The sequence below is a fragment of the Perca fluviatilis genome, chromosome 14 (assembly GCF_010015445.1).
Source record: "Perca fluviatilis chromosome 14, GENO_Pfluv_1.0, whole genome shotgun sequence".
NCBI lineage: Eukaryota > Metazoa > Chordata > Actinopteri > Perciformes > Percidae > Perca > Perca fluviatilis.
In genome coordinates, this window is record NC_053125.1 from 2,848,598 (window position 1) to 3,410,932 (window position 562,335).

The 562,335-nt window shown below is 41.7% G+C and overlaps 7 protein-coding genes and 2 long non-coding RNA genes across 11 annotated transcripts in view; 4 read left to right on the forward strand and 5 right to left on the reverse strand.

Moving 5' to 3' along the window:
• The first annotated feature begins 9,133 nt into the window (after positions 1–9,133).
• Positions 9,134–106,084, forward strand: ablim2 (actin binding LIM protein family, member 2). Its single transcript, XM_039821737.1, has 23 exons — positions 9,134–9,340; positions 22,267–22,431; positions 47,232–47,415; positions 51,492–51,604; positions 51,904–52,030; positions 54,915–54,975; positions 56,151–56,190; positions 64,937–65,026; positions 67,438–67,496; positions 71,991–72,068; positions 72,192–72,335; positions 73,956–73,988; positions 75,991–76,108; positions 79,191–79,472; positions 87,788–87,895; positions 91,151–91,204; positions 93,837–93,874; positions 94,073–94,181; positions 94,296–94,354; positions 97,095–97,155; positions 98,867–98,874; positions 98,994–99,074; positions 104,030–106,084. The coding sequence occupies exons 1-23, from the start codon at positions 9,325–9,327 to the stop codon at positions 104,141–104,143; spliced, it is 2,142 nt and encodes a 713-aa protein (XP_039677671.1). The 5' UTR covers positions 9,134–9,324; the 3' UTR covers positions 104,144–106,084.
• On the reverse strand, positions 60,033–62,028 carry LOC120572441. Its single transcript, XR_005641447.1, has 3 exons — positions 61,724–62,028; positions 61,511–61,623; positions 60,033–61,323 (listed from the first exon to the last, which is right to left on the reverse strand). It is a non-coding gene; the product is annotated as an uncharacterized LOC120572441 (long non-coding RNA).
• A 1,666-nt stretch (positions 106,085–107,750) lies between the features above and the next one.
• On the forward strand, positions 107,751–260,337 carry afap1 (actin filament associated protein 1). 3 transcript variants are annotated; one of them, XM_039822795.1, is made up of 18 exons: positions 107,751–107,814; positions 195,015–195,143; positions 197,185–197,267; positions 218,618–218,726; positions 218,908–219,119; positions 219,759–219,938; positions 227,675–227,761; positions 229,875–229,950; positions 245,550–245,702; positions 247,962–248,173; positions 248,788–248,933; positions 249,233–249,347; positions 249,761–250,003; positions 255,439–255,568; positions 258,815–258,979; positions 259,065–259,255; positions 259,605–259,772; positions 259,884–260,337. In XM_039822795.1, exons 1-18 carry the CDS (start codon positions 107,790–107,792, stop codon positions 259,908–259,910), a joined length of 2,451 nt encoding a protein of 816 aa, XP_039678729.1. In that variant the 5' UTR covers positions 107,751–107,789; the 3' UTR covers positions 259,911–260,337. The 3 variants fall into 3 exon arrangements, with proteins under 3 accessions (XP_039678729.1, XP_039678728.1, XP_039678730.1); XM_039822794.1 differs by lacking the exon at positions 107,751–107,814 and adding an exon at positions 156,575–156,862; XM_039822796.1 differs by lacking the exons at positions 107,751–107,814; positions 249,761–250,003 and adding an exon at positions 156,577–156,862.
• Positions 260,338–268,636: 8,299 nt separating this feature from the next.
• c14h4orf54 (chromosome 14 C4orf54 homolog) lies at positions 268,637–280,019 on the reverse strand. The gene is made up of 2 exons (XM_039823055.1): positions 275,274–280,019; positions 268,637–271,321 (listed from the first exon to the last, which is right to left on the reverse strand). Exon 1 carries the CDS (start codon positions 279,911–279,913, stop codon positions 275,294–275,296), a length of 4,620 nt encoding a protein of 1,539 aa, XP_039678989.1. The 5' UTR covers positions 279,914–280,019; the 3' UTR covers positions 268,637–271,321; positions 275,274–275,293.
• A 10,504-nt stretch (positions 280,020–290,523) lies between these two features.
• Positions 290,524–294,592, reverse strand: LOC120573530. The gene is made up of 3 exons (XM_039823321.1): positions 294,368–294,592; positions 290,924–291,122; positions 290,524–290,837 (listed from the first exon to the last, which is right to left on the reverse strand). The coding sequence occupies exons 1-3, from the start codon at positions 294,590–294,592 to the stop codon at positions 290,524–290,526; spliced, it is 738 nt and encodes a 245-aa protein (XP_039679255.1).
• A 13,604-nt stretch (positions 294,593–308,196) lies between these two features.
• hacd4 (3-hydroxyacyl-CoA dehydratase 4) lies at positions 308,197–319,159 on the forward strand. Its single transcript, XM_039823057.1, has 7 exons — positions 308,197–308,477; positions 311,662–311,768; positions 311,962–312,089; positions 312,193–312,302; positions 313,913–314,019; positions 315,506–315,637; positions 318,018–319,159. Coding segments are annotated over exons 1-7 (669 nt in total). The 5' UTR covers positions 308,197–308,475; the 3' UTR covers positions 318,101–319,159.
• focad (focadhesin) lies at positions 318,271–404,378 on the reverse strand. The gene is made up of 45 exons (XM_039823056.1): positions 404,287–404,378; positions 397,728–397,753; positions 392,753–392,824; positions 390,079–390,153; positions 389,413–389,567; positions 388,963–389,061; positions 379,915–380,016; positions 379,395–379,602; positions 377,809–378,054; positions 377,606–377,693; positions 376,870–377,066; positions 375,074–375,334; positions 359,771–359,875; positions 359,463–359,564; positions 359,214–359,341; positions 358,865–358,991; positions 358,644–358,778; positions 357,730–357,780; positions 357,229–357,312; positions 351,884–352,022; positions 350,800–350,988; positions 350,408–350,529; positions 350,218–350,310; positions 348,851–348,939; positions 348,625–348,666; positions 345,357–345,465; positions 344,531–344,647; positions 340,517–340,755; positions 340,345–340,428; positions 339,488–339,635; positions 338,920–339,039; positions 337,431–337,553; positions 336,682–336,759; positions 335,428–335,499; positions 334,946–335,048; positions 334,738–334,818; positions 334,461–334,589; positions 334,262–334,377; positions 326,063–326,323; positions 324,570–324,659; positions 323,793–323,970; positions 323,345–323,442; positions 319,873–320,124; positions 319,684–319,759; positions 318,271–318,615 (listed from the first exon to the last, which is right to left on the reverse strand). The coding sequence occupies exons 3-45, from the start codon at positions 392,807–392,809 to the stop codon at positions 318,542–318,544; spliced, it is 5,442 nt and encodes a 1,813-aa protein (XP_039678990.1). The 5' UTR covers positions 392,810–392,824; positions 397,728–397,753; positions 404,287–404,378; the 3' UTR covers positions 318,271–318,541.
• A 3,537-nt stretch (positions 404,379–407,915) lies between these two features.
• The window catches only part of mllt3 (MLLT3 super elongation complex subunit), a 177,191-nt gene continuing 22,771 nt past the window's right edge, over positions 407,916–562,335 (forward strand). The window contains exons 1-10 of the mRNA XM_039823322.1: positions 407,916–408,050; positions 408,893–409,073; positions 495,482–495,564; positions 497,887–498,030; positions 507,066–507,104; positions 509,707–509,835; positions 529,879–530,451; positions 553,691–553,760; positions 560,189–560,242; positions 561,190–561,328. Coding sequence (XP_039679256.1) covers positions 408,039–408,050; positions 408,893–409,073; positions 495,482–495,564; positions 497,887–498,030; positions 507,066–507,104; positions 509,707–509,835; positions 529,879–530,451; positions 553,691–553,760; positions 560,189–560,242; positions 561,190–561,328 — 1,424 coding nt within the window. The 5' untranslated portion in view covers positions 407,916–408,038. The remainder of the gene's footprint in view (positions 408,051–408,892; positions 409,074–495,481; positions 495,565–497,886; positions 498,031–507,065; positions 507,105–509,706; positions 509,836–529,878; positions 530,452–553,690; positions 553,761–560,188; positions 560,243–561,189; positions 561,329–562,335) is intronic.
• LOC120573362 lies at positions 470,428–472,460 on the reverse strand. The gene is made up of 5 exons (XR_005641695.1): positions 472,035–472,460; positions 470,952–471,014; positions 470,792–470,824; positions 470,576–470,677; positions 470,428–470,456 (listed from the first exon to the last, which is right to left on the reverse strand). It is a non-coding gene; the product is annotated as an uncharacterized LOC120573362 (long non-coding RNA).

Consider the following 562,335-nt stretch of genomic DNA (forward strand, 5'->3'; position numbering starts at 1 on the left):
AACACATTTACTTCCTGGTTCAACTTTGACCCAGATCTAGGCTCTGAATTATACTCCAAACTCTGGTTTAAGGCTAGTTCAGCCAGTTTGTAGCCAGTAACAAGTTTCCTCAGTTCGATCACATACCGTCATAATACATTGAAAACACAATATTCATATAACTTCTGTGTGATGTTCTTAGCTTCAATTTACACCTGACTCTGCAAAAACATTAGCCATAGTTATAGTCATTTTCCAAATTTTTCCTAAGTCCTAATGTTCCTGTGCAACTAGGGATTACTATTGGCAGTTCAGGTGCACTTACTTCTGCTTTGACCGCTAGATAAAGAGGGAAAGTTGCTGATTTTCAACCCTCCTGAAGCGAGTCATCCAACGAGAGCTTTACCAGCAGATAAACTAGAGATGGCCCAATACCATTTTTTGCTTCCCGATTCCGATACTGAACTTGTGTATCGGTTGATACCGAGTACCGATCCGATACCAGTGTGTCATATATTTTATTATGTTTTAACAACTGTATACTACTATCCCTGTATGGATGTGATATGATTTCTATCTTTGTTGTCGTTCTGGCTCAGGTTAAACTCTTTGTAAAACATGAACAAACACAAACAATGAATGCCACAGAACTTTCTTTTATTATCGAGTTTGACAGTCAGTTATAACGGATAAAGAACATAAATAAACTACTTTAATGTAGATTTTCTTCAGGGCCTTATGACGTGGTATCTGATCGGTGCACTAACTCTAGTACTTCCCGATACCAGCATTTTAGGCAGTATCAGAGCCGATACCGATACTGGTATTGGTATCGGAACATCTCTAAGATATACGCAGACTTCCGGATACTGGAGACATTCGTCTGCATGCACAGCAGAACAGAAAATCTGCCAGCTTTACCTAAAGTTACCAGCTAACGCTAGCGGTAGCTAGCTAGCTTGGTTAAAATTTTTCAAAACCACAATAGTTGTAGTCTTGCAATCTTTACATATTACGACAGTCTTTGACGTTAGATGTGACGTGATTGTCTTTGAATGTGAGATGGAGTCTTCTAGTGTTTGGTAGGCATTAAAGCTAGAAAATGTATTTGTTCTCTGGCAGATGCTGGTTCTTTTTAAACGTTCTTATCAGTGCCATGCAAGACCTGCTCCTCTGGAGAACATTGCATATAAATGTGCTGCCAGATTTTTGCAACCAAACCCAGATTTTCATCATGGCAGTGATACTTACCGTCTTGTCGGTTTCAGGTCTCCTTACTTCCAGCCGTTGTCTGTCGTCCCACCATGTGTGATTACCTGTCCCCGCCCTAATGTGATCCACCTGTGTCTGATTGTCCCCTGCCCTAGTGTAAACCCCCCCCCCCTTTTTCTTTTTTGGTGTTGTTTTACATTTTTTTTTTTTTTCCCTCTAGACGTTGGTACGCACCTGCGTCTGAACAGCTCCGCCCGAGTTTTTCGCCTCTGAGTATTTGAACTTAGTTCAAATAAACAGCTTGAACTTTACTTTGCCTGTGAGTCGTGCATTTGGGAGTCCATTTCCTCAGTGTGTGCAAACCTGACAGGCAGTCGGAGGGAAATAGCAGCTGAGTCATAGTCATTAGTAGTGTTTCCATTCAATTGTCAAACAAATTTTAAGCAAACTTTTGAAATGTCCCAAAAAAGAAATGCGAATTAGGCACATTTCCGTCAACTGGTTTGGAGCGAATAGACATAGCTGCAGCGTTGTTTAGTCAGAAGTCTGAGCTATAGGCTACACATGGCTGTAATGGCCTGTACACAGAGAAGAAGAAGTAGAGGTTGCTAACAGCTTGTCTTGGTCTAAACATCTACAAGAGAGGCATGGAGAAAGGTCTTCAGGAAATTGTTTAAATATTTCTTTCAAGTCAGCTAGTTTTGGCCATGTTTGATGCTGTCCAGATATGAAGACACGTTATGGGATTATCTGGGAAGACACTGACGGTAAACAGCTGATCAGTCCTGAGAATTCAATGTTCGCTACGTCAGAACTTATTCGGCAAAGGCGTTTCCATATCCCATTAAGCATCAACTCTTTTTCCGTTTCTATATAGCTTTTCTAATGCGTTACTTCAAGATGCACCTATAAGTAAGTGATGGAAACTGCTATTTTTCAGTCAGTATTTTTTATAGGACAAATGTTTTTTATTAAAAATGCACCAACAATTTTGCATAGATTCCTATGACAAAAGTGGCATTTTTATGATCATATTTGACATTTTGATCCTCATAAATGTCATCATGCAGCTGTAAATCGTGTTGTGGCTTCATTATTTTGGCTCGGCTAGAAGCGGCAGTGCTCTGTTTGGGTCCCTCTTTTGTATTTGTTGTGGATGCCACTTGGCAGCTCTGGTGCTGGACGATTTGCAATGCAGATCCTTTGTCTTTTTCTTACACACACACACACACACACACACACACACACACACACACACACACAAACACACAAACACACACAAACACACACAAACGGTGTCTGCTGCTAAGTCACATGGAAAAGTCCACCATGCACGGTGTTCCCCTGAAGCTTCCTCCCATTTACTGAGCACTTCCTTTGGTTTATTTTCCAATGATGATCTGTCACAGCTTCAGGCGACAGGGAAAGAAAGTAGAGCGTAATTGAGGATGTGTGAGAAAGGAGGGGAGGCTGTCGGAGATGAAATAAGGCCATACTGGCTGCTCAGTCCCTCTGGCATGTCACTCTGCTCACCGACAATCAGCTCATTCTTTCTACACTTCTCTGGTACATCCTGTCTGTTATTTTTGGTCGTTTTTTAATAAGCTCCTGCTGATCTGACCTGGCAGAGTAGAAACCATTCACCTGCCATCTCATGGCTTTGAAAGCAGCTCATGCTGTGCCTTTCCTCTATCTCCTAGGGTTCCTTTATTTCTAGGCCAATCCTGAAACCTCCAAAAGATATTGACCCTGTTTCCATCCGGTATTAAGATCCGATCGGAGTGATCAATGAAGTTGAGGGAGACAGAGAAAGTTGCAAAAAAAGTTGAGTTTTTTTTTTTTATTTCTTTAAAAATAAAAAGGAAACTTTTTTTGGGGAGAATAAAACAACTCTAGGCTGAGGTTTCTTAGTAACCTTACCAAAAAGGCTCAGGATGCTGCAAATATTGGTATAATATGAAAATGGCTGGTGGATTTAAGACAAGAAATTATTATTTTAATAATAATAATTATTTATTTTATTATTATCAAATCTGAACATATGTGTCAGTGGCTTGTTGAACTTTGTATTGTTAGTTAATTTCCTATCCTGTTACACACATTCATACGGTTTGATAAAGTAACGTTACTTATTGGACTTATCATTGCACTTACTATAACGAGCGTAGCTGTCCTCAATTTAGGTCATCGTATACGTCTCATCTCCAGTTTGTGAGTGAGCAGCCCCGCCCGTTTCAGAGAGCCGACAGGAAACAGCAGCCGCTTTTGGGACTTTATAGTGAAAAAACGTCACAGCGTACATTGATGTTAAAATGTCTAGAGGTTGGCAGGATGGTCTGAAATGTTTTGCACGGTCTTTCGCTGTACATTTTATTGGTAAATGTGAGATGTTCGAGTCACACACGTCTCGTCTTGCAAGGAAATGAATTTGGCGATGTACGTGTGACGTCAACCCGTTCTCACTCCCACTTGGTCATTGGCTCTCAGAGTCACACTGATGCAAAGTCTGGCATGTGGGACTGCTGGGATTGGTTGAAGTCATGGGAAACTCCGGTTGTTGGTCAAATTTGCGGAAAGGTTGCGGTGATTGGTCAAAATTGTGAGTTGCACCAAAATTTGCGTGAATTTGCGTGAATTGGCACGATCGCGACATCGCAAAGTCCTGTTGGCCAAAATGTGTGTGTGTGTGTGTGTGTGTGTGTGTGTGTGTGTGTGTGTGTGTGTGTGTGTGTGTGTTGTGTGTGTGTGTGTGTGTGTGCGAGCTAGCAATTACAAACTGAAAATGGCAAGTTTAAAAGAAAATTTGGATCATGCAACAAGGCAGACCTGCTTGGTTCTTTCGGGGAATGATTGTAAAGAATTACAAAGAATATGTTTACGGCATTTTCTCCATAACTGGGACGTTTTTGGACCGATTGGTGGGATTGCTGTGGACAATGTAACGTACAAACGGCGATACACTGGTAAGAGCAAACTACTTTTAACTAGCTAATTCAAATAGCTCACATTACTATTTTGTGCGAACAGTTATTCAATATTGTATGTGGCATTTTTTTTGCGGGGTGCAAATGTTCCACCGAAACAAATTCTTTCCTGGGACCATTTTACAGAGTGTCGCCCAAGATGATTGTGATTGGTTTAAAGAAATCAAAACCAGAGTGTTTTTTTCTCCCACCCAGGAATATATGTGTGGATGAACCAGACCTTACTCCACAGCGCTGTGGAGATAGGTCTGACAATGCGAGACTATATGTAGGCGGATCCATCATAGGAGTGGTCACTTGTTTCATGGATGGCAGAATATTCCCAGCAGGTCATCTGGTTCAGTTATGTTCTGAAAGCTTGGCACAGCGCCTAATGAATGGGCCTGCACACTTCACCACTGTGGAAGTGGCCATTGTTTTACTGGGTCCCAGAAGATGGAGAAGGTCCAACATCATTACCATTACGCTAAGGTGACCGCACACCAGCAGAGTAAAGAATGACCCCATTGTTTCTCTACGCTGTACATAAAGTCACAACAGTGCTGTATGCTTTGGCCTTGGAAAATGTTTGAGTAGTGGATTTATCATCAAATACTCCCATCTCTTTCAATTAGTCAAATCACATTTCCTCATTACAAATTTATTTACAAAAAAACTAAAACATTCAGAGGTCCATCACCATCTATCCCCCCTTAAAGACTGAAAACATACAGCTTCTGAGTTCTTCTTTCATTTGTAATGGTGACTTCAATGTCATTTTCATTATACGTTTAAATTATTTTGTCCATCCCCTCCCTGCACAGTATGTTAGCTCTGTCCTTACTTCTGTAAGCGTGAAGCTATTTGATTCCAGATTAATCCATGAAACTAAGTCTTGCTGTTCCCTGGGTATTGATTAGGTATCAGCTCAGATCAATGGTGAGAGGTAAAGCCAGTCGCACACACAGCTGATCAATATGAAGCCCTGAACATAAATCAGACATCTAGACGGGCGGCAGTTGAACTGCATACAGCTGTACTGTTGATTCATGTGTAATGACCGTAGAGCAAGGCAGTTAAGTTAGGAGGTTGGATGTCTAATCAATTGTCTAATCCAGGGATTGACCAAAACTGTTTTTTCTGGACCGATACCAATTATTAGTAGGTAACGAAACTGATTTTTGAACCGAAACTGAATTTTTGGAACCGATATGCATTTACAGTGAAAATGAAAATCTTTAAATCAAAATTAAGATTTTGGAACATTTCATACACCGAAACAAAACTTTGTTGAAATGCTTTAAACAATTATTTAATACATCTTTCAACATAAGACACAGTAACATACAAAAATAAATAAATACAAAAATAGCTTCCTTAAATTTAACCAAGTAAACATAAATAATCAAAATTAGTTAAACAGTTAGTTTGCAGACCGCAGTCCCTTGTGTAGTTTTTTCAAAACTACTTTTAATTTATTAACTTTATCGGTTATCAAATAAATATAATATCAAATAAAACGCTGATACAGATAATATGCAAACTGCCAAAAAACGGGCCGATAGTCGGTCAATCCCTAGTCTAATCCATGTGTAATGTTGATCCTTCACCAATCAAGTGCTCATGCAGGGACATGACAAGAGATGAACAGTGACACCAGATTGACTGCATCAACAACAGGATCTGATAGGACAAGATGTGTCCATTTCAAAATGTCCATTTCAAATTGATTACTTTTAACAAAACCAGGTCAAGTGGCTCGATCTTCTTTGGGACAGGAACAGGAACAATGAAGAATTGGCCTCAGTTTTAAGCAGCAGTTGCACCAAAAATATCATTGCTGGTTAGATTGAGGCCATTTGTCTCTACCATGGTCTTATTTCAGGTGATAATTCACATTAATCAGCACTATTAAGATGGTTTGTGTGACAACTTGCTGATTTCTAATCTTTAAACTTTATACACTCTACATGAGTGGCTGTGGCTCAGTGGTAGAGCGGTCGCCTGCCAATCGGAAGGTTGGTGGTTGGTGCAGTCCCATGTTGAAGTGTCCTTGGGCAAGACACTGAACCCCGAGTTGCCCCTGATGCTGTGCATCGGAGTGTAAATGTGTGTGAATGTTTATCTGATGAGCAGGTGGCACCTTGTACGGTAGCCTCGGCCACAAGTGTATGAATATGTGTGAATGGTGAATGGTTCCTGTACTATGTAAAAGCACTTTGAGTAGTCGTTAGGACTAGACAAGTGCTATATAAATACAGTCCATTTACATTTACTTGACAAACTACAAACCTTTAGCCCCAGTACGCCCCTCTACGTATTGTAAAATTGTTAGAAGTCTAACTTCAACACAATACAAGCCACCTTTCTAGTTTCCTGCAGCTCGTAGTTTAGCTAGCTACATTTCTCTGAAGGACAGCTCCAGGATATGTATTCCTCATCTAGTACCAAACCAGTAGAATACTGAGACAGATTATGATGTGACACCCACTATAACAGAGTTACTGATGACGGTGACCTTTGGCAGGCAGCAGAGGAGTGTCAATGAAAATTTATATTACATGGGGAAAGTTATTCTTGTCCCTGGATGTGAACTTAGTGCCACATCATTATTCATATTACATACTGGCTCTGGTACAGAATCTTAGCTGTATCTATGCAGATACACATCCAGTCAACTCTGCCTGTTAAAAGTGATTGTAGGTAGGCAATAAGGATGGTTTAATAGATCTATGAGTATTTTCTTTAATTTGACGGGACAGCTAGGTGAGAAAGGGGAGAGAGAGGGGGAAGACATGCAGGAAATTGTCACAGGTCGGATTTGAACCCTGGACTTCTGCATCTAGGCATAAACCTCTCAGGATATGAGCGCCTGCTCTACCCACTGAGCCAACCCGGCCACAGTTATATGAGTTTTAAGGTCTTCTTAAAGAGCCTTGTACCGCTTTTTACTGTTCATCCATTATCTTTTGGAATCATTTATCCAGAAGAAATAACGTGTACTATGTGCTCTTCTTCTTAAATATTCATTATGTAATTCATTTGGCCACTTTTAGGCAGAGATGATCCACAACAAGTTAAAAACAAAAAATGTGACCTATGTGGCCTTGTAAAGATGTTATGGCTAACGTGCCAGTGTGCTAGCAAATAATTGCCTACTTACACATTGAGATGACATGAAGCGGCATTAGCAATCTTTTGGAGTCATACTGTATATGTCCACCTGATGTATGTAAGTGCAATATGTATTCTCCTTTTAGCTCTGTGTTGGTCTCAACCAACTCCTGGGAAGATTTTCTTTCTCTTTATCTGCTAGATGTTCCACTTTTTTCCCAAGCTCTAAGTTGCTAGCTTTGTCTGTGTGCATTCAGGTAGCTAGTTAGGTTAGCTAAGGTTTCTTTGCTGCTGCTGGAAATGTTTATGAGAGCAGAGTTTGTGGGACAAAAAAGCAAAACAAGATAAAAGAGGCTATAAAGATAAGTATAGCTAAAATGGAAACTGCAGTGTTGGTGACAATTCCATGTTGGTTGGTCACTACCAGTAACAACCTTTTTCATATGAAGGAGTTATTTCATCCAGCTGGAAATGGCCTCAAAGTAGACCTCTCTCCAGTTAGCCAAAATAGCTAATGGCTAATCCAGGGAGGCTAATCTTTGGGTTTATTTTCAGGGACAAGCATTTTAAATTACTAATGTAAAATGTAGGTTTATTTGGATAGCTTGAGGAGGCTCGCTGCTGGCTCGGATATTTTGCCAGAGTCCGCATTTCCCAAATCTCTACAAAAGGGGTGGTGAGTACAAAGTTAGCATGAGCAGTGTTTTCCCTACCATTATAAGGCTTAGGTGCAGCACCCAAGCAGTTTTGGGCAGCACCTTAGCCGTATGAATATAAAATCAATGTGAGCATTAAAACTAACTGACCTTTCTCAGATCTAATGGTTGTAGTTGGTTCCCAGTGGACTCCTTTAGCAAGTTTTGTTTAGAGTGTTACATAATATTTATCTGCTTTAGCGTTTCCAATGTTTTAGACACAGATATGGTGATAATAATGGTCCAAAATGATGTGAAATTGCAAATAATTTATATTTAAACATATGTTTGAGGGAGCACCCCTAAACCCCCTGCAAAATACATTATGTGCCCCTAAGTCGTCCACAAACTTAATGAAAACACTGATGACTCAAGGTCAGAATATAGTTACAGGGATCAGATTAGTAACCTTTTTCCTGTTTATCTTCAGATGTGCTATCCAATGAAGGCAAAAGCCAAAAAAAGAATCCTGAAGGCCTACTTTGAGCCTATGAATAGCTTGATCAATCACTTATTATTGGATTGCGTGGTTCTCAATTTACATAATTGATGTGAATTAAAGTGTCATATTTAAAGACCATAATGCTTTTGCTATAATGATAATAATTATTAAGAAATATAAAGGATACAGATAGTATTGTAATGTAAATCCTATAATATTATACAACTATAGAATTGAAGGAAATGCAATAACTACTTATTTTTTCAAAAACATGTCTGCACTCAAATGTGCATAAGCATGCTCTTGAGTGTTTACATTCTGTTCTTACCTAAGAACAAATCAGAAAACCCCAAATCAGAAAACATTGATGAATGTCGGAATCTATGTGTAAACTGCCTAAGTGGGTTTTTACTGTAAGAAGACCTTTCTTCTTAGGGATGGTTAGTGAAGCAGGCCCAGTTCTCTGATGATACATAACAAACATGAAGGTTTTACACCATTTTGGACATTCTGAACCTAGATAGTTTGGTTATCACTGAGATGTTCAGGTTGAGTTTGTTGTGGACGTGTGAGACTGGGACACACCCAGTGATAGATACCAGGAGGAGGTGTCATTCTCTTTGAGCTGCACATGCTTCTATTTATAACAGATAGCTGCATAACTCAGAGAGAGAGAGAGAGAGAGAGAGAGAGAGAGAGAGAGAGAGAGAGAGACATAGGGACTCATATGACCTACAGCTCATTCCAGAGATAGTGGGGGACAGAGCGCTCACTATTATTACACCAGAGCTGCAGAGAGTGCGGACGATGTCTTGCAACACCACCAGAGGACTCTGAACAGATTTTTGGGATATTGTCTATATAACTATCACTAAAGGACGTGACAAGATATCACATTTGGGAAAACAGCTGAGTGACAATGCCAGAGGAGAAAGGTAATGATGACCTTTAATAAGCTATCTGTGGTGTGTTCACCTGCCTGGGGAAAGGGGGGTGTTTGTAGCTAACGATTTGCTTGTATTAACCAGAATTTTACATATTACCTAAGTAGACAGTGTTTACCATAAACTACAATAAACTATAATATTCCTACAACTTACAAGAAATATGGACATCATTCAGAAGTTCTAGGTCATATGAGTGTTTGTGTGTACAGCATGTATGTGTGTTCTATGGAAGTAGTTCTTTACCTACAGCTAAACAGGCCCCCTATTATGTAAGGAATAGCACTTTGTGAATGACAACAACAAGCCTGTGGTAGCAGGCTGAATACTTCTGCTGCAGGTTGATATTCTGCCTGCTTGACTGCAACATCCCTGGCAACAACAGTGTTGTCTTGGTCCCCTGCCTGCATCTCTGACACTGGGATCTCAGCCACTTGGGCTGCTTACAAAGGGGCCAGAGCCAATTGCTCAGAAGGAATCACTAGGATATTTCTATAATGATTTACAGTGTGTCTCTAGTATTGCATAATACGATTGTAGTGACCTTTAAGGGTTTTAGCATATTTTTATTTTGTCTGCGTCTATAGACTTAATGTTTCCACAAACTTTCCATAATATTTCTATGGTGACTTGTTTGCAGTGACAAATAAGCTTGTGTAAGATTGTGTATTTAGAGAAACATCTTCCAATCATCAACCCACCAGTGTTGGAAGTATTTAAAAGTAATACTAGCATGTAAAATACTCAATTCAAATTCACTCTATTACAAGTAAAAGTTTTGCATTCAAAAGTTGACTAAAGTAACAATACAGAAGTATTAGCAGCAAAATGTACTTAAGTTTCAAACGTAAAATGTATGAATGGCCAATACAGAGTGTTTATTACCATGTTCACCCTAGTGTTTGGTACTTCTATACAGAGCTTATGTGACAACAATAGGGTCTGATCCAGAAGTAAGAAAACCCAAAACAAAATGCTAATTGCTAAAAATCCAGCCTTGGAATATAACCTTACTCAACAGTTAATTCAATTTGGATGGAAATAGGTTATTGTTTATCGACAGTAACCTTTCAGTTTTTAGCAGTATTGAACTAAAAACATACCACATATCAGGATTTACGTTGGCTTACTATAAGAGGATTGACAAATCTCGAGAATTTGTTATATCGTGAAAATAAAAGATAACTATTAGCTGTGAAGTAGAAGTAGTAAATACCGTGTTTTTTTCTGAACGTTCTTAACGGGGCTGTACTCACAATACTGGTTAAAAGTGGGCTAGGATTGCCTCCACACAGCTCTCACAGACCGGGTTTGTATGATATCCTTTGAAATTACGGCCACCGCTGTACCTGTCACATGACAGTTAGCCCTTACAGTTTACCTTTAGCCGACAAAAGGGGCCCCTCCTGTGGCGACGACAGTTAAGTTTAAACACCAAACCTACTACATAAGATTAGAAAAAAAGGTTGTGGTTTGGAGTTAAAACACCGGTCCTCTTAAGTAGTGCCTAAGTAGTAAGTTGTGTTTTTCCCCCTTAACTTCTTTCAGGACATGAACTCCGCTCTCCCGTTTAAAAGTCCTGTGTTTGAGGACCCAAACATCCACCCCGACCTCCTCCCTATGTGGATGTTTGCGGTCTTATACTGCAGCAGTCAACGTGGTGCTGACAGTAATAAATATGTGGAATACGTACGATTTACAGTGCATTACTCTTTGTAGCTATATGTATGAATGAGTCATTAAAAACCTGCATTACTCCAACATATCTTTACTTAGCAAACATTTTTTTGCTGCTATATTAATGTTCTGAATGTCAAGTACTTTCCACTATTGACCCCTACCCAGTTGCTTGTAAAAGGTAGCCTCACTGTCGGTCCTCATAAACACACCACACATATGTCCTCTTCTCTCCAGTGTCTTGCTATGTATGCTGCCATCACAGTGTTACAAAGCTTGTGATGTTTGCTCAAGAAGGAGCCTCAATAGTTTTATATTTAGTTATTAAGTCTTGTTCTGGTTAAATTCAAACTAATGACCAACAGTAAAAATTCATTAAAATGGACAAGCTGTTATGCACGTACACAGGCATGGACACACACTTACACTTATGTTAGACATTAGACACATGCACACACACAAACACACACACACACACACACACACACACACACACACACACAGCCAAAGTCTCAGCCAAGGACAGTGTATCCTGGCTGTGTGATGTAATGGCTGGCTGCTTGTCAGCAGTCACAGCGACGCCCGTCACTATTCTGGACCTGCCAGTAAACAAACCATCTTCATGACCGTCCCTTTACTAGCATTACCCCGCTGACATTTTACCTTTCTTACAATTTAAATCAAGTATTGCATTGTGTCTTTATTGTTAGTCCTGATTTTAATTCACTCCATAAATAAAATTGCTGTGAAAGAGTAGGCAGATTTGAAGAACACTACAGTATTTGTCACTGCATAATGAACTGTGGCAAATAATGCATTTATATTACATTAACTTACTACTATTTCTCCAGCAGTCTGAGTAGTTGGGATCACTCTGTGCCCATGTAGTGACTGCGCATTGTGAACTTTAAGGTAGTGATACCCTGCGGATGTATACTGTTCTGTGTGTTTGAAGCTGCAGTGCTAAACCTGCTTGGCATATGCCAGTGTTTTTGCACCAGGTCTGCTCAAACAGCTGACCCAGTGCTTTCCACAGAGAGGCTCTATTCATGAGTCATGCTGTTTCCCTCTGGGTGGAAGTGAATGGTTCTGCAGCACACGCAGCTCCAATCCCTCACTGTCTTTTCTTCCATTCCCTTCCACACTACCTTTGTGTTCCTCCCAATCAGCTGCATGCTGATGAACAGTTATTAGATAAGCAGAGCATCCTTCAGACATACATTTATATACACATGCAAACGTGCAACATGCTTAGCTGTTCACTGATTTTCTGCTGCATCACGGTGTCTGTCACATGATCCTCGCTGTTAGACAGCACTTTCACTACACAGGTTAATGAGGAGAGAATTCTATCAGCTTTGTCTTTCCTTTTTCTCTTCTGTTTTTCTGTTTTGCCATCTCATCGTCTCTATCTTTATCTTTGTCTAAATGACTTCAGTCCCCAGGCTCAGTCTGGAGTACTTTTCCTCTTATATCTGTACTGTATGTACTGTATATTAAAGAATGTATTCATATTATTTAGATATATCAATTGCTGCCCTATAAGAACGTAGCCTTTTTGCTATGGGACACAAATGTCCAATAAGTACACTACAAGTATGGGTTGAGGGGTTGGGGATGTGGCCTGGCTCTCAGTCTGCTGTCCAGTTCATCCTATACTGCAGATAAAGGAGAAGTCAGCTCTGTGCACAGGGGCATTGTCATGCTGAAACAGGAAAAAGTTGGAAGCACATTATGTGCACAAATGTAGCTGTAATATGTTGTATTTATTCTTCGTTTTGTGCGAAGTAGTTTATGTTGTGTGTGGACATTGGACCGGAAGCTGTTGAATTAGTTACTGTTGCATTGGTGTCATGTAATTCCGTGTGGGATGGGCCACTTAGTGGCATGACACGTAAATAAAAATATCATCATCATCAATATCATCATTATCATGTAGCATTGGGATTTCCCGTAAGTCAAACCAATGGGATTGGATCAAACCATTGTAAACAGCCCCACACCACAAGTACACAAAGAATGTGAACAGTACGTCCATGTTTTAGTGCAGGATTCTATTGGAGTTTTGACCCAGAAGAGATACTGATCCATTTCTTTAACTATCTGAAATCAAGAGAGGAACAATATGGGCTCCATGTTGATTGGACCTCATAGTATTTTGACTTGAGGCAACTACATGGAAATGTTCCAGTAGAGCCAGCTGCAGTAACACGTGGGATCATATTTGGAGGTGTTGTCTGTCATCCACGTGGAAGAAATATTCACTGAGTCATCTGTCACAACAGGAATGGCAGGAACCATATGTTTTCACACAAAGACCATATTCAGTAGAAAACACATTAGTTGCCATGGCTTGCTTCACTTTGGGCCACAGTATGACTGATTTAACAATGTTCTCCTTAATGTTATTAGAGTTCAAATCCCAAAGGGGTAGAACCCTAAAAACAGTGATATTGTGTTTAGGGGTCCAAACAGCGAAGCTCGCTGCTGGAGCCCTGTTGTTTTTCTTCTCATTCTTCTTCTATCTTTCTTATTATTATTTTTCTCCCCTAAAAGTGTTGGCAGGTGGGTTGCAAATTCCACCCACTACTGACTGCACATGACACTCATTGACGTCAAGGTGGCGCTGTAACAATCAAATAATTTTTTTTTGCAATTATCTCCAAATTTGCTCCAGTGGTCTTCCGTTCTAAAAATGTCAAACTTTGGCCATATGATGGCACTGTTATTAACGCCCAAAAATGTGATTTTAGAAAAGCCACGCCCCTTACACTGTAAGTCTGAGTGTCTTGAAATTTGTCAATTTCTCAATGTGCTCTACATAAAGCCTTTTAGACCATAAAAGTCCGCCGGATTAGATTTTCCACCATTTCAAATGTTTTGAAAAACACATTTTTGACATCTGTTCCTAAACCGTAGGTCCGATTTGTACCAAATATTCAGTGGGTCATAACTGCACCACGCTTATTAAAAGTTAACGAAAGCTTGTTGATATTTCATTGTTTTAAAGATATTGAACTTTAAAAGGGCGTGGCTTTGTCTCGCATTGCCAGACCTTCCTAGTTCACACAGCATTCTGGGATGGGAGAAAAACATGCTGTGGTTTATTGGCATTTCTTTAAACCAATGACATTCATCTTGGGGCATGGTGCCTGGGCCATGGTGCCTCTGCAAAATAGTCTCAGAATAATAGAAGGAACAGATAGTCTAGCTAGCTGTCTGGATTTACCCTGCAGAGATCTGAGGAGCAGTTAACCATAGTTCTCAGAAATCCACCAGGTAAAATAACTTACAAATTAAAGTTGGCTAATAGGGGGCACCACAATATTTTCCATATGGGCCTACAGTAAAATATCTTTCCGGGGCTTTTATTTTGAAACTTTGCTTTAATTAAAAAAAATAGAAGCCCTTCTTACTTTAACATAAAGTAAAGTGCAAATATTTGATTGTGGCGTTTATCTTCTTCTGTCAGTACTTATTTCACTTACTTATTCAATGTGTTCTCAGCATTGGCAGAGTAATGATGGATATACAGTGAGTCATTATGGAAATAATGGGTTTGAACCAGCGATTGCAGCTTTCTAAAATGTATTCATATAAGTAGTAGTTTTGGTAGCAGTAGCACCAGCAATATCAAAACATGATTAATGTCCACCAGGAAATGTAAATGTATATGGACTGTTTTTATACAGTGCCTTTCTAGTCTTAACGACTACTCAAAGCGCTTTAACATAGTACAGGAAACATTCGCCATTCACACACATTCATACACTGTGGCCAAGGCTGCCGTACAAGGTGCCACCTGCTCATCAGATAATCATTCACACATATTTACACTCCGATGGCGCAGCATCGGGGGCAACTCGGGGTTCAGTGTCTTGCCCAAGGACACTTCGGCATGGAACTGCAGGGCCAGGGATCGAACCACCAACCTTCCGATTGGCAGGCGACCGCTCTACCACTTAGCCATAGCTGAAATTAGTTACCTTGGTTCATTTCCTACATCTCTCTGTTCATATGACATGTCCTTGTGTTTATTAGGGCTGAGCCAACAAGGACACACTGGTGTCATTTGCCAGGAGGTCAGAGGTCAGCTCTCTGTCGTGCTTGACCTCAGGATCAGAGATCAAATGCTGTTGGGGTCAGGTTGCAGGCATAAGCACAGAGGTGGATGTCAGAATCCACCTGTCATAACTCATAATGTCTGTTCTGTGTGGATCTATACTCGTATATCTAGCTACTAGTGATATCTCGGCTCCTTTTCCCTGACTTGGTCTACTAGGCTCTGTTCATGTCTTTTTCCTGGCTTCTAGAAAGGGTGAGATAATGGAGTGAGTTTTCTGTTGGGATGACAGACAGGAAACTCTTAAGCAGTGAAGTAATGCCTAGGTAAGCCTATGTGTCAGCAGGCTCTTAAAAACTCTTCACATGTTGTTAATAATTTTATCTAGGCGCAACAGGTCTTTATAATGTTACACATTCTCAGTGTGTTGTGTTCCTGGACTAAAATCTGCTACACTATAGTAACTTGAATTTAAGGATCTGTCTGTTGCAGATACAATGTAAATCGGAAGGATATCTCTTCATAAAAGTCCAATATTAATGCTTACGTAGATGAGCAATGTTGATTTCAGTCACATAAGCATAAGCAACGTTTTTCAAATCAATATGGAATTTAGTATTTAGTATTTATTTTATTTTATCATTTCACAGAAAACCAGTTTTTTCTTAATTTAGAAATCAAACAAAGGAAGTAGATTACCTAGATTTTGGTAAACAATAGTAATAGTAGTAACATTAAAGATAATAGAAGTATGACTAGAAATAACTCTAGTTGAGTTGTTCTACTCTCAATGCAATGCTAAGTGAAATGATTGGCTCAAACTAACGTTTTCTTGATATTGCACTGCAACTCCCTTAGTATATTAACAATGCATTTCAACACAAAAGAGAAAAAAGTGAAAGAAAATAATTTCCTTCATGCTATTGTGAAGGACTTTTTTTAAGCTTAAGTTTTCAAATGGGTAAGAAAACACCATTTAGTTATTCATATTTACCGTCATTTAGGTCATACGGTATTATGCTGAATACTAACTGGCTTTTCCATACAAATAAGAATAACATGTAATCTCATTTTTGAAAACATGTTCACGCATTTCCTCAAAGGAAAAGGGTAAATCCCCAAGGTCAACAGCTTGGCCACCACCATGTACTGGTGCTGTGAACATTTGGATCCCCTGCGTGCCTCTGCAGAAGGTTCACACCAGGAATGTTGCAGAGAACCATGGGATCCCCGTGAGTTGAGGGAACACTCTATTTTTAGGAGGTGCTGGAGCATGGCTTCTTGGAAAGGCATTTGAGATATTACTGTTTGTGTGGTCCACTGTGTAGTGGGCTAGCCTTCCTTATTTCATATATATGTACCTTAAAAGCCTTTTCATGTTAGAGTTATAAAATAGGCTGCTGTTTAGGTGTCAAGTGAACTACGGAGGTTTTTGGGAGGTACTCAATTTCAATCCCAGCAGCAAATGTGTTCTGTTTACGTGTCTTTGAGCAAGACACAGAACGTGTGAATGTGTTCTTTCTAATATGTTGTTGGTGACCTAATTAGATAATTGTATGGGTTCTTCTTCATGATGCTTCAGAGAGAGATGCTATTGATCTATATTGTGTAGCCACTATTGTTGGGCGATGTCCACCGAATTCTGAAACATCTCAGTGGATGATGACCTCATTGTCAGGGTGGAGTTAATTGATATAAATAAAGTCATATTCAGGCATCTTGCTCCCAGTGTGCCGCGCTGCTCGTCTGTGTTGCCCTGTATCTGTCTCTTCTCTGCTGTGCTGCTTGACTGACACTCGGACTACGGGCTGCCCTGCTTCATCCAAACTGAAACTGAAACCAAAATCATATGGGCAAAAAACCTGCTACAGGAGCTGTATCCACCACCATGAAGAATTAGAGGATAGCCGTCATCCTATCAATCGTGACGTTCTTTTGCCAGAAATAAGTGCATTCCATAGTTTAATAAGTTGGTAAATGTACCAATATCTCTCTCTCACTCTCTCTCTAACACACACAAACTCACTGTTTTTCTCTCTCTTTGTCTCTCTCTCGCTCTGGTCCATAGGCAATATACAATAACAACTATCCAAACTGATGATTTTGAAAAACAAAGTGACAGCCTAAGTGTCCACCTGCAGGTCCATTTGCAAAATCAATCAAGTAGCCCTATGCCTCTGTTTGGGCAGTGGTATGGTATATGTGTGCTAGTGGTAAGCTGCAAATGAGAGGTCAGTGTGTGTTTCCAGAGGCTTCCAGTGGTGTGACTGTATGCAGCACAGCCAACTAGTGTTGCATTGCTCGGATAGCTGCCTGCCTGGCTGCGACCTTTGGGACAGCGAAATCAGGAGTGGCTGTCAGCCAGGGAACAGACACCAGAAAGGCTGATTGATGATATGGACAACTGGTCCTGGAGAAGAAAGGGCACGGGCACGGGTAGGGGTGGCAGGGAGTGGGACGGACTCTATACGCTGCCGCACACGACATAGTCACTCTCTTTTCTCAATCACAACCCCTTTCACACATGCACTGCAACCCTGAGCGTATCTAGACATTACCTGGAGGAGCTGTATGTGAGAACGCATGTCCAAATCAGTTGGACCACACATTAAACGGTCTTTACCCTGCCAGCTCCTGAGTATAAAAGCCGTGTAATGTCCAGTTGTCCAAGTAGGCGTGTTGATGATGTTTCTATCATGCGGCCAGCGCCCAACTAGATGAAAACAAACATCAGAGGGTAGAGGCCGACACCGAAATAATCAGACAAATAAAGGAATGCCACGGGACTCGGTTGTTTATGACCAAATAGCAAAGCTGCTACGTAACAGAGGTGTAATACGCGCCATGTCCTGCCTCCTGCATGCTCTACCCAGGCACCACCCATTGCGTAAACCAAGTGGAGTGAAAACGATTACCTGACACGGAATATCTCTGCGTGTGAAAAGGCAACTTCAGACAATGTCCGGTAGGGTTACCTGTACCTGGAATTCAGTTCCGGTACCCAAGGGTACCTTTTTTCGGTACTTTCCCTCTGTAATGAAAAAAAATTATTTCAGTTGTAAAAATAATTACAAACCTATTTATACTATTAACATTTTATTATTTATTTCGAACATTTTACACTCAAAACAAAATAAACAAACCTATTAAATCAAATAAATATAAATTTCCTACACTGCAACTTTTATTCTTGTATTTGTATCTTATTTTATTTTAGACTGTTTTTATTTTCTGTCTCTTTCTAACTGCTCTTTAATGTGTTATGTAAAGCACTTTGAATTGCCTTGCTGCTGAAAGGTGCTGTAGAAATAAAGTTGCCTTGCCTGTCAGTCAGTCACCAGGGCATAGAAACCACTGTTGTGCCTGCTTGTCTCAGAGGAAGTGTAACGTCAACAGCACCGCGACCGCTTTCGGCTCGTCATTAATATCATATCGTAGCGATATGTGTGTGCGTGGAGTTTTGAAAAACTGTAACCACACTTGAAACCACTTTATCGGCATTGCCGTGACTCACTGTGTCAAAAAACTGCGTAGTTTGCTCGAGTTTGCTCGAGTTTGCTCCGTCTGCACCTCTGCGTGTGTGTGTGTGTGTGTGTGTGTGTGTGTGTGTGTGTGTGTGTGTGTGTGTGTGTGTGTGTGTGTCGGAGCCGCTCTCTGTCAACATGCAGAGAGGACAGATAAGCTTGCGCTTATGCGCTCTCAGGTACCGACTGACCGTCTGATTTAGCGTGAATCGGTCCACGGTAGTACTGACGTAATTCGGTCAGTACCCGACCCTAATGTCCAGTCCTGATTCGATGGACATTGTCCGGAGTTCATTTGAGAAAACACCTCTAGAAAGGAAAGTCATTACTTCCTTACATCACCCCGTCCAACTGAATTATTTCCATTCCACAGTTTCATAATTAATTTGTTCCTCCCTGTATGTATGACCAGGAGATTCAAGGGCATGCTGGGATATACATTTGTGAATAAGTGACAATGCAATAAGAGACTATCCTGCCTGAAGCAGGGAAACATGGTGGCAACACCCAGCAAGGATAAACACCAGGGCAAAACTAAGGAAATTATGGACTTGGTGACACAGCAGGGAAAATGGTTCCACCCTCTTCAGACTAATTATACTTTACTCAAAAAGATAGATATACCATTGCCCTGATTACTTGGAATTATGACTTGCTTGAAACAAATCACTGCCCTGACAGAAGCCCTAAGAAGGGCATGAGAGCAGGAATTCAACATGGATTGAGCGGACCACTCATTCATTTTGTCAACTACTGTATTAAAAACAGCAAACAGCAAGCTGCTCACCACACCTGACTGGAATTATTGGACCCTAATCACAGACCGCTACAACTGTCATGGTTACTGGCAGCCTGCTGCTACATCTGGCCCAAAATATCATCCTTTCTTCTATTTGCTCTTTGAAGAGGAAGTAAAGGCATACTGTAAAGACAGTAAAGACTGAATTGGATCCCCCCCAACAGGTGCAAGGGTACAGCAGTACAGCTCCTCTGAGACTACCAATCCCTGCAGCCTACCCCCTAACCTTAACCCCCCCAACCCTTTCTCGCTGTTGGACTGTTGTCTTTTCCAGATGGTTGCAATCAACTCGGCCTCAGAGCATTTTTACAAGGACTCGAGACTTTCCCCTTCTAAATTCTTGTCTTTATTGGTTAGCACGCCCACATGTACGCTCAATAAAGCTCCACCACCTACCGACTATAGAATCTAGGCAACCATGTCCAAAATCCCTATTCTTGTCTTGATTTCATTTCAAAGTCAGCACATTTTCAAGTCCGAGATGAGATTGAAATCTAGACTGTGTGGATTGAATGGAAGCAGCTCTGTGGATTTTAGCATTGTCCAAAGAAAACTTCATGAATATATTTTAATTATATCTGCTGACCTCAAGAATGTCCAGTATCACCAGGTGCATTTCTTCACTTTCTTTTTGAATAAAACATCTTAGTCTTTAGACATCTTAGGAGGTTTGGGAAGCTATGTTTGTGTTGGACATAATTATAATAGCTTTGTTCCATACACTTGATGAAAGGGCCTTATAAAACTTGCTGAAGAATGTGTTGCTCCTGTAGGTCTGAATATACTGCCGGCTGTTTTTACTTTCCTTTCAAGTAGCCCCCAGCAAAGCAGGTCACAAATGAGCAAGTGCTTCTTTGAATGTGTAGATCTGTACATTACAATTACAATATCCAACCTAATTCCATATTTAATACTACACAGTCAAAAACATCCCACATCTTGCGACTTCTCTCTTTTAATTAGTACCATGTTTTACCCATATGCATGCATTAAAGCAGCTGTGTCAAATGATTGATTTCTTTAGTAGTAGCCGTGCTATAATCGTTAAAATGGAAAGCGAGCCGGTCATGATTGTGATGCAGGACAGATCTTGACTGTCTTGACATCATAGTGAGGGTGAAAGGTTCCATAACCCTAGTATAACTTTCATATTGTCTATAAATAGACCATTATTTCTTTATCTCTACTATGGGCTATGGTTTTTACCACAGTATGCGTTTCAAATCCAACTAAAATGGTTGGAGTGGGCAGTCTGACCAAAAGTGACTTGCTTTGATTAAATAAGTAAGAGCCAGCACTACTTCAACAGTCTCTTCAGTCTAAAGCTTAGATCGGGCCAAAAAAAATCAAGCCCGAGCCTGGCCCGGCCCAACACATTAACTGGAATTATGAGCCTGAGCCCGATTTAAACCCGACAATTTTTTAATACGTGGGCTGTTATAACTGACGTTCTCAACTACATTTCTGAGTTGTTTGAACTACAGAAATCTTTTAAGAATGATCTTAATGAATAATGCAACAAGGACGAAGCATGTAAACTGCGTTGTTTGTTTATTCAGAATGGAATGGAAATGGAATGGAAATGGATCCGAATGAAGAACCTCAACACAATACAGCACAGCAGGCCCGGTATGATGCGTGGAGGAGACGCTGCGCATGACACGTGTTGCATTTTGTAACTTTGTAGCCTAAGTTGTGCAACTTTGTACACATTTTTTGCCTATTTCTGATTATGGCATAGCTTTCTCCCCACCCAGTTAGGCTAATAAAGTAATGATTAAAAAACCAGAAATGCTTGATCAAGGGCCGGGCCGAGAATCTAAACTCTACTTCAGTCTAAATTAAATTTCCCTTTAAATGTTTTGGGATAAATTTGTCAGGCTGGCTAAATGTGCTCTTTATTTTTCCACATTATACAGTAAAAACAGTAAAAAAGAATTGTAGCTTCAACTTAATCTAAGTCAAAATATTGTGCCAATAAAATCCCCAATGAACATCCAAAGAATTGAGTGAACCTGAAAGGATGTTCAACAGAAAATTGTTCTTAGTGAGTTTTCAGCGAGCAGCTCTGTTTGGCTCACAGCTATTATCCCAACACATCCTTCTCTCTCTCTCTCTCTCTCTCTCTCTCTCTCTCTCTCTCTCTAAATCAAATCATTTGATGAACTCCTCTTTCCAAGCCCAATTACCGGTAACCATGGAGGCCTGATGAAGCCGGCCTGATGACACGAATGTTTCCTGAGAACACAAAGGGCCTTTCATTCAGCTGATGCCGCAGACACTGTTGGAAGGCCGATCAGTATGGGAGCATATTATGGGTTCTGATGAAAGGGGAAAAGGGTGAGGTGTGCTGATGATGCTGGTTCTTACAGTGTGTGTGACTTCACCTCAGCCATGTTGTAGTGCTCTGCCATAAGTCTTTTTTTGCTGCTGTTATAATTTTTCTTGCCACAAACCCCTCTATCCTGTAAAATGTCAGCACCCAAACTAGCAGTCAGTCCGACTGACCGGTGCTGACATGTTGCTGTTCCTAACGCTAGCAAGGTAACACAGGACAGAAAATATGACAGCAGAGACCACAGATAGGTGGGACCTCCATGTTTTTTTTTTATTTAAAGATTATTTTTTGGAGGCTTTTTCCCTTTATTTGATTTGTGTGTGTCCCCTTAGGTGATGGAAAAAAGAAACAACTTTGCAATAATGAAATATGCTTTATCACCAAATTCAAAAATTCCTAATGTCAGTTTGGTGATTCTCATCATTGTTTGTGTGTCTCTCTGTCTACGCATAGTCCTGCATATGCTAGAATAAGATCTAAAATGGTCTCCTGTCTGTCTCTGTCTGTCTCCTGCAGTGTTTCAGCAGCAGGCTGTCCACAGCCCTCTGGAGCAGCAGAAGCAGAAAGCAAATCAGGGCGGAGGAAGACCTATCCCCTGTCAGAACTGTGGGAAGCCATGCAAAGGGGAGGCTCTCCGCGTCCAGAACAAACACTTCCACATCAAGTGCTTCGCTTGTAAAGGTATGTAACAGCCAGCTATCCCCGCTCACCTGTGCACAGTCACCCCACAGCCCACAACTCTCACAACTTCAGAAAAGACTGAGAATGTCTGAGACTGGCACTTTGGTTGGGAAGCAGAAACATAGCACCTAGGGGAAATCTGTAGTTTACATACAGTAATACATAGAATAGATGGTAACAGAGCCAGGGGTCAGAGCAGGCGGGCGGTGCCAGATCACCCACAGTGTGATAATAACATCCAGAACACAATATTCACTCTCAGTGGTTTCTGTGACATGAGAAATACTTTCAAAGTAATGTTGAGCTACCTAAAGGACCTCAGGGTGGAAAGTCACGCTACTGACCACCTGTGTGGAACAAATCTCTCTGCAATACCATCTGCTGTGTCATGTTTTAAACTCAGATGGATTCTGATTGGCTGTCAGTGTCTCTATCTTTCAGCAAATCCCTCTGAAAGTGATCCCAACGATATTGTCTGCCACTGCCCTTGCAGTTATATTTGTGGTGTGGACTCCACCATCCACTGTAATTAGAACAATTTTGAAAACTATATATTTATAGTTATCGTTAGTTATTGCTCTTGGTGTGGACGGTCCTTTAGACTTGCTGCAATTGGTGGCAGATTGAACCTGCACAATCTTTGCATTAGGTTAAAAGTTTGTGATTTTTGACATGTGATGTCATACCGTTGGCCATTGTTGTCACCTTTGAGGGGACAGAGAGAGTCCAAAGCAGTACTCTGCAGCAGATAGTGCTCTCCATTCTTCTAAAGTCATTTCTAATGATATTGTTATTGATAGTTTGGCAATAAGAGGGAATTAGCTAAGAAAGTTATGACTGATGGGTCAGTCAGGTCTAATCAGCTACAGATGTATGAATGAGTGTGTATGAGAGAGGGGGTTAGTGTGTGCATGCATGTGTGTGTGTGTGTGTGTGTGTGTGTGTGTGTGTGTGTGTGTGTGTGTGTGTGTGTGTGTGTGTGTGTGTGTGTGTGTGTGTGTGTGTGTGTGTGTGTGTATTTCGGGTTGGGTGGCTGCAAGTGTCAGATACTTGGAACGCATGTGTTCTCTGTCTGTGTGGATGTGTGTATTGACTGTAATTTATAGGAGTGTGTGTGTGTGTGTGTGTGTGTGTGTGTGTGTGTGTGTGTCCCTCCCAACCCAGACTCTCAGCACGAGCTTTGTGTCAGATTGCTGTTGTTGTCAACACATACTGTGGTTGCTAGGCACTACATTGTTGGCAGTCTCTGACTGTATCACCTTTAATCTTAAAGTGACCAGCAGACTCCTTGTCTGTACACTCTCCACCACCACCCCCACCCTCCTTCTTCTCCTCCATCTTTAACTCTATGAAAAAGGGATGAAAGAGCGTGAAGACTCATGATGCATTTGTGGTGATGGCAGAAATCAACTGTGACTAATGTCAGTCCATAGCAATAATAGTTTCGCATTTTTTATTAGTTTTTATTTTTAGTTTGTTTTGACTTTTTGTTTTCAAATTCAGTTTAGTTTTAATTACTTTTTAAAGTGGGTTTGTTAGTTTAGTTTAGTTTAAAATTTTAGAAAATGCTTAGTTTTAGTTTAGTTTTTATTAGTTTTAGTCTTTTTTGTAATATGGGTCTGGGGCAAAAAAAAGGTCAGAAAAAGTATTGTGTAATAATAACTCAACAAAAACATCATCCAATTTTAGAAATATGTATTCACAATGTATTCAACAATAACACCAGTGCATAACATGTACATATGATGAGCACAAATATGTAAACAGTCTACACAAGACGCTGCAGTAAGTGCAAAATGTATAAGTGACATGTGCCAGGAAAAAAACTAAATAGCTAAGAGACTAAAGAAGACCTACACGAACAGGTGTTTTGAACTTTGGTTGTGTCGAACTTTTTGAAGTTAATCAACTCACACAGTTGTGTAGACATCCCAGTATCAATACACATATTAACCCACGCTTCCTCCTGCTTGTGGCCGGTGAAAGCCCTCCTGTAGTGTTCTCTGTCCTGCTGTTGTCTCCGTCATGCTGCCTGGCCCTGTACCCATACATCCATGCCCTGTACCGGGGTTAGCTTCTGTTTCAGGGAAAGGGTTGCTTAGCATTCTCCTTTGACCTTGTTAAGGTAAGCTAGGTTAGCCTCCTTGTGAGCGCTTCTCAAATGTACTTTCAAATTTGTGGGATTTTTCCCTTTAATAAATTGTCCACATATTTTACCACCTTACACTGCGAGGCACTTGCTCTTATCTGACACAGTCATAATCAAATAGGACTCTGCCGCTTTCTTCAGATTTTTGGTACCGCCATGATGCCAGGCAAGGGGCATGGACAATGTTGTGTTCAATTTGACATGGAATGTCGGAATTTCTGTGTTCCCAGTCAGAAACTATATACATGTCTATGGCATAGACTGTATGAAACAGGTCTATGGTTGGAAATGTCAACTCTGAAATATATAACGTTATTTGCTCTATGAAAGACATTGACAAAGAAGAAAACTAAGGACATTTACATTTATTTTAGTTAGTTTTGCAAACAGACATTACAGTTTTCGTTATTTCGTTCATTTTCGTAAACGATTATAACCTTGGTCCATAGTACATCATGCCTATCCCAAGAGCAGTATTATCATAAAAGACAATGGTTCCCAAACGTTTTAATTTCAAGGACAAATTGTACCACGGACCCCCATTTGATAAGATCTTGTCCTATGGTCCCCCCAGGGTTCGACATAAGCAATGGCCCAATGGACAACATTAAATATACATGCCATTTTTTGAGCAAGGCTTTGTAGATTAATAAAATGCAGTGTTGCTCCCTTCTTAGAGCCAATGAAGTCTAGCCTACATTATGGTAAAGGATACAATGGTGGGTACTGAATCCATCACCAGATAGAAATCTTAGGGCAGAGTGATAAACTGCATCAAGTGGCTTCACTGTAGCGGAAGCCGCACGCATATAAATGATATCCCCGTAAGCTAAAACTGATAGAGACGTAGCTTGAACTGTTTCCTACAACTTTGGGTGAGGCAAGATTTATTTCTATAAAATAATGCCAATTTGGGGTTTAATTTCTTTACAAGTTCAGTAATGTGTGGTTTAAAAGACAGTTTACCGTCCACCCAAATGCCCAGATACTTGTAGCTGGAAAGTGGTGATGTGTCTTTTAGTTATTACAGTAGACAAATATCTTGTAAAAATCATATACTTTGTTTTGTCTGGGTTTAAAGTCAATTTAAGATCAAAAAGAGCTCTTTAGATTACACAAAAATCTGATGGTTCTGAAGAGCAACTGAATAGTTGAATGCATCATCTGCATAGAGATGAACTGAGCTGTTCCCAACACCAGAATTCAAATCATTAATAAATATAAATAATAAATCATTAATAAAAAATTCCAGCATAAATCTGTATCCGATAGGCTCTTACTATGAAAACACAAGTAGGCAGAGTGTAATTTCCTTCAAAGATTTGTTGCAGTATTTGTTGCAGAAGTTCACTCACATTTCAGAGGCAAATATAGTTTTTACTCTTCATTAATTTCACAGTTAAAGTTACTAATTACTTTACAGATTAAGATTTTACACAAAAAAACTCAAATTCTCTTCTGCATGATTGTAGATTAAACTAGCCAACAGTATATAAAGAGTCACAACTAGCTTTGAATTGATGCTGATTGTACTTAAAGCCGATTGTACTTAGAATTTAAAATCTCTGTCTTTGGTGTCCTTAAAAGTAGTTTGAAAAAACAACTGTGGCATGCAACTACTTTGTTTTAATATTCATTGATTAATAATTCACAATAACACAACTTTTACTACTTTTTATTGATTTGCTATGGCTTGGTAAAGAGTTCTGATTAGTAGAAAATGACTTACACCACAGTGTGTTGTGGTTTAATATTGTGCAGCTATTAAGGAGTTAGACTCTCATGTCTTACTAATTGAGCTGAGTTTGTTCCTTCATGCCGAGCTTTTATCTTTGACTTAAAAAGAAATAAACTAATTGTGATAACTACACGGCTCGGGTCAAACATACTAATTACTCATGCATATTAACCCAATAGTAATAGTTGGAAGTCATCATGTGGCAGTTACTGGAGGTCATGATTAAACACAGAGCATGTTTACTTCACTGGGGAAAGTTGTTTGGTTGGCTTTCTAAAGACCTTAATGAGGACGTGTGAGGCTGGATAATTTAATGTCAGGCATTCAGGAGATGTATTAATACCGCAGACGCAGACCCAGTTCACACAGCAAACGCCTGGCCATTCTTCTTATCCATAAATCCAAAGCATGGCCGCATTAATGGAATATCCAACTAATTTAGGTTATTAAATTTGCTTATTATCCAAGGGTTGGGTGGCTAGGCAGTTTGCTATTAACACCTCCAGATGTGGAGTCATAAGAATCTGAATGTCACGGCTGGAACTGACACAAAGCACCGCAGGCTGAGTGTGGCAGTTCAAACCTGAACATCAGTGAGATTAGAAACATCTGATAGCAGCCAAGTTCAACAGAGTATAGTGCTTCTTTCAGCGTTTTCTTTATAGATGTCAGATGATAATTAAATCAGGTGAAATATCTTCTCCTTTTAGTCTTTCATTGACAGACCATAAACCCACACACTCTATCAAGGTCTACCTCACCTCTGCCCCACTGCACTCTATCAAAGATATCACGGGCGACCTGGAAGAGAATCCAGCCAGTGACCCCTGCCAGCAGGCTAACAGTGCCAGGTCTAAAGTGAGGAACCGTCAACGCTCAGCTAGCCATGTGTAATTAACACCAGGCAGAGAGGAGGACTGGATTAATGGGAGTTAATGGTAGCCTCTTTAGCACTGGCCTGATATCAAAATAGCTGCTAATAGTAAACACAGCCTCAGTGTCTCTGCACTGCTTAGTGTACTGTTTTAACATGGCTGGATTAACCCAGGTGCCAATATAAGATGAAGACCCCCATTGACTCTCTGCTTGTAATCATTTAAACCACAAATTATCAAGGTGTAGGTAAAAACAGTAAAACATGTAACAATACAATACCCAACATACAGTGCCAAAACAACGAGATGGGAGATAGAGCCAGCGGCGTCGTTAGGCTAGGCTGTCCGAGGCTACAGCCCCCAATGTTGATGAACTTTTCAAAAGCTTTATAGCCACTTGCTGCTCAGAGTTAATGACAGTTACCGGGGATTTCCACTGGATGCGTAACAGCTGCGGACCGGCTCCGCTGCGTGTCTGCTGCGTGCTCCGCCGTCAGTCAATACCCACCGGGTCCGGATTTGTTGCGGAACGGCTGCGGCCGTGACTGACAGCTGTAGTCACGAGGACCTACAAGTTCTCGCGAATTCACGTAGAATAGAACCAAAAAACCAACAACAGTTTGTTTCCATCCAGAGGAGTAGAGGGGAAACGACTCTGTGCTGTGTTTTCAAGGTGTAGTGCAGGGAAATATGATCCGGAATTGCTGCGGAGCTCTCCGTCGTCCGTCAAAAATAGAAGCTCTGCGTAACTGCTGCGGAGGGCTGCAGACTGACGGAACTGGGACGGAGTTGGGACGCAGACGTTCCGCAGTCTGTGGAAATACACACACTGACTTTAATGGAAACCTAATGACTCCGTCGACGTTCCGGAGACGTTCCGCAGATGTTCCGCATCCAGTGGAAATTGACGGTTAGAGGCTCTCCCTCTCCTCTCTACGCAGTGTTTCCTCTATGTTGATAGCATAGTGGCGGTGCGCCACGGTAAAATTTCCAGCGCCACGGTATCAGAAATAGGGCAGACGCACAACAGGGTTTCCGTTATGTTACACCACGCACCACCGTTCCTTCGGCTGTTTATGAAAAGTGATAAAGTCTGAGAGCCGTCTGCTCTACTGAACTCAAGCGAACATCCGCTCTCTCTCCACCTAGGGTGAGCAGAGCAACTGGAACAGTGACAGGACGTCGTCACTCGCGAAGTCATGGCAACCAAATAAAAAACAGGGCGAGTACTAGCTACTTCCCTCAATAAGTGATAAATAGCGACGAAAGCCGCGACATGAAATCCGCACTCTCGCGGGTCCCGTGAAATTTGACAGCTACAGTTTATTGGAAAATAGTGTTTATCAGACCCCCGATGAGACAAGAAGCTAACGTTAGCTAACGCTGCTGTGATGGCCCCTCTGACTCAGGAGAACGCTGTATTCCTCCGACACGCTGTATTAACATTACTGTTTTAAAACCGTTTTCCAGGTTAGTGGGGGTGCATACCGCTCAAAACCAACATGAAAAACGTAGCTAGTAATGTTCACTCAGCGTTTAGTTTTGTTGTTAAACTGTGTGTAAAATGAGCGGTGACATTAAATCACCCTACGGTACCATCTATTTGCTGGATGGTTTCACGGTAACGGTCAGCAGCGAACACTAGCAGATAAGCCCGTACGCATCACGTCACCCCCACCCCGCACGCACCGCGAAAAAATTCTAGAGGAAACACTGCTACGGGCACGGGAATCGCCGTTTGCCAGGTTATTTTGTCTTAAAGTCCCAGTGTGTAACGTGTTTAGTTGTTCATTATCAAAATCTTTGGTGCCCGTCCACAAACTTGTCCTTTTTTCATGAATATTTACCACCACCATCAACTCCAAGTTTTCCTATTGGCTTGAAATTTTACATTTTCATTCACATGAACTGGGGTAGACGCTCCATATTCATGCGCCATCTTGAAATACGTTAGCCGGTAAGGGACATACAGGACATACTGCTCTGCCTTTTGCGTTTTCTCTGTCACATGATAAACTCACACATGCTGCTAACGGGTATCGTAGCTTCCCGGCCACGGCAAGTTTGAAGAAGGAAACGTGGAGGACCAGACGTATTCAAAATCCAAGTTTCAGGAACAGGAGTCTTCTTCTTCGCCCAGAAAAAGAAAAAGGAGATTGAAAAGAGCAAGAGACCGGCTTTTTGAAGCGTGAAGGCTACCGTAGCTGTAATACGTACTTTGAACTGCGTGGTGCGAGAGAGTTGATTGCGACATATGATCTCAACACTAGATGGGAGAAATTCCTACACATTGGACCTTTAAGCCTTTTGTAATGTAAGACTATGTGAAGCTCAACAAAAAAACCTAATATGTGTGAATGTGCGAAAGTCTTTGTAACATAACAGCCTAGCAAAACAAATCTGTGTGTGTGTTGTGTGTGTGTGTGTGTGTGTGTGTGTGTGTGTGTGTGTGTGTGTGTGTGTGTGTGTGTGTGTGTGTGTGTGTGTGTGTGTGCGTGTGGGCGGTGGTGTTGTGTGTGTGTGTGAGTTACAGCTGGAAGAGTAGAGGAGAAATGGCATGGATTGTTCCAAAATACATTGTCATTTCAAACAAAGTTCCTGCATTTGTACACCAGGAATAAACACTGAAGGATCACTGCTACACGCCATTCACAAATAGCAACAGAGCAGAATCGCTACCCGCATTCAGGGAGAGCGACCATACAAAGTATGTAAACTAACTACAGCACATGCCCCCAATGACACTAGAGGTCAGGAAATGGTTAGGCCAATCATAGGCCGCCCTACAGTCTGCACTACACAAGGATTTAGTCATGACACATGGAGTCTGTGGTGATTTAGTTTGTACAACAACAGAAGCAAGTCATTTGTTTCATTCACACCGCCCGCCACGAATTTGCGTCTATTTGCGTCTTTGCATTGACTTTTTTATGTATTCGCGCCAGCCAATTCGTGCTTAACCTAGGCAGTGTGAACGCAACATAAAACTTTCAAACAACAACAAATCAATTTTGTTTAATATGTTGCTGAAAAGAATCTCACCCCAAGGTCCATTTAGTAGCTGTTCTGGAACTTTTTATTATTATTTTTTGATTATATCACATGGTCTTTATCAGACAGAGTATGCCCATTTCTCATGGAATTGTAGATGTTCACACTCTTTTTTTCATTTTTTTTTTTTTTTACTGAAAGTGTAATTGATTTATGTTCAATTTACTGTTATGCTGCTGCCAACATGTGATATACTTGAATAAAATCCCACATTGCAGCTTTAAGCTTTGGCGCATTTGATGAGCACTAATTGCTGTTTTCATGGTAGCTGCTGTCAACAGCAGGCTGTGTTATTTATTCTGGTACCCACTGTGGCTGGCTCTATATATCCTGTTATATCTGCTTCAAGCTGACACCATCACCAGCACAGAGCTTCAGACAAAACCACTCAGACACACTTTCATCCCTAATCTGTTTCTGCTTTGGCTATATGAAAGGTCCGTCACATCATCCACATAACATTGGAATACTCAACGTGAAAATATGTGTCCACACCCTAATGTTGGCAAGCCTACATGAAAACAGTAAATGTGGCGTATAAGAGTTGGAATGGTGATACAGAAAGACTCCTTTATATCAAACACACTCTCTCACCACATTCACAACACTCCCTCACAAACACAGGAGGGGCATATTTTATTGCACCCTACTTGCTTCCCCATATAGCTGAAAACAGTTTAATTCATCAAGTGGGTGTAGTCTGCCAAGCTACAATGCTTATCAGTGCCACATGCACATCATTCTGCAAAATGAACACAAGCTTTCTGCTCTTAGATTCACTGGAGTTCATCTCTGCTTCGAGATGGTGAATGTTACTTAGGATCTCAGGATGTCCAGTTTTGACTGAATTCCTGATTTCTGATATCACATCTGACATCCAAGTTGGCCACACTGGATTTAACCAGGTTGTCCAGTGTAGCAGCTAACGTATTTGATCCAGGTTATCGGCTTTCATCTGCCATGTCTTTGTTGAATGTTTAACTGTATAATATACAACACATGCCATACATTTTGAAGTCATTTTAGCTCCAAAACAACATTATTGCCAATGATTTTCCGAAGTCCCACCCCAGGTCAACAGAAGCAATTTTAGAATATTGTTGACAGAGCAATTTTTACTTACCTACTGAGTAACGCCGACAATTTACCTGAAAAGATTAAAATTGTAGAGCTATAAGAAATTAGACATGGAGGGAGTAAACCTAAGAGTCATGTGACATTACAGCTTTAACTTGTCTTTATGTATATAAATATATTAATCATATCATACAGTAAGTATTATACACTCAGTGTTCCTTTGAGGTTTTGACAGATTTATGGATTGCATTGTTTTTTACCCAGCCTGAATGTTTTTCTTCCTGGAAGTCAGCTTGGTAAATAGCCGCTGCTGGCCACATGTTGATCCTGCTGGTGGATCAGTGGTGTTAGAATAGCAGATGGCTGTGATGTTCTCAGTAGGGTGTTGGCTTTGGATTGTCTCCTTCTTGGAAGCAGGCTGACCAGAACAGAACAGCGCCAGGGGGAGTGTGTGTGTTCGTCATTGGGCCAGGGGTGCTGACCTCACACACGTTTGTAAGGAAAGAAAAGTATACACACAAACACACACACACACACACACACACACTTAAAAGGGCATGTATCATGTATCGTGTGCACAATATTTTATGTTTGAAAGTTTATGGAATTGTCATATTGTTATCCGTTGCATAGTTTAGTAGCTTGTTTTGGCCAGGTGAGTATCAGATCTTTATGTACGTGGAAAAAACTACATTACCTGAAAGAGATCCAACATGGTAACATATGCTTGCATGCAACTTGGATCATATTTTCCTAGTTTGGCCATCATTTCTTTAGCGTTTACTACCACAGTACTAACCACGGGGAAATGTGGTGATGTTGCAAGAAAAGAAGTCTGACAGGGTAAGAAACATTGTCAGATGATTTTACAAAAAAACAAAGCCACCAAGACAGCTCATTTTCAGGTTTACCTCCAAATAAGATAAATAATCTGGCTAAACTGTCAGCCTGTTTACGACCTCTCTACAACTGACAAATGAAGTTGTCAGCCCTCACATGTAAGTGTATGATACATTAAATAACAAAGCAGCAGAGGAAACAGACAGGAAAGACTAGGGCTGAAACGCGCGTGAGTGCTGATGAGATCATGGTATGATTTTTGGGTCAGCACCCATTAGACCCGAAAAACTATGGAGTAGAGCATGCCAGTTCTTTTGTTTGTACAGCCTGTTTAAAACCTGTCTTAATCTAGTCTCTAAGGAAAAAGAATACAGAAATGAAGAGCATTAATTCTCACAAAAGTCCCTTTTTGCTGAAAATCCCCATGCTGCTTAAAAGAGATAAAGTGTAGCCCAGTGATTTAGACAATAGACAGAGCTCCCCTGCCTGTTGCCTCATTAGACGCCTGCTTGCAATTTAGGCCAGCGTAGCAGGAGTCTGGATCAGAGCCTGTTTGACCTGTCACAAATATCAACCTTCAATTTCTTTCTTTCAAGTAACAGTCCCATAGATCAACGCCAGCAGGCTGTGCAGTCAACAGACCCCACCCCAACAGGCACACACAAACACACACACACAGATAGTGAGTCACTGTAAAACATGAGGTGCTGTCAAGGTTGCACATTCAGAGCAGAAGGCACATAGCACATGTATATTTAACCGTGCTCAGGCACACACACACACATGTATATTTAACCGTGCTCATAAACACACATACACACATACACAAAGACAGTCATTGTGAAACATGAGCTAGAGTCAAGGTCTCACTAATGTAAGGACATCGCAGAGGTTGTGTTAGACTTCCTGGTTGTCTGTCGTTTTAACAGAGAGGGTTGTAAAAATTCCCGCAGTGACGGCGAAGGCCACTAAAAACACTGCGGCCATTGTGCCATCCCAATTATTGGGCTTTATACAGAAACTCGGGACACTCTACCGTGACATGTAGCGATATCGTCTACCAATGCCATGGCTACCGCGGAGCTGTCACAGCTGCACCGCGTTCTCGCTGCAAGGCGGCCGCCGGAGTTTACAGATTGCCTTATTAACGTTATCAGGTTCCATATTAGCATTGGGTTTATATCTGAAATACTGGCAAACAGGCGCTTCTTTTGCTTTTCACGTTGACATCAAATCCTCAGCCATCATCTTGTCGGTAAACTCTCCTGACTCCTGCTGATCTGCGCTGTGACTCTGCTGCTGCTGTGGAACTTTCACTCTAACTGGACGTGGTGTGAATGATTTAAAGCTATAGTGCGTAGTTTCTGTCGCCCCCATGAGGAATTCTAAGTAATGACAACAAAACTGTTGGTGCGTCCACATGATACAAGCCTTCCGTGATCGTAACCCTCCACTCACAAGCTCTGGTGGAGGGCTAGACGGATCAGTCTACACACACTTAATACAAAAAAGGCATATCTGTGTGTCAGACAGGGCTGGGTATCATTTTTTGCACGATACTTAAATAAAATGTTTTATACTTTTACTTGAGTGATCTAAACTTCCAAACAATTTCTACAGAACCCTTTTTTAAATTTGCATCTGATGTCATTGTTATTGTTCTTTTGTGCATGCGGGTCAGTTCGATATCGCAAACAGTTCACACTGGAATTTGATATAGGCCACATTTTAAATGTTAACAGCCAAACAAAAAATCAGATCAGAGCAAAAAATCTGAATTAAGCATTAATATTTGCGGTGTGAACGTAGCCTGTGTGGAGGAAACAGATTCAACAGCACACTGAATTCCTCCGAGAGCCTGAGTGTGTTCACATCATGTAAGTGGCTTCATAGTGCAAGAGATAAGCCTTCAGTGATGGAAGTCATCCATTTCCTGTGAAGTAATCTGCCTTTCAGCCTTAGAAAATGTTGTAATCAAGTTCCCACTGTAGTGTTACCTTATATCTACTTAACAATGCCCCCCTGAGAAGCCCTAATACTCCTGTAATTGCTTGTAATTTCTGTAGAAGTAGAGTAGAGCTGTAATGCTTTATTTTTTAAAGATTTTCCTGGTTCTGAAGTTAGATCTTTATACTACTGGGTTGTACAGGAACCCATTAGGTATGCTGCCCTCAAAGAGCCCCGCCCAAACACAATCCGATTTATTCAATTACACAGTACTCCCTAGGACCACTTTCCCAGAGTTAAAAGGTCAGACCCTGTTGGAATCCATGGAAGTTATATCGCTCCGCAGACGTGTAGCCGACACATTCTGTTATCCTGAGCCGAGTCTCAGGACAAAACGGCTAATTAGCCACATTATGATCTCATCCACCGACGGCCCGAGTCCCAGATGAGCACACAAACCTTCGGTTGTTGTGGAGATGGAATGGTTTCAAACTGATGAAGTCGCTGCTTGGACATAGCATTCAAATGAATGTTTAGTGGGGTTCAAGGCAGATTCTGATACTTTTGTATTGCGTGGCTAATAAAGATACTGTTTCTGTAATTCTACCATTTCTTTGTTGAATTGTGAAATTGTTCACGTTTCCTCTTAGGATCTTATCTTTGTAGAAAGTCACTTTATCATCCCAAATGGGAAACTTGATCTGCAGTCAGGAGTGCAAGGTAAAAAAGCACATTCAAACAACATACAAATAAACAAAACAACAACACAAGTACAAATGTTTCTTTGCCTTGGGTAGGCCGCTGTTGCCATTCCTATAACAGATGAAGTTCAGCAATTTTTGCTTTCTTTGTACCTTACGAGACACGGTAGTTTACACTTGGTCTGTGTAGGTCGCCATGCTTGTTTTAACTGCATGTACTCCGTTAAGGAATGATGAAACCTGCACCATTACCTGCTGCATTACAGTAAAGTGATGTCATTTTCTGAACATACCAGACTGTTGTAACTGTTCTATTATTTGCCTTTACCCACTTAGTCATTATATCCACATTACTGATGATCATTTTTCACAAATCTCATTGTGTAAATATTTTGTGAAAGCACCAATAGTCAACACTGCAATATCGTTGCGTTATCGATATCGAGGTATTTGGTCAAAAATATTGTGTTATTTGATTTTCTCCATATGGCCCAGCCCTAGTGGGAGGGATGATTTCCAAAAATCCAGTCAAACCTGTTTTTGTTTTTTGGCTTTCTACATGTATCAGTATGTTTTTGCTGTTGACTCGAACATGCAATGGTTGTGTATACTGTAGCCCACAAACATTGATACATTTTCCTTTACAACAAGTCTACATAGTGTTGATTGTGTACCACTAGCCATTTAGAACATCTGTCCCTTTATAAGTGTTTACATTTGAGTTCTGTTAAGTTTGTATTTCCCTCGGAGAGTAACAAATGTATGGCACAGCAGAGAAACATACGATGAGTACTCATCGGCCCCAAGCTAGTTTGCTGCCTTTGTGGCCATTGGAATTGGAATTATATTACAGTAGCTTCAGTCAGTCAGAACTGATATCGGACAACACTATTGTGGTTGGCAAAATTTCATGGCAGAAAAATAAATTAAACTTCTTTCTGTCTTTATGTCTTCCCCCTCTTTCTCACCTGTCAAATTAAAGGTGGAAAAGCCCCAAAAAATTATATATATATATATATATATAAATCTTTATATATAACTTTCTGATAACAGTTTTGCCCAAATATTCAAAACAAAAACCAAGGTTATAATGATTTCTTAGCAAGTAGAAGCTAGGATACATTACTATGAGTTAGGAAAAAATTGATTATTAATAAAGAATGTATGATTTTCTTTGGTTTCCATCTGTTGCTGCAACCTTGAAAGTGAACATCAGTCCTCCCTGGATTAACCCTGATTTACTGACTTCCACATCCGGCTCTGTTTCACATCTTCAACCTCTGCCTGCTTTAGAACATGTTCCCCGTGTATGAGGGATTAGGGAATGACGGATGGGAGGAATGAGAAAGGGATGAGAGGAAGACAGCTTTGATGGTTTCCATTAGCGATGAGGGACCAAACTGAAAGAGAATCTTTTGTCTTCCTCTCACTTATGTAATGCACTCAGAAAGAGTTTTTATTCTGAATTAGAGGCTGGTTTGCCAGTAACTTTGTCTTCCTCTGCAGAATATGCACCATGCTGCTGTCCTGCGGATGAAAACATTAATATAAAATGTTTGGGTTAGCTGTCATTTTCATAAGGATGTAATGCTTTCTGGTTCTGCTGGCTCTAAACATGATGAATGTGCACCAACCGTAGCTCGGATGTGCTTAGCTGCTGAAGGTATAATGGAGTAAAAAGAGGAGTCTATGTGCCAACTGGCAGCGCAGGTATGAATAAACCAGGGTTAGAAGATGAGCTGGCGGGAAGCTGCACACTGAGTGTGGACTTCTGTCTCCATCTCTTCTAGCCCTAGATTTCTATTCCTATGTAGCAGAGCTGTTTTTAATTATTTAGGGTCAAGTCCAAGTCAAGTTTCAAGTCCTTTTAGACAAGTCAAGTCTTAAGTCTGTAAAAGTATAGTCTCGCATTGCTAGATCTTCCTCCACAGCGCTGCGGAGGAAGGTCTGGCTAGTCCACACAGTATTCCTGCATGGGAGAAAAACGTGCTCTGGTTTATTGACATTTCATTAAACCAATCACAATTGTCTTGGGCGGTGCTAAGCGCTGGACGGAGCCACGGTGCCTCTGCAAAAAATCACGTCGGGAAGGAACTGGTTTTGGTGGAGAAGGAACTGGTTTTGGTGGAAGATGTGTACGTTCAAAAGTAGTTTTAGTCGTGCAACAGAAAACTCTGAAAAAAGATTGGACAGATAGTCTAGCTAGCTGTCTGGATTTACCCTGCAGAGATCTGAGGAGCAGTTAACCATAGTCCTCACAAATCCACCGGAGGTTAGAACGCCAACACAAAGAAAGAGGAAGGAGACGGATGTCCCGCCGAGAATTTGGGACATCCGGCAGAATTTCCGGCAGCACCGGAGAGATCCCTTAAATGAAATGTCGTTGATATAGAATAGTCAAAGTACGGTAAGTCTCAAGTCATTCAAGACAATCAGAAATCTATTATCACATCTTTCAAGCAAGTCTCAAGTCAAGTCTCAGAGCAAGTCTGAAGACAATTCAAGTCATTCAAAACAAGTCGTAGTAACAAGTCTAGATTAGTTTCAAATAATCTGAGAGGAACACAAGTCAAGTCTAAGGTCTGTCAGAGCAAGTCTCAAGTCAAGTCCCAAGTCAGTCATGACAAGTCTCAAGTCATTCAAGTCTCAAGTGAAAGTCCAAATCCAGTATCAAGTCTGTCGGTGTGAGTCTCAATTCAACTTTCAAATTATTTTAAACTGTCAAGTCTCAAGTCTTTCGAAACACGTTTCAATTCTGTCATCGTCATACAGTATTTATTCTTAATTGTTGTGGGGTTGTAGCGAGTCAACGCTTGATGCTGCTTTTATTTCTACAGTAAATCAAGTCTCACAGAAATTCAAGTCAAGTCTAAAGTCCATTTCAGTCAAAGTCATTGAGTTTGACTCAAATCCAAGTCCCAAGTCTTCAGACTATGGCTCTGCTATATGGGCCAGTTTAATTACACACCTCTTTAAACCTAAAAAGCTTATCCTGGAATCATTCTAGTCCAGTCTGCTTCTCCGTGGGTATTTGACTTGCCATTATTGTAGAGAGGGTTCTAGAAAGGTTCTCAAAAGAACTACACTCAAATTGTTCCTTGTTAATAATGTGTTTTATAGAGTGCTTCCTGAATTTAACCTTTCCTTTTTTATGTTATACTAGACAATGGCAAAATGTGTCCTTTTTGTATCTCATCCTCCAGCTTTCCACTATGCTGGTGTTCTCTCCATCAGCCCAGAGCATTATCTCATTCTAGACAGGTTGCCAGACATGTGAACCGGATGGAAATGAGCCAGTAGCAGCCGCTGGAAACTATGTTGTCCACTTCCTGAGAAAAACATTCCTGCTCGTATTGTTGTGGTTGTTTTATTAGAGTGCCGTAACCCCTTTGAGGGCTTAATAATAAAAGTGAAATGATGCAAATACTGGACAAAGGTTGTGCAACATGTCGGTTTAAGTTTTTACAAGGGGATAAAAGTGTGGGACAATTGGAATGTTGTGGGAAAGTGGGAAAATGTTGAATTTTTAGTTTAGTGTGTGGGAATTTAGACAGAAGAATAACATCACAAACCTTGCTTCTACATCAGTATACTGTATGTCAGTGGATGTTGTCACCCCCTTTTGAATTTGTCCCTGTAGCCACACATTTAGCAGGTGTGCGTCAAAGCAAGAAAGTGCCTCTACCACAAGAGAAAATGGAAAGCTACAAAATCCCACAATCTATCCCAACTGTAGGATTTGGGCTTCCTTCAAAGTAAAAGGGCAGATGTAATTCAGTTTTATTCATTTAAATCGCCATATGAAAATGTTTTCTTTTTAAATGATTCTAGTTGATAGATTACTTTTTAATCTAACATCTATAATTCTTAGAATCTGCAAATATGTCTATCTTTCTTCTACATTTTTCTTGTGTTGTTCTCTGACATAACTAAGACTATAGAAGTGTAAAAAACGACTTCCGGTTTGCGAGCGGGATGGAGTAGTGCTGTTTTCCCAGGCTCCGGCCACACAGTCTCTAGTTTTAGTATTACTCAATCGGTTTTAACCTTAACCTTGCTACAAGTGCCTTTTAAACAGTAGTTGGACAGTCCTAACCAGCCAATATGTCTAAAACCGCTAAACAATCAAAGAAAGAACTTGCATCACCGGACTCTGCTATTGACAATGCTACTTTAGCTAACATGCTAGCAGAACTGCGGGCCGACTTGCTAACGAAGCCTGACTCACTGTCCGTCAGATTCGAAAACAAACTCGCTGCCATTGATGCCAAACTAGACTGTGTACAGTCCACAGTCACTAACCATGAACAACGCATTTCCGACCTGGAATCTGGGCTGAATCAGCTGCAGTCGTTGGAATCCCAGTCGTTGGAAAACTATGTAGCCCTTTTAAAAGTAGAAAATAAACTAATAAACAACTTGGATACGAACTCATACCATTGTGGGGGAAAAAAACCATCTCAGCTGTCTAACGCACTGCGCCACCACATTGCATTGTTGATTGATGGGCATGGCATGATATGAACTCAAACGTCACACAGAGTCTCTTAAAATTAGGAGGTAGCCAGATCAAGTTGTGACCATAACCACACTGCATGCAAATAACTGACAAGCTGCTCCTGCTCAGAAATTGTCTTTGTTTTGTTTGATTCTCACAAAAATGCACGTCTTGTATGTTTGTCCATGGTTAACACATTGAAATAAACTTGAAACTCAAGTGTCCATCTCTGATAAATCAAATAATAAATCAATCAATAAATAAACAAACATGATTTCACGGGATTCGAACTCGTGCCATTGTGGGGAAAAAAGCAAGAGACTAGAAGACCAACACAGTAGACCACAGGTTCTACAATGAGTTATGGTAAGTATAGCATCAAAATATCTCATATATCGTATATTTAAAACAGTAGGCAGCTAGATTAAGTTGTGACCACACTGTCCATGTACATAAGATCATTTTATTTTACTGGTTTCCAACACAATTAACAGCCATTTAAAACCAGATAATAAAATGGGTATAAAATGTTGATGTGGTAACAGTACAGTTTAAGTAGGCATTACAAAGCTGGCGCAAAGTGAGGTGTAAGTAAGTCGAAGGATATGCGAAAGTGATAAGGTAATAACACAATATGAATAGACAGTCATATCACTGCTGAGATTTAGTAAAGAGTCAAAATACAGTAAGTGCAAACTATATAAATGCTGAAATGTAGTAAAAAGTCATTATATAGTTAGTGCAAAATGTGGTCTAGCTAGCGATGTAGAACAGTAGATGTAAAAAAAAATGGTATGGCAACAAAGGTGGGGAGAACAGTTGAACATGCCAGGGCAGATGAATAGTGCAAAAGAGCGTAAACAGATATGAAAGCAATGCAGGTGAGGATGTGCATTTGTGCAACTGTGCATGGGGCATGGCAGATATAAGGAAATAAGGGTGTGCAAAACGGAGCATGAATGATTAGATTCAACTTTATTGTCATTGTGCGAGTACAGTACAAAGACAGCGAAATGCAGTTAGCGTCCAACCAGAAGTGCAAAAAAAAAAAGACAAAAAACATATGTATATCACATTGCACTTTTCTGCTTTTTTAGTATACAAGTATAGACAGATGTAGCATTATTTCAATGTGTTCACCATGGACAAACATACAAGACGTGCATTTTTTGTGAGAATCAAACAAAACAAAGACAATTTCTGAGCAAGAGCAGCTTGTCAGTTATTTGCATGCAGTGTGGTTATGGTCACAACTTGATCTGGCTACCTCCTAATTTTAAGAGACTCTGTGTGACGTTTGAGTTCATATCATGCCATGCCCATCAATCAATGATGCAATGTGGTGGCGCAGTGCGTTAGACAGCTGAGATGTTTTTTTTTCCCCCACAATGGTATGAGTTCGAATCCAAGTTGTTTATTAATTTATTTTCTACTTTTAAAAGGGCTACATAGTTTTCTACGTGACATCATTCTCTTAATACATCCATGCGTGACATGTGTTTAGTTAAACAAGATCTGAAGAATAATAGGTCTATTCAATAAAACGTATTATAGACATTAACAGGAAGAGCAACGCTGTCTTCCTGTTTTCCTTAACAGCAAGCCACATTCAAATCGCGACCTGACAAGTTTCCTCAGACAACACTCCAAAGACAAGTCAGAGAGGTAACGTAAACGTCGTTGTTTTAACATTTTAATGACAACTTAATTGAAAGGCATTCACGCGGACAGCTACGTATTCTCTTCCCGTTTTCAACAGCTGTCGTCACTACGACAACAGCAGACGCATTTGGCTGATGGTCGCCAGTTAACATGGCCTCTCGTTAAACCGAAACACCGGCTGAGGGGGGTAAACCTAGAGCCGTGATCATTTGCTTCCACAAATTTCAGACCAAGGATATGGTAATTCGTGCTGCCCGCAAGAAGCGAGATGACCTAAAATATGATGGCAAGTCAGTGTACCTATACGATGATTACTGTCCTGAAGTGATGGACCAACGAGCGGAGTACAAAGAAGTCATGCGCCAGCTGTTCACTCTCAAGCTCAAGCCGTCACTACTGTATCCAGCGCGGCTGTTCATCAAGGCCGACGACGGGGAGAGACGGCGCCTCTTTTCGGTAAAGGAAGCTCAGCAGTTTTTGGCAGCATACCAGAAATCCGGATCCTCGATGGCGATTGGTGACTGATCCTTACAAGAGGCGATTTGCTACTCATGTTACTCTTATCTCTACTTTTTTTTTTTTTTCCTCTTCTCTCTCTCTTCCTGGCACGCGTTTTTCTTTATTCAAATGGATAAATTTAACTGGTAGCCTAAGCTACACTATGTTCTCAGACGGTCTGATGGGTTTACAGGTAGGCTATTTTCTTTTCTGTGTGATGTTTCGTTGATATATACTTAATTTCATATCTTTAATTTCAATTTAACCTACATTTTTAACGTAACCCTTGTTTGAAGTAAGCATGACTATGGGCTGTGTAACCTGTACATGGGTTATGATGTTATGCCGGGAGTGCGGGCCAGTGCCAGTTGTGGTGCGAGTTGCAGTGAAGCGTCTTCCTTTTTCTTGGACTTTAATAACTACTTCGATCACTGCTGACACGAAATGTTAAAAGGAAAAAATCGATGTTCAGAGGTGTTTTGAAAAAATTTTAGTTAAATAATTTGTTCACATGACTGTGTGGTGGAGTGGGAGGTTAAAAGAGCTCCGGAAGAATTTTGATAAGTAGACCATATGTTTGGGGATGCTTGTGGGGTGGGGAGGGTGGGGGGAGGATTCTGCCGGTCTTTTCTCCTTTATTTTTTGATTTTTTTGTTTGTTTTGTCAAGCATACTACTCATATATATTACACTGTATAATCTTAACCCACTTTTGTCTTAATGGAAAGTAGACAAACAATGAATAACATTCGCTTCATATCATGGAATGTCAAGGGTGCAAACCAACCTACTAAAATAAATAAGATTATTTCTCACCTCCAAGATTTGAAAGGAGACATAGTATTTCTGCAGGAGACCCACTTACATAATGGTGAGATTATGCGCATCAAAAGGAGTAGGTTCAGCCAAGTATACCACTCCAAATTTGGTGCGAGAGCCAGGGGTGCTGCCATTTTGATCCAAAATAATATTCCATTTGAAGCAGATGATGTTATTGCAGATTTAAATGGCCGGTTTATCATTGTATCAGGGACACTCTGTCACATTAAAGTCGTCCTAGCTAGCATCTATGCACCAAATTGGGATGATGAACATTTTATGTCAAAGATTTTTACTTCTATTCCTAATATTGAAACACACCATATTATCATTGGGGGAGATTTTAACTTTGTGCAAAATGCTGATTTGGACAGATCTTCCCTTAGACCGCACTTCCTTACGAAGTCTGCCAAGTTGCTAGCATCTTTTACAAAAGAGCTGGGCATGTCTGATCCATGGAGGCGTAAATTCCCTGAAAAAAAATCTTTCTCTTTCTTCTCACATGTCCACCGTACTTATTCTCGAATAGATTTTTTTCTTGTAGATGACAGACTGCTGTCGAACGTTCTATCATGCGATTACCACAGCATTGTGATCTCAGACCATGCTCCCACATCACTAGACATAAACTTTCCCAATCACAACCGTGTTTTTAAACCATGGAGATTTAACTCAAATTTGCTTGCCAATGACCCTCTGGTGGACTCTTTAAGATCAAGCATTGAACTATTTCTTGAAATGAATGACAACCCAGGTGTTGCGAGGGGTACCCTGTGGGAGTCCCTTAAGGCATATTTAAGAGGCCAGATAATTTCCTACTCAGCCCACCTCAGAAAAACTGCCTTATCTAGAAAAACTGAGCTAGCACAAAAGATTCTGGAAATTGATGATAGCTATGCAAATAACCCAGACCCCTCACTTTATACGAAGCCTCTACGATATCAGACAGAGTTCAATCTTTTAATTTCAAACGATGCAGAAATGCAACTGCTCAAGTCAAGACAAAGAATTTTTGAGTCAGGGGACAAGGCTGGCAAACTCCTTGCCCAGCAAGCCAGAGCTGCAGCAGCATCTAGGTTCATTCCTAGTATTATAGCTTCATCAGGCGCCATTACCACTGACCCAAAGCTCATTAATGAAACATTCTCCAAATTTTACTCTGATCTATATGCCTCCGATCACCCTAACATCAGCTCAGCAAGTGGGTTAAGCACTATCGAGTTCCCTAAAGTGGATCAGGGACTAGTAGAGAATTTAGCTAAGCCAATCTCCACAACGGAGATCATGGGGGCGATAACTACATTGCAGAGTGGGAAATCGCCCGGTCCAGATGGATTCACAGTAGAATTCTACAAGAAGTTCGCCCCACTTCTCTCTACAGTTCTACGCAACATGTATAATGAGGCCCCTCCAACCCTGACAAATGCCACAATTACTCTTCTCCTAAAAAAAGACAAAGACCCCTTACATTGTAGTAGCTTCAGACTCATATCATTATTAAATGTGGATTACAAGATTCTTGCTAAGGTTCTGGCCCTCCGCCTTCAAAAGGTTTTGCCGGGGATAATTTCAGCAGATCAAACAGGCTTCATGCTGGGGTGGCACTCATTTCACAATACCAGGAGACTCCTAAACATTCTGAACATGCCCAGCCCCAGCACCCCTGAGATATTGGTGTCGCTGGATGCTGAGAAAGCTTTTGACAGGGTGGAGTGGGAGTTTCTTTTTGAAATGATGGATAGATTTGGTTTGGGTTCAGGTTTCATATCATGGGTAAAATTGTTATATTCCTCCCCAGTAGCATCTGTACAAACAAACAATGTGCTCTCACCCTCTTTTCATCTTCACCGCGGCACAAGACAAGGGTGTCCGCTGTCCCCCTTACTGTTTGCCATAGCCATTGAGCCTTTGGCTATCTGGCTAAGATCTGAAGAAAATTTTGAGGGCATTTCACGTCAGGGTTCGGCACACAAGCTATCACTGTACGCGGATGACTTGCTTTTGTATGTATCCAACCCTGCTACTTCTCTCTCCGTAATTTTAGAAATCTTAAAACAATTTGGCCAACTGTCAGGGTATAAACTAAATTTTGGGAAAAGTGAGTCATTCGCAATCAACAGCCTAGTAGGTAAACTGCCAAACCATGTAGCCCCCTTTAAATGGGTAGACCAAGGCTTCAAATATTTGGGTATCTTCATCGATGGGTCCCTGGAAAACACTTTTAAAAGCAATTTCGTCCCTTTGCTTAAAAAAGTTGAGGAAGACTTAAACAGATGGTCTACTCTGCCCCTCTCCTTAGCAGGTAGGGTCAACCTAATCAAAATGACCATCCTCCCGAAGTTTCTCTACCTATTCCAACATATTCCTGTACTTATCTCAAAGAAGTTTTTTGTCAAAGTCGATAAATTAATCTCTCATTTTCTTTGGGGTAATAAACCAGTGCGCATGCGGAAAAACATATTGCAACTCCCTAAAAGGTCTGGGGGGCTAGCCCTCCCCAAAATTTCTACAATACTACTGGGCTGCTAACATTCAAAAATCCTATACTGGACAGTCGAATCTGCGGCCGATCAGCCAGCCTGGGTCCAATTAGAATTTTCCTCCTCTAAAACCTCATTACAGTCATGGTTATGCTCCCAACTTTCAATGTCAGCTACTGACACTAGCTGCTAACCTTGTAGTCTCATTCAATCGCTTAAAATATGGATGCAATTTAGAAAGCATTTTGGCCTGAAGCATCCCTCTCACCCTTGCCCCGCGCCCACAATCATAGTTTCAAACCATCTATTATGGATTCTGCCTTTCAACTCTGGAGTGACAGAGGTATCACGGCTATCAAAGACCTCTATGACAATGGCACCTTCATGTCTTTCACTGACCTGTCAGCCAAATTTCAACTTCCCTCTGCTCACCTTTTTCGCTTTTTTCAAATTAGGCATTTTGTACAAAAGATTACCCTGACTTTCCAAGTCTCCCTCCGGAGACTTTGGTAGGTATGTGCTTCTCAAAGTAAACCCCCACTCAGAGAGGGGCTATTTCTTATATCTTTAAAGCCCTTGATTCCACTTTCTCTAATTTCCCTCAAAAACCAGAGATTTATGGGAGCAGGATTTGGGGCATATTGAGGAAGACCAATGGAACCAGATTCTGGAGTTAGTCCACAACTCTTCCATCTGGGCGACGCACGGACTGATTCAATGTAAAGCTGATACATAGGATTTACTATACTAACCACAGATTGTCTAAGTTCTACCCCAATGTTGCAGATGTCTGTAATAGGTGCAACCAATCTCCTGCAGACTTCATTCACATGTTTTGGTCATGTTCAAAGCTAGCAGACTTTTGGTCTAAAATATTTGACACTCTTCACACAGCCTACCATTGTGTAACAAACCCAAACCCTTTGTCTGCCCTTTTTGGTATATCACAAGGCAGCACCCTAACGGCTGAAGCACAACATTCTTTGGCCTTCTGTTACAGTGTAACTAACCACCAATGCATTTTTTATTTTTATTTATTTTTTATTTTTTTTAATATATATATTTTTTTGTATTGTGTTTGTTATCTAAGAGCGGGGGGCATCAGGGTGTGGGACCTCATGTAGGGGTCAGGGATAGTGCACTGTGGGGAGGTGAGGGGGTGTGGGGGGAAAAGAAAAAATGTGAGCACTGTTGCATATTAGTATAAAGTATTGTCTCACATTGTGTACCCTTTGTATGTTTGGTGCTCAATAAACATATTTGAAAAAAAAAAAAAAAAAAGAAGTGTAAAAAACAGTCTTATTATTCCAAGGAGGGGCCCTGTGTGTGTGTGTGTGTGTGTGTGTGTGTGTGTGTGTGTGTGTGTGTGTGTGTGTGTGTGTGTGTGTGTGTGTGTGTGTGTGTGTGTGTGTGCGGGCGCACCAACTAATGCAAACATCTCTCATGTATCTCTGCTGTCGTTTTTCCAGAAAGAAAGAATGGAGGGAAAAGAAAGGAGTGGTTATGTTTTTGGAAATGGAAAAACAGAGCTAGATTTCCCCTGAGGGTGTGGCTGCTTTGTGATGTCATGCGTTTGCCATGGTTACTGTGTGTTATCATTGGGTGTTCATGAGAGGACACACACACCCCCACACACACACACACACACACATACACACACACACACACACACACACACACACACACATACACACATTATTTGGAGTACCTGTCATGTATTGTTAAGTGCCAGACTAGACACAGTGCAGTCTTTACACACACACACACACACACACACACACACACACACACACACACACACACACACACACACACACACACACACATATTGTGAAAGTGTTATCTTATCCTTACTTTTCAAATGAATGTATAGATTGTCACCTCGAATATACGCCGGTGTTCAAAGAAGATAAATTAAAAAAAATTTGCTTTATATCAAGAAAATAGTCAAGAGCAATCTATAGCTACATTGTTTCTTCATAAACTACTGTATATTTTAAAAAAAAAGCTATTCAATTAGTTTTTTTCGATTGCTAAACAACAGTGGGCACAACTGGAGCCACATGTACAAAACTCTAACTACAGTCTGCATTACCAACAGACAGTCCCCTGAGCTAAACAGTTCACATCACCTGCAAAACTCATTCACAGCAACACAACTCTTCACACACGTCTCAGAACAGGCTCAGTGCAGCCAAACACGCAGAACAATCCTCACTGAGATAACACACACTGTCACTCTGAACACACTGAGTTAAAACATTAGTATTAAACACCAAGTCAGAAATAAGAAACCTTTCATCTTTACCTGCCTACCTACCTTACCTTTAACTGTCTCAAAAGAAAATGTGTTCAGTTCTCAATTTTGTCTAACCTGTCTCACTCTTCTTCTTTCCTTCTTCCGTGCATCCTTCCCTTTTCCTCTCTCCTTCCTATACCCCTCCCTGCCTCCCTCCCTCATGGCAGTATGTGGAACTGAACTGGCCCAGGGAGGTTTCTTTGTGCGGCAGGGTGAATACATCTGTACTCTGGACTACCAGCGGCTGTACGGGACTCGCTGCTTCAGCTGCCAGGACTTCATAGAGGGGGAGGTGGTGTCGGCCCTGGGGAAGACCTACCACCCCCGCTGCTTCGTCTGCGCCTCCTGCAAGTAAGAAACACAGATGTGGGAAGCAGGGTCCAAACCATATGTAGTTCACTTATCATTTAGCTGCTTTTTCAGTTTTTCGTCAAAGAGCTTTTGAAAGCCCATTTCCGACATTGGAATTGCGAGGGCTGCCGCCTTTGACAATCTGATAACCACGCCTACTTCACACAGTGATTCGCCAGCAGTGGAAAAAAAGAAAGAACTTCCCTTTAAAGCATTAAACATCCCCATCTTTACTTCAATCTGTTTAGCTTTCATCCAAATTTACATAAAAAACACCTGAAATGAGGTGTAGAAAATATTTTATAATATATATATATATATATATATATATACAATAAGTATTAAAATTCTAACCCTAAACCACTTATGGTACTTTTTGTTGTTCAGAGCACTTTTTCCCCACAGTGTCCAGGGTTTCTTTAGGTCCTTACAGGTCTGCATGTCTTAAACCATTACAGCAATACAAGGTCTTGAACACATTAAAATGCCACATTATATGTGACGTACCGTAGAGACAGACAGATTCTGTTTCAGAATTGAAATAGTTTTACTGTAACGCAAAACTTCTGTATCATCAGCAGCTGGTTGGCTGACCCCTGCTCGCTCTTCCCCCATGACTAAATGTTCAAAACTGAAACACAAAAACATTTTCTCAGAGGAACATACTGCACCAGCGGTGTGTTTTTTACACAGATCATAATTTACAAGTACATAAAACTATAATTCAGATTCATGTATACTGTAGGTATAGGTGTGTGTGTGTTTGTGTGTGTGTGTGTATGTGTGTATGTGTGTGTGTGTACTGCTGGGGTCCCAATGACTTGCTTTGTGTTGAATTTGGTGCAATCTGGCCAGATGGTGGCGCTAACGAACTTTACGTTTTGGCCTGTAACTTTTGAACCGTAAGTCTCAGGGGTCAAGACAGATCTATCCATATAAGCCACGCCCATTTGTGTAAAGATATATTTCCCGCCAGTTTATTTGTTTTTTCGTTACTTCTCCTACACATTTTGAGCAATCATCACCAAGTTTGGTACAGCACATCTTTGGACCAAGCTGGAAAACATAACTTTCTCGGATTTGTGATGTTCCATTCAGTTTTGCTATAGCTGTCCCTCAAAGTTTGCTGTGTGTGTGTGTGTGTGTGTGTGTGTGTGTGTGTGTGTGTGTGTGTGTGTGTGTGTGTGTGTGTGTGTGTGTGTGTGTGTGTGTGTGTGACCACTTAAAGCTGCAGTAGGTAAGATTGTGAAGAGCCAGGACTTTGCTAACAAATTTGAACATCGACAACTTCTCAGTCCCTCCCCCCTTTCTGCTGCAGCCCAAACCATCTCCTAAGCCCCTCCCACACAAGGGAGTGCGACAGAACTAACGGCATGTCAGACAGACAACATGTTCAATAACTAAACGCTAACACAACGTTAACTTTACTCACCAACAGTAAAACGATGCTAACTAGCAAGCTACCGTTAGCCATTTCAGCATCATATCAGACCAACCACTGTGCTAACGTTACTATTATCCTCACCAATGTAGCTTTGTGGACTTTTGACTACTAATAACCAAGTGAAAGATAAATCATTCATGGTAATTATGTTACCTGTCGAGAAGAAATGTGGCTACGTCTGCATCGTTCTTCAGATCTTTAAAATCCTGCAGCCACGCCACCTCTGAAAAGCCACTCGTTTATTCACGGAGTTTTGGAAAACTTTTCTGCAGCTCGTGCGCGGGGAGGGGGGAGGGGAGAATGCTATATATGCGTGTACGTGCCTGAGCAGTGATTGACAGGCAGATAGACCACCCCTGTGGCCCTGATTGGAGAAAATCAACCGGGAGCGGTGGAATTTTGCCAATCGCACTACAGGCTGTAGGAGGTGCCAGAGGAACTGTCTTTTTTTTTTTTTTTTTTACATAATTCATGTAGTTCTACTGGAACATAGGGTCAGTTTCAGCAAATATGACAGAAAGTTAGTTTTATAAGACTTACCTACTGCATCTTTAACCCATTCCCACAGCTAGTGTTAAGTGTCTTTTGAACTAAAGGCTTCTGTGCGTGCGTGTGTGCATTCTATCATCCCTCTGTGACCCCCAACCTGAACCTGAATCAGAATGTTCCAGTGTGGCATTTGAGGTTTGTAATGTGATCATCAAACTCCTGGGCTCCTCTTCTAACAAATATTGCTTTTGTGGTGCCAAAACACACAGGCTTATTCTGTGGAATATAGAAATAGGGCAAATACTGTGTGTGTGTGTGTGTGTGTGTGTGTGTGTGTGTGTGTGTGTGTGTGTGTGTGTGTGTGTGTGTGTGTGTGTGTGTGTGTGTGTTGGTCAGGTTATTGATCATTAATAATTCATCATTCATTCAGAGTCATCCAGCTCTGTTTTTCACTCTCACAGTCTGTCTGCATGCAGCTGCTCCTTCACTGTATTTATCTGCAGTTCACCATCATAAGGGTTCAGATCACATATTCATCAACACGGATACCTTGAGATATCACAAAAACAATCCATCTAACTTAGTGCAGTTTCAAGCAATGATAGAATTATAACAAAAAAATATAACATTGATCTGGAATGAAGCAACTGTGTCATGGTCCTGCTCTGTGGCAAATTTATTTAAGATAGATTTAACATGTGACAGTGTTTCTTTAGTTTCTAGGGGATTTGGTGTTTAATAATATACAATATCAACCTTAAAACTTTTCTAGGGAGAAACCTTGAACACACTCCATTCTTCTGAAAAGTCTTTCCTCCAGATGTTGGAACCTGGCTGCAGATATTGGCTCCTATTTAGCCACAAAAGCATAGTGAGGTCTAACACTGATAATGTAGACCGAACCACTGAAGTTATATCAAAGTTCATTTTTACTTGCGAACATAACAAGGAGCCAGTTACAGTACTCACAGCATAAGTACAGAAGTAACTAACGTAAGCCTCAAACAGTAGCTTATTTATGTGTGAAATACAATCATAATACAGAGTTGATGTCGTCAGCTGTTATCTTGTAAGAGTCGATGACGTCTCCCTTATCTGGTCAGGGAGTGAATGTTCTTTTCTCAGCAACACACCGTGCTTAGACAAGCTAATGGTTCCATGTTATCTTGTGAGAGCAAGCAGTGTTTTGGTTTCTTAACAATATCCACACAACAGTTGAATTTAACAGAGAGAGAAAAGAGTAATCAATATAATATTATTCTATGCAAACAGTTTAATAATAACAAGAGGAAAAGTATGTAAATCACAATTTTCCTAACAGATAATAGGGTTGAGGGCAGGGCTCTGTGCAGCCCATTCATGTTCTTCCACACAAAACTGGGAAAACCAATTCTTCATTGAGCTAGTTTTGTGCATAGTTTTTTGTCATATTAAACAGAAAACAGACAAACACAAGATACAAAGTTGGAAGAGCACTCTTTTTTTGGGCAGAACACAATATGTGCAGCTGAAGCGGTCTCCAAATGTGACCAAGCGTTTCCCTCGCAGTTCAGTTCTTGAGCCACATCATTTTACAATTCATAGAAAGGACCTGGTGCAGATGTTCCACACCATACACATATCCACTTTTATGCAGATGACACTGTTATTTACTACTCTGTATTATGTCAGAAATGCTTTTTGTTTGAGGTAAGAAAACTCATTTGGACTATCAAGTCACATGCCAACATGCCTTCACACTTAACACTGTTTGCCAAATCCAAAATAAATGTAATAAAACGCTGTTGAGGAGACCATTTTAGGGTTAGGGTTAACAACTTACACAAGATGGGTAATTTAAGGCTTATTCTCAGAAACTCAATATCTCTAAATGCGTCTGATTCAAAATAATAAATTTAAACACAAACTAATAAATACAGAATGAATCAATTAAAATGAAATACAAATAAAATGCATAAATCTTAATGTCGTCATCAGTATACTGTTATTGTTTTTACTTTATATGTCAGATCAGAGAATTAATTCAGGTGTGGCAGCATTTTATAAATCATTTGTGTCCGATGATGTCTAAATGTTGTTTTAGAGGCACAATCTGTATCATTCAAAGCCCTCCTCTGATGTTATATCTGTTTTCTGTTTGCAGACAACCTTTCCCAGCCGGCGACCGGGTGACATTTAATGGGAAGGAGTGTATCTGCCAAAAATGTACCCAGCCTCTCCCTGCCAACAGCCCTGCACCCATACAGGCTGTCCACAGTCAGTACTTTGTTTGTGTCTCTGTCTTTCTGTGACTGTCTCTCCTAAGCAACAATCATGCCCAAAGGAAATTTTTGTATCCTGCAAACACTGTTCGTTATCATAATGTTTTGTTCCATCCCTTAAATTGGCACTCTCATAAATTGTGTTAAGGCATTCCATCAACATGTCCAATGTTCATTTCATCCTTTTGTTTAATGAAAGAAAAAGGTACTGTAGAGAGAACTCTTCTACGCAGAGGAAGTCAACTATAGTGCCACTTCTCATCCCATCTGAACTAACTTGTCGTCTGTGTGCAGACTGCTGCGGCTGTGGGAAGGAGTTTAAGAATGAACAGTCTCTTGTAGCGCTGGACAAGCACTGGCACCTGGGCTGCTTCAAATGTAAAGTCTGCAACAAGGTGCTCAATGCCGAGTACATCAGCAAGTAAGTCAGTATGGCTGCTTTATTCATTCATCATCATTTATTTTTCTTTGAGAGATCATTGAGGGCGACCCTCATTTTCAATGTCATCGAATCACATTACAAAGACAAATACAGAACAACAACACAGAAAGTACAATCATAAAAAAATATAGAAAGGCAATAAAACATTCAGAATTGGAAAAACGTGATAAATAAATTAGGATAATAGAGATGCAAAAGAAAATACAATTATGTAAAGCAGTTACGAGTAGAAGTATGCAGGTTTTAGAGATTTCTAAATTGTCCAAGAGACACAAGTGAGTCCATTTTAAGTGCTGTAATTTGTTCCAGTGCTATAACTACACTACTTCATCAATAATATTACTGCTCTGTCATGGCATGGTTAGTGTTGGATGTCACAATACTTCCTATCACCAATAATCTTTTTATTTGGTCAATAAATTCCATCTTTGCCCAAATGTAGTCTAGCATTCTGCATTTCCTTTGACTCTGACTGTTACTGTGATTGTCAGGTGACTTAATAGTGCCGATATATAAAGACTGCTGCTTACCAGATAGAGGCTCGTTGGAGGTGCCAGAGTTGAGATCTAATGTAACCACACTCTGATCTGTGTAATGTCCTTTTAACAAGTTTTGGGTCAGACCAAGACTCTTGGAGGTCATTAAGACTTGGCATTCAATAAACAAATACTGCACTGATCTAAACCTGTGGATGTATGGATTATATTTTCTCATTTCTCTAGCTTTCTCCAGAAATTTCAACTGAAATTGTGTGTTTTTTATTTGTGATACACCTAAACAAAATCCAGAGTGGCCCCCTGTGGCCTAGTGGCTAAGATGCTCAACATATACTGTGATCGCAACATCCCACTTCCTGTTTGCTTCTTTCATGTGACCTACAGTATATCCAGTAAAGTAATACTATACTATAATAAAGTTGCCTGGCTGTGTTATATACCTCAATCATCAGGTATCAATCAGTTTCATATTGGCCATAGACACAATGTCAGGGAGCTCTTTGTACTCTGGATTCTTCAGGACAAGTAATTAGTTTAAAGTGACAAGTTTTTAAGTTTAAGTTTTAGTGACACCTGTGTGGCTGCTATTTATTCCTTTTTCCATTGGCAGTCCAGAATGTTCTTGTTCCACCAGAATAAAAAGACTCAACATCTAAAATGTGAAGTTTCACTTCAGCTTTATGTGAGATTGCTCTACTTAAAGTAAATAAAATGGCCTAATTTGATCCTACAGCGTTGTTACTCTGAACCTGCTTTGTGATAATTACCAGTAATAATACAAAATGGTCCTCTGAAAAGGTAAGGAAGTGGTCTTGAAAAGGATTCTTTTTTTTCTGTCTCGGTCTTGACTAGTCCTGGTCTTGGACTCGAGAAAGGTCAACTTGACTACAGCACTGCTGACAGGGTGCTGTGGGCTCAGACAGGGTGCTGTGGGCTCAGACAGGGCGCTGTGGGCTCAGACAGGGCGCTGTGGGCTCAGACAGGGCGCTGTGGTCTCAGACAGGGTGCTGTGGGCTCAGACAGGGCGCTGTGGGCTCAGACAGGGTGCTGTGGGCTCAGACAGGGCGCTGTGGTCTCGGACTGGGTGCTGTTAGCTCAGACAGGGTGCTGTTAGCTCAGACAGGGTGCCGTGGACTTAGACATGGTGCTTTTAGCTCAGACAGCGTTCTGTGGACTCAGACAGGGTGCTGTTGACTCAGACAGGGTGCTGTGGTTTCAGACAGGGTGCTGTCTCCTCAGACAGGGTGCTGTCTCCTCAGACAGGGCGCTGTGGTCTCGGACTGGGTGCTGTTAGCTCAGACAGGGTGCTGTTAGCTCAGACAGGGTGCTGTGGGCTCAGACAGGGTGCTGTGGGCTCAGACAGGGTGCTGTGGACTCAGACAGGGTGCTGTGGGCTCAGACAGGGTGCTGTGGGCTCAGACAGGGCGCTGTGGGCTCAGACAGGGCGCTGTGGGCTCAGACAGGGCGCTGTGGGCTCAGACAGGGTGCTGTGGGCTCAGACAGGGTGCTGTGGGCTCAGACAGGGTGCTGTGGGCTCAGACAGGGTGCTGTGGGCTCAGACAGGGTGCTGTGGGCTCAGACAGGGTGCTGTTAGCTCAGACAGGGTGCTGTGGGCTCAGACAGGGTGCTGTTGGCTCAGACAGGGTGCTGTTGACTCAGACAGGGTGCTGTTAGCTCAGACAGGGTGTTGTGGGCTCAGACAGGGTGCTGTTGACTCAGGCAGGGTGCTGTTAGCTCAGACACGGCGCTCTGGGCTCAGACAGGGTGCTGTTAGCTCAGACAGGTTGCTGTCTGCTCAGACAGGGTGCTGTCGCGCCGTGCTCCACTTTATTCCTATGGGTGACATCAAGCGACTTTAACGAACCCGCAAAGCATCCCAGGGAGGCGGCGCTGCAATTGAAAAAATGCTGCGCGTCAAAAAAGCCGGTCGATGCCCATCTTTATGCAAATTAATCCGTTGAACGCAACGCTACTATGCAGTAGAAGTAGATGAAAATCTTTCAAACTGACCTTTGTCGATCTGAAATGAAGACAGATTCAGCAACTGTATGGCCTTTTTCTCACTTAAAATGTTTTTAGAAACACGTTTCGGTGAAGTATTTTCGTAAAATACGAGATCGTATTCTCAACGAGCCGTTATGATGGTCGTTTTGAAATTCGGAAGTAGCCAGACCCACGTGACGCTTTCGTCCAATCAGCTGCCGGTCAAGGGCGTGGATCATCAACCATGGATGTATTACGTTGCTACACCACACTTCAGTCGTGTCGCAAAAATGGATCCGCACTTTAAGGCTCTGTGAAGTGTACCTGCTGCTCTGTGCTGTCGCTGACCTGCTGCCCTGTCCTGTGTTGTTCTGTTCTGCTAGGGATGGAATCCCCTACTGTGAGATGGACTACCACGCCATGTTCGGCATCCAGTGTGAGAGTGTATGATGTTGCATCGACGTACATCGTCCCCTTGTCCCTTAAACACTTCTTAAACTTGAAGGCTCTCAGAGAGTGCAGACCTTCGCCAAGGCCACATGCCCTGTCTCATAATGGTTTGCTTCATTGAATGGGTTCTTCCAGGTTTCATGGAAATGGGACCAGTAGTGTTTCTATAAACCTGCTCACAGGCAAACTGAACTACAAACATATGACCTCCTTTGCGTAGGCAACAGTCTCTCTAGATGGATAAACGTGTGAGGTATGATTCAAGATTCAATACTTTATTACCATGCAACTAGGTTGCTAGGAATTTTGTGCAGGACAAACAAGGCATTCATAGCAGGACAGTCCATACCCGTTAAAACACATGTAGACACATATAGACCCCCCCCCCCCCAAAAAAAACCATTTATCCCATAATAAAATAAATACATTTATAAAAAAAAAAGTAAATAAAGTGCCAGTGCTGAAAGGCAATCCGTGAGGTACTGTTGTAGTGTTGAGGATCCATTGAGTAGCTGAATTGTTCTGCAGTAGGTGCTATTAAGAAAGCGGGCTCTTTTAGATTTAATAGATTTTTGTCTTTGCCCTGATGGGAGAGTCTCCAGTAGGGGGTTAGCAGGGTGTGTGGGGTCTGAGGATTTTCAGTCCCTTCCACTGAATGCAGATTAAATACATTTCTGAAATTGGGGTGAGTTCACAGTTAGTGATCCTTGAGGCAGTGCTGAAAATTTTGTCCAACTGCTTTCTCTGCTTTCTCTGTGGAGTTACCAAACCACACAGATATCGAAAAAGTCAGCACACTTTCTATGGCAGCTCTATATAATTTGCAGCAGCCCCCCCACCGAAACTCCAAACTTTTTGAGAGGTAACGTAGGACAAATAGTCTCTGATGGGCTTTTTTGATGATGCAGGACAAATTGTCATTCCATTTCAGAGTGGAGGAGATTGTTGTGCCTAATAACTTAAAGGGGCGCTATGCAGTTTTGCCCATTTCTCGCAGGTTTCTCTATAGAGCCCCCCCCTACAGCTTCAGAATAGATATTTGGCAGCTCCTATGTTTACTGGTGTCTGACTCCTCGCTCGTTCAGTCTGCTGTTTCCTCTTTCTCTGTTCCTCCGACAATGCTTTCCTAGCTTTCTGCTTCTTTTTTGCCAGCTTAGCCATGACGATAGTGTGAAAAACTCTGTCACTACCTTGTTAGCCGGTTCCTGAATGGGTGTATGTGTGCAGTGCCGTGAAGCAATTTGTTACATCGCGTGATATCAGGTCTCACGATGTAACAAATACTTCCTGATGCTGAGGCCGGCCGAAAGTTGCAAGGGTGGTTTTTCTGCTCACAGGCGCTAGGGGGAAGAGAGACCACCACTCAACTCGAAAAAAGTCATATAACCATTCCAATTCCAAACGAAGCTGTTCAGTTAAGGTAAATTAAGCTAAAAAAACTGCATAGTTCCCCTTCAAAACTGTCAACTCTTTCCACCCCCACTCTGTTTAGGGTCAGTGGTGTGAGAGCCTTTCTGTTCCTCCCGAAAGTCCACTACCAGCTCCTTAGTCTTAGAGATGTTCAGATCTAGATTATGGTAATGACACCAGTCCACCAGAGACAGAACCTCATTTCTGTAGACTGATTCATTGCCTGATGAGATCAGTATGGTAAGAGGAATGTAGGAAATAAGTGAATAGATAGAATTATAATGGATTAATGGACTGATTAATTGAATAGAATATATAGATAAGCACTTAGAGAGTGTAGTCCTCCACCAAGCCCATGGACTGTCTCATAACAGAAGTGAAAATAATTTGTGTATCTGCGAAGTGATTTGGATACACTCCAAAAGGATATGGGTACTTCCAGGTTTCATGGAAATCAGACCAGTAGTGTTTCCTTAAACCTGCTGACAGGCAAACAAACCAAACTGAAAACATGACAGTGAAAGATGGCATTTCTTTTCTTGGAATGGCATTCTGACTGTAGTATCCATCTACAGATGAGTGGGGGACTAAATGTATAAAGACAGCTGGTCGCTATCTAGCCTGCTAGTTACTGTAGCTAGATGACGAGAGAGATACACAGAGATACACAGACATTAAGCCGTCACTTTTTCAGAAAACAAATTTACTTGAATGCAACCCACATAGCCTTAGGTTGCACAGTTGTTAAAGACAAATATATACTTTAGATATTACTGTGTAATATTCAACAAATAGCAGTGAGAGCATGTCTATGAATGCATGATGGCTGCAGGATCAATACATGAAGGGGCCTTACACCAATTGTACATGTCAAAGTCAACTAACTAGTTATGGGGGGAAATACTACCCCTCTTTATAAACGGACAGTAAAATGTCTGAGATAACACATTTGGAAAGTGGGAGGGGACTTCCAATGTGCTAATGAAAATGATTGAAAAAAATTGTGTATTGTATAGCTCCAACAATGTGAGCAGAGGAGTTGAAAAGGCGTATACCAGGCAGGGAGGGTCTAAAGAAGAGAAAGACGCAAAGAGTTGTATCATGCGAAGTGTAGGATCCAGCTATTTTGGAGCTTTACCCATACGAAGGTCTAAAAGTCAGGATATATCATCTTTCTGCTTTGATTTTCTCTTTCAAACTGTCTCTTGTGAGTCCCCTAACTGTATGCAAGTGCAACACTAAATCATTAGTGTGCCCCTTTAAACGGCATTGCTCACCATATTGTTCTTTCTGTGTTCTGCTGTAATTAATTTCCATAATTTATCCTGTTATTTTACATTCCTTAGACTTCTCATTGTCATATTTCCAGTCAAGAGATTCCAGTGATGACCCCATTTCCCCAAAGCGATCATTAAAATTTCATCAGATCTTATGCACTGCTAATGCAGATACATGAGTAGTGCTTCTGAAATAGCTACCTGTGTATGCACAAATTTGAGACCAGCACTGAGTATCTCTATTTTCCCTGTGAGTATGAGAAGGAGCAGTGCACAGGGCAGCTTGGAGAGGCTAACACCCGGGGTGAGCTCTGCACTCATCCCTCTGCAGCCGGCTGTGTGTCAGTCTGCAGGGAATAACCAGCCACACAGGATCTGCTTGGCTATTGGCTGTAGCACATTCTTGACTTGAGTTATGGGGCTGTGTTGTCAAAAGCATTAAAATTAATATGTTATCCTGCGCTGCAGTGATAGATGGAGTGCGCACTGAACCAAACATTGTCACAAATCATGTCGAAATGAGTGCAATTATGGTCATATGCAGCGATGGTTGTCTTGTGTTATATGTGTGGTTAACTATAATGCCTGTCTTAGTTAGAGACCCTGTTCTACACCAGAGTGGACTCATGCTCGTATCAACATGTTTATTGTATCTCTGCAGTGATAAGTGATTATTGAGATCTAAACAAATGTTGCTATTAGGGCTATATGGAGAAAATCAAAATTCACGATATTTTTGACCAAATACCTCAATATCAATACCACAACTATATTGTAGGGTTGACTATTGGTGCTTTTACAAAACATTTACACAATGAGATTTTAGATAAATAATCATCAGTAATGTGAATACAATGACTAAGTGGTTAAAGGCAAATGACAGTACAGCTAGAACAGTCTGGTAAGTTCAGGAAAATGGCATCACTTTACTGTAATGCAGCCTTTAAAACCAGGAAAAGACAACACTCAAATTACCATATCACGGTATACAAAATCTAAGACGATATCAAGTCCTGTATTATGATATCGATATAATATCGATATACAGAACTCTTGCTATGTCGCTCTAGTTGTCACTTTGTCGGAAACTCAGTACTTGTGTCCATGTTGTGGTCCTGTAGGAATGATGACTTTCAGTGAGCTGAGGGCAAAATATAGCTAACCTTGCTTTGTAATGGAGACTTTTGGTGTAACCACTTATTTATTAATATTAACCATTCAAGTAATCTCGCATTACCAGCTCTACCTACCATACCTAGCATTCTCGGATGGGAGAAAAATGTGCTCTGGTTAATTGGCATTTCTTTAAACCAATCACAATCGTCTTGGGCGGTGCTAGGCACTGCACGGAGCAACAGCGCCTCTACAAAATAGCCTCGGGAAGGAACTTGTTTTGGTGGAACATGTGTACATTCAAAAGTAGTTTTAGTCGTGCGAGAGAAAACTCAGATTGGACAGATAGTCTAGCTAGCTGTCTGGATTTACCCTGCAGAGATCTGAGGAGCAGTTAACCATAGTCCTCAGAAATCCACCGGAGGTTAGAACGCCAACACAAAGAAAGTGGAAAGGGAAGGGACATCTAGCGGAAAAAGAGGAACATCCGGCAGAATTTCCGGCAACAACGGAGCAATCCCGTAAACGAAACCTCGTCGATATAGACTACCATTCAAGTAATCCCCCATCAGTTCAACGTATGGGATTGTGAAATTAATCTAAATCCAGTAAGGTACGTCCATGCATCCGAGCCTGCAAGTTGAGTGGTTAAGAAAAGACAGCAGAACATGCACAATTGGAACGAGGGAGAGAGGGATTAATACGATTCGACAAGAGAGTCCATTTGAGAGGTAAAAATGAGTGCAGGAGAATGTGGTGTTAGTGAAGCAGTCTGTCGTTATGGAGGGATGGAGAGATGGGACATGGGATACTCTCCTTGGATGGAGAGAGGGAGGAGGAGGAGGAGAAAGCTTTTAGACAGGGGGTCTTGGAAGCTCCGGCTATGACCTCGCAGCAACAGAGCAGCATTATAGGGACAAACAACACTTTCTCTCTTTTCTTTCATCACATGGCGGTCTCTCCCTTTCTCTCCTTTCATAAACACCTCTCAGGTTCCAGAGTCTGGGAACAAAAGAAATGAGATGAGAGCATGTTGCTGTGTGTGTGTGTGTGTGTGTGTGTGTGTGTGTGTGTGTGTGTGTGTGTGTGTGTGTGTGTGTGTGTGTGTGTGTGTGTGTGTGTGTGTGTGTGTGTGTGTGTGTGTGTGTGTGTGTGTGTGTGTGTGTAAATTACATCATCCACTTCCAGTTCCTACAGTATTGTGTCAGGCCATCATGTGTGTTCTTAATTATTTGGCCCTTTAATGTCTGGAGCCCAAGACCATCTCACAGGATGGAAAGCACCTGTTCCTAAAAAGAGTGTGTGTGTCTGTGTGTGTGTGTGTGTGTGGCAGAGTGGTCCTGTTTTTATCAGCTCCAGGCAAGTTTTATCTGCCTTCTCTTCTCCTTTCATTACCTCACCTCTTAAAACAAATGGAAAGGAAGGTTTCAAGTTAATATTGTATGATAATAAAGATTACCCTCCATGCAACCTAATAAAAACATGAAATCAAACTTCCTACAGCGTAATTCCTCTGAGAGATTCAGAATAAATTAAGAAATACAGGCCCAGCTCTTTTATTAAATCAAATGCATCTGTGTGTGAGTATGGAATCCATTTCCATTCACTCTGCCTGTGCTTGGCTGCACTTTGAAGCAGTAACAGAGAGATGGAGCGTTCAAAATGTCATGACATTTGGTTGAGATCAGAGAGTGTGCTTTGTGTGGATGTATGGAGTCAATAACTGGAGGTGGTAGCGGTGAAGCAGGTTGACTTGAAACTCTACCTACATCTTTGTTGCTCAGCGGCTCATTGCTGTGGCATTTATTTTTTGTTCTTCCCAGAAATCACCCCTCAGTCACGTAGTGCGAGTGGGTACTGGGATGACTCTTTCCTTGGATTTGCTGTCAGGCCCTCCGTGGAGGCGGAGCACAGGGGTTTACGTCAGCAATGAGTGCCGGGAAATTTAAACAACAAGCCAAGCAAAGACTGTATTTCCACAAAACAATGCACTGGAAATAATTGTCCATTGGAGAATAAGATGAGTAAGAACCCCACTATGAACAAAGATTCGGGGCATCGTCCATCACTGGTCCCGTTATCTTAGGTGACAGACAGCTGTAAACTCATTTTGTGCACATTGATAGGCCACTGACAAATGAGGTCAGAGTTGAAACTTACTGAACTTTGAGGCAGACAAGGCGGTAAATCCAAGTCCAAGTAAGATGTAAGACCTAAGAAGGCGCTGTTGTAAGGCTCAGTGTCTTCGCTTTGCAAAGCTGATCATGTGTAGGTAGATCTGTTTACTTTGTCTTTCTACTTAATTCTTGTGTTTGTTCCAAACAAGCTGGAAGTGTTAAACTCATCACCCTGAATGTGAGAAAAGGCTTCAGTATGCTTTAGGTGCTTTGCTGATTTTCCGAAAAAACCTTTCCAAGAGTAACAATTAATCTACGGAACTCTCGGAATCCCCTGTTTGTGGGCATGTCGGTTGGTAGCTGCTTGTCAGTTCAGTTTTCTAGCCAGGAAGTTGAACGTTTTCTTTTCCCCCTGTGGATGGAGTCTGTAAGGCAGGGTTTTAGTATGCTTAAAACATATGCCGATATGCAGTGCTTGGCTAGATCTTATCTCTCAAGCTCTTGTTTTTCTTTCTTCACAAAACTACTTCTGTTACTTTTCATTTGTACATCAGAATGCAAGACATTCAAATTTGTCAAACAGAGGTTGATACTTGACTTGATGACACTGACCTGGTCCACGAAAAGCATCACTGATTTCCTCTGTGTGTTTGTGCTGTAGCCATGCCCGATGCACCAAAATCCATTCCAATCTTCTGAATGGAATCTACCTCTCTGGCCCGTTTCTGAAATTGGACAGGACATTAGATAGAGAAAGCAGATGGTCTGTATTTAATTGGGTAAATAAAGAAGTAGAAAAGGCGCAGCAGCTCTTTGCAACCTCACCTGCCCTTTCACTATTTGGCTGTCATGATCTCTCCCAACTCTTTACCACAGCTGTTTCACAAATCCAAAACGCATGCAGGAGTCTCGGCCACAAACCTCAGCCGGCTACAGCTGCTCAGCCAGGGCTGTCATTCCTCAGTAAAACATCCAATGGTCAGCTTTCAAGTTCATCCCCCCTACAAACCACCCTCAACCCCTCCTCCTCCTTGACTTATCAGTCCCAAAGGACATTGAATATGATAATTTTCCCCTCATGCAGCCTTGGATTCTGATAAAGGAAGGATTTGATTGCTGGGCTATCTCTTTTCCGGCCCTCTCATGCTTTCCATGTTTGAATTTCAATCCAGTTCCAGGCCTTTTATCTCTGGCCTAAATGTTTCAAAGTCAGCTTCCTCTTTTCTCTAGGTCTTTGTTATTGTATTCAAAATATGAGCTTTTGGCAAGGCGGCCACAACATGCTGCCAGTTTTCAAGCACCTGACCTTTGTTTTTCTCCCAATAATACCTGGACCTGGAGTCACCCTGCTCATTGGTCAGATCTACATGTCTCTGGTTGCTTCATCTCTCTTTCTGCTGCCCATTCGGTCCAGAGTATTAAGCAATGAGCATTCTGCAGGGTGTTTCCAAGAAATAGGGTGTCGGCATCCTGCTTTCTGGTATGATTCCATTGAAATGATGCAGCAAAATGGAGGGACCTCATAGGGGATGGTGCGTAATCAGGCCGCTGCTGAAGCAAGAAGGGATGCCTTTGGGGAGGCAGGGATCAGCAGATATCAGATGACTGTTTGGCATGAAGAAGAAAACACAAAGACTATCCATCATGCGTCGTTGCGTGTTTTCAACAAGAAAACAGAGTGAGATAATTCTATTTAATTCAAATGATGTTTTTTGTTGTGACAACACAATACAAGACAGAATAAGGCACTAGTATTGAGAAAATCAGCACTACACAAGTGAAATGGTATTTGGATTACCAAACAGACTGGATGACTTGTTAAAAAGGAGGTGGTTTTGGCGAGAATATCAGGATTTGGACTAAATACGTTTTATTTTAATTCCTGAACCAGGTTGGAAAAATCTATTCAAGAAAAGCAATAGCTTAACTCAACTGCAACAACTACTACTAAGGTGCCCTCTAACAAGGCACTGAAACTGCCTAACTACTGGGATGTTTTGCTCTAAATGTAGAGGTCTTCATGGTCCAAAGTGCTGGACCCAAGCTGATATGGACCCATGGAAAACCTACCCAAACCTGACATGCATACAGTAAATAACTATCCCAAGGATAATATGACCCCAACAAGTTCCCAGTGGGTTGGGTCCTCAGAGGGTCACCTGAAGACCTCTTCCCCCAGTGGCCCTGTGGTTTCACACGCCCAGAAACAATTCATATGATAATGGCAAAGCAATATCACAGACACATCAATCCTCACCATGACCCCTCCCTGCCCTCACTCTGGCTTGTAGGTTCTTACTTGAGCTCTGGATAACATATCTCCCCCTCCCTGGATTTTTTTTTTCTTTGCAAAGGGATATTGATCAATCACAAGTCTTTCAAGTCAAGTGGAATGCTAACGTTAAGTTGATTGGAATGCTTTAAGGCCCCTGTTACTTTTGTACCTTTCTCTGGAACTGCAGTGCTCCTTACTCAACACAAGTGCTCCACCTTGTGGCTAAATAATAAAACACACCCTTTTCTTTGTTGTCATTTGCAGTGGTCGAATGTAACAAAGTACATTTTCTCCCGTGCTGTACTTAAGTACAAATGTTGAGGTACTTGTACTTCACTTGAGTCTTTTCTTTCATTTTACACATTAAGATTTCTGCACACAAAACACATGTAGTTTATAAGATCGGATGTTTTATTCTAAATGAAACTAGCCAACAATATAACGGCCTACAAGTCAATGAAATGAAATGATGAGACCATTAAACACAACTGTTTGGATCCTTTACACTTTCTAAAATAGGAGGATATTTTTGCATTAAGTACTTTTTATACTTTAAGTACATTTCCTGATGATACTTGCATACTTTTCAATGCAGGATTTTTACTTGTAACAGAGTATTTTTACAGTGTGGTATTAGTACTTTTACTGCAATGAAGGATCTGAATACTTCTTCCACTACTGGTCATTTGCAGCTGGTGGCACATCAATCAAGTAATGCTAATTGCACTTGGAATTACAATTACCTCACTAACACTCTCAGGACTGATTATTTATGCTGCATCAGCATTTTAATAAGCTACTTATGACCTTTCTATTAAAGTGTGCGTTCAGATACACAGAGAGTATGTTAATGCAGGTATACAGGCCCACGAAAACACTCATGTCTTTGCATCATTCTATGGTTGAGGTGGTAGGTGTTCCCACACCATTATGAACTCTGAGTGCAAGAGACAAAACATCAAGACACACTCCTCCATAAAAGCACTCAGCTATGAAATTCACTACCACTGTTTTCTTGTTTATCTATTCATCCACTGCACTAGGAGTGGTTGTTTTATGGTTTGTCTTCATTGTCACGACCGTGCATGAGCCAGATTTTGCCTATACATTATATTGCCATGTCTCTTAAACAGTTTAGGCAGATAAGCAGACTGTAGGTGACCTACGGAAGACGATTTCTGCCAGGAAAAGAAAGAAAAATTAGATAGAAAGTTTGGAATGAGAAAATTTTAAATAATCATAAGATACTCAAAAAGATATGAGGTACCGGGTGAAGTTTATTTAAATTTGGACTTTGCCATTCAAAAGAAGCTAATAAGTCTTCATTCATTTGATAATATGTCAAGTGTTTGACGTTAAGGCATTTTAATTAAAAGTCCTGTATCTCATAACTTAACAGTTTTTTGTAATTGCTAACATTTGATCTATTGTTTTTCTTTTCCTAATGGCAATGGCTTTCTAGGTCTGATTTTAAAGGATACGACTGCTGTTGCTTGTTTCTTTTCAGCTACAGTATAAAGAGCCACTCCACTGATTTTTATGAGGGTTATCTGAATTTGGATTTGAGTTGCATTGTGGGAAGTGTAGGACACTGTTTTTCATACGGACTAAAAGTCATGATATCTGGGCTTTTTTGTTTCAATTCTGATCCTGAATACTTTTTAAATGTCTCAAGTCCCCAAACTTTATTGAATTGCAATACTTAATTTCTTGAGTACCCCTTTAACACTTCCCCTAACCTGTCCTTTTGTTTAATGCTCAACAGGCTGGAGAGAAGCACTACCACCCTGCATGTGCCCGCTGTGCCCGCTGTGAGCAGATGTTTGCAGAGGGAGAAGAAATGTACCTGCAAGGTAAATAAGCTGTTTTTGGGACTTGAGTCAAATACCTTACAAATATGTTATCTATCGAAGATCTATAGCTCCAAACTTCAGGGTAGGTACTGTATCTGCCTGACCACAAAGGATCCAATGCTAACACACATTTTTTTTTTATTTAAATTCGCTGAAGAATTGTGTTCTAGGTCTTAATTAATTTGAAACAGGTCTTAATGTTGTCATTGAAATGCTCCCGCAGCGCTTTATAAGTCAAGTCACGTGACTATACATGCATTAGAATGTTTTTAGGGAGAAAGTAGGCCTATCAACACAGGAATAAATTATCAAAATTATCATCATGGGAAAAGTACGTCGACAACAGCTTCAGAATTTCGATGTCTGTACATTTTCAGTTAATCATCCAGCCCTAGTTATAGTTCTTTTTTTCCCTACTCCAAATATAATTGGCTGCATTACGACTACAAATGAGACCAAGACGCATCTTATATTGCAGCTGAATGCAAGGCTGCGCGAGTCTCTTTCGGAAAGGATTTTATTCTTCAGCTATGGGGAAGTGCAAATTTAGTGAGGTTTCCTGACTCTGACATTGACTTTTTGTGGTTTTTGATGTCTTACATTTCATTAATACAGGTCTTAAAAAGTCTTAAATTTGACTGAAACCCTGCATGACTGTCTATTGTTAGACAATAAGAAGCCAAAGAAGAGCTAAAGATATAGTAGTGACCTACTTCATTTTTCACTCTGTTCTCCTTCTCTTCACTATTTAAACTCTATATCCTCTTACTCACCATCAGCAGTATGAACCCAGTGTATTGTGGCTCTCCTTGTTCCTAATGGCCTGGGGTTACAGTTGTTATTTACTGCTGCTGTGGCACTAACACAAAGTAGCAGCTGGTGCTTTGCCATGGCTGCTCCATTTATCTAAACTCGCATTGAACTGCTACTTGTCAATCTAGGGTAGATTGATTTAGTGGTGAAAAAAGCTTCCTTCCTTCCCTTCCAGAGTGTTGAGCTCATTTAGAAAAAAGTAATAAAAATGATGTTGTTGTTTTTTTTTTAGCTTTATCTTGAATCAATATTGCTTCATCACTTATTCATGTACTTTCTTTGCTGATGTCAGAATGTACATTTGTTTTTTGAAGGAAACAAATAGTTGTATAAAGCTAGCAACAGGAACCCTATGAAGTTCCTAAAAACAACACATACAGTACAAGCTAATATACAGCAGGCAAAAACAATGAAGTACAAAGTATTAAACAAACAATACCAACTGTAGTTTTTTAAATGTGTCCTATATATATATATATAACAGATGTTGCCAAAGTTTTCCCTTGTCTGTCAACGACCATGTTACCATACTGATGTTTAGCCCCTGATTTTCACCATGGTCATGTATCACCACCATCTGAATTGGCATGTTTGCTAACATTTACTAATCAATTATACTAATTGATAATACATAATAACTTATTGTTCCTAAACACAAAGTATAGCTGTGGACACAGAGAATGTCATTAGTTGTGGGGTATTTAGTCATCAGTAGGTATTTCATAGGAGTGGGAATCCCCAGAGGCCCCACGATACGATATTACCATCATACTTATGTCACTATATGGTATTATTGCGATTTTAAACATATTGCGATATTCTGGGATATATTGCAATTTATTACCTTTTTTCCAACTTTAAAAGATGTCCCCAAAGGAAAACTTTGTCAACATCTGTTTTATTTAAAAAGATAAATTTTAATTTCTCTGTTTGTTCATCTCATTTCAAGCATCTAGTGGACTGAAAAAAGCAATTGATTTTTGTTATTCTAGTAGCAAAAAGTTGAATTCTGATGTGGAATTAAAAAAGATTGATACTTGGTGTCCGTGTATCTATAAAGTATTGCCACGCAAAATATTACTATACTATGCTGTGTCGATAGCAGTTGTAGTAGTTCATGGCGTAGTAGGGCACTGCAGGGCATAGCAGGGTGTAGCAGGGCATAGTAGAACATAGCAGGGCACTGCAGGGCATAGCAGGACATAGCAGGGTGTAGCAGGGCAAAGCAGGGCACCAAGAAGGACCACGTCGACAGCTGCAACCATGATTTAGGTGCCACCCAACATAAGGACTCCGGGGAATAAGCTCCCCAGAGCTAAGTTATTAACAAGAATTTCTGGGATATAGATGCACACAGATCGAAAGAGAGAGGAGAGAGGAGCTCAAAGGAAGTCCCCCAGGAGTCTAAAACTATAACAGCATAACTAAGAGCTGGTCCAAGGCAAATCTGTCCCAAGGCAAACCTGGGCCAAGACAAACGCTGCAACTTCTCACTCCCTAACTATAAGCTTTATCAAAGAGGAGAGTTTTAAGTTTACTCTTGGAAGTAAATGGAAACAATCCCAATCTGACAGCTCCTGTCCTGTCTCTGTCTTCAGGATCTACCATCTGGCATCCTCCATGCAGACAAGCAGCCAAGCTGGAGGAGAAGAGTAAGGTGGGTGGAAAGGCTGCCGAGCCACGACGGTATACTTGTCAAGATAAGATAAGATGCATGAGGCTTTTTGTCACAAATCCTCATTGGAACCAAAATAGATCCAAATTAGAACACAGAGCCCATTTTTTTAACTAAACATTGTTACTTGGATGTCATTTGGGAAGATGTAAGATGTTGTTTCTTAATTGTACAGCTGTAAATAGGGAGATAGGATTGGTTAAATTGAAGGCTAAAAATTAAATAGTAGTTGAATTTCTTTCCGATGTTGTCCTAGACCTCTCTGATAAGTACTAGAACATCTTAAATGTCATTGCTCAGCATTGCTGTTTTGGATAGACAAAAAAGGTCCAGGTAAATGAAAGAGCTTCTGAATGTCTTGGAACGAGCAGAGACCCATTGCTCTAAAAACATCTTCCAGAGTGTGTACACCATTATTACTCCACTGGGGATATTGGACGTCCTCCCAACTGGAGACCACTGTCATGGAATAAGGTAGAATGGCGGTATCAATTGGATATAATTTTTTTAAATGTATTAGTAAAAGATTTAGTTTTAGAATGTTTAGTCGAAATGTTGGAATAGATTAGAGCTTGTAGTCTATGAGGGAGAACAAGGTTTTCCTCGAGTACCAGGACACATAGGTAATGGAATCCAAAAGGACGCAACACAAATGGCCGTATCATTGGAAGTTCGTAAATCCCAGTCCACCGTCACATTTTGGAGGGTTAAAAGAGTCTATAATTCTTTTTACCCCATATAAATTTGGAGGTAGCAGAATATAATTCATTCCACTGGGTGATGCATAGAGCTGAAAAAGTTGATTCGTAGGAAAACATTAATTTAAAAAAATGAAATATGAACATGGAATGAGAGGTGAGATGTGCTCCATCTTTGTAGTTCAGTCTTTACCTTCACAAGCACCTTGCTGTAGTTAATTGACACAGGGCTTGTAACTGAAGGGTGGATAGAGACCTCCATTATTCTATTTCCCACCTGTCTTATTCTATTTTAGCTGTTTTTATATTCACTTTAACTGATATTTTTAATTATTTTAGCTGCTCTTTAATGTTTTATTTAAAGCACTTGGAATTGCCTTGTTGCTGAAATGTGCTATACAAATAAAGCTGCCCTGCCTTTCCCAATTATGTAAGATTCTGAGTTTAATGGGGTAGCCAAATGTCTCATAGAGGTATTCAGGCGGGATAGTGCAGATTTTTTTTTGTATCCAGATTTCCGTCTGAAACAGTATATCATCTGCATACAGAGGTATGTGGTGTTTGGTATTGTGAAAAATGATAAGACCTGTGTTCAAAATTGGAAAAATAAAAGTGTAAATGTAGTGACTATGACAAGTTCAACTTGTCAACCTCAAGACAAATCAGTACGTACCATGAGTATGTAACTAACCAATCACAATACAGTGGGCATATCAGGACAAATTACCATTGTTTTAGTGTTGCATCAGCCACCCTGTAGCCTCACATCCAGTATCTACCATTCCTCCATCTCCCATCCTCATTCCTCATCATAACCATTCTCCTTCCCAGAAGCAGGTCCGGATACAGCTCAATGACATCGCTGAGCAACAGGTTGGTGCTCCTGTACGTCGCTGCACCCACCCAAACCCCACTCCCATACGCTGCATGGGTTGATCATAACTGTTGACCCCATACTACTTTAGTTGCTTCATGTTGAGCAGCAGCCACACCCATAGGCCACCCACTGTAAAGACCTTTGATTGGTCAGGGACTGATGATGCTGTAACATGTCGATCTCATCACTCTGTGCATGAACAGGGATGCTTTCATGAGCAAATAGAGATGAGTGATGTATGTCAGTACCTGCATCTGTAGGAGATATCATCTGTATCTGAAGAGATTATCACTCACACGACTTGACAGACAGAGGCCTCTGTTAGAGCATGATCTGATGATCATGCAAGATGATAGTGATCAAACTACCAATATTTAATTTGTTCTGACAGGGTAAGCTCCCTCTTTCTTCAACTTGTGTGCTTTAACAATAACTGTGATTGGTGCTGATTGCCATGTCAGCCACAGCTTCACTAATAGCACCAATGTGTGATACTTGTGTGCTGTTTGAACATAATGAAATAAAAATTAGCTCTTTGGTGAACAAAGTGTACCAACAATAATAAAAATGTCAATAGTTTATATTTAGGCATATAGTTTAAAGGAATACTTTAACATTTTTGAATATACATTAAATTACGTTTTCTATCTTTTTATATAATTGTAAATGGAATATCATTTGTTTTGGAATGGTTGTTGTTAACAAGCACTTTGAAGACGTCACCACGGGTTCTGGAGACTTGTGATGGGTGTTTCATTTTAAACTTTTCTGACATTTTGCAGACAAAAAAAACCCCCAATTAATAAAAAAATAGCCAAGGGATTAATTCATTAAGAAAACAACAAACTACAGTAATACTGTACATGCAGCACTGAACAGAGTTTAATGTGGTTCCTTAAAGGAAAAGAACAAGGCAGATTTGAATTGAAAATCAGAATCAAATATCTCTTTACACAAAGACCTTGAATGAGAGAAATTATGCTCATTTTCAGATTCATACTTCTCATACTGTGTCTCAATATACTGTACCTGTATTCACTCTCTTTCTGAAATGCTTAATTTTAGCGCCTGTTTCTTTAAGCCCCCCTCCTGAAAAAGCCAATCTGTGGGTGGAGATACTGAGATGGGGGGCGGTATACATTCTAATGAGGCTGCATGTGACAGAGCTGAATCTGAATGGCTTGTTGAATCCCATGTTTTATTATCTAGGGAGCCCACAAAAACCTATTGGGTTGTCTTATTTCGAAGTTTGTGGGTTGGTAAGGACTTCATATGTATGTGCAAAGCACTGAGAAAGTGAGTTTTTCATGCCATGTCCCCTTTAATTGGATGAACAATAAATGTATGTAATATCTCTCTCTGTCACCTCCCTAAACCTGTGTGCATCCAATATATTAAAACATAATCGTTAGGGATTTGTCAGCAGAATCCGATTTGGCTATATAATACGAATCTTGGACTAATGGTTCGCTTCTTTTATTTGACAGTTTGCGCATGGTGCACGGCTTGTTAGACAGCATCACGGCATGTAGGCCTAAATAATGGCAACAGCCAGATGCACAGACCACCGCCTCCTCTCTCTTTTATTAAACAGATTTAGTTTTAGTGTAAACTCATTACAAGTTTTTTTTTATATAGACTATCAAGTAATGTTTTATTGAAATGCCAGACTTAATAAAGGGGGTTCGGTGAGATGTTCAGGGTGACAGACACGTTTACTTATGTAAACAAGCTAAGCTTGCCCTCTGAGCTAATTCATGCTAATTTTGCTACGCTACGGATCGGAAATGTGCAACAAAGTTTTTTGCTGACACTATATATCAAACAAAAGCTAGAGATTATATAATATTAAGTTGCCGTGAGCTGTACATTTATTACTCCTAAGCAGAAAGCAGATGATAACGTTATCTCAGAGCTTAAACGGGCCTAAATGTCCGCAGAAGTACACTGCACACTGACAGAACAACAAAAACAACTGATTGGTAGCTCACCTGGTAGAGCGTGCACCCCATGTACCAAGGCTCAGTCCTTACTGCACCGGCCCAGGGTTAGAATCTGACCGGTGGCTCTTTGCTGCAAGTCTTCCCGCTCTCTCCCCACTTTCTTGTCTACAACTGTCCTATCCAGGCCAAAATGTCCAAAAAAATAAATTAAAATTAAATAAAAATTAATTAAAAAATTGGTTGACTTGAAGAATCTCAGTCGACTTAGGGGTATCCAACTGATGATAGAGTCTTTGCTTGATTAAGACCGCAGCTGTCAATTTCTCATCCAGCAGCCACGTCGTTTGAATAGCAAATGCACCTGCGAGCATCTGTGCACTCATGATCTTACAGGGAGGTGTGTTCAGGTGCATTCTGGGCGTATTGCTATCTTGAGGCAGCGGAAAGTGATCGTGCCATTGACCAACAAAAACCTGGTCAAACATCAATAACGCAGCATTTGAATTGTTATTTTAACAGTGCATTAGTAAAATGTGCCTAGGCTCGTGCACAGCGCGCACACTATGTTTCTTACACACACAGGGACTCGCAGCAGCACACAAACATGCAAAAGATTAAAAATAAAAATATTAAGCAGCAAATCCGCCATCATACTAACAATGTGCCAAGGTACAAACGCACCTGGCTTTTAAAGGGAATGGGGATGACACTCTGATTGGTTTATTGCATGTTACGCCCAAAACACACCTATGATTAATTAAGACGCTAAGTATAACCCTTTTGAGCCATGCATCTGGCACACAGACCCCTTTTCTCCGCTGTCAAACTAGCAAAAGCGGATTTGTACACGCTCTAAACGCACATGCACCAGGCGCTTCACGCCGTACGCTTAGATCGTTAAAATAGGGCCCTTCGACTTTCAGGGGCAGCCCTAATTGTGTATGTGTGTGTGTTTCAGGTGACCCGGACTTCATCTGAGAGCATTACTTCAGTCCCAGCATCCAGCGCCTCAGGCTCTCCCAGCAGAGTCATCTATGTAAGACACATAGTTCATCTTTTTCCAGCAGCGTTCTGTATACTAATGACCTGTAGTTACTCAAGAAAAAATTAATACCAGTACATGATGAATAGATTCATGTTGTCTTCCCTCTGCTGCCAGGCCAAACTAGGAGAGGAAATGCTGGACTACAAGGACCTGGCGGCTCTTCCAAAGACCAAGGCCATCTATAACATAGACAGGCCGGACATGCTGTCCTACTCTCCATATGTCAGCTACCCGTCTGAGGAAAGGCACTATGGAGAGGTAGAGCAGCCTCACAGCTCTCTGGTTTTCACTTCTGCTCTCTATCTTTACACCTCTCTAATCCAGTGGTGGGAATTAACTATGTACATTAGAGCTGGGCAATATGAAGAAAGTCAGATATCACAATATTATTGACCAAACACCTCGATGCCGATATTGTAGGTTTGACTATTTGTGCTATCAGAACATATTTTCACAATTAGATTTTAGATACATATTCATCAATAATGTGGATATAATGACTAAGTGGTTAAAGACAAAAAATAGAACTGCTAGAAGAGTCTGGTAAGTTAAGAAAATGAAATCACTTTACTGTAATGCAGCCTTAAAAAACAGGAAGACATATTAAGACGTCATATTAAGATATCTAATATCACAATATCGATATATTACCAATCCCTAAGGTACATTTCAAGTACTTTTATATTTCATTCTATTAAGTAAATTCTCGCAATATCTTGAGATCACGTGAGAATCACAGGATCACAAGCTCGCAAGAAAATCCATCTCGTCAGGCTTCAAGTAACGCGTTTGTGTCCGAACCCCCCAGCGGTTGGGCCCAATCAGCATCCAGTGAGGAGCTACTGGCAGCTACAGCGTGGGTGGTTTAGGTGTATGTGACGGCCGCCACTGTTCCTTCAAAACAATGATAGACAGCTGGTTCATCCAATCACCTACCAAGTATTCTTTCAAAGTGCCTGTCCTTTTCCAAACAGTTTCCAATGACAGCTTCTCACATGGTCCTGTGTAACAAACCAGCTGGTGCGTCGGGTTAAGGAGTACTGCCAATGGCTGTGTTTTTCCAAGCCATTTCAATGATCAAAATATATTTCTCAGGTTTCATTGCTTTTATATCTTACACAGATGAAAACCTAACTTGATTGAGTAAACTTCCTTTTGTCAGTAGTTTTCTTTCTTCCTTTTTTGCCTTGCTATCCCTCAATCATCGTCCCCCACTCTGACAGTGAAGTCAGTCACGGTCATTTATCAACACCATGCTTGCTTCTCCCACAAACATCATTCTTCGCAGTAGGGCTGGGTATTGTTAAAAAATGTTCAATACCAGTACCAATACGAACATGACTTTGATACCGGTTCCTAAATTGTACTTTTTTCTATACAAATTTTGTAAAACAAAAAGAACTTAAAGCATTACACATTACGGCACAAATCTTTTTATTCATTTTTACAGCTCCTACTACATGAGCCCTGTCTCTGTGTAACGTAGAGTTTTTCCTTGGTTGAAGCATGCTGCATGCTTATTGGCTCACTGACTGATGAGATTTGCTTCTTAGGTATTGAAATTGGGCATTGAATGACAAGGCATTTTTCAATACTCGATACTTTAGTGGCAATTCGGTCGGTGCCTAAAAAGAATTGAATTGGGTACCCAGCCCTGCTTTGCAGTGCAGTCCCAGTCCCATAGTCCTGAGTGTGTGAAGTAAACCGTCTACCTTAGACCCACTTCATTCAGCTCATCCGTCCATTGGGAATGTCCTCACTGTGGATGTGCTGACTCACTGACATTGAATGATCACTCTCACGGTGGATGGTTAACTCATATAACCTCACATATGAGTTTGTCCTAATCATTGGCTTTCTCCCCCTCTTCATTTGCAGACCCCCCAGCTGCTTTCTCCTACTCCTACTGAGGTAATATAATGCACGATAGCCCTATCCCAATTATCCCGCATTCTGCCTCTTTGTCTGCGCTATAATCAGGCTTGTGCCCAGGAAATCCATCTCAGCGGGCCAGGATGTCCCAATTCTTAAAATATCAATTGCAGTGATATCCGCGGGCCCGTGGTTAATCCGCAGACCGCTCATAAGACATTCTGATTAACAGTGGATGGTTGGGTGAAATAATACATCATTAATTAAAATATGAATGACATTCTCTAACATGTGAACAGAGCAGAGAGCAGAGCTGTTTGTTGTCATACAAGTGCGTCCCCATTAAGAGAGACGCTGTGCACATTTACACACAAGGAACAGCAGGCCTAACTTGATTGATTATTTTAGAAGCTAAAGGTTTAGTTCTGTTTCCTCTGTCAAGTTTATACTTAGGTTTTAGTTTTGCTGCTTAAATGTCCCACGATATTTGTTGCAGTGATATTACTGCACGCATGGAATCACTGAAAGCAGCTTCTCATCACTGAACTAAATCATGAAAGAAAAGACTCCGTAGGCATAAAACCATCCACCCTGCATCCACCTGAATGAAATATTTTCTCTGATTTAGAGACCCACATGGACACTTCACTGTCCCTCGGCAGTCTCTGCTGGCTGCGTTCCTTTTTAATGATGTATTGTATCATTTTATGAGTGTTTTCTATATAAATAATTTACTTTAATGATTAGAGAGGCTGCTTTCAGTAATTGTAAATGTTTCCATGTGCACAGTAATGTCACTACAGCTGATATCATTGGACATTCTCGAGCGTCTGACAGCAGCTCTGCTATGTTCACATTTTAGAGAACGTTAATTTCCTTGTTAATTATGTATTATTTTACTGTGTTAATTCATATGATCCAACCGGCCCGATCCGTAGATTAACCACGGGGCCGCGGTTTAATTATCTCTCTTTAACCCCTTGCTCTGTCTCCGTCTTTTCCTCTCTGGCGCTCTGCCACGCCTCTTTGTTTACATACAAATTTGGTAATTGGAAAAGGCCCCAAGTCTTATTCTGTTAAATGCCCATTGGCTCGACTCCTCAAGAGTGTAACGATTGGGTGAAGGAAACAAAGTTGTTCAATTTTACAAATTTTGTGGCTGGTCGTTGTAATTTTGACATCGGTCAACCACAATAAGAAGCTAGTTGTGTGCTGGCAGAGTGCCACCCACTGTACCATAAGTAGAGTTACTCCTGTCATTCTCCCCATTCTTCCTGCTCATGTATACGGTAAGAACTGGCATAACCCAGTTATTCACTAACCGCGAGTGATTTACAAACTTGAAATTTGGATGGGCCTTTGGTCTCACTGAGGATGTCACACACCCTCAATAAATAAATAAAAACGTAATGTGCTGTTAAAATAACAATGAAATGCTGCGTTATTGACTTTAGACCAGGTTTTTGTTGGTGAATGGCGCAATCACTTTCCGCTGCCTCAAGACAGCAATACGCTCAGAATGCACCTGAACACACCTCCCTGTAAGACCAGCACGCCCATGGGCCACAGATGGGCGCAGGTGTGTTTGCTATTTAAACGACGTGGGCGCTGGACGGGAAATTGATAACTGCGTCGGTCTTAAACTAGCAAAGACACTTGCGTCGGGCTTTGCTTTGCGCGCGCTGCACCTGGGGGGAAGATAGGGCCCCTTTTTAAAATGAGGTTCAATGTTTACAAATCTAAATTACAAAAAATAAAAGTATACGTTGATACTACCGCGAAGAATTTGTGGATAATCCAAAGTTACATTCAAGGGCTTTAACTTTTGTTTGGCACATACTGTCAATACTCAGAGATGCAGGGTTGGACCCAAACATGAGGATGCAGCAGGAAGAGTTCAATGATTTATTGACGATATAAACTTTAAAAAGTCCAAATGAAACAGGAGGTCCGGCAGGCAGGAATGTGATTACAGAGTGAGTGAGTGAGGTAATGTTCTGAAAGCACTGACTTTTTTTACTTGATGTGTTTGTGCGTCCAGGGCGATGGGGAGAAGTCCCCCCGTCAGAGGAGGCCTTCCAGCCCCAGCTCCAACAGCTCCCTGGGGGGCTACGGACGGTACACCCCGTGTCGTTCCCCCACCAATTACAGCCGACCAGGTATCACACAGAGCATTATCCATGTGTTGCTGCTGTTATGTGAAATCCTCCACAATTTGAGCTTGTGTTTCTGAATCTATGAAGGATCACCTTACTCATGATCATAGCCGTGGGTTTTGGAGGGGGCGCATGTATTGAATTACTCTTATCAACATGGGACTGGACAGAAATGCTTGCTTAATGCAAATGTATTTAGGCCTATATTCACTACTAGAAATCATTTAACACCACAAAACAATGACACATATTTTCCAGAAACCCTCATAGTAGTGTTGCCCTTATCCAGCAATTATTGTTCTACCAGGATAGTCCAACATATTTTAATCTCTGTGGTCAAAATGTCCAGTGGAAATAATTCCCTCTACAGCAAATGCAGCATGGATATGTAATCACGCCTGGATACAGCGTCGGAGGCAGAGCCTCGTTTATTCCTCTGAGAGTTGCTCATTGGTGCGTGAAGCCAAAAAAGTTCAACTTCCGTGTATAAAATGACCAAATAATTGGCGATGCTTCCTCCTTGTGCGGCCCTTTGAACAGGAACACTAGAGACCTCCGCCGGCCGAGCCGACTACTTCCTGTTGAGTGGGGCTTAAATGATTTAATCGTGCGGCTCTTCTAGACTTTCCAAACGTTATCTGACCAGAGGGTCATGACGTGACGCTCCGGGAGTTGTAGTTCCACTGTTTGGCCGCTATGTCAAATTTGCTTCGAAGCCCGGCGCACTTCCTGGAGGCTTGGTATGCTGACGCCTCTCTGCCTCTGGTCACCACTCTCTCAATGTCCCGCCCACAGCAACATAGATTGGTTATACTTCATAAATAATAGCCAATCAACACCACTGACGGCTGCTGTGCAAGCACTGTTGCCAACTTGGCGACTTTCTCAGTAGATTTAGCGACTTTATTTCTAAAAAGCGACCAGCGACAAAATTATGGACTTCAGACCATCAGAAGAAAAGTGAGATATATGATATTGTAATTGATTTCCATGCATGCTGCTCAGAGTGATCCCAGTCAGCGGCTCTTCTGCCATCAGCATGCTGTCTTTCCCTCTCCTCTCAGTCATCACACACAGCCACTAAGTGCTATGCTAATGAGACGGGATGATGTCAGCCATATGACATCATATGGCGACTTTCAGCAACTTTTAGAGATAGTGCTAGCTGCTTTCATTGGAAAAGAGCAACACTGTAAGCGAGCAAAGTTGCAATAAACATCATAATCAACGCTGAAGTAGAAAAAACACCCTGTGTGCGATAGGAAATCCGTAGTTCCTGGATGTTCAGTTATATGAGTAAGGGAGCTGCATGGAGAGGAAGAGGAATTTACACATTTTTATAATGCGGACCTGCCGGTGTGCATTCAACCCCCTTTGGGCCCGTTCAGGAACTCCAGTCTGAAGTCCAGTTCATTCACTTCACTGATAAACCAGAGAACTGTACAGGTACACTGGGCTTCATGATCAATTCTAACAGAACCTGCGTTAAAAATTTGAGATGTTAAAACTAGTTTTACTAGTTACTCAGTAACTCAGTTTTACGCGAAAATAACCTGTTGACTGACACCCCTGCACAAAACACGACATTTCGCAAATCACATTTCACACATTTTGTGTGTGTGTGTTTTCCTTAATAAATACATAAGTAAAGACATTTCCAACAGAAATGGATGCAGTGCAAATTTGCCAGAATGCAGGAAATTAAGTGTTCAATTCTCAAAATGTCCTTGGGGAGGTTCATTTCAGTGTCACTCCATCAGAACTTATGCCAGTGCCTTGTGTCAATTCTTCAATTTTATTTGGAAGATGATGATAGGGCTTGCTTTATTAAATAGATATTGGGCCAGATATTGGGTTGTACACAACCAAAATATCATGATTGGGAAATGTTCTCAAATTTACATTAGATCTAAATATTAAAGTCTTCACCATGTGTTGTTGAGCTTTTTGTTAATGGACCACAAATGTATCCCCCTGGATATGTACTATGCCATATTATAAACCATATTGCAAAAAAATCTTACCTATGAAGACACTGAGGGCCAGATGTACGCTTTTGCGGCCACTTCAGGCGTATTTGTTTTGCAACGTGCGTGTAAAAGCAAGGCGAGGTATGTACAGGCCGCACTGAGGTAAAAGCACAGACTGCCTGTCACAGGAACTGAAAATGGCAAATTGCGATTTTCCGTGGGAGGGTGAAGGGGAAAGTGGGAGTTTCCCAAGCATAAGAAGCATAAGAGAAGCATAAATTGCGCCTAATTATGTATAATTATGTACAAAAACCGCCAGTGAAAGCGCGGTGAAAATTCTCCGCCTCTCAAAAGCAGGTGTGAACCAGGAAGCGGGTTTCCTTGCATATGCCTCCTGGTGAAATGGCAGCAGTAATCTGAGCAAGACGAACCATAGGCTAACGAGACGAGCTAAAGACGAGAAAAGATTTTTGCCACAAGGATCACACTTTTTCAGTTGAGTGAACACAAAATCATTAAGCGTTACAGATTAAGCAGCCATGCATATTACAGTTACTGGAATGACATTGAATCTCCGACTCAGCGTTCACATTCCATTCCAGCAGTTGTTAAACTCCTCGCGACATTACAAATATTGGAATCAGGATCATTTCAAACAGTCATAGCGTCAGCAGTGGGAATATCACAGTCTGCACTCAGCCGTATCATATCACCAGTACTTAATGCTTTGCTACAGCGCACTAGTCAATACATACAAATCCCCACCACTAATGCCGAAATAACACGCATCAAGCTGTTACCTCATAAACAAGCAGATCAACTTTGTTATCGCAAAATCTTTGTTTTCGCTGTTTTGACTGACTTGGTGGCTGATCCATGATAGAAAGATGCGCGCAATTTACGGTATAGTGTGCGGAAAAAGGCACTGATTACTCGATGAACTGCAGGTTTTGTAAATACGACGTGAGCTGAAGTATCACAGCGTGCGCTTTCTGTGGGTTGGCCATGGCGCTGATAACGCTACATTCGCAAATGTACGTACATCTGGCCCAGAGTACCTTCATAATGTTATGCATTGATGCAACATGTTTCCTGTGATCTGATTGGACGTTCAGGGCCAGAGGTGTACCTTGGTGGTAGACACAGCACCCAGGCCTGTGACTCCAGTTCTCTTGATTTGCCTCCAAACCTCCTGGGTGCCATTAAGTACCCCTCCACCTGGGCCAGGGACTCATCTTCCCTCCCTGTGCACTGTTCTACTGGGGCTGAAGGGAGTGGTGGTGGTGGTGGCAAGTTCTCGCCCACACCAGTAGGTGGCAGTGCAGGCTTGTCTTTTCACCTGAACCCGACCACCCTGGCCATGCTGCAGCAGCACAACTACATCCCTTACTTCAGAGGTATCAAAGCACGCTGAGACCCAGACCTGGTCCAATACAGACAATGGATGACTTGCTGGAATCATTGCTGTTGTCGTACCTCAGACAGAAACAGAATATACCAAAAAGCTAATATTTGAAAGGGGATGTAAAATGCCCCAAAAGTGGTGTTTCCAATGTGTTCCCCAACCAGAACAGAAGCATGCAAACCTTGGATTCCGGATCAAAAACATTAAACTATGAAACCGGTTTCCCCACAGCAGCAACGTGCCAGTCCTGTCTGTATTTGACTGTGATCAAGGTCCTAAAGAATGTGGTGCTGTGATACGACCTCACTTGGCATGGGTTGTGGTTTAGCACCAAATTAACCATGTGTTGGAAACTCACCCTTTGGGGCTTTCAGTTCACCATAGAGTGATGAGTCATAATGTGAAACAGAACATCTGATCTGCTCTGCGACACATTTGGGTCTGTAACCACCGATCTCTGAAGATGCGTTTTCCGTAATTGCTGAGCCATAGCCATGAAACTGCTAATGCTATTTATAGGATACCACACATCCCTGAAATCAACATCACAAACCAGTATGTACGCATTCCCCGTGCACACCGTAACCTCTGCAGAAAGGCTTATCCAACCACATCCCTTTGCTTCATCTTCTCCCCATCCCCTGATCTCCCTCACCCCTCAGGGTTCAAACAGGACTCCCTACCTGACCCTAAACCTAGGACATCCCTGCATCTCAGTTTACCTCCTCCTGACGGTAAAAACACCAGTAGTCTTTCTCTTCTCTGTGTCTCCCCTCCCCCAGTGGAATGGTCAGCAGGTTTTGTGATGTTGTTGTCCAATATGGTGGTGTTGTTGGGTTTCATGGGGGTGCATCAAGGTACACTGATAGGACCACTCAGAGTTCTCATTCTGCTTGCCCTGTTCACTTGTGTCTGTGGAAGTGGTTGTTGTCATGCATGGTTTAATTTGACCCTGGTACATTTGGCATTAGGAGGAAGGTTAAGGGTGATTTAATTCCTGTGCTTGTCTGTTCAAATTGTTGACCGAATTGTTTTGCCTGCCTTTGACTTCTAATCCACCCTGTTGTTTTCCCTGAATGAAAACTTCTTTGTTGTTTTGTCAAGACATTATCCCTTTGGTGTTTTTTTCCTTATATGATGAATCTGAAGGAGAGTGCAGGCTTTGTGTTTTGATGACTAAGAAAAAGACACATTGAGGTTTGTAGTACCCAATAGTCGTATAAAAAATCCTGAAAATGTAATAACTTGACCAATAATGTAATGAAATGTACTGATATATTGTAATAACAGTTTTACTGATGATGTAATACCTTATTACATTATTGGGAATTTATTAAAATTACAGGTGGGTCTTTTTTATTCTACTTTTTTTAAGCTATAGTGCGCACCTATTTAATATTAATGAACATCCGTTACATTCAAGTCATTGCCAAATGAGTTGCTACAAAGCTAATTAAGACTATCAGCTCCACACAACTCTCTCTGTATTTCTCAGTATGACTTTGTTTACTAGATAGTGTAGCCCGGAGACTTTTGCGCGCAGCAGCTGGAGTGAAGTGTTTTTTACATTACATTACATCATTTAGCTGACGCTTTTATCCAAAGCGACTTACAGTTAAGTGCATTTAACCTTGAAGGTGCAAACTCCAGACAACAAGTAAGTGCAAGTAATAGCTTTAAATAGGTAATGCTACAAAGAGCCATATCAAAGTGCAGCATCAAGAAATATATATATATATATATATATATATATATATATATATTTTATTTAAATTTTATTCCCTCCATCCCCCCCCACCCATTCTTTATCCGAGGTGTAGTCAGAAGAGATGTGTTTTTAGCCTTCGGCGGAAGATGCACAGGTTTTCGGCCATCCTGATTTCAATAGGGAGCTCATTCCACCATTTAGGAGCCAGGACAGCAAACAGTCAGGATTTTTTACGTCACCGTTGAGCCCACTAGCGTACAGTGCCGGGAAGCAGGGCGATCCCTGCTGTGAAAACAACGCGTATATGGACACGTACTATTAGAATTCCTCATGGGGGCGAAAGAAACTACGCACTATAGCTTTAAATGTACTTAAAGGTGCCCTGCCACACATAGTTCATTACTTTGTGGTAGGGCTGAACGATTAATTGCATTTGCGATAATATCGCGATATGTTAAAACGCGATTTCCTAATCGCAAAGGCTGCGATTTGGTCTCGATTTGATGACTCGCAAGAGCAAATCAGTCTGCACTACGCAGAGAAAGCATCAACTTAGCATGCTAACGCTACACTGTACCTTGAGCTGATCTCTGTCATTCAAACAATTCTGAGTTGAAGTTTAAAACTTTTACAGCCATTTTAATAAAATGAAGGGTTTTGTTTGGGCTCGAGTCCAGACATGCAGTTAATGGATACAGGCACGCAGAACTGAAGGCTCGGTTGGCAACGAGCTAGCTCTGATTAGCGGTTAGCTCCGGTTAGCGGTTAGCTCCGTTATAAAGATATAAAGATATGGGTGGAGGAGCTGCCATGAGAGGGGTAACAATCAGACTGATAAATGACGGTTTGGGGAGCTTTCACAGCAGCGTGGCCGCGGTGTTTCAACGGTTTTATTAGTACAGTTAATCCCACGGCAAGACCACAGCAACTAACGTAACGATAGCCTCTCTGAGCAAGTGCAGTGTTGACGGTGTCGGCACGCAACTTCACGAGGGGGAGGGGCTGGAGGCAGCTCCTCTCTGTGCACTGTAAAAAAATATATGTGTGTGTGTGTGTGTATGTATGTATATATATATATATATATATATATATATATATATATATATATATGTATGTATGTGTTTTTACTTATTTAACTGTCTAGTGTGTAATTGTGTGTTGTTCATACTATACAATGATTTATTGTTTGTCTTTGTTGAATAATACAGAAGACAAAGAGCTTAAAAAAATAATCGAATATCGAATCGCAATCGCAATATTTGGGGAAAAAATCGCAATTAGATTATTTTCAAAAATCGTTCAGCCCTACTTTGTGGTAATGTCTGAAGTTCTAACCATGGACTCTGTAAAATTTTTTGTGGAAAAAATGCCTTGATTAACTTGTTTCAAGCCATTCCAGCATGGTATAGAAAGCCTGCAGGAAGACTCAGCTCGATTTCTGCCAGTGCTCATTAATATTCAACAAGCTAAGCTGCTTGACTCTGATTGGCTAACATCTAGCCAATGAGAGCCTGGCTATCAGCATCCTTTACCCAGCCCAACTGGGCGAGCTCATGAATAGTAATAAGCTCAGGCAATATGATGTCAGACTGACCAGCTTTTGTAATTGGCCTGATTTCTCTGCTTATTTCACAACATAACAAAAACAGATATGGACCTAACATATTTCAAAAAAATACAAGTAAAAACGGGTTTGTGTGCCAGGACACCTTTAAGTATTAAGGCAATTTTTTTTTTCATTTCAAATTCAATTTGAAAAACACCTTTTGAATGCAGACATTTCATTAAATCAAGGCAAAGCAAAGGAGACACTTCATTCAATAAGAATCACTGGTGACTCAGATCAAAACGAACATTTCATGGAGATTGAATCAACTGTTTGCCTTCATCGCTTGCTTGTGTGAAGTGAGCCATCTTCTGCAGCTTTTGTCATCTTCTGATGGCGTCTAATCTAAGATCCACTCTGGTCTAATGGAACATCCACAATGACCAATCCGCATGAGGATGGGCTGATTCATTTCCCATTGATAGGGACTTTAGTTTAATGCATCTTTGCCTGATAACAACGTACCAATTAGCATCTGTAGTTAGTTACTACAGTTTACATTTCCAAACATAAAATCAGTGTCAGATGTTAGTGTAGGTTAAAGGTGCAATATGTAATATTGTGTGTAATACTGGCAGCTAGCGGTTAAAATAGTTACTGCACTACCAATTCAAAATACTGGAGAGTCGTTTCCCCCGCCCCCTCCTGCCCAGACTCGAAGTTCACGGGGGTTGCCAGGCTGAGACCGCAGCATTCACAACAACGTTGCTAGACACTTTTCTCACATAGCCAGACATTACTCCACAGCACAGCGGAGTAGCTAACGGTAGATGCTAGTCTCAAATAGCCACACATTACTCCACAGCACAGCGGAGTAGCTAACGTTAGATGCTGGCTATATTGACAGTCATAAAAGCCCGTGCTCACGCGGAGCTCTGTAACCAACTGACAGACACACTTTTTCGGCTTAAAATTACAGTATGAACCGCTAAAAACACAACAACCTCACTGTCCTCTCCACACGCCAGTCAGGCACACTTCCTCGGCTTAGAATTACAATACGAAACGCTAAAAATACCACTACCTTGCCGACGGAACACACTTCATTGGCTTAGAATTACAATACGAAATGCTAAAAATACCACTACCTTGCCGACGGAACACACTTCATTGGCTTAGAATTATGGCAAAAATCGCTAAACACACTGCAAACTCACAGTCCTCTCTTTCCGATTTACAGCCCCCCTCTCGTGGCTTAAAATAACTCACCGTTGTCGGCTCCGGCCGCTGAAGAGGCTACACGCTGTAAACAGCCGTGGGCTGCTTGCCTGGTTCTCCGGTAACGTTAACAGGTAGCAGGGTTAGCATGGCGGCGTTAGCCAGGACCAGTCGGGATCACTTTACTGGCTGTGTCTCAGTTGTTTTTGCGAGTAACCAACTCTGGTACTCTAGCTATATAATTCAATGTGAGAACACAAATGTTGAAATGACAAAAAATGCCCGTCCCTAGTAGCTGTGATAAATTAGCCTGAAGCTAATGCTTACCGGTTCAGGAGAAAATAAGCCAACTCTGCGTCCTTTTGGGCTCTAAGCTGTCTCCATCTTTCAAATACATCTCCATTATTTACCAGGGGGTTGTTATGTCTCTGGTCCGCACAACTGTTAGAAACATGCTGTTTTCTTTTTAGGTCGGGTAGAATCTATCTCCATTGATCCTGTTTGTTTGTTTGCTGCTTTCATGGCTGTACTAACGTTACAGCTGTAGCGCGCTGGGTTTACGTTTTTACAGGTATATCTGGCAACCCGGCCTGGCTGTCAAACTGGGCCGTTGATAACAACACACAGATCAAAACATAAACATAAATTCCGTCACGGAATGTAAATTTCAAAAAGAAAAAATACTGAAATTAGCATTGTTGTCAGAAAAGATAGTATTTCAGTTTAACATGTTTCCTTAATATCTGATGAGGCATTGGTGTCATTTTTGGATTTATTACAGTACAAATATTACATATTGGACCTTTAACATGACTCTAACAGTGTTATTCATTTTGTATACTTACACACTTTACATTTCTTTTTACATCACTACATTATCCGTCAAAATTATTACATCATCAATTTTGAAAACAAGTTACCCACCTGAAAGGTATTACATTATTGGTAAAAATGTTATTACAATATCAGTCAGGACATTAATCACTTTATTGTTCAAATTATGACATTAGGTTAAGTGCAAATTTGATTACATTTTCAGGCATTATTACATTTTCAGGAAATGATGACATTATTGGGTGCTACAGCACCAAGAAGTTCTTAGGGTGAGAACCTTTGCCTCAAAAGGCATGTCATTTCTGTACTATACAGAACCCTTCCAGTAGGAACACATTTTTCTGACATATGCTTGCTTGGACCTTAGCTGATTAAAAGGAGGCGGTAGAGAGGGAAACAGCATGAGCTTCCACTCGAACTTTTGCACAGAAAATCACGAACATGCGGTCCAGGGGTTTGTCGGCTTTTCCATGACAGGGTGGAGAGGCTGAGAGGGGAGTTCTCCGATGGGGAAGATGAAAAAGAGAAGGGGGAACGGATGAATGAAAAAGTCAGAGCAGACCGAGCGGTAATTTGGGGGTCTGGTTGCCAGTGGCATGAACACAGTGCCCCGCTGGACTTGTTCAGGGCCTAATGGTTGCTAACACGCCGTGAAAAAGGGGTATTTGTTTTCTGCTTAAATGAGCTATCAGGTTTCCCAATAGAAGTTACTGTCATAGAAAGACTTAAGCGACGCCCTATTAAGATGTGTTGTTTAACAATGTAAATTGAGAAAGAGTTTAGGAAAGTTGCAAGGATGAATAATGCATGCTTTTGTTTTTATTTCCCTGATTTCTTGTTAATGATCTCAAAACGGTCTTGTATATCTTGTTATTGGGTTATAAGTTTTTGATTAATGAATGGCCTCCACCTTTTTTGTCAAATGTGATGATGAAATTAAATTATAACACATCCCCTCCCTAAACACCCAAGCCTCCAACACTTTAGCTCCAGATGTTTTTAGGGAGGATCTGCCCTACTTTTAGACCAGCACTAATAGTACTTTGGTGTGTGTGTGTGTGTGTGTGTGTGTGTGTGTGTGTGTGTGTGTGTTTATGGGCATGTGTGTGATTGTGTGTACGTGCAGGAGATCACTCAGACCAGCAATGATAGCAGTGCTGTGTATGCTGTGATCTCATCCACTTGCATCCAGATGGCTGCGGCTGGTTCCTCTCTGTCTGAGGGGAGAAGAGTGTGTGTTCAATCAGCGTTCACTCTCTCTCATGCACAATCTCAATCTCAACCTCTGTTTGTTCCTCGAAACTCTGGATGTAGAGTGTTTATTACTTTTGGCCTAAAGGGTGTCAGTGACTCCATCCACCAGCCTGCCTGTGATCTAACACAATGGGGTGAACCCTGGTTGTGATCATAGATACACAACACACACATGCACAAAGTCAGCTAAATATGAACGTTTGTTACACTCTCACCCTTATATCAAACACATAAAAAGTGGACAAATATAATATAACCCATAGGGTAACTTTCATAATCATAATATTACTCAGAAATGTGATTTTGGAGTGTAAACCTTAAGTGATGAGAACAAAGTCTCCAGGATCATCCATCCCTTCCACATAAATAATTGCTCTGGTGCTAGTGCTACCACCAACAGGCTCATTGCCAATGTGTTTGGAAGAACTTAAGCATTTAGCTCTAAAGCTAAGTGGGAGGTCATTGTTGAATACAGGAATAGAGCTGAGAGCTGTTATACAATTCAAATGAACAGCTGTTCCCAACAACAGCAGCTCCTCTTCGACTGCTGTTTCCCAACATTTCTGGGGACTTTCCAAAAGCAGCAGTCCTATAGTCTGCTATAGGTATGAAAATGGGCTGGGTTTCATGACAACTTCTGAATGAGTCACTTCAGCCGCTTCAGTGCAGTGTAAAGCAGTTTGTACTGTAAAGCAGTCCTGCTTTTACCTTGCACGGCAGCTGGATTCTCGTGATGTCCCTCACCTGCCAAGTATTGTTTTTGAAAGTGCCTGCCCTTTTCCAAACAGCTTCCAATGACAGCTTTGTTGTTGTGAATGCATTTTCTCTTACCCTACAATTAGAGTAACTGACATTTACATCTCCACATAAATGTCATGCAGCCCAGATCTGCATCTCCATGTCTCTTACCCTGTTTGGCACCTCAAAAGGTGGGTTGCTCAATCCAGCTGAAGGGTAGCACTTGCAGACCCTAACTCCTCTCAAGTGGAGCTGTCATGGAGGTAAAAAACTGACATTACTGCAATTTAGAAGCATCAGCAGAAGTAATTGGACTGTGGTTGTGAACAAGAGCTTGGCTATAAAGCAAAGGTATCAATTTGTTGACCAGTCTTCATTCCAACCCTCGCCTTTAGTCATAGGCTTGAGGTAAAACAAAATAAAATTGGAGGTGTAAGTGAAGCTTCTCTGATAGGATGGGTAGTCTCAATCTATGTAATAGTTTTTAGCTCTTAAAGTGCTGCTGCGTGGCAATGAGAGGAGCCACACGAGGTGGCTCAGGCACCTAGCATGCCTTCCTGTGGTGGTGTTCCAGATGTGACAGGTTGGTAGGAGACCCCAGGACAAACCGAGGATATTCTGCAGAGACACAGGACGTCACTGGGAAAAAAGAGATTTGGGCTGAGGGACAAAATAGCATAACATTATCAATGCAAAAGTGGTTGCACTCCAAATTCTGCAGGATGTTTTTGTGTCTTATCACTTAACAGACAAGAAGGATTCTCTACCAAAGATTCAGTGAATTTGTTCAAGACATTTTTTCCAGTACAATACATTTAAATACAGTAAATGGCTGGGTTATGGAGACATCGGCATCAATATAATAATCACTGCTTCGTATTCGTGCGCTATCAATATGCCTACCATAATGCTGCCTTTTTGCCCCCACAACACCCTTTGTTTTCTCCCAAACCCTTTCCCTTGTGCCTTTTCATATCCAATGCCCAACCAACTCCATCCCCAACTGGAGGAAGTGAAAGTGGTCGGAGTACCCCCAGCTTATCCACCTATTCTGATGGCAAATCCCCTTCCTCTACTTCTACATATGTGGCTGCTCCCCGGCATTTCCACGTACCAGGTAGGCCATAACCGCACCGCTTGGATCTCAACTCAACTTTACAGTTTTCCTACATCTTTACACATTCTATAGAGTAGGCTGTCATTAGTGACACAGCGGTGAATTACAACTATGAGATTGTAACCAATTACAGTAAACAACAAGATCAGTTGCATTTCTAACTCACCCAACAGCATTGTTGGGACTAAGAGTTATTGTAACGCCTTACAAGTACCCCATAGTGTACATTAACTCCTGTTGGCAAGCACATTGCCCTGGCATGTTGACCACAAAATCGCCCAGTGTATCGCCACTATTAGATGAGTTAACCAACAAAGGCATTTCAGCATGAGAGGTCCTTGAGCACACAGTAATAAATGTGCACCAAAGATATTGGGCTGATGGGTTTAGTAGTACGCAAGCCTAGCTGTGGACAAACAGATTCACAACTGACTGATGATCCCGGCAGAGATACCTTCAGTGTGCTACTGAAATGAAAGCTAGAGACACATTACCAATGCAAGCATTCCAAAGTAGACATTTGAAAAGTAACTAAAATGTTACTTATCACAGGACAGCATTACTTTTTGGTGGAAGTAATCAGTAAAGTAATTCAGTAAATTTTTTTAATGAGGTCAAAAGTGACATGATAACATGATATTTTTCAGTAACAAGCAATACACTGCCCAACAGTGATGCTGGGTGTACTGCCCACACTACATTTCTACATTACTGCAGCATTGTTAAAACTTCAACGACTTCAAGACTTATTTTCCAGTGCATTGGACCCCTTTCTCTCCAGGTACATTCAGATAAGTCTTGTGAAGCTATCACCAGTTGTTGGATATGGGCCATCATGCGAGAACATTTTCGTATTCTTCTCCTAAACCTTTCGCATTTACATGCCATTTATTTATGATGCACTCTGTGTAAAGACCAATTACAACTTTTAAGTCAAAGTGTTTGTCCACGTTGGAGAGAAGCAGACTTCCAGTACATGAGAGAGATTAGAGAGATATTTTGCTGAATTAAATCCAGCTCTGTGTAATGGCTGGATGATGTGAAACGGCGGACATCAGCTGCTGATTTTAAATCTGCAAAATATCCCCTAAAATCACTAATTTGTGCCTCCTTAGATTGGATCTGTTGGTATGAGCGGTTCTTGCATTACGCCCCATGTCTTTGTACTCTATAGCAGGGGTCTTCAACGTTTTTTTTAGCCAAGGACCCCTTAATTGAAAGAGAGACGGATCAGGGACCCCCTACTACATATATTGTATAAAATGAAGTTGCATATTAATCTGGTCCTACAATAACTTTTAGGGCAGCCTAAAGCATTTATAGATACCTTTTTTGCATAGAATACTAAGCTATTCAAATAGCCTAATAATTTTTGGCATGATTTTATAAATCATGTTTTAATGTTAACCCTTAAATGTGAAACAAATGTGAAATCAATCCTTTGAGATGAACTGTATCTGTGGATGGCTACCTTAGTGACTACATTACTTACTGGCCAGTAAGCCTACCATCAGTGTGGATTTATATTTGCTAATAATATGTTGGAATCATGTTAGACTTTTTAATTTTTGAAAAAACTTTCAAAAATTAACAATAATTTGGAGGCCCCCCTGGAGTGATTCTGAGGACCCCCTGGGGGTCCCGGACCCCCTGTTGAAGATCCCTGTTCTGTAGTAAACTCTATAACAGTTGACTTCTTGCCTTTGGTTTATGGATTGTATTCTGTATATCTTAGGACTCTTTTATTCCCAATGTCCCTACTGTCTGCTCATTTTAAAGCAATTTCTTTTTGACACAGCAATGATCTGACATGAGATTGCATCATTTAGAATTAATTTTACTTAATATTTGGACAGGAGTTGACGAACAGTATATCCTTCATTACCTCCAGTGTCTGACAGAGGTAAATCTGTTTGATCCAACATATTGTTCTCATTGACTATTACACTGTCAGTCATGCAGAGGGAAAAAACCCTCCCATGTTGGAAGCAAGTTAAGTGGAAAGAACTGTCAACGATTATCCACTTAATGGCTTTCATAGTCATAGTCCTTATTGCTTTTATATGGATATTGTTTCAGATATTGGCAGGCACTGAAATAAGCCAGGGAAATGACCTACATGGGTTGTTTTATTGTGAGTCATGTTTCTTCTGCAGCTTGTTGTTACTAAGCATCTCTGTCAGAGGCTTGTCTGGGTCCACTGACACTATAGTTGTGTTTCCACTGCATGGTACAGCTCTCATCTACTCAACTTGACTCGCTCTTTTTTTGGTTTTCCATTAGCAAAAGTTATGGATAGTACCTGGTACCTGGTACTTTTTGAGTACTACCTCGGTCGAGTTTCCAGCAAGCTGAACCGATGCTGGAGTAAAAGTAAAAAACACTGCAGACCACTGATTGGTCAGGGAGAATTGTCTGCACAAACACGCTGCTTTTAAATAGCCAAGCTACCGTCAATAGCGGGCGCAAATTTGTATTCACTTCACAAAAACAATTGCCAGCCCAGCAAAACTACACCATACACTACGGCGTACATTTGATGGAGTGCAGATGTTCCTCTGTTTGATTGCCGATGAAAGGATTCAGCAAGTGTCTCGGTGCTATGGCGATCAGCTGAGAATGCCGTGGTTACTATCCGCAGTGCAAAACCAAATAGAGAGAAGCGAGTGAAGTGAAGCAGAGCCGTACCACGTAGTGGAAACATGGCATGAGATGGATAAGATCTGCCTCAGGGAAAAACAGACTGTCCACATTATCCCCCAGAGGAACTTCAACAGGCAGTACAGTTAATGCAACAAGACTTATCTTACTTACTAAGACTTATTATCTTTCAACTTTTTCTCTATTTGTTGTGATGCTTATATTATTAATTTTACTTTTTGAACTGGAAATCTCTAAAGAATGCTAATACAAGTAGACTGTTTGATGCCTGGGGACCATGTGTGGTTTCTGATATTATTCTTTGATTGTAATTAAACAGTTCTGCATCAAATAACCTCCCATTACAATACAATAGTATTGCTATATTTTGAATATGTTGCATGAATAATATTAAAAGTGCTGATGTTTCTGAAAAATGACAAATGTCGTGTTGAATCAAGGTGTACTGCGGCCCCTTTTGCTTCTTTAAAATATCTCATCACTCAATAACTGCTAACTCATGCTTCTTTTTCTCCATTCTCTCTCTCTTTCTTTCTCTCCCTCCCATGTTGGCTTCTTCCATTTTCTTTCCTCTGCGTCTGTTCACATCTTCAGAGACTCTGGTCAAAGATAATCTTTATAGAAAACCCCCCATCTACAAACAGCATGGTACAGTCTACTTCCTTTTAACTCTTCCTTCTCTGGTCTGGTCTCTGCACGATGTGTTGCATGTCGCCTGCCAGTCATCTCGTCATCTGCTTATCCCAGTTCTCCTCCCTTCTCTCTATGGCCTGGACTCATTTAGTAGATTCCATTGCTCCATGGATCTACTATATATGCATAGGGCTGGTGTAAGAGTACTGCACCCATTCTATGTAATAAAAATCAACTTAGCCAAGTGCAGAATCTATCAAGGTTGAACATTAGGATGGCGGGCAATGTTATGATTAAACAAACCAAAAAACAATTTTGCAGCCCTAAGGTTTCTATGAACGAAAGCAGACCATTGACCCTGGCCTCTACATGTTAACACATTTAAGTATGTTGCATTTCTAACTACCTCTAATCAGTGATGTCACAGGAGATGTTTTTCATTAGGTGGCAAATGCAAAACACCTTCTGTGACATCACTGATTGGGCTGTTGTTACACTTTAAAGCTTTAGTGCAAAACTTTTTTATTAATTAATGAACGTCCGTTACATTCAAGCCATTGCCAAATGAGTTGCTACAAAGCTAATCAAGACTATCAGCTCCACACTCTCTCTGTATTTCTCAGTATGACTATGTTCAGAAGATTGGGCCTCATTCACCAATATCTTCCTAAGTTTTCTCCTTAAATATGTTCTTAAGAAAATCCCTAAGAAAAATCTACTCCATCTAAATCCATTTGGGGCTGATTGTTGGAATTGGGGCTCTTGGGTGTTAATTTACTATTTAATTTACTCACCCCGTTCATGCATGTTTGCACTCATCTCACTTGCTCATTTGTTGTTTTGACTGTGTTTCCTACTGTGAGTGGTTGTGCACAGGATTCACTTTGTATGGTGGCATTAGTGTTGTACTGATCACTGTTTCAATCTCGGTGTCTCTCCCCTAATCATTGTTTGTGTGTTCAAATTTATGATTTACAGTTTTCTCTGTAGTTGAAGATATATGTGCACATGACAGAGTCACTCATAACATATTGGCATAGGAGTCCAAGGAGCTCTAATCATCTCTATCACCCAAGGAAATATTAATCTGTATTAGATATGACAAGTGAATCAGTTGCATATGGCATAGTCCTACAGACATATGAACCAGCTGTCAGTATCTTGATTGTATGCACACAAGCAGACATGAGGTCACTGACAAGGTGCGTGCTGTCTGCCAAAAAAAGAGAAAGAAATCTTTATCTACTTTGTTCCAAGTAAAGACTGCTCCTAATGGTTTAGCCCTGGAGCTGTGTAAAATGACATTACATGGACGATGTACTTATGTTTGTGGGAGTTTTGCCCATTGGTCAAGTTCTCTGATACTGCATGCAGTATGTTAAGTGATCATATGTCTTTAACATTGTCCAAAAGAAAGAAAAGGCACTGCTGCCCAATTGATGTGTTCTCTCGGATTGTTAAGGAAGTACTTTTGGGTGGTTATCAGAACTGATAAAAACACTAGCCAGAGCTACGAATATAAAACCCAAATGGTAATAAACCATAGTTGTTCCTTAACCCATCTTTTACCTTACATAAATAGTAACCTAAACCCTTGAATATCCCACCTCGCATCATGATGATGATGCGTCTAAAACAAGTGAGCTAAATACCTTTAATGCTCGTATTAGGCCATCGGCAGCCAACAAGTAAAAACAACAGAAGCAGAGGTTTATGGATGGTTGGGTGCACCTCTCACACCCATCTCACTTTCTGAGTATGATGTCAGGAGGGCTTTTCAAGCATGGGAACACAAGGAAAGCAGCAGGATCTGACGTTTTCAGTGGGCGGGTCCTCTCACTGTGTGCTGGCCAACTAGCGCCAGTGTTCATAATGATATTAAACCTGTCAGTGACTCAGTCTGCCATTCCCACGTGCTTCAAGAAGTCCACCGTCATTCCTGTGCCCAAGAAAACAAGACCAGCCTGCCTGAATGACTACAGCACATTTTTCTCCATGACACCTACTGGACTAGTAATGGACTTAAAGCTACAGGACATAAAGTCACAAGGCTAAAAGTCTATTTGCTCACTAGAAGTCCCTAGAGGCTGCCATGCTTATTACACCCCACAATATAAGACGAACCAAACAACATTCTGACAATTTTGGTACTGTTCAAGTCGTATCAATAGTGAAGATAAAAAGGCAACTTTATAGCAATTTACTAATTGGATTTAAAAATATCTTGAGTACAAGTGGAAACCTTGGGCTGATGGTGGCAAAGGAGTAAAGGGCAGGAGGTCACCAACAAATGGATTTTATCCTCTGAGAACCATCATTATTCAAATGTCATGGAAATCCAGCCATTTTTTTTATCCAGACAAAGATCAAAGTCAAGGGGAAGTTGTGAACAAGGCCAGGGTTTTTCATTAGTTGCAATGACCCTAATGGGACAATGGATACCGTGACCAACTTTAATTGTAATCTGGACTTTAGTTGTTAAGATATCTTGCTCTGGTGACCAATGGGTCAGACTACCAAAATGTCAGTGTTATCCACCTAGCTGCCTGTAGATGGCGTCTCCAGCAGATTATGTCATGGTCTAGGGGGGTTGACTGTAGAGTTAATACTGCAGTACAGAGAACATTAACATCTGACTGTTTTACAGCTTCTAGAACATCCTGGCAGGATGGGGAGGATGGCAAGGTGGGTCTGTGTGTGTGTGTGTGTGTGTGTGTGTGTGTGTGTGTGTGTGTGTGTGTGTGTGTTTATCTCTCTCATTCAAAGTAATATTGTACATACATTCACTAATTTACTAACTCATACTTTGCCGTCATCCATCACTTCTTTCCATATTTCTCTCTCTCTCTCTCTCTCTCTCTCTCTCTCTCTCTGTGTGTGTAGAGGACCAGTTGGATGATCTTGAAGAGTGAGATTGATGGACAGATTGGTCCTGAAGACCTGGACCCCCGCAAATCGACCTGCAGTCTGCCCACTGACACCTCCCAGCCTAGTGAGTAGCTAATCTCAGGTTCAGTCTGGTGAATGAATGAATCAAACAAATAGATATTGACGGGTAGCTCAAGCATGAAATGGGAATTCAAAAATATTTTTTTTATCTTGGCAGATTTCCCCTACAATAAGTCTGCATCCTTACCCGGCTATGGAAGGAACGGCATCTACAAGGTGAGCTGCCAAATAACCCACAGTCTCACAGTCTATGGTGCTTCCTGTAACTTGGACAGATCAGCCAAAGACTGTCATTGCACAAGTTATTGCTTTAGTAAGAGTTAGAGCCACTTTCACTTTTCACTTTCAAAATTGCTTTAAAATATTGAAAGTAAGAAATGTGACTTAGTAGGCAAGTGAACAGGCTCCCTAAGGAACAAACACAATGCAAAAAGTCAAGAATTGATTGCTGTTGGGGCGACCTCTAGCTAAATCAGTAGAGCAGGGGCTATATGGATATAAAATCACAAATCACACATTTAAAGCCACTGTTATTTTCACATTTCCAACATTGGCTGCCCCCCAGTGGTACTATCAAAATAGTTGGGCAGCAACCCTCCGTGCAATATTTAAAACTGATATGCTGTTTAAAAATGAAAAGAAAAAAAGCCAAAAATGACTATTTGATCACTGTTTGATCACTGTTTGTTTGTAGACCTCAATGAAAGATTGAGGTCAGCGGTGACATTGCATTTCCTAACTGCTTTACAATAAGAGCCATGCTGTGTTTCACCAGTCAAACACTTTTATTGTGAAGCGACAGCTGTTAGAAATGTTACAGTATAACCGTGATATGGCTGTAGAAGAGTGACCAGTAAACAGTGAGGCTGATGTCAACGAGATGAAAACTACAAACAATAACACTATATTACATGCTGCATCGTTTCCTGTGAATTTGAATCCACTAATTATAGAATGTAAATGCATTGAATGGCTATTGCTAAAGAAAATGATAGACTATAGAAAACTGTAGAAAGTTTGATTTGATCTTATTTGAGAAAAAAATAGTTTTCATTAAAAACCTTGCCATTTTACAGACAACTACAGTTTATTATTTTGGTAGCTCTGCCCTCCAGTTCTATAATTTATGTTAACATTGCAGTCACAAAAGTACCTAGACATCGCTAAAAACACAAGCAACCAGACAATTGGCCCCACATTATCTAAACCATTTTATTTGGAGGTAAAACCTAAAGCGAGTGCACATGAAATGTTGCTAATTTTTCCTCATTGTACAGGAAAAGTGTACTTACAACCATGAAAAGTAGAGAAGTCTGAAGTGGTTGCATTTAAGACCATTTAAAAAGTTTCCTCCATTTTAAAAAACAACTTTGCCAAGCTTTTCTCTCACAGCTTTTGTATCAGATTACACAGGGGTCAGTCTGTATCCTTCACTCCACAGACAGGGCTCTGGTTTATTTTGTAGTGTGTGTGGGGGGGGTGGGTGGGGGTATTTAGTCTATCATCCACTAATGTAATATTGCTGCTCTCCCTCAGTGTTTGTTGATGGATAGAGGACAGGCAGACAAAACAGAACAGAGAAGGAAATGAAAGCTCAAGAGCTACGACAGATTCATTTATATGAAACTATTTTTCACTTGCTGGCATGACTGGTTAGTGTTGTTGATTTAGTGTGTTGAAGAATGAAGGGAGGTTTGTTGTTTCTATTAAACGTGGGGTTATATAACATACTTATTATACTTAATATCTACAGTATCTTTTTGTGAAAGCACATTGCTCGTATACAGAATGACATAGGGCTCAATCTCAAGCTACACTGTAAATCAATAGGGCAGTTGTGCATCTTGTATTTACCGTCACAAAAGTGCTTGTTTTGCTGCTGACAGGCTCAGATTATTATTCTAAGTGTCTGACAACATTATGGAAAGGATTTCTAAGGAGGTCGACCTTTCTGTTAAAGAGTAAGATCCTTTTTTTAAACATAAAAACATCCGCCAAATTGCATTCTAAAACCATCAGACTCCATGTAAATAATCAGTAATTTTAGCATCGTAAAATACACTCCATTCAAAGTCGACAGAAACAAAATAAAACTATGAAAAGCCGTTTTGGGTCATCTTTCCACTTTTTCAACCATCAGTTTTGGTTGAAATAAACACATAGTTTACCGATTTATATGAGAAAATATTAGGAAGAGAACTTAGGAGGAGTAGAGAATATTTCAAGTTGTTGAAACTATAGTGGACGAGCGTAGTGCTAGTCGCTGCTGAAGCAGCAGCGGTGAAGTCTACACAACACCTACTAGCAGAAAACGGTGCAAAACAGTACGGAGATATAACCCGAGTTACCTCAAATTTGGATTCAGTTGGAGCGGGACGGAGAAAGTGCAGCGTGGCAACGTGGGCCATAATGGTGGTACTTAGAGAGCCTGATATTTTCTGAAGTGTTACATGATGTAAAACAGGGCTGACAAACTTATTTTCACTAAGGGCCTTACTGTAAAAAGAGGATCACACCAAGGGCCAGACATGTAAAGTTTATTGACATGCTTTTGTTTCATTGAAAAAGTCATATATGTTGACTTTATTACTGCATGTTGCTTTTTTCTACACTTTTGAAACTTTTTTTGTAGTTTTTGACGACTATTTGTGGCTCTCTCAGATGTTTTTTGTCACTATTAAAAAACAAGAAAACATTTTCCCAAAAATTTTACGCTTTTTGTCACATTTCTGTCGACATAAAGCCCTACAAAAGTCAGCTAAAAAGTTCCTTAGCCATCATAGAATTTAGCAAATCAAGCAAAACAATAAATATCTTCTGATCACTTTGTGAGCATCAATTGTCAAAAATAGATGCTTCACCTGAGTTTGACTTTGAGTTTGACACATGTGGTGTAAAAGGTTTGAGACAGACTGGTGTAATGTGTCTATGTTTACATGTGTGTGTGTTCCTATAGGCTGCTGAGATGGTGGAGGATGAAGTGGACCCACACTCTGAGAGCTGGGGAGTCATGAGAGGTGAGAGAAAAAAGAAATTAACGATGTTTATCTCCTGATCTTTGTTCTGTTCTTCATGTTAGTGGTTTGCAAGCTTGTGCCATTATCTACTATCTCTAGCTACGAAAAGTAATGCACTGTAATTCCTATGTATTCCACGTATTCATTATTGTACGCATGGCATTAACTGCTGCTGTATAAGAGCGCTCTGGTCCCTGTAGGGAGGAGGTCAGGGTGGTTGTTTGGGTCCTAAAACACAGGGCTTTCAATCGGGGGAGCGGAGTTCATGTCCCGGAAGAAATTAAGGAGAAAACACAAGACTTTGACCCAGGAAACGGGTGTTCGTGTCCCTGGAGTACTACTTAAAGCTTTAGTGCGTAACTTTTTGATATTAATGAACGTCCGTTTCATTCAAGCCATTGCCAAATTAGTTGCTACAAAGTTAATTAAGACTATCAGCTCCACACAACTCTCTGACTAAGATTGTGTCGTCCGGTGACTTTCCGCAGAAACTTGAGTGAAGATATTGACCTCTTCCATCCATCATGTTTTTTTAATCCTCTGTGTCCTCCTTGGCTACTAGCAACTGCGTGGAAGGGGGGGGGGGATTTTGAATCCAAACCACAATCTTTTTTCTAATCTTAACTAGTCGTTTTGCAAAGCGAATGCAGAAGTGCTGTTTACCCTGTTACGAGTTGATGAACCACTGAAACGATTTTGGAAACATTATTTAAATTTTTGTTGTTGCTTTAACTGTTGTCGCAGCAGGACAGTCACCTTTTGTCTGCTAAGTTTAACTGCAACGTCCTCTGAAACTACTGTAACCTCACAGTACTCTGTACCCGGCTCACAGTCACCTTTTATCAGCTAAATTTAACTGTTAACTGTTTTAATTGTCACATGACCGGCCGGCGGTCGTAATTCCGTAGGATATCAGTCAAATTGTTCTGTATAAGTTTTCGTAGGATAACAAACAAACCCATGAGAATGTGTTGACCTGAGAGCCCCAGGGTTTGATTAAGCATCTACCGTATTATTCAACCGGTATGTGCTCTGTCTGGGCCAAATCATGCAAGACAGCATATTTTAGATAGATATGCTACATAGGAGTCAAAGCTACGCTAATCTAGTTTTAATGTGCCCCATCGTGTACAGTGCCTCTGGCTTTTTGAATCAAAGAACCGGATCTGTTTTAACACAGGTACTCATCTTTTGTACTGATGAGTGAACCGGGAGAGTTTCATGTCCTTCCAACAAAAACTTCCAACTCCCAAAGTAACCTAACAACTGCATTGTTGCGAATCATCAAAAGAGAACCATTCCCTCCAGATGATAGTATCAGCTAAAATCTTAAACCATAAAATGTGAAAGGCCCGCGTCATTTAGGTACAGATCTAAGGTCAGTTTACAATCCCTGATTACATTGTGACCAAGCATGTAGAGCCTGCAGCCCTGGCTCCAGATCAGTTACTAAGGTAACAGCACAGAGAGGTGATGTCATTTTATTTCCAGCTGCAGAGTTATTTGTGTGTGTGTGTGTGTGTGTGTGTGTGTGTGTGTGTGTGTGTGTGTGTGTGTGTGTGTGTGTGTGTGTGTGTGTGTGTGTGTGTGTGTGTGTGATGCCTTTGAAACCCAATATTTCTGAGATTTGAGTCCACGAGGTGTCAACTGAGATGTAACTCATTGTTCCACCAGATTAATTCTTTTCTTTCTCTCTTTTCCTCCCTCTCAGAATACAAGGTAAATTTCCCTCATTTGTTGATACTTTACAAATATTATTCTTGGCAGCTTTGTTTGGCCATTGGATTTAATTGTATTGCCTAATAAATCTCCCACAATGCTTACTTTGTGTGTGCCAGATCTACCCTTATGAGATTCTGGCAGTGACGCATAGAGTGAAGGTGAAGCTTCCCAGAGAAGTAGATCGCACCCGACTGGAGGTGAGCTCTAATCTTCTTCTCCCATGCTCATTAAAAAGCCTGAGAAAATGTTCAATTGTGGTTTAAAGAATGACTTGCATGCAGTTTGGGTAAAGCAGCCAGACAGCTAAGCCAAGGTTGGAGAAGTGCAGCCTCCAATCTTTGTAAAGGTGGGTAAATGATTGCATCTGCTGCTATTTTTTTATTTTTAAGAAATAGATATACTGCATGACCAAAATGTGTGGACAGGGGCTTTTGTGCAATGTTTGTCCCGAGCTGCTTTTCAGGATTTGAATGCCTCAGTGTGCTTCAAACAGGAGGTCACTCCGACATTTTTGTTGCCTTTTTAGAATTGTTTTGGGGCAATTTTTCGGCGTTTTTGTCACTTTCTCTGACATTTGTCGCCTTTTGAGTTTTGGCGCTTTTTGTTAGGGGATTTTTTTCGTTTTTTCGAGTTTTTTTCTCCCACAATTTTTTAGTACATGTCCCAGGACCTCCCTAGATAGTTGGAGATCTCAACCCCCCCCCCCCCAATGTTGAACCCAAAGTTACGCCCCTTGGTGTAATGCTTTTGGCTGTGTGGAGAAAATTCTGTGAGTTCTACCTGTGACATGCTAAATAAAGTCAATAAATTGTGGGATTTGATTGAATGTGAATATAATTGGCAGTAGCATTGGTTCCTCTGGGTAATGCCAAGTTTTAAGTCTTGAAATAAAAAAATTAAGCACGATTGGATTTAATGTCCCGTAATAACTACTAGTTTTCCTGCAGTTATTCTCATGCCACACATTTACACATTCATAACTTTGATTACATTTCTTTGGTTTGAAAACAGGAAATATTTTGGTTAGTCATAGTTTCAAGTAAAGTTCCACAAGGAATTAAAACATCATTTAAAAACTTTAAATTGTGGTCTTGCGGTGCAGCACTGAAAACGCTCCCTTTAAAATATTGAAACCTTCAGTAAGCCTAATGTGAGAACTCTCTGTGGGCCTTCTGTTTTAACCATCACTGTTCCTGAACCTTGACCCCAAAGTGCTGCTGGTTTACCTAAAGTAATCAGCAGCTAAACACATATCAGAACTCAACTCAGAGCCCAGACAGGGACACTTCCCCATGTGGCAATACAACCCATTACTGATGGCTGCTGTGTGAGGAGACACACACAATTATCAGCTGGCAAGCTTTAGTGCAGAGGCATAACTTAAAGGAACAGTTCAACATTTTTGGAAATACCCTTCTAATGTGTGTGTGTGTGTGTGTGTGTGTGTGTGTGTGTGTGTGTGTGTGTGTGTGTGTGTGTGTGTGTGTGTGTGTGTTGATCCAAGATCCTTGTTGATAATGCACTTTTTTATGAAGTCGTCAATAGCTGAATTGTTGCACATATGTTCCATCGATTTGACTTAACTAGCCATTCTCATGCGAAAGATTAAAAATTTTGGCCATAAAGTTTTAAAGTGCCCATATTATGAAAAAAAACATATTTTCTGGGATTTTGGGTGTTATTTTGTGTCTGTGGTGCTTCCACACGCATACAAACTTTGAAAAAAATCCATCCATGCTGTTTTGAGTGAGATACGGTTTCTGAATGTGTCCTGCCTTCAGTCTCCTGGTGAGCTGTTCAAAATCAGGGGCAGACCTATGGCCCAAACTACAGCAACACTGGACCCAGGGGCAACCTTTAGCTCACCCAGTAGAGTGTGCGCCCCAAGTAGGCTGAGTCCTTGGCAGCGGCCGTGGGTTCGAATCCAACCTGTGGCCCTTTGCTGCATGTCGTCCCCCCTCTCTCTCCCCTTTCCTGTCAATAACAATGAGTTAGTATAACCTACACTATGAAAGCTCCAAAAGGCTAAATCAATGCACAAAAGATCACTTGGGTCAGTAAAGCGCTGCTTTTTAAGTTCTGTCTTTGGGTTCAAACCCAGAATGTTGCACATCTGGCTGCACCCTGATCACTGATGTCACAGCAAAAGGGCCACATTTTTGAAAGTTTGAAGCCACATGAGCAGACAATAAGACAATAAGAGGTCATGGGATAGAAAACTAGCTTCCATCATCTAAAGAAAACTATAAAATAATACTAGTAATGGTAACCTTATTGTGTAACACTTAGAAAATCAAAGTTTCTTGATAATAGAGATTGTCTTTTCTGTCATTTCCCTGTCATGTTATTATGCTGTCAGCATGGCAGGTTCAGAGTTAAAGGGATCGCAATGTTTTTCCCTCAGGGTGAAAACGAAAATCACTCTACATTCCTCCCTCTGCTGGTTGCCATGGCAACCAGGTGATTGGCTTCCACACAGCAATAGCCTGCCTTTATTTTGATCACTATCATCATGGAGACGCATAACTGCTGTGCACAGTGCTGCCAAAGTTTTACAATAAAGTTCCGTATGCTTTTGGTCTGGGTCTAAATCAATACCATGCCATGTTTTTGTTCTGAGCTGGGTTATGGATAGGAGTTTGGTTTGGATTAACTTCTCAAGCACAGAATTTTGTGTATTAAACCTCAATACAGGAGGCCTAATAACGCCTGCTGATGTGGTGAACACAAACATGATGTTAGGATAGGATGAATTTCTTCTATGTGACTCCAATCTGAGAGTAACCTGCTACTGATTTACCATACTTGAAATTTGTGTCATGTGACCAGCCGGCGGTCGCCCGTACTTCCGTAGGATAGCATACAAATTGTTGTGCATAACCTTTTCGTAGGTGAACATACGCACTTGACCAGGCATTTAGAAAGTTCTACTATCTAAAAAAATATAATCTTTCTAGCCATACACACATAAGTTATCTAGGTTATTTAGTTAGCCTAGCTAAGCGTCTTAGTTCATACTACCAATATTTATCTTTATTTTTAGTTTATTTGACAGGGACAGTGCATATTACTAAATAATTCTGTAAATATGCCAGATGTAGCCAAAAGGCTAGTTTTCATCTGCAATCCCTGGCCAGATGTTACAATAGTATGACTAAAAAGCAAATAAACAAAACAAGTGGGCTTATAAAAAATACACATTAACCAAGCAAAAAGCAACACTTTGCTATAAAACATTAATAAAATGTACATAAAGAAAAGTCAGTAGTCCAAAGCATACTGTACATGAAGCATGCATGACAAACCAGTCCTTCCAGAAGGACAGTTTTTTTGTGATTGTTGCAAGCAAAAATCCTTGATTCTTGTTTTCTTAAAAAATGCGATGGAATATGCGGGATATTTATGCAATTTTATGCGATGAAATTGCGGGAACTTGCAAAACATGCGGGAACTTGCAAAAACTGCGGTTTGATGAAAAAGAGAAGAAAAAGTGATTCCCCCAACACCCTGCTTTTTTTAAACTTAATTTCCAAAAATAGTTTACAGATATTCAGTCATTGCAATAAGTAAACAAATAAGATACAAAAATATATACAAATAATATAATATTAAAGTAAAAATAAAAGTAATAGTCTAAACAGAGGGAAATAAAAGATACAAAAGAGACAGACTTTTAAAAATCGTTAATAATATAGACAGCAGGAGCACTTAAAGAAATTTGAGTAGACATCAGAGATATATGTGACTTTTTTACAAAGAAAATGCGGGGATTATGAAATCATGCAAGCAACGCATATTTTGCACGGAAATCGGCAATTTATGCGGCGAAAGTGCGGCATATTTGAAAAAATGCGGCCCCCGCATGAATATGCAGACTTTGGCTGATTATGCGTTGAATTATGCAATCGCATAATCGCGTTTTTCTGGAGGGACTGACAAACAAGAAGCAGCATCAGGCCAATACCAATGAAGTCAGGAGTTAGCATAGCAATAGCATATAGCACATACAGCGAGGCATGCATCAGCACATTAAGCAGCGTTAGACAGTTATTTGTTAGTTAAAGCATACAGTGCTAAATAAACTAGACAAACTCTAGCAGTCAACTATCAATCATACAAAAAAAATGAAAAACAAAACAAAGAAGCAGAAACAACAATGCATACAACACATATGAAGCAGCACGTGAGAGATATTGAATGAACTCTATCAGAAGCACACCACAATGGACAACCCAAGCAAGCATAGTAAGACGCAAGGCACACACTAGTCTCGCATTGCCAGACCTTCCTCCACAGTGCTGCAGAGGGAGGTCTGGCTAGTCCACACAGCATTCCTGGAAGGGAGAGAAACATGCTCTGGTTTATTGGCATTTATTCAAACCAATCACAATCGTCTTGGGCAGCGCTAAGCTCCGGACGGAGCCACGGTGCCTCTGCTAAATTGTTTCAGGAAGGAACTTGTTTTGGTGGAACATGTGTACGTTCAAAAGTAGTTTTAGTCGTGCAACAGAAAACTCAGATTGGACAGATAGTCTAGCTAGCTGTCTGGATTTACCCTGCAGAGATCTGAGGAGCAGTTAACCATAGTCCTCACAAATCCACCGGAGGTTAGAACGCCAACACAAAGAGAGAGGAAGGGGACGGACATCCGGACGAAAATTAGGGCCATCCGGAAAAATTTCCGGTGGCAACGGAGCAATCCCCGATGTAAAACATCGTGGATATAGACTACAGACACCGTGACACCAGGAGACACAGCAGGGGGATCAGGTTTATTGCTGGCAGGTGAAGTTAGCAATGAGCCCTTGTTTCAAATGAAAACTATGTGTTAAGGTCTCTGGATAATAGCTGCTTGCCAATACATTCACAATGACCAATGTGAGCATTTTGCTGATCTGGCACCCACTTCAGTCGGGCAAAGACACCATGGCAGTGCCTTTTTTAAGTTAATGCAACTACAACTTGGGGATCCCCTTTGTGGTAAAAAAAAGACACCAATGTTGACTGAGGTGGAAGGCTGAAAGTTAGACCACCCACCCAACCATCCATCTTCAAAACACCAAATGAGTAGTGAGTTTCTTAAAATGATGACCTGCTTCATGTACAATACAAGTCTTTTGTGCTAAGTATATGTTTCTTGGTGCTTTTCCAGAGACACCTATCTCCTGAGGACTTCCAGCAGGTTTTCGGCATGACCCTGGAGCAGTTTGACCGCCTGGCCCTCTGGAAGAAGAACGACCTGAAGAAGAGGGCACGCCTTTTTTAGACCGAAGGAAAATGATCTCAACATGCATGCATCCAGTGTGGGAGGAAGCACAAAAGAAAGCCAACCCATTTGAAATCTCTACATACAGTATGCACCGCCATGATAGCCCTACTTCCACCTGTAAACCGCCATCTGCCTGTGACGCCGCGGGGAGGCGCTCCGTGCCCGAACATTTCCACGATGTTGAGGCAGCAACTAGAGCTTTTTGTATGCTATGTGGTGCCAATGTTTGATCGACAGCCTCGCAGAAGAGGGCGAGGAGCTGCGTTTGCATGGCCTGTGTTGATGCTCCTCGCCTCCCGTGTGGTTTCTGCGTCCTCCCCGGCCCATCTGGATGCTTTCATACACCCTGGCAAAATAATGACTTACACATTACAAACTAGTTCTCATGCAGGCCTTCCCCCTGGTTGCTGTGGTCCAGACTGTTACATACACACCTTCTTTTACTTCACCTTACCACTGGTTTCTTTTATTTTTTTAAACTGTTTTTTTTTTTTATTCAACACACAATACAGAGATACAATACAGAGAATATACAACTTGGAGGAGATGCTTACACCTTACCGGTTTCTATCTTGAGTTTTTCATCAGTAACTCGTTTGTTTTTCATTGTCTAATCTGTCTCTACACATCATTTGTTTGCTGCTCTGCCTTTTCTCTCTCGCTGTCTCTCCATCGTTTTAAGTTTTCTCCCTCCACTGAGTGACTTTTACATTGTCGAGGCAGTCCATTTTTACACCCGCCATTACTTCATGGACGGTGAAGAGACTGCACAGTCACTGTGCAAGCATGTCAAGGCCAAAGACGGGGATAAGAAACGACTCCAACTTCTGGGATCTCTTTCTTCAAAAACTGTCAAAAGCCCCTTGTCATACACTTTTGTTTTCAATTTTCCTTCATGTTTTTTTTTCTATCAGTGAAGTTGAGAAAGTCTGGCCGGGTAGTTTCGATGTGCCGTCCCATTTCTTATATAAACATCTGGTAAATCAGCACGGATAGCGGAGCCCAGGCTGGAAAGAGGCCACAATATGGCAGTGAATCACAGATGGGGGGGGGGGGACATAACATACAGTACAGTACAGTTTCAGGGCTTCAGGGTGTGTAAAGGTGTCAAACGTGCAGGATTGCCAGAGACGCGTGCCCTCACATCACACAAACAATTGAAATTATTTTTATAAGCTATTTTTGACTTGTCATTAAATCATGAGATGCAGCTGAGAGAAATCATGATTTTGTTACCAGAAAAAAAAAAGCCCATGCTGACTTTGTTAAGCTTCACAGACCTGCAGCAGCACTTACGCATAACAAGTGGGGTCTTGCTTGATTTGAAACCCAATACTCTAGCTGTGTTATATCTTCTCAGATAAAGATTTAACTCTTTGGATGTATGTTGTTTGCGAGCATTGTTGCGTACAGTAAAAGCTCCACATTTAAGCTGAAGTCCAGCAGCTTTGCTTGATGATTTCTGAACCGTAAATCGATCAACGCGCCAACTTACATACTGCAAGATGTATGTGAACATATAGTGGACATATACCAGATATATTTGTCTGTGTACAAGCCATTATGTATAACTCTTCAGCCATGCATGAGGATAGGTAATGGGGTTTGAAATGTATGAAAACATTATCATCAATGTGGTTTGAGTGATTCGTTATTTTCTGGTTAAACTGAAATGCCCGGGTCAGCTGCTTACATTAGGCTGTGTTAGGTATTTATTTAATTGTATTGAGAAAGGGATTTTATTTTGAAATCTTAAGGGTGTAGTGTTGAATGAATAGCATCAGAGAAGAGAGATTTTTGAAGAGAAACATATCAAATGTTGAGTTTAATCTGAGTGTCAAATCAATGTTGCTCCTGTAAGTAACACACTAACTGTTGTTATAAAGCGTCATGTCCTTTCTAATATTCATCTGCTATTAAAGTGCTTTATCCAAACTACAGAGTCCCTATGGGCTGGAGTGCTTGAGTTTGTGACTATACATTTAAGTAAAGTGTGTAACATGTGTGTGGATGTTTTTTAAGATGGAGAATTGAGTGTATGACCTCTGACGTCATCATGTTCCAATAGTGAAAGATGGGAAAGCTCATCTTAAGCTGGAGAAGAACCACTGAAGAAAAGAGATGCAGTCTGCAGCTCTCTCTCCCTCATTGACTGCCCCTTCACCTCCCTGTCCTTCCCTTCTGTCTGTGGATGAAATGGAATTTAAACTGAAAGTTCTATTTACAACCACCGACAGCAAGTAGGCTCAGAGCAAAACGCGTGGCACAACACACTGCCTCGGGCGCTTTTCCACAATGATTCTAGTTTTTTCAACTTGAGACATTTAGGGCGCTCCTGCAAAAACTTAAAGCGCATAGAGCAGAAAAACGCGCTAAGCAAGCAAAAAGCTTCACTCTCATTGAAAACAATTAGACTACAAAGAGCCGCCCCAGGCTGCAAAAAAAGCGCTCTGTCCGTCTCTTTGTGTGTGTGTGTCTGTCTGTTGTGTAAATGGACTGTTTTTATATAGCGCTTTTCTAGTCTTAACGACTACTCAAAGCGCTTTAACATAGTACAGGAACCATTCACACACATTCATACACTGTGGCCTCGGCTGCCGTACAAGGTGCCACCTGCTCATCAGATAAACATTCACACATATTTATACTCCGATGGTGGAGCATCAGGGGAAACTCGGGGTTCAGAGTCTTGCCCAAGGACACTTCGGCATGGAACTGCAGGGCCAGGGATCGAACCACCAACCTTCCGATTGGCAGGCGACCTCTCTACCACTTAGCCAAAGCCGCCCCGGCGTGTGTTTGTATGTTTGTGTGTGTCTGTCTGTTTATTTGTGTGTGTGTCTGTCTGTCTGTGTGTGTTTGTGTGTGTCTGTCTGTCTGTGTGTCGGTCTCTCTGTTTGTGTGTGTGTGTGTCTGTCTGTCTGTCAATAGCACTTTTTTCAGTACCACAGACAGCGCTGCTCCTACAGCACCCCCTAATATAGCCATACTCATTTCACAGCACAAACATCCACTTGCTTAGCTGTGGCGCTTACAGTAAATTTATGCCAAAATATTCAGACACCAAAGAGCATTAAATCCCTCACACGGGAGAAGTTAGCCTTCAGGGCTTTCTGCCAGAAAGCCTTTCCTGGCTACGCTTGTATTTTATACTTCTGCTCCACTTTAATTCACTGGGAAACATTGTACATTTTACTTTGAAACATTTGTCTGAAAGTCATTTTTTTTATTTTTTTATATATCAAACTTCCCAACAGCATAGATACAATTAGCTTTACCTTAACCAGCTTCAACATTAACATTCAGCTTACATGTTAATAAAAAACACTCTTTTGCCTAGTGAATAGGCCTACTTTTAGTTTGGATTCTTCACGTGTACTTTGCTGGAGATACATCTGTACTGTAATGTAATTTATCTTTTCTTTATTACAGGAAATTTGGATTTGTGTATTTTCACAGCATGCTACAAGCCAATAGAAGACCAGATTTTCTCCTTTCACTTAACGAGCCAGCTCCCACATGGCGATGAAGCATAAGCCCCGCCTCTTATGACGTCGCCTACTCACTGCTGGGGGTTGACAGCAGGCAGCGCCCCCGCCCTGCCTCTATTGTCACCGGTGCGAGAGGAATAGTTATTTTGAACATGGAAAAGGAGAAACACGACAAAGGTAGGCACTTAGCTGCTTTGAAAGCCTTTGTACTGCTGTGCTGTTGTTGGTTAGTTTTAGGGAGCTGTTAGCATGGCGCTGTCTTCACTGGTTCATCCAGAGCAGTGATGGGACAGGGTGTAGCCTATAGATGCTGCTATATTTCTTGTCAAATTTTTTTTTGTTTTGTTTTAAGGCGTATTTTGCCTAGTATTGACATATAATTCATGTGGGGACTTGTATCTTAAGAGGTACAGTGGTTTATATTAATATTTAACTTTGTGTAAGTTAGGTTACTTTGCTATTTTTATTAGTTACCTTAACATTAGCTCTTCAGATGGTCTTTGTGGGGTTTATTCGTGACTTTTACAATGAACCTTCATACACAGTATATGCAGTGAACACATTGTCTTAAACCGTATTTTAATAACCTCTATCTGGTTACTTACCCCTAATAATTATACATTTTTTTATGCAATTTTATGACAGCCTATATAAAGAATTGTTGAATATGCAGTTGACTCAAAATGGTGTTCTGATGTATTGAAGTATACAGATGAATCAGTAGAAAATACGGAAGTCAGTGTTGTGAATGGGACTGTAAGGGGTACAAAGGACCATGTGGAAGGATAGGAGAGGACAGCAGGAGGAGGAGGAGGAGGAGGAGGAGGAGTGTGATTAATTGGCAGGCTGAGGGTGTGTGCAACCGCGGGCTGGAGACTGCAGGCCATCAGCATCATCAGCATAGGCTAATTTACAGGGGGGATGGGATGGAGGGGGGTTACAACCATCAAAACTGGTCAGTGCAACCCACACCAAAAACCTTTATAATATATAATTTCCTTTACATAAATAAAGACATTTGCACCATAACTTGATGCAGAAAAGGCACACGTTTTGCTCAAAAGTGGACATCTCAAACCCCCCAATGTTGAACATCATCATGTTCATCAGCCCTGCTGGAGGAAGCGGGGGGGGGAGCTGGGAGCCTGGATCTCTGTTGACTCCTGATGCTGGGACCTCCAGAGAGCTCCCACATTGAGAGGAAAAGGGCAAACTACATTTATTTATTTATCAATTTAATAATTTGTGTATTCAATTTTAAGGATGTTAAAGATATTTCTGCATTAAAATGTCTAAAAACGAGTATACCTATGTATGTTAAATATTTTTTTAGTTTAGTTTGTGTACTTACTGTGAATTATCCCAAATGTTTCCAACAATGTTCAAACATTAATATGTTTATTAATCTGTCGATTAGTTGTCTATAGAATGTCAGGAAATAGGTAAACAAGTGGATTAGTGTTTCCCAAAGCCCAAGATGATGTCCTCAAATGTCTTGTTTTGTCCACAACTCAAAGATATTTAAACAGATCAATTGATTATCAAAATAGTTGGCGATAGATGTAATATTTGACAACAGATTAATCCATTCATCTTTGCAGCTCTAGTTCAAACCCAGAGAAATCTGTCATTTTAACCAATGACACGGAGCATGTCATTGGTCACCTTTCAATGGTGTCATATATAGGGATGGGCATCGTTTGGATTTTAACGATTCTGATTCCAATTCCGATTCTTCCTTTCGATTCCGGTTCTTATCATTCTCGATTCCGATTCTTTGAGTGGTGGAGTTGAAACGGGTTAGATGCTTATTTCACAAATAATAGGAAAGTTTTATTTTGATTCATAGGTGGGTTGCAGTTTTACAGCTTTTACAATTCAAAACAAAGCCAGACTAGAGCTCCGCTTACTGTGCTGCACGGCTGCAACACAACAAGCGCCTGGCTGCTACGGAAACCAAAACTTGCGCATATTAAATTTGGAACCTATGATCAGATTTGAAACCAAATCCTCCAAACGATTCCAAACAATTCCAATAAAGAAACGATTCCGATGGAATCGTAATTTTTTAAACGATTCCGATTAGGAATCGGTTCTCGATGCCCAGCCCTGGTCATATAACATTTGACCTATCTAAATGTGCTACGTTGACAAGTGGCTGATGCTAATGCTTGGTGGCTAAACCGTCAGCAGGGGGTAAGGATACTTGCGTTTGCGTTAATTTTACTAGATTGTTTGTTCCACTGTTTCGCTGGGTCTAACTCACAAATAATATCCAGGTGATGTTGGGATAGGACAGCCGAAAAGAACTCGTTCTCTTTCATAACTGCATAAAATGTACCGCTTCATGAACAGATGCACGTTTCCGGGAGCGAGAGACAATGTTACAGAGTAGTATGGAAGGAGCACGGTAGAGAAATGGTAATGCAGAGAGACAACGGAGTAGAGAGAGTATGGAGAGAGACAACCGTAGTAGAGCGGTATGTAGAGACAACAGTAGAAGCAAGTATGTAGAGAGACAAAAGTAGTATGTAGAGTAGTGTAGTCAAGTAGAGAGTAGTTATGTAGAGACAAACAGTAGAGTGGTATGTAGGGAGACAATTAGAGAGTGGTATGTAGAGAGACAACAGTAGAGTGGTATGAAGAGGAGACAGCAGTAGAGAGTAGTATGAGAGGGCAACAGTAGAAGTAGTTATGAAGAGAGCAGCAGTAGAAGAGTAGTTGTGTATGAGAGACAACAGTAAAGTATGTAGAAGACAACAGTAGAGAGTAGAGATATGTAGAGAGACAACAGTAGAAGTAGTATGTATGGAGAGACAACAGTAGAAGTATGTAGAGTGTATGAGATAACGGTGCAAAGTGTAGATGTATAGAGAGACAACACAGTAGGGTGTATGTTAGAGAGACAACAGTAAGAGGAAACAGAGTAGATAGAGACAGTAGAGAGAGTATGTAGGATAGGTAGAGAGTATTCGTAGAGAGATAGTGATAAGAGTATGAAGTGAGCAACAGTAGAGAGTATGAGAGAGAATGTCAACAGTAAAGTAGGTATATAGATAACAGTAAAGCAGTATAGAGTAGCTATATGTAAGAGTAGATAGTAGAGAGTAAAGTATGTAGTAGAGACAACAGTAGAAAGTAGTATGTAGTGACAACAGTAGAGTGTAATATGTAGAGAGACAACAATAGAACAGCAGTATGTAGAGGAGTAGAGAGGAGTAAATATGAGAGACAACAGTAGAGAGTAGTATGTAGAGACACAGTGAGGTAATATGCTCGAGAGAGACTTCAACAGTAGAGAGATGTGTAGAGAGACAACAGTAGAAGGCGGATGTCAACATATAGAACAATGAGAGACGTAACGTAGAGAGTCTTGTTGAGAGACAGTAAAGTAAGGTATGGTGAGAGCAGTAAGAGTAGTGTAGAGAGACAATAGTAGAAATGTAGTATGTGAGAGCCACAACAGTAAGAGTAGTATGGAGGACGACAGTCAGGTAAGTAGTATGTAGGGAGACAACGTAGAAGTATGAGAGACTAATTGAGTAGTATGTTGAGAGACAGTGTGGAGAGTAGGTGTATAGAGACAGCAGTAGAGGTAGGTATGTAGAGAGACAACGTAGAGTAGATGTAGAGACACGTGAAGTGAAAGTATGTTAAAGGTGTCAACAGTAGAGTAGTATGTAGAGAGACAACAGTAGAGAGTAGTGGGGAGAGGGTATGTGGTAGAGAGACAAGAGAAGTAGTATGTATAGAAGAGTAAGAGTAAATGTTGAGAGAGACCAGAGAGGTAGAGAGTAGTATAGAGAGAGGCAAGTAGAGTGAGACAAGTAGGAGAAGCAGTGTATGTAGACAACAGTAGAGAGAGTATGTAGAGAGCGTGAGAGTAAAGTAGAAAGGATGTAGAGGAACAGTGCCAGTACAGTATGTAGAGAGACAACATTAGAGAGTAAGGAAACAGAGTATACAACAGTAGAGAGTAGTTAGTATAGAGAGACAACAGTAGAGAGTAAGTATGTGTAGAAGACAACAGTAGAGAAGCAGTGTGTGGCAACAGTATAGAGTAGTAGTGGTAAGAGGTATGTCAGTAGAAGTAATATGTAGAGACAGTAAATGTAGAGAGTCTTTGATGTAAGACAACAGTAGAGACAGTGTAGAGAGACAACAGTAGAGAGCAGTATGTAGAGAGACAACAGTAGAGAGCAGTATGTAGAGAGACAACGGTAGAGAGTAGTGTGTAGAGAGACAACGGTAGAGAGTAGTATGTAGAGAGACAACAGTAGAGAGTAGTATGTAGAGCGACAACAGTAGAGAGTAGTATGTAGAGAGACAACAGTAGAGAGTAGTATGTAGAGAGACAACGGTAGAGAGTAATATGTAGAGAGACAACAGTAGAGAGTAGTATGAAGAGATGTATGTGGTTACTTTGGCATCTGGTCCTTTGTCCTAGGTAATGGTGTCTTGTAAGTTTTTTTTAAACTTTAGAGAAAACTTTTTTTTTTTTTTTTCATTAAATATGTTACAATAAATGTTGCACCTGTACAAGAACTTGACAGTTTTGGATACTCACTGCTATGGACATATTTCAGTCATTGCCAAAAAGGCATTCCCATCTGAGTTTGTGTAGAATACGATTTGGACTACTTGTGTACCGTTGTCTCCACTTCTCTTACCTTAGCTGACCTGGCTCTGCCCTGAATTCCAAGAACTCTTTATATTTATATAGCCTTTTGTCTTTTGTGTGTGTGTGTGTGTGTGTGTGTGTGTGTGTGTGTGTGTGTGTGTGTGTGTGTGTGTGTGTGTGTGTGTGTGTGACTGAGGTATTTCCTTGGCTGCTTGGAAGGCCAGGCCTGCTTCACCACAGCCAGTCTACGTGACAATGGACAATGGCAGGCAGTCAAATGGTATACATCCTGTTGGCTTGTAGAAATAATGGAGCTCTGAGCCACCAAAGTAACCTGCAGACACAGAGGAGAGTGGAGCCAAGAAAAGCCAGCTTAGTTTCAATGCAGACTTTGTATGTCATGATGGTTTGTTCCATCCTCAACTGGAAAAAAATGAGTTTAGTGATATACAGTAGGGATTGACCGATACAGGCTTTTCAAGGCCGATACAGATTATTAGTAGTTAATGAAGCTAATAGCTAATAGCTTTTTTTTTTTTTTTTTGGTGTTGCTCTTTTTGTTGGGTGTTTTTTTTTTTTTTTGTTTTTTTTCCCTGGAAAGATTTATTTTTTTGTGGGGGGTGAAGGCTGTTTTTGGATTTGTTTTTTTTTTTAGAAAAAATTTTTTTATTTTTTTTTGTTTTGAAGAAAAAAAAAAAAAAAATGTTTTTTTTTTTTGTTTATTTTTTTTTTATTAAATTTTAAAAAAAAAAAAAAAAGGAAAGGAGTAGGAGGTGGTGTTGGGGGGACATGAAGTCAGTGGTGAGTGAAACCGAAGCAGAGGGACAGACACAGAGCTGTAAGCTGAGCCAAAGTAGACCACTTTTTAATTCATTAACTTAATCGGTTATCAGACAAATAATCGGTCTATCACTAATCTACAGTACTCTATTTTTACACTGTGTACACACACCTCACATAGATCACATTGAATAGTTTCTAGCCAACACAGGAATATTTTCCTTGACAACTTTTTGCACAAGATAGCCTAAACAATACTAAAGTATTGATGGTCAAGAAGGTTACTGTATTGTTAATGTTGATATCACGGCAGGAAAAGCCAATTATCTAGGGCTGGGAATTACCAGAGGCCCCACGAAACAATATTATCTCAATACTTTTGCCACATAATTGCGATTATAAACATAATTGCGATATATTGCAAAAATGATTGTGTGAATGCTGATTCAGGTAACATTGTTAAACGGGCACAACAGGCTAAATCAGCGTTTCTCCATCCAAAAACTAATAAAATATCTAAACCTGCTTATTTACTGTGGATCAAATGGGACCAACAATGCATCACAAAAAAAGAGGGTTGAGGGGACAGCGGAGAAAGAGAGAAAGAAAAGACATGAAGCGAGAGATGAAGCAACATTGCTTTGTTCTTGCAGGACACAAACACAAACTCCTGGGCAGTTCAGTGCTTGTGTTACGTTTTTTACCTTCATAGTGTTTAAAACTTTTTTGTGGCAGCGATAGCTAGTGATGTTTCCTGTTTACTCTAACGTTGCCAGGACTCTAGTGCCCCGATATGGACTGACGAGTCTGATCTCCGGTTATATGATTGTTAGTCTCGCATCCAGACCTTCCTCCATGGCACTGCAAAGGAAGGTCTGGTGAGTCCACACAGCATTCTGGGATAGGAGAAAAACATGCTCTGGTTTATTGGCATTTGTTTAAACCAATCACAATTGTCTTGGGCGATACTAAGCGCCGGACGGAGCTACGGTGCCGCTGCAAAATAGCGTTGGAAAGGAACTTGTTTTGGTGGAACGTGAACGTTGTACAACTGGATCTGGATTTACCCTGCAGAGACCTGAGGAGCAGTTAACCATAGTCCTCACAAATCCACCAGAGGTTAGAACGCCAACACAAAGACAGAGGAAGGTGACGGACATCCGGCCGAAATGAAGGACTCAGTTAATGTAAAGTGTAAAGCCTGGTTAATTGAACCTTGCAAATCCCCCTCGCCAGATTCCTCTTTCTCCTCGTCTTTTTTCGCTCAAACTACAAATCAATTGCCCTATTTTTAGTGATGTTTGCACGTATAATGTTAACTTATAGCCAAATGTACCGTTTACCTTTTTCAGTGTTCTCTCACTTGATTGTGATTAATGCATTGGGACATGTTGTTTTTGAACGATTAGCAGCGAGGGAAAAAATATTACGGTAGGTAGTAATCGTTGTTAATGCCCCATGATTCAGATCGGGTCTTTCTTCCTTCACCCTTCCTCCAAGCTAATGATAATCGGGCCTGTAGTTTTTCTGTGACCCTGCTGACAGACAAACATACAACCCAAACCAAAAGTATAACTTCTTTAGTGGAGGTAATAACATTATCAAAATGAAATATTTGGTACTTCATAAAACTGTATTTAAACACACAGGGCCCTATTTTAACGATATAATCGCATGGTGTGAAGCGCCTGGTGCAGGTGCGTTTAGGGCGTGTCCAAATCCACTTTTGCTAGTTTGACGGCGGAAAAAAGGGTCCGCGCGCTGGGGGCATGGTTCAAAAGGGTTGTACTTAGTGTCTTCATTAATCAGAGGTGTGTTTTGGGCGTAACATGCAATCAACCAATCAGAGATCATCTCCCGTTCCCTTTAAAAGCCAGGCGCATTTGCTCATTGCTATTATGATGGCGGATTTGCACCGTAATATTTTTATTTGTAATCTTTTGCATGTTTGTGTGCTGCTGCGCTTCCCTGTGTGTGTGTGTGTGTGTGTGTGTGTAACAAGCATAGTGTGTGCGCTAGGCACATTTTACTAATTTGCTGTTGAAGTGTATTAACACCCTATTTTATTCTACACATCATTACAGCATCGCTACTACAAAATACACCACACTGTTAAAATAACAATGAAATGCTGCGCTATTGACTTTAGACCAGGTTTTTGTTGGTCAATGGTGCGATCACTTCCCGCTGCCTCAAGATAGCAATGCGCCCAGAATGCACCTGAACACACCTCCCTGTAAGACCAGCACGCCCATGGATGCAAAGATGGGCGCAGGTGCATTTGCTATTTAAATGACTCAGGCGCTGGATGAGAAATTGACAACTGCGTCAGTTTTGCGGTAAACTAGCAAAGACACTTGCGTCGGGCTTTGCGCTGCGCCGGGTGCAAGATAGGGCACGCAGGCTTTGACTACATGAAGCACTTAGAGTTTTCTGAGCAGCTGGCTCCATTATTCTGGCCCTGTCAATACTGACGGTCCTGCTGATGACCTCATCACTATTGGACATCTGGGTCCAGTTTGTGTGTGTTGAAATGCCATGGTAACCGTGGGAGCTGAGATTTGATACGCAGCCCTCCTGTTACCAGCACTACAGCTGCTGCCTTCGTGTGCCGCCCAAAATATTCTAATTATGAGTTACCTCATCCATAAAGAGGGATTTTTTTATGACAATAGGAGTTATTGTAAAAGTCACAACATAAATAATTGGTATGATTGAGCATTTCTATTTTCACTCTTAACATTTAGCTGCTGGATTTGTTTGCTTCCCTTCACCATCTATCCACTCATTCCCTTTGTTCTCCCTCTTGTTCCTCTCCTCCCTTTGTCTGCTCCACTTTGTCTTTCCTCATTGATCCACTCTTCTTTACTCTTCAGCTTTCCTTTTGTCTTGCCGTTTTTTTTCTTCCCTTTTATACAGTATTTGTTCCCCCCCCGCCCCCCCCCCCAGGGAAAAAAACCCCCCCCTGGCTTTTTGCTTTGCCCCTTTTTTTTTTTTTTTTTTTTTTGGGGGGGGACCCTTTTTTTTCGGCCCCCGGGGGGGGTTTTTTTCCTGGGGGGGGGGGCTTCTATAGTCAGAAGTCATGTTTCATCTTTACAATTGGGGTTAGGACTGCTGACGTGTGATAACGTTCTATCTCTGCCTGCTCTCTCTGACAGTGCATGGCAGTGTGGAAAATAGTTTTCAGATTTCATGCACTGCATTAATGTTAGATTTATAATTTAGACAGCCACATTAGAACCGTGCCCCTTGAAGGTCGTACTGACTATCCACTACTGAAGAGACGACAAGCAAACGCTAATGATCCCTCTGACTTTAAGATTATTGGGTGGTGGGATAAAGTGTGTTTATACTTTCACAGTATTTATATAGCACCTCCACCTGCTTCATAATAAAAAAAGACAATGAAATCTCACTTTTTCCAATATGGAACCTTTCATCAATGCAGACATGCGCTATATGAGAACTGAAATAAACAGACCTCTCCTGAAGGTTTGGTGCTATGCACTGAAGGAAGTTCTTGCTGCATATTTAACTGTGGTAAAGTTACTGCTATTAAACCACAGTTGATCTAATATCGGCGGTCAAACACAATGACTATAATACAAATTAGTAGGTGATTGTCCAACCCTAACTTAAATATGGCACCAAAGAAATGTGTGTGTGTAAGTTGAAGAAAATAGTTATGAGTGGGTTAGGGTCTGGTCTCTTAGTAAGCTTAAGGTCTGCTTCTTAATTTAGGTTACAAAATTGAGTAAATCATGGCCTGGAATTGGCCCCTGTAAGACAGTCAAGCTGAGTTGGTTGATAATAACTTTCTGCCTGTCAGTGCAGAGACAAAATACATGATTGCAATGCCTGTGTTACGGAGCCAAGACGCTGAACGTCAAGTCGGAACACGGCCGGCATCTGCAGCTAACTCATAACTTTGGATAGTTCAGCCTCTGTCAGTACGAGTTCAGAAAACCATCATTCCCTTTCTTCACTCTGCCTTCTCTCAGGGATTATTTGTGGAGGCGTGTACCAAAACTATATCTATTTATTTGACAAGCAGTGAAGCAGACTGTTCAATGGCTGATGGCACTACACTAAAATATACGACAGCCACAGAAAACGAAAGGAAAGTATAAAGTAATTCACTTAAAGCTAGAGTGCAAAACATCTACATGTAAATGAACGTCAATGACATTCAAGTCATCCAGAGAAGCGTTATTATGGATCCCATGTAACTTCTAGGCAAGTCCCGCCCTACGAAGCAGCTCAATTGGTTGGGGTTAGGCATTGACCTGGAGTGGTTAAGGTTAGGATAGCCGACTGGTCAGGGGATAGGACCTGAACAAATTGGGTTACGTTACCTTGCGTAAGCATGGACGCCTGGCCAATAGTATAGCGTGTGAATGCTATTGAAGGGCATAGAAGTTGCGTGGGTTCCAAAATAACACTCCAGAGAAGGCTCTCATCACCACGCCCCTTTCTTTTAAAATGAATAACGCTATGCTGAAGAGTTGCTGTGTAGTTGTTTAACCAACAATAAATACAGTATAAAAACCCTGATCTCTGATTTGTCCCTACCCATGTCTTAAAATGATCCAGATAGATGGGTTTTGGCTCCAGGCTTTAGACCAGACCGGCATCACGAGGCTCCCTTTTGGGGGAAAGAATCTAAAAACTGAAAAATGCTGAAAAGCTGTTATGTAGTGGGTTAATTGAGACTTTAACACTGAGATTTGAGGTTCATAAGATGCGTAATTATTTACTGTCAGTGTGGTGCATTGCTAGATGATGCTGGTGACAGTTACTGTCAAGAGGTGTTTGTGTGTGTGTGTGTGTGTGTGTGTGTGTGTGTGTGTGTGTGTGTGTGTGTGTGTGTGTGTGTGTGTGTGTGTGTGTGTGTGTGCGGAATAAGACTCCCCTGTGTTGTGAGTCACTGTCTGAGGGGGTATGAGCTGCTTGTTGATGTGTGTGTGTGTGTGTGTGTGTGTGTGTGTGTGTGTGTGTGTGTGTGTGTGTGTGTGTGTGTGTGTGTGTGTGTGTGTGTGTGTGTGTGTGTGTGAGAGAGAGCAAGAGTGTGTAGTTCAGTGACGTTGGTACACAGGGGAGCCTTTGTCTCACTCTCCCTCTGTCTTTCTCATCCACTCTATAAAATATGTTCATCAAACGTCCCTATAGACTCCCACGATTTCCATTCACTCTCCCAATGTGTCCCTATATGTTTGAAGAAATGTAGAAACACTGTCTAAGGTACATGTTGCGTACAATATTCTAGTACTCTTTCCACCTCTGACAATATTATATAAAAGTTATTAAAACATTAGTCTCGCTTTGCCAGACCCTCCTCCAAAACACTGAAGGAAGGTCTGGCTAGTCCACACAGCATTCCTGGATGGGAGAAAAACGTGCTCTGGTTTAATGGCCTTTCTTTAAACCAATCAGAATCGTCATGGGCGGTGCTAAACTCCGCATAGAGCCTCTGCTAAATTGTCGTGTGAGCGAAAACATAGATTGGACAGATAGTCTAGCTAGCTGTCTGGATTTACCCTGCAGAGATCTGAGGAGCAGTTAAACATAGTCCTCACAAATCCACCGGAGTTTAGAACGGCAACAAAGAAAGAGGAAGGGGACGGAAAATACATGCATCCAGCAGAATTTCCTCCAGCACCGGAGCAACCCCGGAAGTGGAACATCAAGGATATAGACTATTATACCATTGTCTGGGTGAATACTCGATTCTGATTGGCTGCAGGGTGTCCATTAAAAAGTGATATAGGACACCTACTAAAGGAGTTCGGTGAAACTGACTGTTTACTGTTCTATATGAATGCGCTACATTAAATCAAAAAGGAAATGTGGATTTATTATTTCCAAATCGTCCTCTGAACACCACAGGATGGCGCTAAAACACACAGGCTGCAAGAAGTAAGTTCTACTGGCCCTCTGGACTGACTCAGTTTCACAGAGAATAACGTTATCTCACATATCTCAGCTCGCTGCTTCAGGCTGCGCCGCTGCAGCTGACAGTAACGTTACACATCGCGGATCAAATTCTTCGTAAAAGTCGTTATATTGTTTTGGGGACAATGACATGTCTGATAGCTAGCTTGTCTTGTTGTTCAACATACTGTCAAATAATTGTTACTGATTGCCAACTGTACACAATGTTATTGACTTTGGATCTTGCTAGCATAGCGTTAGCTTTCTGGCTCGTAGCTAAACTGAAGGGTTCTATCAGCTGAGCGGACTATATAAATATCTCCGGTTGCTAAGGGAGGCAAGTCGTATCTAAGGTTCTTCCTAATTCCTGGTGGAGAGAACAACGTTTGCATTGCATAAGAACCTGATGGATGGGAATGATTGTTCCAGGTATTAGTCAAACCGTCAGGCGTAACCAGGGAAACGGAGTTATTGTTTGGATAAACTTTAGATTTCGATTCTAAAACTAACTAAAATATGAACTAATGTTTTAAAAATATGTTATTTGGCAAGTGACCATGGTATAATAATAATAATAATAATAAATTGAATTTATATAGCGCTTTTCATGGACTCAAAGTCGCTTAAGCGGGTTAATGCCCTTCGAGGTGTCCATTGTCAGGTATTAATGGACTTCGGCGGAGGCAACCGGCTCACACCTCGCCGTTGTCCATTAATACCTGACAATGGACACCTCGTCGGGCATTAACCCTTACTTAAAACATTGGCTGGCAGACTTGCAAGACTATGCAGACTATTTAAACTCTCAAAGATATTGACCGCAAAAGCCCATTATTGATCTGGCTTTAATTGTCATAACAAAAAATAAATAAAAACGCAATATGTCTATGTGTGGGAAACACTGGTATTGTCCAAACTAATCGGAATGTGAATAGAAATGCAAATACAGGGGGCTGGGTTTGCAATGTCCCTGTGGAATGTTACCTGCTGTGAATGCTCATAATACTATATACCAGAACAAATTTTTTCCTCTTCACATTTTCTGAATTCATTATCATTCTGCGGGCCGGACTGAAAGCTATGGTGGGCCGGATGTGGCCACCAATTGACGAACGCTGGTCTTATTTCCAAGTGTTCTCCTGCTCTTTGTGTTCCTCAGAAGTAGATACAACGGTAATAAGTGATGACGAGAGACGGAATATCCAAAATCTGGTCTACTCCATACACACGCACACACACACACACACACACACACACACACTCCACAGACCTGACCACCAAGCATCCCCCACCTGGTAGCGATTGCTAGTGAGGGATGAGGAGATGGAGATAGAGGGATGAAAGAGCGATGCGTCATTAGCGCCTCAGCCACATCCAAGGAAAACCAAAGTGGTGTGGCTTGGGTTTGGTCCAAAGTAGATGCATTTAAAGAGAAGCGGATGGAGCTTCAACCTCACTTACCTTGAGGGAGCAGTGTATTGCGAGTAGTAATTCAGTAGTATCTGAATGAGGCACTCAGCTCCTGTTAAAAGCTAGCTGCAGTTAGCTAAATAGTTCACAGATGCTAGGCTAAGTCAAAAACTGTATACTGTACTTAGACCTGTGCCATCTTGGAAGTCTAACAACATTTTAGCAGTATCAGTATGGGGATTTGATCCTTTCTATGTGACCTTAAAGGAGAATTCCGGTTAATTTCAAGACGTAGCTCTGACGTTTGTAAATTTGGAGTGCTGTCAGTAGCGAGAAAAACGAAAACAAGCAGTAGCTATGTTTCCATCCACACGTTTTTATCCGAATTACGTGATATCGAATGAAAAATGCCTTATGGAAACAGTAAAATTCGATAGAATTTCATGAATATCGACTCAAAGGAAATACGTTCGGTCTCATTGGATTTTCTCTTTATCGATATATGGCTTATGCGATAAACGCTGATGGAAACATTATTTGCCGAATAAATTAATGAATTGCGATTAAGTTTTAGGTCATTTTATGGTTGCAACCCGCCACAAAACGAAGAAGAAGAAGTTTTAGTTCATTCCAGTATTTCCGCTCTGTTTGCACACATGACAGGTGTCAACAAAGACAGATGTAAGCAGACGAGCGAGGAGACAAGAGACTTTTTGAATTTAATTTATGAGCAAAATATAACGGCTATTTTAGATTGCAAAAATCTAAGAAATGCCATAATTTTCAGGAACTCGCAAAGGAAATGGCCAACAAAGGTTACGACAAGCCGTGGGACGTCCTCCGGAGTAAATGGAAGGCGCTCAAACAGCGATACATGTCTCAAAAAAGAGAGTTGTCTCGCAGTGGTGCCGGAGGGAAAATAAGATCCTCAGATCCTCGGCCAAAGGCCCATCGGAGCTTCCTTGGCTTCTAATATTAACAACAACAACTATTTTTGTCTAGCAAAACTTTGTTCGCAAAGGTTTGCTTGAATGTTGTGCGATTCAGTGCGAAAAATCGCACTGAAACACCTTAAAATGTCTCAAATCAATTCGATATACCAATTTAATTGCAAAACAGCATGTGTCGTCATTACGCAACAGGTTTTTATTCGCTTTAAAGCCGTTGGATGGAAACACACTTTCACCAGCTTTATTTGCATGAGGTTTTTTACCGAACTTGAGATAATTCGATTGACAAGTGGATGGAAACTTAGCTAGTGTTGCCTACACACAATAAATATTTTTGTATCTCTTTTCAGTGTTGTACTTTGTAGACAGTCTCTAAGCACTCTTGCTGTCTCCGGAACTAAACAGAGCTGAATTAGCAGAACTTTTATGCATTTCTTTCACATCTGCTGCAGTCAGATTCACTGTGTTCACTCGGAAGGAATCCCTTCACATGGGTAGCCTAGCCTAGCATATGTTAAGAGGCTAAAAGCACGTTTAATACTTGCCCGGTTTCAGCCTACTGGGTGCTAACGCTAGCAGGAGGATAACACGGTGTAGGCAGCACCGATTATTTTCATTTTTCTCGCTACTGACAGAACTCCAAATTTACAAACAGAGGTACGTGTTGAAATCGACCTGAATTCTCCTTTAACTGAGATAATGTCTGTTTGTCCAGTAAATTGAGGTTTTCCTGTGGTAATGCCATGGTAAACTACAAGGGCACTCTGAGAGCGCAGACCTTTGCCAAGGCATGCCCTCACTCACAACGGTAATGCAGTGTGAATTTTACTCATCATTTTACTGATTATTCCAACACCACATAAATGCAGCACAAATGTCCTATCTTGCAATGTTAATGAAAGAGAAAGATAATTTGTGTATGCGCCCTGTGTTTCTGATCCAAAATCTAATGCTCCATGGACGAACCCAGTACATTTTGTAGGTTTAGATTTTGTCTAAACCTACAAAATGTACTGTGTTCGTCCGTGGCCCACGCTGCACCCTGCCACCACGTTTAATCAGCGTCTTTGCATTGACTTTGTATGTAATAACCATAACCCTTGGCCAATCATGCAAAGAAGAAGAAGAAGATATTGACCAATGAGAAACCTGAAAAACAAAACTACCGGTACTAACAGAAGGCTACCTGGCCCGATCGCTGTAGCGCTGTCTGACGCCTCTGTTCCTCAGTATAGTGGAAGAACTGAACATGTGTAAACATGTAACAATTCTGTTACTGGGTGCCTGGGTAGGTGAACTGGTAGAACGCATGCCCATATACAGAGGCTTAGTCCTTAACGCAGCAGCAGCGGGTTTGGTTCTGACCTGCGGCCCTTTGCTGCATGTCATTCCCCCTCTCTTTCCCCTTTATCTGTAAGCTGTCCTGTCAAAAAATAAATAAATAAATCTTTTAAAAAATCCTGTTACTGTAGAACTTGCACTCTTTTGGTGATGTCCACCATTGCACAACATGTTGCCTCATTTGTGACACCTCACAAAAAAGATAACGGCGCACACTCTGACGTTGCAAGCCCAAAACTCAGTTTTCCCATTTTCAAGGAAAACGTTTCTGAAGATCTTCTCCTTGGCAGGATTCTCCCAAAAGATCTGTTTTCAGTGACATAAAATGCAGTTTGTGAGGACGAAAAGCCTAAACGCATAGAAAAAGCAACTTTAAAGGTCCCATGACATGGTGCTCTTTGGATGCTTTTATATAGGCCTTAGTGGTCCCCTAATACTGTATCTGAAGTGTCTTTTATATAGGCCTTAGTGGTCCCCTAATACTGTATCTGAAGTCTCTTTTATATAGACCTTAGTGGTCCCCTAATACTGTATCTGAAGTCTCTTTTATATAGGCCTTAGTGGTCCCCTAATACTGGATCTGAAGTCTCTTTTATATAGACCTTAGTGGTCCCCTAATACTGGATCTGAAGTCTCTTTTATATAGACCTTAGTGGTCCCCTAATACTGGATCTGAAGTCTCTTTCCCGAAATTTAGCCTTGGTGCAGAATTACAGCCACTAGAGCCAGTCCCACAATGAGCTTTCCTTAGTATGTGCCATTTTTGTGTCTGTAGCTATTGAGGAGGAGGGGGGGGCAAGGTGGAGGGGGGGGGGGGGTGTGGCCTTGACCAACTGCCACTTTGCTCGTTTGAAAGCCATGATGTCTCTCTCTCATGGGTGGGCCAAATTCTCTGGGCGGGCAAAGCAGAGAACCTTGGTAACCTTGCTCCTTATGACCTCATAAGGAGAAGATTCCTGATTGGTCCATCTGAGCTTTCATTTTCTCAAAGGCAGAGCAGGATACCCAGGGCTCGGTTTACACCTATCACCATTTCTAGCCACTGGGGGACCATAGGCAGGCTGGGGGAATGCATATTAATGTTAAAAAAAACTCATGCCATGGGACCTTTAAAAAATACCTGTGTATGCGTGGACTAGGTCTGAGTGGACTACAGTAATATATAGATTTGTATCTGTTGAGTCCATTTGGAGTGAAGATTCTGCTCATCTGTGTTGCTCTATTGCATGTCAGGCTAAAGTCAGAATCTAAAAGGCAAATAGATATCGAAGGTGTTAGATTTACATTTAGTCATCACATTTTTCCAGCTATGCCTCATACACAGCTGTTCTTCTGTGTGGGTGTTCACTGTGTGTATTACACAATATACACAACTATGTGCACTCACCGTTGATCACTGTTTCAAACTGTTAGATCCCACCATTCTTTCAACAACATCATTTGTCTCCCTGCCTTCATGGAATACTGTTTATATACTGTAAAACACACACACACACACACACATACACACACACACACACACACACACACACACACACACACACACACACACACACACACACACACACACACACACACACACACACACACACACAGATGTTGCCTCCAAAAGGAGAGGCATCATCTGGACCTTGTATCACTTCCTCTGTCTCCTCACCAGGGCCTACGGTAAATTAATGCATTAATGCAGGTCAGACTACTGGCTGGACTTGTTAACAGCCACACTTGAATACCTCGAGACCCAAAACAACAACAGTTTCCCTTCACCCAACAATACTCAAAGTCAGTAGCTCCCTCTCTTACTGGAAGGAAACTGTGAGGGAGCGTTTAATAATGTTGAGGTGCTGTTAGATGGACATAGTGAAACAAAAATTAATATTTAAAGGGAACCTCCACAGATCTTATGTAATGTCAATTAGGAGTACTGCTCAGCCTGTGAAAACAAAAGTATGATGTCTTCTGCAGGAGCTTTGCCAAGTCTGAGAAAATAACCCTGATGATGTCATCAGGTGGTTAAAAACTTTGTGTGGAATTTAAAGGAAGTGGGCATATACACAGTGTTGAGGGTCTAATAAAAATATGCTATTAAGGTGCATTTTAGTAACTGACCCATATTATGGCCTAAAAGTCAGGATAATTTAACCTCTTCTGGCTGGCCATTAACTCACACGCATTCTGTGATTTGGGCCTCAGGCTGCACCTTAGTTTAGAAAATCAGGAAGCGATGCAGCAGTAACGTTGTAGATGGCGAGCAGAAACCGTATAGTCCACCGTGATAACATCCAGGGGATCACCAATCCTCCGTCTGGCACGCTGCAGCAGAATAAAGCGCATCTCCGGTCTGATCTACAAGGTAGTCTATATCCACAACGTTTCATTTATGGGATTGTTCAGTTGCCGCAGGAAATGTAGCTGGATGTCCCTCATTTTCGGCTGGTTGTCCGTCCCCTTCCTCTTCCTTTGTGTTGGAATTTTAAACTCTGGTGGATTTGTGAGGACTATGGTTAACTGCTCCTCAGATCTCTGCAGGGTAAATCCAGACAGCTAGCTAGACTATCTGTCCAATCTGAGTTTTCTGTTGCACAACTAAAACTACTTTTGAACGTGCACGTTCCACCAAAACAAGTTCCTTCCCGAGGCTATTTTGCAGAGGCACCGTGGCTCTGTCAAGAGTTTAAAGAATAGCAGGTTTTTCTCCCATCCAGGAGGAAGGTCTGACAATGCGAGACTTGTCGTCTAGAGATGTAGCAACTCCCCGCCCCCACTGCTGTACACAGCCTCGCAACAGCGTGCTGCGTGTGACACCTTTTGTGAATGCAGAATTGTTTGAAAGACACACATATGCACACACATCTGACTTAATTTTATTAATATCTGACTATCGGGGAGATAGTCAGATATTCAGAAATTCAGCCTATGATTAATATTTACTACACTAGTCAGGCTCATGCATTGCCAATGCCACTACCAGAATGTGGTTGTTGCACCTTCTGTCCACTAGAGGGCTTCCATCATTAGTCTAGAAGGGGAACCTACATGGTTCACATTCACTTTCAGCCAGGAGCACATAGCGACAAACCCAAACCAACAGAGAAGCCTGTAATCAAACATGATCCAACCAGTGGAGTGAAGCAGCTCGGCTGCTCCATTAGCACACTGACAGCATGTTAGAAAACACAGCTTATAACGACATGTCTTAAATGTGTTAGCCACCATGCTAACACATGGCATTGATAACTAGACCAAATGTTGCTGTCACTACATTTTTTGCGTTTATTAGCAAACAGTTTCTTGCAGATTTTTACTATTGAAATTATATTCAACTCCTGAAAAGCTGCTGGACATTATTCTCTAATAATTATCTGTGGGTTTGTCACCATGAAGGACACCTTCCAAATTACACATAGTAATTTGATACATTGTTGATACAAAGCTGATTTTGAATTGATTAGTAACGGTAGTAACAGTAATAACATACTGTATTTGATTAAAGACAATCATTTTTGTCCTCATATGGGATCTTTTAATTTTCCTTCACTAAGATCTGTTATCTAAATGACTAGACTTTTTGGTCTTGACACACTGGTGCCAGTGGGATTCTTTTTCCTGTATGAAGAATATATGGCCTTGTTGTTATAGTCTGATCACAGATAGTTCATTAAAAAACCTGCAGGGTGAAGACAGCAGAAACAACCACCAATCCCCCATAGCTGTCTAACCCTAATAACATCCAGAGAAACAAAGCAACACACACTCACCCCAGCACAAGAAGAAGTATGCACAGAACGATTGCCTCTGCATTCCTTCACACTAGAATGCAAGTCGAACAAGACAAACTGAGTCTTTCTCCAGGCTGATTGGATGGAATGTGATGAGGCACATTCATGCTGCGGTCAAAAAGTCCTTCAGACTAGGGCTGCACAATATGACCTAAAATCACAATTAATTGCACATTTTACCTCAGTAACGATAAATGAACGATAATTTATTCACGTTGTTTTAAATCATCTTTTCTGAAACTAAAATGTTTCCATATGACGGACACTGCGGTTTGGTCCGGGCCAAGTCACGTGACTACACACATGTTAGAATGTTTTTAAGGAGAAAGTAGGCCTATCAACAGGAATAAATTATGAAAGTTATCGTCATGGGAAAAATACGTCGACAACAGTATTTTCGATTAATGATCCAGCCCTAGTCCAGCCCATTTCTTTTTCTAATTAAAAAAAGCCTTGTCTGGATTTCTCTGGGTGTATGTGTGTGACACAGGTGTGTACTGTAGCTCCAGGTATTTACTGCCTTAGGCTTTCCTTTCCTCAGATTTCTCTCCTTTTATCGTTCTCTGTTCAGCCTTCTTTTCATTTTTGACCTTCTTATCTCCTGTGCACACACACTTATTTATTGTGTGTGAGTGTGTGAGTTTGTCTTTATATAGTTCCTTCTTCCTGTCGTTTATTGTATTTCTACATTTTTGGGGGTATGGGAAACTTCAAATACTTGTCATTGTTTGCACGAAAATGGTGACATTTAATGGCCGGGTTAGCTCAGTTGGTAGAGCAGGTGCACATAAATTGAGGTGTATGCCTCAACGCGTTTTTTATTTAAAGCTGTTAAATATCACTTTAAAACCAAAACTGCATTTTCTTCTCTCAAATGAAAAAAGGTGACAGAGGGGCCAGCAAGAGAAGGAATGAAAAAGGGGAAAATGTCAATCAATGGAAGTGTTTGAACTCAATGGGCCACAGGTGACCCGTGAAAGGAAATGGCGAGTGACAGATTTATGAAGTCACTTCCTGCTGCGCTGAGTCACTCACTACATTTCACCAGCCGTCTGTATGAATGAGTCCATTCCCTGTTCTCAGCTGCCCATCCCTCATCCCCACAGTGGTTTACTTCATCATTCAGTAAGGACTAGTGGGCCTGGTAGCTAGTGTGTGCTAATAAAGGCAGTGTGGCAAATTATGGCATGAGAGAAGAGTAAAGTGTGTATAAGATTATGGATTATAATACATTTTGTCAATAGATTGCAGTAATATAAACACACAAAGGGAAACATAAGACAAAAAGTTGAATGCATTTATGTTAAACTTGCATTGACTAGGTAAAAACATTTGATTTGCAACAATGTATTTAAACTCAAAATAAGCAAGTAGCGTGTCTTTATGGCCAGACAAAGCACCCTATATGTATTTTGAGTGAAATCCTTGCAGGTGTGGTCTTGAAATAAAATGAATGAATGAAACCCAGGATACATATTTTGGGTAGGCTATATCACTGTCATGTGACCAAGATAATGTAATAACACAAATAGAGCCTATGAAGTAAACAACGCCTCTTTATTATCATAAAACATTAATAATAATATAATTCTAACTGTAATCTTCACTGTAACTATAATTCTAAATTATAGATTTTTCCAACACCCCTAATAATCTATTTATCGCTTCCCAAGGAACACTTTTTGTTGGCACACACACACTTACACACACACACACTCGACTATATTCATCACAGTGTATACAGTTTGTGTTTGTAGTGAGGACACAACAAAATAAGCTAATTTAGTGAATGGCATTTAAATGGTGTGAAAACAAAACAGGGCTAGCAATCGGGGTAAAATTTCCTGAAAAATGCGTCAAAGCAGTCTTTGTCATGCACTGTGTCCTTCTGTCTTGCCTGTACTACATGTATTAGTTAGGCAGACATATGAAACTTAACTCACCATTTTCTCATGACCTCATCATCTCTAATACTCCTCTTTCTGCCTCTAGTAAATCAGGGCCTGACTCTGCACAATTTGTGTCTTTCAAAATATGTGTTTCCCTTGATGGTGTGTCTTCACCTTGAATACACGTCAGGGAGGAAAATAAAATATGATATTATGTTATATATTATCGATCTTTGTGTTGGATTTTCTAATGGCATTACCACAAATGGAAGTCACCTACTGAAAGTAACCTGCGGCGCTGTCTGATAATGAACACAGACCTCACTTTCATCTAGTTAATTTAAATTCTTTCTTTCCATTACTGCATTACTACTACATACTAACCCAGATTCCTTGTGGAATCACAAGGAATCTGGGTTAGTCAGTCTATGATTATTTGCTTGTGCATTCAACACATTCTCACTCCCATCGCGTAAAATATGGACGCTTGGTCAGGTGCCTTTGGCGTTGTTATTGACGCTAAAAGTCTGCTTTAGCTTCATATCTAAACGTGCTTTATTTAAACGCGCTGGGTCGGGACAGTTAGGTTAAGGAAAAGATGGTGGGTGGGCGGGGACAAGAACGGGACAGTTGAGTTTAGGAAAAGAAGAACGGGACAGTTGAGTTTAGGAAAAGAAGAACGGGACAGTTGAGTTTAGGAAAAGAAGAACGGGACAGTTGAGTTTAGGAAAAGAAGAACGGGACAGTTGGGTTTAGGAATCGTTACAAGCGGGACAAGAACCCCTGGTCTCCTGGATCAAAGTCCTGTGTTGTTTGACCCATCCATCCCCCCTACCTGTTTCCCTACGCGGAATTTCAGGATTTCATACTACTCTCTACCGTTGTCGTTTTTAATACGATGTCATCTTCAAGCGCCGCATAGTTGCTGCTCTGCCCGGTGCGTTCCATACAAACAGATGAAGGGGGATTTTTGCGTCATATGTGACGCTGTTTTTGTTCTGTAATTTAGAACCAAAGGAGACTTAGTTATGTTTCAGTAATAAGAAGAAGCATAGAGCTATTGATCAGAGAGGGTTTCATGGCTGGTTTTCCTAACCTGAATCATATGGACTTGTGGTTTGTCCTTACATGGTCCCAGCTCGTATGAGGGGGTTGTGTTTTCAGCTCTCTTTGATATTCCAGTAGATGAAGTAGCTGTGTATTCATTTACTTAATTTATATAACATTGGTAAGAAAAGTATTTGAGATTAGATTTCATCTTCAAACTGGTGTTTGTGTTCTCAGTATTTCTTGGAAGAGAGAATAAGGAGAGTGGTAGCGTGTACAGAAAGAGGAGAAGCCCACATCTCTGGAAAACGTTAGTGTGGTCACAATGTATCACGGCCTCAGGATTGCCTTGACGATTGACTTCTTTTGGGATTTTTTGAAAGTTTAAATCATGCTTTTATTGACCGTTGTAGAAAGATTCAACCTTTGTGTTTGACCTGTCTGGATCAGTGGGCATGGAGTCGCAGTGAAGCACTGTTGGCCTCTTGGTCACACCTATGGGTGATAGTACGTCTTTTGGTGTATGGGGTGAAGACCAGAGTACCTGGAAGTAGAGCCAACATGCTGCCCTCATAATGGTGTTGTTTATAAGTGCAGTCTTTACTCTACTTCGGCTGAATACCACAATTTTAAAGGTTTTAATAGAAGGGGAGGAAATGGAAAATGGAAAGTTTGTCTTAAAGGGTGGTGCTAGAGGAAAGGTGATGGGGTCATTAAAATGAAAAAGGCAATCTGCATATTATATTATGGGAGATCTTGGCACCAGAGGAAAGCTCACTGTGTTCAGAATGGAAAGCAACAGTTGCTCTCTGTCTGTAGAACAATGACCCTCTGGATAAATATCATATCTTTGAGACATGATAAGCATTCCGTCCATTACATTGTGATAGTGTTTGACAACATCTTGCCAGGACTGCAGAGAACACAGGCACATTTACATATACAGTATTCATACATATCTGTTGTTCTTATAAATGATTAAATTCAATTGAATATTCCTTAAGTTCTTCTATTTATTGGAACTTTTGAAGGCTGACTCTGGCACTACACATAGAGTCAGTGGGCCACGAAAACCATTAGGATTCATCCTCTAGGGACTGTGAATTTCATACCAAATGAGCTACGGTCACTAGCACGTTGTTCACCAGAACAAAGTGGACCAGTTGATGGACATTTCCCTCCCTAATGTCCTGCAAAGCTGAAAATGATTGGCTCGTCCCTGTTTTTAAAGTGAGACTATAGTTGCATCTCATGTCGCTTAAATTGCATCCCAGACTCCCCCACTTGCTTTCCTTCCTCGCGTCTTAGTCCCTCCCACCAAGGAGAAACAAGAGAGACACAAGGAAATCATGCGAGGAGAGAGGAATCAAGGAAATGTGTTTTAGAGGGATGAGACGTCCTTTCCTCTGAAGCGTCACGTTAATTTGTCAGCTATGGGCTGAGTTAGCAACTCCTTCAGCTGCACGGCTTCCAGGAAGGCTGCTATCGTGTTTCCTCGCCTATAGCTCCTCGATGATCCCTCCTCGCTCCTCGGTCCTCAGGGCAGAAATAAGAGCTTTGAAACGGCCTTCACCGAGGAGGGACAGAACAACTTCCGGGTCAGCCAAGGACCGAGAAGTTATCAAATAAGTGACATGAGATGCAGCTTATGTATTTTATACTTTTATACTCGGGGCAGTAGCAGCGCTACAAGTAGCGGTGTTTTCAGTAGCTTTGCTTTTTTATTAAGTCATGCAGTAGCGTCCACACAGGTGAGCTTAAGTTTACTTGATGGGAAGATGGCAAACTTAAATCAGTTAACAATACTGTACCGTAGGGTAGAGGTGGGGGGAAATGAGGGAACAGAGGGAAAAAAATGTATTTCTTTTAAAACTGCTCTTCATGGGCGCCCGGATAGCTCAGTTGGTATAGCGGGCGCCCGTATATAGAGGTTTACTCCTTGACACAGCGGGACCGGTTTCGACTCCGACCTGCAGCCCTTTGCTGCATCTCATTCCCCCTCTCTCTCCCCTTTCATGTCTTCAGCCGTCCTGTCAAATAAAGGCCTAAAATACCCAAAAAAGTTCCTCTCCTCTCCTGTTCATCTCCTGTACCTCTCCTCTGCTCTTCCTCTCCTGGTCCTCTCCTCTCCTCTTCCTCTCCTGCTCCTCTCCTATGCTCTTCCTCTCCTATGCTCTTCCTCTCATCTTCCTCTAATCTGATCTTCCTCTCCTCTCCTCACATCTCTCACTGAAATTAATGTGATCAGTCTCTGATCCATCCTGCTCAGACTCTCCGACAGGGCAGCGGGCCCCTCCCGCATCTCTCTCTCTCTCTCTCTCTCTCTCTCTCTCTCTCTCTCTCTCTCTCTCTCTCTCTCTCTCACCGGTAGCCTGACTCTGTCCCTCCGTTGCGAGGCATCGGGCCCCTCCCGCATCACTCTCTCTGTCACCTGACAGCAGCTGGATCTCTCTCTGTCTCATCCTCTCTGACGGAGCTACCAAACTCAACTCTTTCTGTCAAAGTTAACGTGTTGTGTCAGGCTTTTATACGAGCTAATGGACGTTAACATGAGAGCTGGCCTGTTAGCTTACGTTACATGGCTCGTAAACGTTGGCTGCGCTGGTTCTTACCTTGCTCTACGTTGACAGTTCCAGCTTCACCGTCACCACCTTTTTTAAAAAATATTTATTTAGAAAATCTCTAAGGCCTCTATTTTCTTCTTCTCTTTTCTTTCCTTTTCTGAGCACCGGACTTGTGCTGACCGGACAATTTGAGCATACTGAACTTCAAATCTACTGAAAACAACATCAACTTTTGATCAGTGGCCAAACCATTTTTGTGTTGGGGGTGGGGGGGTTCTTGACCACTATTTCAAGGACAATTAGGAAGAAAACAAATAAAAAGCTTTTATGTAACTCAAATATTACATATTTTTTTCCACAAATAGGCCTATTTAAAAAAATGTTTTTCAATTATTCCATAATTTAATGAGGGCCCAGTTTTGGGCCCCCAGTTCTGGGCCCCCCCCTACTGTGGGCCCGGGACAACAGACCCGTTTGTCCCCCCCTATCGGCGGGCGTGCCTGGAGGAAGATAATAACTGGTAGCTTAGCTCAATACATTTTCCAACTATCTAGCCCAACACTGCTTGTGCTACAATTTTGTGGCCTGTGCTACAAACCCTCCAACCTTTTGTAGCAGTTAAAATATGACTAATGGCTATTGTCTTTATTTTGAACATAATGCTAACTGTCATGTCGTCTATTTTTATAATTTTTTTGCTCTCTGGTGGCTTGAAAAAACACAATACAGAAATGGGATTGGGATGGGAGAGAAGTTTTTTGTTGGAGTGGGATGTGACAGGATTTAGATTCTCTCCTTCATCACCCTCTACTTGGCTGGTTTGTGTTCACTCAGCAACATTCAAGAGCTGTCTAAACGTTGTAAACAAATGCTATGAGCAGGCAAGCTGATCTCATTGGTCAGAAATGTAGATCATGCAGCACCAGGAGCACGTATTGCGTATTGTTTTCATTGCGTTTATATGTTCATTAAATGAACAGAGTATTGTTCAATTTGTGTTTCTCTGTTATGTGTGCCATCTGACATTGCCTGTCACGCATTGTGGCATTTGTTTTGTATGTCTGAAGATGCTAATAAAAAGTTGATCGCAAAAAGTATCCAGCTCTAGCAAGCATCTAGTCTGCGACTAGAAAACAATGTCCTGATGCATCTTATTAGAAAATGTGCTGCCTCAAGAGTTTGCCTCTGATTGCTGCATACTGCCAGACACACAACACAATTGTGTGTCTCCTGTTCTTTCTGACCACGGTGGGAAATCTGTAGCAGGAAAAGTTAACCCTCTCCTTGATTTCATGTTGTTTATGGAGAAGGAGAACCAGGAAATGAATCGGGGGAAATGCAACGCTACTCAGCCACGGCTGAGCGGACCTACCACAGTTGTTGTGGTCTGTGTCGCCACAATGTTGCGTTTTTGAGAGGTGCACGTCACTACAGCGTAGGGTCAGTATCTCCACGTAGCTCCGTACGTACCCATGCTGTCGATTTAACGCAGAAGCCTTAAGTCTCATTGTTTGGATATAAGGGTCGCTGCAAACAAACCGCTCCAGAGTTCAGAAGAGGAGCCCTCACGGCCCCCGGCCCACTTGCCTTTTTTGAGATTGTTGCGGCCCAAAATGCCTTTTGTAAAAAAAATTTTATTTTAGTTGCAATGAAGTTGGGAGAGACAGTGAAAATTGCAAAAAAAAAATTTTTTGGTATACTTCTTTAAAAATAAAAAGGAAACTTGTTTTGGGGAGAATAAAACTACTCTGGGCTGAGTTTTCCTAGTAACCTTACCAAAAAGGCTCAGGATGCTGCAAATGTTGGTATAATAAAAAAAAAATTTATTGAATGAATCAAATCTGAACATATCAGTGTGTCATTGGCTTGTTGAACTTTGTATTGTTAGTTAATTTCCTATCCTGGGACACACATTCATACGGTTTGATAAAGTAACGTTACTTATTGGACTTTAACTTATCATTGCACTTACAATAACTAGCGTAGCTGTCGACAATTTAGGTCATCGTATACGTCTCATCTCCGGTTATTCCTGCATCCACCGTGTGTGTTTGTGTGTGTGCGCACACGTCAGTCGCAGGGGGAACTGAGCAGCAGCCCCGCCCGCTGCAGAGAGCCGACAGGATTGAAACAGCAGTCAGCTTTCAGCAACTTTAGAGTGAAAAAACGTTACAACGTACATTGGTTGGCAGGACGGTCTGAAATGTTTTGCACGGTCTTTCGCTGTACGTTTTGTTGGTAAATGTGAGATGTTCGAGTCACACGTCTCGTCTTCATATCAGAAACAAGGAAATGAATTTGGCTACATACATGTATTATGTCAACCCGTTCTCACTCCCGCTTGGTCAGTGGCTCTCAGCTTCACATACTGACGCAAAGTCTGGCACGTGGGAGTGCTGTGATTGGTTGAAATTGCAGGAAACTCCGGTTATTGGTAAAATTTGCGGTAACGTTGCGGTGATTGGTCAAAATTGTGAGTCACGGTGATTGGTTGGAATTTGCGTGAATTGTTGCAATCGCGACATCGCGAAATCCTGGAGTGACTGTTGTTCTGCCCCACATCCAAGTGTGATTGCTGCGTTCACATATGCCCAAGTGAACCGAACCTGGGGCTGAAACGCTCCAGGTTTCAAAATAACTGGTCCAAACCAGCTAGGTGTTAATACACCCTTAGACAAAGGAAGTGATATATGAACACAATTCTGCAAACACTGTGGTCAGTAAGCACTTGAGACAAAAAGCTGTATTATATCCTTGTCGGCCTATCATCAGTTAGTATTCTGTGTGTTATTTACACTCGGAAATGGAGTAAGAATGGTTTTGATTGGACGCACACACAAACACAGCGTCACTGCATGGGGTGAACACAGGCTCAATCAGTGCTGCAATGAAGGAGGCTTGTTCATTTCCTGTGTGCTGATTCATAACAACCTTAAACCCAAGATTACACACACACACACACACACACACACACACGCACACACACACACAAACACACTCACGGCTCCAAATCCCCCTGTGCTGCCTGAACCTTAGACGCCTCCCTATACTGTCTGTTTTCACCATTAGCGACAACAGGCTATACAGTGATTTGTTACAGCAGCTCAGCTACCAAGCAAGATTTACTCCGAGGGGTCTATTTAGACGAGAGAGTTGTTTTCAGTCAGGTGAGGGGGGAATTGAAGGTTAAAGGTCACTTAAAGCAGTCCCTCCAGAAAAAGTATGCAATCGCATAATTCAATGCATAATCAGCCAAAGAAAAAGAAATTGCCGATTTCCGCGCAAAATATGCGGTGCTTGCATGATTTCATAATCCCCGCATTTTCGTTGCAAAAAAGTCACATATATCTTAGCAGAAAGTTGAAAACATTTTGCGTTTCCTTCACACAAGAGCAGCCATTTTCCCCTGTTGCCATGGGAACATTATGAAGTGACGTAATTACGCGACGTGAACATCATCGAAAAGCAGGTGTTGGAGGTTGATACTTTGATCTCTTAAGTTGGTATCCAATAAGAAAGCTATCTTAATATCTGATGTCTACTCAAATTTCTTTGTTTAAGTGCTCCTGCTCTCTTTTGTATCTTTTATTTCCCTCTGTTTAGACTATTACTTTTATTTTTACTTTAATATTATATTATTTGTATATATTTTTGTATCTTATTTGTTTACTTATTGCAATGACTGAATATCTGTGAACTATTTTTGGAAAATAAGTTTTAAAAAAGCAGGGTGTTGGGGGAATCACTTTTTCTTCTCTTTTTCATCAAAGTTCAAAATGTTCCCGCAATTTTTGCAAGTTCCCGCAATTTTTGCAAGTTCCCGCAATTTTTGCAAGTTCCCGCAATTTTTGCAAGTTCCCGCAATTTCATCGCATAAAATTGCATAAATATCCCGCATATTCCATCGCATTTTTTAAGAAAACATGCGGCATAATCAAGGATTTTTGCCCGTTTTTCTGGAAGGACTGTTAAAGGTGCTCTAAGTGATGTGACGCGTTTTTTAGGCTACAACATTTTTTGTCACAGCAAATATCTCCTCACTATCCGCTAGCTGCCTGTCCCCTGAACACACTGTAAAAAAACGCTCCAAAACGGCAACAAAAACAAACTGCGCCAACCTGCACCACGAACCATAACAAACAGTGTTCCAGCCAATAACCGACAAGAAGGAGCTGGTTGAGCCATCACTGCAGCAGTGTTAGCACGTAGGCTACTTCCACAATGCGTATTCATGACTCAACCACCTCCTTCTTGTCGGTTGCTAGCGGATAGTGAGGAGATGTTTGCTGTATGTGACAAAAAATGTTGTAGCCTAAAAAACGCGTCACATCACTTAGAGCACCTTTAAGGTAGCAGTTTGTGAGCTGTTGACTGTTTGAGGAGGAAAAAGGAGATGTAGAGTTGTTTTGGAGGAGCTGAAGGCTACTCTGACAGGTTAGTTAGAGGTGCAGGTTGTTTTAAAGTGAGGTTTAGAGTTACAAGGAATTCTTTAGGTCAGGGTCAAAAGTTGTATGATTATTTTGAGGCCTGGAGCAGTTTTAAGGAGGACGTAAAGTTTTTTTTTGACAGTGTAGATTTAGTTAAGAGCGAATTAGCCGGGCTTTATGGAAGGTTAATGTTATCTGAGGGAAAGTTAAGGCTATTTTGAAAGGTGTTTATTTTATTTAATGACTTTTTGAGAGAAATGAAGCCTCTGAGTCAGATTATTTACTGGGATAGTTTGAGATGCAGAAGGGCTTGCAGGGTAAAGGCTAGTGCTTTGTGCTTTTAAAGCGATCCACAATGTGGGGGGGGCTTCAGACATCCACGCTTGACTTCTCCACACTTACTCCCAGCACCACTTACAGCTGTGCTGGGACTATGGGTGTAGGTACGGAAGTAACAGACAGAAACAAACCACAGCAAAGTACCACGTTATAATATGTAATGATATAAGAGTCCACCAATAACAAAGATAAGGATATTGGATGGCAGACAAAAGAGGATGGAAACTGAATGAAGTCAAACTGTCTTTTCAGCAGGCTGACACTCATCTCTCCTCACATCTCTGTTTCCCGTTTGATCAGGTAATTGTTTTCAATGCGGGGCCTCTCACTGTCACCTAGTAATTACAGGTGGACGCCACGCAGCCCTGTGATCCTGTCTTGGAATACTGTTATTTCTAACCCTCACTACTTGACAGACAGAGTGTGGAGAGATAGCTGGCTCCTGACAGTGTTGTTAGATGTGTAGGTGGTCGTAAATATTGTCTAGATCTCTGGTATGAGAGAGAGAACTTCCAGGCTGTTCTCATAAACCATTCGTACAAATAACTACAAAAAAGTAATGCACTGTAATTCCTATGCATCCCACGTATTTATTTATTACTGTCAGCCCCAGATGAACTGCCGCAGTATAAGAGCGCTCTTGTCCATGTAGGGAGGAGATCAGGGTGAATGTTTGGGTCCTAAAACACAGGGCTCAAGCAGGGGAGCAGAGTTCTTGTCCTGGAAGAAACACAAGAGTTTCACCCAGGAAACAGGTGTTCATGTCCTGAAGAAGTTATGGCGAAAACACAAGACTTTCACCCAGGAAACAGGTGTTCATGTCCTGAAGAAGTTATGGCGAAAACACAAGACTTTCACCCAGGAAACAGGTGTTCATGTCCTGAAGAAGTTAAGGAGAAAACACAAGACTTTCACCCAGGAAACAGGTGTTCATGTCCTGAAGAAGTTAAGGCGAAAACACAAGACTTTCACCCAGGAAACAGGTGTTCATGTCCTGAAGAAGTGTGGAGAAAACACAAGACTTTCACCCAGGAAACAGGTGTTCATGTCCTGAAGAAGTTAAGGAGAAAACACAAGACTTTCACCCAGGAAACAGGTGTTCATGTCCTGGAAGAAGTTAAGGAGAAAACACAAGACTTTCACCCAGGAAACAGGTGTTCATGTCCTGAAGAAGTTAAGGAGAAAACACAAGACTTTCACCCAGGAAACAGGTCTTCATGTCCTGAAGAAGTTAAGGAGAAAACACAAGACTTTCACCCAGGAAACAGGTCTTCATGTCCTGAAGAAGTTAAGGAGAAAACACAAGACTTTCACCCAGGAAACAGGTGTTCATGTCCTGAAGAGGTTAAGGCGAAAACACAAGACTTTCACCCAGGAAACTAGGGCTGTGTTTTGGCAAGAATCTGGCGATATGATACGTATCACGATACATGGGTCACGATTGAATATATTGTGATATTGGAAAGGTTACCTCCCCTAAAATAGACATGATGTTCATAAAAGTCAAAGAAGTTTACTTTAGGTAAACAATTCAGTACACAGAAAATCCAACTGCCAGTTTGGGATTGTGGTTCACAGGTTCTTAGTAAGCTAATGTTTATATGCTAAAGTAGGCTAAAGTTCAGCCATAGCTACATTGTTAACTTCTAGCAAAACGTCAGGCACTGTTAGGCACTGTTGGGCAAGGACACTAGTGGTGCGTCTCGGCATAGCCATCTAGCGGTAGGGGGTTTAAACACAACATTAACGTGAACCACTGTCTTAAATTAATATTTTTGAACGTTTAATATTTTTGAACGTTTAAAAACGTTCAAAAAAATATATTTTTTTTCAAATAAAAAAAAATTGATATTTCCTCTTTGAAAATCGCTACAGTATTGCAAAATAAAATATTGTGATATATATTGATTTTTTTCTTACACCCCTACAGGTGTTCATGTCCAAAGAGTAGGCTACTTTAAGAAAACCGGTGTTTGATTGAATTGTTTTGGTGTTTAAACTTAACTGTGGTCGCTGCATGACGGCCTCCCTGTGTCGGTTTAAATTCAACTGTGAAGGCACCCGAAAGGACCATGACATCGCGGTGCTCTGTACTGAACTACTGTAGCAGAACGAACCGCTGATATGCTAGCAAGCCAGGAACATGCTAGCACTAGTTGATCACAATAGCTCGTCACCCTTGCCGTTTTCTAAATAACAAATTATTATAATTGCTTGGATTTTATAGCACATTACAAGGGACTCAAGGACGCTTCATGAAGGCAGAACAAAACAATAATAAATATATTAGTTGTGGCAACCTTATCCAGGAATAACTGAGGATTTACTGAGTCAGTGGGTTTTGAGGAGGTTTTTGAATATGTACAAATTGGTTTCTGCCCATGTTGTTCTGCCAGGAGAGAATTCTAGAGGCTGGGTGCTGCCACACTGACGGCTCTGTCCCTAAAGGTCTGCAGGTCGGTGTATGGAAGGGTGAGCAGACCCGTGTCAGAGGACGGGGTGTTTTTAGTAAAGACTTATTTAAGACAGGGAAAAGGCTTTCTGAGTATAGTTAGCTTGGAACAGACACACATACGCACGCACACACACACACACAAACACACACACACACACACACACACACACACACAGCTCACTCTGATGATGATGATGATGGGACTTCCAGGCCTGGACATTAGAGCTGGCTCGCTTTTCAGCTGTGACGCTGTGTGACTTGAGATTTATAATAGCTTGACGTCAGCAGCATTCCTCATACACTTCCCGTTATGAAAGGTGAGCCTGCAGCGTGTGTGTGTGTGTGTGTGTGTGTGTGTGTGTGTGTGTGTGTTGTCAGAAATTATACTATAATACACTGCTATCCCAGTGATTTGAAGCCCAGTTGAGACAGAATTCCCTGCATCTCCCTGATCTTTGTTTTGTTTCCTAGCATTTCTGAGCCTTACGTTAAAGCCTAAAGTTAATTGATATTTCTGGGATGTGTTTGCTGATCCTCTACCATATGCAAAACAGGCTCAAGCCAGAATTAAAAACAATAATGATTTTGCTTGCGACTGAATGTCTTAGGAAAGCAACACACAGGTATCCTGCAGGAGTCTGGGCTCCAGACGAGCAGTATCCAGTGTGATTACTGTTAATCTATCCATTTTTTGCTCGATTAATCCATTAGTTGTTTGGCCTTTGAAATATAAAAAATGTTGATCAGTAGGGCACTATTTTAAATAGTGTTTTATTATAGTAGTGAAATTATACTTAGAACTTTTTATAAAGACTGATATAAATTTTATTATTTTTAAACTAATTTTATAAGAATTTAGAACAATATCTGAAAAACACACAACAGTGATGCAAAAACTGATACAAACAATCCAGTTTCTTGTGTTCTTTCAGTTATATTACTTTACTATTTACTATTGGCTTTAACATCTCTGAAATTAGCCAAATTCCCAGGAACATGGTTAACCAAACGAGGAAAAAATACAAAGTGGGGTCATTAAATACACACATACTGTCCGTCATATGTCGTTCAATCTAGCTAAACTCTATCTATCTAACTATGAAGAAAATCTAATTGTTTACGGACATCAAGCTAGGCTGTATGCTAACGCCATATGCTAGGTGCTTAATTTATGTTACTCACCCTCGTAGTTGTGGACGTAACTTGATATGTCCCACTTCAAAGCTTTCTTTCGTTTCCTGATGGGTGCAGGTGAAAGAGCGTCGACCATTCTGTGCACATTAATGACATACTAATAATAAAGCAAATTCAAGCGCGAGCAGTGGCTATTTGAGTGCGAGAGCAAGGTTTTGAGGGAAATTATTACTAAATCTGCACATAAAATGCTCTCAAATTGACAGAATGCGTTCTTGAATAAAGATAGGAATAAAACTCCATACAGCGCCGGGTTAGCTCACCTGTTTGAGCGTGTGCCCCATGTACAGAGGCTCAGTCCTTGTCGCGGTGTCCGCGGGTTCGAAACTGACCTGCGGCTCTTTGCTGCATGTCATTATGCTCTCTCTCCCACTTTCCGGACTTAACCTGTCCTATCAATAAAAGCCAAAGAAATAATCTTAAAAAAAATTTAAAATAAAGTTGATCGGTTACCCAAGGCTCAAGATGACGTCCTCAAATGTCTTGTTTTGTCCACAACTCAAAGAGATTCAGTTTACTGTCACAGAGGAGAGAAGAAACTAGAACAATATTCATATTTTACAAGCTGCAGTAACAGAAGTTATACTTTGTTTTTCTTAAAAAATTACCCAGATGTATTAAGCGCAGTGGCAGTTTCGATCATGTGACCATTCTATTTATCGTTGTGAAACGGACCTAGGACAGTCTGATTTACCACTGGGAGTTCAACATTCAAAAAACTGACAGCTCCTGAATCTGAACCAGACGGTTACCAGGTTGGGTGAAAATGACAACCTATGTACCTACTGGGAGCAACACTCTCAACTTGAAAATAGTTACTGTATGGTTGCCAGGTTGGGTTAACGTTCTTCCCTCCTAGGGTGGGTGGGGGGGGGAAGCAGTCTTAAAGGTCCAATGGCATGAAAATTTCACTTTATGAGGGTTTTTAACATTAATATGAGTTCCCCCAGTCTGCCTATGGTCCCCCAGTGGCTAGAAATGGTGATAGGTGTAAACCGAGACCTGGGTATCCTGCTCTGCCTTTGAGAAAATGAAAGCTCAGATAGACCGATCTGGAATCTTCCCTTTATGACGTCATAAGGGGAAAGGTTACCTCCCCTTTCTCTGCTTTGCCCACCCATGAGAAAGAGAGAGACATCATGGCTTGCAAACAAGCGAAGCATGGCAGTTGGTCAAGACCACATCCCCATCCTCCACCTTGCCCCCTAGCAATTGTAAGTTGCTTTGGATAAAAGCGTCAGCTAAATGACATTAATGTAATGTAATGTAATATTATTATTATTGTAGTATTACACAACCAAATTCAGAACAGAAAAAGTCTCTCCACTCTTTTTGGCTTGACAGAGGTGTGTGTGTGTGTATGTGTGTGCGTGCGTGCGTGTGTGTGTGTGTGTGTGTGCGTGTGTGTGTGTGTGTGTGTGTGTGTGTGTGTGTGTGTGCTGAGAGGTGTGCAGGTTGGCTGCTGTTTTGTCAGGCATACCTTGAATACCAGCCTGAGAGAGAGGGAAACACTCTCAATCCAAACAGGCTGGCTAGCTCTCTCTCTCACACACACACACACACACACACACACACACACACACACACACACACACACACACACACACACAGTCATGCATTTTCATCCCCTTTTTGTGTTGCTGCTCAGACACACACTGATGGCCTTGGTCCGGGAAAGTAAGTCCACTGACACTGATGAGGTTTAGGTGGTAGTGCTTTTGATGTATTAGATATCCCACAATGCATTGCTCTGCTATCTAGCCCTTCGTAGGTGAATGGGTTTTTGCCCTTGAGACAAATACTCTTTGATATATGCACACACATTTGTTTAAATGGAAGGGTTGGTAACTTTTTCCAATATACACCTTTTTATATATTGTTTGAAATGGTATTCACACCCAGAAAGCTATACACTTTTTTAGAACTGCTTACACACATTTTCAAAACTTTTTTCCAAACTTTTTCAAAACTTTTTTCCAAACACAGAATTCCCAAAACTACCCACACAAAAATGCTCCTTCAAAATGAAACTCTGCATTCAAAATTCCATAAACACATCTCAAAATGATGCATTTGCATCAAATAGTAAATTTTTGGATATTCCATGCACACACTGTTCAAAATCTAAAGCTCTTTTGTCTTTCATAGGCTTATATCCACATTTCCATACAATGTTCTACAGTGAAAGTAATCTGCTGAGAGGGGTTGGGAAGTACAGTGTAACACCAATGCAATGTTGAAACAGAGCATACCATTACTGTTGTAGCAGTAGCACAGTGTTGTATACATACAAGAAAACAAAACCATACACATATGTAAACCAAAAGTATAATTTTTAGAATAAAGAATATGTGTGTGTGTGTGTGTGTGTGGGGATCAATAAGTGTGGCTCTGATCTCATCAGAGATGGCTCTTCTTCCTTCTCTTCCTCGTCCTCTTCCTCCTCCTCCTCCTCCTCCTGCTCCTCCTCCTCCTCCTCCTCCTCCTCCTCCTCCTCCTCCTCCTCCTCCTCCTCCTCCTCCTCCTACTCGTTGTCGTCCCCTGTCTCGCCCTCCTCCTCCCCTTGCTCTCTGTCTATTGTTGGTATCCATTGTTCCACACAGGTCCTGACCTTTGACCTATACTAAAGCAAAAAACAAGTTTTACACCATATTGGTTGTAATTATTTTGTGCAGCATGTATATCAGTGAGATATCAGTGTTCCACACAGGTTGAGAATTTACTTGTGGTGGTGGGGGGTGTGAGATGTGACGGCGTGGCGCATGATGGCTGGGTTCAGTAATAAACTAGTCAAATGAAGGTTTATGAACTATTTATTGAAAACAATAAAACGATAATTTAGATTAACATATTAAACAAATGACTAACTAAAGACTAAAAGATGATACAGATACAGATGAAAATATTGTGACGCTATTCTGACACAATTTCAGGGTAGTTATTAGTGCTGCACGATATGAGGAAAATATGGATATGCCCTAACGTTGTTGAATATCACGATAACGATATTACTTGCGATAAATAAACCGATATTAAAATGTACTCAGTTCTGCCTTTCTGCTGCTTTCAGTATTCTGCTAAAATACTTTAAAACTTTTAAAACAAATGAACTGTAGCCATGATGTGCTTTGTCAATTAAATCAGTTTTAACATTGACATAACTGATTACCTGGAGCCAAAATGCTATATGTATTAACATTTTAACCGTTATACTAGCCTATACTATGATCCATCCAAAAAGTTACATGTTATTATAAATCTCAACATTGTTCCCTCCTAACTCCTGTTAAATCATATAAGACTAGGGCTATCTAAAGTAAATTCTTGTTCATTTTGTTTGTTAGATCATTGTTCATTTTTTGAAGTGTTTTTGGGGACCCTAAACATACTGCAAGACTTCACGGGGGGAGGGGCTGGTGGCTACTGGTCTGTGTGCTCTGTAAAAAAAAAATACACCGTTGATTGGGAAAAAAAATTATTTCGGATTTTATCTACCTGGGCGGGTCTCAGTCTACCTATGTCTACATAGTTGTGATCACATAAATGGGGATTTTAAATGGGTAGCTATAAAAATAGCTGCGCTACACTGCTATACGCGAGGCTTACATGTGCGTTGTGTTCCAGCTGTGATGTAGCCAGACCTATCTTCACAGCGCTGTGGAGATAGGTCTGGCAATGGAGTCTGTGTTAACCCGCTGGCAAAACTCCTCCGGATGATTCGTTTTAGCTGGTTGAAAGTCGGGAAGTTTCACTCTTCAGCATTGAAACCATAGACAACAATGGCTTAGCCCATCACCCCTCCCAGGTCCACCCTCTAGTCCAAATATGGTCACATCCGGTTTCAAAAAACCAAGATGGCAACACACCAACCAATGGGTGACGTCACTGAAGCTAGGGCCAGTATTTTCTACGGTGTAAAGGACAGCGTAACGGGCTGTGATCATTGGGATCATTTGGACCCGGCTCTGCACTCTCTTGACTGTTCTTTGTTCTTTGTTTTTTAAGTGCCCCGAACTACTTACTTTTGTAGCAGTAATAACATTAATTCTAGGGTTGGGTTTTCTCTATATCCGCATGCTAAAATCATTGCATTTACTGGAATAGGAAACGCTCTGTGAAGATTATTATTTACTATCATTCATTTATTAAAAATTGGTCACGGTTTTGGAAAGAACCGAGCCCACCTTAGAGACATTTGAAACTTATTTTGTGTAAACATTAAGTCTGCATTGCTATGCAACAATAATTAACTGTATCTACCAATTGATTTTCATATCATACCTAAATTAATGGAAAACTGTGGCTTCATGGAAAGTGCAGACAAAATGAGAAAATATTTTTTTTAAACACCATAACATGGTTTGCTAATTGCTTAAATTGTGTCATTTATTGGTATGGTCAAAAAATATATATTTAAGTGAGGATTTGGTCAGGACTTGTTCTGTAAAAAGACATCCTGGATGAGGCATTTGTTTTTCATGATTTTTGTCAATTAATGCTTTCAATTAATCTCAATGCTGTGGCATAACATCATATTATAGACAATAGTGTTGGCAACAGTTTCCTGTTTCAACATTAGGCTACAGTCAGGGTTGTAGCCAGAACACAAGTCCTCATTCCCCAAGCTAAACTCCACCTAACAAGACTTCAGTCCCACAACTCACGTTGGAAATGTTTATTATAACTGCAGAACATAGTGTTTGACAGCCAGACTCTGACCTCATCACTCCCTGCAGATATTTTTCCATGAATTATTGAGGAGTGATGATAAAATTGCTTTTAACCCACCCATCCATCCATCTTCGTCCGCTTATCCGGGGTCAGGTCGCGGGGACAGCAGCTCCAGCAGCTCCAGCAGCTCCAGCAGGGGACCCCAAACTTCCCTTTCCCAAGCCACATTAACCAGCTCCGACTGGGGGATCCCGAGGCGTTCCCAGGCCAGGTTGGAGATATAATCCCTCCACCTAGTCCTGGGTCTTCCCCGAGGCCTCCTCCCAGCTGGACGTGCCTGGAACATCTCCCTCCTTACCAGATGCCCTGAACCACCTCAACTGGCTCCTTTCAATGCGAAGGAGCAGCGGCTCTACTCCGAGCTCCTCACGGTGACTGTGCTTCTCACCCTATCTCTAAGGGAGACCCCAGCCACCCTCCTGAGGAAGCCCATTTTGGCCGCTTGTACCCTAGAGCTTGTTCTTTCGGGCATGAACCAACCTTCACGACCATAGGTGAGGGTAGGAAGTAACACTGACTGGTAGATTGAAAGCTTTGCCTTCTGGCTCAGCTCTCTTTTCGTCACAATAGTGCGATAAATTTAATGTAATACCGCCCCCGCTGCACCGATTCTCCAAACAATCTCCCGCTCTATTGTCCACTCACTCGCGAACAAGACCCCAAGGTATTTGAACTCCTTCACTTGGAGTAGACACTCCATCAGAGTCCTGCTGAGAACAATGGCCTCAGATTTAGAGGTGCTGATCCTCATCCCAGCCACTTCACACTCGGCTGCGAACCGATCCAGTGAGTGCTGAAGGTCGCAGGCCGATGATGCCATTAGGACCACATCATCTGCAAAGAGCAGCAATGAGATCCCCAGCCCACCGAACTGCAACCCCTCCCCACCTCGTCTTTTAACCATAACCAAAAAATAGTCTATATCGACAAGGTTTCATTTCCGGTATTGTTCAGGTGCAGCCGGATGTCCCTCACCTTGTTTCCTTTGTGTTGGCATTCTAAACTCCGGTCGATTCGGGAAACGTCCTTTGAGCTAGAACCGACAATCAAATAATATTTCTCTTTTTTTTTTTTTTTTTTTTTTTTTAAAGATTTTAAGCCCTTATTTATATGACAGAGCTGAAGACATGAAAGGGGTGAGAGAGAAGGGGAATGACATGCAGCAAAGGGCCACAGGCCGGAGTCGAACCCGGGGCCGCTGCGTCTAGGAGCAAACCTCCGAATATGGGCACGAGTCTAGGAGCAAACCTCCGCAAATGGGCACGCGCTCTACCAGGTGAGCTACCCATGCGCCCATTTCTCTCTTTTTTTTTTTTTTTTTATTCTCATCACAAACTCAGCAGCCATTTTGACTGCAGGGCTCGCCTCCCTACATGCACACGTTCCACCAAAACAAGTTCCTTCCCGGCGCTATTTAGCAGAAGCACCGTGGCTCCGTCCAGAGCTTAGCACCACCCAAGATGATTGTAATTGATTTAAAGAAATGCCAATAAACCAGAGCACGTTTTTCTCTCATCCATGTTGTGTGGACTAGCCAGACCTTGTGGAGTGTGTGGAGGAAGATTGCCAGACTATTATATCCACATTACTGATGATTATCTAAAATCTAATTATGAAGATATTTTGTTAAAGCACCAATTGTCAAGCATATCGTCACAATATCAATATCAAGGTACTTGGTCAAAAATATCGTGATTTCTGATTTTCTCCATATTGCCGCATCACTGTGGAGGAAGGTCTGGCTATAAGAGACTACCAAGGCAGTAATGCCCCTGTTCAGAGGTTGTCATGGACAGGATATAAAATATATTCAAGCATGTTGGATATGTGTATAAAGCATAATGTGTTAACATGGATAATTAAGAAACAAAAAAACATGAAAAAGAAAAAAGGGATGGGATACAGTATTATAAATTCAAATTAGTTTTGGGCAATAGTTTGCTCAGTGGGGTGTCTTCAGGTTGATGGCTGACCGGGGAAGGGAGGGTCTTTAGGATCTTAATCTCTATTCCATTTCATCTCAGTCAGGGAGCCAAACGCTGATGTCACTGTTGACTTTTATACAACAGAGCCAAACATCTATCCAGTATGAGATTTCACTGTGATCTCACACACACACACACACACACACACACACACACACACACACACACACACACACACACACACACACACACACACACACACACACACACACAAAGACAGACTTACAACACATGCTTTTTCTCTGCAATGCATCCATTCTTTCATTGCTCATCATGTTGCCACACACTCCCTCTCCATCATCATATCTCACCCTGATAAGAGTATCATAGCTCAGGCAGAAATCCTCCCACTATGATTAGCTGGCCGTAGGGTCATCTGGCCTGCATACTGCCTTGCAGTGCAATACAATGAACATGGCTATGAGGAATGCTACCGTCTTCTGTCCATGTAAACAGCCCAAACCCAACCTGCCTCTTATGTTTTAAGCTCAGGGTGTTTTTCTGGCCTATTGTTTTCACATCGGCAAAAAGTGAGTTTTAATGGAGATCAAATCTGGAGGGCTGAAGCAATTATCCTCGACCACAATCCTTGTGCCACCCTTTGCTAGCCTGACATTGCCAGAATCAAATCGCAAATGCAAATTTGTCTGGAACCTCTGTTTATTTTTTAATTCCAAAGGGCGTTATCAACAGGTTATCAACGTGAGGTAGTGCTGAGGTAGTCTGTGAAACGCCCCAAATTAATATTCATCCATACTGACATCATGTACACAGAGGAAAACAAAACCAAGGACTTTCACTCAATGTGAAGTTGTAGTTCTTGTAAGATTGGTGGAAAATATGTTTGGAGGGCACAGTGTGGGCATTACTAACTCCAAAAAAGCTGTAGAGTGACAACATGTTGCAGACACAGTTAATGCCACAGCCTCAGAGGTCGGACTGTGGCCCAAATTAAAAAGAAATGGTCCGATATTAAAGTTGATGCACCAAAACACCTTGCGCTACCCCGAGGAAAATGTTTATGCCACGGGACACCAGAGCTGACCCCTCTCGAAGTGGGACAGGCATGGCGAGGTTTCTCCGAGTGCTCCTCTGTAACGCTGGGCCTAAAACAGCACAGAGATCCAACAGGACAGCTCCAGGCAGTCAGAACCGGCTCTGAGGCCACTTGTCCTCGTTTGCCAGCAAGTCTTTTTGCTGTCGGTCTCCAATTGCCACATCTCCCAACAGTGCAAAGCCAGCTATTGTGCATCATTACGCATGGCATACCTTTTTATACGCTTCAATATTATTGTATCTAAAAAGCTAATGGTTAAAACATGCTTTAGACCTACAATAAAAACAAACATTTAAAACATAAATTAAACCATCTAAAGCCATAACAATGAACACTGTATCAAACACTAAGATACTGTATATGATGACCGCCAGACGGAGGCATCGAAAACAGCATTAGTGTAAACATTATTTGTCCTGTTTATCATATTATTCATGAGAATACATTTCATAACATGCCAATATAATTACAGAACGCATCTGCCAGAGCAAATAATAGCTGAGCTGGCAGATTGGTCTGGTTCCCAGGCAACCCTCTGCTGTGCTTAACTCCAGCTCAAACAACTTTGTTGCTGAGAAAATAGCAGGCCATTGGCTGCCATACCGTCAGCTACAGTGAAGATGCATTCAAAAGCGCTAAATTATAGCTGCTCTAGGGCTGGGCGATATGGAGAAAAATCAAATATCAAAATATTTTTGACCTGAATACATTGATATCAATATGACTTGACAATTGGTGCTTTTCACAAAATATCTTCACAATTAGATTTTAGATAAATAATAATCAGTAATATGGATATACTAGTCTCGCATGTCCACACAGCATTCCTGGAAGAGAGAAAAATGTGCTATGGTTGATTGGCATTTCTTTAAATCAATCTCAATCATCTTGGCCGGACGGAGCCACGGTGCCTCTGCAAAATAGCCTTGGGAAGGAACTTGTTTTGGTGGAACATGTGTACGTTCAAAAGTTGTTTTAGTCGTGCAACAGAAAAGTCAGATTGGACAGACAGTCTAGCTGGCTGTCTGGATTTACCCTGCTGACATCTGAGGCGCAGTTAACCATAGTCCTTATAAATCTTACTAAACTAACTAAAACTAATGATCAACAGTTCCCCTCTGCTCTATGGAGCCTTTTTAGCTCTGGTTTTGGTTTTATGTTTCGCAAACTCCTTTTTAAGCTGTGAGAAAGCCACTGTTTGCTGTTTAGCAGCAAACAGGAAACTGGAATTACTATTAGGTCCAACAGCTACTTGAGAGGTCAAGATAAAGCAGGTTTGCTATTGGTTAAAAAGCTGCATGTGAAAATGCTGTAAATTTCAATAAAGAATGGTGTGAACGAATAAGTTGATGGGAGCCTATCCACTGTGAGGGAGACTTTTCCAAAAGGTTCTCCAACCTAAGCTATGAAACAGTTTTTTTGCCATTGTCTTCCAAAATAACTAATTTGGGCAGTTTCTCATTTGGCTCCACTATTGGTCGGATGATCCTTTTTGTCAGAGCCTTCCAAAAACAATATGACCATACAAATGTTTTTCTGTTCTGCTGTCACTCTGGATAAAGTTTGGTTAAGGAAAGGCAACTAAAAGTAGGTGGTAAGGGTTTGACATCAATTGGTAAAATGAACCAGTGTTAACTTGTAGGAGGCAGGATAGAAGCACTTGTCCAATCAGCCCCGACCTCTTCCCTCACACTCCACATGTTGATGTCACAATTGTTTGCACTCAGAAGAAGGCAATAGGCATCACCAAGGCATTTTCTCGGAATTGCCCAGTTTTGATGGAAGATTAATTAGGTTAACTTTTGACTCTAAGCTGCCTGGGTGTGAATGTGAGCATGAATGGTTGTCTGTCTCTATGTGTCAGCTCTGTGTCAGCCCTGTTTTAAGAATTTTTGTTCAGAGGACGCTTGTGTTGGATTCATACTTTACATACACTTAACAAACCAACATTAACATGAGGATGATCCAGTGGGACAGTAAAAAGCTATAAGAGCCCTGATGCCCTGCAACATACCACAGAAAATGCATAATTAATGCACTACTAGCAAAACAGAATGTCAGAAACAAAAATAGAGAGTCAACACACACACACACACACACACACACACACACACACACACACACAGGTCAGTTACAGGAACATAATGGTGATTATCCTTGAGGGAAACCACTTTAAGAACCTCTGCCAGCCTGTGGTTCTTCTCTACTGGTGGAACTGAAAGGTGAGCCAGGACATTATTCTCTCTCTCTCTCTCCACACTCTTCCCTCCCTCAGTCTCAGCTTCCTCGCTAAAAAGTGCAGTCCTGAGGAAAAAAGCCCTTCCCTCTGCTCCTCCCTTGGTGGCAGATGGGATATTGAACCCCGACTGGCTCCTGTCCCTGGGGATGCTGGGAATCTGCAGCTTATGGTAATTGGGTGTAATTAGGAAAGCTAGCCTCTTACTTACTTTTATTGTTTCTTTCCTACTCTCCTGTATGTGTGTCTCCAAAATGTGACTACAGCTGGTTAAGACCAATGTGAAAAAAAAGTTACAGGATTAGAATTCTTCTTAATAGACCAAACTCCTGCAACAGCGCAGGAGATTTACAGAAGCAGAAATATTCACATGTATTTCTCCAGAGCAACATCCAAGCAGTGAAGGAGAAACTAAGCTTCAATGTGTAGACAGTTGGCCTTAGTGCAGTTACAATATCTCTGTGAACATCAATTAAAGAGGTCTCCTGTAGCTAAAAAGAGTGTTTAAGACGGTTACTATGGACACATTAAGACCACTGGAGTTTTGAAGTCCCAGCTCTCTAATATTTTGAAAGATTTTTTTTAATGAAGGCAAAAGTCCTTTAAAAGTCCCACTCACTCACCAATAATGGAAATTGAAAGACAAGACTCATTCTCAACAGTATTTGTCATTTAATTCTAAATATTTCTTTACACGTGTGTTGCTATACTGTTGTGTTTCATCCTCTGGCCATGGTTTACATAGTCCATATCCACGACGTTCCACGTCCGGAATTGTTCCGTTGCCACCGGGTGTCACTCTTTTCGACTGGACGTCTGTCCCCTTCCTCTTTCTTTGTGTTGGTGTTCTAGACTCCGGTGAATTTCTGAGGACTATGGTTAACTGCAACTCAGATCTCTGCAGGGTAAATCCAGACAGCTAGCTAGACTATCTGTCCAATCTGAGTTTTCTGTTGCACGACTAAAACTACTTTTGAACATACACATGTTCCACCAAAACAAGTTCCTTCCTGAGGCTATTTAGCAGAGGCACCGTGGCTCCGTCCGGCGCTTAGCACTGCCCAAGACAATTGTGATTGGTTTAAAGAAATGCCAATAAACCAGAGCATGTTTTTCTCCTATTCAGGAATGCTGTGTGGACTAGCCAGACCTTCCTCCGCAGTGCTGTGGAGGAAGGAAATGCCAGACTATGGTTTACTGTACATAACACTGCCAGCTAATCAAATTTCTCTTAAAGTATATTCAATAAATGTTTATAAATTATATTTTGAAAAATGAGCATAAACAAATGAAGACAGACTATCCACAAAGACAGAGAGGAGGAGGAGGAGAAGGAGCAAAGGGAAGGGAAGGGATAACAAAAGAGGAGGAAAAAGCTGCCTTCAGGTGCACTCAGGTATATATATAACTTAATGTGCCTTAGCCGGATATAGCCTGTAACAAAGAGGACCATGTATTATCTTGTTCAATATTGAAAATGAAGAAGAATAAATTAAAGGGGTGATAGAATGATTATATAGGGTATTTCACACTGTTCCGTATGGTCTCCTAATGGGGTATGTAACATTGGTTGGGCTGAAAATGGCCTGGTTGATATTTTATTGGCATCCCTGTGTTTTGGCCCTATTTGTAACAAGAGCTTTTCTTCCAAATATGGTATGCTCGTGAATATTTAGATGAGCTGCGCGCTGATTGGTTGAGCGAATTGCCATACGCACACATTAGAGACGCGCGCTGATTGGTTGAGCGAATCGCCATACACACACATTAGAGACGCGCGCTGATTGGTTGAGCGAATCCCCAATACACACACATTAGAGACGCAACAGAATCTCATATTCCAGACACTGCAATGTTTCATTACCAAATTCACTTATGAGACTTTTTTATGCGAGAAATCAACTATATAAAGCTCAAATCGTTTTCTGGTTTTACGAAAATTGATGGCTAATTGCAAATTTGGTAAGACGTGTCGGACTTTAGGAGCTCCACACAGTCTGACGAGAAAGCGGCAGCTTGCTGGGCTCCATACCCAGGGCAAAGTCACCCTTTGTGGATTATTGCACTACGGGGCTCCGCGGCCGGCTGCCGGCATAACTATAATATATTTAGGGCCCGAGCGCCGACAGCGGCGAAGGCCCTATTGAAACTGAAGGAATTATTATTTTCTGCAAAGTAATTGCCTTTTTGAGGGGCTTAATATATTCAAAAACTCACCAAATTTGGCGGTCGCATCAAGTCCGGTGAAAATCTACGTATTTTAAGGGTTTCGGGAATAGGTGCACAAAAATGGCTCGCTAGCGCCCCCTAGAAAGTTAAAAAAATTGAGCCCCTGCAGTGCGTTTAACGTAGACTCACGAAACTTGGTACACATATGTAACATGTCAAGATGTAAAAAAAAACGTCATTAGAGCCATACCGTAAACCCAAGAAAGAAGTCCGCCATTTTGAATTCAAAGTTCGAAATTTGTGCGATTTTGGCCATTTCCACATGTCGTACTTTAACGAACTCCTCCTAGAGATTTCATCCGATCAACTTCAAACTCGGTCTGTGCCATCTTAAGAAGTTAAAGATGAAAAGTTGTTAAAAGAAAAACATTTCGTCATAGGGCGTGGCCGTGGCGGGGCGGCCATTTTGTGCGTTTCGCCGCCGAAACAGGAAGTGGGAGTAACTCGAGTGTACATAGTCCAACCATTGACATATATAAAATAGACCCTGTTGCTCTGGACGGAGACCAGTGAAGGCTATTAGAAGCACTTTTCCGGTGATGGCCATCTTTACTGCGCAGCCTCCAACTGACAGAGACAACGTAAATGTGACGTGAGCAACGTGTCTGAAAGTTGTAAGTCTTCTGGTAGCTGTGCCAAGAGAAATCTCAATCATTCCCAATCTTACAGAGACGGAGAGTGTAGGTATATGTAAGGAGATAACATAAGCACACAAACATCCGATGGACTTCAAACTTGGTCTGTACCATCCCAACACTTTATCGATGAAAAGTTATTAAAAGAAAAACTTTTCGTCAGACGGTGTGGGTGTGGCGTGGCGGCCATTTTGAGTGTTTAGTGATGAACAAAGAAGTTGTTGTAACTTGAGTATACGTTGTCGTATCTGCCCGAAATTTCTCACGATTGACAAGGGTCCAGGCCTGAGGACACCTACAGGCCAAAATTGACTTTTGGTCATAGCGCCCCCCGCTGGCAACAGGAAATCTGCCTTATATGAAAAACATCATCCGATTTACATGAAACTTATAATGTGTGGTCTACATGTGATACTGAGCCGCCCCCTATATGGCCACGCCCACTTACTCAGGCCACGCCCCTTTTCATAACATTTGAATCGTTTAAGGTAGAGTCTTGTGTGAGGTGTCATTGAACTCAGCAGAGAGTTCCTTCTTCATTGGTGATGGTTTGACCCGCCCCCTAAAGCTTAGGGGGCGCAGAGGCGCGAGGGCCCATCCATCGCTGCTCGCAGCTTTAATTACAGTTTGAATTTCGTCATGGCACTTATATCACAGCTACCCCAAGGTCTTACGAAGCTAACGTTGTGTGAAATTTGAATTTAAGGTATTTTTATGAACTCAGGGTCTTGCTAGGAGGAGCAGCTAGCTAGCTAGCTATATGTCCCAGTCAATACAATGGGGAAATATCGCAGCTAGCTAGCTACACTTTCGGCATAACTATAGTATATTTACAGTTTGAATTTCGTCACGCCACTTATATAACATCTAGCCCAAGGTCTTACAAAGCTAACCGTTGTGTCCAATTTGAATTTAAGGTATTTTTATGAACTCAGGGTCTTGCTAGGAGGAGCAGCTAGCTAGCTAGCCAGCTATATGTCCCATTCAATACAATGGGGAAATATCGCAGCTAGCTAGCTACACTTTCGTTATAACTATAGTATATTTACAGTTTGAATTTCGTCACGGCATGTATATTACAGGTTCCCCAAGGTCTTACAAAGCTTAGCTAACACTTGTCCGATTCCGATTTCAATTGAATGCATTTTTGTGAATGTCAGAGTTAGGAGGAGGCTAGCTAGTTCTCATTGATGGACTCCAGCTCATCGCGGCTCTATCAATGAGACTCGCGGAGAAGAGGCGTTTATTTCCCCGATTGTTTGTTTAAATAACTCAACACACATATCCATGAACCTTTGTTGAGATTCGCCCGTAATCAGCGGCAGTTTCAAAATATGAGATTTTCATAGTAAAGGGGTGTCAATGGGATTTTGAGCTTATATGTATGTCCTATTTACCCACTGAACTCTTTCAAATTTCAAAAAACAAAAGCCTCCTTGTACTAAGAAATTAGCCTATGTACAGTACAGGCCAAAAGTTTGGACACAACTTCTCATTCAATGCGTTTCCTTTATTTTCATGACTATTTACATTGTATATTCTCACTGAAGGCATCAAAACTATGAATGAACACATGTGGAATTATGTACTTAACAAAAAAGTGTGAAATAACTGAAAACATCTCTTATATTCTAGTTTCTTCAAAGTAGCCACCCTTTGCTCTGATTATTGCTTTGCACACTCTTGGCATTCTCTTGATGAGCTTCAAGAGGTAGTCACCTGAAATGGTTTTCCAACAGTCTTGAAGGAGTTCCCAGAGATGCTTAGCACTTGTTGGCCCTTTTGCCTTCACTCTGCGGTCCAGCTCACCCCAAACCATCTCGATTGGGTTCAGGTCCGGTGACTGTGGAGGCCAGGGCATCTGGCGCAGCACTCCATCATTCTCCTTCTTGGTCAAATAGCCCTTACACAGCCTGGAGGTGTGATTGGGGTCATTGTCCTGTTGAAAAATAAATGATGGTCCAACTAAACGCAAACCGGATGGGATGGCATGTCGCTGCAGGATGCTGTGGTAGCCATGCTGGTTCAGTGTGCCTTCAATTTTGAATAAATCCCCAATAGTGTCACCAGCAAAGCACCCCCACACCATCACACCTCCTCCTCCATGCTTCACGGTGGGATCCATGCATGTAGAATCCATCCGTTCACCTTTTCTGCGTCGCACAAAGACACAGCGGTTGGAACCAAAGATCTCAAATTTGGACTCATCAGACCAAAGCACAGATTTCCACTGGTCTAATGTCCATTCCTTGTGTTTCTTGGCCCAAACAAATCTCTTCTGCTTGTTGCCTCTCGTTAGCAGTGGTTTCCTAGCAGCTACTTGACCATGAAGGCCTGATTCGCGCAGTCTCCTCTTAACAGTTGTTCTAGAGATGTGTCTGCTGCTAGAACTCTGTGTGGCATTCATCTGGTCTCTAATCTGAGCTGCTGTTAACTTGCGATTTCTGAGGCTGGTGACTCGGATGAACTTATCCTCAGCAGCAGAGGTGACTCTTGGTCTTCCTTTCCGGGGCGGTCCTCATGAGGGCGGTTCCAGTTGTAGCGCTTGATGATTGCGCGCACTTGCGCGGGGACACATTCAAAGTTTTCGCAATTTTACGGACTGACTGACTTTCATTTGTTAGAGTAATGATGGCCACTCGTTTCTCTTTACTTAGCTGATTGGTTCTTGCCATAATATGAATTCTAACAGTTGTCCAATAGGGCTGTCGGCTGTGTATCAACCTGACTTCTGCACAACACAACTGATGGTCCCAACCCCATTAATAAGGGAAAAAATTCCACTAATTAACCCTGACAAGGCACACCTGTGAAGTGAAAACCATTTCAGGTGACTACCCCATGAAGCTCATTGAGAGAACACTAAGGGTTTGCAGCGCTATCAAAAAAGCAAAGGGTAGCTACTTTGAGGAATCTAAAATATAAGACGTTTTCAGTTATTTCACACTTTTTTGTTAAGTAGGCTACATAATTCCATATGTGTTTATTCATAGTTTTGATGCCTTCAGTGAGAATCTACAATGTAAATAGTCATGAAAATAAAGAAAACGCATTGAATGAGAAGGTGTGTCCAAACTTTTGGCCTGTACTGTATTTGTATTTAATAGAATTTTAGCAGTTTGTCTATGTTAAGTATATTATTATAAAGACTTAATCAAACCAAATCGTTTTTTAATCCGCTATAGTCCAAGCTGTGATAAAGTGATACATCCATAATCCAGGCAGGGAGTTGTTTTATTTCCGAAGGTCTTTAAATGCGGCATTGGTGTTCATGCAGGCAGTTAGCGGGAGAGAGAGCGAGAGGGATAGAGAGACTTTTGAAGAACCAGAGGGGAGGAGGAGAGAAGGAAAAGGGAGGAGGAGGAAGATCCGGAGAAAAAGTTTGAAAGGAAAAATAGAGAGACGTTTCAGTGGCTCGGGAGGAAAGAATAAGTGGAGGTTGAAACTGAAGGCACAAACGGCTTAAAGTGACTCTGTCTCTCTGTGTGTGTGTGCGGATTTTACTGGTACCGGGTAGCCGCTCGCCTCGCCTTTCCTCGCGCCCGCCGCTGAGCGTTGTCGGGCGGGTTAGATGAGTTGGACTTCACGATGAGGAGCGACCCTGTTCTGTTCTCTTCCAGCAGGGGTGAGTGGCTCCACCTGGGGCGGGTTTTTCTGACCACAGAATCACTGGGCCGTTTGTTTCATTTAGCGCGTGTCAGGAGTTTACAGTGACTTTATTAGCCTAACGTTTCTAACGTAGCATTGCCACATATCCATATTCCAAAATAAACTACGAAATCAATTTTTCTAGTGCCGCTAGCATCTAACCTTCCAGTTAGAGTTCGCAGTTAATGCTTCTGTGGTAACGTTATTTCATAGCATAACGTATACATACTGTATTTTGAATACCTACTAGGCCTACTTGTAATTTTTTACCATGTTCTAAAATATTTAGGCTAATAGTCTTATTTAAAGGGATTTGTGTAGGCCAATGATTTGAATTGCTAGAGCTAATTTATTTGACAATATGCGTGGATTAGCGTCAATGGGCTTCTGTATCTGAGCTTTGTGCTGCATCGCTCAAAACACACACACACACACACACACACACACACACACACACACACACACACACACACACACACACACACACACACACACCCCTGCTGGAAATGTCCCATTAGGATGGAACTTTAGAGCACATCCACGCGACTCCCAGATGATGTTTTGTCATCATTGTGTTCATAGAATGGCATGTTATACCTTTTTTTTTTTTTTTTTTATCAGAAATCTGAAGAACCAGTGGTGACTACACATCAAAATAAATTCTAGCTAACTCTGGCATGAGCAAATGTTACTAATATGCACTGTCCCTGTCATATAAAGTAATAAACCAAACTAATTTTCAGCTGAAAAAGTTTCTAATGGGAAATGTTTCTAAAAAAAACAAACATTTTCTCTACCACAATGGGAGGGAGTCTCTGTGGAGAGACAGTTGGCTCCTGACAGTGTCATTAGGGTTGTGGTTGGTATCAAGACGCCTGTATGTAGTATGAACTTCACGCCAAACTCCATTCAATCATCTGGTAATTTAATGTGGCCTTTCTGCACCAATGCACGCCTCAGAAATGTGAGGTAGGAACATTTGTCTTCAGGAGTTAAGACCTTTTCCTTGTTTTATGAGCTGTGCATTCCATGTAGCACTGAGGGCGCACCGAGTCCACCGAACTATAGGTGTAAAACACCTATAGTTCGGTGGACTCGGTGCGATTCGGGGCTGAAGTTTCAACATTGTTGCATTTTTCATTTGGTTGGGTTTGCTTTGTCAAACGCACCAAACACTGTAAACACACGTCACATGGTCGAGATGGTCGCTCGTTTATTGGACAGAATATCCAAAACTCGCCGACACTTTTGACACTTGAGCAGCACCACATTTATAACGTCTTGGGTTTTCTGGTTCTGCTTTAGTGTTTCTAATGTTTTAGAAAAAGGCGAACAATGAGCAGCTGACAGACAGCAAGAGAATGAGAGAGAGAAGATGTCACACAGACTGGTGATGTCACACAGACTACCAGCAATGTGTGCTCAGAATAAGTTATGGATCTTAAAGGAACACGCCGACTTATTGGGAATTTAGCTTATTCACCGTAACCCCCAGAGTTAGACAAGTCAATACATACCCTTCTCATCTCCGTGCGTGCTGTAACGCTGTCTGACGGCTCCAGCATTAGCTTAGCCCAGCACAGATCCTGCAGGTAACTGGTTCCAACTAGCCTACTGCTCCGAATTGTGACAAAGTAACAATAATTTCCTGTTTATCCTATTGTTTAGATTTGTAGAGTCACAGCATGTACAAAAAACAACGTAACATGAGACACAGCCATCTTCTATCTGTAAACAAACTGGGAACTATATTCTCAGACAGGCTTGCTGCGAGCATATCACTCCGCCCAAGTACTATATTCTTCCGCCTGTGAATATCGTTCCCGGTTTGTTTACTGTTAGAAGATGGCTGTGTCTCATGTTACGTTTTTTTTTGTACACGCTGTGACTCTACAAATCACAACATGTAAATAGGAACATGTTGGCGTTATTTTGTCACTTATTTGGAGCAGTAGGATTACTAGAACCATTCACCTGCCTGTTCTGTGATGGGCTGATGCCGCTGGAGCCGTCAGACAGCTTTACAGCACGCACGGAGATGAGAAGGGTATGTATCGACTTGTCTTACTCTGGGGGTTACGGTGAATAAGCTAAATTCCCAATAAGTTGGCGTGTTCCTTTAAGGTTATCAACCCTTAAATCATATATAAGTCCGTAAATTGTGTGCAAGGTTGAAATTGCAGGCTAGTAAATGCTCTGTTGTTGGTTCACTTCCTGTATTTGGGTCGGATCACATTCTCACCTGAAGCAAACTGCTACTAAAAGTAGTTTTAGTCGTGCAACACAAAAAAACGCATAACTCCGATAGGACAGATAGTCTAGCTAGCTGTCTGGATTTACCCTGCTGAGATCTGAGGAGCAGTTAACCATAGTCCTCTCAAATCCACCGGAGTTTAGAACGCCAACACAAAGGAAGCCCAAGGCAACGGATATCCGGCCTAAATGAGTGAAATCTGGCGGAATTTCCGGCAGCACCGGAGCAATCCCGGAAGTGGAACGGCGAGGATATAGACTACTTTGAAGTGAACCGAGACTCCCGTTTTTAAGCGAACCAGAGTTTGGTTGTTTGATCCGCACCAGAGTTCATTTTAGCTTTCATACCAGCCCCAAACCAACCAGACTATTCGACCAAACGCTCCAGGGTTCGTTTTAAACGGACCAATCGAGGTAGTTGTGAAAGCCACCTTAGATTGATTCTATAAACACTTTTAGGCTTAGGCTAGTTCAGGCTGCTCATTGCTGCTACCTAGCACAGTGGAATGTGGTGATATAATCACTGGATTAACATGAGGGTAACATAAAGTTGCAGGCCACGTTGAAGTGTAGATGTTCTGTTGGTCAATGATGGTACCACCCAAGACAGATTTCATTTCGGAATTCCACTTCAAAACAACAGAAATAGCGGCATCTTTTGACTGAATGGATGGAAAAGATCCCCCTTTACCTTCACTGACCCCTGAAGTGGAAAGTGATGTTTTCTATTTCCGGTGTTCAAGTTGTAATAATCTTGTATCCTGACATATTCCCTTATCACATATTGCGGAGCAACTCACTTTAAAAGCATGTAGCTGGTGCTTATATTAGTTATTGGTATTATTGTATCATTCCAGCTTTCTGACAAAGCACTGTTCTGTAACTTAATTCTAGCATTGTGACCTTAAAAACAAGTCTGGTTTACATTACCTCATTGTTGCTAGACAACAGATCCAAATACGTCAACAACCCATACAGTATTATGTTGCATGCTTCACTGAAACATAAAATAAGGGTTCAGTAGGGTTCTTAAAATTACTGTCAATAATGGTAAAAACTGCTGCAAGCTTCTACTAGAGCTGCACTCTCTACAGTATAGCTTTGGCTGACGGTAAGGTATAAACATGGGGGTTCTGTCCTGTGAAATGATACAAACTTGCTGACTTGGTAGTACCCAACAACAGGAGAAAGGTAAACCTAGCTTATGCCTGGCCCACAGTAACAGATTTTTCAAATCTTAGATGATGAAAATGGGAGAGTCCCATGTATTGATACATGAAACAGTTGTGTTCCTATAGAATGGGTCTTCAACATTTTTTAAGCCAAGGACCCCTTAGCTGAAAGAGAGATGGAGCAGGGACCCCCACCACATATTGTATAAAATTGAGTTGCATATTAAACTGGGCCTACAATAATGTGTAGGGTGGCCTAAAGCCTATACACATACCTTTTTTTATGGTGCCCTACAATACTAAGCTATTAAAACAATATTATTTACATATTCATATATCATCATGTTTAAATGTCAAACACACAGTGAATCCAAAAGCTTGACTGATGGCTACCACAGTGGCTACCATACAGGCCAGTAAGCCTATCCTCAATGTTTTTGAGATTGTTGTTTTTTACGAATAGGCCGATTTATCTTTGCTAATAATATGTTGGATTCATGGTAATATTTTTAGACATATTTTAATTTTGGGGGGAAAACACTTTCAAAAAAGTATTAAACTAGGGCTGCATGATATGAGGAAAATATGATATTGCGATTAGGATATGATTCATGATATTGGAGGGATTGATCATTTTTGTATCTTTATCCTAATTTTCATTGAAAACTATAATAAAAAATATAGAAAATATAGTCTGTGAGGATCTGTACCAAACAAAGATGTTTTTTTTAGTCTGTAGGATAGGATTTGTAGACTGGAATGTCTCTGCAGCACCACAATACTTCATTCAGAAGGCTTTGACACACATTTTACCTTTTAACAAATATTAAATAATAAAACTGCGATTAATTTTGCAACCCTATATTTTTTGCGGACCCCCTGCAATGACTCTGAGGACCCCCTAGGGGTTGCGGGCCCCCGGTTGAAGATTGCTGTCCTATAGTGTGTGGAGAGCATTGATTTGGCCAGAACAGCACACCACACACAAACAGATTCCATTCACAAACAACCAGAGACCCCACTTTCACAAAAAAGCAAATCTTGTGCGTGACTATAGTGTGTGTAAACATGGCGGGAGGGGGGTATCAATCCCAAAATTGGCTTGATTCTGTTGTGGTGTGTACCTAGCATTAGTCAGTCTGACTCAGTCTGACCACCTTTTGTGTTTGGGATTAGACTTTTAGGCTGACTTCAATGCTAATTGAATGACAATTTTATTTTATTTTCCCTCATCAGGTCATAATCCATCCACCTCAACAGTCACATTAACAATAATGCTTAGTCACATATTACAAAGTGCAGGTCAACATTGACTGCACACCACAGCCAGAGGTTTCCTAACATGATCCTGGAATGACAACACAAATGCTCCTCCATATCTCTAATTTCCTCTGCCTGTAGCAGTGAATGGAGTCCTACAATAACAGGACCTGTGCTAGCAGCTGCAGGGTATCAGGTCGCCCGGCGGCGCTCCTCTGCCTGGCATTTGGTGAGCTTCTGACAGACATCCATTGTGTAGAGGGGTTGTAATCATATCTCAGCGGCACACGAGAATGTAGCAGATCATGTGTTGGTTTTGGATTTGGATGAGGATTTAACCAATGTGAATTCATGACAACCAATATGCAGGAATGTAATAGATGGTAACCAACACATTTTCTCAGAGACATTTATAGGAATCAGAAGAATCACTTTTAGGGGGAAAACCATTTGTTAACGTTTTAGTGGTTGGCCTGGTTTGTTAACGCTTTAGTGGTTGCCTAGTAAGGACTGAGGCCTTGAAGTTGTAGTTTTAGGTAGGCTTGTGCTCCAATACGGGTGTAATTGTACAGAAGTTATGCCCCAGTTTTGGAGTCACGGTTTGGTGCGAGACAGTAGAGCAAGTGTCAAGGACACAAAATCCTCTTGCTGGAGACTGAGGTAACCTATTACCCACTGGTAACTTACTAAAATATTTGGTAACACTTTACTCTAAGTTTTCTACATAAGAGTGACATGACACTGTCATGAATACATGACACTCATATGACACTGTCATGACACAGTCATGAACCCTAACCCTAACCATAACGTGTCATGACAAAACCGAATGACACGTTTATGACACTAAAAGAGTTATGTCATAAACGTTTATGACTTGTTTATGTTTTATGACACGTTCATGACAGTGTCATGTCACTCTTATGTAGAAAAGTTAAAGTAAAGTGTAACCAAATATTTTCATTATAAAACCTAAGCAACATTTCAAACACTTTTATATTATATTGTACAAACCCTGAACACTTTCCAAAAAGGCAACAGGTCACAACAGACTGAAAAGCATCTGTCATGCTATGAATTGGAATATACCAATATACATAGCATAATACGTGTTGATTGGCACATCTGGGTGATTCCTTCAAATGTGCATTAGCCAAAGTGTGACTGACTGGCATGCCAATTGGCTTGTTGTGATAAATGTTGTGAACTATGAACGGCTAAAAGTTCCCAGGCAGAACTCGTTCTTGAGACTTTTGGTTCCCCATTAAGTCAATAATCACCATAATGTGTATTGTGCGGTTCGTCACAAATACACAAACTGTTACAGCCCTATACTTTAATGTTAATGTAAATTTGGAAATAGCTAATCACAACCTAATTTTACCTTTTAACCATTTCGTGTGTGTGTGTGTGTGTGTGTGTGTGTGTGTGTGTGTGTGTGTGTGTGTGTGTGTGTGTGTGTGTGTGTGTGTGTGTGTGTGTGTGTGTGTGTGTGTGTGTGTGTGTGTGTGTGTGTGTGTGTGTACTGTGTGCAGCAGCTGCCACTGTGTGCACAACATGCATGTTGTGTATGTGTGTGGCTGTGACGTTACTGTCTGTGTCGCTGTTTGCGCAGTGTAAAACCATCATGTGTGTAAATTGGACTGGCAAAAAAATCAGGACATGAGACCGATCGGCTCATGGCCGATCAATACTTCTCTACTAACAAGGCCATTAATGTAGCCTACTGGTCTATTGGACCCTGACTTGCTTTTCTCTCCCCTTTGACTTGAGCTGGTGGTGGAAGCAAGCTACTTTGGCAAGTCAAGGATCGCATTCAGCAAGACCACGCTCAAAAGCTCTCCCACTTATGGGGTGCCATGTTTTGGGGGCAAAAATGGCCAAGTGTTTAAGTGTTTATTGCCATTATTATTGCAGCTTTCCTCACGGAAACCCTGAGTCGAGGAGCAATTAATTGGGGTGTGTGTGATGTGGGCAGAATGGGTACATGGTGTCACCGTTCTGGCCCACTTGGCCCATTTGGTTCTGCTTTAGAGTTGGGGGTCTGTTCGTCCCAATGATTGAAATTTAAAAGCTTTCACGTGCGAGCCCCTCCTTTCTGGTGGTAGAGGGGGAGACGGATCCCAGAAGTGGAGAGGAGAAATGAGTTTTGTAATCTCTCCCTCGATTCTTCCAAAAGCCGGCCAGTCAGTAAGCTGGCTTGTGGGAACAGAGACTTTAATTTTGAGCTGACTAATCATAGCCCTGCCGGCCTTCCCCCTGTGTCAATATTCATCTAGGAAAATGCAGGGGGAAGGAGGGGTATCTCTGGCCTAGCTCGAGCACAATTCAGAAAACCCGGATTAATGCCAAATAGGACACTCTCAGCAGCCTACTGATTTAACCACCATCATCATCAACTAAGCATTTACCTTTTTGACTCCTGCCTCAAAATGTAAAAATAACAGTTGAAATAGTTCTATTTAGTCTTGATGGTTACCTTGGTAATTTGGGTCTATTAGGAGAGGATCATTTCGGATGAGCCTCCCCAGGTGTCTTTAATAGGCTTAGAGTTGTAATAGGATGAGCCTGTAGCTTGTCTGTCTGTCTGTCTGTCTGTTTTGGACAAAGCTTTTAGGCTTACATGACCAAAGCTGCATTGTAGCTAAGTGGTAGTGGGGGTAATGTGGAGTTTGTGGGGGGTTAACACAGCAAGAGGTCTTTCAGGTTAAGGGAGGTCTTCCCACAACAACAACAACAACATAGGAAGGGCCTGGGGTCTGGACAAATGGACGCACTTGTGAGCGCATAATATGTTTATGTGTAATTTCCGTGTGTTTCCGTGAATTACTTTATGTGGGGTTCTGACTTGTGTTTGGATCTGCCAGTCTAGCCACTGTCATTTACTTACAATAAACTCACACACTTGCAGATGAACGGCGCCCGGCCTCCCTCCATAACCAGTTATACTATTAAGGTGCTAAGATTGACTCATCCCTGCACATTTCAGGCTGTCCCATTATTACAATTAGCTTAGTTTATTTAGCTTAAACACAATTGGCTATAAAAATTTAAAAAAATGCCAAAAATGGCCGTTGTCTTGTTCTGTAGATGCATTTTTAATGAACGATAGCGGTCAGTGTCAAGCTCACTGACAAACACATTGCATTTCCTGTGACTACTTCATAATAAAAGTCAACTGCTGTTTGGACAGTTAAATGCTTTTAATGTGAAGCTGAAGCAGTAGGAAATGTTTGATGTGGACTTTGCAGGACGCTGAGAATTCAAGCCTCCATAACCGCAGAGCACGGTCATCATTTCAAAGGCATCTCAAATTATTTTCACTGGACATGATGAGCAGAGAGTAGGCCTGTACAATATTGGAAAAAAACTGACATTGCGCTATTTTTTTTTTTCATGCGATATGAAAAAAGACACATTTTTACAAGATGACATAAATAGCTCTATTTGGAAATAATAAATCATTCTCGACTACTGGGGTGATTTTGTAGGGGAGTGCATCTACATTGAAAATAAAAATGAAAGGAAATTTTCTTATGTGAACCAGTCTTTGTTGAGCTTTAATGCTTTACCAGAGCCGGTCTACGGAGAGCCCTTTCACTCCCTATTTAGCCCCATTGTACCGAATTTGGTTGCAGTTCCACCAGTATGAAACAGAACTGACACTTCGCTGCAACACAAACAAATATATTTATTCACCTCTATTCACACACAATGAGGCATATTTTCAGTTGTGTCATGATGTTAATGATGACATCACATACAATCTAGTCATCATGGCACAATTATGCTTAGTATAATATAAACTAAATATAAAATAATGTAAATGAGAAGTAATTCATTTGTATTTGAAGGTCACAAAGGGGCTTTTCAACTCACATATCATTAGCACCTACTGTATTTTATTACCTTATTCAATATTGTTGTATAGAATTGTAATAAAACGATACTATTTCTCATCCTATTTTATGGTACAACTGGTATTCCTAATATTGTGGTCAGTGAGTGTATATACCATCATATTTTCATCAATGTCAATCCTAACAAATTGGGCCTAGGCCTAATACCATATCATTGTGCAAATTTACTTAATTTATACCTAGTCCTAGGTCAGGGGTCATCCATTAGATTTTGCCGAGGGCCAGAATACAACCGGCGTTATCTTTCCCAGTCACGTGTTGTAACACACCTCTGCTGTGTGTGCGCGCGCAGCACGGGCATTGCTGTTCAGAATCCCGTCTATCTTCCAAAATGTAACGCTTGTATCCAAATGAATTATGCTTGAAGCTGCAGGCCATCCAATCATAACGACCTCATTCACATTGTGGAAATCATTTTGATATCAACAGCTTTCGGAAGGCCTGTCCAAGATCGACGCAGGCCAGCTACCTGGAAAGTATAAGGTGTGGTGTTGTCCCTTCACCTTGTACCCAAGGGTGATGTGGCCTCTGAAGCTGTGTGAAGTCACCTCATCAGCCGTAAGCGGGATGGAGGCAAAAACCAACTCCTTCATCCGCAGGTGGCTTGGCCTACCACGGTGCTTCTCAGCTGCTGGCCTTTATGGATGGAATTCACTCCAACTACCCCTGAAATCCATCACCTTGGGCTACATGCAGGAGAAGGCAAGGCTGGTGATGGAGTTAAGGGACTCTTCCGACAGGGCTGTGACTGATGTAAACGCCAGAGTTGAGACTGGAAGGAAATGGAGGGCCAAGGAGAAGGTGCAGTAAGTGATGGGAAGACTGCAACATCAACAAGTTGTGGGCATGGTACAGACAGGGCGGGCAGGCCTCGGATGGAACGATCCACCCATCCTGTGGTCCAAGGCAAGTAGGAAGGAGAGGAAGGATCTTGTTGTCGCAGAGGTCACCAGGATTGAGCAGGTGGAGCTCAGAGTGAGGTCTGTGGCACAGGGGCAGCAGGGGCGGTGGACAACTTGGGAGGGTGTTGCGAGCCGAGCAATCAGCTGGGCAGAGTTCTGGAAACTGCCACAGGCTCGGCTCAGTTTCCTCATTAGGGCAACATACGACACCCTCCCGAGCCCTAAAAACCTCCATCAGTGGCTTGGAACAGAGCAATCCTGTGACCTCTGCGGAACCATTAATGCCTCACTCCAGCATGTTCTGTCTGGCTGTGAAACAGCACTGACACAGGGTCGGCTCAGATGGCGGCACGACCAAGTGCTCAGGAAGCTGGCAGAGGTGCTGGAGAAAAGTCGGCAGGAAGCAAACATCCAGAGTCCATCAGAGAGCCGATGCAGGATCCACTTCCTCAGGCAGGGGGAACCCGCAAGGCATACCAGCAAGAGACCACCCGCCAAGCTATTAACACCAGGGGCGGTGTGGAAGAAGGAATTGGACCTGGTTAAGCAGCTCCAGTTCCAACAGGAGATATGCAGCACCACCTTAAGACCAGACGTGGTGCTGTGGTCTGCAGCTGTGAAGTCAGCAATACTGATTGAGCTGACAGTGCCATGGGAGGAGGGTCTGGAAGCAGCCTACGAGAGAAAGAAGGCGAAGTATGCAGATCTGGTCGCGGAGTGCAGAGAAAGTGGATGGAGTATGAGGCTGTACCCGGTGGAGGTGGGAGCCAGAGGCATTGTGGGCAGATCAACATCACGTCTGCTCAAGGACCTGGGACTACGTGGAGCCACACTGAGCAGATCCACTAAAGAGCTCGCTGAGGAAGCTGAGAAAGCAAGCCACTGGCTCTGGCTGAAACGACGACGCAAGACTTGGGGAGTAACATCTAATTAGGTTTTGCTGCAGGGGGTGTCAGGGAGACGTCCCTGTTCACTGCCCCACCACCAGGAGATGTTCTGGGCTAAGGGGCGAAACGTCAATGAGCGGTGGTCCCGTGCTGAAGACCATGCAGCAAAACCTTGCGGTATGCGGTCAGGTTTAGGCCTGCCTCAGGGAAGAGGACGCCCCTGCCATGCACAGTCCACCACAGGCACCGTTGGAGGTGCGACAGGCCAAAAGCCCAGCAGAAAGAACACCTTGCTGTAATGAATGATGAGCCATTACGTTGAAAATCTTTTAGATAACAGGAGCCTATATGATTTACTGTAGCCATCCTAACAACACACTACCTGAACACCTTTTTCTAGTCTCTCGTTTCACTCTCCACAACGCTGTCTTCGGGCAAAAAGTCACGTCGTGAGATTGATAACAGTTAGCTAGCTGGCAGCCAACGGGGGGTGCGTTATGTCGGCAGGATCATTTAAAAGGCAATCGCGACTACATTGTGCGTCTGCCCTATTTCTGATACCGTGGCGGAAGAAATTTTCCCATGGCGGCCGCCACAATAAAATCAACATAGAGGAAACGCTGCATTCTGCACTCTGTGAACGCCCCATATATGGAACCAGAGTGGAACTGCAACCAGTTCAAGAGTGGAACTTCTTCCCTTATTAGAAATGATTTGGCTTTACAAACACCAAAGCAAGTAAGCACTGTGACTACTCTTCTGAAGTGATTTTGGAGAGGGAAATTAGATGGTTAAATATACTGGTTGACTGACATAACACCATTGTATTCATATAATACTATCAATCCAGGGTAAAGTGAATGATAGTAATAATGCATGCATGTTGCTTCCTCTCAATTTCAGGTTGGGGTCGACTAGCGGGGCCTGCTTGTTTGTTGATCAACATTGATTGTGATTGGTGGTTGGCTGTGCATGCAGACCTGCATGTCACACGCACATCGCGATATAGGCGATGAAACAAAATATCGTGCAGGAGGGCTGGGCGATATGGAGAAAATCAAATATCACAATATTTTTGACCAAATATCTTGATATCCATACCGCAACGACATTGTAGTGTTGACTATTGGTGCTTTCACAGAATATTTACTAGGGCTGGTCCAAATACCATTTTTTGAGCTTCGAAGCTTCGGAGAGAGGGGGCTGAACATATTATTATCTCTAATAAAAGGCAGGAATCTCTATGTGTCAGTCTGTTTGTTTGCATTTTGATTATTTTGAGAACCTTTCATCCAAACGACTTCACAAGGGAGTGAAGTGTCGGTATTGTGCAATATAAGGTCAGATATATAGACAGGCCAGCAGCGCTCAATTAATAAAATAAACTTTTAACCTCGGATCACCGTCCAGCCGGTCAACGGGATACTTTTTGTGACAGGTCGCTGTAACCTCAATAAAACTTCCACTCATGAGCGTTTCCATAACTTTAAAGCATTAAATCTTTAAAATATACAGCCATGTACAAACTGTTACAACTGTAAAAAGAAAAAATAAAACAATTCAGCCGTCGTAGACCCGCGAGTGGCATGCATTCCTGTTTTCATTGTCCTTTCAGCAACAAAGTGGTATTTTGACCAAAACTTGATTTTCATAAATCCCCAAGAGTCCAAGGAAATGTAATCCAAGCTTTATAATCCAAAACGATCTCTTCGCCTCACAATGTTGAAGTTTCTGGCTGAATCACAACGGAAAAACGCGAAACAGTTTTCCATTTCCGCACTTGTTATCGCCGCTAGCTTCTCTGCCCAGCTTGCTAAATGCTCGAAGTGGGCGTCATCGTGTACCAACAATAGGCTCGTTCGAGATGAACTGCTCCTCGCCTGTAAAGTAGACGAGAGCAGGCGGCAGCAGCGGGGGGCGGGGACAAAAGTCCGCTCTCAAGTCGGACAGTTTTCCAGCAGCCTTCAGGCTGAACAGGAAGTGACACAAACACTGTGGTCCGGTCGGGTCCGATTCCGATTTAATAAAATGTTATCAGACCCATATATCAGCTCCTACACAGTCTCCAGTTGGTTTTATTATGCTGTCAAAATTCTCTATTCTAAACATAACTATCAGCCACACAACATGTGTTCTATACAGAATAAGCCTTTAAATCAGACAAATAGCAGTTAAAATCCCTCCGATTGAAAATCAATAAAAAGTTTATATAAAACGTCATCATGTTGAGTCGATTCTGAACCAATCAGCTGTTCGATCAGCTGAGAGGCCGGCATTTCCCAGCATGCACTGGGTCCACCTGCGTCCGCCTGGCTCTTGCAGTCGGTGAAAAGCAACTGCGCTACCTGCGTCTCAGAACTGCGGCCGCCTTGGTCTCGTGAGATTATCGTTGCCCACGTGTGCATGACGTCAGAGCAAGTCAGGATCAAGTCGGACACAAATCTAACCGGCATGCATTGGGCGCCGATCGCCGGTGATCGATTCTGCGCAGATCTGGCTCATCACGAACGAGCCTAGTATCTTCTTCTTCTTCTTCTTCTTCTTCTTCTTCTTCTTCTTCTTCTTCGTAGTTTATTGGTGGTTGGCAAACCAACTTAAATGTGCATTACCGCCACCAACTGGACTGGAGTGTGAACGATTTTCAAATCGAATACCAACCCACCGAACGAATATTCGAATATTCGGGTCCAGCCCTAATATTTACACAATGAGATTTGTGATAAATGATCCTCAGTAATGTGGATAGAACAGTTACAACAGTATGGTAAGTTCAGAAAATGACATAACTTTACTGTAATACAGCCTTTAAAACCAGGAAAAGACAACACTTATGTCATATTATGATATCCAAAATCTAAGACAGTATTAGTCTCATATCACGATATCGATATAATATTAATATATTGCCCAGCTCTACGTGCAGCCCTAGCAGAGAGATTTAAACTTGGACTGATATATGTATGACTACAAGTGAATAAAGGTTAATACCTGCTTAAGGGACCCCCTGAGCTAAGAACGTCTGTCACATTGTACAGAAGTGTTATTAGCTCTTTTCTCACACCCAGGCAGCTACCCTTTCCAGCCCAATAAAGGAAACCACGTACTCTCTTCCCAGCAGAGGATAGAATCCCAGAGCTGGAGCTTCTATACAGTTCCTTTTCTCCCCTTTACCCATCTCCCTTCAGTTGGCCTGTGGTTTTTAGCTGAGCACCCTCTAATTATCTTTTTAAAAGAGATACCAAAGGGGATCATCATGGCTCGACACTATCTGTCTTAAGCTTGCTGTTGAAGGGCCTCTCCTCTTTCTCCCAGATCATTCCCTCCTCTTCTCTCATATCTTCTGTAAGCCCCTGTCGGCACTGCCCTATCCCTCCATCCATAACCCTTTCTTCTCCCCCCCCTCTTCCTTCAGATCAGGGTTTTGCAGATGTGTACTTGCGGTCAGGGAAACATCTGCTTGCATGGTAAACCACCTGTACTGTTCAATAGCAGTGAGCCCCGCTCTGTAATGTTGGCGTTGCATGTCCAATGGGAAGAAGAAAACACACAAACCTCATAATTACAGAGCGGAGAAATGGGGAGAGAGCAAGACAGCTTGTCTTTCATCATAAACTAATGCAGCATCGCCCGTCTTCTGATGTGTTCATAACTCTCCCTCTCTCCGCCAAGTGGAGGCTTTGCAAACCCTTTTATGAAACATTTCTGACTGGTAATATTGCATGACTTTCACAGCTTTTCACCAGCAGTGCAGACCAAATGTGCCAGTACATAAGGCCTTTTTGGATCGTAGAGTTATGTCGACTGAATTAAAATGTCTGAAAATATACATTAATATCTATCCAACATAGTTAAAGGCAGCTGCTATGGCAGCCATACAGTTAAGCTTAAAGATTTGCTTTGCCTTGCACATGTACACTACTGGTCAAAAGTTTTAGAACACCCCATTTTAATTAGTTTTTTATTGAAATTTTAGCAGTTCAAGTCCAATGAATAGCTTGATATGGTACAAAGGTCAGACCCGTCGCCAGACCTCAGTCTTAAGGGGGGCATATGAAATACATGGGAGGGCACAATTATTATTAGCGTACAGTACGTATATTTATAATAATCATATACTCTTGTTATACTATTCGCACGTAATCATCACGTTAAACATAACCAACAGCAATATGACCAGGTAGCCTGTATAGCCTACAACACATTACATAGAAGCAATGTTATGAATATCCATAAAACACTTGACTATACAACGTATTAGATGTAACACCAGAAGCATCTCTCAAACATTGCATTTTAAAGCAGTCAACAGAAGGATATGCATTGCTATGCATGTGCCATGACACACGCACGTACACGCACGCACGCACGCACGCACGCACGCACGCACGCACGCATGCACGCACGCACGCACGCACGCACGCACGCACAGAGACTTTGAACCTACCGGTACTTTGAGTGGAGGCAGCATGTCCTCTCTTCAGTCCCTCCTGTCATTTGAAGCTGCATGCTTATTTAAGCCCTTGTCTGTAAATCTTAAACCCCTTAATGAAGAATGTCGCGTCCGATGATACAGATGTGAATTTCCTGCAGGCATAACAAAATGCGGAGTCCTTTTCCAACCGAAAGTAGCCTACGCAAAGCACGGCCTGTCTTCAAATACCAGCTAGAGGAAAATTATCGTTTTTTTTAACCAAACATTTTGACTGGATATTTCCTCAACACAACCTGTTTGGGTTTGTCCGTACACCCCCTGATTCAACAGTTAGTTGTGGCCCAAATGCTGCCCCAGTCGCAGTTGCACTTGACCTGCAGGTCCTGCCAGGGCCAGGGTCGGGCTCCACGGAGCTACTAGCATCAGACTCAAACTGTCGTCCAGGGGCTCCTTCTCTAACGGCAAAACAACAGCAGGCGTGTGGTGTCGGATCCAATTTGGCAGAGGAGAATGTTGGTGGGCTTTTCAACCACTTTACGGATATCCATGACGAAGGCGAAGCGAGTAAGCCGGCGAAAACTCATCCAGCTTTCAAAAATGTGCGGTAACTGTTGAGCGGCTACACTGACGGAGGCGTACGTCCACGTCGTAGCATAACTTTCTTTTTAGTAAGGCCGTGATAGGCTGTTGCAGTGTAGATTCCCATCAATCAAACAAAAATCACACCATTGTTTATTTATATTTTTTATGTTTTAATGATAAAGAATGCAACATTAATGCAACACAAAATTAGCAACTATGATAATATAAAATTAAAGTAATTTTTTTAAGAGGTCTGTGCCTCAAGTGGGGGGCGGGCATTTTTGGGGGCGGGCCCGGCCCCCTATGGCCCGCCCATAGCGACGGGTGTGACAAAGGTATGTGGTGAACTGCCTGAGATTAAAAAAAAACAAAAAAAAGTAAGGTTACCCAAAACTGAAAAATAATGTACATTTCAGTATTTTACAAAAAGGCCTTTTTCAGGGAACAAGAAATGGGTAAACAACGTAAAGCTGTTCTGCAGCAATGGAGGTTGATCAAGCTTTGAAGTTGGTGCTACCAATTTCCCACATGTGTTCCAACTTGTCTGGATTACTTACAACCCCCTCTGTTTTTTTAATATTTTTTTTTTTTTTTTACTCGTGAGCATTATTTGAACAGTATTGTACTGCAGAAAGTAGTGTGTTGCTATAAAAATGGTGGGAAAAAGGCAATTAACAATGGGAGATAGACAGACCATCATAACACTTAAGAATGCTGGTCTTTCCTACAGAGAAATTGCGAAGAAAGTCAAGGTTTCAGTGAGTACAGTATTCTTCACCATCAAAAGGCACTTAGAAACTGGAGGAAACTCTGACAGGAAGAGGTCTGGCAGACCCAAAGCCACAACAGAATCAGAAGACAAGTTTCTGAGAGTCAACAGCTTGCGTGATAGGCGGCTCACAGGACAACAGCTTCAAGCACAGCTTAATAGTGGTCGTAATAAGCAAGTCTCAGTTTCAACTGTAAAGAGAAGACTTGGAGCTGCAGGTTTGATAGGTCGAGTTGCAGCAAGAAAGCCATTGCTAAGACGTCAGAATAAGAAAAAGAGGCTTGCCTGGGCCAATAAACATCGTCAATGGACTACTGAAGACTGGAAGGTGTTATGGACTGATGAATCAAAATTTGAAATCTTCGGTTCATCACGCAGGATTTTTGTACGCTGTCGAATAGGTGAAAGGATGGTTCCTCAGTGTGTTACATCAACTGTCAAACATGGAGGAGGAAGCGTGATGGTCTGGGGCTGTTTTGCTGGATCCACAGTCGGTGATTTGTACAGAGTGAAAGGCACCCTGAACCACAACGGCTACTACAGCATTTTGCAGCGCCATGCAGTACCCTCTGGTACTCTAGATGTCTAGTTGGTCAGGGGTTCATCCTACAGCAAGATAATGACCCAAAACATAAGTCCAAGCTATGTCAGAACTACCTTAGCAAAAAAGGTGGTCAGCACAGTCACCAGACTTAAACCCCATTGAGCTGGTTTGGGATGAACTGGACAGAAAAGTGAAAGCAAAGCAACCTACTTATGGGAACTTCTGCAACAGAGTTGGGAAGAACTTTCTGAAGAATATTTTATTTCCATTGTAGAAAGAATGCCACGAGTGTGTTCAGCTGTTATATCTGCCAAAGGGGGCTACTTTGATGAGTCAAAATATATGTATATATATATATATATGAGTCTGATATAAAACAAAACCCTGTCTTTCTGCTTGAGCAGCACTGGTTGAAGTCTGAAAATATTCATTAATACAAATTAATAACATAACTAATTACACTGGTCGGAGTGTTGAGCTCTGTTTCAGACTGATACCTCCGGTTCAGGCTGGTCCTCATCCTCAACACGGGCCTTTTTCAGTCACGGAAAATACTTTTCAATACTCATCGGATTGAAGCAGCAAACATTCAGTGTAAGAGTAAAAAAAATTTTATAATTAGTTTATTTGATTCACACCTCGACAACCCAATTGCATTTTACCGCAAACTTGCAACTAGTTAACTTTCTAAAGCAGGTGCAGTCGCTTCTTTGCTCGAGTCGGATCGGGACTCCAACATTAACACACTGACAACATTGTATTCAGAATATCAAATATTTTTATAGGACTTTTTAGTGTGTGATTGTGTAAAGGTGTTCACGAGATACCAACCTTTTGTTCTCTTGTTTTGATGGAGACAGGCAGTGTGTGTGTGTGTGCGTGCGTGCGTGCGTGCGTGCGTGCGTGAGACGGAGGAGAGCAAACACTGCATGTTTTAAATGGCGTTAAAAAATAAATGAATAACGAAATGCAATATGTGGCGGCCGGTGTTGATCGATTGTACAGCCTTGTACTTGGGGCAACTGGTGGTGTACCTGCGGATGTTGTGAAGCTATGGCCAGCGAACAGGAGTGTCTGTGTTGCACGGAGTGGGACCTGTTGCGTCGCGACACCCAAGAGACGCTGTGTTTTGTATAGTCTGAAGATTTCCCCTCTCTGATAAACAGGGCTTGAAACTTTTTTCCATGTCCCGAAAATAAATTGGAGACAGCGACCCAGACCGGAGGGACCAGATGGACAGTTATCCACTGAGTAAGTAGCTAGCTACACTAGACAAGTTATGTTTTACATTGGTGCGATTATTTCAGATCCATCCATCCATCCATCCATCCATCTTCGTCCGCTTATCCGGTGTCGGGTCGCGGGGGGAGCAGCTCCAGCAGGGGACCCCAAACTTCCCTTTCCCAAGCAACATTAACCAGCTCCGACTGGGGGATCCCGAGGCGTTCCCAGGCCAGGTTGGAGATATAATCCCTCCACCTAGTCCTGGGTCTTCCCCGAGGCCTCCTCCCAGCTGGACGTGCCTGGAACACCTCCCTAGGGAGGCGCCCAGGGGGCATCCTTACCAGATGCCCGAACCACCTCAACTGGCTCCTTTCAACGCAAAGGAGCAGAGGCTCTACTCCGAGCTCCTCACGGATGACTGAGCTTCTCACCCTATCTCTAAGGGAGACGCCAGCCACCCTCCTGAGGAAACCCATTTCCGCGCTTGTACCCTGGATCTGCGTTCTTTCGGTCGACCCAGCCTTCATGACCATAGGGGAAGGTTAGGAACGAAAACTGACCTTTGAGAGCTTTGCCTTCTTGCTCAGCTTTTTTTTCATCAATGGAATGTAATTAATGATACAACGCACCCGCTGCTCCCATTCTCCGACCACTCCGCATTGTCCCCCACCAGCAAAACCCCAAGGTACTTGAACTCCTTCACTGGCGTTAAAGAGCACTCCCTACCGATTCAATGGTTTCCTGCTGAGAACCATGGCCTCAGATTTAGAGGTGCTGATCCTCTCCCAGCCGCCGCTTCGCGCTTGCGAACCGATCCAGTGAGTGCTGAAGGTCACAGGCCGATGATGCCATCAGGACCACATCATCTGCAAAAAGCAGTGATGAGATCCCCAGCCCACCGAACTGCAACCCCTCCCCACCCGACTACGCCTCGATATCCTGTCCATAAATATTACAAACAGGATTGGTGAGAAAGCGCAGCCCTGGCGGAGGCCAACCCTCACCTGAAACGAAGTCCGACTTACTGCCGGGAACCCGGACACAGCTCTCACTTTGGTCGTACAGAGATTGGATGGCCCTGAGTAGAGACCCCCTCACCCCATACTCCCGCAGCACCTCCCACAGTATCTCCCGGGGGACCCGGTCATACGCCTTCTCCAAATCCACAAAACACATGTAGACCGGTTGGGCATACTCCCAGGCCCCCTCCAGGATCCTTGCGAGAGTGAAGAGCTGGTCCGTTGTTCCACGACCAGGACGGAATCCGCATTGTTCCTCCTCAACCTGAGGTTCGACTATCGGCCGAACCCTCCTTTCCAGCACCTTGGAGTAGACTTTACCAGGGGAGGCTGAGAAGTGTGATACCCCTGTAATTGGCACACACCCTGTGGTCCCCCTTTTAAAAGGGGAACCACCACCCCAGTCTGCCACTCCTTTGGCACTGTTCCAGACTTCCACGCAATGTTGAAGAGACGTGTCAACCAGGACAGCCCCTCCACACCCAGAGCCTTGAGCATTTCTGGACGGATCTCATCAATCCCCGGGGCTTTGCCACTGTGGAGTTGTTTGACTACATCAGTGACTTCCGCCCGGGAATCGACGACAATCCCCCGTCATCCTCCAGCTCTGCCTCTAACATAGAGGGCGTATTAGTCGGATTCAGGAGTTCCTCAAAATGCTCCTTCCACCGCCCTATTACCTCCTCAGTTGAGGTCAACAGTGTCCCATCCTTACTGTACACAGCTTGGATGGTTCCCCGCTTCCCCTCCTGAGGTGGCGAACAGTTTTCCAGAAGCACTTTGGTGCCGACCGAAAGTCCTTCTCCATGTCTTCTCCAAACTTCTCCCACACCCGCTGCTTTGCCTCTTTCACGGCAGAGGCTGCAGCCCTTCGGGCCCTTCGGTACCCTGCAACTGCCTCCGGAGTCCTCTGGGATAACATATCCCGGAAAGACTCCTTCTTCAGTCGGACGGCTTCCCTGACCACCGGTGTCCACCACGGTGTTCGTGGGTTACCGCCCCTTGAGGCACCTAAGACCCTAAGACCACAGCTCCTCGCCGCAGCTTCAGCAATGGAAACTTTGAACATTGTCCACTCGGGTTCAATGCCCCCAGCCTCCACAGGGATGCACGAAAAGCTCCGCCGGAGGTGCGAGTTGAAAGTCCGTTGGACAGGGGCCTCCTCCAGACGTTCCCAATTTACCCGCACTACACGTTTGGGCTTACCAGGTCTGTCCAGAGTCTTCCCCCACCCCCTGACCCAACTCACCACCAGATGGTGATCAGTTGACAGCTCTGCCCCTCTCTTCACCCGAGGGTCCAAAACATACGGCCTCAGATCAGATGAAACGATTATAAAATCGATCATTGACCTTCGGCCTAGGGTGCTCTGGTACCAGGTACACTTATGAGCATCCCTATGTTCGAACATGGTGTTCGTTAAAGACAATCCATGACTAGCACAGAAGTCCAACAACAAACAACCACTCTGGTTTAGATCAGGGAGGCGTCGTTCCTCCCAATCACGCTCTTTTCAGGTGTCTCCATCATTGCCAACGTGTGCGTTGAAGTCCCCCAGCAGAACAATGGAGTCCCCACTGGCGCCCCATGCAGGACTCCACTCAAGGTCTCCAAGAAGGCCGAATACTCCGAACTCCTGTTTGGTGCATATGCACAAACAACAGTCAGTTTTCCCCACAACCCCGCAGGCGAGGGGAGGCACCCTCTCGGCCCACCGGGGTAAACTCCAACGTAGCGGCTCAGCCGGGGGCTTGTTAGTATCCCCACACCCGCCCGGGCGCACACCCTGAGCAACTCCAGAGAAGAAAAGAGTCCAACCCTATCCAGGAGTACGGTTCCAGAACCGAACTGTGCGAGAGGTAAGCCCCACCAGATCTAACCGGTAGCGCTCCACCTCCTGCACCAGTTCCGGCTCCTTCCCCCACAGAGAGGTGACGTTCCACGTCCCCAGAGCCAGCGTCTGCTGCCCGGGTCTGGTCCGTCGAGGCCCCTGACCTTCACTGCCACCCATGTGGCAGCGCACCCGACCCCAGCGGTTCCTCCCACAGGTGGTGGGCCCATGGGCTGGAGAGATGGGAGCCACGTAGCTTGTTCGGGCTTGTCAAATTGCTTTTGATTTTAGTTTGATTTAGTTTGCATCGCCACCTGTAAGTCATGACTGGTTTTCAAGACGGTGGCCGCATATAAGCGTGAACGCGAGTGTCTTTATAATCTATCTTTTCAATAAACTGTCTGTACACTTACACAGTTCTCAATGCTTCGGTTAACATTTAGGGACCCTCATTATGCTACCGTTGAAGTTTGGTGATATTTTGAACCTTTTCAGTGGTATAAATAGCAATTTGTTTTTACTTTCCCTGTGCCCGGAATACTAGCGTTGTAAGCTAATCAGCGGTCCACGCTAGCTTCTTTCAAGCAACAAACACATTTGATTAGCATGAAAACATGTCCCAGAGAACGATCAAGTGGGTACACATCTGTTAATAACCCCTAGGTTCATTTTGCGCCGGAATTGAGTAATTGATTCAGCCGTAGATATCATTTTTGCTGGACTATATACACTAAAGAAAGTAGAGCACAAAGTGATTCTCTGGGTGTTTTTCAGCTGATATTCATTAGATGTTTTTACTGATAAACCTTTGTGTGTGTGTGTGTGTGTGTGTGTGTGTGTGTGTGTGTGTTTGTGCGTGTGTGCTTATGTAATCACGTGTCTATTGCCCAAATTAATGCTTTCCAGCAATGCCCTGCTGTGTTTTGGTGGCTCATTCGAGGCAGTAACTATGACGATGCCAGACCATAAACCAACCTCAATTAACAACCATCTTACTGTAACTGTCAGCCCACGATGCAATTAAGTTTCCCAGAAGCACAGAAAGTGCTCAGTGAAGATGATTGGGCGGTTGGCTCATTAAACGCTTTGGGCTTCTTATGCATCTGTTTACTACATCAGCAGGCTGTTACACTTGGGGGGGGCGGGTCAATCACCTGTAACAGAGAAGGAAAATACAGCTAAAACTTAGAATAAGAAGTAGAAAAGGTATTTGTACCTGGACATTTTGTTTTGGCAAGATGTTTCCCAATAGATTTGATGTCCGTTTTTAATTTGATCTGGCATGGCATGCAATACAGATGACATGCCATCTGCTGATCTGGTTCTGTAGCTTTACTGTAACAAAGAATATAACTACCTGAACAGGCCATTTGGCGGAGGACTGTATTTTGTTAGTATGAAAACAGGAAAACTGAAGAATCAAGAGGATTTCCTGTATTTGTCACCCAAACCAGATTGACTTGGTTATTGTTTTTGCACAGGTTTTGCTGTCTGTATGCTTATGGCAGTGGCACTTCATGTTACAGCTTGGTGTGCTACGTATTGTTAGTAGGGCTGTCAAATCGCGATTAATTGCTGAATTTCTATAGTTGATCGCGATTAATTGCATGTTTTATCACATGATTAAACTTCTATTTTGCATTTCAGAACTGTTTTTAAGTACTTATTAACAATGGAAAGCAATTTTTACCAGTGTATCTTGATTGGGAATCAAATGAATGCAAAGAAAGTTACTTTATGAACTTGACTTTAAAGGGGTGATATAATGCAAAACTGATTTTACCTTGTCATAGTTGAATAATGACAGTTTAGTGGGTAACTAGGACATACATAGAACCTCTAAATCCCATTGACACCTCTTTTCTCTGCAAATCTCACTATTTGAAACTGCCTCTGAAAACGGGCGAATCTCAACGAGCCCCATAGTTGACGTCAACTATTGCGGCTCCTCCTCATTTGGCTCTAGTCTTTGTCACGCCCCAACATTTGCGTAGGCTACACAACTGACCTGATATCAGTTGGTCTTCTGAATCTAGGTCGTGCAGATCTCAGAAATTGTATACATTGTTCATATGCTATTTTACCATTAAATTCACTTCTGAGACTTTTTTATGCGAGAAATCAACTACGTAGAGGTCAAATATGGGCCGTTTTACGTAAATTGATGTCTAATTGCAAATTTTGTCCGACTGTGTGTCGGAGTTCAGAGGCTGTGCTGCCTGTGTAGCTGCCTCGCCGCCTGGCCTGCCTTCCTTTACAGACCCCGGCCTGCTGTGAGGTAGATGGAGCTTAGTCACGGCTGCCAACCCACAGCACTCCATACCCGCGCAAAGTCACCGTTTTGGGCTAATGGACTACGAAACACCGCTGCTCTGACAGAGCTCCAGGGCCTCCAACTCCCCTCTTCCTGCTAGCTAAATGCCCGGTGTATGTGAGTGAAAGCGTGGTCAGCGAGCTTGTTACGCCAGCATTCTCTTACCACAGGTTCCAGTTACTCTTTTATTGTGTATAATTATAATGTGTTGAGTTATTTAAACAAACGATTGGGGAAATAAACGCCGCTTGTCCGTGAGTCTCATTGATAGAGCCTGCGGCTGGATGGAGCTCTATCAATGAGAGCTAGCTAGCCTCCTCTTAGAATTCCTCTGGAATTCACAAAAATTCATTAACTTGAAATCTGACACAGTTGTTAGCTTTATAAGACATTTAGTTAGATGTTGTATACGTGGCGTGACGAAATTCAAACTGTAAATATACTCGAATTACGCCGAAAAGGAAGCTAACTATCCGTGATTTGTAGCTATGATTGAAGGGACAGTCACATCTAACGAAACACCTAGTCTTCACAAATATTAATTAACTTGAAATCGGACACCGTTGTTAGGTTTATAAGACATATAGTTAGATGTTGTGTAAGTGGCGTGACGAAATTCAAACTGTAAATATACTTGAATTAAGGCGAAAAGGAAGCTATCCGTGATTTGTAACTAGAATTGAAGGGACTGTCGCAGCTAACGAAACACCTAGCTAGTCTTCACAAATATTAACTTTAAATCGGACACCGTTGTTAGGTTTATAAGACATATAGTTAGATGTTGTGAAAGTGGCGTGACGAAATTCAAACTGTAAATATACTCTAATTAAGGCGAAAAGGAAGCTAACTATCCGTAAATTGTAGCTAGGATTGAAGGGACAGTCGCAGCTAACGAAACACCTAGTCTTCACAAATATTAATTAACTTGAAATCGGACACCGTTGTTAGGTTTATAAGACATTTAGTTAGATGTTGTGTAAGTGGCGTGACGAAATTCAAACTGTAAATATACTCGAATTAAGGCGAAAAGAAAGCTAACTATCCGTGATTTGTAGCTAGGATTAAAGGGACAGTCGCAGCTAACGAAACACCTAGCTAGTCTTCACAAATATTAACTTGAAATCGGACCCCGTTGTTAGGTTTATAAGACATATAGTTAGATTTTGTATAAGTGGCGTGACGTGTGTAACATGTGGTAAGAGATTGCTGGTGTAACAAGCTCGCTGACCGAGCTCTCACTCTCACACAACGGGCCATTTAGCTAGCAGGAAAAGGGGAGTTGAAGGCCCTGGAGCTCTGCCAGGGCAGCGGTGTTGGTAGTCCCTGCTGTGGGCTGCCAGCCGTGACGGAGCTCCAAGTACTTCATAGCAGGCCGGGGTCTGTGAAGGAAGGCAGGCCGGGCGGCGAGGCAGCACCGGCGGGCTGCGAGGCAGCACCGGCGGGCTGCGAGGCAGCACCAGCGGCTGAACTCCGACACACAGTCTTACCAAATTTGCAATAAGCCATCAATTTTCGTCAAACGGCCCATATTTGAGCTTTATATAGTTGATTTCTCTCTTAAAAAAGTCTCAGAAGTGAATTTAATAACGAAATAGCCCGACAAACAATGTATAACTTTGCAGTGTCTGAAATATGAGGCCTGCTGCTGAGTCTCCCATGTGTTTCTATGTAGTTTGCTCAAACCAATCAGCGCGTAGCTCATTCTGAATATTCATTAGCATACCATATTTGGAAGAAAAGCTCTTGTTCCAAATAGAGCCATATTCACAGGGTAGTTAAGGGCCTAATAAAATAGCATTCGGGCAATTTTCAGCCCAACCAATGTTACATACCCCATTAGGAGACCTTAAGGAACAGTGTAAAATACCCTATATAATCATTCTATCACCCCTTTAAGATTTGTATTAGTATATTATTTATTTACTGTAAACAACAGAAGAAAGAAGAAAAAAAAGAAGGGTACTAAACAGTCAGCAACTTTTTTGTTTATTGTTAAGGCCATGGTCAAAATTAAAGATTTAATAATAATGTAATAACTATAAAAATGACTTATTTCACCAGTAAATTGCTGTTGAACGACAAAAACAACCACCAGATGGGAAAATGGTATTTTACAATTACTGTGAATGCACCAAGAGGCTACCTGTTTTAAGTGAACGCACCGTCTGTGTTGTTTAATTCCGACAACGGCAGCTGCAAGTGAACGCACCGTCTGTGTTGTTTAATTTCAACAACGGCAGCTGCTGCACTGCAGAGCAGACTGTTACGTACAGTACAGTGAAATACAGTCACACTTTACACTGTTTAACGTTAGCTGTCAGCATTTTAACAGTGTTTAATCCAGCTGCTAGCTAAAGGTAGGCTAACGTTACCTGCTGTCAGGTTTAGTGTAAAGTCAGGCACCGAAATTTTCGTTCTTATTCTGTCTCGTTACTACCGTTTAGGTCGGCACGTTTCGGTACCCAACCCTACTTACCAGAGTCAATTTACTACAAATTACAAATTACTCACTGATGTCCAGTGATCACCGGTTGATGAGACAGCGTTTGCACTTTGGTTTCAATAACAGGTCGGCGAGTAGCACTCTACAAAATGGTGCTTTGCCTGAGCCCTAGCATCAACCTGAGTCACGTTAACTGGACTATGCTTAGCTCGTAGGTGGTAGCTAAAGCTTGACATGCTTCGGTGATATTTTAATTCAGCTTTACACAATGTGCCTATGGCTTTCGACTTGTCTATGAGCCGTCCAGGAGTTTTGGAAAATAAAAAGCGCCATTCAGAATTGTGTTGCTACTGCATTTCTCCATCATGCCTGCAGCCTGCAGCAGTAGGATGTGTTACGAGGAAGTATGACAGCTTGATGATAAGTAAAGGTGCGGCAAAGGGTTAAAATAGTAGCCTGTTAGGCACGACGTGAAGCAGAGTGAAGTGAAAATAAATGTAATAAATGGCAGCATATGATTAAAAAACATTTACACGTTATGCTCGGCCCTTAATCGCAACGCGATTAACGCATTAATGCTGACAGCCCTAATTGTTAGCTTTAGAACAAGCAAGGTCACATAGACATTGTAGTATACACGTTCTAGTATAGTTTAGATGGATAGAGGAGTTGGTCCTTGCCGCTGTTGCACCACATGCTTACTATTGGAGGGGAATTGTTGGGTCTTTGTAAATGATAGTGTGGTCTAGACCTATTCTATCTGTAAAGTGTCCTGAGATAACTTCTATTAGGATTTTACACTCTTAATAAAATTTAATAAAGTTAGTTGTCAGTACTGCAGTGATATAAGAAGCACGTTGATGGGCCTTTCTCTTTTTTTAATCATTTGAGCCACATTTTTTTCATCTACCTTTTGTTTTCATTGTGGAGAGTTTGCACCATGAAGCTCATACTGCTGACCAGTTTGTTTGCACTGTAACCACATATAAACAGTTATCAGAATTTCATTGGATGGTTATGAGGCAAGAAGACGTTGTAAGAAGCCCCATTTAAATAAGAGGGTATTTATGGATGCTTATCCTGGATGGACATCAGAGAAATGGTTGGAATAACTGACCGGAAGGAGTATGATTTTGATTCTAGTAGTAGGAGTATGATCTCTGGATGTTCCAGAGTTAGACCAGGGGCCTGTTTCACAAAAGCAGAATATATAAATCCAGGATAACTGATAAATCGAGGCTTGACCTAGTCTAATCTGTGCATCCTGGCTTGGTGCGTTTCACAAAGGCCGAGCCAGGCTGAGGAGGAGCGACTAGGTTGAGCCAGGCTGAAGTAATTCAGATAGATGCGCGTCCACGGCTTTCCTCAAAAGACCGTTAAGAGCTGTTAAGTTAAGAGCAGTAGTTCATAAATGTATATTTTTAGACTATCATTCAGTCTGTCCGCTATATTCTGCCACGCTTTTTACGCGTTTTTTTTTTTTATTTGATAGAGGACGAGTTTCCTTCTCTACATATTATATGCCTTGCTCCCTGTATATATGGACATAGAAAATAAAGACACTAAAGAACTTGGACTCTAAAATCTAGAAACTATGAAGATAATTAAGTGATAAATTCCATGCACACTGTAAACATGAATGGAACAGAGTGATATTCATCAGTTATTTCCCCCCAAATATAAGGTCAAAAACCATTGAGGTGTCTTCTCCCTGTTGTCATGAATGCACAGTAGCCTACATCCCTAGATAGTTACTGGTCCAGTGAACTAAGACTATAATTTGGGAGGACTGTACAATTAGGATATGTTCTTAAAATTGTACAATCCTCCCAAATTATAGTTGCAGTTTACTGGACAACACAAATTGTGTGCTAAGAATGCCAAATACAATGTACATGGAAGTGGAACAAACATGATGCTTATTGTTAAAGAATAAAAAAAAAAAAAATGAATCAACCAAAATAATTCAAGGTGCATTGGTCAACTATAGAAATGTACAGCATTGTATGTATTGCCCTTAGTAACAGACTTCATTTAAAACACATTTGAAATTGTATCAGCCTTTTCTAATTATCTCAACAACTGCCATAATATATTAATTAAACTTCTAACAACAATATGAACATCAGTCTTCATACAGCAATATAACAGTAATAATGTCACATGAATAATTATAAAAATAATGGTCACAACTTTAAATAATAACAGTACTTGAACAGCAATATGCACCTGTTGTATTTTAATCCAGGCTGATAACAATAGGGTAAAACCACTGCTGGGTGATCAGAAAAGGCTACAGGATTAAATAAATCCTGGCTGTTAGCCTGGTCAGGAGCAGGCTAGCTGTACAGAATAAATCTCCATGGTGATTTATGTGCCTCCGCTTTCGTGAAACCGAATCAAGGCTTAATTCATCCAGGATAACTGGGAAATCCCGGCTTAATCCCTTATCTTGGTTTTGTGAAACAGGCCCCAGGGCTAAATTAACTGTTTTGAGTATAGATGCACCGAGTGACCGGAATTGGCCGTTTTTCACATGATCGGCCATGACCGGCAACCGCCTGGTCAGTCTGACATATGCCGATTTTATGCTGGTTAAATGCACTCAGGCGCCACGTGATTAACATTGCGCAACATCAGCATCACGTGCACACGCAGGGTTACCGCTATATGCATGTAGCAGCGCCGCTCCATCAGCTGTTTATGAAATGTCATAAAGTCGTAATTATACATGGTTCTGCGGAGCAGTCTGCTCTACTGATCTCAGGCGAACAGTCAGACACTCTCTCCCCTCTGAGACTGAACAACTGGAACATGAAAACCTAACTCAGCGGGTCCCGTGAAATGTGACCGCTACACGCTGTTTTCAGGTAACGTTACTGTTGACGTTCAAACAGGCCTGTGTGTGTGTTTTGAGAAATATCTTTACACTGCAAGGCTATATTTATTAGGTGTCCAAGCCCGAGGCGGCATGGGAACCGCGTGTTGCAAGGCAACGCAGTTCACATCTCCAGCGGAGCGTGGGAACCCTATTGTTTTTCTACTGATTCTTCTTCTTCTTCTTCTTCGCCTAAAACTCCAACTGCAGCCTAAACCGTACATGGTGGGGGGTTGCCATTTTCAGGACTGGTCCAAAACCCCGCAAGGACCTCATGCACAAAAATTGCCCATTTCCACCACTAGGTGGCGCTATAGCTGATGAAACGCGTTTGGCCCTATAACTCCCACACCGTACTTCCGACAGTCAAAAACCATACATCTACGCGTTCCCTGGATCCAACTGAATCACGTGATATAGGCCACGCCCATTTCCGCCTAGACTTTTATGCGTGAAAAATCGCGATTTATCAAATCCTACTTTTTCGAACTCCTCCTAGACCATGCGGCCGATCTGCACGAAACTTGGACCGTAGCATCTCCAGACTGACCTGACTAAAAGTTATGGAAAGAATTGTTATACGATAAAAATTGCGCATATAACGCACAAACTAATTTGTGTAGCCAACTATGAAAACACCAACTTTGCCATATCTCAGCCAAAATAAATGCTATCAACGCCAAACTTTAGATTATTCTTTGCCATGACCCTCTGGAGGTCCCCCATGCGTTTTATGAAAATTGGTCTTTAGGGGGCGCTACAAGTACAAAAAGTACATCTGATGTACGGCTCATTTGATTTATACAAAATTTGATGGGTACCATCAAGGGCCAATCCTGAGGCCAACCCTAGAGTGGGGTACTTAGGGGTCAAAGTGGATGTGGCCTATGGGACCCAAGGTGACCCAAGTCTAGATTCACCACTTACACGAATGTGAACAACTTTAAATTTACAGGGTAGATGGACAATGGGCCATGGACCACACGAACCAAAAATTGCACATGTGGACCACTAGGTGGCGCTGTAATGTTTTTTTGTCTTTAACTTCCACATTACACATCGCACATTAGAAATTCTTACATCCACGTTTTCCTTGAATCAAGCTGAATTACCTGATATAGGCCACGCCCATTTCTGCTTAAAACTTTTTTCACAATATTGCGCAATGCGCAAAACCAACTTTTTCGAACTCGTCCTAGGCCGTGCGACCGATCTGCACGAAACCTGGTTGTTAGCATCTCCAGATGGACCTGACAAAAATTTATGGAAGAAATTTTGCTACGTTAAAGTATGCGCATCCTTGTTCAACATCCCAAGACGATGCTCTGTACCAAATTTGGCGAAGATCACTGTATAGCAACGTTTATTTGTTTCGCCCAATAACTCAATGCATTTAAATGGGAAATTTGCAATTGCAATATCTCTGCCACAGTAAAAGCAATCAACACAAAACTTGTGATGCTCGTTTGGCATGCTGCTCTGAGGCTCTGTACCAAATTTGGCGAAGATCGGCCATTAGGGGGCGCTATAATCAACATATAAGTGTTTTGCCCTGTTAATCAATGTTAATGGCATATTTGCAATGGGAATGTATCACAGACCTTGCAGCTCACACTTCTCAATATTTACTGATGTTTACCTCTTACCGTTACGTTTTGGTTTTCGCTTTTGCGTTCTCCCCTGGTGTTCTACAATAAAGAAACTTCTTCACCCACCTGACAAAGTTTCTATAACCTTCACAGTGGACAATTGTAACTCTTTTCTCCCACTTTTTCAATCCAAAATAAACACCATTCATAGGCGCTGATCCCGTGCAATTAAACATTGCAGTTTGTGCTATGTGGAGAGTCTGTCATAGTGTGATTAGTTATGTCGGTGGCATTGATTCTTAATTTCCCACGAAGCCGATCGCGGTTACGTGTCAGTTAAAGTTGTCATCTCCAATCCTATCTGTATTTGTGAGAAGTGGCACTGTCCTGAGTTGCAAGCCTACTTTACGGCTATTTAATCGACTTAATAGGCGCGTGTGTTCGTGTCGGCCGCTGTCCATTTCCTAAGGTTTTGAAATGCAAACAACTTTTTTTTTTTTTAAACGACGTTCACCTGTGAGCACCCATGGAGGAAAACATCAATCGGCGCCTATGACACCATTTACAACAACTACTGTTGTTCGACATCCCACTCCGAGCCTCCCTACCAAATTTGGTGAAAATCGGCTGTTAGGGGGTGCTATAATGAACGTATTGGCCTTTTGGCAAATAAGTCAATGCATTTAAATGGGAATAATTTGCAATGGAAATATCTCTGCTGCAGTAAATGCTATCATCACAAAACTTGAGATTATTGTTCGACATGCCACTCTGCGGCTCTCCACCAGATTTGGTGATGATCGCCCTTTAGGGGGCGCTATAATTGAGGTAGAAGTGTTTTGGCCTTTTACGCACCAAAGAGGAAATTTGCAATTGCATTTCACTACAGACTTTGGACCTCGCACTTGGTCAAATTTCCTGACTTTTGCCTCGGCGTCATCGTGCTTTGGGTTCTCCTTTCGCAGGCTTCGCTTCCGTGGGCTCTTAGCAGGGGTGACTGGCGCCGGGGAGGCTTGGACCCCGTTCATAACGGCTTGCAGTTCTAGTTTTATTTGTATTTGTTATTTATTTATTACTTTATTGCAATTACCTGTTTCCCCTTTTTTCATACATACAGAATTTTAGTTTGCTAAATACAGTATATCACTTTTTTTTTGTTGGATATTGGATGTGCAAAGAAGGAAATGGTTCTTCCATAACATTGCACTTTAGATGTGTGTAATTTATATAGTTCTATTTTATAGCGATCGATTATCTGTTAAAAAAATGTTCTATGTAAAATGTTCTATTAAAGAAAAGATAGAAAATAAATATTTGTGTGTGCTGTAAAGTGGTTAGAAAAAATGAAATCGGAATTGGCTAAAATCGGTATCGGCAGGTCAAACTCAATGAAAAATCGGAAATCGGAATAGCCCTAGAAAATTGTAATTGGTGTATCTCTAGTTTTGAGCACCAGTCAACGTGGCTAGTATATTTTTTAAGTTACCAGCCTATCAGATTCTCCACTAGCCACATGTTTGTTTGTTTTTTCCAAACTAACTTTAATTTCTTCTCCGTTTTTAGCGTAGCTTTTAATCGATACCGCACGTTAGGCACGTAGCCAATGGTTGTACGACATGTCACCACAGTCTTCATGGGTACTACAAGCAGAGTTGCCAGATAAAGATTGCATTTCCAAGCCACAAACTGACACAAAACCGCCCAAATTTCTTGGCTATTTGGCAACATTTCTGTAGCCTGCCGATTCAAACAGACTGTGTTGTCCGCTTCATTCATGACGAGCCAAATTGGCTAGTAACTTTACAATGTTACCTGCCGAAATACATTTTTACCCGCATTTAGTGGATTAGCGGGTGTCAATTTAAAGCCCTGGTCATAACATTAAGAGGCCCGGGTTCGAAAAAAAACTAAATTGGGAACGAAATGTTCTCACCATGCTACCAGCAAACATTTTTGACGACGTACTGTATAATGGCTGAGTGGGATGGCTTCATGATGATGATGATGATGGTTTAATAGCAGGACCCATTTTGTCAAGTGCAAAACCTGTGTGAATGCAGTGAGAGAAAGTGGCTAACTGTTATCATGTGTGTGTTTGTAGAACCACTGATATGTGATGCTGCAATATTTTAAGCCCTGATTGTGTGTTTAGAGACAGATCCTGACCTGAAGGCTTGTCAAATGCTGTTGGTAACAAAAAACAGACCCCTAAAACGCGCGGCCACACACACACACACACACACACACACACACACACACATACACACACACACACACAGAGTGAGTGGGATAACGTCTGTCTGTACTGTCAATCACAACAGCTGTATTCTGGGAAGAGGGCAGAAACCCCTCCTTCCTCTAACCTGGCTAAGCATTTTTGCTCTGACAACAACAACGGAGCCGCAGGGTCTCAAGTTCTCTCCGAGACCCAACATGATCCCGCTGCTTCGTGCAAACACACACTTCGCCCAGGAAAACCCCCTTTGTTCTGAGCTCCGGGAAGTGTGAATACCTCGCAGTGAAAACATCCCTCTGACATGTCTAGGTGTTTTTAGTGGTTTGGTATCTTTGTGTGTGTGTGTGTGTGTGTGTGTGTGTGTGTGTGTGTGTGTGTGTGTGTGTGTGTGTGTGTGTGTGTGTGGGTGTGTGTGTGTGTGTGTGTGGGTGGAGGGATTAATTGTGAAAGTGCTCTTATCATTTGTCTGCAAGCCTAGTGTTGACACTGCAAATGTGGTAAGAAGCAATTTAAACTGCTGAGAATGTAGTATGTAGTACAATTGAAAGTGTTTTGTGAAAAATGTATTTGCACTATCCAAAGTGCACACATGCAAAGACATATATTTTCATGTACAATGGAATCAGTGTGAAGGACTGACAAAAAGAGGTAAAGAAAGTGGAAGTGAAGCGGGAAGTTGAATGACAAAGAAAGGGTGAGAGAAAGGACCCATTCTAGGGCTGGACAATATACCCTTTTTTTTTTTTTTTACACATTGCAAAAGGCTGCAACATATCGCAATTGACACTACTTTTTTTTTATTATTATTATTTGTCAATAGAAAAATGTTGTTAAATTCAATAGGCAATTTGTTGTATTTTAGCAGAATAATGAAAGCAGCAGAAATGCTGAACTAGGTACACTATCGCAAGTAATATCGCTATCGCGAGATTCAACAACATTATCATCACATATCGCGTATTTTCCTTATATCGTGCAGCCCTAGCCCATTCAGACCAAAGAAAGCGATCCGGTGATTCTCCGGCCCATCTGTGTGACGTCCTGTTGTGTTCTTTAACCCCCAAATGTAGCACAAGGAGACTTCATATTTCACAGTTCCTGTTTTCTGTCAGATGGTGTATAGATCTTGTTCAGTCACGTTTCAGAGCGCACTTGAGAGAAAGAAGAGACTGAGGGACTGAGGAAACAGTCAGCTGTTCCACTCCCGGGCAGTTCAGAGCTTGTGTTTGGTGTTTTAAAACTTTCTCGTGGCAGAGATAGAGGCAGTGCTGTTTCCTGTACGGGACTCTCACACCGCCTCAAAACACTCCCACAAGTCTGATCCACGCTTACATGACTGGCCACCGCAGCGTGACGTGGGGTTGCGTTCCTCCAAAAGTTGATTCTGTCTCAAATTTTCGTAGCATGCCACTGCGTTTTTTTTTGCGCTTCCCCCTCCCCCTGTGCTACCACCCATTCAAAGTAAATGCAGAGACCTGCGTTAATGCTGCACCGTCTGATGGTCGACGCAGGCAGTGTGAATTCAGACAAAGGAGTGAGTTTTTGAAGAAAGGGCGTGGATGGTTTGTTTGCATGACGAGGTATTTTCTGCTCGCTCTCTTGGGCCTTCTTTGAGGGTGGTCCTTCTTGCTCCGTGCCATTTAATTTTCCCTCCATGTGACGTCTTTGGTGACCTAGAGAGCTTGCTTTAGGTTTTAATGACACACACACACACACACACACACACACACACACACACGCGTTAGTTTTCTGACCACCCCAGTAGAGGTAAATTATTGCACAGGTTGCACAAAGCTCTATGAAACAGCAAATGGAGCAGTAAAGAGCGCTTGGCTGTTCTCTGTGTATTATAAAAACAGGCATGGTGAAAGTGATCCAGGGTGTGTTTGAGTGACTGGCTGTTCAGTGGGGATGCTTTGAGGAATTGTTCTTCTTTTAAATAGAGACTGACAGATTGGTTGAAATGATTAATGATGCTTCCATCTGACCACGAAGTCAAGTTTCAAGATGTTCCCAAAGCGCTGTGAGGAGATGGTATGAGTTGTCTTATTGTTGCTGCTATTAGAGGTGATAGCGTTGGATGAATGTAGATGACTTAGTGACGCTTAAAATAAGGGATATTGCTCTACAGCCATTGCTGAAATAGTGTTTGATCAGTAACATTGGCCTCCAAGTCCCTCTGCTCTGCAGTAAAACAGAGAATACATTTTCCGTTTCCACTCTATCCAATCAGGAGAGAGAGAGAGCGCTACACAGAGGTGGTGCTCTGTGTTCTCGGCCCTGGCAGCAGAGCTACAGTGCGACTGACGATGGCGGAACCGGCAAAGCTAACGCTACCTAATCCGATTATGTGAGGAATGTGTGAAAGCGGTTGTGTATCCAGCCTCAGAGCTGCTGTCTAATACCCAAACCCCTCCTGCTGCTATGATCATGAATTATTGTTGCATTGGAAACCTGCATAATGTCTTTGGGAGAATTCCTTATCGTAACAATGTGATACTCTGATAAAAAAAATATGGGATGAATCTCCATCATGTGCCAGCTACCTGTAGTCTCACCTGTTGTTGGTTAATGGGAGATGCTTGTGCGATAGGCACATTGAAATATGATCAGATCTGGTATTCGTTGGTATTATGTTTATAAGAAGATATAAGAGTCTGTGCTTCATCCCAGGTACCTGGCATTAAGTAGAAGAACATCTAGTCCCTGGCAAAAAACAAAATGTATTGGTACATTGTAATCCCTAACCTGAGTCCAACATGTGGGTGGAGGGCTGGTTAGTTTTAGACTACTGGCTCTGTAAGGAATCAACCTCAACTTATGAAAAAATATTAGAGCTGCACATCTGGGACAGTCTCATGTCACTCCTTATTCAGTGTCCGATTTGTTTGTTCTTTTAACGTGAGAGCGTGATTTCCATGTACTTCTGGACCCACAGGCCGCTGCTCTGCATCCTGGCATCAGCACACAGCTAATGTTAGCGTATGGTTCCGTCTTCATGAGTTCACCTGGAACTCCCAGACAGCAAGCATGTTCAGTTAGTCTGTTTCTCTCTGCCGTCGTTGTTTTTCACATAGAACTAGGCTGGTTTAGTTTAACTGACATTATAGAGGTCCGCTAAAACAAGCGCTAAAATTAGTTAATGTCCGTAGCTATCGTAGCTAACGTTAAGCTGCTACAGACAACGGCAGGGAGAAACAGACTCTACTTTCTGTATGGGAGCACCAGGTTAAGTCAGGAAAGCTGTTGCTGTAGATGTGACGTTATGGCTGACTGCTGTTACAGAGATGATTTTTCTGTGCTGGTGGGGCGTTCTTCTTCTTCTCCAGCATTTAGCGACTAGAATACTAGAACACTTGTGGCGTATACTGCCCCCGTCAGGTACAGTACTGTAGAAAAACAAGTACCATCTCGTTTTCAGAATTTTGGTACCGACTTGGTATTGAAGTAACTGGTCTCGTCACATCCCTTTTCTGGGATATTGACCAGCATGGATGCTGGGAAACAGGAAAGTGGCACATCCTGACTCGATGCCGCTGGTCTCTGAGCTTCCAGATTAAACATTAAACATGGCGTGTGTGTTTTCATCATGTGCCACTGATGTGTGCTGCCCTTAAGGAACCCAAGCGTCTATGACACAGGGGTCCCCACAGATCTTTAAAAAGTCTTAAAATGTGTTATCCTTCAGGTCAAAAATGTGTTAATAGGCCATGTCGTGAATTGTAGGAGAGGAGGAATTAAATTTGATCAGGGGCAGAATGAATGAATTAAAGAGTTTTTTTTATATCCCACAACAATGACCATTTCTGCAACATCCAATACCTATTTGTTTGTACGTTAAATAGGTGGGGGTAGGACGTCTGTGTGGCTGTGTCCCGCATTCTAACCTAGAAGAAGAATGTGTTTATCTAGCCTGATTTAAGGGCTTTGGTGAGAAAAAGGTAAAAACCAAGAACACAGTGACCGTGTCGCAGAGGCGAGGTTCTCTGACAGCTTTCATTATGCACGGCTGGAGCGTCCGTATCGCTAATTCATCACATTATAATACAATAATCTAATCAGTGAAATTGGGAAACCATCTAAAAATCAATCAATTTATATTAAATTTTTCGTTTTTAGTTTTGGTGTTACACATCTGACACATCTGGACTCCATGGATAAACAACTGTATAGATTGTTTCTGCCAAAAGTTCTGAAAAGTACACTAAGTTTGGTGTTTATTTAATTTGAAATGAAAAATGAAAAAACTTTTAGGGTTTCCCCCAGAAAAGTTGTTTAGCCCGGTGGCAAGTGTCTTTTTTCGACGAGGGCCCGACATCAAGTCTGTGCTAATAACCGTGTGTACTGTAGTCTAGTTTTTCAATTTCTGTTGCCGCAGTAATGGTATCAGGTTTTCTTTTCAAAAGTATTAAAAAGGTGATAAAAGTCATACAATATGTACCAAAAATGTAACTGTGGCTAAACATTTCTTGTGAACAGTTTCGACCATTATATTATGTATTGATGTGCTGATTATTGTTCTTAATTTATTGAATAATTGTTTGGCCTATAAAATGACAGAATTTTAGTGAAACATTTTCCAGAGACCATTTCAATGTCTTTTTTTTTTTTTTTTTTTTGTCCCAACAACTGTCCAGAACCCAAAGATCATCAATTTACTGTTATATACTGTACATAAAACAAAGAAAAGCAGCAAATCCTCCCGTCTGAGAAGATGGTGCCAAAGAATATTTGGCCTTTTGCTTGAAAAAACTAATTTTCTGTTCATAAAGTAAGTGGTGCTAAACTGTGTTTGTGATTGTTATTTAGTCCCTTTAGTATGAATGTAACTCATTTTTGTTTTGGTCGGAATTTGGTTAAATTAATGAATCTCTTCACTTTTAGTTGAATTTGAGCAAAGGGCCCTGTGCGCATGTGGCAGTAGCTTGGCTTGGGAACCGTAGCACTGGAGAAGGTGGCCAGTTACCCTCCAGGGCACTGCAGAGGTGCCCTGGAGCAAGGCATCGAACCATGAGCTGAACCGAACCTGCACTACTCCTTGATTTGCGAAAAGATACATTTAAACCGGCAATTACCTAGATGATTGTGTAGATTGACAAATATAAAATCGCTAGTAAAGAACATGGGGCTCGGTCAGCTTTACCTGACTGCTCAGAGGTTAAATAAATCAAAATAAACTCCACTTGACCCCTTCAATCTGCAGTTTCATTCCAGCATGTCTTCACCTTTGATACCATCACATGTTGACAAAAAGCTTGAGTTGCACTGAAACAGGCCAGGACCCTGAGCTTGCTTGTTATCTGGGTGCCTTTGCATTGCTGTGCAGAGCGTGGCGATGAACTCAATGTCATCCATATCACAGCCAGCTCTCAGATAGGAGTATGTGAAGGTGTGTAGACATACGTACAGTCAAACACTGCACAAATATACTGTACCTCTAGGGCTGGGTACCCAATTCAATACTTTTTAGGCACCGACCGAATTGCCCCTAAAGTAGGGGTGTGAATCTTCACTGGTCTCAGAATTCGATTCCGATTATCCCGTCAACAATTCCAATCGATTCAATATCCCAAAGCATCACGATGCTTCACCTCCTCAATACTATTAGTTATTGCTACCTGGGCCCGGGGCGTCGAGGAGTACACCTCTATATATGCATGCTCTACCAACTGAGCTATCAGGGCGCCCAGCCACGATTATTTTTATGGCAATTAATCATGACAGCCCTACTTGTACCCTGCTGGACTTCATTGTAGCAGTTTTCCCATCAGCAGTTCATGGGTTGTTGATTGCTGTAAAAGATTTGATAAGTGTGTGAAATAATTATGGCGTCCCTGTATATTTATTGTGTATGTGTGTGTGTGTGTGTTGCAGCGATGGAGGAGCTGGTGTGTGAGCTGCGTCTGTTCCTGGACCTATTGGACCGGGAGTATCTGAGCGCCGGGGTTAGAGAGAAGAAGATGCACCTCTCCAACATCCTGCACAGAGTCCTCTCAGAGAAAGGTGAGATAACACGCCGCCCTTCATCATAACACATCAGAAACAGTTTGGAGAGACCCGGAGGTGATGATGACACGCTAAGAGACCTGACATAACCTGCGTGCAGGGATATTTTGGAAATGGTAAAATTCGATTGAATTTCATGAATATGGACACAGAGTTTGTACGTTGGGTCTCATCGGATTTTCTCTTAATTGGTGTATGTGATAACGCTGATGGAAACGTTATTTGCCGAATAAATAATGAATTGCGATTATGTTTTAGGTCATTTTACGGGTGCAACCCGCCATAAAACAAAGAAGAAAAAGTTGTATTAATTTCCTCTTTTTTTGCAGACACTGGGGATGTCAACAAAGACAGATATAAGTGGACGAAAGATGAGACTTTTTTAATTTATTTCACGAGTGAAATGTAATATTTTAGATAGTAAAAGTCGTTGTCTGGCATTTACGTGCATCTGCATCATCATAGCGATATTTTGATAGCGTCGTTTTCTTATTATAGCTTGATATGTCGCTCTAGCCAACTCTGAGTGTCAGCCATTTGTTGAGCGGAGAGGACGCTGGCGGGCAAATCGCCGCTTCTCATCTCCGATCTAACCAACGTTTTTGTGGATTTAAATGCTCTACAACCAGCCTAAATACGTTGGCCACCCCAGACATCAGTGTCGGGATCATAATTGCTATTTTGCTCGGTTCTGCTGCGTTTGTCACGGCTGTCTAACGCTGCTTACCGCTGCAAACTTTCTACACCATCAACCCATCAGACGACACCTGCTACTGAAGTACAGTGACCTGGCTATTATTATTATTATTATTATTATTATTATTATTATTGTTATTATTATTATTATTATTATCATCATAATCAGCTGGCACATAAGCACTATTAATTACAACTTGTGCAATATGAATCATTTGTAGGTAGAGGCAAACTTTGTTCGCAAATGTTTGCTTGAATGTTATCTGATTCAGTGCAAAAATGAACGGAAACACCTTGAAATGTCTCAAATCTATTCAGTATACCAATTTGACCGCAAAACAGCGTGTCACGTCAACACGCACAGGTTTTTATTGGCTTTAAAGCTGTTGGATGGAAACACACTTTCATCGGCTTTATTTACCATGAATGTTTTTAGCGAACTTCAGATAATTTGATTGACAAGTGGATGGAAACATAGGTACTGTCAGTGTAAAGATCAAACTGAAATGATTTCTACAGGGATAGGTGCAGCACAGATTAGAACAGAACAAGTACAGAGTTTACTGATAACAGCAAATTAGTGAAGATGTGAATGACCCCCTGAATGTTGCAAAGTGTTAAGATATGCATTAAAACAAATGTGTTAACATGTGTTATACTTGCAATGCAATGATCTGATACACAGTACCAACATGATGCAAGTGATCTTGTTTTTCAAAATGTAGAACCTTAAACTTCGCTGTCTGGAACTCATTGGGATCATTCTTATGTACGGTAACATTAAGATGTAACTTGTCATCGACTCCTAGCTATAAGGGATCATATCAGGCTTCAGCAAATGTGAATGAAGTTCAAGTACTGTAGATAGTTTTATCCTATCCTGACCTCAGTGCAGAAAATGCCTTTAACGTGTATGTCACATGGAACACACTTAAGCAGCACAGGACTCAAGCAATGTCAGTGGGGAAATTTTTCACAGTAGAAAAAAAGGGAGTTGTTTTATACAGATCATATTGACATCACTAAATATCGGTTATCAGCCATGACAGCAATGTTAATATTGGGTAATATCGGTATTGGCCAAAAATTCATATCTGTACATTCCTACTACACACTATCACAAATTGAACTTTAGGTCAATTCACGTAAGGTCTCATCAACGTGTGATGTAATGTACATTTTTATGTTGACAGAAAAACATCTTTCTGATAATGAAGAGGCCACTACTTTAACTACTGAAATCTAAAATACCCAATATCAAAGTTCCTCCTCCTCATGCCCACTGTATATGCATAATTAAAAACGTTCTCATGTTCTAAAAGTACTTGCTCCTCTCTCCCAGAGCCTTCATTCAAGTCAGAGATGCACAGTGGTCTGCCGGCCCCGCCTCAGATGCCCCTGCCCGAGATACCTCACCCCTGGCTGGTAAGACTCTCCCCGACCCCATGACCTTAAAGGACCTCCTACAGAAGCGGAGGAGTTACCTGGCAAACATTTGTCCTACATGGAACACCATAATCCTTCAGGCTCAGTTTGAAGTGTGTGTGTGTGTGTGTGTTATTGATCATTAATAATTTATTCAGAGTCATCCAGCTCTGTTTTTTTCTCTCACAGTCTGTCTGCATGCAGCTGCTCCTTCAATGTATTTATCTGCTTCTATCTGTACAGACACTTTGCCTGCAGTTCACCATCATGAGGGGTCAGGTCACATGTTCATCAACACGGATACTGAGACACTGAGATATTACAAAAACAATCCATCTACATTACAGGCCAAAAGTTTGGACACACCTTCTCATTTAATGTTTCTTTATTTTCATGACTATTTACATTATAGATTCTCACTGAAGGCATCAAAACTATGAATGAACACATATGGAATTATGTACTTAACAAAAAAGTGTGAAATAACTGAAAACATATTTTTGATTCTTCAAAGTAGCCACCCTTTGCTTTTTTTGATAACTCTGCAAACCCTTGGTGTTCTCTCAATGAGCTTCATGAGGTAGTCACCTGAAATGGTTTTACCTTCACAGGTGTGCCTTGTCAGGGTTAATTAGTGGAATTTTTTCCCTTATTAATAAAAAAGGAAAGGGTGGCTACTTTGAAGAATCTAAAATATGACATGTTTTAAGTTATTTCACACTTTTTTGTTAAGTACATAATTCCATGTGTTCATTCATAGTTTTGATGCCTTCAGTGAGAATCTACAATGTAAATAGTCATGAAAATAAAAAAAGGAAACTCTTTGAATGAGAAGGTGTGTCCAAACTTTTGGCCTGTACTGTAACTTAGCTCAGTTTCAAGCAATGATAGAATTATGTCAGAGCAGATGCCTCTGATGGAAAGCAGTTGGCTGTGATGGCTCCCAAAGCCTTCTCACCATAATAATAAGCCTCAACACCTTGTTCTACATCCTCTCTCACACACACACAAACACACACTGAGGCACAAGGCCTTACAGTGCAGTTTATAATTAGAAGCAGTCCACAGCCTCCTCCGGTGACCCCAGTGTGTGTCTGGAAATCACAGCCGAGGTTTTCCCGGAAAACTAGACGAGAGAGGAGTGAGGAGGAGTGATGTCCCTCTACTTTTTGTTCTTGTTATTGTAGCAGCCTTTGTAGTCTTTGTAGCAATTTTTCCATCCTGCAATCAAAACAACTGTTGAAAAGTGAAAAGTAAAATGCTTCATAAAGAGCGCACACAACCACAACACAAATGATGGATTTTCAAAAACCTCCTTGAGAAAGTTGTTGTTATAAGCCTTAACCCTATCCCTCGCCTAAAATAGCATACCCAAAATGAATCCGCAATAGTTATCAACCATGCGGCCTATATGCATATATGTGGTCTGCTTTGATAGGTAATAAGGAATATGAATACATTGTAATATTGTTTCTATTACCATTCCAGGGTAGAGATGCAATGAAGTAAAAAATAAGTATAACATCTTAATTTCAAAGGCAATATCACCCTCATACTGAAGATCCAGTGGACAGTGATACAACTGAATGTCCTACTGCAACTCTAACTGTAAATTAGATTTTAATCTATAAAGATATAATCAGGCAGTCTCCATGTTTAGCCCATGCTTACTGTTTACATGTTGACTGTTTACTGGGAGTTTTACTTCAAAGCACTATTTATTTCCATAAAGCCATGTTACAAATAGCATGGCCTGCTTGGCTGAAACAGATTCCAATAGATTCCTCTGAATCTAAAAGTGTTTCAGTAGAGAGGTAGTGAGAGGTTTCAGTGTTTCCCACAGATTACAAAGCAATTTGTGGCGGGGGGGGTGTAACTTATTTTTGTAACAATCAAGTATCAAAAATTGAGGACACGCTGTTGGATGCTGTCCTCCTTTCCTACTTTAATGCCTAACAAGTCTCTCTCTTTCTCTCCCTGACCCTGTCTTTCACTGGTTGAAGCCTGAAAATATTGTAAACAAATTAATAACATAACTAATTACACTGGTCGGACTGTTGAGCTCTGTTTCAGACTGATACCTCCGGTTCAGGCTGGTCCTCATCCTCAACACATGCCTTTTTCAGTTGTGGAAAATACTTTTCAATACTCATCTGGATTGAAGCAGCAAACATTCAGTGTAAGAGTAAAAAATTTATAATACGTTTATTTCATTCATAGCTGCTATATAGTGTTTTGACCTTGACAACCCAACTGCATTTTACCGCAAATTTGCGACTAGTTAACTTCCTAAAGCAGGCGCAATCACTTATTTGCTGAGTCGGATCAGTGATTGTGTAAAGGTGTTCACGAAATAGATACCAACCTTTCGTGAACTTGTGAATTTCGCCATCCGTCTTCTCTCCTTTATGGAGACAGACGCTGTGTGCACAGTGGACTCAATGGTGTTTTAAGCCCCCAACGTTGCCTTACAGGCAGCTAACCGTCCCCTAAATCCTTAAAGCTGCCTTAAACATAACCATTGCCGCGCTGCCTGGAAGGCGATAGTGAGGCACACCGCCACACAATAGTCTTTGTGGGAAACACTGTGTTTTCAGTAGTGTGTGTGTGAGAGGTTTTCAGTAGTGTGTGTGTGTGTGTGTGTGTGTGTGTGTGTGTGTGTGTGTGTGTGTGTGTGTGTGTGTGTGTGTGTGTGTGTGTGTGTGTGTGTGTGTGTGTGTGTGTGGGAGAAATAGAGGTTTTCAGTAGTAGTGTGTGTTTGAGAGGTTTTCAGTAGGTGTGTGTGTGGGTGTGTGTGGTTTTCAGTAGTGTGTGTGTGTGAGTGAAAGGTTTTCAGTAGTAGTGTGTGTTTGAGAGGTTTTCAGTAGGTGTGTGTGTGTGTGTGGGTGTGTGTGGTTTTCAGTAGTGTGTGTGTGTGTGTGTGAGAGGTTTTCAGTAGTGTGTGTGTGTGTGTGTGTGTGTGTGTGTGTGTGTGTGTGTGTGTGTGTGTGTGTGTGTGTGAGAGGTTTTCACTAGTATGTGTTGTGAATAATGTCCCTGATGGCCCCTCATAAGGTGGGCTCGGAGCCACTGACCTGCTTAATATATTAACTGTGATATTAACTGTTTGCAGTTAAATATATTAACTGTCGATACATTTGCTATCTATTCACAAATCGTCATCCAAATCCAGTTAAATCATCCACCTGCCACGCACCCAAGGGCTGGTTTGTGCGAGTATAAACAAAGTACCAGCATGGACATTTCACTCCACTCTACCAGTTCCTGTCCATGCACACAGTAGAGCTGTCAATCTTCCTCTATTATACCATTACATTTTTTGAATTGAATTTTTTTTTTTATATTTGAATATTTAATGCTATTGTTGCTGTTATTAATATGTATTACACTACTTATTACACTACTTGCAACTAACTACTATGCAATGTCAATGTCACTATAAGCATGTAGTTGTTGACTACACGTTCTGTCCACTAGAGGGGCTTTGAGGGGACCGACGTTATGGCGCATTGCACAAAACTTTGTTAATTTGTTTTTGTTAATTTTCCACCAAGAGTAGCTGATTGGCGGGCCTTTCCTAGAAGTTGCGTGGGTTCCATAATAGCGACATAGCAAAATCATCAGAGAACTCTGTAATGAAACATTATCTAACAAGTGTAGTGAAGCGGCTCTGTTGTAAAGGCTAACGGTGCTCGGATAGCTCAATGGCATGTTAGAAAGCACAGCCGAGGCGATTTGTCATAAACTAAGTAACAATAGATGCATGCCACGACGCTAACATAATTAATAACTAAGCCAGCAGTGCTGTCAACACTAGTTTAGTGATTTATAAGCAATTATTGTTTGGATTGTCTCGTTACTGAGAATACAGCTGTTAGAAGGTAATATATGAAGTCGAAAACTAACTCTGACTCTGCTCTGTAGGGCAGCTAACCATTAACTCCATGAAGCTCCGATCTAAGCTAACGTTACTATAACTCGTGACGCAGTTAGGAAACAAGAATGAGCTAACTATTGATACATAAGCACTTTGGCTCGGTGGATGTTGATTTTAAAGTCATGTTACAACTATTTCACATCCTTCTTCCGATTTCCAGCCGCAGCCTGTCACTCGTTCCCCCCTGTACTAACGATACTTGGTACGTAACATTAGCTCACAGTGCCGTGTGTTTCTCACTCCTGTAACTTATTGTTCATCAGACATGACATGAGAAGAGGGAGATTAGCTAATGTTAGCCAACATATTTATAAAAGAAAGTCACATTCGAATAGTAATTTCAGCATTCAAATAGTATTGATTTTTTTACTATTCAAATTATATTTGACTTTCGGTATTGACAGAGGGAACAAATCTGAACATTTAGCTTCTGAAATAATCAATCAAGCCTGTTGTTTCTCACCCGTCAATGTGCACAGCATTTCTCTTAATGGGGACACACTTGTCAGACGAAAAATTAAGCTGGGGAAAAAACTGTAATCCATTTTATAATCCGCGTGCTGCTGCCGCCTTTTATGTTGTTATATGTATATGTTATATTATTACATTATTACATTTGGCCCACTCACGGAAATTTCACGGATTTATGCCTGCTGCCGAGTCTGAGATTAATCGGCAAAAGTTGCAGCCATAGTAACGACAAGGCTAAGCTAACTGGCTGCTGGTATTTGCTTCCTATTTAGTGGTAAGATGAGTGATATCAACCTTATCACCTAACTCTCGACAAGAAAGCAAATCGGCGTCTTTCCCAAAAGGTAAACTATTTTCTAAATGGTTAATTCTGATCAGTTAACTAACTATGGATGTTAGCCGTTTAAATCAGGGGTTAAATAGTTTTCCTCAACCTAGGGCTTGTGTTTGTGGTCCATCACCTAATCATTTCCAATGATAACATTTTACTCACCAAGTTACTGAGTTAGTGACTGAGAAATAAAGTACAATTCTCATAAATACACTTGGATGGAGACCCAGTTACTGTCTTATTTTCTTCCAGCTCTTTGTCTCTCTGCTCTGAAATTACCATTCAAGACATTTCCACACTGACCTCTGGATAAGCTGTCAAGGCTGCTCCCTCTCTCCACTCCTTTTAAGTTGTATAAATTTCAGCCTGCGGGAACGGACAAAAAGATAGATGGGTAAAAGGAAAAGAGAGGGGAGGAAACTTAAAAAAGGGAAATGGTAAACAGGGTAGGGAGTTAAAGAAACAAAAAAGAAAAAGATTAAGTGCAGATGAAACGCTCAAACACAGTCAGCTTTTAACGCATCAGATGAAGTTAGCAGAATTGATGTTTTATAAAGCAGGAGTTGCTGTACATTGAGTAAAGAGAGATCTGGTGGAAGAATGAGAGAGGAGGAAGAGACTGCATTGGCCACGGTCTGTCTGTGACCTTTCAAGGCTCAGTGCCGAGCCAAACCAACACTCTGCGGCTTCAGACGCTACATCAATGCTCTCCAACCCCAAATTCTGTGGCAGCCATTTTGATTACTCACTGTTATATAAGGAATAATTAGTAGTAGTCTTGTGGATTTATAATGCTTTTGTAAATGTTTAGGATTGTGACAGTGTTATTGCACTAATCAAATTACTCAAACATAAAATGAAATGGATGAATGGATTTTGCATTTGCAATGTTCTGCTTGTGTATTAAACCCAAAAGAGGAAGTATTCAAATTATAGGGACCTCCATGATGGGTTTACTCAATGGGCAATTGTTGTGCAGTTAGTCACACACACCCCTTTACCTCGTGCCAAGCTCTTAAAGACCTCATATTATGCTCATTTTTAGTTTCATAATTGTATTTAGAGGTTGAACCAGAATAGGTTTACATGGTTTAATTTTCAAACACCATATTTTTGTTTTACTGCACATTGCTGCAGCTCCTCTTTTCACCCTGTATGTTGAGCTCTCTGTTTTAGCTACAGAGTGAGGCATCTCACTTCTGTTCCATCTTTGTTGGGATTCACACATGCTCAGTACCTAGGTATGGACTACTAGCCAGTCAGAAGCAGAGTATGGCGGGGCCCTGACAAGCAAGCTAGTGCGATCCAAAACAATCCCGCTTCAGCTGGTAACCATGGCTATGGCTCAGCTGTAAATGTTTGAACCCGAGTCTGATCCCGAAACACAGGCACAACACCCGAACCAGCTTCACAACCTAGACTGGAGCAAGACGTTTCAGAGTGGGAAGTTACTAAGTTTTAATTCTGCACTGTCGGTTTGAATGTGATATTTAAAGCTTTTAGCTCTGGTAAAAGACATCCTTTCATTCTGTTTTTCAGTCACATGCTGGCACATTCTCCTGTAAAGCCCTTGATAATCAATTATCAAATTGTTGTTGATTCAATTCCGGTAAATCGACTGACAAAAGCATAGTTTTAGCACTAACAAAATGACTTACTTTTCAAGTAATTTGAAGAAAAAAATCTCATATTTGGGCCAGTATGATAACAACATATTGATGGATTTCAACTGATAATGATGGAGATCCTCCATACATCAGTACAAATAGCCAGTGTGTGAGTGTGCAAGAGTTTGTAAATGACCAAGACTGGTGGCTTTGCTCAGACACACACACACACACACACACACACACACACACACACACTGTATATGCTCCCAGAGAAGCAGGATCTTTACAAGTCAGTTTGATCCTCTCCACACCCCTCACCCCATAAATCACTTCAGTGATCTGAGGAAGAGGATCACTGCGCCGTTTTACAATGTGTTATATGACACGCTTGAACACATACACACATGTATTTAAGCACACAAAAAACAAGGTCTGGCTCTAATTACATCATAATCACCACTAAGTGGGACAAAATCCCACTGAACTCCTGCAGGACTAGAATAATCCCTTTCTCTCTTTCTGTCTCTTTTCATATCCAAGATTTATGCTACACTAATATTGCTCTTTCATCTTTGGCATGAAATACATTCCTGTCATCAACAAGTTTACTGCCTCAGCCACATGAACCGTTTCCATACAGCTGTCAAGTAGTTTGAACAAAAGTCCTGACAAATAAACTGTAAATTATGCGTGTTTCCATTAAGCTTTATTAAAGCAAACAAATGGACATCCAGATGGAGAATGGAGCTGCGTCACTGCATCCCCCAGTAAAAAAGAAAGCATCTTGCAAAGATTGATTAGTCAATGGAAAATTGTTGATTGTTAGACTGCAATCTACTTTTCTTTAGTTTTCATGCTGTCACAAGATGAAAACAAGTAAATGAACATTGTAAGATGTTTAAATACACCAGCTAATGACCATGCGCCTTTAATTGGTGTCTCGCTCATGGGAGTAGTGACATTACACACACACACACACACACACACACACACAAACGTCCCATTTCGGGGAATCAATTTTTGTAATTTTCCGAAACTGCCAGACCGACAAATCCAGTTTCCGACTTCTCTCTCAAGCTCTCTTCTTTCCATTCTTCACTCCCTCTTCACACTCCTGTTAGTTTTTCTTGTGAACAACTGAGTGCAACACAATAAATGTCTTTAAGGAGAGAATGACAGCTAATGGTTCATGGCAGGACAGTAACTGTTGCCTGGTTGCCCTTGGCAACCCGATTGAGTCAATTGGCACTTGTTTTGTAGCCTATGGTTGCCCCCTTTGGCAACCACCTGTTCAATATTTGTGTTTTTTAATATATATATATATATATATATATATATATATATATATATATATATATATATATATATATATATAAATTAAATAAATAAAATAAATAAATAAAAGGGATGCACCGAAATGAAAATTCTTGACCGAAACTGAAAACCGAAAAAGAGGAAACCAAGACCGAAAACCGAAACACCGAAAGAAATTATGCCACTTATTAGTAACATTGCATTTATGGCTATGACTGTGTACTAACTTTACTAAAATCAAGGCATTGCCATTGTATAAATTAATATTAAAGTTTAATTAAAAAAATATCTAGCAGAAATATGGCTACAATCTGATAGTCACATACAGTATATAGTAGCCTAAGAGCAGAATAGCTTACCTATCATCACAACATTTCGGCCGTATTGTTTTGGTGATAAAAGTATTTCGTTGGCCGAATATTCTGTGCATCCCTAAAATATATTCAGTGCATCCCTAATATAAATATATATATATATATATATATATATATATATATATATATATATATATATATATATATACACACAAATCAAAACTTGAAAATCTTATTTCAAAGTCAATATTGTATTTGGTTGTCTCCGTAAAGTTGATGCGCAACACAACATTTCAGCTGTTGTGCTTGTTCCGCTTTCCACACACACGCGTTTACAGTGAAAAGATACAGGCAACGCAATTTTCTGTTCATGTTAACGACGCATGTTAAAACCCGGTGCTAATATGGCACCGGTGCCCGGTATCTACCAGACAGAATAGCAACGCGGATTACAGGCCACCTAAGGCTACGTTCAGACTGCAGGCAAAAGTGGCCCAAATCAGATTTTTTTGGGGTTCAAGTGACCAGGTCAGACTTTTTCAGAAGTAGTGTGAACACTCAAATCTTGCCCAGATCTGTTTTTTTTTTTTTTTTTTTTTTATTTATTTATTTTTAAATCTGAATTAGACCATTTCCATATGTGGTCCTGAATCAGACCCAGGTCAGATTTATGTTTCAATGTGGCCGCAGGTGAACAATCAAGGCGGATTTGATGCAACGTTTACATCAATCTACATCGACATTTGTCACAATTATGCGCTGGCGGGAGTTAGCCCTAGACACACACAGTAAAATTAAAACTTGATTTGGCCTTCAACATGGAGAACAGTGATGGAGCAAGTCAATGGAGTGAGAGTGAGTAGGAGTCTTGAGGAGAGGTGCTGACAGAGATAATCAAAAGTTGCCCTTGACATCCGAAGGTTTTGAATAAACTGCGTCTCTGTGAAGCTACTCACAACACAGTCCCACCACTCCTGGCTTCATCTCTGCATCCACACAGACGTCTGTAGTGAATTTGCAGCCATAACCCTGCAAAATGCAAAAATAGCCAATTTGGCTCTCTTTCTCTTCATTCTTCTCCTCAGCACCTGCTCATTAATGTTATGGCTGCCATTACACAAACATTGCACATGAGAATTTAACCTTTTCATAATATGATAATAAGATCAATTACTTTTTCAGTCCACTAGATGGAAAATTTAAGTGAGATGAACAAACCAGAGACATTTTTTTTCTTTAGACAAAACAGATGTGACAAAGTTTTGCTTGGGGACATAATTTGAAGTTGGAAAAAAGGTAATGAATTGCAATATATCGCAATATGTTTAAAATCGCAATAATATCGTATAATTGGGCATCTGGTGATTCCCACCCCTTGTGGGAAATGCTTACTTTTCCCATAACCTCCCTAACTTTAGTGTAACAGCGTGCTGCATCTGATGTCATTGTTATTGTTCTTTTGTGCATGCGAGTCAGTTCGAAACCGCAAACAGTTCACACTGGAATTTGATATAGGCCACATTTTAAAAGGTCATGGAAACAGCCCAAAAAAAAAATCTGATCTGAGCAAAAAATCCGAATTAAGCATTAAGACTTGGCGGTGTGAACGTAGCCTAGATGTCTGCGCTGCTCTCTGATGCTCCAAAACAGATGTTAGATGCAACAGAAACATCGCTGCATGTCATGCTAGTTAAAACTAATAACGGGTTACACTTGGCAGCAGGTAATGTTAGCCTACCGTTAGTTAAAGTAGTAACTGGATTAAACACGGTTAAAATGCTGACAGCTAAACGGTGTAAAAGTGTGTCTGTATTTCACTGTAGAGTGAAACAGTGGGACGTACGACAGTCTGCTGCTAAAGCTAAGAGCTAAAAGACACAAACTAGCACTATGGTCACTGCAGTTGTCTGAAAAACAACACAGACGGGACTAAATGTTGCGTTTACTTAAAACTGGTAAACCTTGTGTTGCATTCAAAGTTATTGTAAAATACCCTTTTATCATCAGTTTTGGCATTTAACAGCAATTTACTTGAAAGAAGTAATTATTGTTAAGTTATTATTACATTTTTAATAATCATTTAAATTCCCCCCTTTTTTGTGCTGATCCGAAAATTTATCCAATCCGTGACTCAAAACCGTTATCCAATCCGTGAGTTTTGTGATCCGTTGCACCCCTATTTGAAAGGAATGGGAAATAATATTGCAAGCTATTATCTCATTGTTTCATTATTAAAATGTGTGGTATAGTTACCAAAGAAATGAATTGCTCCAAATATAGGCAGTTTAAAACATGGCAACTAGGGGTGGGAATCACCAGATGCCCCATGATACGATATTATTGCGATTTTAAACCTATAGCGATATTCTGCGATATATTGCAATTCATTACCTTTTTTCCAACTTCAAATTATGTCCTCATGTGCAATTTATATAATAAAAGATTGATACTTGGCATCCCTTTATCGGGTATTGCCACGGAAAATATCGCGATACTATGCTGTATCAGTTTTCCCCCTCCCACCACTAATGGCAACCATATTGTTAATTTCGGCAACCAAAAGCTGATGCCTGGTTGTCACCCTGGCAACCTTTTTAAAAAGTTAGAGTTGAGCCCTGTGGTTATTCTCATTTCGGATTCTATTCAAATCGAATTTATTAATTATTTATATAACAAATGTAAGAAAAAAGGTGAAAACTTCTTAAAGGGACATATTTTAATTGCTTGCTTTGTCCGACTAACAGTCAAAATTCACCAAAATATTCCATTTACAGATATAAACCAGAGAAAAGAAGCAAATCCTCACATGTAGGAGGCTGCGTCCAGCGGATGTTTGGAAGGTTTTGCTAATTGTTTTAGCTCTAATGCTTTCTGCATTGCCAGTATTCCAGTCACATCCCCATATGCATCCTATGGGCTGTGCGAGGCTCCACCTCGCTGAGAATGTGGACCAGTCCTTTTGTTGGAACACAAATGATTTCCATCTGTGTTGATGTTGGAAACCGGTAAACCCCCCCCCACCCCTTCCTCCTCTCCTCTTTTCCCCCTAACGGACCCTCCCTCGCTTTGCAAGTCAACCAGCGTACAACAGTGTGTTCATGTGATGGATATACTGTATACACACTAGCCAGCTTGCCTTATCCGTAGCAGTCTGGGTCCCATTTGGAATTAATTTCCTCCCCTTCTCATTTTGAATCAGACAACCCCCCCACCCTTTCGAAGATAAATACGTGTCTCGGCTCAAGCTTTGTATTCAGATGTAGCCAATACTGTACACACAAAGTCTAAATGAACTCTTATGTATTGTAAGGTATCACTAGTGGTTTGGAGGGATCTCTCTTATTTGAACACATCTTCTCAAAGCATTTCTTACCCATTGCAAGTCATTGCAATGTTTGTGGCTGTAGACCAGCAGCTTTGTATTTGGAATAAATGTAGCCCTGCTGTATTTTGCTAAACCAAATGTTTTCTAGGAAAAAAGGAAAACACACTGTATCAAGCAAATGTGTCACTGTGCTGTGTCAAGCTACAGATTGCATGCACAGCAAGAGTTGGCTCCCAATCACACAATTTCAGTTGAGTCAGTCCTGCTTTGGTCCTTCCCTACTTCTTTGGGAGGTAGTTGCACGACATTTGGGGTTGATGAATCAGTTTTTTTTTTTAAGATTATTTTTGGGGCTTTTCCACCTTTATTTGATAGGACAGCTAGGTGAGAAAGGGGAGAGAGTGAGAGAGAGGGGGAAGACATGCAGGAAATCGTCACAGGTCGGATTCGAACCCTGGACCTCTGCGTCGAAGCATAAACCTCTAAATATATGTGCGCCTGCTCTACCCACTGAGCCAACCAGGCCCCTCGATGAATCTGTTTTCATGTTTTACTTAATTCCTCAGTGGGGTTCCCCTACTTTGTGGTTTAGTCAACCACAGCAAACTATACAGTGACATCAGTACTATTGTGTCATTGACTTGAGACAGGAAATGAGGTTGTTTAACAGACCATATTGAAATCCATTGTCACTGGGGAAACCAAATAAGTGGCAAATTGGACATGATTTAGTCTTAACTGCGGTGAGCAGCGGGACTTTGCTAAGTGACACATGCCCACAGCATGGTTAATCCTTAGGACCAGCAGCGTTTCAGCCTACTTATACTAACACTCTTTGGAAAAAGTCCCCGCTGAGAAACTGGTCCACGAATGGAAAACCTATTTCACAACTTTTTCCTCCACTCAAGTGCTTTTGAAGGCTTTTTACAATGCCAAGATTTTTTTCCTGACACATGATGTGATCACAGTGACTTAATAAAGCACTGGGGGAAAATTGTAAGTATTTCTGCAGTCTGGTAGAGAACTAGTGCAGTTTGCTGTTGAACCGAATTAAATCTATGCGGTGGTTGATCGGTGTTATTCTTACTGTATAATAAAATACTGATTCATGAGAAAGATCATTCAATCTACAAAGATAAAAGTTCATTCTTTAGGTCATGCTGCCTGATGTTAGTGTTTTAGGTCAGTGTGTTCTGAGATGTTTGCTTTCTGAGCAAGATGTGTTGCCAGAGTTTTGGTCCAACGAGCAGATTTTTAGACGTGTGAAGTGTTTTGGTGGTTGGAGTGAGTTTTGGAGGTGAGAATAACTGTTTGGCCAAGATGCATGTTGGTAATGCAGACTGTATGAAGAGTTTTGGAAAAAGTGGCTGCTTGTTAGCAGTTTTGGAAAAAGTGGATGCTTGTTAGCAATCGGGGAAAAAAACTGTACTGTGCAAATGTGAGGGATTATTTGATTCTTTACGGAATCACAAAATGTAGTCTGGAACAACGATAGAGTTCTGTAGTGTTTGCCACTCCCACAAAATATGATCAGACACATTTCCATTAAGTGTGTGTGTGTGTGTGTGTGTGTGTGTGTGTGTGTGTGTGTGTGTGTGTGTGTGTGTGTGTGTGTGTGTGTGTGTGTGTGTGTGTGTGTGTGTGTGTGTGTGTGTGTGTGTGTGTGTGTGTGTTTTCCAGAGCTGTGGACCCCCAGCTCCTGCTGACCCATATTTACACCTCATTGTGAGGTGACAGAAATGCAGGAAACACCCGACTCAATCTCACTTCCCAGTTATTTTTTCAGTATAGCCTGTACATCCGCTGGCACTCTGGTGAATGCACCTGTCCCGAAAAATGCACACAAAAACACACTTAACATGCCAGCCTGAGGCAGGAAGGAGGGAAAGTGATGGAGGGGAAGTGAAGAATGGAGTTGAAAATGAGAGCTGTGAGAAAGGTTTGGTTTTGTTGGCGGTAACACTAGCATGGGTGGTTCATGTACAAACAGAGGTGGAACTCTTAGATGTGTATCGCAGACGTTGGCAGGCCTTAAGCTTGGACTGGAGTCCTGCAGAGAGGGGATATTTTTTAATATAGATTTTGTGTGTGTGTGTGTGTGTTAGCCTTAGCCTACGCCTACCTACGTCTAGTTTGTCTTTTGTTTTCTTGTTTGTTCCGATTCTAGTGCTGTCTCTGTTTTTGAATATATAGGCTAGTATGTCAGTTTGTGTGGTGTTAAATGTGGGTCTTATGTAAAAAGTGCATGTTGGCTAATCAGATGACTTCCAGGTTGAGTTCCTCTCCCACAAAATGTAGCTTTCAATAGTGCTGCTGGACAGCTGCCACTATTGAAACCACATGCTGTGGTTTGTTATCACACATATTCCAACTGATAACTAGGATTGGGCATCGAGAACCGATTCCTACTTGGAATCGTTTCAAAAATTACGATTCCAGTAGAATCGTTTCTTTATTGGAATCGTTTGGAATCATTTAGAGGATTTGGTTTCAAATCCGATCCTCGCTTCCCAATTTAATATGCGCAAGTTTTGGTTTCTGAAGCTGCTAGGCGCTTGTTGTGTTGCAGCCACGGAGCACAGTAAGCAGTGCTCTAGTGTGGCTTTATTTTACATTGAAAAAGCCCCGTAAAACTGCAAACCACCATTGAATCAAAATAAAACTTTCCTCTTATTTGTGAAAATAGGCATGTGACCCGTTTCAACTCCACCCTTCAAAGAATTAGAATCAAGAATCGATAAGAACCGGAATCGAAAGGAAGAATTGCAATCAGAATTGTTATAATTCAAACGATGGTCAACCCTACTGATAACCCAGATTGATAAATAGTGAGTGTCCTGACACGTCTAAATGTCGGTGTATGATTAGCCGACATCATGCAATTGCTTTTGTTTGTTGTGAAGACTAAATTGGACATTCATTTAAAATGAATGAAATGAACTTGTGTCCAGAATATACCATGGAAACGTACATATACTGTATGTATGGTATACGTACTGTTTGTACTTTCATCTTCTTCTGCAGTCTGGCATTCATTTATAACTCATTGTTTTAGCTTGACCTCATGCTTAAGCTTTGAAGAATGTATGGGGGAAGGGGTGTGTGCATATCTGTCCACATTTTGTCCCATCTGCCCTTTGTATGCTTTTCTGTTTTACTGCAGAGTTCGTAAGAGTTGACAAGGATCATACGTAAGGAATGAAGTAAAGTAAGCCAGTCATTTGTGCAATATAGCACAAAAAAAATCGTTGTGATCCGCTGATCAGCCGTATGAGCTCCATATGAGTATGAATATTAATTTAAAAACGATTTCATAGATTTAAAAATGGTCCGCCAGAGACAATGATCAGAAGTCCGTCCATGGCAACGGTCAGTTATACAGAAATAGCAGACCATAGAATGCCGTGATTGATCAGATTTGAGTATTCAACAAGGCATGTAATAATCTTGGATACTGTGCTTGAATAGATATGGGTGGCAGTAGCTGTGAAATAAGAGGAGCAGGTCAAGCAAAGTGAAGGAGAAACATTAACTTGTTAACTTCTAATAATGTAGCGGCTGGCTAGTTAGCTAGCGAGCTAGCTCAGGCCTCCGCGTTGAAAAGCTGCATCACCAGTGTAGCTACGTTGGTAATAGTGCCAACATCATTACCATGGCAACCCATGCACATAGGTTGGGGATGTCTGGACCATTGAAATCATTTCTGTCTGGACACAGATCTGATGTGATCACTTGCAAACAACAGTGTGGACAGTCTGATTAGATCTTAGTTTGTTTGCTTCTGTTAATCGATTTTATTGTTGAAATAAAAACAGACTTAGTTGAATATTTCCTTCTTCTTTAGTAGTCTGTTTTAAGGGGATAAAAATTGCAAATTGGGTGGGATCTAAAAAAATTCTGAGATTTAATTTTTTGGCCATATGGCCCAGCCCTACCATCTAGGTGACTTCGAAAATGGCACCTAACCTCCAGTTGTACAATCAGAGAGGTGACCTGAGGCCAACAGCAGAAGACTGTGGTTGCACTGTAGAGCTCCCAGAATGTGTAGAACTGTGAAGCAGGGTGGTGCTGGAAAAGAGCGTAGGCCTCAGCAAAATAAAGCTTTGAGCAAATCTTTTCCTTAGGGGAACTGAAGGTCCGGACAACATTCATTTCTTTATAGTGCAATAAAGGTGATCATAATCAGTGATGGTTATATTGACATTTTGAGAAAATCATATATACCGCTTACTGGCCACGGTTCAAATTATTCTGGGATATAGATATTAGACCTTCAATATTACAACTATTTTTAAAAATACATCACAAATCCCCCTGGTGACGATGTCACTCACTAATATAATACTGACCAGTTAGGTGTCAAACTGGTTTTATTCAGCATTGTTTGCCTTCAAATAAAATGTAGAATTTGCAGCAATAACATATGTGCTTCGACATTGGGTAATTTGCCTAGAATCATTGGAAATGTAGTTTTCCCCTACCAAAGCCTCTCCTAAGGGAGTGGCTTTCCTTTGTCCGCTCAGTTTATCCATTCCAGCATCCCATTGGCACCGTGTCAGAAACATTTATTCAGGTCCAGTCCTCCTACACAGGGCAAAAATTGATACTTGGCATAAATGTTTGGATGTGAGTTTCAGGCCAAGGGCAGGAGCAGCAGACATACCTCCCACTCAAAGTAGTCCAAACCAAGGTCAGGACTCCATTACCACTACATAATTACACATTATGACGTGGAATTCTGACATTTCTGATATGCATCCATGCACATGACCTGTACATGCTTCTGTTCATATGGTTGGAGCAGTGCTTCCTCTAGAAATCTATTCTTGTCAGGGAGCAACAACATTCAGACCATGACGGCACATGGAAACCTCCTTGAAACTCTAAATGTAATTACTTCAAGTGGGTTAGGAGTTTACTTGCATTTTTATTTACACGTTTTTCTTTTTCTTCACAACTTTGGCAAGAATAATTCTCAAGAAAACTCAAGAAGGCAGGTACAAGTAGCACATAAACTGTTCAATGTCTGCATGTAATCAAATGAATATGTAACAATGCACACTTAAACATTCTTCCATTCATCCAGTTATTTGTGTCAAGAAGATTTTTAAAGCAGGGCCAGTTGTACTACACTGCCAAGTTGGTAAAAGTGTGGAAAATTTCACATATCTTGACACAATCCTGGACTATCATTTGAAATTTTTTGAAAATACCAACTAGTTTTTGATAAAGCATTTCATAATCCCTCATCGTCTTTGGATAATTGATGACTTTCGAGTGAGTCTGGATATCTTAGATATTGTTTCCAAAACTTGATCCCCCTACAGATTAATGTAATCTGATGGACAATTCTGCTTCCAACCTGTAGGGGGACCGAAGTGGGAAAAGTTCTCTAGTGTTGCTTTAAAATCGTTGGCATGGCCATCAAAATAATTGGGAAACCTTGGACAAATCTGAGTGATTTGTCTTCTGTTAGGAATAGGGATGCTAAGTTTAGAGTTTTTTTCTGACTGATCACCGAGCCTCGTCAACCGGTCATTATTTGTTAACCAACAAGCAGGCAACGGAGTCCCAGTTCTGCTCTAAATGTACTTTGAAATTAATATTTTTCAGGCTTTTAATGCTCAAGTGGTATCTGAGACTCCGTTGGTAACTCAGTTCACATCCACAGTACATGCAGATAACTATTTTCTTGTTGAGAGAACCATCTGGAAGGGCTTTGAAACTCAACTTGCCATTCAAAAGACGCTTTTCTTCATCCATTTCTGCTCAAGGAGGTTTGTTTCTTTGTTTGTGGGGGGGTACTTGAGCTGCTTTTTAATGATTATTGATTTAGTTAAAATGTAAGTTTTTTTCAGGATCAGGTTTAACCTCTGAAGATGTACAGTGTGCAGCCTTGTCTCTTATTTCAAAGCAAAAAAAGTCAGCTAAAAATCTTTCTTCACATTATTTTACTGTATTTTATGTTTAGGTTTCAGACCAAACACACAAGTGACACATCGTGAAATGAAGTGCAGCACATTATCCAACAAACTAACTAGGAAGCTAAACAACAATGGAATGTAAGGAATCACAGTATAAATTTTCTAACATAATATCCTCATCCTCTTTTTTTTTTTTTTTTTTTTTTGTCATTAAAGTATTTATTTTTCAACAAATAATACAACCAACTTACAAATGACAATATCCTCATCCTCTTAACTTTTTCAGTTCCGGTAGGACCGAAGATAAAGAGGATTTTATCATATTTGGGGTCAAAGTTCAAATTAGTTGAACTTAAATGCTGGGGGGAGTGAGCTCTGTATTGGAACGTATGGTCTTCGGGTATTCCCAATTGACAAAGGTATTGACAGACCTTTGTCAATTGGGAATACCCAAAGACAAAGCTAGCAAGTGTACCATAAGTTCAGATGTTATTGGTTGAAATATTCCATTTAACTTTCAGTTACTGTCTATCTATTGTCTGTATGGCCAAGGTTCCTTGCAACGATAATTAAAGTTCCATCTAATCTCATTTAAAGCGGATGAAGGAGACTGGTTTTCTGAAGGTTGACGAGCCCCTACCAGATCTGTACTGGATAGGATACTGCCATATGAAGACCGTCAAAAGATGTTTTAGAGATCTGCAGAGCATATGAAGCTGATCAGAGAAATACTGACCTTTTGCATATGCGTTTGTGCAGTTTGTGTTTATGGTCAACACGGATGCATTGTGACTGCGGTGAATTCCTTTTAGTTTCAGTGTGTTGCAGCGTCATTGATCCGCAGATCCCCAAGTGATAGGGCCGAGCTGTTGTTTCAGGGAATGAAAGCAAAGGGAAAAGTCTGTGTGTTTATATGCGTCTGTATACAGGAGTGTGTGCATGCAAAGACACTCTCCTCACCCCAGTGCCTCTAAGCTCTGAGTCATTAAATAGCAGAGCAATGGGATCACATTCTCTGAAGTGTAATGTATTCTGCTGCACACAGGGAAAAATGCTTACCCAAACAATCGGCTTCTGCAAAATTATTAATGGTATTGTTGCTTAAAGTCTTGGAAAGGAAGTCATTGTGATGTGAGATATGAAGCTGCAGACCTCATTTCAACAACAGTCCTCCACCAACACAAACACGTCTACTTTTACATCCACTTCTCAAACCTGATATTGTGCCGTACTGTCTGACAGCTTTCATTCTTTTCTGCCATTCTTTCCCTCTGTCTTCCTCTCCTGGGGATTTTTTTTCTTTTTAGGGCTGGGGTAGGGAGGAGAATGCTGGCGGCGCTGGAGTTTAGCAGGGCAGCATATCCCTGCCAAGAAATGAGTTCACCCGAAGCGCTGTTTCCCCCAAAGGAGATGCAATAAGGTTTCTGCTAAGGGCCTGGCCCGCCACTCGACTTCTAGATGAAAACAGAGAAATGGGTGGGATGCATTAATGAAGGAAAGGGGATGTATTGATGGGACAAGAAAAAGAATAAACTTAACTTTTGCATAGGACACAGTCAAACAAGAATGCCTTAGATGACAATTTAGTTTGGCTAACTATGTTAAGTCTTGACAATTTAAAGCTGGAGTAGTCAGGTTAACACACGGGGACAGTCGCCACAGTAACCACTACACTATTACTTTGATTACCTTTGTACGTTTATTAGGTGTCTTTTTATCAGAAATGATTACCTGACTTTTCAAATCTTTTCACATCTTCTTCACTTCACTTTTCACCCCCTCATCCTGACAGTTACTATACAATACTAAACTATATTCTGAACGTTAGCTCTGTATCTCTTCACAACAAATGCTTTCTTCTTCACTGGGCTGTAAGGTCATTTCTCACAAATGTCCATGTAAAGACAAATATAAAACAGTTTGTATGTTTATGATTTACTAGGGGTGTGATGACACACTCAGCTCAGGAGACGAGACGAGATTGGGTTCACGAGGACGAGACGAGATTTTAACACTATTATACAGAAAACTTCAATGAGGAAATATGATTTGAAATGACTGGTCTTTTATTCAATCAAAAGTCACAAAATGAAAAACGAGCACTGTGAAAGGTTTGGCCTCCTCTCCTGTATAACTAACCTCTTCAGACCTAATAACTGCAGCATCCCTCTCTCCCAAACCCATCCCTACAATCTATTAAATAATTCATTTCTTACACTGCACTATAACTTTTCCATTGGTCTGGCTGAGTCGAGTTATAAGTTGTTATACCTTAGCAGTTTGATGTGTGTAGAGGTCTGTGTGGTTATACTGTAGCAGCCTGGTAATCCCTCCAGTTTTTTATATTTGCTGTTGATAAGTACCAAAGCTCCAATGACTGAAAATGGTATTCAGGACAGCCTCTACAGATGGCCTTGAAGGCTTCCCATACAGTAGACAGAGATGACACTGAATTTAAATTTAATTTAATTTATTGAAAAAAACAAATAATAATTCTGTTTCCTTTGTGGAAGAACTCTCATTTTAAGAATCAAAGTATTTAGGTGCTTGTTGGTGTTAACAATGAGAGTTGCAGACTTCATGGAGCAGTTTCTAGGTGGTTGTACTGGGCAACCGAGAATCGCTTACCTTAGTTCTTTTTTCCTAGCAGCGGCTCTAATAATGTCCTGTTTGTCTTTTTGAGAAAAAGTCAGTAAGTAGCAACATAATGATTCATGATATTTAGACTTTGTCTGGGAAACTGCTTCAGTAGTATGTCCCAAAATCTACCTTGGAGCATAGAGAAAGTGTAGACCTCCTCAGTTAAAAAAGATGCAGGGAAGGATGGAGGACTGACGCACTCACAGGCTCTTATTTCCAATCAGATTCCCATTCCATCATTCCCATCACATTTACCAACTGCCCACTCAAAGCTATCCTAGATGCATGCTACGTCTAGCATTTGTCCAAATAATAATGAAATAACAAATGGAAATGTATCTGAATTCTTACATTCAGAAAAATGGATGTAGCAATAAGAAAATCACAGTGTAGTGTAGTCTACAGTGTAGTCTCTAAATAAAAAAGGCTAATCACCTTTTGTTTTGGTGCTTTTTTTGCGAAGTGCTTGTTCAAACTAAATTCAATAGTTCCATAATTATGGCAGAATGACTGTAATGTTGGACTGACACATAATTTCTACGCTTAGAAGAAGTTAGCCATTGAGGCTGCACGTCAGCCAAACCCATTTATGAGTGTTCCATGTTGTTCCAGCAGTGGATGCTGACATCACTGCAGCGCTGACGCCTGATTGGGTCAGCTGTAACCAATGGCCCATAGCACATAGAGTTTCATAACAGCTATGGAGTTTCTCCCCTTATTAATGGCCTGGCAGTGGAAAATCAGCGATGCCACCAGTAAATAAAAGAAAAAGAAAAATCAAATGGGTTTTCCATTAGAGGAAAAAAAAGTCTGCAGCCATCGCAGCTTGGTCATGGTCCTTTCAGAGAGACTTAGAATGTGGCCTCATAAGGTCTTAACAGTTTTACATTCCATGCACTTTGAGCTTGTCTGGTACAGGATGGACTTATTAGAATGAGGCTCCAGAAGAAATATTGCTTTAATGGTCCATGCTACACACCACTGGGCTGCTGTAAGCTGTGATTTAAGAGCAATATATTATGTTAATTTACATCCATAAAAAAATCCTTATTTTCACTGGTCTGCTGGAACCTTGTCTTTCTTGGGACAAACCCAATCACAAAATCAATAACAAACACTGCGGGTCCTTTTGCATGAAAGACATTGTAACATGTCAAAGTAGGAAAAGCATGGGTGCAAATAATACAATTAATCTTCAGTTTCAGGGTCCTGGTATTGTTTATGCTGACTCACTGTTACAGCTAAATAAAGTGGGGATATATTGCTATAGTCTGTTTAATGTGGTCTGTTTGTATAATAAATAATAAATAATATAAAAAATGTGATTTCTTCAAATCTTTGTTCTTTGCTGGTGTAATGTTGTGTGGGAGTCCCTGTTCAAACACACACAAAGGAGTTAAAGTGTTAGTTAAAATGTAAATGAGAGCTGTTTTCATTTGATATGCTTTGAACCTGTCACTAGTGGAAACTTGTTCTTTCTGCAGCCTCCAAACAGCGGCCCTCCCCCTCTGCCCAGCTCCTCTCTACCAGAAGGCTACTATGAGGAAGCAGTTCCTTTAAGTCCTGGAAAGGCTCCTGAATACATCACTGCCAGTGAGTGGCAAGACTCATTTGCAATTCATATCACTGATATAATGCATTTACTCATAGCCATACATACAGACAGACAGTAGCTAATGAAAAGAAAAGTGTACCTTTTTTTTTTTTTTTTTTTATTTTAAGTTCAATTGTCATTTAATGATAGAAAACTCTGCCTTGTTTACTTCCCTCTCAGACTATGACTCGGACGCTATGAGCAGCTCCTATGAGTCATACGACGAGGAAGAGGAGGATGGGAAGGGCCAGAAGATGCGTCACCAGTGGCCGTCTGCAGAGGCGTCCATGGATCTGGTGAAGGATGCTCGAATCTGTGCGTTCCTTCTACGCAAAAAGCGCTTTGGCCAGTGGACCAAGCTCCTGTGTGTCATCAAAGATAACAAACTGCTGGTGAGGGACACTAATGTACATGTTCGCACAGCAAGGCACACTTTAAAGGGTTCCCGCAGAAGATCTATGTACATACTTGCATGCAGCATGTGTGAAAATGTTGAAATAAAAGTTCTTAGTCCAATAATGACTAGGGTGTGGAATGTCCTGGCTGTGTTTCTCTGACAACACGGACAGCGGCAATGTCCACGGTGTCTCAAAGCTTAGCTAGTCTACTCTGTGTCTTTGGCTGCAGTCTGTTGAATGCCCCACTGTTGGAATCCTTTCCGGTGAAATACAGACACGTTGATACAGTACAACAGTACAATACAGACAGCTGTCAGCATTTTAAACGTGTTTAAGCCAGCTACTAGCTAACGGTAGGCTAACGTTACCTGCTGCCAAGTGTAATATTAACTAGCCTCACATGCAGCAATGCTTCTGTTGCTTGTAACGTCTGTTTCAGAGCACCAGAGAGCAGCGCAGACATTTAAGATGCCCCAAAATGAGGCACCAAAATATGTGTTGTCATTTAGTCCAGTAGATAACAGTTGTTAGGCACCGGTTTTCGGTAGCCAACCCTACTGATGACTGAGAAAACTTTACAGCAACAACGTTTGGCTCATCCAGTTTAACCTGACCCTTTTTCTCTCCCTCCAGTGTTACAAGTCATCCAAAGACCACACCCCCCAGATGGAGCTGACCCTGTCAGGGTGCAGCATCACTCACATCCCAAAAGACGGCAAGAAGAAGAGGCACGAACTGAAGATCGTCCATCAGGGGGCAGACGCACTGGTGTTGGCTGTGCATAGCAAAGAACAGGCAGAGGAATGGCTCAAGGTAACACAATAAACCCCCAAACTACTCTTACAGCAGATTGCATTAATGCAGAATAAGAGCAGTCTGAACAGAAGATGTGGCTCCACCAAATGAAGTCATTTAAATTCTACTAACACCACTGTCCATTGGTTATGCTTAATTAAAACGTGTTTGGATCACTTGTCAAAACAATCTGCCCTCATGGTCTACTTGCTTCTTCTGGATCTTTCAGCCAGATCATCTGGTCTTCATCAGCAGATAAATGTTTCACAGTCTTCATGGATGCAATGTAATGTACAGATTTGTGACAACTGAACAATCTTCACTTGCTGATGAAGACCATGTGATACTGTATGGTCAGTAGGGCTTTGACTCCGAACTTCGTTATTCGAATATCATTCGAATATTAAAAAAAATAATGATATTCGAACGAATATTAGCCAGCCCTTAATATTTGAACCTGTTATGGGCATTATTTTTTGTAAATGCGTTTGCTTGTAAACGTTGTTTTCAGTTCAGATTCCGAGGTTTTTTTTTACGCATTTCAAAATGTAACTACACGTCGCGGCGACGCACTAGCGTTGCATTCAAATTCCTATGCGCTTGCTTGTTGTATGTCAGTTTTTACGAAGTTGTTGATTCATCCATTGTTCATTCATCCTACAGGGGGGAGGGGATCAGGCTATGAGCGCAGAGACGGCTCTGCGTGAGTGGTATTTACGACAGTAAGGTTAAATACAAGTTCTCCACAGCAACTCTAGGGGTGGCTGTTTGACAAAAACGGAAACTGCATAGTATGCCTTTTAAGGCTATGTTTAGACGCAAACAATCTGAAGAGAAAACGCAAAAGTGGCGTTGCGTTCTCACTTTTTATTCCGCGTTTAGATGACAGTTTTGGGGGGGCAATCTGCGTGCATATGGTGACGCAAAAGTGTGTGAAATTCGATGTAGTATGCACGCCAGGCGGCTAGGTGGCACTGCCACACAACACCACCAAGTCAGCGCGAAGAAGTAGAACCTTCCTTCTACTTCTCTCCTTAGCATAGGTGTATTAATCTATGTCTCCTCAGTAGCGCGAAACCAAAACATGTCGAAGCGAACAACAAAAGCTTGCCTTGAAAGACGAGGAGGTGGAGTTGCATGTTTGTCTGATGATGACCGGCACAGTTGACCGTGATAAGCCAGAGCACAGCACCCACGGGAGCACTACCAATACCCTGAGCCTCGCGGCCCTTCAGCCGCTGCTTGAGAGCGAGAGGCAGCGGGCAGAGGAGGCTGAAGCAGACCCTCCGCTGGCCGCTGCCACTCGCTCTCTCTCTCTCTCTCTCTCTCTCTCTCTCTCTCTCTCTTCATCCGCAACGTTCTCGCCTACTCTGGCTCAAATGAATAACCTATACATATCATCATCGAACTATATCAACCTTATCCACGTTGTCGAAATCATTTAAATATTGAGCCATTACATTGAAATTCTAACAGGAGCCTATAATTTCTGTAGCCTACTCCGTAACAACAGACGCCTTTTTCTCGTCTCTCTCCACACCGCTGTCTTCAGACTTTTGCGTTTTTACCCTTTAGACGGTAACGCGACGGTGGAGCGTTTTTAAGATTTCCACTCTGGAGGGTGGTTTCACTCTTTTGCATTTTTAAGCCCCAAAAACGCCGTCGCCGTATAAACGAAAGGCACATGCGATAAAATATTTTTTTGTTTTCACCCGCGAGCGTCATCGTGTAAACAGCGCCTAAGTTAACCATTAAGACCCATTTGACCATAGAGAGTGGTATTAAAGGGTATTGTAACCTTATATGCGAAATGTACATCCTCAATTTCGTCCACTAAAAGTTCTGTTTTTGCCACTGACAGACTCAGATTATTATTCTAATTGTCTGACAACATTATGGAAAGAGATAGAGCTTTTTAAAACCTCTTTAAGACCTTTCTGTTTAACCAGAAACAGCTCTGAGGTCGCTAGCGCTAAACCCACCAGACTCCATTTAAAAAAACAATGCTTTTAGCCTGTATAGAGCCAACATATTTTCACATGTAAATCGATAAATTAGCCTATGTGTTTATTTCGACCAAAGGTGGAAGTTGTAGGCAACTGTCAGTGACAAACCATAGAGTCATTTCTTATATTCTTGTTGATGTACTCAAAATTAATATTAGAGCTAGCCTGAGCTTACATGGCTATTGCTAGCCTTTCTACCGTATGGCTTATGCCCACAGACTGCTTATGCCACAAACCGTTTAACATTACTCATTCAAAGTAGCCTCATGGTGTAATAAATAACCTTATGCCATGCGTATGCCTGGCTAATGTTCTACTAACAACAACAGTAATAGGTTTTATTGTAGTGTATAATATAGTATAGTATATAGACTTTGCTCTAAAGTTGTTGGCTTTGTATCTCTGCTATGCATTAGTCAGACTAGCTAAGGCAGCTCTAATATTAATTTAGCATTCATCAGTAATGATGATATATGAAATGACTTTACTGTCATTTTAAAAGCATTGCTCATGTCCCAGCAACAGAACGGACGAGAGAAACACATACTTTTATTGATTAGTTATACCGGCTACGACAGCTAGGCTAGCAATAGCCATGTTAGCTCAGGCTAGCTCTAATATTAACTTTGAGTACATCGGCAAGGATATAAGATATATGACTTTACGGTTTCTCACTGACAGTAGCTACCACTTCCACCTGCCATTAAACGGCGTGCCGGTGGAACACTCCGACCCGCAGCACTGGCTGCTGTAGTGAGCCACATAAGCCGCCAGGGGATCGGCTTATTTTTAGCCACAGTGGCAGACCATCAGTCACTTTTCCATCTCAGCGCTACTGGAATTATTAGTTCTAAATGGTTGAATCTCATTCAGTGCTATTTTCAAATACTAGAAGTAGTGCTGTCAGTTAAACGCGGTTAAACGGCATTAACTAAACCCATTTTAATGCGTTTTTAGCCCAAGATTAACGCTGAGCTGTGGTTTTTTCATATGCTGTGTGCTAGTAACAGTAAACATTAGAAAAAACAACACCGACAACAAAAGAAAACAGGCACACCGCACACACGTTGTGGACTGAGCTATCATCGCAGCACGTCCAGTCTGAAATACCACTTGATGACCAAGCACACAGCTGATGCGAATTCTCCGCCCCCTCTTCAAAGCCAGGCGACAAAAGCGCAAAGCAATTCTATCCACTTTTCCATGTTGATAAGAGCATTAAAATGAGAACAAATAATGGGACAAAAAGAAATCAAGGGACATTTAGAATAGATAAAAATATGCGATTAATTGCAAGTTTACTATGACATTAATGCGATTGATCGCAATTAAATATTTTAATCGTTTGACAGTACTAACTAGAAGAATAGACTACTTTGACTACATTACGGTTACTAATTTAACCATTGGTACTTGTGTGTTTAAGATTTAAAAATAACATCTAATCACAAAATTTTTTTTTATTATGTTTTAAATGAAGCAGCTTTTCTTAAAGCATGATGTAACCAAAATATCTGCTTGTTGAACAGTGAAGAGGCCTAAAACCCTGTTAGCTGTTCTAAAATGACTTTAACTCATAAAACAGAGAGCTGTCAAACACAATAAAGGGTCCCGTCCACCAGTGTCGGAGGTGCTCACCATAGATCACAGCGGAGTTCGGACTGGGCTGACGTTAGGGCTGGCCGATATATGGATATTATATCCACGTCGATATATGAGGCTAGATTTCGTCTTAGATTTTGGATATCGGAATATCATGATATGACACAAGTGTTTTCCTGGTTTTACAGGCTGCATTACAGTAAAGTGATGTCATTTTCTGAATTTACCAGACTTTTAAAGCTGTTCTGTTATTTGTCTTTACCCATTGTATCCACATTATTGGTGATTTATCTTTTATTTTAATACTTTGTGAAAGCACCAATTGACAACCCTACAATACCACCGTAATTGATGACGTCAATGTATTTGATCAAAAAATGTCGTGATATTTGATTTTTTTTTTTTATATCGTCCCAGCTCTAGGTGATGTTCTTGGATCAGCCTGCAAGTTTAATTTTGGATGTTGTTGTCAGGGAGGTGAAATTAGATGCAGTGTAACTTCCATTGTGTTGCTAGTACTGAAAAATAAAGGGTTTAGCTGTCAGTATGAGAGGAGCTTGGCTTTTGTTCTCCAGGACGGCCTGTTTCCTGACATTGTATGACTAGGTGCTTTGTTATGGACAGGTGGTTCTGCTGGTTTCACTCAGATGTGAAGATTTTTGTAATCCTCCTGTGATCCCTCTCTCTCTGACCATCACACATTCTTTCAATGCCTCTCCACCCCCCGTCTTCTCTTTCTCTCTCTGATCTTTCCCTCTGGCTACTCGACAAGTCTGCAAAACAAACCCTCCCTCCCGACATCAAATAGTCCACCCCTGCATCCGTTTGTTGTTGGTGCGGAGCCAGCACCTCTGGGCTCTTTCAATTTCAATCACCGGAGGAAAGACTAGCCTCATCTGGTCTTTGAATTCAAAGGAAAGCCCACAGCCCCTTCTTCCTCCTCACCTCTTCCTCACTCTTCTGAGAATCTTCTGGAATTCCTTGTTTGTCCGTGACTACATAATGTGCGCTATTTAAAGCTCCCTCCTCATCCATTTGTGTTATGCTATTTGTGTAACCATTTCTGCCTGCTAGCCTCTGCCAACTCAGTTCCCCTGTGCTACAGTTTTACCAACAGGCTCTTGGACTCGCACTTTGAGGCACCCTTTTTTTTGTCATTACTCACCGAGGGTCTTGTTAAAGAATAAAGTGTGGAGCAAGTTTGGCCCTTAGACCACTGATGGAAACACCAATCTTATTATTAGCATTGTCTGCTTTCATCAGCCTTTTTTGTCATTTCAACTATTTCCTGTTTACGGCTGTCAAAAAACAAAGATTAAAACAGTTCGTGTTTTTCTTCTTGATTTAATTATGTGTTTGGCAGTGTGATTAGCAGTTGTTTATTGATGAGCTGAGGTAGGTAACCTGGTCGGGGCCAAGGTATCTGCAGGCAGTCGCAACCAGAGCCGTGAAAATATACACATCTCTGTAGCAGCCACACTTTGGTAACGACTGCACTAATTGTTGCTTGGAGCAACTGTTTCTCTTTGCGTATTTAGTCAGGTGCTTGGATATTGGAAACATATTGAACTGATAACACAAGGGCAGTCTGTTTCCACGGTGTGTAAGATGGTGTAGTAGCGTGTCTGCGTTTGGAGATTGTGTTGCTGGGACCATCAGGCATTCAGCAGTCATTCATTTATTTATTATTCCCTCACTTTCTCTTTTGTCCCATGAACTCTTTTTCTCCAGCTATTCTTATTTTCTGTCCACCTTCTTCTCAGAGGCATACAACTTCAATAACAGTCCTTGCATTTCTTATTACCGATTTTAGATAATGGAAATACAGATTTCTTGATGAGAGACGGAAATAGGAAGAGCTGGTAAAGACTGAGCAAAAAAGGAAGGGGAGAGGAAGCAAAGTAAGGAAAAAGAAGGAGAAAGAGTAATGAAAGGGAAAGCTAAGATATGTCCCAAAGCCTGCTAGTTACACTAATGATTCTCCCAGATGTTGTCTGCTAATGATGTGTTTATGGAATACCCATGTCTATATTGTGTCCTTACTTCATTCTCCTCAACCTTTCCATTGCCTTTTTTATTGTATGTATTGTATATCTATTCTGCCTTCTGCTACAGTGTGACCTGGTTTTCTTTGTCTCTGGCTGATGTAATATCTTCCCTCTTAACTTCTATTTTCTTGTTCTTTTTCTGCACAAATTTTGGGAAAAGTGAGTTTGTGTATTCACAGCTTATCTGCTCAAGTGTGCTTTTAAACGGCTTCTCTACAACCCCGAGTGCATCATTGTTGTTTACTGCACACTGACAGTGCATGGACATCCTACCACAGCATTTATTCTCAAGCTCATTTTCAATGGTGTCCCTCGATGGGCCTTTAGATAAACACAAACTCAACAATAAAACGTACAGCACAAAACTCAAACAATGATACATTGGAATTACCCCCCCAAAAAAAATCATTGGGAGGGGGGCTTACAGATCCTGATTGACGCACCCCATGTTACTGAGCCAGAAATAAGTCAGGGCAGGAGGGAAACATGGCAAGAACAATGACGGAATGATTAACATTTTTGAATCACAAATGCCAATGGCGTCGGCTCTGGTGGTTCTAGTGTTAAAGGTCACTTTGAATGATTTTAACTGTAGAAAAACTAAGATTTTAAATTTTAGACGGTCAACATTTATTTTGGGACGGCTCTGGCAGGATGGTTAAAAAATCACTGAAAACTCTCGGATCAATTGTGTATGCTAAGTGCAGCCAAGGGCAAATGGTCCGAGCCCAGAGAGCATGCAGAACCATTTTTATGGAAATTATCCGAATTACGTCCAACAAAAAGCCCTATATGCAGTCACATGAGTAAAGCTCTTAATAATGGTTGGTTATAAAGACTGAATCAGTTTTTTTGATGTTTTGACAAATATATCTCAACTGGGTAGAGGCATCAAATACTTTTTTGAACCATGTTGTTCTGTTACTGGAATACAATATGTTTTCACATCTTCACTACACTTTGGTTAAAAAAGTTCTGTGCATGTAGGCTTCGTGAATATATATAAAAACCACTTCAATATCTAAAGCATGCAAGAGTAGCTGTCAATCACCAGCATATTCTTTTATTGAATATAGTGTTTCAGCACCCAAGACTACCACACACAGCCCCACTACCTCCTCAAGTTTGATTTGTAGTACATCATCAGACCTACATAGCACCCATCTGCCAACGTAGCTCTCCAGTGGAAGATAGACATGATGTTGCAGTCTGTCCCACTCTCCAGCCTCTGAGCTGCTCTCTGAGCCAAACCCATGGAGCCACAGTCTGTCATTTCCACCGCAAAACCCAATTATGCTCCCTCTGAGCCAAAACCAATGAGCTGAGGAGTTCTGCACGGCAAGAGATGCTTCAAAATGCTCGTGGAGATGACGTGTGTGTGTGTGTGTGTGTGTGTGTGTGTGTGTGTGTGTGTGTGTGTGTGTGTGTGTGTGTGTGTGTGTGTGTGTGTGTGTGTGTGTGTGTGTGTGTGTGTGTGTGTGTGTGTGTGTGTGTGTGTGTGTGTGTGTGTGTCGCTGCCCACCACTCATCTCCACACAGCCCTGTCACTGCCACACGCCTCTGATTGGCCGATCTGATGCTGCGTTGCCAGATCCAGCGAGGTCACGGTAATGCACACTGGCGCCCCGTCCAGAGACCTGCAGATCTCATTCCACCCTACTAGACCTTATTGCAATAAGGATTCCATGCACACTGTAAAACTCTGTGGTGTCTAATGTGTGTAGCAGACACCCCCGCCCCTCCATCGGCCCCTGCCTCACATGCATGCTTGCTCTTTGCCTCCTGTAGGTTCTCCACTGCATGCTCTGTATTGCCTTATGATCCCTTGGCTTCCATTCAGTAGCATGATGGGATATGAGAGAGGAGGGAGTGGAGTTGAGCACATGTGTACATGTGGCCTGCATTACCCCAGGCATGCCTCCCAGGCTGAAGCAATCAGCTGCTTAATTATGCGGCAATGGTGTGAGGAAATATTTTAGGATTTTTAAATAAGGGATCCACCCATGTCTTCTGATCACGGTTAGACAGGGTGATCAGGATGAGTGGGGACTTTCCGTTAGCCTCATAAGCTAATGCTGTATTGCCTTGTGTTTTCCAGGTGATGAGAGAGGTTTGTGTTAATGGGGGTGTAGACCTGGATGGAGCTGGATCTGGATCACCAGTGCACAAACCTGAACTGGAAAAGGTAAACACACACATACACTGATCAGTGCTGTAATCTTAGAATAGAATAGAATACACTTTATTGTCCCCAAGGGGAAATTTGTCTTGGGCATAGTGCAGAACAGAAAAAACATTTTAAAATCAACATAAAATCAACATAAACATAAGATCACAGCAGATAACATAAGATCAACGAAGCATCTTAGGACATAAAGGAAGGACACATGACTGTACAGACAATACGGCATCTTAAAAAGTGACTGTAATAATTAAAGTGCAAAAAGTGCTGGTGTATCTATTGCACTTTTGCTCTGTTGTGCTAATATTTCCTATTGAGTTCAGCAGCTTGATAGTCATTGGGATAAACGATAACTTAAGTCTGTTTGTTTTACATCTCGGCACACGGACTCTTCTGACTGATGGCAGAAGTTCATATTCAGGAAAGAGAGGGACAGAGGGTCTGCAGTGATTTTTTTCACTTCTTTTTATATCTTAAGTTGTACATTCCCATAAATGATTATTTCTGTAGTAGGATATGGTTCCTATGGCTGGTTCCATCTTGGATGTGGCTCCAGGTTGGCTAGATTTGCTATACTCGAATCCTTTTCCTTTCCTGCTCTGTTTTTGTAGCAAAAAGCAATGTAAACAAAACATTCTGGTACAGGTTCTTACCTTCAGCTGGAGCTGACAAATATTGCGAGCAGCACATTACTGTATATCAGCTGTGGCTAGTAATCGTTAACATGTGTTGTGGTGATTTTGTAATCACACTCTGACAACGAGGAATGAGATGAAAATCTTCAACAGTATTGTCACCCTTTAATGTTTAGAACAAGGCACACAAGACGAATTGTAGTTTGTAAAGTGCACCTTCTCTCCTAATACCTTTGCCTGGTCCTCTCCTCTGGTCCAGGTTGGTTTTTTTTCAGTTAGTTCTCAAGACAAAGGGCTAGACCTGCACCAATGCATTGACAGGACATTGGTATCGGTAAATTTGCCTCGTTGATTGCCATCAGCATATTGGCAAATAAGATGGCGCTCACCGACTGCAGTGGCAGATGTTTGTGTGTTGTTTTGCGGTCCGACTCGGACAACAGTCTGCTAGCATATGCTGCTACTGCAGCTGCTGATTCGAAGAAGCCACTGACTGGACACGACGCTGACGTATAATGTAAGAGGTCAAAGGGGGCCGTTTATTTACAGTAAAAGAAAATGTGGGCCATGTGGGAGTATTACACCGTGTCGGGGAGACCACAGCATTGAGAAAGGGGGGGAAAAAATCCCCCATGGACAGCGTCAAATCTGAATGGATTACTAACGAGGTGATGGAGTTCATCGCGTTAGATGACCAACTGTTCAAGCCTACACACAGCCCAGTCATCATTTTGCTGACGTCTGTCTCCCCAAAATCTACAACCTCCACACACACATGCATGAGCTGCTAGCTCGTGTGACTATGCTTAGCTTCACTGCAGTGTTACTCTCTCTAAGGATAATATATTAATATTGCTTTTGTAATGGTCTTAACATTTAATTTTTATTTGTTTAACAAAATATTTTGTAGTACTGAAAGATGTGTGATGACTTTAACACACTTCAGTTAGCCTATTTCTTAAAATGATTTCTTCGTTTCTCAGTAACAAAAGGGGAAAAAATAACAACAAAACGGTATCGGCCAAATTGTTATTTTTAACATCAGCATTGGCCCAGAATTGGTGCATCCCCACAAAGGGCTGGGGTGGGAAAAGCTGTTTGCCAAATAAGACTAAAATATATTCTGTTTGGCTGATGGGAAAACACTGTCTTATTGGTTTTTCATTGGGAAAAGCTGGTAACATACCGCTGCAGACATACTGTACCGGCTGCATATGTGTGTGCATGTATGTTTAGTGGTGGAAAATGAGTTCTATCAGAGGCTCCTTAATGACAAACTGCTCCCAACTTGGCACAGCAAACGCAGCCCCGCCTAATTATTCATCTCTAACATGTTGCAGATGCTCTTACGGGTTTTTACAATGTAATTGGACAGCTGTGTGCATTATTCCGTTAGTCTTTTTTCTGGAAAGTACAGTTTTGTTCACTTTGTACCTTCTTGTGCATCCATTCTTCTTCTGTATGGTCTCCCTAACTGCCAGAAGGCATCGTGTGACAGACCGAGCTCCGACGGTGAAGCCCCTCATGAGAACGGACACAGCGACTGCAAGGACCAAGGTAAGACTACACAGCAGCAATAAACTCATAATCTTTAATATTTACTTGGAAATAAACATATGTTGCTAACAGAAGTAAGTCAGTTGCTTCCAGTTCATGAGAGTTTTTCATCACTTTTTGTGATGAATACCAAATGTCTGGAAGGACTTTTGTGGGAAAACTTTCTGGTGCGTAGAAAATGAAGATTTGTGGTTAATTAAACTCACAAGAAGAACTGGGTAATTAAAGGACAATTCCAGTGCAAAATGAACCTATGCGTTAATAACATATGTGTACCGAGTCAAACGTTCTCTGGGATCTGTTTTCATGCTAATCGAATGGATCTCTAGCTTTAAACAAGCTCCGCAAACGGGTGGTTAGCTGCAACGCTAGCTTTCGGGGCAGATGGTAAATCGCTATTTTATACCACTAACAAGGCTCAAAATAGCACCACACTTCAACGGTAGCATAATGTGTCCCTACATGTAAACTGAAGCATTGAGAACTTTGTAGTGTACAGACAGTTTATTAAACAGTCACAGCCAGTCGAACGACGAACGCCGTGCAACCAGTAACCAGTAACATAGCTCAAACACAGCGTTCGTGATTCGACTGCTCATGACTATTTTCCAAGATGGCGCCCGCATGTAAACATGTCTTTATAAACTATCTTTATGTCTGTACACTTACAAAGTTGTCAATGCTTCGGTTTACATGTAGGGACCCTCATTATGTTACCGTTGAAGTGTGGTGCTATTTTGAGCCTTGTTAAGGCACTAACACACTAACCCGATAATCGGCCGTTGGACAGTCTGGCGAGGTCGGTGACTGTGTGTGGTCCGTGTGTCCCATGCCGTCGTCCGTCTGAGGGGCTGTCGGCCTTCATTTTGGCCGAACCTGACGTGTTCAGGCCGACAGCCCCTCAGACGAAGACAGGGCAGTCGTCCCGACCCGGAAATGGCGAGCGGAATGAGCGTGACTAGAGTCTCTCAAAATCTGACGAAAATCTTTTAAACTGACCTTTGTTGATGTGAAATTAAGACAGATTCAGCAACTGCATGGCCTATTTCTCGCTTAAAATGTTTTCAGAAACCCGTTTCAGTGAACTATTTTAGTACAATATGAGATCGTATTCTGACAGTCTGGCTTTGAATTTCCGGAGAAAACAAACCCACGTGACGCGTTCGTCCAATCAGCTGCCGGTTTTCATTTTTTGGGCAACATTAGCGGCGCCTGCTGTTATGGAGACGTATTACGTCTCGTCTCTTCGGTGTGTTCTGAGGCACTTTTTGGACCAACTCGGGGAGACTGATCAGTCCGACTGGCTTTTCTGCCAACGGTTGGCCGTCTGGTTGGTGTGTAACCGCCTTTAGTGGTATAAAATAGCGATTTACCATCTGCACCGAAAGCTAGCCTTAGCAGCTAACCACCCGTTTGCAGAGCTTGTTTAAAGCTAGAGACTCATTCGATTAGCATGAAAACAGATCCCAGAGAACGTTCGACTCGGTACACATATGTTATTAACCCTTAGGTTCATTTTGCGCCGGAATTGTCCTTTTTAAAATGAGCAACAACAGCGATCATGGATAAGGGAACATGTAGAGGCAACAGGAAAGATGTCGGTGGAAAACCCTGCAACATTTTTTTTATGTAATTCAAGGGAATTACACAAAAAAATGTTGCAGGGTTTTCCACTGCGTTGGAAAGCAGAAGCAGTCCGCCTCGCTTCTACTACCATCAGAAAAGTTCCACCTTTTATGAAAGAAAATGACCTTCCCGTAAAATGAGCTAAGGCGCTAAATGAGACAGTAACAGCCATGTATTTATGTTTAGACCACCAAAGAGAGGCTTACCACTCGTGTGGTCCAAAATAAATCATAGATACTTCAAATATGAACTTCTAAGGAATAGATTGGTAACATATTCTGAAAATGTAATGTTGTAGCATCTGTTGTGTCGTCAAGAAATCTTTGGCGCCCCCCAAAGAGGTTTTAGCCAGCGCCAAAGGAATATCACCAGCGGCAAAACCTCTTTACTTCCAGCAGTCAACTCCCCTCTGATTTCACACACCCGGCTGCCGCTGAAAGCTGCATCGTTTTGACTGGACCTGAATGCTCCGCTGTGAAACTAGTGCTACTGGGATCTCAGTTTTACCGTGCAGAATCAGGCTGCACGGGGCTCTCCCGGAGACCCTGCTGCCCCGGGAGCTCCGACGGCAGGTCGAAGGGGGCAGCAAAGCAGATCTGGGTCTGTCTGCGGCAGGCTGCGCTATCGTCTGATATAGTGGCATCAGTAATAATTGGAGTTTCAGAAAATCACAATTCAAGGTCCACTTACTTGCTTTTTTTTCAAAGCTTTTAACTCTTATTGACAAGTAGGGAACACTTCTAAGGAAGCGACTGCGTTAGTGGGCCTTGTTGATAAGGCCCCCTGTAGTCAGGAAGAAACTCTCCTTGAGACGTGATGTTTTGGTTCTGATAAACCGCAGCATCCTGCCAGAGGGGAGTTTTCAGTGTCCGAAATTAACTTTTTTACTCGCCAAGTTGGCAGGTAGATTAAAAAGTCCACCGGCCAAGCATATATAAAATATTTAATTGTGTACATACATCACATAAAACTTTCTGCTTGGGGTTGCAAGTCCTGCTGATAGGGAAGTTAATGATTAACCATTTAACCGTTAACGAACAATAAGAATTTTGTTCGTACAATGTTGTACTATCAGTTAAGGAATATTATTAAAACAGAAATTAAAAAGTTATTCAAAACGTTTTGCATGATAAAAGAAAAATAGGGTAAACAATCTATTTCTTAACTGCTAGTTAACGTGCTAGTGCTAACTTTGCACGAGAAAGTTGCATTTTAAGCTGCTCTTTTTGTGCTCGTGGCTCTCTGCTGGACACATCGCCACTCTAATGAGAAGAGGCGGGGGGGATGAGTGCAGACAGGCTCAGACATCCTCGCCATGGACCGCTGTGGACTTTTTTTCGTGCAGGTCTGGCAAGTGTTAATTTCGGACCCTGGGAGTGTTAGAAAAAAAAATGTGTCAAGGGAGGGATCGGCCCCGATCTTTTCTGCCGGCCTCGGCGTCCTGGAGGCATACAGGTCCTGGAGAGACAGCGGATTGTAGCCAATCACCTTCTCAGCAGAGCAGATGATACTCTGCAGTCTGCCCTTGTCCTTAGCAGAGGCAGCAGAGTACCAGATGGTCATGGAGCAGGTGAGGATGGACTCAAATGTATTATACATTCTCATCAAATCAGTCTTCAGCACAAATAACCAAACTACAAAGATTGCATGATATAGTTGAAAGCTCCTGACAAAGTTAGTTATTGGACCATAAGTTGAGATTTTTTTAATCAAATTTGTATGATGTTTCAACATATGTGAATGGTTAGGTTTTTTTTATAGATGGAAATCCCCTTCATAAAACACTGCAGTCACCCAGTGCTGTGTTGTAAATACCATTAATTTCAGCCCGAAAGCACAAGACCAATAGTTAATTTAAATGAGGGGTAGGACATCTTGAATTGTTCTCAACTTGGACCCATTTCTGAATCCTGAGATATTGCAGCTGCTGGATTCCTTTAACATGGGTTGTACACTGAGATGGTCTTCCCTTGCTGAACCAGACGCCAAAACAAAGAGATACGGATGAAATAGTCTCTGATTAGTAACTGTTTGTTTGCTCAGCAGGCAAAATTCTGTGGGGAGAGAAATTTCATTTTACTTGTCAGCTCAGTTGTTTGGATTGTCAACTAAAATGTAACACCTATTTTTTTTTTCCTTGTTAAGATTAGTTTATTTTTCCAACATAATGTCTGAAACAGATTTCCCACTAGCAGTTAATTTTGAAATCCAGTTGGGTTTTAAGGAGTTAGCACAGAGCTGTGATTCATGGACTCTGACATGTTTATGTGTCATTGCTGTGAAACTATGGGGAGTGTAGAAATGGGATCAGTAACGACCTCCCAGATGAGCTGAATTTAATCATATCAAATTGTTGCGTTCTTCTCCAGGGAGGTCTTGACCTTTCTGGCCTGTTACATGTAGAAATGTATAGATCCCAAAGAAAGGGCAATTTTTCACTGAAATACTGCTGACTGGGTATTGTTTACCTTGTTTCCAGAGTCAGTATGAAGAATAATAATAATAAATCAATGTGGTAACTTCTAAGGATGCACCGAAATGAAAATTCTTGGCCGAAAACCGAAAAAGAGGAAACCAAGAACGAAAACCGAAACACCGAAAGAAATTATGCCAATTATTAGTACCATTGCATTTATGGCTATGACTGTGTACTAACTTTACTAAAATCAAGGCATTGCAATTGTATAAATTAATATTAAAGTTAAATTAAAAAAAATATCTAGCAGAAATATGGCTACAATCTGATAGTCACATACAGTATATAGTAGCCTAAGAACAGAATAGCTTACCTATTGTTATTATTATTATTTGAGGCACTTTCTTGCAGGATTTCACTGAACATATCAGACAACGAGGGTGCATGCCCCTCATCTGGTGAGAGAGACGAGTCTTTTTTTCTGCGCTCTGATCTCCTCCTGCGCTGGGCGCTGCCTCGTGCGCGCTCCGTCTCCACGCGGGTTCTCCGCATCCATCGCGGCCTGGATCATTTCTCGTGCGCCCTGCTTTATTTCCGCATCCAAGTAATGGTCTTTATAACGCTGATCAAGTACAGTCGCGATGAAGTGCAGAGGATCTGAATAGATCTCACTGAAACGTGTGCTGACAGACTCTAAGAGCGTACTTTTCATTGTTTTCACTCCGTGGTCGTCTCAACCTCTTTGCTTTGGAGACGCTTTGCAGGTGGAACGGATCGGGTACTGACACACGTGCAGGTCGCGGTTTCCGTTTGCGTCATCACAACATTTCGGCCGTATTGTTTCGGTGATAAAAGTATTTCGGCCGAAAACCGAAAAATGCCCTTTTGGGCCATTTTTGGCCGAAAATTTTCGGTGGCCGAATACTCGGTGCATCCCTAGTAACTTCAGCAACCCTACTAAATACAAAAGCTTATGGTTTCAGTTATATTCTTCAACTGGGAGTAGTCAGGGGCCAGTGTGCAATAAGTAGCGTTAGCAGCTAATGCTAGCTTAAAGGGGTGATAGAATGCAAAACCGATTTTACCCTTTCATAGTTGAATAACGACAGTTCGGTGGGTAAATAGGACATACATAGAAGCTCAAAATCCCATTGACACCCCTTTACTATGAAAATCTCATATTTTGAAACTGCCGCTGAAAACGGGCGAATCTCAACAAAGCTGGAAGTTGACGTCAACCTCCCAAAAACCGGAACCTTTGTCACAGCCATGGGTGTATTAAGAGAACAGTCACGCCCCAACATTTACATAGGCTACACAACTGACCTGAGATCAGGTAGTTTTCTGAATCTAGCTAGGTCACGCAGATCTCTGCTATTCCATTACAAAATTCACTTCTGAAACTTTTTTATGCGAGAAATCAACCATATAAAGCTCAAATATGGGCCGCTTTACGAAAATGGATGGCTAATTGCAAATTTTCTCCGACTGTGTGTCGGAGTTTAGTGCCGGTGTTGGTGCTGCCTGGGTTGCTACATCATCGCCCTGACCGCAGTGTCAGCGAGCTTGTTACGCCTGCAATCTTTTACCGCAGCCCGCAGGTTCCAGTAAATCTTATAATGGGTATGTGTGTTGAGTTATTTAAACAAACAATCGGGGAAATAAACGCCTCTTGTCCGCGAGTCTCATTGATAGAGCCGCGGTGAGATGGAGTCCATCAATGAGAGCTAGCTAGCCTCCTCCTAACTCTGACATTCACAAAAATACATTCAATTGAAATCCGAAATCGGACAAGTGTTAGCTAAGCTTTGTAAGACCTTGAGGAACCTGTATTATACATGCCGTGACGAAATTCAAACTGTAAATATACTTTAGTTATGCGAAAGTGAGCAAGCTGCGATATTTCCCCATTGTAATGAATGGGACATATAGCAAGCAGCTGCTCGTCCTACAAAGACACCTTGCGTTCATAAAAATGCCTTAAAATCAAATCGGACACAACGGTTAGCTTTATAAGACATTGGGGAATGATGTTATATAATAGGGTGACCATATTTTGATTCCAAAAAAAGAGGACACTCGGCCCGACCTCGAGACACAAATTCAGACAGGCTTAATTAACGGTTAATGAACATGCATCAATGGTGCAAAAATAACTTCTGTAATAAAATAAAATCTGTAACAACCTGTAACAAAATAATATCTCTTTTAAAATAAATAAATAATATGAAATAATGTTGTAAATATGACCTCTTCTGTGTTAGAAAATCCAGCTTCAACAAAATATCTCTTAATACCTTTTCAGTGTAATAAGATAAATAATAAAGACACTGAAACGCATGTGCCAGCTTTGCACATGGTGCACTCCGCCTGGACCGGACAAGTTATTTTATGGTTGTACGCCGGCTCCACGCAGAGCTCGGCCGTAGCCTGATGTTAATACTTGTGCTGGTGTGTGTGTCGAGCCGGCAGTCTGTGTGTGTGGGGAGTGGGTGATAGAGTGAGGGAGAATTAAGTGAGAGAGTGGCGGCGAGCGAGTACGACTTTAGAGTCATAGTGAGAGAAACAAAGTGTCTCCCCTGTGTTTTCTGACCACGGTGGGAAATCTTTAGCAGACAACGCTTCGGCATCTTGTGTGCAATGCTGCTCCGCTGTCTGCTGTGGTCCCTGTCTGCTCTGGTCCCTGTCTGCTCTGGTCCCTGTCTGCTCTGGTCCCTGTCTGCTCTGGTCCCTGGGTATGTACGCGTCGCAGAGCCGCCCACAAAGCAGCCTCTCAGGAATTATGTCACAAAACAAAGTACCGTAGCATTGTGTGCAAAGCGCCAGTCAATTTAAGTACACGCTTAATGGTCCCATGAAAAACAGTGAAAACCGGACATTTTCATGAATTTATAAAAAAAAAAACCCGGACGCCCCGGACAGTATATAAAAAGTGGACATGTCCGGGCAAAAGAGGACGTTTGGTCACCCTATTATATAAGTGGTGTGACGAAATTCAAACTGTAAATATAATTTAGTTATGGCGACAGTGTAGCTAGCTAGCTGCGGTTATTCCCCATTGTAATGAATGGGACATATAGCAAGCAGCTGCTCGTCCTACAAAGACGCCTTGCGTTCATAAAAATGCCTTAAAATCAAATCGGACACAACGGTTAGCTTTATAAGACATTAGGGAATGATGTTGTATAAGTGGCATGACGAAATTCAAACTGTAAATATAATTTAGTTATGGCGACATTGTAGCTAGCTAGCTGCGGTATTTCCCCATTGTAATGAATGGGACATATAGCAAGCAGCTGCTCGTCCTACAAAGACGCCTCGCGTTCATAAAAATGCCTTAAAATCAAATCGGACACAACGGTTAGCTTTATAAGAATTTTGTTAATTTTTTTGGGTGGGGTGGGGTAAAGGGGTTGTGGGGCGGGGGGTTGGTTTTTCTCTAATGTGTGGAGGGGGGGTTTTTTTTTTATATAAGTGGGGGGAAAAAAAAAAAAAAAAAAAAAAAAAAAATATAGAGGGGGGGGGGGGGGGGGGTGTTTGGGTTTTATAAAAAAAAAGATTTTTTTTTTTTGGGGGGGGGGGGGAGGGGCGTTGGTTTTTTTGTTAGACTGTGTGGAGCTCCTAAAGTCCGACACGTCTTACCAAATTTGCAATTAGCCATCAATTTTTGTAAAACGGCCCATATTTCAGCTTTATTTAGTTGATTTCTCGCTTAAAAAAGTCTCAGAAGTGAATTTGGTAATGAAACATTGCAGTGTCTGGAATATGAGATTCTGTCGCTTCTCTAATGTCTGCGTATGGCAAGTCGCTCAACCAATCAGCGCGCAGCTCATCTAAATATTCATGACCATACCATATTTGGAAGAAAAGCTCTTGTTACAAATAGGGCCAAAACACAGGGATGCATTTCAATCAGGAGAGACTTCGTTTGCAGATATGCAAAAATATTTATTGTACAACTGTATGATATTGAATGTACAAAGTCTTTTGGAGATTGGACTCCATCGAATTAATCTTCTTAAAGGGGTAGGGAATAGGAACATAACCCCCGATGGAGTCCAGACACTGGTGGCGGCGGTGAAGAGACCAGAGACTGGACCGAAGAGGCAACGGAGCGGTCAGCCAGGAGAAACACAACTACCGGAGGAGGCAGGGAGGAGGAGGGACGAGCGCTTTGCCTGAAACGACAGCTGACAGCACAAGGAGAGAACAGATTTAAAGCAGAGTTGTAAGGATGTGATTGGCCCTTGAATCTCGTGGTCGAGTCTGATTGGTTTAACTGACACGTCACTTCTTGAACAGCTGATTTGATTTAAGAATGGAGTAGTGACTGGGGTAATGACGTCTTCCTGAAAGAATTTGCGCTGAGCTTCATTTCAATCAGGAGAGACTTCGTTTGCAGATATGCAAAAATATTTATTGTACAACTGTATGATATTGAATGTACAAAGTCTTTTGGAGATTGGACGAATTAATCTTCTTAAAGGGGTAGGGAATAGGAACATAACCCCCAAAACGTGACGGGAATTATAGATTATAGATATAACACATTTAATATGTAGACTGTAACATGCATTCTTAACGGTAGAGGCTACATACAAACTAGCATATACACATTAAGGCTTACCTCTTGCAGCAACGGATCTGAAAATAAAAATATCGGTTAAGTGATACACCCCCAAAACGGAAGCAAATAATTCCCGCAGCACAGGCACGGAGTAACACAGAAAGGCAAACACGGAGGCATGACAAGCGGCAATTCGGGCCGGCATCGGCAACACCAGCCGGCATCGGCAAGACAGGCCGGCATCGGCAACACAGGCCGGCATAACACAGCACCTCCATGGATCTGGAAGTAGAAAACTAATGCAACGATCCATCCCTAATACAGCAGGCAAAATACATCGGGGAAGTCGGTCATCGGCAACACCAGCCGGCATCGGCCGCACCAGCCGGCATCGGCAAGTCATGCCGGCATCGGCAACACCAGCCGGCATCGGCAAGACAGTCCGGCATCGGCCGCATCAGCCGGCATCTGCCACACAGCCGGCATCGGCCGGCCCACGGCATTGGCCGCACCAGCAACTCATCCGCCAACATGCGGCAAATCGGGCCGGCATCGGCAAGACAGGACGGCATCGGCAAATCAGGCTGGCATAACACGGCACCTCCATGGATCTGGAAGTAGAAAACTAATGCAACGATCCATACCTAATACAGCAGGCAAAATACATCAGGGAAGTCGATCATCGGCAACACCAGCCGGCATCGGCCACATCAGCCGGCATCGGCCGCACCAGCCGGCATCGGCAAGTCATGCCGGCATCTGCAACACCGGCCCGCATCGGCAACACCAGCCCGCATCGGCAACACCGGCCGGCATCGGCCGCATCAGCCGGCATCGGCCGCACCAGCCGGCATCGGCAAGTCAGGCCAGCATCGGCAACACCAGCCGGCATCGGTAACTCAGGCCGGCATTGGCAAATATAACAAGAAAATATGCAATAAAGAAACGTGCAACAGAAGTAAGAAATGATCGACCGACTAAACATTGAAAACACATTTCTAGTAATTACTCAAACATAAGCGATACGAACCCCTGAGCCCTACCACGACATATAGGAATTAGCTCCACTTCCACACCCTGCACCAGCAGGACGAATCACGGCATACCTGCCGGGGTGGAAATTCATAACCGTAAATAGGTTAGCATGGATTTGAAGGGACAAAAACAAGTATCAGTGCGGGCGACGAGGACTGAGCAAGCGCCACCGCGTTTAGAATGTTTGAGAGATAAGCGATAATGACCAGGATAAAAAGCCAAATCAGAAAAAGTGACATCACTATCAGGGTTAAAAGATTTAGAAGGGGTAGTAAATTCGCCGCATCTGAGAAAGGCAGGCATAAAAAGCCAGCAAAAACATGGACTCCAGTAAGGAGTCAACGTAGGGAGAAACCACCCCCGCCCGAAGAACCGAGACCATAGCGTGCAAAATACCGAGAGTGATAGGCTGCCTCGGATCGGGGGGAGAAGGATGGGACTTGGAAATGCCGTTCAGCAGCAATTTAACGGCCTGATTAGAAAAAATGCTCGGAAACGACGGGTCGTAACAGCGGATGTGAAACTGAACGCCGGCGAGCAAACCTCGAGTATACTGCAACTTAAATTTGCGACTGTCAGTACAATAACAAATGAATGCACAAATGCTGCTTGTAAGAACGGGTTTAAGAGGAACAGAAATACAAACACAAAAGAAACAGAAGGTATGCCAAGCAAAATCATAGGTTCTCAAAGTAGACGCAGCCAAGCCTTTTCTCATATAATCCCTAGAGGAATCTAGATAAGGACGTAGGGGCAATAGGTTCAATACAGCGCCAGCTCCTGGAGAAGGCGAAAGTGACAGGGAAGGGCAGGCGGTAAGGGCACCGGCGCCGAAAGGCCTGAAAATGAAAACGAGACAGAGCATCAGCCACACCATTAGAATGACCGGGAACATGACGGGCAGTGATGAGAAAATTGTGCATGACGGCAGCACAGGTGATGCTTCTCACAAACGGCATAATTGCACTACATGAAGAGCGCCCCCTATTGATGATGTCGACGACCGCTCGATTGTCGCACAAAACGGAGATACGTTTGCGCTGCCATTGATGGCCCCAGACGCGGCAAGCTACGGCGATGGGGTAAATCTCATGCAAGGCCGACGAATCAAGCCGGGAGAAGGTGGGAGGCCAGTGACCTGCGAACCACTGCCCCTGAAAAAATCCACCGAACCCGGCAGAAGGGGCAGCGTCTGTGAAGAACAGCATGGAGTCAGAAGAATGCACCAAATCATCGTAAAAAAACGAAACACCATTCCAATGTTCGAGAAGGTGAGCCCAAAACCGCAAATCGGAACGGCAGCCGTCATCTAGGGATACGAGATCCTGCAGTTGGGAAACTGAAGATGCCGTATCCAGTAACCGGGATATGAACGAACGCCCCTGAGGAATAAGTTTAGGTGGCCCAAAAGGGAAAGCAACTGGCGTTTGGGTATGGAAATGGCGGTCGAAAAAGACGCAGCGATCTCCGTCATGTAATTGTCGAGCGGGAGAGACGCTTGCATTTCGACGGAGTCGAGGGTAATCCCGAGAAACTCCAGGCGCGTGGCAGGACCTAAAGTTTTTTCGTCAGACAAAGGAACGCCAAGGGAACGAAAGCAGCTCCGCAGCTTCCCCAGAGACGACCCTGAGCTATCATGAGGGGGGGTCGATAAGCAAAAAATCGTCCAGCAAATGAAGCACCGAAGGCACCCTCACCCTGTTAAGCAGGATCCAGCAAAATACCTCCGACACGTGATTAAAAATGCAAGGGCTGCTCTTGCTCCCAAAGGTCAGGCGCACACCGAAATAGAAGTTTGAGTCCCACTTAACACCGAAAAGAGGCCATTGGGAAGGATGGACGGGCACGATTTTAAAAGCGTCGGTGATGTCGGCCTTGGAAAGCCAAGCGCCCACCCCAGCCAGTTTAATCAGGTTGATGGCATTATCGACGGTGGCATAGTGCAGAGAAAAGGGGGCTAGTGGGATGAGACTGTTAATGCTGGGAACAGGCCCGTTATGCGGCGCGGACAAATCGAAGATCAACCGCTTTTTGCCAGAATACTTCCTTGTAGCGACGCCGATCGGATTGACGCGAAACAGGGAAAACAGAGGAGAACTGAACGGCCCAATGACATAGCCCTTAGCCACCTCCGACGCCAACAACCGAGAGACTGTGTCGGGATCGGAAGTGGCGGAAAAGGAGATTACAACCACGAAAAAACAGTTGGCGCTGTAAGCACGCCCACCCGAAAACCTTGGGAAAGCCCAGTGAGAAGGTGATCAACAAACACCAAATCAGGATGCGAAGACAGTTCATATGCCAATGCACACAGTTTTAATGGAGTGGATGGGTGAACAGTCAAAATGTCTTTGAGCTGCGGCGAGGCGGCCGCCGGGCAGACAGACGGCAGACAGACCGGGGGTGGGCATCGCGGCAGTAGCTGCAGACGTGAAGAAAGATGCAATTGGGGAAGGTACAAACATTGTCATTAAAGTTATTGCAAATGGGAGGTTGGTTAGGCATAATGACCTGGCGGCCCTGCGCAGCAGTGTCGGGAGGGGAACGGGGACGAGGAGACCGAGAGGAGGGGCCGGGGACCTGGCGAAACGGCAGCATAGGGCACAGAGAAGCCACGTGGCCCGCGACTCCACAGGTGGCACAGGAATTAACCTGCGCACCCCCCACCAGCATGACCAGAAGCTCGAGATCCACGACGGACCAGTCCAGCCGGACATTGGACCGAGCGAGGTGCAGCGCCGCCTTACTAGAGAAAGCCTTGTGATAGCGGTAGAAAAAGTTCTTCCCATACTTCAAGTTGAGATCGCCAATCAGAGCAAGGTAGGAATCAAGTTCCTGCCGCCGTTCCGGGTACACTGAGCAAATCACATCTCGAAAAATGCCGAAAGCAACCAAAAACTGCCCAATGGAAAGCTCCTTGCACAGCCGAGGGTCCGCAGATTTAAGCACGGCGGAGAACCCCACCCTGGAAACGACAGATTGGTCACATTCGGGGGAAGGCAAAATTAAGCTCACCAAATTGACGTCCTTGCCCTGCAAAATGTTAGCACGCAGACGGGCAGAAATATTGGCAGAAGCTGGAATGTAAGGCCTACCGGGGACGGAGCCAGCAGCGGTCAGAGAAAAGGCAGCGTCGGCCTGGGCCGGCGGGCCGTCTGAAGTGAGAGAGCCCGAGCGCGATACCAGCGCAGCGGAAGAGAAAACAGCAACGGCTAGTGCGTGCATTCCATCGTAATCGCAACGAGCCGGCCAGAGACTGGAGAGAAGCGAGAATGAGGCTTGTGTCCGATGACCCACTTGAACGTCCAGGGCAGCAGCGCGGCCCAGGGCAGCAGCGCGGCCCAGGGAACCCGCGCCGCGGGTCTTCGCGGGTGCGCCGAAGGAGGGATCCGCCTTCCTGGTCCGTTTCCGACCGCGGGCAGCCACAGGAGCGGCGGGCGCGGGCGGGCGAGGGATCCGGCGAGACGCACCCGACTTGGACGGCCAGCTCGCGGAGCTCAGGAGACGGCAAACCCGAAGCCGGCACGACGCCGCGATCACGGAGCCGCCGAAGGAGCAACTCCGACCCATCCGAGCGGGAGCCGGGCAGCGAAGCCAGCCGCGAGCTCCTGCGAACGCCGTCCGGAGAACCAGGAATCGCCTCCGGCGAAGAGCAGAGTACAGGAAACGGGTCCGAAGCGAGAGCAGGCTCGGAATCCGACATAGCGATCACCAAAATAACCACACCAAACAGAGAGGGAAAGTGATCCATGAAGCCGGCCGACAGACAAAAGACGAGCGCTTTGCCTGAAACGACAGCTGACAGCACAAGGAGAGAACAGATTTAAAGCAGAGTTGTAAGGCTGTGATTGGCCCTTGAATCTCGTGGTTGAGTCTGATTGGTTTAACTGACACGTCACTTCTTGAACAGCTGATTTGATTTAAGAATGGAGTAGTGACTGGGGTAATGACGTCTTCCTGAAAGAATTTGCGCTGAGCTTCATAAGGGCCAGTAAAATATCAACCAGGCCATTTTCAGCCCAACCAATGTTACATACCCCATTAGGAGACCATAAGGAACAGTGTGAAATACCCTATATAATCATTCTATCACCCCTTTAAAACTTTCCCACCAGTGTCCACCTTGCCTTCCTAAATTAATAGCTGGATTTGTGGTACAGCTACACGTTTTGCAGACTGTAAATCCAATCTTTCAAGCAGCATTGTGTGTGGTAGAAGAGATTGGGTTTTTTATTCAGACATTGCTTTTTTACCAATTTGACAGAATTTGGTTTGGATCTGTGGTTGTATATTGACAAAACTGTATCTCTGACTCTTCGCGTGTGTTTTCTGATGCATACTGGTTAATCGTTACATCTATATTAGACCACGTAAGAACTGTCACATGATGTCAATCTGAATAAGAACACTTATTATTATTATCAGCTATGTGAGTTTATTTTTGGATCACTTAAAGTTGTAAGCTAGACATCTCTGCTACCTTTTATTGTCATCCAGTAAACATAACGAAGTGAAATAAACATTATGGCAAATGGACTGAAGTTATAAAGGGCTTTTTTTAGTCTTAGCAACCACTCAGTGCATTGTATGGTAATACAAGGTGCTACGGTACCTACATCAACTGGGGAGGGACAAACATTCATAGAACACTGCCAGTTTTGGGGTTCACTTTGACATGTAGACTGCAGGGGCCAAGGATTGAACCACCCACCCACCTTCACATTCCTTAGTGGACAACCGTTGTACCTCCTGAGCCGCAGCCATCTGGTCTTACTTCAGTCATTCTCTCATCGAGTCTGAAACCCTCTTGTCCGCTTAATCAGCCACATTCCATGGCTGCAAACAAAAAAGCTAATTTACTAGGAACAAATTTACCCAATCACAGTTTTCCTCCTCGTCATCTCCTGAAAGGAAACAGAATAATTCCTCCTTTTTTAAATGTTTGAAAGATCTGTGTGTCTGTCTGCTTTCACTTCAGGCCTGCATTGTGTGTTTGTATACTTTCTCTATTCTGAGAAAAAAAAAACCTGTGACTGAAATAGAGTGCAGACAGCTTCCTATTAATTAAGGCAGTTGCCTACTGGACATGAGGAAAACATTTTAAAACAGAAATTTACGCATTTTTGTATTTAATTATTTTTGAATATAAAAATACATACACTTCTGTTTTTTTTTTTACATTTTTAAAATCATTACCTTATAAGTTTGGACTGCTATTCGTTACTAGTTATTTCTGTGTGCATGTGTCTAGAATCACTCACTCCAGACACTCAGTGTTAGCCGTCTTGGCATTTTGACATCAGTTATCTGTTATGTTTGCAATCACATCTTTTTGACCAACACTTTCTTTCTTCTCTCTTCTTCTGTCTTTCATTTTCTCACTTTGGTTCTCTCTCATACACTCACATTTCATACGTCTCGTCACAGTCTCTATACAAGTAAGCCAAGTAGAAGAAGCTATTTCCACAGACACACACACACACACATACACACACAGACATATCCTCTTAAAACCTCCTTCCAGCAGAATGTGCACAGTCATTCACCTCTCTTTCTTTCTCTTGTTTCTCTTTTCGGAAAGAAACTAGTCTCCGGACCAGTGGGGATGCTGGATTCCAAACTGAACCTAATTCACCAACAAAGAGCTTTAGAACCCACAATGGTCTGATTAAACCGAATGCAACTTATCTCATGGTTTGTTTTAGAATGTACAGTTGCTCTTTCTATTCATACAGTATTACAAAAGCATCCAAACATAATTGAATCAACATAAATGAACACGTAACATCTCTCTTAGTAGTTTTCCATGTTTAGATAATGACGGTGGAGCACATTAAGTCTGCAGGGGTCCTTCAAGAAAGACTTTACTACACAGTGTTTTACTAATTTCCCTTTCATAACTTAAATAAGTTATGAATTCAATTCAGAATCTCAGTCTCTCTCTTTCTCTCTTAGGAAAAGGAAAGAAGAGCTCAAAGTCGGAGCAGAAGACTGGGACGGTGGGGAAGGGAGCAGGGAAGAAGATCACTAAAATCATCGGTCTGGGTAAGAAGAAGCCGTCCACAGATGAGCAGACCTCGTCAGCAGAAGAAGACGTACCCACATGTGGTAAGACAAAGACATTAAAGTTGTTATCCTTAAGGTCTCTGTATGCTTCAAACAAATGTGTCATCAAACCACTCCTTTCTTAAGGAAAACGTGTTTCTACATGTTCCCAATGACTACAGTCAAAGGCAGGGCTGATCCCCACTGAAGACCTCGGCCTTAATGCAATTTATTGTATACGTGCGGGTGCGGGTTTGATCATGCACAACAAAACATGCAAGAATTAAATCCCCCTTCCAATACCATGTATATAGAGCCACTCGACCAGCCATGCCAAAACACTTATTTATGAACTTCAATATTCAATGTAAAATAATCTCCAAATGAAATAGCACAACATTTTCTGGCTAAACTCCACTACCACGGCTCCTGAAAGGACCATCATATGGCGGTGCCTGTAGCCGGCTCACAGTCACCTATTGGCGGCTAAACAGCTGCTGCTGGTAGCCAGCGTCCTGGAGCTCTGTAGCGGCTAAATACAACCAGCAACTGCTGCTCGGATTTTATCGTTATATGGCACTGTTCACGTTACAGCGCTTTACTTAGTTTAAAATACTTCTATTTTAGGTACATAATACAGTAATGGTCTATTTATGAAGTAGCACTGATCACTTAAATAAGATAAAAGTAATTCAACAGAGGCAGAAAGGGGGTAATCCTACGCATCCCCCTCGGAAAATCGCACCATGTATGGGGATAATGGTATTACAGCCACAGTCAAGTGCTATGCTAATGTGACGGGATGACGTCCGCAATATGACATTACCTGCTACCTTATTAAGATAGTGCTAGCTGCTTTCAATTATAAATAGCTGGCAACACTGAAGAGAAGGTGTTTGAAGCAGAGGTTCCCACCCCCTGGGATGTGCACCAGTAACATGCTTCTGATTATTTCCAACCAGCCAAGAAGAGCTCAATAGCAATCATATAACTTTAGAGACTATTTTCATAGTAATTAACATAAACTTGGCGCAGTCTGGGCTGCATTTTTCCTCTTGACTCCCTGCCACGTCCCCAACAATAAAACCCTGATTTGAAATTAAAGTCGTCAACCCCATTTATTCAACAGTACATGGAATCTGTGTTGCTGAGTGATCTATCTGTATAACCACAATCAAATACAAATATAAATGGTTTCTGTTTTTTTGGCTTATTGTGTGTTAGTATGATAAATAGAAACACCCCAGCTAAGACTTCCATGATTTGTGCACAGGCATGTGGACTTCCTGTCTAACTTTATCTACTGATGGGGTGGGAAGAACAATTAAACTTGCCAATGACACGCATCCAGTTGGCCACTCCACAGTGAATTCAAAATGGTCTGTGGTGAAAAGAAGTTTGGGGCCCTCTGGTCTAAAGCATACTAATGCCTTTACTGTGGTTACTGGGAAAAACAGCAAGTGAATTTTAATAATTTGGTCCCAGAGTTCAAAATGGCCCAAGCTGTGACTGTTCAGGGCAGTAATCACGCCTTGAGAGGCTACTTTGTAAAAATGCAAAAGTTGAAGATCAACTGGTGTATCTCTTTGCAGCACAGCCAAACAAATGTGGTTTAATAGATTCATAGTGCCACAGAAGACAACAATGTCCAATACAGGCTGTTGCAATGCACACGTGCCACATCACTTTCAGTATTTGTACAAGCATTTTGTGAGGAAATAAATGGTGAATAATTAAGCTTAATCTCCCACATATTGCTACAGAAAATCTGACAAATGTTTATTAAGCAAAAAAGTGTAGCGAGGGTATGGTTAAGAAACACCTTTATTTATGCAAATTAGCACATTTAATTAGATAATTTGTCTGATTTGCATAATTATGCATAAAAGTTGAGAAAACTAATTGTCTTAATGTAAATAATCAGCTGGGGAAGTTTCATGGTGATATCTGTTAGTGGGAAAGTTGAACACTGATTACAGTATTTTTTAATACTTTCCACCACTTAGATCTCTTAGAACTTTTTATATCTGATAGAGGAGACTTGTATGAGACTGTCAGTTGAAAGAGTTGCTGTTGCAATTTATGTGGGGTCATGTTGCAAAATGTATATGTGGGTATATGTGCAAGCATAACTTCCCTGAAAGGGACTGCGTGGGTAGGCAGTTGGGAAAGGTGGACCAGTAAACCATACAATACAATACATTGGGCAGCTACTGCTGAAAATGGCACCCATAAATCATGTTATAAACAGAGATTAATATTGTTAAATGAATGAGTTCTTTCTGACTTTGTTTTTCTGACTGTATTTGCTCTGCTCGACAGGTTACCTGAACGTGTTGTCCAATAACCGTTGGAGGGAGCGCTGGTGCCGCCTGAAAGACAACCAGTTGCTCCTTCATAAGGACCGAGACGACCTGAAGAGCCACATCGCCTCACTGCCCCTCGGAGGCTGCGAGGTCAGCCCCGGCCTGGATCACAAACATCCCTTTGCCTTCCGCCTGCTGCGTAACGGCCAGGAGGTCGCTGTCCTGGAGGTGAGCTGTATTCAGAGAATCCTGTTGGGATGGTCTATTTGATTCTGTATAGGAGGAGATGTGTACTCCTGTGTTAAAGTCAGCAACTAACACTCGACTGTCAACCATTAACTGAGGCCGAAATGCCAGGGAATATATTATTATTATTATTATTATTATTATTATTATTATTATTATTATTCATGTGGTAAAAGGTCTCCACCCACCGGTGACATGTTTGGACACACTTTACCATTCACTTGAATGAGAAAATGTTTCCAACTTTTGACTGGTACTGTTAACTTCCATTTGCCATTTTGTTTGTTTTGATTCTATTTCCTCACGTAGTCCGCATGCTATCCTCTGCTATCTGATCCCTGTAAAACCATACCATTACTGAACCTTTGATGGATACTAGTATGTAATAAGTGGCCAGTTCCTACAAACCAAAATAGGTCTAAATTTGAAGAAACTATTAGTGTATAATTTAAAGTTAATGATGAAATAGAAAACTGGGGAACGCTTTGTATTAAGGTCCTTGTAATAATCGTTAGTTAATAGGTAATAAGGGCCTTATAAGATGCTTATTATTAATATTATCAACTTTGGTTTGGCCAATCTGTGTTTTCCTCCAGGCCTCGTCCTCTGAGGAGATGGGGCGCTGGTTGGGGATTTTACTGGCTGAGACCGGCTCCACCACCGACCCTGCCACCCTGCACTACGACTACATTGACGTCGAGACCACCGCCAATGTCATCCAGCTGGCCAAGCAGTCCTTCTGGTGAGGGACGCACACATTTCGTCTAGTGATGAAAACGTAAATCTGACAAGCTTTTGTTTTCTCTTTAGCATTAAAATGGTTCATATAGTGAACCTTGCTTTTTTCCATGGCGTCATTGTCCTTGTGACTGTCACAGTTGTGTAAAATGCGATGTAGACTGCTGTTATTGCTCCATGTACAGTGTAGTTTATAGACTACTGTGTTTGTTTGAGCACTGTGGTAGACAAGAGGTTTTTAGAAGTTCTTTATTAAAGAAATTTGCATTCTTTTGAATGAACCTTTATGTTTTCTCCTCCCAGTTTCACCAGTAAGCGTGCTGTCTCTCCTAACCCGTACCTGGACAACCCAGTCAACGGCTACGCCTGCCCCACTGGTATGGCTCTGCACTATGATGATGTACCCATTAACGGAATGGTAAGGACTCACCTGCTCAGCGCTGATACACATACATAGTCTGGATCAACAGAAGTACATTTCCATGATAATTGCCTGACACGCCAGATGTCCCTCACCTTCCACTCTCTGTGTATTTCCGTTCTCAAACTCTGTTTGCTTGGGGAAACAACCCATATCACCCACCCCTAGTATGATTTATTTATTACATCATACTAGACTTATTGCATTACATGTAGCACCTTTAGTCTTATATTGTAATGACATTTGCTATAGCAGAGTAGTGTTACTAACTTTACACTGCTATCATCTCTCCCTTTCTCACCTCCTTTGAGCTTTTTATTTCTGTTATGTATTATGTCTCTCCCTCTCCGCTCTCCTCTCCTCTCCCGCCCACTCTCTGCTTGCTTGCATGCCTGTCCGGTCTAACCCAGGACCCGGAGGCGCAGTACTCCCGTCCCAGCACAGGGGGGCGCCAGCTGAAAGAGGAGCTGCACTATGAGAACACTGAGCTCTATGAGAACATGCCCTCGCCAAAGCAGGACACTCGCCTTCCTCCCAAGTCTTCCTCTTCTACTTCTTCCTCCTCCACCTCTGCCAGTCACTACAAAAGCCCTGTTTCTAAAATCTCTTCTAAGTTCCTCACTGCTGATACTAAAACTAAAGCCACTGCTCAGGTGACTAACACTCTGCTCCCTAACCCTCACTGTTTGCCTTTTCTATGCTTGGTCTATAATTCACCGTGTTGTGTGTGTAATTTAAGTGATTTTCCTTTGTCAACATCTATATGTATAATTTACAGTTAATGACCAGATAATGTTCAGTTATGGATTTTTTTTATGTTCCTTAATGGATTGATAACTGAAGAAAAAGTCCTTTCTTCTCCAAAAATATTTCTCTGTATGACTTTGTAAAAGTCATGCGCTGTGACTTTGATGGAAGCACTAAAATATTATGACTTGACATGACATGAACAAGAACAACAGCATATAGCTAATAGGCCTATAAATGTTTAAAGGAACACTTCTGCAATGGTCGAATTAGTGTTTGGGAGGTGATACAGAATCACGGACAGCTTCAGGAGGGGAGGGAGAGAAAGAGGGATCTTCCTCACTAAGTGCACCGTGGATTATGAATGAAGATTTGTTCACAAAGCCAGCATCATATGTCAAGACATCCTCTGCCACACGTGAGGGGAAACGTCCCAACATCTTGAGAAAAAGCAGCCAAACAGCTCTCTTCGCTGCAAGATTCAGGCATTGGTTTAATTTGGACAGTCACATATTTGTAATATCAGGACACATACAATATCTCTGTGATAACATCATATAGACTAATTTCCATTAGGAGCTGATACACAATATATACAGTATGAGATATGGTCAGACTTCAAAGTAAAATGTGATCGTTAATCAGTGCTTATGCTGTCTGGGAAACACGCTGTATGAAGCACACAGAAAAAATGACTGTAGTGTGGGTGGCCAGAGTACCTACAATCACCATATTATCAACTTCATTTGTTGTAGCTGTATAAGGTCTCAGAAAATATTTGCCTACATAAAATGTTCTTCCATTTGGAGTCATGTTTGTGCCCACCTGATGAATAATAGTCCCTCTCCTTTCAGCTCCACCAACTCCTAAGAAATATGTCTCTTTAGCTGTTAAATGCTCCCCTATGTTCACCAGCTAGCCGCTAACTGTGTGTGCTGTTTGGCACTGAGCAGGTAGAGTACACTTGCTGTTCATCAGAAAACCAAAACAGTGAGCTATTGCAGCTTTAATGTCAGTAAGTCTGTGTCATTTGCATCAGCAATCAATTCTCATCAAAATGTGTTGACAAAAAGAGAAGTGATGCTTAACAACTCTGCTAACACATTTCCTGGGGGGAACACTGGAGCTGAAAGATTTGTGTATCCCAAAGGAGTAGTTCGACTGTGAACAAGTGAAAGTGAGAGGTACTTGGCTGAGGGAAAGAGGACATTCTGTTTATTAATCCTGCAGGAGCATGCAGGGACTCCGCAGATAAGGTGTTGATGTTGGCCACCTCTCTTTCCCATCAGCCTGTGTGTTCCCCCTCTGCTGTAGTTCTTAGGAATTTGATTATCACCATGACTGGGCCTGAAATCATTACCATGTCCAGTCTATGGAAACACACATCATGCACTTCAGCTCCAAATAGACATGTTCCAGTCAAGCTTTTAAGAGTGGATTCTGATCGCTCCCGATACCTGATACTAGAGGTGTGAATCTTCACTGATCTCCCGATTCAATTACGATTATCAGGTCAGCGATTCGATTTGATATCTCGATGCATCACGATGCTTCAAAATACATTTTTCTATTAAAGCCATATAGAATATTTGACTTGACAAACTTGCATTGTCAAGTGCAATGCCCAAGCTGCAATATGTAACTTCAGACTGGAATGATGAGGTGTTGGGGTTCATTTCTTTAAGGTAGCTACCACGAAGGTTTACCTATTTTGGATAAGTCATATACCACCCTACTTTTAACCTGCAAATCTATTGTGCTGTATTGGAATAACTGACCCCAGACAACTCTTTAACAAAAAAGGTACTGTTTACTGAACAATAACTTAAATTTATAAATAACATTTAACCGTTAGATTGAATAACAAAAAAAAACATAACACAAATCACACCCTTCAAATATGCTAACTGCAATATTTCTAAAAATGATATTACACACAACTACCCTTTTACCAGTTTCTCTATCAGTTTCCACTTAAAACACTCCAGCTACACAAAATTATTCCTCCTTACAGCAGTTTCAATGTAAAACTTACTCAAACCCTATTAAGCCACTGTGTTACCACACACACACACACACACACACACGCGAGAGAAAAAAAAGAAAAAAGTTGCGAGTTATCAACAGGTATTAGGGCATTTAGCTTTTACATTCATGTTAATCAGTCATCACTTGATTACACGTTGTATTACCTTGTAGTGACCCATACAATGTGCCAAACATAATGTGCCACATGAAGAGACAGTGCAGCATATGACAGTAGCAACAGCTGAGAAGATATGGGTCTGTGGTGACCAGGTCCACCTGACACAAACTTCCTTCTCCCATTCTCTCTCTTTACTAGTACTACTACTACTACTACTACCACACACACACACACACACACACACATACACACACACACACACCCCCCAGTGGTTCTCAGTGTAGGGACCAGGGACCCAAAGTTAAATTAACATTGGTCTACCAAAGGGATCTACTAGGACCACTGAAATTCTAAAGAATGAGAACCACTGATTTACATACATTCTAATCCTTTAAAACTAAATAAATAGAAATAACCATTTTTTTGGACACCAGGGGGACTGGTGGCCAAAGACCTAACCTCATTAGATTAGGCAGTGAGGGAAATTTGTTCTTCAATCAAGGCCTTTCCCCACCACAAGGTCCAGCAGAAAATAGACTGAAAAATACCAACCGCAAGACAAAAGACACAGCATGGCTCATTTTGTGCATGTGTCATATCACAGCCTTTCTCAGACTTTTTTTGTGCCAACTCCCAGTAATGTTTGGCCCTCGTCCTCTGTGCCCCACTTACTGTATGTAATTCTTTGGGGAAAAGAAAGACTATTTGTTAATTTTAAAACATTTAATGAATTATTTACAGTTACATTTAGAGCTGCACAGAAGCACAATAGTGACCAAACGTTTCCCATTATCTGCATAAGTTATGTTATGTTATGGCATAGGTTTTGTTTCAAGATTTTGTGAGGAGACATATAATTTTGAGCATTAAACACTGAATTTTTATGCACCTATTTCTACCCTTTTCTACATCAATTTATGCTGAAAACAATTGAAAATATAGAAAAATAAGGCCATCAGGCATTCTTGTATTACTTATACTGCGAATGCTGGTGAATTGGCATTCACACAATTAAACATGTTGCAGTTAAGCTTTTTAGAGCAAATTCTGATCGCTGATCAATAATAACTGGAAAACAGTTGGGTTCTGAGCTGAAACACCACTTCCTCTCTTTTGCCCAGATCTTTGTTTCTTTGTGTAGTGGGTGTAAGTCTGGACTGTTTGAGTGTGGTTGTCCTTCCTCTCCTACATAGTGAGTGTCAGCTGTGTGTGTAATTTATATTTTTACAGCCGTGTTCTGAGAGCCACATAGTCGCCACATTGTGTTGCGTGTTGCTCCACCTCCTCCCCACCCCCTCTTTGATGTGTGTGCTGTGTGTGGCGTGGCCGAGGGGTGTTAACATGGCCTCCGACACCACAAAGTACAGCTCCACTATAAGAAGTAGATTTTCATCCAATGAGGTGTACAACAGACTGCGGGCAGCACTGCCCACCTGAAAATCCAAAGTCAAGCTTTGTGTTAGGAGTGTTTTAACTATAGATCCCTGTTGCTTGGATACGTTGGGTTAGAAGAACATTTTTTATTTATTTTTTAAGTCTCATTACAATCAAATTCAAGAAGGATAACCACTATAATTATATATTCAGTTGTTGAATATGTAATGTGCATTAGCAATATGAAAATAGACATTCAGATTCTTAATCTGAATGTCTATTTTCATATATTTTTTATATATATATATATATATATATATATATATATATATATATATATATATATATATATATTCATATTTTCATAGTATCAGGATATAATAAATGTTTATGTAATTAAACCATTGTCATTGTGGGCAAGGTGTCATGATAGTGTAGAATTTTGAGTTATACTCTTTTTATAGAGTTATACTCTTATTCAGTTTTTCCAAAGTAGTTTCATCTTTGAAAGGACGATCCTAATGAAAAAGCAAGAACACAACCCCTCATATAAAAACAATAGACTCAGAAATTCAGCTAAAAAGCTGCGATAAAGCCACTGTTCACTCCCTGCTCAGCAGCAAACAGCAGACACACACATCAGAGACTAGCTGATGAACATAGCATTTAGCAGCTGAAGAGACAGATCATTTTCTCAGAGGTTGGTGGAGAACAAACCAGAGCTAAAAGGAGAGAGAATATCAGGAGAACACCAACAGGACTACAACAGAGTTAGCTCTGTGTTTTTTTGGATGTGTGTGCTGTTGCCAATTGGCAATTGTTTGCTATACTATACCCAAGTGTTAAACAATAAAATAACTGCGGCATGAGGAAGCCATCTTATTTGAATAAGAATGAAAATACAAAATTATGATGTAAATGAACTTTAATAATACGTAATAGCCTTTTACACAAGTATCAGCTTTTTTAGTGGTGGAAGGGTGTAGCATGGGCTAAGGAAGAAGTCATTACATGTTGGAGCAAATCCGAACCACGGGGAGGAAACTTTCGTTACCATTGCGAGCTAGGGCGTTTGTGCTGCGTTCATGTGGTGTCTGAATAATCGCCCAAATGGGAAGATTCCCATCGATTAACATTGTGAGATAGGACATGCCATGGCAAAGGTCTGCGCTCTCCGAGTGCCCTTGAATTGGCGTACGCATGTGGGTTATAACAGGGTTATACAATGTGGCTTGGTAGAATTCTCAATTTCTATCGAAAAATGTCTGATCTATGACCATGTAAAAAGGAGTGGCCACCCATGAAAACCCTGTAGCCCTTGCTGATAATTGCCTGGCTTGGGCAACAAGCTGAACAAATATAAAAATATAAAAATATTATATATATATATATATATATATATATATATATATATATATATATATATATATATATATATATATATATATATATATATATATACACACAATGTATACAATAAACCTATAACTATTATGTACATACAAGCAACAATGACCAAAATACAATGTATAGACATTGTATTTTGGTCATTGTTGCTTTTTATATACATTTATGTACAATTTCAACAACTTGTATGTACATAATAGTTATATGTTTATTATTATACAAGGTTATACAAGTGTTCTGTAGACTGTAAACAAGTGGAATGCAAAACTATAGTCATTCAAAGAGCACCATATCCATCATGTTTAGAGGTTTGTTATGGTACAATTTTAAATGTATTTAATTTTTATACAGTGCAGTATTTACGTTTCTGAGATATTTCAAAAGTCTTCTTCCTCCTTGTTCTTCTCCAATCAGCTGAAGGGAAAGAAGGGAACAGGGCCCAATGGGACGGCATCCAAACAGAAGGCCGAGCCAAAGAACCAGCCAAAGAAGAATGGAGTCAATGGAACCAATGGGACAGCTTCCCTGAAACGCAACAGCTCCAGTAAGTAGCAACAAAAAGAGAGTTCACATTATTTTCATTGGGTGAATAAAGTGTTGACATCACAAGAGCTTATCATACTAATACAGTAAAAAGTAGGACAGAAAGTAAACTTTTTTCTGTAAATTCTTCTCAAATCAAAATTGAAAAGTCATTAAAATAGTAACTTGTGAGAGTAGTCAGTTCTGGTAAAGTATCAGACCGTGTGTCTGGCTCCCCAGCCTCCTCACCACCGCTGATTGCTCCACAGCAGTTTGGAAAATACAGCATGTCCAAATTACAGTTGGTTTAAATAGGGGGGAGTAAATAACTCCAAAACCTAAAAGCTATGCTACCCTCGAGAAAATCCATGTGACGCACGTGGGCCAGACTGGAACCTCCTGCCAACGTTGAGGTAACGCTCAAACCGACGCGATAGCAGAAGCCCAGATCGCTGGGAGAGGGTGAAATACGGTCCTTTTAATCCTTGTGGTTTCTCAATTGTGTTTTTTTGCCTAATGTGTGAACGAGCAGTGTTGTAACCGCTTGTGTAGCTTGTCATTCCTCAAATTCACCAAGTATATTGAATTTGAAACTGTCAGCGACAGTTGGTTGAGTGAACTCTCATGAGCAAAGTTCACATGCATGCACATACACACCCAGATGCTGGATGGTTACCCTCAGTGTATTTTCCAGGAAGGGAAGGCACACTCCTGGTGTAATGAAGAAATGCTTAGGCCTGTGGCTGAGAGTTCAGTGGGTTTCTTACCAGCGCCCTGATGCTCTCCTTTTCCTGCATGTGTTGGTCTTGTCCTGCAAAATCTCTTCTTGTCAGACAGGCAATGCACCATCACACATGAGTTGATGAGCTCACATCCTCAAGGTTGGGCTTCAAAATACAGTTTTTGTATTAGGAAGCAAAGCATTCAGTAAGGCCTTAGCTTGTCTCTGCTCTTTCATTAAATAGTTCTAGTAAGATGTTGCCAGTGCCAGTATTAAATTCCTTCTGAAATCTATTTAGGTTTAACTTTAAACAATTAAGTATTAAATAACCACCATTTTCAGAACATTGATTGCATATTTGCAATGTAGCAGACTATCTGAATGACACCAAACACAGAGGAATAATTTAAGTTTATCAAAGCATGAGTCTCATTTTTCATATTTTGGAAATGATTCCTAGTAGTAATATTAAGCCTTTTTCCTCACCAAGTTAACTAACACTGAGATGTGGGGATGTGGCGACGTTGCTAAAAGAAACTTGACGGGCTAAGAAACAAGAAAACAAAGGCAAACGCTTTAATGATTACTCAAACTGTTGATGTGAACCTCCAGACTCTCCAGGCATTGCCACGCCTGGCCAGACAGCAGTCACATGACATGCAGACACACAGCTGAGGGCTAGCTTGTCTGCTGCTGCTGTAAGAAGATAATAATAATACTACTAATAGCATTGATTCAAGCATTGAGCACAAAGTGTTTTCCAGATTAAAAGATTTACAAAATACTAGAGATGCACCGATTACAACTTTCTAGGCCGATTCCGATTTCCGATTTTTTTATAGTTTGACCAGCCAATACCGATTTTAGCCAATTCCGATTTCATTTTTTCTAACCACTTTACAGCACACACAAATATGTATTTTCTATCTTTTCTTTAATAGAAAATTTGACATTTTGCATAGAACATAGAAAATATTTGGAACAGATAATCGTTTGCTATAAAATCGAACTATAAATTATTCCTGATGTGGGAAATTTACACATATTTAAAGTGCAATGTTATGGAAGAACCATTTCCTTCTTTTCACATCCAATATCCAACTAAAAACAGGTAATGGCAGTAAAATATATAAATAACAAATAAAATAAATATAGCCTTAATGCAGTTATAAGATATTTCTCAAAACACACACATGCATCCCCACTAACCTGGAAAGCGTTTTAAACAGTAACGTTAATACAGCGTGTCAGAGGAATACAGCATTTGCTAACGTTACCTTCTTGTCTCATCTGGGGTCTGATAAACAGTAAATTCATCAAAGTCAGGGTGCCCAACGCTATTTTCCAATAAACTGCTCTGTCACATTTCATGGGACCCGCTGAGTTAGGTTTTCATGTTCCAGTTGTTCAGCCTCAGAGGGGAGAGAGAGCGGCTGGCTGTTCACCTGAGATCAGTAGAGCAGACTGCTCCGCAGAACCATGTATAATTAGGACTTTATGACATTTCATAAACAGCTGATGGAGCGGCAGTGCGCCGCTGCTACATGCATATAGCGGAAACCCTGCATGTGCACGTGTGGTGCTGATGTTGCGCGATGTTAATCATGCAGCGCCCGAATGCATTTGACCGGCATAAAATCGGCAGATGTGAGACTGGCCGGCAGGTCGCCGGTCGAGGCCGAGCACGTGAACATCGGCCAATTGGGGTCACCGGTCGGTCAATCGGTGCATCTCAACAAAATACAATTAAAGAATGAGAAACCCATGTAAAAATACAAAAATGAGAACATGAGAGCACCTATTTCAGACAGCACTGAACCAGTGGAAGTGCAAGATAGGATGTCAATAAAAGAACAAACTCTTGAATTCAAAACCGATCGAAATGGCATCTAAAAATACTAAAATGATGATACAAATCAGGCATAATTTAAATATGTAATGACAGTGAAGTTTGAATAAAACACCATAAAAAAGTAATAAAGTGATGCAATAAAGGAAAAGAAAACAAGGTTAAGTGTAGGCCATCTTGTAAAAGTGAGTTTTAAGGAGGCAGCGGAATCAGAAAAGACTTGAGGAAGAGGACACAGTTTATTACATTTCTTGTAAAAAGACAACAAACATTTCAATAATCATGATATGACTGAAATGCATGTGTTCAATGGATTTTTTTTAATTTATTTTTTTAATAAAATAACAGGTAGGACAACATCAGCAAACCCACATACCACATGTATCAGCCGGCAGTAGTGCATGCTTGTTACATTAATTCTATTTTATTTGTAGTGTAAAATCACAGCAGGAGTTATGTCAGGACACTTTACAGATAGAGTAGGTCTAGATCACACTCTATAATTTACAGAGAAACCAACAATTCCTCCAAGAGTGAGCATTTGGTGCTACAGCGGCGAGGAAAAACTTCCTTTAAACAGACAGAAACCTCGGACAGAACCAGACTCTTGGTGCTGGCTTTTGGTTAGCGCTGTCGGTCATGTGATGATTGTCGCCTTGCACCACCTCAACCTCTTCACATGTATCTTTGTTGTTTAGATGCAGAGCAGTGTAAGTACGGTAAGAACCGCGTGGAGGCGGATGCCAAGCGACTGCAGGGCAGGGAGGAGGAGCTGATGAAGAAGAAGCAGGAGATCAGGAACCACCTGAACGTGCTGAAGAAGGACAGGAAAGAGCTGCGCATGGCCGTGGAAGCTGCTGCCGGTACCAGTAACAAACGGGCAATGTCTGTAATTTAAAGTGCCAAGGTACAAGTTTATTAAAGTAATAATCATTCCTCCTCCATTAGGCAAACGGTCACTGGCCTCGCTGTCAGAGCGCCTGAAGAAGGTAGAGGAGGACTGCAGGCGGAGGGAGGAGGAGCGGGTGAACCTGGAACTGGAGCTGACGGAGGTGAAGGAGAGCCTGAAGAAAGCCCTGAGCGGTGGGGTCACCCTGGGCCTCACCATCGAACCGAAGGCTGGCTCCTCTGGAGTCCAGGTCAGACCCCTGTACTGTCATTCCACAGTGGTTCAGAAAGGATATGTTGTTACCTGCGTGGCCCCATCAGCTGTCTGGAGTAGGGCTGCACAAATAATCGCAATTTTATCGAAAACGCAATATGTAATGTGTCAAACCATTCTGAATGAAGTATTGTGTGCTGGGGAGACGTCCAGATTGCAAAAATCACACTATTATCATTTAACATGAGATTAATGATACCAAAATTATCATTCCCTTCAATAGAATCATCTCGCGATTGCAATATTAGTCAAAAATAATTGCAATTAGATATTTTCCTCATATGGGGCAGCCCTAGTCTGAAGTCTCTCCCTGTCTGTGTGTGCAGTCGCCGGCGATGTTGCGGCGGACCCAGGAGTCTTCTCCCTTCTCCAGCTGCGACACTAGTGACACTGAGTCCTGCTCCCTGCCGGTCAACAGCGCCTCGCTGCTGCGCCGTCAGCCGGGCGGCCAAAAGGCCTCGTCCGTCCGGGGACACGTCCTCAGGAAGGCCAAGGTCCGAGCTCACAGCGCAGACTACAGTACTGCTTGTACTGATTAAGACGATTGTATTTATTCTAAAACTCTGACAGTGGGAGAAACTGATGAGTCTCTGTTTGTTTTGCAGGAATGGGAGCAGAAGACCGGCACATAATACGCCCAACCCCTCACAGCACACTTACTTTCATTTCTTTTTTCTTTTTAAGAAATTGTGTATATATTTATTTAAAACTGTCCATACAGTCCAAGATTGTGTTGAGGAGCACACAAGCATAAACAAAGCCAGTTGCTGCTTTTAGTATACTTAGAGTACCGCAACATACGGACCAAGCAACCTTTTTAAACTGTTTGACCAATGAGCATGCTTAACCCTCGTGTTGTCTCCCCGTCGACCTGCAACTTTTAGTTTTTCTGAGTCAAACTTTTAAATGAAAAACCTTTATCAACATTTTGGTCTTCTTTTTCAAAACCTCTGTGGCTTTCCCTGATGTTTTTGGCACTTTTTCAAACATTTGTCAACTTTTTCTGAGCCTTTTGAACTTTTTGTGGGTTTTTTCCCAACTTTTTAAAGCTATTTTTTATTTTACATTTGTCACTTTTTTTTCGACATTGTTGTCACTTTTGTCACTTTTTTAAAACTTTTTTTTTTCGTCTTTTTTGTCACCTTTTTTTTATATATATATTTCTGTCACTTTTGTGTCACTTTTTTTAAAACATTCTGACATTTTTGTCACTTTTGTCACTTTTTTTTACATTTGTCACTTTTTTCTGACATTTTTGTCACTTTTCTTGACGTTTGTCAATTAATTGTTTTTTCTTCAAATGCTATAAAATTGACTAAAACACCCAAATTCAATGAAATTAGTGAACTGATTATTTATCTTGTTAAGAGCGTTGTAGTGAACCATCCACATTATTTTTTTGGAAAATTTGTTTGAAAGAAAACCCAAATTTCTAATATAGAAACTTTTGAAAATGGGTCAAATTTGACCCGAGGACAACAGGAGGGTTAATGTACTAAGTTGTGCAACTTGTGTTGTTCGCTGTACTTTCTTTTCAAGCAACCCTCTTATTCTCCCTTTTTTTCACTCAAATCTGATCCAGGAGATTGACAGTTTGGGTTCAAAAAGGTCTACGGTCAAAACCCAGTATTTATTTGTAAATGTTTAGAGGAAATAGTAGCTTCCCTTTATTTATGTTGATATATTTAAAGTTTTTCTTTAACTTCACACACACCGTCATGGGTGTCAGCATCAGAAAACAAAGTGCATCACAATAATCCTAACACACCAATTGAGTGTGCTAGTCTCAAAGCTGTATTTCAAGAAGCAAAATATTCTCTAGATAATTCAAACTCTAAAAAACACAAAGGATTGTGGAGGTTGATCTGATCTGAGACATGTTGAGGACTGATTTATGCAAAGCAGGATTGTTGAAAAATCAACATATGTTGCAGATCATCAATTGTGACTGTAATACATGGATTCTACAGTGTCCCATCCCAATAAGAAAGATTCCATTCATTGTTTTGACTTGGTCGTGGTTGGAAGATTTTGAGGACACATAGACATTGATTTATTATTAAATTCATTAATAATGAATTATGTATTGTTTAACCTTTCACACTTCCAGTCCATATTTTCTGTATCTGCGGGGGTGACTGAGTGTAGAAAATCATTTTTGGACTATTTACACAAACTAAATAAAGGCAGTATTCACAAAAATAAAGGTGTACGATACATCGTATTTGCAAGACTATTTTGCTAATGCCATTTTGACAATGGATGTCAATAATGCCAAAAGTGCCATAATGTACCATAATTTGACATTTTGTGACCCCTACCATTAGTCCGCTGTCTCATTTTAATTCATTTCCCGACATGATCAGGATAGCAGTTATGTATTTAATTAGCTTACCTTATGGCCTTAACTGTTTTGATGCAGAATATGAACAGGCTTCCAGATGCACGGTCTCGTCATTACATTTTGTAATAGGATACAAAAAGTGTCCGACTGACGGACATATACTCCCTTCCACACATCAGAGCTACGCCAGCTTGCTTCAAAATAAAACAAATCGGGTAGATTTGTAGGCGTGTCAAAAAAGTTGTTTAAATACATATTTTGTAAACTTACACATTTACGCTTATTTGTTCTCGTGGTTAAGACTCATATGAGATCATTTTAAGCCTCTGCTATGCCAGCTTCACATTTCCCATCTGGCAACGCTGATCAGAATAGAGAGGCTCTTGTAGTAAAGGAAAAACTAAATATAGTCACAACTTAGCCTGGTTCCAGAATCTTTGACTTGGTCCTGTGCTCGCTGATGTCTGCTTCCTTCTGGTTGGAAAAATCCACCAATACCATGCTAGCTAGCTACATTCATAAAAAAAAGCTACTGAAAAATGGCAACAAACATGAATGATATGACAGCTCTATGACTTTATGACAGAAACTCATAAGTGGAAATATTTCATGATCGATGGAAGCTAGCAACAACTACCATAGCTTCTGTGCTAACTGAGACGTTGGTATGTCACTCTCTAACTGATTGGTTAGCGCAAAGCAAAACAGCAACCCGCTGAAACAGAAAACCTGTATGATATAACATGAATGCAAACAAAAATGATGTACATGTTTATTTGCATATAGAGCACCAAGTAAGATCCAATCACAAGTGGTCACTTGCATGTGGAGACACATTGTACTGCCAGGTGGGAACACATACCAGAGCCAGAGGTAGTAATTGTGCTTCTTTAAAGCTGCAGTGGGTAAAAAGTGAAGAAAAAAAAACAGATGATCTCTCTCTATGAAATTACCTGTGATTGGCCAAAGTCTTCCGTCACGAGCCAGATTTTCTAAATCCTGAAAACAGAGCTGGAGGTGAAGAAGTCTAGTTTTCTCTCAGACCACTTGAATTACAAATTGCTTTAAATCCCTTAAGCGCAACAGCAAGAGTGTCTTGCAAAAAAGCAAAGCGTTTTAAAAAATTCTCTGCCCTGCAGAGCGAACTCTGGTGCGCATTCATGTGGTCAGCGACCGCTTCGTACCCCTACCACCACAATCCAAACAAACGCTTCCCCTCTGCCACCTTCCCTCATTGAAATGAGGAGGTGAGGAAAGCAGCGGTGTGAAAGCCTGTTTGGTGTGATGTTGATGGCCGTCATTAGGCTGTAGCAGGACTCCAGCGGGTGTGTGTTAGTGCTCGGAAAACCTGGCAGGTCATCCTGAGGCGTGGCAGCCCTTAGATTTGGCGCTTGTAGTTGGAAAACTCTGAACCTCAACCGTTGTGGCTGACGTTAGACCCTGATCCAAGAGCCTCGGTCCAGCTCCTCTAATCACGCCACTGGTTTACTGTAGTTTGTGTGTGTGTGTGTGTGTGTGTGTGTGTGTGTGTGTGTGTGTGTGTGTGTGTGTGTGTGTGTGTGTGTGCGTGCTCAAATACCTCCGAGGCACATTCCAAACCCAGAAACTGACTGAAATAGAAGCACTTGCTGTAAACTCAAATGACTGTTCTGCCAAATTAAAGACTGTGACTTCGATTTTCAAACTGCTTTATACACACACACTTATCAATGTCACATTTTATGGTGCTTTTCTAATGGCTTTATCTTCCGCTGCTTTGTGCCGCTGTGTTCCACTTGTTATCATGTTGACACTGCTAAAAGACAGAAGTAGCATTAACATTCACTACTGTCCCTGCAAAAATTTAACAATAAAATAAATAATAAATAAAAGCATACAGCACATGGGCGCCAACTGCTCCTCACTCTTGTAAATATGTTCTATCCTCTTCCTGTTTTCATACCGATACCCCATAGGTCTGCGAGCTAGAGTGTAGTCAGCATGTTAGCATGAGGAAAGGGGCATATGGGGAGTTATATCAGTAAGTGTTTAGTTCATTTAGATTCCCTGTTGGCTCAGCGTGGCTCATAACTGAGCAAGATGTCTGACGTCAGTAAATGTGAACCTGCTGTACATAGCTTGGGGTGTTCATGCATTAGTGTTTGTTTTTGCACCTTATACGTTTTCTACTCTGTATCTTTGACAGTCTCCGCCTCGGTGACAGATATGCTTGTATATAAACTAATAAACCTCCTGATAAACACTCTCCATGACTGTGTGCTTTATTGCTGGGGTGTTATGAATATTCATTAAAACAAAATAGATAAATATCCTTTAGTATTTCCAAGCCTGTGTATGAACTTAGCTTTGCCTGCGGTGTTTTCGCCTCCCCTTTGGGCTCACCTGTGTGAAGTGCGAGAGCTTGTAAACAATCTCTACTTGTAGGTTGAAATTTTCACTCGTAGAAAATGTTCACACACCCGTGCCCTGAATGTGAAGTCACAGAAAAAATATTCACAAATGTGTAGATTGATATTTAAATAAATACAATGAGAGCTGCAAACTTGTAATCCAACATTACTCAAAAAAAATGTTTTTACTTGAGTCCTTTTTCCAGGACAACCATAGTCTCGCATTGCCAGACCTTCCTCCACAGCGCGGAGGAAGGTCTGGCTAGTCCATACAGTATTCTTGGATGGGAGAAAAACGTGCTCTGGTTTATTGGCATTTCTTTAAACCAATCACAATCGTCTTGGGTCTAAGTGCATGGTGCCTCTGCAAAATAGCCTCAGGAAGGAACTTTTTTTGGTGGATCGTGTACGTTCAAAAGTTGTTTTAGTCGAGCGAGGGAAAACTCAGATTGGACAGATAGTCTAGCTAGCTGTTTGGATTTACCCTGCAGAGGACTGAGGAGCAGTTAACCAGGGTCCTCAGAAATCCACCGGAGTTTAGAACGCTAACACAGAGGAAGGGGACGGACATCCAACTGAAATGAGGGAGATCTGGCAGCACCAGAGCAATTCCTGAAGTGGAACGTCGTGGATATAGATTAGTACAACCACTACTTGGTGCTCCCATCCTCTGGAATCTCTGCAGCTTCACATCATGTGTTCTCCGCATCTGCGCCTTGTATCCTGCGATACAAGGCCTGGATGGATGAGATGCATGCATTTACTAAACCTAACAAAAAAATGTAGAGGCTTCAAGAGAAACTGCGGTGCAAAACACAATCTATGAGCAATACAATAACTACTGTCTATTTTGGACCCCCTCGAAAATGAGATGATACATCTCAAGGGGTTTATCCTAATAAACACATTTTGAACTATTGTATGTTGGCAGAACTGACACATAAAATAATGCAGTTTCTGTAATTCCATCAGATGTTACTGTTTTGCATGACATTGTGCTAATTGACTAAATATTCCTGTTGGAAGAGAACATGTGTAAGTGTTTTGGAGGAATTATTTGATTGAGACATGTTTGCATTGTTTTGTTAGGAAAATCACTTAAAAAAAACTTTTTATAATAGGTAACTATAAGACTATCATTACGCTGTATGTACAGAGAAAAAGATCTGAGGTATTTTTTTGAGGAACAATTAATTTGGTAATATGTAGCTATTGTCCTTATATTGTAATAATGTTTATTGTATTTTAAAATTAGTTTTGGAGGTTAGCTTACAATGTGTGATTTTGAGCATGCAATTAATTGTTTTGCCAATTGTGTGCTGTAGTTGGTGTGTTAAGAGTTTAGGAAAGTTGTTAAAAGTATAGAAAGAATTGTCATAGCAATTGTAAAAAACTGTAAAACTATAAGTTGTAATTATTCTGTTGATCCACAAGGTGGAATTGTGTGGGGGGGAATTATGGCTATAGATAGATAGATAGATAGATAGTTTTTTATTGTTATACTCAAGGTCCATTTAAAAACACACAGACACCAATTAAAGAACACAGTGTTCCCACATGTGACATCAGTGCTGTGCGATATGCACAGCACTGACTGTTGTAAAATGACAACTGTTGTAAAATGACAACAAATAAATGTATACATTATATCCTCAACAAAGCAGAGAATGTATTGACTCCAGCTTGACAAAACAATTCACTTGCACTACACCACCTTGGTTTTCTGAGCAATATGAGCAAACAATCATTATAAGCGACCCGTAGCTTATTGAAGCTTGCCTTTTTAAACTAGATCCTGTCTTGTTTCATACCTGGGACATATGGAAGGAACTGTGGACTGGTCAGATTCTCCTCGCTGCTGGGAGGAAGGCCATCCTTATACTTCCATCTAGTGGTCAAACAGAAGAAGTACGGAATCTGATAAAGTAGGCCAAAGTATAGCAGTATGTTTTCAAGTTGATGGGATTAATGATGATATTGTAATTTGTAATACTGCAGTGTTTTTTTTTTCTTTTTCTCAATAACATTCCTTTTTTAATTTGTATTATTTCTAAGAAAAGCACAATGTATGCTTAATGAGCACAGTTTATAAACTGTATTCTCCAATATTTAATGAGAGGCTCCTTGTGGAAGAACAAAATGGGTTCCGTAGTCAAGATCATGTCTTGATCACATTTTTGTATTGTCTACAATTATAACTAAAAGAATAAGTGAAAATAAGCCAACATATTTGTGCTTTATTGACTTTCAGAAAGCTTTTGATATGATCAATAGGGATCTGTTTGTATATAAACTTATAGAGTACGGGGTAAATGAAATTGAATTGAATGATTTCCACACAAACTGGTTTTCATCATCTCAGGGATAAAACCGGGTGATGCTTTGTCCCCACATTATTTGCAATTTATATAAATGATTTGGCAAAGGAAATTAAAGCATTGAATTGTGGGATAACGTGGAAATTAAATGCTAAGTATTCTTCTGTACGCGGATGACATAGTTTTACTGTCACCCTCTGAAGATAATATGCAGCGGATGCTATCCTTATATATTATATTGTGGGGGTTAGAGGACTTAGAAATATATCTAGCTGTGAATTAGTGCAAAATAGTGCCATAAGATATTTTCTGGGTGTGCACAAATATGCTCCAACATTGGCGATAGTGGGAGACATGGGATGGGAATCATGTGAGGCTCATTGGAAGATATGTATGGCCAAGTTATGGAATTGTTTTGTTGTTGTTTGTTTTGTTTATTAGATTTGGACGCAAATAGGTTGCCGAGGAAAATATATCTCTGGGATAAACACATTCTTGGTCCTTGGTCTAAAGATATATGCAAATTGTTTTCTAACTAGGGGTTTGGTGAATTGTTTCTAAATAATGAAAAGCTGAATATTGGTTTGTGTTTGCTAAAGACAAAATGCGGTGGGCCGACAGTATTAAGGTATTAAGCCAAAATTGCATATTTTTGTGATGATAAAACCGGAATATGGCAGAGAGAATTATGTTTTATGTAATTTGTCAAAAAGGCAAAGATGTGCTCAAGTGAGATCTGGGGTTTTAACCTTTGACTGTTGACACAGGACGATATGTTAATGTAGAAGAGGAAAAAAGGATCTGTCCCATGTGGTGTTTGAATGATATAGAAAATGAGTTCCATGATACGTGATTTTTTGTTTAGCAGAGATTGATTTGGTAAATATGGATGATGCTCAAAGACTGAGATGGCTGTTCACATGTGAAACATAAATTAGCCAGTTATCTTGAGAAAGCCTGGGAGAAGAGGAAAAAAGCTCTTTACCGAGATGATCTGTAGATGAGGATTTGTTGTTTGTATATATACTGTGTGTGTGTGTGTGTGTGTGTGTATAAAAATTAAACTAAAACTACACATAGTATAGTATGTCGAAAAAAGTGATAAAATATCCATGTCCAAAAAGTCATACTATAGCATGTCGGAAAAAGTGATTAAAAAGTCAAAGTATGTCGAAAAACGTGAAAAAAAGCCTTTATAGCATGTCCAACAAGTGATGACTAGTATGTAGAAATAAGTCATGTCGAAAAAAATGAATAGTACAATATGTCAAAAAAAGTCATAGCGTGTCAAAAAAGTGATGAAGTCATAGTATAGCATGTCGAAATAAGCCATTGTATAAAAAGTCATAGTATATAATATGTCGAATAAAGTCATAGTATGGTATGTGGAAAAAAGACAAAGTATATTATGTCAAAAAAAGTGATAAAAAAGTCATAGTGTAGCATGTTGAAAAAAGTGATAAAATATTCATAGCATAGTATGTCCAAAAAGTCGTAGTATAGTATGTCAGAAAAATGTGATAAAAAAGTTGTGTAGTATGTCGAAAAAAGTCATAGTGATAAGATCAAAGTGATAAAAAAATAATTGTATAGTATGTCAAAAAAGTGTTAAAAAGTAATAGTATAGTATCACAAAAAGGTCATAGTTTAGTATGTCGAAAAATGATAAAGTCATACTTTTTATCGAAAAAAGTCATAGCATGTTGAAAAAGGTAACATATGTCGAAAAGAGTGATAAAAAAGTCATAGTATAGTATAACCAAAAGAATTATACAAAGTCAAAAAAGTCATTGCATAGTATGTTGAAAAAGACATGTTGAAAAAAGTGATAAAAAGTCATAGTATACTATGTCGATATCATCTGCTCTGTTGGGAAGGTGATTGGCTGCAATCTGCCGTCCCTGTACGCATCCAGGACACTGAGGCGGGCAGGAAATATTGTAGCCGATCCCTCTCAAACAGTTTGAGCCCCTCCAATCTAGCAGAAAGATTGCGGTCTTGCATTTTTTTGCAAATAATATGTAAATAATATGCTATGACTTTTTTACTACTTGTTTGACTTACTATAATATTACTTTTGATAACTTTTTTGGAATAGTATACTATGACTTTTTTCGATATACTATACTATGACTTTTTTCGATATTTGTTCAGCAAAAATACTGTTATTACTTTTAAAATTCAAACTGTACTCATATCTTAAGTGGGGCTTGAAATCTAAAGGCTGAACAACATGGAATGAAATGTAAAATGTACAGTATAAAGGCAAGGGGAAACTAACACAATTAAAGTCTTTGTGCCTGTGCTTTATACTGTAGGGTATATATTAACAACAATCAACAAGTGAAAAACATAATAGAGAGGTCTGCAAAAGGCTTTCATGTTTACTACATGTTCACAAATTCAACAATAGCATCTGATGAAACATCTGCTGCAATATTAGTGACACAGTTTTGAACTGACACTGTACATTTGCAAAAACAAATAAAAAGTACAATCCTAAACCATTTTCCATCATTTCAGCATTACTTTCACTTCTGAAAAGATTTTCATTGTTTCATTTCAACTATACCCACCTTTCCCTGCGGTGTGTTCACCGTTTAATTCCAAATAAAAGTGCCCTCATTCCAAAAGTCCCAAACTTCCCCACTTTTTCTCTTTGTGTCACGTCAACTTTCTTTTACCTTCACAATATTTACTGTCCAGAAAGCAGCAGAGTGGTCTGGCTTCAAACCCCCACCCTGTTTAAGTGTCCTTGTGCAAGGCTTTAATAACAGTGATGCATCAGAACATCAGGCCACGAGACCTGTAAAAAGTATTTACAACAACAAGCTGTACATTTCCTCCATTGTACAGAAGGAAAAGAGGAACCCTTTCCATGCACATTCAAAAACGGCTGCAATATGATCTGCAAAGTACTGCAACAAGCCAACAATGCGGCAATGAAAGATTTTTCTGAATAAATGCTCATTTAAAAGACCAAACCCCATCAGTGGGACCAGTTAGGCAAATTATTCAAGTGGTTAAATGGAAAAGCACACATTAAAGTAGATAAAACAGTATAATCTGTGGATCGTTTAAAAAAATATACTTCATTTTGAATAACTCAACATCTCCTTTCTACAGAGCCTGTCTGGGGTAATATGGTTGAAGAAAATATTTGCATGAAATCTGTGTGCACAGATTGGTAAACCAAATGAATGGCTTGATGAACTGTACAAACAGAGTGCTAAATCAAACAGAGCATTTGGTAGTTTAGAGGAAACTTTGAAGTACAAGTTCAGCTTGTGCATCTGTTGTTTAGAATAAAAGTGGGTATTTATCATTTATTAGAGAAACAGCTTTTAAGTCATTTAGTGCAGTTTTTAGTAATTGTATAAGCTAAATCAAAGCTAGAACTAGTGTCACAATTCCTCGTTGATTGTTAGTTATACTTCAATGGCTGGCTAACCTGCACATAATTACTAATCTGTGCACTCAGTTTATCAATAATTTTTTTAAGCAATTCATTAGAACAGACTTCCATATACATTTGTTTTGCCATATGACCCCCATACAATTTGTATCAAATTTGTCTAGCAGTAGCAAATCAGAATGTTTTCGTACATGTGTTATGACTGACCCTTTAATTTAGACTTGTTCCCAATCTACAGTACAATCTACTCCTAACAGTGAAATAAGTTGATAGACTGCAGTAGGGGCAGTGATGGAAAAACATTGAAATGAAAAACATTTAATGAAAACATTTCAGCAGCTCAGAAGGCAGCAAACATCATCATTCATTTCAACATAATACAATACCTTTCAGCATAAAACACTTTAATACGACAGCAAAAAATGTGGTGGTATTCTTTCATAACAACAACATCATTGTTCCTGCAGTTAATATAAAAGGATGTTTGCTGCTGGGTTATGTTTCTGGTGTCCTAGCATAAAGACAGTAAAGCAACAAACAGTTGATTCAAAACCAAAGGATGGACTGGCCAGCAGATCCACAGTCTCAACTATTTGAAGTACAAAACAATAAGTCAGTGTCAAAAGATTGACTTAGAAACAGTGATACGCAGAGTCTGCAGCTCTGCAGCTCACATCATCCTGTAGCTGCTCTGCTCTTATAACCTTAAAGAGCTGCTTGGAAAACAACAAAAAAATGTTTAAAGATTATTTTTGGGCTTTTCTGCCTTTATTTGACAGGACAACTAGGTGAGAAGACATGCAGGAAATCGTCTACAGTCGGATTCAAACCCTGGACCTCTGCGTCGAGGTATAAACCTCCAAGTATATGTGTGCCTACTCTACCCACTGATCCAACCCGGCCACCTAAAACCCCAGTCTTCACATTCCAGTGAGACAGAGGAAGGATTGGCCAGTTTTATGTTTATGTGATCAGGGAATACTTATTAAACCTTTGGCATAACGCGTTAGATCTAAACGTAATACATTATTATTCTATTATTCTATTTTGCTTCACAGTATATGCAGGGCTAATGCATGATGGGAGATCTCCAGGATGTCTACCATTGTATCGGTTCAACACACACATTGCATCAATATATATATAAACACATATGCTGACATGCATTTTAAAGCAATAGGGACACTGCATAAAATCCAACACACAAGACATGGTGAGAAAATGTTAACTGTTATAGATAATATGCTATAATCATTATAAAAGTTATTTTGCAATAATGGGTTGTAAAATGTAACTTATTACAAAATCACAAAAAACTACATAATGTGACAATTAACAAAAAGTTAAACCCTGATTGGTTATAGGCCTACAGTGAGTCTTTACATTTGTACAATGTGATGTTATAAATCAAGAAATACATACTTTATACACATCTTGTACACGTTATACACTTAGACAGGATATAAAGGAGCCCTTGTATACCAGGCCCTGACCCATCAGCTCCCGCCTCCTGCCAATGGAAGAACCAATGAAGAGACAGAAGGCCAGAGCAGTCAGCATCACTCAGGGTTCAGCCCTGTAAGAAACCAAGAAAACCAAACAGAACACACCATTAACAGCTGAAATCCTAATACACTGTTTGACCAGTCTCCACATGTCAAATGTTTCATTGGTGCACAACAGGATGGGAGTCACATTTTCCCACCAAGAAACCTTGTGTTCTAAGGAAACAAACCTGAAGGCTTTTCTTGTTAATGACTCACAGCTAACCTTTATAATAACTAACACTACTGTATTGTTACAGTTAACCTGTAAGAGGTTTTAAAGGGTTTAACAATGTTTTAAGGGGCAACAGAGGCAAAAGACTAACTGTTTTTCTGCAGGTTGATGAAGGTTTATTTGTGTTGCAGATGGTCCAGTGGGGAAGGACGCCAACCAACATCTAGGAGACGCCAGTTCAAACCCTGCCTAAAGTACGCCACACAGGAGTGTTTGTGATGAGTGGATGTGCTCAACTTGCGAATTTCCAACATCGATTTGAACTTGCAAATTTACGACATCGACTTCAACTTGTGAATTTACGAATTTCCATTTTTAAAAATATTTAGTTATCACTTTAAAATGGTTCCCTGTCTCCAGGCTGTTCAGCTAAAATTATTAAATTAAAATTATTAAAGTAACTACTACTACTACTACTACTACTACTAAGTAAATAGCTTTATTACGTTTCTGTCGACGTTGACTGGCGGGGGAGGGTATATAACTGCAGACATGGCACCCCTTCTCTTCTCTGTTTCTCTTCATAGTCGTCAGATTCATCTACCAACCCTTATAGAACTGGCTCAGGTTTGCTTTGGACCAGCTCTTAATTATTCTGTTATAGTTTTAGACTGCCATGCTATGCCCTGCTACGCCCTGCTCTGCCCTGCAGTGCCCTGCTACGTACTGCTATGCCCTGCAGTGCACGCCCTGCAGTGCCCTGCTATGCCATGAACTACTGCAACTACAGGGGGCAAGAGGGCTCATTTTGTCTTTTTTCATACCCCACAGCACGTTTGTTTGTTTTTTGTGCCTTTTGGACTGGTAGCACCGACATATCCCATGTTTGTATGTTTGGGTGTATGCAGATCTTAAACTTAAAGAAATCATTATGTATGAATTAAATTATAACATAAATATATGAATTCATAAAATGGATATGCTAATTCATTTGAAAGCATATTGCCTGCTGACAGCACACTAGGATAAATTAGGTTTTGTGACATTAAAAATGTCACAAATCCTAATCCATGCTGTCCATCAGTTCTGCCAGGTCAAGCCCAGCAACATTAAATCTAAAGTCAAGCCAAACAGTCAATCAAGTCACAGCAATTGTGAGGCTATTTTAACTATTTTAACTATTTTAACACACCATCAACTATCAGCTCTTGAAGCTTTTTACACATGGCGAGCCAGGTGGCTGCAGCTGCTGGGAAAGCCATTTAAGTCAATATCAAATAAATAAATAAAGAAACACATGAGTAAAGAAATATTCCTATTAAATTAATATATGCATATGAAATAATCATGTAAAAAAGTCCCCTAAAATAAATTAAAGTAGTCCTTTGAAAAATATTTAAAGGTGCAAAGTGACGTTAAATAAGCCAACCCATTTTAGCTGCCCACTTTGTCTTTAAAGAGTTTACTGGTCTCATCTTTATCGGGGACTTAAGGAATTGTTCACCAGGCAAACATCTGTACTATTTTGAGCATGATTTAGAAAATGGTGTAATGGAATGAGGATTATGACATAGATAAACTGGTAGAAACCAAGGATGTTTTGAAATGTAGAGACCATTCTCAGGAGGAATTAGTTACAGCCCCCTGCTCTGCAGCCTGGCATCCCCACACAGGTAGCATACGGTAATGTCTTCCATGAGTTCACCTGGTACTCCCAAACAGTTAAGTCTGTTTCTCTCTGCTTGGTTGACTTGGTACAGAAGTATCAGTTCTCGTGACATCCCTAGTCTCCATAAAACTGCAGTTTGATTTGACTGTCAAATTTAGTGACATAACTCCTAATGTAGGTTCAAAACACTGTTACATTCACAATTCTGTATTTGCTTGTTTGCTTTGTGCTTTCACATCTGTCCATGTACACTTCTTGTAAGATTTTGCCCTTGCGGACTAAACACTGCCCACCTAGTTTTGACATGGCTTGGGTTACTTAGGAGCAACACCTGCACAACAATTCATTTCCCCTTGCATGTCAGTGTTTTTTGGTATCCCAAAAAATCCAGCCATATGTTCTCTCATATCCACCTTTAGTTTTAAGATTTTGTATTATTGCAAACAATCTGTATTTTTATCTGCGTTTAACTCTCCACAGGAGCATTGTCTGTTCTAAGTAAGGAAAATGAGAGCAAAATCAAGCTTGACCTAATTGTGTTTTGAACCGCTGGCTCCCTTAATAGTCCTCTGTCCCTGGAGCCCAAAAGGGTCCCACTGACTTCAACTGATTCCCCTTGGTTGCCTTTTTCTGACAAACTTGGGAGTTCATTGCTATGTTACAACGACAATAGCTGTTAACATGATCATTATTCATTGAAGTTCCCCACACAGTTTTGCATCCCGTCTGTAAGATTTCAATTACCTTCCAATCAAAAACCCATTTCTCCAGCCTCAGTTATATTTCTAAAGAAGTCTGATAGTAATCAGACTACAGACTATCAGATTTCTTTAGAAATATAACGGAGCCCTCCGGTATGTGGGTCTCAGACGAGAAGGGGAACTCCAAATGCTCTGCTGCTATGTTGCATGTTGTGTTTATGTAATTGCTAGTCAGAGGCCATGTGAACCTGGCTTCTCTCTCTCTGTCTTTAAATGACTGGTCCTATAAAAAGCCGGTTGACCCCACTTCGACTCTGAGCTGCCAGGCAGCTACTTGATGTCCAGCAGCAGCTGAAGCAGTCAGTGTATACACATAACAAAAACCTGCTGTCGCCTGACCTTTTCCTCCTGCACACACTATGGCCACCACACACATTCAAACACCTAGCCCATGAAGAATCTTATATCAATATAATCTTCTATACCTCTGCTGTGATATCAGAATTCCCAGCTTGTAGGTGCTACTGCCTGCTGAGGTGCTCAGTTGCAAACTTTACAATCACATGGTGTCTCTACCTTTTACATGCATGTTGCATCCTATTGCATGATTGGTTGCATGCTTAATGCCCCTATCCAATTGACGTGATACTAGAAAATTCATAAATAGACTGACCTGACCTGATGTTGCCATTAGGGTAGGTGTTAAATTGTCACAGCCACCAGGATTTTTTAGGTTAGATGAAGATGGAGACACAAAGACTTCAGAATAAATGAATAAGATATTGTTAAATAAATAATCATATGAAGACTTAAAATAAACAATATCACAATGGAATTGTAAAATAATGAAGACAAAAACTGGTGGAGACCTAACATATAATTTAGAATTAAACAGATAAATACACTATTAAATAATGACATAATAATGTCCTTCGTCAAAGTCTGTTTAATGTTAGTCTTTTTTATCACAAAGTCTTTATGTGTTAATCAAGACAAACAGAGGAGAGCCATTAAGAAATTGGCTGTTGTAGTTTTGGCAATAGGGAAAATTGACTGACTTGACTGAAAAAAAAAACATTTTAAAACAAAAACTACTGAAATTAAATAAGAATGGCTTGGAAATGTAAGGTTATTTAAGGTCAAATAACATTTCATAATAAGTTATATATATATATATATATTATTATTATTATTATTATATATTATATATATATATATACAGCATATATAAGCACACATAAGTGTCCCATTAGGCCACAAATATATCTCCAAATAAAATAAGCAATTGTAAAGGCTATGAAAAAATGCTTTGAATGTAAAAATTTAATATATGTGAAATATAACTGCTTAATAAAAAAATATTGGAAAAAATCCTGGTTCACTCAGATCTACTCAAACATTCTAACTAACCTACAAACAACACAGTCAGAACTACTCACCTGTCCAGGAGAGCTGCCATTTATCTGTGCTCCACCACGAAGCTCATGGTGGTCCCATCAAACGAGGGCGGCGCTATGATCCGGGGGCCCTGCTGGGAGGTGATGCTGATGACCGGCTGCTTGACGCTGGAGAAGCCCTGCAGTGGGCTGTTGGCGGTGGCCTGCTGTGGAGCCCCGTAGGCCGCCTGGGGAGACTTGCCAGTGGCCATGTAGAAGGGACTCTCCATGTACATCCCCTCAGTCTGCTGCGACAAGCCTTTCTCTCCGCTCTCCGCCTCTGACTGCACCGACATGTGTGACTGCACCAGCGTCCGGGCCGGGATCATGGACGGTGTTGGCATGAAGCCTGGGTAGATCATGTAGGTGTGTCCGTATGCTCCTGGACTGAGGGCCAAAGGTGACATCGGCATGGGCACTGGGGTCTTTGGAAGTTGCGGCATGGGCACGTCCACATACTGGCCTGTTTCGGGGTCAAAGAGGCGCTTGGTGGCCGGCTGCACAGGGGTGTCCACCAGGTAGTAGTTTCCAGTGGTGGGATCCAGGAGCATCTTCCTCTGGGTGGCCTGGAAGGGGTCCAGGGTGGGAGCAGGGGTGATTGCCGGAGAGAAGCAGTACACCTGAGGCTGATTGGTGGACATGCCAAATGGCAAAGAGTGGTAGATGGTGGCTGAAGGGGTATCTGGTAAGTGTGTGTCCATCACAATGCTGGAGCGTTTAGGGGCCTGGTTAGGGTCTTCTAAGCCCCTGTTGCCAGATCCCCAGTGTCCTAAATGAGTGGTTGGTTGTGTCTGGGTGGTAAATGTGTACACTGATGTTTTATCAGCAGATGAGGCTTGTTTGTTGCTAGTGGCGTAAGACTTGACCGGAATGGTTAGGTAGTTCTCGTTATCAGCTGAGGTGCTCAGTAGCTCCTGTGTGGACCTCTCTACATCCTTTGATTCAGCTTCTTTATTTCCACTTAGTTTCGTCTGGCTGACTTGTAAGGACATCGGCAATTTTGGGGACTTTGGGAGGAAGCGTTTGGTGCTGAAAGGTGTTTGTTTGATGGCGTTTGGCTGGGCCTTTGCTGATGTGGAGGCCTGAAGGCTAGAGCCGAGGCTGAACATGTTTTTGTTCCCTGTGGTGCTAGTGGCTAGCGTTGACCTAGCAACCAGAATGTCATCATGGCTGCTGGGAGTCTGACAGACCACGGGGGTGTCTTTGTCCTCTCGCCTCAGCAGGCTGTCAGTGCCAGAGGCTACTGCTGGAGGGGTCTTGTCATTGTTGGGAAAGGAGTCTCTTCTGACTGTCTTGTCCATGTTGGACCCTCTCGCTCCATCCTCCTCAGGTCCTCCATGCTCTTCACTGGCTATCATTGAAAGCACATGGCTGTCTGTCAGGATATGGGGCTCATTCCTCCTTTTCCATTCATTTTTTTCAAATTTATAGAGCTGCTCCATGGTTTTTACAGCAGCCTGGAGTTTTTCGAGAGCCCCCTGATTCGCCAATTTTGACTCAGGTTTCTTATCTGTGATGTCTGATATTTTTTCCTGCGCGTTTGAAGCTGTTCTGCTTTCAATTCTCAATCCAATGACTCCATCTGAGGAATTATTGGAGTTACATATGGGTGCTCTTCCTGCGGCTCTTTGCAGTGGAGCATTTTTAGCGCCTGCTGGAGACGATCTGCCCACGTCCAACGGCTCCACTTTAGATAACTCAGTAAGATTTTCAAAATATTTTCCGTTACTATTTGTATTCACAGACTGAAATTTGATCACTATAGGGGACACAGAATTAGGATTTCGATAAGACATTTGCTTCTTCTGCTCTGAATGGCTGTCAGCAGATGAAAAGTTGGATTTATTTTCGTTATTATCCAAAGAAACAAAGTGATAGGAACTTTTAACCAATTTACGCACGTCTCTCACTTGGTGTATGGGCGTCTGTAGCTTTCCTTTATTATCTCTGATGTCTCTAACCATGAAATGCGGCACTTTATCTGACGACTCACCCTTCAAAGCTGTAGCCAGCGCCTGGCATTTGAAGTCATCTGTTCTGATGAGGCTGGCTGCGTTACAGCCTATATTAGGAGCGCGCAGTTTTGAAACGCCAAACGGCTCCGTTTTATTGTCTCTGACGCTCCTTAAATTAATTTTAATTTCCGGAGATTTAGATGTAGCCACATTCCTGGAGCCTGCGATGTATAAGGTGTTGTCAGAGCGCAGTTGTATCCCTCCTCTATCTCCATATGGAGGATAATTCCTGCTCTGCAGCTGCTGTCCGACTACTCTGTCACTGGACAGCAGTTGAATGCTTGGCACAAACAAATGGGACATTTTAGTCAGTTTGCCGTTGCCCGCTGAGTAATGATCCCCCTCGCCGTCGTCCTCGTTAGCTGAAGCCGACGTCTCCGGAGTTTGATCGTTTTTATTATCCTTTTGAAACTCTAGCTCCTCGTCCTTCCAGCATCTGAATGCGCTATTTTGGCTGCGAAGCAGTGTGCTTTTGGACGCTTCCAATGCACCTTTTTTAGTATCGATTCCAGCTTCCTTTGCCGGTTTCAAATTAGTTTCTGGTTCTCTGATTGGAGCAGCCGTGTCTTGTTTTCGAGAGTCGCTTTTGGTATCACATGAGCCGCTGTCCAATATGTCCCCTAATTCATCCACGCACATTATGGTATAGTCAGAGCTGCCCTCAGAAAACCTGGAGCACTGTCTGTGCAGCTCCCTGCTGCCCTTCTCCCTGTGGCTGTCACTCTCCTGGTGCACGCAGCACGGAGAATGCGTCGGGTGCGGCTCGCTTATCTCCCCTCTTTCCATCTTGCGCTCCTGCTCGAACTGCATCTTCTTAGAAATCACATTTTTGATCAGACTCGAGGCGAATATGGCTTTCTTGTGTGTGTCTTCCATGGTTTTAGAAGGCGACTTGCTGGCCCCTCTCCTCTGGCCGCTTGGCAAACTGTTGGTAACTTCATCTGTGGAACGTGATCCTGCAGCATTTTGTGCAAAGTTAGTGTGTCTTTCACCCCCAGACATTCCCGATTTGACATTGCAACGAAAATTCAGAGTCTCTGTGAGTCTAATCACTCCACTGTGGCCCTGACTGAATTCTCCCATCAGCTCTATCTGCTGTGTAGATGACTGTGTGGATGCGCTGTGGGGGTTGCCATTCAGAGTGAAGATCTTGCTGGTGGGCGGTTTGATGCTTGCCAGTGCAATGCCCTTATAACCTCTGTTGTCTATATTTTTGGCTATTTCAAATGAGGCCGTTGAGTTTTGATGGGAAACAACACTTTGGTCCAGTCCCCGTGACATATTGCCATATTTCAGGTCGACAAACGTGGACCACCTGTTTATCCCTTTGCCATGCTCTGATGCAGATGACTCGCTGGAGGTGCTGAAATTAATGGCATCAAAGTAAGGATAAGCCAGGCTCTTGAAGGCTTTGGCCGTCAGGTTGCGCACCTCCTTGTCAGCGTCGTCCAGCTCGCTGACAGCGCTGGACGCACCGCTGGAATACTCAGTCACCTCTTTTCCCCTCAATTTGCGGCCAAAATGTAAGCGTCCGGGCGCGGCTATGAAACACTTGGCCCTGTCACACAACGTCTCTGCCTTCCCATCAACTCCCCTGAACACATAGCGACTCATGTCCCCGGAGCGCCTTGCATGATAAATGATATTTCCCTGTTCTTGGATGTTGCTAGGGTCATTTATAGCTCGAGAAGTGGTTCTGATTGACAGGTGGATCTGCCCCGCACTGCTGCCCCTGCACTGCTGGTGCTGCTGTGGCTTTGACACACTCTCATCTGAACTGGTGAACTTGGCCGCGTCGCACAGATCACTTTCAAGCAGAGTGCTGACTGCTGCTGCGCCCTGAGGGCGAGGCTGGCCGCCGTCCCCCCTCTCCCCCACCGCTCCATCACCGGCGAAAGAAGCGTAATCGACAAACGAGTACACCTGGTTGTCATCCTCAATGTCCCAGCTGGATGAGCCCGCCCCGAGGCCGTAGCCCTCCTCATGGTCAGAGAGCTCCGAGAGCTGGATCTCGTGCGTTGTGATGTAATGGGACTCATCCTGCGGCATGCACAGGACACAGTCGTCGGAAAGCACCAAACTAACATCATCCTCCTCATAATCATACGACTCACTTCTCCCGCTCAGATAATTATCACCACAGTGTAACTCATCTCTTTCTGTGTTTTTGTTGTCCTCTTTTTTGGACACCTCGGGTTGCGTTGTGGCGCGCTCGCTTCTTTCCCCTGATTTGAGACAATCCTCTGACTTTGCGTTAAGACAAGGGACATGTGATGAAGGAGGTGAATCAGAGGGACCATGCTTGACATCTTCTGCACATTTCCCAACTCCATTATCCTCGTTATTGTTAGTTTCAATATTGTTTTTAATCGCCAACTCAATGTTTGGTTCCGTTGCGCGCGAAGCTCCGGCGCCGCTGCTCTTAACAACGACAGACATTTGGTTTTCTTCACCAAAGCGACAGTCTCTCTCCGGTTTTGTCCCGCCTGTGTTCACGTACACTAACTCCAAATCAACGTATTTGCATTCGTCTTGTCTCTCCGGGGCATCCTCCTCCCCGTGCGCCGGTTTTTGGAGCAGATCTTTGACCCCTCGGAGTGTCTCCACACAGCTCTGCTCTGTCTTCATAGCTGGACCGGCAGGTTGTCTGGTGTCTGAAAGAAACGGCAGTTACGGAGCCCCCCACCAGGATTCCTCGGTCTTTCAGGCAGAGATGGTGCAGAGCTCCGTGCCCGGTCAGACATACACTGTGATGACAGGAAGCACTCCACACATTCCACTTCACCGCGATATGAAGCCTAAAGCCGAGGATCTAAAAAAGACCAGAGACATTACCAACTACTGTCTAGGCCACATGGTTCTCAAGATGGGGTTCGCGGACCAATAGGGGTCGCTGAGAGGACTCCCCTGCAAAATGAGTTCATTAAATATGATCATTAATACCAAATGAGCACCCCAAACAAAACATACATTTTTTATATTTATGTAATAAATCATAACAATGAGTTGCACATCACCTATCTTATTATAACATTAATTTAATGATTACAGTTCTATTCTACTAGACTATAATTTAAAAATAAGTCATTAGTGAACACTGTTAACCAGTGATGAAAAGTAACTAAGCACATTTACTGTACTAATATTGACGCACTTTATACTTCCCTATTACTTCAACCTCATTATTTCAGAGGGAAACATGGACTGTTTCCTGCATTTGTCTGACACCTATAGTTATGATGCAGATTTTTTTTTATACAAAACATGTCATCAGATTCTTAAAAACATTCTTTTCAATCTATTAAGTCTGTAACCAAGTCTTTAGTATTTGTTATTGTATTTACAAAAGTGAAAAAACCTAGAATATTCTAACTTGTTTTCATTTCAAATCAACCTGTTTCAAGTAGTTCCTAAAATTAGGTTGCTTTTTTCTTGATTTATTGTGCAGCAACTTGCTTATTCTTTTCTGTTTCAGGATACAGGAACACTTTTTAATTTCAAATTGATTTAAATCAAAAACAGGTTGAAAAACCTATTCTGACAGGCAAGAGTCCACACAAAGCCCACCACCGACTGCTCCGTTTCTGCTGGACCAACAGATAGCCGTTCCGTGCAGACAGACGACCCATTGGCTGTTTTTAAAAAGACACGTCAAGCTCAAATTTAGGAACCAGGGCAAAATGTGAAAAGGGCAGCTACATTAGACAGGAGGGCCTGTGACGCCTCAGATGAAGGCTGTCTGGCAGATAAACAACGAGCGAGCCTCTTTGCTGAAGCTCTCAGGGCTGGGGCATCTGTGTCAGTAGGGGCCAGTCTGGGGTCCAGGTGCTCCAGAGGAGCAGAGGAGCTGTTTAGTGTCACCGACGATGGACAGAGCTTTCCTGTGTACAGCTGAACTGTAATGTAACAAATTGGGCGACCCTGTGGGTTTTAATCAGGTTCTTCATTCAAATGTTCATCATCATCATCATCAACATCAGTGTCCGTAGGATGAGACCGATCCCCACTGTAGCTCACAGTACTGCAGAACTCAGCCACCGTCAGGAACTCCTGGCTAATTGGAATGAATAACTGGAAATGCTGATGGTTTACTGGCAGGGACCCTGAACTCACCACCAGGCTATGAGGGGGGTTGTGATGTCTGCTGTTGGTAGGCAACAAAATCTCCCTGTCAGCCCTGCCAGCAGTGTAACACAGTAAACACTGAGTGGGAAACCAGAGCTGACCCTGAGCTTAACTGGGTGAAACTCTGCTCTACTTGTGTCAAAGAGTATCCAACCCATGTCCTTTACCAATATGATCTTATAGTAATGCTGAAAAGAGTTGTGCTGAGAATAAATATGGTTTTATACCTTCTGTGCTCCAGTTTTTTCTGAACACATTTTAGTTATGGTATGAGTCGTACTGTAGTCTTACTGTCTCAATATTTTCCAAAAGTGGTCATCACTGTCAGTTTTACAGTTCAGTTTATTCACAAAAAAGTTTAAAAAAATAAATACAATCATAAGTAATAATGTAGATATGTGAAAGGGGACACCCTAGTTAGCTGTCTGAAGCTTGTATATAGGGGCCCAGTCACTAAGCAGATAGCTAACATATGTGATAAATAAAAACACATTGGCTTGTGTGCATGCATTCTACAGTAACATTTTTAACCTATAGAAAACCCTAAGAGCTAAACTACCCTAATCCTAAATAGTCCCAAGATATTTATTCCATCAGTCTTATTTAACTATTGGTTAAATAAGTACGATACAATAAATAGAGACATTTTAACATGTGGAAATAATGGTATAATTTAAACAGATTTCAGAATGGAAAAAGTAGTTCAGAAGTCCCCAGCCATTTAGGGTATTCAGGCTTGAACATATTTTAGTAGTAACTGTTGTCTTTAGCTCTTTTTGAAAGCAGACGCAGACATTTTTTACGTATAATCCAGTGGAGAAATGGCAGAGCCCTCCAGACCCTCAGAGATAAGGCCCTAGGATATATTAAAAAATATTTTAAAAGTCATCAGTTGGAAGAATTTTTTTTATCAATAGATAATTTGACAATCAATATCTAAACAAAACATTATTGACCAATCATATCTTGACTCTAAATGGGCAGGCTTTGTTATCGTTAACTTTATGACAAGTTCCACCCACTGGGACAGGAATCACAACCTAGCACCCCCGATAAACTAGCTAGCTAGCCTCTTGGTTCACTATGGAAGCTGGCATCTATGGGAAACCGGGAGTAACGTTAATGCTGGTGAGGGGGACCATAAGTCAAGTTGATTTGAATTGTGGAAATATGCAGAGCTTAATTTGGTGCAAACCAAGGCTTTTGAGAAGCATTTCAACTCCAGCAATTAAAGCTGCGAGCAGCGATGGACGGGTCTTGGCGCCTCTGCGCGCGTCGGGGTTACCGGCAGACGCCGCTACTTGCGACCGTGCATTCGCGCAGCACTCAGACGCCGCAAATCGTCAACAATGAAAAGGGAACTCCCTGCCGAGTTCAACGATAGCTCACACAAGACTCTACGTCATACGGTTCATTAGCTGTGAAAAGGGGCGAGCCATTTTTGTGAGCCTATTCCCGAAACCCTTAAAATACGTAAATTTTCACCAGACTTGATGCGACCGCCACATTTGGTGAGTTTTTGAATATGTTAAGCCCCTCAAAAAGGCAATTCATTTGACGGGAAAAGAAAGAAAGAAAGAAACAATAATTCCTTCAGTTTCAATAGGGCCTTCGCCGCTGTCGGCGCTCGGGCCCTAATTACACATGAACTTTATTGTCAAGTAATGTGATCATTAAGTTAGGTAAAATCTAATAGGCTACCATGCCAACTGATTTTATCCTGGCCGCTACTCCCACTGTTTTGTATGTGTTATGGTAATATTGTAGCCTGGTTGACACCAGACCCTTCTCAGTTGTAAGTGAGAGTGGGTCTGGGAAAGGTTCATTGACAGTTCATTTCCAAAAGGGCGTCACCAACGGACGCCGCTCAAATTCCTCTGGGCACATTGGATAATCCTTCAACCAATCAGACCAATGATCCGGGTGACGCTTTTCACATCCAGTATCCAACAAAAAAAATTGGTTTTTGGTGTCGTCCCTCCACGCCCTACTTTTTCCTTGCAGGTGTTGCATATTGCAAACTTGTTAGCACACACGCTGAAGAATTTCACAGCTGACATGTTGCAGGTTCCCTACATGTGGGAGAATAGCGCGGACACGCGCTTCACACCGCGAGCGGGTACGCGCCACACACGGCGGAGAAGTTGAGAGAATGGAAAAAGAGACTGTCCGTGTGTGCGTGCGTCCAAAGAGAACTGTAACAGTAAAGATCCATTTGTCCGTACAACGCTTCGGTCGCGCCGCGCTCCACTCTATTCCTATGGATGACGTCAAGCGACTTCAACGTGCATGCAATGCATTCCGGGAAGGCGGCGCTACATTTGATAAAATGTTGCGCGTCAAAAAGCTGGCCGATGCCCAGCTTAACGGTACAGATCCACTTTTGCGACACGACTGATGCGTGGTGTCGCGACGCCTCCCCTCATTTGTACGTTGATGGGCGTTCCTCAATTTACAGCATTTTTGCAATGCCTAGCAGAAAACGGGGAGAACGTGGGATTGACTGACCTGCAGGCCGCCAGTCATGGCCGAGCACGTGAAGCACGGCTTCGGTAGCCGTCATGTTGAATGTAAACAAAAAGCTGCTCACTGCGCTATCCTTGTCGCGTAAAGCCAGCCTCAACGGTTGTGATTGGTGTAAAACCCGCCTCAGTGGTTGTGATTGTGATTGTGATATATATATATATATATATTACCATTCGAATAATATTATTTATTAAGAATATTGCTTGTTTGTGGTGGTATTTTTCAAAATGCCGGGATCGCTGTTCATTAGGGATGCACTGAAATGAAAATTCTTGGCCGAAACCGAAAACCGAAAAAGAGGAAACCAAGACCGAAAACCAAAACACCGAAAACCGAAATTATGTCAATTATTAGTACCATTGCATTTATGGCTATGACTGTGTACTAACTTTACTAAAATCAAGGCATTGCAATTGTATAAATTAATATTAAAGTTTAATTAAAAAAATATCTAGCACAAATATGGCTACAATCTGATAGTCACATACAGTATATAGTAGCCTAAGAACAGAATAGCTTACCTATTGTCATTATTATTATTATTATTTGAGGCACTTTCTTGCAGGATTTCACTGAACATATCAGACAGCGAGGGTGCATGCCCCTCATCTGGTGCAGAGAGATGAGTCTTTTTTCTGCGCTCTGATCTCCTCCTGCGCTGGGTGCTGCGCAGGGTGCTGCGCTGGGTGCTGCTCCGTGCGCACTCCGTCTTGTTAAGAAATATCAAAATTACGTATTCGTTTGATTTCTGAGAAGGAAGGAGAGGCCTGGGTCGAATTGAAAGTTAAGCAAAAGGTTTAATGAACAACACGATGAAAACGACATGATAAAAACAATCAAACATAAAACATGAAAACACTGCCAGCAGTGGACTGCAAGACATGCTTCCCTTGTGGGGTCACAGTCCGCAGTGCTGGTGACATGACAAAACAATAGGTACATTGTACATTGCTACATTGTAAACAGCGGACTACCAACATGCTTCCCCTGTCGGGTCACAGTTAGCAGTCCTGAGACATGACAAAACAAATACACTGTAAAACAGCGGTCTGCCAACATGCTTCCCCTTGCGGGATCACCGTTGCAGCCCTGAATCCTTCTCTGGATTCCACATTTATTCCCTACACCTCGGTGGTTCTTCAAATGAAATCTTTCCCTATTGGTCAGATGTCTCTCAAAAGAAAAGATGTACGTTCCCAATCAATGTGTCTTGAGGCCACACCCGGTAACAGGATCTTACCGAGGCGATGTCAATTGTTTCCAAACTACAGGAATACACATTCTTTTTCCTATGGTGCGTTCTTTTTGTCCACCGAAGTCGATCTACGAGTCGTTTTCCGGAGTTACGACCAGGAAGTTGCAAAAAGAACGCCCCCGAGGTCGTATTTACAACTCGTCAAGTCGTATTTACGACTCGTCAAGTCGTCTGAACTCAGAGGACCCCGAGCTCACGTTCAAAGATGGCTACGTCGTGCATCACACGTAGTAAACATTGTGGTTTTAAGCACTTTTGTCTTTGTTGTAACCAAATGAACCCGTTATTCGTTTTTCGACACGGATGTGACGTCACGCTCGAGCTACTAGTCACGATTACAAGACAAAAAGAACGCACCACTAATCAATTCTGGCCCAACAGGGGATGGCTCCCCAAAAAGCAGGAACAACAGTTAACTTTTCTGTGAGGACAATGAGTCTTCTACAGCATCTACTTTCATGTTAAATAACAGACATGACCTAATTAATTCTTTAGAAGCTTGAGTTTGGGGTGAGGCAGACAAATGCTGATTAGGTGTAGTTATTTGATTAGATCTAGCTGCAGGCTGCATAAGACCAAAAGTACATTGTTTTCAAAACATAAGCATGGTTTTAACTTTTTACAACCTAACAGTCTCCACGCGGGTTCTCCGCATCCATCGCGGCCTGGATCATTTCTCGTGCGCCCTGCTTTATTTCCGCATCCAAGTAATGGTCTTTATAACGCGGATCAAGTATAGTCGCGATGAAGTGCTGAGGATCCGAATAGATCTCACTGAAACGTGTGCTGACAGACTCTAAGGGCCTGATTTACTAACATTAGCGCAGTTTGCGCTGCGTCTGTTTATGCGAGTTCGGTAATAGCGCACGCTATGCTTCCACATTTTGCGTAGGGTCCCTATCAACCCTGACACCCATCAGGCAATCAGCGTCTTTCTCCGCCCACTATACCGTAAATTGCGCTGTAGCAAAGCGGTACTTGTGCTATGATATGGCTGAGTGCAGACTGCGATATTCCCACTGCTGATGCTATGACTGTTTGAAATGATCCTGATGCCGATATTTGTAATGTAGCGAGGAGTTTAACAACTGCTGGAATGGGATGTGAACGCTGAGTGGGAGATTCAATTTCATCTTTGATTTCTTCCAGTAACTCTAATATTGCATGGCTGCTTGATCTGTAACGCTAAATGATGTTGTGTTCACTGACAAAGTGTGATTCTTGTGTTATTTTCAGCCTCGCCTATGTCTTCGTCTTGCTCAAATTACTGTTGCCATTTCACCAGCGGCATAAAGGTCTACGAGGAAACTCGATTGCAGCTGGTTTAGACCTGCTTTTAAGAGCCGGAGAATTTCCCCCGCAGAATAGAGGCGCGCTCTTACTGACAGTCTTTGTAAATACCACGGAATATATAATTAGGCGCACTTTGCGCTTATCCTCCCACCTTTTGCGTAGAATTCCACTTTCCCCCGACCCTCCCACGAACGCATATTGAAAGCGCAACTTGTCTCTTCCGCTCGTGTGGCAGACAATCTGCGATTCTACCCAAGGCGCCCTGTTTGTAAATATGCCGCATCGGTTACGTCCGTCTTTGCGACCAATTAGCGCCTGGAAAGAGGCATTTTTTTTTTTTTGTTGTTGTTACCTGGTTTTTTTTTTTTTTTTTTTTTTTGTTTTCTTTTTAACCTCTTTGCTTAGGAGACGCTTTGCAGGTGGAACGGATCGGGTACTGACACACGTGCAGGTCACGGTTTCTGTTTGCGTCATCACAACATTTCAGCCGTATTGTTTCGGTGATAAAAGTATTTCGCCCGAAAACCAAAAATGCCCTTTTGGGCCATTTTCGGCCGAAAATTTTCGGTGGCCGAATATTCGGTGCATCCCTACTGTTCATTGTCCATGGTCTGAAATGTCTGCTGCTAATGGTTACTTGGCAGTGGGAATGCTGTTTGTGATGTGTAGACACATGAAATGTCGTTGGTTTTGTGTGGTAGCAGGGGGGGTTGTCATGCGTTTTACACCCCAGCACATTATCATAATTCCACTAAAGTGCACAGACAGCTTGTGTGATGATGTGATTATTTGTAGGGAGGATTTTCATTTTGCTTTAGAAATCAGCTGTTTTTTGTTTTGGTGATAACGCTCACTCTCTCTGCGCTGTTTGCTCGTTGTAATGCTAAGGCTATACAAGCATCTTCATTTTTTTTGAGAGAGCTAGAATTGTCATAAATATTTGTATGCAGCACTATAAGAGAGAACACTATAAGCTAGGCTGGAAGTTTGGTTTTTTCCCCAACGTGGTAAGGGGGGTTTGGAGGGGACCAAAATTTAAGAGTCATGGTTCTATTTCGTATGCTCTGCCCTCTAACAGGCTTCACTATTGGTTCGCACAAACTCATAGAACTGGAGTTATATCCAGGTAACAACTATTTTACTACTGGTATAATCAATTTCTTTCCATACCTGTGAACCTCTGCATACCACACTAAAGCTTGTTATGTTTACTGTCAGCTTTCTAGTGATGCTGTGGCTGCCAATTATGGCCATTTTAAACAATAAGATCAATGTGGCTCAGGTTCCAGGGTTGAGAAGGAGGCTACATGTGAACTAGTTCATTTCAATATAATCTGGCTTTATCATGTTCGTTGACACTGTGGTGTAACAGCATTACCATTAATCATATTACCACAAACCAGTAGACAAACAGTAGACCTGGGATACAAGCCCCTTGTCTCACTGGGTTGCTGTTGTATCTGAAATAAAATTGGATTTACTACCGCAGCCTCTGCAGCGGTTTAGTATTGTTGTTGAAGTATTGTGTTTTTTTATAGATTTTAATAATAAAAAGCTAAATAGATAGATAGATAGATATTATTTTCATTCCACTGTACATACAGAGTGCACATGTGAACATAATTTCGTTCCACTGGCTCATAAATACTGCCTTAAAGGTCACATATTATGCTTTTCCATATTTTCTGTCATATCTACAATGTTATAATGTTGGATTTTCATGTTAAATGTGGCCAAAACTTACTTTAAACAAATCCCTGTAAGCTAAACGTTCAGATTGCCAACTATTCTGAACGCTCCAGTTTCAACACCGACAACACTTGAACAGTTTTTTCTACTCTCGGCAAAGTGTTACGCAACTCTAAGCCGGCCTTCTATGATTGGTCATCTGCTCCAAGTAGGCAGGATTGGAGTGTTGTTGTTTTTTTTTAAGCTACTGCGGTGTTAACATTGTCCCATGTAGCTACATGCTAACTGCAATAAACAATGTCATCTGGGCTGCCAATGTTGCTAAATTCTCACACACAAGTACATAAGTACACATTAAAGTACATAAAAAAAAAAATAATAATAATAACAATAATAACCAAAAGAAGAGAAAATAATAATAATAATTATGCCCATATTTTATAAAATTTAAAAGGTTTATCTTTTAATGTTGTTGAAAAAGCTTCATATGGAATAAGGCCTTTAGCCGTATTAATCCACTGTGCTATTGATGGGGCTTGGTCTGTTATCCAACACACAAGTATGCATTTGCGGGCACAGTGTAGTAGGATTTGAAGGAGGCGGGCCCCTTGGAATTTGGATGGGAGTTCCTGGCTCATACCAAGCAAACATGTCTTAGGACCTAATTGTAATGAGCAGCAAAATATACTTTCAAGTTCCCTTAGGACGCCCATCCAGAATTGTTGTATTGTCGAGCAGCTCCAGAAACAGTGGAAGAGGGTCCCTTCTAGCCTTTTACATTTGTTACAGAGGTTAGAAAACTTTGGGTTTACTTTATGTCTTTGAGCTGGAGTCATATGCAAACGATGAACAATTTTACCAATCAGTTGTCTGAATTTCTTCTCCAAAGTCCTTTTCCCATAACACCCTAGTTTTATCTGAGTTGTCTGTGTTTGCCCTTATCAAAATAGTATAGAAAATTTTGGATGCAGATCGAGATGATGTAAGTTTATTTAATTGTTCCTCAATTGGGGATATGCAGAGACCATTTGAATAGACTGAGATTTTTTGTTATGAAACTACGTATTTGGTGGTAAACCAAAAAGAGGTTCTTATTGAGAGTATATTTTGCAATGAATTGTTCAAAGGTCATAAGCTGTTTATTCTCCATCAGATCTCCTATGACATGTATTCCTTTGTCTTTCAAGTGTATTAGGCCATCATTCATCTCCGGGGGGAAATCTGGGTTGTTATGCAAAGGTGTGAGTAGTGAAAGGTGCGAATCGAACCCTTCTGTTTTGCGTACTAATCTCCACATTTTAATCATATATTTAATAATGAAATTATCTTTAGTTAAAGTTCTCTGTTTTTTGAGCGACAAATATAGTACATTTCGTAGAGGGATTGGCCCGAGAGTTGTGGATTCTGTGCTGATCCAAGTTGAGTTTGGATCATTCAAGTGCCATTCCAGTGTAAAACGAAGTTGGGCAGCAAGCTGGTATAGCTTAATGTCCGGGGCCGCTAGGCCTCCACATCTACTCAAAAGTGTTAAGAAGCTGTATCTCAGTCTAGGTCTTTTTTTCCGCCAGATAAAGGAAATAATCGAGCCACGCAACTGTTTAAGTGCTTTGTTGGGAATGAGAACTGGTAGCATTTCAAATGGGTATAGAAGGCGGGGTAAAATATTCATTTTGACAAGGTGGACACGGCCTATTAGGGATATAGGAAGATTACACCATCTATCTAGATCTGATCTGATTTTAGTTAAAATAGGGACAAAATTGCTTTTATATAGACTTTCCAGCTTCGGTGTAATCTTTATACCCAAATATACAAAGCCTGCAGGAGACCATTTAAATGGGTGAGAGACTGTAGGGTTGTGGGAATGTTATTTACTTAACGGCATTGCTTCTGATTTTGAAAGATTTATTTTATACCCAGAGAATGAGCCAAAATTAGAAATTGTATCAATAAGCTGTGGAATTGATTGTTGTGGAGAGGCGAGGTAAATTAAGATGTCATCCGCGTACAGCGAGATTTTATACGTTTTCTCTCCCAGTCTAAGTCCTTCAATGGATGGGTTATCTCTAATGGCCGCAGCCAGCGGTTCAATAGCCAGTGCGAATAGCAGTGGGGACATTGGGCATCCTTGCCTGCCAAAGCAAACTCAGGGGATTTAAGACCATTAGTAATGACTCTCGCTGTGGGGGAAGAGTACAATATCCTAACCCATTTAATAAATGCATCACCCAATTTAAATTTAGAGAGTACTGAAAATAAATATGGCCATTCGACCCTATCAAATGCCTTCTCAGCATCTAATGAGATAATTAATCCAGATTTTGCATACTGATTTGGATACGGAATTATATTAAAAAGCCTTCTTGTTATGATGAGACAGAACAGACCCAAAAGCAAGGCTTGACAAAACAGATTTATTGGGCAACAGAAACTGGATGGGAATGGGGAGGCGGATGCCGAGGGCAGCAGTGACGGTTTTCTGGGGCTGGAGGTAGGGGAAAACCGGGGCCAGGGGAGCCGAGGAGGAGGCACTGGAGTCCGGGGAGTCAAGGGAGGAGTGGCTGAACACAGGAGCGGAGGCAGGGCGGAACAGGGAGCCGTGAGGAGGGGACCGTATGGTGAAGCCAGCTGACTGGAGGTAGCGGAGCGAAATGGAGGAGATAACTGTAAGAGGAAACACAGACAGAGTTAGCACAGGTAAGGACAGGTAAGTACAAAATGAGTCTCTGAGAGCTTGTACAGCGTTTCACCCAGGTGGCTGAAGCAACGATCAAGCAGAGATGATGAGTGAATCCGGCTGGCAGGTGTGTACGGCAGGGAGCGGTGATTGCGGAACGACGAGCAGGTGTGTGCAGTCAGCTGGCAGGAGAAAGCGGGAGGAGGGGAAAAACACAGGAAACAGAAAAAGGCAGGCAAACAGAGGAAACTGACAGTGGGAATCAAATAGAACTAGGAAACAAAAACAAAGACTCACAGCCAGACGACCCCAACCATAACACTTCTAATATTAAGAGCTGAGGATCTGCCTTTGAGAAAGCCTGTCTGGTCAGGATGAATTATTTTAGGAAGACTTGACTGAAGCCGACGTGACTGAAGCCGCTCTTTAGTCAGACTTGACTGAAGCCGCTCTTTACAGCTACACAAAGTTGTTCAGACAGCCCACTTACCCATTTATCAGTTTGTATCTGTCGGCACTATGTCCCGAGATCAGCCCTCCCTGTACCTAGCAGCAGGAGCAGCGCCGCGTCAGACACGCTTCTGGTATGTAGGACACAGAAAAATCCACGCAGCTGAGACGCAACAGAAACGCCACGCTCGCGAGACGCGTGCAGTGTATAACCGGCCTTAACATAGGAGCCAAAATATAAACGGACACGCCACGCAGCTGACACGCTCGCGCGACGCTTCCAGTGTGTAACCGGCCTTAGGCTCCCTAGCTCCATTTTAAATTTCTGAAAAAATTCCATCCATCGGGCCCTGGGGCTTATCCTTTGGGAAGGCTATTAATACAATTCAAAATTTCACTAAGTTCAATTGGTCTGTTTAAAATCTGTCTTTGCTCCTCAGTTGATTCATGTAAATTAAGGTTTGCAAGGAATTTATTCATATTATCACCAGAAAAAAGGCCTGATTGGGATGAATAAAGCTTCTTATAAAATGCCCTAAAGATTTTGTTAATTACTTTGTTATCGTGATGGCACTTGCCTTCTTTATCTTTGATACTGGATATGACCTGGGATGGAGATCAGCTCTGCAATAAATTAGCTAGATATTTGTAAGGTTTATTAGCAAATTCATATATCCGCTGTCTAGCAAAGAACACAGATTTTTCTTTTTTTTTTGTGTTTTTAGAGGTTTTGTTTTTTTTTTTTTTTTTATTAGTTTTTTAAAAAAAATTTAAAAAAAAATTTTTTTTTTTTTTTTTTAAAAAAAAAACAAAGGCCTGGACCTTTGGCGGGCAAGTATTATATTTTGTTTTTAAATCATGGAGCATAATTTCTAATTTTCTCTGATCTGCCAGCTGCTTTTTTTTCTGGTTGGATACGTAGGAAATAATCAATCCCCTAATATATGCTTTAGCTGTGTCCCAGAGCAAGTTGGGAGATACTTCTGGGGTTCTATTGTCCATAATAAATAGTTTAACTTGCTCTTTAAGGTAGGATTCAAAATTTGGGTCATGAACGACCCATGGTTTGAATTTCCAGGAAGCCGGGTAGTATATTTGGTTGGATAGGCCTAATCTAAGAAAAACGGGAGCATGATCCAAGATTACAATGTTGCCAATATTAAAGTCTATTACATTTTGAAGTGAAGTTTTGGGAGAGAAAAAGTAGTCTATTCTGCTTGCAGTTTTATGGACACCAGAAAAGAATGTGCATTCTCTATCTCTGGGATGCAGAGCATGCCAAACATCTACCAGACCAATTTCATCACACATCTCATTCAGAGCTTGTGCTCTGTTTGAGGGCTTATCATTAGATGATAGCGTTTTGTCAAGTTTTGCTAGCAGTGTACAATTAAAATCACCAGCAATTATACTATGTTCTCATTGCCATTCAGCAAATTTGGAAAAAACCTGTGTAATTAATTCGTTGGATTGAATAGGGGGGATATAGACATTCATAAGGGTAATGGGTTGTAAAGCTAGTGTAGCTTTAAGCAGGATAAACCGTCTTGATTTATTGGAATATGTATTAATATCTGATAGTGGTATACATATATTTACAAGAATGACAACTCCCCTACTTTTACTAGTGAATGACGAACCATACACTTGTCCTACCCAGTCTCTCTTCAATTTGACATGCTCACTGTCTGTTAGGTGTGTCTCCTGCAGAAATGCAATATGAATTTGTTCTTTTTTAAAATAATTTAGAATCTTTTTTTTCTTTCTACTGGGTTTTTAACACCCTTTACATTCCAACTACATACGTTTAATATTGTTTTATTCGTTGACATAGACATGGGATAGTTTAATATACCAGCTGCACCAATATGCGGGATGTCCTACCATATTTTGAAGTGCATCTAGTCTGCTCAATTCTGAGATACAGGTAAGGTATATCCATAGAAGTTGAATAGACAGTGGTAGCATGTATGATATGGGAAAGAAAAATAAAAAATAAAAAAAAGGTAAAGTTGTGTTGCCCTGCATGTCGAACATAAAACTTAGAACTATTTACATTTACCAACTTACAAACATTTTTGAAAAAAGACAAGGGAAGTCTGACGCTGGTCAGTTTCACATTTGAGAACAATAGTGATCGACACTCTGTCTCCTTGGAAACATTACATGACCGAAGCTTAGATAGAACAAGCAAAAAATGCAAGGTATTCAAACACCGCAAGATGAAAGAACTTTGATATGATGATCATCAATCCGCTGAGACAGTAAACCTTCTATATACTTATTGGTTCAATATTTTAATCATACCGTCGTTATATTCTCCTTTTATTTTTCCTTTAAAAGTATGTCCCCCTCAAACTCTGAACAGAAAGTTATTACAAGTGGGCTACTGCTTAGTTAAGTCTCAATAATTAAGTCCAGTTGCACTCCTTAAAATATAAAAGAAGGGAGAAAAAACCAAGAGAGAAAATAAAAAAAAAAAATAAACGCAAAAGTGACGTTAAGTCATAGAGAACATGAGCAAACTAATACCATATAATTCAGCCTCCCGGGGCGATTTGGGGTTGAGATAGTTGTGGTTGATAGTTCAGGCAGACCATCCAGAAAAGACTCCACCTCTGTCGGGTGTTTGATGAACTTTTCGCCGCCGTTGTGCTGTACTCGAAGAGTCGCTGGATATATCATAGCGAAGCGAATTCCTCGTTCATGGAGTCGTTTCTTCACATTTCCAAAGACTTGTCTTTTTCTCACTATAGCCACAGAAGAGTCTTCAAAGATAGAGATGTTATGGCGTTTATAGGTCAGCTGCCTCGCAGCTCTCGCTGCTTGTAGGATGCACACCTTGTCTTGGAAATTATGCAGTTTTAGCATCAATGCCCTCGGTTTTTCTCCTGATGTGGGGAGGATGATTTAGAGGTTCCTGAGCGAGGAATTAGACAGAGTTCGTTAAGTCCTTTCTCCCCTTCAGGTAGGCCTATAATTCGTAGATTGCATCGCGCCTGCTCCTATTTTCCAGGTCATCTATCTTTTCCAGGGCCGCGTCAAGCTTTTTTTTCATATCGTTCACATCCGCGCTGTCTCTTGAGACCGTGTCTTCCACCGCCGATATACGCGTTTCAGCTTCAGTGACTCGGTTCTCCATCTGCTCGACATGTGTCACTACAGCAGACAATTTCTCTAGCACTGGATCGATCTTGTTATCCAAAGACTTATCAACACCCGCTAGGACTTCTGCTGTTATTTTCTTCACAAGTGCGTCCATGTCCCTGGGATTCATTGGAGCATCCGCCATTTTCGGAGAGGAGCACGTGTTAAAGTTCGTTAATTCTCTGTTACAAAGTCTATGACTGGATTTAAGTTGTTTCTTTGGCATTTCTTGTCACTTCTACATTTAATTTCAGCACCCTCAAAGATGATATTGCGTTTAAGGAGGGAGATTTTCGAAGGCTTTGCCGGAGCTCGTTGTCAACACGGTTACTCCATTGAGTGCGTCACGTGACCCCCCTTCTGTGATTTTTGACGGTAGAAAGTGCTGCTTCGTTCCATTACAATCTAACATTAGCATACTACTTACTATTAAGTAGCTAGCGTCAGTCTGTCCACGTTCGGACACCACTCGCTGTTATTGGCCATATTCGGACACTTCCAACCTGACGCACTTTCCGGTCTTTTCACGATACTTTACGTTTCCAAACATCACCAAAACTGTTAGCAGAATTGATCATTACCCATCTAACAATTAGGGCTGGGCAAGTTAACATGTTATTTATAATCACGTTAACTCATTAATTAATTTGAATTAATGTTGCTCACAGGCTTTTATTTTGTAAAAGTCTGTGCTGACTGCTGCCGCGCTTACAGGAACCGGAAAAGAAAAACATAAGATAAACAAACCAACAAACATGGAGAAGGGTACAAAACTTTTGCATGGCCATTTTCATTTTAAAGTTCTTCCAGACGGCACAGTAGACAGAACCAAAGTTATTTGTAACCACTGCAAACTTTAATTTTCTTATCACCAAAGTACTTCCAGTCTGAAATATCACCTAAATGCAATACACACCGTTGAACCAGAAAATCATTCAACGAAACAAACAGTGGCGCAAGGCTTTGGCAGATTACGTTAGATGCAGCATGTGGGAGAAGTATAGATAAACAAAGGCAAGAGAAGCTAACAGATGCCATAGCGAAGTGGATAGCTACAGACTGCAGGCCCATTTAGTGTTGTGGAGCAGAGGTGGCGCCAGGGAGGGGCTAGGGGGTGCTGTAGCTTCCCCTAGGATTGCTATAGCACCCCCTTAGCACCGCCAAGAAATTGCTGTGGTTGATTTCTAAATAAATAAAGAATCGTTAATGTGTAAATAGTATCATTTATATTTGAAAAATGAATAAATACATTAATAAAACAAACTAATCGTATTTGGCCAAAGGGTGCAGCACACACTGAACTTTTGACCTTACTTCCGCAGTAACATTTTCACACAGAAGAAGAAGAGCTCAATATTTGGAGCCGTTAGGATTAGAGAAGTGAGTCTAACGCTAGCAATGGATAGTTTTTTACTCGCTCAATATCAAGGTGTGGAGACTTTATCAAAATCTGTAAATGAGACTGAGAGATATGGTGAACTTGTCACCAACCGGGACGAAGAAAAGCAGCCGGAGGAAGCTGATCTGACCACGGCCGTGATTGCTGCTGAGGACGCTTAACGTCACCCTGCTGTACATGACATTAGACCAGGGGATCACACAGCCAGGCCACAGTGGGTGAGTCAGCTGTTAGGGGTCCATGCAAGAACTTTACTCTTATCTCTGTCTCGTAGAAGAGTATCACAGTAAACATGTGTTTTACAGAAATGTGAATAAATGGATCACCGAATCTAAAGTTATACAGCGCACTGGACATCGGTTTATTTTTAGCCCAGAAAACGTGTTCGCCCTCAGTGGCTTATTTAGATATATTAAGTCACTACAGATATGACTACAGTATTTTGACCATACGTGCAAGTGTGAAAACTGTGTGAGGATACATGCGCGTGTGTTTTTATGTGTGTGCTTGGCTATAGGTTGTGTATTTGGCCTGCTGCATTACTCTTCTGAGCCACTGTATGAGAGCTGTTTGAACCCGGCTTGTTGGCTGGTATTTGAAATATGTTTGGTGGGCTAATCAGAGTTCTATGGTGCTGTTGTATCGGCAACTTTAAATCAATCTCTCTCGTTCGCTCGCTTAGTAAACCGCGGCGGAGGTGGGTGGGAATCTGCGCGAGTGTGTGTAAGCGAGTGTGTGAGCCTATTTGTGTCAAGGGAAACTCAAAATTTCAGAGCACCCTCACTCAAACGTCCAGCAACCCCAAAGCTCCAGCAAAAGAACATCTCTGGCGCCGCCACTGTTGTGGAGGACGTCGGTCTGAGAAACATTCTGAGAATCGCAACAAATGACGGCAGGTATGAGATTCCCTCAAGACGCACCATCACAAGAAGAATACACGAGTTGTTATGAAAAGGAGAGGACTGCAAAAGCGACAACTTTACAACGTGTTACTCTCACTGGGGACTACTGGACATCACTGGGTAACCATAATTACCTCTGAGTTACAGTGCATTCTATTGTGCAGTTTTATTTTATATATAACAAACAGGATAACATTAATGCCCTAGTGTGGCAATAAACTTTCATTTTGTATTTGCTTTGATTACATTGTTTAAGTTGAGATTTACACTAAATATTTTATTTAACTGCTACTGTATAAACAAAATGCTGATGTTAAGTGTTTGCAGAACAAATGTTATGGCACTTTCGTTCATATGGCAGAACAAATTGCGCTATACACTACTTTTGAATTCATTATTGGATTTTGCGTATAACAATGCGATTAATCGCAATTAATCAGGGAAATCATGCATTTAATTGCGATTAAAACTTTTAATCGTTGCCCAGCCCTACTATCTACGTATGAATTGTAAATTTTTATATGTCTAATTAGTATATGAAAGTGACTTTGATGCCCAGCTCAGGCGACGCTGGGGTAACGGTCTTTCCCTCTAAAAAGTTTCTATTTTTACTGTACTGGAAATTAAGGAGCTTTTATTGCATAAATCAGAGTTTTTGAAGCATGTCATTTTATTGTAAAGGACGGAAGTACGATCCGGTAGTTTTGACAGCATTGATGGGACTTAATACCCCCGAAAAACCAGCAACGCCCAGTGTTTACAGCGAGGAGATAGGAGTGTCCGGTTATGGCCAAGGGTAGCGCACGGCTAATTCACTGGTGATAGCGTACTTTAGTCAGCTCTTGTAAAGTAAAAGGTAAAGTAAACATTTAAAACTATATACCGTAAGAAAGGTAAGAAGTTCTGGTCACTTTACTGCTGGGACATGTCCGGTTGTGTAATATTTGGTTTAGAAGCCTTTATTGGTGATTTTTCATGGTACAAAGTCCTGCTATATACTCCGTTGCAGTAGCTCCAGCTTCAATTAGTGAAACACGGAGCAGAGGTTCCAGACATTCCAGGATGTGCGCTGGCCAATCAGAGCAGACTGGGCTTTTTCGGGAGGAGGGATTAAAGAGACAGGCGCTCCTACAGTGTCTCATGCAGAGGGTGAATACAGGTGCAGCAGCGTTGGGTAATATGAGAAAAATAAAGTTTTTTTTAACATTAAAGCATGTAAACATGTTCTAGTACAAACACAAAAGGCAAGTATAATCCTGAAAATGCTATATAATTGTTGCCCTTGCCCTAAAAACAAAATAACTATTAAAGCGCCCATATTATGCTCATTTTCAGGTTCATAACTGTATTTTAAGGTTTTACCAGAATAGGTTTACATGGTTTAATTTTCAAAAAACACCATATTTTTGTTGTACTGCACAGCTCTCTCTCACTGCTGCAGATCCTCTTTTCACCTGGTTTCTGTTTTAGCTACAGAGTGAGAACTCTTTTCATCTTCTTCTTCTGTACTATCTTTGATTGCATTAGCACATGCGCAGTAGCTCAGATGTAGAGCATGTCAGCTAGCTAACTCTAGAGACAGTAAAAGAAAGCCTGTTTCTCCAACTTTGGTCAGTTACAAGGCAGGATTAGCTGGGAGACTTCTAAATGAGGGCGCACATGTAAGTAGTTCTTTTGTAGATTATGGTGAACTTGTGTGTGTTGTAGCAGTGCTTTGCTATTGAGAACGACGTAGCATGCTAGCGTTAGCGTTAGCCGGCTAAAGCTAGCATTAGCCGGCTAACGCTAACGCTACGAGCTAACGGTTGTGGTTAGCCAGCTCATTTCGGACTGTGACGTCACAGTCCGAGGCCGATTTTGAACAGCTCACTAGGAGACTGAAAGCAGGACACATTCAGAAACCTGTATCTCACTCAAAACAGCATGGATGGATTTTTTTCAAAGTTTGTATGTGTGTGGAAGCACCAGAGACACAAAAGAACACCCCAAATCCCAGAAAGTGTTTTTTTCATAATATGGGCACTTTAAAAAAAATACAAATGTCACAAAGTGCTAGTTTTATATTAAAATATGACACTAAAAATGGAGTTTGACAGCAGCATAAACATAAATATATATAAAATAAATATTGAATGGTGGCATATAAAAACAGTTATTGCATGTTAAAAGATAATTAAAGCTGCGAGCAGCAATGGATGGGCCCTCGCGCCTCGGCGCGCGTCGGGGTTACCGGCGGACGCCGCTCCTTGCGACCGTGCATTCGCGCGGCACTCAGACGCCGCAAATCGTCACCAATGAAAAGGGAACTCCCCGCCGAGTTCAACGATACCTCACACAAGACTCTACCTTGGATGGGTCAGCATGTATGAAAGGGGGCGTGGCTTGAACATAGGGGGCGGGCCAAACAATTACCAATGAAGAAGGAAGTCTCTGCTGAGTTCAATGATACCTCACACAAGGGTCTACATTAAACGGGTCATTAGTTATAAAAGGGGGCGTGGCCTAAACATAGGGGGCGGGCCAAACCATCACCAATGAAGAAGGAAGTCTGCTGAGTTCAATGATACCTCACACCAGGGTATACCTTAAACGGTTGAAACGTTATGAAAGGGGGCGTGGCTTGAGCATAGGGGGCGGGCCAAACCATCACCAATGAATACGGCAGTCTTTGCTGAGTTCAATGACACCTCACACAATACTCTACCTTAAACAGTTCAAATGTTATAAAAGGGGGCGTGGCCTGAGTAAGTGGGCGTGGTCATATTATAGGGGCCGGCTCAGTATCACATGTAGACCACACGTTCTAAGTTTCATGTAAATCGGATGATGTTTGTCATATAAGGCGCATTTCCTGTTGCCAGCGGGGGGCGCTATGACCAAAAGTCAATTTTGGCCTGTAGGTGTCCTCAGGCCTGGACCCTTGTCAATTGTGAGAAATTTCTTTGTTCATCGCTAAACACTCAAAATGGCCGCCACGCCACGCCCACACCGTCTGACGAAATGTTTTTCTTTTAATAACTTTTCATCGTTAAGGTGTTGGGATGGTACAGACCAAGTTTGAAGTCCATCGGATGAAATCTCTAGGAGGAGTTGGTTAAAGTATAGCACCTTGACTTTTAGGCCTACTTCCTGTTGCCACCAGGGGGCGCTATGACTTTAAGTAAATATCGGCCTTTATTTGTCCTCAGGGTTGGACTCTTATGAATCCTGAAAAGTTTTGAGGTAATCGGACAACGTACACTCGAGTTACACCCACTTCCTGTTTCGGAAACGCGCACAAAATGGCGCCCGCCGCGGCACGCCCTATGACGAAATGTTTTTCTTTTAACAACTTTTCATCTTTAACTTCTTAAGATGGCACAGACCGAGTTTGAAGTTGATCGGATGAAATCTCTAGGAGGAGTTCGTTAAAGTACGACATGTGGAAATGGCCAAAATCGCACTAATTTTGAACTTTGAAATCAAAATGGCGGACATCCTGTTGGGTTTAGGGTATGGCTCTAATGAAGGTTTTTGTACATCTTGACATGATACATATGTGTACCAAGTTTCGTGAGTCTACGTTAAACGCACTGCAGGGGCTCAATTTTCTTAACTTTCTAGGGGGCGCTAGCGAGCCATTTTTGTGCGCCTACCCTTAAAATACGTAAATTTTCACCGGATTTGATGCGACCGCCAAATTTGGTGTGTTTTTGAATATGTTAAGCCCCTCAAAAAGCCAATTCATTTGACGGGAAAATAATAATAGAAAGAAACAATAATAATTCCTTCAGTTTCAATAGGGCCTTCGCCGCTGTCGGCACTCGGGCCCTAACTACTGTTATTTCACAAGTTGATAAATAAATACTGTTATTGCAGTATCACAGTTCACATGAGGCTCACAGCAGGGGGTTATTAAGGGGGGTTATTTCAGGAGTTCAGGAGTCTGATGGCTTGTGGGAAGCTGTTGCAGAATCTGGCCATTCTGCACCGGATGCTGCGAAACCTCTTGCCAGAGGGTAGCAGAGAAAACTTCCTGGATGGAAGGCAGTGACGACCCAGTGATCTTTTCCGCTGTCCTCAACACTCTTCCTACAGTCTTCCAGTCTGAGGCTATGCAGTCCTCAAACCAGACAGAGATGCAGATGGTCATTATGCTCTCTATAGTGCCTCTGTAGAAAGGGTTTAGGATGGGAGGGGGAAGGTGTGTCCTTCTCATTTTACGCAGAAAGTGAAGACGCTGCTGTGCTCTCTTCACAACAGAGGCAGTGTTGAGGGACCATGACAGACTGTCTGTGATATGCACCCCGAGGAATTTGGTGCTGCTGGCTAATTCTACCATAATGTAATGAGAAGTGGTGTGTGACTGTGCTGATTTCTCCTGAAGTCAGCAATTATCTCTTTTGCTTTTTCCACATTTAGGAACAGGTTGTTTCTCATGCACCAGTGTCTGACTGACTCACCTCCTCCCTGTAGGCCTGTTCATTTTTATCTGCATACTTTACAATGTGGTTTGTACTGAACCTGGCATGGCAGTCGTGGGTCATCATGGTGAACAGTAATGGACTCAGGGGAGCTGGTGCTGGAAATGTTATTTCCAACCATCACAGACTGAAGTCTGTCTGTTAGAAAGTCCAATAGCCAGTTACACAGGGGGGGTGCTGAGTCCCTGGGGTCCCTTGGATGATTGTGTTTAAGGACATGCAAGCTAAAGTCCACAAATAGCATTCGCACGTGAGTGTTCTTCTCATCCAGATGTGCCAGGTTCAGTTGGAGTACAGAGGAGATGGCGTGCTCTGTGGAGCGGTTGGGGCGATAAGCAAACTGGGACGGGTCAAATGTGGGGGGAAGTTTTGAGATGAGGTGGTCCTTTACCAGCCTCTCAAATCACTTCATCATTATTGGAGTGAGTGCTACAAGGCTGTAATCTTTGAGGCATGTAATTGTGGTTTTTTGGGCACTGGTATTATGGTAGCAGTCTTGAAACATGATGGGACAACAGCCTGGTTCATTGAGGTGTTTAAGATGACTGAGGACAGAAGCCTCCCAGGACGGGTGCTGACAAAATTTTGTCAGCACCCGTCCTGGGAGGTTTAAGGGCCTGCTGCCTTCCGAGCATTGACTTTCTTCAGGGTCCTCCAGACGTCAGCTGTGTCAAGACTGAGTGCCTGCTCATTTCGCAGGAGTGTTTAGTGTCACAAACCGTCCAAAATATGTTTTGAGTTCATAGAGGAAGTGTGTGTTGTTGTCGCAGGGTAGTGGAGCAGCTTTGTAGTCTGTGATAGTTTGTATGTCCTGCCACATGCGCCTGGTGTTCTTGTGGTTTTGGAAGAAAACCTGGATTTTCTGATTATGGGCACCTTTTGCAACCCTGATGGCACGTTTCAGGTTGGCTCTTGCTGTTCTGAGCGCCATGTCACCGGCTTGAACGCAGCATTTTGTGCCTTTAGCATTGCACGTACCTCGCCGGTCATTCAGGGCTCTGATTGGCTCGTGTAGTGATGTTCTTGGCGACACATACACTGAAACTTTTGAATGTACGCAGATGCAGCATACTTCTCCACATTGATGTGTTGATTGTAGGTCGCAGCCACCTTACATACAAGTTCTTTTTGCAAATTTAATCACTATGGTCCCCTCCTTACGACCCATTTATGACACCCAAATATAAAACTGAGCACGCTAAGACTAAGCATGCTGCTAAGCCCACCAAATTTCTGTCAGTTGTTCTCTACAAGCACACCTTTGGGTTGGAAAAGGTAAGCTTTATTAAAACACACATACCTCCGGTGCAAAATTGGTTAGCAGAAAGGGAGGGACATCCATGTCAGCACTTTACATACATTTTTTCAGGTTTCATTTTATATTGTGATTATGTGGCGCATTTGCCAAAATCAATGTGTTTAATCTAATTACAGCTCAGCAAACTTGGTGCCATGAATAATGTAGACAATGCACAGAGAAGCGGTACAGAGGGGGGATAAACAGGAGCCCAGCAGCTCATTTAGCCCCTGGGCCTCCAAGCAGGTTAATCTGGCCTTGCCACAGTGTTTCATGTGTGAGGGAACAAAACCAGAAATGGGACACTCGGCTATACTGTTAATGCAGTTTTGTAAAGGAGTTTTTCCAAACTGATCTCCAGGTTTGCCATGCTAGACAAGTTTTTCTGTCACAGGTCAAAAGTATCAAAAAAACCTCAGTTGTTGCTCCGAACTCCAACTTGACAGGAGCTGAATTACTGAAAACCCAGCCGCACAAACAGGATATATTTAGTGCACTATTTTAGTGAGATGGCCTGGTGACTGCATGTCTTGAGGAGATAAAGTTACTTCTGGAGTCCACATTAAAACAGCAGGCAGTCAATCATGTTGGGCTATTAGTCAAGAAGGATTAAGAAGGCGACATAAGTGGTTAATGAGAGTATTTATCAGTGGATAAATACACCCTTTCCTTTCCTAGAACATCCACTACTGGAATTAGTGCAGGCTAAGGCCTGCACTAATTCTTATATAATTAATATATGACCTAAGAGTCATATATGTAATATAATGTTTTGAGCTCTGAGAAGTCATAAAATACCTTGTAAAAGCTATCTATGTCTGACAGCACAGCAATATGTCTTCTTTGGCAGCTAATAGAGACTCATTCAGACACTTTAGTGTATCTTCATGAGTCATTATTAAAGGGCCACTCTACTGATTTCACACATGAAGATCAGTTTACACATCACCAGGACTACTACTCAGCCTGTGAAAATAGTTATATAATGTCTTCATTGGCTCTGGGGGGAGTGTCCTGAAGATTAAGGGCCTTTTCACTGCTGGATCGAGGAGGGGTTGTTGGTGCTGTTTTCCTAGATTTAAAGAATGCATTTGACACCATTAATCATGTTCTCCTCGTTCTCCTATCTAAATGATATACATTTAACCTAGGTTCCATTAAATAGGTAGACTCATACTTAACACATCGGTCTCACGTTGTTAGAGTGAACAATCATCAATCAGGTTCTATTTCCTTGTCTGTCCACAGTGATCTTTGTACATGGTAACAGTGCAGCTCACGCTGCTGACCAGCTAACAAACTTTATACAACAAAAAATTGCCGGTGCAACACGGATGTCTTCTACTTGATGATTTTATTTCTTAAGGTGCATAACAGTGACTAACGTTTCGATGCATAGTTACATCTTCATCAGAGTCCTTGGAGAAAATGGGCAATGGACCCCTTAATAAGGATCATCAACAGGTGTGATTGTGCTCAAAAGGGGCAGTGACAATCTAAAGTTACACCCATCTCAACCAAGGTGTTACACTCAGTAATCAGTCGTTAAAGGGCAAATGCCCATAACCAAACCAAAGATGAATATATACAAACAAAAATATACAAATGTAAAAAATTTATACAAATGTAAAAAAGTTTTTATACAAAGATGTTCACAGGGCAATGGGGACTAAAAGTATATTTATCTAAATACTATACTATAACACACTTTGTCATTAGAGAAAGCAAGTCAACTTTTATTCTTCATTTAAGCCTAGAGGTTCTAAGTTACAATTAATAAATGAAGAGATAGAACCTCAGACTACTTGGCTTTCAAACCCACCCCTTGGTTTTTATAAATGTGGTAATTGCGCGCAATGCTCGAATTCGACTAATACGAAGGAATTTTCACATCCCCGCACTGGCAAGAAATATTCTATCTCTTCATTTATTAATTGTAACAGTACACATGTTGTGTACCTTCTAAAATGCCCTTGTGGACTGGCCTATATAGGTCAAACTAAACGTCAGCTCAAATTAAGGATATCTGAACACAAGACAGCTATTCGGACCCAGAACATAACTTATGCCATGGCGAGGCATTACAAGCAGGCTAATCATGGCTCCCCTGCATCACTGAGGTTCTGGGGAATTGAGAAAATCACACCCCCACCCAGGGGTGGTGATATTATCAATAAACTCCTATGCAGGGAAGCCTTTTGGATACATACACTTGGCTCTTTAGAACCTCTAGGCTTAAATGAAGAATACAATTTGACTTGCTTTCTCTAATGACAAAGTGTGTTATAGTATAGTATGCACCGGATTGTTGTGGTCTGCAGAAGCGCAGAGAACTCCCCTTTTTTTCCTTGAAACTTTATACAACCTTTGGACAGTCAGCATTTTCAGTTAAAAGCATCACTCAATGGAATGCTATTCCAGACAACATGAAGACCTATAGTTCCATTAGAAGCTTCACATTTCAATTAAAACATTATTTAAAAACAAATCAGTTCTGCAACCATTAACATCCTGCTTTTTTTACTTTTATTTTTTTGTTCTTCAACATGGTGCTGAACAGGTGTGTGTGTGTGTGTGTGTGTGTGTGTGTGTGTGTGTGTGTGTGTGTGTGTGTGTGTGTGTGTGTGTGTGTGTGTGTGTGTGTGTGTGTGTGTGTGTGTGTGTGTGTGTGTGTGTGTGTGTGTGTGTGTGTGTGTGTGTGTGTGTCACAATGTACGTATATTGATGTAGGATTTGTGATCTGTCTTGTTGTTTTGTTAGATGTTGTCATATTTTTAATTGATTTTGATCAATTGATTGATTGATTTAAATTGTGCCCTGCCTAGGGACTGCAGATGTAAATTAGCCCAAGGCTAACTCTGATACAATGCATCAAATGGCAACATGTATGTTAAAAATTGTACATGGTCCCTAAAAAATTTAATTCACCAACAAATCCCTCCATGCCCTGGCCCCACAGTACCAATCCAACCTCCTCCATCCATACACCCCACCCCAAAACCTGCATTCCTCAGACGCTGGCCTGCTCTCCATTCCCCACACCAGGCTCTGTACCTTCGGAGCCTTTAGTGTTGCAGCCCCATCCCTCTAGAACACCCTCCGGCAGATATCCAAAATGTTACATCCCTGGACATATTTAAAAAAATCCTGAAACACCACCTGTTTACCACAGCCTACAACCTCCTTTAGCTTAGCCACAGTAATTCTGTAAAGTGTCCTTGGGTTTAATGAAAGGCGCTATATAAATAAAAGTTATTATAATTATTATTTTTATTATATGAAGATATCTCCGTGAGCTAATTAACCTGTGACCATCCAAATTCAAGCCAGCAATAAGAGCTGAAAGTTACCATTATTACGTCTGCTAAACTTCCATGATCATAAATGAATTGACCAAAAAAAAAAAAGAAAGCAGTGTCCTAAAGAAACTGTGGATCTTTGGTTCCATCCATGGAGTTTTACCTCAACCAAGTTGATTTGTTCTGCCTTAAACCAAGACTCCAACTTGCTATCACTGACCAATATCATTAGTCTGACTCCACAGCAGTGGCAGAAAGGTCATAGCATACAGCATGCACAAGTGTTGGGTTCTGGAGTGCTGCGCAGCATTTGATACAACGAGCTGGAATTTCAGAGAGGATATAATGCTAGCGGCTAGCTGAGGTCCTGAGCCATGGACCAGACTAATTTGTTTTCCATCTGTCAGTGTAACCCCTTTCATTTGTTTTTCCTAATTATACCATTAATGTAGTCATGGCTGGCACACCACCTTTAAACACAATGTTTTAGTCTTTAGTCTGTCCAATAAACACCTTTACAGACTAATGTACTAAAACAGTACAATGAAAAACTACTTCACAGTATATGAAACATATTGTGAAAATTAAAGGTGGAATGTGTGATTTGTGAGTTGTTGTTTTTTTCCTACAATGGGCATACGCTGTCATACATATGAGAGGTAAATTATCCCTAACCCTGGTAATTTCTCCTGCCACCCAGACTGAAGGATGGCACAGAATACACACAAATGTGCGTACTGTGTTCTGAACTATTGTAACCATGTTTGTAAAGCAGCCTGAGTCAACTGTTATATGAAGTTTCTTCTAATCACAGAGATGCTGGAGGAAAAGCTGAACCAACGACTAACAGTTTACAAACTCATTACCGTCAAAGATTATTCAGATCTGTGCAGGATTGATGTATTCTTTCCACCACTAGAGAGCAGAGCATACTATTTTATTGAGCAGCTCCATGTGTTTGTAAATCCATGAAAGACTGGAAACAGAAATTTTACAGCATGCACGCCCGAATTAGGGTGGTTGTTGCTGCCTTGGTTGTTAATACTAAAATATAAAATCTTAGCCAACCAAAGGCTATAAGGCTGTATCCTGTAAACAGGTATTGTTTGTGTATCATATATTGTATTCCTCTGTGCAATAGTAGAACTACAGTTTTATTAAATTACTGAGCCAAGATGGTGCTGCCTATGGTCGACTGTGTTTTGGTGCACATTGTTTTGTCTTGTTTTTATTGTAAATTCAGTTTGCTGCTGCGGGACCTGGAGCTCTTTCACCAGAGATGAGCTCATTAACATCAGGAAAACAACACCATCGGACTTAATTCCCACTTTACTTGCATCTTCCGTCGATTTATTGGACATTCTACTCAAAGGTGTGCTCACCTTTGCCCATGCGCTGAAACACCGGAAGAGAGGAAGAAGGGCCGGAGTGCTTGTTTGTCTCCGCAGGTGAGTTGGGGTGGGGGTGTGTGTGTGTGTGTGTGTGTCAACACTCACTGTAAACTAAATCTACCTAAGGGTATAACTAAAGTTACCTTGACGGCATAGATTTTATGCAGAAGCAGTGGCTGGTGTAATGATGTAACAGTGATTCCACAGCACTGTTCTCCTGATCTGGAAACATTCTTCATTAACTGCAAACCCTTCTACTCCCCCTGTGAGTTCACTTCGGCTGGTGTTTACATTCCTCCGCAGGCCAACTTACAGGAAGCACAGCGCATGCTCGCCAACCAGGACTGGACTGTACAGACTGGGATGTTTTCAGAACTGCTAACACAGAGTACACAGAGGCTGGGGTGTCATACATCAGATTCTGTGAGGACAGCTGTGTACCATCACATACCACAAGTACAAAAATGACAAGCCCTGGTTCACAGCCAAACTCAGACAGCTAAGATTGCAGAAGGAAGAGGCGTCTAGGAGTGGAGACAGTGACTGGTTTAGAGAGTCAAAATACAATTTTAGCAAGGCGGTGACTTTAGATGAGTAATCGAGAACAAGAGCTTGAAATGATCATGATTACATTGAAAAGTAGTAACCCTAACCCTCAATGATTTGTCTCAAACATCTTCACCATGTCACGTGATACTTCAGTACGTAACACACAAATATTACTAGGACCTATACAGATGAACATGTAATATCTATTATAATATTTCTGTGTCAGTAACACAAATACAACGTAGTGTGTCAAGAATTTACACTGTGCCTCTCTTTCATCATACCCATAGTGTGTGTATATGTTTGATGGTGGTGTGAGTGGATCCTGCTGATAGTCCTAACATTCTAGAAATGAACTGTGAGTGTGGCTCATTGTTATCCTTCTCTGTTGTCTCTCTTGCGCCACACAGTAAGCCCAGTGTGGGTTTTTTAGGGGCTGGGACTATCCGACGTCATACTCACAAGTGGAATGTGCACTTCCCACTCGCTGTAAAGTAATAACTGTAAAAATCAGCCAGAGGAAGCACTACAAAACACAGATATTGCAGCAATGTTCTGCTCCCAGTTGTGAAGGAGAATGAAGTAAGAGGCGGTCTCTGTTTACTGGGAGGAAACCTCTGCCAAGGAGCTACAAACTTCAACAAAAAATGATTATCTTCCAACTCAGACAGGGATTATGAGCAGCCCCTCTTACAGTACCGGCAACAGAAGGAGACTTCAGAAAGAGAATGTAAGTGAGTAAAGTGAGAGTTTGACAGCAGTGTCTGTGTTTTCGCTGGGGAAAGAATGTTCTTTATTTACAGTGCGTGTTAAGAAATCTCAGGCAAATCATATACAAAGCTCCATTCACTGTCATCTTTCCAAGCATTTACAGCTAAATACTGTATAGTAGGCTTAGAGTTATAATGTAGCTGACAGATGAGATGAGCTTTAAAACTACCTGACAGACCTGACAGACAGGACTGTTTACTTAAAACGTATAATATGTAATTTTCTGTCACGAGCTGTCTCTCAATCGAAACAATGGATGTAAACACAGACTTTGATGACGTTGTGAAGATGGATGGTCAAGTTGTGCTGTTAACACTGGTCAAAACAATCATACTACAAATAAATTTATGAGCGTGTTGAATGTTGTAACATTATAACGTTATGGTACAGTTTAGCCACCAAGCATCAGCATCAGCCACTTGTCAGCGTAGCACATTGTAGTCATCTAGCTCGATATAATAAATCCGGTCTCTGCTGTATTACTGTGTTGCAAAGTGGCATGTAATCAATGAAAAAATTTGCTTGTGTGGCAGACTTTTTTTATTACAATTTTGTATTACGGTTACTGAGTATAATTCTTTTTGTGACATTGTATGATTTACATTTTGGATAATGGGAGTACACAACTCAACACAACATATAACATAGGTATAGTCGTTTTTTTAGACATGCAGAAATATGACATATTATATCTTTAAATATAGTTTTGTGCATCACATTTATTTGTGCTGATGTCCTGTGCTATGAAGGCATATTAGTATGAATTATATATAGTATATATAGTATACTGTAGATAAGTCTGGCTCAACGGATGCTATCTGTTTAGCAAGGCTCCGTCACGACTTAGCTCTGCCCAGGACGGTTGGGATTGGTTTAAAGGGGTGATAGAATGCAAAACCGATTTTACCTTGTCATAGTTAAAAAACAACAGTTTGGAGGATAAATAGGACATACATAGAACCTCAAAATCCCATTGACACCCCTTTCCTCTGCAAATCTCACAATTTGAAACTGCTGCTGAAAACGGGCGAATCTCAAATAAGCTAAAAGTTGACAACTCCTCAACTCCTAGTCTTTGTCACGCCCCAACATTTGCATAGGTTACACCACTGACCTGAGGTCAGCTTAGTCTTCTGAATCTAGCTAGGTCATGCAGATCTCCAGAGTTCAGCTATTTAATTACTAAATTCACTTCTGAGAGTTTTTTATGAGAGAAATCAACTATGTAGAGGTCAAATATGGGCCTTTTTACAAAAATTGATGGCTAATTGCAAATTTTGTCCGACTGTGCGTCACAGTTCAGCAGGAGCTCAGCAGGAGCTCAGCAGGAGCTCAGCAGGAGCTCAGCAGGCTAACGTGACAGCGGCCGGTGCTGCCCCGCTGCCCGGCCTTTTCAGACATTTTCAGGAGTGCTTCCTGTGAAACTGTATTTCTCTATACTTTGCAAAATATAATAAATACTCAAAGACCAGACTTTGGTTTAATTCTCAAACAGTCTTTTATTCGTTTCATCTTGCATTTATTAATATCACAAAAACCCTGCTGCTAACAAGGAAAACTTCCACCACATTTTGGCTCGCTGTGATGCATCTCCGTCACAACTGGAAGCCCGCGGCGCTCCATACCCACGCAAAGTCACCGTTTGTGGGTTACTGGACTACCAAATGCCAAGGCCCTGACGGAGCTCCAGGGCCGTGATCTTTACCCATAGGATTGAATGGACACTAGCAGCTAACGAAACCCACACATTCACAAAAATGCATTAAATTGAAATCGGACACAAGCGTTAGCTTTGTAAGACCTTAGGATAGCTGTTCTATAAGTGGCGTGAAGAAATTCAAACTGTAAATATATTATAGTTATACTGAAAGTGTAGCTAGCTAGCCACGATCTTTAGCTACCCATAGGATTGAATGGACACTAGCAGCTAACGAAACCCCTCCTATTCACAAAGATGCATTAAATTGTTGTGGAAACACAATAAGCATGGAAACTAAATGCACACTTCCTGCATCACTGCATTTCTTCAAATATTAAGTTACTCCCCTAGTAAACTAGTATTCACATGAAATAAAACAATAAAACATTAAGACCATTCAGCACAGGACACTGGGTAACATTCAATACACAAACTGGTTGCTATGGACTCGTCACTAGGCTTCCACCACTTCGCTGTTTAAACAAAGTGGAATAAACGTAAGTCCAAATCTACACAAAACCCGCAATCAATTAGTAAGCTGACATCAAATGTGGCATTTAGGAAACCTTTATTGCAACCTTGGCACAGTAAGATGTCCAGACTAGCAACAGTCAATTTCGTTTTTTACGTCCTGCTGCTCCCATCGTCAACCAGGAAATATTTTTTTTATTAAAGCAGTATATGAAATCAGATGTATTACCTACCACCATTTAGTTGTTTTGTGTTATTTACCTAAGATATTTATAAAATATCTGGTCATGCCAGACGTAATTATTCCACTAATTTTTTAAACAATGCAATCACCCGTTTCAGCCACCAGGGGAGCGGTGCTCCCCCTGCCCCACAGCAAACTCATGGGTCAGACCCATCTGGTAGCGAAGGAGGGTCGAGACTAAGAGCTACATGGAAAAATATGCACCAAACAAGCCACTTTGAAATTTTGCTGTTTTATGAATACAAAAGTTGGGTGACCCTCCCCTCAACAAAAAATAAAAAGACATGACCCTCCCCTATTTCCCTCTGGTGGTCCATTCCCTAAATACCGAACAGTCGCTAAGGAACATGTTTCGGTGGAACGTGTACTTTCAAAAGTTGTTTTAGTCGTGCAACAGAAAACTCAGATATTACTCCGAACCATCACTTTAATTACAGTACTTGAGCAAATGTACTTTCCATCTGTTTCCATGTAATTCGATTTACTCAAAGTAGATGATTGATGAGAATATTACTATCAAAGTGCAGTTCTACAGTAAACATTTAGACGTGTCCTAGCAGAACAGCAGAGATGTCACTAATAACATGAACGCTGGCTCTGCTCCATTCACTGTAAGTGTGCCAGTTAGCTGTGCCAGGAAGCCAGTGATAATAACTGGTGACACCTGTGTAAGGTAAGATGTCTACAGTGTGAATGGCCAATATCAAATGCCAATTTCTTCTCTTACAGGCTCAGCTTCAGGCTCGCCTACATTTTCTCGTATAACCTGTTCCAGTTCTGTGGACACACATGGATACTGGCTAATACCATGGCCAGGTTTCTCACATTTGGTCAAGGTAAGGTTTATTAAAAAAAAAAGAGAAGATGCAATAATGTGCAATATGGATCTACATTTTAAGCTTTCTGAGGTCATTCTGAAAGAGCAGCTCTTTAAATAATAATTGGTTTTAACTCAGGAGAGCAGGAATAAGCTAAGCCTCCACCAAATGGCATATGTTTGTATGTTAAATTTGATTTTTGACTTTGCAGATGCCTTAGCAGACACATTCTACTCTGTTGGCTTTGTGATGAGTCTGTGCCAGCTGCTCTCCATCCTGGAGCTTTTCCATATCGCAGATGGGATTGAGAAAGCCAGACTCTTGCCTCGCTTCGTCCAAGTGTGTATCACTCTCATTAATAATCATGTGCATGCTATAGAATGCTGAGTTCTTATCCATTTGAAGGATTGTTGATGGATTGTGCATGCTATCTGTTTTTCAGGTTATGGAGAAGAACCTCCTGCTGACCATGGTCATCATGCTGGAGGAGATCCAGAGTAAACCAGTGGTGTGTGCACAGTTCTTCTTGTGGAACATTCTGGACCTCCTACGGTACAGCTTGTCTCTTCTCTTTGTCCATCCTTTTTGTGTTTCTGTGGTAAATTTCAGGGCTTACTCAAATGCAAGGGCACCAGCAGCATTCTATCAGATGTTTTACTTCACACATATTCTTTTAATGTTTTTGTCCCACTACCAATGGTGCCCTAGGATAATGATGGAAGTCAGTTGGGGTGTCTGTCAAATAGTTTGGTCCAAAGCAAGATATCTGGATAATTACCTGGAGGTAGTTCTCAGTGATGTTTTCTGTGAATATTCATGCCGCCCACAGGATAAACTCATTATATTGGTATTTTATTGTGCCACCAAAATCATCTATATGCAGTTGCTGTTGTAAACAGTAAGGAAGATCTTACAGTTTTTCCTCAATCGGTTTGGCACATTTACTGAAACAAACTTACAATTTAAAAAACTCTAAGTACAATCCTCACACCACGTGGTACATTCAGCACATCACTATATGTGACCTGCAAAAGGTTAATTGCTCAATCAAAAGAATTAACTCCTGTTTCAAATGTAAATACATCTATCAATGAAGAAATCATTGTCATCAAAACAGACAATGATTTATTCATTAATAGATTTATTTAAGCATGGCTTAGACCAAAACAGTCAAAATGCAAAGACATCTTGTTAAATGAAAGTGTGAGTTACCCACTCTGTAATATCGTCCAGTTGCTAACATTGTATATTTAGGCAGCTGAATAGTATTGATGTCAGCCATGGCACACACTAGACTTTCTCATTGTATGTACACACCAACCATCCATATCAGGAACTGTTGTACAAGAAAAAAAAAAAATGCTGCAAATGTATCATCCTCAAGGGTCATCCAATCTCCTCTCTGTCTGGCCACAACATTTTATCGACATCACACCTGATATCCTCCCTTGCAATGCAACAAAGGAAAAACCTTTGGCATGACGCAGCCCCCCCTCACCTGTCACCTGTTTGCGCTTGGTTGCTCTAAATTGTGGGGAAGTTGTCTTGTTCCCCATATACCCTAAGTCTATCCATCTGACAACTTTTACAACAAAACCTAAAAACATACCTATTATCTATCTAATATACTGTATATATGACAGGTTATTGTGATTGTTGTTTGCTCTAGTTTGCATGTAGGGATTTACACAATGAACATGTGTATAACTGCATTTGAGAGTAATATGATTCAATAGCAGATTAATGCAATCTATTTTGATCTGCAAGGCTTACTTGGTGCATTTTGTGCCAAAGCAATGATAAATGATTATAGTCATGTGAACAACTGACCTAATGTTCATATAAATAGTCATATAGTTTGACAAAGTTTAATAGTCATTCGTCCATTGTGCCAAAGCGATTAAAAAAAAACTTTAAAACTAGATGTTGACCACCTCCTCCTATGTAGATACTGCAGTGTAAATTCCCTAACAAATGTGCGTGTTTGAGGTTTTTGTCACCCATTTAGCTACGTTGGTAGTCCATCCATGCCTCTTGGAACAGCTTTAGACTAATTTACCAGTTGAAGTACACCTGGATAGTCTAATCTGCTTCTGATCCAGTCACCTGTCAGTGCCATAATGGCTTCAGTTAACATTCTGCTGTGTACTGTTTGGTGACAGGTACCCACATGAGCTGCTGTGTGTTATGGATACACCCTCCACCGCCATGCTGTGGACTCGCTACACTCTCTGGATCCCCTTATACATCCTGTCAGTGGCCACTGAAGGTGACTAAATCATTTATCAGTTCTAAAGGTCTCATGACATGGTGCTCTTTGGATGCTTTTATATAGACCTTATTGGTCCCCTAATACTGTATCTGAAGTCTCTTTTATATAGACCTTAGTGGTCCCCTAATACTGTATCTGAAGTCTCTTTTATATAGACCTTAGTGGTCCCCTAATACTGTATCTGAAGTCTCTTTTATATAGACCTTAGTGGTCCCCTAATACTGTATCTGAAGTCTCTTTTATATAGACCTTAGTGTTCCCCTAATACTGTATCTGAAGTCTCTTTTATATAGACCTTAGTGGTCCCCTAATACTGTATCTGAAGTCTCTTTTATATAGACCTTAGTGGTCCCCTAATACTGTATCTGAAGTCTCTTTCCCTAAATTCAGCCTTGGTGCTGAATTACAGCCACTAGAGCCAGTCCCACAATGAGCTTTCCTTAGTATGTGCAATTTCTGTGTCTGTAGCTATTGAGGAGGAGAGGGGGGGGGGCAAGGTGGAGAGTAGGGGTGTGGCCATGACCAACTGCCACTTTCCTCGTTTGAAAGCCATGATGTCTCTCTCTCTCTCATGGGTGGGCCAAATTCTCTGGGCGGGCAAAGCAGAGAAAGCGGAGGTAAACTTGCTCCTTATGACCTCATAAGGAGCAAGATTCCAGATCTGCCCATCTGAGCTTTCATTTTCTCAAAGGCAGAGCAGGATACCCAGGGCTCGGTTTACACCTATCACCATTTCTAGCCACTGGGGGACCATAGGCAGTCTGGGGGAACTCATATTAATGTTAAAAAACCTCATAAAGTGAAATCTTCATGCCATGGGACCTTTAATATCAAGTTGTGAGACTGGTAGTTTTACAGAAACATACCAAATGGCATCTTGCTACATTACGGATGATTAACGGGCAGTTATACTGTTGCTGGCCTGACAAACGCTGAACAACATGAGCTGCTTATATGTGTCACACACTCAAACTGCTGTATGAGGGAAGTAGTGCCAGCATACAGGAAATGAGTTGGCAAAGCCGAGCTGATGATATAATGTCAGGAAGTGTGTGAGAAAAGTACATTACATACACACACACACACACACACACACACACACACACACACACACACACACACACACACACACACACACACACACACACACACACACACACACACACACACACACACACACACACACACAGATCTTGCTCAAAGCATAATTCCAGAGAACGCTGACCACCTCCTCCGTCATTTTCTGGAGGAAACACACACACACACACACACACACACACACACACACACACACACACACACACACACACACACACACACACACACACACACACACACACACACACACACACACACACACACACACACACACACACACACACACGCAATGGTAGAAATATCTAGCTAAAGGTAACATACTGTCTTTAAAACTGTACAGGAAAAGTTGAGCATCTTCTGTGTATGTGTTCCGTTTCCTCCTCAGGTGTCACCATATACCAGGCCCTGCCTTATGTTGAGCCAACAGCACCAAACTCATCCCCTTTGAATTCAACAGTGCCAGCGCACGTTGGCCTCCCTGTCATCCTGATGCTCTATCTGCCTGTTCTGGCTCTGGGTAAGATGAGTTAGCCAGCGTTAATAATAATAATAATAACTTTTATTTATATATCGCCTTTCATGAAACCCAAGGACACTTTACAGAATTACAGTGGCTATACTAAAGGTAAACTAAAGGATTCTTTTTAAATATGTCCAGGGATGTAGCATTTTGGATATCTGCAGGGAGGGCGTTCCAGAGGGATGGGGCTGCAACACTAAAGGCTCTGTCTCCGAAGGTACAGAGTCTGGTGTGGGGAATGGAGAGCAGGCCAGCGTCTGAGGACTGCAGGTTTCGGGGTGGGGTGTATGGAGGAGGTCGGAGAGGTACTGTGGGGCCAGGGCATGGAGGGATTTGTAGGTGAGAAGGAGGATTTTATATTTATTTTATTTATGTCACATGATGGTGAAGGTGGATGAGGGTTGGGGTGATGTGCTGCCAGGTCTTAGTGTGGGTGAGGACCCTGGCGGCAGAGTTTTGGACATACTGGAGCCTGTCTAGGGTTTTGCTGCGGACCCCAGACAGGACTCCATTGCAGTAGTCCAAATGGGAGGTAATGAAAGCATGAATGAGGGTTTCTGCCATGGAGTCAGAGAGTGATGGCCAGAGTCTGGAGATGTTTTTAAGATGAAAAAAGTCTGATTTGGTGATGGATTTGATGGGAGTATGGAAAGAGAGGGTGGATTCCAGGATTACACCAAGGTTGGCCTCAGAGGATGGGCAGATGGCACACATCCAGGATGAGATCTCCAACCTTCTGGAGCAGCACATTGGGGTTCACAACCAAGAGCTCTGTTTTATTGCTGTTCAGTTTGAGTAGGTTGGCACTGAAAACAACACTGGAGGTTTTGAGTAACAGACCCAAGAATTTTAAGGCTAACCCAACACCAAAACACTCTACTGCGGTTTATAATACTATGCAGAAAGATTTTATAATTCTAGATGTTTTGTCACAATGATTGCCAGATAAACTGTAGGAAAAAAGGTAATCTACCATGAATGATTTTTGCATAGTGACCCTGTGCAAAAAAAAAACGTCTGCGGCCCCGTTGAGGTAAATGATGAGGCTGTTTTTTCTAACGCAGTGCTATCATATATGTATTGTTTTAAAAATGAAAGAGGAGCTCTACTTGATTCTAAACAAAGGAAAATATTAACCCACCCATTCTCTTTTCCAAAACTTTTATCATATCATATCACAGTACTTTTCCTGATGTAAAAATTACAGATTACGTGAGGTTTTAGGGGGAGAACTATCTCTTGGTAAACAACTTGGTGCAGCTTAAGGCGGATATATGGTCCTGTGGAGGCTTCACGCAGAGCTTTCTCCATAGCTATGTTAGTAGCCTGAAGTTTATAATTGTGCGTTGATCTCTTTAAGAGAATAGCAGGGCCGGCAGGTGTGTGTGTGTGGTTGCGTGAGAGAGTGATGGTGATGGTATCGTCAGAGTGAGTAGGGACTCTAGAGTCATAGTGAGAGAAAAAAAGTGTCTCTCCTGTTCTTTCTGACAATGGTGGGAAATCTGTAGCAGGAAAAGTTAACCCTCTCCTTGATTTCATTTTGTTTTATAGAGAAGGAGAACCAGGAAATGAGTAGGGGGAAATGCAACGCTACCAAGCCACGGCCGAGCAACGTGCGTCGCTGCGACGTGTAGCTAAATTTTTTGAGAGGTGCACGTCAGGCTACGGCGTAGGATCGGTATCTCCACGTACCTACATACAAACACACAGCGTTGATTTAACGCAGAACCATAAATCAAGCTTTAGAGTCTTGCTCGTTGTAGTCAGGTTGCCAGGTTTGGCACCATCATGTGACATTCTGCCTGTACAGAGAATGAACCCTGTGCTCAAACAGAATCTGGCAAACAGAGCTAAAGCCGGAGCTGCTAAGAACTACTGGGCGGATTGATAAACTGTTGTTCATCAAGAAATAGTTCCAGCATGTAACTCCTAACACCTAAAACCACAACGTGTTGTGTTTAGCCATGCTGGGGATGTGGCATCTAGGGATGGCTACGCCGTCATTCCACCAATGTGGTCCAGAGTGAAATATCTAACTACTGGATGGATTACTATGACATTTGGTAGACATTCATGGTGGAGGATGAACCCTACTGACTTTCCTGTTTCCTGGACCTTTCATCTGGTGTCACCAGCTGTAGTAAGACCTGTTGTTGTTGATCAGTGACTCGTCATGCCTCAACATGTAGCAACTCCAACAAAAGCCTCTACAGACAGTTAACTATATATATAGGACATTCAGGAGTATTCTGTAATGGCCATGGTTGCAGCTGTTTTGTGCGTTTGTGCCATGAATACAAAATGACTATAGACAACCAACACATAGCACACTGTTTTGCTTCTTTCTGACTTTCTAACAGTAGTGATGTCTTTTTAGGGGCCTCTGTAACAGTCTGGCAACTGCTGAAGGAGAGACAGCACCACTTGGAGAAATGGAACAAGAAGATGAAAAAGAAATGACACCTTCAGACTGAATGTTTGGATGGTTTAAGTCTTCTTTTAAAAGACAACAGGGACTGTTACTTTTTAAATTCAGTGAGTTTGATATCATAAAGATGTGTGACCATTAAAATCTATATTTAATAGATGTTGAACTCAAGAGCCAAAAAATCAAATTCCACATCCTTAAATATTTCCTGTATTTGATGAACTTTTAATAGTCATATGTTGTTTTGACAGAGCACATTCCTCATGACGTCTTCATATGTGATTGAAGTAGAGCAGGCGCTGCCGTTTCTGTTTAACATCCTAAACGTACAGTTTGTCCATGTTGCTGCAGTGAGTCTCATACATTCAGAGATATCTCTGCATCCAGCAGGCAGACGCAGTCTCAGGGTGTTTAAGCTCCAGTTGTCTTTTTGTGAAGAACCTGTTTATGTTGTCTGTCATGGCTCCTCTGGGTTACCATCCGTATGCTCGGGTCCACACAGCTTTCTTCTTGAACTCAGCGGAGGACTTGAGGGCCAACAGGGCCGCTGAAACAACACCATCACATAAACCATTCGGAACAAATCCACTTTATAATCAAACAAGGAGGTTTCATTTCTGCCAAGAATGTTGTTTGCTCTTGTTAATCTATCTAACTATAAAGCAAGCTGTGTGTGTGTGTTTGTGATGTGTGGTGTGTGGTGTGTGTGTGTGTGTGTGTGTGTGTACTGCTGGGGTCGCAATGACTTGCTTTGTGTCGAATTTGGTGCAATCTGGCCAGATGGTGGCGCTAACGAACGTTACGTTGTGGCCTGTAACTTTTGAACCATAAGTCTCAAAAACAATTTTTCTCTGGATTCCAGGGGTCAAGACAGATCTATCTATTGATTTGTGATGTTCCATTCAGTTTTGCTATAGCTGGCCCTCAAAGTTTGCTCAACAACACCGCAAGCAGCAATAACAGCAACAAAGCAGTCAGCATGTTCTGAACGGACAATATCTCCATTCACCGGAATTGCTAAGTAACAGTAAATCGATTTGGTGCAATTCGGACAGGTTCAATATCAATAAACTGTGAATACTGTGACTAAACAAGCGAACATTGCTCTGTGCATTAGCGGGGACGGGGCTTCAGGGCTCCTTAGACTCAAGCATGTTCTCTGCAGTTTTACCTTTGTTACATGGGAGCGGGCGGTCAATAAATAAACTGTGGGTCCCAGGATTTAGCTAGTGCGAACCACAAGGATGGAGTCTACAAAGTTAAAAGAAAGATTAAAGCAGATTAAAACTGCTTTCTGGCTGCACACAGTCCCGCTCTGAGCTGGTGTCTGCATAAGGAAGGATAATAGCAACGTGGCTCTAATTACTGATCCAAATGTACTGAAAAATGTCTGAATCTGTCCAAGCATCTCCTGTAATTCTGCACATAATCCACCAAAGAGAACGTGTTGAAGTATTTTGATTATATCCAGATATTCCCCCTTCTTGGTCATTTAATCAACAGTTAATTTTGTCCGAGGGGGGCCCACAGGGTCTCATATCGTCAACATTACTGTTTCTGTGGCTCAACATTTCAGCAGCGCTTCACATTTTAATACTGTGTTGGCGTGTTTTACCTCTGGCTGTGCTGACTGTTGCAGCCGACAGATTCTGTTCAGGACCCTCTGTGATGCTGAAGAGCCAGTCTATGAACTGAGAGAGAAAGAGAGAGAGAGAGACAGACAGACAGACAGACAGACACACACAGAGAGTGTCATCATCTTGTTGAGCCATAGCTTCAGTGTATTTGAATGAGACCCACCCACCTTGTGTGTCTGGCTGCTCCAGGGCTCTTTGTCCAGCAGCTGAGCCAGGCTGTGGGACATTCCCAGCATGCACTGAGGCAGGGCATGGTCAGTGAATGACTCCTCACCATACAGACTGTGTTGCAGAGTCTGGGGCTTGGAGTCAGGTTGCCATGGGAACCACTTGGCCCTAATGCCAAGGAGGCGGGGCATGAAGTGGTCACCCCAGGAAACTACAGCAGCAGCAAAAACCTGAAACAGGAAGTCTGTGGCCTGCAGAAAAAGAAAGGAAATCTATGTTGAGCTTAACAAGTCAGGATATAAAATACTATGAGTAGAGGTTGACCAGGTTTGAAGAATCTTCCAGGACATTTCCCAGGACCTACTGCGCACTCAGACATTTGTAGCAGAAACACCGAGCAAAAAGTCTCCAAAGAGTTACTAAAATGGTGTTTCAGAATCAAAACAAAAACACATTTTGGGAGCCTAAAACATTATGATAATCAATGTATCAATCAGTCACTGTCTGTACTGACCAAAAAGAGAAAAAGACACGGCTCTCCTCTTGCTCAACGCGGAGAAGGCCTTCGATAGGGTTGAGGGACTTTATCTTTGACGTTATAGCTACATTTGGTTTTGGAAATACTTTCCTTAATTGGATCAAAGTATTACATATCAACCCTATAGCTGAGGTTCTGACAATGAAGTGGTTTCTGAGCCCTTCAATTAGGGGTGCATGATATATCGACTCAATATCGTTATCGCGATATCACGTTACGCAATATTATATCGAAAGCGATGAGTATGCAATAATTAGTTTATTTTGTAGAGCGCTGCATCCTGTCCGTTGGCTGTGTGGCTTAGTTGTTTTCGATTTAGAGCCCGCTTGAAAAACTATAATGATCTTCATTTCATTGGCCAGGTACTGTGCTACTGGCACATGTTAGTGCACGTCCGCGCACGGGTACACTACGTGACAAACCCTATGGAGCGTACCACGTGTGTGCATATTTCAACAGAGTGACAGTGTAAGTGAAGAAATAGATAGAGACAACAAAACAGAACGAATCAGAGAAGTCCTGTTCTCTTTATTTGTATATTTTATACTGTACAACCAGTAAAAAATGTCCTGTTCTGTACTTATGGTCGTTATTTTTTTATACAGTCAGTTGAAATAAATCTTGTGTGGTAAGAAAACTTGTTTTATTTGTTATGAATCTATTTTGATGCGTTTTCCTGTAACTTTTGTAATTTCATATTAATATCGATATCACTATATTCATAATCGATAATGCAATATCAAATTTTGTTAATATCGTTCAACCCTACCTTCAATATTACAAGAGGTTGTCCCCAAGGTTCACCTCTATCACCACTTCTGTTCATGCTAGCTATGGACGTTTTTCACAGTAGACATTTTGACTTGTCATAGTAAGAAAAGCACTGTAAATAGTAAGCTATTTCAGTGAGTCAGCATACACAATACCAGGGCCTCTCCTAAGTGGAATGCAGTCATCATTAATGGTTTTGAATACACGTGTGCTTTTCCAACCCAGTCTCACGGCAGTTCGTGAAATGGTCACGTTATTTAATCTATTGATTCGTGTTCAAAGGGACGTTTTTCTCGTTTTTTCCGTGGTGGCCAGCACGAAAATGTAAACTAATGTATTTCAATGGGAAGCACATTACGGTAGCGAGTAGTATGAAATGCCAAAAATCCGCGGAAAGAGGTTGGTTGGGGTGGTGGATGGGTCAAACAATACAGGACTATCACCCCGGAGGCCGGGGAGCACATCCTGCGTGTGCCGTTTTGTTTCCCTGTTCTTGTTTTCCTAATCACAACTGTGCCGTTATTGTTGCGAGTCCCCCGCGGCCGTCTTCCGGCGTGTGAGGCGTCCTTTCCCGTTGTTTTTTTCCTAAACCCAACCTCCGCCATCCCATTATTGTCATGCGTCCCCCGCGGCTGTCTCCCGGCGTGTGATGCGTACTGTCCCCGTTGTTTTTTTTCCTAAACCCAACCTCCGCCGTCCTGTTGTTGTTGTCGCGTGCCCCCCAGAGACCGCGGATTTTGTCCCGGGGTGGGACGTTTGCTTTCCCTGTTAATCTTTTCCTAAACCCAACCTCCGTATAGATGGTTTCCATTTCGTGATGGCCACCACGAATAAAACGAGATAAACGTGTTGTTGTACACAAATCAATAGATTAAAAATAATATACAGACCAATGCTTGTTTACTTTCAAGATCTTATCTTATTTTACATATTTGGGCATTAAAATAACACCTAATTTAGAAACTATAGCACCAACAAACTATGAAGTAATAATTAACTGAGTACCTTACATATAATCTATGCTATGGAGAGTAAATATATAAAAAAATGAATATATTGCCTAAATTCATGTATTTATTTTAAAATATCCCCCTCGCTCCACCTACAGGTATGTTTAAGAAACTCACAGCACTCTTCAGGAAATTTATATGGAATAAGAAGTGTCCTCGAATCTGCTTATCTCTATTGTGTCTTCCATGTGATACTGGGGAGCTGGAATGTCCAAAACACACACACACACATATATACATATATATACACACACACACACACACACACACACACACACACACACACACACACACACACACACACACACACACACACACACACACACACACACACACACACACACACACACACACACACACACACACACACACACACACATACATACATACATACATACACACACATATATATATATACACATATATATATACATACATACATATATATACACATACATACATACATAGATAAACACACACACATATATATATATATATATATATATATATATATATATATATATATATATATATATATATATATATATATATATAGTATATACATGTATTATAACATCTGTATATAATGAAGAGCAGTTCAATAAGTTTCCATGTCTACCTCCGTTAAAAACAATACCGTTTGATTGAAGCCACCAATATTGCACTATGCTGAATATGGAGAATGTTAATATTCAATATGCCCCATTCTTCCAAATTCAGCCTGACATACAGTATTTGGCATCTTTGGAAACTCTGGGATCTTCAGCAGAATTTGAAATAAATCCTGCACAAACACTAAAGATGGACACATCTTTAATTCAGGTTGATTATTACTTATTTTCATAGAGTTGGTCATGGTTCATGTGATAATAACATTTACAATCTGCCTGATTGTCTGACTGCTAGTGTTCCCGCTTACCAGTATTTATCATACGTGATAAAAGTTACAAAAATAAACATGAATTGTCCTTTAACAAAAGATGACACTATTTGAATTTTCACCAGACCATTTGACGTTAAGTTACTTTTGAATATTTCCAACATGTCAAAACTGTTACGTCAATGGAGTGGAGCTGTATTCCAACCCTCTCCCCTACATGCTCAACAGCCCACTGACAGCTGGGCAGTGTGCAGCCTGGTTCAAAAACATACCAGTTTGGTGTCTCCACACGTGACTGGGGTTGCACCATACGCAACATTTCGGATGTGTCCCATCAGCTCCAGGAGCCACTCCATTCGTTTCAAAACGCCTATAACACAGAACAAACCATGTCAACATGATGACTCACTCAGAGGTGGACATTAACATACTGTGGAACTATAACACACATGTATTGCATGCAGAGAAAAATACTATGGCATACTATGTGTTTTGCTGATGAATTTAACAGTATAACCATCACAAGTGAAATTTTAAATTCTTGACTTTAGATGATGCATCACAAAAAGCCATTGTTTAAACTTACCATAGTATTGTTTCGCATAGTATTTATTTGCAACTTTAAAGATTTTTAGCTTTGAGTCGCCACTTTTCCTACATGACGTGAATGCAGCAAGAGAAACTCTTCAGCTCCAAACGTGGACTTGTTTCTGGCCTGACCTGTATTGGGATTGGTGGCCAGGCGACACTGGTAAAAAGTCTGCAGAAGGAGCCAGCCGACTCTGCGGCTCGGCCAACCATGGAGCACCCCGGCGATGACGTCATTGAGGCCCAGCAGGGGAACTCTGCCTTGGGAGGTCAGGTAAGCCAGGACGAAGCAGGTCTTCTCCATGTGAGCCTGAACAGCATTAAGTACAGAGTATATTCTGCTACACTTTCATTTACAAATATACACATTGCTCAGCCGTATTTATTCATCTGGAGTTTTAAAAACCACTATATGTATAGTTAATATTATTGTTCAACTTTGCCACTCTCCAATAGTGGTATAAATAAAGACAGTGTGGCAGGCAGAATGTGTTAGCAGCAGTGAGCTTTGTGAGCTGTATCTTTGAACTTTGGACATAGCCACACCAGCCGTTTCCCCCTGCTTCCAGTCGTTATTCTAAGCTAGGCTAACCACGTACTGACTCTGGCTTTGTACTTAACATAGACATGAGACTGATATCCATCTTCTCTGAAAGAATAATCATTACAATATTTTCCAAAACAGATCAAAGCAAAGTGTTTTGGTAAGGATTATGTTTACAACAGAATCTATCAATCTCAGAAATCGGTCAGAAAGCACTGCAGGTGGCAACTCTAGCATGGAACAAACCACAGAAACTGCTCCAGAAAGAAGGGCCAAAATACACTCAGTAGCATATGACATAAATGCTTTGCGTTTTTTTCTAAAACACTAAGTACTTATTGGCTCTTTGTCACATCATACTGTACCTCTGTGACTCGTGTGATTCGCTCAATCTCTGCATCCGACATCTCAGACAGACACTTGGCGATTCCCACATACAAATCCACTTCATTATCCTAAAAGAAATTAATTTATCATCAGCAGAAGAAACAGGAGGATATGTTGGTGAATCGTCCAGTACAATTAAAAACAGCTGGCACAGTACTATTTTTTAAAACACATGTTGAAATGTTTAAAATGTTAACTGTTTGCATGTGAGATGTATTGGAGTTGCAGTTTGAAGTGGAAGCACTGAAAGGATTTGAAGTGTTTGTGGAAGTGTAGGAGCTAAAAGCAGTTGTTTAAGTCTCAAGTTGGTATGTAAATGCTCAACATTGTTAAATTGTCAAATGAAGAGTGAAAGCAGCTGTAATTAGTCAGTTAATGTCTTGTTGGCAAGAAAATGTCTGAACTCTGAAATGAAGAGTAACAATGAATCAGTGTCAGTTAGTGTTTAGAGGCCGGTAGCAGTTGAACTGTCAGTTGAGGCGTAGGAGATGAAAGCAGGAGAAGCTGAAGTGCCAGATAGTTGAAGTGTGAGTTCTGTAAGTAGCTGAAGTGTTAGTTGGTTTGTAAACAGTGACAGCAGCTGAAATGTCAGTTGAAGTACACAAACTGTCTATCGAAAAGAAGAAAATTAACTGTAGAAGCTAAAAGATATAAAGTGTCAGTTGTAATGTATGAGATAAAAGTAGTTGGAATGTCAGTTGAAGGGGAAGAACCAGAGGCAGGTGAAGTGTGATTAGGGCTGGGCGATATGGAGAAAATCAAACATCACGATATTTTTGACCAAATACCTCGATATCGATACAGCAACGATATTGTAGTGTTGACTACTGGTGCTTTCACAAAATATTTACACAATGAGATTTTTGATAAATAATCATCAGTAATGTGGATATAAGGACTAAGTGGGTAAAGGCAAATAATAGAACAGTTGGTAAGTTCAGAAAATGACATAACGTTACTGTAATGCAGCCTTTAAAACCAGGAAAAGACAAAACTTATGCCATATTACGATATCCAAAATCTAAGACGATATCTAGTCTCATATCACGATATCGATATAATATCTATATATTGCCCAGCTCTAAGTGTGATCAGTGTGAGTAGTTAAAGTGTCAGTTGGTATGTAAACAGCGACAGCAGCTGAAATGTCAGTTGAAGCAAACAAACTGTAGAAATTAGAAAAGTAAGTATTTGAAGGGCAAAGATGATGTGTCATTTACTATGTAGAGCCTGGAGCAGGCAGTTATCACAAAGAGACAAAAGATGGGAGGAGTTAAAATATTAGTTCAACTGCCATCTTTGAAAGTTGAAGTGCTAGAGGGAGTTGAAGTGAGCCCACTATAAACAGTTGAAGTGTCAGCTGATGGATATAGAGTAACACTAGCTCAAATGTCAGTTGAATAATGGAAATGAATTGAAGTGTGATGTCTGTAAGCAGGTTCTGGATGTGTGTGTCATTTCAGCGTTGTACCTGGATGTGGTTGGGCATCAGAGAGAAGATCTTCTCCGAGCTGGAGCAGAGGATGGTCCAGCAGCTGTTGGAGGGGTTTGGGAGAGCCATGGCCTGAGCCAGGCCCTGCAGCAGGGAGCGGCACAGGGACCGACGCTGGGGGCGGAACTCCTCCTGAAAGTGCTGCAGGCCCAGACTCTCCATGTGGACCTGCAGCTTGTCCTCAGCAACATGCTTCATCCACAGGCCCAGGCTCTCATACAGCTGAGCCCGAGTCTGGAACTGGAGCACAAACACAAACTCTCCAAAGTCACCGGACTGTTTTACAAGCAGGGCTAGGTATTAAACCTCAATTCCTTTGGTGCTAACTAATATCTGTAGCACTAGGTACACTGCTTGTGTTTAGACAACATGGAACTATACGCGAAGGAAGATTTTCAAAAGCAACTGTTGTAAGATTTATGAAGTTGAAGTTATAATATATATATGTAAAACACCAATATCTATTCAAGTTGGGATCTATTTATATTTATAAATTGTTTGACATTTGCTCAAACTGGTTGGCATTGCTTGTGGATTGGTGTTTGGTGTTTTAAGCCCCCAACGTCGTCTTCCAGGCACTAGGATTAGGCAATGGTAGGGTTAGGGTTAAGGTTAGGTGCCTTGAAGTCGATGGTCGCAGTGTTAACATGTTATTTTCCCTCTACACTGTTCACTAGGGCAGAAGGTATTTCCCGGTGTGTGCAGGTTAGCGCATGTGTGGTGAGGGGGGCAGTTAGTGTGTTGAAGATGGCAGACACGTGAGTCTTAGCTAGCTGTGTACTTAATCAAAGTTTGAACTGATTACAAGTAACATTGGTAGCAGAGGATGGTTAAAAGACGGCAACTAGTTATAAAGTTCCGCCGAAGTTTGATAAAGCCAGGCCATACGAGTGTTGGAAAAATGAAGTCAATATCTGGACAAGGGTTACTGACCTCGATGAAAAGAAACAAGCCCTTGCTGTTGCTTTTGGGCTTGAGGGGAGAGCCTGTGAAAGAGCGATGAAAATACCCGCGGAAGATTTGGACAGTGAAGATGGAATGGAAACATTGTTTGCAAAGCTGGACGGCGTGTCCCTAAAGGAGGAAACGGACCGCGCATATGAAGCCTATTCTTATTTTGATGGCATAACGAAAGATAGTGCCGTTTCTATGGCGGACTACATAACTGACTTCGAACAGCGATACAACCGGATGAAAAAGTATAATATGACACTTCCTGATATTGTGCTGGCTTTTAAGTTGTTAGATACGGCCTGTCTCGACAAGAAAAGCAGACCGCTAGCGCTGACGGCCTACACAGAGTTGAAGTTCTCCTCCATGAAGTTGGCTCTAAAAAGGATTTTCGGAGGGAAAACGACAGGCTCATTAAACGGAATACAAATGACGTGGCGTTTTTCACAGAACAAAGACCACAAGGAAGAGGAAAACGGAACGCAACATTGCAAAGTGGACAACTGAAGCAGCCATTACTGGGGACTTATCCACTGGATAAGTTTGGTACAGATCCAGATGTGCTATTTGCCCATGCACGTTTCAGTGGGCTAAAGACTGTCCTCACAAGACAACTGAACAAGTAAAAATAACTGAAGATGCGAATGTAACATTACATTGTTTACAAAGGCCTCCATGTCAGACGCTGAGATATTTATGACTGAATCATTGGGATCTGCGATTATTGACACTGCCTGTACCTGTACTGTGTGTGGGGAGAAATGGCTGGAAAGCTATATGGATGACCTCACCCAAGATTAGTGATGTGACAACCGGCTCTTTTACGCGAGTCGGTTCAACCGGACGGTTGTTGGTTGGCGAACCGAGTCTATAGATTCGGTCAACGGTTCACGTGCCTGCGGCTGCGGCATCCGGCTACTCCCGGTCTCGGCAGTAGCCGGGTGCCCGCCCGGTCTGCTCGTGACAGCCTGTAACATTCACTTCTCTAACATTTAACTTAACATAACTAAGATAACGTGTATTTGTATGTGATGCACTTCCCAATCAATAATGTGTGAATTTCCGAACACAATCACCTAAGATGCATCAGAAACAAGGCTTGGTTAATAACTCAAACTTGCCGAGAACCGTTAGACAAACCGTTTGCTTATATACTCGAGCGGTTGTTAACGGTTACATTCGGTCCTCGACTCGGCAGTGCAGACTCCGGCGTAGCCGGGTGCACGGTCTCTACAACTCTCTTAACAACTCTTTCGGTCCAATGAATCGTGCTGCTCGAGGTAGCCCATTTCCTGATTGATTCTACCACCACTCCAGTGGAGGCGCTAATGAGGTAAAAAACAGGAGTGAGTCGGTTCATTGACATATGGCACTCGATTCTCCCGGCTCAGTGACACGAATCGGGTTAATAACCGGCTCTTCGGCCAGTTCGTCATCACTACCCAAGATCAAGTGAACAGATTGATGCAAACAGAAACTCCCAGTTGCGGACCATTTTGGTTTGGAGATGGCAATTTGGTGTATTCCACAACAAATGTGAAACTACCAGCTAAAATAGGACTGACAAAATGCCAAATTGGGACTTATCCACTGGATAAGTTTGTTAGAGATCCAGATGTGCTATTTGCCAATGCACGTTTCAGTGGGCTAAAGACTGTCCTCACAAGACAACTGAACAAGTAAAAATAACTGAAGATGGGAATGTAGAGAATGTAACATTACATTGTTTACAAAGGCCTCCATGTCAGACGCTGAGATATTTATGACTGAATCATTGGGATCTGCGATGATTGACACTGCCTGTACCTGTACTGTGTGTGGGGAGAAATGGCTGGAAAGCTATATTGATGACCTCACCCAAGATCAAGTGAACAGATTGATGCAAACAGAAACTCCCAGTTGTGGACCATTTTGGTTTGGAGATGGCAATTTGGTGTATTCCACAACAAATGTGAAACTACCAGCTAAATTGGAACTGACGAAATGCCAAATTGAAATGGACGTTGTCAAGGTTGACAAGGCAGTGACCATTTTGGACATGGAAAAGGACAGTGCAGTGATGTTCAAACAATCCATACCTCTTGAATTCACTAGTTCTGGACATTACTGTGAACAACAGATACAGAGAAACTAAAAAAGGTCCAACTGAAGACAAAGTCCTAACAGTAACAGAAAATATGTCTCCAGATGAGAAACGTAAAGTTCTTCTGAAGTTCCATAAGTTTGGTCATGTGTCGGAAGACAGACTACAGAGGCTCATTCACGGTTCAGGAAATAAGGACAAAGAATGCTTTACTGTCTTAAAACGAATAGTATATGACTGTGATGTATGCCAGAAGTAGAGAAAGCCAAAGCCAAAGCCTGCTGTGGGGTTGCCCTTAGCTTCGGAATATAACGAGACAATGGCCATGGATCTGCATGAGTTGGAACCAGGTTTATGGTATCTTCACATCATTGACCACTTCATACGTTTCAGCGCTGGAAACGTGAAAACAAAGAAGTCATCTGAAATTGTCAACTCTTTCATCCACACTTGGATTAGTGTCCATGGCGCCCCACAGAGGCTGTACAGTGACAATGGTGGAGAATTCAACAACGAAGAGATCAGAGACATGGCTGAAAACTTTAACATTGAGACAAAAACCACCCGCAGGATACAGTCCTTGGAGCAACGGACTACTTGAGAGACATAACCAAACACTGACTGAGATCATCCAGAAGGTCAAACGAGAGAATGGATGTGACTGGCATACTGCTCTTGACTAGGCCCTCATGGCTAAAAACAGTATGTTGAATATTCAGGGCTACAGTCCATATCAATTAGTGTTTGGACAGAATCCTAACCTTCAATCTGTATTAGTTGATAAACTACCTGCTCTAGAGGGTTCCAGGCTTCTAGGAAAGCATTCACAGAAGCAGAGTCTTCTGAGCGGATAAGAAGGGCAATAAGAAAGCAGCTCAGGCCCACAGATGACATGTATGTGACACAAGACAAGGTTTATTACAAAAGAGCAGACTGTACTGAGTGGAAGGGACCAGGGATAGTTAGTGGTCAGGATGGAGCTGTTAGGGATTCTAGTTAGAGTGCACCAATCCAGGCTCTGTAAAGTAAACACACAGGAATCTCAGGATAAGCCAACTGTGCAAGACAGCAAATAGACAGCAAGTAACAGAGGCAGCTTAAACAATGTAGCAGAAAGGTCAGATACAGTGGGGAGAACAAGTATTTGATACACTGCCGATTTTGCAGGTTTTCCTACTTACAAAGCATGTAGAGGTCTGTAATTTTTTTAAATAATTAATTTGCATTTTATTGCATGACATAAGTATTTGATCACCTACCAACCAGTAAGAATTCCGGCTCTCACAGACCTGTTAGTTTTTCTTTAAGAAGCCCTCCTGTTCTCCACTCCACTCATGTATTAACTGCACCTGTTTGAACTTGTTACCTGTATAAAAGACACCTGTCCACACACACAGGTTGGAGTCTCTTTGATTGAGATCAAAGAGACTCCAACCTCTCCACAATGGCCAAGACCAGAGAGCTGTGTAAGGACATCAGGGATAAAATTGTAGACCTGCACAAGGCTGGGATGGGCTACAGGACAATAGGCAAGCAGCTTGGTGAGAAGGCAACAACTGTTGGCGCAATTATTAGAAAATGGAAAAAGGTCAAGGTGATGGTCAATCTCCCTCGGTCTGGGGCGCCATGCAAGATCTCACCTTGGGGCATCAATGATCATGAGGAAGGTGAGGGGTCAGCCCAGAACTACACGGCAGGACCTGGTCAATGACCTGAAGAGAGCTGGGACCACAGTCTCAAAGAAAACCATTTATAAAATATTTGGAGGATGCTGAAAGTCCATATTGCCCAGCGACAGCCCCGAAACCTGAAGGATCTGGAGAAGGTCTGTATGGATGAGTGGGCCAAAATCCCTGCTGCAGTGTGTGCAAACCTGGTCAAGAACTACAGGAAACGTATGATCTCTGTAATTGCAAACAAAGGTTTCTGTACCAAATATTAAGATCTGCTTTTCTGATGTATCAAATACTTATGTCATGCAATAAAATGCAAATTAATTACTTAAAATCATACAATGTGATTTTCTGGATTTTTGTTTTAGATTTCGTCACTCACAGTTGAAGAGTACCTATGATAAAAATTACAGACTTCTACATGCTTTGTAAGTGGGAAAACCTGTAAAATCTGCAGTGTATCAAATACTATAATTGCGCCAACAGTTGTTGCCTTCTCACCAAGCTGCTTGCCTATTGTCCTGTAGCCCATCGCAGCCTTGTGCAGGTGTACAATTGTATTTGAATGAGTGTGCAGACAGGTAACAAGTTCAAACAGGTGCATTTAATACAGATAATGAGTGGAGAACAGGAGGGCTTCTTAAAGAAAAACGTACAGGTCTGTTAGAGCCGGAATTCTTACTGGTTGGTAGGTGATCAAATACGTATGTCATGCAATAAAATGCTAATTAATTATTTAAAAATCATACAATGTGATTTTCTGGATTTTTGTTTTAGATTCCGTCTCTCACAGTTGAAGTGTACCTATGATAAAAAATTACAGACCTCTACATGCTTTGTAAGTAGGAAAACCTGCAAAATCGGCAGTGTATCAAATACTTGTTCTCCCCACTGTAGATGCCTCACTGTATTGGTACAACAAGGTGAAAGAAATAATGCTGAGTACAGGTGGCAAAATGTAAAAAAAGGACATTTAAAAGCACTGAACATTTTATTTGCATATGTAACACCAGTTTAATTTTTTAAGTTGTAATAACTGTGGCCATTGTTGTATATGTTTTATATATATATATATATATGCATGCAGGTATGCTTTGTGAGGGGGGCAGTGTGTTGAAGATGGCGGACACGTGAGTCCTAGCTAGCTGTGTACTTAATAAAAGTTTGAACTGAATAAACATTGTGTTTATTACAAGTAACAGCAGCGTTGCCTTGAAGTCGAGGGGCTTAAAACATCATCGAGCTTGTGGATTAACAATGCATTTTTGAACACCATAAATTATTTACATATACAAATCTTGTTATATGTAGATCATGAAGCATTTGCCACCAATGAGACTAATTTCCCACCATAAAGTTTGCTCACTTTGGCAAAGTAACGTTACTGTACCTCAGTTGAACAGAAACATTTCAAATTACAGCAATTGAAAACAAGCAGTGTACAGCGTCACCAGTGTCTGTGTCACGCCCCTCCCTCCCCCCAAATAAAAATGGATCTAAACAGAGCACAAGGGTCCAGTAACTGTCAGTCAATATGGCAAGTTTGCAACTAAGATAAAAGAATTGTGATCAAATATGTACTAAAGGTACATTTTACAGCTGAAATCAGTTTCCATCCACTTGTCAATCGAATTATCTGAAGTTCGGTAAAAAAACTCATGCGAATAAAGCTGGTGAAAGTGTGTTTCCATCCAACAGCTTTAAAGCGAATAAAAACCTGTGCGTAATGACGTCACATGCTGTTTTGCGATTAAATTGGTATATCGAATTGATTTGAGACATTTTATGGTGTTTCCATTCATTTTTGAACTGAATCGCACAAGATTCAAGCAAAATTTGGGGAACAAAGTTTTGCTAGACAAAAGTAGTTGTTATTAGAAGCCAAGCTATAGCCTAAGCTCCGATGGACCTTTGGCTGAGGATATGATCCAGCTCATCAAAAAGGTGGAACTTGCCTTATATTTTCCCTCCGGCACCGCTGCGAGACAACTCTCTTTTTTGAGCCGTGTATCGCTGTTTGAGCGCCTTCCATTTACTCCGCAGGACGTCCCACGGCTTGTCGTAAGGGACATTCTAACGGCATTGAAAGCTTTTAACATGGTTTAATATCTAAACAACGATCAATCATCACCAGATGTATCATGGTCATATCTTGTCATGAACACTTAAGCTCTATCAAAAACTAAATCGAAATCCAACGATTATAAGTTATCTCACGTTAATGTGTCAGATAACGTCCCATAATATTTGGACATTGGGTTAGATTTGACCGTTTTAAGTGGTTATGATGAGCAATATAGAAGAGGATTTTTGGTGATGATTGATCGTTGTTTAGGTACATTAAACCATGTTAAGCTTTTTCACATTAGGACTTATAAAGCCAATGAGAACTGTGGAGAGTCAACCCCCAGCCGCCCCGCCGCCCCCCTGAAGCAGAAACGCTTTATGTCAGATAACGCGTCCATAATAATTGGACTTTGGGTTAGATTATTTGACAGTTTTCCGTGGTTATGATGGGTAATATGAGAGAGAAATTTGGTGATGATTGATCATTGTTTAGGTACATTAAACCACGTTAAAGCTTCACTCGCGCATTAATAATATTAATACGGCCACTGATGAAGAAAATATTAACATGAGATAACTTCTATAATCGTTGGATTTCGATTTCGTTTTCTTGACAGGCTTAAGTGTTCATGACAAGATATAACCATGATAAATCTGGTGATGATCATCGTTGTTTAGATACATTAAACCACGTTAAGCTTTTTCAAGTTAAGCGTTTAATGTCCCTGTCATAACTGTTGGTCATTCGCGAGCTCCTGATAAATGAAAGCGTTTCTTAGATTTTTGCTATCTAAAATAGCTGTTATATTTTTCTGGAAAATTAAATTAAAAAAGTATCTCGTCTCCTCGTTTGTCCACTTACATCCGTTTTTGTTTTGCAAACAGAGCGGAAATACTGGGCGGAAATGAACTGAAACTTCTTCTTCGTTTTATTGCGGGTTGCAACCATAAAATGACCTAAAACTTAATCGCAATTCATTATTTATTCGGCAAATAACGTTTCCATCAGCGTTTATCGCATAAGCCGTATATCGATCAAGAGAAAATCCGATGAGACCGAACGTATTTCATTTGAGTCGATATTCATGAAATTCAGTCGGATTTTACTGTTTCCATAAGGCATTTTTCATTCGATATCACTTAATTCGGATAAAAACGGGTCGATGGAAACATAGCTAGTGAAATCACCTCAAACACATCTTTGGCATCTACTGTATAACATCTTTCTGCACTGACATTTCTGTTACTTTTTGTGCACCCTGCACCTGAATATCCTGTCTGTGCTGGGCTGATGCTTACGGTCGGTATTTGACACTTTCTGAAATCCCATGCTGTGGACACATTTTGCTCAATACTCAAAAAGTACTGAGGTTCAACACCAAACCCTTCTCAAGAGGAACTTACACTGAGACTGTGTACAAGGGGGGGTGAGAGCCAGGAGCCCAGAAAGAGGCCGGCACTCTGAGAAGACTGAGCCTGACACGCTGCCAGCACCACACACTGATGCTGCACATCCTCTCCTGTCAGAGAAAAAACATGCTGAGCTTGGTGCGTTGATTCTGCTAGCCCTAAGGTACAAAGAGACAAAAGTGAGAGCTCTTACCGAAGCTGAGCCTCATTAGAGGAGACAGCACGGCACTCCAGTTGATGGGCGGGTACTGGAAACTGGCTCCAACTGATGCCAGGGGAGTCAGAGCAGTCTTAACCACAGCTGGATGGGCAAACTCTGGACCTGGGTCCACAGGAAAGATAGGACATTCCCAAAAGTAAGCGTGCAAGTGAAATTCTAGCACATGCAGGCAATTTGTATAAATATATTTCATATCCTATGTTTACATTTGTGGTATGTTGCAGAAAGGAACTTTATTATGTGAACAAACCTTTTTTTCCTGCCTCTGTGAGGAAGTCAATGATGGATCTGATGAGACTTTTCTCTGAGAGGTAACTGAAATCCTGAGGAACTGAGAAGATGACAGGAGGACACGGAGAGAAAGACGTGTCACACCAAACAGCTCCTATAATCAGTCAATCAAGACAACATGGAGGTTCCCTTTGACTGAGTGTTTCCTCCATCCACTGCCGGCCTACCTGCTGTGTGACTGTGACTGGTGGACATATGGGCCAGATGCAGATGACCAACCAAACAAGCACTGTTGGACTGCAGACCAATGGCTCCTGAGAATGATATGATCTGCACAACAGAGCCAAAACAAGCCAACATACAGCCAGAGGAGAGGACAGCTCAGTGTAATCACAACTAACAACACAAATATAGTTAAATAGCCTCAAATGTGCTCGGCAAATGTAAATCAGGATTACATTATACAGTGTCTTCAGTGCAAGCAGGAATATGTCATGGGAACCTGCCTAGTGAATAATAGAAACTGGTGGCGATATTAACAGTATTCATTTTCAAACACTGCAACAGTGACAATGCATCACTACAGGTGACAAAGAAGACATGAAGGGCCTGACATTACCTGAGACATCTTGTAGTATTTAGTAATAATACTGAGAGGGTCACATTTTCACCAATGAAAAACTAGAAAGAATAAAATGTGTCTCCATACCTGTGTGATGGCTCGAATGACCTCGTTCAGCCGGCTCTGCTGCTGGGAGGAAAGCTCCAGCTCTCTGCTTTTCTGTAGCACAGGACCACACACTCAATGACTCTTACAAGAAACATTCATGGCCTCATTAGAGCAAAAGATATTATAAGAAATGGAAACATTTCCCAAGATTTCAACATTTGAATCAATTTGTGATAGCCCTGATTCTCAGCAAAAAAGTACTTAATTCCTAAGGACAAAAGACTGAAAATAGGCAAGCCATTGCTGACTAAATTTTATTAAAGGTCCCATGGCATGAAAATTTCACTTTATGAGTTTCTTTAACATTAACATGAGTTCCCCCAGACTGCCTATGGTCCCCCGGTGGCTAGAAATGGTGATAGGTGTAAACCGAGCCCTGGGTATCCTGCTCTGCCTTTGAGAAAATGAAAACTCAGATGGGCCGATCTGGAATCTCCTCTTTATGAGGTCATAAGGAGCAAGGTTACCTCCCCTTTCTCTGCTTTGCCCGCCCAGAGAATTTGGCCCACCCATGAGAAAGCGACATCATTGCTTTCAAACGAGCAAAGTGGCAGTTGGTCAAGGCCACACCCCCACCCTCCACCGTGGCCTCCCTCTCCTCCTCAATAGCTACAGACACAGAAATGGCACATCCTAAGGAAAGCTCATTGTGGGACTGGCTCTAGTCGCTGTAATTCTGCACCAACGCTGAATTTCGGGAAAGAGACTTCAGATACAGTATTAGGGGATCACTAAGGTATATATAAAAGCATCCAAGGAGCACCATGTCATGGGACCTTTAACAGCAGACCCTCTTGCAGCACGGTTCATGTCTCTGTAATCTACTCATGTGCCCAGGCTGACTCAAACATATGATGATTTAGAATAAATGAGTAAAAACGTCCGCTGGTAGCCCAATGGTGAAGGCACATCACTGAAACATCCTCACACACTTTGCTGCATGTCTTACCTCTCTCTCTCTCTCTCTCTCTCTCTCTCTCTCTCTCTCTCTCTCTCTCTCTCTCTCTCTCTCTCTCTCTCTCTCCTGTCTATCTTTACACTATCAACTATAGTTGATATAATATGATTTAAAATTTAAATAATAAACAAGTTCTGCTAAATTCTCTCAGCCCCTGTAGGTTGTTCATAGGTCAGGAGTCACCGCTCACATTATGTACTGCCTGCCTCACCCAGCCCAGTCACACTGACAAAACATGTCAAACTGATCCCAGCAGATCAGAGTGGATTTATTACCTGGATGAGGTAACTCTCAGATCCTACTAGAGCTACCAGGCCGTTGACGGCCGCCAGCCGCTGCATAGTGGGACAACCCTGAAACACAAAGACAACTCCTCTACTGAACATTCAACAGTCTGGAAACAGACACGTTACAGTTGATGGCTATAATGACAATTAAAGCTTGAACATCATTAAATATATTTCATAAGCAACAGGTTCTTTCTGTGTGCAAGTGAAATGTAAACGTCAAACACCTGGCTGGTTTCAGATGTCTTAAAGCGATTAGACAGAAAAGGGGTTTTAGTTTTGGAGTTTAGCAGTTTCTGTGCAGAGCACTCAGTTACTCATCACAGGCTGTTGTTAAAATATATGTCTGGCGAGGTTTCAATAAAGGTGGAGTCAGCGATTCTAATCTTATACACTTCTTGTCAAATTCAGCAAATATGTCCTCACGGTCTGCTAGCTGTTCATTCTGTATTTCTGCTGGTGTTCATCCACAGCTGGCTCTGTAAACGGGAAACTAACTCCTGCACAGGACAGGGACAGGCCATGGTGGATGGAGAGAAAGGCAGTGGGAGCGAGACGGAGGGTAAATCTCACGAACGCTAACCTTCTGAAGGAGGAGTGGCAGGACAGGTGTGTTTGTTTGGCTGTTGAATCACAGACTCCACCTTTAATGACCCCATTCTGATTCAGACTGACAAGCTAGTACATGATGTAGAAATACAGTATCTAATGCAGCTGTAAATAGGGAAATGTAGTACCTCGGCCAATAAGATCTTAATCCAAGCAGCCAGCAGACGAGGATGGATGTCCTCTGCTTTGCCATGGCCGGACACAGACAGGCCTTGGACCACCAAGCCCAGAGCCAGGGAGAAGCCTGGAGTCTAAACATCAACATATAAGCATAGAAAACCAAGGTTAGACTTCATAGAAGGCCTTAGAATGCTGCTTAGTACCAACAGTAGTTAGGGATTTACTTACAAAATACTAAATCTTTTTTTTCTATAGCAACATGCAACCACACCCAACAGACTCTTGAACACCTGGTTTGATGGAATAAGTGGACTCTGGCCACAATAATTATTTTCTCACATTTTAATTGCTTCTTGAATAATTTTAACAGTTTGTACAGACTTGCAAGTTTCCTGGCTTAGTAGTGAGCAGTGTAGCCAAGATAAGAAGAAAAACTGCTTTAACACAGACAACGCTCAGAACTGCTTCTCTGCTCTTTGCAGACAATGTGGTTCTTTGGCTTCAGAACGGGACTTTCAGCACGGCGGTTTACATTTGAGTGTGAAGCGCTCAGGATGAGAGGCCATGCTTCTCTGTTGGAAAACTGTGGATCGCTTCCTCTGGGTTGGGACGGAGTTGCTGCCCAAAGTGAAGAAGTTCAAGTATTTCGGGGTCCGAGTGAGGGTAGAATGGAGTGTGAAATGGACAGGCGGATTGGTGCAGCAGCAGCAGTTATTGGGATGTTGTACCAGACCGTTGTGATGAAGAAGGAGCTGAGCCAGATGGCAGAGCTTTCCATTTACCAGTCCATCTACTGTACGTTCCAACCCTCACCAATAGCCAGGACCTTTGGGGAGTGACCGAAACAATGAGATCACGGATACAAGTTGATGAAGCGATAGAGTAAACAGCTCAGACATCCGGAAGGAGCTGCTGCTTCACGACCAAAGGGGACAGCTAACTGGGTTCGGGCATCTGATGTAGGAGACTCCAGGGTAGACCAAGAACATGCTGGAGGGATTGTATATCTCATCTTGCTTGGGAACATCTGGGGAGCCCCAAGGAGGAGCTGGAAAACACTGCTGGAGAGAGGGTCTAGATTTCTTTGCTTGCTTAACCTGATGCCACTGCGACCCGCCCCGGATAAGTGACAGAAAACAGATGGATGGATGGAAAAATGCCTTCTTTTTTTTTAGAGCTTTCAAATTAGTGTAGCTCCACAAGGTCTCATTTTTTCAGTCTGAGAAAATTTTCTGAGAGGCTAGTGTGGAATCACCATGCATCAAACAGCTAACACCCCCCGGGGCGGCCTCTAGCTCACCCAGTAAGAGCATTCGCCCCATGTTGGCTGAGTCTTGCAGCGGCGCAGAATCTGACCTGCTGCCCTTTGCTGCGTGTCATTCCCCATCTCTTTCCCCCTTTCATATCTATCTACTTTCTAATAAAAGGGAAAATCCCAAAAAAATCCCCAAAAAAACAACCAGCTAACACCCCTGAAACAGTCTTACTGCTGCTGACCTGTTGGCTCTCCTCAGTCAGGGTGCGCAGGGTGCTCATCACCTCCTCCGCCTTGGCAGCGTCTATAAGGCCTCCGCTAAAGGCCGAGACACCCACACATGCCACAGAGTACGCCAAGACCTGCACAGGTGGACATATTCAAATCAAACAATCCTCCTTCAAATACCATTCCATATAACAAATCATTTTCTAATAGAGGTTGGGGTTTTTACCCTCAGCCTGTACACTCTACACCCTTACACTGGGTCTATTAAAGCTATGGTCAGAGTCAGTGGAGTAAGCACAACTTCTGCATGCTTTAGAACAGATTTTGACTATAGATGCATCATAAAGGGTGTGGAAACATTATGAGACACCAACATCACGCCTCACATTTAGTGTTAGCAGACCAAACAGAAAAGTGTAACTACTACTAAATGATGATGATGTTATTCTGTATACTGTAAGTTCGACTAGTTATTTTAAGGATTATTTAAAAAAATCAATCAAACTAAATTGCTGAAAAGAGAATACTACGAATAAGTGAAACAAAGGAGAGTAAAACTAGTGTAGTGTTGAGTGGCTTTACCTCCTGCAGCAAGCGTCCCTGCCCACTGCTGTCCTGCAGGTTGGACAGAAGTTTGTCCAGTGTTTGGGTGACGCGGACATGTTGGTTCGTCTGTCCACTACTGCAGAGAGCTGCGAGCACCAGAGCCAGGCCTAACATACAGCCAGTACTGCAGGAGAGCACAGAGGAGCAAGGAAACAGGAAACAAAATCTCACAGCAGGACAGGCGGGGGTCATGCTGGAACACCAATGGACACTGCATCCATGGCTAATAGTACTAAGTTGCACTTTGTTGCTTCTTCACTAATTCTGCAGTAGAAAAGGATATTTCACAATAAAAGTGCAACGCCAGAATTTCACTACGTCTGGGTATCGTTAAAAAATATTCAATACCAGTACCGATACCAATACCGTGACTTATACTTAACAGTTCCTAAATGATACTTTTTTTCGATACCAATTTTATAAAACAAAAAGAAATTACAACATTACAGCACAAATCTTTTTTATCTATTCTCCAGCTCCGACTACATTTTCCTGCGTGTCTCTACTCTATATCACAGACATTATTAGCTCTAGGTAGAAGCATGTTGCATGCTGATTGGCTCACTAACGATGATGAGATTTAACCCTTAGGTATTGACATTTAATGACGAGGCATTTTTCGATACTCAATACTTTAGAAGGAATTTGGCCGGTGCCTAAAAAGTATTGAATTGGGTACCCTGCCCTAAATTTCACTAAACTTAAAAATAATTCTTTATGACAACGTTGACTCACATGCACACAAACCACCAGTTGGAAACCACTGTTCCAAAGCATATAGCATATTGTTACTGGTTAATACTTGACATCATGTCTAAGGACTCAGCACTGACTTGTATTCCAGGTCGGGGTTGAAGGAGCAACTTTCCAGAGCGTCCAGAGAGCTGGAGAGGAGCTCAGCGTCCACAGAGACATCACTGGATAACAGGGAGAGACAGACGGACCATCAGCTCAACAATCAAAGACAGCCCCTAGCACGTGTTAGGTCACTTCTCCAGACTCTACCTCAGGCGCTGCTGCTGCAGACTGGACAGCACCATGCCGAGCGCCAGGCCCGAGTGGAACTGGACAGCCTGGGAGTCATCGGCGGTGGGGGAGCCCGGCAGGCCGGCCTGCAGCGCAGACAGGACCTGGGCCAAACTGTCCCGCTGCCACACCACCAGCACCGGGACCAGCAGGGACAGCGCCAGGCTGGCACAGGAGCGAGCGATGGCACTCGCTGTGTTCTCCCCTGAGTAGGAGCGCTGCGGGGGAAGGAGGAGGGTGTCAGGGGGGTAGGATTGCTTCTGCAACTGGATGAGTCTGCAGCCGGACACACCAGCCGCAGACTCCATGAAGCCAGACATGATCAGTCAGTGCTGTGCTGGGTTCACAGGTCCTAACACATTCTCAGTGCAGCACAGATAGATACAGCAAAGCAACAAGGACACCTGCAGGAATTCAAGGCTCATTACATGTCCTTTCCTCAGCAGCCACTTCATTAAGTACACACACTCATCTGTGTGTCAGCCAGGCAAATTATGCAGCTTGGCGTTATGTGAGAAAATCAAATATCATGATATTTTTTACCAAATACCTCGATGACTTTTATTGCCGCGATACTGTAGGGTTGACTATAGGGCTGGGCGATATGGAGAAAATCAAATATCACGATATTTTTGACCAAATACCTTGATATCGATACCGCAACGATATTGCATTGTGACCTGTACCTTTGTCACGCCCACTGATGTATTAAGAGAACGGTCACGCCCCAACATTTACATAGGCTACACAACTGTCTTCTGAATCTAGGTTGCGCAGATCTCTGCTATTCCATTACAAAATTCACTTCTGAAACTTTTTTATGCAAGAAATCTATGTAACCATTGCCATTTTACGAAAATTGATGGCTAATTGCAAATTTTGTTCGACTGTGTGTTGGAGTTCAGTGGCCGGCGCTGCCTGTGTTGCTGCCTCGCCGCCTGGCCTGCCTTCCTTCACAGACCCCGGCCTGCTGTGATCTCAATTGAGCTCCGTCACGGCTGGCAGCCCACGGCACTCCATACCCACGTAAAGTCACAGTTTGTTGGGTGAATGGACTACCAAACGCCGCTGCATGGACAGAGTTCCAGGGCCTGCAGCATGTGAGTGAGAGCGCGGTCAGCAAGCTTGTTACGCCAGCAATCTCTTACCACAGGTTCCAGTTAATCTTATAATGTATGTAATTATAATGTGTTGAGTTATTTAAACAAACGATCGGTGAAATAAACGCCTCTTGTCCGCGAGTCTCATTGATAGAGCCTGCGGCTGGATGTAGCTCTATCAATGAGAGCTAGCTAGCCTCCTCTTAGAATTCCTCTGAAATTCACAAAAAATTATAAAATTGAAATCGGACACCATTGTTAGCTTTATAAGACCTTGGGGTAGAGGTTATATTAGTGGCGTGACGAAATTCAAACTGTAAATATACTCTAATTCCGCCGAAAATTAAGCTAACTAGCCGCAATCTGTACACATAGGATTGAAGGGACAGTCGCAGCTAACGAAACCCCTAGTGTTCACAAAAAATCATTAAATTGAAATCTGACACCATTGTTAGCTTTATAAGACATTGGGGTAGATGTTATATAAGTGGCGTGACAAAATTCTAACTGTAAATATACTTTTGGTAACCCCGAAAGTGTAGCTAGCTAGCCGCAATATTTTCCCATTGTGTTGAACGGATAACATAGCTAGCTAGCTGCTCCTAGTAACAAAACTCCTGACGTTCATAAAAATGCCTTACATTGAAATCGGACACAACGTTAGCTTTATAAGACCTTGGGGTAGCTGTGATATAAGTGCCATGACGAAATTCTAACTGTAAATATATTATAGTTATGCTGGCAGCCGGCCGCGGAGCCCCGGTAGTGCAGTAATCCACAAAGGGTGACTTTGCCCTGGGTATGGAGTCCAGCAGGCTGCCGCTTTCTCTTCAGACACATCTTACCAAATTTGCAATGAGCCATCAATTTTCGTAAAACGATAGGAACGGAATATGAGATTCTGTCGCGTCTCTAATGTGTGTGTATGGGGATTCGCTCAACCAATCAGCGCGCGTCTCTAATGTGTGTGTATGCTGGATTTGCTCAACCAATCAGCGCGCAGCTCATCTAAATATTCATGAACATACCATATTTGGAAGAAAAGCTCTTGTTACAAATAGGGCCAAAACACAGGGATGCATAAGGGCCAATAAAATATCAACCAGGCCATTTTCAGCCCAATCAATGTTACATACCCCATTAGGAGACCATAAGGAACAGTGTGAAATACCCTATATAATCATTCTATCACCCCTTTAAAACTATAAAAAGACAACACTTGTCATATTACATTATCCAAAATCTAAGACGATATCTAGTCTCAGATATCAATGTGGATATAATATCGATATATTGCTCAACTCTAAGCCGCAACTGAAATGATAGCTTCAAGTCTGTCTTTAACCAATAGTTCTATGCACATATACAGTATGTATAAATAAGCATAGACTGATACAATACAACAATATTTCCTATTGGTTAAGCAGCTGCTGCTGTAGTAGTAGTTTGATTCTAACTACAGACTGTAGCAATGAGACTTAATACTGTAGCAATAGCCTCTTTCCGACCAAGCAGTTACAGGAACGTAGTTATAGGAACGGTCCACTTCTAAACAGTTCTACTAACTACTCTCCCCCAAAACCGGTTTTGCCATTTTGCATTCACACTGGCCAAGGGGCCATAGGAACTGACCTTTTGTTATTATAATCACAGCCATCTAACCACCACATGCGGGAAAGGGAAAAGTGAAAAGACCCTGCCCTGAAGTAGGAGCTGAAAGAGTTACAGGAACTGTGGCCAGAGGAACTTAAAAATCCCCAAATTCGTCCAGGCGGAACACAAGAAAAAAAGCATTCTGGGAACGTTGTGTTCTAGGAACTGCAAAAATCCCTCCAGTCGGAAAGCAGCTAATGAAAACTTAATCAAAAGAATTCATCTGGATGCAACAACCAAAATCACTTCATTAACGGTTTTCACATTTGACTTGATACACATTAAAGTGATTTAATGGGTTTTTATTTTAAGCTTAAAGACAATGCTGCTGTAACCTACTGTACATTGAGCACTGAGGGCCTAATTTACTAACACTAGCGCAGTTTGCGCTGCGTCTGTTTATGCGAGTTCGGTAATAGCGCATGCTATGCTTCCACATTTTGCATAGTATTTATCAACCCTGACACCCATCAGGCAATCAGCGTCTTTCTCCGCCCACTATACCGTAAATTGCGCTGTAGCAAAGCGGTACTTGTGCTATGATATGGCTGAGTGCAGACTGCGATATTCCCACTGCTGATGCTATGACTGTTTGAAATGATCCTGATGCCAATATTTGTAATGTAGCGAGGAGTTTAACAACTGCTGGAATGGGATGTGAACGCTGAGTGGGAGATTCAATTTCATCTTTGATTTCTTCAAGTAACTCTATATTGCATGGCTGCTTAATCTGTAACGCTAAATGATGTTGTGTTCACTGACAAAGTGTGATTCATGTGTTAAAAATATTTTCAGCCTCGCCTGTGTCTTCGTCTTGCTCAAATTACTGTTGCCATTTCACCAGCGGCATAAAGGTCTACGAGGAAACTCGATTGCGGCTAGTTTAGACCTGCTTTTAAGAGGCGGAGAATTTCCCCCGCAGAATAGAGGCGCGCTCTTACTGACAGTCTTTGTAAATACCACGGAATATATAATTAGGTGCACTTTGCGCTTATTCTCCCACCTTTTTGGGTGCAACTCCCACTTTCCCCACGACCCTCCCACGAACGCATATTGAAAGCGCAACTTGTCTCTTCTCGCTCATGTGGCAGACAATCTGCGATTTTACCCAAGTGCGCCCTGTTTGTAAATAGCCCGCATCGGTTACGTCCGTCTTTGCGAGCAATTAGCGCCTGGAAACAGGCGCAAACGGCTTGATAAATCTAGCCCTGAATGCTTATATTTATAGAGAAAAACTCACATGTAGGAACCATGGGAAGACTTGTCCTCTGGCCTTGCAGCTGCTGCTGCTGATGCTGAGCAGGGTGTGGAGCACCATGGCCAACCAGCTGGCTGTGGGCACAAACTCTGGGCCAGCCTGCAGGCACAGGTCAGGAAGGAATATTAAAGAACTATGTAGTTTCCTACATTCACTTAGTCCCACCATCAACTCAATCACAGCTTTGTTTGGGGACAGAGCTCTGCTGTTCTGCTGTTGTTCTGTGAATGGCTGGATAACACCTGTTGCATACTATGGCCTCTCTTTGATTATTGAGAGATATATGTATATTATGTTTTGGACTATTGTATCAACAATAGTCCAAAACATAATATACATATATCTCTCAATAATCAAAGACAGGAAGTAAATATCTCATGTAGTTATTGATTATTTAGAAAACCGTCCATGTTTTCATATAGATACATATTCTGCCTGCTAGGATACATTTCATCTAAAATGTCCACATTTGAATGAAAACATGAATCAGGTTAATCATATACAGCTGAAGATGGGTTTTCATAAGCTCTATGGTCTATACTTATCAAACGTCTGGTAATAATTCACTTCATAATATTAATACCACTGTTTTAGATTATTTTAAACCTAAAAAATAATTTACATTTCTAAAATCAAATAAATATAAATTAAGAAATTCCCAAACTAAAGTGACCACCTACCATCACTTTCATGAAGAGCAACCAAAGGTGAGGTTTTTAAGTTTTACAATGACAGAGACACTGCATAGTATCACACAGTGATGAAGTAAGTATCTGATGAATAACACATAACATATTGAGATTATTACCCCAAGGCTGCCGTCGCTATCAGCAGGCAGGTTGCTCTCATATTTAGCCAGGACAGCAGCCAGGCCGCTCAGAGCCAGGATGGAGTTCCCCTGGACAACAGGACTGTCCCTGAAAAACATAACAACACGCAGCTGTTAGCATAGACACTCAGATGGCCAGGGATGACACAGCTGTTAGCATAAGCCTCTTTCCGACCAAGTAGTTACAGGAACGTAGTTATAGGAACAGTCCACTTCTAAACAGTTCTACTAACTACTCTCCCCCAAAAACGGTTTTGCCATTTGCATTCGCACTGGCCATAGGAACTGGTAGGAGGGGTAAGGGAGTTACGCAAGCACGGCAACGGTATTTATAGCGTCGTCACTTGACTTTAGCACCACATACAACAACAAACCAGCATGGAGGAGGCCATCGGAATGTTCCTGTTGTGCCTTGCTGGGATCCTCATAATGGAGTTCGAACGGCGGCGTTTAAAGACTAGGCTGGAGTACTTAACAGAGAAACACAGAAGACGAAGGGTCCAGAGTAATATGATCCTAATTAATATGATGGAAGAAGACAGAAGAGCAAACGAAACGACAGGTAAGTGAAGAATATGTACTGTTTGTGTTTCAGATGCTGCTAGGTCTCTAAGGGTTCCTATGCGGAAAAGGGAAAAGGCAAAAAGACCCTGCCCTGAAGTAGGAGCTGAAAGAGTTACAGGAACTGCGGTCAGAGGAACTTAAAGGGGTGATAGAATGCAAAACCGATTTTACCCTGTCATAGTTGAATAACGACAGTTCAGTGGGTAAAAAGGACATACATAGAAGCTCAAAATCCCATTGACAACCCTTTACTATGAAAATCTCATATTTTGAAACTGCCGCTGAAAACGGGCGAATCTCAACAAAGCTGAGTTGCTTGCGTAAGCATCTCAAAATCCGGAACCTTAAGAGAACAGTCACGCCCCAACATTTACATACACAACTGACCTGAGATCAGGTAGTCTTCTGAATCTAGCTAGGTCACGCAGATCTCTGCTATTCCATTACAAAATTCACTTCTGAAACTTTTTTATGCGAGAAATCAACTATGTAAAGCTCAGATATGGGCCGTTTTACAAAAATGGATGGCTAATTGCAAATTTTGTCCGACTGTGGGTCGGAATTAAGCAGCCGGTGCTGCCTGGGTTGTTGCCTCGCCGCCCGGCCTGCTGTGAGCTCCGTTACGGCTGGCAACCATACCATTCCATCGTATAGCAGAGTCACCGGTAACACCGCTAATGGACCACTAAACGCCGCGGCTCTGACAGAGCTCCAGGGCCTGCAGCTCCCCTCTTCCTGCTAGCTAAATGCCCGGTATGTGTGAGTGAGAGCGCGGTCAGCGAGCTTGTTACACCAGCAATCTGTTACCACAGGTTCCAGTTACTCTTTTAAATGTGTGTAATTATAATGTGTTGAGTTATTTAAACAAACGATTGGGGAAATAAACGCCGCTTGTCCGCGAGTCTCATTGATAGCGCCTGCGGCTGGATGTAGCTCTATCAATGAGAGCTAGCTAGCCTCCTCTTAGAATTCCTCTGGAATTCACAAATATTCATTAACTTGAAATCGGACACCGTTGTTAGATGTTGTGTAAGTGGCGTGACGAAATTCAAACTGTAATATAATCGAATTAAGGCGAAAAGGAAACTAACTATCCGTGATTTGTAGCTAGGATTGAAGGGACAGTCACAGCTAACGAAACACCTAGTCTTCACAAATATTCATTAACTTGAAATCGGACACCGTTGTTAGGTTTATAAGACATATAGTTAGATGTTGTGTAAGTGGCGTGACGAAATTCAAACTGTAATATAATCGAATTAAGGCAAAAAGGAAGCTAACTATCCGTGATTTGTAGCTAGGATTGAAGGGACAGTCACAGCTAACGAAACACCTAGTCTTCACAAATATTCATTAACTTGAAATCGGACACCGTTGTTAGGTTTATAAGACATATAGTTAGATGTTGTGTAAGTGGCGTGACGAAATTCAAACTGTAGCTAATATAATCGAATTAAGGCGAAAAGGAAGCTAACTATCCGTGGTTTGTAGCTAGGATTGAAGGGACAGTCACAGCTAACGAAACACTTTGTCTTCACAAATATTCATTAAATTGAAATCGGACACCGTTGTTAGCTTTATAAGACATATAGTTAGATGTTTTGTAAGTGGCGTGACGAAATTCAAACTGTAATATAATCGAATTAAGGCGAAAAGGAAGCTAACTATCCGTGGTTTGTAGCTACACATAGCTAGGATTGAAGGGACAGTCGCAGCTAACGAAACACTTTGTCTTCACAAATATTCATTAACTTGAAATCGGACACCGTTGTTAGCTTTATAAGACCTTTAGTTAGATTTTGTATAAGTGGCGTGACATGTGTGTAACATGAGGTAACAGATTGCTGGTGTAACAAGCTCGCTGACGGAGCTCTCACTCTCACACAACGGGCCATTTAGCTAGCAGGAAGAGAGGAGTTGAAGGCCCTGGAGCTCTGTCAGGGCAGCGGTGTTGGTAGTCCCTGCTGTGGGCTGCCGACCTCATAGCAGGCCGGGGTCTGTGAAGGAAGGCAGGCTGGGCGAGGCAGCACCGGTGGGCGGCGAGGCAGCACCAGCGGCTAAACTCCGACACACAGTCTTACCAAATTTGCAATTAGCCATCAATTTTCGTAAAACGGCCCATATTTGAGCTTTATATAGTTGATTTCTCGCTTAAAAAAGTATCAGAAGTGAATTTAATAACGAAATAGCCCGATAAACAATGTATAACTTTGCAATGAGACCTGCTGTCGAGTCTCCCATGTGTTTCTATGTAGTTTGCTCAAACCAATCAGCGCGTAGCTCATTCTGAATATTCATCAGCATACCATATTTGGAAGAAAAGCTCTTGTTCCAAATAGAGCCATATTCACAGGGTAGTTAAGGGCCTAATAAAATATCATTCGGGCAATTTTCAGCCCAACCAATGTTACATACCCCATTAGGAGACCTTAAGGAACAGTGTAAAATACCCTATATAATCATTCTATCACCCCTTTAATAATCCCCAAATTGGTCCAGTCGGAACATGAGAAAAAAAGGGTTCTAGGAACGTTATGTTCTATGAACTGCAAAAATCCCTCCGGTCGGAAAGGGACTATAGACACTCAGAAGGCCAGGGATCACAGCTGAATTCAACCCAGTACATCAGGTTGAAACACCAGTGTTGTCCTGTGAAACTGAAAGTGTGTGAAGCAGGACTCACTTTGCAGCAGCTTTGATGACGTCTGTCACCTGATCTCTGGCCCTGACAGAGAGACAAGGAAGAAAGGATGAAATAAAAACGCAGGACCTTCTTCTGCTAATACAAGATGTGTGAACAACAGCAGCATGTATTCAAAGACACACTAACACACACTCTGTCCTTCATCTCACCTGGCTGCTACAGCACGTTTGTCTTTACTCTGCGTGTGTGTGTGTGTGATTCTCACCACAGCCAGGCACAGTGTTGTTTGTACTGCAGCTCCTGTGCTTCTTCTTTGCCTTGTTTCTGCTGCATCTCCAAATCAGCACGTCGACCCTGAAGACATACACCGAAGAAAAGCACACATTTCATTTGACCATGCAGGACATCCCATTCATTCGGTCAGACTCAAACAACAACATAAAGTTTGGGATGCGACAGATATGGGGTTTTTGAAGGCCAATATGATGGCAAAACAGTGAAAGTACACCGAAGAAATTTTAATAATAACCATGTAAAACAGATGTAATTAAAAGTTGTTGCAATAAAATTGGTGTCATTACTGAGTAATACAGAGCCCATTAAACCTCACCAGTAATTCTAATGACTAGTTAATATTCATAACATAGCCATATCTATGCCAATACTAAAATGAAATGATTTTACCAACAAACGAAAAAATTAAATTCCAAATTGATTGCATGATGTATGACAAAGATCCTTTTAAAACCCATTATAGTAAAATCCAACGTGAGATGATTTTTTTTTTATTTTCAAAAACAGAAAATGTGCAACCTTAACTGGAAAATTAAACATCAAAGTGGACTTGGATTATACCCTTAAAAATAATAATGTTCCTCGGTAAATGTGATGGATAGATCTCTTTGCAGCCTTATGTCCCACAGGGGATGAAGAAGAGTTTTAGAACGTGCAGTCAGTTAACACTCGGTGTAGCGGAGCCTTTACGATTAATTTACCGTGAGGTTTTAAAGCACGGTTAATAGTGAAATCGGTTAAGCGCTGCATCCCTAGTTAGCATGTAATAGTTCCATACATAGGTCATGTAATAACAAATAAGTCATCTCCATGACAACTGAACAAACCATCTGCTGATATAGACCATGAGCTAAAGCTAGTAAGTGGACCTTTTGTTAGTTTGACAAAATCCTATTTCCATGGTCAAAAATGAATTTTCCAACTCAATATGGGATTAGGTGGGCTAGTTTGTTTTACCTGTCCATATTTTCTTGGGCTTCATTTTTGTATCTTTTAATCATGAACTTAATAATAATAATTTAATTTTAATATTTGAAGCCACTGACTTCCATACATGTCCTTGTAAATGCTGTGTAAGCCTTTTATGGCCTGTCAAGTGAAGTCTGTCTGTTTAGAAGATCATATCATGATATGATATTTATTTCTGGTGAATTTTCAGTTATGGAAACAGGTGTTATTAATCGGTTAGTCATGACCTCTGTCCTGATGAAACTCCTTTGAGATGGAAACCACCTTTTCTCCTTGCTCTTGTTAACAGTTTCCTCTAGAACCATATGTAGTATTGATCAATTCTTCAATAAATCTGTCTTCAATCTGTCAGTAGCCAGAAGCACTAACCTGTAGGACAGCGTGGAACGCTCGGCTCATTAACCCTCGCCAGGCCTGGGGCAGGAGAAGAGCACGGTGCCATTCAGACGGCTGGATGTTCACCTACACATCCAAAACAACAAGCACTTTTGGGACCATTTGAAATTGTTAAAACTAAAGAGGAGCGCGAGAGGCAGAGGAAGAAAAGGTTTAGACGTACTTCATGAATGAGGGCTGTCAAGGTCTGCTGGTAGCTGCGGCTGCGGCTCAAGAGGAAACGATCGATCGGTCTGCCTTCGCGGTCCGTCTGCACAGGCAGCTCATAACAGAGCAGCAGTCCAGCTAACACAGACAGACAGACAGACAGACAGACAGACACACAGACACACAGACACACACACACACACACACACACTTTGTAGAGACTGCTTTATGGCTTGAAACCATGCATAAATGTTACAACCCTGCAACATTTCGTTGTAAAATATGTAAGGTACACAGTAGCTTAGGGTGGACACAATACACATCTGTACAATAGAACTTGACCACAAACCAGGTAAACAACAATGGAACATCTTAAGGTGCACACAGGTAGGGGATAGATTAGCTCACCTGCTAGTCCAGGCTTCAGCCCAGGCTGCTTGTTTTTCTCGTAGGTTTTCAGCATGAATGAGGGAATCCCTGCCATTGTTTTACCCTGGTCTGAACGCAGGTTTCCCCCCCTCAGGGCAGAGAAGTACACCCCCCGTGGCATCTGGCTCATCTCCTGCTTCACCAGTGATGTCAGGAAGAGCTCGAAGGCTGAGAAGAAAAAATCTATATGAACCCCAATCTAAATGACCATATCTATTCTACAAACAGATCACTGAAGTGTAACCCGGTGGTTCTAAAGCTTAACAAACTGCTTCCAATATTTATCTTATTATTTAGTTAGTTTTACAGTTCATTTTAATTCCATTTAAGGGTATTCAGTTTATTCTGAGGTTTTGTATTTTTTATAATATAAATGTTTAAAGGTCCCATGGCATGAAAATTTCACTTTGAGGTTTTTTAACATTCATATGCATTCCCCCAGCCTGCCTATGGTCCCCCAGTGGCTAGAAATGGTGATAGGTGTAATCCGAGCCCTGGGTATCCTGCTCTGCCTTTGAGAAAATGAAAGCTCAGATGGGCTGATTTGGAATCTTGCTCCATGAGTTCATAAGGAGCAAGGTTACCTCCCCTTTCTCTGCTTTGCCCGCCCAGAGAATTTGGCCCACCCATGAGAGAGAGAAATCATGGCTTTCAAACGAGCAAAGTGGCAGTTGGTCAAGGCCAGCCCCCCCTCCTCCTCCTCCTCCTCCTCAATAGCTACAGACACAGAAATGGCACATCCTAAGGAAAGATCATTGTGGGATTGGCTCTAGTGGCTGTAATTCAGCACCAAGGCTGAATTTCTGGACTTCAGATACAGTGTTAGGGGACCACTAAGGCCTACATAAAAGCATCCAAAGAGCACCATGTCATGGGACCTTTAAACAAATGCTGAGAAGGTCACATCATGGAATTACACTATATCCAACATGGTGTGTCCAAAATCCAACCCCTCCTCCAAAATGACCCCTCACTGGCTTCCCACAAGGAACACTACCAGTAGTGTTAGTCTGGCCCAGCTGAAACAGCACAGCACCCGTATGAAGTTATGAGTGTAATGTACCTGGTAGAACAGAGACAGGGGTGAGAGCCATCAGCTTCACATAAGATGAAGCTGGGATGGAGAGATCCTTCTCTTCTTCCTCCTCCTCCTTCCCTTGTTCATCCTGGTCATTTCCAGGGGGCTTTGCAGCTGGTCGGGCCTACAGAGACAGCACATACAGCAACAACAAGACCATCAAAACAGCCCGCAATAACACAGGGTTCGGGGTTAAGAGATCTAAACTGACCAGAAATCAATAGCTGATCAAAACATCATCTATAAATGAACCCCAGTCTAAATGACCATAACTATTCTACAAACAGATTACTGAAGTGTAACCCGGTGGTTCTAAAGCTTAACAAAATGCTTCCAATATTTATCTTGTTATTTAGTTAGTTTTACAGTTCATTTTAATTCCATTTAAGTGTATTCAGTTTATTCTGAGGTTTTGTATTTTTATAATATAAATGTTTAAAGGGGTGATAGAATGATTATATAGGGTATTTTACACTGTTCCTTAAGGTCTCCTAATGGGGTATGTAACATTGGTTGGGCTGAAAATTGCCCGAATGCTATTTTATTAGGCCCTTAACTACCCTGTGAATATGGCTCTATTTGGAACAAGAGCTTTTCTTCCAAATATGGTATGCTAATGAATATTCAGAATGAGCTACGCGCTGATTGGTTTGAGCAAACTACATAGAAACACATGGGAGACTCAGCAGCAGGCCTCATATTTCAGACACTGCAAAGTTATACATTGTTTGTCGGGCTATTTCGTTATTAAATTCACTTCTGAGACTTTTTTAAGCGAGAAATCAACTATATAAAGCTCAAATATGGGCCATTTGACGAAAATTGATGGCTTATTGCAAATTTGGTAAGACTGTGTGTCGGAGTTTAGCCGCTGGTGCTGCCTCGCCGCCCGCCGGTGCTGCCTCGCCGCCCGGCCTGCCTTCCTTCACAGACCCCGGCCTGCTATGAGGTACTTGGAGCTCCGTCACGGCTGGCAGCCCAAAGCAGGGACTACCAACACCGCTGCACTGGCAGAGCTCCAGGGCCTTCAACTCCCCTTTTCCTGCTAGCTAAATGGCCCGTTGTGTGAGAGTGAGAGCGCGGTCAGCGAGCTTGTTACACCAGCAATCTCTTACCACATGTTACACACATGTCACGCCACTTATACAAAAAAATGTGTCCGATTTCAAGTTAATGAATATTTGTGAAGACAAAGGGCTAGATTTACTAACACTAGTGCAGTTTGCGCTGCGTCCGTTTATGCGAGTTCGGTAATAGCGCACGCTATGCTTCCACAGTTTGCGTAGTATTTATCAACCCTGACACCCATCAGGCAATCAGCGTCTTTCTCTGCCCACTATACCCGTAAATTGCGCTGTAGCAAAGCGGTACTGGTGCTATGATATGGCTGAGTGCAGACTGCGATATTCCCACTGCTGATGCTATGACTGTTTGAAATGATCCTGATGCCAATATTTGTAATGTAGCGAGGAGTTTAACAACTGGTGGAATGGGATGTGAACGCTGAGTGGGAGATTCAATTTCATCTTTGATTTCTTCCAGTAACTCTAATATTGCATGTCTGCTTGATCTGTAACGCTAAATGATGTTGTGTTCACTGACAAAGTGTGATTCTTCTGTAATATATTTTTTTCCGCCTCGCCCTATGTCTCGCGTCTTGCTCAAATTGCTGTTGCCATTTCACCAGCGGCATAAAGGTCTACGAGAAACTCGATATGCGCTGGTTTAAAGAGGCGGAGAATTTCCCCCGAGGCCAGAGTAGGGGCGCTCTTACTGACAGTCTTTGTAAATACCACGGAATATATAATTAGGTGCACTTTGCGTTATCCTCCCACCTTTTTGGGTGGAACTCCCACTTTCCCCACGACCCTCCCACGAACGCATATTGAAAGCGCAACTTGTCTCTTTTCGCTCATGTGGCAGACAATCTGCGATTTTACCCAAGTGCGCCCTGTTTGTAAATAGCCCGCATCGGTTACGTCCGTCTTTGCGACCAATTAGCGCCTGGAAACAGGCGCAAACGGCTTGATAAATCTAGCCCAAAGTGTTTCATTAGCTGCGACTGTCCCTTCAATCCTAGCTATGTGTAGCTACAAACCACGGATAGTTAGCTTCCTTTTCGCCTTAATTCAAGTATATTTACAGTTTGAATTTCGTCACGCCACTGACACAACATCTAACTAAATGTCTTATAAACCTAACAACGGTGTCCGATTTCAAGTTAATTAATATTTGTGAAGACTAGGTGTTTCGTTAGCTGTGACTGTCCCTTCAATCCTAGCTACAATTTACGGATAGTTAGCTTCCTTTTCGCTTTAATTCGAGTATATTTAGTTTGAATTTCGTCACGCCACTTTCACAACATCTAACTATATGTCTTATAAACCTAACAACGGTGTCCGATTTCAAGTTAATATTTGTGAAGACTAGCTAGGTGTTTCGTTAGCTGTGACTGTCCCTTCAATCCTAGCTACAAATCACGGATAGTTAGCTTCCTTTTCGCCTTAATTCGATTATATTACAGTTTGAATTTTGTCACGCCACTTACACAACATCTAACTATATGTCTTATAAACCTAACAACGGTATCCGATTTCAAGTTAATTAATATTTGTGAAGACTAGGTGTTTCGTTAGATGTGACTGTCCCTTCAATCCTAGCTACAAATCACGGATAGTTAGCTTCCTTTTTGGCGTAATTCGAGTATATTTACAGTTTGAATTTCGTCACGCCACGTATACAACATCTAACTAAATGTCTTATAAAGCTAACAACTGTGTCAGATTTCAAGTTAATAGTATTTTGAATTTTTAGAGGTATTCTAAGAGGAGGCTAGCTAGGTAGCTCTCATTGATAGAGCTCCATCCAGCCGCAGGCTCTATCCATGAGACTCACGGACAAGCGGCGTTTATTTCCCCAATCGTTTGTTTAAATAACTCAACACATTATAATTACACACATTAAAAGAGTAACTGGAACCTGTGGTAAGAGAATGCTGGCTCGTTGAGATTCGCCCGTTTTCAGAGGCAGTTTCAAATAGTGAGATTTGCAGAGAAAATAGGTGTCAATGGGATTTAGAGGTTCTATGTATGTCCTAGTTACCCACTAAACTGTCATTATTCAACTATGACAAGGTAAAATCAGTTTTTCATTCTATCACCCCTTTAAACAAATGCTGAGAAGGTCACATCATGGAATTACACTATATCCAACATTTGAAGGAAGAATCTGACCAAAATATTGGACAAATAAAATATTCTTCTGGTTGTGCTAGATGAAATGCCAGGTGATTAATACATGGTAAACGGACTGCATTTATAGGTCTTAGTAATACTTATAGGCCTCTTAGCAGCATTCACACCAGTCACACACTGGTGGCAGCAGCCACAATCCAAATTGTCACCAGTTTAACATTCACACACATTCACAATTTCTCAATTGGGTTCAGTACCCTGCCCAAGGACACTTCCACATGTAGACTGCTGCCTGCAGGGGCCAGGGATTGAACCATCGCTCTACCTCATGAGCCACCAGGGCAATCCCTAAAACTAAGCTAAACACTAAGGGCCCTATCTTGCACCCGGCACAGCGCAAAGTCCGACACAAGTGTCTTTGCTAGTTTAAGACCAACGCATTTGTCAATTTCCCATCAAGCGCCCACGTTATTTAAATAGCAAATGCACCTGCGCCCATCTGTGGCCCATGGGCGTGCTGGTCTTACAGGGAGGTGTGTTCAGGTGAATTCTTGGCGTATTGCTATCTTGAGGAAGTGGAAAGTCATTGACCAAAAAAAAAAAAACGGTCTAAAGTCAATAACGCAGCATTTCATTGTTATTTTAACAGCGCATTAGTAAAATATGCCTAGGTTTGTGCACAGCGTGCACACACTATGCTTGTTACACACACAGGGATGCGCAGCTGCACACATACATGCAAAAGATTAAAAATAAAAATATTACAATGTGAAATAGTATTACGATATGATCTGCTCGCGTGCTTTCACTTCACGCACGAGCAGATCAGTTTCTTCTCCTGATCGCTCCTTCCTGCTTAGCAAATCTGTCATCATAAAAGCAATGCACCAAGGAACAAACACGCCTGGCTTTTAAAGGGAATGGGAGATGACATCTGATTGGTTTATTGCATGATACGCCCAAAACACACCTCTGATTAATGAAGACACTAACCCTTTTGAACAATGCGCCTGGCGCACGGCAAACGTGTATTCATACATGCCCTAAGCGCCAGGCGCTTCAATCGTTAAAATAGGGCCCTAAGATGCAACCACAACTCAAAACAGCACAAGATAACTCACTATGTTATATGGACATGCAAGCTTTACATATGTTAAGACCAACATGACATGAGTAGAAAAACAACATTTGAATAGTTAGATAAAGAATATATATTGTAATACCTTTCAAGACCTGCCCTTAGATAATTATTTGTAAAACTTCTTTCTCTGCAGATACCCTGTTAAAGGCACTATGCAAGATTTGTACCTTAATATAACAGCTTCAAAGTCATTTCGATGGTAAATTAACTCGTAGTAGGGCGAATCATCCCGATAGCAAAGCAGGGGGGGACGCCGCTGGCAAAACCAGCAATGCAGCTTTGAGAGGTGGTGCCTCGCCAAATTTCGTGAGAATCACGATTTGCCTTACGGCACAACGTCAAATACATCAACAACATATAAAAAGCAGCCTCTATGGAAGACAACAGCACGCTTTTCAGACGTGAATCATGGTAGAGTCGACGAAGCAAAGTGAAGAAAGCGCGGTCGGAAGACTCAAGGAAAAGAAAACGAGAAACTGACCACATGAGGAACCGGACAAGAGTCTAACTCGGTCAGGCTTTCATTCGTTGGCAAGAGCTAAAAAGCAGCAAAGGTAATGTTAAATACAAGTACTCCACAGCACAGTACTCCATTCCCCCTCTCTCGCCTCTTTCATGTCTTCAGCTGTCCTGTCAAATAAAGGCCTAAAAATGCCCAAACCATTATCTTAAAAAAAAGAAAGAAAAAGAAATAAATTCTTTTTTTAAGTGGTTCCTTTTATGTTTAATTCAATGTTCAATTTGTTCAATAAAAGAATGTTAGAAATGATTTCCTTTTTGTTTGTTTTTATTTTAGAAGAATACTGAAAGCAGCAGAAAGGCAGAACTGAGTATATTTTAATATCAGTTTATTTATCGCAAGAAATATCGCTATCTCCATATTCAACAACGTTATCGAATAACGCATATTTTCCTCATATATTGCAGCCCTATATGCCACATAATCATTTGCATTTATTCAATGGAATGTCAAGTTATAGACAGGACCCACTTACCGCCTCAGGAAGAAGATTTATGGTGTGGACCGCTTCAGGAAAATCTGCCAAAGCCCTGTAGCCGCAGCTGGCCACTTCCACATCCTGTTACAGCAAACACACATACACCTTCTTTTTCACACTTTGTATAAAGATGACTCAACATTTGAAATACAAGCACACTGTGAAAGGCAAAACATTGACTCTGCAATGCGGAATAATTGGTAACTACAAGCAACTCATTTCATGTTACACATCAATATTTGATCTGTTGGTAATATAAAAATACCAATTAGAGCAGCTTTAAGAATGTACAGTTCTTGTACAGTACCCAAAACTCCTCCCCCAGTCACACACACGCACACAGTACACGTGTCTCACACACACAAACTACAGGTGTCACACACACACACACACACACACACACACACACACACACACAGTACACATGTCACACACACACACACACACACACACACTACACACACCACACACACCACACACACACACACACACACACACCTTGCTCACAGCATAATTCCAGAGAAAGCTGACCACCTCCTCCGTCAGTTTCTGGAAAGAAAGAGGGAAATTCAATTAACTAGGTGCTTATGTTAGAATACTCAACAAGTGTTTTCAGTTCAACATTTTGGGAAATATGCTTATTTCTTTAGAAGATCAATGTCATCAGTCTCATGTCTGTGTGATATATACAGAGCTGGAGTCAGGACGTGGTTAGCCTAGCTTAGCATAAAGACTGGAAGTAGGGGGAACAGGTAGCCTGGCTCTGTCTAAACTTCAAAAATACACTTCCCAAATCTCTAAAGCTCACTGATTAACATGCTGTGTCTTGTTTGTTTAATCTGTACACAAAAAGGAAATGCAAAAGAATGGTTTGTGGGAGTTGCGTGCTGGAACTACATTTTTCTTGATGAACAACAGTGTATCCACCAGGCCACTCGCTGAACCGGGGATCTGATACACAGTGGGTAAGCATAGGTTTAGGTCTCTGTTAAAGGCACAATGGTACCAAAACTGACAACTTCACTGTGACAACAAGACTTCAGGAAGCTGCACAGTCACTGCACCCGGCTGCTGTTCACTCAGACATTGCTACAGGAAAACGGAGATTTTTACATTTTTGTTTGAGTAAATATTCAGTTAACATATTCAACATGTTAATCAGTGATCTTTGTAGCTGTTGGTAGGGATAATTCTGAACTTTACACAGAGCCAGGCTAGCTGATTCCCCCTGATTCCCCCCTGCTTCTTGTCTGTATGTCTAGGCTAACCACATCCTGACTTCGATCAGAGGCTTATTTGGTATTACTTCTTACAATTTTCAAATTATATATTTCCTTCTGACGTCCACATAGATAGGCAGACACAAAAACACATAAACAAAGTTCTAACAGTGACATCATCAGATCAGACACCTCATATTCTTCTGACTTGGCAGTGAGCTGGGGAACCAGAGCCAGAAGTTCAGCAATGACTCGGACCATCAGCGGACGCGAGTCACAGCTCAGCTCGGGGCCCAGACTTCTCCATGTTGACACGATGTCCACTACCTGCAAAACAAGCCTTGCAAAACTCAGTGGCTACACTTACTGTACATGCAGGAAATCTTGGCTACGTGTGTGTGTGTGAGTGATACCTCTGCCCGGCACAGCTCCTGTAGTCCTTGCAGGGCGAGAGCAGCAGGGGTTGCCATGTCTGGTCTGGTGCACTGGTTCAGAGTGAGTGTAATGGCAGCCAACATGTCGCCTCCATGCTGGTAAGGCCTACACACACACACACGCACACGCACACACACACACTTCTATGATACATGATGTAAAAGCCCCAGAGCTGTGACATTTTCACTTACCAAATATGAATGTAATTTCAGACAGATGTCAGTCCCCATTGTATTCAGCCAGTCAGAGCCTAATGCCATGCCTCTCTCAGGTCCAGTGTGGGTGTGTGTGTGTGTGTGTGTGTGTGTGTGTGTGTGTTGCTCTGACCTCTCCCTGCAGACGTCCCTGAGGCAGGCGGCCCGGGCCAGGATCTGCTCCCACTGGGAGTCCCTCCCCACTACCACCCTGCTGTCCTGCTGGCCCAGCAGACGCTGCAGCTCCGGGTACACTCGGTCCTTACAGGAAGGAAGAAAGTCAGTTGGGAGGAAGAGGAGGGCAAGAATAAAATACAGGGAAAATATTAAAGAAGGCCTAGGCATATGAATATGATGATGAGCATTTCTTATGATCCCAGACCTGTTTCTTCCACAGAGCGGTCATGAGGCGCAGTGCCACTGCTCTCAGCTTTGGGGCGCTGGCCAGCATGTGGAGAGTCTGCAGCACCATGGGGACACAGAGCTGCAACAGTAAAGCACACGGCGGGTGCTAATGGTTAAGGTCTGTTGAAATGAGCTCTGTGGATATTCTCACAGTCCTCTGCACGTACACAGACAGATATTGACAATATGAATTAAGCCTCAGAGAGGATGATTTGAAATAATGGAGGTATACACAACAGAAGTGTGACGTGCAGTGCTTTGTATTTGATAGAAGGGTCTCAGTACCTTGTGAGTCCCGAGGTTGGGCAGGCAGTTCAGCACAGCGTGAGCTAGCGCTGGATTCTTTTCCTTTCCCAGTTTGAACAACAGAACAGGAAGAAGGGAAGGGACCTGCAGACACAAGTAAGTTTGGATGAAGGAAACACTCAAGGGTAACAATGAGTCCTAACTGGCCTACACCTAGGACTAGGAAAGCAAAGAGTTTTGTCTACTTTCTTAACTTAGGAAGTCCCTGCTATCTGTGCTGATTTTTAGGTGTCCCAGCCTGTTAGGAGTCACCAGGAGGTGGTACCCAGGCAGAGATATTCCACAGGAGGGGAGATATTGACAATGGGCCTCATTCACGAAACGTTCTTAGGAACAAATGTGTTCTTAAACCCCACTTACGCAGTTTTCATGAAGATTCTGGCATTCACCAATGATTTCTTATTTGGGATTTGTTCTTAGGTAAGAACAGAATCTATGCACACTCAAGAGCACTCTTACGCACAATTTAGAGCTGACATATTTGTGCAAAACAATAACGTTTTCGTCCATTCTAATTTAACATTTCTCTCCATTTTATAACTAACTATTTTCATTATTTATTATTATTTATATACTTCATCGGTTCTGCGCCCTTCTCCAGATAAAGCGCTCACTGCATGAGTAACTGCATTCCATGCATTGGTTTTATTTGCTGCTTAGTATCCACTGCTGACGCTACTAAATATGATGTCTCGTTTTTTGTTAACTTCTTGCAGCAGTACCTCCACTTCAGAATTACTAAAGTTTTTCTTTCTTTTGGAGTCGAGGCCTCCACCGTCTTTGCCACGTCTTTTGGACATTTCTCAAAGTGTGCACGCCATCTCATGCCCTTTCATGGGAATTAACGGGGCGTTTACCTATGCTAAATACAGTGGGGCAAAAAAGTATTTAGTCAGCCACCAATTGTGCAAGTTCTCCCACTGAAAAAGATGAGAGAGGCCTGTAATTTCCATCATAGGTGGTACACTTCAACTATGAGAGACAAAATGAGAGAAAAAAATCCAGAAAATCACATTGTAGGATTTTTAATGAATTTATTTGCAAATTATGGTGGAAAATAAGTATTTGGTCAATAACAAAAGTTCATCTCAATACTTTGTTATATACCCTTTGTTGGCAATGACAGAGGTCAAACGTTTTCTGTAAGTCTTCACAAGGTTTTCACACACTGTTGCTGGTATTTTGGCCCATTCCTCCATGTAGATCTCCTCTAGAGCAGTGATGTTTTGGGGCTATCGCTGGGCAACATGGACTTTCAACTCTCTCCAAAGATTTTCTATGGGGTTGAGATCTGGAGACTGGCTAGGCCACTCCAGGACCTTGAAATGCTTCCTACGAAGCCACTCCTTCGTCTCCCGGGCGGTGTGTTTGGGATCATTGTCATGCTGAAAGACCCAGCCACGTTTCATCTTCAATGCCCTTGCTGATGGAAGGAGGTTTTCACTCAAAATCTCACGATACATGGCCCCATTCATTCTTTCCTTTACACGGATCAGTCGTCCTGGTCCCTTTGCAGAAAAACAGCCCCAAAGCATGATGTTTCCACTCCCATGCTTCACAGTAGGTATGGTGTTCTTTGGATGCAACTCAGCATTCTTTCTCCTCCAAACACGACGAGTTGAGTTTTTACCAAAAAGTTCGATTTTGGTTTCATCTGACCATATGACATTCTCCCAATCCTCTTCTGGATCATCCAAATGCTCTCTAGCAAACTTCAGACGGGCCTGGACATGTACTGGCTTAAGCAGGGGGACACGTCTGGCACTGCAGGATTTGAGTCCCTGGCGGCGTAGTGTGTTACTGATGGTAGCCTTTGTTACTTTGGTCCCAGATCTCTGCAGGTCATTCACTAGGTCCCCCCTAGTGGTTCTGGGATTTTTGCTCACCGTTCTTGTGATCATTTTGACCCCATGGGGTGAGATCTTGCGTGGAGCCCCAGATCGAGGGAGATTATCAGTGGTCTTGTATGTCTTCCATTTTCTGATAATTGCTCCCACAGTTGATTTCTTCACACCAAGCTGCTTACCTATTGCAGATTCAGTCTTCCCAGCCTGGTGCAGGTCTACAATTTTGTTTCTGGTGTCCTTTGACAGCTCTTTGGTCTTGGCCATAGTGGAGTTTGGAGTGTGACTGTTTGAGGTTGTGGACAGGTGTCTTTTATACTGATAACAACTTCAAACAGGTGCCATTAATACAGGTAACAAGTGGAAGACAGAGGAGCCTCTTAAAGAAGAAGTTACAGGTCTGTGAGAGCCAGAAATCTTGCTTGTTTGTAGGTAACCAAATACTTAGTTTACAGAGGAATTTACCAATTAATTCATTAAAAATCCTACAATGTGATTTTCTGGATTTTTTTTCTCATTTTGTCTCTCATAGTTGAAGTGTACCTATAATGAAAATTACAGGCCTCTCTCATCTTTTTAAGAGGGAGAACTTGCACAATTGGTAGCTGACTAAATACTTTTTTGCCCCACTGTAGGAGCAACAGGCATGAGCTTTCAATTTACGAAGACAGTTGGATTCATCATTCTAAGATCACACCTGCGAACAATTCTGCTGTTTAAGAACACGTCATGAATCTGACGTAGACTTTTCTTAGGGACTTTCTTAAGAACATATTTAAGAGAAAACTTAGGAAGATATTTGTTAATGAGGCCCAATGACAATAAGCTTTCTAAAAACCGGATCATATTTGAGATTGACTATGTGTTGGATGCAGAGAAGAACATGTGCTGTCTCTGCAGAAATGTCCCTGCACATCCTTTCATTTAAAGCTTGATGTATACCCATCAGACCAAGAGTCAGAGAGGGGGATAAAGGAGGATGCAGGGTTCACAGTTTATCAGTCCCTTTAGTGCCAAGGTCAAAAATAAGAACTAATCAGAGTCCTTGAACGCATGCAGTCACAGCTCTGCACTGTGACAGCCTGGAATTAACATACAGCACTTCCTGCTGCCCTGCACATTGGCTGTTGCATAGCAACCACTTCACCTGCTGAAGAGGAAGAGGGACGGGTGGAGGAGAAGGGAATGGAGTTTTTCCTTCAAGTTGAATCCCCGAAAGCTCTGGAGTTGACTAGGGTTATAACAACACATCGACTCAATGATCAACAATCCAATATCCTCCATGCAAAGGGAAAACATCGATACATATCATCATCTTTGGAATATGCCTTTATTCTGTAATTCTCCTGGCAATAATTAAAAGGTCATCAAGGGCTATTTAAGTTTACTGCCAAAAAGCTTTTTTCATTTAAATGGCTGGAAGAGCTCGGTAATCAAATTGTCAAACCATATTTTACTTGCTTTTCGTGAGTTTATATAAAATGGAACTGATTGTGTTAAATGGGCACATGATGTCGTCTCTTATTGGTCGCGGGGGGCTGAATTAAACAGAATCAAAATCTTATTGTGGTAGACTTCGTGATATCGCAAATATCGCATAGTTGTCCAAACAATCAATGTAATGAAGCTCAGCGTAAATTCTTAAAGGAAGACTTCATTCACTTTTCCATCACTCATAATGATAAGCTGTTTCACGGTACGTCACTTGTCAGTAGTAATCAGAACAGCTGTGTTGTTGTTGTTAGTTAAACCAATCAGGGTCGACCATTTGTCGACGAGCCTATCACAGCTTGATACCCTGCTTTAAATCTGCTCTCTCTTCCACGGTTGGCAGTTGTCGTTTCAGGAAATAGAGTGCGTGCGTTTCCTGACCGGGTTGCATGGCATTCCTGTTTACGCTTGCTTTTTGTGCTTTTTGTGGCTGCTATGTCGGATTCTGAGTTGGATCCGGGTCGGATGGTCCTGGCGGGTGTTTGGACGTGGAGGCTTCCACGGGGTCTCCGGACGGCGGTGCCGGAGCTCTAGACTGACCGCCGTCTCTGGTTCACTTTCGGGAGGCTGACCGGATGTCTTCGCGGCTTCGGGATCGGGCGGCGTGCGCGCTCGGGGCTGCTTTCACCGGAGCTTCGGAGCTGGCTGCTCTTGCGCACCTGCCTGTCGCCAGCCCCGCTGTTGCCACGCCGGTTGCTGCTGGTCGTGGTCGGAAAACGGACCAAGAAGGCGGATCCGCTTGCCAGGGCCCCGGCGAAGAGGAGAGCTGCGGGGCACTCAGCCAGCCGGCTGATACGGCTGTTCCGGGGGCTCCTCGATTCCGCCTCATCCTCGCGTCACTGCAGTCCCTCGCCGCTCGATGCAGGCCATGGAGGCTAGGATGCGGGCTGTGGAGAGCATGGGGGGGTGGCGGCGTGTTCTGGTACTATTACTACCGCTCTGGCTTCCCTGTCTGTGCCAGCGGTGGTCGGTGTTCAGCCGGTGCCTTCTCCTTCCGTGGAACATTGTCATTCCTTGGCCACTGCTGTACCATCTCTTTCCCTAGGTAGGCCTTACATCCCTGTGTCAGCTAATATTTCCAGTAGGCTGCGCTCTAAAATTCTGCAGGGGCGCGGATGTTAATCTGGTGAGTCTTATTTTGCCGTCCCCGGAGTGTGATAAGTCTCTGGTGGCGGGGGATGGGTTTTCGGCGGTGGTTAAGTCCGCTGACCCTCGGCTGAACAAGGATCTTTCCTTTGGGCAGTTCGTGGTGGCGTTTGGTATATTTCGGGACGTTATTTGTTCCGTGTACCCCGACCGGAGGGTGGAGTTGGATTCGTACCTGGCGTTGGTGGGCGATTTGTTCCTGAGGTACGGGCGGAACTATTTTTGGCAGTACCATAGAGCTTTTATGTGTATTATGTGTTCTCACTGCGGGGCTGCGGGACATGTTGCTTCGCTCTGCCCTGGGGGTGTGGGGCAGCCAACCGGCCCGGCCCAGTCGCACCGTGGTGGTCTGCGGTTTCCCGTGTCTGGAGTGGATGCTCGGGGGCGCCAGCGATTGTCGGGATGCACATCCCAGGTCGGTCTGCCCACGGCGCCCCGCCCCTCGCCGGAAGCCTCGGGGTCAACCTCAAACTGGTTCCAAGACATATTGAAGCTCCATCCCTCTACCCCATTAAATTTACGTGTGTTGGCATCTGAACTGTCTAGTCATCCTAATTCTGTGTTTGTCGATCATCTGCTGTCTGGGCTTTCCCAAGGGTTTCGGGTGGGTGTTCTCGCCGATCCGGAGGTTACATATGTGGCGAAGAATCTTCTTTCGTCTGTTTCTGACCCTGATACGGTGGCTAGGTTGGTTGCGTCTATGGTTAGCAAAGGGTATATAGTGGGGCCGTTTGATTCCTCTCCGTTTTCGGTGTTGCGCACTAGTCCTTTGGGTGTTGCGACTGGGAAATATTCTGGGAAGAAGCGCCTTATATTTGATCTGTCCGCGGCCGGGTCTGCGTGTTAAGTATCAATAGTCTCATTCCACCGGTCCCTTTCTCCCTTCATTATGCCACTGTTGATGATGCTGTTAAACTTATTAAGTTGGCGGGGGAGGGGGGCCTGCCTCTCCAAGGCTGACATTACTGATGCCTTTAAGATAGTCCCTATACATCCTTCGCAGTGGCCTCTTTTGGGCGACAGGTGGGATTCCAAATACTATTTTGGTGTGCGGTCTGACGTTGGTGCCGGAGCAGCCCGGGTGTATTTTTAATCATGTTTCCGAGGCACTTTGCTGGATCCTGCTTAACAGGGTTGGGGTTCCAGCGGTGATTCATTTGCTGGATGATTTTCTTCTCGTTGACCCCCTTGGGGATAGTGTTGGGTCGTTGGGCAAATTGAGACGGTGTTTTCTTTCCCTCGGTGTCCCTCTGTCTGAGGCTAAGACTGTTGGTCCGGTTACGCGGTTGGAGTTTCTGGGCATCACCCTCGACTCGGTGCGCATGGAAGCGTCCCTTCCGGGTGAGAAGTTGGAACGCATTCGTGCCATTGCTGCGTCCTTTGTGCCTGAGTGTCTTGTTACTAAGCGGCGGTTGCTCTCATTGCTGGGGCATTTGAATTTCGCTATGCGCGTTATTCCGCAGGGGCGCTCTTTTATATCCCGGTTGCTGGATTTGGCATCTTCGGTGCCTGGGTTGCATGATGTGTTGTCCCTGGATGACGGGTGCCGGTCTGATTTGCGTTTCTGGTCCCGACTTCTGGATGACTGGAATGGCATTTCGTTTTTCTACGATGACGTAGTATATTCTTCTGATTCGTTGAGGTTTTACACGGATGCTGCCCCTTCCGCGAGCTTTGGGGGGTATTTTCAAGGGCAGTGGTTTGCTGGCCACTGGCCTCCCACTTTTTCCCCGGCGGATTCCATTGCTCTATATGAGATTTACCCGATTGCTATAGCTTGCCGCGTCTGGGGCGGTCTGTGGACACGGAAGCGGATTTCAGTCCTGTGTGATAATCAGAGTGTGGTTGACATTATTAATAGAGGGCGCCAACATGTTGTCAGATAATGCCTCTGATGAGGAGCACCACCTGGTCGCGTCACGTTGCACATTTTATTATTACTGCCGCCCGCCACGTCCGGGACATCATAACTCTGTGGCTGATGCTTTGTCTCGCTTTCATTTTCAGACCTTTTGGAGCCTCTGCCCGGCAGCCTGGCCTGTACCAGTAGTGCTACCGTCTCTCACGGAGCTAGCAGTGTATTGATTCCTAATCCCGTTGATGCTTATTTAGTAGCGGCTAGGGAGTATATGAGGAAAGGCTTAGCTGTGTCTACTCTGAAAACATATGATTTTGCGTGGTGTACTTTTGCTTTATTCTGTGTGTCTATTGGTGTCCCCCTTAAACCTGTTCTCCTTACTAGTGTTTGTGCTTTTATTTGTTATTGTACTGATACTCGTCACTTTAAACCCCAATATACGAGGGGTTACTGGCCGGCATCCAATTTAATATCAGGTGTTATGATCCATCGTTTCCTAGCTTATTTTCTACGCCGCGCTTAAACTAATTTTGAAGGTATCGATAAAGCTCACACCCTTCTTCCCCGACCATAGGCAACCTATTACTTTGGGTATATTGCATAAATTGGTGGGTGTTCTTAGGCAGGGGGTATTTTCCACGTATACTGACATGTTACTTGAGGCTGTGTTTATGGTTGCTTTCTATGCTTTCCTTAGGTGCGGGGAATTCACTACGCAGTCAAAATCATTTAACTCCAGTAGAGATATTACATTCTCTGATCTGGTATTTCATGCTAGTCATTATTGCTTGAAACTTAAGCATTCTAAAAGAGGTGGCGCCTGTTCTATTGTGGTTGCTCGCACAGACTCACAGTTCTGTCCATTCAAATCTATGATTAGTTATTTGTCACTTAGACCACGCACTGATTCCCTCGCTCCACTCTTTCTGATTCCTGGGTTCTTCCCTATGCATAGATGTTGGTTTAATCAGCAGTTGAATGCAGTCCTCCTCAAAGCTAAGATGTCCACCCAGCATTATTCTGGGCATTCATTTAGAATAGGAGCTGCTACTACGGCGGCTAATCAGGGCATGTCGAGGATGTCTCTGCAACAACTGGGACGATGGTCATCCTCTGCATACGCATCCTACATCCGTCCGGATGTCGATAACGTTCTCGAGAACCAGAGATCCCTGAAACCATAATGGTGGGTATGCTTGCATATAACTGGTGGTGGTGTATTTTGTGGGCTTCTGTCAGTCTTATCCATTGTACGCATCATGCGCTGTCAAGCTGCTTATACCTGCATCGGCCGTGTGCATCAGGCTTCAGGCATAATAGCCTAATGCGTGGCTCTTGAACCGGCTTGGGTGCCTGTTATTGCATGATGTTGCAAACGGCTGTGTGCCTTGTTACATCTGTTAGTTACATTTATTATTTTGCCTTTCTTTTTTTTTCCCTTCCCATTGCCGATTTTATTTGCCTTTCTTATTTTGCTTTTAGTTCGCCACTGTCTTTTTTTTTTTTTTTTTTTTTTTGGGGGGGTGGTTGAGGTTTGGTTTTGCTCCTCCGCAGGTGCCGAATTTTGGTTTACGGCCCGTCGCGCCTTTTTTTTGCCTTTCTTATTTTGCATTTATTTTCACAGGTCTATTGCTGTGGATGGGCAAGATCCATGGTTTACTATTTGCCCGGTCGTATGTCGAGGTTTGGTTTTGCATTCGGTGGGCACCGGAATTATTTTTATTTCATATTTATTTTGCACCGGGTCGTATGTCGAGGTTTTGTTTTGCTTACACCCGGGGGGCCGAAGTTTTAATTTGATTAGGCGGGGCCGAAAATTTTTATTTTTCATGGTGTGGGCAGTAATCTTTCTGCTTTTGGTAGGCTAGTTATTGTACTTTTATGTCAACTTTGCTTTCTCGTTCGTCTGCAGAGTCCTGCGGCTCATGAGGTATGTATGCGCCAACTAGTTTTCTCACTAATTGTCCTTTTGGGGGATTTGTTTGGGTTCCTTAAACCCTTTAGGATATTTGGGTTCGATGGAGTCCAATCTCCAGAGACTCGTACATTTACATGTTGTATGTACAATAAATATGTTCATAATTGCAAAGAAGTCTCTCCTGATTGAAATATTGTATTGTGATGAAAGTTGTGATATACACCCCTAGTGTTGACCTTAAACCACAAACGTCAATCAATAAAATATTATTTGAATAAATCATAATAAATAAATCATGGATAAGTCCTTCTTCCTCTGCACCACCTTTGCATCCACACACAATGGTTAGTGTTCTGATTACCCTCATTTTAGTAACAAAGGAACAGTGCAAACCTGAAGGGCGTTCCAGGTGTTTGTTACTGTAGGCAGATGTGAGCTGATACTGTGAGGAGGGAAATCCAATTGCATTCAAATATGCCAATAACGTTCTACCATGGCATCAAACGGCTGGCACGAGCACTCTGAGAGCAATTAGAGCAGCGGGGGAGTACTCGGAGGCTTCTAATGAGCCGTGGAATGAGGAGTCCATAACTCCATGTGATATTTCACATCATCTTTTGGAGCTAGTGACTCCATTTACAGTCCCAGAGGGTCACTCTCTTTATATCATCCAGCAGCTGAAGGCACAGATGTTTTTAAGAATACATTTTGAGGAATGAATTTTAAAGTCAACGCCAGTGACACATTATGTTCAAAAGATGTAAAAAATATCAACATATTGTAAATGAAATGATAAATTCAATTTCAGTCCATCAACCACAAGTCCTCTTAACTTCGCTACTTTCACAACTCAGTTGAGCATTTTACAAACCTTTCAGACCACTAGATACACTAGATAGTTTTCCATATTTCAACAGATTATGAAAATCAAGTTGCAAAGAGTTATCAAACTCACCACTCTCCTGCTTTCTCTCTTTTAACAGAAATAGGTTTTTATTCACTTCCTATTTCAGTGAACAACACACAGCACAGCAACACAATCCCTTTTTTTCCTTTTGAGTCTGACCTTCTCAGCACCACCTTTCCCTTTTCTTTTTTGGCTTTCCATCATTAGACTCACACACTGTCTGTTAACGATACCGATAGACTTCCAAACGTGCGGTGGCAGGTAGCGGCTGGGCAGCGGCCGCGGGTAGCATCTGGGCAGCAGCAGCACACCAGGCCACCGGATGTTGTTGCTAAGAACTTGCAATGTGAAACTATTATCAGACCGGCCCTCGCAGCCTCAAAACACTACCAGCCCACCGGGAAAAGTCCCAACTCTCCCGATTGCCACTGGTTAAGTGTATAATTTACATTGCGATATAAATTAAAACATAACTTAATTTATTAATATCAGGGAACATGCCTGCCACGCTCGCAGTTACCCGGTAACTAGACCACCAAATCCACTGACCTGACGGAGCTCCACGACCGGCAGCTCATGGTCATCTTTTCTGGGTAAACTGAACCACCAACTACCGCTTACCTGGAGCACCACAACCAAGAGTGTATGGCTGAAGCCTGGAGACCTCCCATCTCTTGCCATCCCGGCTGGTGCCGTCTCCGAGCTTCGATTTTTCAAATTTGAGAAGTGTTAGCATTCCCTGCACGGCCTGGAACACTGCATTTACAACCGTGATTCATTTTCAATATCCTTGAAAAACTTCCAACTTTCTTCTTCTACTTTCACCACGCAGCTAAAATAGTGTCTGAGATCTACGTGACCTACATTCAGAACACCTGCTGGTCTCAGAGCAGTGGTCTGTATGTACATTTTGGGGCGTGACAAAGGTACAGACCAAAGACAATTAAGGTACAGCCACCGAGTTGACGTCAACTATTAGCTTCATTGGGATTCGGCCGTTTTAAGCGTCAGTTTCAAACTGTGAGATTTGCATAGGAAAGAGGTGTCAATGGAACTTTGAAGCTCTCTGTATTGCACATTATACCCGCCAAACTGTCGTTATTTAAAGTGATGGTTCGGAGTAATTTCACCCTAGGGTCCTTTGCACCATGACCTCGAGCCAAACACCCCCCAAGAAGCTTTTTTCACCTGGGTCGAACACTGGGAGAGTTAGCGTAGAGTACCGTTATCAGCTGAATAGCTTAGCGCAGGGGCTAATGGATCCAGTGATGTATCTCGTAAATGACCCCACTAATAATGCCTGAAATGATACCAAACTTCTACACTAGTACAAATAGGTTATGCACTCATAAAACGATGGATTGTAAAGTTTGTAAGTACACCAGAAGTATATGTAAATAACACTTGCCTGTTGGCTTCTCGTCTCTGCTGCTGCTGCTGCCCGCCGCGCATACCCGGGCAGTAAGAGTGCTTAGGGCCGTCTACAAATTACAACACCGAAAAGAGATGCAACAAAAATATTTATTAATTTAATGATTAAATAAGGTAATGTCTCCAAACTTACCTCAATTATAACTTGTCTCCTGCTAGTTATTCTACAGCACTTACTAAAAAAAGTTACATTAATAAATATTTTTGTTGTATCTCTTTTCGGTGTTGTAATTTGTAGACGTCCCTAAGCACTCGTCTTACTGCCGGCAGCAACAAAAACAACAACAACAGCAGAGAGCAGAAGCCAGCAGGCAAGTGTTATTTACATAAACTTCTGGTGTACTTACAAACTTTACAATCGTTTTACATAACCTATTTGTACTAGTGGAGAAGTTTGGTATCATTTCGGGCATTATTAGTGGGGTCATTTACGAGATACATCACTGGATCCATTAGCCCCTGCGCTAAGCTATTTGGCTGATAACGCTACTCTACGCTAACTCTCCCAATGTTCGACCCAGGTGAAATAAGCTCCTGGGGGCTCGAGGTCATGGTGCAAAGGACCCTAGGGTGAAATTACTCCGAACCATCACTTTAACTATGACAAGGTAAACTCGGGTTTCTATCACCCCTTTAAAAGCTGTGTTTAATCAGCAGGAAGTGCCATGTTTCATTGACTATAGCTTAAAGAAGCAGTAGGTAAGTCTTATAAAACTAACTTTATGTCATATTTGCAGAAACTGACCCTATGTTCCAGTAGAACTACATGAATTATGTAATATAAAAAAAAATCAAGCTCCTCTGGCCCCACCTACAGCCTGTAGTGCGATTGGCAAAATTCCACCGCTCCCGGTTGATTTTCTCCAATCAGGGCCACAAGGGGGGTCTATCTGCCTGTCAATCACTGCTCAGGCACGTACACGCATATATAGCGTTCTCCCCTCCCCCTTCCCCGCGCATGAGCTGCAGAAAAGTTTCCCAAAACTCGGGTGAATATTGGAATGGCTTTTCAGAGGTGGCGTGAGCTCCGTGATTTTAAAGATCTGAAGAACGATGCAGATGTAGCCACATTTCTTCTCGACAGGTAACATAATTACCATGAATGATTTATCTTTCACTTGGTTATTAGTAGTCAAAAGTCAACAAAGCTACATTGGTGAGGATAATAGTAACTTTTGCACAGTGGTCGGTCTGATATGATGCTGAAATGGCTAACGCTAGCCTGCTAGTTAGCATCGTTTTACTGTTGAAAATGTTGTCTGACATGCTTGTGTGGGAGGGGCTTAGGAGACCGTTTGGACTTCAGCATAAAGGGGGGAGGGACTGAGAAGTTGTCGATGTTCAAATTTGTTGGCAAAGTCCTGGATCTTCACAATCTTACCTACATCAGCTTTAGTAATAAAGAAAAAAAACATGCAAAACTACAAATCTGAGAGCAACATGACATGTCGTTCTGAATTAGTGATGTGGAGACTTATGTATTTATTATATACAGAATTTACATGTGAGGCATTACAGTACAAGTCGTCTCGCATTGCCAGACCCAAGGGTGCGGGACGGAGAAGAAACGCTGTTTGTAGTTCTTTAAACCAATCACAACCGTCCTGGGCAGCACTAAGCCCCGAGAGGGGAGGGGGGGTGCGAGGGGGGGCACATGTCACGTTTCATCCCAGCAACGTACATTCATTTAGCCAGACGACAGTCCAGGTAACTCCAATCCCCCCCCTTTTACTAATGTTTTTAGCCAGCCTGTAATAGCAACCACCCTATTTGTTTGTGATTATAAGAATACTAGCTTTTATTTTTTGTTACTCTACACTTACTAATGACCACTGGACGATGGAACTTTACAGGAAAAGATCAACAAACACCCATCTCTCTTGTTTTTTGGTAAATGTACCCCCATGTATTGGAGTGCTGTAAATGATCATTATTGTGTGAAATTCAAAGATAATAAAAGCTGTTACTAATTAAAGCTTTACAGGGTTTCCCGCAGAACTTTGCAGTTAAGGCAGCCGCCTAAGCAACACATGCCTGCCGCCTTAACTACATCATCAAAAAAAAAAGGTGCTGGTCATATAATTAGAATATCATCAAAAAGTTGATTTATGTCAGTAATTCCATTCAAAAAGTGAAATTTGTATATTATATTCATTCATTACACACAGACTGATATATTTCAAATGTTTATTTCTTTTAATTGTGATGATTATAACTGACAACTAATGAAAATCCCAAATTCAGTATCTCCGAAAATTAGAATATTATTTAAGACCAATACAAAAAAAGGATTTTTAGAAATTTTGGCCAACTGAAAAGTATGAACATGAAAAGTATAAGCATGTACAGCACTCAATACTAAGTTGGGGCTCCTTTTGCCTGAATTACTGCAGCAATGCGGCGTGGCATGGAGTCGATCAGTCTGTGGCACTGCTCAGGTGTTATGAGAGCCCAGGTTGCTCTGATAGTGGCCTTCAGCTCTTCTGCATTGTTGGGTCTGGCGTATCTCATCATCCTCTTCACAATACCCCATAGATTTTCTATAGGGTTAAGGTCAGGCGAGTTTGCTGGCCAATTAAGAACAGGGATACCATGGTCCTTAAACCAGGTACTGGTAGCTTTGGCACTGTGTGCAGGTGCCAAGTCTTGTTGGAAAATGAAATCTGCATCTCCATAAAGTTGGTCAGCAGCATGAAGCGCTCTAAAACGTCCTGGTAGACGGCTGCGTTGACCTTGGACCTCAGAAAACACAGTGGACCAACACCAGCGGATGACATGGCACCCCAAACCATCACTGACTGTGGAAACTTTACACTTGAATTCAAGCAACATGGATTCTGTGCCTCTCCTCTCTTCTTCCAGACTCTGGGACCTGATTTCCAAAGGAAATGCAAAATTTACTTTCATCAGAGAACATAACTTTGGACCACTCAGCAGCAGTCCAGTCCTTTTTGTCTTTAGCCCAGGCGAGACGCTTCTGACGCCATGTCTTTTTAAAAGGGTGGCTTGACACAAGGAATGCGACAGCTGAAACCCATGTCTTGCATACGTGTGTCTGTGGTGGTTCTTGAAGCACTGACTCCAGCTGCAGTCCACCCTTTGTGAATCTCCCACACATTTTTGAATGGGTTTTGTTTCACAATCCTCTCCAGGGTGAGGTTATCCCTATTGCTTGTACACTTTTTTTCTACCACATATTTTCCTTCCCTTCGCCTCTCTATTAATGTGCTTGGAAACAGAGCTCTGTGAACAGCCAGCCTCTTTAGCAATGACCTTTTGTGTCTTGCCCTCCTTGTGCTTGGTGTCAATGGTCGTCTTTTGGACAGCTGTCAAGTCAGCAGTTTTCCCCATGATTGTATAGCCTACAGAACTAGACTGAGAGACCATTTAAAGGCCTTTGCAGGTGTTTTGAGTTAATTAGCTGATTAGAGTGTGGCACCAGGTGTCTTCAATATTGAACCTTTTCACAATATTCAAATTTTCTGAGATACTGAATTTGGGGTTTTCATTAGTTGTCAGTTATAATCATCAAAATTAAAAGAAATACACTTGAAATATATCAGTCTGTGTGGAATGAATGTATACATCTATACAAGTTTCACTTTTTGAATGGAATTACTGAAATAAATCAACTTTTTCATGATATTCTAATTATATGACCAGCACCTGTATGAGCGATATCTGCCGTCTTACTCTGTCCTGTTTTCTCCCTTTCATTCCAAACCACACAACTGACAACCTGCAGGTGGAGGCGGTGGAGACAGGCTCGGACATACACGCCGCGGTGGACTTGCGTCAGTCTTGCAGTGTCAGGAAAGTGGCTGCATGTGTCCGACAATGCACAGAACATTAACCAGTACAAGCCTACAGCTGTCCGCGGACATGGAGTGCGGAAAGTGAGTCAGAGCCTCCCGGACGGGTGAACTGATACTCCGTTTCCTGCTTGTCGGTCAACGGTTAATGATCGGTTAACATTTAATTTCATTGTGCTTTCTTTTGGAAGGCTGGCTGCCAAAAATCGCCACTTACTAGCTAATTAATTAGCCTGAGGTAAAGGCTAGCTATCAGTAAACAGAAGCGATGTGGTGGCTGACGTCTGGTGTGTGTGCCAGTGTTTGTGTGTGTGTGTGTGTGTGTGTGTGTGTGTGTGTGTGTGTGTGTGTGTGTGTGTGTGTGTGTGTGTCAGCCCACCCCCTGCGAAGCTCCAACATGCAGACAGCAGAGGAACAGAAGAAAGAAGCTGCACCTTCGCCAAAATGAAGTATGAAAAACAGAACTATTTTGGTACATTTACTCGCCATGTGGCAGATAGCCATATAGAAAGATAGGCTATAATTTATTAATTATATATTATTATTTAAATCAATATTTAGTGTTTAATAAATAACTGTTAAATGTAGTACAGAGTCTGTAGTCTATCGCATAAACAAGCCAATCATGAAGGGCTTGTGATCATGTGGACCCGCCGACAGTTTTGTTGTCATTACTTAGAATTCCTCATGGGGGAGACAGAAACTACGCACTATAGCTTTAAGGCCACTATATACTCTCTCAAACTTTTGAGGAGAGCTGTTGTTTTGCCAGGTGAGTTTTTGGCAGAGAAAAGGCCGGACTAGCATTATGTGTTTTGCCTTGAGGGTAGATGTGAACATATTAGCTGTGAGTGAGAGTGTTATGGATGGTGTACCTGGCAGGGCTCGGCTGCAGCAATGGTCTGGCTGGCCTTCAGAGCCAGCTGGCAAACGTCTTCCTGAGCCGTGATGATCAGATGGCTCACCATGAGGCTGAGGGAGCAGAGCTGGCTCTGGCTGGACGACAGCGCCGAGCTGAGCGACAGCAGCCAATCAGCTGCCGCCGCGGGGTCATCTGCCACTCTACGCAGTGTGGATAGAGCCACGCTGAGCTCGCTGTACCAGGAAGTTAGGGGAAGTGCCAATGGTGGACCGGACTGAGTAGGAGAGAGATGAGAAAATTAAATCAGCAAACCTTTATCGGTTACTTGCTAAAATCTAGAATTCAGAAATGTTATATTTGACCTGGCAGATTCCTCCACACTAACTCACTGTGTGTTGGACTGTAAAATAATTGCATATGTGATTGTAGTGTCAGTTTGTGAAGGATAACACTGATATTGCCATAATCTTTGAATTTGAACTAGGGCTGTCAAAAATAACGAATTTACACAAATTCATATTTTTTACGGACGATTAATGCACGCTCACTCTGTGATTTGGGCCTCGGGCCGCTCCCTAGTTTGGGAAATCAGGAAGCGATGCAGCACCGCTGCACTCACCGGAGATTTCTCTCAGTAATCCCAGTTACCTCGGGGTCACAGCACATTTTTTTGACCCACAGTGAGAACTTCTGTCGCATGCTTTGACTGTTATGAAGATAGAGCAGAGGCATTTAGCAGACGTGTGTGCCAAGCACTTTCTGCAAGTAGCCAGACAGTGGGATATTGAACAATAAGTCAGCACACCAACCAAAGATCAGAGCACGCAGCATGACTGCAGCGGCCAGGACTCTCCTGTTGGATATGCATATGCCTCTACCAAGCCATCAAAGTTTCTCTCACACTTTAGTTATTGTTTTTTTTAATTTATTCTGCTGGTTCTGTCGGAGGTTTCTGCCTGTTTAAAGGAAGTTTTTCCTCACCACTGTCGCACTAAATGCTTGCTCTTGGGGGAATTGTTATGGTAAATGATAGTGTGGTCTAGACCTACTCTATCTGTAAAATGTCCTGAGTTAACTTCTGTTATGATTTGATGCTATAAATAAAGTTAAATTGAATTGACTGAAAAACAGCATTCCATACTTTAGTGCAGTGTGGCCCCATGCTGAGGGGTGGGGGGGGCGACTGCAGGGTGGGGGGATATAACTGAGAGGAATAATATAAAGCAGAACTTAATGAAGTTGGCACTGAATGAATTTGATCCATAAGGGTTCCCAGCAAAGCTATCAACATTTACGTTAGCAGGATTTATTCATGAAGCCAAATCACACGTAAAGTACAAGATGGACAGAGTTTTGACAACAAAACCCAAAAATAACAAAGCTTATGTTGTTACGGTCAACACTGCAGGGGAGCCTTGTGTCTGGTTGGGACATTTTTCATTTGTACTGTACAACGTCATAATGTTAAGTCAATAAAATAACATTCGACTTGTTACTAATGTTGATAATAGATACTTTTTTCTACTCCCAACTCCTACGTTTTCCTTTATTTATTGCATATTTATTTTATGTCAGCACTATTACTGTTGTTTTTCTCAGTTTTTCTCTCCCATATATATATATATATATATATATATATACACATTTTATTTGAAATCTGAGTGTCCAATGTGTCCTATGTCCAACAGTGTTGGATTTGTTGCAACTGATCCTGCATATCTGTGTAAAAGGGTTGGACTATGATGATAAACAGAAGAACACAACTCCTAATGCATTGACAGAAAGGTTTGCGAGGTAGCCTAGTCTTACCTGCTGGGGTTTCTCTGTGTCCCTGCTGCTAATGCTGCACAGCAGGCGCTCGGCCAGGTCCTGGTTCAGGCTGTGTGTGCGCCGGTCGGCCAGCGGCTCGCTGAGGGCCGCGCAGGACAGCAGCTGCAGCACGGGGAGAACCAGGACAGGACTCAGCCAGGGCGCCAGCTCAGCCTGCTCACATTGTAAAGTCAGAGCTGGCTCAGAGAGACAGAGAGGAGAATACATTAGGTATTAAAGTAGAATAAGGGAGGCGTGAAACAACAAAGCAACAGTGGGAGACTTAAACAGGTCATCTTAGAAATTATGTAGCAAGGAAAGATTAGGGTAGTGTTAACTTTCATTTATAATGTAAGAAGAAATCACACTTTAATTACCACATTTCGTACATTTAAATGCAATGCAGTGCATGTTATTTTGTAGGTTTTGTGATTTCTTAATGATTTCCTACATGAAAAAAATGTTTATTATTCTTATTAAAAAATTATTATAGAAATTATAAGGAAAATAGAGACAATGTTCTAAAACTAATGCAATTATTTGAGTTTTTAAGAAGGAACCACTAAATGATTTCGTAATCATAGTACTTAGGGATCCATTTAAGCCTAAATAGATATCACCTCTCTTAACTATTTCATTAAAATACTGTATTTTTAAATAGTAATGAAGAACTTGTCTGTGATGATTCCCCGACACGCAGATAATGCATAAAACAGCTATTTAAGAGGATTTTTACCCAGACGGAGCAGGCTGGTCTGCTGTGTTGCAGGGACCTCCAGCAGGAGCATGGCCACTCCCATCAACAGCTCGTCCAATGGCAGCTCCTACAGATACAAACAATACTGGTAAACATAATGCACTATGGTTGGTGTGTGTGTGTGTGTGTGTGTGTGTGTGTGTGTGTGTGTGTGTGTGTGTGTGTGTGTGTGTGTGTGTCACCTGTTGGCAGGCAGGTAGGAGCTGCTGTAACACGTTGAGAAGAGGTCGGCAGTCTCCGTTTAACTTGAGGCAGCGCTGGCAGGCACAGAGCAGCTGTAGCAGCAGCCCGACCCTCTGGCTCCTCCAGCGATGCTCCGGGGCCGGGGCCGGGGCCAGGGCAGCGGTGGGGTCCGGGGCTGGGGCCAGACCCTGGAGCAGAGCGCCCAGGAATCCGCACAGCTCCAGCACCGCCTCCACACTGTCCACCTGGCAACAGCAACACCTCTTATTGCCAACACTTATTAAAACACATTTACCCTCACAATGTTGTTGGACACTTCATTCAACCTACCATATCCAGAACCTGAGGGAAAACAAAACACCTACTCATTGAGATATGTGGCACCCAACGGTTTCCCTAAAAGGTGCTGTGGTCCAAGTAGCAGATTCAGTTTTTTAAGATCTTTCAAGTTATTTTGACAATGGTGGCATGAGATTTGTTTGTATGAAAATGCACCTGTGCACGTATGTGCGTACATCTTCCCTATATATTAATTATTGCATTATGTGTACAGACATAAGGAATTGTACAAATAATTCCCACAGTTGTTACACTTGCAAAACTCCATGTGGGACCTGGGATTGGGATGAAAATTAAAAAAAATAAGCCCTTTGTGTTTATTGCAATATTTCCAGTGAAATCAATAAAAAATGTAAAAAGAATGTCCCTGCTTTACGAGTAGGTGTCTTTTTTTATACTTCCTCTGGGAGTCATCAGAGTCGGAAATGTTGGATCCTAGTAGGCTTTCATGATTATCAAAATATTACAGGTGCCACAAATCCTAATTACTTATTATTACCTTATATACTTCATTATTTAGTTTTCTTTGTGTCTATTTTATTTTAGTTGAACTGTGTCAAAAAAATAAAAATCACTGATTGATTCAACAAACAATCCACTCAATTAAAAGCGTCCAACTTTTTTAAAAGCACTATAAGAATAGAATTTGGATTTAGTGTATGAATTTAGTATAGAATAGCATAATTCTCCTCATTTCCCAGGATTCCTTCTTTTAAATGATTGATGATGACTGAAAGGGAGTGCAAGACCAAAAGCAGGGCACAACTAATCGGGCTGTGTTTACTTTTACTTTGACTTTTGTGATAAACTAATTAATAAAAACTGTGTACATCTGTGAGCTGCTAACATGCAGAGTAACATTAGCACAGGTAGACAAAAGGCATAAGGTTATTTAATTCCCAGTAATGTCAGTTCCACAGTGACATCTATCTAAAGGAAGCTAACATTAGCCACCACATGCTACTGGTCATACCAGAGCAAGGCTGTGGCAGCAAAATCACTGAATGTGCTGAATTAAGCAAAGGTGTGTTTACTGGCTAAAACATTTACCTTTATATTTGTTATTCCTTCTCTTAACAATTACATTCTCAGTTCAATGCATCACTTCCTGTGTGCAGACATCCCGTTCCAGAACATGGTGTCAGATATGTTGATGATTTTGCACTATAGTTTTTATTACAATGACGTCAAAGAAAAAAACAATGAGTTAGAGAAGCAGTTATTGCTGTTGGTCTGAGTGTGTCACCTGCATGTGTGGCACCAGCTGACAGAGGCAGAGCAGCAGGCTGTCGGACACGGTCGAGCTCTGCAGGACCGTCCCAGTTCCTGGCTGTGGGGGCAGCAGCACCCGCAGGAGACTGTGGCGCAGGAGGGCGTGCTGGGTCTGCCTCTGAGGTTCACAGTACAGGTAGCGCAGGAAGGGGGCCAGCATGCTGACGTAGACCGCTTCATTTCTGCAAAACAAGTCCAGAGGCACCGCATAGTGTTGGCCAACATTAATCTGCCTGCCAAGGTCCATGCCATGTGTGCAACTGAAACTTCCTCACATTTAAGCCTTGTACAGAAACCGATCCATACTGTGTGTGTGTGTGTGTGTGTGTGTGTGTGTGTGTGTGTGTGTGTGTGTGTGTGTGTGTGTGTGTGTGTGTGTGTGTGTGTGTGTGTCATTAGTGCTTAATAACAGCTGGCAGTGATGTGATGAGTTGGAATTGATGCAGTGACAGAGGCAGTGATTGGATGGAGGGTTCTGGGGCAGCCATGCTAACCTGTCAGCAGCCTGCTGAATGAAGTCATCAATCTCCAGCAGCAGGGTTGGCCAGCAGTCCGCTCGGTGCTCCAGCGCAGTGATGTATGGGTGAGGGCTGCTCCTACAAAGGCCATGTTCACATCACAGATCACAGATGCTACTAGATTTGCTAGATGTCATTATAAGGTTTATTATCTACTCTAGCTTTTTCAACCTTTTAGACACAGATATGGGAATAATAATGCTATAAAATGATGTGAAAAATAGACACGAAACTGCCAAAAATAAACACAACTTGACTACAAAGAGACTAAAAAAAAAGAGACAAAATCCCACAGAAAGACACAACATGTATGGGGAAATTTATTTTTTATTGAAAAATTTAACATTTTCTTGAGGAAGGACGCCTAAGCTCCCCCTCCAAATAAACGCACCCAAGTCTTCCACAAACCGAGGAAAAAACACTGTACTGTCTGGGGACCAGTGGCGGCTTGTCAATAGAGGGCGCTAGGGCGCTGCCCTCATCACATTACAGAAATATAAATGTATACAAAAATTATATAAAAATGAAATAAAAATAAAATATAAAATAAAATAGTTTACTCATACGACGTGCCGGCTGGTAGTAAGAGCCGCAGCATTTAATAAAAACTGGCTTTAATCGGTTAACTATTTTCTATGTTTTAATATGTTTCATGCGGTTTCATGGGCAGGGACTCCTGACTAGGGTTGGGTACCGAAACTCGGTGCCAATAGGGAACCGGTGCCGACGTAAACGGTAGTAACGAGACCGAATAAGAACGAAAGTTTCGGTGCTTGACTTTACACTAGACCTGACAGCATGTAACGTTAGCCTACCTTTAGCTAGCAGCTGGATTAAACACCGGTAAAATGCTGACAGCTAACGTTAAACAGTGTAAAGTGTGACTGTATTTCACTGTGGAGGACTTCAACAGCGGGATGTAACAGTCTGCAATGCAGCGCAGCAGCTTCCGTTGTCGGAATTCATAGATATACAGTATGTTTATATGGTCGGAATTAAACAACACAGACGGTGCTTTCGCTTGCAGCTGCCGTCTTCGGAATTAAACAACACAGACGGTGCGTTCACTTGCAGCTGCCATTGTCGGAATTAAACAACACAGACGGTGCATTCACTTAAAACAGGTAGCCTCGTGGTGCATTCACAGTAATTGTAAAATAGCCTTTTCCCATCTGGGGTTCAACAGCAATATACTGGTGAAATAAGTTATTGTTATTGTTATAGTTATTACATTATTATTAAATCTTTAATTTTGACCATGGCCTTAGCAATAAACAAGTCACTGACTGTTGTTTACTAACCTTATTTTTTTTCTTCTTCTTTTTTTTTTACTTTATTGAAAAGTACCAGTTCAGGCACCGACACCGTTTTAAAAGTATCGATTTAGCACCGGAATCAAAAAAAAAAAAACGATACCCTACTCCTGACAAATGGATGTCTACGCTCACAGCGTCCCTGGTGAATCAGAATTGGATACATGTTATTTTATCCAATCTGATTGACTCTCGACACCAGTCATTCAACTTTACGCTCTTGGCCACTACTGCGCAGACAATACTGTCACTCCGCCAAAACCTTGCTAGCTGACAAATCACACAGTGACACAGATCACTTTCGTAGAGATAATGGCAGCAGTTAAACCAAACCGAAACAGAGTTGGCTGGCTGGATGTGATGTTAGCAATGCCTTTTTTTGCTTTCCCTGTATTTAATTTCAAAGTGTCGGCACTGAGGTTTTGTGGACAACAACGGGGGTAAGAGTCGACCTAGAACATCTCTCTGAAAAATGCAAACGTCATGAAAGTAGTCGCAGACATCTTGACAATAGCATGAACGTTTTTTGGCAGAGTTAGCATTGCTGGCTACAGGATTGGTATTAGAAGGCACAACGAAGAGGTGACAAAAAATCGACACATACTGTCCAGGAAATTGTGTGGAGCCGACAAAAACAACGTGCAGGAAAGACTTTTGGAGTTCATCCCTCTGCGGTCAGCTACAGCTGAGTCCATTGCTACTGCACTATCAATACTGTTTTTGAGCACAGAAAGGATCTCATTCGCTGTTTTGAGAGCATACAAGATTCAGGTGACTTTGACCCCTACCCATGCTACTTGAGGATCAGGATTTTAAAGTTCTTTCTGGAACTTTATCACCACATCATGCCACATGTAGACTTCCTCTATGCCAAGCTCCAGAAAAAGAACGGTCCATATCAAAGGGAGCATCCAACAGTTCCAACAAGAAATACAAAAGATCAGGTAACTGTATTCCTGTAATATGATCTTTATTTGCTATCTCTCATTATTAACTCTCTGTCTCTTTTGCCAGTATTATAATAAATTATCTTTGACCATTGCAGAAACTCTCTCCATTCCATTGGTGAGCAAAGCAGTGGTTCTCGGCCAACAAAGAGGCGTTGGGCGCTCAGTCCAGAAGACTGTGAAAGGATTGCAGCAGAGGTGAGGGCAGGCATTAATGCAATAAATATTTTGTTTGTGTAGGCCTGCATCATGTACATTAACAAGTAGGACAACAGCAGTTTCTCCAGCCATTATTTCAGCTTGCATCAATTAGCAGTCACAGCTACCAACCAGGATGGAACACATCAACGTAAAAAAAAACAAGTTTAAAGCGCCCATATTATGCTCATTTTCAGGTTCATAACTGTATTTTAAGGTTGTACCAGAATAGGTTTACATGGTTTAATTTTCAAAAAACACCATATTTTTGTTGTACTACACAGCTCTCTCTCACTGCTGCAGATCCTCTTTTCACCTGGTTTCTGTTTTAGCTACAGAGTGAGACCTCTTTTCATCTTCTTCTTCTGTACTAGCTTTGATTGCACTCGCACATGCTCAGTAGTTCAGATGTAGATCATGTCAGCTAGCTAACTCTAGAGACAGTAAAAGAAAGCCTGTTTCTCCAACTTTGGTCAGTTACAAGGCAGGATTAGCTGGGAGACTTCTAAATGAGGGCACACATGTAAGTAGTTCTTTTGTAGATTATGGTGAACTTGTGTGTGTTGTAGCAGTGCTTTGCTATTGAGAACGACGTAGCATGCTAGCGTTAGCATTAGCGTTAGCATGCTAATGCTAACGGTTAGCATGCTAACGAGCTAACGGTTGTGGTTAGCCAGCTCATTTCGGAATGTGACGTCACAGTCCGAGCCGATTTTGAACAGCTCACTAGGAGACTGAAGGCAGGACACATTCAGAAACTGTATCTCACTCAAAACAGCATGGATGGATTTTTTTCAAAGTTTATATGTGTGTGGAAGCACCAGAGACACAAAAGAACACCCCAAATCCCAGAAAAAGTGATTTTTTCATAATATGGGCACTTTAAACAACACAGACTCATTTCTGGTTAGAAGATGAGCTCAAGCTAGCAAGACCATCTCTGCAGCAGTCTCATGACTACGAGTCGCTGACCAGGATCAGGAAACCAACTCAGCAGTCTCCTGCTGACTCTGCTGGCCTGGCCGCTACAGCTTTTTAAATGTAGACATCAGAGTAAACAGAGGAAAAGGTGAAGATGGCTATCAGCTACGACACGATTACGTGGACAAGCAAGACCATCTCTGCGTCCATCTCTCCATCTCTGGAGAGGTAGAGAGAGGGCACCAAGGGGAGCGTGGAGGAATGGAACACCAACTGGGACTTCTCTGCTGGGCATCCTGCTGGCCGGTGTGGAGGTGGTAAACATTTGCCTTTGCTACGGCTCTGACCAAAGTCATTAGGATTCATCGCCTGGAGACCGTGAATCTCTGTATAGACATACTGTATTTCAATCTTGATCTAAATAGGTGATTGATCAACACTGTTAGCATGGCCAAACATTTGAGTGACGATATGAAAGAGTGGCTGATTGTATGCCACCAGTGGTACAGCAGAATAAGCTGATCCCCTGTTGGATCCTGGACATAACTGAATGTCTATTAGTTGTTTTTTTGTGGTTTGCATACATTTGTGAATCCTTCTGTGTGCATTAATTAATATTGAGACTGATCTGATTCCATATTTAATCCCAGAGGTTCTAGATACCAACATTGAAAAGTTTTCCCCCAATCTACCTATCCTGTCCTGTGAGTGTAAACAAAAGACAGTCTCCATTACTCTTGAATTTGCAAACCCATTAAGTCCAGACAAAACACTGGGGTCAACTCCAAGCTGAAGTGTCTGTGTGTTGTTAAGCTTCCAGCCCACTGACAGGCCAGAGGTTAACACAACAAGGTTGGTCTATGTGTGTGTGTGTGTGTGTGTGTGTGTGTGTGGGGGCACCATCATCAGGACCACCATAAGGTCCACTTAACCAATCCCTTCCATCAATCACATATCCGAGTGTAGGAAGGAAGTCCAATGACTGAGCATCTCTGTGCATGTGACAGCCTGCAGTGTGTCCCAGACTTGGACTACTCAGCGGCTCAGTTCCCCTCTTCTTCCCACTCTAGTGTAATCTGCCTGACCATCTCTGACCCCCTCCTCAGGTTCCCTGTGCTGTCTCCAAACCCTCAGCTTCAATTCAGCTCCCATCCATCAGCCTCTCACACCGCCCCCTATATTCAGCTGCCAGACAAAGGCAGGGCAGGAAGTCAAGGCAGAGCGCCTCTTTCTTTTAGTTCAAATCCAAGTTCACCGCTGAATAACAGTGCTGGCAGACAGATGGCCAGGTAAGGTCTGTCTGCTGTAATGCTCAGCTTCCTGGGGATGTCTGCAGGTTACACCCACCTCAGAGGGGTCTGGGTTTCGGACACAGACATGATTTACTATCTGAAAGCTCCAAAGCAGGTAGACATCACAAAATCATTACCATCACAAATCTCAGGCAGCAGACCTTCATCTTCAGAGATAAAATATGTATTATTTCTGCATTAAAATGTCTAAATAAAATGTCTAAATATGTATCTCATCTGGTTGAGTGCGCGCCCCGTGTACAAAGGCTCAGTCCTTACCGCAGTGGCCGCGGGTTCGATTCCGACCCTAGCTCTTTGCTGCATGTCATTCCACCTCTCTCCCCTTTCATGTCTTCAGATGTCCTGTCAATTAAAAGCCTAAAATGCCCAAAAATCTATCTTAAAAAAAAGAAAAATGTCTAAAAACAACTATACACTAACAACTTCCTGACAAATCATAAATATAACCACATACTCAACAGTTGGGAATCAAGCAAAAGTCCAAACAAGCACAGACTACTGGAAAGATTAGCCTTGTATTGCATGTAATTAATAAGCAGAACAACTAACTACATATCAGTTTTCTAAGGAAGACCATGCTGATATTTCATGTAGTATAAATTTGGTATCAATACCAAAACACAGGTATCATATGGGCACTAGTACTGAAACATCTCAAATGATAGCTGTAACTCAGCTGAACCTATGATTCTTACCACCAGTATCCCAGGAAACTAAGAGGGGGCGGCAACTAAATACAGGAATTAAGTCAGAAACTATGAACTATTTAAACTATGAAATATTGAGATGACCTAGGATGACCTTTTCCCTGTCTGTTGGGGTAGGGGAGCTACTTGGGTCATGTTCTAAATGTGTTGAGGACTATTTCTCTGTACCTGAGCAGGCAGGCCGGTTCCATTGAGTATGTGGGAAAGCCTGCAGGGGACAGCCAGGACAGAGCCCATGACTGCAGCCAGACTAACAACACATGAGAAAGGAGGTGGCGTGGCGGACAGAGCCCTGAACCTTCCCTGATCCTGCTGGGGGCTGAAGTGGCTCAAAGGCTCAGTGGCAGATTGCACGGGGCAGTGGCGAGCAGACGCTCAACAATGGGCACCAGTGTGCATCCTCCATTAATCCTGCAGCATTTACAGTTACCCAGCAGTGCCAGGCCCAACAACCAATGGAGGGCCAGACTGCCAGGCCAACGGCGCCACCCTGCTGCCCCCAACACATTCATCTTCCCACCAGGGAGGTTCAGGCTGCCAGACAGACGCAGACAGCAGAGACAGCGATGAAGACAGGACCAGAAAGAAAAGGACAATGGGAAAGAGCAAAAGACTGTAGGAGAGAGAGAAAGAAGGGAGAATATGTGGGGAAAGAGAGGTTAACAGAGAGTGAGTACAAAAGAGGAGGCGGTGTAGAGGAAGAGAGAGAAACATGGAGAGCATGAGGGAGGAAGGGAAACATGAAGGAAAAGAAAAAAAGACAAGCAAGCACAGTGTTTTTATCACCCGCTGTAACTGATTAAGGACTGAGGCCGCGGGATCCTGGCAGAGGTGCAAATCTGAGAGACTGGAGGAGGAGGGGGCTCTATCCAGCCTCCAGCACAGCCCTACACTAAATTAGCCTAGGGGAAACTGAGCTGTACTGTAATGACTGTGAATAGTAACTGGATCGTCCCATGATCAAATATGTTTTCCTAACAGAAGCAGTAACCAGCTTCATTTCCACTTATTCCTACTTCCAATATTGGTACTGCTGAGACTTCTTACAATGGTGAAATAGCTAAGCTATGGAACTCTGGTGCAAACTTAACAACAGGCCTGAGTAGAGCACATTGTGGTGCGGCTCCTTTCTACTGTGAAAACAAAGCAGACCAGCTATAGGTCTGTGTGACAGTATATGTGATTTTAGCATCAATTCAAAAACTACTCAAGTCATCTCTGATTGTCAACTGTCAAGGAAGCGATTTCCCGTATATATTTGTGTATGTGCAAAGTATAGCCTATATACTGTATATACAAGATCATTTGGTAACCATGGTGATATGTATGCGGGTGCAGAATCTTCCCCGATACATAAAACATTTTAAATATCCTATTCAGTGTATTTAAAGGTCCAATGTGTGGGAATTTCTCCCATCTAGCGTTGAGATCATATATCACAATCAACTCTCTTGCGCCACGCAGTTCAAAGTACCTATTACAGCTACGGTAGCCTTCACGCTTCAAAAAGACGGTATCTTGCTCTTTTCAATCTCCTTTTTCTTTTTCTGGGCAAAGAAGAAGACTCCTGTTCCTGAAATTTGGATTTTGAATACGTGTGGTCCTCCATGTTTCCTTCTTCAAACTTGCCGGGGCCGGGAAGCTACGATACCCGTTAGCAGCATGTGTGAGTTTATCATGTGACAGCGAAAACGCAAAAGGCAGAGCAGTATGTCCTGTATGTCTCTTACCGGCTAACGTATTTCAAGATGGCGCATGAATATAGAGCGTCTACCCCAGTTCATGCAAATCAAAATGTAAAATTTCAAGCCAATAGGCATACTTGGAATGGATGGTGGTGGTAAATATTCATGAAAAAGGACAGGTTTGTGAACGGCAACACAGATTTTGATAATGAACAACTAAACACGTTACACACTGGGACTTTAAGTAGTGCCCCAGTAAAAAGAGAGTGAAACAAGGGAAACTTAACCACGCATTTCTGCCTGCCTGTCCCTATTTATGATATATGAAGTCCAGTTGCACTCTCGACTAATTACACTCATAATCAGTCATTTCTTGGTGTGACCAGAGGACATAAATTAAATATGAACATAAGAAGCAGTAACGTGCTGCATGATTTGCTGTCAGTCTCTGGAATTTAATTTCACTCTCAAAACTACAGACATGAAAGCACCCTTCGCTGCAGGGTTGTGCGGTTGGGGGAGTGTCACTGAACTGGCCGATTTGTGTGACGTCCTGTTGTGTTCTTTAACCCCCCAATGTAGCACAAGGAGACTTCATATTTCACAGTTATTGTTTTCTGTCAGATGGTTTATAGATCTGGATGTTTCCGATCACACTTGAAGGCAGCTTGATTTCCCGGGGGAAAGAGAAAAAGAAGAGACTGAGGGACTGAGGAAACAGTCAGCTGTTCCACAAACTCTAAAAACATTTTAAAACACCAAACGCTTGTGTTTGGTGTTTTAAAACTTTCTTGTGGCAGCGATAGAGGCAGTGATGTTTCCTGTACGGGACTCTCACACCGCCTCAAAACACTCCAACAAGTCTGATCCACGCTTACATGCCACTGCAGCGGGACACGAGGGGGAGTTTCTCCAAAAGTTGAGTCGGTCTCAACTCTAACGTGGTTGTTAGGTTTCCTAAACGCACTACCCCCCATTAAAAATTAATTGGAAGACATACATTTTTGCTGGACCTCCTGAGAACTGTCTGAGTGTATGTGAATGCAGCCTTAGGGCAGAAACATGGTTCAAGGGAGTACACGAATGCAGACACTTCAAGGTACGCAAGATCAATGTCACGCGTCGTGTTCTGGAGTGTGTCCCCTGAAAATCATAACGCAACACAAGCGAGAGCTGCAGTCAGAGTGTCTGTTGCTGCTACGACATGAAACAACAAGAGAAACTGACCCCTTCAGTGTGTTCACTTCCACGGCTGACCAGTTTGACAAAGCTTTAGCTGAACGCGTCGGCATCTTCATAACACTTTGTCACCTTTTCACGAAGACACACATCTAGGGTTGGGTACCGAAACCCTGTTACACTATGGAAATATACTACCATACTACTATCCGTTATCCCCTTTAAAAACCCTTTTGTCTCAGAGCTGTGGCCTCCAAACGAAAAACAAAAATGTGACAACTATATATATATACATACATATACACATATATGACCAAATATGGTAATTTTTCTGCAAAAGAACTGCTAAAGTTTGAAGCTTGTTGGCATACCAACTCAACATTTATTTTGTTGTTACTTGTTAATAGTGTAACTGTTATTTGTTAAATTATTGTAGTTATGTGTTAGGCGACTTAGGTTTACTTATTATATATTGAAGTACTTTAAAACATTAATATATTGTTAAATTTAAATAATTTTCAATTTAAAAAAAATCTCCATAAAATAGCCTTTCTTTGATGTAATTTTTCAGTTTTTCAAGAATCGTTTTAGTAAAGTACCAGTTTGGCATCGGAATCGTAAAAATCCAAACGGTACCCAACCCTACACACATCCCATGGTCACCACAGTAGTCATGGAAACCTCCACCGTTGAGCATCTTAACTGGGGTTAAGTGGGGTGTTTGTGCCAGCAGGGCCAGGCGTTGAGGAGTGAAGACTGACCTGATGGAGTAAGGACAGGTGAAGGCTGTTTCTCTGTCCCTTTGGTCTGCCTGCATCTGGAGCAGCCGTCCAATCACCTTGATCAGCCCCTGGACATTTCTGTTCACAGTTCAAGTCAAAAACAGATGACAGAGAATATCAAGACAGACTCAAAACACAATGAAATGCAATCAATATTGATTGATTTGTGTGTTCAGTAGGCCGTGGCTATTACAACATAATTGTCTGATCACAATCATTTTGCATAGCCGTTGGACACCTTGGACTGAGGAACTAGGATGAACATTATTTAGTATTTTCTGACATTTTTAGACCAAACGATTGATCAAGCAAATAGTCGTCGCTTATCGCCTAAGGCCCCCTTTTGTAGATACAAACACTTTCAAGCCCCTGAAGAGTGATGCTGGGTATGTGGACCTTGCTTGGTAGGTGTGAGTGTGTTTAACGTACCTAGCAGAGGGCAGGAGGTTGAGGACACTGTTGAGGACGTAGGGCAGGTCTGCGTGGCCCTGCTCCACCAGCAGCACAATGGCATCGCAGACGGCTGAACGCACCAGCGTGCAGTCACTGCAGCACTGCTGCCACAGAGCCTCCAACGCTAGACCCTAACACACAGCAACAACACACACAACTCTGCTTTGGATCCACATTTAGCTTAAAGATACCATTACATAGAACATGGCCCTAACCTGTGTCAAATTATTCAGTTGTCGATAAAGAAGGTACAGAATTCCATGTCCTTCATACTTTCAGTCCATATTCACATTAGGAAACATTGCATTTTAAACAACTTGGTGCTGCGAAACATTCTCTTGTCAAAGGCACAATGACATAGGAACTTTGAAATCTTAAAAAAACATTAAGACGTTTGTGGAAATGCTACAGTAGTAGGTATAAACTCAAACCAATTAAACAATCAAACGTTTTTGACACATCCCACCACTTCAATCAAATAGTCAACTTTTTGTTTCAATGACTGACATCTATCTGCTTTACACTTTCGAGTGAACCCTTAGTGTGTAAGGTCACGCCCAAAAAACATGTTAAAACTGGAAATATTTCCCACTTAGCAGTAAAGAAGCCATTTAATTGGGCCTTTAGGCCACCAAAGCTCACCTGGGTGGAGGACTGGGTGATTTGCCCATTTGGCCCTTTCTCCTTCAGCACAGCAGCAACAAGATGTCTCACCGTCTGGAAATCAAAAAGCAGGCCTTGTTGTACATTTTTGACTGAAGGTACTGTTTCTACCGAGCTCTTTCTACTGGTTTTCTTAATATCTGTCTTTTTAGTATCAAATACTCACCTTCTGTTGGTCGAAAGTGCTATCCTAGCTCGCTCACTGGCTAATGACAAACCTGCCTTTGAGTTTGGGTTTGGTAGTAGGACGCTCAGGGAGTTACTTCTTCAATACATAAATGCCAGAGAGCTACTTCTCCTGACATTGGATAGGAAGATTCTATTAATATGTTTTCTGTCACTTTGAATCTCTGCTGACCACCACTTTGTAATGCAGTTAAATACAGTGAACTTCAAATCACAGGGACATTTGACACAAAAAGATATTTTGGTGGAAACGTCAAGCGATAAGAACACTACAGTTACACCTATGAGTTGGTTGTCATCACAGTGATAGTATGGGAAACACTATCACAAAAATTTGCTTTCTATTCTGAGAGTGAGATGAGATAATTGATATCAATATTGTATGTGTGTGTTGTAGCATAAAGACTGGATGCTTCCAGGTAGCCAGGCTCTGTCAAAAGTTGAAAAAGACTAGGTGGGAACCTAGTATATGGCTGGACTGGGTATGGACAATGTGCTGAATGTGGCCACAATTGTAGCAGGGATAGTCAGCGGAGGTATCTATAATGTGAATTATTGGATATTAAAAGTTTATCTGCATCTTTCTGTAGTGGCCCCAGTAACATTTGTTCTTAAAGTGTACTGAAGTAGCACATCACATGACATGGTTAACAGGGTTTTTCCTGAATCAGAATGGGCCTTTAGAGGGGTGACAACCACACAACAGTAAGCATGATCAGTCCACGTACAGTAAAGGCAATGAGTCTGGGTTACCTTATTTGACAGAAATCTATATGAATTTGCCTATTATTTCTGACATTTTGATAAAATAAAAAAATATATTATGCTTGAGTAAATTAAACCCCAATAAACAAAACTGGTTAAAAAAAATAATATTTATATTGAAATACCACCAATAAAATCACTGGGAGAGTCCGGTACAGCATGACTCTGGAGATAAAACTGAGATCAGTGCCCTTATTCAAGTTTATGTTCTGCTTGTTCAACCGTTTGGTAAATTGCTCTTAAACACAGTTGAAAAATTCCTCTATGCAGGAAAAACCTTGGTTAAGATACGTTTGCTTTTGATTTAATGAATTCAACAATTTCAACAATGTGTTGTTCTGGATTACTCATCTAAAGTATAACCCAGATTCTCCACTGGGCTCGTCTGTGCTGCGTTCCGGTTTTGTTCCGTCATCTGCCACGCGCCATATCGCACTGGCATCTCAGAAGCGGAGCGTCTTGCTGCCCGACTCACAGATTATATTGACTCTACAAGTACTTTACAGAACAATCAGGTGTTTATTAGCTAGTATCTACCTTCCACTTCAAGCACTCCTGTAATTAAACCTCCATGCTTCTCTTTACTGGTGTTGTTTTTATAAAAAGGATCTGTGATGTCGGTTATGTTTTTCCACCTCCAAGATGAATCTCTCGTCGTCCGTGGTGATGTAGAGGAGACGTATACGATATTGGGGGGGGGTGTTTTGGTATCTTGACTAGATGCTCTCGCTGGTTCACTTCCTGCCTGGCTGTCTGAATGGCCTGCGGCTCGCGTGAAAATAGACCTGCCGTGTATCTTTAGGGGAGCGGAGAGCATCTTCAGGGCGGCTACACACTGGATACATGGCGTGAGCGTGGCATGAGCGTGGCGTTTCTGTTGCGTGTCAGTTGCGTGGCGGCTGCATGGCGTTTTCTATGTATTTGCACACCAGAAACGCGGCGCTGCTGTTGCTAGCCTTGTCTGTACACATGTATGTTTCCCATTGATAAACTGCACTCAAGCAGTAGTATACTTTGTGTTAAACATTATAACACAAATATACACTGATTTGATTACAGCAAAAACAACATCAGCAGTATTGACGGCAAAATAGGCTACAGAATACAGATGCAATATTTGAAAATCGATAATTATTTATTTTTATTTTTATTATTACATATTATTTATATCTGCATTTATGTCAAAACCTAGAGACTTTCAAACATCAAAATGTCATTATTAAATGTATTTGTGTCAAAATGACATATAAACATCTTTTCTATTCTATTTTGAATGGAAACGCTTCCAACACGTTTGCGTGTCGCGTGAAAAATAGGCGTAGGGCCTATTTCTAGCATGCACGTGTTTTCGGCGCGGCTTGAGCTGCACCTGAGACGTGCGTGTCACGCAGGCAGTGTGCAAGCTCTAACCTGTTAACATGGGAGCCAAAATAAAAACGGACACGCCACGCACGCTTCTGGGACCACGCCGTGGCGCGGCTGGTGGAATATCAAACATTGACTTGAATGGCCGCGGTTGCTCGCAGGGTCGCAGCGCACCCGGGACGCCTGGTGGGAAATAGGGGTTACTGTGTCATTAATGTTACTTTGTTAAACAGACCGTAGGTTACATCCCATGGTAATTATGAACTCCAGCCACAGAATGAGGAAGGAACTTGATGTGGACCACAGCCTTAAGTCTGACAAGGAACCAGTAGCTTACCTGGGCCTGTATGACAGGGCTGGGGAAATCAAATCCTATCTTCAAACTCTCCGTCATATCTGCTGGTCATGCCTGAGAGCAGAAGGAAACTCCATGAGAAGAAGTTAACAAAGCGTAATGACAGTAGCCAGTGTTAGAATCCCAAGGCTAGCCATCTATTGAACTCAAGACTATCACATATCAGAGGTGTGGAAGTGATGCAGCCACCTGTTGCTTTATAGGCTTAATGGAGAAGCACTAATTACAGGTATTCACTGAGCAACCCTTTCACAGCTGATCCCTGTCATGGGTTATCAAATTATGAGCCTGAGGGCATGACATCATTTTGCATTAAATTATTTACAAGCCATCAGTATAGCCCCCCACTCAGGAATTGGCAGGTTGCTGAGCTGTCCCCTCTCAGGTTGTGTCATTAGGCCTGCATACAGGTGCTGACCACCAGCCACCTCAGGCCTGCACAGCACAGCCCAAAGCAGCTCAGCTTCAGAAGGGAAGATTTCATACAGCTTCTCAATAGGGCCGGCTATAGAAATCCCTTCATTGTTTCTGGTACTGACTGAAATATGTCTGCTGCTGAGTATCAAAAACTAGTATTGAAAGTTGGCACTCAATATACTGTATCCAAAGTCAGATTGTATGTGGTTTACTTCTTAATCAGATAGTTCCAAATTTAAATTCAAATCACATTTAGCCAATTTAGAAAACACAATTAGTTCTGAAAACTTAACCAGTTTATTTAGGACAAACTTGTCTTTAGACAACATTCAACACTTAAGAATTAGACTTAGACTTCTCTTTATTGATCCTTTTGGGATGACTCCCGCAAGGAAATTGGATTTCCAGCAGCAGATTTAGCAGCTTACAAAACACTCTTTAAATAAAGAGGTATAAAAAACACAGTATAGAAAAAATATAGTATAAGAATAACAATAAACTTTTAGCTAAATATTTATATATATATATATGACTGTCTATGGTATTGTGTTATTATACAGTTATTATACAGTTAAATAAATGACATTTAGCATAAAATAGCAGTTAAGAGCAGTTAGAGTGTCCAGTTATGTGAGTAGATTATTAATTGTTATCTTAATGTTGTCGTTAATTTAAAAATATATTTCTCAAAGTTTGGTATATAAAGAAAGGACAGGACACATTTTAATGTCAGCCTCAGCTGCAACTACAAATTACTACAAATTATTTTCATATGGTGTCATATGTGCTGATGTTTTCTTAACTTTGCGAATAATTGTTTGGTCTATAAAATGTCAGAAAATAAAGTTCAAAGAAACCGTGAAAGATGGCCATCATCACAAGTTCAGTTTGCTTGTTTGGTCCAACCAACAGTCCTACAGCCAGAGGAATTCTGTTTACTATCACAGGAGGCTAATACTACCAATAAGCAGCTGGAACCAAAGAATACTGGGGCATTTTGCTTACATTTTGTGGTAATTGACAATTAAACAATTAAACAATCATTTCTGATCTAGTAATGTCATACTGACTAACCTTTTTTTTTTGGTGGGTTAGAGTGGCATTTTGATAGCATTGTGTGTATTCTTGAGGCCCGAACAAACATGTTGAATGTATTTTCTTATTCATAAACCATGTGAAGATGATTCTTTGGGTGAAGCACTGACTGGGCCAGTGGAACACCTTGACACTATTAGAAGAATGTGTACTGGTCACCCATGTGCTCACAGGCGTAATGCATTTACAACTACTTTGATAATCAACGAGTCATTTGAAGTAATTAATCAGGACAAACTGCCAACAATTCCTGTGTCCAGCGTCTCCATTGTGAGGATTTAAATGTTCTTAGTTTTATATCATTGTAAATTCTTCCAGTTCAGGGGTCTCATTTATAAACGTGGCATACGCACAAAACGGGGCTGAAAATGTGTGTACGCCACTTCCCACGCAATGGTTGTGTCCTGCCCGTGTATCTGTGCTCCGTCCCCAACGTTTCTTTTTCGCTCTCTATCCGCTCCTCTTTCCTCCTTGTGTCTCAGCCATTCATTATCAAAATGTGGAGCGCTTTCCGTGTTCCTCCAGCATCTCTCCTGATGAGATCTGCCTCAGGTGCGCTGGGAGGAGTCTTCAGTTCTGTGCCAGGCAAACCAAAACACCACAGATAGACGGGCAGGACAGCGGAGCCGGAGGACAGCTGTGGATGTTTGGCGGATCGGCGCGTTGTGGCCCGAACGGGAAAAGCAGAGTGGACGTTGCGTGCTGCTGGCCCTCTTCCCCCTCCCTCAAACAGAAAAGGGTAAAGACTGTAGTCCCTTTCTCTTTTTTTTCTTTTTAACTGTCGTTATTCAACTATGACAGGGTAAAATCGGTTTTGCATTCTATCACCCCTTTAATAAAAATTTGTTATTAATGTTTAATCGGTGCTGTCTCACCGTCACAGAGTCTGCTATGGAGTGTAGGAGAAGGAGATCGCCCGACTGCATGGAATACAGCATAGCATCAAATACCCTACCCTTAGATAACTACAGAACACAGTGTAAATAACTAAATATCTGTCTTTAATACTGTGCATATATCATCAAATGTCAGTTTGAAAATACAGCCATTAAGCTCTCGCGCAATCGTTGCACTTAATGTCCTCGTTATCTGTCCCATCTTTAATACTGTTTGTGACAAAACCTGCATGAAGAAAAGTGTGATTTCCTATACAACATGGCATCATGACTTTGCGTACACATACACGCCACTTTCCTTAAGCCAAATGGTGTGTTATCTGTATGCATTTTGAGCTTTCCACATGTATATCTACGCAGTATACAGCGGATGTAAACATACACGGTGTCTTATCGCGAGAACGTGCCGTACTATCGCAAGAACAACGTCACACGCTGTAAAAAAAAAAAAAGAAAAAAAGTTGGGTTTAGGAAAAAAGAACATTGGGAAAGGCTTTAGTTAAAAAAAAAAAAAAAACGACGGTGACCAACGTCACACGCTTACGAAAACAATAAACGGTTGGGTTTAGGAAAGAAACATTGGGGAAGGCTTAAAAAAAAAAAAAAATGGTATGTCATACATACGCCACTTTATGAGATCAGTCTGGCCTATTAGACTTTCGTCTTAAAATTTTATCTCTGGGTTTTGGATACAACTAGTTGATGCTGTGATTTTGGCAAGGTGTTAACAATCACAATATGTTGTAAACATATAAATACTGCGTTGAACCCGTGCGTAATGCTGCATGATGCACGATTTCAGGCCTGTCGCCGCCCATTATCACGTTTTCAAGGTGTAGTGCAGGGAAATATGATCCGCCGTGAGCACGGTGTATTTTATTTTGAAAATGAACCGGATGTGTTATGTTGCTTCTGTGTTTGACTTCCTGTCCCGCATTATCTGCCCTGTGCTGAATTGCTGCGGAGCTCCCCGGAGTCCTATCCTGCGCACAGTTTTATAAATGAGACCCCAGGACTGTTGATTGTTGACTGTATTATCTTGCGCTCTTAAAAAATTTTTAACATAACAATTCATAACAATTCATCGATTAATTAAAAAAAAGTGTGTCCTTGGGCTTTAGAAAATGCTACGAGTATTCATATAGCTATCACTATTTATTGGCATTTTATAGACAGAACAATTAAAATGACTTGAATGAATGTCCTACAGACACCACTACTTTAGCCTAAAATGCTTTCTCTGGACAGAGTTTGGAGAATGAAACTAAAACAGAGTGACATCACTGACAGGCGGTTATCTGAAAAAAGCATAAAATATCTAAAAGAAAATTAAAATATCAATAATTTCAGGTAAAAAAAAAAGATACAGGTAGGTCTCTGCTCTGGCTACTCTACACCTACAGGCCACACTCACACAGGCACGGTCAGGGGCTTATCTATCCAGGCTAGCAGACCAAATGGCTGATCATGTCACTGCTGGTATGTAAATGTAAATGAACTGTTCTTATATAGCGCTTTTCTAGTCTCAACGCGCTTTAACATTGTACAGGAACCATTCACCATTCACACACATTCATACACTGTGGCCGAGGCTGCCGTACAAGGTGCCACCTGCTCATCAGATAATCATTCACACACATTTACACTCCGATGGGCAGCATCGGGGGCAACTCGGGGTTCAGTGTCTTGCCCAAGGACACTTCGACATGGGACTGCAGGGCCAAGGATCGAACCACCAACCTTCCGATTGGCAGGCAACCGCTCTACCACTGAGCCACAGCCGCCCCTCATGTCAGTGATAGTCTGTAGGAGTTTGACAAGGATGTGGCTGCTAGAAGTTTACTTTGTTACTGAAACTAATAATAACTCAGTCATCACTATCATACTATCATTATGAAGTAGCTGGCCTCTTCTCTAATTTAAAGACAGTCAATGGTCAGTTAAACCTCAGATAAACTTTGTACAGCATGTGTTCCAGTGGATTCTACAGCGTACTGTATGTACCTTACAGCAAAACAATATGGGCCGGCCTGTACTGCTAGCTCTGCATTAGCAATAGGAGAGAGGACAATGCATGAACAGTGTTGAGCCAACAAGGCTTTAGAAATGACAGCAGGAGGCTTTACTGTGGGACACTCGCTGCTGCGCTCTGCACAGGACAGACAGGCACAACGCACTCTTTCAGGGCCATGGGAAGGCCTGATAACAATATAGAACAGCAACACAGGTGATTGGATTCTTTATGACACACTGACCTGCAAACTGTGGAATGGTGAAAAGGGTGACAAGATACAAAACATAAATCAGGTAGGAGGCTGGAGGGATCTGGTTATCATTCCTTCTTTTTACATTTAATTAAGAATCCAAAATCAGAAAATGAAAATATGATGTATTATGTCATTATCTGCTTATGAATCCAACCCAAATTTCAATTTCAAAATCAATTTGCTATGACCAAGTCAAAAATAGGAAATGAAAGACAGGGGCCATGGATGGATTTGATTTGGATATTGAATGTGTCTGGGTTGTGTGAGCGGGGGGTTACTGACCTGTTGGTGTGTTGCTCTTGGTAAACCTGCACAAAATAAGCATAACAAACACTTTAGTCACTTAGTTATGTTGCAAATGTCTATTTATGTAAAGGAAATTATAATAGGTTTCTGGGGGGTTGCACTGACCAGTTTTGATTATTTCTTTATTTTTTTGGGGGGGTGGGGGGGCTTTGATACTGAAGAACACTTAAAAAGCAGAGGATTGTCAGGAAGGTTCTGCAGCGCTGCCAGTCCTGTCACAGTACATGCACCCAGTCAGTAGCACTGGGTGATGCATATTGAGCCTCGCTTTTTTTTTTCTTCACTTCAGCCTGAGCAAATAAAGTGCCACAGTAGCCTCCAAACATGACGAGAGTAACAATCAGTGTTGGGAAGGTTACTTTTGAAATGTCATATGTCACAGATTACGACCCTGTTAAAAACGTAATAACCGAACTGTTTAATCACTTAATCAAAGTCATACAACTTTTATATTTGATTACTTTTTGATTACTTTTCTAACAAATGTTTTAAACTAGGCAATTAAGCTGAAAAGCATACATTTGAGCGTATACTGCCAAATGAATGGAGCCTGTGTGGACGTAGTTAGTCTGGCGTACCCGCTGACAGGGTGGGTATAAATGTCTCGCATTCTCCCCTTCACTATCTCCGCTATCTATTCTGCCAGGGCAGCATCCCTGCATCGTTAAAACGCCTTTAACGCTAATGGGAACCTTTATTGATTCCTCTTGGATGTTTCTCAGAGAAGGAAGCCTCTTTCTATTTCCTAAAAAACTATTAATAACAATCAGTTTACAGGTCACACTCAGTAATGGGGGAAAGTGAAGTTTTTTCCTAAAATTGATTTTTTTTAAATCCTTTCCTTTTACGCACCACAAACTAAACTGAGAGGGAGGCAGACAGCTCAGATAAGAATATGTTTAAAGCTGACAAATGAAAGCCCCCCTGTGGAGGTTTGGACCACTAGTAGTGCTGTGTGTGGAGTAGAGTCCGGATCAGGCCGAATTTTTTTGTCCGAGCCCAGCCCGCGTCCAACAGAGCCGTGACCGAACCCGGCCCGACCCCGACAGGCATTAAGAAATTTGTGTCCGAGCCCGAGCCGAGCCCGACACCGTTAAAATCTCATTTTTTTCTCATAGTCTACTAATGACACATGTAGGCTACGTTTTTGTGTGGAAAGCCTGCTTTTATTAAGCAACTGTAGGAAGGCATTCGAAAATGTCAACAGATGAGCTCATCAGCGCACACGGGACAACAAGCGAACGTTACTAAGCTGTTAAAATGTTCAATGTGTTAACCTTTTCTGACTCGTTACCTCCAAGGCCGGTGTTATAAAATTAATAACATGGGGGTTAAAATCCCGTTTCTGGTGAGCAAATTAATTAACTTGGCTTTCAGTCTGGGGGTTATCTCGGACACCACACATACTGTGTACAAAACATAAACTTATTCCACCAACTCTGCTCCAGTCGCATCTACACGTCTGCTTCCTCTTTCTCTCTTCTGCCCACTTTAGACACGCACTGAGCTCTCTTAAAGGAGCCGCAGCACCATTTTACAACAAATGCCTTATCACGCTGATGTGACCGAGCCCGGCCATAATTTCTAAATATCTGTCCGAACCCGGCCCGTCGGGTACCGTCGGGACCCGTCGGGCTCGGTTCGGGTATCCATGCCTTAGTGTGGAGCAATGTTTTTTTGATCAGATGATCTGACACCATAGACTGTATAAAGATGGACACATGACATGACAATATCTCCATCACAACATTAACCTGGTGGCTGGAGGATATATCTAAAGCTGGAGAAATAAAAAATGTTGCTGTACAATTAATTGTGTCCGAATTTATTTATTGCAATTAACAATGTAATTGAAACATTGACTCAAATTTAAAAATATTTATCTATGTATTACTTTTTCAAACAAATACACTGTTAAGTGAACCAGATAATGTAATAACACAGGTACACAGCCTATGAAGTAAACCACGCCTCTACATAGGGCTGGGCGATATGGAGAAAATCAAATATCGTGATATATCTAGTCTCATATCACAATATCGATATATAATATTGATATATTGCCCAGCTCTACCTCTACATTATTAAAACAAAAAATCAACAGTTAACCTTAGGACTAATGTTAGCAATTAATTGCGGTTAAACTCAGAAACAGAAAAGAAAATTGCGATTAGACAATTATGTTATAATTGTTACAGGCCATAAACCGACTCTGACAAAAAACACTTTAAATACATTTTTCCCAAAGGAAATGTTGTTCAAGTGCTCATTTTTCTCATAACTTTGTTTTTAATACCTTATTGATTGATATGAAAGGGGGTGGCTCGGCGTGAATAACAGCTTTGACTGACAGCTTGTGAAACACATGCTTTTCATTTGTGATTGATTGTATCCACCTGATGCTGCAGTCAGCTGTCTGTACAGACACTCAGGGATCTGCTTTGCATTTAGTCCGCCAAGTTCAAATCATATAGCCAACATGTTAGACCCCATGGATGTTGGCGAGACACACTCAATGTAAACACAACTGTGGTTGGAGAGAGAAACTCCATAATAGGGTGTCTTTAAAACTAAAACCAAAACCTCCCACTGAAGTTCTGACAGATTTTAGTTTTTGGTAACTTGAGTTAACCAAACGTGAAAAATCGTCAATAGTTTGGTTGATATTGATAATGAAAAAGAAACGGTAGTTGTAGTCCTAAAAAGGCCGTAGTTAAAAAGATTCAAAATGCCATCAGTAGTCATTTAACCAAAGAGCTCTAATACCTCCTATATAACCACCTGACAGTACAGTAACAGTACTAACCCAACAATTGTCATGAACTAAGCAAAACCCTTAGCATACAGTACTGCGCTCAGCATACTGTGGTACACGTAGCTGGTATACTTGATAATATAAATGTCGCTGCGTGTGGCCGATTCTATTGTTTCTTTTAAAAAACAGCTGAAGACAGCTTTCAGTTGACTGAGCTATCATGTTTTTATGTTTTGTATGATGTTTTTTAAATTGTTAAACTTGCTGCATGTAAAGCACTTTGTGATTCTATCTGTGATAGGTGCTATATACAGCGCCGGCCCGTGGCATAAGCGAACTAAGCGGCTGCTTGGGGCCCCCTGGTGGCCAATCGAGTGTTGTTTTTTTTTCTTAACATTCGCCGACGGTCCCATCTGGGCTCCCGTAGTTCAGAATGGGCCCAGCCCTCCCCCCGCGCGTTTGCCATGGAGATACACAAACAACATGGCAGCGACAGCGGCTAATATTAGTTATTTTCTTAACTAGCTAGTCATTTCATTACTTACTTAACCGTAATCTCCGCCGAAATGACCGGCAGCACATGGTGCTCTTTACCCGGCTCAAAGTCACCTATTCTAGAAATACTGAACCACGAACTACCGCTGACCTGACGGAGCGAGTATTGGATGGAGCACCATGGAGCACCGTCAGCTGTTGAGACCTGGCGTTGAGGAACTCAGTTGCAGTTCAACACATCTACTAGAACACGCCATTAAGCCGCTGATACGACCGAGCTGTGACGGAGGTCTGTAGCTGCTTAAACAACTAGCAATCGCCGCTTCATAGCACGGAGCTCCTCTTCAATGTTATTTTTATTTTTTTTTTACCGCTAGTTACTACGAAGGAGCTTGCTACAGGTATGCTACACTCATGAGACCATGGCATGTTAAAGTGCCCATATTATGAAAAAAACACTTTTTCTGGTATTTGGGGTGTTCTTTTGTGTCTCTGGTGCTTCCACACACATACAAACTTTGAAAAAAATCCATCCATGCTGTTTTGAGTGAGATACGGTTTCTGAATGTGTCCTGCCTTCAGTCTCCTGGTGAGCTGTTCAAAATCGGCTCGGACTGTGACGTCACAATCCGAAATGAGCTGGCTAACCGCAACCGTTAGCTCGTAGCGTTAGCATTAGCATGCTAACGCTAATGCTAACACTAACATGGTACCTCGTTCTCAATAGCAAAGCACTGCTACAACACACACAAGTTCACCATAATCTACAAAAGAACTACTTACATGTGCGCCCTCATTTAGAAGTCTCCCAGCTAATCCTGCCTTGTAACTGACTGAAGTTGGAGAAACAGCCTGTCTTTTACTTCTATGGAGCTAGCTAGCTGACATGATCTACATCTGAGCTACTGAGCATGTGCAAGTGCAATCAAAGATAGTACAGAAGAAGAAGAAGAAGAAAAGATGTCTCACTCTGTAGCTAAAACAGAAACCAGGTGAAAAGAGGATCTACAGCAGTGAGAGAGCTGTGCAGTACAACAAAAATATGGTGTTTTTTGAAAATTAAACCATGTAAACCTATTCTGGTACAACCTTAAAATACAATTATGAACCTGAAAATGAGTATAATATGGGCGCTTTAATGTACATTACTCAGCAACAGGTGAAAACAGGAGCAAGTCAAACTACTAAACAACTAAAGTCAAAATGAATTGAACTTTTACTGAGGAACAAGAAGTGAATTACCTGTATGTGTGAAAACAGCTTTATCTCACGCATCCGTTTAGTTGTTGTTGAATACATAGCATAATTATATAATTTGTTGAATATATAGCATATCATTTTGTCATTCTTTTACGGAGGGCGCCCCCTCAATACAATGGTAGGGAAAACACTCAAATGAATTTGCATAAAATTGGCATGAATAACCATAATAGTATACATGTCCCGTGTGTGTGTGTGTGTGTGTGTGTGTGTGTGTGTGTGTGTGTGTGTGTGTGTGTGTGTGTGTGTGTGTGTGTGTGTGTGTGTGTGATCTTGTCATTTATTTGTCATCTGCAGATTGATTTTAAGTAGGGGGGGAAGAATCGATATAAATCATGAATCAGATTTTTTGTGAAAAATAATCAGGGATTTTTTTGGAGGGCATATCGCCCAGCCCTACTTCCTACTAACACAGTGTATGTCCGGCAAACCCACAGCTGACAACCATGCAGCTCAACTAATTGATGTGGTTGCTAACTCTCCCAGAAGGGTGGACTTTGACTTAGTCGGCTGATTGTTAACGGTTAATAAGCGGTTAACACGGGCGGGCTATCGGTCAGGACAAAAAATCTAAATATGCATCCCTATCAGGATAAATAGAGAACATGAAGTCCTGTGGGATTGAACGTGTTGTTTGGCCCTGAAGCCCAAGTAGTTGTGTGAAGTCACTACCTTATTAAGTCAAAAAGCAAAAGGCTATGAATCTGAACAAATTTAGGTATTGCCCTTCTCAAGCTGACCATCCCAAAAATGCACCAGAGTACAGGAAATCACATCTATCACATTCAAAATTTTCTGGGGGAGCACTCCCAGACCCCCTCACGCTTTGCACCCACTTTTGCACAAATAGAGGGAGGGTCCTTATGCATCTGTGCCCAGGGGGACAGTAGTTCATACTCTGCCACTGTATTAATACATAACCTCACTGTATTAATTTATAATGTAACATTATAGCGTGACATTTGTGTCAATAATCGTCAAGCACAGGTGACTCCGCGTGGTGGGAGGGGGGGCCCCCAAATCAAATTCTGCTTAGGGCCCCCAAAAGGCTCGGGCCGGCGCTGCCTATAATGATTACTGCTGTTGTGATAAAAATCATCATCACTCAATTTACTCTTTTGACTATTTGACCTGCCACCTTGCTTCCACCCTATATGGCATTTACTGCTAGAGGCTATTGATGCTATTGCCATTGAATGGTGGTTGTTGTTATGAAACATGCCGGTTGGTAGATTATATTTGTGCCTAATGAAAGCTTTCTGCTCTGTCAGGCAATGTTTTCAGTGGTGTTTTGTGCATTGCAATTTCTTGCTAACAAGTTAGTGAAAATTAAGTTGAGAGATTTTTAAATGGGGTTTAGTGTAGCGCGTTCTCTCAAGCTAGTCAATCAATTCATTTGTATTTGTCCCATGAAATCCTACGAGGTAGGTAAATTACAATTGTTATGTATTTACCTACGTGTCGTACATAGCCACAGAACCAGTAACGTAGCTAACAGAACTTTAGCACAAACTTTTTTGGACAAGATGCTACTAATTATAATCAAATAAAACACAACATACAAGCTAGCAAATTAAGATATAGCTAGCTAGCTGAAGTGGTGTTCTGACGATGTAGCTATAACGTTACCTTGTAGAAAAATGCTACAAATCGATAGCAGATTCTATTGATTATGATTACAAACGGTGATAAGTTTTACGTTATTGTAAGAATATGCATAGTTTTCTACTCTGTTAACGTTATAACATCTTTATGTAACATTCCAGGGGTAGCGTAAATGTACGTTATTTCGATAGACTAACGTTAATAATCCCAATATAACGTTAGCTAACGGTATTAGTAACGTTAGCTACAATGGAGTTATTAACACAGAAGCTAAAGCTATTCAACTGGCCGTGCATTTGAATTAATAAAGCCGACTGGACTGTATTCCTCCTGTAGTAGACGGAGTAACATTTTAAGTCTCTCAGTCAAAAGTAAATCAAAGTTATACGTTGCTATTATATGTTGCTGCCTTAACTTTACCTCATTCATCCAGCCTCCGTCAAACAAACCCGCATGCAACTACGGCGAGTACCGAGGACCAAAACAGATTGAGACCGAGCTGTCACACACCATATCTTTCACTGCAATTCATGGTGGAACAACCTTGTAACAATGAAGACGTTAATTAAAACGTAATGAGGAAGCATTGAGACATGTTAACATATATAGCTATAAATAAACACCAGAGCTTGTATTCAGTTGGGTAAATAATTCCCTTATATAATGGACTATAATTCTTGTATACAGAGTGAGATATGAGGACTTTAGGAATTCAATGGCTACCTACACTCACCTTAAAGATTATTAGGAACACCTGTAAGATTTCTCGTTAATGCAATTATCTAATCAGCCAATCACATGGCAGCTGCTTCAATGGATTTTAGGGGTGTTGTCCAGGTCTAGACAATCTCCTGTACTCCAAACTGAATGTCAGAATGGGAACGAAAGGTGATCTAAGCAACTTTGAGCGTGGCATGGTTGTTGGTGCCAGACGGGCTGGTCTGAGTATTTCCCAATCTGCTCAGTTACTGGGATTTTCACGCACAACCATTTCTAGGGTTTACAAAAAATGGTCTGAAAAAGGAAAAACATCCAGTATGCGGCAGTCCTCTGGGTGAAAATGCCTTGTTGATGCTAGAGGTCAGAGGAGAATGGGCCGACTGATTCCAGCTGATAGAAGATCAACTTTGACTCAAATAACCACTTGTTACAACCAAGGTATGCAGCAAAGCATTTGTGAAGCCACAAAACGCCCAACCTTGAGGTGGATGGGCTACAGCAGCAGAAGACCCCACCGGGTACCACTCATCTCCACTAACAATAGGAAAATGAGGCTAAAATTTGCACGAGCTCACCAAAATTGGACAATTGAAGACTGTAAAAATGTTGCCTGGTCTGAGGAGTCTCAATTTCTGTTGAGACATTCAGATGGTAGAGTCAGAATTTGGCGTAAACAAAATGAGAACATGGATCTGTCATGCCTTGTTACCACTGGGCAGGCTGCTGGTTGTGGTGTAATGTGTGGGGAATGTTTTCTTGGCACACTTTTAGGCCCCTTAGTACCAGTTGGGCATCATTTAAATGCCACAACCTAACTGAGCATTGTTTCTGACCATGTCCATCCCTTTATGACCACCATGTACCCATCCTCTGATGGCTACTTCCAGCAGGTTAATGCACCATGTCACAAAGCTCGAATCATTTCAAATTGGTTTCTTGAACATGACAATGAGTTCGCTGTACTAAAATTGCCCCCACAGTCACCAGATCTCAACCCAATAGAACATCTTTGGGATGTGGTGGAACTGGAGCTTCGTGCCCTGGATGTGCATCCCACAAATCTCCATCAACTGCAAGATGCTATCCGATCACTATGGGCCAACATTTCTAAAGAATGCTTCCAGCACCTTGTTGAATCAATGCCACCAAGAATGAACGCAGTTCTGAAGGCGAAAGGTCAAACACGGTATTAGTAAGTTGTTCCTAATAATCCTTTAGGTGAGTGTATATTAAAATGAAATTATTATTGTTTTGACCTTTATCTAATAAGGTTTCTTCCATGAGTTTGAGATCAAAATTTCAAGTGTGAACTGAGAAGGCAAGAACTTAAAAATAATACAGAATACTAAAGTAAATAACATTAGAATATGGGCCCAATCAAAGTATCGATGTGTGATAACTATGCTTTTGGTAACTATTTTTTAAACTTAAAAGTTTTCATTTTGATTTTAATATTGGCAGTACTTATGCACTTTCAAATATGAAAATACAATATACATTTACAATATTCAATTAACATTGTTTTTAATTTTTTTTTATTTATCTCAACAAATTGTGTATAATGAAAAACCAAACTTCAATTTGATTACATTATTTTATTCTAATATGGGTAACAACAGAGTTCCACACAATGGTAATTTGCAAAATTCAGATTAGCCTACATGGTTTATAAGAGAAAAAAAAATCGCAGGTTTGTTCATTATAAATCAGGTGTTGACGATGTATTGTTGTAACAATAACTATTTTAATCACACTAAAAGAACACGTCTCGTATAAATTCACCGGTTTTCCCCCGGGACTGGAAGGCAACATAATTACAGGATGGTTGCGGCCACCTCATTGGAGGCCCGTGTGACTGCTGTTCTCTTATTGGCTCTTTGCTTCTCGTGCTCTGTCTGCAGCCCCAGCCGGCCCAAGCGGGTACAACAACCTGCGCGTGCGCTTACCCCTCTGCATTAGGTTAGCCGAGATACAACGGAAATAAGAGAACTTTACTTTCAAAATAAAGGAATGGAAAAGGATGGACAAGAAAGACTATACTGTCATTGAATAGTTTGTCAGGTAATGAAGCTGTGCTTTATCTTAATTTTTCAACAGTTTGGCCTAACCACAGTGTCCAGAATGTTGTGCTATGTCCCTGTAATGTTGAAAGTTAAGTAAGAGGGGCAGCCTGTTAGTACACCTGGTAGAGCGTGCGCCCCATGCTCAGTCCTTACCGCAGCAGCCCAGGGTTCGAGTCCGACCCGTGGCCCTTTGCTGCATGTCTTCTCCCACTCTCTCCCCACTTTCCTGTCTGCAAGTGTTCTATCCATTAAAGGCCCACAAAAAAAAATCTTTAAAAAAATATATTTGAGTAAAAACTATCGTCCTAACCATGGCTGGTTCTGGGTGACCAACCAGGGGCTAGCATACGTATATGAATGTGTGAAAATAAAACAAACTTTCATTGGAAAAATCGTGTTACTGCTGCAGTCAGCTACACATCGTGAGCTTAGAATTATAAGGTTCTCTCTCCGTTTAGGGTAGTTCTGAGATATTGAGTATCAAAGTTTTTACATCCCAGCTGGCAACTGTTATGTAGTATAATCTACTATTAATAAACATTCCGCAAACCAGCAGCACAAGTGTCTTATATACATTTTGATTGGTAGATTATGCTAAAAGATGAATAACTGTTGTAAAGAAATGTGAGAGCAGTGACTGATTTATTGATAACATGGACATTACAAAGAGCAGCCATTACATTACAGTTTTTTTACACAGCAAGGTCTGTTTTCTATGTGATGCATACATCAATAAACTTGTAATGGCAAACTTGTGAATGTCCACCAAGCAAAGCCAGAAAAAACATTTTGTTTTTAAAGGTTGGGCCCCTTTTACACTAAACACCTAGGGGCCAATGAAGGTCCATTATTCAACCATGTTGATAATTCAGTATTGAGTATCACAGAGATGCATCCAGTTTTCCAACTTCCTCACGCTGGTGCTACATTGTAACATTGCAATGTGATGTGGTGGTTTTGTATATGCTGATTTGAGTATTTTAAAGACTTTATGTAACAATAAGTTCCTCACCAGAGTCAGAATGTTCTTACTGGCATAGCATTTAGAGTTTCAAGTTGTGAAATAGTTCTTAGGCAATTAAATAGTTAACTGAATAAAAAAGAAAGGAAACATTGTATAGCCTACTTGAATAACTTGCTGTACAGTATTCTGCAATTGACGGTGATACACACTGAGGGCTGCACTGCAGGGGTTTTATTTTGAAAGTCCGTAGCGGAATTTCTCTAGGTTATTGTGGGGGGTTTTGACAGCCGGCGAGGCTTTGAAAATCTTGAGTCCGACTTCAGTCCAGGAGAGACCATGTCCGCCGTCATAGGCAAACTGTACTCACCTCTACTCTCATTTAAAACTCATTATCCATGAAATAACAGTAACGCGGGGCCTGAAGAATGGCCAACTCGGTAAGTAGCCAGTTGGAGGATTTGCTTGCCAGTCCCCTCTAATGGAGTATATTTTTGGACATTTTGCTGTTTTGTCACACCGGAGGAGTCGGTGGTTTTTACTCCGTAACGAGGATTTTAAAGACGTAACGTTACAGCTAGCTAGAGCTGATACGTGCCGCTCTGTCCTCAGTGAACAGTGTTACGTTAACGCAAAATTCCGCTCAGAATCTTGGCAGTTTTTATATATTTCTACTTATCGCTTATCTAATGCATAAATTAAGGCAATTTCCAATTAAGGTTACGGCCCATCCTTCAATTCAGCATAATGTTAAACGCAATGCATCAAGTAGCACGCAAAATAGGTAAAAGGTAAACTTTTGTCAAGTTTGGTCTTATAACTTTCTTTAACGTTACATATTTTGTATGACATGTATCGCTAACGTTAACGTTACCCTTCGTAGAAAACAGTGTGAGCACATTTCAGTAGTTTTTGGAAAGGTTTACTGCTCCATGAGTGGAAACGTAAGGCTATATATTTCTGCATAGGCCTAACATTACTTAGGCTAATAATTAAAAGTCGTAAGTCAGGTTTACGCAGGTGTGTAGGCTAACTTAGATTTGTCGAAACGAAACGTTTCATTCACTTGCAGATTTTTGAGTGGAGTTTTCATGACGTTCTCGCAGGAAACAAGAACACCGTGAAAGCACCATATCAAAATAATAGAATTTCTTTAACTTCGGCGTTCGGAAGGAGTTTCTTTGGGTAGAAATTATTTCCATATTCTGTCAAACACGTGTGTTGGTTTGTTCAAAGTTTTTCTTGAATTGGAGCAGTTGCCCAACATGATTTTCTTTGGCAGGGGGCTGTTCAGGTAAAACTCGAACTCGGTCATCGTGCCCAGTTCCGAAAGAAACCCACAGTGGAAGGCTTTACCCACGACTGGATGGTGTTTGTCCGAGGACCAGAGCACAGCAATATTCAGCACTTTGTGGAGAAAGTAGTTTTTCACCTGCACGAAAGCTTCCCTAAACCAAAAAGAGGTAAGATACTTATTCTGCTTTATTTAGTCCTATTGAATGTTTTCTTTGGAACTATTTCTTCACGCAGCTGGCTCTCCTCTGTGTGTGAGGGGGAAACCTCTGACCATATCAGCATCAAGCATCCTCAGGCTCACGTTTCCTTGATCAAACCTTCCAGTCCCTGGAGCTGACTGACCTCTGACAGAATACAGTGGGCTTCCTTGGTTTTAAGTTCCTCTGTGATGTTGGAATAAATTGCTCAAATGCATTTTGTGGAGAGAAGTGCGTTTTGGTTCTGTGAGCAGAAACCATAGTGCAAAGTGTTGGTACTATATAGTAGTGAATTAAACAAGTTATGTTTGTCTCAGAAGACAGAACGGAAAGGTTGAAAACAATGTTTAATGATGCAAAATGCATTTTATGGCCTGTTGTTTCTTTGGAGCATTTTAGTCTTTCTTTTAAACGTCACTGAGATGTGTTGGTCTGAAACATCATACCTCATGTTGCTTTTGGATATGAAACCGACCAAGCTTGTGTAGCTGCTTGATTTGGGAATGAAGATTCAGCAACTGCACTATTTCTCACATCAAATGTTTTCAGAAACACGTTTCGGTGAATTTATTTCGTGAAATAAGAGATCGTATTCCAAACGAACCGCCATTATGGTCTGTTTTGTCAGTAGCGTCTCTCCTTCTTTTCACCATGGTTACATATGTGCGCCAGAGAGCACGCTCTCTTCCTATTGGTCAACGTCCAGGAACATATCGTAGAACATGTCACACTAGGTGGAAAATGACAAACCATTGTGACATGCTAGACTTTCTGCATGGTGGTGGTGAAGCATCCCAGACGTTAGATAGCCATCTAACGTCTACCTATGGTAGTGTGACATCATCAGAGATCGGCTGATCTCTGATGATGTCACACTACCATAGGTAAGGAGTGTTTCCTTACCGGTCCGACCCTCATAATCAGGTATGACTGTGAACGTTTGTCTGCGACGTGTCTGTCGGCTCTTAATCAGCCTGAGTTTGTGTAGTCTGATCCTGGCATAACGCTTGGCATCAGTCCATGGTGACTCCTCTTGTTGCTCCACATGGAATTACATTAGGGCTGGGTTTTAAAAAATCAATTTTCCCAATCAAATCGATATGAATCATCCAAAATCTATTCATAAAATCCAGAATGGATCTCCGTCTGTATTACCACTGCACCACATGAGGAAAATATGCAATATTGTTGTTGAATATGGCGATAACGCTATTACTTGCGATAAATAAACAGATATAGAGGTGTTCTCAGTTCTTGTCTTTTCAGTTCTGCTGCTTTCAGTACTGCTGGTTGAATTTGAAACAAATGAAAGGAAATCATTTCCACCATTCTTTTATTGAACATTGAATTGAATATAAAAGGCAGCACACAAAAAAGAACGACCATTTTAATGTGCAGTTTTCTGCTGATATTTACACAAAAAGTCTCTGAGTGTCTTTTGCGATGTGTCACAGCTATTTGCGATGTGTTTACTTTGTCAGTTGATATCGATGACGATAAAAAATATATGTTGTGCAGCCCTATTTTGAAATACAGATGGTATTAACTGTAATCTGTTTCCTCTTTATAAAAACAAAAACAGGCTGTGAGTCTGTGTACATTTTCATTTGAAAAGATTAATGCTCTGCTATGAAGAATAAGGAGAACAAAGCACTTTTAGCTGGAAATAATCACTTTTTTTTGTTTTCCTGAACTATTAGTTTTTAGCACTTATAATCTTGCAAAATGGAAATGAGGGTAGAATAGCCTTTTGAAAGTACACTCCATAGTGCTTCCTCAGCAGGAGGCAAACAACACAAACCTCTTAAATAAGTAATCTAAAATTGCATTACTATGTTAGGTAAAATATGACTGGATTCTTTATGATGTTAGCCAATAAAATAAAAGTGTCATGTGTTCACTTCTCCTTCCAAGCCACGGAAGCTCAGAACAAATTGGCTAGATGCATGATAGGTAGGGCTGTAACGATATGCAAACCGAATTTGCGACCCACGAACCTGTGTCGCGCTGTGAGAAGTCAGAATCGCGACACACCCCTTCCAACTCCCAGAGTTATCCTTCCTGTCCAGATCCAATGCTACCACATCTGGGATTCGGCAGGGAGGAGATTTTCGGCACGAACACCGGTAACGCTAACGGAGGTGTAACGTTACAAATGGCCGCTGTTCTGACTCGGGTGCCTGGGTCTGTTTCCCGATGGTTCAGTTAACTGCCGTTAGTGTCCTTAGCACCGGAGTTAAGTGCGGGTCTGGATTGCTGTAATGATAGTGGCTGGCTGCTAGCTGGCAGGGGCTAACTGTGGATGTGTCCCCGGGCCGGGGCTGTTGTCAGCTCTCATCCCGACTGAAGCCTTGCAGCGCCGGGAGAGTGAGGCAGACAGACAGGGGTGTGCTTAGCTGGCTAAATTCCCATTAGATTAGTCGTCTATCTATACAATTAACATTACTGATGAATTCGTGGGTTAGCCCAGAGTTGTTAACCGTGGTCAAAACAATCCTGCTAAAAATAACTGAGCGTGTTGAACGATGTCGTAAGCTTATGTTACCCACCAAGAATTGGCTAACGTTATAGACCAAGCATTAGCTACTTGTCAACCAGCACCTTTTTATAGTAGGCTGCCTCCTCCTGCTCACTCTCTGCCTCTGTCCCCCTCTCTGAATCTGCAACCTCCTCTTCATCCCTCACTGATTCTTCTTTTTCCTCATCTTCTTCACTTATTTCCTCTTCTCCTACACTTATTTCATCTTCTCCGTCACTTATTTCCTCATCTCCTTCTGTGGTCTTCTCCTGCTCTGACCCTCCGTGGTCTCTCCAGTTTACTGCCTTCTCCTTCATTTCCATCATTCTCTTCCTCCTGTGTACTTCTTTGAATTTTCTTAGCAAAAAAGCTAGCAATATCCCACCTTTTAGCCTTCTTTTTCAGGTTTAGGTCTCCAGCTAATTTCTTCAGCTACTCTGGCCGGCAAAAGTCGATAAGCTGTGGTTATTCTTGTATTACATTACACTGTAGGGCCCTGTAGCTAATAAGTATAACAAATATAAAATCAGAAAATATTTATGACATGCACACAACAGTCATGTTTAGGCTACTTAATCCTATTGTATTTGTTATTTCCCCAGTTGTAACCTGGTTTTATTTGTGCAGCATTATTGCTGTGATATGTGAGGAAGTGGATTTTATAGGACTGCTTAGCTAATCAAATAAAAATGATCATCTCCCAACTGGCTCTCTATTGTGTGTTGTAACGTCCGTCGGCAAAACGGCTGCCATCCGTAACGTTATGGATACAAACAAGATTTTATATTTTATATTAAGCTGTTCTTGTCTTTACTAAAATCAAAACTAATCAAAGGGCAGAGTGCTCTAACAAATCACGAGGGAATGATTTGACTTTTGGTTAACGTAATAGACTCGCTTTTTTTGCTGATGCTGAATCGTCTTTAGCATACAATACATTTATTACAAATGTAACTTTAAGTTAAACGTGTGTTTAAACTTCACCTGGGGAAACTGACTTCACCTTCAGAGGCTTTGGGGCAGCTCAGTCTCTCCAGTCGGGTTGCAGGGCCATCATACCGCTGTGTGTGTGAGCCAGACTGAGCGAACGCCGCTCGCACGTTTGAATCAGGGACGTAGCTAAGTATTTGAGGGGCAGGGGGCTAATAATACATTTAAAATTAAATTGTTCACTTTTGGTAAATGTATTGTTTAGTTCACTGTTTTGAGAAGCTTGTGGACATAGTGGCGGGTTGTTTTTACAAGTTCAGTTTTTGGATCACCAAAGTTAGGAGGGCAGCTGGGGGGGCTAGAGTGGGGGGGCACCTGCCCCCCCTTGCCCCCCTGTAGATCCGCCCCTGCCAAGAAGCTAACATTAACTATCCCTGCGGTCCCTCTGCTTTTTGACATCATTTCGTTTTATCGTTAAACTTTATGTAAAATGAGCAGTGATGTTAAATTACCTGTTTCACTTGACGTTATTCTAAGGTACCGTCTAAGTGCTGGATTTTTCCTTAGGGGAGGTTGGCTAGCAAATAAGCCCACTGACAGCAAAGTTATTGTTAATATTTTGGCACAATGTTGAGTAATGACCGTAATAGTAGTCATAGTAAGTGAAAATGTGATGTGAGATACACGTCATATTATGTATCTGGAATTGTTCATTAGCTGTGTAACATTTCTGTGATATCTGTAAAGCTGCACCAACTGATTTTATACTGATTCATTGACTCTTTCTGTGAGAGGAAGGACACCAACGTTATATCCTGGAATGTAATTGTAAGATATACTGTATGATGCTTTTTAGAAATAATTGCAAATACCCTCCCAAAGGTTAATGAGTAATCATGTTAAATAATCGTGATTTCACTATTGACCAAAATAATCTTAATTATTTTTTCCATAATCGAGCAGCCCTACTACTGCCCACTGTCCCACTATCCCACTGTTCCAGTGCCCACTGCCCTCTGCCCCACACAACCTTTAAACTATATCAATATAAATGGTATTGTCTAATCTCAAGTACCGTTTCAAAATATATTGATATAAGGTAAAATATCGATATACATGAATGAGTTTGCAAGACTCACTTAGCTGCTGTCTTATAGTTCCTGCTGTCAGACAGGTTTAGACAGAAACACAGAAGGAAATTAGCTGCAGGCAGTTCAGGAAGTTAAAAAAAACTATTTGGGGGCAACTTTTGTCCCTACTGTCTAAAAATCTGGAGCATTTACAATATTTTGGGAGCACTTTGAAAAAAAGTGCATAACATTTCTGTTTTGTAATGTGAAATGAGTCTGGATTAAAATGCATGCAGTAATCAGCACCTTGTGCTAACATGAGTAAGTAAAAAGCATACTATTGCTATTTTTAGAGCATTTACATGTAACGGCACTGATTGTGTGAGTGTTTGTTAGAGATGGAAATTGAATAAAAATAGAAGTGTGTGTGTGTGTGTGTGTGTGTGTGTGTGTGTGTGTGTGTGTGTGTGTGTGTGTGGGGGGGGGGGGGGGGGGGGGGGGGGGGGGGGGGGGGGGGGGGGGGGGGGGGGGGGGGGGGGGGGGGGGGGGGGGGGTGTGTGTGTGTGTGTGTGTGTGTGTGTGTGTGTGTGGGGGGGGGGGTGTCCCCTTTTTCCCCCCCTTTTTTTTTTTAAGGGCATTGGGAGATTTATTGTGGCATTCTGAAGGTTGAATCTGGCAAGTGTGTGTGTATCTATCGCCTTGATTAATCTCCAGTTTAGATTGATGGACTTGAAAGCTGTTAAGTTTCGAAAGAAGGTGTGTTTTGAGACAGGCCCAGTGCACACAGCAAGTTGGAAATGTTCTACTTATCCATTTACCCCAGTGCCTGCAAGCAGTCTATAAATCAAATTGTTATCTGCTGATATCTTATCTGCTGAGAGCTTAAAGAGCTTTGATTCCAAGAGACTAAATGAGATATGGCTTCTGCACTGCACATCCTTCTTCCTCCACTTTTTGTGCTCCAGCCCAGTCTTGATAATTGCGGCTTGAAGGCCTAAAGCCCAGCAGGAGAGTGCTTCAGCCTTCAATAAGTCTCACGCCATGACACTAGCCATAAAGATCCTTCCAGTGTCTGTGAAGTCTTTGGGGCCGGTTTGTTTTTACCTGGTGCCAAATTGTGAGCAGAAGTGCTTCCTGATCTGTTGGGTCTTTAGATGCTCTTGAGTGTTTCTAGTTGAAACACAGCCCAAGTGTAATAGATCAGAGATAACGACTGTATTTTGTCATTTGTTAAAACTGCTCAGTAACTAAACTAATGTCACCCAAAGTCCACTCTTTCTCCACCAGATTGAGAATAAATGATTTTAAAGGTAAAATCTACCTTTTGTATACTTAATACAATAAAACGGTGCGTAAACTAAAAGTGCACACACACCTGCAGGAAATGTTCTCTTTATAAATGTAAGTCCACCTGTAAGTGTTCACACATGGATCAGCCTCATTTCCCACCCTCTGCACGCCCACATTCAACCATAACTGGCCAATGCAAAGTACCTTATGAATGTTGATATAGAAATGAGCCTACTGATCAGTGTTTTTTTTTTTTACGGTGACTCGTGGCAACAACCGAGAGGAAGACAAAGAGAAGGATTCTTTTGACCGGGGGCAGGCCTGTATCCAGGATCCAGGAACCGAGGTCCAATTATTTTTTTTTACTAACCCTGATCTAAATATGTGCATTTTAAGACATTTGGAGAGCAACCATTATATAACGGTAGCTTCAAAACCTTGTCAGTGTGTTTGAGTTTGCGTAATTTTTTATTTGAATTATAGAAATCTGTCTCAAACAGTACAGAAACATAAGCAAAATTTGTCATATGCAATAAATATTATACTTATGCCAGGTGTGTAGTTAACTATAAGTTCCATTATAATTGCCAATATGGTTATTACATAGTTTTGAACTGGATCAGAACAGTCTTTGTGTTTAACAGCACAGACGGATAATAAAGCTGGAAAGTGGCACAGTGGACAGCGGGACATTTGGGCAGTGGGTAGTGGGACAGTAGGCAGTTGGACAGTCCCTGGTAGGGATAGGCGATATGGCCTAAAATCCATATAGCGATATCTATTGCAGCCTCTTGCGATAACGATATATATCACTATATATAAATTATAATAGAACCATTTCAGAACCGGTTACATAGACCCTATGGAAAGCCAAACTGCTAAATGTATTTTTATTTTTTTTTTTAAAGAGAAAGAAACGTGTGTAGTTTTGACAACATTTATTGTGCAAAACTGTAACATAATGTTGCAGATAAATAAAATCCAAGTACACTAGTTGCAGAGACTTTAACAAAGAAAAGGTATTGTGTTTCTTTCCTTTAGTGCAAACCATTCTAAAAGGCACTACACTTAGTTAGTTTAAGTCCTTGATTCTTAAATGCTACCCAAGATGCAGAGAACAGGAAAAACTGGTGTCTTTTTAGTAAGGAACAGACACTGTACTGAAAATACTTTCAGTGTTAGGCAAAGATTCACAGATACTTTAAATAAAAACATATTTCAAACAAAGTTTCTTACCTGCAGCCTAACGCATTTGGTTTTAAACATTTTGTTCTCTTAATGAAATGAAAACTGGTGTCTTGGTTTCAGGACCTTTATTGGATTAATTGTAAAAATTTGACTCTTTTATTATTTTAACTGTTAAAAGCCCTTCTAGGGACAGGTGTTGCGAATTAACCATGGCTATAAACACTGTGATACAAGCATTGGATTGTTCTTTATGTAATAATCTTTTTTTTTTTTTGTATCTGTCCCTATTCAAATAAACAACAACAAAAAAAATAATAATAATAAAGGAACGGATACTGTGAATTAGGGAAATACTTCCAGTATTAGGCATGGCTATTTTAAATAAAGAAAATTCTTCCAAGTGTAATGCACAGATACTTCAAATGAAAACTGTAAAATTATAAAGTGCAGAATGAAAGCACAATATTTTTTTTGAATAAAGAAGATACTTCCAGTATAAGGCACATATACGTCAACTAAAGAAAATGTTTCCAAGTATAAAAGTTTCTTTACAGTAGTGCCATGCCATAGACAGTAAAAAGTGCCAAACAGTGACAGAGCGCACACACATACGGCCGTATGTTCAGCGGGGAAGTACGACGTCTGCAAACACCGGCTGCCAAGATTCCAAATGTCAGGCTGATGAAAGGCTCCATGCTACGGCTCGACAACAGGTCCGTTGTAGCGGCTTAAATCCGAACCAAGTCCAAATAATGGATGTTGCACCGGTCTTTTTCACCACCAGCTCCTCCATTTTGCTTTCAGCCTTGGATGTATTAAGATAACTTGCAGCCCATTGCAGCTCGTGGCTCTAAATTTCGCGTGTAGATTGTGTCATCAACTTGCATTATCGCAATAGTGCAGTATAATTAAAATCTCCATTGTAGGCCAATTTTGTATCGTTTATATTGCATATCGTTTCTATCGCCGATTACTAGTCCCTGGTCTTGCTCTCTCATCCCCACCACCTCTTTCTTTTTCTTTCAGTCTCATCATGATCTTGTCCACCTCGTCCCTTCCAAAAGAAAAGCTTTTTTTTTTTTAAGTAGTCTCTTCTTCTAGTCTGTCTCAGTGAAGAAATGAAACAACAACTCCCTGCCATCATGCAGCACAGGGGGACTTAAAGAGACAAGTGGTAAAATGGAGCATCTCCGACAGAGGGTGAATAGGTGCAGCACCCATGGGCAGTATGAGAAACAAAATATTTTTTGAACATTAAGCATGTTATCATGCTCTAGTAGAAACACAAAATACAAAAATGTATGAACCTTACAATGATCAAAATAAGTCCCCTTTTAATAAACTATGAATGTGCTGGAGTGTTGGGTGAACAAAAGAGGAGATTTGAGGATGTCACTAGGGCTTTGAGGGTATGGATTTTTTCATCACCACAGTATGGCAGTTAGGTGCAACCCCTGTTACGAGAGTAGCGTAAGTGAGAGCAAGAATGGCAGATGTGTTGAGTGAGTGACATCAGTCAGAGAGTCAGAGATGGTACAGATGATGTAAAGTGAGTTAAAAGTGAACAAGAAATCAACAAGCTTCTCCAGACACGGTGGCTTTATTTGCAATACTGCCGTTAAAGTAAAGGGTGTTACCCCCGAAAAAGCATTGGCTTAAACCTTACAACATATGTTGCAGCACCGTGTTTCCATTTCATCTCAGTGAGTCTTTACTGAGTTTTGCTTCCATTTATAGTCGCGCTCCTTTTAATCTATTTCATGGTTCAGAAAGCTCCATTGTCAATAAAGTGGGAAAAAAAAAAAGTTTTGCCGAGAGCACAGTGGTCTAGCTGCTGAGCAGAAAGGGCAACTAGGTCTGCTAACTTGTTGCATTCTAAAATTAAACTGCTTTTGGGGATAAAGCTATAAGGTGAAACACTGCAGTAATGTGTCCACCTCAGCTGAGAACCGAGAAATGTCCCTCCCGTGTGTATTATATTAAACCTAGTCTATATCCTCGACGTTCCACTTCCAGGATTGCTCAAGGTGCTGCAGAAAATTCCACCGGATGCATGTATTTTCAGTTTCCTTCTGCTTCTTTGTGTTGGAATTTTAAACTCAGGTGGATTTATGAGGACTATGGTTAACTGCCCCTCAGAAATAGAAATAAATAATTTATAATAATGGGACACACAGAAGGAATCCCCCATATATTTAATATACTGTGAAAGCTTGTGCAAAGCTGAAGTGACTAGCAAGTTTTTTTTTCTCCATAATGTCTTAAATATAGGATAGAACAGTCAATTATGATACTGTAACTAAACAATGATTATTGTGTTCATTATATTTCATATCGCACGACATATGCACTCCTGTAACTTTCACCAGCAAAATGACATTAAATAAATTATAAATACGATGACGGTGATGATATCATCACCGCATTAGTGTCACATGACCGCTGGTTATCATCACAGCCCTAGATGTCACCTTGGACTTTTAAGATCTTTTGACATTTATAAAGCTGCAATGATCAGTCAATTGACAAAGATTTAATCTGCAACTATTTGGATAATCAATAAATCTTTTTTTAATTTTTTTTTTTTATATAGCTTTATTGTTTGTACCAAAGCAGTGAAAGAGATTCTCCTTTGACAAGGCTCATTAAAACACATTTAATACATCAAAAATCGCTGCTTTACAGTTTCTAACTGATGTTGTTCCAAATGGTTATTGCAGAGGGAATGAAATATTTCTTGTATATGTTTTTCCGGGACAGTGGAACTTTGTATCATCTGCCTGATGGAAGTTTTACTCATTTATCAAGCAAAAATGCCAAAAATTCAGTTTATTAATATAGAGGACTTGATGCATTGCTTTGTCATATATGACAATACATTGAATATCATTAGGTTTGGGACTGTTGGTTGGACAAAACGCTAATTGAAGACCTCACAGTGGGCTCTGAGAAATTTTGAATTTACAGTTTTTTTTTAAAACATTTTATTGATTAACAATCGAAAATAATCAGAAGATTAGTTGCGACCCTAATGTGAATACAGCTGGCTGTAGAGGCTATTTTGACAAAACAAAGTATCTCGTTTTTCATGTGTTGCTTAATTTTCTATTAATTGGTGGGTCTATAACATATCAGAAGATGGTGAACAATGCTTATCACATTTTCCAGAAGAATAGATTTTTGTAGTTTTTTTTTTTTTTTTTTTTTTTTTTGTAGCAGTCTAAAAGCCAACAATATTCAGTTTGCAAATACATAAAGCATAGAGACGCAGCAAAACCTTAAAATTGAGAAGCTGGTAGCAGAGCATGTTTGGCAGTTTTGCTTGATAAATGACTTAAACAAATAATTGATTATCAAACTGTTATATAACTATAAGTTTTCTGTTAATCAACTAATCCTGTCAGGCAGTGTTGTAGTCAAGACCACCTAAACCGAGACAAAGTCATCACCAGGACCAGAGTGTATGGAGACCAGTGTGAGTCCCACACTACATGACATGATCAAATATGGAAAATGCGTACAATAGGCACTCCTCAAATTGATCTGAAAGATCCACATTCCTACAAAAAAACACCCCCAGAAAACAAATTAAGATTCTTCTTCATTCACCGCTTTCATTGCCATAAGTGTATCATGAGAAATGCTTTGATAAAATAATCAAAAGGGATTGCAGAGGTGGATTTTATGTAGGAATTTCCTTTTAGTTTAGCAAACAAATGCATCACTAAGGGGATGAAATCAACTCAACCATCTTCATTTAATACTCCTCTGTTTTACCATCCATCAAACACAGTGTTTTTTTTGTGTGCAAACATCAGGTTTTCTGGGATACCATTGTCTTCCCCTAGAAACCATTGAGTACAGAATGCATTAAACAATTATTCAATACTTAAAGGAACACGCCGACTTATTGGGAATTTAGCTTATTCACTGTAACCCCCAGAGTAAGACAAGTCGATACATACCCTTCTCATCTCCGTGCGTGCTGTAAAGCTGTCTGACGGCTCCAGCGGCATCAGCCCATCACAGAACAGGCAGGTGAATGGTTCTAGTAATCCTACTGCTCCGAATAAGTGACAAAATAACGCCAACATGTTCCTATTTACATGTTGTGATTTGTAGAGTCACAGCGTGTACAAAAAACGTAACATGAGACACAGCCATCTTCTAACCGTAAACAAACCGGGAACTATATTCTCAGGCGGAAGAATATAGTACTTGGGCGGAGTGATATGCTCGCAGCAAGCCTGTCTGAGAATATAGTTCCCGATTTGTTTACAGATAGAAGATGGCTGTGTCGTTGTTTTTTGTACACGCTGTGACTCCACAAATCACAACATGTAAACAGGAACACGTTGGCGTTATTTTGACACTTTTGTCACAATTCGGAGCAGTAGGCTAGTTGGAACCAGTTACCTGCAGGATCTGTGCTGGGCTAAGCTAATGCTGGAGCCGTCAGACAGCATTACAGCACGCACGGAGATGAGAAGGGTATGTATCGACTTGTCTAACTCTGGGGGTTACGGTGAATAAGCTAAATTCACAATAAGTCGGCATGTTCCTTTAAGTATTTAGTGTTAAGTATTGGGGTTGACCGTAACAAATTTAAAATAGATCAAGTTATTGGTTGCATTTGAAGCAGAAAGTTGTCCTTAAAATCACAGTAATGATGTTAACACATAAATCAGACAATTTAGTGATATCCCTGCAGTTTTGGTCTTGACTGATCTATAAAATCCTGAGTGCTCTTTTATCTGAGGCCCAGATGAGACCGAGACCGGTCTGGACTACTACAACAATGCTGTCAGAACTAACTGAGTTGTTGATCAAACAGAATTTACAGGAACGAGGGATTGTGTGTGATATGTAGCTTTATATTACGTTTACAAAAGACTGAATACTATAAAAGTCAGTTCTAGTGTTTAAGTTAATTAACCAGGCTTGTGGGGGGGCGGTCGCTGCGGTTGGGGGGGTGGGGGGGGGGGGGGGGGGGGGGGGGGGGGAGCCACCCCCTCTTTTTTTTTTTTTTTTTTTTTTTTTTTTTTTTTTTTTTTTTTTTTTTTTTTTTTTGGGGGGGGTGGGGGTTTTTTTTTTTTTTTTTTAGGGGGGTTTTTTTTTTTTTTTGCGGGGCCCACGGGGGGCTTCACCTTTTACCATGTTACTATCTAAAATCAAATGGGAGGCATTTTAACAGGTCATAAGCACCAAGTAAATCTATCAAAAGGAATTGAGTGTTAACATTTTGTTTTCAGACCTACAGTCTATGCTGTGTTTGGAGCCTACAGATCACATTTTACTACTTTTCTTTTTTTACAGCAGGAATATTTGTTCAGTTAAGCTGTTGTAGTAGAAAGTAGCAATTGTTGGTTACATACTTACTGTGTAGCCTTGGAAACCTGATATTTAGTATGAGGAGTGGGAAGGCACTGGGACAAAAGAGCCAATCTCAAACTAAATGGACTGACCCATTATTTTTACTTCTTCCGGCTTCACCTATTTCGGCAGCACAATGCCTATATAAACTTTGATCTGCTGAGATACATCCACCTACATAACTGACAGCAGTGTTTGATATATGGAAGTTAGGTGTGTGAACTTGGCTTCATGATTCTGTGAAAAGGACGGCAGCAGGAAAGCGTTTATGTGGACCAAGGATTCCCAATGGCCTGTCATGATTTCAAAGAAAGGGGGTTAGTGAAAAGAGGGAGCTATAATCATATTTCAAACTCCCTTGTACAGATTTAAAATTGCAATGAAATCTATCATTGCCACTTGGCTCACATGCAGGTTTAATTTAAGAGGCGTCCATTGTTTAGTTTTGTGTCAGCCTTGCTTTATTTTCTCTTGAAAAGATGCTGACGACAGGTAGGCTCATATGGCATGCTGATAGAATTTCAAACTGCTTTTTTCACATCAAGTGTTTTTCATATTGCTCCAAAGACTGTTCTTCTTATCAACATCTCACACAAAGTGTAGCAGTCAAAACATAGAAAGCAGTTAGAATGAGAAAGTGATACCACGCTCTTAGTGATATGTTGTGCAGCCCCAGAGAAGCTGTCAGACACACATTAAGATTAATGACAAATCAGTCAGTAAAGCTGCTACTGTGCTTCATTATTGCCATGCGGTTAATGGGCCATCGTTGAGGCGTTGCCATGGAGACGGCCTAATGGCAATGCCGTTTGAACAAATGGAGGTAAAGAAGCTATTTGGAACCAGTGAAGGGGTGCTATTTTGGCAATAGGTGGCAGCGGCTCATGCTGCTTAAGCACCTCATTTAGAGCCACGGCTGCCATTTAATCTACTCTGGAGATGGCATCTCTTCAAAGGTGTTTGTGATATTTCAGAGGATTGTCATTATGGAAAGATATAAGACAGTGTAATGCAAAAGAAATGGGCAAGCTTGGTGAAAAGATTCAGATTTGTGGTCTGTGCAGTGCAGGAAAAATACGCAGGAGCAAAGGTTTTTTTCTGTTTTCTAAGACCAAGGTGCTCTTTGTTACAGGGGAAAAACACTTGAAGCCAAGACTTCTCCTGCTTGAAAAATAGGGTGTGATGTTGGAATGTTGACGCCAAGTGCTCACAACGGCCAGCTATGTAACACATGCCACTATATTGATGAGGACTGGCGGGTTACATTTAGCAGTGTCTTACAGCGTACCGCCACCTCCTGCGGTGAGTAGGTACGCACCACTAAACTCCTGCGTAACTCTGCGTCTCTCACATAGCAGCTTAATCCTGAGAACAGCTGAAAAAATTTTTTTTAACATGGATTGCTGTATTGGATGAACATATTACATATTATGAACACATTATAACCCTGACCACTGTGCCACCGGCCGACACAGGAGGACACCTGTGATCCAGTGTGCAGCCCACAGCCGGAGGATAATCCGTCCACCCCACGCTCACCAAATCCCCCACACCAGACCAGCAAACCGCGGCTTTATATGGCGAGTTCAGCCAAGGCAACCGTAGCGTTTGTGGCAGACAAACATTTTGACTAGAGGATTGTAAAAGAAGTAGAAAGCGTGGGCTGCAGGTCAACAGTTTTGCTGTGTGCGTTCCACTCCTCGTCACTGGGGGCCAACTGCTGACTGCTCAGTGACGTGAGCGATCGCTCCAAACCTCTTTCAATTCATCTTCTCCATCCCTGCACCACTTATACAATAATAAGCTATACTCTTTTAATGTCAGTCTTAATCAGTTGCACGTTTTCATATAAAAGGAGCTTTACACAAAACCTTACCACAGCTGAATATTTCATCATTGTAGTGTTAGAGCTTATGTGGTCTTGATTTGGGTGGTCATTTACATCAAAAGTTGTAATTCTAGTTCTTCAAGTAAATTATAGCACACCACAGAAACCACGAGCCAGATTGGCTGGTGAGCAAAAAAGTTAACGTCAAGCCCTGAATGTAATAAATGTAATAAAATGCATACAAAAACACATTTTAAGTGATATATTACCAAGATGTGTAGGGATGCACCGAAATGAAAATTCTTGGCCGAAACCGAAAAAGAGGAAACCCAGACCAAAAACCGAAACACCGAAAGAAATTATGCCACTTATTAGTACCATTGCATTTATGGCTATGACTGTGTACTAACTTTACTAAAATCAAGGCATTGCAATTGTATAAATTAATTAGGGCCCTCGTGCCGAAAGCGGCGAAGGCCCTATTGAAACTGAAGGAATTATTTTCTGCAAAGTAATTGCCTTTTTGAGGGGCTTAACATATTCAAAAACTCACCAAATTTGGCGGTCGCATCAAGTCTGGTGAAAAATGTTGTATTTTAAGGGTTTCGCGATTAGGCGCACAAAAATGGCTCGCTAGCGCCCCATAGAAAGTTAGAAAAATGGAGCCCCTGCAGTACGTTTAACGTAGAGTCCAGAAACTTGGTACACATATGTAGCATGTCAAGATGTACAAAAAACTTCATTAGAGCCATACCCTAAACCCAACAGGAAGTCCGCCATTTTGATTTCAAAGTTCAAAATTTGTGCGATTTTGGCCATTTCCACATCCGTCGTACTTTAACGAACTCCTCCTAGAGATTTCATCCGATCAACTTCAAACTCGGTCTGTGCCATCTTAAGAAGTTAAAGATGAAAAGTTGTTAAAAGAAAAACTTTTCGTCATAGGGCGTGGCCGTGGCGGGTCGGCCATTTTGTGAGTTTCGCCGCCAAAACAGGAAGTGGGTGTAACTCGAGTGTACGTTGTCCAACTGTCTCAAAACTTTTCAGGATTCATAAGAGTCCAACCCTGAGGACAAATAAAGGCCGATATTTACTTAAAGTCATAGCGCCCCCTGGTGGCAACAGGAAGTAGGCCTAAAAGTCGAGGTGCTATACTTTAACAAACTCCTCCTACAGATTTCATCCGATGGACTTCAAACTTGGTCTGTACCATCCCAACACCTTAGCGATGAAAAGTTATTAAAAGAAAAACATTTCGTCGGACGGTGTGGGCATGGCGTGGCGGCCATTTTGAGTGTTTAGCGATGAATAAAGAAGTTGTTGTAACTTGAGTGTACGTTGTCGTATCTGCCCGAAATTTCTAGGACACCTACAGGCCAAAATTGACTTTTGGTCATAGCGCCCCGTGCTGGCCACAGGAAATGCGCCTTATATGACAAACATCATCTGATTTACATGAAACTTAGAATGTGTGGTCTACATGTGATACTGAGCTGCCCCCTATAATATGACCACGCCCACTTACTCAGGCAACGCCCCCTTCCATAACCTTTGAACCATTTAAGGTACACCCTTGTGTGAGGTATCATTGAACTCAGCATAGACTTCTTTCTTCATTGGTGATGGTTTGACCCGCCCCCTATGCTTAAGCCCCGCCCCCTTTCTTAAAATTTGAACCATTTAAGATAGACCCTTGTGTGAGGTATCATTGAACTCAGCAGAGACTTCCTTCTTCATTGGTGATGGTTTGGCCCGCCCCCTATGTTGAAGACACGCCCCCTTTAATAAATGCTGACCCATCTAAGGTAGAGTCTTGTGTGAGGTATCATTGAACTCAGCAGAGACTTCCTTCTTCATTGGTGATGGTTTGACCCGCCCCCTATGCATTAGCCACGCTAATGAACCGTATGACGTAGAGTCTTGTGTGAGGTATCGTTGAACTCGGCGGGGAGTTCCCTTTTCATTGGTGACAATTTGCGGCGTCTGAGTGCTGCGCAAATGTCAGTCGTAAGGAGCGGCGTCCGCCGGTAACCCAGAAGCGCGAGGGCCCGTCCATCGCTGCTCGCAGCTTTAATATTAAAGTTTAATTAAAAAAATATCTAGCAGAAATATGGCTACAATCTGATAGTAAGAACAGAATAGCTTACTTATTATTATTATTATTATTATTATTATTATTATTATTATTATTATTATAATTATTATTATTTGAGGCACTTTTTTGCAGGATTTCACCGAACATATCAGACAACGAGGGTGCATGCCCCTCATCTGGTGCAGAGAGACAAGTCTTTTTTTTTTTCTGCGCTCTGATCTCCTCCTATGCTGGGCGCTGCTCCGTGCGCGCTCCGTCTCCGTCTCCACGCGGGTTCTCCGCATCCATCACGGCCTGGATCATTTCTCGTGCGCCCTGCTTTATTTCCTCATCCAAGTAATGGTCTTTATAACGCGGATCAAGTACAGTCGCGATGAAGTGCAGAGGATCCGAATAGATCTCACTGAAACGTGTGCTGACAGACTCTAAGAGCGTACTTTTCATTGTTTTCACTCCGTGGTCCGTCTCAACCTCTTTGCTTAGGAGACGCTTTGCAGGTGGAATGGATCGGGTACTGACACACGTCCAGATCGCGGTTTCTGTTTGCGTCATCACAACATTTCAGCCGTATTGTTTCGGTGATAAAAGTATTTCGCCCGAAAACCGAAAATTTTCGGTGCATCCCTATAAATTAGGGCTGCGCAATTAATCTCAGTTGTATTGAAATCGCAATATGGACTAATGCAATATCCAAATTGCAGGGGGGCACAATATTTGTTAATGGCAAAATATGTGTCAAACCATTCTGAATGAAGTATTGTGGTGCTGCAGAGACGTCCCGGCCTACAAATCGTATCCTACAGACTAAAGAAAAAAATCTTTGTTTGGTACAGATCCTCGCAAAAATCGCACTATAATCATTTTAATTTCTTTCAATGTTAATTTTCAATGAAAATGAGAATGATACAAAAAAAACGATCATTCCCAATTTCGTGAATCATAACGCAATCGCAATATCAGTCAAAATAATCGCAATTAGATATTTTCCTCATATCATGTGTGTGTATGTATATGTATGTATATGTACATACACACATATATAGAACACAAGAAGAAAGCTGTCCTGGGGACCTCAAAACTAGCTCTTAGGTCTTCAAAACTCAACATACCTTTCTCATTGAATAATTGGTTTACAGTATAAATGCCTATGTCACTCCACTGCTTACAAGCAAAGGGTTTGTTACCAGACATTGTGTATTGTGCCAAATTGGGGGTGTTCAAATGCCATAGTTGCTCCTCCACCTGTTTAAAGTTGGGCAATGTGTTGGTGATAATAGGGCCATAGGCTAGCATACACTTTTTTGGACACACACCTGCAAAGGCAAGGTCTTGCAGTCTTAGACTTCCTGTGAAGTTTTTCTCTATTTCTCTCCATGGGACTGTAGATGAGGGGTCCATCCACACTCTGAGGGCCTGTAGCTGAAAGGCTCTGTAGTAAACTTTAAGGTTGGGGAGGGCCAAGCCTCCTGTGTTTGCGGTACGTTACGTACGAGTATTTTAGCCTAAGTTGTTTATTATTCCAAATATATTGCCGAATTAAGGTATCAAGTTTCTTCCAGAAATTTATCTGTGGGGATCATTGTACTTAAAAAATTCACACGAGGAACTATGTTCATTTTAATAACCGCAATTCTGGAGCGTATTGATGCCGGCAGTGCAGACCAATTGGCCAGATCCCTTTTGAACACTACTTAATATAGTTTCATAGTTGTCCTGGACAACTCAATGTAAGGATGCATGTATGGTGATGCCCAAATATGTAATTTTGCTTTGGGTTGGTATTGTAACATTAATGGTTGATGCCACATGCCTGTTGTTCAATAAAAGATTAGATTTATTGCAGTTAATTTTATAGCTGGAGATTTAGCCAAATTCGTTGAAAATCTTAAGAATTTTTGGAATAGAGTCCTCAAGATCAGCAATGTACAACAAAATATTGTCTGCAAATAATGATATTGAGCTGCTACTGGATTTAATCTGGATATTACAGATTTTATTTTGCCTTATGTTCATGAGAGATTGCAGATAGCATGGAGGATAGCGGACATCCCTGTCGCGAGCCCCGCTTAATGGGAAACGGCTGAGAGTGCAATCCATTGGTTGAGACTATGGCCGTGGGATTCGCATATAAAGTATGCACCATGTCAATGAATTTGGCCCCCAAACCAAGCCTCTCCATTACTTGCCACAAGTACTTCCACTCTAGGCGGTCAAAAGCCTTTTCCGTGTCCACTAATAATATGGCTGCCGTTGTTGGAAGGTCTTTGGCTTCCTCTATTCAATGAAATAATCTGTGTACATTGTCTGCAGCATGACGCTTGAGTATAAAACCTGATTGGTCGGGGTTGACTAGCTTCTCGATAGAGCGCTCTAAGCGGAGAGCCAGGACTTGGGAATAAAGCTTAAAGGGGTGATAGAATGATTATATAGGGTATTTTACACTGTTCCTTAAGGTCTCCTAATGGGGTATGTAACATTGGTTGGGCTGAAAATTGCCCGAATGATATTTTATTAGGCCCTTAACTACCCTGTGAATATGGCTCTATTTGGAACAAGAGCTTTTCTTCCAAATATGGTATGCTGATGAATATTCAGAATGAGCTACGCACTGATTGGTTTGAGCAAACTACATAGAAACACATGGGAGACTCGACAGCAGGTCTCATTGCAAAGTTATACATTGTTTATCGGGCTATTTCGTTATTAAATTCACTTCTGATACTTTTTTAAGCGAGAAATCAACTATATAAAGCTCAAATATGGGCCGTTTTACGAAAATTGATGGCTAATTGCAAATTTGGTAAGACTGTGTGTCGGAGTTTAGCCGCTGGTGCTGCCTCGCCGCCCGCCGCCCATCCTGCCTTCCTTCACAGACCCCGGCCTGCTATGAGTGCTTGGAGCTCCGTCACGGCAGCCCACAGCAGGGACTACCAACACCGCTGCCCTGGCAGAGCTCCAGGGCCTTCAACTCCTCTCTTCCTGCTAGCTAAATGGCCCGTTGTGTGAGAGTGAGAGCTCCGTCAGCGAGCTTGTTACACCAGCAATCTGTTACCTCATGTTACACACATGTCACGCCACTTATACAAAATCTAACTAAAGGTCTTATAAAGCTAACAACGGTGTCCGATTTCAAGTTGATGAATATTTGTGAAGACAAAGTGTTTCGTTAGCTGCGACTGTCCCTTCAATCCTAGCTACAAATCACGGATAGTTAGCTTCCTTTTCGCCTTAATTCGATTATATTACTGTTTGAATTTCGTCACGCCACTTACACAACATCTAACTATATGTCTTATAAACCTAACAACGGTGTCCGATTTCAAGTTAAGTAAGTAAGTAAATTTTATTTATATAGCACATTTAAACATAGCGGAGCTATCCAAAGTGCTGTACAGGGTAAAAGCAAAAACAAATAAACAGTAAAACAGCCAACAAGACAAAAGACAGCATCAGAAAACAATTTAAAATGCCAGGGAATACAGATATGTTTTCAATTTAGATTTAAAAATTGAAATTGTAGGTGCAAGACGGATGTCGAGAGGCAATTTGTTCCATAGGCGTGGGGCGGCAACAGCAAAGGCTCTATCTCCCTTAGATTTAAGACGGGAGCGAGGGATCGATAAAAGAGCCTGATCAGAAGATCTTAAAGATCTAGTGTATGCCAAGGGTGTAAGAAGATCAGAAATATATGAGGGAGCTTGATCATTAAGAGCTTTAAAAACAAACAGCAGAATTTTAAACTGAATTCTAAAATGGATCGGGAGCCAATGAAGCGAAGCTAAAATTGGGGTTACATGATCATATTTCTTAGTCCCGGTCAGCAGTCTTGCAGCTGCATTTTGCACCATTTGAAGACGAGCAAGCGATGATTGAGGAAGACCAAAATACAAGGAATTGCAGTAGTCTAAGCGTGATGTAATAAAAGCATGAATTACTTTGACCGCAACTGATAAAAACTATTCTTTACAACCGAATTAATTTGTTTAGTTAGACATAACTCAGAGTCAAGTATGACACCAAGATTCCTGACCTGAGAAGAAACTGAGGGTAAATGGTTAACCAGCTCAATGATAAGATTATTTCTCAGTTTTGGTGGGCCAAAGACAATAATTTCAGTTTTATCTTCATTAAGTTGGAGAAAATTAATTGATAACCATTCCTTAATGTCACGGATGCAGTCAGTCAGAGTCTGAATAGACTTGCCGGTTTTCAGAGGCAGATACAGCTGTGAATCATCAGCGTAAAAATGGAATAAAATATTATGTTTTCTAATAATATCCCCAAGCGGACGCATATATAAGTTAAAAAGAAGTGGACCCAAAATGGAGCCCTGAGGTACTCCACTAAGAATCGGGGTAGAAGATGAAGAAAACTTGCCTATCTCCACAGAAAAAGACCTGTCTTTAAGATAAGAACTGAACCATTTTAAGGCTATACCCTTAATACCGAATGAGTGCTCTAGGCGCTTAGTCAGAATATTATGATCAACAGTATCAAAGGCAGCTGTAAGATCAAGTAAGATAAGAACAGCATTTTTGCCAGCATCAACTGCAATTAAAATGTCATTGAGCACTTTTAGAAGGGCAGACTCTGTGCTATGATGAGCTGTAAAACCGGATTGAAGAGGTTCTAATAACTTTGCTGTCTTTAAAAACAGGTTCAATTGAGACAACACAACTTTTTCTAAAAGTTTAGATATAAATGACAACTTAGAGACAGGCCGAAAATTATTAAAGCAACCCTCATCCAGACCATGCTTCTTAAGCAGAGGCTGAACAACCGCATGCTTGAAACTATTGGAAACTATCCCAGTGTTCAAAGAAGAATTAATCAGCACTTGGACACTGGGCCCAAGTACAGGAAATGCTGCTTTTAAAATCTCTGATGGAATTACATCAAGTGGAGTAGTAGTAATCTTCATCTTGTTAACCAGGCCGTTTAGTTCTGTTAGAGAGACATGCTGAAATTTATAAAAAGAAAAAGGACTAGCCAACGAGTGCAAAAACTGATCTGAAAGGTGTAAGGTGAAGGATGAACGAATAAATGTCACCTTGTCAGCAAAAAACTTTAAAAATTTCTCACAAAGCTCTGCCGAGTGAAGACTAGCTAGGTGTTTCGTTAGCTGTGACTGTCCCTTCAATCCTAGCTACAAATCACGGATAGTTAGCTTCCTTTTCGCCTTAATTCGATTATATTACAGTCTGAATTTCGTCACGCCACTTACACAACATCTAACTAAAGGTCTTATAAAGCTAACAACGGTGTCCGATTTCAAGTTAATGAATATTTGTGAATTCCAGAGGAATTCTAAGAGGAGGCTAGCTAGCTCTCATTGATAGAGCTACATCCAGCCGCAGGCGCTATCAATGAGACTCGCGGACAAGCGGCGTTTATTTCCCCAATCGTTTGTTTAAATAACTCAACACATTATAATTACACACATTTAAAAGAGTAACTGAAACCTGTGGTAACAGATTGCTGGTGTAACAAGCTCGCTGACCGCGCTCTCACTCACACATACCGGGCATTTAGCTAGCAGGAAGAGGGGAGCTGCAGGCCCTGGAGCTCTGTCAGAGCCGCGGCGTTTAGTGGTCCATTAGCGGTGTTACCGGTGACTCTGCGCAGGTATGGCTGCCAGCCGTAACGGAGCTCACAGCAGGCCGGGCGGCGAGGCAACAACCCAGGCAGCACCGGCTGCTTAATTCCGACCCACAGTCGGACAAAATTTGCAATTAGTAGGGGTGTGACGAGACACGAGATTGGGTGACTCGCGGGTGCAGTAGTTAGTAGTACGGCATTTCTTTCTTACAATGTTTACATATTGTGTTTGTCTTGTCTTTCACTCTTTTCACCTCGACGAGAAATCTCGTCACGCGAGATCTTGCGAGATCTCGTAAAGCGAGATCTCGTCACACCCTTAGCAATTAGCCATCCATTTTTGTAAAACAGCCCATATCTGAGCTTTACATAGTTGATTTCTCGCATAAAAAAGTTTCAGAAGTGAATTTTGTAATGGAATAGCAGAGATCTGCGTGACCTAGCTAGATTCAGAAGACTACCTGATCGTCAGGTCAGTGTGTATGTAAATGTTTGGCGTGACTGTTCTCTTAAGGGCCGGCACAGAGTCAACGTATCGGTATCGCATACCGTCCACGCAGTTGGCGATCGCTACGCTCGGCCGCCATTATGCGGGCGTCGTAGCCAAATGTGTTGTCCTAGTTTTTGATACCCGACACGCCGGTGCGCACAATACTATGCGCGTTGTCGGTGGGGCGACACACTGCATGTATTGTAGTAGTGCCCTATATTTAAATATAGGATACTATATTGTACATTATCCAAAAATATTGAATCAACTTAGCTGAGCAAATTCATCAAACATAGGACTACTGAGTCACATTTTTTGGTATGTATCAACGTTGTGTGTGTGTGTGTGTGTGTGTGTGTGTGTGTGTGTGTGTGTGTGTGTGTGTCTATGCTGTGTGCCCTCCTCAAGAGGCTGAAATAGCATACAGAGAGGGAGAGGGAGAGGGAGAGAGAGAGAGAGAGAGAGACCCAAATGCATTTATATATTTTTAAAACCTGCTAAACCATGTTTACGCGACCTTTTATTAATGTATTGGTCAGTGCTACCCAATCGTAGCACACTGTACTGGTGGGGAAACACGCCAGCATCTGATAAAAAGAAGTCAGCCAGCCAGCTGCTCCCTGACGAGAGCCACTCTCCGGGAGGGTCTGGCTCTGCCGTCCGAACACCGTGGAGCACTCTGCTACCCCCTGTTGCGTGGGCGGTGTATTGCATTTCACGCATCGTCCGTGACGCTTGTGTCTACTTGCGTCCACTGTTTAGACTATGAAAGGGAGCGCGTCGCTCGCGTTGCTTGTTCGCGTTGCTCGCGTTGACTCTGTAACGGCCCTAAGGTTCCGGATTTTGAGACGCTTACGCAAGCAACTCAGCTTTGTTGAGATTCGCCCGTTTTCAGCGGCAGTTTCAAAATATGAGATTTTCATAGTAAAGGGGTGTCAATGGGATTTTGAACTTCTATGTATGTCCTATTTACCCACCGAACTGTCGTTATTCAACTATGACAGGGTAAAATCGGTTTTGCATTCTATCACCCCTTTTAATATCCGTCCCGATGAGGCTGATGGGCCTGTAATTTGAGCAATCCGTAGGATCTTTACCCTTCTTTGGCATTACGGAAATCAGCGCGGTGTTGGTTTGCTGGTGGAAAGTAACCTTCTCTATGGCTGAAGTTAAAGCTTGTAAAATGGTAGGTCCTAATAAGTCAAAATACTGTAGAAGAAGTCCTGATGGAATTCCATCCAACCCTGGTGTTTTTAATGCTGATTTAAGTTCCTCTAAGATTATCGGTTGACCCAGTTCTTCTGCCTCTTCTGGGTCGAGAAGAGGCAAGTTTAGTTCTTTTAGGAACTTCTGGCACTGTGTCGGATCTGGGTTGCAGGAGAACCCATACAACTTTGAGTAAAAGGATTGAAAAATTGTGCTAATATCCTTAGGATTTGTTGAGATACCTCGGTCTGTCCGGATGCTGTTGATAGTAGCTCTGGATTTGCTGTGTTTTAATTTCAGAGCAAGCAATTTGCTTGGTTTACAGCCGTTCAAATTTTAATTTTGCCTCACTCTGTGCATTATGAACTCAGCTCTCATTCTTAGCAGCTCATTCAGCTCTGTTCGACTTGTGACTAGAAGAGTTTGTGTAGATTTAGAAAAACAAGTCTGTATAAATTGATATAAATTCAGTCAGTTTGGTTCTAAATTCTGTATCAAAAGTGGTGTTCTGGAGAAGGGAATTATTAAATTGCCATCTCCTAGATCTTTCTCGTAACATATCATAACGGAATGTAGTTATCAGCGCATTGTTATGAGATAGAATTGCTGGTTCTATTGCTATCGTGTTGAACATTGTCTTAAGCTCATTGGAGCACAACACCTAATCAATGCGGGAGTGGGTGAGGTGGCGTTTGGAAAAGAAGGTGTAATCCTTGCTAGTAGGATTGTGTTTCCTCCATATACAGTGCCTTGCGAAAGTATTCGGCCCCCTTGAACGTTTCGACCTTTTGCCACATTTCAGGCCTCAAACATAAAGATATAAAACTGTAATTTTTTGTGAAGAATCAACAACAAGTGGGTCCCAATTATGAAGTGGAACGAAATTCATTGGCTATTTCAAACTTTTTTAACAAATAAAAAACTGAAAAAGTGGGCGCCAAAATTATTCAGCCCCTTTACTTTCAGTGCAGCAAACTCTCCAGAAGTTCAGTGAGGATCTCTGAATGATCCAATGCCGAGTGCCTAAATGACTAATGATGATAAATAGAATCCAGCTGTGTGTAATCAAGTCTCCGTATAAATGCACCTGCTCTGTGATAGTCTCAGAGGTCCGTGTAAAGCGCAGAGAGCATCATGAAGAACAAGGAACACACCAGGCAGGTCCGAGATACTGTTGTGGGAGAAGTTTAAAGCCGGATTTGGATACAAAAAGATTTCCCAAGCTTTAAACATCCCAAGGAGCACTGTGCAAGCGATAATATTGAAATGGAAGGAGTATCAGACCACTAACAACTACGGAACCCCGGCCGTCCCTCTAAACTTTCAGCTCATACAATGAGAAGACTGATCAGAGATGCAGCCAAGAGGCCCATGATCACTCTGGATGAACTGCAGAGATCTACAGCTGAGGTGGGAGACTCTGTCCATAGGACAACAATCAGTCGATAATTGCACAAATCAGGCCTTTATGGAAGAGTGGCAAGAAGAAAGCCATTTCTTAAAGATATCCATAAAAAGTGTCGTTTAAAGTTTGCCAAAAGCCACCTGGGAGACACACCAAACATGTGGAAGAAGGTGCTGTGGTCAGATGAAACCAAAATCGAACTTTTTGGCAACAATGCAAAACGTTATGTTTGGCGTAAAAGCAACACAGCTCATCACCCTGAACACACCATCCCCACTGTCAAACATGGTGGTGGCAGCATCATGGTTTGGGCCTGCTTTTCTTCAGCAGGGACAGGGAAGATGGTTAAAATTGATGGGAAGATGGATGGAGCCAAATACAGGACCATTCTGGAAGAAAACCTGATGGAGTCTGCAAAAGACCTGAGACTGGGACGGAGATTTGTCTTCCAACAAGACAATGATCCAAAACATAAAGCAAAATCTACAATGGAATGGTTCACAAATAAACATATCCAGGTGTTAGAATGGCCAAGTCAAAGTCCAGACCTGAATCCAATCGAGAATCTGTGGAAAGAACTGAAAACTGCTGTTCACAAACACTCTCCATCCAACCTCACTGAGCTCGAGCTGTTTTGCAAGGAGGAATGGGCAAAAATGTCAGTCTCTCGATGTGCAAAACTGATAGAGACATACCCGCGTAACTTACAGCTGTAATCGCCGCCAAAGGTGGCGCTACAAAGTATTAACTTAAGGGGGCTGAATAATTTTGCACCCAATATTTCAGTTTTTTTGTTTAAAAGGTTTGAAATATCCAATAAATTTCGTTCCACTTCATGATTGTGTCCCACTTGTTGTTGATTCTTCACAAAAAATTACAGTTTTATATCTTTATGTTTGAGGCCTGAAATGTGGCAAAAGGTCGAAAAGTTCAAGGGGGCCGAATACTTTCGCAAGGCACTGTATCTGTAAAATGGTGGGATTCTACAATTGCTTTAAACATGTCCGATATGCGTTTTGGGGCTTTCATGTGATTGACTCCTGATCTATCCTGATTTAAATCAAGTACTGCATTCATGTCTCCCCCTATGATTAGTGAATATTCGTTGAGAGAGAGCAGTTAATTGGTTAGGCATGGGAAAAAACTTTCATATGTAGCTGGTGCATATACTGAAACAAAGGCCATTTCCTACTCCTTATCGTGGTACATATATAAGATATCTGCCTGATAAGTCTTTATTGCTTTTGTCTACGGTGAGTGCACATTTCCGCGACAGCAACACGATGGAGACACTTGGTTTTGGTGTCGTCACTAGATGAGGCAGCAACCTTAAAATATTTATTTTGTAGATGATTTATATCTCTTTTACGTAAATGTGACTCCTGTATAAATACCACGTCTGTTTTTCCTTCTTAAATAGTACAGGAATTTAGCTCGTTTGATCGGCCCGTTTATCCCCCTGATGTTAACTGAAAGGATTAAAAGCTCAGCTATCTTCAAAATTTACACACATACGTGTCTCGAGTACCCTACCGGATTTTACTGACAACTGTAGCAAAGGGTGAACTGTTAGCTCTGAGCAAGGTGTGACAAAAACATAAAAAGTAAAATAATTCCCCCAACCCTCTGAGACCGCAGACCCCCTCCCCTATTTGTGAGATGTGTGACCACATCAAACGCAGTTTGCGCAAAACTCGAGCTCAAAACTACTACTAAGTCACAGGTTAATTGAAACCGGTCTAGTGAATTCTTATGTTAAACCTGAACAATATTATAAACCCTTTCGAACAATTTCTGGACTAAGCTATGTTAAAAACAGAACAATCTAGTTGGAACAATAAGCAGACTATGAGCTGAACAGACCGTATCCCTCGTGTTCTTTCGGTCTAGCTTAATTGTTAACAAACTGTAAACTGAGCCAGCATTTATCATGTATTTTCAGTCTGGTTAATTGTCCCTTTAAAGCTTACATAGTGCATCCTCAGGATACATCATGTTCCCTTTTTTTCAGCCCGATTAAGTGTCCTCAAAAGTATAGATTGTAGACTGAGTAGCCAGCATTCATCATTTCTTACAGTCTGATTAGATGTCCCTTCAACGGTTGGTTTCAAAACTTACACACAGCATACTTCAGTCAAACTCGGTACAGTGGCCCAAATAACGTTAGTCCACAGGTCCTGAATCCTCCAGTCGCGGCCCCGGCATCGAACGCAAAGTCCCACCACCGCCCTCCGGTTCCTTGCGGCGCGGGGTGATCCGTGCATGTAGCGCGCCCTCCTCCTCTTCTAATTCCGGCCAGAAAACACCCGGCTGCAGCAAAGGCTAACTCTCCCTCTGTGGGTCACTCCCAGGGCATCGCGGCAGATGAACACGTCCGAGGTGCGTTCAGCGTGCAGCTCGTGTTGTATCCCTTCAGGCATACAAAGCCGCTGTATTGTAAATGTGACGCAGTCAGATTGGTCCTGTTCACATACCATGATTTCCCGCATCTCAGGTTCTGCCCCGATGTGTTGCTGCGAGGCATTAATTTCGGCCAGCACTCCCTTCACTGCGCTGTAGATCACTGATTTAAGTACACTTAGCCGCTTCTCCAAGACCCGGTCGATTAATTCCTCCATATTAGAGAATGTGTTCACATCAGTTACTCCATTAGACACCACTCCATTAGCCGCCGACATGCTAGCAAATTTCTCTGAAAGAGTAAATAGTTTAGGCGACAACGAGACCTGCTTTTTCGTGCCTGCAGGTGTTCCACAGAGTCACCGTGACAAAACGATTTGGCGTTGAAGAAAAAGCAATAGACCTGGTTATTTTGTGAAATACGGAGGTGAGTGCCGGAGGTCAGTCTCTTGCAACCATAGCGGGTGCTGGTCACGTGCTTCTCCCTAGTATAAATATATTAAACTGTTAGTGGGGGCTCGGGTAGCTCACCTCATTTATGACATTTCATTATCAGCTGTGTTTTCTAACATGCTGTCAGTGTGCTAACGGAGCAGCGTTAGCCTTTCCAACCGAGCCGCTTCACTCCACTGGTTAGATCATGTTTGATTACAGGCTTCTCTGTTGGTTTGGTTTTGTCGCTATGTGCTCCTGGCTGAAAGTGAATGTAAACAGAGCAGCGTGCTTTATGCGTCATGATGTAGGTTCCCCTTCTAGGCTAATGATGGAAGCCCTCTAGTGGACAGAAGGTGCAACAACCACATGCAATGCATGAGCCTGACTAGTGTAGTAAATATTGAAATGTGAATCTTCAATTACGATTCTTGGGGTCATGACTTGATTTAATACCAATTCCCAATTCAGTACATAGGGCTGCTAATTTCATGATCTACTCCAGTGCGCTAATCAAGGCGGTGTGGCAAATTATGGCATGAAAATGGAGTAAAGTGTGTGTACGATTATGGAGTTATATTTAAAAAAGTTTTACACAACACAAAGGCAAACCTAGGACAAAAGGTTACATTTATTATTGTTAAACGTGCATTGACTAGGTAAAAAACAAAACAATCTCCCATACATTAGAAGAGTCTCACTCCTATCCTATTTTTGTATTCCAGTCCCTCCAGGAAAACGTGATTATGCGATTGCATAATTCAATGCATAATCAGGCAAAGTCCGCATATTTATGCGGGGGCCGCATTTTTTCAATTACGCTGCACTTTTTCCGCATAAATTGCCGATTTCCGCGCAAAATATGCGGGGCTTGCATGATTTCATAATCCCCACATTTTCGTTGCAAAAAAGGCACATATATCTTAGCAGAAAGTTGAAAAATGTTGCGTTTACTTCACACAAGAGCAGCCATTTTCCCCTGTTGCCATGGGAACGTTATGAAGTTACGTAATTACGCGATGTGAACATCATCGGAAAGCAGGGTGTTGGGGGAATCACATTTTTTTCGTGTTTTTGCAAGTTCCCGCAATTTTTGCAGGTTCCCGCATAATATTCATTGCATAAAATTACATAAATATCCCGCATATTGCATCGCATTTTTTAAGAAAACGTGCCGCATAATCGAGGATTTTTGCCTGCAACAATCCCAAAAAACCTCCGCATTTTTCTGGAAGGACTGGTATTCTGTCTTGAGGATGAGCACTGGCACATCTGTTTAACAGCAGTAACTCATCACCTCACAACTTGTTAGTGGCTGTGATCTATTTTTGTGATCCCATGAATATGATTTTAGTTATCTTTACAATTGTATGTATGCCAGATTTTATGATGGGACTTGACCCATCCTGACTGCTTTGTATAGAAAGATTTACAGTGGAAAGTTGACCTCAGCTATACCCATAGGTGAGTCTTCACTCTGGGATGAATCTGAGACACTTCTCTGTGTGAGGTTTTCAGATGTGTTGTCTTATTTGCCATTCGAAGGGCTCCTTACTGCCCCCCACTTTCATCATATGGAAGCTATCTGAAGCTTTATGTTTACACCTCCTGTGTTTTTCAAAAGGCCTTCTCTGAAACATAGAAAATCACTTACTTATAGTATTTCCTTTCCTTAAAGAAAGAACGTACTGTTCTGTAAGCCGGATTGTCGACAATACGCACGCACGCACGCACGCACGCACGCTGCACGCACGCACGCACAGATTGATGCCTTAATGATTGGGCCAACATGTTAGCCTCTGGCCATCTCCTGGGCTCTGTGGAACGCTCGCATGAAACCTTTTAACTCCCCTCATCCTCCGCTCAGGCTTAATTTGTGGCTTGTGTGCACATACCACATAAGTCAAGCCACTGCAGTGACCTATACATAAGATACAGATCCTCATGCTGAAATATGTCTCAGAAGCTGCAGTGCATTCCTTTCCTCTTTGCTGTGCCTTTGCTGATGTGATCTCCCTGAGCTCTGATGATACCAGTATTGATATCCTCGCAGGAGATGAAGGATACTTTCTGGTACATGTGTGCATATGTGGTTTCTTTTGTTTTATGCCAAACGATAGTGACATCTAGAGGTCGACCGATATGGGTTTTCTCAGGCCGATGCCAATGCCGATATTTTGAAATCGGGGTCGGCCGATATATGCTGCAGATTATTTTTGGCCGATATTTGCTTGTTTTTAACCTCTATTTGAAAGATAAAATTTAACACCAAGTACTCAAGATACACAAAATTTCTCAACAAAAACATTTATTGAACACTTGAACACCAATCTGCACTTGTATACTTACATTAAACATGTATAATGTAAAAACATATATTGTATAAATAAACAAAATGGGTAAGAAAGAAAGAAAATAAATTTAACTTTTGTCAAATAAACTTTTCAATTAAAAGATAAAGTTTAGTGCACTTAGCAGCATTTATCAAACAGCTGAGAACAATAAAATAAATTGACCATTTTAACAATAGTAGTGCTGACACACAGTAGCAACCAGCAGCATTTCTTTGTTTTGGTGTTGGCTGGGTGAAGCACTGCCATAAGGGGGTGGTTTTCTTTTCAGCCATCAGACTTAATGACTAAAAAAGGGGGAAAATACAAGGTTAAGTTAGTATTTTTTGTATAGTATCTTCTTCAAGTCATTTTATAGATAGGTATAGATATAAAATCTAACATTTGTTTTATAAATCAGCTAATAATTCAGTGCATTGTAAGTGATACAAGGCTAAAAACGTTTCTATCATCTTCCCAAAAACTGTCCTGAAACATGTATTTTTGGTTTGTTTTGTTTGTTGACAGACAAAGCCAAATGGACAAAACCTAATTAAGGGGGGAAAACAACTTTAGGCCATATGGTCAAAATTAAATGATTTAATAATAATGTAATAACTATAACTTATAACAATAACTTATTTCACTAGTTGTTTCTGTTGAATGACAATAACAACCACCATGGCAAAAGAGTATTTTACAACAACATTGAATGCACCGCGACGCACCGTCTGTGTTCTTCAGACAAGTAGCTAAACAACGGCAGCAGCACACTGCTTAACATACTGCTGTTGGATCCTATACAGTGAAATAAATCACACTTTACACCGTTTAGCTGTCAGCATTTTAATCGTGTTGAATCCATCTGCTAGCTAGTAGGCTATCGTTCGCTGCTGACGAGTGTAATGTTAACTAGCGTCACATGCTGCGATGTTTCTGTTATTCTAACATTCGTTTTCGGAGCATCAGAGAGCAACGCAGGCATATCAGTGGAGCCGAAATGACGTACAGAAATCCGCGTTGCTATTCGGTCCGGTAGATACGGGTCGTTAAGGCACAGGTGCCATATTAGCACCGGGTCTACTCTGTACCAACCCTATCAACGACGCTAGCAAAGCAAAGCCAGTCCTTCACTAGCCTATGGTGCGGTGGTCTCTTTTAACTACAACTTCTTTCTCTGCATTGAGTTGACAACCCTCTCAAATATAGACACACAAACAGAACAAATCATAAAAGTCTCAGATCCACTGTCTGTTATGGAGGAAATATTTATTCATAGTCTGTGATTGCAAAATTCTAGCTTAATTATTGTGACATGACAGCATGACACGACAGCTATCAATATCCAAAGTAGCCGAACGTCATGTCGCCTGTTCATGTTTTTCTCGAAGTTGGCAGTAACATGTCATACGTTTTTCATTAAATATATACGACTTATAAGAATTTAATCCTTACCGTTTTTTCCGAGGAACAGCTCCTTCCTTAGGCACTGGATGAGGTCTGCTCACTCTGCTGGTAATTGACTCTAAGGGCAGCGTGCGTCGAACACGTGTTCCACAACAACAACACCAGGCTGCCCGCAGATGCGCCTGCCTATTAATCGGCTTGATATTGGCCGATGCCGATTATGTATAAAAAGCCCAAAAATCGGCCTACCGATTAATCGGTTGACCTCTAGTGACATCATCATAACTTAATTTAGTGAAATACTAAATGACGTTTTAAAGAGAAGGATGCCACATTACGATTGTGTTAAAGATGCACTTCAAAAGGCGATTACAATTCTGTGATACTTTTTTAAATTCATGACTTTCCCAAAAAAGATGGAGTAGGACTGAGACTGAGAAGAACAGTAGAAATTCTTATATGACAAGCTCTTGAACAGCAGCCTAACATTTCTTCTGACATTGGTGGATACGCTCCCTCTGGTTCAGTGAGGTGGGAAACCAGGGTTTGACCCATATAGAGACAAAGGGTGATGTTTTAGCACTGGGGCAGCCAATAGCAAAGTGAATATTGGACCTGTATTTGTCAGAAAAACGACTCCAATAGTATGATGTTGCTCTGTGTCTGCTGGTTGTGTAAAAGGTAAATTATTTAACGCTAAGCCAAAACAATTTTATGTGGCATTACATTATGAAGATCCTCTATCTCTGCTGGCCCCCTGGGTCAGTAGATAAGGGTTTTACTTATTATTCCTTTTTCTTGTCGGTTTGTCAGTCACTGTTCAGCACTTTGAATAGCATTTTGTCATGTTTGAAAGGTTCTATTAGGGCTGGCCTCAGCCCTCCCCCCACGCGTTTGCCATAGAGATACACAAACAACATGGCAGCGACAGGGACTAACATTAGTTCTTTTCTTATTAGTCGTTCATTACTTACTTAACCGTAATCTCCGCCGTAATGACCGGCAGCTCGTGGTGCTCTGTACCCAGCTGACAGTCACCTATTCTCGGATAACTGAACCACCAACTACAGCTGACCTGACGGAGCACCGGAGCCAGTGTTGAGGAACTTTGTTGCGGCTCAACACATCTACTAAATGCCGCGGATACGACCGAGCTGTGACGGAGGTCTGTAGCGGCTTAAACAACTAGCAATTGCCGCTTTGTAGCGTTTTTTTACCGCTAGTTACTACGAAGGAGCGCGACTAAAGTCAAAATGATTTAAATCTTAAAGGGGTGATAGAATGATTATATAGGGTATTTCACACTGTTCCTTATGGTCTCCTAATGGGGTATGTAACATTAGTTGGGCTGAAAATGGCCTGGTTGATATTTTATTGGCCCTTATGCATGCCTGTGTTTTGGCCCTATTTGTAACAAGAGCTTTTCTTCCAAATATGGTATGGTCATGAATATTTAGATGAGCTGCGCGCTGCTTGGTTGAGCCTTAGGCTGGTTACACACTGCACGCGTCTCGCGAGCGTGGCGTTTCTGTTGCGTCTCAGCTGTGTGTCAGCTGCGTGGATTTTTCTGAGTCCTACATACCAGAAGCGTGTCTGACGCTTCTGGTATGATAAACCTGCTGCTAGGTACAGGGAGGGCTGATCTCGGGACATAGTGCCGACAGATTCAAACTGATAAATGGGTAAGTGGGCTGTCTGAACAACTTTGTGTAGCTGTAAAGAGCCTATATAGCCTATCTGATGTTGGACCGTCACTCAGAACACATTATCGTGTTATCGTAGCCTATCCTACCATTTATATATAGCCTACTGATTTGATTAAAGCAAGACAACGTCGGCAGTATTGACTGCAAAATATGTTACAGAATATTTTGTTCTGTATGACAGGTGCAATATTTGAAAATCTTTTCTCTGAAATTTTGTATTACATTTATATCTACATTGATGTCAAAACCTAGACTTTCAAACATCAATATGTCATTTATTAATATGTATTTGTGTCTAAATTGCATATAAACATATTTTCCTATTCTATTTTGCCTGGAAACGCTTCCAAAACGCTCGCGTCTCGCGTGAAAAATAGGCGTCGGTTCTATTTCTAGCAGGCACGCGTCTCACGCCGGCAGTGTGTAAGCTCTAACCTGTTAACATGGGAGCCAAAATATAAACAGACACGCCACGCAGCTGACACGCTCGCGCGGCGCTTCCAGTGTGTAACCGGCCTTATCCCCGTACACACACACGTAGAGACGTGCGCTGATTAGTTGAGCGAATCCCCAATACACACACATTAGAAATGCGACAGAATCTCATATTCCAGACACTGCAATGTTTCCTTACCAAATTCACTTCTGAGACTTTTTTATGCGAGAAATCAACTATATAAAGCTCAAATATGGGCCGTTTTACGAAAATGGATGGCTAATTGCAAATTTGGTAAAACTGTGTGTCGGAGTTCAGCTGCCTGTGTTGCTGCCTCGCCGCCCAGCCTGCTGTGAGCTCGATTGAGCTCCGGCACAGCTGCTGCAGCCCACAGCACCTCATACCCGCGCAAAGTCACCGTTTGGGCTAATGGACTAGCTACAAAACGCCGCTGCCCTGACAGAGCTCCAGGGCCTGCATCTCCTCTCTTCCTGCTAGCTAAATGGCCCGTGTGTGAGAGTGAGAGCGCGTTTAGCGAGCTTGTTACACCAGCAATCTCTTACCACATGTTACACCCATGTCACGCCACTTAGCTATACAACATATACCTAAATGTCTTATAAAGCTAACAACTGTGTCCGATTTCAAGTTAATGAATATTTGTGAGCTGTAAGGGTTTCGTTAGCTGCGACTGTCCCTTCAATCCTATGTGTACAGATTGCGGCTAGTTAGCTTCATTTTTGGTCGTAATTCGAGTATATTACAGTTTGAATTTCGTCACGCCACTTATACAACATCTAACTAAATGTTTTATTAAGCTAACAGCGGTGTCCGATTTCAAGTTAATGAATTTTTGTGAATTCCAGAGGAATTCTAAGAGGAGGCTAGCTAGCTCTCATTGATAGAGCTCCATCCAGCCGCAGGCTCTATCAATGAGACTCATGGACAAGCGGCGTTTATTTCCCCAATCGTTTGTTTAAATAACTCAACACATTATAATTACACACATTAAAAGAGTAACTGGAACCTGTGGTAAGAGAATGCTGGCGTAACAAGCTCGCTGACCGCTTTTCTCCACATACACCGGGCATTTAGCTAGCAGGAAGAGGGAGTTGCAGGCCCTGGAGCTCTGTCAGAGCAGCGGGTTAAGTAGTTCATTAGCCCAAAATGGTGACTTTGGCGGGTATGAAGTGCCGTGGGCTGCCAGACGTAACGGAGCTCAATCGAGCGCAAAGCAGGCCGGGGGTCTGTGAAGGGGAGGCACGGGCGGCGAGGCAGCAACACAGGCACCACCGGCCTCTGAAGTCCGACACACAGTCGGACAAAATTTGCAATTAGACATCAATTTTCGTAAAATGGCCCATATTTGACCTCTACATAGTTGATTTCTCGCATAAAAAAGTCTCAGAAGTGAATTTAATGGTAAAATAGCATATGAACAATGTATACAATTTCTGAGATCTGCACGACCTAGATTCAGAAGACTAACTGATCTCAGGTCAGTTGTGTAGCCTATGCAAATGTTGGGGCGTGACAAAGACAGACTAGAGCCAAATGAGGAGGAGCCGCAATAGTTGACGTCAACTATGGGGCTTGTTGAGATTTGCCTGTTTTCAGAGGCAGTTTCAAATAGTGAGATTTGCAGAGAAAAGAGGTGTCAATGGGATTCTATTGTTGTCCGCGAGGCCAGATGAAAACTCAAAAACAAAGAAATAGCAGAATCCATGTCATTTCTTGCTTTACAACATATATAGCGTTGTCAGTATTAACAAGATAACCATATAATCACTTAGATAGATGTGTTTTGAAAAGCAAATTATATCATTGCTTCGAGTGTGTGTTGAAACCCCCCAAAAAAATAACCTATATCTTGCTTATATATTAATCTGTTTTTGCTCCTATATTAATCTGTCTTTTGCTTACATACTGATCTGTTTTGCATTTTATGACAGAAAGAGTTTTCTTTGAGAAACAGTAAAGTGTAGGAAAGCACCTAGACAGATACGAGCACAGGCAGGAGCTGCGGCCTTGACCGGTGCATGCAGCTGTGTGTGTGTGTGCGTCTTGAAGGCACGTGTGTGGCCATACACAGCACACGAGCTGTAGAGTTCATGAAGTTCATTACTGTAACGTAATTTGTGAAGTGTTTCCTACATTACCTTACAAGGATATGGAAGTACATATAGTACATCCCTTTTGATAACTTTGGGAGGAGTAAAATGTTTTTTGTGTATAAATATGAGTGTTTTTGCCGAGTAGCGGCCCCTTTCGGGTGAGCCCCTCTTTTGGGTGCCTTTTGGCCCCTTTTACCCTTTTGGGTCCCTTTTGGGCTTCCTTCGGGCTCTTTTACCGAGTGCTTTACGTGGCATCGGGATACCATGAAGCCTTCTCCATCTACCCTTGCACTTTCTGTGTTTTGGGGAAGATTCATTATCACTCTCCCAGCTGGAGAGGGGTTCCCTTGCGCTCGCTGAGTGTAAGGGAGGGAAAAAAGAAAAAAAGACTATCTCTGAGAAGCGGCGAATACCTCTGTTATACAGAGGCCAAAAAAGTGCTCTTCTCTCTTAGTTTTTACCCAGACGGCTCTCTTCGTTGCGTTGTGGGGAAGATTTATTTACCCTCTTCGACATCGGAGAAGGAGATTACCTGCTCGTTTATGAGTGTGGGAGAGACAGGGCCAGGATGAAAAGAGAAGCAGCTTTAAATACCTCTGTTAGAGCGGAGGCCTTATCTTTATTTGTATTTTTAGTTTTATTTTGTAGAGGACCACTTGCTTTTAATTTCTGCTTTTGTCACAAAATAATAAAAATCACCTGAGTCTGATTTTAGACTAGGGGAGCCAATCTTTGCCAGTTCTTTATTTTCTCTGGGGTGCGTACCGGCCGTCAAAGCGGGTGGTTCTTCACGGGGTTAGTGACTCCTCTTTAACCGCCCGTGGAGAGTAGCCTCCCGGCGGGGATCGACTTGGACATGCAGACCTCCTGTTATCTCCTAGTGGGAGTGCATTTCCCTATCCGCGCGGCCTGGTCAGAGCCTCTGAGCATCCCCCTCTCTCAGTCGGGCGACCAAGAAGGGCAAGGCGGGCGTCCTTGAGAAGGAAGGGACCTCTGGTGACCCTGGGAGGACGGCTAACAGACTGTAAGTACTAAAGAAAAATCATTGGTTTTAAAGATCCCCTCGGGCAGTGCTTGTCATATTCAGGGGGATAAGAGCCCGTGTTTTTGGGACGTCTGGTGTAGTGTGTATCTAACCTCTTGTCTCGCCTTCGGGTTCCCTGATCCGGGCGAGGGCTTCTCCTTAGACGGAGGGCGTGTGTGTCTCTATAAACTAAAATTAATCAGGGAAGCGTCAAAAGCAACTCCTTTTTAGTATAGGTCAAAACATCCGCCCCGCTGACGGGCAACTGGCGTTCGTCCGTATGGCAAAAGAGGGCACTAGTAGGGCCGGGGGTTTGCTGAGGGGAAGGCAATAAAAAGGGGTTGGCTCGGCCACAGCGAGCGACGCGATGCCTCAGCGAACTGCCACACCGGTCGACACTATGCATGTCCTAGTTACCCACTAAACTGTCATTATTCAACTATGACAAGGTAAAATCAGTTTTGCATTCTATCACCCCTTTAAATCAGATATATTTTTATTTTTTTATTTTTTTGAAGAAATCTGGGATTTTTTTATTTTTTTTTTTAGGCCATATCGCCCAGCCCTAGGTTCTATATAAATAAATAAAGGTTGGTTGGTTGGTTGGTTGGGTGGTTGGTTGGTTGGGTGGTTGATGGGCCAGTAGATTAGGGTTTTACTGGCCCCTTGTATATTTCTACTTGCCCTGAAAAGAGAGGGGAAAAAACACTTTTTTCACAATTTATTAATCCAATATACATGGTAATGATTCATCCAAACAACACTGTGACTTGCGCTAATATTACTAGCTAGCTCCTGGTTGCTGCAGCCACTACTTAAGGTCCACAGCATGTGTGAACTTTTTGTGGTGGGTGGCGGCGGTCGTTTGTTGACTTTAATCAACGTTACATAGTGTTGCACCTAACGTTGGCATCAAATTACAAAGAAGTGATTTGTGACTTTGATTTCGCACAAACAATATCACTGGCCCGAAGGAGCCAGGGACTCGCCAATCACCTTGCCCGAAATACTGTTTTACTGGCCCCTCGGGCCATTGCTTATGTGGAACCCTGCATTTTAATTTATGGATAGAGATGTCCCGAGCCAATCCCAAGTATCGGTACCGGGGCCAATCTAGGCATATTTTAATGGATCGGTATCGACTAAACTAAAGTCAATAAAAATGTAATGAAACACAAAATACAAGTCTGAATCTGAAAACAGTGTATTATAGGTAGTGGTGTAACTGAACATAGTTTATCCGTGGTCCATACAGATCAACACTCAAGGTTCGGAATGCATGTGAACCGCGGATTTATTGCGAAGTTTAACCATAATAATAGTGTGAAATAAATGTTTACCGTTTACCGCTGTTACTTAAAGTAGGCTGAGAAATCTCTATGGAGGGTTGCTGTGAAAATATACAGGCAACGCAATGTTCTGTTCACGTTAACGCAGCATGTTAAAAGCAGTTGATGGAGACGGTCATGGCTTCTGGAGGAGTGGAAGAGCTCGAAAAGCCTTGACGCCGGCTACAGCTACAGAGCTTTGTCGTATCGGTGACAGTTGGTAGTTCACTCACCCGAGAATGGGGGGCTTTGAGCCGTGGACAGGGCACCGCGAGCTGCCAGTCTTTTTGACAGAATTGTATTATGGTATAATTTAGGTGACAAAAAGTGAGCGGTATGCAGCAGTTTTTAAAAAAAAATTTCAGTAATGTACCTGATATTCATAGATCTTTATACCGCGGTGGAAATGCAGATAAAGCTGAAGGAAGCATATCCGAAAAACACGTCTCCCGCACCAGATACTCTCAGATTTTAATCTATACAGCTGTTGGCACTGCTCCATGCAGGCTTGTGTCTTAGCTGCATCTCACAGGCATGACCTCGACCTCGTGTTCATTTACTCTTCTCTCTCACCGAGATGTGCTTTCAGATATCCATATTTGCCCCGATTGATTATATATTATATATTATTATTATGATTATATATTAGTACCAACATTATTTGGTCGACAGTAGGGCTGTCCCAAACGATTATTTTTTCGATTAGTCAGCTAATCTAATGTTTAATTTTTCGATTAATCTAACGATTACAGACATGAAAATCCCTCACCTTTCTGCGAAATTCGCCGTTTTGAAACCAAAATAGGTGACCTACGTGAATCGTGTAGATTCGATGAGAAAATGTTTAAAGGGGGGGGGGGGTCTGGTTTGTTTGATGCGCTGGATTCAACCAATCATCGAAATTCCACCTACCAGTGAAACGAGTTCTAGCCAATCGGATGCCAAGTAGGGCGGGCCGAAATGTGAGAGTGCGGTGCCCATAGAACAAGTGCCGGTGTGGTCTCCGTGGTAACGCGGCTAAAGAAATGGAGGCAAAGTTTATCAAACTTGGAGCATGTAGATACCAGAGACAGTATATAAGATACAGCTTTAGTTGAGATGGTAGTTAAAATAAATGGCGCTGGGCATGAATAGAGAACAAGTGGAAAAGGGTGGAGACGGGAAGCCGTTTAGCACTTGGTGCCTCAAACTGAGGGAGCCGGGTGCTTGCTTCTGCAGCGCATGTTCAAGGAAGAGATCAGAGCACAGCTAGGAGAACTTGTGCTTTGTCACAAAGCTCTGGTCCCAGCACCCATATATAGACATACAGATACATGAAAAATATATATATATATATATATATATATATGTATATGTATATGTATATGTATAAAGAGTATATGTAGTATATGGTATGGTATATATGCAATACCTACCGCATTACGCATATAATACGCGCAATACGCATACGCACATACGCATACGCATACGTACGCACACTACATTACGCATACGCATTACGCAATACGCATTACGCATACGCACGCATTATACGTATTACGCACATTACCACCAATACGCACGTCATTACGCACATTACGTATTACGCATACGCGCACATACTATACGCGCACATACGCATACGTTACATACGTAGCATGCTATTACTTAATACGTATTATTACGCATTATACGCATTATTACGTATTATTACGTAATATTACGCACATACGCATACGCATTATTATTACGCATTACGCATATGCATTACATACGTATCATTTAATATTGCTACGTTACGCATACGCATATTATTTACGCATTATTACGTATTACGCATTATTACATACGCCATACCATACGCACATACTACATACCATTACGCATTACATACATATTACGTATATTACTACGCATTACTGCATACGTACGCATATCGCATACGCACTAATTATACATGACACAGATAGACAGACATGACACATATACATGACAGACAGACATGTGACAGATACAGAGAGAGACGAGAGAGAAAGAGAGAGAGAGACAGACAGAGACAGAGACAGAGACAGAGCAGACGACAGAGAGCAGAGAGAGAGAGAGAGAGACACAGAGACAGAGAGAGAGACAGAGAGAGAGAGCACACAGAACGAGAGAGAGAGAGAGAGAGAGAGAGAGAGAGAGAGAGAGAACGCAATAATAATAACGTATAATAATAACATATGTGCATTATATTATTACGCTGCATTATTATTGCATGCGTAATGCGGCATGCATGTGGCATGTACAGCATGCAGACAGACAACAAAACGAATATTGCTATTACGCAAGTATTATTGGCGACATGCATACGTAATATTACGCGTATTACGTATGAATAAAGCAGAAAAAGAGCCCTAGCAGGACCTCCTGAACCGGACTCACGCTCCCCAAACACAAATATAAAAACCCACGGAAGACAACAACAAGTGGACACACTCAAGTGGAGCGGAACAAATATGATTTCAAACCTTTTAAACAACTGAAGAAAGACACAGCAAATTCACCCCTGTTAATAATTTTAGGCCATCTTTTACAAGTGCATTACAGCTGTAAGCGTCAGCTAGGTATGTTCCCTATCAGTTTTGATACACGTGAGACTGACATTGCCCACCTCCTTGCAAACACCTCGAGCTCAGTGAGAGGTTGGATGGAGATGCTTGTAACAGCAGTTTTCAGTTCTTTTCCACAGCTTGATTATCTTGTGTCTGACTCTGACTTCACTTCAACACCTGATATGTTTATTTGTGAGCCATATTCCATTGTAGTTTTGCTTTATATGGATCACGTTCGTTGGAAGACAATCAGTCTTGTCTCAGGTCTTTGACTCCATCAGGGTTTTCTTCCTAGAATGGTCCTATATTTGGCTCCATCCATTTCCCACTCACTTAATCCATCTTCTACCCTCAATCCCTGCTGAAGAAAAGCAGGCACACACCAATGAGGCTGTAGCAACACACATGTTTGACAGTGGCATGGTGTGTTCAGCGTGATGGGCTGTAAGTTGTTTTTGTCAGCCAAACACAACGTTTTGCATTGTTGCCGTGTTCACTTGGTTTCATCTGACCACAGCACCCTTTCCAAGGTTTACAGTGTGTTCCATGTTGTTTTGCAAACTTTAAACCATTAATTTTTATGATATCGTTAAGAAATGGCTTTCTTCTTGCCACTCTTCCATAATGGCTACAGATGGAGGGAGTATAAGGACAGATTGAACCATGGAGGAGTCTCCCACCTAGGTGTAGATCTCTGAGAAACTCGAGAGTAGATCATATGGCCTCTTTGGCTGCATTCCTGTGAGCAGTCTTCTCATTAAGCATGTGCTGGATGTGAGAGGGAAGGCCGGCCTTCTTTGAGATTTGTGGAGTGGTCTGATAATTGTCCAATTGAATTGTATATCGCCATAGTGCTGTCTTTGGTCTTGAAAAGCTGGGAGTTCTTGTATCCAACCGGCTTTTTAAACTTCTCCACAACAGTATCTCGACCTGCCCACGTCTCCCTTTGTTCTTCATGATGCTCTCATGCCACACGACCCTGACTTATCACAGAGCAAGGTGACATATAATGAGACTTAGAGTACACACACAGCTGGATGATATATATCATCAGTGGTCATTTAGGTCAACATATGGATCGTCCAGGGGAGATCCCCACCTGAACTTACTGGAGCGAGTGCGTGGGGTGGCGGAGTGGAAGGAAAGGCTGAATAATTTTGCACTTCCACTTTTCAGTTTTATTTGTTAAAAAAGTTGAAATAGCTAATGAAGGTGCCCACTTCATAATTAATCTGTCTTATTGTTGATTCTTCAAATGGCACGGACAGTGGAGTAAAGTTTTATATCTTTCTTGGGCCTGAAATAAAAGCAAAAGGTGGGCTCAAACGCCTCAAGGGGGCCGAATACTTTTGCAAGGCACTGTATATATGTATATATGTATATGTATATATATATGTATATATGTATATGTATATATATCTGTATATATATATATATGTATATGTGTATATATATATATATATATATATATATATATATGTATATATATATATATATATATATATATATATATATATATATATATATATATATATATATATATATATATATATATATATGTATATCTTTTAATGTTATTATTTCGGTCTATTTCGGCCAGGGAAGCTGGGTTGCTTTTTTGTTGATTTATATTTTTTAAACTATAATGCTAAATCTATCAACATTTATTTAGATGTTATCATGGTATTCATTTCTTTACTTTAATAATATTATTTCGGTCTTATTACCGGTGAAATATTACAGTATATGCTGTAATACAGAACATTACGATATGATCCGAGCTGGACACATTCAAAGCCGATATCCCCCAATGCAATGCGGCCATTCATTTCAAAGAATCGGGCAGCGATCAGCTGGTCTTTAACGCCAGGATCGCTTCAATATCCATATATACAGTCAGTGATTGTGTCACCAGCAACAACACGTTGCTCAGTTTTGTTCCAGTAAGTTATGAACCATAATAACGTTTAAATGAATCCGCGGAAAACTCCGGAAGTGACGTAGTACGTCCCGTTCAGCGGATACGAAGATAAAAATATATATTATTCATAATATTGATGTTTTTTTCTAACGTTGTATTTGAGGAGTTAAACAATAAAGATAGTTATAATAATAAAATACAGTTTCATGTATTTGTCTCATATATTGTGTGCTCGGCCGGCCGGCGGGCGGCCTCACTCTGAAATGGAATCAAGCAATTTCACGGCGGGCAGCAGAAACAGGAGCCGAACGATTCCCCCCACCCACCCCGGAAGAACTACAAGTGCTCAAGCTTTGTAACAGCTTCTGTGGCGTTATGGGAGTTGTAGTTTTAAAGTATATTTGTATATTTCTCATAAGTAGAAGTTGGCAGTGTATAATTTTGGATACACCCTGGGGTTTTTTGGTATGGAGAACACACTGGTGTCATCAGATTTTAAAAATCAAATCGTTAAATAGGTGAAAATAGCTTATTACCATATTTGACAGTGCTTACAGTAGGTAGAATCTGGTGACCATATCTACCTGACAGCTGAGGTCCAGAGCTTTCTATAACAGCTTGTCTTATGTGTGTAGCACCTTCTGTTGCTAAATGACAAGCCTTCATACATGGACTGGGTTCAAGGTTCAGAGGTCAATATTTCAAAGCAGGAGTAATGTATCCTCTTCAGACTGACATATGTTCTCCAGGTTGAGACCTTTCCAACGATGTGTTTGCTATAGTCCTACGACAATGTTTTAATTTTTACACATCATAGAGACCACTTAGCAGGAGGCCTACTTTATTGTCCCCAGAGGGATATTTGCCTTGAGTTCAAATGCTTCACAAATAAGACTTGACATATTGTTTTATCATACAGCTGACATACTAAAAAACAACATGAACAAAGGGATATAGGCTAGACTGAAGCACATCACACAGCAACAATCTATTGCTCATCTTTCACAAACAGTGACAAGAGCGACGCAACCATGCTTCATATCATGAAGCTATTGCACACCCTCAATCTCAAGCAACATTATTTAAAGTTTTAATTGAGGTAGGTCCAAATTAGGCCTATAGTTTAGAAATGTTAAGTTTACCCATATCTTCTGCCAGAGGATAAGAGCTCATACTTGGCATGGAGAATAAAGATAGAGCAGACCATATTCTGTGTGCTTGCCTGGAGAGACTGGTTTCTATTCCTCTCCACAACCTTCATGACAGTCATAATAAAATGCTCTGTAATGCAGCCTTGTATAACATAAACCATCTGATTCACCGTGGGTGTCTGCTCTAAATGATAACACACACTTTCAACACGGGCCTTCCAGCCAAAGGTGTATGTTGTCCATATGAACACCATTGGGCCTATAGGAGCAGAGCCGATGGATTGGTTCATTATTTATGACCTCTGGTATCCTCTGACCCAGCTCTATCTCGAGAGTTATCTCAACTTCAGTTTCAAAGGGGGGGGGGGTCAGCTTTTCTTAGACATGAGTAGGGGGGAACCAAGGAAAAAAGGTTGGGAACCACTGCTCTGACCCATGTCATGACCCTTTTCTCAGCTTGTGAAATGGTTGAATGAGATGTGTGAGTTTTGTCTTGTGCAGTAGGGCTGAGGTAGAAGTGTGCCAAAAATGCCAAAACACATGTTGTATATGCACACATACCCAAACAAAGCTATATACATCTTACTCTGTGAACAAAAACCTCCGCAAAAATCTGCTTATCCTTTTTAATTTCCTGAAAATGCTTCCTAAAACTAGTCCCTTCTTAATTTTGAAAAGGTAGTCTCAGTAAAGGCTACAAAGGTTAGGATGGCTACAAGCTGTAACCACGGTGATTGATTTGAGGATCATCTTCTGAATATAATAATTAATATGTTAGGCCTACCATAAATTGATATTTCAAAAAAGTAATTTATTTAAAACAACTAATAATGCAGTGTGATTTTAAATCAAACTAAGTCCCACACATAAATATACTCATGTTTTTTTTTCCCTTTAGTCTTTGCTATTAATATTCATCAACTGCAAAATTAGAAAATTGCGTTTTTAAATAACTATGCATGGAAAATAAAATAAAAAATGCTTCTCTTTGTATATAGTTTATTGTTTTTCACAACAGTAGGCTACAATTCAAAACAAATGCAAATTAGTCAAACAAGCCATTAGGCTGTAGTTCTAAACACTCAACTGTAGTTTTTTTATATAGTGTATATATAAGGCAAATCAAAGTGCTAAATATAAAACACAATTTTTTCATTATTAGTATTTTATTGTGTAAATTCTCACGTACAACGTGGAACATTCTTTCACAGACGAGGTGTGTAATTTCCACGTCACTTCCACGGATTCGTTTAAACGTAGACAAATACATGAAACTGTATTTTAATATTATAACTATCTTTATTGTTTAACTCCTCAAATACAACATTAGAAAAAAACATTAATATTACGAATATTATATATTTGTATCTTCGTATCCGCTGAGCGGGACGTCATTTATTACTTCCGAGTATATATATTATATATATATATATATATATATATATATATATATATATATATATATATATATATATATATATATATATATATATATATATATAACTCCGGAAGTGACGTAGTCATTTCATGTACGATGACGTATCGCACGGTGTGTGTGTGTGTATATAAAATAAAGCTTTGAGGAGGAGAATTTGTGGATTGAGGATTTTTATTTCAAGAATTAATCAATTATTCATATTACCCATAGTTGTTTGTTTGCTGAAAAGAAACCATAGTTGTTTTTTTACTTCCAAAACGTACTACAGTTTGCACACAATGTGTGATTGTTAGGGGTCCAAGCCCGAGGGGGCAAGGGAACCGCGTGTTGCAAGGCAACACGGTTCACGTCTCCAGCGGAGCGTGGAACCCTATTGTTTTTCTACTGATTATTATTAGGGGTCCAAGCCCGAGTCTGCAAGAACCGGCGGTAGCAATAGCTACGCCGTTCGCACAGCAGGGCTGTGGAACCCTATTGTTTTTCTAAGGATTTTTATTTTTTTCCATTATCCATTATTTTCCATTATTCTTCTCCGCCTAAAACTCCGACTGCAGCGTAAACCGTACATGGTGGGGGGTTGCAATTTTCCCCATGCGTTTTACGAAAATTGGTCACTAGGGGGCGCTACAAGTACAAAAAGTTTATATCTCATGAACAGCTCATCCGATTTATACGAAATTTGATGCGTACCATCTGTGGCCAATCCTGAGGCCAACCCTAGAATGGAGTACCGAGGGGTCAAAGTGGGCGTGGCCTATGGGACCCAATGAGACCCAACTCTAGATTCACCACTTACACTAATGTGAACAACTTTAAATTTACAGGGTAGATGGACAATGGGCCGTGGATCACACCTACCAAAAATTACACATGTGCACCACTAGGTGGCGCTATAATGTTTTTTTGTCATTAACTCCCACAATACACATCACACATTAGAAATTCTTACATCCACGTGTTCCTTGAATCAAGCTGAATTGCCTGATATAGGCCACGCCCATTTCCGCACAAAAGTTTTTTTGCAGTATCGCGCAACGTGCAAAACCAACTTTTTCGAACTCGTCCTAGGCCGTGTGACCGATCTGCACGAAACCTGGTAATTGGCATCTCCAGATGGACCTGACAAAAAGTTATGGAAAGAATTTTGCTACGTTAAAGTATGCCAATTTGACAACCAAACAAATTGTCCTGTAAGCAACGTTTATTTGTTTCCCGCCAATTTTCTCAATGCATTTCAATGGGAAATTTGCAATTGCAATATCTCTGCCACAGTACAAGCAATCAACAAAAAACTTGTGACGCTCGTTCGGCATGCCGCTCCGAGGCACTGTACCAAATTTGGTGAAGATCGGCCATTAGGGGGCGCTATAGTCAACACATACCAGTTTGGGTCTTTTAATCCCTTCTGAGGTCGAGCATGTTGTATGCGACGCCAAACGGCACTTCTTAACAATAACTTCATGACTTCATAATTTTAAATAGTCGAAGCGTAGGGTCTTTTGGAGCCAAAAGCTAACAGTTGCCCCTTTCTGCTGGTGTTTTCTTTGTCTTCCTAGACCTTGTGCATCAAACCTCTCGATATTCACCGTTTGCCCCCCCCCGTAATGCTTCAGGTCCCGCATTGGCGCAGCTTCCCGGGTCATCGGGGGCGACTGGCGCGGCTCCCCGGGGCGACAGGGACGACTGGCATCGGAGGCGACTGGCATCGGAGGCGACTGGCATCGGAGGCTTGGGCCCCGTTCATAACTGCTTGCAGTTCTAGTTTTTTTTATTGTTTTAAATGCTTGACAAATTTAAATTTTAACACAAAATGGGGCCGAAGCACGGACTATTTCACAAAATGCTGGTACAGGATCCACAGAAATGCTCCAACATCTACTTCAGGATGTCAGGGGCCAGTTTTACAAAAAATACCGAAAACTACCCACAGAACACATCCAGTTTGTGTGATACAGCAGCTGGAAGTTGAGAGATCATTTTCTGACTTGCTGCAGTTTCTGAGTTGATGTGTACATAAGGGATTAAACGTAAGGTTGTATTTGCAGCGTTTTTGATAAAATACCCCACAATTTGGGGAAAGGGTCCATGTGCCCCTCTTCCAGTGTGTGGCAGAAATCAAAGAGCTGCAGGAATTTGCCAGTAATTGTTTTACGATTCCTCAGAATCATACCTACTGGTACAGATGCAACAAAGAAAGCAGGAACCATGAAAGCTGCAGGCTGGCTGCTGCTGGCATCAAAGGAGGGGAGGGGGAGGGGGAGAGGGAGAGGGAGAAGGGGGGGGGGTGCAGATAGACGGGGCAGCTACCGCCACATAGCAGGAACTGAGCTGTAAATGCCGGTGCTCCCTGGGTTGAGTCAATGAAAGGAGGTTGGAGGAAGTGGTTTATTGAAGCATGGTTTATATGTCTTTAAGCAGCTCTTTCACCCTTTCTCTATCGCCTCTGCCATAAAACATTTGTCTTTTATTTACAGCAGCACCTCCACACACCAGAGCTGGAGCTTTGAGTCAGGAATCCCTAAACCATCCATGGTCTCCCTTTTCATCAATGAAAAAGGCAAAATGTGAAATTATTTACCACAACTAACTTTAGTTGTTACTGTACCATTTTGATTAAAAAAAATACATATAGGCTGTTATATAACCATTTACCTCGTAAAAGCAAATACTTGTGTGAGTGTTGTGAGCTGCTCTCTCTCTTCAGTGTTTCCCCTACGACTTTTTCCAGGGGGGGGTGGTGACTCTCCCAAGAAGTTGTTGAGGGTGGGGGAGAGGATTGCTACAATGAATGTGTAATGTATGCGGACCATTAGCAGAGCGTATGTGCCGCAGAATATATGTTTTATCTGGCTACACCAGCTGCGCACACACAGTGTAGGATTGGGTGAGTCACAGGCGAGACGGAGAGCTTTCCCTCTGGGATTGTTGTTGTTTCTTCCGTTTTTTGGAGCACAGCGCTGTGAAACGTCAATCTACCGTCAGCTGTTATCAGAGGACGCAGGGGGAGGGAAACAAGAAATAAAAACAGAAACTTAAAAATGAAACTGCCAATACGCTCACTGGCGGTCATTAAGTTGTTTCCTGTATATTGGTAGTTTAATAAAAAAATATAGACCCATTATGATCCATTTATGTGTAAAACCAATTATGCTGGTTGCACTATTCAGTCAGATGGAAATATAGACATCTTGTTCATCATTTTATACACATTAGTGACGTTTTTGGTATCGTTAGAAACTTTGAGATCTCTGCTAGGATTGAAAATAAAATTCTAAGGGTATGAGCAATGTTTGACTGCACAGCATGAGTTTGTAATGACCTATACAGCAAGCAACTGCATGTTAAGGGGTTTTCAACCTCTCAAATATCTTCAGCCTATGGGTTTGTGCCTCAAAATCTTAGAAAATTAGTATCAGACCGCTTGATTAGCCACACACATTCCTGTTCTTTTATTTCATCCATTGACTATTAGGTATGGATATCGAGAAGTGGTACTAAACTGGTACAGATTCTGGACTGGTCAGTGCTGATAAGCTCCTGGACAAACAATACTGATAATCAACAATCATTATTTAACGCCGGGTCTAATCATCTGGGAATGATTTTAAACTAAAATGTGTTAGGCTACACAACAAGTAACAAAGTCCTTTGAGAAAATGTTGTGTATAATGTAAGCGTACGTGTGGTAAATATTAAGCGGTGAGGTTATAGCTGTGAATGTAGTAGAGCAGTGTCTGTACAGTTTAGCCTTAACTTAAGGTGGATCAGCTATTCTCATTTTAGTGACAAGCTGCTCGGCGGTGTTTAGTGTGAGCTGTTCTGACAACCAGATAGAACTCATTTTGTTTCTTTTAGAATTGTTAGACCAGACATTTGTAGTAATTACTCCTTCCTCACACGAACAAAATAATCTATTTCTGCAAAAAAGTAAAATCACTTAAATCTTTTCATGTCTTAATTTTTTTCACCAAATTATAGATAGTAATATCGATAAGTATCTGTATTGATAAGCGGTATCTGTATTGGTATCGATAAAATCCTATTGACCGTGTTTTACTATTTTCCAGAAATTTTATTATGTCTCAACATGTATATCCATATTGTAATATAAAGTCACATATACAATAATATAGGAATTTATCCATATTGGCCATTCCCGCTACCAAGCACCATTAGTATGGCAATTTCTAATAGTAGAAGCAATATGTTAGCCTAGAAATCTAGACGCACCCTAGCAGCCGCAAAATTATTTTGCAGCCAGGGGGGTCTAGGTACTCTCCGTTGACTTGCGAGCTGGAAAAACCAAACTCTGGTCAGGCCAATCCCATCGTGTATAGAGTCGGTGGGCGGGCTTATGGCTGCTGCTGCTGCTGCTGGGATCAGCGGTCTTCTGGAAGACTTGGAGTTAAGATTTTCTTTGCGAAAAGAACAAAGAACAGCACTGAAATCATTCTTAAAAAAGGAAGATGTGTTCGGAGTTTTGCCGACCGGATACGCAAAAGTTTAATCTATCAAGTATAGCTTATCTTCCTTCTTCATTGCTCTGCCTGGTTGTAGCGCTATCTATGTCCTATTGCGTGCAGAGGGAATTTGAAAGACAACCGTTTATCCCGCCCCTCGGATTGAGCTCCGTCAATGGTGAGTTCCCAGACCCAACATCTTGATGTGGGTCTGGCTTGTCAGGCTAGCGATATGTAGCAATAGCTGCACAGTTAGATCTTGTAAGATGGGTATATAAAGAGCCCTTGAGAAGATCAAACGTCGGAACACAAACACATAATGGTTCTCAAGGGAGGTCTGGGAGTGTGTTGGTAGCACCTGGTCTCTCTGTGTGTGCTGTTGTCTGGATCCTGCTATCAGGAGCATCCCCAGAATTTTCACCCCACCTCTCACTCCACTCCTCTAATTCTGTGATCTGTTTTTGGTCCCTTGAGGTTCACACCTATGTGGTTATAGTCTAGGATGCATATGCTGTTGTTTATCTATATTTTTCCATGCTTTACTTGCTGCTGGTTTGGGTGCTGGTGGGGTGGAAAGACAATTCAGCCTATAACCTGGTTTGTTATTTTCAACCTTTAACTAACTGTCCCCGACTTGCCACCTGTTGGGTCACTTATCCAGTGAGATGGCTTACAGCACACATTTGAATGTTTCTTGCGTTGTGCACTTTAGTCTTGTTTGTTTTAGTTTGTTTGTGTTCTAGGGTCTTATTGTTAGCTGATTAATGTAAGGTTGTGTGTAGAGTTCTCTCTGCTGAGTCAACATACATGTAGGAATTAGAGCTGTACCATATGGAGGAAAAGTCATACTGCCATTGCAATTTACAATGTTCCGATTGGGATATAATGGTATCATACTTGCTTGATTACAAGGAAAACGCACGAAATACAAACCTTTTCATATTGTGTATTTCTCAACTACAAAGTGAAACAAGCATAAGAAGAAATGCAAAAAATGTTTAGTACTTTTTATAAAATAACTTAATATTTAACAAAATTAAATATAAACAAAAAAACTTTTCAAAATAGACATTTTTGCTTTGCTAAACGGTACAAATGCATTAAATAGAACAATAAATGAGAAAATGCATGGGTAAAGGTAAGGATGTGTATCGGCCCTGGAGGGAACGCTTCCCCTTGACTTCCCAGAGACTAGCGTGTCACGCACACAGCACACCTTTTTTGTTTCATTAAATCACACAATTTATGAGTTTATGTAATGGCACAGAGTGACATCGCCATTGCAATTTAGATTAAATCGTGCAGCCCTAGTAGGAATGATTTAGTCTTCCCTCCTCCTTTGTGTTGTCTGTTTAGGGAAGTAACCACTTTTTGCATGTGGCACCAGTTCATGTCAGTGATACATGCATTTATTTTAATGTATGAACCTCTGGACTTTAATAGCTCATGTGTTTTAGAAAGATTTCTGCTCACGTTCAGAACTTTCTGCACATTAAAAACATGTTGCATATCTGTGTTCTCTGAGAAGTTGGGAAAGTCATAATATTTTAAGGAAAAAAGTAGTATTATAATGAGAATGAATTTGTAATATTACTAGCATAAAGTTGTAATGAGAAGAAAGTCATAATGTTTCAAGAAGAAATCTAGCGGTCCTATAGTGTGCAATGCGTTATGTTATTGCTGTGCTGGTATGGTATTTTCTCCTTCAGACATCTGACAGACACAGAACCCATTTAGCTCTCTCTAGATGAGGCGTGTGTCATGTCACTCTTTTCAGGGTTTTTTTATATATTTTTTTCTGTTTCAACTCTGTTTTGGCAGGGGGGGGTCTTCTGGACCCACAGCCCACTGCTCTGCAGCCTGGCATCAGCACACAGCTAACGTACGGTAATGTCTTCCATGAGTTCACCTGGAACTCCCAGACAGCCAGTATGTTGTCTGTTTTTCTAGAACTTGACTGGTTAAAGTTAACTGTTATGCTGGTCGGAGATCCAATCGAACAAGCGCTAACTTTCAAAATTTCGCAATTTTTCAATCAGCAGAACATCTATATCCGCTGGTTTTCGCCATTTTGGGCGGGCTAAATGCTGTGTTAGTTATTTGTTATCGGACTCGGGACAACACTAGCTTGCATACCCAGCTGCTGATTTGGAGAAGAACCTATTGGCTTCACACAACTCTGACACTCTGACATAGCGTAAGAGTGCAGCGGGTGCCGTGTACACGTGTGGTTTGTTTTCAAATAAAAGCAAAAAAAAGGTCACCTGCGTGGAAGTTTCTTTGCAGAGGCCCCATTTCCAGAATTGCGCCGCACTTGGATATTAGCGAAATGGTCACCTCCTTTTTTCCAGCACTGGCACAAATGACATACAAATAGGTCTGTGCTCCGTGCACCACCAGCACAGACAGTGAGCGCTGCTCAGCTCTGCGTCTCACATCTCAGAAGAGAGGAGAAATAGACTGAGCTGCACCAAGGCAGAGATGCTTGCAGTATCTTTAGTAGTTGTACTTACTACAGTAGGGTTGTGTCGATGGACGATATCATTGTCCCCATCACGATGGAGAGCCACCATCTAACACAAGACTAATCCTAGTCTCTTCTATAGTTAACCTAAAAACTCTGCAGGCAGGCGCGGAGCTGTGGACGGGCCTGGGCCCGCCCACTTTGACAGCTTGCGTGCAATGCGCCTCAACAATCACAACAACCATGTATTGCTGTTGTGGCCAAAAACTGGAAACTTTATACATACTTCTGAGACTTTTTTATGCGAGAAATCAACTATTTATAGCTCAAATATGGGCCGTTTTACGAAAATTGATGGCTAATTGCAAATTTGGTCCAACTGTGTCGGATTTCAGAAGCTCCACAGTCTGACGTGACAGCCGTCCAGTGCCTGTCGAGGTCGCTGGCATGGTGGTCGGCCTGTCCACCTTCACAGACCCACTGTGAGCTGGCTGGAGCTCTATCAGGAGACTCGCGGACAAGAGGAGTTTAGTTCCCCGATCATTTGTTTAAATAACATAACACACATATCCATTATAAGATTAACTGGAACCTGTGGTTTTTCAAAGTTATAATGCTCCACAAGAGATTGCGGGCATAATGTAACAAGCTCACACACTGGCCCCGGAGCAGGCGAAGAAGAGGGAGAGCAGCGTCTGACAGGGCAGAGAGATACCCGTCTCCCTTTGACTTGTAAATAAATTATAATATGTATATCAGAGCTGTCAGTCTTCCTCTATCATAGGCGCCAATTTATGTTTTCCTCCGTGGGTGCTCACAGGTGCACGCCCTTTAAAAAAAAAAGTAGTCAAAAAATGTTTGCATTTCAGAACTTTAAGAAATGGACGACACAAACAAACGGCCGACACGAACAAACACACCCATTAACTTGATAATTAAGCCGTAAAGTCTTTCAACTCAGGACAGCGCCACTTCTAACAAATACAAATAGGATTGGAGATGAGAAGTTTAACTGACACGTAACTGTGATTGGCGCTCACACACTCCACTTGGCAACAACTGCAATGTTTAATTTTAAATGAATGTAGCCTACTGGCAGTCTGGAACACGTGGATGCTCAGTATTTTCCGTGGGTGCTGCAGCTCTGGAGCACCCACGGTATTATAGTATAAATTAGTTTAATTTAGGGGACATCGCCCAACCCTATACTACGGTATAGGTAGTATAGCAACTAAACGTTTGAAACGGTTTTCTTTTCAAACAGTTCAGTAATTTTCTTATTGAAGATATCTTTTTCTTTCGCACAAAGAACACCACAACAAACAAATTTAAACTTGTCAGTGTTCTCTGCTTGATATAAATATTCAATTAAATTATTAGATAACTATGCTTGTTCTTTCTCTAGGCTGTATATGATGCTGAGATGAATCAGCGAGTGGAAAGAGCTCATATTTGAGCCACAAGCCTCAGTAAAGAATTACTAATTGTCTTGTCTTGTCTTTTGTTTTATGGTCAGGCCTGTCGTCTAGCCTGGCCTCATTACAAACCAGTCTGTTTAGAAAGGGCAAATACATAGTGACTGGCATTGTTCTGTGATTGACATCTTGGTTTAAACCAAGGCCGTGTTAATGAACGACATGGCCCTGTCCCTCTTTGAAAGCTTCTGTGACCACTGGCAGGTTTTCTGTTACAGGTCAGTGGTTGTATTGTGCATCTCGGCCTCTCAGACGCTCCTTCAGATAATGGTAACCTTTTCAACCTGAAACTACTGAACCCCAGCCAAGACACTGCACTGACTTCCCCTTCACATTAGTTGGCTTTCTCGTGTGTCTTCATAAAGCTACGGCATTTTCTCTCATTTTAACCATAACTTGACCTGTCACTTGACATCTGTGGAGAGGGAAAGATTATATTTATGTTGAGTTACAACACCACTTGAGAGTTTGGACAGTAGTCAGTGTTCAGTGCTAAAGTGGTATTTTTTTTTTATAACTTATTTGTTTACAGGTCAGGGAAGTGCTACCTTTAAAACATGCTAAACATGCAGCACCTAAGTGTTTCACAGTCTCACAGCGCCTTAAACCTGGTACAAAATTAGTTCAGCAATTCTATCTTTCCAGCCTTTATTGTAGTTTTCCTGGTTTTAATTGGAGCGACTGCATCAAGCACTGTTTTAACGTTAATGGTTATTTGCAGGTTGCAATATATGATGTGACCGTTTTGGGTACTTAGGTGTAATGCAGCATTTTTTGACAATAAGTTCTGTGGTACTTGGAAAGAGAAAATGAGTGGATGAGCAGAGGGGGAATTGGCGGAACATTAGAACATTGCTGTTTTGTTGCTCACTGTCAACCCTAGCACAGGGATTAAACTTAAACTTCGGGTGTCGTTTGTTTTTGCTTATAACAGATATGTTTTGTTTTTATAATATTGTTGGGCTGTGTAACCAAACATTTATATCACAGTATTTTTTTATGATTCTGGCGGTTTCACGGTGTATGACAGTATTTTCTTTATTTTGCATGGCTGGGCCTTTATATAGGTTTATAATGGCTTATTCTACTGTCAGGAGTACATAGAATATAAAACATTTCAATGTCATCATGTTTACTAAAAGCTTTGATTACTAAAGAGTTTGCTTGGCTCCACAACATTATACAATATATTAAGGAAATTAGAATACATGAAACAGTTAGAGTGTAAACTGTTTTTATTGTGCAAAGTAGTAAAATAAATTCAATTAAATAGATATACCAACAGTTTAACATAGCTTCCTTTTCAAAACAAAATATTGTAAGATAGTTCTATAAACACTACCTTGGCCACAGGTAACATTAGGTTGTTGTAGAAATGTGGGAGACTGAGCGTAGCTTTGCTGTCAGCTTGCCTCAGTGTTGTTGGTATAATGTTTGGATACTAGTTTGGCAGAAAACAAGACGTATCTTAAATCCAGTGTTTGAATCGCTGCTCTGAACCGTCTTACCCGACGGTCTGTAGCGGGACCGTAGGTGGATTGTTATTGCGTTTGTAATGTCAGTCCACTGCGTTGCTTGAGGTGACAGAGCAAAGTTAGCAACGACAGTGGCTAAATGTAAGATTTATTTATTTTTTATTTTTTTCCACGTTCTGCTTTTTCTCCGGTCTTTCTTCATCCTCTATCTTTCTTCTTTGTTCTTGAATGTGCAGTAGCAACCGGAGCCTCTCCCAGCTTAAAGTGATGGTTCGGAGTAATTCACCCTAGGGTCCTTTGCACCATGACCTCGAGCCAAACACCCCCCCAGAAGCTTTTTTCACCTGGGTCGAACATTGGGAGAGTTAGCTGAGACTTATCGTCCGAATAGCTTAGCGCAGGGGCTAATGGACCCACGTTTGTATCTTGTAAGTTACCCCACTAATAATGCCCGAAATGATACCAAACGTCTACAAGTAGTACAAATAGGTTATGCTCTCATAAAACGATGGATTGGAAAGTTTGTAAGTACACCAGAAGTTTATGAACACTTGCCTGCTCTCTTCAGCTCTCTGTTGCTGCTGCTGCTACCTGCAGTTAGACGAGTGCTTAGGGACATCTATTACTACACGAAAGCGTTACGACAAAAATATTTATTAATTCAATGATTAAATAAGGTAATGTCTCCAAACTTACCTCAATTATTACTTGTCTCCTGCTAGTTATACTACAGCACTTACTTAAAAAAAAGTTAAATTAATAAATATTTTTGTTGCATCTCTTTGGTGTTGTAATTTGTAGACGTCCCTAAGCACTCGTCTTGCGCAACAACAACAGCAGAGAGCAGAAGCCAGCAGGCAAGTGTTATTTACATAAACTTCTGGTGTACTTACAAACTTTACAATCCATCGTTTATGAGAGCATAACCTATTTGTTACTATGAAGACGTTGGTATCATTTCGGCATTATTAGTGGGGAAGTAATTACGAGATACAAACGGTGAATCGTTAACGCTAAAGTATTCAGCTGATAACGCTACTCTAGCTAACTTTCCCAATGTAAGACCCAGGTGAAAAAAGCTTCTGGGGGGGTGTTTGGCTCGAGGTCATGGTGCAAAGGACCCTAGGGTGAATTACGCTTATGCTACCTGGCTAGCTAGCAGATGTAATGTTACCCAGCATGCCGTTTGGCTGTGTAAATTTAAAACAATTATTAGTGTTATAAATTGTTCAAATTGTGTACCACTGTGTTCTAACCCTGTTAGTTATGGGTTATTATAGGGCTGGGCGATATGGCTGAAAACTATATCACGATATAAGTGTTTCATATCGGTCGATATCGATAATTATTGATATTTTTTATGACCTATTTAAAATAAGGACCAGGAGAAAAATATATTAAATTTAAACATTTTTATTTTAAACTTAACCTTCCTCTGATTATAATCCCCTCAGTTATAAAAGCAGAAATGTCAACACAACCATGGAAATCACTCAAATAATTAAAATGTAAACATAAGTCTAAAATCACAGTGAAGAAAGAATAAGTAAGAACTGCTTAATAAGGTGTAATAAAATGGTGCAAAGTGTTAAATATAAACATAAAGAAACCTGAAACCTGAGAAGAACTGTTTTCTGCAGGTTTAGTGCTAGGTTGGTAACCTGGCTTCTGGACAGTGCTCAGCATGTCTGCCTCCGTTATTTCTTTGTAGCGTTTAGTAAGGCGCTGATGCAGAGTACCTCTCCATGGCGGTCTGCTGCTTGTGCGGTGTAGCAGCTGCAGATGTTGGACGTTGATGGCGAATATGGCTGTGCTCCAAAGTGTGAGCGCGGCTAAGGTGGTAAAACAAGTTTGCGGTAGTGTTGGTGGGGACGACGGTCAGACTTATAAAATCCCCAAAACTGCCATACTGACTTTTCCTGTTTTATCAACAATTTCCTCGCTCGCTGCGGCACTCACTTTCCACTTATCGCTCCACGCCGCCGGTTCTGTTATTGTAGAATCCAACACGAGACAGCGATGTGGCGCAACCAAACATGATACTGTTACATGATTGGCTGTTAGAGTGTCACTCCCTACGTTGCTAGGTTACTAGAGAGTGAGTGCCTTTGTTCATGCAACCAAACCTGCTTCGCAACTTCTGGTTTCTTCCAAAGAAGAAAAACAAGTTATTGAATTTTTTATCGAACGCATTTTCTGATATTGATTACGTGTCTATCGCGAAACATATCGTTATCGTTTTATCGCCCAGCCCTAGGTTATTAATTGTTTTGTTATACCGTTACAATCCTGAGTGAGAAGGCTACACAGTAAACAGGGGTCCCCTTCTCAATTCACTCGCAGTTTGAATTTACAGCACTCTCCACAGCTGTACACCGGTGATTTGGTATGTCAAAAATTCCTATCATTCGGGAAATTAAGACTGGTATACCGGTTGAGGCTGTAGACTGCCCAGCACTAGCTAATAAGTAACCAGAAACGTCAGCACAGAAATGCCAAACATATGTTAGAAGTCAGTTAGAAACAGTCGGCCTCATTCACCACCCGTTCTTACGAAGAATTGTGTTCTTAAACCTCACTTACACACTTTTTACAAAGATTCTGACATTCACATGTTTTCTTTTCTTGGATTTGTTCTTAGCTAAGAACAAAATCTACGAACACTCAAGAGCACTCTTACGCACATTTGAGTGATGACAGTTTGCTCCAAATAATTGGTTACTGCATTTTATTTAATTCTTCAGTCGTTTACAATGATAGTATTGTAATGTATTTCTGATAATTTGTTGATTAAAAAAAATCATAGTATGCAAAGAAACACTAACACTACCATTTACATCAGCAATTAAACTGATTAAATCCTGCGTTATTTGGTGATTGATCGCGCTATTTATAGGGGCAAAATGCAGTGGTGGAATGTAACGAAGTACAAATACTTAGTTACTATACTTAAGTGCATTTTTCACGTATCAGTACTTTACTTAAGTAGAATCAACAGTGCATACTTTTTACTTTTACTTAGTTACATTTTGCAGCAGTTATCTATACTTTCTACTCCACATTTCTAAAACGTTGCGTTACATTTTCTGATCAGTTTTTCCCCCTGCCAAACGTCTTCCTGACCGTCCCACGTTTGTCTCACCAGTGAAGTTTGGTTGCCATAGATATATATGGGGCACCGCTGATCCTTGCTTCCAAGCCGGCTCCGGTGTTCCAGAGCCTGGGCGCAGTGCCGCTGACCCTCGGTTATTATTCACGTTTTTAAATCATAGTTGCCATCTATTTCTCTCCACAGCGTTGTTTACTTCTCCGCCAGGATTCGTAAGACGCGTTCATATCTTATTTATTTGGCTGGACCTCTTCACCTCCACTCCCCCTTTTCTGCTCCTTCAAACACTTATTTGCTTATGCTCCCATGGTTAAAGGAAATAAAACTGTCTTAAAATACATCCATGAATAAAACCAACCGCATTCCGATTCTAACAACATATTTCCGTTTTATGCTGGTTAGGATAGGAGCGTTTTCTTAAAGCCAGGCCTTATTTGTGGTAGTGGACATATTACCATTAGAGGTCGACCGGTTTTTCAGGCCGATGCCGATATTTTGAAATCGGGGTCGGCCGATGGCCGATATATGCTGCCGATTATTTTTGGCCGATATTTGCTTGTTTTTAACCTCTATTTGAAAGATAAAATTTAACACCAAGTACTTAAGATACACAAAATTTCTCAACAAAAACATTTATTGAACACCAATCTGCACTTGTATACTTACATTAAACATGTATAATGTAAAAACATATATTGTATAAATAAACAAAATGCGTACAAAGAAAGAAAGAAAATAAATTTAACTTTGTCAAATAAACTTTTCAATTAAAAGATAAAGTTTAGTGCACTTAGCAGCATTTATCGAACAGCTGAGAACAATAAAATAAATTGACCATTTTAACAATAGTAGTGCTGACACACAGTAGCAACCAGCAGCATTTCTTTGTTTTGGTGTTGGCTGGGTGAAGCGCTGCCATAAGGGGGTGGTTTTCTTTTCAGCCATCAGACTTAATGACTAAAAAAGGGGGAAAATACAAGGTTAAGTTATCTTATATATAGTATATATGTATAGTATCTTCTTCAAGTCATTTTATAGATAGGTATAGATATAAAATCTAACATTTGTTTTATAAATCAGCTAATAATTCAGTGCATTGTAAGTGATACAAGGCTAAAAACGTTTCTATCATCTTCCCAAAAACTGTCCTGAAACATGTATTTTTGGTTTGTTTTGTTTGTTGACAGACAAAGCCAAATGGACAAAACCTAATTAAGGGGGGAAAACAACTTTAGGCCATATGGTCAAAATTAAATGATTTTATAATAATGTAATAACTATAACTTATAACAATAACGTATTTCACTAGTTGTTTCTGTTGAACGACAATAACAACCACCATGGCAAAAGGGTATTTTACAACAACATTGAATGCACCGCGACGCACCGTCTGTGTTCTTCAGATAAGTAGCTAAACAACGGCAGCAGCACACTGCTTAACATACTGCTGTTGGATCCTATACAGTGAAATAAATCACACTTTACACCGTTTAGCTGTCAGCATTTTAATCGTGTTGAATCCATCTGCTAGCTAATGGTAGGCTAACGTTCGCTGCTGACGAGTGTAATGTTAACTAGCGTCACGGGTCGTTAAGGCACAGGTGCCATCCCAACTAACAATTTTTGGTTCCCAGAACGTTCTGGGAACGTTCGTTTTTGGTTGCGCGAACGTTCCCTGAAGGTTAGGTTTGGTTGTGTTTTGGTTGTGTTTTCGTTATTATGGAAAGTTGGTTGAACGTTCTGGGAACGTTCGTTTTTGGTTACATCGAACGTTCTCCGAACGTTGTCACCTTAGAGAACGTTCCCCTAACGTTCTCCTTACGTTGCAACCTTTAGAGAACCTTCCCCTAACGTTGTAACCTTTATGGAACGTTCCCCTAACGTTACAACCTTCAGGGAACGTTCCCCTAACGTTCCCTGAAGGTTGCAACCTTTAGAGAACCTTCCCCTAACGTTGTAACCTTTATGGAACGTTCCCCTAACGTTCCCCTAACGTTGCAACCTTTAGAGAACCTTCCCCTAACGTTGTATCCTTTATGGAACGTTCCCCTAACGTTCCCCTAACGTTGTAACCTTTATGGAACGTTCCCCTAACGTTGCAACCTTCAGGGAACGTTCCCCTAACGTTCTTTTTTACATTCCCCTAACCTTTAACAAACTTTAATAACAATGATACAAATTTTATTATTACTTTAAACCGTCTGCATGAGCAGGAATTAATTATTATATATTAGCAGGAATGAATGAACAGGCAAACTTGATTGGATTTAAAACTTTAATTAACAATATACAAAGAATAATAAAAAAATACAAAATAGATAAGGATGTAGAGTGCAAAGTAATAGTGCAAATGTATTGTGCAAAATGCATATTGGAATGATAAAGTATGTAATGTGTAGGTGAATGGCCAAAGTGGGGATGAGCCCACTTATCAGCAGTTCAGGAGAGTGATGGCAGAGGGAAAGAAGCTGTTCTTGTGTCTGGTTGTTTTTGTGTGCAGGGATCTGTATCGCGTGCCAGAGGGGAGGAGGCAGGAGGATGGCAGCAGTGTAGAAGATGGCCAACAGCTCTTGCTTCCGCAAAAAAAATAAATAAATAGAGCTCCATGGTTTTGAAGGCTCAGTCCTTCTCAGCTGACCTAAAAAGAAAGAAACAAAAGTTTGATATGTCATACTAAGAATAAACACATTAACAAAAGCAAGACAAATTGCCTGACTAACATAGTTAGATAGTTTTTGATTATTATGATTATTATTAACATCACAGAAGAATTTCAATTTACCGTCTGTGTGGGGCAAACTTCCAATCAAGTCCTCCACGTCTGCTGCAGTCAGCGCGGGGAAGTTTTTCTGGGAGACCGCTAGAGTAGAAGTCAAAATGAAGCAACGTTACAAGTCAAATTAAAACCTCTTATTAGCCAAGCTAAGCATAATACTGATGTGAACAATAAAATAACACCTGCCTGTTATAACCCTGCAGATAGTCAGGTCCTGGAAGGCCTTCTTTCCCTTTCTGCCCCGAAAGGATATACAGTTTTAGAACATCATTGGTTACGACTTCGCGTATGCGACGGATGGCAGTACCTCGGTCCGAACCTCCGGGCTTGTCAGGAAAAGTTGCTGTAAAACATATAGAAACACAAATTATACACGTGGAACAAAGTGGAGAGCTTGTACAATCTCATTTTGTAAGAGAAGTCAGTTCTGTTATAATTTAAGTTACGCAAAAGCCACTGTACCTTCAACTGGGTCCCAAGATGAAGTGGCAGGCCGAGCTTGCGTTAGAATTCACCCATCCAGCTCTGGGCGACCGGCTGATTTCCTGTGTGGTGTTGACTCATCTAAAAAGAAGGTAGATATGAATATTGGTCAGTTAATTTATGGTAGGTTTCTTGCAAATGCCATTGCATAACTACAATGTTACATTAGACAATTGCAAAAAAAAAAACAACTACATGCAGGTGGTGGTGGCAGTGATGTCTACTGACCTGAAAAAAGGCAGGAAGAGACAAACCCATCAGAACAGTCACATGATAAGTAGCAGGTTGAGTGTCAGTAGTTCCATGGTAGGAATATGACTCTGGTTTCTAAATGCATGTATAAATGTTAACTTACAGACAGGGCTTCTAGACACACGCTCCGTCCTGGAACGCTTTCTTGCTTGTGGACTGGAGTCATCTGAAATAAAAGACCATACAATTTGTACTGATTGCAAAAATAATATTTGAATGTATACAGTGTAAACAAACATTACAACATAAACATTGTATGTGACGGTATTTCTCAGGACTTTTGCATTGTAGCCCAGAGACTTTCTAATGGGGAGACACAGCATCCATAGAAATGCATGGGGTTATTTTTTAAAGTCAGTATGGCAGCTGTGTAGCCTAAACATATTCCCTCTATTCCTGTATGCTTCCCTATTCACTTAAATAGGAAAATAGCTTGCCGATAACTGTCCAAAGTACGTTGCAAGGTGGCCGCCGAGTGACTTCCCTAAAATGACTGATTGTATTGGCTATCAAGTATGTACTGTACACTAAAACTAATTGAAAGAACTGGTATGTCTTATTTGTAACAACAACAACGCAAGCAGGTTAACACGATGACACAAAACATACAATGCGGCAAAGCATACATGTCGTGCACAGCAGCAAACAAAGCGCAATATATATGCAATCCATTTAAAGCGTAACTCTCGCCACAATGCAACCTAGGATCTTTTTGTGAATGTACCAGAGTCAAACTTCGTTTAAAAGCATAATTAGGACGGAAACGCCACTTTTAAGATTGATCGTATTGTCGTTTTCTGGTCAAACGGCCTTTTGAATGGGAGAACTAGAGGCTACTTTTATCGCATCAAAATCACTATATGTAAAACACTAAGAAGTTTCGACACAACATGAAACTTTGCACGAAGTCTCACCAGGGGATTTACACATGAATTCGAGCATTGAGAACATTGTTTGTGCACAAAGAGTTTACCAAAAATAAAAAATTTTGAACAAGTCGCTGCTTGACTGGCAAGATGGCGACGTGGGGAAAAACAAATGCTGAAGTGAGTTGTTGAACCTTTTTTGGTCAACCTGATTAAAACCGGAATATAACAAAGCACTACGAGGGAAAGGGCTTACGGTTAGACCCCAAACTGTTGCATTACAACCATAACATCATGAAACTGTAACGTATTTCACTTACTTTTTCGTGAGATCGTTTGGCGAAGCAAATAAAATCTTCTTTCTTTGTCTGTTGGTGTAGCCATAGACAGTATAGGTGTAGGTGTAGCGTATCAAACGCAAACGGAAGTCCGGAGGACAGGACTTGAATCGGTCACCTGAGAGCAGAGGCACGGTCTTCCCCTACTGGCGGGGGGGTGTAACGGTTGGATTTAAACACTGATTGAGCCACTTGTTAGAAGTGAAATGGAAGAAGTGAATTGTCTTAGTTGTGAAAATCAATAGATTCTTGTTTTAAGTATTTTCACCTAATACAGTTAAAACAACGAAATCAAGCACAAAAGTACAGTTTTTAGCAAAATTGATTTCAGCCTAAAAGTAAATATATTATCTTGCTATGTTGTTTATCTTACTTAGATTTTATAAGACCAATCATTTTTGAGTGAATCTAAATCAAGTGACTGCAAACCTTTTATATGCTACTTCAAAAATGTAAATGGAGCTGGTTTAAATAAACATTTCAAAACCGCACTCAGAACAACCAAAAACAACCAAAAACAACCAAAAACAACCAAACGGGAACGTTGTGTGGAGGTAACTGTGCAACCACAGGAGAACGTTCCCGTTGGTTGGTTCCCCTAACGTTTAGGGAACGTTATAACCATGAGGGAACGTTCCCTAAACGTTAGTTTTTGGTTTGGTTCGAACTAACCTTTAGAGAACCAAAAACTAACGTTCCCCAACGTTCCCTAAACGTTCTGTGTTAGTGGGGATATTAGCACCGGGTCTACTCTGTACCAACCCTAGCAACGACGCTAGCAAAGCAAAGCCAGTCCTTCACTAGCCTATGGTGCGGTGGTCTCTTTTAATTACAACTTCTTTCTCTGCATTGAGTTGACAACCCTCTCAAATATAGACACACAAACAGAACAAATAATAAAAGTCTCAGATCCACTGTCTGTTATGGAGGAAATATTTATTCTTAGTCTGTGATTGCAAAATTCTAGCTTAATTATTGTGACATGACAGCATGACACGACAGCTATCAATATCCAAAGTAGCCAAACGTCATGTCGCCTGTTCATGTTTTTTCTCGAAGTTGGCAGTAACATGTCATACGTTTTTCATTAAATATATACGACTTATAAGAATTTAATCCTTACCGTTTTTTCCGAGGAACAGCTCCTTCCTTTTGGCACTGGATGAGGTCTGCTCACTCTGCTGGTAATTGACTCTAGGGGCAGCGTGCGTCGAACACGTGTTCCACAATAACAACACCAGGCTGCCCGCAGATGCGCCTGCCTATTAATCGGCTTGATATTGGCCGATGCCGATTATGTAAAAAAAGCCCAAAAATCGGCCGATTAATCGGCCTACCGATTAATCGGTCGACCTCTAATTACCATTTAAAATGGTAATATGCAAATAAGATTAAGATAACTCATTATGCAAGTACTTTTACTTTTAATACTTAAAGTACATTTAAAAGCAGGTACTTTTTACTTTTACCTAACTAGGGTTGTCATTGTGGTACTTCTACTTTTACTAAGGTAAATATGTCTCTGGTTATTTGTACTTTTACTTAAGTACTGAGATTCAGTACTTCCTCCACCACTGCAATGTACAAGTCATCTGTGACTCCGTAACAGCCATCTCTTGAAGGCAGTCTCCCGCTTCCCAGGAGGTGCACAGGTAGTGTCATGTCCTTATATGGGAATTTAAGGCGCGTTTTCTTATGCTAATTAGGAACAACTGGCACACTCTTTCAATTACGAAGACGTGGGATTCATCAATCCTAAGAACACAGGTGCGAACAATTGTGTTGTTTAAGAACACGTCATGAATCCGACGTAGACTTTTCTTAGGGACTTTCTTAAGAACATATTTAAGAGAAAACTTGAGGCAATGAGGCCGTCTGTCTCCATTGCAGAGTTTTTCCATCAGGGAGTGCTTACAAGCAACGGTAAAATGTCCCGCTCAGTACATCTCTTGTTAACAATTCTTTGTTTTGACAATTTAAGGAATCTAAAAATATTCAAGTACAGTATATTAGCTTAGATTGTGTATTGCTGCTGCACTGAAAATTTTTCAACATGACATCACGTCTACCCAGTGATCCGTGCAAATAAGAAACCTATACCAACATATGTGCCTGAGTGTGAATTTTTCTTTCCATTATGGGTTGGTTCAGCCCTTTTCCCTCTCCACCCGGTTTATATAAAGGTGTGGTGGTGAATGGGCTCTTTTAGCTGGCTGTAATTGAACCTGACCCACTTGCACAATTAACTCTAACCCATAAGATTTTTCTCAGTGGTATTGGGTTTTGGATGGCCTGGCCCCAGTGGTGAGGTCAACCTCAGCGCAGTCAGCCGAGCCATCAATCACTGCAGCTTCCTGAAGAGGCAGGGTTCCAACATGAAACAATCCAACACAGTGATGATTAGATGGGTGCCAAAGCCTGCTCAGTCAGTGCTGAGGATGACTCCAGGTATTCCTGAGGTCTCCTGCATCATTGGAAGCCTGGTTGTCAGTTGTATGCTTAGAAACTCATCACGTTTTTCCTTTGATATTTCCTTTGTTTCTTGTTTGTCCTACAGCAGCCTACTGTGTTCTCTTCAGGATTGAGTATGGGACCAAATACTTTTTGATTACCTGTCGAAAATTACCTGTTTCTATCATTATCAGATATATCCAGATTATTAAATAATAAATGTATTAATTTTATTCCGTTATGCACTTCCTTTGCTGTTGTGAATACCGTAAACACAAATTTTGGCTTATGTGGTTTAAATATTTAATTTCACTTGAGATATGAAAACATCAATTCACACATAAATTATGATACATTTCATTGATCAAATATTGATGATAATAACACTAGAGCAGTATGATTCAAACAATAATATTATGACATTATACTATGTTTATACACATCTATCTATCTATCTATCTATCTCACGTATTATTTTGTTTTTATAGTGATTATAAAATGGTAACAATAAATGTAATGATTATAATAATTGGTAATTAGGTAGTTGTGATGAAAACGTGAAATCCAGGTCCATTTACAGAGCAAGTTGATCCATTTTGACATAATGATCACTCCCGGGGAAGATACTGCGATATGGATGAAAGTTCCAGAAAAAGTTAGTATATGGACCTTGAGTTCATTTTTTGTCAAACTACGGTCTCCAAGGTCAAGAATGAATTTTCTTGATCAACAATAGTGGTCTATTGCCATCAGAGCTGAATCGACTACACAATCCTCTAATCAATTCATCAAGACAATAATTAGCCCAGGGAAGCAGCTCAATTGAATACGGGCGGCCATCCAATTATAACGACCTCATCCACTTTGTCTAAATCATTTGATTATTGAGCCATGGAACTGACAATCTTTTATATAACAGGACCCTGGGATTTCTGTAGCCTACTCTATAGAACACCTTAGTCTTGTCTTGCGTTGCACTCTCCACATCACTGTCTTTGGACAAAAAGTCATGTCCTCAGTTTGATAATGTTGTCAGACACTTTAAGTAGTAGCAAAAAACTTTTATTGGACAAAAAGCAAGGCTGCACAATTGCCCCATTAGGTTACATTGAAGCTTGATTCGCGCCGGCCCGTCACTGTGATCTCGGTCAATACTGGACCAAATTCAAAGACTTTTGGTCACATCAATCTATTGGACACAAATGCATGGGGAACTGGGGTCCAGGTTTAAAAAAACAAAAACTTTAGTTACCTTTTAACTAAGGGGGCTTTCACACCTGCCTACTTTAGTTCGGCTTAATCTCACTGGAGTTGGTTTTCCTTGGTGCGGTTCGTTTGGGGCGGTTGAGAACGCAGCAATCACATCGGATGGGCACCAAAAGTGGGCCAAACCTAGCCTTGAAATCCAGACGCACCCTAGCGGCAGCAAATTTAATTTGCAGCCAGGGTCGTCGAGCAACTCTCCGTTGGCTTGCGAGCTGGAAAAACCAAACTCTAGTCAGGCCAATCGCATCGTGTTTAGAGTCGGTGGGGGGGCTTAACATAATGACTGCAGAGTTGCGACGGTTCCCCGTGAATTCCCTGCTACTTGAAAACAAAGAAGATGACTGCTGCTGGCGAACAGCGGTCTTTCGAATATGCTTCGGCCACTACTCTGACAGACTTGGAGTTTAGCTTTTCTCTGAGAAAAGAACAAAGAATGGCACTGACAGAAAAAATTCTTAAAAAAGGATGATGTGTTCGGACTTTTGCCGACCGTATACCTTCTTTGTTGCTCTGGTTTCTTGTAGCACTTTCCTATTGCGTGCAGAGGGAATTTGAAAGACAACCGTTTATCCCGCCCCTCGGATTGAGCCCTGCCAATAGTGTGTTATTCATGGCTGCACGATATTGGAAAAAACTGACATTGCGAAATATATTCTTTCGTGTGATTTACTTTGCGATATGAAGAAATACTGTAATTCTTACAAGATGACTTGAAATAGCTCTATTTGCAAATAATAAATAATTCTCAAATTACTGGGGTGATTTTCTAGGGGAGTGAATCTACACAAAATAAAAATTAAAATGTTTTCTTTCTGATGTGATTTTGGGAGAGGGAAATTAGGTGGTTAAATACACTAGTTGACTCACATAACACCATCGTATTCATATAATACTATCAATCCAGGCTAAAGTCAGTGCTATTATTAATGCATGCATGTTGCTTCCCCTAAAATAAAGGGGCTGCATTATGTTGCTCCCCTCCTGTTCCTCGCTCAGTTTCAGGTTGTGGTCGACTAGCGTGGCCTGCTTTGATTGTGATTGGAGGTTTGTTCTGCATGTAGAGCCTGCATGTCACGCATTGGCAACAAACTGTGTATCCAAGAACCCTTAAATCGGTGTTAATCACGTTCTATCAGACAGACTTTTTCCAGTTGATTAGTGTTACGTTTCCAGCTTTGCGACTCTGAACCCTAGTTGTGACAGACCCCTGGTTTCTTTAGGCTAACTCACTTAGCTTAGCCTGGCGGGTATTTAGCTTTTAGTATGGCAACTCTGCAGTGAAGAATGGTCGGGAGATGTCGTGATTAGGGATGTCACGAGAACCGGTACTTTGGTACCAAAATTCTGAAAACATACATGAAACAGGAATTTGTCAAAAATTAAACGGCAATTAAATTCCAATATTTAATGTACATGGAACTGAATTGAAAGGAGCCGATACCTGATACAGCTATTTGAGTCAGTGTCGGACGATTTCAGCATGGGGTCAGTGCATCCCTATTCCTGGATACAGTAGTGCAATAGTAATGGGCTGATGGTGCCAGAGTATATTTTGAAGGTGCAATGCCATTTTTCCATTCTTAAGAGTCTTGTATTTGGCATTTTAAAATAAGATGTCCAAAGAATGTTGAGGCTTTTTCTTTTTTTTTTTATTCACTGTAAAGAATTTTTCAGCTCAGCCTGCATAATGTTTTCATTTCATTCTGGTTGCCATCGACTTGTGACCTCTTAAATATCCTCCATTCATGCAGAGGGGCATTATTCAATGATGAAGCAAAGCTAAGCCCTGCTTTTATCTGTTTCTTCCAGTAAACAAAATCAGGTCTCCACATACATGGACTTAATTGGTACTTTTCGGCAGCGTCCACTGGGAGACAGGCTGACAAACACACACCTCCAGGGAAGAACACCTGCGCTCTAGTAGACTTTGTTTGTCTTTAAAGGCCCATGGGAATGAGGAGGAAGGTCTTCACCTTGTCATGAGATGGGTGGATTCACAAGCTTTAAAGGCCCTGGTCCCAATTTAAGCCCCAGTTTTTGTGTTGAAATCACATTGGAAATGGGCGTTAATGAGATCTCAAGAGAATGGAGATGCCGGTTTAGTGGCTAAGTTCATTTAGTGACGAGACATTGAGAAGCAAAGACAACAGTCACATATATTTTCATACACTTCTTCACCTAATCTTTGTGTCCAGAATAGTGCGAAAATGTGATCATTTTAATAATGGTTAGGAGGACTGTTAAAGGTGCAGTAGGTAAGACTTATAAAACTAACTTTCTGTCATATTTTCTTAAACTGGGAGGTCACGTGGCGCTCGCTGGGGAATGGCTGCTCAGACCGTGAGCTTCTGACACCATCCAGTAAATTTCTGTTTTAAGTTTACTTCCTGCTAATTACTCGACGGCATTATACTCTGGCCAAGTTCTGACATCTATCATATCACTTCAACCAGCAAAAGAGACGCGACGACAGGCCAACAAGCCTAAAAACGCTGACCATGCTGCGGAAAAGTCTGCTAGCGATAAAGATGGCGCTCCTGTCACTGATAACCTTGCTACTGAAATGGCGAACATGCACCAGCTACTGAAGCAGATGGATGCGAGCCAGAAGGCAGCCCTGGGGGAAATCAAACAGACAACTACAGCAATAAGCGAGAAACTGGAAGTGTTTTCGGAACGACTGGATAATGTTGAGACTCGGATTGCCAGGCTTGAGGAAGCTACGGATGCGGCAAGTGCCAACCCTCCTGCTCTGATGTCTGAGCTAGCAAAAATGGGTGGATGACCTAGAGGCTAGGAGCAGACGTAATAACTTGAGAATTCGTGATTTTCCTGAAGGATGTGAGGGGAAGAATCCCGTTTGAATTTCTGGAAAGGTTGCTACCTGAGCTCTTGGACGTGGACTTTACAAGGGGGCTTGTCATTGAACGTGCACATCACACTCTGGCGCCACACCAGAAGGGCCGCCCGCCTAGAGCCATTGTGGCAAAGTTCCTGTGCTTTCAAGATGTGTCACGGATTCAACGTGCGGCGAGAGCTAAGGAAGAGATTTTCTGGGAAATCAACAAAATCAGCATCTTCCCAGACTACAATAAAGCGGTAGAAGCGCAGCGCCAGAAGTTTAAGGAATGCAAGAAAAAATTGAATGACCGGCACATAAAGTTCACACTTGCCTACCCTGCAATGCTCAGGATTATCCCTGGCAACGCACTGGAACATCGCTTCGGAAAAAGCCTTGAAATTCATCAACAAGCTGTAAGATTTCTGGATGGAAGGGACTATAGACTGCATGACGCGGTCATATTTTTCATTTAAAGTTGACTGATAAAGGACTGCTAGGCTACTGCACTTTTTTGGACACTGAAAGGACGTATAGCTGGTACAGTGAGTAACACAAAGACCTTGTTCGGTTTTTCTTTTTCACTCTCCATACAGGGATTAGAATGTTTCTTTTCTCTCTTTCTTAATCTGTCATAGCCTTGATTGATGATACTGGTGTGTGGTTTAAACTCTGTTTTACTTCAAATTGATATTAGGCTACGTCTGCAGAGTTCCCCTGTTACTTTCATAGTTTTCCCTCAGTTTATGAGGTATTTTGGGTTCAGATGATAGCAGTAGCTGGCGCTTTGCGCAACTTAATGTTGGATCAGGATGTCTAAGCATAGCAGGCGCTTTTCTCGATGGTGTTGCTGTGTCAAGTAGCCTTGAAAGTGAGTGGTTCATGGACATATAATTTAGTGTTTAGAGTGTGAATTGTTTATCACTCTTTATTAGGGCTGCACGATATTTTGTTTCATTGTCTACATCGCGATGTGCGCATGCGCGATAGTCACATCACAGGACGTTGAGATGTTTACGCTAACACTATTTTGCTGCTTGATAGAAAAGTAAACTTTCACTGTTCTCTTTTTACATGATTGTTACTGGCCGACCCTTCCCCTTTAAGGCAGGTGGTCATGTGACGTAACGTCACATGACCACCTGGGGGGCTCTCCCGTGTGTAGAAAAGTACCGTAAGCGGCAGCTGACACTGACACAGTGATGCTAATTCTCTTCCATGGGTAGTCAGTGTTTTACGCTGCAAAGACGAACTAAATCACCTGATTAATGCAACGTAATCCTGACATCTCCCGGCCATTTTTCATCACAGAAAGCTGCTACCAGCCAGGCTAAAGCTAACATAGTTAGCCTAAAGAAACAATTGTTTCATTTGGAGGCTGCGCTACACCAAAGCTTTAACCTACATCTACAGTACAGGCCAAAAGTTTGGACACACCTTCTCATTCAATGCGTTTCCTTTATTTTCATGACTATTTACATTGTAGATTCTCACTGATGGCATCAAAACTATAAATGAACACATATGGAATTATGTACTAAACTATGTACTAAAAGTGTGAAATAACTGAAAACATGTCTTATATTTTAGATTCCTCAAAGTAGCCACCCTTTGCTTTTTTGATAGCGCTGCAAACCCTTGGTGTTCTCTCAGTGAGCTTCATGAGGTAGTCACCTGAAATGGTTTTCACTTCACAGGTGTGCCTTGTCAGGGTTAATTAGTGGAATTTTTTCCCTTATTAATGGGGTTGGGACCATCAGTTGTGTTGTGCAGAAGTCAGGTTGATACACAGCCGACAGCCCTATTGGACAACTGTTAGAGTTCATATTATGGCAAGAACCAATCAGCTAAGTAAAGAGAAACGAGTGGCCATCATTACTGTGTTTTCCGCACTATAAGGCGCACTTAAAAGCCTTTTAATTTTCTCAAAAAACGACAGTGCGCCTTATAATCCGGAGCGCCTTATATATGGATCAACCGCTCAAAGATCACTGCCCCGTTGACGGGACACTGCGTCGCTGTAACCTCGATAAAACTTCCACTCATTCGCGTTTTTATAACTTTAAAGCATTAAATGTTCAAAATATACAGCCATGCGACACACCAATTGAAAGCTTAGCCTCTAATGATTAATTTAAGCCCACATACAAAGCATACAATGATTTATAGCAGTTACACAACTGTTACAAAGTAAACAATTTACAATAAAACAATTCAGCCATAATCTGCGCAGGTGTCGAGAGTGCATCCATACCTGATTTCGTTGTCCTTTCAGCAACAAAGTGGTATTTTGCCCAAAACTTGATTTTCATAAATCCACAAGAGTCCAAGGAAATGTAATATCCAAGCTTTATATTCCAAAACGATCTTTTCGCCTCACAATGTTGAAGTTTCTGGCCGAATCACAACGGAAAAACGCGTTTTCCATTTCCGCACTTGTCATCGCCGCTAGCTTCTCTGCCCAGCTTGCTACATTATTAGCCAATCCGTTCAGGTTTGCCTCTGATATGGCCAATGGAAGCGGACAAGCCGATGACATGTCAGGGACCACGTTGAGACCATATGTCAATGGTTGAGACGATCGCCATTTTCTCGGACCACTTAGATTTAAATGCTATAAGGAGGGAGTGAACGGAGTTGTCAGAACGCTTAATAAAGTTTGACTTTATCTGACTGTTTTGTTGACATTCCCTTTAGCACAGCTCCATCTAGTGGATGCATAACGCAACCCCAGTCAAACGTTTGACTGCAGTATCTTCTATTCTATGCGCCTTATAATCCGGTGCGCCCTATATATGAAAAAAGTTCTAAAATAGGCCATTCATTGAAGGTGCGCCTTATAATCCGATGCGCCTTATAGTGCGGAAAATACGGTACTTTAACAAATGAAGTTCAGTCAGTCCGGAGAATTGTGAAAACTTTGAATGTGTCCCCAAGTGCAGTCGCAAAAACCATCAAGCGCTACAACGAAACTGGCTCACATGAGGACCGCCCCAGGAAAGGAAGACCAAGAGTCACCTCTGCTGCTGAGGATAAGTTAATCTGAGTCACCAGCCTCAGAAATCGCAAGTTAACAGCAGCTCAGATTAGAGACCAGATGAATGCCACACAGTTGTTCTAGCAGCAGACACATCTCTAGAACAACTGTTAAGAGGAGACTGCGCGAATCAGACCTTCATGGTCAAGTAGCTGCTAGGAAACCACTGCTAAGGAGAGGCAACAAGCAGAAGAATTTGTTTGGGCCAAGAAACGCAAGGAAAGGACATTAGACCAGTGGAAATCTGTGCTTTGGTCTGATGAGTCCAAATTTGAGATCTTTGGTTCCAACCGCCGTCTCTTTGTGCGATGCAGAAAAGGTGAACGGATGGATTCTACATGCCTGGTTCCCACCGTGAAGCATGGAGGAGGAGGGTGTGATGGTGTCGGGGTGCTTTGGTGGTGACACTGTTGGGGATTTATTCAAAATTGAAGGCATACTGAACCAGCATGGCTACCACAGCATCCTGCAGCGACATGCAATCCCATCCGGTTTGCGTTTAGTTGGACCATCATTTATTTTTCCAACAGGACAATGACCCCAAACACGCCTCCAGGCTGTGTAAGGGCTATTTGACCAAGAAGGAGAGCGATGAGTGCTGCGCCAGATGACCTGGCCTCCGCAGTCACCGGACCGGAACCCAATTGAGATGGTTTGGGGTGAGCTGGACCGCAGAGTGAAGGCAAAAGGGCCAACAAGTGCTAAGCATCTCTGGGAACTCCTTCAAGACTGTTGGAAAGCCATTTCAGGTGACTACCTCTTGAAGCCACTCTAATTCCAAACAACGCAGATCTGTGGAGATCTTGATAAACATTTGTAAAGACTTAGGCCTAAAGGCAGGGACTATTCTTTTTATTCTGCCTGCCACCACATATATACTAGGATTGACTATTTCCTGATATCTCATTCCCTCATCTCATATGTAACCTCATGTACCATAGGGTCGATTTTGGTATCAGACCATGCAGAGGTCGCCCTCCGCATACGGCAGCCAACCAAGATAAACAAATCTCGAAGGTGGCGATTAAATTCCTCCTTACTCAAAGATTCAACTTTCAGATCACTATTACAAAACCAGATTACACTGTTTAAGGACACCAATATTCCAACAGCCCCCTCTCTAGGGGTAGCCTGTGAAGTGTTGAAGGCTTTTTTGAGAGTATTCATAATTCAATACGCCTCCCGTAAAAAAGAAAAGGCAGCAGAATGCCTTAACCTGGAAAAAGAAGTTAAGAAGTTAGAAGAAGTTTTTAAAACTAGGATGTCTGAAAACAATTTGCGCAAACTTTCCCAGCTTAAATACAAATATAACACCTTATCTGAAAGAGTAGAATTCTCATTGTTTAGGGCCAGACAACGGTTCTTTGAAGGAGGTGATAAGGCTGGGCGTATGCTAGCCAACTACATAAAACAGCAAGAAGCACACTGTGCTATTCCAGCTGTATATGACTACCAGGGTGTGCTGCACACAAGCCCTGCTGACATCAACAACACTTTCAAAGTGTTAATGAGAATCTATACAGCTCTGAATCAGTGGCAGGTAAGACTGAGACTAAGGCTTTTCTACAGAACTTAGACCTCCCAACTTTGTCACCTGAACAGAAACAACCACTCGACAGACCGATAACTGCTATGGAAATTCAGGAAGTTATCAGGTCCCTGCCCACAGGCAAGGCACTTGGCCCTGATGGCTTTACGGCGGATTTCTATAAGTGCTTTGCTCCCGAACTGGCTCCATTGATGCTAGAAATGTATATGGACTCTCTTGAAAAGGGTACATTGCCACCTACACTGTCGCAGGCCCTCATTACACTCATACTGAAGACGGATAAGGAACCCACAGGTTGGCGAGGCTATAGACCAATATCCTTAACTAATTACGATAGCCGTATCTTCTCAAAAATCCTTGCCAGTAGACTGAACAAGGTTGTACCCTCCCTGGTTCACCTCGATCAGGTTGGGTTCATACGCAACCGCCACTCTTCAGATAATCTACGTCGTCTGATAGACATAATGTGGGCGGTCAGGGACGACGCAGCTCACACTGCAGCCCTGTCGCTGGACGCTGAAAAGGCCTTTGACAGGGTCGAGTGGGAGTATTTATTTCTGCTTCTTGAACACATGGGTTTTGGGGGAGTCTTTCTTGGTCTGCTACACTTAATCTATAAGGAGCCCACTGCAGCTGTGACAACTAATGGCCTCACATCCCCATATTTTAAACTACACAGAGGCACCCGCCAGGGTGACCCTGCCTCCCCAGCCATCTTTGCCTTAGCTCTAGAGCCCCTGGCGGCCGCCATTCGCCTAGACCCTAATTTCACTGGCATACATGTGGGACACATGACACATAAGGTGATGTTATATGCGGATGACATTTTGACATTGTTAGCCGCCCTGAAACCTCCATGCCAGTGCTGCTATCCTTGATCAGCTTTTTTTGCCAAAATCTCAGGATATAAGATAAATTAGTCCAAGTGTGAAGCTCTGGCATTAACGACATACTGCCCAAAAACGCTATTCCAATCGGGTAACTTTAGGTGGCCAGATCAAGGCATTAGATATCTTGGGAAACTGTTTCCATCTAACCTGTCAGACATTATGAAAGTAAATATAGAGCCATTACTTGAAAAATTTAAATTAGACTTGGAAAGGTGGTCACCCCTTCACCTGTCCTTGTGGGCTAAGGCTAATGTTTTGAAGATGAGTGTTGCCCCTTTTTTTTTAACTCAGATTTTATTGATTTTTAGTATAAACAATAAAGAACAAAGAACACAGCACCGCGTCAGTGGAGTACATGTTCTTAGTAATAATACTCAAATGAATCTGACATCAAAGTTTTGGGTGGTGACTCTGTATTGTGATTGGTATTCTGTCAATTTTTCGCATTTCTTATCATATTTTGCTTGCTGGAGTCTCAGTATATACGTCAGTCTTTCCATGTTGAGTATCTCCTCAACTACGTCCAGCCAGTTCCACAGAGTGGGAGGGTCCTCTCTACACCATTTTCTGGTGATTGCCTTCTTGGCTGCAGCCAGCAGAATTTTGACAAGGTATCAGTCTTCATGTTGTACTTTTTCCCGTCAGGTTACACAGATATAATATCTCACATGTCTTAGGTAGTTCATATCTCAGTATTGTTTTCAATTCCACCCACACATCTTTCCAATAATTTCTGATTTTAGTACAACCCCAAAAAACATGGGTGTGGCCTACGTTCTGCTCCCCACACCATCTCCAGCATGTTTGTTGTGTAGTTGTAAATTTGCTCTTTATTTTGGGAGTAATAAAGAACCTGATCATATTTTTCCAGCAAAATTCTTTCCACATCCTGGAGTTGGTAGTGGTTCGCTGTAAATCACATATGTTAAACCAGTCCTCCACAGTTAATGATATTTTACTTTCTTTTACCCATCTGTCTCTTATATACAGTGTAGAAGTTCCTCTGTTCTTCTCTAGACCCTGGTACAGTGCTGAAACCACCTTTCCAGTATTGTTTCTATATGCCTTACATAGTGTTATAGTTACATTGTTCAGCTCCTGAGGAAGATCTGGTTTTATTTCTTTCTCAAAGAAGTCTCTAATTTGGTAATACCTAAACTGGTCGTAGTCCTCCAGTCCATATTCCCTCTTCAGTTTTTGAAAGCTTTTAATTTTGCCCCGATCAATTATTGTGCATATTGCTGTAATTCCCTTGTTTATCCATTGTTCATAAATACTATCCATTGCCCCTAGTTTAAATTTAGAGTCAGAAGTCTGCCATCTCAGAATTTTGATTTCCCTCTCTAAATTGTATTTCCTAATCACTGTAAACCAGATTTCCAGAGTGAATCGAAGTAATTGGATCAAGCATATTCTTATATTTTTTAAACATGTCCCTGTTTGCAATCATACTTTGGATATGGTAACCCTCTCTTTTTAATTCAATATCTTTCCACCTTGCAGTATACTCAGATCACACCAATACACCAAAGGTCGAATCTGTGCGGCATAGTAATATTCTAAGAGGTTTGGTAAAGCTAACCCTGTCCCTAGGAGTTGCATACTTTATCCATGCTTGTTGAATGGCTTGGGGTGGGGTATAATTCATGGGTAGTACCTGTGTTTTTGTCACATTGAGTTTATAACCTGACAAGTAATAAAATGAATCCAGTCTTTCCATAAGTCTTGGGAGACAAACATCCGGTTGTTTTAGACTGATCATAACATCATCTGCAAAAAGCCAGATTTTATGTTCTGTGCCCTTCACTTCTATCCCCGCTATACCTTCATCTTCTCTTATTGCATGGGCCAAAGGCTCGATGAAAATCGCAAAAAGAGTTGTTGATAAGCAACAGCCCTGTCTGGTAGATCTTTCCAGTTTGAACCGTTAGTGAGACTGCCATTTATTTTAATTCTAGCCTTTGGGTCTTGATATAGTGTTTTAATGTTTACTGAGTCTGTATTAAAACCCAATTTTTCTAAAGTAACGTATAAAAATTTCCAACTAACTCTATCGAAAGCCTTTTCTGCGTCCAAACTGAGCAGCAGTGCACTGTCTCCATTTTTTTGTACTTCTTCAATTATATGTAAAGTCCTCCTTATATTGGCCTGTGTTTGGCGTCCCTTAAAGTGATGGTTTGGAGTAATTTCACCCTAGGGTCCTTTGCACCATGACCTTGAGCCAAACACCCCCCCAGAAGCTTTTTTCACCTGGGTCTAACATTGGGAGCGTTAGCGTAGAGTAGCGTTATCAGCTGAATAGCTTAGCGCAGGGGCTAATGGACCCACGTCTGTGTCTCGTAAATGACCCCACTAATAATGCCCGAAATGATGCCAAACGTCTACACTAGTACAAATAGGTTATGTACTCATAAAACGATGGATTGGAAAGTTTGTAAGTACACCAGAAGTTTATGTAAATAACTTGCCTGCTGGCTTCTGCTCTTTGCTGTTGTTGCTGCTCTAAGATGAGTGCTTAGGGACGTCTAACACCGAAAAGAGATGCAACAAAAATATTTTTTAATTTAACTTCTTTTTTTTTAAGTAAGTGCTGTAGTATAACTAGCAGGAGACAAGTAATAATTGAGGTAAGTTTGGAGACATTACCTTATTTAATCATTAAATTAATAAATATTTTTGTTGTATCTCTTTTCGGTGTAGTAATTTTTAGACGGCCCTAAGTACTCGTCTAACTGCAGGTAGCAGCAGCAGCAACAGAGAGCAGAAGAGAGCAGGCAAGTGTTCATAAACTTCTGTTGTACTTACAAACTTTCCAATCCATCGTTTTATGAGTACGTAACCTATTTGTACTAGTGTAGACGTTTGGTATCATTTCGGGCATTATAAGTGGGGTCATTTACGAGATACAAACGTGGGTCCATTAGCCTCTGCGCTAAGCTATTCAGCTGATAACGATACTCTACGCTAACTCTCCCAATGTTAGACCCAGGTGAAAAAAGCTTCTGGGGGAGTGTTTGGCGCGAGGTCATGGTGCAAAGGACCCTAGGGTGAAATTACTCCGAACCATCACTTTAATAAAGCCACATTGATCTTCATTAATTAGTTCTATCATAAAAGTTTCGAGTCTCTTAGCTAGGATGGTTGTATATATCTTATAGTCACAATTTAATATTGATATTGGCCTATAGTTTTCACAGAATTCCTTATCTTTCCCCTCCTTGGGAAGCACCGTGATTATGGCTTCTTTCCAAGAGGGGGCAATCTTACCTCTTTTTAAGGTTTCATTGAATGCCGCTAATAACATTGGACCCAGTTCCTTTTTAAACATTTTATACCATTCAGCCGGGAAGCCGTCGCTCCCCTGGGTTTTATTTGTTTTTAACTTATTATTATTATTGGCTTCTTCCAATTCCTTTGCTGTGATACATGAATTTATACATTTGTTTTGTTTCTCTCCTATTGTTGGTAGATCTAATGAACTTAAAGTTTTTTATTAATTCCTCATCTGCTGAGTCCGGTTGTGTATACAGCTTTTTGTAATACTTTTCAAATACTTTTTCTATTTTTCCTGGTTCAAATTCTAATGAATTGGTTGTGGGGTCTCTGATTTTATGGATTGTATTCATGAGTTGCTGTTTCCTTATTCACCTACCTAGTAATTTTGTTGCTTTGGAGCCTGATTCGTAGTAAGTCTGCCTTAGTAGTCTAGTTTTCTTTTCCACTTCGTCTCCTAGTATCTTATTCACTTTTGTCTTCACTTCCTTGATTTGTTGAAGCACACCTGCATCTATTGAGTCTTTATGTTGTTGCTCTATTTTTTTAAGTTCTTCAATCTTCTTCTGATATAATTTCAATCTATTTTTCTTGTTGTATGATGCTCGAGATATTAGTTTTCCCCGCATAACTGCTTTCATGGCATCCCAAAGTGTAGTAAAATCTACCTCCCCATTGTCGTTCTCTTTCATGTATGTATTTATTTTTGATCTCTCCAACAAATCCTGGATTATTTAGTACACTAACATTCATTCTCCATGCAGTATTCCTTTTCCTGCTGTTCATATTAAGTATCAGGTGGAGAATACAATGATCTGACATGTCCGTTACCCCAATCTTGCACTCTTCTATTCTAAATCTAGCCGCTACATTCATGAAAAAATAATCTATCCTTGTATAGACTGAGTGAGGAGCTGAGTAGAACGTGAAGTCCATCTCGAATGGATGTAGTTCCTCCAAACATCTGAAATTCCTAGCTCTGTTAATACAGTATTTAAGTATCGGGACACTTGAATTTTGCTACTTTTCTTTGTACTAGTTGTGTCCAAATCCTGATTCAGTGTGAATAGATTTTCAATTTTCCCCTTAATCAGAATGTATCTTACCTCTCTATCTTTCTAATCTATTCTATCTTTGATAGAATGCAAAACCGATTTTACTCTGTCATAGTTGAATAACGACAGTTCGGTGGGTAAATAGGACATACATAGAAGCTCAAAATCCCATTGACACCTCTTTACTATGAAAATCTCATATTTTGAAACTGCCGCTGAAAACGCCCCAACATTTACATAGGCTACACAACTGACCTGAGATCAGGTAGTCTTGTGAATCTAGCTAGGTCACGCAGATCTCTGCTATGCCTTTACAAAATTCACTTCTGAAACTTTTTTATGCGAGAAATCAACTATGTAAAGCTCAAATATGGGCCGCTTTACGAAAATGGATGGCTAATTGCAAATTTTGTCCGACTGTGTGTCGGAGTTCAGCGCCGGTGCTGCCTGGGTTTTTGCCTCGCCGCCTGGCCTGCCTTCCTTCACAGAACCCGGCCTGCTGTGAGCTCGATTGAGCTCCGTTAGGCTGGCAGCCCACAGTACTCCATACCCGCGCAAAGTCACCGTTTTTGGGCTAATGGACTACCAAACGCCGCTGCTCTGACAGAGCTCCAGGGCCTGCAACTCCCCTCTTCCTGCTAGCTAAATGCCCGGCGTATGTGAGTGAGAGCGCGGTCAGCAATCTCTTACCACAGGTTTCAGTTAATCTTTTAATGTGTGTAATTATAATTTGTTGAGTTATTTAAACAAACGATTGGGGAAATAAACGCCGCTTGTCCGCGAGTCTCATTGATAGAGCCTGCGGCTGGATGTAGCTCTATCAATGAGAGCCAGCTAGCCTCCTCTTAGAATTCCTCTAATTAACTTGAAAAAAAACATTTAGGTAGATGTTGTATAAATGGCGTGACGAAATTCAAACTGTAAATATACTCGAATTACGCCGAAAATGAAGCTAACTATCCGTGATTTGTAGCTACATATAGCTAGAATTGAAGGGGCAGTCGCAGCTAATGAAACTCCTAGTCTTCACAAAAAAAATACCCTATATAATCATTATATCACCCCTTTAAAGTCTCAAATTTTACTGCATTTGAAATTGAAATCATTATCCCTCTTTTCCCCCCTTCTTTGTATGAGCTATAGTATGTATTTTTAAATCCCATTTTGTTATATTTTTCGTGCTCCTGATCCGTTAAACGTGTTTCTTTGAGAAAACTAACCTGTGATCCTTTTTTTTCAGCTTTGCTATGACCTTCCCTCTTTTCATTGGGTTATTTAACCCGTTCACATTCAGAGACACCACCTTAAGTTGGCTATGTTGCATCTCCTCCCTTCTTTAGGTTTTCCCTTTCTCTCCCACTGACACCTGCAATTCTAACAACAATATTAACTCGAACTCCAAAACAATGCTTCCGATAACAACGGGCCTCTATAATTATGCCCGTGCCCTTGTTGGAAGGAGAGGGGAAGGTCCCCCAGTAATGGTGGGGCCCCTCACTAGAGGTGAACAGAGGTCCTGCATAGAGTCCCCCTTGCCTTCTAGTAGTGTCCAACATTTCTCTGCATTCCCACTCTACCAGTCTGAATAGAACATCTGAAAAGCCTAGTAGTGGGAGGCAAGCTATAACCTAGTATACAAACTCTACATTTGACACCAAGTGACCCTTTTCGGTCTCTTATACGCCTGTGTATTAACATGTCGTACTATACAGTTAGTATATGATCGTGATTCATACTTATTTTAGGATGAACCCTTATTCACGTCTGCATCACCCAATTAAATCAGAGGTTATCTCCATCTTCGGTTCTCCAAAACTCTTGCAGCCTTCCTCTCGCGCGTTGAGTTACTCCACCATGTGCCCATGGTCCTCCGACGTGTTGCCACCGTGATGCCACCTGTATCCGCACCTCCATCGTGCGCCCCTCGTCATCTTCCCTCATCTGAACATACATTCCCCTTTTCCTCATCTCTTTAGCTGCCTCTTGCGCGCTGACGGCTTTTCTGACGGGTTCCCCCACTCATCCCTCGTAATATCTATTTGAATTCGGTTTATCGTTAATTAGGGGGGGGGGTTATTTGTCTTCGACTGGTAGGAGCTACAAACTATGCCGCCATAGAGAGCCGAAGTCACGCCCTTCTACTTCCAGCCAATGGGACCTATCTTTCGAAAAAGTATGAACAAGAGTCAATGGAGAGATAATAATTTTTTGATCCTGTTTGATTTGAGCCATGAATTGCAAATATGATGTTCGTCAATTTAAAAGATTCACAGGAACATTCACTGGGAAAGACTGCAAGATACAATAGAATTTAGGGGCAACGTACTTCCGGTGGAGCGATGAGAGGAATAGAGAGCCTAAGTCCCGCCCCTTCCGGTGGACCTCATGGGACCTAAACTCAGAAAAAATATGAACGGTAGTGAACGGGGAGAAGCAAATTATTTTTTGATCCCGTTTGAATTGAGCCATGAATTGCAAATATGATGTTCGTCAATTTAAAACATAATTTTTCAACCGAAGAAAGTCTCAGTTTGTTAAACTGTTGAAGTATAAGACTGTGAAAATACGTAATTAGAAAGACTACAAACTTCATGGATGACGTCTCGCTGAAGCTACGATGTCTGTGTGTATCGTACCAGGGATGTAACGTTACTCAAATGAGCAGAGGATCTCGCTTGTTCTTTTGATTATCTGCTGAGAACACTTGACTGGATAAAACCCAGCAGTTAAGATAACATTAAATGTGTTGTGGAACAGAGCTAAGCTAGCTAGCTAGCGAGCAAGCAAGCCGAGCATCAAGCTAGGTGTGAGGTAGGTTGTGTGAGACGGGAGATGTAGTCCACTGAGCTGTTTCACACTAAACTAAGTGGTACTATGACAAGGAAAAAAAGGGGGAGTTCTCTGTGCTTCTGCAGACCACAACAATCCGGTGCAACCAAGGCAGGACACAACAGAATAAATAGCAAAAAATTTACGGTGCAACACGGATGTCTTCTACTTGATGATTTTATTTCTTAAGGTGCATAACAGTGACTAACGTTTCGATGTATAGTTACATCTTCATCAGAGTCCTTGGAGAAAATGGGCAATGGACCCCTTAATAAGGATCATCAACAGGTGTGATTGTGCTCAAAAGGGGCAGTGACAATCTAAAGTTACACCCATCTCAACCAAGGTGTTACACTCAGTAATCAGTCGTTAAAGGGCAAATGCCCATAGCCAAACCAAAGATGAATATATGCAAACAAAAATATACAAATGTAAAAAAATTTTACAAATGTAAAAATTTTTAAAAGTTTTTACAAAGATGTTCACAGGGCAATGGGGACTAAAAATATATTTATCTAAATACTATACTATAACACACTTTGACATTAGAGAAAGCAAGTCAAATTTAATTCTTCATTTAAGCCTAGAGGTTCTAAAGAGCCAAGTGTATGTATCCAAAAGGCTTCCCTGCATAGGAGTATATTGATAATATCACCACCCCTGGGTGGGGGTGTGATTTTCTCAATTCCCCAGAACCTCAGTGATGCAGGGGAGCCATGATTAGCCTGCTTGTAATGCCTCGCCATGGCATAAGTTATGTTCTGGGTCCGAATAGCTGTCTTGTGTTCAGATATCCTTAATTTGAGCTGACGTTTAGTTTGACCTATATACGCCAGTCCACAAGGGCATTTTAGAAGGTACACAACATGTGTACTGTTACAATTAATAAATGAAGAGATAGAATATTTCTTGCCAGTGCGGGGATGTGAAAATTCCTTCGTATTAGTCGAATTCGAGCATTGCGCGCAATTACCACATTTATAAAAACCAAGGGGTGGGTTTGAAAGCCAAGTAGTCTGAGGTGGATTAGACATGTCTGAGTGGACCAGTCGGTCACGAATATTACCGGCACGCCTAAATATGAACCTAGGCGGATTGGCGCATATGTCTTTCAGTGTCGGGTCACTCTTAAGGACATGCCAATGCTTGCGAATAACATTTTTCATTCTTCCTGCTTCTGGAGTATAGCCGGTCGAAAAGAATACACTGGGTGTTATTTGTAACTTAGGTTTTTTCTTCAAAAGTAAGGCGCGATCTGAACTTTGAGCCCTGTCCCATGCTTTTGTAATGTCAGATTTATCATAACCTCGTTGTTCAAAACGATGCGCTAAATGAGCTGCTTTGGACATAAAATCAGCTAAGGTACTACAATTTCTTCTGACTCGCAAAAACTGACCCACTGGTATATTACGGACCAGATGAGGCGAGTGGTTGCTATCGGCTCGTAAAAGGGTATTCCTACTAAGGGGTTTACGGTAAATGGTAGACTGTAGAATATTATTAACGTCCTTAAAGATGGTGAGATCTAAAAAATCAATGGACTGGTTATCACATTCCATAGTAAAGGACAAATAATCAGTGGAGGAATTTACATAGATAAAAAATTGATTTAGCTCACTAGGGGTACCCTTCCATATTAAGAGAACATCATCTATGTATCTACGCCACAGTGATATTTTGGAATGAAAAGGATTATTTATGATATTATGTATATATTTTTCTTCCCATAGACCCATCACCAAACAAGCATAAGAGGGTGCAAAAGCACTTCCCATAGCAGTCCCTTGTAGTTGTAGGTAAAATGTGCCAGAATATTTAAAGAAATTATTCGATAGAATGATCTCAACAAGATTAAGAAGAAATTCTAGTGGAGGCAGAACATCAATGGGACGTTTAGCAAGGTAATGCGACATGGCGAGTAGGCCAATGTGATGGGGTATACATGTATAAAGACTTTGCACATCCAAAGACACAAGGACATCATTACTTTTTGGTACTATGACAAACCTACGGCTAACTGAGACTTTCTTCGGTTGAAAAATTATCTTTTAAATTGACGAACATCATATGTGTAATCCATGGCTCAATTCAAACGGGATCAAAAAATAATTTGCTTCTCCCCGTTCACTACCGTTCATATTTTTTCTGAGTTTAGGTCCCATGAGGTCCACCGGAAGGGGCGGGACTTAGGCTCTCTATTCCTCTCATCGCTCCACCGGAAGTCCGTTGCCCCTAAATTCTATTGTATCTTGCAGTCTTTCCCAGTGAATGTTCCTGTGAATCTTTTTCGAAGGTTTGATAAATTATGTAGCCTGTTTCTGTGGAATAGGAAGCATCCAAACAGGACTACTGAGTCACATTTTTCGGTATGTATCAACGTTGTGTGTGTGTGTGTGTAGTCTATGCTGTGTGCCCTCCTCAAGAGGCGAGAGAGAGACCCAAATGTATCTATATATTTTTAAAACCTGCTAAACCATGTTTAAGTGACCTTTTATCAATGTATTGATCAGTGCTACCCAATCGTAGCATACTGTACTGGTGGGGAAACACGCCAGCATCTGATAAAAAGAAGTCAGCCAGCCAGCTGCTCCCTGACAAGAGCCACTCTCCGGGAGGGTCTGGCTCTGCCGACCGAACACCGTGGAGCACTCTGCTACCCCCTGTTTCGTGGGCGGTGTATTGCATTTCACGCATCGCCCGTGACGCTTGGGTCTACTTGCGTCCGCTGTTTAGACTATGAAAGGGAGCGCGTTGCTTGTTCGCGTTGCTTGTTCGCGTTGCTCGCGTTGACTCTGTTACGGCCCTTAATTTTGACCCCTTCTTAAATATGTCATCAAGCATATGGTACAATCCTAGCTTGAAAATTGGGAAATCTTCTTTCTATTGGAAAGAGCGGGCATAAAGAGGCATTTTAACACTAGGCAACCTTTTATGAAGGAAAATACCACGAAACTTCAATGATTTAAAGGCAGAATTCGTATATGCGGCTGTATATGCACGTGATATTCGTACTAGACTTATTCAGTTCAAGATACTCCATAGAATGTACTGGACTCAGCTTAGCTCACTGCTAACCCAGGGTGCTGGACATGCTCAGAGGACGGCACATTAACCCATATGTTGTGGCACTGTCCAAAAGTGCAAGCCTTCTGGTCATCAGTTCATATGTGCATTCAGAAGGTTGTGGGCCTAAGGGTTCCCTTTTGCAGTCGTTTATACCTATTAGGAAACCCATCTACACTACAAGATGGTATTGCTTCAGTCGATGCAGAATTGGTCCAGACAGCTATCATGATTGGTAGGAAACTGCTAGTTCAACAGTGGAAGTCAGCTTATCCTCCATCAATCACGGACTGGTACAATGCCCTGACTACAGTGGCTGCATATGAACAAGTATCCTTCACCCTGCTGGACAAGTTAGATTGGCACTACTTTAAATGGCAAAACTTTCTTCAATATATAAATGACCTTCAGTGATGAACTACAGGCTCAGCCCCATCTCCCTACACAATACAAGAGCTCTCTGGTTCACATTTACAACGCAGCCTTCTCCATATGTTTTATTTGTATTTTTTTTCATTTATTTTTTTATTTTTTTCATTTTATTTTTATATTTTTGTTTTTTGTTTGTTGTTGTTATAGTGGTCTTGTCTGGTGTCCATATGGGCAGATATTGTGTATGCATGCACTAATGCTTGAGTTGCCCTATGTTTTTTTAGTAATGTGAGGAATATTTTCATGCTTCTTATTCATCGCTGGTAACCTTTACTTAAGTTTAAAAACAATAAAAATTTCCAATCACAAAAAATATTTGCTTAAACTGACCCTGTGTTCGAGTAGAACTCCATCAAGCAGGTAATAAAAATATAAATCTGGCTTCTCTGGCACCATCTACAGCTTGTAGTGTGATTTGCAAAAATCCACAGCTCCTTGTTCAGATGGACCAATCATGGCCAACTGTGTATCAATCACTGCTCATGCACATGCATTCATTCTCCCTTGTGGGGGGAGGGGCTTAGGAGAACGTTTTGGGCTTTAGCAGAAAGGGGGGAGGGACTAAGAAGTTGTTGATGATCACATTTTTTGGCTAAGTCCTGGATCTTCCCAATCCTACCTACAGCACCTTTTAAGTGTGCACCCAACAGTGATTGAATGGGAGCAGCTGCTTTGCATTTTATAGAACTACATTAATTTAAACCAGTCTCTCTGTTTTGATGGTTGATGGCCTCTCTAATTTCAGTGTGCAAGGATCCACCGTACAAAGTGGAGGAGTCTGGATACGCTGGCTTCATCTTGCCTATTGAAGTTTACTTCAAAAATAAGGTACATTAACAACTTTACTCACCAGCAAACTGCATGTTAAATTTTTTAACACTGGATTAATAAATTTTTAATTTTAAGTCTGTTCCTGTACCTTGTTCCACCAGGTTTGTTTTGGTTTGACAGTAGTTTGCTGTAGTTTTTCAATGAGGAGGTTTTTGTTTTGGGGTTTATTTATAGGCCTAGACATCTGTGGACTAGAGGTCTCAATCTTCACTGATCTCCCAATTCATTATCATTATCATTATCATGTCAGCAATTCAATTCGATATCTCGATGCATCACGATGCGTCAAATACATTTTTCTATTAAAGCCATATAGGATATTTAATTGATAGCTTTTCATAGCTTCAAAAACAATACATTCTACACTGCTCTAATACTAAATAAATTGGATACATAAAACTACAGCACTGAGCAAATGGCACTTCCTGAATGTGCAAAACATGCCAGAATATGTAAACAGAAATGTTGTTAGGCATACATTAAATTGTAAACAGAAATAATCGATTATGGCTCGGCCGATTTATCAATGCAGCATTGTCCATGTCCCCGATTTGATGCATCGATTATTTGATTAATTTCAAACCTCTACTGTGGACCTTGTTTTATTTAACCTTAATTTAGACCGGTAATCTCATTGAGACCCAGGGTCTCATTCTAAAGAGAGCCCTTGTCAAGACACAACAGCAACACAACACAAAGTTAAAGACAGATAGGACATTCATGCCAAGACTAAATAGAACACGTCATAAAAGTGATAAATGCCAACTTGGTAGTGTAAAAACTATGAACAAGAGCAGACCCCCACAGACGCTCTGTCTACACCACCAGGGCCGGCGATTGCTATAGGCGACCTAGGCGATTGCCTAGGGCGTCAAATGTGTTGGGAGCGCCGTACTTCCCATTAATAATAGAATTAGAACGACAAGCGAAATAAAACATGTTTATTAAACATGATCATCCTAAGGCGCCCCCTCAGCCACACGTTTACTTGTCAACCTTTCATTACGTGACATTTCCAGTCTATGGGTCAGACTCAAACACACGGAGCTCGAGCAGCGGCACAGACACGGAGCTGCTGCAGCGCACCTTCCATGGTCTGAGCAGCTTCGGGTTTATAATGGACGCGCTCTGCTGTGGGCATGCTGTGGCAGATGTGTCCCTATTTATTTCCACCTCCGATTTAGAGCAGCGTAGCCTACAGCCACTTCCCTAAACTGTCTCATTCAGAGACCAGCGTCCCAAACGGGGCTCTGTGTCTGGCAGACTATGGTGCAGATGGATTATTTTCTGGAATATAGTGACTTTATTCTTGTAATAGCCTATTGTATTATCATTGAATTTTTCTCAAAATATCACGACTCCTCCAAACCTCAGAGAACACAGATGAGATATATTTTGAATGTGCACAAAGTTTTGAACATGAGCAGATATATTGCTCAAACACATCTAAAATATTACAGTCCAGGGGTTTATTAACTCATTAAAATGAATTCATGAATCATTCAGGTGAATAATTGTCATATGCACATTTAAGGAGGTTACTTCCTCAACAAAAGAAGCAAAAGTGGGAAGAGTAAATGTTGCCTAGGCTACATTTGTGCTGACTCAGATATAATTAGAAACATCGATCCAAAGGAGAATAAATAGATGAAAGCAACACAGAATGCCTGAGAGCATTACTGCAATATATTCCATTATGTTTTTATATTTGGATTGTAATCTGTTTCCCTTTTAGATAAAGATATTTCTAGCATAAATTCATTCAGAAAAAGGTAAAGAAAAATAAGTGCATACATATTCACCAGAATGCAGGAAATGAAGTATTTAATGCTCAAGATTTTCAGGGGGTGGACCCCCAGACCCCACCATCATAAGTCACCATGCACACAAATCTGGAAACAAAACACTGGCCTTTGGGTTGCCAGACTAGTTATAATTAGACCAAATGTTGGTGCCATCTAACTTACATTGAAGCTAGAAACTAAAATGAACATACATTGCTACTCTATCGCTGACACAGCGCTGTGGATATCTGGCAATGCGAAACTGGGGGGGGCACAAAACTCAATCTCGCCTAGGGCAACCAAAGGGCTAGAACCGGCCCTGTACAATAGTATGTCATTGTTAAACTGTGAAAGTTTATCAGTTTGATTTTTGTCGACCTACTCATTTTAAACATTGTGGAGAAACTGAAGAAGTTACTTAAGGTCTTTCAACAATTACTTTGTAGTTTGGATCTAAATGCAGTGTTCAAGTGATGCAGTGGAGTGGTGTCGATAAAAGAAAATTTGATTGTGACTCTTTTTTTTTCTCTTTCAGGAAGAACCGAAGAAAGTTCGCTTTGATTACGACCTGTTCCTCCACCTGGAGGGCCACCCACCGGTCAATCATCTTCGCTGTGAAAAGCTCACCTTCAACAACCCAACAGAGGAGTTTCGTAGGAAGCTACTGAAAGCTGGAGGGGTAGGAGTGACATTTCTTAATCCTATACAGAAACTTCTACTGCAGCCCGCTTAGGAGGAAAAACCTCAATCTCTGTTTTCAGACTGATCTCATGAAGTGGCGTATATATGACACGCCAATTCGTATGCCATTTTGGCGTGTTATCAAGACGCATAATCGCTTTTTAGCGTGTTTATCAATGCAATTCGCCCGCCATTGACCTACATTACGAATGAATTTTCACCTTAGCGAGTAGTATAAAGGGACATCAATGTTTCTTTCCTAAACCCAACCGTTTATTGTTTTCTTAAGCGCGTTTTTGTCGTTATTTTCCGTGTTTTTGTCGCTTTTTTGTGTTGCTAAAGCCTTTCCCGGTGTTCTTTTCCTAAACCCAACTTTTTTTTTTTTTTTCTTGCGATAGTACGTCACGTTCTCACGATAACACGCAACGTGGCAACGCCACTTGGCTTTAGGAAAGTGGCGTGTATGTTTATGCAAAGTCATGATGCCATGTTGCTATTTCTCCGGGGAAAGTCGATGGAGCACTGCTGTGTCATCAGAAAGACTCTTGTACACACTAATACATTGACATATACATAAAGTTCTACACAACCAACCTGCCTTTCTTCAGCCACAGTGGATCTAGACCAGTACATCTGTAACTGAGGTCTAGTGCCTATCTAAGGTTTTCAGCTCTGAAGCGTAAATACCTCCAAAACAGGTAATGTTTTTATTTTTGTAAACTTAAAACGGGGACACTGCCCCAGGGGCGTCACTAGACCTAGAGCTGCACTGGGGCACAAGACCCCCTAGGGGTGTCCATGGGCATGCTCCACTGTAAGAAAATTTTGTCTATTTAATTAACTCGTTAATTAGCTCATTTTGATAAAAATGAGTTTGTAGCTCGTTGTTTAGGCTACCTTACTACGTTAGGAAAGATGCATTGTTTGTGTTATAATAACATTTCGCTGTAGAGTAATTGATCCCGGAAGTTCGAATCTGTGAATGTCTTTCTAACTTTACCGAAGCTGAGCTCTGAGCAGAGCTTGCTCTGGCTGTCTTGAGACTGCGCATGTAGGGTACGTTTGGTCAATGTTTTCTTTCTTTCATTCCAATTTCGGGTTTGTCAGTCACAGTGAAAACCTTGGACATTCCCCGGGGACATTCCCCTGAGACAGCTCCAGCCGGGGACAGGTCACCGAAACCAGGGACTTCTGGTCACCCTAAGCTAAGGATACCTTAAGTGTTTGAGAAAAGCCGCTCATACAGCAGGCTGATAATATTTCTTATTGTCAACTTATCCCATGAAAAACCAACTTGAACCAACAATATAGGGATGCCCCCTAAAAGTCCATGAGTCGAGAAGTTGAATCACTGCACTTTTTTTTTTTTTTAGATGTGTCATTGTACAATTGTACAGCAATGCAGGAACAACAGTATGGCAGGCTGTAAACTTTACAGTCTTGTCTCAAAATGACCTAACCACAAAACTAACTGTGATGGAAGTAGAGATAGGTGATAGAAATGGAGGGCAGCATGAGGCACAAAATCCTGATTTGGGCACAGTCCTACAACAATGTTACTACATCTCTCAATTATTTCTGACTTCCCTGTGGCTCAGCCCGTTGGTTCCTACTGAAGACGTAAATCTTTTAAAAACAGCTTACAGAGTAAAGCCAGCAGGGTCGTAATGCCAGGAGAAGGCTGCTGAAAAGAGAGCTCTGCATTTCAATTCAATTTTATTTATAGTCTCAAATCATAACCAGAGTTATCGCAAGACACTTTACAGATAGAGTAGGTCTAGACTAGGACTGCACAATTATGGCCAAAATGATAATCACGGTTATTTTGATCAATATTGAGATCATGATTAATTCTCACGATTATTTGTTGATTTGAACCAAAACAAATTTTATTGTCGCATAGGCTAATTATAACTGCTTTTACATCCATATTGTGCTACATTCCTGCTAATACATCCATATTGTGCTACATTCCTCTTCCTTTATTGAAGGATACTGTGAAGGAGTATGCCATTTCAGCTGTTGTGCGACCGCTTTCCACACATGCACGTTTGCCGTGAAAGATAAAGGCAACGCAATTTTCTGTTCATGTTAACAGCACATGTGGTGCCCAGTATCTACCTGATGAAATGGCAACGTGGATTTCGGTGGCTCGTTACACTGCCACTTACATGTCTGTGTTGCGCTCTGATGCTCTGAAACCCGCGTTAGAAGCAACATAAACATCGCTGCATGTCACGCTAGTAAACTCTAATAATGCATTACACAGCAGGTAACGTTAGCCTACCGTTAGCTACAGTAGTAACTGGATTAAACACGGCTAAAATGCTGACAGCTAAACGGTGTAGTGTGACAGGATTCCAACAGCGGGACGTCCAACAGTCTGCTGCTAAAGCTATGAGCTAAAAGACACAAAATAGCACTGGTCACTGCTGTTTGAAAAACAAAACGGGACAAAATGTTGCGTTAACTGGTAAACTGGTAAACATCATGACCGGCTTATGATGACCGACTGCTAACTGTTGTGGAATTTTCCTCACGTTACTCTGTCCTCTGACTGTCTACATCTAGAAACTAAGCTGCACGGTGCAGGGAACAACTCTGATTGGCTCATGGAGGCACATGATCAGACCGTGGTTTATGGAGTGCTAGATTGGCTTTGCAAAAACTTTGATAAGGAGTGTTCTATGAACGGAATGACTCATTTTAAATATCGCTCGATCACGCAAATTTGATCGTGGGAAGCCAAAATCGTGATTGTGATTAAAATTTGATTAATTGTGCAGCCCTAGGCTAGACCACACTCTATAATTTACAAAGACCCAACAATTCCAGTAATTCCCCGAAGAGCAAGAATTTAGTGTGACAGTTTAGTACTTATCTATTTTTTATAGCTTTAGTTACTTTGCATATTCATATTAATTATACAAAATATTATGAATAATCTGATGTATTAAAGTGGATAAAGATGAGACTTTATTGATCCAGTGGTGAAATTCACAAGCTAGCTGCCAAGTCAAACTTCCGCTGTTATTTTGGTGAAAGTAACTCAAAAGTAATGCAAAAGTAGTGTAACGCATTACAATTCAGAGACAGTAATATTGTAATATAACTAATTACTCTCAAATGACAGTAACTAGTAATCTATGCACTGTCCCCGGCTGAGAGTCACCTATTCTCGGATAACTGAACCTACAGCTGACCTGAAGGAGCACCATGCAGGGCACCAGAGGTGGTGTTGAACTCTTTTGCAGCTCAACACATCTACTAAATGCCGCTGATACAACCGAGCTGTGACGGAGGTCTGTAGCGGCTTAAACAACTTGCAATGGCCGCTCTATAGCACGGAGCTCCGCTTCGACGTTTGTTTTTATCGCTACGAAGGAGCTTGCTACAGGTATGCTACATTCAAGAGACCATGGGCTGTCAGCAACAGGTGAAAATAGGGGCAAGGTTGCGCAATAACGTTAAAATGATTTGAACTTTTAGCGAGGAACGAGAAGTGAATTACCTGTATGTGTGAAAACAGCTTTATCTCATGCATCCGTTTTGTTGTTGTTGAATATATGAAAAAATTTTACAACTCCTCAAGACCCAAGCCAAGGTCCCGTGTCATGCTCCTACCTGATTAAAGTAAAAGTGGGTTAGCCCCGAAGCTAGCGACAACTTCGGCTTAAAGGGGTGATAGAATGCAAAACTGATTTTACCTCGTCATAGTTGAATAATGACCGTTTAGTGGGTAACTAGGATAGAGCTGAAGATCTTTGCCCGAACCCGACGGGACCTGACGGGGTTCGGTCTTAATTTCTATTATTTTACTCTTTCTCTCCCTTTTCCGCCGAGTGGTGCGTGTGCCCGCTCGCGGTGTGAAGCGTGTGTCCTCGCTATTCTCCGACACTCTAATGTCTGCTGATAGACGGCCTTTTGTACAGTCGTAAACGGGTTCGGGCTTTTAAAAAGCTGTCAATCAAAATGTACTTGTCGGGCTCAGGCCGAACTCTGTCGGGCTTGGGCCTTTTCGGGCCGTAATTTTAAGGCCAGATTACAGATCTAAACTAGGACATACATAGAACCTCAAAATCCCAATGACACCTCTTTCCTCAGCAAATCTCACAATTTGAAACTGCCTCTGAAAACGGGCAAATCTCAACAAGCTGCCTAGTTGACGTCAACTCTGCGGTTCCTCCTCATTTGGCTCTAGTCTCTGTTTGTCACGCCCCAACATTTGCATAGGCTACACAACTGATCTGAGGTCAGCTTAGCCTTCTGAATAGGTCGCGCAGATCTCAAGGAGTTCAGCGGCCGGTGCTGCCTGTGTTGCTGCCTCGCCGCCCAGTCTGCCTTCCTTCACAGACCCCGGCCTGCTGTGAGTTAAATGGAGCTCCGTCACGGCTGGCAGCCCATGGCACTCCATACCCGCGCAAAGTCACCGTTTTATGGGTGAATTGACTACCAAACACCGCTGCTCTGACAGAGCTTCCAGGGCCTGCAACTCCCCTCTTCCTGCTAGCTAAATGGCCCGTGTGTGAGTGAGAGCGCGGTCAGCGAGCTTGTTACGCCAGCAATCTCTTACCACAGGTTCCAGTTAATCTTATAATGTGTGTAATTATAATGTGTTGAGTTAACAAACGATTGGGGAAATAAACGCCTCTTGTCCGCGAGTCTCATTGATAGAGCCTGCGGCTGGATGGAGCTCTATCAATGAGAGCTAGCTAGCCTCCTCTTAGAATTCCTCTGAAATTCACAAAAATTGATTAACTTGAAATCGGACACCGTTGTTAGCTTTGTAAGACATTACGTAGAAGTTGTATAAGTGGCGTGACGAAATTCAAACTGTAAATATACTTGAATTACGCTGAAAATGAAGCTAACTATCCGTGATTTGTAGCTACACATAGCTAGGATTGAAGGGACAGTTGCAGCTAACGAAACCCCTAATCTTCACAAATATTCATTAACTTGAAATCGGACACTGTTGTTAGCTATATAAGAAGGTAGATGTTGTATAAGTGGCGTGACGAAATTCAAACTGTAATTAAAGCTGCGAGCAACGATGGACGGGCCCTCGCGCCTCTGCGTGCGTCAGGGTTACCGATGGACGCCGCTCCTTGCGACCGTGCATTTGTGCAGCACTCAGACACCGCAAATTGTCAACAATGAAAATGGAACTCCCTGCCGAGTTCAACGATACCTCACACAAGACTCTACGTCATACAGTTCATTAGCTGTGAAAAGGGGCGTGGCTAAAGCATAGGGGGCGGGTCAAACCATCACCAATTGAAAAGGAACTCTCTGCTGAGTTCAATGATACCTCACACAAGGGTATACTTTAAACAGTTGAAATGGTATGAAAGGGGGCGTGGCTTAAGCATAGGGGGTGGGCCAAACCATCACCAATGAAGAAGGAACTCACTGCTGAGTTCAATGACACCTCACACAAGACTGTACCTTAAATGGTTCAAATGTTATCAAAGGGGGCGTGGCCTGAGTAAGTGGGCGTGGTCATATTATAGGCGGCGGCTCAGTATGACATGTAGACCACACATTCTGAGTTTCATGTAAATCGGATGATGTTTGTCATATAAGGCAGATTTCCTGTTGCCGGCGGGGGGCGCTAGGACCAAAAGTAAATTTTGGCCTGAAGGTGTCATCAGGCCTGGACCCTTGTCAATCGTGACAAATTTCGGGCAGATACGACAACGTACACTCAAAAAAAAAAAAAAAGTTTATATTTTAATAACTTCATCGTTAAGGTGTTGGGATGGTACAGACCAAGTTTGAAGTCCATCAGATGAAATCTGTAGGAGGAGTTCATTAAAGTATAGCCCCTTGACTTTTAGGCCTACTTCCTGTTGCCACTAGGGGGCGCTATGACTTTAAGTAAATATCGGCCTTTATTTGTCTTAAGGGTTGGACTCTTATGAATCCTGAAAAGTTTCGAGCCAGTTGGACAATGTACACTCGAGTTACACCCACTTCCTGTTTCGGCGGTGAATCACACAAAATGGCCGCCCCGCCACGGCCACGCCCTATGACGAAAAGTTTTTCTTTTAACAACTTTTCATCTTTAAAGGGGTGATAGAATGATTATATAGGGTATTTCACATTGTTCCTTATGGTCTCCTAATGGGGTATGTAACATTGGTTGGGCTTAAAATGGCCTGGTTGATATTTTACTGGCGCTTATGCATCCCTGTGTTTTGGCCCTATTTGTAACAAGAGCTTTTCTTCCAAATATGGTATGGTCATGAATATTTAGATGAGCTGCGCGGTGATTGGTTGAGCGACTTGCCATACGCAGACATTAGAGACGCGCGCTGATTGGTTGAGCGAATCCCCAATACACATACATTAGAGAAGCGACAGAATCTCATATTCCAGACACTGCAATGTTTCATTACCAAATTCACTTCTGAGACTTTTTAAGCGAAGAAATCAACTATATAAAGCTCAAATTGGGGCCGTTTTCCAAAATTTGATGGCTAATTGCAAATTTGGTAAAACGTGTCGGACTTTAGGAGCTCCACACAGTCTGACGAGAGCAGCGCCTGCTGGGCTCCATACCCAGCGCAAAGTCACCCTTTGTGGATATTGCAACGGGGCTCGGCCCAGCTGCCGGCATAACTATATCTATAAATAATACATTTACGGTTTGAATGTCCCAATGTCTTATAAAGCTAGCTAACCGTTGTGTCCGATTTGATTTTAAGGCATTTTTATGAACGCGAGGCGTCTTTGTAGGACAAGCAGCTGCTTGCTATATGTCCCATTCATTACAATGGGGAAATACCGCAGCTAGCTAGCTACACTTTCGCCATAACTAAATTATATTTACTGTTTGAATTTCGTCACGCCACTTATACAACTCATTCCCCAATGTCTTATAAAGCTAACCGTTGGTCTGGATTTGATTTTAAGGCATTTTTATGAACGCGAGGCGTCTTTGTAGGACGAGCAGCTGCTTGCTATATGTCCCATTCATTACAATGGGAAATACCGCAGCTAGCTAGCTACATTGTCGCCATAACTAAATTATATTTACAGTTTGAATTTCGTCACGCCACTTATACAACATCATTCCCCAATGTCTTATAAAGCTAACCGTTGTGTCCGATTTGATTTTAAGGCATTTTTATGAAAGCGAGGCGTCTTTGTAGGACGAACAGCTGCTTGCTATATGTCCCATTCATTACAATGGGGAAATACCGCAGCTTGCTCACTTTTGCATAACTAAAGTATATTTACAGTTTGAATTTCGTCACGGCATGAATATTACAGGTTCCTCAAGGTCTTACAAAGCTTAGCTAACACTTGTCCGATTAGCCGACGGCCGACCGTTGACAGAAAAACCCGTCTATATGATCAGTCGCGTCCCTGAGGTCCAAAAAACTGCCACAGAACAGAACAAAAAGACGAGAGGAGATGAGACGTAATACATATCTATAACAGTTTAAAAGATTTTCATCAGATTTTGAGAGACTCTAGTCACCTCATTCCGCTCGTCATTTCCGGGTGAGTCCCGACTTCCCTGCCGCTGACCGAACATGTCAGGTCGGCCAAAATGAACGCCGACAGCCCCCCAGACGGACGACGGCACGGGACACACCGAACAGATTTGAGTCACTGACCTCGCCAGACTGTCCCACGGCCGATAATCGGCCTGATGTGTCCCGGCCCTTAGGAACGGTGTAAAATACCCTATATAATCATTCTATCACCCCTTTAAGGTGGACTGACCTCATTTTAACCTATAGAATGACATGTATAACCGGTCAAAACTGTTCTCAGTGGTCAACCATTGGCATCAACACATTAAAGCTCTCTATAGTTGTGAAGTTTACCTCTAGTGGGAGCTAGGGATGTCCTCATCAATTGTTTTCTGCCTAGTCCTTTTTAAAATTGCAAAGTGCTACTTTTAGAAACGATAAGAGATAGAGAAAACTGAAAATTTTCGTTTATTTATTTTTATTTGGAAGATGTGTAGAGTTTCTGCTGTCCTGATGTCAATGGGGAGCTTGTTCCTCCATTGTGGAGCCAGGACAGCAAACAGTGGTGATTGTGTTGAACAGGAGCAGGGCCTCCATCATAGTAAGAGTGTCAAGCCAGTTGGCAGTAGCAAAGTGTAGTGGATGAGCTGGATTGTACGGTTTGACCATGTCCTGGATGTATGATGAACCTGAGCCAAGGTAGGCAAGTCAGTCAGTTAAACACGCAAAAAGTTGTGCTTAGAGTGCAGAGCCTGGGACTTGTAGTTGTTTGAGGGTGGAGAGGAGGATCTGGTGGTTCAGCGTGTCAAATGCAGCTAAAGATCGAGCAGAATGACGACTGAGGAGAGTGAGGCTGCTCTGTGACGGCAAGGAGAGAAGTCCTAGACTCTGGGTTTCTTTTAAAAGAACAGAACAGAGTCAATCACAAGTGCATGCAACCAAATAATGTTCCATGCTCACACACTTATTTTCACTCACATATGGAGCTAAATGCTTGCAGTGTAGATGCTGGCTGTGGTAAAGGAGAGCAGCACGCTGCAACACTAGCAGGCTGAGGTGGACAAAACACAGCAGAGTACAGTAAAGAAAGGTTCAAATTTTTATTGGCTTAATTTTAGCCAGTCAAATATGCCCTGATACAATCCTTGGGATCAGGACATCTCCAGCTGCTTCCTCAGTGTTGGGTGCAGTCAGTCCGTTGGCCCCCTGCCAGAGGACCCCTATGGTCTGGAAGTTTTATGACTGGAGCAAAGTGCTCTCTATTTACTTTGCCCTGCAGCCCCTTCTTAGCCTCAAAAATGGCTCTAGTGCTGACATAGACCATATCGAAACTCTAGTGAGACTCCTCCTGACAATAGTGAAAGATCTTAGTACATTACTTTGTTCAATTTCATTCAATTCAAACTTACTTTACCACACCTTGTTCCACATTTTTGGACATTAATGATGTAGTGAGTATTTGCCGAAGCTAAAATTCTTTGTATTTTATTGAATTTAGCTGTGAATAATGATTATCCATCTCTTTTGTTGTCCCTCTCTTTAACAGCAACGGGATCCTCACAAACGAAGTTCAGAAGACTCCAAAGTAAGATTTCCAACATGCTTTGGGGGTCATGGATGAAACAGGCTTGTCTAAAGATGACTAGCGACTTGGACACCACTATAAAGTGGCTTCAAGTTTCTTTTCATTTAATGAGATTTTATCATTTCTAGGAGATTTACCGTCATGTGCCTGAGCACTCCAATATAGACACACTGAAGCATCTGTGTTGTCTTGACTTGCATATGCTAGTCATTGTTCGAGCCCCGTAATGACTGCAAGATATTCCAGCAATAACAGGCAGCTTTAGATGTTTAAATGTGTCCTGTGTAGACATTTGCGGCTCTTGGCATTGAAGATGGCAGTGCAATATGTCATTACTCTTAAGAAAGAAAGAACCAAGCAGGTCTGCATTGTTGCACGATCCAAATGTTCTTCAAAACTTGCCATTTTCAGCGTGTAGCTTGCTATCTTGCAAAGTCTGCGAACAGAGTTTGAGAACGGCAACACTGAGAGCGGATGTCAGGCAGTTATCCTGGAAATGTACTTCAGGAACACCTGTTAAATTTCTCTTTAATGCAATTGTCTAATCAACCAATCACATGGCAGCTGCTTCAATGCATTGAGGGGTGTGGTCCTGGTCAAGACAATCTCCTGAACTCCAAACTGAATGTCAGAAATGGAAAGAAAGGTGATCTGAGCAACTTTGAGCGTGGTTTGGTTTGAGCATGGTTGTCTGTGCCAGACGGGCTGGTCTGAGTATTTCACAATATGCTCAGTTACTGGGATTTTCACACACAACCATTTCTAGGGTTTACAAAGAATGGTCTGAAAAAGGAAAAACCTCCAGTCCTGTGGGCGAAAATGCCTTGCTGGTGCTAGAGGTCAGAGGAGAATGGGCCAACTGATTCAAGCTGATAGAAGATCAACTTGGATGGTCTAAACCAGCAGAAGACCCAACCGGGTACCACTCATCTCCACTAAAAATAGGAAAATGAGGCTACAATTTGCATGAGCTCACCAAAATTGGACAGTTGAAGACTGTAAAAATGTTGCCTGGTCTGATGAGTCTCGATTTCTGTTGAGACATTCAGATGGTAGAGTCAGAATTTGGCGTAAACAGAATGAGAACATGGATCTGTCATGCCTTGTTACCCATGGGCAGGCTGGTGGTGGTGGTGTAATGGTGTGGGGGATAATTAAGGCAGTTCTGAAGGCGAAAGGGGGTCAAACATGTTATTAGTATGGTGTTCCTAATAATCCTTTGGGTGAGTGTAGATCCCGGAGCGTGTCTATCATCTGGTTTGGTTTCAGGAGGGCAGACGTGGAACTACAATCCTCTGCAAAATACACTATAAAACGATTGCTAGACCAATTTCACTTGAAGATGAGAGCAGAGTTCCTCATTGTGTCACTCGGACAATATAATTAAAGCCCTCTGTAATGTCCTATACAAGCTGTGTTCGTAAATTCAGATTAGTTTAAGCACACTGGTATTATCTTAAGCATCAAAGAGTTAACTCAAACAGTTACGTTATTTTATAGAAAATTTTTAAAATATCTGAGTAAATATCGTATATTGCAGGATAGCCTAAAAATATCAAATATTAATCATTAGCAATATTGCCCTGTTCTAGTACCAACAGCTGTTAAGCTCTCTAATTAACACAAAATAAATGTAAAATGTGTGGAGTTATGTGCTCCAACTAATTCTTGGTGAACATCTGGGCACAGTATGTCTTTTATGGGTGGATAAAACAAGGAAGATATGTGTCACAGACAGACAGACAGACAGACCTACCTACCTACCTACCAACCAACCAAGCTAGGCTTACCACACCCTGACTCCAGCTCCATAATAAACTGAGTTTGATATTAACCCTCTTATCTCACTCTTAGAAAAGAGGCAAATAGATGTACTGCCCAAATTTGAAACTATTCTTTTTAGATTTTAATTCTAATACCATAAAGAAGAAATGCCATAATTAAGTTCTTTTTTTGAACAGGTCTGTGTATCATTTGAAACTTTCAGTGGCAATACGATACCTAAGCTTTGGTGGTGAAACCAGAGCAATACAATTTGTAATGCCTCACAATAATGAATAAAAAACGGCTTCTTGTGTTACTATTTGTACTCTTTATTGAAACTTTAGCCCCAAACATTGAGTAGCAGAGGCAGTTAAACCCAGTAACCATTAAAAATACACACCACAAAAGTATTTTATATGCAGATAATGTTTCATAAATCAGGTACTCGTAACACTTTAAGCCTTTCTTGATATAAAAAATTCAGTATCAGCATATAAAGTCAACTGTTTTAAGATTTACTGCCTTCCAATACAGCAACGGAAGACTAAAAAAAAAATAGTGCATATTTTTGGAGACCTTGGAATACATATTTTCCCATTTAAAATAATAATAATAAAAAAAAATTAAATTGAAATCATGAACAATGTGATCAAAGAATAAGTCAACAAGCAAGAATCTAGCCAAGCATTCAATGCCAGCTTTCGGTACTCAAATCCTTTTGGAAATCGTAGTATTGTACACCTTGAAGTTTTTAACTTTATAACTGCATCTCAATGAAAAATCTTTTCAAAGCAAAGAGTCCTCTGCTGATTTTGGTTTGTTGCTGTTCCTCTGGCAGGTGATGGTAATGCAGGAGGGCTCCACCTCCCTGTTCAGCCAGAACCTGAAGCTGCCTACACTTCCCAACAGCTCGCTGACATCCACCTTCTCTGACCCAAAGAAGAGCAAAAGCTTCCATGGGTCAAAGGTCAGTGTTTCAAGGTACTTGCCTGGAGCAAGACAACATTTTCCTCTGCCTCTCTCAGCTCCACCTAGCTCTGAAACTGTCCCTAATCCCCACCTATTTGGCAGGTTTAAAGATATTTCCAAGATATTTAAACACAGGCAAAGACAACTTGGGCTTAAGCAAACTATATCTTACTAGCACTTACTTCACTGATTGAGGGCCAACCTGTGGGGCTGACCATGTCCGTATTTTACTCTAATGTCCTGTTAAAATTTCTCATGCATACAGGTTTTAGACCATAATGTGAGAGATGGGGAAGAGAGAAGGCATGGATAATAGGCCTAGAAGCTACATGCAAGATCTGAGATATTATCTTGAGCAGCACAAAATAATGTATGTCAATAAGCTGGCATGTTGTTTCCATTTTGTTATTTTTAGTCCCTTTTTAAATAGTGTCATTTAAGAGCCAGGTTAGGAGAGGCCCATTACACATGGAAACCGTTTCCAGTTTAAACACAGTGTGTGTGATGAATTACTTGTGGGGCAGGAGGTCACACTCTCTCTCTCTCTCTCTCTCTCTCTCTCTCTCTCTCTCTCTCCATGACATGTTGAGAATGATTGCACGGGTATTAAAACACATTAGATATTATTGAAATAAATCATAACTATTTGACAAAAGGTCCTCAATACTTTAGTTTTCCCCCATTATTTATGAAACTCATTATTATTAAACTACCACACATGAAATATTTCAAATAAAGATGATTTTTAGATCAGACTTTATTGGGTGAAATGTACATGTTCAGCAGCACAAAAGATGGGCTAAGACAAAAAACAGAAAAAGAAGTATATGAATGAAATTCATAAAATAAAATGAGACTAGTGAGAGAAAAACATTCAAAAGCTACATTATAGACATTACAGTATTTCAGACGATATAAACTGCAAATATTTGTGTAGATGTCCAGTAGAACAAATCCGAACCTTTATTGACGCAGTATAGTCTAGTATTATAAGTCGTATCGTATTTATATGAAAGTGATAATATATGCATGTCTTGAAATTTTTTTTAAAAGCATTATTTATTTTCCTCAAAAAGGCCTTATAAGGTATTAAAAGTCTTGAATTTAATTCCCAAAAGTCTTGAACAATGACTTCTACCTGCCGAAGACAGTAATGTTAGATCTAAAATGTTTCTGTATGGGATTGTGGGCTGTCAGGAGACTTTACACACCTGTAAAGTGAAAGTGGGATTGTTGTGACTGACATGTGATCTACAGTAATAATACATGATTCTAGGCCATATTGCCCCTACTGGTTTTCCATTAGACTTTCATATTTTAGCCAGTATGATCGTGAAACATCTGCATTCTATATGGTATAAAAAGATCTTTAAAAGTCTTGAATTTGACGACGGAGGACGTGATGGAGTAGACAGACGTGTAAATTCGCAGCTCTGCCAGACCCGTTAAAAATTAGCCGATAAAGTAAAGAAAAACGATAAATGAGTACCAGACTGCAGGAAAAGGCCACTAAAGGAATGAGTTCCAGTCAGAAAATAGGCAAAAAAGACATGAAAGCCGGTAAAAATGACGACGTTATTACCGGTTCCAAGCAGCTAACGCTAGCCGAGGCTACGCCGTTGAAATTCGACAGTGATGCTAGCGGGGATTCGGTGATGCTAGCAGAGCTGAGGAAACTTCGTCAGGAGAACAATGACTCTTTTCGGGATTTGAAAACATCTCTCCAAGTGGAGTCATCCATGGAGGAACTAAAACAACGAACTGAGAGGCTAGACAGAAGACTGACTGACGCAGAGGACAGAGAAAGTGCAATGGAAGACAGTGGCGTACGATGGGAGCGGGGGCTGGGCTACCTGTTGCAGAGAGGCTAATCTCACTGCAAAGTGCGATGACATGGAAAACAGACTTCGCCGCAACAACATTAGGCTATACGGAGTTCCAGAAGGTGCGGCAAAGAATGACATGATATCTTTCCTAACAGACTTTCTGAGCACTTCGTTAGAGTTTCAAGAAGAAGTCGACATAAAACTAGAGAGTGCACAGAGCGCTCGGTCCAGGGGCGTAGCAAGCTTTTCAAAAGTGAGGGGGATGGATGTGATTTGTTTAACAATAAAAACGATGGATACAATGACAGAGGGGTACAAAATGTATAACATACAAAATATAAAAAGCTTCCCATTTAAATGAGTGATACTAGAAAAGTATAAAAACACACTCTGAACACACGAAAAATAAGTTTGCGTTTAAAGTCTGTGTAGAGAGAACGGTGTCGTACTGTTAACATGGGCAAACGGAGCATAATCTAATTACGTATGTGCTAATTTGCATCAATAGCACAACAGATCTAAACATTGGGTATAGCCAGGTGAAAATGTCTTGTTGACATATAACAGAAAAAGACTTAATATTAAGGTCTGAATGGAACCCATTTAGGCTACCCATGAGCATTAAAGGGGTGATAGAATGATTATATAGGGTATTTTACACTGTTCCTTAAGGTCTCCTAATAGGGTATGTAACATTGGTTGGGCTGAAAACTGCCCGAATGCTATTTTATTAGGCCCTTAACTACCCTGTGAATATGGCTCTATTTGGAACAAGAGCTTTTCTTCCAAATATGGTATGCAACGTATACAACATCTAGCTACATGTCTTATAAAGTTAACAATGGTGTCCGATTTCAAATTAATGAATATTTGTGAAGAGTAGGGCTTCCTTTAGCTGCAACTGTCCCTTCAATCCTAGCTACAAATCACGGATAGTTAGCTTCATTTTCGGCGTCATTCCGAGTATATTTACAGTTTGAATTTCGTCACGCCACGTATAGAACATCTAACTATGTCTTATAAAGTTAACAACTGTGTCCGATTTTAAATTAATGCATATTTGTGAAAAGTAGGGCTTCCGTTAGCTGCAACTATCCCTTCAATCCTAGCTACCTGTGTGGCTACAAATCACAGATAGTTAGCTTCATTTTTGGTCGTAATTCGAGTATATTTACAGTTTGAATTTTGTCACGCCACGTATACGACATCTAGCTAAATATCTCATAAAGCTAACAACTGTGTCCGATTTCAAGTTAATGAATATTTGTGAATTTCAGAGCAATTCTAAGAGGAGGCTAGCTAGCTCTCATTGATAGAGCTACATCCAGCAGCAGGCTCTATCAATGAGACTCTCGGACAAGCGGCGTTTATTTCCCCAATCGTTTGTTTAAATAACTCAACACATTATAATTACACACATTAAAAGAGTAACTGGAACCTGTGGTAAGAGATTGCTGGCGTAACAAGCTCGCTGACCGCGCTCTCACTCACATACACCGGGCATTTAGCTAGCAGGAAGAGGAGACTTGCAGGCCCTGGAGCTTTGTCAGGGCAGGGGCATTTGGTTGTCATTAGCCCAAGAGATGGTGACTTTGCGGGTGGCGGAGTGCGCGGGCTGCCAGTCGTGACGCGGGCTCAAGTACCTCACAGCAGGCCGGGGTCTGTGAAGGAAGGCAGGCCGGGCGGCGAGGCAGCTACACAGGCAGAACCGGCGCTGAACTCCGACACACAGTCGGACAAAATTTCCAAATAGCCATCCATTTTCGTAAAGCAGCCCATATTTGAGCTTTACATAGTTGATTTCTCGCATAAAAAAGTTTCAGAAGTGAATTTTGTAATGGAATAGCTAGAGATCTGCGTGACCTAGCTAGATTCAGAAGACTACCTGATCTCAGGTCAGTTGTGTAGCCTATGTAAATGTTGGGGCGTGACCGTTCTCTTAATACACCCATGGGCTGACAAAGGTTCCGGTTTTTGGGAGGTTGACGTCAACTTCCAGCTTTGTTGAGATTCGCCCGTTTTCAGCGGCAGTTTCAAAATATGAGATTTTCATAGTAAAGGGGTGTCAATGGGATTTTGAGCTTCTATGTATGTCCTATTTACCCCCCGAACTGTCGTTATTCAACTATGACAGGGTAAAATCGGTTTTGCATTCTATCACCCCTTTAATACATAGAGGCAGGAAGAAGTACTTTAAACCAGCCTTTATTAATTTGCCTATTATTGCAGAGATGGGTTTTGGGGCTGGGTCCGTGGGACTGTTTCTGGGGGTTCACTTTTTATTTTACCTACCTTTTGTCTTCTGCATTCTCCTTACCCTTGTTCTTCCCTCAGACTCATCCCCCAGAAACAGTCCCACTGACTCAGCCCCAAACCCCATCTCTGCAATAATAATACTGGTTTAATACACTCAATAATCTATACTGGTTTAAAGCACTTCTTCCTGCCTCTATGTATTAATGCTCATGGGTAGCCTAAATGGGTTCCATTCACACCTTTGAATTAAGTCTTTTACTGTTATATGTCAACAAGACATTTTCATCTGGCTATACCCAATGTTTAGATCTTTTGTGCTATTTATGCAAATTACCACATACGTAATTATATTATTATCCGTTTATTATGAATGCTATTACGTAGCTAATGTTACGGAACGTTATACTTCTTACATGGGAAACTACTCGTACATATTAGCTTTCATTTAACGTTGCTAGTGAAGTTAAAAAGGTGCAGTTACCTCCCATCCATACTAAATACAGGCTCAGTGACCACCAACTGGGTCAGACAGACAGGTCAGAGAGAGACAGGCTCAGCGACCACCAAATGGGTCAGACAGACAGGTCAGAGAGAGAGAGAGAGACAGGCTCAGTGACCACCAACTGGGTCAGACAGAGATGCACTTCCTCCTCCACTGGGAAAAACTATCTTCACTAAGAGATTTACACCTTGGAAAAATAGCCCAAAAAATAAAACATCCCAAAGTTAACACCAGAAAAGAAGCTGGTAGTTCTCCTAGGAGAGGGGACAGCAGCCTCACTGACAGCTAAATATGGATCTGCCTGCCACAGCCTGAGGGACTCACAACCACTTAGGATCCCAAAATTACAGATTTGTAATTATAGTAGAATAGTATATATGACACCTACATATTTAATATATGACATGTAGGCTATGAATTTCTGTAAACTGCTGAGAGTGAGATACTGATTACCTCCGCTGTCTGAACACTCCTGTTTTCTGAACAACAGTTGACACATCGACGTACTACGTGAAGACATTTCATCATCTACTGTCTTAGTGTGTAATCCCCTGTGTCTTCTTGCTGATAACAGCTGTTTTTGTCTTCTCTGAGGTGATTTTCGACGCACTTCTTTTGACATTCTGAACTACCGCGGAAATGTCAGAGCACGTCACGTGACCATTCTAAGCGAATCACGTTGTCAGAAATTGGCATCAGCTAATGAGATTGCGCTTTTAGAGTTAAATCCCCCCTTTTACTTTCACGATTGGTTGCTGATGAAAAGGAAATGACCATATTTGGATCTGACAGCATTGTAGAGGAGAGAGAGAGCTTTCCAACGGTATATGAGATGACAGGGTGCAGACAGCGATCGCGGAGCAGCGGGATGATTTAGAACACCAACTTTTGTTGAATTTAGGAGAAATCTACAGACACAAACAGACAAAGTGTAGTAAAATAAAGACCTAAATGTGTATTTCGGACTTTTTTTCACCACAAGTCTGAAAGAAGACATGTTATTAAAGACAAATAGCCAAAAATCTCAAAATTGACCTTTTTTGCCTGCCGTGTCTCGCCTTAAGACCACTGCGAAGTATAACACACCGTTGTCATGAAAGACAAAGCGTTGCTGTAGACGCAATTCTGTTCACTCAGGCAATATAATCGCTACACACAGCCTACGACGTAGCTACGGTGTCAGTTCGATGCAAGGCGTTTGTGCAAAACTGCAGAAAAACTGCAGAAAAAGTGTGGGTGTTGAACCCTCTTACAGGGAAAAGTATGGGTGTTAAAACACCCACATCCCCCACGGGTGCGACGCCCCTGGCTCGGTCCAAAGCCCAAAGCCGCAGCTGCACCACCGAGATCCATTATAGCCAGTGTTCGAACTATACTGTGGCCTTTGGGGGAACCCCTTTTTTTCACGGGGGGGGTTACATGTGTATGCACTATACAGGATTATACTTTATCAACAGGAATAGATAGGTCAAACAGCCACCCACAAATAGTCTATAAACAAAGTATCAGACTGTCTTTGATATTTCACATGAACAACGGTTAAAGTTACTCAGGCTACTGAAGAATACCATAATTCCTCCGTTCAATGAAGCAACGCACCCCAAGCTTCCGTCCTTAACAAACAGCCATCGGCTCTTCCAGTCTCTCCACTGCTGGCTGTTCCAATTTAACGGGAGAGAGGAGCAAGAGGGGTTAGGATGGTGACCGGCCTCTGATGAGCTGTCATCACCTCCATCTACAACCAGAGAGGACATTATTTCTTCAGCTTCTTCTTACGTTGTCACCCCGGCGGGAGGTGTGCTAACAGGGCTTGCAGCAGCTGAATTGGTTGTGCTATTAACGTCATCGCTACATAATTTCTTAGTAAAAAAACTAAATGAATTAAACGGCCTTGTTTTCTTTATGCAATGGCTATGATGCTAACTGCAGAATGGATTTGAAGGACTTTGCGCGTCAATTAATGGCCTCCGTTTATATTTTTATTACGAATCTTTAAGTTAACACGTACTAAACATGAGTTGAATTTGCACCGCAGTGCTGCCACGCCTTGATGCTCATAACAAGAATAGCATGTAGATATCTTTATTGAAGTGAATTAGGTTTAAATCATCGTCATGCATGAATGAATATTTTTGTAATTTTACACATTATAATCCACGATGATCACGTTACACAAAACTGAAATTGCACGTCAAAGGGACACATTGTCAATATTTTTAGAGAACCCCCCCAAAATTTCACAAATCATGTTTTCAGGGGACCCCATGTCTTATTAAGGGGAGCCGAGCTCCCCCTAGCTCCCCCGTAGTTCGCACCCTGATTATAGCTTGGTTTCTGAACTTTAATGTGAAACAAAAGGTGCTGCTGCAGGCTTGGAAGCAAAGAAATATTCAGTTCCGGGAGCATACTGTAGGATTCACGTAGGGTACAGATTTGATCATTGGCAAATTATCAAATATGTTTTATCAATATTAATAAAGTTATGAATATGGTTATTATGGACCAATAATCAAATAGTCAAACTGTGGAACAGTCTCATTTCTGTAAAAATCCTTTAAAAGGAATTAAAGGAAGGGGTGATTTTGAGCGCGACCCGTTCGACCAGCAATTATCACAACAAATACACAAATAATCACCAGCAACTGCTAATTAAGTATAATCGAATTTATTGACGTTATCCATCCATCCATCCATCTTCGTCCGCTTATCCGGTGTCGGGTCGCGGGGGGAGCAGCTCCAGCAGGGGACCCCAAACTTCCCTTTCCCGAGCAACATTAACCAGCTCCGACTGGGGGATCCCGAGGCGTTCCCAGGCCAGGTTGGAGATATAATCCCTCCACCTAGTCCTGGGTCGAGGCCTCCTCCCAGCTGGACGTGCCTGGAACACCTCCCTAGGGAGGCGCCCAGGGGCATCCTCACCAGATGCCCGAACCACCTCAACTGGCTCCTTTCGACGCAAAGCGAAGCGCAACGGCTCTCGGCTCCTCAACGGATGACTGAGCTTCTCACCCTATCTCTAAGGGAGACGCCAGCCACCCTCCTGAAAAACCCATTTCGGCCGCTTGCACCCTGGATCTCGTTCTTTCGGTCATGACCCAGCCTTCATGACCATAGGTGAGGTAGGAACGACGACCGGTAGATCGAGAGCTTTGCCTTCTGGCTCAGCTCTCTTTTCGTCTAACGGTGCGATAGATGGAATGTAATACCGCACCCGCTGCGCCGATTCTCCGACCAATCTCCCGCTCCATTGTCCCCTCACTCGCGAACAAAACCCCAAGGTACTTGAACTCCTTCACTTGGGGTAAGGACTCATTCCCTACCTGGAGAAGGCATTCCATCGGTTTCCTGCTGAGAACCATGGCCTCCGATTTAGAGGTGCTGATCCTCATCCCAACCGCTTCACACTCGGCTGCGAACCGATCCAGTGAGTGCTGAAGGTCGCAGGCCGATGATGCTATCAGGACCACATCATCTGCAAAAAGCAGCGATGAGATCCCCAGCCCACCGAACTGCAACCCCTCCCCACCCCGACTACGCCTCGATATCCTGTCCATAAATATTACAAACAGGATTGGTGACAAAGCGCGAGCCCCGGCGGGAGGCCAACCCTCACCTGAAACGAGTCCGACTTACTGCCGAGAACCCGGACACAGCTCTCACTTTGGGCTGTACAGAGATTGGATGGCCCTGAGTAGAGACCCCCTCACCCCATACCCCCGCAGCACCTCCCACAGTATCTCCCGGGGGACCCGGTCATACGCCTTCTCCAAATCCACAAAACACATGTAGACCCGGTTGGGCATACTCCCAGGCTCCCTCCAGGATCCTTGCGAGTGAAGAGCTGGTCCGTTGTTCCGCCACCAGGACGGAATCCGCATTGTTCCTCCTCAACCTGAGGTTCGACTATCGGCCGAACCCTCCTTTCCAAGCACCTTGGAGTAGACTTTACCAGGGAGGCTGAGAAGTGTGATACCCCTGTAATTGGCACACACCCTCTGGTCCCCTTTTAAAAAGGGGGAACCACCACCCCAGTCTGCCACTCCTTTGGCACTGTTCCAGACTTCCACGCAATGTTGAATAGACGTGTCAACCAGGACAGCCCCTCCACACCCAGAGCCTTGAGCATTTCTGGACGGGATCTCATCAATTCCGGGGCTTTGCCACTGTGGAGTTGTTTGACTACATCAGTGACTTCCGCCCGGAAATCGACGCCAATCCCCGTCATCCTCCAGCTCTGCCTCTAACATAGAGGGCGATTAGTCGGATTCAGGAGTTCCTCAAAATGCTCCTTCCACCCCGCCCTATTACCTCCTCAGTTGAGGTCAACAGTGTCCCATCCTTACTGTACACAGCTTGGATGGTTCCCCGCTTCCCCCCCAGGGTGGCGAACAGTTTTCCAGAAGGCACTTTGGTGCCGACCGAAAGTCCTTCTCCATGTCTTCTCCAAACTTCTCCCACACCCCGCTGCTTTGCCTCTTTTACGGCAGAGGCTGCAGCCCGCGGCCCGTCGGGTACCCTGCAACTGCCTCCGGAGTCCTCTGGGATAACATATCCCGGAAAGACTCCTTCTTCAGTCGGACGGCTTCCCTGACCACCGGTGTCCACCACGGTGTTCGTGGGTTACCGCCCCTTGAGGCACCTAAGACCCTAAGACCACAGCTCCTCGCCGCAGCTTCAGCAATGGAAACTTTGAACATTGTCCACTCTGGTTCAATGCCCCCAGCCTCCACAGGGATGCACGAAAAGCTCCGCCGGAGGTGCGAGTTGAAAGTCCGTTGGACGTTATTAACGTTATTATACTATATTATCAGTAGCCAATCAATAATCCTTCAATAATAAAACGTATATACATTTTACAATATCACAACCAAACAAAGCAAAAACAAAAGCAGCATGTCTTGTGTGTGTGTGGGAGAGAGTGAGTGAAAGAGGAGGAGCGGTGTCGAAATGTAGTTCTAATACAAAAACAACTCCAAAAATGGCTACTCCTGTGAGCTGCACAAAACCATTTAGCCTCAAGAGGGCGGTAGTGGTGCTGGGTGCATGGAGCGGGGCTGAAGAAGCCGAGGTGGGGTTTGCTAGGCAACGCGCACCTTTATACCATATGCTAAATCGCCTATTAGCTCTATACAAATCCCACGTGGTTAAGTTAGCAGCGTTAGCTCGGGAGCTATGTGGTTAGCTTATATGTCCGTGTGTGGGTTAGTAAAAGGAACAGAATAAAGGAGGAAAAGAAAAGAAACACTCTGATCTTAGTTATCTATAATGGCCAGCTCCCTCAGCCACCCAGGTCTGGACCCCACGTGTAGTTAGGACAGACTGAGACTTTTGATTTACCGAGGGAAACGGCCACTATAACCACTCTAGTGGCTAACAGCTGATTCACCGCGATTATCTCGCGGACAGTAACTAACTCCGTGAAAGGAGCGGTTTAGCAGGTAGCGCTTATGGTTTTAACCCAGCTACTTAACACAACAAAATCAAACCATATAGTGATCAATTTATACATTCACAGAAACAGATTAGTAACCAGATATGGCCAATACATGATTACAATCAGATCACATTAATGGCACAGCGGTAGCGAACCCTTTGCTCATTAATAACAAACCAAAACGCACTAGTTCTAACATCTGCCCAGAACTGTGTAAAGCCTTACGGTGTGCGTTGTTTGTCAGTTAAATCTCTCGCCAGAGTTTAACGATCCGTTTTGTCCAGAGCAGGAGACGATACGTGATCCCCGTCGACAAGCAAGAAACAGAACGCCGTCCTTTTCTTGAATCCAGGCTGATTAAGCCCGCTGCAGATAGAGGGAATACCCGGCCAGTATTTCCTCGGACCCACTTTGTATATCAGACCGATATAAAATTGTCCCAGCTCAAACTCGACCAGCGAGGTGATGCTGGCTAGCTAGTCCGGACTAGTGCTTCCTGTCAGCAACCGGGGGTTACCGTGAAAGACGAAGAAACACACAGTGCCGACAGCTTTTATCCTACCTCCGCCCTCCTAGTGGCGGGGTGGTGCATTCAAAGACCGACAGCCAATGGGAAAGCGCAACCTTCTCACAGGTGTGAAGCAGTTCTTTGTCTCACCCCTTGCCCTCCATGTGTTGAATGTAGAATCTCCATGGGGTTGTTAAGTAGCAGTGTAGAGAGTTTAGGTGAAGCTTGGCTTTGGGATTCACATGTAGGCCAAGATCCCTTTGTCTCTGCAGTCAACTCAATCTGAGCCAAATCACTGTTTAACCAGCTTCTTGGTCCTCAACAATACAATCTATTTTGACCATGACTACTCGCCTGACCTGCAGAGGAAAAGGAAAAAAAGTCTGTGAGGTAATAAAAAAAGTTAAAAGAAAAGAACATCAAGGCTCAGTCACCATACCCAGCACAGCTACGACTCTTCCTGGATGGTGGCACAAAGCTGTTCCCCTCACTTTTGGAGGCACACTCGACATTGAAAGAACTTGGCATAGATACAGCAATGGAGGACCGGGAAATATTGGAAAGGGAGCCGAAACGAGAGGGATGGACAATACAACCAGACCGGAGGAAGAACAAACAGCTGAATCCAGCGGAGATCAGAGCCATCATTCAGGGTGACAGAGAGGCCGGAGTCACTGGCCGTGAGTAAACATGAAACCACTATAAGTACAGTATCTCACAAAAGTGAGTACACCCCTCACATTTTAGTAAATATTTCATTATATCTTTTAATGGGACAACACTGAAGAAATGACACTTTCCTACAATGTAAAGTATTAAGTTTACAGCTTGTATAACAGTGTAAATGTGCAGTGGCATGATTTTATGTCAGTTAGCCTAATAGCTAGTTTGATTTGCATTGAGACATTTTATGGAAAGTACCCCATGCCAATCTCTAGGTATGGTGAAGGGCATGTGATGATATGGGACTATTTTAATTCCAAAGGCCAAGGGAACTTTATCAGGATGCATAGTATTCTGGATCCATGAAATAACTGGCCTTTAAAAATAAAAATCTGCCTGCCTCTATGGGAATTTAACATAGGGGTGTACTGACTTTTGTTGCCAGCGGTTTAGACATTAATGGCTGTATGTTGAGTTATTTTGAGGGGACTGCACATTTACACTGTTATACAAGCTGTAAACTTAATACTTTACATTGTAGCAAAGTTTCATTTCTTCAGTGTTGTCTCATTAAAAGATATAATGAAATATTTACTAAAATGTGAGGGGTGTACTCACTTTTGTGAGATACTGTATACTATAAGACTAGACCGGTGACGAAGAATGACAAAAGACACTTAGAGGCTGGACTGGTGATGAACAATAATAATATTAATAAATATTAACAATAGAAAGAAAGAGCCATTATGAGACCGGATTTGTGATGAAGAGTAAAAAGAGAGACATTATAGGACAGTCTTGTGACGAAGAAATGTATTTAAAAAAAAAAAAAAAAAAAAAATGATGGGGAGATGAAACAAGACGCAACAGGATTATCGTTTATCGTAAATTACTGATTGGAAATAATTGATTCAGGCTATGGTATCGGTATGAGAAAATAAGGTGAATATAAAGGTCTGTGGGGGGTGGGGGAGGAAAGACTATCATGGAATACAAGGTGCCCTCGGTTATCAAGGCGACGTGAGGATATTCCGGGGACAACCTGGTGGACCGTCTCTATTGCACTTTGTGCACTCTTCCCAGAGGGACATTTTTCTCTGCCCAGTGAAGATCGGGAGCGGAGATCCCTGGAGTATATTTGTAAGGTTAAGTCTTTGTTCATTTCATTTCAGGGGCTAACTGCTGGAGTATTGGAAGTTCACAGTTGTTTTTCGTGTTCAAAAAATTCACTTTATGTCTTAGTTATCAATGTTCTGTGTCTCTCGGTAAATAATATCATCAAGGTAACTACTGTTTATGTTTTGATTTTGACCGCAACTATTAAGGTACACTTTAAAATAGAAAATACTATTACAACATTAAAACATGTTTATATAAAAATATTTTAAGTTACAAAACATGGACAAGTTGAAGGTAGATAGTTACAATATAAATGGAGTTAATCATCCCATAAAGAGAAAGAAAATTATAAACCAGCTGAAAAGATTGAAATGTTCAATTGCATTACTTCAGGAGACCCACCTTAATGATATGGAACACAAAAAGCTCAGACGGGAATGGGTGGGGCAGGTTTTCAGTGCCTCGTGAAAAGGGGGGGAAAAAAAGAGGAGTGGCAATTCTTTGTCATAGATCACTCGGTTTTACTTCGGAGAACACGTACAAAGACAAAAAGGGGCGCTACATTTTGGTTGCAGGTACAATCAGAGGTGTCAGGATATTCTTTTTAAACATTTACGCTACCAAATGAAGACGACCCTGGCTTCTTTAAAGAATTCGCAGCTCTTTTATCCACTCATGCCGAAGGATTTATCAAAATGGGAGGGAATTTTAATTGTGTGTTGAACCAAAAACTAGATAAACATCCGTTTGAACAGGGACCTAAGCTGCAGAAAACCAAAGTATTGTGCAATATGATTGAAGAAATGGGGCTGGTAGATATATGGCGTCAGAAACACCCCAAGGAGCGTGATTACACTTTTTTTTCAAAGGTCCATAAAGGCTACTCCAGAATAGTTTTTTTGTGTGTGTGTGTGTGTGTGTGTGTGTGTGTGTGTGTGTGTTAAAAAGAGATGCCTATAAAGTTACAGACTGCTACATTGAACCCATAACAATATCAGACCATGGTCCAGTGGTTATGTCAATAAATTTAGTGAACGAAAAACAACTGAAGCAGTGGAGAATGAATCACCCTGAGATAGTTCAAAGTATAAATACAGACTGGAACGAATATATGGAACATAATGATATGGAAGTCTCAGTATCGACCTTATGGGAAGCGGGAAAAGTTGTCCTGAGGGGGAAGTTAATTGCTCTGTCATCCAAAATTAAAAAGGATCGTGAAAAAGGAGAATTAGAAAAACGCATACAGGAGTTAGAAAAGGAGCATAAAAAGACAAATAACAAGAATATTTTGAAATCCCTTACCCAGCATAGACAAACATTAAATGATGTATTGACACATAAGGCCGAGGGTGCATTACGTTTTGCCAACCAAAAATATTATGAATCAGGAAATAGGGCTAGCAGGCTATTGGCATTTCAATTGCACAAGGCACAAGCAGATCGCACAGTGGCAAAGATAGTGAATCCTGCTACTAAAAAAACACTGTCACACCCAAAGACATAGCAGAAGCTTTTTCTGTTTACTGTGAGACACTTTATGACAGAAGAGACGGGCAACAAAACAGAGAGGATTAATACCATACTAGGAAAAATTAAGTTACCCAAATTAACTGAAAATGATGCCATAGCAATGAGGGATCCAATCTCAAAAAAGGAAATTGAGGAAAAATGCACCAGGAGTAGATGGATACCCAAGTGAATTTTATAAGCACTTTCAAGATGAGGTTACGCCCCTCTTACAAAGAGTATTTAATTATGCCCTTACAAGGAACGACCCCCTAAAATCGTGATCAGAAGCAATCCTTTCCATTATCCCCAAAGAAGGTAAAGATCCTACAAACTGTTCCTCTTATAGACAAATTAGTTTGCTCTGCTGTGACACGAAAATTCTAACCACAATATTGGCAAAACGAATTCAGAAGTGTATAAATACATTAATTAAACCAGATCAAACTGGGTTTATACCGGGTCGTCATGGGATAAACAACATTAGGAGAACTCTAAATGTGATTTCAGTGGCGAAACAGAAACCGTAACCCTCAATGCTTCTCAGCTTAGATGCTGAGAAAGCATTTGATAGGGTGGACTGGCAGTTTTTGGAACACGCATTGTAAAAAATGGGATTTCATCCAGATTTCATCAATTGGATCGGCGTGTTATATTCAGTACCCATGTCAAAAGTGCGGGTGAATGGATGAACTTTGGTTTGAAAAGAGGAACCAGACAGGGATGTCCCCTTTCGCCCTTACTGTTCACTATTAGCATTGAACCCTTGGCAGAAATTATTCGAGTAGACCCTGGAATTCAGGGAGTATCAGTAACTGGGGTGACCCATAAAATCTTGCTATACGCGGATGATGTTATTCTGTATATTACTGACCCCTTGACTTCAATTCCAGTCCTTCTGTCCTGTTTAGGGGAATTTGGGGAAATATCAGGTTACAAAATTAATGAATCAAAATCAATTCAATTTTTTTTCAATTCAATTTTATTTATAGTATCAAATCATAACATAAGTTATCTCGAGACACTTTACAGATAGAGTAGGTCTAGACCACACTCTATAATTTACAAAGCCCCAACAATTCCAACAATTCCAGTAATTCCCTCAAGAGCAAGCAGTACGACAGTGGCGAGGAAAAACTCCCTCTTGGGAAGAAACCTCGGACAGACCCAGGCTCTTGGTAGGCGGTGTCTGACGAGCCGGTTGGGGGTGTGATGAACAGTGGCGATAGTAGTCACATTAATAATGGAACAGTGACTGGATGTAGCGGGAAGCTGCAGGGTTCAGCAGGACGCAGCATGACATTGCAGGGCATCGCTGAGCTCAGCAGGGAGTGCAGCAGGACCACGGCGACAGCTGCAACCAGGATCTTGGTGCCAACGTTCTCCAAGGAAATACGCTGGGGGAAAAAAGCATAAGGACTCCGGGGAGTAAACTCCCCAGAAGCTAGGATTAGTAACAAGCATTTCTGGGACGGGCTGCACACAAATAGTAATAGTAATAGTAACAGTAATAGAAAGGGAGAGGAGAGAGCAGCTCAGTGTGTCAAAGGAAGGAAGTCCCCCGGCAGTCTAGAACTATAACAGGTAACTAAGAGAGACGGGTCATAAGGAGAGGTAGCTTTTTCGGCTAGGACTCCCCCCGCCGGATCTGGCTTGGCGGCCTGCCTCCCTCTACTTTGTTATGTATTATTAATCTAACAATTATGAAGAGAAGCAGTTGGGCCAGTTAGGTGAACACTGCAACTCCCTCACTCCCTAACTATAAGCTTTATCAAATAGGAGAGTTTTAAGTTCATTCTTGAATGAGGTGACAGTTTCTGCCCCCAAACCCAGATCGGGAGCTGGTTCCATAGGAGAGGAGCCTGATAACTGAAGGCTCTAGCTCCCATTCTACTTTTAGAGACTCTAGGTACCACCAGTAACTCTGCATTCTGGGAGCGCAGTGCTCTAGTGGGACAATAGGGTATTAGGAGCTCTTCTAGATATGATGGTGCTAGACCATTTAGAGCTTTGTAGGTCAAGAGAAGGACTTTAAACTCAATCCTGGATTCAACAGGAAGCCAATGCAGAGAAGCTAATACAGGAGAAATATGATCTCTTTTCTTAGTTCTTGTGAGAACACGCGCTGCAGCATTCTGGATCAGCTGGAGAGTCTTAAGAGACTTATTTGAGCAACCTGACAGTAGGGAATTACAATAGTCCAGCCTGGAAGTAACAAATGCATGGACTAGTTTTTCAGCGTCGTTTTGAGACAGGATATTCCTAATTTTGGCAATGTTACGAAGATGAAAAAAGGCTGTTCTTGAGGTTTGTTTTAGATTGGCATTAAAGGATATATCCTGATCAAAGATAACTCCTAAATTTCTAACAGCGGTGCTGGAGGCCAGGGCAACACCATCCAGAGTAGCTATATCTTTAGATAATGAAGTTCGGAGGTGTTTAGGGCCCAGCACAATAACTTCAGTTTTGTTAGGGTTTAACATCAGAAAAATATAGGTCATCCAGGATTTTATATCCTTAATGCACGCTTGAAATTTAGCTAGCTGACTGGTTTCGTCTGGTTTGATTGACAAGTATAATTGGGTGTCATCCGCATAACAGTGAAAGTTAATTGAGTGTTTTCTAATAATATTGCCTAGAGGAAGCATATATAAGGAGAATAGAATTGGTCCAAGCACTGAGCCTTGAGGAACCCCATGGCTAACTTTAGCATACTTGGAGGATTTATCATTAACATTCACAAATTGAGATCGATCAGAGAAATAGGACCTAAACCAACTCAGAGCAATTCCTTTAATGCCAACCAGGTGTTCCAATCTCTGTAACAGGATTGAATGGTCAATAGTGTCAAATGCAGCACTAAGATCTAGTAAAACAAGAATGGAGACAAGACCTTTGTCTGCAGCAGTTAAAAGGTCGTTAGTAATTTTCACCAGTGCCGTCTCTGTGCTATGATTCTTTCTAAATCCTGATTGAAAGTCATCAAATAAACTATTCTCAGAGGCCATGATGCTAGTGGGCAAGTGGCCAACAGAATTAGATAAAGAAGTAACATTTAATTGGTCTAATAGGGGATTCAGATATTTAGACATAATGATTACAACACAAATTTCACAACTATTTAACCAAAATTATGGCAGGTTGATCACACAAATAAAATCAGACTTGACTCGATGGGAGATTCTCCCTCTGTCTCTCATAGGTAGAATCGAAACAGTTGGGATGAATATACTTCCTCGATTATCGTACCTCTTTCAATCGCTGCCTATTAGGATAACAGCTTCCAACTTCAGAATGTTGGATAAAATTATTTCTGCTTTTATTTGGCAAAAGCGAAAGCCTAGAATTAGACAGAAGTTGCTATTGAGCCCAAAGGAAAAAGGTGGTCTTAGTTTGCCTAGACTGAAATTATACTATTGGTCGGCGCAACTCCGTAGTATGCTCGAATGGCTGGTACAAGACGAGGAAACAAACTGGATTGGATTGGAAAACCATGCGTGCCCGCTAGTACCTCTGGAGACTATGCCATTTATGGAACAAAAGAAATGGAGAGAACTAAACATTGAAAATGAATGGATTATTTGTACCCATAGGATTTGGTCTCTGGTGAGGAAAAAAATATGTGCTCCTCTAACAATATCACGTGCAGTAAAAATAGCTTTGTTGATTGTTGAAAGATTGTTGATTTTTTTGCCAAACAAGTTGGATGCTGGGTTCCAGATCTGGGCAAAGAAAGGATTAATAACCATAAACCAGATGTTTGATGGAGAAATTTGAGCAATTACGAGATAAATATGGATTGTGTTCTAAGGATTTCTATAGTTATCTACAATTGAGGGATTACCTCTCGTCGCACGTTGAATACAACGCTTTGAAACAACAACCATCACCTTTAGAACATTTTCTGGTAAAATGTATAGAGGAGAATAGTAAGAAGATGGTATCCAATATATATAAACATTTACGAACACATTTCTCAGAAAATTCTTTAGATATAAAGAAAAAGTGGGAGCTAGAAATAAACGTTACTGAGGATGATGAGTGGAAGTTGGTGTGTGAGCAGGGTCACAGAGTCACTCATAGTCCAGTGTGGAAGGAATTCAATTGGAAATTAAAAATGAGATACTTCAAGATACCCTCTGTTACATCAAAATATGACAAAAATAATAAAAATTTATGCTGGATGAAATGTAAACAGATTGGGGACCACATTCACATCTTCTGGGATTGCCCGATACTGATTCCATTTTGGCAGGGGATCCAAGCAGAAATTCAAGACATTTTGAAAATTAAATTACCACTGAACCCATTACATTATATACTGGGTTTGACTCCAGGGGAGGATATAGGAAAATGGAATTACAGATTCTCCTACTTGTGGCGAGGAAAATGATAACCCTGTCCTGGCTCAGACCTCTACTTCCAACTCTTCAACAATGGCGAGAGGGACTAAAGAAAGTTTATGTAATGGAGAAGATAACTGCAAAACTTCATGTGAAAATGGACTTGTTTTTGGTTTTGTGGGCCCCCGCCAACTCCCACTTTGGATGGCCAGACAGATACACTGGTAATAGCTTGTTGTGAGAAGTTATGTCTGTTTTTGTTGTTTTGTGGGGGTTGCCTGTCGAATGTACTTTCTTCCCCCTATTCGGGGTTTCGTTTTGTGGGATGTCAAATTGTGTAGTAGATCTTGACTAGGTTTGTATGTTTGCCGAGACACTAATCGTTCTATGTTTGTTTTGTTTCTTTTTTTCTTTTGCATTTTGTCCTAAAAGTATTGTTTTGCTTTGTTTTTATATGAATCATTTTAAATAAAGAATGTTAAAAAAAAGTCTTGAATTTAATATTGTTAACCCTGAAGAAAAATAAAATGTAATGTAAATATGGTATTTCATAATAAGATTATTAATGGTACATTTATACAATCTAGTTCTCAAATATACATCAGGGTACATTAAAGTTAAGTATATATAATACAGACTATAAAATAATAGTGGAGTGTTAAATGTTACTACTACTACTCCTAATAGTAATATCATAGTAAAATATATTAGAAAATTACTACATCCAGACATCTTGTTTACATGAAAATAATGCATTCTGAAAAGTTGTTCAATATCTGTTTGTACTCATGATGTGCTTTCAGTTTCACTCTGTCAGTATTATTATTGTAGGCCCTTCAGTGATTTACAGGAAATGGGGTCACCTGCTAACCTGCCAATGTCACGGTGCTGAAAGGTTTGTTAAAAAGTGAAACTTTAGTGATATCTTGAATGTTGATGGCAGCAGAGTCACGGTGTGTCCCCTCCAGAGCACTAAACTAGTTTTATGTTGGGCTGCCCTGGTAGGATAATGGGTTCACTGCAGTGGAGGAGCATGCTGGAGTTTACAATGAGCTGGCAGCTTTACATCCTGAGGTCCCGGGGTCACCAGCCGAAAATGAAAGGTTTTAGAGGCAGAGTTGTAACACACCCCGTCGTCTAGACTGCTTTAATGGGTTTACTGCATTGATGAAATATTGGCAAGGGGGCTGGAGGTGAGACCCAGGGACAAATGGCCCCTGTCGTTAGAAGGAATGCATTTCCTCCTTTCTCCACATTGCCCTTGGTTCAACTTTTGAAGTTGTGCATGTGTAGCTGTTGAAAAGGCACCCTCACCCCACTGAACAGCACTGGTCAAAAGAAGTCCTGAGTTTGCTCTTCAAGCCCATAAATGGGGACTAAGGAGAAACTTTTGATTTTCTTTTAAAAATAGACCTCTTTTCACAAATTGTAATGCCAAACTGCAGGGTGGCATGCATGTTTTCTCTTGTGTAAAAGGCAGGTGATTAATCTTCATTTGACCTACCTGCCTGGTTTTTGCTCACTTTGTTGTTTGGTACTACTATGCATTTTAGAAGTACTACATGTAGTCTAAATTGCAGTCCAAAGTCAACACAATATGAACAGCAAGAGGGAAAACAATCACAGGAGACATTTCTTTCAACAGCAGAAGGGTTTGAACACTGCTTGGAAAATATTAGATTTAAACAAAAAATCAGGCCAGTTTTTCATATTTTTGAGTTATTTTGAGTGGCACTTCACTTAAATCAGTTATTATCACAGCACTACAAGTCCATACCATCCTCAGACAACAGTATTTCTCAGTGGCTCATAATGGGCTTGCCGTATTATGTTTGCCAATTGACCTAAAGTGGGATTTCCCTCTACCCTTTTGATCCACAGGATGGCTCCAAAGGAAGCAGCACCACCCTTCTCACCACCGCCACAACCACCAACAGCAGCAGCTTCTCAAAACTCCACAAACCCTCCAAGGACCACAAAGACAAGCCTCCAAAAGACTTGAAAGAGCCCAAAAGTGCCTTCAGAGAATGTGGCTGGGAACCCAGCAAAGCCCCCAAAGAACCTTCCAGGAAACCCAAAGAGAACCAACCACTTAGAGATATGAATCCTAAGATAGGCTTTAAGGAACCCAAGTCTTTGTCCAAGGAACATCGGACTGAGGGAATGACCCACGGGTCAGGGCTAAACAAGCGTCTGCCCACCCCCGATAGTGACGATCATGTGACCAAAAAACGTAAAAAGGGATTTGTGGATCCATCAGGGAGGCATACATCAGGGTCAGAATCTCAACATTTGGATAAGAAACTCTTGAAGGATAGATCACAGATGCGAACAAGTAAACTGCGACCAGAAGGTGATGAGGCAGAGCACAGGAAGGTGTCGACACTTCCGCCATTCCAGGAACTGGTGGACCCCAATGACTCTGATATGGAGGACCAGTCCACCAAATCAGATGTGAGTAGAACATATTTTTGTTGTTGAAAACAAGAGTATACAAGTTCCTGGTCTGTCTTATCTTAACTTGGTAGGCCAGCTAATTTAATTGATACTTACAGCAAGAAGAACTATGTCCCTTTTATCATCATGTAGGTTTAGGAAGCAGCTGTCTGACCCTTGTGCGAGTCCAGCACATTGGACTCACTGATTTTAGCTTTTAGGCCACTTTACTGGAAAAGTGGTGAAGGGAGGGCAGGGTTCCACATAAGAAATGGCCCATGGCCGGTAGAAAAGTATGTTGGGCAAGTTGATCGCAGCAGCTGGCAACCACAGTCCACCTACAGAGTTGCTATATGCTTCTTTATAGTGGAGTTAGTCTTGCATTGCCCGACCTCACACAACGCTGTAGAGGAAGGTCTAGTAACAAGAGCATATACTCCTGGATAGAATATAAAACGGTCAGGGGTTGTTTGCATTACTTTAAACCTATGACAATCGTCTTTGGCGGTGCTAAGCTCCGGATGCAGCATGGCTCTTCAAAATGGTCGCCGGAATGAACTTGTTTATATGGAACATTTGCACCTCACAAAAGAAAACGCCACATACAATATTAAATATAGTTAAATGTTCACATAAGACAGTAACTTAATTTAAATTAGCTGAAGACATTCCCCATGTTAAACGTCATTTGCTCTAACCAGCGTATCGCCATGTGTATTTTGTCCATAGCAAATCCCACCAATCAGTCCCAAAACATCCCAATTAGAGAGTCAATGCTGTAAACATATTATTTGTAAATCTTTACAATCATTCCCCGAAAGAATCAAGCAGGCCTGCCTTGTTGCACGATCAAAATTTTCTTCCAAACTTGCCATTTTCAGCGCCTAACGTTGCTCAGAGGTTCCGGTTAATGTTGCTCGATGCGACTGGACTTTAAAGTAAACACAAAGAAAACAGAAAGTGAGGGACATCCGGCGGAACTTCCGGAGGCGCTGGAACTATCCCGTACCAGAACCGTCGTCAATCCAGACTCTGGTGGAGTTAACCGGTGCTAACCAAGCCTGTTCCCTTTCTCTCCGTTTTCGTGCCTGTACCCATTAACTGTATTTATGGACTCGAGCCTGAATACAACCTGACATTTTATTAAGTTGGCTGTTATAATAAAAGTTTTAAACTACAATATAGAGTTGTTTAAATGACAGACATCTGTTCAGATGAGATCTTAATGAGTGCAACACACACATTTTTAATACAAAACAGTGTGTTTAACGTTATTAGGATCCCCAAAACATAGATTCAAACACTTTTAAAAAATGAACAGTGATCTATAACAAACAAAATGAATAAGAATTAACTTTGTATAGCCTTAGGTTAATATGATTTAACAGGAGTTAGGAGGAGATATGACATGCACACAGGGTTGAGATTTATAATAACATGTAACTTTCTGTATGGATCATAGTATGGTTTTAAGGTTCAGCTGTTAATAAATCAGTTGGTAATCATGTATTTTATCTGCTGAACCATAAAATTTATTTGACAAACCAACCAGATTTAATTGGCAAAGCACATCATAGGCTACACTTTATCTGTATATTCACTGATAAACAATTAACATTCAAAAAATAAATTGTTCATAAACCTTTGTTTGATTAGTTCATTACTGAACCCAGCCATCACACTCCGCACCGTCACATCCTGCACCACCACGAGTAAATTCTCAACACTGTGGGAAACACTGCGAAGAGGAAACACACTTGTTAGCGGCTTTGGTTCAGGAGGTAAACGGTAACTAATCAGAAGGTTGATGGTTCGATCCCTGGCCCCTGCAGTCTACATGTCTAAGTATCCTTGGGAGATACTAATATGTTAAACCCCAATTGCTTCCAATGGCTGTGCCACAGGCATGAGATTGAATATTAATCACATCTTGCATGACCATCATGTCTCCGTCACTAGTGTATTGTGTGTTTATATGGGTTAAAGATCCAATATGTAATATATTTACTATATTAAATCGAAAAATGACCAAAATATGTCATCAGATCATTTGTATTAAGGAAACATGTTAAGTTGAAATACTGTTTAATCTGACAACAATGCTAAAACCAGTATTTTCACCTTTTGAAATTTCCATTCCGGGACTCAGGGCCAGATGTACGTATATTTGCGAAAGTAGCATTATCAGCGCCATGGCCAACCCGCAGAACGCGCACGCTGTGATACATCAGCTTGCGTCGTATTTACCAAACCTGCAATTCATCGGGTAATCAGCGCCTTTTCCTGCCCACTATACCGTAAATTAGTGCGCTGTAGCAAAGCATTAAGTACTGGTGATATGATACGAATGATTGCAGAATGTGATATTCCCACTGCTGACGCTATGACTGTTTGAAATGATCCAGATTCCAATATTTGTAATGTCGCGAGGAGTTTAACAACTGCTGGAATGGAATGTGAACGCTGAGTTGGAGATTCAATGTCATCTTTGATTTCTTCCAGTAACTGTAATATTCATGGCTGCTTAATCTGTGCTTAATGATTTTGTGTTCACTCAACTGAAAAAGTGTGATCCTTGTGGCAAAACTCTATATGCGAGGAAACCCGCTTGCAGCTGGTTTACACCTACTTTTAAGAGGCAGACAATTTCCACCGCAAAATTGAGGCATGCTTTCACAGGTGTTGTTTGTACATACTGCGGAATACATAATTAGGCGCACTTTACGCTTCCCCTCCCATCTCTTTATGGTCAACTCCCAAATTATGAGTAAATATCGTTGTCAACTAACCTTTATCACGCGACGAAGACGAGACGCAACGTAAATACTGGTCATGTGACGAAGACTATAATTAATTGTATAATGCAATATTGTTGACGAATAAAAATTAAACAAAATGTCGTTTACAAAATAAAAACTATGCTAAAATGTCCCTTCATTTTTGTTGACCAAAATGAGATAACATTTCGTCTCATTATTTTGCAGTATTCTGTTTCCTGTGTCTCGCTTCAGGGGCTGCATCAGGTCGCACTGCACAGACGCAGGCGACGTTACTTCCTCAAACCCCACTCGCGGAATTATTTAGAAGATGCAGCTGCGGTGAGTTAGCTAGCGTAAACGACAACAAACAAAATTAAGTCTGACACAGAGAAAGGGGCCGATGGCCAGCCAGCCAGGGTTCGTCTTTGGGAGAAAAAGAAGAAACATTTGGAAAGAAAGAATTTGAGGTAAGTCAAGACATTAACGTAACGTTACTTTCTATTTTAGAAAGCTCATGCCAACTCATGAGGCTGTGGTTAATGTGTCTTATTTTAACGTTAGCTTTAAATGTTAGCCACTGGAGCTGAAAACGACTGAGACAAACGTGTGACTACCGTGTGTGTGTATATTTGTTTCTGATAGTGTGTGTGTGTGTGCGCACGCTAAGCATCCCTTGTTGGCCAAATACTGTAGCTAGTTTTGTCATTCACATAGCAATCACACTGAACTGAATTTGCCATCAACAACATGACTTTGAATACTTTATTCTAGACCAATACGTACATTTAAGCAAATGGTATTGGCATTAACATGCCTCCCGAGACTACTGCTTAGACTACTTCGGTTTTGATTATGTAGACTTTTTTTCTTTTCTTTTACGGACAATCAAGTCACTCACTCAGAGGTTGATTTACTACGGTAAAAATCAAAGCAAGGATTTATGCTACTTAATATTTACAACCGTTAGATTTTCCAGAAGCTGCATCTGTCCTGACATTGTATCTATTCCTGTGCTAGATTCCAGAAATGGCACCAGTGAAGCAAGTCCCACCCAAGAAGATGGACAAGCCAATTAGTGCTCATGATTTCTTTGCCACAAGGAGGTACAACTTGAATGTATTACTTTTTTTTCTGGCATTGTGATGTGATGCTATTTTATTTATATTATTTTATTTAAATTTATGTGTACAGGCCAAAAGTTTGGACACACCTCATTCAATGCGTTTCCTTTATATTTTCATGACTATTTACATTGTAGATTCTCACTGAAGGCATCAAAACTATGAATGAACACATATGGAATTATGTACTTAACAAAAAAGTGGGAAATAACTGAAAACATGTCTTATATTTTAGATTCTTCACAGTAGCCACCCTTTGCTTTTTTGATAACTCTGCAAACCCTTGGTGTTCTCTCAATGAGCTTCATGAGGTAGTCACCTGAAATGGTTTTCACTTCACAGGTGTGCTTTGTCAGGGTTAATTAGTGGAATTCTTTCCCTTATTAATAAAAAAAGCAAATGGTGGCTACTTTGAAGAATCTAAAATGTAAGACATGTTTTCAGTTATTTCACACTATTTTGTTAAGTACATAATTCCATATGTGTTCATTCATAGTTTTGATGCCTTCATTGAGAATCTACAATGTAAATAGTCATGAAAATAAAAAGGAAACTCATTGAATGAGAAGGTGTGTCCAAACTTTTGGCCTGTACTGTACTTCTAACATGTTTGGGTGGTAAAATAAATATGTTGTAAATTCAATTCAGAGCGTCTTCATTGTCTGGAATGGATGTATTCTTGAGTCTATAAGGTAACAATAATATAATAAGATAACCTTGTTTGTTTGAAATGGGTTTGGCTAAAAGAAAATTTTGGTTTTGTCTATACTACTAGGTACGTATACTATGTTGACTGGGTTAAATAGAATTGCATTACTAAAAACTAAAATACAATTTTCATTGACTAAAACTAGACTAAATGTCGTCAATTTTCGTCGACTAAAACTAGACAAAAATAGTTATGGATAATTCTGACTAAAATGCTCGGACTTTCAGTCGACTGAAACTTGACTAGACTAAAAAGAGTATGAACATGACTAAAACTAATAAAAACTAAAATGACAGCAAAATTAAAATAGGCTGCCAAAAATACTACTTTCCCCTTCACCCACCCATGAATACATATGCATGACCCGGAAAAGCGCAATTTGCCATTTTCAGTTCCCGCAACAGGCAGTCTGTGCTTTTACCTCAGTGCGGCCTGTTTGTACATACCTCGCCATGCTTTTACACGCACGTTGCGAAACAAATACGCCTGAAGTGGGCGCAAAAGTGTTGGTACATCTGGCCCTGAATTTCTGTTTTTGTTTTGGCCTGTGTGTTCTTGTAAACTGCCGATTTTGACACCCGGGTGCCAGACGTGAAATGCAAAGATGCAAAAACAACAGGCTGACTGCAGCCATGGCAGCAGCAACGAACTGGATTAAAGGAGAGATTCATTCTACCTGACCTACAAAAACCTCTGCATCTTTCTAAACAGTTGCATGACCAGAGACGTGGTAAAACACAGGTACATATTGGAGATGCATTTAAAACATGGAGACAGTTAGAGCCCAAAAGGATGCCGAGTTGGCTAATTTTCTCCTGAACAGGTAAAATAAGAAGCCAATGTTGGCGAACGCTGCGGTCCCTCTGCCTTTGACTCCCCGCTGCAGGAGACGTTGTATTCCCCCGACATGCTGTGTTAACGCTACTGTCGAAAACATTTCCGACCACAGTAGAGAAGAGAGAAAGAAAAGACATGAAGCGAGAGATGAAGCGACATTGCTTTGTTGTTGCAGGACACAGTCACATGTTGTTACAAAAACTCCCGGGCAGTTCAGTGCTTGTGTTAAATTTTTTTACCTTCATAGTGTTTAAAACTTTTTTGTGGCAGCTATAGCCAGAGATGTTTACTGTAACGTTACCAGGACTCTCACACCGCGATATGGACTGACGAGTCTGATCTCTGGTTATATGATTGTCCACCGCAGGGTGACGTTGGGTTGCTTTTCTCCAAAAGTGAAATCAGACTAAACTTTTCACTGCAGGCATTATAAAAAAAAAATGGAAGGACCTGCGTTTTCGACAAGTGACGACCAACGCAGTGTTTGTGAATGAATGCTCAGCCAGCCAGTGCCTAGAGCATTATCATTATTAGACTACCTTCACCTTTTATCAAATTGCCTGAAAACGACACCAGGCTGCTACAGTATAACCATACATACCACTACACACATCAGAGTTCTCAACATTTCTCCGTTCTTGGCTGAGATGGACGACATAGCGCTGCATAAATTAGCCAGCGACATTTAGCCAGTGACATTTAGCTAATGTTAGCGGCTTAATACAACACCACAGTGAATTTCAGCCTGCAAAAATTCAGATCCAGCCCTACAATGTATATACGATTCTTTTTCCTCTTTTTTTTTTTTTTTGCGGGCCAGTGAAACTCTGATCAGTGGCCCAGGCGGCCAGTGGTGTAAAACATGCTGGACACTGGAAGGGTTTTGGAAAGATATCCAATTCTTCAAAGGAGAGGATTTGTTTTTTTAAAGCTTCTACCAAACCGTTAAAATGACAATATGCAGGTAAATGTGCACGTTTAAGAATATGCATACATGAGTCTCCCTTACAGTGGAGAGTATAAAGTAAGTATTAATATTGAGAGAATAAAGTCAGAATTTGAGCTATAACATAGGCATTAAACATTTTAGCATTTTAAGCTACTTAAATAGATAAAATAGAAAAGTAAAGTTTAGGTTATATGACCCTAACTTCAAGGGAAACTCCACAGATTTTACACCACCCAGTTTGACAAGATATTCAACCACCAAACATTTGATAAAACCATGAATGAGTAGGGATACTTTGCCGATTATTAAGCCAGTTCTGTGTCATCTTTGTGTGGGCAGTGCGTTTAGATGAATGGTGTTTGGCTTCCCTCGGTTGCGCCAGTGCACAGAGGAGTAGGGCAGCAGGGGTCTCCCCAGAACCAACGCTTCACGGAGGAAACCCAAACATTTTTCATCTAAACACTAGCCACACTGCCATGACACAGAGATGGATTTAAATCCGCTACAGTATAACCATACATACCTCTACACACGTCAGAGTGCTCAACATTTCTCCGTTCTTGGCTGAGATGGACGACATAGCGCTGCATAAATTAGCCAGCGACATTTAGCCAGTGACATTTAGCTAATGTTGTCGGCTTAATACAGACAACAACACCACAGTGAATTTCAGCCTGCAAAAATTCGGATCCAGCCCTACAATGTATATACGATTCTTTTTCCTCTTTTTTGCGGGCCAGTGAAACTCTGATCAGTGGCCCAGGCGGCCAGTGGTGTAAAAACATAATATCCAATTCTTCAAAGGAGAGGATTTGTTGGTTGTAAGTCCTTTCTTTGGTGTGGAAGGGCTATAAAATGACCAACAAAGAGAATCTTCTTTATTGGTGGTCTCGTGGTATTGGAAGAAGGGGTGGGCACTATTAACTAGTTCAGCTGCATACATCTGGGTGGCCAGGAAATGGACAAAACTGGAGTAAGATAGTTATAAGATTAAGTTTTGTTTCCCTAACAGCAAAATGTTGTACACCTGAAGTGTGTTTGAATTATAAGTAATTTAATGTGGATGTAGAATGTGTTCACTTAAACTTAAAGTATTCATCTGTAGCTCCAGCTCAAGTGCAGGATTAGAAAAAGCCCATGTCTACAGTGGCTTCTTTCATGAATAGGCTGACATTTCACTGGGTTGCCTGGTCCACGCACATTTGGTGGTGAACCTTCCCATAAAGAAGGGCTGTTTTAAAGCCACATAATAGACAAGAAAGATTTATGGTTTTATAACACCTGAGGAGAAAGGGGAGACACCACAGTGAATAGAATAGAGTTCCCCTTTAATCCTTTTAGCTTTTAAAAGAAGAAAAGGGGTGAGTGTTTGTGGAAGAAAAGTCTAAATCCCTGTGCGTTGAGCACTTTTCTTTTATGCAATGGTGTTTTCATTTCTATTCTCTAAAGCTTGTATAAAGACTGAGTCTTTATGCATCTTTCTCTATAGGGGCAGCTTGTTTAGCCAGGGGAGTTATTACTTTGCACGAGCAGAACCTGTGTTTTTGTCTGCGCTGTATGTAAATGCTGTTTAAGTTTTCCCACACAGAGACTGGGGGTCGAGTTGGTTGGGAAGGGGATGTGGGGTGACAAATGCCAGGTGTTTGATTCTTCCCAGACTAGCAACTCGGGTGGCCGAGCACCGGGCCGACACAGAGCGCTGCTCTCATGTCTCATGTGACCACTTGTTTGATCTCAGTGTTTTTCTCTGAGCACAGCGCCAGAAACAGCATAGAAGAGGAAATTTGGAGTAGGTGATGACATGAAGTGAAAGCAGACTGGCATGTTAGCATGAGAATGTTGTTTTTAGCACGCTGGATGTGGGCACAGGCTGAGTGATTTGCAGAAGTTTGTGTAAAGCTAAGATATTCAAATTCACATCATCACAGAAACTTGTTTTGTAGATGGCTTGATGTATTTTATGAGACTAATGGTATTTTAAGGATGAAAAGATTTTGTTGATGACAAATTTAATATCTGGCACTCAGTTTGAGAAACAACTTAACCCTTTCAAGGAAAAGATTCTTAGAGCCTTTGGACACTAACATCTAGAAACTTTTAATTGACTACAAAGTTTTTTAAAGCCTCTACCAAACCAGTTAAAATGACAATATACAGGTAAATGTGCACGTTTAAGAATATGCATACATGAGTCTCCCTTACAGTGAAAAGAGTATTTAGTAAGTATTAATATAGAGAGAGTAAAGTCAGAATTTGAGCTATAACATAGGCATTAAACATTTTAAAAGCTACTTAAATAGATAAAATAGAAAAGTAAAGTTTAGATTATATGACCCTAACTTCAAGGGGAACTCCACAGATTTTACACCACCCAGTTTGAAAATCCCAGTATCTTTTGCAAGATATTCAACCACCAAACATTTGATAAAACCATGAATGAGTAGGGATACTTTGCCGATTATTAAGCCAGTTTTGTGTCATCTTTGTGTGGGCAGTGCGTTTAGATGGTGCTTTCCTCGGTTGCGCCAGTGCACAGAGGAGTAGGGCAGCGGAGGTTTTGTGTCATCTTTGTGTGGGCAGTGCGTTTAGATGGTGCTTTCCTCGGTTGCGCCAGTGCACAGAGGAGTAGGGCAGCGGAGGTCTCCCCAGAACCAACGCTTCACGGAGGAAAGCCAAACATTTTTCATCTAAACACTAGCCACACTGCCATGACACAGAGATGAATTTAAATCCGCAACATATTTCTGTGAAAATGAGTTGGCCATCTTTGAGTGAATCCACAGTGTCAAACTAAAAGGCCTCTTGATTCACATTACAACAGTTTTGTTTGGACAGACCCTACTGAATTAGACAAGCACACCTAATGCTCTCGGTCAGTTTGGTCTTGTTTGCTGGCATTTATTTCTTGGCCATCCTAACTGTGCCAAGAGTTAAGAGGACCCAGAGTGATGCCAACAAACTCTTACTAAAGACTATTTATTGTCTTTGAAGAGTGGCTTTGCGTAAAGCAGGACAAAAGCTCTTAAAAGGAACAGTGGTAAGATTTATGGCACTCTGAAGAAGCTGTCCCATAAACCAACAGACCAGCTGTGTGTGGTTTGTTGGCATGCGGTGACAGCCATTAAAGTCGCTCTGCCTTTTGTCCAGACTTCTCTCTTTTTCTCTCATGTTTCTTCTGGAGGTCGCTTCTCGCCACTTTGTTTTCTGGCGATCTGAGTGGGTCACACACATTATCCCACTATGAGAAATTATTTTGGGAGACTGTTGATACTACAGTACCTGTCACATCTAGTGTAGTGCTTTTCCACCACAAGAACCTATAGTAGGCAACATGGGGCTTCCCTTATCCTGAACTTTTAAGAACTTGTAAACCTTTGGCATCCTCTTTACAGTTCTGCTTTATTTTACAAACTTGGATATTTCAAATACACACAAATGAAAAGGCAACATCAGGGTCAGGTGCATAAATGTCTGTGTAGTAGGGCTGGAGGAACGAATTCCGAAAGTCGAATATAACTTGAATAGTCCATCAATCCATCTTCGTCCGCTTATCCGGTGTCGGGTCGCGGGGGGAGCAGCTCCAGCAGGGGACCCCAAACTTCCCTTTCCTGAGCAACATTAACCAGCTCCGACTGGGGGATCCCGAGGTTATAGCACAATCTTTCCCCTATTTTCACATGTTGCTGAGTAACGTACGTTAACATCCCGTGGTCTCTTGAATGTAGCATACCTGCAGCAAGCTCCTTCGTAGCGAGAAAAACAAACGTCGAAGCGGAGCTCCGTGATACACAGCGGCGATTGCAAGTTGTTTAAGCCGCTACAGACCTCCGTCACAGCTCGGTTGTATCAGCAGCATTTAGTAGATGTGTTGAGCCGCAAAAGAATTCCACAACACCGCCTCTGGTGCCCGCGTAGTGCTCCTTCAGGTCAGCTGTAGCTGGTGGTTCAGTTACCGAGAATAGGTGACTCTCAGCCCGGGAGACCAGTGCACCGGCGGCCCCCTCATTTCGGCGGAGATTACGGATAAGTAAGTAATGAAACGACTGGTTAAGAAAATAATTAATGTTAGTCCCTGTCGCTGCCATGTTGTTTGTGTATCTCTATGGCAAACGCGTGGGGGGAGGGATGAGCCTGTTCGGAGCTACGGGAGCCCAGAGGGGAGCGTCGGCGGATGTTAAGGAGAAAATCGATTTTTCATTTAAACAAATCCACGTTGACTACACATTCGAGTTAATCGATAAAATCGATTTATCGCCCAGCCCTAAAAGTAAGTAGTAAAAGTAAATAGAATGGCAAAATTAAGGAACACATTCACCAATTTGACAGCACATACACAGCATAAAGAAACGCACAGAAAACGGGCAAATACAGAAATGGTTCTCTTGATTAGTTGATTAATTGACCTCCATGCCCTACCACACAACCATGGTGCACATGTATAAGACGCCTCCTTTGTTATCCCAAACCACAAGGCTTAAAGGTAGAGAAAGTGCTGGGAAATGCATTTAATTCAAAGGTGTTCAGAGAAAGAATAGATAAGCCCAGCTAATCACATCTGACTATCTGGGTGTTTCCATTTCATCTGCACACAAGTCTGCTAGTGTGAGCTCTTTCTTCCCCTGAGCGCTGACACTGCATCCGTGTTGAAATTTATGAGCTGTCCACACATCTAAAAGCTCTCTTTGAAGAGGACAGTGAGCAATATCAAAGCTGTTAGAGCTAAAGCTAATTTTATCTCCTGAGGTAATTGAGTTTCTAAACATCCACACGTCTTCCTATATTGTGGATTGAACAAGAATGTTTTTGATATGCAAGAAGATAATACAAAAATTAGTGAAAATGTTAATTGTCAACTACTGCTGTTTGATTGCTTAAGCTTATTGACCAAAGACATTTTTTCCACAGATTTTCCCTTTAATACAGCGTTTCCTATAATTGATGAAGAATGTTTCATGTAGGGTTTGGAACCAAACCCGGTTTCAAAACAGAACCGATTCCAAATGCCAAGAACCGGGTACGCGTAAAACAAAATACATTTCGGTTCTGCTTATCCATTCCAACTACACAACAACTACAAATCTCGCTCTTTCTGAACTGGACAGCACTGCGCAAAGCGATACATTTTGTTTTGTTTAAGCAGTAGGGGCAAGATGAATAAGTGTTGCGAGGACATGAGTCAGCCGTGCGCCATGCACCACAGCTTTTCTACTATGCACCGATCGCCCAATTACATTTTATTTGTATTGTCAAATAATATCTCAGGACACTTTACAGTTGGAGTAGGTCTAGTCCACACTATAATTTACAGAGACCCAACAATTCCCCCAAGAGCAAGCATTTGGTGCGACCTTTGGTGCGATCCTTTTAACAGGCAGATAATAGAAATATAACTAGTAACAGTGTTTTCCACATATTGGAAAGCAGTTTGTGGCGGGGGGGGTTGTTGTAACAATCAAGTATCAAAAACTGAGGAGGATCACGCTGTTGGATGCTGTCCTCCTCTCCTACTTGTGCCTAATGCCTAACAAATCTCTCTCTTTCTCTCCCTGACCCTGTCTTTCACTGGTTGAAGCCTAAAAATATTGTAAACAAATTGATAACATAACTAATCGGACTGTTCAACTCTGTTTCAGACTGATACTTCTGTTTCAGGCTGGTCCTCATCCTCAACACGTGCCTTTTTCAGTCGCGGAAAATACTTTTCAATACTCATCTGGATTGAAGCAGCAAACATTCAGTGTAAGAGTAAAAAATGACATAACATTATTTATAATACATTTATTTCATTCACAGCTGCTACATATAGTGTTTTGACCTCGACAACCCAACTGCATTTTACCGCAAACTTGTGACTAGTTAACTTTCTAAAGCAGGCACAATCACTTGTTTGCTAAGAGTCAGGTCAGTGATTGTGAATGTGTAAAGTGAATTGTGAATTTAGCCAGCCGTCTTCTCTCCTTCATGAAGACAGATGCTGTATGCACGGTGGGCTCAATGGTGTTTTAAGCCTCCAACGTCACCTTCCAGGCAGCTAACCCTCATCTTAACCCTAACTATAACCATTGCTGTGCTGCCTGGAAGGCGACGTTGGGGGCTAAAAACACCAAACACCGCACGGTGGGAGGAGCTGTGTGTGTGTATGTGAGCGAGACACAAGTGACAGACAGACGGAGGAGAGCAGGGAAAGGAAATGCAGCGGAATATGTTTTAAATGGAGTTTAAAAAAATAAATAATAACGCAATGTGCGGTGGCCAGTGTTGATAGTGCGGCGTACCACCACACATTAGTTGTTGTGTGGAAAACACTGAGTAATAATAGTAGTAGCAGTGCTGGGCGTTGAGCAGGACCATGGCAGCAACTGCACCCATGATCCAGGTGCCACCACAATCCAAGGAAACCTGCAAGGCGAGAAAGCACAAGGACATTTTTGGATATACCATGTAAACACTGTTGTTCTAAATCTAAAGTTCTTTTGTCTTTCATAGGCTTTCATAACATTTACAATGTTCTAGAGCGAAAGTAATCTGCTGAGATTGAAACATGCACTGTAAACAACAATACAATGTTACAGTAAAACAGAAAATATTTATTGGGCAAAACATTACGTTTGTAAGAATAGCAGTGTTGTATACAGTAGCATGAAACATGAAAACAAAACATGAATTGCAAAACAAAGTGATTGATTTGTTATGCTGAAATGGTCAATAGATAGTTGCATGCAGTATGGACGCCACTGTAAAGCTACTCAAGATGGGCTTCTCATTGGTCAATCCGTGGTTGATCACATGATGAATAAGTGTGGCCCTAATCTCATCAGAGATGGCTCTCCTTCTTCCTCCTCCTCCTCCTCGTTGTTGTCCCCTGTCTCTCCCTCCTCCTCCCCTTGCTCTCTGTCCATTGTTGGCATCCATTGTTCAAAACAGGTAATCTGACCTTTGACCTATGTATAGGCCTATACTAAAGCAGTGATTGGTTAGTGTTCAGTTATGACATAATCAGTGTTGGGGAGTAACGGAATACATGTAACGGCGTTACGTATTCAGAATACAAATTATGAGTAACTGTATTCCGTTACAGTTACAATTTAAATCGTTGGTATTTAGAATACAGTTACATTGTTGAAATCAATGGATTACATGACGATACTTCTCTGTTTCACGAGTTTATTCACTCTGACTAAATTTAGGCAACTCTATGCATTTTCCAGAAGCCCCGATATGAAATAGAAAAAAATAACTATTTGCGTGATCAGTCACAATGGAGTCGGAACCGGCACGACAGAGCCAGGACAGGAATAAGTTTCTATCTTGGAAATTCAAACAGCATTTCACATTAAAGAACGAACAGTGAGAATGAAATATAACTGTGCAGTGCAACCGGTGCTTGCCAGCAACCAACCTCCTTTCAGTGTCCAAATTACTCCACCTCCAACCTGAAGAAGCATCTTAAAGTAAGCTATTTTTTTAATTAGCCAAGGGTAGTCGTCTGCTGTAGTTTTACTGGTCACCTTGCTATTTTAACATTGACGTGCAACGTTACATTCTCCTACGTGCTGATTTACTAGCTCCAGAGCCGTTTAAAGACTGACTAGCCCCGTTTGACATGCTAGCTAACGTTAGCTAAAATTAGCTCGTGGTAGCAAGACTGCGGTTAGATTTTTGTAGTATGCAGTTCGGGACTACCAATACAATAATCTATCTGCTTGTTCAGGTACACATTCAGCTAGTTGGAATAAAAAGAACACACCATTATAGGCCTGTTTAGTAAGCTGGATGTGATAGCTGCATTCCTACACTTATAAAACGCAATTCAATGTGGAAGTAATCCTGAAGTAATCCAAGTATTGAGAATACGTTACTCATTGAGTAACGTAACGGAATACGTTACAAATTACATTTGTGGGCATGTATTCTGTATTCTGTAACGAAATACGTTTTGAAAGTATCCTTCCCAACACTGGACATAATGTGTTTGCAAATGTGAGGAGTGTGTGTGTGTGTGTGTGTGTGTGTGTGTGTGTGTGTGTGTGTGTGTGTGTGTGTGTGTGTGTGTGTGTGTGTGTGTGTGTGTGTGTGTGTGTGTGTGTGTGTGTGTGTGTGTGTGTGTGTGTGCGTGCGCTCTGGTAGATAAGTGTAGCATTTTGATTGGTTGTGTTTAGAAAAGGAAAGCAAGTCACTTCCTGTTAGATTTTTATGTCTTAGGAGAATTGTGTGTAATGTTTTGAAAAATGTGTTTTATGCAATTGAAAACTAAGTGAAAGGCTGAGAAATAGCTTATGGTTTTGGAGATTTGCTGTGTAGTTTTGCACTTTGAGTGAGAGGTTTCAAAAATCGTGTGACATGAAAAGTTTTTGTGTGTAAGCAGTTGGAAAAAAATGTAATATAGGTAGTCTATAGATCATGTGTCCCTACGCTATACGAGAACAGGCCGAAATTATAATTCAATTTGCAGCAATTCACCAGTGTCTGAGAAGTTTTTTAGCTTTTTCCCCACCAGTTGTCACTTTTTCTTTCGGCGTAACGAAAGAACATCTGCCAGGTCATTAACATACTGATCAGCATTCATGAGGTGCTTTGCATTGACTATTTATGGTTAAAAATGGGCGTGTACACGGCAGGATAAGAGGCTGATTCACGTATGCACACTTGTGGGTAATCTGTGATTTATAAAGGGAACAATGCTTACAGATGTGCGTATGCACATTTTATAAATCTTTTTTTTTTTTCTTTGGGCGTACGCCATTTTTGGCTTTTGGCCGTATGTACACTTTTAGTAAGGCTCCTATGCACAGTTTTATAAATGAGACCCCAGAGCTGTCAATCCAAACTCCCATAAGTGCCAGGAAGCCTGAAAGATGCAGAGACACGGTGAGTGCCCCGAACAAAGCGGCTCAAAAGTAGGCCAAGGAAGACAAGACAGCAAGCATTTTTACTTTTCTCTGTTAATCTCTGCCTTTGTTGTTTTTTCACATAGAACCGGGCTGTTAAAGTTAACTGACGTTATAGAGGTCTGCTAAAACAAGCGCTTAAGTTAGTTAATGTTAATTTCAGCTATCGGAGGTCACATTAAGCTGTGACAGACAACGGCAGAGGGAAACAGATCTGGGGTGTGAAGCGTCTGGCGCAGGTGCATTTAGGGCATGTACAAATCCACTTTTGCGCATGGTTCAAAAGGGTTGTACATAGTGTCTTAATTAATCATAGGCGTGTTTTGGGCATAACATGCAATAATCCAATCAGAATGTCATGTCCTATTCCCTTTAAAAGCCAGGCGTGTTTTATACTTCGAAATGTGTGTATTCTTTCTGTGTTTTCGTCTTACACAGAGACTTCCTTGTTTTGGCTTGTAAGAAACCTGGGAAAGCAGCATATCCCCATGTTCAGAATTCCATTAGCTATACAAACTTTCAGTCATCAGCACAACCGGTTGCTATTGGCTGGGTCTGTACACAAAAGAAGAGGGGTGTGCACCTTCTTTCACCACAGGCACTTATTGGCTATTGTAGGCTGTGGACCAGACAGGGAAGCTCCTATTGGTTCAAGTGATGTGTCAATCAAAACGTCTCAGTGTAGCTGTGATTTTGATACTGAAAATCGGCAGATGATGCAAACAGGATTTACTCCAGGGAATACAGTGGAATATTGCTGTGAAATTTGAAATTTAAAAACAGCTGTCTGTGTCATAATGTGTTTGGATTAAATATTTTTCTGGATTTGATCGCCTGGACCTTTTGTCAATGTAACAAGATCCTTTGGTCAGAATATTATCAATCAGTGGATTACAATGGTTAGTTTTCTAAATTTTTTAATTGTTTTTTGCTCTGACAGAGGTGGTGATTGTGCCTGCTGTTGTGATTGTATCTTGAAATAGTTTGCATCAGTTTGCATCAGTCGAATCACAAGTTGTAGCTTTTCCAAAGATGTGTTCAATCAAATATGTATCCATGTCCGGATAAGCAATATCCGGCCACTGTGTTGGGGTCGCAGTGTGTTGGGTCACACTGTATTTTAAGTTACACTGTGTTGGGGGTAACGCGTTACAAAGTAACGCATTACTGTAATTGGATTACATTTGTCTGTAACACAGTAATGTAACGTATCACTGTTAACTCAGTAATCACATTATAGTTACTTATCAAATAATTATTGCGTTACTGGTTCTTCAACTATCTGCTTAAGGGGAGGAGAGAATAACAAATCTAACGTCCGTTTGAGCCACCATAACACTCCGCTTAAGATGTCTTTTGAGGGGTGGAGGTATGAAAAATGTATTGTAAATTGTCGCCCGGTCACAAACACCTCTCCACCGATCGAACAAGACATCCGATCGAAGGTAGTTGCTATAGTCCCCCGGACCCTGAGTGACGCCGAGGCTGATGAAAAGAGCGTGTTGCCGACACCTGCCAAGCAACCAACAGCAGGTAAACAAAGCAGAGATAAGTGGGCTCGTGGCAGCAGACATAGTGGAGGAACTGTTGCCCCGTTTTCAATAGTGGAATCGCTGTCTTTCTGAAACCTACTTGGCAAAATACAGATAATGAAGAGCGGACGGCCGCCAGTACTTCTTGACAAATTTTGTGCTGATGTTCACAATTTTGTTGTCAGCTCTGTGGTATTAAAGATCATACAAGAAAGATATTGTGTATGTCCTCATTTTAATAAGGGTTTGTATTGATCTGGGCATACATGAGGTTTAACTTTATATTATTTGGAAAGTAAGTTATAATTCATCTCTGGTGATGTTATGGAGTAGCAGCAGTGTGGCATTACTTTTTTTAAGTAGCTAACTAGTAATGTGTAATCTATTACTTTTTTTGAGTTTCTACCCCAACACTGTCTTAGGTCATACTGTGTTGGGTCACATTGTGTTGGGTTGCACCGTGTTGGGTCACATTGTGTTGGGTCGTACTGTGTTGGGTCACATTGGCCTTCATTTACGAAACGAACGTACGAAAGAAAACAAGCCTGAAAACAGCGTACGGTCATTTCCACGCAAAGCTCGGCATTATCAATATGGACGGGAGCGGAGGTTACGATCAAATCTCACGTCAAGTTTAAACTTGTGTACGCAAGTTTAAACATGTTTACAGTTTTCGAGTCAATGTGGACTTGTGGTGCAGCATAAAATCAGTTTAACAGGAGAAGTCATCAGGTGATCACTTAATCGGCAATGGCAGATCTGGCTCTTTTAGAAGACCTCTATGCGCCGGTACAACAGTGCACACGTACACACACGGGCCACAGTGGAGTGCAGCATCAAATTGATTAAGGGCAGATGACTCTGTCTTGGAGCTATACTAAGGAGACAGGATATTATTCCTTTTTTGTCAGCAAGGAGTCTAGCATGGAGCGGATAGCAGTAATTTCCTTCAATTTAGCTGCTGTAGGTTTCTTGACATATTCCCTCTTCGATATCTCAACCTTTTTTTCCAGTAAAGTTTGTTGTTCCATATTTTTGCGTCTTTTGGTAGCCGTATAGGAAATAATCAACCCCCTGGCATAGGCCTTGGAAGTCTCCCAGAGCAGAGATGAATTATTAACAGAGGGGGAGTTACTGGCGAGGAAATGCCTAAATTCTGTAGTGAAGTAAGATATGAATTTGTGATCTTTCAGAATTGAGGTGTCCATTCTCCAACTCTTGGGTTTCTTAGAGAGATTTTTAAACATAACGTCCATATATACACTGCTGCGTGGTCTGATAATAATGTTTCCAATTGTGAGGATTAGAAAAAAAGGTGAATTCCTTGTCTGCAGGGTGAAGTGACCTCCAAACGTCCACATATCCAAAGTCCTCGCAGAGACTTAGTTTGGACTGTTTTGATAGGGATAAAGCACCTGAAGGAAACTTGTCCATCAAAGGATTCATAAGGCAATTAAAGTCACCTCCTACAATAGTGCTCTCCACCGCAAGATCAGATACCTTGGCAAATGCATCCATCAAAAACTCAAGGGGATGACATGGAGGACAGTAGACATTTAAGAGAGCAAATTCCTCCCCATGTAAGGAGGCTAAAATAAGTACAAACCGTCCATATTTATCTTTAATAAATTTTCACACATTAACTGGTAAAGTTTTCCTAACAAGTATTGCCACCCCTCTGCTTTGGGTGGTAAAAGATGAAAAATAGACTTGACCAAAGCCGCACTGTTGCAACTTTACATGCTTCTCGTCGTTCAGATGTGTTTCTCGCAACATAGCAATATCAATCTTTTCCTTTTTCAAAGATGATAATATTTTATGACAAGGATTCCCTTAATATTCCAAGTGCACAGCCTCAATGTGTCACAAGGCATTACATTTTTGTTTTAAAGATTTAAGCTCCCAAATGTATCATAATCTCTATGTATATTTTGTACCTGATTGTAACCCAGCTGAAAAACAAAAAACAGACAACACAGATAACAGACGTGCCAACAGCACTGAGGGAGGAAACTTCCCCACGCGATAACCAGGGGAATTTAAATACCATAAACTTCTCCATAACTAGACACTAACTTGATTAACCTCTCTTACAGCTCCGAGCTCAAATGACGCCACGTGAGTAATATTAATATCCATCCTTGAGCAAAGACGAGCAGACCCCCCCTCCAAAAAAAAACAAAAACTCCACAAGCACACAATAAAACGCTCTCTGGAATATTGATTTACACATCACTCGTGCTCACCATAAACAAAGGACGGTGGGGCAAAGGTTGTCACATGAAATTGTTCAGTTGTGAGCCATCATCCTTAACCTCAGAGATATATGATCCGCCCAAAAATAAACTAAGTTCAAAGCAACGTTTAAATCCAGATAGATATGAACAGTTAAACAAACCGGTGGGCGACTCAGGTGCAGCTCAGCTGAGAGTATCAACAAAGGCCCTGGCTTTAGCGGGGGAGTCAAAGCTCCTGGCTACCCCACCGTGGACTATTTTCAGTGTGGCCGGGTAAAGCATCATGTATTTAGCCCCAATGTCCCGCAGACGTTTCTTCACATCCTCAAATCCTTTTCACTTGCGCAGAACCGTGGCTGACAGATCCTGGAAAAACATGATACTGGACCAACACCCTCGGTTTGTCAGCAAAGTTGTGAAACCTGATTAGGACAGATCGTGGTCACTGGTTCGGTCCCAGCTTGGAGCTAGGGTACGGTGAGCTCTTTGAATTTTGACGCGGGCGGCTTTCGTCTCCAGCCTGAGCAGGTTGGGTATCCAGCTCTCGAAAAACTACGTCTGGTTACTCACCTCCGCATCTTCTGGTAAACCAATAACACAACATTTTTTTCTCCTGCTTCTGTTCTCGAGGTCATCGATATGTTCAGCCGTGCTTTGTATTTGGTTTTCAAGCATCCAAACCCGCGTCTCCACTAGTGATGCACCGAAATGAAAATTCTTGGCCGAAACCGAAAACCGAAAAAAGAGGAAACCAAGACCGAAAACCGAAACCGAAACACCGAAAGAAATTAAGCCAATTATTAGTACCATTGCATTTATGGCTATGACTGTGTACTAACTTTACTAAAATCAAGGCATTGCAATTGTATAAATTAATATTAAAGTTTAATTAAAAAAATATCTAGCAGAAATATGGCTACAATCTGATAGTCACATACAGTATACAGTAGCCTAAGAACAGAATAGCTTACCTATTGTTATTATTATTATTATTATTAATTGAGGCACTTTCTTGCAGGATTTCACTGAACATATCAGACAACGAGGGTGCATGCCCCTCATCTGGTGCAGCGAGACAAGTCTTTTTTTCTGCGCTCTGATCTCCTGGGGCTGCTCGTCGTCTCCGCCTCCGCGGGTTCTCCCGCATCCATCGCGCCTGGATCATTTCGTCGCCCTGCTTTATTTCCGCATCCAAGTAATGGTCTTTATAACGCGGATCAAGTACAGTCGCGATGAAGTGCAGAGGATCCGAACAGATCTCACTGAAACGTGTGCTGACAGACTCTAAGAGCGTACTTTTCATTGTTTTCACTCCGTGGTCCGTCTCAACCTCTTTGCTTAGGAGACGCTTTGCAGGTGGAACGGATCAGGTACTGACACACGTGCAGGTCGCGTTTTCTGTTTGCGTCATCACAACATTTTCGGCCGTATTGTTTCGGTGATAAAGGTATTTCGGCCGAAAATTTTCGGTGGCCGAATATTCGGTGCATCCCTAGTCTCCACCATCTCTGAGGTGTGTTCTGCCGCAGCTATCCTATTCTCAGCCTCGGTGGTCCTCTCCTCAATCTTTTGCAGCTGCTGGGCGTGGGCCTGTATGGTTTAGGATAGTGGCCCCAGCTTTTCATCAACCACCCTGGTTATGTTTGCCATCATTTCCTGAATAGTTTGGCGAAAAGCTGGGCCAAGGGCGTCCTCAGTGTTGGCTAGTAGCGGGTGTTGCTCTTCCTCCACAGGGGGGAAGTCAGGCGAGCTAGCAGTATTTTCTGGTCTGCTCGTCTTGGACGATTTTCTGCTCTCTTTTGGTGGCATCTTGTCTTGACATCTCAGAAAATACTCATCAATACTCACATTAAAATACATGACACAAAGATTGTCGCAAATGCTGAATTGGGCGGAATTATGTAGGAAATATCAGTGCGGTGGTGCGGAGCTCAGAACAAGTGAACCACTCTCTACGCCGCCATTTTGGTTCCCCTTATTCCTCGCTTTTAAAAGGTATATTGTTATGTTTGGCAATAATATTCAATACAGGAAATATGACGATGCACAACAGTTTTATTTATTCTTCAGGTTTTTGTCTCTCTTTTAAAGTGTCGTTAATGGCCACAAGTGAACGATTTATTTCTGCCATTGACCGACCTATTTCGGCTTGTTTTTCCAGCCCCTCTGCAGTTTGTTTGCCAAAAATAAAAGAAGCTCAACCAGTGTTGGAGACAGAATTTAAACACTGCAGTGGCATTGGTTTCCTTTCTAACTAAACATAACAGCATTACTAACTTGTCTGTTAGCTCTGAGATAGAGAGGTACCAATCGATGGGCCGATTTTCAGCTTGATCAGCCATCACCTGTAACCGGCCAATAAGGCTTGGATATAGCCAATTCTGTGCCAGTCAAATGTACATGCAAATTAAACTTGTGTACATCATTTAGCAAAGCTCGGCATTTATCAATATGGATGGGAGCGGAGGTTACGATCAAATCTCACGTCAAGTTTAAACATGTTTATGCAAGGTTTCGAGTCAGTGTGGACTTGCGGTGCAGTATATAGTCAGTTTAACAGGAGAAGAAGAAGTCTCAGTTAAACACTTATCGTTAATGGCAGATCTGGCTCTTTTAGAAGACCTCTATGCGCTGGTACAACAGATCACACGTACGCACACGGGCCACGGTGGAGCGCTTCATTGGGTTGATTAAGGGCAGATGGCTCTGTCTTGCATCAGCAGGGGGGACCTACTATACACCCCAGAAAAAGTCTGCAACATTGTCTTAGCCTGTGGGGTTCTGCACAACATCGCAACAGGGTGCCATAAATGTAGTGATGGAGCCAGATGACCCGATGCCCAGAGAGCAGTGTCCAACACAGCCCCAACTGGGGCTATACCAAGGAGACACGATATTATTCCTCGCTTTTAAACGGTATAGTGTTATGTTTGGCAATGATATTCAGTATAGGAAACATGACGATGCACAACATTTCTATTTATTCTTCAGGTTTTCGTTTTTCTTTTAAAGTGTCGTTAATGGCCACAAGTGAACGATTTATTTCTGCCTTTGACCAACATATTTCGGCTTGTTTTTGGTGGTCCAGCACGGGGGGGCGGAGGACACACGCTCCCCTTCACACCTCACAGTTGCCTGGCTCTGACTCATGAAAAAAACTTGAGTAAAATAAAAGACACTGCATAAACTCCGCTACTGTGTTTATTTAAATATAGGTACACCTACATGTAGGCCTAAGAGATTGCAATATAATCCTGTATATTACTATTAGGACTGTACATATAAAAATTTATAATATATAAATTTAAGCTGGAGTCCGGTTTACTAAGGCAACACTGTTGACTGTATCAGTGATCTCTTTCCATTCCGCATTCTTTCTACAGCCTTTAATTACAGTTTTCAGGCTGCCAAATAGTACACACGTTAGTGCAAATGAAACTGAGATATCAGGGTTTCAATCTCCACCTCTTGAAAGTGCTGCTTCTTAGCCGGATTACGTCTTACCATGTCATAAACTGTAGGAGCGAGGCCTCAAAACGAGACTATATTGTGGCGTGATATTTAAATTGCGATTGTTTCCGGCCGCTGCATTTATCAATGTACTACCATTCTTACGCTCTGATTGGTGTGATACAAACGTTTCATGAATCACGTGAAGCCTGTCGTAAGAGGGTTTCTGCGCTCATATCTGCGCTGGTTTCTACGTTAGGTTGATAAATGAGGGCCACTGTGTTGGGTCACACTCAGGCAAGGTTGCAAAATAATTATTAGACATGTCAATACAACAAATGTTTGTTTAACAATAAAAATGCATACAAACTTCAAAATTATAATCCAAATGCACGTCACATTGCATATCTATAGGATCTTCCATTTTCTATCCACCAAAAAGGGGCATGGTCTTGACGTTATGCAAAGTAACCGACCGTATGTGGCGGTCCGGTGAATAGGCCATTCCCCTTTCTGCTTTAGTCCTCTTTGTTTGGCAGGCAGTAAAGAATTAAAATATTACATGTTTTTCAGTTGCACACTAAATAATGAGAACTTGGACTTGACTTTGTTTTGGACTGCTTTTGCATTTCATTAAAGAAAAAAATAGCAGAGGAAATTCTAAATATATAATAGCCCAAAAGTGGTCAAATGTCAACATATGGTGTTGAGGTTTGTCAAAAACTATTGATTTTTTTTTTTTAATTTCTCACTGTTTTTCTCTACTTCCTCCCAGTCAGAGCAACCCAGTCCAGCCAGTTCCAGCTCCAGTTCAGGCTTTGCTCCCACACACCACAAACGACAAGGTAATTATCTGGAACATACAAACATTTCAGCTGAACTTTTGTTGAATGTCTTTTTCAGTCAGAAATGATGTGTATAATGGTCCAGTGTAGCTCATATGAAGTACCTGGTAGTTTCAGTCTAACTTTGAGTCTAGTTTGTTTGCCAGAAATAAAAGAAGCTCAACCAGTGTTGGGGACAGAATTTAAACACTGCACTGGCATTGATTTCCTTTCTAATTAAACATAACTGCATTATTATCTCGTCACCGATGGATCGGCCGATTTTCAGCTTGATCAGCCATCACCGGTTACCGGCCAATTGGGCTCGGATAGAGACAATTCTGTGCCAGTCAAATGTACATGCACAGTACATGCATTGTGCGCACAGTGTTGACAACTTGGCGACTTTCTTGCTAGATTTAGCAACTTATTCAGACAATGAGGGAAAAAGAGAGAACAATTATTTAAATATATTATATTGTAGTTCATTCCCATGCTTGCTGCTCAGAGTAATGGCAGTGAGCGGCTCCTCTGCCAACACTGGAGGGTCTCTTGGTCTCTCCCTCGCCTCAGTAAGTGTCGGTGGGTGTGAGGCAGGCTAGAGGATGCTGCTTGCTGTAGGAGTTGGACTGAAAATAATACACACACCTTTACATTCTTGATTCATAAATAGTTTTGTATAAATAAATAGATAAATACATAGTTTTAGACAGATAATAAAAAGTTGACTCCCTGTAGCCTAATACACAGAATAGCCTAATCTTTTCTCTGATTCTTCTCTTTACTGCACTTCATTTTTAGTTAGAGGTTTGTAAAAAAAGTAGTCTGTCCGTCGCTCAGCACTATGTCACGTTTCCTGCTCTGATTGGTTGTAGTTCTATTCAATTGCGCCCAGTGAGTGAGGTTTGAGTGTGGTTATAGCTGTGAACGTAGCAGAGCAGTGTCTGTACAGTTTAGGCTGTTTGACGGTGAATAAAGAATAAATGCAACAACTCCTCAAGACTCGAGCCAAGTTCCACCTGCTGCCTTAAGTGAAGGGGATTAGCCCCGATCAGTGGCAGATGCATAACGTGACAGATATCTGGGCCTGAAGTCGAGGTGGGCCTGAATCTAGGGTGTCCCGAAATCAAAGCAGTTGTCCCATATCCAAGAAATTTTTACTAGAGCAGCAGTCTTGAGTTGCCTGATGAAATATTAAAAACTAAAATGGAATTCATTATAGATGGGTTATCATTTTCGTTGTTCAAAATACTGCTCGTTCAACTTCCAATTATGATTAACTATCTCATATTTTTGACTAGGCTAAATAAGCCAAAATATCAACAAACTATCTACTATTTTCAACATACTAGGTCATAGTTTTGACCTTAAGCAAAACATTATTTTATCTCATGTATTGTTTTCTTGTCCCTGTAGAAATGTGTTTCCTTATGTTGCATTTGAGCAGAAGAGGACCGTAAAGTGCTCTGATATTGGCGAATTTGCGTTTCTAGGATGGCGAAGGAATGTCCCGCCCTTATCCACCTCTGATTGGCTGATACCCTCTGCCTTTGTTTGTTGAATTGGTTACGTTTAGGCATGAGGAAGGAGATTGGTTAATGTTAGGGTGAGAATACCAGAGTAAGCCAAACAGAGGCAGGGTAGGGCGGGACATGGCTTCGACCTCCTAGGAAACATAAATTTGCCTCTGTTTGTGCGTCTTCTTCCGGACTGGTTTAAACCAACAGAAAGCTGATTGATGATGCATTGACCAATGAAAACACACCAACACACTTAACTTTTTAAATAGTTATCATGCTTACTTATAATTTTACTGTTTTTAACGTTATAGATAAAATACACCACATACAGTACTAATATCCATGTTTAACTATACATAGTAGTATTTTTTTTTGTAAATTTCTGATTGGGCAGGCCAGGTCAATGTGATGTTAGCGACAAGCTAAAGCGTCCAGGCTAACAGATCTAACAGAAATTCAGTGTTGACAGACTTTTTTCCAAAATGTGATGACTGTTAATCTCTGCACACAGTTGTTAGTCAAAATGATACATTTTTGAAATTTCAGATGAGTTTGTTAAACTGGTTTGTATGGAAAAGAAAGTCTTATGATATTTTGTCTTCTGTATGTGAAATGTAAAAATGCCTATCAGGAGTAATTTGATTTCATTCTCACTTCATGTATTCCATTATCAGACAGGAGGACAGGTATGATAGGTAGGACAGGAAGTATGAGAAGAGGAGGAGGAGAGGCAAGATGTCTTCAGGCATTTTAATATTATTATTATTATTATTATTATTATTGAAGCATTTTATTAAACGTAATTTGACATCTTCCACTGGATACAAATTAGTCTAAAGGCCTTCTCGTATTCTATCTTCTGGCGCCACAAAATACAAATCACACACTTTAGCAACAATGCTGGAAAAAACCCAGGGGAAACATATTGAACATGTTTTACTGTTATAGAAATATAGAATTATCAAAGCCATATTATGAGATAAAAATTTTACAAGACAAAAGTTGTAATATTTCTAGATTGCAGGGTGATTTTACGAGTAAAAGTTAAGTGTGTTATGTTTTGTTTAGTTTTTTTGTAAAAACTGACCTTTTCTCATATTGTAATTTATTTTGGCCATACTATTTGGTTGTAGAGAGCTACATGAATCACATGGCTGGTTTAAACACATTTTCAGTGTAACCCACTTATCAAAACCACTTACTTCAAAGTGAAAATAAAGGCAAGCGATATTTTGCTGTACATCTCTGACCTTGAGGACTCTGTTCCAAAACTTCTTGAGATCTTCAACAAATTTGGCTCAATCTCCAGCTATAAAATTAATTGGAATAAATCTAATCTTCTTCTATTGAACAGCAGACAAGTGACATCAGCTGTTAGTGGTACAATACCAACCCAAAGCAAAATTACATATTTGGTCATCACCATTCACACATCACTACAGCGAGTTGTCCAGGACAACTATGAAACTATATTAAGTAGTGTTCAAAGGGATCTGGCCAATTGGTCGCTACGGTCCAGGATTGCTGTTGTTAAAATGAACATAGTTCCTCGTGGGAATTTCTTAAGTGCAATGATCCCCTTACCCCCACCAATAAATTTCTGGAAGAAACTTGGACCGTAATTCGGCAGTATACAGTGCCTTGCGAAAGTATTCGGCCCCCTTGAACTTTTCGACCTTTTGCCACATTTCAGGCTTCAAACATAAAGATATAAAACTGTAATTTTTTGTGAAGAATCAACAACAAGTGGGACACAATCATGAAGTGGAACGAAATTTATTGGATATTTCAAACTTTTTTAAGAAATAAAAAACTGAAAAATTGGGCGTGCAAAATTATTCAGCCCCTTTACTTTCAGTGCAGCAAACTCTCTCCAGAAGTTCAGTGAGGATCTCTGAATAATCCAATGTTGACCTAAATGACTAATGATGATAAATAGAATCCAGCTGTGTGTAATCAAGTCTCCGTATAAATGCACCTGCTCTGTGATAGTCTCAGAGGTCCGTGTAAAGCGCAGAGAGCATCATGAAGAACAAGGAACACACCAGGCAGGTCCGAGATACTGTTGTGGAGAAGTTTAAAGCCGGATTTGGAAACAAAAAGATTTCCCAAGCTTTAAACATCCCAAGGAGCACTGTGCAAGCGATAATATTGAAATGGAAGGAGTATCAGACCACTGCAAATCTACGAAGACCCGGCCATCCCTCTAAACTTTCAGCTCATACAATGAGAAGACTGATCAGAGATGCAGCCAAGAGGCCCATGATCACTCTGGATGAACTGCAGAGATCTACAGCTGAGGTGGGAGACTCTGTCCATAGGACAACAATCAGTCGTATACTGCACAAATCTGGCCTTTATGGAAGAGTGGCAAGAAGAAAGCCATTTCTTAAAGATATCCATAAAAAGTGTCGTTTAAAGTTTGCCAAAAGCCACCTGGGAGACACACCAAACATGTGGAAGAAGGTGCTGTGGTCAGATGAAACCAAAATCGAACATTTTGGCAACAATGCAAAACGTTATGTTTGGCGTAAAAGCAACGCAGCTCATCACCCTGAACACACCATCCCCACTGTCAAACATGGTGGTGGCAGCATCATGGTTTGGGCCTGCTTTTCTTCAGCAGGGACAGGGAAGATGGTTAAAATTGATGGGAAGATGGATGGAGCCAAATACAGGACCATTCTGGAAGAAAACCTGATGGAGTCTGCAAAAGACCTGAGACTGGGACGGAGATTTGTCTTCCAACAAGACAATGATCCAAAACATAAAGCAAAATCTACAATGGAATGGTTCACAAATAAACATATCCAGGTGTTAGACTGGCCAAGTCAAAGTCCAGACCTGAATCCAATCGAGAATCTGTGGAAAGAACTGAAAACTGCTGTTCACAAACGCTCTCCATCCAACCTCACTGAGCTCGAGCTGTTTTGCAAGGAGGAATGGGCAAAAATGTCAGTCTCTCGATGTGCAAAACTGATGGAGACATACCCCAAGCGACTTACAGCTGTAATCGCGCCAAAAGGTGGCGCTACAAAGTATTAACTTAAGGGGGCTGAATAATTTTGCACGCCCAATATTTCAGTTTTTTATTTGTTTAAAAGGTTTGAAATATCCAATAAATTTCGTTCCACTTCATGATTGTGTCCCACTTGTTGTTGATTCTTCACAAAAAATTACAGTTTTATATCTTTATGTTTGAGGCCTGAAATGTGGCAAAAGGTCGAAAAGTTCAAGGGGGCCGAATACTTTTGCAAGGCACTGTATTTGGAATAATAAACAACCTAGGCTAAAATACTCCAATATGGCACAATGCACACTTAATGTCTGGTAACAAACCCTTTGCTTGTAACCAGTGGAGTGACAGCAGGGCTCGACATTAACTTTTTGAGGCACTTGTCCTGTGGACAAGTACATTTACGTTTCACTTGTCCATGCACAAAAGTCACTTGTCCGGGTAAAGATTTATCATTTTAAAATGTTGTTGTGTTTTGCTAATGCAGAATTCGAACATACCGTTGAAAGCATCCAAACGCTATCAACATTAATAAAATTCAGTTGAAACCGTAGAAACAAACGTGTCCCAACAACAGATTTCCCCTTCAACAAGTAATAAGGATCTCCAGACTCCATAATACAAAGTAATACGTTTCACACCGGTGTGCAGTGTATCACCAGAGGTAGTGGTGACTTGAATTTATACTATATCTCTAAAATAATTTTGTAGACATAACACTGGATTTAGCCACCAAAATGTTGGTGTTAACGTTTTTTTTTTTCTTTCTACAATTTCATTTTCTACCCGGCAGAGGCTGATTTACCAAGGGATCCTTTAAAAGGTGTAGCTACTTTACAGTTGATTATTACCTGATATTTAATCCGGCGAGTTGCGGAGCTGAGGTTTTACAATAACTGACGGAAAAAGAGCAACGGAGTAGTAACGTTACGAGGCAGAGAGCCAGCCGCTAAATGAGTCAAATTAACTTCATGCTTCATCCACACAAAGCACATTGCTATCGCCACAAGTGACTGCTTTATTCGGCTTGTTTTCTCTGAACGATGTGGCGACGGGGTAACGTTAAGGCGGAGTTAGCAAGCTAACGTTAGCAAACTAACACCAGCTGGTTGGCTTGCTGGTTCTGCCATGCTTTTATGCTGCATCGCTTACAGAGAGTGAGCTGAACAGCTAGCTAGCTGGCTCCCCCCTCACTCACTTTGTATAAAACGGTGGTTGGCGTATTTTCTAGACATAGTTATGCTTGAGCTCTCTACAGCAAGGATTAACAAAGCCAAATCAGGAACTGTCAACCTATGGAAAAACACTGCAGAACAAATATCAGACCTAATGACCTCAGCGCCACAATAACTAGAGGAGAGTGATTAGGCAAGGTGTGATTTCTGTTTGTTTTGTTTTCCTCGAGACCGCAGGGGGTGGGGGGTTGGTGAGGGATTTTGTTCCTGTTCAATCTGTTTCTTTGTTCTGTATGTTTAAAGAGACAATAAAATATTGATCTAAAAAGAAACTAAAGACAAGCATTGATAATATTATCCTAACAGTCAGTTATATTGCAGAGCAACATCCTTGTTCAGCTTTGACTTTTTTACTTTCAAACAATTAGTTTATATCATCAGGTTAAACCTGCCATATGTTGAAAACCCGTTTGTGTATTCTGGTTCCTCTTTGGAATCTGTAGCCGCTGCAACCCCCACATCTGAGCAGTGAAAATATACAGTGATTGTTAATAAAACTTGATACAAAAATAGTTTAAAATGCTCTAGAAGTCATTTAGGACTGAAAATAGTCAGGGGCCAGGTGGGTCTAGAATACATTGTTTGGTCCCGAATATGTGACATATCTTTACATTTTTGAGGCTTTCTTTTCTTGAGGGTGACCTCTGCTTGTGTGTTTGTAATTTTCTCTGGATGCAGTGGTGGACTTCATCATCAGGAAAAGGGTGGCTATTCCTGCCACCACCCACACAGGTAACAGTTCCTGGTAGGCCCCCACACCCTTTTCACATCAGCATTATTTTTCCAGGTCATGTATATGCATGAAAGGTCATGCATCTGTCAGCAGTCATTTTAGTAGGGTTTGGTATTATATCATGCATACCATACACCCATCACTGCTGATCCAGCTACATGTGTACATCTGTCCCCCTGCACTCTCGTGTCTACGTGTGGAAACACACTATTTATCTTTTAGGTGTGTTCATCGATTGTTGTCGACTATGATTTCTTTAGTTGATTAGTAATTTTTTTATGATTGTCCATGCTGAACTTATTTCTAAGAAACTTATGAGCACATATCTGGTAAACACAAGATTTAAAGTGATGCTTTTGCATGATTCTTGTGGAGAAACTTAGTTTTACAGATCTGTCCCTTGAAGCAAATAATCATTTAGTCGACAAAATCATGAGTGTTAAGTCGACTAAGAATTTCTTTAGTCAAGGACATCTCTAGAACACACACACTTTGTTTATTTAGATTCATCCCACACACACCGTCCTGCTTCTGCAAATACTCACTACAGCGCCAAATGTGGATTAAAATGAAATGAAAATAGTCCCCAACTAATTTTTAATGAAACTATATATTTGTGAGCCATTTTAAAGATTGACCGCCTCGGGAGGATCCGACTGATAGGGAAGAGAGGCAGAGAGACGGATTGACACTGTTGGTTTCGGTCTCTGTGGGATTTTTGACAATAAGAAAAATATAGAATAACAGCAGCTTTATCCATTTAAAAGTGAAGTGCAAATGTGTCCTGGGACTACCTGGGATCAAACCCTCAGCAGTTCTGCAGCCACAAGCTCCACTGGACCATCCCTTCGCCTCACAGCATGGCCCACTGCCTTAAGCATGTTTCTACTTGTTTTACTTTGAAATTCCAATGCGTTCTCTGTGCCCCCCCTCCACACACACACAGTGCTGGGCCCGCTGCAGTCAGTCATGCAGGATCTGCACTCAGACGACAACGATGAAGATTCAGACGACGACAATGACCATGACATGGACTCTGACGGGGAGCGGCCAGCACACACACATCTTACACACCACCAACGCAGGTTAGTGAATGGTCCTCTGCAACACACATACACCGTAATCATCAACACTGGCAGCAAATACTCACAAATGGATCACAAAACTCTTTTTAGCCTGTTTTAGCTCATTGTTTTGGTTGTACCATCTCAGCTCAGTGAAAAAGCCTTTGTGATAACCGACCTGCTCAGCAGCAAACAGCAGACACACAGTTATACCTCTTTCACACCACTGACCAGGTTTGGGCCCTGATTATATGACCAAGGTTCAACCTTCTTTTTCTAGCAGTTCTAGTTAGAGGTCCGAGCCCAAGGCTGTAGGACCCGCGGTAGCAAAAACCTTGAGATTGTTGTTCAACATCCCACTACGATGCTCCGTACCAAATTTGGCGATTAGGGGGCGCTATAATCAACGATTATGCGTTTTGGCCGATAACTCAATGCATGCAAATGGGATATTTGCGATTGATTGCAATTTCTCTGCCATAGTAATTGCTATCAACACGAAACTTGTGATGCTCTGTACCAAATTTGCCGAAGATTGGCCATTAGTGGACGCTATAATCAATGTAGATGAGTTTTGGCCCTTTTACTCAAGCAAGTTAATGGGATATTAGCAACGTACCACAGACCTTGCGGCTCAAACATCTTGATACTTTCTGATGCTCAAAACAAGTTTCAATAGCAACAGCAAAATAACCTGTTTGGCAATGGCAGAGATTAGGCAAATTTTTCATGGGCACAATCCACATACTCAGCGATGCTGCTCATTCCACAAATGCATGTTTCTTACAAATGGGGCACCATTTGAAAGGGAACTAAAGAGGCTTTCCAACGGTATAAGATGTATTGCCCAAAAGCATTGTTACCACAGAGAAATAATCGACCAAACACAAATTTCCTTACTTTTTGTGCTAAGTTTATTTCACTGGACCAGCACAATTTTCATGTAAATCAGCTGCCAAGGCTTTCGTCATCTGCCTGAGGAGAAACTCCTGTACTCGCGCTGTTGTTTATTTGGTTGCCATGACTCA

What these genes read in the sequence shown, in the direction of transcription:
- ablim2 (XM_039821737.1), top strand. An exon ending in TTTCTCCTACTCCTACTGAG is followed by an intron (nt 73,989 to 75,990) that starts GTAATATAATGC and finishes TTGTGCGTCCAG; the next exon opens with GGCGATGGGGAGAAGTCCCC. An exon ending in CCCCATCTACAAACAGCATG is followed by an intron (nt 91,205 to 93,836) that starts GTACAGTCTACT and finishes ACTGTTTTACAG; the next exon opens with CTTCTAGAACATCCTGGCAG.
- afap1 (XM_039822794.1), top strand. Translation starts at nt 156,826, where the DNA reads ATGAGGAGCGACCCTGTTCTGTTCTCTTCCAGCAGGG. An exon ending in CAGAGTCCTCTCAGAGAAAG is followed by an intron (nt 195,144 to 197,184) that starts GTGAGATAACAC and finishes CCTCTCTCCCAG; the next exon opens with AGCCTTCATTCAAGTCAGAG. An exon ending in AGATACCTCACCCCTGGCTG is followed by an intron (nt 197,268 to 218,617) that starts GTAAGACTCTCC and finishes TTCTTTCTGCAG; the next exon opens with CCTCCAAACAGCGGCCCTCC.
- c14h4orf54 (XM_039823055.1), bottom strand. Translation starts at nt 279,913, where the DNA reads ATGAAGACAGAGCAGAGCTGTGTGGAGACACTCCGAGGGGTCAAAGAT.
- LOC120573530 (XM_039823321.1), bottom strand. Translation starts at nt 294,592, where the DNA reads ATGGCGGATGCTCCAATGAATCCCAGGGACATGGACGCACTTGTGAAG. An exon ending in TCTCAAGAGACAGCGCGGAT is followed by an intron (nt 291,123 to 294,367) that starts GTGAACGATATG and finishes TTTGTTTCCTAG; the next exon opens with TTCTATTTGATTCCCACTGT. An exon ending in TCGTTGCTTCAGCCACCTGG is followed by an intron (nt 290,838 to 290,923) that starts GTGAAACGCTGT and finishes TTCCTCTTACAG; the next exon opens with TTATCTCCTCCATTTCGCTC.
- hacd4 (XM_039823057.1), top strand. An exon ending in TCTTGCCTCGCTTCGTCCAA is followed by an intron (nt 312,090 to 312,192) that starts GTGTGTATCACT and finishes TCTGTTTTTCAG; the next exon opens with GTTATGGAGAAGAACCTCCT. An exon ending in CCTGTCAGTGGCCACTGAAG is followed by an intron (nt 314,020 to 315,505) that starts GTGACTAAATCA and finishes TTTCCTCCTCAG; the next exon opens with GTGTCACCATATACCAGGCC.
- focad (XM_039823056.1), bottom strand. Translation starts at nt 392,809, where the DNA reads ATGACGGAGAGTTTGAAGATAGGATTTGATTTCCCCAGCCCTGTCATA. An exon ending in TCTTCCCATGGTTCCTACAT is followed by an intron (nt 340,756 to 344,530) that starts GTGAGTTTTTCT and finishes CTTCCCCCGCAG; the next exon opens with CGCTCCTACTCAGGGGAGAA. An exon ending in GAATCACACGAGTCACAGAG is followed by an intron (nt 323,971 to 324,569) that starts GTACAGTATGAT and finishes AATGCTGTTCAG; the next exon opens with GCTCACATGGAGAAGACCTG.